The sequence below is a fragment of the Macaca mulatta genome, chromosome 6, assembly GCF_049350105.2.
Source record: "Macaca mulatta isolate MMU2019108-1 chromosome 6, T2T-MMU8v2.0, whole genome shotgun sequence".
Taxonomy (NCBI): Eukaryota; Metazoa; Chordata; class Mammalia; order Primates; family Cercopithecidae; genus Macaca; species Macaca mulatta.
In genome coordinates this window covers 170,045,775-170,622,490 of record NC_133411.1, presented here as the reverse complement: position 1 = coordinate 170,622,490, position 576,716 = coordinate 170,045,775, and the positions used below count along the sequence as shown (strand labels likewise).

The 576,716-nt window shown below is 36.6% G+C and overlaps 3 protein-coding genes across 4 annotated transcripts; 2 read left to right on the top strand and 1 right to left on the bottom strand.

Annotated features, from left to right (window-relative positions):
• Positions 1 to 66,525: 66,525 nt before the first annotated feature.
• On the bottom strand, positions 66,526 to 83,651 carry GABRA6 (gamma-aminobutyric acid type A receptor subunit alpha6). Its single transcript, XM_001086065.5, has 9 exons — positions 83,522 to 83,651; positions 83,201 to 83,319; positions 82,552 to 82,619; positions 80,387 to 80,607; positions 80,220 to 80,302; positions 79,777 to 79,920; positions 79,211 to 79,363; positions 77,364 to 77,623; positions 66,526 to 67,621 (listed from the first exon to the last, which is right to left on the bottom strand). Exons 1-9 carry the CDS (start codon positions 83,557 to 83,559, stop codon positions 67,346 to 67,348), a joined length of 1,362 nt encoding a protein of 453 aa, XP_001086065.2. The 5' UTR covers positions 83,560 to 83,651; the 3' UTR covers positions 66,526 to 67,345.
• Positions 83,652 to 212,523: 128,872 nt separating this feature from the next.
• On the top strand, positions 212,524 to 214,423 carry LOC144341292 (uncharacterized). Its single transcript, XM_078004372.1, has 3 exons — positions 212,524 to 212,607; positions 213,041 to 213,183; positions 214,286 to 214,423. The coding sequence occupies exons 1-3, from the start codon at positions 212,524 to 212,526 to the stop codon at positions 214,383 to 214,385; spliced, it is 327 nt and encodes a 108-aa protein (XP_077860498.1). The 3' UTR covers positions 214,386 to 214,423.
• Positions 214,356 to 475,120, top strand: GABRB2 (gamma-aminobutyric acid type A receptor subunit beta2). 2 transcript variants are annotated; one of them, NM_001168328.1, is made up of 10 exons: positions 214,438 to 214,514; positions 214,666 to 214,757; positions 215,795 to 215,862; positions 303,033 to 303,253; positions 352,842 to 352,924; positions 428,255 to 428,392; positions 430,115 to 430,267; positions 433,582 to 433,826; positions 438,240 to 438,353; positions 470,973 to 471,320. In NM_001168328.1, the coding sequence occupies exons 1-10, from the start codon at positions 214,438 to 214,440 to the stop codon at positions 471,318 to 471,320; spliced, it is 1,539 nt and encodes a 512-aa protein (NP_001161800.1). The 2 variants fall into 2 exon arrangements, with proteins under 2 accessions (XP_014996837.1, NP_001161800.1); XM_015141351.3 differs by lacking the exon at positions 438,240 to 438,353 and having other exon boundaries at positions 214,356 to 214,514; positions 470,973 to 475,120.
• Positions 475,121 to 576,716: the final 101,596 nt, after the last annotated feature.

Sequence of the window (576,716 nt, the reverse complement as noted above, 5' to 3'; positions counted from 1 at the left end):
ATACAAACACAAATGAGTAGAAGTAAAACTGGACATATCTGAATAAAATAAGTGGCTTATATCATCATCATATCCTGGCTGTGACATCATGCAAAAGTGTTTTACAAAATGTTATGAATGAGAGATTCTTAGCCCTCTTTTCTTAAGACTGCATGTGTATTTACAAATATCTCAAAATAATAATTTCATTTAAAATAAAGCAATGAACTTCAAATTTCAGCTCTGACATGCAGATGGCTTGAAAGTTGTATTTCCCATCATTACCATAAGATAGAGCTGAACAAATTGAAAATCAATGTTTTTTCTTTGACCCATTAGAGGACAAAGACTGCATGACAAACCACCATCCCAAAATCTGGGGAGAAAGGATCATTTAGTGATATGCAGCTGAGATCTGCTTACCTGAGGCAATAACTTCAGGAAACATAAACTGATAGGAACATGTAAATGACAATTTTGACAAAATGATGGAGGTTAAATATGGACTACTATGTGGGTAAGAAATCCCTGAAGCTGCAGTCTGAGGGAAGGGTCCCGCATTTTTATGGATTTTACTTACAGGAACACCACAGGATTCCCAGATTGAAGATTGGAGAAATATCTAGTCGTGGTTTTAACAACAGGAAAGGAAGTGTAATCATTTTGAAATAAGCCCTGAGACCCCTGCATAGAAAAGATGTATCCTCCAGAAGAAAAGACTCTTAAGGGCATGTCTCACTCTCCAGCCCCCTTTATCCTTCCTGTGTCATCTAAGGAAGGGAAAAGACACTAAACTGGGGCCAGGATTTCAAAAACCACATTGGCATTGCTGCAGCTGGGGCAGAGAAAAGGGTCCTGGAGAGAAAGAATAGTCATATTACCAGAAATATATCTGTGCATATTATACTCCATCAACGCACTACACTACATTACAATAGTGAGATTTAATCAGAAGATTATAGAATACTTTCCCTCCCCCAAAACTTCCTATCACACCAACAGGGCTCCAGTATAATCATGAATCTGAGCTGAAAGAGCTCATAGTCTCTCTAAGAAGAAGTGCTTAGAAAAGCCCAAAGTCAAGAGGAAAAGAAAACTAGGACACAAGCGGAATGTGAATTCTGACACCTATGGCTACAGCACACATTAAGCACAGCCTAACTCCTAACTTGATGACCATAAACCCTCACGCAAGAGGCCTACGTAACTCAGTTTCAATGACCTGATACAATATACCTGGTTTTAAACAACAACAACAAAAATTATAAGGCCTGCCAAAAGACAAGTAAAACACAATATGAAGAGATAATTAAATCATCAGAAAAAGATGCAGATAGGATACAGGCATTGGAGTTATCAGACAGACTTTAAAATAACTATGATGAGCATACGAGAATCTTTATTCTTTAATAGAAAGAGTAGACAACATGTAGGCATAGATGTGTAAAAGGAACAGCAAGATGGAAACTGTAAAAATCAAAAGGAAATATAACAGAAATGAGAAATGCCTGTGATGGAATCATTGGTACATGCAAAAAGCAGAGGAAAGAATCAGTGAGCTTGACAATAGGTCAATAAAAACTTCCCAAACTAAATGCATAGGAAATATGAATGAATAAAACATAACAGAACCCCTAAGAACTGTGAGACAACTTCAAAAGTAAAACATACAAGTAATTGGAGTACCAGAAGAAAAGGAAAGAGAGAATACAACTAAAGAAGTTAATGTAATCATGACTGAGAGTGTCCTCAAATTAATGGCAGACCAAACAACGAATTCAGGAATTTCAGAGAATACCAAGCAGAAAAACGCATGCGCATACACACACACACACCACCACCACCACCACACCTAAGCATGTCATATTCCAACTGCAGAAAACTAAAGACAGAATCTCGAAAGTATCTAGAGAAAAGAAACACCTTACAAATGGAAGAACAAGGATAAACATCACAAAAGACTACTCGTCAGAAAGAGTGTAAATGTTGAGAAAGTGGAGTGATATAATTAAAAGTATTGAAAGAAAATCCCCGCCTACCTAGAATTCTATATTCAGTGAAAGTATTTTTCATACATGGAGGAAAAATAAAGGCTTTCTGAGACTAACAGAAAGTGAGGGAATTCACAGCCATCAGATCTACCCCGCAAGAAAAATAAAAGGAGTTTATTAGGAAATGAAATGAAATTCAATTTCACTTCAGGAAATGAAAATCAATAGATGTCAGAAACGGATATCTACATAAAGAAAAAAAAAGCATCTGAGAAAGAATAAATGAAGGTGAAATCTTTTATTTTTTAAAATTCATTTAAAAAATAACTAAAGTAATTATCATAAAAATATATTGGGTGAGTATAGCCAACAACATTGTCACAAAGATAGGAGGGAGAAAATGGGAATTCTTTGTTATTGGGTACTTGCACTACCCATGAAGTGGGACAGTATTATTTGAAAACTGAGATGAGTAGAAAATATATATTATAAATGATCAGGGCAGCCACTCAAAAAGTAAAATGATAATAATAATAACAACAGGCTAACAGATGAGGCAAAATTGAATCATATAAAGCACTCAATTTAGACTAGACAAAGAAAATAAATGGGTTTGGGAGACAAAAACAGAAGTGTAATTGAAGTTATACATATGTTGATATTAATCTATTTCACTCATCTGTTTACATAACAATTATCTAATTACATAAATTAAAATAAATTATCAGAATGGATTAAAAAAACACCCAGAACCCAATTATATGTTGTCTACAGGAAGCCCACTTTAAAAATAAAGATACAGACCGATTAAAAGCAAAGGAATAGAGAAAGTTATACCATTTAGCAACAGAAGAAAGTTATAGCAATTAGCAAACACAAATTATATTTTAAGTGTAGTAGTTGTGTTTATTTCAGACAAAGCAGACATCAGAACAACAAAAATAGATCTAGCATAAAGAGGGGCATAAAATAATTATAAAGGATTGAATCTCCAAGATAACATAACATCACCTAACAAAAGAAAATCAAACTACATGAGGAAAAACTGCTAAAACTGAAAATTGACAAATTTACTATTACATTTTGAAACATCAAGGCTCATCTGCCAGTAACTGACAGATTACGTGGGCAGAAAGTCAGTAAGGATATAGACAAAATGAAGAGAACTATCAGTCAATTTGTTCTAATTGACATTTTTAGAATACTCCATCAACAGAAGCAGAATAGAGTTTCTTTTAAGCTGAAAGCAAAATTCAATAAGATGGACTATATTTTGTACAATAAAGCCATAGATTAATATTGTATTAGGGAAAGAATATCACGAAGTATGTTCTAATACCACATGGAATTAAACTAGAAATCAAGGAATAGGAAAGTAGGAATAGAACTGGAAAATTACCAAATATTTGGATATTAATTTGTACACTTCTGAATTTCACACGGATACAAGAAGTCTCAAGATGAATGAAAAAATATTTTGAACTAAATAAAAATGAAAATGTAATCTACCAAACTTTTTGGATGATAGAAAAGCAGTGGTGAGAGGGAATTTTATAGCATTGAATGTGTACTTTAGTAAAGAAGAAACATTTAAAAATTAAGATTCCAAACTTTCACTTTAAGAAGCTAGAGGAATGACAGAGATATAAGCCAAAAGTAAGTAGAAGTCAAGAAAAGATAACACAACAAAAATCAATGGAACTGAAAACAGGAAAGCTATAGAGAAAATAAATGAAACCAAAAAAGTCATTAAATTAATAAACTTGTAGCCGGGCTAAGCAAGAAAATAAGAAATCAGACAAATGAAAAAAGAATAATCACTGCTGATCATATTTTTAAATCTGTGGGAATACAGTTGTTCAGAATATTAAGAGGAAGATAAGATATTCTGAACAACTGTATGCCCAAAAATTTAAAAACATGATGAATTAAATAGACAAATTTCTTAAAAGGAACAAAATGCCAAAACTCACAAGAGGTAATTATATAACATGCAAAACCCCATATCTACTATATACATTGAATCAACTAAAATAACCTCTGAAAAGAAAACAGAGCCAAATTGTTACACTGTTGAATTCTAGCAAATTTAAAATTCTTAACATGGCCTCAATGATTCCCAGATTTTCTGTGCCAGCTTCCCAGTGTGAGGCAAGGTGCTCACATTGCCTTTTATCAGTTCACTGGGCACAACAAACTTGTATCCTTTTGAGGGTCCTTTTAGATAATGGTTCCATTTCCTTACATTTATTCCCCTCTTCTATCTTGCCTACTCCTACTTCAAAGCTTAAGTGTTATTTTCTTAGACAGAACTTTCCTCACAGTACCTCTAAGTTTATTTTGTCTGTTATATTTATTACCATGTATGACTTTAAATTTGTATGATGTACATATGTATATAATGGTATATATATTTGTATATGTTATACATATGTATTTATATTTATATATGTATTTGTGTATATATATACAAATACAAATATATATTTGCATACATATATACATATGTGTGTGCATGTATGTATAGATAGATAGAGGAATGGAACCAACCCAAATGCCCACCAATGATAGACTGGATAAAGAAAATGTGGTACATTTATGCCATGGAATACTATGCAGTCATAAAAAGGAATTAGATCATGTCCTTTGCAGGGACACGGTTGAAGCTGGAAGCCAACATCCTCAGTAAACTAACACAGGAACAGAAAACCAAACACCACGTGTTCTTATTCATAAGTGGGAGCTGAACATTGAGAACACATGGACACAGTGAGGGGATCAACACATGCCAGGGCCTGTTGGAGGATGGGGGATGAGAGGAGGGAACTTAGAGAATGGGTCAATAGGTGCAGCAAACCACCATGGTACACGTATACCTATGTAGCAAACCTGCAAGTTCTGCACATGTATCCCTTTTTTTTTTTTTAGAAAAAATAAAGGAAAAACAAAATGAAATAATACCAATTTTCCATAAGCTCTTCCAGGAAATAGAAGCAGAAAAAAAAAAACCTCTTAACCCATTTGATGAGGTCATAGATTGAAAATATTACAATATTGAAACCAGATAATGATATCACAAGAAAGAAAAAGCACAGATCAGTATCTGTCATGAACTGTCATGCAAACACCCTCAACATAAAAAAATTAGCAAATCAAATCTAACAATGTATTATAAGAGTATAAACCATGGACTAGTGGAATTTAATTCGGGTATACAAGATGACTTTACATTAAAAAATTAATCAAGGCAATCTACCAAATCAACAGTATAAATATGCAAAATCATACAATACAATCAATTAACAATGAAAAAATGGGAAACACTCAGCACCCATTCAACATAACAACTCTCAATAAAGTGGAATGGAGGAGAACCTCCCTAACTTGATAAAGAACATTTATGAAAAATGTACAGTTAACATCATACTTACTCATGACAGACTGGATGGTTTTTACATAAAATGGGAAACTAGGTGAGAATGTCCTCTTTCAGCAATACTATTTGATATTGTACTAGAAACTCTAGATAGCACAATAAAACAAGAAAAAAGAAATGAAAAGTATACAAATTGGAAAGAAGAAATAAAACTGTTTTTGATTTGGAAATTACAGTATTGTTTATGTAGAAAATTTAAACGCCCTTGCGTTTCTCAAAAAAGAAAAAAAGAACTTCTTTAGTTAATATATAAGTAAAGCAAAGTCTCAGGAAACAAGGTCCATATATAAAAAGTCAATTGCTTTTTTATATATCAACTATAAACAGTTGAAAATTGAATGTTAAAAGAAAACAATGCATTCGTAATAGCCTTGAAAAATAATACTTACATATCAATATAGCAAAATGTATCTTTCTTTTCCTCATACATTTATTCACTTCTCTATCCATTCATCTATCCATTAAAAATGTGTATAAGCATATTCACAATGTTATAGGCACTCTATAAATAAAAATTAATGAAAAATATACTGTTCATAAGTTTATAGGAAGACAGGTTTTAAAATATCATACAATAGCTGGGCATGGTGGCATGCACCTGCAATCTCAGCTACTCAAGAAGCTGTGGTGGGAAGATCGCTTGAGCCCTTGAGGGCGAGGCTGCAGTGGGCCGTCATTGTGCCACTGCACTCCAGCCTGGGTGACATAGGAAGACCATGTCTCTCTCTCTCTCTCTCTCTGTCGCTCTCTCTCTCTCTCTCTCTCTATATATATATATGCTTATATACACACATATATACACACACATACACATACAGATGTAGATATGTATGCAAATATAGATATTTGTATATGCATATATACAAAAACAAACATATGCAAATACAAATATACAAATACATATATACAAAACAAATATATATATAGTTGTATATATACAACACACAAATATAAAGTCATACATGGTAATAAACATAACAGAGAAAACAGAATTACTGTGAGGAAAGTTCTGTCTAAAAAAGTAACATTTAAGCTTTGAAGTAGGAGTAGGCAAGAGAGAAGAAGGGAATAAATGGAAGGAAATGGAACCATTATCTAAAAGGGCCCTCAAAAGGATACAAGTTTGTTGTGCCCAGTGAACTGATAAAAGGCAATGTGAGCACCTTGCCTCACGTTGGGAAGCTGGCACAAAAAAGCCGGGAATCATTGAGGCCATGTTAAGAATTTTAAATTTTTGTCCTTAGTAAAGTACATTACCTGTGTGACTGGTTTTTATTACAATACTAAATAAATACTAAAACTAAATTCAAGTGCCTCAAGTCAAAATGAGAATTAACTATGATGCTAACAAGGTGTGTCAAAGAAACCAAAGGCAAGATTATTATAGCCTCAGGGAGAAACCAAAATATGATACTGACATCTGAGAGGACTCTCCTACCATGAGTCATCTCCACATTTCTGCCCTGTTTTTTTCTAACTAACCCTTTCTTTCAGCTTCTCAGGCCACATGGCTGAACTTTCCTTGTAAATATAGATAAATGGGGGAGATGCGGAACAGCCAAGTTCCCAAGCTCACTTTGATATCTATTTATACCATGCTGTCCCAGCATATACCCAAAACTCATTCTCCTTGCTACACTTTTATTTGTGTTGTGTAATCAAGAATAGCCTCTAGTCTTTTTCCATCATTTTCTTAAAGCTCAATTTGAATCCCATACATACTAGAGAATTGAGGAAGCAGGATGGAGGAATAGAAGGCTCCACTGATTATCCTCCACACCCACAAGGACACCAATTTAACAACTATCTACGCAAGAAGCACCTGAATAAGAAGTGAAAATCAAATGAGTACTCACAGCACCTGCTTTTAATTTCATATCACTGAAAGAGGCAATAAAGAGGTAGGGAAAGCAGTCCTGAATCACTAACACCACTGCTCCTGCATCCCCTGACAGGTAGCATGGTCCAGAGAGCATTTCTGTGTTCTTGGGGAGGGAGAGCACAGCAATTTTGGGGCAATGTAGCAGAAAACAAAACGAGACCAAACACAGCTGATGCCCACCCATGGAGGGATCAGTTAAACCATCCCTAGACAGAGGGGAATTGCTGATCCCGGTGGTCCAAGCTTGACTTCCTGCAAGCCTCGCCACCCGGAGCTAAAGTGATATGGGGGCCCTAAATATACTTGAAAGGTAGTCTAGGCCACAAGAACTGCAACTCCTAGGTGAATCCTAGGGCTCAACTGGGACCAGAGCCAGTGAGCTGGGGGAGCACATGACCTACTGAGACACCAGACAGGGCGGCTGAAGAAGTGCTAGCATCACCTCTCCCCTAACCTCCCCACAGCTCTTGGCTCCAAATGAGACCCCTTCCCTCTGCTTGAGGAGAGGAGGGAGAAGTGTGGGAAGGACTTTGTCTTACATCTTGGATATCAGCTCAGCCACAGCAGGGTACCAGTCAGAGTCACGAGGCTTCCCTTCCAGGCCCTAGTACCCAGGCAACATTTCTGTACTCACCCTGGGCTGAAGGGACCCCACTGCCTTGACAGGAAGAACCCAGTCCTAGCAGGATTTGTCACCTGCCAACTCAAGACCCCTTGGTCCCTGAATAACCAGCAGCAATACCCAAGTACTATGTTGAGGGTTTTGGGTGAGACTCTGAAATTTGCTGACTTCAGGTTAGACTCAGCACATTCCCAGCTGTGGTGGCTATGGGACAAGATTCCTTGCACTTGAGAAAAGTAATGGGAAAAAGTAAGAGCAACTTTGTCTTGCACCTTAGGTGCCAGCACAGCCACAGAAATGTAGAGTACCAAACAGGTTCTTGGGTTCCTTATTCTAGGACTTGGCTCTTAGATAGCATTTCTGGACCTTCCCTGGGCCAGAGGGTTTACTGTCCTAAAGGATGAGTTCCAGGCCAGGCAGCATTCACCACAAGCTGACTGAAGAACCCTTGGGTCTTAAGGGAACATTGCAGTAGTCTGGCAGTACTCTTCATGGGCCTGCAGTAGTGGTGGTCATGAGGTGAGATCCTTCTGACTTTGGAATGGGGAGGAAAGAGCAGGAAGGACTGCATCTTGTGGTTTGACTCCCAGCTCAGCTGCAGTACAACAGGACACCAGGTAAACTTTGAACCTTTTTGACTCTAGTCCTTGACTCCTGGACAGCACCCCTGATCTGCTTTGGGACTGAGGAAACTCATCACCCTGAAGGGAAGGACACAGGCCTGGTTGGCTTTGCTGCCTGCTGATTGTAGAGCCCCAGGGCCTAGATGAAACATAGGTGGTAGCCAAGGAGTAGTTATAGCAGGCCTTGAGGGAGACCTAGTGCTGTACAGGCTTCTGGCTGGACCGCGATCCTAGTGGTAGTGGCCACAGGTGTGCTCATGTCACTCCACCCCCAGCTCCAGATAACTTAACAGAGAAAGAAAGACTCCCTTTGTTTGGGACAAAGTAAGAGAAGAGATTAAATGGCTCTGCCTGGTAATCCAGAGAATTCTCCCAGATCTTATCCAAGACCATTATGGTGGTACCTCTACAAGTCTGTGAGAACCACAGCATTACTGGGCTTGCAGTGCCCCCTAAAGCTGATACAACTTAGAACACAACACCCAAGCCCTTTCAAATATTTGGAAGCCTTTCCAAGAAGAATAGGTACAAACAAGCCCAGATTGAGAAGACTACAATAAATACCTCATTCTTCAGTGCCCCGACACAGACAAACATATACAAGTATCAAGACCGTCCAGAAAAACATAATGTCACCAAATGAGCTAAATAAGTCACCAGGGACCAATCTTGGAGAAACAGAGATATGTGACCCTTCAGACAGAGAATTCAAAATAACTCTTTTGAGAAAACTCAAAGACATTCAAGATAACACAGAGACAGGATTCAGAATTCTATCAGACAAACTTAACAAAGAGATTGACGTAATTTAAAAGAATCAAGCAGAAATTACGGAGCTGAAAATGCAATTGGCATACTAATGACTGAATCAGAATCTTTTAACAGCAGAACTGATCAAGGAGAATAAAGAATTAGTGAGCTTGTGGACAGGTATTTGAAAACACACAGTCTAGAGGAGACAAAAGAATAAAAAAACAATGAAGCCTGCCTGCAGGACCATTTAAACAAGAAAATCATCCTATACCACTGCAGTCTAGATAAATTACTCTGGTTTTCCTACTTTAAAAATATCTATTCATATATATATGTGTATATATATGAATGAACCTTTAGGCCATTTTATTAAATTTCACCTTCACCTACTTTAAAATAAATTTCTCTTTGTAATTTGTATTTTACTAACAAAAACTCTAGATATTTCAGGATTTAGATTATGCCTGTACCATTCCTTGTATGTCTCCCACTGTGCTGCACACATAAGGAGTGCTCAACAAATATCTGCATGGTTAAATAAATAATAAAGTCAGATGGAGTGCATAAAATATTATTTATAAAATTTGTTTAAATATGTTTGTGATATCTGTTTGTGGAGATTAGGAATTACATATATAGGACCAGCTTAAATTTAGCTATATGAAAGATTTACATTACTCCACCCAGCCAACAAGATATGGAAGTACTAAATTACTGGTCATTCAGATAGTGGTACTACCAGTGAGGAATAAGCTCCTTCCCATATTTTGAAAGAGTTTTATTTAAGTGCTTTTATATCTTACTTGGATGAGTGTATTAACATTTACTTTGGAATCCTTCCTTGGTCTTGCTTCTCTTTAACCAGTCCTCCACATTGCCAGATGAGTCCCTCTAATGTGTAAATCTGAAAGATTGCTTCCTTTGTTAAAAACCTTCAATAGATTATCTTTACCATTAGGATAAAATCAACACTTTAGCATGGCACTCAAGGTCCACTATAATTAGGCATCTCTTTGCCTATTTCTCTTGAGTTGTCTATTGCCGGTCCTCTAAAGTGTTACTGACTATTCTGTGTTTTCTTTCATCCAATCTACTCTCAGTCGTCACTCACTCTTCGAGCTAAAGCTCAAAGATTCTCCTGCAGTCAATGAGATGAAGGACTGATAATTTCACTGTTTAGTCACCACTGATCAGCTTGTGCTAAACCATGAATCTCTTAGAGGAAGGAAGGTATCTTTCATCTCTTTTTAATCATTCCCTAGCAAAAAACCTGGCATTTAGTGGAATCTTATTTAGAATGTGTGTGTGTGTGTGTGTGTGTGTGTGTGTGTGTGTGTGTGTGTAATTACCTGTACCCAAAGGGGAAATGTTAATAGGACCCAAACTGCTTACCTGCTTACATTGCCAGAGGAGAGATATTTGAAAAAAAAAAAAGCTTTGGGGATTGATTAATAGTCCCAGAATAGAGAATGTCCAAGCTATTTAAGAACATCTTATTTAGAAATACTTAAAAATATCTAATTTTTTTTTTTTTTTTTTTTACATAAACCGGCCTTTTGTAACCTCAGTGACCATACCATCTGTTACACATTTTAGTAACATCACTTTGAGTGAATTGCATTTTCTAAGTTTGGCCCATTGCTCATCTGTTCTGTGTTGTAAATGGCATGGCATTTTTAGCATGTTCAAATTGCAAGTAATTTAGCATTTATGAAAGTTCCTTGGTGATTTGAGTCATATTCAGACAGTAATTATGATGTTTGAAAATGGACCATAATGCGTGATTATTGTATCATATACATTGAAATGCATTTATTGACTTTCTAAGTTTCGAGTACAGTAATTACTCTGAAATGGAGCAAAGCCAATTTTACTTGTTTTTATCAACTTCAAAATGTGCAAGTTAATGAGATTTGTATGCCGACAATTTTCATACTTTTACTTGTCCTGACTGTTGTGAATTTTGGCATGCAAGATCAATGTAATATCCCTTTGATCTGATGAGAGAAATAGGTTAGGTTTTGCTGTATCATTTTTTAACCTAAGTGGTACTTTAGATCTAGAGGACAAGTCAGCATGAAAGGAGTTTATCCCTTCCCTTCAGAACCTCTTTAATGACTACAAGGAGTAATGTACATGTAAGCCAGTCCCACTCCCATGCCCACTTTCCCACAAGTCCCATGTAAATGGCATGGCAGACTTAGAATCCATGGTGAGATGGGTCTAGCCATTTCTGTTCCTTATACTTCTCTAAAAATACAATAGGTAAGTCTTTAATTCATTCATCTGTTCTTTTCTTCATAGGTATTTAGTAATCACTTAGAATAGACACCATTATAGAACTAAAAATTCTCATTGTTGATGAAAGAAAATCCCTGCTCTTACAAAGCTTATAGTGAAGTAGAAGAAAGACGCAAGTAAATGGTCAAGATAATACACCAATATGTGCTATGGCTCCCCAAAATAAATAAAGCACAGTAAGCAAATCTACAGGAAGGGCATCAAGACCCAGTTAGAGGAATAAAAGAACAGCTTCCTGACCAAAGTGGAAACTCAGCTAAAATCTAAAAACAAATAGAAGGCACCTGTTCACTTAAGTTATGTAAGCACAGATTGATATTAGGAGACTTACGTATAAGATTAGCACTGAATCATGAGAGGAAAAGCAATCTGAACTCTGGTCCACAAGTACGCAGTCACAATTACTCCTCAACATCGCTACTTTCCACCTTCATCAAAATTGCTGTAGTCATTGTTAAATAAGTCAGTAGTATGTCTCATTCTAAAAGGGATAACCTTGTATTTCTGCTCTTCTTTGAGAAAAGTACAGATTTCTGCCAGCTTTTCCATGTTTAATCATGTGTTGAATCTCAAGAGCTCCTGTAAGAATACTTTGTCATTAAATAAGTCCCTCAGCAAGTCTAGATGTTAAAATCACACGTCCTCACCTGGATATACTTCAGAAAGCTTGGTGCTATGCACGAGTCCTCATTAGGAAAATGACAGAGTCCTGAAAGTTTTTCAATTTAGAGAAAATGCTACCTCATGTCTGGGCATGCTAGTTTGTGGTTTTAAAAATAAATGTGAGATCTCAGAGTCAGGTGGAATTAGCTAGCTCAGACTGTGGAATTCTGAATAGAGAAAATGATTCAGGGACTAGGACAACTTAGGGGAACTATTTATATTTGTTCTTTAATTTTCTTTTTAAAGGATCTTCAGATTATTTGCAGATTCACCACAAGAAGCATTTAGTACATGAGTGAAAATTTTCAAGGCATACATCTTTTGCTATTGAATTAGAAGTGTATATAATTGACCTGTAATTAGAATTCTGTATGATCTTAGGCAATAAACTCCTTCAAAGGGCTTCAGTTTTGCCATATATCAGATGAGGGAATTAATTTAGATAACAAATGACAAGCACCTGAGAGACAGCCATAAACACCTGAGAGATAATCACAATTTTCACATTCTGCACCCATGGCAGACATAACTAGTCAATCGCAGCCCTATTTTCTACTTAAGTCAAGTGCAACTTCTGAATCATTCTTAGCATATTGTACTAGGCAACTGTGAATCAACTGAAGCTGGCAAATAAGACACAATCTATTTACCAATCAGCAGCCAGATTTCTTATGCTTCTAATGCTGCTAATAATCCTCAAATAGGATAATTCTATAGAATGCTGTAATTGTTTTAGGTCAATGCTGTTTTCATGTGAAGTAGAGATGTAGATTTAAAAAATAATAACAAGAATGAGAACTCTCAGGCAAGCATAAAGAGCAATAACCAGCACGAATTTCATACCCAAAGATAGCTACTATTAATACTTGTAGAATTTTTTTTCTTAGTTCTCTATGCAGTGCTAATTTTTTCTTAAAAATGCTTTGGTTGGACTATTTTTTTTATTTTCAAATTTTATGCCACACAGGTAAACAAGATTTCTTTATGTTAAACTTCAACAGATTAACATGATTCATTCTCAAGGCATTTTAATGATTTTTTTTTCTCAATGTGAGATTCAATCCTTACAATTTTTGTCTTTCCTCTAAGAAAGCAGATACTGGTGTGACAACTTAGGATATTTATAACTGTAGATATCAAAATGGTTCCCTGCGGGAACAAATTTTATTTCATGACCTCAGAAATCCTCATATTCCAGGAGACTGGGTCGACTACCTAGTACACCACATTCCTAGAAGGGACCTGTGGCACAGTTTTAGCCTCATGGTCCAAGACTATGCTGTTAAAAGAAAAACCTTGGACAAATTAAAGTTAAGAGAGATTAATGCAGCAGAGAAAGATTAGTGAATGAGGCAGACCCCAGAACCAGAATAGATTCAGAGCGACTCTGAGGCTGCCATGTTTTTGGATAATATTTATGGACAGAAAAAGAAAAGTGATGTTCAGAAAATGAAAGTGAGGTACAACAACTGCATTGGTTACTACTTAGAGTTTGCCTACTCGAACATAGTTTAAACAGTTGACCACCTGTGATTGACCAAAAACTCTGTGGTTGGTAAAAGAGGAGGTTACAGTCTGTTGATACATCCAGTTAGGTTATTCGTTCATTGTGTATGGAGAAACTTTAGATCAAACTAAAATTATGTAAAAAGCAGTTCTAGCTTAATTTAACACTGCTTATAATCTCTTTGGAGTCTACACCAAACTTTTTTATTCATTCTTGATTTGTATGTTCTTTTTTATCATCTTATAGTAGCAAAATCAATCTGTCTAAAACGCAAATCAGGCAATACTTCTGTGGGTCACCATTGCTCCTAAAATTCAAATACTGTCAGGTTGCATGGGGCATCAATTGTGATCTGGCCCTTTCTGAGCTCTTTGTCTTTATTCCTCTGAGGGCCAACCCTCAACTTGCACTGCAGGCAGACTACACTATTTTCAGTTCCCATATGCTCTCCAGAGCCTGTAGACCTTTCTACAACTTATTCCTTATTCTTTATTTCTGGCAAACTTTGACTTCCACACTTGTGTTTTTCAAATATTACATTTAGAACTGATTACCCTTTCTTTGGAAGGTATTTATTTTCATAAACTGAATTGATTTACTCTTGCTTGTTGTCCTAAATTAGTATTGACAGTTACAACCATAATGGAAGGTAGCACACACTGTGGGTGCTTGGCACTCACCTCAACAACAAAGGGCCACCTGTGATTAACATGAATAATTCTCCACCTGACAACTTTTGTGGGTGATGATAAGCATAATGAATCCACACTAAGTACAAGTCAGAAGTGTAAGGGAATTAATGTCCTAGCAATCCCTGTTTATCCAATGGTGGTCAATGCGTTGGAGAAGTATTGTTAGTGTCCACAATCCATGGAGTTGGGGTGGAGGATGATTCTGAATTGTGTTCTTATGATCTACACCATCTCCCTGAGTTCTCCAGCAGGACCAAGATCCATTTACTCAAAGTGATAACTAGTTTGATAGTATTAATGCATGGTGTTGGTACTCTAGAATCTCTAGAATCTTCTACTAAGTAGTACAATTACACTCAAATCCTTGTTTTAGTATCTGCTTCTGAATATTTGAAACCAAAATAAAGAGCAATGAACTAACAGTTACTGGCACTATCATTTAATGAGCACTTACTTTGCAACAGGTACTAAATTAAGAAATTTTTATGCATTATCTCATTCGACCCTAAGAAGAACACTCAGTGAGAGGCTACTATCTCACGACAAATGAAACTGTTATGAACTATTTATTCTTTGGATCTTAAATTTTCTTATATTTCATGGTAATTATTTATTTACTGTTTTCAACAAGACTAAGCAACTTAAGGGCAGAAGCAATGTTGGTAGATGTCAGCTAAATGAATATGATTAAAATATACATATACATATTTCTTTTGCCATGTTCTTTAGTCTTTTGATCTATTTTTATGTCTTTTATCACACTGAATTTAGTTACAAAAGGATATTGTTGAGCATTCTTTGATATTTTGGCTTAATGAAATTATTCTAAGATGTTACCATCTTTGAAAAATATATTAAAATTTATTGTAAAGTGTAAGTGTTTAATCATGAAAAAGTCTTCTATTTGCCAAATTTATAATTCACATATAATTTTAAAAATCTCAGACCAATTATTCTGGCCTTCTTATTCTGAGTCAGAAATAAAAAAAAATACAAAAATTCTTGACTTTCAAGATGTATATATATAATAAGCCAAAATATCGAAGAATGCTCAACAATATCCTTTTATAACTAAAGTCAGTGTCATAAAGGATATAAAAATAGAGCAAAAGACTAAAGAACATGGCAAAAGAAGAATGTGAAAGAGTAGGAAAATTAACATTACAGAAAAGAAAAAAGAGGATTAAAAAAACACAAATGCATCTAAAATGGGCTCACTTAGTCTACTTATAATAACCGACATCCAAGCCTATGCATTAGGTTAGAGAGGATACAGCAGAAAGGAGTAAAGGGGAAAGATAATATAATAAAAATTCAGTGATGGGATAATTAAGAGACTTGGATACTACACAATCATTCTTGTATCCTAAAAGTTTGCTCCAGGATTTCTCTCTCTCCTATATCATTTTTTTACACTCTATTAGATTATTTCCATCAGTAAATAAAATATGTTGTTACCCTTATTTTAAAAAATCATAAAACGCAACAATAAGAAAACAACCCAATTACAAAATGGGCAGGAGTCCTGAAGAGACATCTCACCAGAGAAGATACACAAATGGCAAATGAGTGTGTGAAAATGTGTTCCCCATCATGTGTCATCAGGGAAACAACAAGTTATAGGAACAGAATTCACAGGTTCACAGCAAAATTGAGCAAAAGGTACAGAGAGTTCTCACAAACCACCTCTGTCCATACATGCACAACCTCCCCATTCTCAACACTCTCTTCAGAGTGAAGCATTTGTTAACAACTGATGAACCTACACTGACACATGATTGTCACCCAAAGTCGATAGTTTATGTAAGAGTTCATTCTTGGTATTAGCACATTCTATGGGTTGGTTTGAGCAAATGAATGATGACATATACCCACAATTACAGTATTATGCAGAGTAGTTTCATTGCCCCCAAAATCTTCTGTGCTCTCCCTATTTATACCTTCTCCCACTCCTACCCTTGGCCACCACTGACCTTTTTATTGTTTTCAGAGTTTTGCCTTTTCCGGAATGTCACATAGTCGGAATCATACAGTATGTAGATTTTTCAGATTAACTTCTTTCACTTAGTATATTGCTTTTAAGGTCCTTACCTGTCTTTTCACAGCTTGAAAGCTCAGTTCTTTTTAGCACTGAACAATGTTTCATTGTCTGAATATATCACGGTGTATTTATACATTCACCTATTGAAGGTCATGTTGGTTGTTTCCAAGTTTTGGCAATCATGAATAAAGCTGCTATAAACATCCTTGTGAAGGTTTTTGTGTGGACATAAGTTTTCAGCTCCTTGGGTAAATTCTGAGGAGCAGCGTGATTGCTGGACCATATAGTGAAAGTATGTTTAGTTTTATAAGAAACTGACAAACTGTCTTTCAAAGTGACTGTACCATTTTGCATTCCTACTAACCATGAATAAGAGTTCCTATTGCTCCACATCCTCACAAGAATTTGATATTGTCAGTGTTCTGGACTTGCGTCATTCTAATAGGCATATAGTGGTACCTAATTATTGTTTTAATTTGTATTTCCCTGATGACCTATAATGGGAAGCGCCTTTTCATATACTTATTTGCAATTTGTATATCTTCTTTGGAGAGTTATCCGTTCAGGTCTTTGATCCATGTTTTTTTGTTGTTGTTGCTGTTATTGTTTTTTGTGGTTTTTTTGTTTGTTTTAATTGAGTTATTTGTTTTCTTAAGTGTTGAGATTTAGGAATTCTTCTTACATTTTGTATAACAGTCTTCTATAAAGTACATTTCTTACAAAGATGTGATCCAGTCTGTAGCTTGTACTTTTATTCTATCGATAACAATTTGTGCAGAGCATAAATTTATAATTTTAATAAAATGCAGCTTATCAATTTTTTTTCTGTCATAGATCATGTCTTTGGTGTTCTAAAAGGTCATCAAAACATAGAGTTTCTCCTGTGTTAGCTTCTAGGAATTGTGTAGTTCTCATTGCTTTTAAGATCATTTTTTGAGTTGTACATACAAATAAATTGTCAATTTTTGTACTCAATTATTTATACTTCACACCTTCCTTTACTTAGTTGCATTAGATGGTGCTTCCAAGATAATATTGTGCAATGATGTTGACAATACTGAAGTTAGAATTTGATTGTGGAAAGTCTGTCAAATATCAGATATTTAAAGATATCATAAAATAGGGTGACTGTAAAATAAGTCATTCATTTAGTCGAAGTGATAATTGAAAGATTTCAAAAGGTAAAAACCTTTTTTACTCTTTGGCAGTGAAGAGACTCAGTTTCCAAACAATTGAGAAGGCCTAATAATGACAAAATGAAAGACAAACTGAAAAAGAGGCAAATTAGATCTCTCTCTTCCCTTCTTTTTTTTTGCAGTTCACTCAAAATGTAAACAAAACTCTTTTACTATACCTTATTAATAGTACATGAAAATTTTGTTCAAAATAGAAAACCAAATTTTACCTTTGCATTAGTGTATTAAACCCTTTATAAATTTTGATAATTTCTTTCTTTCTTTACTAAATTTCTACATTCATGCAGTTTTATCTGTCATTCCATTCATTCTATCAATTAAAAAAAAACTTGAAAACCATTAAACTAGCCAAAAATTGCTTTTCCCTTAACAAAAACTACATTTTTATACCTTTTTGAAAATGTTTTTACTAAAAAGGCATCTTTCTTTATACATTCTGTGTATAGAATTGTTTCTCTTTACCTAATAGTATTAATTTCATAGATTAACTACTGTACTAACTCCTAGTAGATCTAATTTTTGGTGAAACACCTAGGATTACTTAACTTAATATAATATGACTTTAAGATTTTAAATTACTATAAAAAATTTGAAACTACTTTTACTTACCAAAGATTACTGAAGTCATGTGAATTATAAGGCATTTCAATGTTTTCCTGATAAAATATTTGATTAAAGCGTTTACTTTTTCCTTAAGTCAGTTAATTAGAAGTCTTTCATAAAATTTGGTAGTAAAATATAACAAACACATGACTCATATAAACATGTAGACATGCAAACACACAGAGCAAATTTTATAGATTTATAAGATTTTTCATTTGCCAGTTCTCAAATATTTTTCTCCCTGACTTTAGACTACTAACCTCTTGATTATCTGTTTTATGTCATAAACAATTGTTAACCAGGCAACTCTAAATTTGGATCTCCAAAGCCCATGAGTCTTAGGTGGAGCTAAGTAGAAAATGTACATCTCAAAGGCAAAGAACTTAGATCTAAACAAAGGCAAGATTTGTTTTACGAACAATTTCTTCCCCAATCTTCCCCAATCTAAAAGTTAATGGAAGCTTAGGTGCAGGGGGGGAGATGCCCTTACAAATGAAGAATTCTTTTCAGAAAACTGTATTTTGGCCTATTAGCTACTTTGTTTCTTAATTAGATTATTGGCTTTAGGGTGAAGCCCTTTAGTGAGTAGAGGAAAGAAAATATAGAGTTTTTTGGGTCGCATATTTAAATATGTGAGAAGCAGGCACAGATGAAAAGCCAAACCAGATACCTCCAAATCAAGGATTTCTTTTTTTTCTTTTCTTTTCTTTTTTTTTTTTTTTTTTTTTGAGATGGAGTCTCACTCTGCTGCCCAGGCTGGAGTGCAGTGGCGCATCTCAGCTCACTGCAAGCTCCGCCTCCCGGGTTCACGCCATTCTCCTGCCTCAGCCTCCCGAGTAGCCGGGACTACAGGTGCCTGCCACCACTCATGGCTAATTTTGTGAGTGTGTGTTTTTAGTAGAGACAGGGTTTCACCATGTTAGCCAAGATTGTCTCGATCTCCTGACCTCGTGATCCGCCCGCCTCAGCCTCCCAAAGTGCTGGGATTACAGGCGTGAGCCACCGTGCCGGGCTGGATTTCATTTTTACATTAAATCCTAGGTCTTCAAAAACAGGACAATGCCATGGGGCAAGATAGTGAAATGTTTCCACAGTGCACCCCCTGCAAGGACTGCCCACTCTGTTATCACTCCATCCCTTATGAGTAGGCTTTTCCCTTAGTAGAGGAGTATTTCCATAACCTGTAGGTGTTCCAAACCATGCTTTTCCTACTCAGACATGCAAATAGACAAGCAACCCGCTGTAGTAATAACCATTTACTCTAACCAACTGCTACCACGAACCTCTAAAACTCTATCTCTTACCTATCCATCATACATATCAAGGTCAAGTTTTCTCACAATACAAAGTATTTCTGCCATACTCAAAAGCCAAAGAGATCAGATAACACAACGCTGTAGACATCCAGGCTTTCGACCTGAGAAGAATATGCCTGTTACTCTTGAAAATCCACAAAGAAAACAGATGATCCCTCCCCGCGCAAAAGAAGTGAATGTGCCTTTTCTGATTTTCTTAAAAGATCTCAGTCATTAGAAGTCTTCTTTAGATTTTTCCATGTGGTATCTAAGAGGGCAAAGAGGAAGAAAATGTAGGGAAAAGTAAACAGGAGAACAATTCTTAAGAAAGGAGGCAAACAGAAATCAAGCACATAATTCTAAAAAAAGTATTTTAGTCAACTGAAAAAAAATTCCAAAACAGGATCTAAAGAGAAAAAGCAGAAAGCCATTTACATATAGTTTGGATTAGTTTTTAATTAAGCTGACTTTTAAACATAGAACTCATAGAAAACATTCTTTCAAACCTGTTATTACCAGATTTTGGCTGGGACAAACAGCTGATAGTTCAGGCTTTTGAACTTCTTTACCAAAGGTATCCTCCTAAGTCCCTTAAGAAAGGTTATGACTGCACCAAGGATGTACAAAATTTCTCCAAAGTGGTGGCAACTTGTTTTTATGAGATCCAGAACCATCGAACACAGCTCCAAGATGGGCAAGTTTTGCTATCCATAAATAGAGTATAACCTGCATTTCTTTTTTGTCATATTTTCTGGAGTCTTAGTTTCTCAGCTGACCATCCACCCACGAAGACCCAAAAGCTCCATGTACCCCAATAATGGAAGATGACAGAAAATTAAAAGCAATCCCCAAAAGAGAAAAGGATCAATAATAAATTAGGACTCCCAATGTCACACAAATATCAAAACAAGAAGAACTGGTTCTCTGACCTGGAATTAAACCCATGCTATGGAGGTGAAAGTGCAGAGTTTTAACTATTAAACCATAAAGGAGAGTGGCCACTGCTGTTCACTTATCAGGAGGTGAACCCATGCTGCAGCGGAAATTTTAAGTACCAGACTACTAATGGGAGCAGGCTCCATCGTTAATCCTGCATGCAAGCCATGTGGGCAGTTTAGATTTAACTGTTTTAGGTCAGATTTTGGCTCTTTAATTTAGTCAAGAGAATTTTAAATCTAGCTATGACACTATTATGTGTCCTTCGTTTAATTTGGTCTTCGCATCAATTATTTATAATAAGAGATCTCTAAAATCTTTTGTTTTAAATTTAGGAATTTTAGTCCAATGTGAAGGATCTATCTTTTGGCTATTGCAATTAGAATTTTCAAGGGTGTACTTAATTCCAACAGTGGCTAAACCACAAAGTCTCTTCATGTAAAGTCTAGGTGGTAATTTCCCAAGTTTTTACTATATAAGCAAGAGGTGCTCCTGGAGAGGGCATAGAAGGGGCAGTCCCCATGATCCCCAAAAATTCAAGCTTAGATATAGACTTCAAACAACAAAAGCCCCATAGAGATGAGAACTTTCAAGAAAAAAACTCACCTAAAGCTTTGCACTTTCAGAACAAAAAGTGTATATTTAAAGTCTTACATGTCTCGGGCTCACAATCTTTTCAGATTGGCCGCCTAAATGACCTGAGAACTTACTCCCTCTCGATGGCAGAGACCAAGAGAAAGTCTTCCCATGTGGTGAGAAATCAAGCTCTGGAGGACATAAAATAAGATGAGAGCAAAATATCACCTGTTTTTTATTTTAGAGAACCGCAGAAAAGTTTGTGTTAACGGACACTGGTCAAGTCAGCACCATAAAACTCACTGGTCTGCAGGGCCATCTTGAACAGCAGGCTAATAGGGGTTCCATGTCTATGGTGACCTTCTTTATGACAGAACAACACAAAAAAGCAAAGTCAAAGGAAAATGGCAGCAAAACCAAATCCATTTCTGAGCAGAAAGAGATCAAGCAATATAAATATTCATACCGTGAAGTATGAAAAGTACACCAGAGTCACCATATCAAGCCTAGTCACACAAATCCTTTTTCCCCGTTAATCAAAACCTTGAGACAGAACAGTGAGTTTTACCATCCACCCAGCCAGATTGCACAGAGAGAAGACTGGGAGCCTGACCGGAGAGAAGTTCTTACTCTTCTGCTGGCTTTTCAGTTTTCTGGGTTCTCTTCATGGTGGCTTCCAGAAGAGAAGAGTGGCTTTGGGGATCCTTCAGACTATGCCATAACTGTGGGGGCCAAGGGAGAGATTTCCCCTTGGCCCTCTGAAGGTTCACGGAAGATCCAACTCACAAAAGGCAGACTGATAGGAGAAAAGGCATACAAATTTCTTTAATGTGAATCACAGGATCCTTCAGGATGAAGACCCCTGCACCCCTTATTTACTTTCATTTTTTTCACTGGAAAATGTTTGCTTTTGATAATCAATTTATAACATTTATATTTATTCATATAAATGTGATTTATTTAGTTCTGTTATTTTAGTCTCTCCTTTAAATGCCTTCTTAATGTCTTCATTATATTGAAATTTTTGCTATGGTTATTAAACTCTCTCTTCTTTTTAAATTTTTGTCCTGAATATTCATAGAATTTTAGAATCTTTTTATATTAAGAAACTTATCAGCAAATGTCTCTGTTTTCACCACGCTGCACTTTTTTTTATTGTTGTTATTGATCTTCAGATTCAGATCTTCCTTTATCATCAAAAACAATTTATTTATTGCCTTTTTTGCTGTTTTTGTTTCTCTACCCTCAACCCTTAATAACATCACATATGCATATGTTCAATGTCATTTGTCCCTCTTCTATATCTATAGCTTCCTCTCTAGGCTATTGTGTCTATTCTTTTTCCATTTGGTTTTGCTGAATTTTCCCTAGTTTTTTTTCTCTTCCTATATCACTAACATTTTAGTAGTAATGTTTTCCCTCCTCTTTGCCATTTCTCATCTGGCTTATATATTTCAGAAAGTATTTTGTGTTCCTAATTATAGTTAGTTTATTTTCAACATCTTCTTGTTTGTTTTGAATCCTCTGTCTTTTCTTCTATGTCTCTCTTCTTTGAGATTTTTGTTCCAATGTCATCTTTCTTAAAAAAATCATCTGACAATATGGATACATACTTGCTTGAACTATTATGTTTTCTTATGGACTTCTTATTCTAATTTCTACTTTTCCATGTGCCTTTCTTTGTTTTATGTTTCCTTTTTTTAAAAGAATATATGTATATGGTGATATGGTTTGGAACTCTGTCCCCACCCAAATCTCATGTCAAATTGTAATCCCCAATGTTGGAGATGGGGCCTGGTAGGAGGTAATTGGCTCCTAGGGATAGGTTCTCATGAATGGCTTAGGAGCATTCCACTGGTGCTATTCTTGTGAGAGTGAGTGACTTTTCATGAGATCTGGTTGTTTAAAAATGTGTAGCCCACCTCCACACTGACTCTGTCTCTTGCTCCTGATCCTGCTATTTAAGATGTGCCTCCTCCTGCTTCAGCTACTGCCATTATTGTAAGTTTCCTGAGGCGTCCCCAGAAGCAGAGCAGATGCCAGATTATGCTTTCTGTACAGCCTGCAGAACTGTGAACCAATTAAAGTTTTTCTTTATAAATTACAGTCTCATTTTTTTTATAGCAATGCAAGTCTGGCCTAATACAATGGCATATGTAACATGGGTTTGAAGACTTTAATTTTTATTAAATTTTGAATCATTGAATTGGGAGCATTAAATCTAGATCTGCTGCATGGCAAAGACAAATCTGAGGAAATGCCAGTGTAATAATTGGGCTTAGTAGTAGTCCTCAGCTCAGAAGTGTTATACTGAAACTCTTCCTCACTAGTTGTCTACAACCAAGGCTTTGATAGAGAGATGTTTACCACTGCTCTGTTTACTCATATCCTAATCACTCATTCACTACATCTAGAGATCCACTTCTTATCTTCCACTGAAAAATGTTTCTATCAGGATATCAGTAACTCTTCTTTTGCTTAATCACCCCTTCTGCCTACCAAAAATTACTTATTTTTAACCCCTGCCTCATTCAGTATTAATATTCTTCTGTTCTTGAAATTCTTCTCTTGAATTTTGAACACTCTAACATTTGTAATTGTCTTCCTATTACTCAATAACACATTAGTATTATCTGAAAGCTATTCCTCCTATTCCAATTAATTCTCGCCACAGCTCAATTCTCATTTTTCCTACTTTGTAGCCTTGCTCATTCTCCCTTAGTGACATTCACTATTGGTTTATAACTTTGTAGACACTATTAAATCTTGAACCTAGAATTCTCTGTTGAGCTCTTGAATATACACACAGTCTATGAAATAGCCAAACCTGGGAATTATCCATATATCTTAAGCTTACAATATCTGTATGAAACAATTAATTTTCCACACCAAATTTATTTCTTGTTCTTATTGTTTCTATCTCATTGAAAGGAAGCTCAATTCGAATCTCTCAATTGTGTGACCTAGACAATAAAGACTTCATCTTAGAACACTCCTGTATTTTCCTTCATATTCATTCATCAACTTTAAATATGATTTCTACAATATTTCTAGATTCTGTACCCTTGAACTCAGGGAATGGTTTTCTATTGTATACAACAGATATATAACTGATCTTCCTAATTCTATAATATTTGCTTCTCTCTAATCACATCTCTGTACTTGCCATTACTGTAATCTTTCTTTAACACAAATCTTACATCCCTGCCTAAGCCCCTTCAATGTCATCCCAATACCTCTAGGAACAGATCAAAAATTTCAACATACATATAAGTCCCCTACTAGAAATATTCCTCTGTTCACCATTCCATACCGTAATCTAAACTATTTTCATTATTCCCACTCTTTTGACTTGGTGATTCCACTAAATGAGCTCCTTGTACAGCATGAATGGATCAATGTCTCAAGATTGAGCACTTTCCATGTCCTCCACTTATAACTCCTTCTGCTTTTGTTATACCACTGATATGATTTAAATATTTGCCCACCCCCCCCCCAAAAAATCTCATGTTGAAATGTGATCCTCAATATTAGAGACATAATTTAGTGAGAGAGGTTTGGGTCTGGCAGGTAGAATTCATGAATGGCTTGGTGCTTTCTCTGAGGTAATGAGTGAGTTCTCACACTATTAGTTCACAGGAACTCTGGTTCTTATAAAGAGCAAGTCACCGCCTCTTATCTCTTTTACTTCCTCTTTCTCCAGGTGATGCACCTGCCCCCCCTTTGCCTTTAACCATGAGCAAAATCTTTCTGAGGACTCCTGAGAAGCAGACGCCCATGCCATGCTTCTTGTACAGTCTGCAGAACCAAGAGCCAAATAAATATTTCTTTATAAAGTACTGAGCCTCCAGTATTCCTTTATACCAATGCAAAATAGACCAATACAACCATTTCCAAATCAGGCTAAATTCTTCTTAAACTTCAAGATTTTTAGAAGTCACCTTGTTCCTTTCTGGAGCAAGTCTTTCCCTCATCTTTTTTGCTTTATTGTCCTGCCCACCTTCCTCCAGTTGAACTTTGTTTCCCTCCCAGGGCCTCCATAGTTACCTATTTATATTATTCAGAATAGAACTCGTATTTGAGGAAAATGATTTTTTTATATTTAAGAAAAGGATATAGAGCTTTTAAAAATATTTGTATCTTCAGTGCATAGCACCATTCTTGGTCTAGAGAAGTTAAATAAATGTTTCATTATTGAATAAAAAAGTTTAGAAAATGAATGAATGATCACATTGCTCCAAAATAAATTAATCTGGAAGTTCTTGATATAAGGAAAATAGACCTACTAATGCATCTCAATAGTCTTTAAGAACCCCCATATATTACAATGCAATAAAAAATCAATATTCATAGTAAGGTCAATGAAACCTCAAGAAAATCCTAAATGGTGTTGATATAAATATATGAGATGCATTTTAGAAAGATATTTATCTGAAGGCTAATATGAATTTGTTTTTAAAAATAAAAGTCACATGGCGGTGTATACAATTTCCCAATAATTTCTGAAGAATAAACCATTATTCAAATCCCATTAACTTCTACTAAAGTATAATTTTTTAGCCTCTTTTTTAAATTTTGGAAATTGTTTTTCAGACATGAGAACATTAATATGGGATTCTTAAAAATAATTAGTTATGCTGATTCCTTGCATGGCATATAAGAAAATTTGTATTTTCTAACAAATTTCAGCCTTGAGATACAGCTATACCTATCTATCTATATCTCACTAAACAGGTATATCTATCTATCTATATGGGTTGCATCCTGCCTGCACATAATTTCCCATGTTAAAGATTTCACAGACAAATCCAGAATACATAATACAGAACAGCAAGTGAAATTATGTATCTTAAATTCAAAAACAAAATAGTAAAACATGGCTGCATTACCAGACTGTATGAATGTCATTTGCACACAGTGGCATATACACACACTCAGAAAGAGAAAGACATGGAGGAAAATGACAATTTAGTGACTGTGGGTACTGGTGACAATAGCAGTGACACATTTTCTACAGAGTTTATAATTCAAATTATACGAGAAACACTGTTGATAATAAAACAGAAAAGAGCTTTACATAGTAGATATACTAGGCTATGTTTAAAAGCAAAGCAATAAATATCATTGATTATTATGTCTAACATGATACTTCGTATATGGTAGAAGCTTCATTCATACTTGTTGATTGATAATTTTGCCAGGCTGCTATGTAGCTAAGCTATTTAAAGATCATCTCTTTAGTATGGATTTTCTACTAGCTACTGCTTTATAATGTGCTCTTCTTGGGGAACTGTACATATAAAACTCAATACAATCTCTATCTTTTACAGAAAATTTGAAGGAATGATACTTTCCCCCGTATCTCCATATCTTTTCACTCCATCTAAGTACTCCATCACATGGGAGGAAATGAATAATATGACTTAATAAAGATATATCTTAATTATTAATTGAAGTGTGAAAAACACACTTTTAATTGGAGTGTGGAAAACAGATGAAAGTCAAACATAGTGAGGGAGATCAAAGGCACATTATACAAGGACGTTCATTGAAAGGAGGTGAGAAATTTTTTAATATAAGAAAATAAGGCCTAAAAATAAGGAACACTTTTATTTTATTTTATTTTCTCAGACAGGATCTCAGTCTGTCACCCAGGCTGGAGTGCAGTGGTGCAATCTCGGCTCACTGCAACCTCTACCTCCTGGGTTCAAGCGATTCTTCTGTCTCAGTCTCCTGAGTAGCTGGGATTACAGGCACCCACCACCATGTTAAGCTGATTTTTGTATTTTTAGTAGAGACATGGTTTCACCATGTTAGCCAGGCTGGTCTCGAACTCCTGACCTCGAGTGATCTACCCCCTCAGCCTCCCAAAGTGCTGGGATTACAGGCATAAGTCACCATGCCTAGCCTTAAATAATGCTTTTAAAATGTGAGTCAGATCATTTTATGCTGCTTAAAACAGTACAGTGGCTTCTCATTACATTGAAAGTTGAAGCCTCTAAAACAGTGCTTCTCAACGGTTGGAGAGAGGTGGGTTTTACCTCCTCTGACATTTAGCAATACCAGAAGATGTTTAGCAATACCGGAAGATGTTTGAGGTTACCATAATATTGGCTGTGTATGCTACTGGAATCTAGTAGGCAGAAGTAAGGGATGCTGTCAAACATCTTATAGAGCACAGGACAGTCCCCTACCACAAAGAGTCATCTAGCCCAACATATCCATAGTGCTGAGCCTGAGAAACTGCGCTACAGTGGCCTGAGGCCCTTCACTAGCAGACTCCAGTCACTTCTCCTTTCCCATCTCCTCCAATTTTCCATGTATTTGTTGAACTCCCATCATAGTGGCTCCCTTGCTCTTTCTTATACTGTTTCTTCCTGAAAAGGCTTGTACTATACCTGCTCTCCTTACAAATCATTTTTCTCAGAAGGCTAAGTTCTCAGTGAGCCTTTCCCAAATTCCTTGCTTAAAATTTTCATTCCTGTCACTGCCCACATTGCCTAGCTTCCTTCCCTATTACACACTGCATTCATTTATTTTATTACCTACCTCTTCACACCATCTAAAACCTTAAAAGGCAGGAAATTGATCTATTTTGCTTACTGCTATATTTCTGGCTCTGGGAATAATAGTAGGCACTCAAATCATATTTTCCAATGAATAACAGGAAGGTACACACAAAATAACTCATGTAAAAAATATTCTGTGTTTACGAACAAAGCAAAAATATATGACCAATGCATTCAACCTATAGGGAGACTGATTTCAACTCAATAAATAAAACTCATTAGACAAGGTTTCAAAAATGGGTTGATGGAGAGTTCTATCTTGAGGAGCTCAAGAAATGACAAAGGAACCACTTAATATGAATAGACAAATGGAATTCAGGCATTAACTCTTCAAGTTTCTTACAAGCTTCAACAAGGTGGTGACAGGCACCAGATTTGAAGTTAGACCAGTTCAGGCTTCGCTCCAGTCCTGCCACCCTCTTACTGTCTGCAAACTCTTGGGCAGATTATTGAATCTCTCAATAATAAAGCCTCAATTTCTTTTTCTGTAAAATAAGGGTACTAATAATATATTTTGCAAAAGATTGATTGGAGGAGAAAATGTGAAATTGTTTGTGAAGCAAACCATATATAGTCACATGTATAATTAGTTAATGATTGTTATTAGGGTTATGATAATTAGTTAATGATTGCTATTATGTTATTATAATAAAGTTTCCAAGATATATAATTTATCTTTTTTATATTTTAATAATTCTAGATGTTTTATCTTTTACCTCATCACTCACCATATTTTTCATGGCTTCTTTCTAAGGACAGAAGCCAAATCAATCTGAAGTACCACACTATTTTTCTATCAACCCAGGCCCTCCATTCTCAGAATCTTCAGGATAAGTTCTTATTCTCAATAATGTTCATGCCTGCTATATTTTAAATGTGTACAAATTAGAATAAATAAATAATTTATTCACAGAAATTGTTCTTCAGTGCTTCTCAAGGAGTAAAAATTGTATATGAAATGAGATGTCAGGAATTTGTCTCCTTGTCATATATAGCTTTTATTGTGTTGAGGTACCTGTCTTCTTTAATCTGCTGAGAGTTTTTATGATGAAAGAATGGTGAATTTTGTCATATACCTTTTCTGCATATATTGAAATGGGTTTTGTCCTTCATTATGTTAATGTGATGTACCACATTTATTGATTTGCATACGTTAAACTATCCTTGCATCCCAAGCATTGTGAATGGTGCTATTACTGTGCTGTTAGATTTGGTTTGCTAAAGATTACACCCAAAAACTGTTAGAACTAATAAAGAAATTAAGTAAAGTTATAGAATACAAAATCAACAAACAAAAATCAGTAGTTTCTATACACTAACAATAAGCTTGCTGAAAAAGAAATCAAAAAACAATCTTTTATAATAGCTAAAACGAGTATTTTTAATTATTAATTAATAAGGAGCAAAAGAGCTATACACCAAAAACTATAAAATATTGATAAAAAATTCAAGAAGACACAAATAGAAAGGTTTTCTGTGTTTCATGTTTTTAAAATATGCATACTACCCAAAGCAATCCACAAATTCAATGAAATTCTTATCAATATTCCAATGCTATTTTTCATAGAAAGTAGGTGCTAAGTATCGCAGTATTCCCAACATTTTAATAATTACAATTTGATTCCAACACTACCTGCAATGATTTCATTAGATTTACTACTTCAATCATGTGTTTCGATAAATTCTGTTTTTTCATAATTTCATCTAGTAATTGACCAAAATTGAAGAATTGGCATAAATATATACTCCTGACTTTTATTCCTCTTTGATCACTTTTTTATAACATCCAGTTTCCAGAATGTTTTTATGCAACTGTTAGAAATCTAATACTTTACTAACCCCTACTCTAAGGTATTTCTGTTGATGACTCTAAATCTAGAGATTTAATGCACAACTACTGTGCTGAAAATACATTACTGTCTTCATTCTTTATTACTATATCTTTAGACTTTTTTAATGATCATATTATAATCACACAAATTCAACCCTATTTTTTTCAGCCAAGGAAAGAAAAAAGAATGGGGGTGAGCAGAGAAGAGGAGGAAGGGAGGGAGAGAAAGAGAGAGAGAGAAAGAAACCGAGGATTTCATTGGATTGGTCATTCCCCACTGATATGGCTTGGCTCTCTGTCCGTATCCAAATCTCACTTTGAATTGTAATCCTCATAATTCCCATGTGTTAAGGGCAGGACCAGGTACAGGTAATTGGATCATAGGGTTGGTTTCCCCCAACCTATTCTCATGACAAGAGTGAGTCTCACAAGATCCGATGGTTTTGTAAACATCTGGCATTACCGCTGCTAGCACTTATTCTCTCTCCTGCTTCACCTCTGTGAATCGGTGCCTTCTGCCACGATTGTAAGTTTTCTGATGGTACCCAGACATATGGAACTGTGAGTTAATTAAACCGCTTTCATTTGTAAAGTACCCAGTCGGATATTTCTTCATAGCAGTGTGAAAATAGACTATACGCCCACCGTGATTATAGAGCCAGAGTGAGCTTGAACTGGCAGAAGGGTATTTCCTGTTTTTCTCATTCATTCCCAAGTACTCAGAGTATCCCTAATGACATGAGATTTTAGGGTTTACAGATATATAATTTTGACCACATGACCCTGTTTTGCATGTACTAAACATAATTAGCATACAGTAAATCCTACATACATTTTGTTATCCATGAACATTAAAAAAATTAAAGCCTATTTTTAATACCATATAATTCTTACTTTAGATACTGACTTTGAAAGTAAATCCCACATACAATGTTTCTTCATTACATACATTCAAATTTCAGAAAAGTTAAACGTGTAACATTTTGTATCGTAGAAACAGGAAAATGTAAATTAAAGTGTTGATATAGCTGCACGGGACACAGTATTGTCTTGAAAAACTGATACTTTTCAAGAGTAGTAACTAAGATATCGGAACTGTCTTTTAGGGTAAAATAAATACTGATCTCTAAAAGTAATGGTTCTTTACCATTTAGTCCAGTATACATTATGATACATACAATATATCTTTTCAAAAACATATGTGATCCCCATCATTACACAATATTACTCACGTAACAAACATGTACATGTACACCCTGAATCTAAAATAAATAAATAAACAAAAATTATAATGTTTTTGTATCTTTAAAGATAGAAATTAAATAGTCAAATTGCCTCCTTTGTATGGAGACATTTTGTGGTAGAAATAGACACTTTAAATTATTTGAGGTACAAATATTCCTATACTCAAGAAATCTCCAGAATCCAAATTACAGTAAAATTATTTCTGCCAGGACGGATCCAAAACCAAAATTTTTTAAACAATCAGGGCACTCAGTACACATACACACACACACACGCGCAAATATATGTATATATGTAGATAGTTATGTATAAAATGTATGCATAAGTGTGTGTGTGCGAGAGTGTGTGTGTATCTCTGAATTTATCACTTTGATAATAACAATAAAGAGAAAAATGAGAAAACAATTATGATGAAGGTGAAATCACCATTTCAGATATTAATGAAATGCAGCTATTTCCAGACTAACATCTTGGTGATTATAAAGCTTTTAATTTTATTAGTTTTCCAACTTGTCAAGTAAAGCATGCTTATATGTTACATTTACCAGAATGCCATTACCTGAATATTAACAATTAAGCTGCCTTTAAGAGACATGAAATTATAGACATTCTGAGTATTCCTTTTTACTACCTTTGCGCATTTACTTATAAATTTGATCAATAGAGAAAAACGTTCACTCAAATATTAAGATCAATTCTACTAGGAAATGTGAAAAAAATTAATTCTACTGTTTTAGAATAAGCTCTAGACACTTAAAAATATCATCCAATGAATTACATTATCTACAAGACTAAATAGTGGGTTAACTTAAGCCGTTATTTTGAAATAATAGATTGCAATTAAAGAACTTTTATTATCAATGATGTATTATGAGACTAGTTCTATAAAGCTCTTTTATGTAAAGTCATATCAAAATATTGTAAGTCCTTTGCCTCCTTGAAAAAGAGAATTAAAATTTTGAATATTTCTATAAGATAAACAGAAGAGGAAAACTACAACAATATATTATAAATAACCTAATTATTTTTTTCTCTAATCCTCCCATTTTCAGTCTCCATTAAAATGTTTCAGCATTTCTTCAGTTACTTGCACCAATTTTAAATGTTTCTCCAATCTCACAGCATATAATCTCAAAAATATGTAAGTAAACAGTATAAACCATTTTAGAGGGTTTTTTCCTTCCTAATTTTCCACAGTCGTTCAAGAAACACATCAAGAAAAGCTTTGAACAACAGCTTTAAATCTGTGTCATAGCACTGTAATCAGAGTTTGATGTAAAATTATTCCCTCTCTTACGGTTTATAGAAGACAGAGAGAAACTAACTACATTGTACATTTAGCTTTGAAGAAATACTCCAAAAATGTATTTAAAATGTAAAGAAATGAGGAAATAATATCTGTCCCTCTTTCCTTTTTCAAAGAGACTTTGAACAATTTTGTGGTACTTGAGCGCTAAGAAAAATAATTGAATAAAGAAAAGTTTCTGAAATCTTTGCCTTTCTAGCATGCTTCATGTTGTCAGTAAAATATAGGTAGAAAAGTAAAAGTTTCTTGCTATTCAAGAAAAAAAAATTCAGAATAGGTCTTTCATTTGAACTTAAAAAACAATAGCCCAGGCTGGGCAGGGTGGCTCACGCCTGTAATCACCATACTTTGGGAGGCCAAGGCAGGTGGATCTCCTGAGGTCAAGAGTTCGAGATCAGCCTCACCAATATGGTGAAACTCCATCTCTACTAAAAATACAAAAATTAGCCAGGCATGATGGTGCATGCCTGTAATCCCAACTACTTGGGAGGCTGAGGCAGGAGAATAGCTTGAACTCGGGAGGCGGAGGTTGCAGTGAGCCGAGATCGTGCCATTGGACTCCAGCCTGGACAACAAGAGCAATACTCCATCTCAAAAAATAAATAAATATATAAAATAATAGTAGCCCAGTCCTTTAAGGTTAAGCTGCTACAAATTCAAATTAAAATATTATAACTTCAGCATATTAAATGCAACCTCCATGTAAGCACAAATAAAACAGCTGTAGAATAAATATAAAAGGAAATGAGAAAGATTTAACTTAAACACTTAACTATAGGAAATCGACTGAACATGAAAGAATACAGTAACATAGAAAGTGAGGGACAAAAGAGCTGTAAAGCATATTTTTTTTAAATCTCCAAAAAAGTATAGACGTCTTCCTTTGTTAGTAGTTACTCTAAAATATTGGCAGAATAGACAAAAAGAGAGATACTAGAGATTCATTTATATCCAAAAACTCAAGTAGGTTGAAAGTGAAAGGTCTGAAAAAGCTGTTCCATGCAAATAACTAAAACAGAGCAAAAGTGGCTGTATAAATGTTGGACAAAATAGACTTTAAATGAGAAAAAAAAATTACAAGAGACAAAGAAAGATTATATATTAATAAAAGGTTCAATACAGCAGGAAGATGTAACAATTATGAACATTTACACAATTAATGGCAGACCATCAAAATGTATGAAGCAAAAACTGACAGAATTGACGGGAAAAATCAACAGGTCTACAATCATAGTTGGAAACTTCTATACCTCACTCTCAACAACTAGACAGACAAGTAAGGAAACAGAGGATTTAAATAATACAATAAACCAACTCAATCTAACGGACAGATACAGAACTGCCCAACAACAGAACACTCATTTTTCTCAAATAGACATGAGACATTTTCCAGGATAGACCACATGTTGGGCCACAAATGAACATTTAATAGATTTTTTTAAATGAGTATATGAGGCCAGGCGCGGTGGCTCATGCCTGTAATCCCAGCACTTTGGGAGGCCGAGGCGGGTGGATCATGAAGTCAGGAGATCGAGACCATCCTGGCTAACACGGTGAAACCCCGTCTCTACTAAAAATACAAAAAAAAAATTAGCTGGGTGTGGTGGCGGGCGCCTGTAGATCCAGCTACTCAGGAGGCTGAGGCAGGAGAATGGCGTGAACCAGGGAGGCGGAGCTTGCAGTGAGCCAAGATAGCACCACTGCACCCCTGCACAGGAGCCTGGGCGACAGAGCGAGACTCCGTCTCAAAAAAAAAAAAAAAAAACTGGGTATATGAATATGAATATTGTCAGGTATCTTCTCTCATCATAATGAGATGAAGTAGTAATCAATAACAGAAGTAAAGCTGAAATATTCACAAAATTGGGGAAATGTAACAACACAGTCTTATTAATAGACACCCAATGAGTTAAAGAAGAAATCACGAGGAAAATTAGAAAATAGAGTCTAATAAAAATAAAATATACAAAAACTTATGGGATTCAGCAAAAGTTGTGCTGAGGGAGAAAATTATAGCTATAGATGCTTACAAGACAAAAAAGGACTTAAATCAACAACCTAACTTTACAATTTAAAGAACTAGAAAAAGAAGAAACTTAACCCAAAGCCAGCAGAATAAATGAAATAAAGATTAAAGCAGAAAAAAATGAAACAAAAGAATAAAATCAATGACACCAAAAATTGTTTTCTGAAAAGATTAACAAAACTTTATTTAGATGTACCAAAAAAAAAAAAGGCAAAACAGTGAGAGAGAGAGATAAAATTCTCAAATTGCTAAAAGCAAAAACGAAAGTGGGGACATTACAATGGATTCTCAAGAAACTAAAAGGATTATAAGACATTAAAGTGATCAATTGTAGCCCAACAAATTAAATAATCTAAATAAAATGGACACAGTTTTTGAAACACAACACCTAACATGACTAACTTATGAAGAAATAGACCATCTTAATAGACCTACAACTAGCAAGGCTGAATCAGTAATAGAAAAATTTCCTGAAAAATAAAAGTCCTAGACCTGATGGCTTCACTGGTGAATTGTAACAAAATGTACAAAATGTAAAGAACAACTAACATCAGTGCTGCTTCTTCAACATCACAAAACAATGAAGAGGAGGGAACATTTTTTCTTTTTTTTTTTTGAGAGTCTTACTCTGTCACCCAGGCTGGAGTGTAATGGCGCAATCTCAGCTCACTGCAACCTCCACTCCCAGCTTCAAGCAATTCACCTACCTCAGCCTCCTGAGTAGCTGAGACTACAGCTACAGGTGCCCACCACCACACCTGGCTAATTTTTGTATTTTTAGTAGAGACAGGGTTTCATCATATTGGCCAGGCTGATCTCAAACTCCTGACCTTGTGATCCACCCGCCTTGGCTTTCCAAAAAGGCGTGATTACAGGCGTGAGCCACCTCACCTGGCCAGCAACATTCTTTAACTCACTTGATGAGGCCAGCATTGCCCTATTACCAAAGCCAGGCAACAGCACTATAAGAAAAGACAACTAAATACCAATAACCCTTATGAATAGTAATGCACAAATCCTCAACAACATACTAGAAATTCAGCAACATTTAGAAAGGATTACACACTTTGATCAAGTGGAATTTAATTCTAGAACACAATAATGGTTCAACATAAAAAAGCAATCAATATAATACACCAAGTTAACAGAATGAAAGAAAAAAAAACAAATGATCATCTCAATGGGTGTAAAAAGAGCATTTGGTATAATACAGCACTTTTTTATGACTAAAAAACAAAAAACACTCAACAAAGTAGAAATAGAAGAAAAACCTTCAGCATAATAAAAGCCATGTATTAAAAATCCACAGCAAACATCACACTCAATGTTCAAAGCCTGAAAGCTTTTCCTCTAAGATCAGGAATAAGGCTACCCACTTTCTCCAATTCTTTTCAACCCAGAGTAATTAGGCAAAAATAAATAAATAAATAAATAAATAAATAAATAAATAAAAGCATCAAATTGAAAATTTTAAAAAAAAATTATGTCTTTCTGCAGATGATATACTCTTATATGTTAAAAACACTATAAATTTCACTGTGTTGTTTAAAAATGAATTTAGCAAAGTAACAGGATACAAACTCAACACAAATGTTAATTGCATTTTGTACACTGACAACACTTTGAAAAGGAAGTTATAAAAACAGTTTCATTCACAGTAACATTAGTAAAAATAAAACATTTTTGGATTAACCAATTAAATCAGAGACTTTTACAACAAAAACTACAGTACACTGCTGAAAGAAAGTAAAGAAGACATAGACACATACAAATGTTAAAGAATTGGAAGGCTTAATATTGTTAAAATGTCAATACTACCTAAAGGAATCTATAGATTTAATACAAATGGTATTAAAATTCCAATGATGTCTTTTGTAGGAATAGAAAAACGCTTCTAAAATTTATATGAAACCTCAGGATACCCTTAATAGCCTAAGATGTCTTATAAAACAGAACTAAAGCTGGAGGACTGACACTTTCTGATATCAAAACTTACTACAATCTTACAGTAATCAAAACATGTGACACTGGCACACAGACCTACAACAATAGAATAGATAATCATGAAATAAACTCTCAAAAGTTTGGTTAAGTGATTCTTGACAAAGGGGCCAATACCATTTAATTGAGAAAGGACAGTTTCTTCAACAAACGGTGATGGAAAAATTAGATATCTACATGTGGAAGAATGAAGTTGGATCTTTACCTAAGACCATATACAAAAATTAACTCAAAGTGGATCAAAGACCTATCAAACCTAAAATGGTGAAAGTCTTAGAAGACAAAGAGCAAAAGTTTCATTACATTGTATTTGGCAACGATTTGGGGATGACACCAAAGGCACAGGGAACAATAACAAAATAGAAAAAGTAGACTTTATGAATCGCTTTTCAAGTTGTGCATCAAAAGACATTGTCAACAGAGTAAAAAGGCAACCCATAGAACAAAAGAAAATATTTTAAATCATATAACTGATAAAAACTAATATCTAGAATACATAGTGATCTCCTAAAATTCAACAATAATAAATGAACAACCTGATTAAAAAATGGGCAAAAGACTTGACTAAACATTTCTCTAAAGAAGATATAAAATGGTCAACAAGCATATGAAAAGATGTTTAACATCACTAATGATGAGGGAAATGCAAGTCAAAACTACAATGAGATACTACCTCACACCCATTAGGATGACTACTACCAAAATACCCAGAAAATAAGTGTTGCTAAAGATGTAAAAAAGTTTAAACACTTGTGCACTGTTGGTAGGAATGAAAAATGGTATGGTCACCATGGAAAACAGTATGGTGGTTTCTAAAAATATTAAAAATAAAATTACTATATTATCCAGTAAATCCACTTCTGGGTATATACTGAAACAAATTGAAAGCAGGGTTCAAAGAGATATGTAAATAACTATGTTTATAGTAGTATTATTCAAAGCTAAAATGTGGAAGCAGCCCATGTATCCATTGACTCATGATTGGATAAGCAAAATATGGAATACACCATGGAATATTATATATCCTTCAAAAGGAAGGAAATTCTGACATTTGAGACAACATGGATTAATCTGGAAAACATTGTGCTAAGTGAAATAAACAAGTCATGAAAAGTCTGATTCCACTTATATGAGATGCTTAAAGTAGTCAAAATCATAGTGACAAAAAGCGAAATGGCAGTTGCAAGAAGCTGTTGGGAATAGGGAATGGGGGGTCAGTGTTTAATGGGTTTAGAGTTTCAGCTTAAAAGAAAAAGCTATGGAAATGGATGATGGTGATGCTTGTATAACATTATGAATGTATTTAATAACACAGAACTGTATACTTTAAAGTGGATAAAATGGTAAAGTTTATGTTGCTTGTGTTTTATCATGATAAAAAATTCAAAAAAACATCGTCTATGAAAATCCAAAAAAAAGCTGTGAAATGCAACTCTAAGCTAATATTATAGTAGTTTTGAACCATATTACTATGTTTTATGTGAGCTATGTTTAGGTTTGGCATAAATTATAATATTATGGGTTAGAATGCTATAAAATTACTAACCTTTGAGAATTACAACACTTCTAGACAAAGCATAACAATTGACTTACTGTCAAAACTTCAGAAAATCATTTGATCACCCATCTCCCTATATTCTTATTCCTAAAAGGGGAATTATGGCACCTCTTTATATGGATTTCACTGAGATTCCAAGATGATCAACTTGGAAAATGGATTTCAAGTGCCTTGAAATATATAAAACATGAGGACAGCAGTCAAATATTATCAATGAAATGATAAGGGTAAGTGAAACTTTATAGAATGAATAAGTATACAAACATTATACTTATGAATAAGAATACAAATATTTTTCTCTCATTAAACTTAGAAATATTTATTTGTTCTTGCACATTAAGATTTATATGACAAGGTGACATTTAAATTGGTTTGAAATAACCTGGGTGCAGTGGCTCACGTCTGTAATCCCAGCACTTTGGGAGGCTGAGGTGGGCTGATCACGTGGTTGGGAGTTCAAGACCAGCCTGGCCAATATGATGAAACCATCTCTCCACTAAAAATACAAAAATTAGCCGGGTGAGGTGGCAGGCACCTGTAATCCCAGCAACTCAGGAGGCTGCGGCAGGAGAATTGTTTGAACTTGGGAGGTGGAGGTAGCAGTGAGCCAAAGATCATGCCATTGCACTCCAGCCTAGGTGACATAGTAAGACTCTAACTCAAAAAAAAAATTGTTTAAAATAAAACTACAGTGCACACACAAACACACACAGATACACTAAAAGATATACTGTGGATTTACTCTACCTCATCAAAATTAATAAATAATTCACTATTATAAATTATTGATATTACATTACAAAGCTTATTCCAAACAATGTGAGAATTGCATTGATTTTTAAAAATAAAAATTAAAAGAAACATTTAAGAAATCTTGCAGGAAAAGATGTTTCATTATTCACTCCCTTTCCTATGGAAGCAACTAAATTGAATCAGGTAAATATGATCTTATAGACATGACTGCTTGAATGAAATGTCACTTATAGCATTATTTAGATTTGTTTGGTCGTTAGTTTAAAAATGTTAATTTTTAAAACAGATTTTTTAAATTATTTGAATGTTATTGAACTTCTGAGTAATTGACTCCACAGATAAATGCATGATTGGTTCCAAGAGGAAATCAAGAAGGTACAATTACAGTGCTTCACAGGAGCCTAGAATTTATGCTAAAACAAAAAAGGAAAGAATTTTGCAACTTAACAAATGGGCTGGTATGGGCTGAATGTGTGTGTTCCCCCTAAATTCATATGACGAAGCCTAAATCCCTAATGCAGTGCAGTTTGGAAGTGGGGTCTTCGAGAAGCACTTAGGTCATGAAGGTGCAGTGCTAATCATGGGATTAGTGTACTTGTAAGAAGAGAACTGAGAGAGATGATTTTAATCCCCCTCTCCACTGCATGTGAGGACAAAATGAGAAGAAGCCTGTTTGCAAACCAGAAAGAGTGCCCACACCAGACACCAAATCTGCCTGTGCCTTGATCTTGGACTTCCCAGCCTCCAGAACCATGAGAAACACATTTCTGTGGTTTAAGTCAGCTAGTCTATGGTACACTGTTATGATTACCTGAACTAAATAAGTTACAAACGGAAGAACATTTATACCTATTGATTTAATACTTTTTTTTTTTTTTTTTTTGAGACGGAGTCTCGCTCTGTCGCCCAGGCTGGAGTGCAGTGGCCGGATCTCAGCTCACTGCAAGCTCTGCCTCCCAGGTTCACGCCATTCTCCTGCCTCAGCCGCCTGAGTAGCTGGGACTACAGGCGCCCGCCACCTCGCCCGGCTAGTTTTTTGTATTTTTTAGTAGAGACGGGGTTTCACCGTGCTAGCCAGGATGGTCTCGATCTACTGACCTCGTGATCCACCCGTCTCGGCCTCCCAAAGTGCTGGGATTACAGGCTTGAGCCACCGCGCCCGGCCCGATTTAATACTTTTAAAGTCAGTTTAAACATTAATTTTTTTAGTTGAGGCATCATAGGAAATATCCAATGTGAACTTTATTTTTTAATCTAGTTTAGAAAGAAATAATTGATATCATTTATTTGGGTTCAAAACAACTGGTTAGCTATACAGGTTATGCCCTAATAACTTTTACTTTATCGAGTACGTATGTTTTCTCTTTCTCTACCAGAGTCTAGAGTGTTTTTTACATTTCTGTGAGTGGATTCATGACTGGCATTCTCCTGTGGTAATTCTAATTATGGACATATTCTGATCAGGATTTATCAGCTGAACAATTTTCATGCTATATACAAGCCCTGAAGTTAGTGAGCTCCTGCACATGTCAACTGTTAATCTAAATGTTTTTCGTATTCCGTTTGTTTGTTTGTTTCATGTATCAGAAACAACATCTGTTCCAGAGGGCATTCCTTGTATATATTGAAAGTAAAATATATCCTTATGCTTCCATGAGCACTTAAACCCAAAATGATCACAGACTGAAGAGAGAAACATTGAACAATCTAATAGAATGAGAGGACTAGAAGTCAAGGGTACACCAAGCAAGAGTGTAACTTGGGATAACTCAATTTAATATTCTGGTTTTCATGATTTTGTTGTTGTTGTTGGAGACAGAGTCTCACTCTGTCGCCCAGGCTAGAGTGCCATGGTGTGGTCTCGGCTCACTGCAAACTCTGCCTCCCAGGTTCATGGGTTCATGCCATTCTCCTGCCTCAGCCTCCCAAGTAGCTGGAACTACAGGCACCCGCCACCATGCCCAGCAAATTTTTTTGTATTTTTAGTAGAGACAGGGTTTCACCGTGTTAGCCAGGATGGTCTCGATCTCCTGACCTCATGATCCACCTACCTTGGCCTCCCAAAGTGCTGGGATTACAGGCGTGAGCCACCGCACCTGGCCACGTTTTTTTAATATCAAATAGAAGTGTTGGTTTCTGCTGAATCCTTTGAGGTACAGCTGCCAAACAGTGGAAGTACACTTATTCTGCGAAATAAAGTTGAACAAAATTAGGTATTCATTAAAGTTTGCATCTTTTTATCCTCCTCATAACTTTTTTTTTTTTTTGGACAAAGTCTTGCTTTGTCTCAGACTGGTGTGCACTCTGGTGTGCAGTGGCACGATCTCAGCTCACTGCAACCAGGTTTAAGCGATTCTCCTGCCTCATCCTCCCAAGGAGGTGGGACTACAGGCACATGTCACCATGCCTGGCTAATTATATTTTTAGTAGACATGGGATTTCACTATGTCGCTCGGGCTGGTCTTAAACTCCTGAACTCAAGTGATCCGCCACCCAACTTGGCCTCCCAAAGTGCTGGGATTACAGGTGTGAGACACTGTGCCAGGCCCCTTCTCATAACCTCTTAAAAGAGATTGTGCTCTAGCAATCAGTGATTTTCTGTTTTTCTCAAAGAAGCAATAAATGCTATTGAAATTTAAATCAAGAAAGGGAAAAATTGGAGATAATTGTGGTGAAATCATGATAATAATTTAAGGTACTCAGTTTTTATTTTTATTTTTTAAATAAATAACTCTCTAGCCATGATTCAATTAATTATCATAATGTTCCCTTGAGGAAGTTAACCTGCTGGCATTTTTTGATGAATAAAGATGCTATATTTTACTCTGAGAGGTACCTCTCCCAGCTTTATTTTTAACATTAATTGTCCTTTGCCTAGAATATGATAAAGTATTGCAATAACACCACATATGTTCTTTTCATGTTGTAGCAGGAGAAGCCACAGACAAAACTCCTCAGACACCAAGTTAAAGAAGGAAGGGGTTTATTTGGCCAGGGTCTTCAGCAAGACTCCTGTCTCAAGAGCCGAGCTCCACGAGTGGGCAATTCCTGTCCCTTTTAAGGGCTCACAACTCTAAGCGGGTGCATGTGAGAGGGTCGTGATTGATTGAGCAAGCATAAGGTATGTGACTGGGGGCTGTATGCACCGGTAATTAGGGCGGAACAAAACAGGATAGGGATTTTCACAGTGCATTTCTATACAGTGTATGTAATCTATAAATAACATGACCGATTAGGTCAGGGGTCGATCTTTAACTACCAGGCCCAGGGTGTGGCGCTGGGCTGTCTGCCTGTGGATTTCATTTCTGCCTTTTAGTGTTTACTTCTTCTTTCTTTGGAGGCAGAAATTGGGCATAAGATGATACGAGGCTGGTCTCCTCCCTTATTCCCCCCTGTTGAGACTCTCACTTGTTTTATTAGTGGGAGATCTCACTTTCATTTTCACTACCCATGTCTTCTTGCAAGACAGATCGATAGTGATTCATATAGTACACTTGTGCTGAAGCATTTTGGTGAACTAAGGTAGCGATGAGGCTTTTAATCATTTGAAGAAGTACAGGTAGCAAACAAGGGAGCAGTAAGCAGGTTCCTATAACTATTATAACTCTTATTATAAGAGTTTTAAATTCTCCTAGCGCTGGGAACCTTTTCCAAACATGGCCCCATGATCAAACCCATGCCACACTTGCAAGGGCACATGTGCCAGTTTTGTCATATCTCTAACTATGTCTTCAACTACTTGCCCTTGATTATATATGTGTAGGCAGCAATTAGTAAGGTTAAATTTCCTACAGACTTCTCCTTCAGCTGCTAGCAAATAGTCAAGAGCTAATCTATTTTGATAGACAGCATTTCTCATCTGAGTTTCTTGCCTGGCTAGAATAGTTAAGGCTCTGCCGGTTTTATTAGTGATTACTTTTAAGACCGCTTGTAACCGTATGATTCGGTTGATCATGTAAATGGGGGTCCAGTATCCCCACGAGCCATCTTGTGCCTAAGTGGCAGGCCTATAATATTGTATGATTCTCTCAGGGGGCCATTTATCATTTTTTCAATTTCTTATAGCTATGCTTCCCTTTTCGCAGGAAGCATAGACAGGGAAGCCCAGGAGTTCACCTGTTTTTATGGGCAGTAGAGAGAAAGATGGTTTAATAGTGCCAATAACACAACTATCTGCCCACTGGTCAGGTAATTTGATGTAAGCTCTGTGACCACATATCCAGTATAATCCAGTGGGGACTGTCCAGTCCCAGTGGGACTCTGAGTGGGTCCGCATGGTTTGCAACTTTGGGAATTTACTAAATGGATTTCTCTGTGTGTGATTTGAACTCTACCAAGTGACTGTCTTTGTGGTACCATTATACAGTTTCTGTCTCAGACAACTAAGTCATCCTACAGGGTGAGTGAATTCTTTTCCTTCTCTAGCTATGCAAGATTGTCCAATAATTGAGGCTTTTAGGACCCAGAAATTATCAGGGTTATTCTTTTGAGCCAGGAATTCATAAGGAACTGGGTCTGTAGGTACTAATTCTCGGGCTTCCCATGGCCATTGATCTCTCATTACAGTTCCTCCACATACATAACATGAAGTGACATTGAGAGACTGGGCTACATGCTCGGCTAATTGCAAAAACAAATTTCTTGGTTTTCCTGGAATTTCTGGTACTGGCACTTTTAGTTTATCACAGAAGTTTTGAAATACTGTCTCAGGAGAGTGTTTATAAACTTTTTCTCAAACCACGATATTTACTTGAAGATCCAATCTAACTCCATCAATTTTTAGGGTTACACGTTCCCCTTTTTTTCCAGCGAGGATCAAGAGGATTGGTTATTACTAGCTCTAAGGGATTACATTGTCCCTTAGTACAGGGAGGGCCATTTTTTCCTTTCTGAAGGTGGACTGGGTTTTTTCATATTTTTTCTTTAATCCAAGTGGCCTAAATGACACAAGAGCAGTATTTACATTTATTTCCACACAGTCCTAATTTATGACAGATGTACTTATTTTCTGTCATATAGTCTCCTTTCTAAAGAGAACTACACCTTATTCCTAACTTATTACTATTAATGACAGCACAGGCATCAAATTTTAAGGTGACTTGTTTGGGCACCCTTTTTTTTTTCTGTTTTGGCTAACACTTTACTTGTATCATTTATGAGCCCCTACCAGTCTTCAATTATTAATCTTATTTTAAAAACTGTGGTCATGGGAGGCTCAGATGGTTCACAACACACATCAGGTTGGTCATTTCCTGGGCTACATACCTTGTATAGAATAACATTATACAAACAAGCTCTTTTTAGAGTTCCAGTACACTTATAATAACCATAAAATAATAGGACCATAGCAACCTTTTGTCCTACCTCAGTGACTTGATGTATACACTGGAAACAGCTCTCAGTCTGAGCAAGGTCAGTTGCAGTCCTTACTGTACAAGTCCAAATTTTAAGGAAAATGAGCCCCGCAATGAGTTTTCTCATGCTTTGGCCGTGCGTAGACCAGTTAGCTTCCGGGTGTGACTGGAGCAGGGCTTGTCGTCTTCTTCAGAGTCACTTTGCAGGGGTTGATGAAGCAGCTCCCAGCCATGTACTGCTCACAGTCTACTGATGTTTAAGGATGGTTTCAGAGGTTGGGCCTGCTAGAATAAACTGAGTCCAACACCTCTACAGTTTTTTTTCAACTGGGCTCTCTGATACTGGGAGCAAGGTGGTGGGGTTTAGGATGTTGCAAACTTCAATGGTTATGTGGGGATTTTCACGTAGCGATCTTTGATACTTGGTTAATCTAGCATTTGTTAACCAATGATGTCCTTTGGTATTTATCAAAATTACCACAGCATAGGGGGCCTTTATATTCAGGTTTTGCCTAAGGGTTAGTTTATCTGCTTCCTGTGCTAACAGGGCCATTGCTGCTAGGGCCCTTAGACCTGGGGGCCACCCTTTGGAAACCCTGTCTAGTTGTTTTCAGAGATAGACCTTGGCCAGGGCCCCACAGTCTGGGTTAAAACTCCAGCTGCCATTTTTTCTCTTTCCGACACATAGAGTGTAAGGTCAGGTAGCCTCAGGGCTGGGACTGACATGAGCTTTTCTTTTAACTCATGAAAAGCTCGTTGCTGTTGATTGTAATCAATGTAGTTTATCTCATCTACACTTTTATTCACTGTCACCCACCAAAATATTGAATCAAATCCTGCAGCTATTTGATTTCAACCTTTTAAATTGATCTGGTATTCCTGGTGGGACTCCAATTGCATCTAAATAGACATGAGAGCCCAAGACCCATAAGGGGCTTCTCTCATTTTACAATGTCTTGTTTTTTTCCTTCTGGTTGATGAAATGCCAGGGTGAAAGAGATAGCCAATTGGACTAAAGTACAAGTGCCACTCCAGTTATTCGGCAGAGTGCCTAGTAAAGGTCCATCACAATACCACCACACATCCACTCGGGGATGAACAAGGGCTGACTGATTGATAAGCTGTTGAAAATTCTTAAACTCACTGCATCCCTTCAGGTCTCCAAGGGATGCTAAGTTCCTCCCTGTCGTGAGAGACACAAAGTGAACTTAGTGTTGGGAGTCGGAGGCTGGATGGCCCTCAGGGGCTGACCCACAGGGTGCCAGACTTTGATAACAGAGAGAGCTTGGCACAACTTATTACTCCAGGCTGTAGAATCCTGGTAAAGAGCTACCATGCAGCCCATGCCTGGTCGACTGGAGTACCACCTTAGTGGAAAGCGGACAATCTGGGCCTCTGGCCTGCCATGTGCACAAGCATAACAATTGCTCCTGTTTAACATGCAGATGGAATATTTGATCCATTTTAACCAGGCATTTGCATCTTGGTATCCTGTCTTAATTGCTAAAGTTTGTTTTAAGTCTTTAACTTCTATGATCTTCTAGTGAAATGAATGTATGGTTTTAGGAAATTACAAAAACCATTTAGGGTCGTCCATCCTTGCTCTTTAGTGGTCCACAGAACCAACTATGGCATAAAAGCTCTACATTGAGGGGCAAGACTCCTGGTTGGCACGGGGGTCTTCATCAAAGTCTCCTCGGATTAAATGGTCCTAGTTTACTAATGCCCAGTCTGAGGAGAGTCAGGAAGGACAGAAGTACTTTTCTGAAGTAGAAAGCTGCCTTTGACTTGGCAAGTCCTCACAGGGTATATAACAAGGCAAGCATTAAATGCAATAATTTGAGGCAAAATTGACATGGTTATGTTAATAACCAGATGGTCAGCAATAGAATGAGGAAAGAAGAAAGAGTAATAGAATAGATGAAAAGAGTTAAATTTTTCTTAGCTTTAGTTTGGTAGGGTTTTCCCCTGGGACTGTGGCCCACGACTCTGGAGGGGGTGGTGCTTTCTTGACTCGGGTGTGATGAGTCCATTCCTTTTTTTTGCTGTACGAACAGCAGTCTTGGTGGTTAGCAGCACAAGATAGGGTCCTTCCCAGGCTGGCTCGAGGTTTTCTTCTTTCTACCTTTCGATGAGAACGTGATCTTCAGGCTGGTGCTGGTTTACCAGAAATTCTAGGGGGTGGTACATGGGCTAAAAGACTTCTAGTTTGGTTTTTTTGGTTTTTTGGGTTTTTTTGTTTTTTTGTTGTTGGTGGTGGTGGTGGTGGTGAGAAAGGAAAGTGGAAAATAAACCAAGTATATAATTTTTAAGAAATTGACCTTTTGTTTTAAATGTGGGGACCTTGGCAGTGGACTTTATAGTCCTTAATGCCTTTTTACTGAGAAATTTCCTTTAGCACCTATTTTTAGTAGTTTTTAAACCAAAGAAAGCCAAATATCATTTTACATTTAACAATGCTTCTCATATGGTTTTTATACCAGATAAGCTAAATTTTATCTTTATACTAATGTGTTATTAATATTAAACCTAATTTTATTAAAACCTTGTAGACATATTTATTTAATTTTTAATGTTTGACCATGAGGTAAAATTTTATAGACTCTTTTTAACCTTTTATAATTTTTGCTGAAGAGCAAGTTGGTGCTTTAAGAAAAACCTGTTACGCTTTTTCTTTAATGTGCAGTTCACAGAAAAACTGGATGATACTTCTTTAACTTTGGCTAATATATTTACACACAGAATTTTCTTTACAATTAATGTTTTAAAACTTGCTTAAACCTTTAAAACAATAATTTTTTAAAAGTTTTTAATGTAGATAAAAATGTACATTCTTATGCCTCCTTATAATCCTTTTGCCACAGGTATATTTTACTTTTCTTATACACCTTGCACATAAACTGTTTTTTTTTTTTCTATAATTTTACATTCAGGAGGCCTAGTTACTTTTAAATCATACAATAGTTTTTGCATAAATTCTTTTTTATAATATTTTCCTGTTTCATGACTTTTGCAGACAATTCTTGGACATGCCTTAACTTTCTGACTTATTACAAATATTTCTTTCTTTAAACAACCAGTTAATTTATTTCAGGACAAGAATTTACAACATAATACTCTTTTTTTGTATAAATTTCGTCCCCCCTTCCCCCCCCCCTTTTCTTTTTTTTTTCCTTAGGATACCTCTGAACTGGTGAGGTGTGCTTACAATGAGGTTTCCTCTAAAAGTTTTTTTTTTTATTTTTTTTGTTGTTGTTGTTGTTAGCAAAGCAGTTTCCGCTACAGATTGAATGCATTTGGGCCATCAGTGTGTTACTGGGTTAAGGTTCTTTGATAGGAAGGCCTCAGTGCTTTGGGGATACGCCCTTGTTTACACTGACAACAAAGTGGTATTGGAGTGTTACAGGGTTAAGGAGAATACCTTCAGTTATCAATTACAGGTTTTAATTTACCTTGGCTTTTAAAGGAATAGAGTACACTTTTTTTTTAACTACTCATATCTCTCTCTCTCTTTCTTTCTCTCTTTTTGTCTCTCTCTCTTTGACTTTCCTTTTGTCTGTCTCCTCTCTGCCTCTCTCTTTTTCTCTCTCTCTCTCTCCTTGACTCCTTCTTTGTCTGTCTCTTCCTCTCTGTCTCTTCCTCTCTCTCTTTGCCTCTTTTCCTCTTTGTCTCTTTCCTTTCTCACTCTCTGCTGGTCTTTCCTTGCCTCTGCCAGCCGCTTATGCTGCTGTTCTCTCAACCACTGTGTGTTGGGGGTGGGGGGTCTAAAACCAGCTGTAAACAAGTGTCTATATAGGGGAACTGGTTTCTTTGGCTTACAGGTTACCCTGTGCCATATCTTTGAAACAAGGGACTTGTTCAGGCTTCCTTCTTTTTTTTTTTTTTTTTTTTTGAGGCAGCGTCTCACTCTGTTGCCCAGGTTGGAGTGCAGTGGCATGATCTCAGCTCACTGCAAGCTCCACCTCCCAGATTAATGCCTTTCTCCTGCCTCAGCATCCCAAGTAGCTGGGACCACAGGAGCCCGCCACTGTGCCTGGCCAATTTTTTTGAATTTTTAGAAGAGACAGGGTTTCACCGTGTTAGCCAGGATGGTCTCGATCTCCTGACCTAGTAATCTGCCACCCTGGGCCTCCTAAAGTGCTGGGATTACAGGCGTGAGCCACCGCATCTGGCCCAGGCTTCCTTCTAATGGCCAACCTACCTCTAATGCTGGCCAGTCTATCTTACACAAAGTTTTAAGTTTTCCTAGTGTCATAGCACTCCATAGTCTCCTTTAAATTCTTTTTTGAAATTTTCAACATAGTTCCTAGTAGGGTGGGCTTATTTGTGCTTGACCTATGCTTCTTCAAGACAAAACACCAAGCTCACACCACACGAACACCACAAAACAAAGAACGGGTAAAAGGGGCACACACTTTTGCTGTTTGCACCAAACCAAAATCAAAACCAAAATCAGAGTATCCAGAAATCTAAGCCAGGTCAAAACTAAAACCAAAGTATGAAGCAATCCAAGTCAAGTCAAAAACAAAAACCAAAGTGCTGGTACAGGCACACCGTGGGTGATCAGGCCACGCTTCCACTCAAATGGAGTAGGCAAGTTCCCAAGACCAATCCTGCCAAGCAATTCAAACCAAGTCAAAACCAAAACCAAACCAAAGTGCCGATAAAGGCATGCCATGGGTGATCAGGCCACGCTTCCACTAAAACGGAGTGGGCAAGTTTCAAAGACCAGTCTTACCAAGTTTTAGATGTCCAGACTTCAAGTGCCCGTTCCTTCCCGGTGTTCAGCCACTGTGTTGATCCTCCACGGGGGCCTGCCACACACTGCTCTGGCGAGGCGTCCCACCGGGGCAAATGCCTACCCAGGAGCGCTCTCAGGATCCGCGTAGCTCGGGCTAGTCGGAGTCCTCTGCAGGGATGTTCCACAGGGCAGGCTTAAGCCGCCTAAGGCACTGCCTCGACCATCCGCCAATCACCTCGCTTCTCAGTCAGGGACCCAAGAAATGTAGCAGGAAGTGCCCAGACAAAACTCCTCAGACACCCAGTTAAAGAAGGAAGGGGCTTATTTGGCTGGGGGCATTGGCAAGACTCCTGTCTTAAGAGCCAAGCTCCCCGAGTGGGCAATTCCTGTCCCTTTAAAGGGCTCACAACTCTAAGCGGGTGCGTGTGAGAGGGTCGCGGTTGATTGAGCAAGCAGGGGGTGCGTGACTGGGGCCTGCATGCACCCGTAATTACGTCAGAACAAAACAAGATAGGGATTTTCAGAGTGCATTTCTATACAATGTGTGTAATCTATAGGTGACATAACCGATTAGTCAGGGGTCGATCTTTAACTACCAGGCCCAGGGTGTGGCGCCTGGCTGTCTGCCTGTGGATTTCATTTCTGCCTTTTAGTTTTTACTTCTTCTTTCTTTGGAGGCAGAAATTGGGCATAAGACGATATGAGAGGCGGTCTCCTCCCTTAATGTGGTCAAAAATATATCGTCTTCAGGTTTACTTTATGTATTTGCTACACCAAGAAATGTAGTTCTCTACTACAGTTTAGTGCATTCAAGCTCTTCTTAGTTTTCCAAATAAATAAGAATTTAATAACTAAATTGACTTTACCAGCCTTCAGGAGCTTATCAGCTTTTCCATCAATTTACTGTGTGTTGTTGCCCAAGTTCTTTTAGTTTTTTGTTCCTTATTTTTCCCTTTATAAAAGTTGATAATTAAATGACTCTGTTAATATTTTAATTTCTTAGATGCACTGTACAAATTTGAAATAATTTTATTGTCATTATGCCTAATATCAGTCTTTATCAGTTTAAAGGAAAAGTGTCAGTGGAAACAATGGCTAGATGTTTTATACTCCAACGTTCTAACACTTCCTTAAGTTTTCAGAAATGTCTGTGCAAAGCATACATCTCAATAGGTGTCACTTCCTGATTATTTTGTTTTCTACTGAGGAAGAGAATTATGGATAGGGCAGAAATAGAGTTTGAAGCTTTCTTTAGAAGTTTTAGGTATATATAGATTCATAGAGTGCCAGAGCTGGAAATGACCCTAGTAATAATGTGGTCCTGCTCTCTCATTTTTCAATACATTAAGCTGTGTGGGATAGTGATTAAGCAAAAGTATCTGGAGACAGACAGACCTGAGTTTGAATGCTGACTCTACCGCTGAAGATCTCTATAGACTTGGCCAAAACCTAGACCCTGATCCTTTTAAGTTTTATAATTGAGTTATTTATTTCTAATTTGTCAAACCATTGGTGATAAATAAAGCAATGCATTCAAAATACTTGTATGGAGAATAAAAGAGGGAGGAATGGGAGATTTTAAAAGAAATGGAGTGGTGTGCTTCTTTTTCCACAGACCTACCAGGAGTTTTTTTTTTTTTTTTTTCTTTTTTTTCTTTTTTTACTACTAATGTTCTTTGATTCAATTTTCCATTGCTCTTCTCTTTCTCCTCTTCTGGACTGGGCCATGGATAAGGCGTGCATAGGCATTGACATGTGGATATGTCTACTTTGCCTCTGTATCTGTTAACTTCTATTGCAGTAGTTTCCATTGAGAACTACAAAATGAACAAGTTTGGGGAGTGAACCAATTTGATAAAGATCACTGTCTCTTCCTGTGTTGCTTAATGCCCCAGCAGAGTATGGCAATCAACTACTCATGTCTTCTTCATTAGTGCCGTATTGTGTTGTAAATATCTCTGTTAGCACTTCTTTTCCTGGATTCCAATTATCTGCTGATCTTTCTTTTCACTAGACTGAGTTCCTTGAAGGCATATGGTATATATATATTTTTTTCTTTTGAATTTCAGTATAGATTTGGGACATGATAAGTGCTCACAATGAATGGATGAAGTTTACATTTCAGATTAATAATGGAAAATATGTTTATAAAGGGGAAACACAGAAAGCCTTGCATGTGATGTGTACTAAATTGTAAATCAAGAAGCTGTGAGAGCTTGACATACATAATTTATGGTCATCATACTTGATAAGTTTGCATGTGTTTAGCATGCCCCTGTCTATGAGGACTCTCTTTTAAATGTAATGATTACACTTGATATGAATATAAATATTTGCTTAATATATGAAGAATGTGACACTTTCTTTGACATTGATTTATTTATGGGTATTTTGGTTTAAAAAACCTGCATACTTCATCTCAATTGCTATTCCCAATGTGCTATTGAAAGGACACAAAGATAGATGTGTACCCACCCCCCACCCGCTACACCCTTGTTCTGCTCTCTAATCTTTGCACATACCAGAGATTTCGTAAGTTCTGTGAGTACCTGGTTTTCTGCACGTACCAGAGATTTTGTTTTGCACATACCAGAGATTTTGTAAGTTCTGAGGCAAGGTCACAAGACGTGTTTAAGTAAGATAAACTCTTGCTGCCATAAACCTGCTCTCCCGCCTCAAAGTTTGAACCAAAATATCAGAAATGGCGGGAACCAATCATAGTTAGCCAAATCGCCTTGTTCAAACACTAGCCAATCATATATCTGATTTGTATAATAACTCTATGCCCACTTTTCTTAGACTATATAACACTGCTCGGAGCTCAGTGGGGGAGCTCTCCTGCCCGTCTCGTTTCACGAGCGAGGGAGAGTTCCAGGTTCGAACCTGTAATAAAGATCCTTGCTGCTTAGCTTTGACTCTGGACTCTGGTGGTCTTCTTCGGGGAATAAACGGTCTGGGCTTAACAAATGGGGGCTCGTCCGGGATTTCCCCCAAGCCCACCAGACCCCCAAGTCAATGGATCTTAATCTGTAGGTAAGCCGGCTTTGTCACTGTCTCTGTCTTTGTCTCTGTCTGTCTCCCTGAAATTTCGCGAAATCCGTAATCTGTAATCTGTATTGGTCTGTTTTATAAGTGGCATGGTCTTGGCGGACGCGCTAAAAGACAGCCACTCGGGACTGGTGGGAGACGTCCCCCAGTGCTCATCTGGGGGCCTCCATCCTTGGTTGCCCCGTCTGACTCAGGTCAGAAGTCCAACACGCGCTCGCGAAGGCTCATCGTTTCTCACTGTCTGTCCGTTATTGTTAAGTGTTAAGTGTAAGTCCAAAACGAAACATAAAACCTTTTCTTCCCCTTCCAGGACCGGACCTGTCGGATACTCCTCTCTGCTTCACACTCATTTTCATCCCTCCTTCTCTTTGTAGGAGCAGTCCAAAGATGGGCAACAACCAGAGCACGCCGCTCTCACTCCTTGTTACCAATTTTAAGGATATGAAGGCTCGGGGGCGTAACTTAAGTGTAGAACTAAAGAAGGGAAAGCTAGTTACTTTCTGCCGTTCGGAGTGGCCCTCTTTCGGCATAGGGTGGCCCTCCGAAGGAACTTTCTGTCTCTCTATTATTACTAAGGTAAAAACTAAGATTTTCCTGCCAGGGCAGTCAGGACATCCTGATCAAATTCCTTATATTCTAGTGTGGCAAAATCTTGTGGAAGACCCACCGCCCTGGATAACTCCATTCATCCTTGAGCCTTGCAAGGTCCTAGTAATGCAACCTACAAGACAAAGGACTCCCTCTGCTCCCTCGGCCCCTGTGCTGCCAGACAGCCAGGACCCCCTAACGTTAGAACCCACACTTCCTCCACCATATCTGCACCTTATGCCGCAGGACCCAGTCCCCCAGGGTGGTGCTTCTGTAGAGGGAAACCGAGAAGCGGGAGCAGCCGAGAGCGAAAGTAACCCAGGGGGGCCGGCCGGCCGAAGGCGAGGCCGCGTACTGCGGGACCAAGCTTCCCGACTCCCTGGCTCCACCGTAGCCCTGCCTCTCAGAGAAATAGGATCGCTCGATGATACCGGGCTCTCCCGTCTCATGTATTGGCCTTTTTCCACTAGTGATTTATACAATTGGAAGTCCCAAAATGCTTGGTTCTCCGATAATCCCAAAGATCTAACCTCATTGTTAGACAGTGTCATGTTTACTCACCAGCCAACCTGGGATGACTGTCAACAGCTCCTCCGAATCCTGTTCACAATGGAGGAGCGGGAAAGAATCCAAGTTGAGGCCAGAAACCTGGTTCCAGGAGATGACGGCCAGCCAACTGCAAATCCTGACCTCATTAACGTGGCTTTTCCTTTGACCCGGCCCAGATGGGACTACAACACGGCAGAAGGTAGGGGACGACTGCTCATTTATCGCCAGACTCTAATGGCGGGTCTTCGGGCTGCAGCTCGCAAGCCCACCAATTTGGCTAAAGTATATTCTGTGTTACAAGGTAAGACAGAAAGCCCCGCTGTGTATTTAGAGAGATTAATGGAAGCTTTCAGACAGTATACCCCTATGGACCCGGAAGCACCGGAAAATCAGGCTGCGGTAGTAATGTCCTTTGTAAACCAGGCAGCATCAGATATTAGAAGAAAACTCCAGAAATTAGAAGGTTTAGAGGGAAAGCAGATTCAGGACCTCCTTCAGATGGCCCAGCGAGTTTATAATAATAGGGTTACTCCAGAAGAAAAACAGTTCAAGGCAACCAAAGAAATGACTAAAGTTTTAGTAGCAGCTTTCCCCCAGGCAGGGAATGGCCAAAGCAGAAAGCAGACAAAGCAAGGCTCTAGGCAAGGATTAGAAAAGGATCAGTGTGCTTATTGCAAGGAACGTGGTCACTGGATTAAAGACTGCCCAAAGAAACGGAGACCAGCTAACCCTACCTCCGTACTCGTTACCCAGGACTCTGACTAGGGAAGACGGGGTTCGGACCCCCTCCCCGAACCCAGGGTAACTTTGCAAGTGGAGGGGTCCCCAGTTCGCTTCTTGGTCGATACTGGGGTGGAACGCTCAGTCCTAACCAAACCAATTGGAAAAATGTCTAAGAAAACATCCTGGGTGCACGGGGCCACAGGCATCAAAAAATACCCCTGGACAACCCAGAGGACTGTAGACTTAGGAACGGGAAAAGTCTCCCATTCCTTCCTAGTCATCCCAGAGAGCCCCTGCCCTCTACTAGGGAGGGACTTGCTGACAAAAATGGGGGCCCAAATCCACTTTGAGCCAGAAGGGCCCAAGATAACTGATTCCCAAAACAGGCCAATATCTATCCTGACTGTCACCTTAGAAGATGAGTACAGACTCCATCAAGAGCAAAAGCCCCCCGATCAGGAAATTGACTCTTGGCTCCAGCGTTTCCCTGAAGCGTGGGCAGAAACTGGGGGCTTAGGGCTAGCTAAACATCGACCTGCCGTATTTGTGGAAGTTAAGCCAGGGACGGACCCGGTTCGGGTTCGGCAATATCCTATGCCCCTGGAGGCAAGAGAAGGAATTACGCCCCATATCCGCCGACTCCTAGACCAGGGAGTCCTACGGGCTTGCCACTCATCCTGGAATACTCCACTGTTACCTGTTCGTAAACCCAACAGTACGGACTACAGGCCAGTACAGGATTTAAGAGAAGTTAATAAAAGGGTCATGGACATACATCCCACTGTGCCCAATCCATACACCCTTCTGAGTGCTTTACATCCCGAAAAACAGTGGTATACCGTTCTTGATCTAAAAGATGCTTTCTTCAGCCTTCCTCTGGCTCCCAAAAGTCAAGGACTCTTTGCATTTCAATGGACGGATCCTGAGAGGGGCCTCAACGGTCAGCTAACATGGACCAGGCTGCCACAAGGGTTCAAGAACTCGCCAACCCTGTTCGATGAAGCCCTTCATAAAGATCTGGGTGAGTACCGGCGGCAACACCCTGAAATAACTCTTTTGCAATATGTTGATGATCTCTTAATAGCAGCCAGATCCCCGGAAACTTGTGTTCAAGGGACTGAGGACCTCTTGAAGACTCTGGAGGAGCTAGGCTACCGAGCCTCAGCAACAAAGGCTCAGATCTGCAAGTCGGAGGTAACTTATCTGGGGTACCTATTAAAAGGGGGGCAACGCTGGCTAACCAAAGCCCGAAAGGAAACAGTCCTACGCATCCCTAGACCCCAGTCGACACGGCAAGTGAGAGAATTCCTGGGGTCGGCAGGGTTCTGTAGGTTATGGATACCCGGATTTGCTGAGTTAGCCAAGCCCCTATACCAGGCAGCAAAGGAACGGCAGCCTTTCAATTGGACGGAAGAGGCTGAGCTGGCCTTTCAACAAATCAAAACTGCCTTGTTATCAGCCCACGCGCTGGGGCTCCCTGATGTCTCCAAGCCCTTCCACTTATACGTAGATGAAAGTAAGGGTGTTGCAAAAGCCGTGTTAACACAGTACCTAGACCCCTGGCAGAGGCCAGTTGCCTATTTGTCAAAAAAATTAGATTCAGTGGCTGCTGGCTGGCCACCTTGCCTGCGGATAATCGCGGCGACCGCCCTAATGGTCCGAGATGCTGATAAACTTATCATGGGGCAAGAGTTGCGCGTTATAACCCCGCATGCCATTGAAGGTGTCCTCCGGCAGCCGCTGGACCGATGGATGAGTAACGCCTGGCTCACCCACTATCAAGGACTGCTGTTAAACCCCCTCAGAATAACTTTTCTGCCCCCAACCTCTTTAAACCCTGCTTCACTGCTGCCAAATCCAGACTTGGACGCCCCATTCCATGAGTGCACTGAGATACTTGCTCAGGTGCATGGGGTGCGGGAGGACCTGCAAGATCGTCCGCTCCCCGACACAGAACTCACCTGGTTCACTGATGGCAGCAGCTACGTCCACCAAGGCCAGCGGTATGCAGGAGCGGCTGTAACGTCAGAGACTGAGGTAATCTGGGCGGAACCCTTGACTCCAGGGACATCGGCCCAAAGAGCCAAACTGATAGCCCTCACACAGGCCCTCACCCTAGGGGCAGAGAAAAAACTAACAGTATACACGGATAGCCACTATGCTTTCGTTACTGCGCACATACATGGGGCCATCTACAGAGAAAGGGGACTATTAACAGCCAAAGGCAAAGAAATAAAAAACAAGCAAGAGATCCTAGCTCTATTAACTGCTTTGTGGAAACCAAAGAAATTGGCTATCGTACATTGCCCTGGGCATCAGAAACCAACTACGCCAATTGCTCGAGGCAACTTCTTAGCCGACCAAACCGCATGGAGCATAGCAAAAGCTCCCAGTCAGCTCCTCGCGCTCCAGCTCCCCGATCCTGGCCCGCGAAATTTGCCATGTTTTCCCGACTATACCGAACAGGATCGCGAATGGATGAACACGCTTCCCCTAAAACAGGTTAAAAATGGGTGGTGGACTGATATAAATGACCAAACCATCCTACCAGAAAAATTAGGACGGCAGGTGTTGGAACACATCCACCGGACAACCCACCTGGGTGCCCGGCGAATGATGGACTTAATCAGGCACGCCAAGTTTAGAATCAGGCGCATAGCTGAACTGGCCAGCGATGTCACAACAAATTGCAAAGCCTGCCAACTAAACAACGCTTGCCCCCAAACCCAGACCACCGCAGGAATTAGGTGTAGAGGAACTAGGCCTGGTATCTATTGGGAAATAGACTTTACTGAGATAAAGCCTGGAAAATATGGGTATCAGTACTTACTTGTCTTTGTAGATACTTTTTCAGGATGGACAGAAGCGTTCCCAACTAAGAGAGAAACTGCTCAGGTTGTAGCAAAGAAAATTTTGGAAGAAATCCTCCCCAGGTATGGCTTTCCCGTCCAAATAGGGTCAGACAATGGACCAGCCTTCGTTGCTAAGGTAAGTCAGGATTTGGCTTCCATTCTTGGGGCAAATTGGAAATTACATTGTGCTTATAGGCCCCAAAGCTCAGGACAGGTAGAAAGGATGAATCGGACTCTGAAGGAGACCTTAACTAAATTGACCATGGAGTCTGGCGCTAATTGGGTAGTACTTCTCCCCTACGCTCTGTTCCGGGCCCGAAATACCCCTTACAGACTAGGCCTCACACCATGTGAAATCATGTATGGCAGACCCCCACCCCTGGTCCCCAGTCTAAAAGATGACTTACTCAAACCTGAAACTGAAAATGTCTCTGAGCTCCTGTTCTCCTTACAAGCCTTACAGAAAATTCACCAGGAAATTTGGCCCAGACTACGAGAACTGTACGAGGCAGGACCTCCGCCGATGCCTCATCCGTTCCAGCTGGGAGACTGGGTCCTAGTCAAGTGCCACCGGCAAGAAACTCTTCAACCCAGGTGGAAAGGACCACTGCAAGTACTCCTGACTACTCCCACCGCTCTCAAAGTAGAAGGCATCGCTTCGTGGATCCACTACACACACGTCAAACCAGTGGACCCAACATCCGACCTTCTCGAGCCGTCTGGAGCACCGGTTACATGGACTGTAGACAAAGCTAAGAACAATCCCTTAAAGCTAACCCTGCGCCGTCACCCACATAGCCGTAACCATGTCTAGCTTGCCTATGCTTTTATGCCTTATACATCTGACTCTCCTAACTGCTGCGCCGTCTAATCCCTATGTCTGGAGGTTCTGGCTCTATGAGAACAAAACTCACCCCAGGGAAACCCCCCAAGCAGGTAAACTGCTAGCTAGTGCAGACTGCCCCCGCTCCGGGTGCAATACTCCAATTTACCTCAATTTCGCTAATTTCCAAATTGCCCAACCGGGGATACCCATGATTTGTTTTGAATATGATCAGACTGAATATAATTGTAAGAATTATTGGTGGCACCAGAATGCAGGTTGCCCATACCACTATTGTAAAATGCACTCAGCCAGAGTATGGGACGAATACCCGAGAAAGTCTAACCTCCTCAGGACTCGCTACCCGACAGGGACTCCCAACATATTCACTTGGATAATAACAGATCCAGGGCACTCCTGGTGGACATCGCCCCAACATGGGGCAGTCTACTACGATGCCAGTAGTAGCTGGCCTAGTAGCCACCTGTACTTGTGGCGGAGTCTAGTCCAGATTCGACCCTTAATCCATACACAAATCCACAGACAGGAAACCAAGCTATCACAAGACTTGCAGCCCTTCTCCTGGCTAACCCTATTACAAGAAGGGCTAGCATTCGCCAACCTCACTGGTTTAGGCGACCTGTCCTCTTGCTTTATGTGTGCAACCTTAGGAAGACCACCATTAACCGCTGTTCCCCTTTCCTCCCCACCCACAAACCATATGCCAGATTCTAATTCATCAACAGTTGCAATACCTGATGTAGCCCTGTACCATGACCCATACCAAGAGAAATACCCCTACTGTTATTCAGCATTTAGTAGCAGCCTCTGCAACCAGATGGCTACATACCCTAATAGCCCCATACGTGCTCCCCCTGGTGTGTTCTTCTGGTGTAATATGACTCTGTTAAAAACTCTGTCCAAAAGCATCTCTGACGGACAGTTGTGCATCCCTGTTACACTAGTTCCCCGACTGACCCTGCTGACCCCGGCAGAGTTCATAGGCTGGGCAGGGACTGCCCCAACTGAAACTGCGCGACATAGACGAGCAGTTTTTCTACCACTAATTGCCGGAATATCCTTAACCACCTCTGTCGTCGCAGCGGGGTTAGCAGGAGGGGCCCTACAACACTCCATGATAGAAAACGACAAGCTGTTACAACAGTTCTCTGTTGCTATGGAAGACTCCACCTATTCCCTAGCCTCCCTTCAGCGGCAGCTCACCTCCCTAGCACAGGTCACCCTTCAAAACCGCAGAGCCTTAGACTTACTCACGGCTGAGAAAGGAGGTACCTGTATGTTCCTCAAAGAAGAATGCTGTTTCTATATAAATGAGTCAGGGTTAGTTGAGGAAAGAGTCCAATGCCTACACGAACTAAGCTTAGAAATGAAAAAGCAACAATTCACTACAGCCGCTAACAATTGGTGGAGCTCTTCAATGTTTTCCCTTCTGGCACCCCTTTTAGGCCCCCTAATGTCTTTACTACTTCTATTCACTATAGGCCCCTGTGTGGTAAATAAAATTTTACAATTTGTCAGAGAAAGGTTTGATACCATCCAACTAATGGTCCTCTGTAGCCATCACCAGCCTCTCCTGCACCCAGAAAGTGAGGCTATATTATAAGACTCTGGAAATCCAAGATTGGACATCCAGTTACTTATGAGAAGGGGGAAATGAAAGGACACAAAGATAGATGTGTACCCGCCCCCCACCCGCTACACCCTTGTTCTGCTCTCTAATCTTTGCACATACCAGAGATTTCGTAAGTTCTGTGAGTACCTGGTTTTCTGCACGTACCAGAGATTTTGTTTTGCACATACCAGAGATTTTGTAAGTTCTGAGGCAAGGTCACAAGACGTGTTTAAGTAAGATAAACTCTTGCTGCCATAAACCTGCTCTCCCGCCTCAAAGTTTGAACCAAAATATCAGAAATGGCGGGAACCAATCATAGTTAGCCAAATCGCCTTGTTCAAACACTAGCCAATCATATATCTGATTTGTATAATAACTCTATGCCCACTTTTCCTAGACTATATAACACTGCTCGGAGCTCAGTGGGGGAGCTCTCCTGCCCATCTCGTTTCACGAGCGAGGGAGAGTTCCAGGTTCGAACCTGTAATAAAGATCCTTGCTGCTTAGCTTTGACTCTGGACTCTGGTGGTCTTCTTCGGGGAATAAACGGTCTGGGCTTAACACTATAGTTTATTGAGCTCTTAATATGTGTCAGGCACTGTAAAATAATCTCTATATTTTACATTTTATTCCTTACAATTATAATAAAGGAGTTTTGGTATCCTTATTTTCAACCTAGTACATTGAAGCATTCTGGTGATAAATGGCAATACTGAATTCATAGATAATTTCATGAATGTCTTAGGGGGTTTTTTTCTCCAATGTGACCTGCTAATGAATTTCCTAATGGTCTGATCTAAATCTGTTTTTGATAATAATAATGAGGTAAGAGCCAGTAGATGGACAATTACTAGAAAGATGAAATAGTATGAATAGTGCACATACTTGGATAATAGACCCATTTGGATTGTCTGTGGGGCAATAGCAAGAACACTCGACCTTCATCTACTCTCCCCTACATATTGCTTCTCAATAGCTAAAGTAGACTCACAAGCAGAAAGAGGGTGCATGATTCAATGAGGGGAATTTGCTCTTAAGAGAGTACTGCTACAAATTCGCTAACATAAACAAGTGCCTTATGTCACGCAGGTCAGTGTGAAGAGACCACCAAACAGACTTTGTGTGAGCAATAAAGCTTTTTAATCACCTGGGTGCAGGCTGGCTGAGTCCGAAAAGAGAGTCAGCGAAGGGAGATAAGGGTGGGGCCGTTTTATAGGATTTGAGTAGATAAAGGAAAATTACAGTCAAAGTGATTTATTCTCTGGCGGGTGGGAATGGGAGTCACAAAGTGCTCAGTGGGGGGAGCTTTTTGAGCCAGGAAAAGGACTTTCACAAGGTAATGTCATCACTTAAGGCAAGGACCGGCCATTTTCACTTGTTTTGCGGTGGAATGTCATCAGTTAAGGCAGGGGCAGGGCATTTTCGCTTCTTTTGTGATTCTTCGGTTACTTCAGGCCATCTGGGCATATACGTGCAAGTCACAGGATGAGATGGCTTGGCTTGGGCTCAGAGGCCTGACAGGGGATGCGATGGCTTGGCTGGAAAATTTCAGACACGTACTAAGTCACAAGTTAATTTATTAACATTAAGAATAAACTACTTTTATTTACTTTAATAACTTTAGTAGAAATATTTTTAAAGGTGTCAAACTCTTCTGACATTTTAAATGTCACTGAAAGCTCTTTATAAAATTATTATAAAATAATATAAATTTAGATTTTAAAAGGATTTTGGAAGTCATTAAATCAAACTCCCAAAGTATAAAGATATAGGGATGAAGGCTCCAAGATAAGTGATTCCCTGTGGATTTACTGATCCAGACTGAGGATCTATTACAGTGCACTGATGGCATCAGGCCATTAAGACTGCACCATTTTTCTCTTATAATGGAGGGCTGTATGCCCCCAATGCAAAACGAGTCCATAATTTTGAAACTGATGTTTACATTCTTTTGTCTTACTACTTCTTGTAAGCTGTCATTTCTACTTCTGCTCTGATTCTAAAGCCCCCCATTTCTTTATATTTTATTCCTCTTATCCAATTTGGGCTAAGAAACAAATCTGAACTAGATTTAATATATGAGTGAGTAATCTTTGAATGAGGATGTAGGGACTACTGTGAATAAAATGCTTGTCTTTCAATTCTTTCATTCGGGTTTATTTATTTTGACTATGTTCTACAGTTGGAGATGGTGGCAAGAGTTGGGAAGATTCTGGTCTGAGTATAACGTAATTGGTTTTCTGAAAAATTAAGAAAAGTGAACTGCAAATGAAAGCGAGGCATTGCTACATAAACATTTTGATAAATGTTTAAGTTAGACATTGAAAACAAGTTAGTAAACCACCACCAAAACAAGAGGAAGAAATAATCCCAGAATAGTAGCAAAATTATGGGATTTTAATGTGTGCAATTAGAACAAAAATGTAGAAGTTCTACAAGAACGTAGTCTTGTCAATTTATTTTGTAATCACTGAAAAGCAAACAATCTAATTTTAGAAATGCTAAGAATAGATATGTGCATATTATCTTTCTGACTCTGTATGTAAAGAGTCTAGTTTGGAAGAATCCCATTCAAGCAAGCATTATGTATTTGGAGAAATACTCTCAGGTTTTCCCTCAGTATTTACTCAAATGCTCACTAACACATGCAGTCAGAAAGACGAATGAAACCCAGGTTCTGGAAGATTTAAAGCAATAATTGTCATCGATTTTTCTGGAACAGAAAGCATTACACTGCCAAAATTGTGTGCTAAGACATTATTAAACAATGAAACATAAATAGTGACATTTTGTGGGAAGCTCTTTAAAATGTACCCATTTGGTTACTAGCACTGCACACAACTCAAACATTTCAGCAGTGATTTGGAGTTTTGCTTTGTTTTGTTTCCGATATAATAGCAGGTGTCTTATTTTTGTATTAGCTCATTTTTATTACAAGCAAGTTCATTCATGATTGCATGTTTCACAAATCAGACATGAAATGCTTCTAACCTTTATTGTATCAATTGTATATTAATGTTTAATGCTAGGATATAAGATGATATGATGATGATATTGTCAATAATTATTACATATAACAAACACTGTTCTAAAGAATTTACATACGTAAATTCATTAGATGTAGCATATGGAAATAAATTTTTAACCAGCAAGTACTTTATGACAAAAACGGTGTCTCCTCCTGTATGGCTCCTGCAACAGATAATGGCTCCTGAAATTCAACCATTAAGGAAGCATTTTAAAAGATTTACACTGGATGCCCAAATAGTTCAGGTCTCAGGGTGTATTTGTGCTTAAGGTATTGTCTCTTTTAGTTGCAAACCCACCCTTCTATAGTTTACTTTGTAATGCTGGTGCTGATCTGCACTGCTTTCATTTCTCCTTTTAAGATGCTTCCTACTCAGTTCTGAGAATAGAAGGCAGGATAGGGAGATAAAAAGGCAGGAGAAAAAGGAAAGAATAGACTGCTTCGATTCATCCTATTGCTGTTCCTGCATGAGGACCATCCTGATAATGGCCCTCCAGCCTGGCAGCAGCAGTTGTTTCAGACTCTAAATTCTTAACTATATTTCCAGGATTAGCCTCATTGGGCTAATACAGATATTACTTCTTTCTTAAAAGTTTGGGCCCCAGGTTCTTGGGGATCTTCCACCAAGAAGAAAATCCCAACCCCTTTCTTCTCTTGTGCCCCTAGCCTTAAGAATGGTAGCTATTTTTCTGTCTGGAATGCACTTGATACCAAGAGATTCTGGGATATATTTGGTCATGTCTATGGCTTTTAATGAAATACTGACTTCCTTGCAATTGGGAAATGAGGTACTAAAAATTCATGACATCAAGTCACATCAGTTAACTAAAATAATCACTTCTAGTTTATTACAATGCAGTAAAAGGCACTAAGTCTTCTACACTTAATTATTATAGTAGTTATGATGACTACAAAAGCTGTGGGTGGGATGTCCTCTTCTGACTGGAGAATCTACAGACAGAAAAGTATAAGTTTGGCACTTTTAATTCTCAGTTTGAAAGAAAAAAGAACAAAAGCACTCCTATGGCAGCCAAAATAATTTCTTAGTTTTTGTAGCTGAAGGACTGTCTTCTCTTTAAAAAGCAGATGCATATTTTATTTGTGCTAATTGTAGAATTTCAATATAAATTGAAATCTAGCACTTGCTATGCCACTTAGGAAAAATTCAGGACATGAATTGTGAAGAACAATGAAGCCGAAACTTGTATGATGACATCTGAGTGGACTCAGTTAATACTGAGAATCTTACAACTCAAGAATTTCTGGCCGGGTGCGGTGGCTCACGCCTGTAATCCCAGCACTTTGGGAGGCCGAGGCGGGCAGATCACGAGGTCAGGAAATCGAGACCATCCTGGCTAACACGGTGAAACCCTGTCTCTACTAAAATTACAAAAATTAGTGTGGCATGGTGGCGGGTGCCTGTAGTCCCAGCTACTGGGGAGGCTGAGGCAGGAGAATGGCATGAACCCGGGAGGCGGAGCTTGCAGTGAGCCGAGATCCGGCCACTGCACTCCAGCCTGGGCGACAGAGCGAGACTCCCTCTCAAAAAAAAAAAAAAAAAAAAAAGAATTTCTAAGATTTTCTTGCTAGAGAAAGGAATCCATCTTCTTGGATCTGACAAGACTATGGATTAAGACCCTTCAATAACTCTGCCAGGTAAAGAACTCCGAATCAACCAGTTAAGATGCTGTCTAAGAGAAAAGGCTAGTGGAAGAAGGAATTTATAAATATCAACTACAGCCATGAAAACTATAGCACCTATACATATCTTACTCTTTACTGGTTATCCTTTACATAGATATGGATATAGTTATATATACATAAAAGTCAAATGGGCCGGGCGCGGTGGCTCAAGCCTGTAATCCCAGCACTTTGGGAGGCCGAGACGGGCGGATCACGAGGTCAGGAGATCGAGACCATCCTGGCTAACACGGTGAAACCCCGTCTCCACTAAAAAATACAAAAAACTAGCCGGGCGAGGTGGCGGGCGCCTGTAGTCCCAGCTACACAGGAGGCTGAGGCAGGAGAATGGCGTAAACCCGGGAGGTGGAGCTTGCAGTGAGCTGAGATTGTGCCACTGCACTCCAGCCCGGGTGACAGAGTGAGACTCCGTCTCAAAAAAAAAAAAAAAAAAAAGTCAAATGGATATTTAGATATATTTGTATTTGCATATAATAAAAGGTCTCATTCTTTACCTACCTTTTGCTGTCACCTTACTATTTTATATAAACTTTTCATCCTATATATTTGAAACAGTTTGTCTGTGTCCCCTCCCAAATCTCATCTTGAATTGTAACTCCCATAATTCCCACGTGTTGTGGGAGGGACTTGGTGGGAGGTAATTGAATCATGGGGGCAGATCTTTCCCATGCTGTTCTTGTGATAGTGATAAAGTCTCATGAGATCTGATAGTCTTATAAAGGAGAGTTCCCCTACACAAGCTCTCTCTTGCTGCTGCCATGGAAGATCTCCCTTGCTCTTCCACCATGATTGGGAGGCCTCCCCAGCCATGTGGTACTGTGAGTCAATTAAATCTCTTTCCCTTATAAATTACTCAGTCTATGATATGCCCTTATTAGCAGCATGTGGACAGACTAATACAATATTTTGTAATTGAGTCTTTAGGAAACAGAATATTCCACTGGGACTGTGATTGTGAAAGAGTAAATAGCATCACTCAGAAATAGATACTGTGATGGATACTGTAGCTGTTGGGATTTTTGTGTACCTCCTTTTTGGACAAATGATGTGAGCATATTTGTTTGTATGAAGAATACTTGCATTTTATTGTTGTGAAACAGTATAAATATTAATATATACAAAAGTGTGTCAATGGTACTGAATAACCAAAGGGACAAGCTATGCTAGTTAGTAAGCAATTATCTGTCAGCTTTATATCCAACCTCTATACTCTATTTCTTGATGCCTGGACTAGAACTCTGTGATTTTCATTTCTTCTCTGACACAAGGATTTCTGTGAGGTTCTGCTGATAGCAGAGGAGTGAGACAGGAAGACAGGAGGAAAATGAAAGGAATTTTGTCTCTTTCATTGACTTACTTTTTCTCTTGATGTTACCTTTCACCTTGTGACAACAGTTGGTTTCAGTCTCCAGTTTTTTGCATTCCCAGAACCAGTCTCATTGTGTCCTCCCACAGTTACTAGTAGCTCTTCCTCAAGAACCTGAGCCCAAATATGCAAGTGTTCTCCTTCAGGCTTTGAGATTTTAGCAGCCATGGACAAACGATAGAGATCTGAGACCTGGCTCTGATGAGCCCCTCCTCAGAGGGAATAGAATAAATAGAATCTTCTGTAGTGTTTTCTAAATTGTTTTCTGGAAAATGCCACTCCCAGGATGTCCTCCATGCAAAATGATACTTAGAGTTATATGAATTTGGGAAATGTTACAGTATTAGAGATTTATAGTGCACATAAGTATCATCATGGCTGTGAGAAGACCAGCAGAAAAGACATTTGCTTCACTTTGCCTCAACATCTCTCCTCCAGTTTTTTCACTAAGGAAACTGTTTTATTATCACTTAACCACTAGTACCATCCTATGGCATACACTGAGAAACATCATTCTCTGGAATCTTGAGAATTTGAAAGTTTTATAGTTGTATAAAGTTTTTTCTTGAAATATCCCTTCATAGGGGAGGAACATAAGGTCTATAATTTTTTTACTTGATTTTATCTATCTGTTCTAGCTCTAAGCATAAATGCTGACTGAGAGTAATAAGTGACATGTAGAATGAAGGCTGACAAGGGGCACAAGTGATGTCAGAACCCCAGGAAAATTCTTACAAAAAGTGACATACAATTGAGACAATACTAGAGAATACAGGAGGGGAAAAAAGAATAGGGATCATATCATATTAGATGAGGACATGTATAGGTATGGTTAAATGAACAAGCTATGGATTCACATCGCTTGGGTTTGATTATCAGCTACAGCACTTGAGTGCTCTTTGATTTTGAACAAAATTATTCATCTTCTTTGAGCCTTAGTTTCTTCATCTTTAAATGGAGATAATAGCAGTATATTCTTTACAGGTTTGTGAGGTAGATTAAATGTGACCTAGCATATAAGATGATTAACACTCACCTGACATTTAATTATTTAATATACCCTGTATAATTATACCAATTTTATTTAGATAGAAAATAATAATAATGAAACAAACATACATGGTTCAAAATGAAAGGGTCTTTGAAGAACATCATTCTATAGATGAGAATACAGCTGAGTCTCCCAAAAACAAAGATATTGGGCCAAGGAGCTAAATGATACAGAAGTTGCACAGACACCTCAGTCTCCTCACACTTAGTAGAATGCTGTTTCAATTAAACTTAAAGTTGTTTAGCTGTAGTATGTTTGCATTTTTCTGGGTAAAAGTAAGAGTAGTAGTATTAAAAAATTGTTTTTTCTGGGTTCTGGTCTCAAGGTGATCTCTGTGATGTTTAAGACCCAGGAACATCCAATGAGAGGTTTGTCCATTTAGACAAATCATACCACATGCTTTCTCCTACTCTTAGTTCCTACTTCCCTATATCAATTCTATGTGGGAGAAATACTGTTAGAGCGAAGCATCAGGAAGGAATGGGATTGACTGAGCAGGAAAAGAGGAAAGATGAACTATTTGAATATAAATTCAAATCTTTTTATCAGCACTATGTAACTGAGCCTGGTTGTCCCATTTCTCCTACCTCTCACCAGAGGCAATAACATTGGGGTAGAGGTAACCACTTTGCTTCTCCACACTTAAAGAAAGTCTCTCTAGGTGCATGAAACAGATCCAGAGACCCAGTTAATTGTTGTTTTATTTAGTGTTATAATTAGAAATATGGAAAACACAAGAGATAACCATAGTCATAATATATAAGGCTTCCTTATAATGACTACTTTTTTCTACAACCTCATAGAATTATAGTAAGTGTATTATTTTAAAAGGAGAATTTGGTAGGATAAAATACACTGAATTTTAGTCCAACTACAGCTATGTACATATGCATACATAATGTATGAGTTATGTATAATTTATATGTATACAAACACCACATTTTATTGAGGTAAAAGAGCACAGCGAGGTTAAAAACAAATGGCCAAGCTCAACATAGGCTTTACAATGCCACTGAAAGCCATTTTACTAGCATAAAGGCCTCCAACATGCTGGTATTAACCTACTGATAAATATTTAGACTGTATTTATATTTTGCTCTCTTGAGAACTAAGCCAAAATAAACATATTTTAAGGCAACCTTTGGAAGTGTCAGCATTTCTTATTTTATCTGCCTTGTGGTAAATGTTATTCACAGTGACAATTAAAAATATTGAACAATGAAAGACAAAGGCTGACAGATTCATCCTGAACCCATTTTATCCTCATAAAATTTTTTTCTGACATACAGAAAAGTCATATTTTTCAGCAACCTTCAACTTTCTATTTCGAGGAGTAGGATTATTGCTTTTTTGCCCACACATGCTTACTGAAGCTGCGTTACAGATTTCCAATTTGATTTCGTGTTCTGAAAAGCATCTACACAAGTCTCAATACTATTTTTTAAGAAAATATAGGAAACAGGAAACAAGAACTTAGAGAATTCAGGTTGTCCTGGCTGCAACCTATTCAGCACTGCTACTCATTTCCATTGTATCTTTGGAAAGATAAACTATCCAGTATACAAGGTTGAATCCTGCAAATGCAACTGGAAAGAGAATTCGAGAATACTGGTCTATTTTACTGGTGCCTCCAAAGGCTGGAGAGAGTGGTGGGGGCGTGACAGGTGTTGATTGTAGAATGGGCGCTCTAGTGAGCACTTTACTGGCCTCAGAAGATGAAACTATTGGCAAGGACAGAGAAGTGATTCTTTTCTTCAGATGATATTTGGAGTCAGGATGCTGTGGAAAAAAGACAAATATTAAGCCCAAATGAAAGAATAGATATTGCTTAATTGCTTATTTATTCATTCTTTCACCATTGACAACTATTTATTGACGATTTACTTTCTATGTAAGGTCAAACATCAATGACTTCTTAATAGTATTTGATGGTGTTACTTTTCCAAGTAAGGCTTAAAACATTGTAAAATAATTTACTTGCTTCCATCTGACATTCTATTACTCAATACATCAGCAAATAACACAAAGCATATTTCATGTCTTATAACTATGGTAAGCATTGTATCCTTAGGGAGGGACGAGCCAGGTTGCAGAGGCATAGCCACCGCTGGTTGTGCAGTAGTCTGTAGGGCAATGGGTTTGGGCAATGGCATGTATTGGGAGGAGGGGTGAATTCCAATTTGGAATATGTAGACAATTAGTACAAAAAAATTACAGCCTGGTTTATTAAAACCATTCTTCTATACACATTCCCAGCCTACATTCTCATCTTTGCACAGTCATAAGCTTGAATCAGCTAAGATTTAAAAAATAAATAAAATTAGCCTATGTATGCCAAAGGCCAGTGACAAAGAATAAATATCCTTAAATTGAGTAGGATGACTGTTCATACCTTGAAATATGCCTGCCTCTTAGCTCAGAATTTCTATATTGTACACTTTTTACTTCCCATTCAGAACTTTCTAACTGGTCTTTCTCTATCCTCAGTCACTAAAAATGATTCATTTACTGAACTCAGATTTGTTATATGCTTCTTTCTATCACTAAACCTCCTGTTTCACTGAAATCATAAGACAATCAACTACAGTCTTGAATGGGATGTTTAACACAATAACTGGCAAGTGAGGTTAGGGTCCAGATAGGGGAAATGCTTCGTCCATGATGGCAGCAGCGCTAGCAATAAACTCCACTGGTCAGTTTCAGTGCCTGTTTCATTCCAACATTTTTCTCATCTTTATTCTAAAGCATTGGGCCTAGTTCAGAGACTCTGATTCTGTTTGATTTAGATGGCTTTCATGCTGTTGGTGTCTAGGGGGCCCTCCTCTGATTCCTATCTTTTCTTGTCTACATCCTGTAACGATCACTCTCCTTGTGACTAGCTTGTCCTTGCTGGGCCTCTGCCTTCAAACACTTGCTGTGCATTACCCCTGATCTTGTAAAATGGCCTTGTTTCCTCACTGGCAGCAAAATCACCACTTCGCTGCCTGGCAGGATATGTGACCCACGTGGGCAAACTCCCGTGGCTTTAGCCAGCAACACTGCGGCAACAGGATAAGACAGCTGCCTCCCCTTTGCTGGTTGAACCACAGGACCAAAATGACCCGCCGATGTGGTGACATTTGGACTACAGGGACAACAACCTCCAAAACTTCTTTTCTATATTCCCTTCTTGATTTTGTTATTTGGTTTGCCATGAAACTTACTGGGTATCTAAATAATAATAGTTCTCATAGAGAGCTTAGGTTCACTGTTTTTAGGGGCCATGGAGAAATCTGTTTCTTTAACAAGAGCAAAAACAAATGGTGTAGTCAAGATTTGATTTGAAAAAAAACACAGTAAATTTCAACCAAGGGCTATCTTTCTTATCTATTGGCCCAGAACTGTGGTACTTAATTCTGTGGTACAGAATTAAATTAGTCATAGGTCTTAGAGGTAGAAGAGAGTTTAATATTAGGAGGGCTAGTATGCTGCTCTTGAAGAGGAGATGAGGGAAACTTTCTATTAAAAACAGATGGGCCAGACGTAGTAGCTGACTCTTGTAATCCCAGCTTTGGTAGGCTGAGGTGGGTGGATCAGAAGGTCAGGAGTTCAAGACCAGCCTGGCCAACATGGTGAAACCCCATCTCAGAAATACAAAAAATTAGCCGGTTTGGTGGCGGGTGCCTGTAATCCCAGTTACTCAGGAGGCTGAGGCAGGAGAACCACTTGAACCCGGGAGGCAGAGATTGCAGTGAGCCAAAATGGTGCCACTGCGCTCCAGCCTGGGGACAGATCAAGACTCCCTCTAAAAAAAAAAAAAAAAAAAAAAATAGATGACAGCTGAGGACTACTGTGCCCAGAATCACCAGGCTGTGTGGGGATAGAGACAGAGTAACTGTCTCAGTGCATGCTGCCTCTCCTAGAGAACACAGAACCATTTTTCAAGAATTTCCTATCGTATTTCTCAGACTCTAAATTTTCACCTATTAAATATAGTATTAAAATATTCTTTACCTGAAAGAGCAAAAGGTGTCACTGTTTCATCCTCCAAAAAGAGCCATCCTCCTCCCACATATGGAATACTAAAATACTTTCCTCTAGCAAACATTTCTAAGAATCATGATAGAGTAGAAAGAAGCCAGCCTTCAGAGCAGATTTTCTTTCTACACTCATTTTGACTTTTAACAGCATGCATTATCTGTCTGAAACATGTTTTTCTATTTTAGGTAGAAAGAGGGAAGACATGCCTAGTTCATTGGAATAAAGCAGTGACTATAAAACATTAAGTACCATAAAAATGTAAAGCCTTGCTTATTCTCCCCGTTTTTTAGAGATGTGGTGGGGGCAGTTATTTGTGAATCTGTGCATTGTCACAGTGTCATAAAAGACTTAATGGGGATTCCCAAATAATCATGGTCCAGAGGTCAGAAGTACCATTCAGAACCAAACACCATGAAAAATTTGTAGTAAAATGGATACTGTAATTTTACTTAAATTAAAAAATTAAAATTAAATTATATTGAAATTAAAGGTTTCCTACATTAGCATTCCCCTTGTCCTCATCTACTTCCCCAAACAATCTCTGTGGAGGGTTTCCTAGGAGTTAAGAGAACAAGGAGAGTCAGAAATCCCTAGATTACAGTCTCATAGCTACTAATTGCGTGCAATATGATTTAAACACCTCCTAAGTGCCATAGACTCTAATTCTCTCTAAGCTTCAAGTTTCTATCTGTGAAGGCAAGGACAAATATTACTTAACACATACGTTTTTTCCTATATTTTTAAGAATTTAAGAAAAATGCCTGATATAAAGATATATACACAAACATATATATGTGTATATATACACACATATACATATGTACATATATTTTTTGCTCAGGAATCTTAGCTATATCTATTTTTTAAATCATTTTCAAAATACGTCTGCTTCTCATTCTCACCACTCACATATCTTTATTTCTTCTTTGTCTGAAATAACATCCACCTGTCACCCATTTTTATCTTTCCCATACATCTTTTGATACCAAACTCATTAACACCTACCATCACTGATTACTCCAGCCTTTATGCATTTTTCTGCCTAGTTATTATGACTCTTGTAGATATTATTATTATTATTATTATTATTTTTTTTTTTTTTTTGAGACGGAGTCATGCTCTGTCGCCCAGGCTGGAGTGCAGTGGCCGGATCTCGGCTCACTGCAAGCTCCGCCTCCCGGGTTCACGCCATTCTCCTGCCTCAGCCTCCCGAGTAGCTGGGACTACAGGCGCCCGCCACTTCGCCCGGCTAGTTTTTTGTATTTTTTAGTAGAGACGGGGTTTCACCGTGTTAGCCAGGATGGTCTCGATCTCCTGACCTCGTGATCCGCCCGTCTCGGCCTCCCAAAGTGCTGGGATTACAGGCTTGAGCCACTGCGCCCGGCCTGATATTATTATTTTCTTTCTTGTAAGTATAATTATTTTTGTTGTGCCTTATCTCCTTTCCTAGCATGGAATCTCCTCAATGGTGGAAGACACATTATTCATATGTATGAGCATTCCACAGTGTCTAGCAAATATTTAAAACACGATATTTGTTTAATAAACAAATGCTGAATCAACAAATGAAAAAAATCTATACATTTCCCAAGATTTGTTGGAGGAGGTAGGCAAAGAGAAGGGTGAAAAGTTCTATGATTATGTTACATTGTATTTCAATATGGTTTTATATTACATTATAAGCACCAGTTCTAAATGCTTATTGTTGACTAGCATTACAAAGCAATTTTCAAATATTATTTCATGAATTTCTTCAAAAAATCCACAATGTCATATTATCTTCATTTGATAGAAGAGCAAATGGAGGCTTAAGCAGGAAGCTCACAAAGGTAATGAGTGGCAGGATCTGAATTCAATTTCCCTCTGATGCCACAGACCACACTCTCAACAATTATTATGCTATACTTCCTATCAACTTTAGCGTTTTGGGCACAGTGTCTCAAGCTCAGAACTACTGACCTTTTGGGGCCAATCACTCTTTGTTATGGAGGACCCTCCTCTGTGTCTTGGGATGTGGAGCGGCATCCCTGGCCTCTACCAACATGATACCATTAGCCACCTCCACCTCAAGTTGTATCTCCAGACACTGCCAAATATCTTTGGGGGGAAATAGTTCCCCACGGGAAATCACTGGCTTAGATTCACAAGTGTCCCACTGCCCGGGAGTGATTGGGGGAATTTCTAACAGGCAGCAAATATGATAGGCTAAGGGAAGTGCAAGAGGCCTGGCTACCCTGCATCTGGATAATCAGTTGCTAAATAACTGGCAATTGACAGCACAAGTGGATTGGACATTAGTTTAGAAGGAACACGCTGAATTTCTGAAATGAAAAGAAAGCCAATTTTGTGAGCCGTTTAAGCTACAGGTTTGCATCAGTCCTGCCTGCTCTATTGTAAGCATAGCAGCTTCAGTTGATGGTAAAATAGGCTTTTGTCAGAGTCCAGATGAGGGCTCAGCTTGAGGCTGTCACTGTTTTGAGTGGAACGCCTGTGGTTTTGAATTTTTGCAGGGCTCCCCTGCTGCTGAGTGCCATCCTGCTTTAGGTATTTATAGAGCACTGCTTTGTTTCAAGTAATGCCATATTGCAAAGGTACTTTAAGTCAAACTGGACTTTATGACCATCAACTATGTAATAGAGGGAAAAAGTGTTTTAGGAAGTATTTAGACAAATTTTTATATGTAATTCAATGAGTCTCAGTAGGTCTGAGAGGTAACCTATTGCTCCCACCACTTAAAAAGATACTCTAACCAGGACTGCCTTACTAAGGGATAAACCAAGCATTTGTTTTTAGAAAAAGCAAAGAGGGACAACACAAATAAGAGAAAATATTTTTTGAAAACACTTAGTATTGATAGTTTGCAAAAGTCATCATATTAATCATTATGGGGAAAATTAGAACGCTGTTGGGTTTTCCTGTGTTTGTGTTCAGCTGGTAGAGTTGAAAACAGACAGGACTCCAGAATTTCTACAGACACGCAGCTTATTGGCAGCAATATATTGAATAGTTGATTCATGGTACTAGGGAACATGTCTAGAAAACATCAGAATGTTTGGAGGATTCATAATGAAGTATTGGGTGGGGATTTGATAGAAGGTATGGGGAAGGGACTAACCACTTACAACCCTCATCTAATCCATCCTGCCTGCCCCATAAATCATACAATGGCACAACCAAGAAGGGCACTGTGATCTTTCTGGTACATAGAGTCTTTAATGGTCTTAATTCAGTCCTTAATTGTAGGGAGTAATGACAGTACTCAAAAAAAATCTGCTCCAGCCTGGGCGACAGAGCGAGACTCCGTTTATTTGTGCAATATTAGGAGTAGAAAAGGTAAACCTTTCAGTATTCGATTCTTCACATCTCTCTACACAGATAAAAGCAGCATGGTGATGGCCCAGTGCACCCTACTACCTTAAAAAGGAGCACAGGAAGAGTATATACCTTATTGTCCTCTCTATGCCCAAGTTTGTAGCAACTGGCTTAGAGCTTCCAGCACAGAGCCAGGCTAATTTCTTCTCTGTTCTTAGCTTAGACATCACTCTGCTAAAAACGAAAACCCCTCCAGCCTGAGTAAGACACTTTTGCATGACTCTTCTGCAGCTCCCTATACATCTCTAACGACAGGCTTTATTCCAAGGTATTATTAAGGCTCATTGATCTCTCTCACTTCCTGCTGTACAAGAAGCTCCATGAGGGAAGAAGCCCTCCGATATCACTCACTAATATATCCTCAACACTCTACAAAAGGCCTGGCACATAAAGGTACTTATCAAATATATATGGTATGAATAATTCAATGAATGCCTAAGTAGTCAATAAATAGGTGTCAGATGAAAAGAAAAAAAAGAAATGAATACATAATACAATCAACATAAATATACTAATTGTCCTGACTAATGAAATTTTGGTCAATTTTGTGTTATATAATTTACAAAAGGCATCACACCCATGTAAAGAAGAGAAGCTACATTGAGAGTAATGACACTGCTCAAAGGATTGCAGAGGGGATGGGTGAGTGATTGACTGTCAGGAACGTAGTGATGAGGGCATAGACCTTTAAAATAACAAGAAAACTAGCAAACTATGCCAAAAGAAATCAAGGACCACAGTTGATCTTACACACAATATAGGTACAGGTATACTCCAGACATGTTAATAGGCTCTGAAACTCATGAAGATATAAATAACTCTCTAATGTTAAGGTAGCATACCAGATAAAAACATTAAGAAAAAAATGACATATAAGTGGGATAAACACTGTTGACAATTTCTTTTCCAGAAATAGTTAATAAAAAATAAAATATCTAATTCCATATGTCTTAAAAACAGAAAGATAGTCTACAGAGCATTTCTGAAGATTTAGCTTTAAGGTGTCCTAGTCTACAGAGCATTTCTGAAGATTTAGCTTTAAGGTGTCCTTTTGGGTTTGAGATCTAGATTTTAAATGCTTGAGTTTCTCCATTATTATTATGTTTTAAGGTCAAAATCAAAGTGATAAAATGAATAAACTTTTACCCACATTCACTGTAGGTAGTTTCCTGTGAAAAGCAATGAACATACTAAAATATACAACATAGAATCACATGAAATATCCAAGCACTTAATTTCACTTCAACTTTACCACATTAGTGTGCTATTTCAATGTCAAACTTACTCGAATAATGTTGTTTTGATTACAACTGAATAGGTATTTTTAAATGTCATGGTATTTGGAAGAAAATGTCTTGCAATCAAAATATACCATTGTGTAGTATAAATTGTAAGTGTGTAATTTATGTTTGTTCCTCTACATCATATAAGACATCTTGCCAAAGTTTGACATGAACAAATGTAATGCAAATGTCCTATGTAATCACCTATATTTAGTTTCGATACCTTCAAGGTTTACATTGTTTGATTTGGTCATTTTGTTTTTATGTTTATTTTTATACTTCAGCCTTTTAGAATTAAAATTTTCCTATGTATTGCTTTAAAATATTTTAAGTAAAACCAGGTTCAGAAATATAACTTTTCATAAGAAAAAATAAATGTTACCTGCAGGAAAAAAGTACTTGGAGATTATTTATATGCCATTTAAAAAAATCTAGCTTCCCAGAGGACCTACTCATTATATGTTACTATTTTAGGTTTACGGGAGGCAGTTTATATCAAAACCTGAGATCTTAAATTCCATCTTAAATTAATAACTTACACCTTTAAAATAATAGCCTGAGGGGGTGATTGTGTTTTCTCCAAGGATTTGAAATCATCCTCTTCTCAGTACTGCATGTTTCAAAAAAGGTAAAGCAAAAATATTGGTCTTCTTTTTATTTCAATATCTGACCTATGAGCATATTCAAAATCAATCCATTTTTTTTCTGTTTCTGGCCATCTTTTTTTTTTTTTTACTTTTACTGCATTACACAAATAAGAAACTGGTAAACTGAATTCTGATAAGCACTTTTTTCATTTATAGATATGTATTAATATGTATATGACCTATGGACAATATATAGATTACATACTTATATGCATACAGATATCTTGTAACAGAATCACTTATTTCTACAAACATGAAAAAAATTCTCAGAAACATTTGGAATTTATCATGACAAAAAATGGTTTTAACATTATGAAGCAAGTCTGCAGACTAGGATATTTTGTAAAAATATATATATTTGGTGACCTTTCAAACTACATATATATAAAGAATATATTATTAAGTCAAAGGAAGAATTTTGGGACTCAACTATATTCTTAAAATGTTTTATCCTGTGGTATGCACTCTCATATATTTCAGTTTTTAAGGAATTATTGGGGAGGGTGGCCTCAGCCTCTGTAATGTTGTGGATTTCAGAGGTTCTTCTTCTGATTATTATTATTATTATTATTATTACAGAGACAGGATCTAAATGTGTCGCCCAGGATGGAGTTTAGTGGCGTGATCATGGCTCACTGTAACTTCAAAATCCTGCATTCTAGCCATCTTCTTGCCTCAGTTTCCTGGTAGCTAGAACTGCAAGCATATGCCACCACCACTGAGTAATTTTTTAAATTTTTTACAGATGTGGGAGTCAGCCTGCTATGTTGTCCATTCTGATTTTTAACTTCTGACTTCAAGTGATCCTCCCACCTCAGCCTCCCAAAATGCTGGGATGACAGGTGTGAGCCACTGCACTCGGCTTATACAAAGTTTTTAAATCAATTCCTAGATTTTCTACCAACTAGAAACTTATATTTTCCCTCTTCTAGACTGTGTTTTCCACTTGTGAAACAAGGTAATTATACTGGATCGCCGAATGGAATTTTTCTTCTTTTATCTTTATTTTTAAAATGAGGGCTAATAAAAACAAATCCTTAAATTATATATTTCTACATATTATGGGGATGGCTTCTCATTTCTTGGAGAAAATATAAATTCTCAAATAAGTTTCTTAGTTTATCAAAGACAAACATTTCAATAAGAAAATGATCACCTTTTTAGTCAACAAGTGCCTCAGATTCTGAAAAGTAAAAAACAAATAGCTTTAAAACTTTCATCATAAAGTTAAACTGAGGATTACTGGGCTGCACATCGTTTTCAGATATGAAAGTGCTTACTAGAATTGATCAGTTGTAAAAAAATTTCAGTTCAAAGTATCTGCCTCACTTGAATTCACAGAGCACAATATTCCTGTTCTTAGAGCTACTCTTTAAGATTTGTATTAAAATAAAAATTTATGCCTGTCAATCAGTTTTATTATCCACTAAAATAAGAATGTGCAGCTTAATTGTTGTTATAATTTACTTTTATGCAAAATTGAAATCTGGGGGCATATTAATGGTCCTTAAAATATTAATGTTACCATTTGTTTCTTATTCAAAAACCTCTGGGTACCAGAGCTTAGCCACAGCAAATTTAACATAAATTTATAACTATTTCCCACTGAATATAAGCCATTGAATATAAGCTCATTGATATACATATATTTAATATACAAATGCGAATATGAAAATGTTTTAGTATGAATCAAATTCTTGGGTTATGATTCAACATTCAGAGAATCTATTATTCATTATTCACAGATGCCTTGCCCTCTTGGAATAAAGCAGCAAGCAGATTTATAACAAAAATTGTCCATTCCATAGAAGTCCCTGTTTCTTTCCTGCAGACTCTGAAACCTCATTAGAAAAAACATTTTTTTCTTTTACTTTTTCCCCCCTAGTTGGTATAAGTGATTCTGTTCAACAGAAACATCTAAAGGCTTAGAATTTTCTAGTCTTCTCTGAGAGCCTGGAATCTGCCAGCATAAGTGAGCATGATGAAAGAAGAATGCCCAAAGTTTAGAGCAAAGATAAATGAAGGATTGTTCCTTAGCTTTTCTCTGTGAAGTTGGAACAGAAACTGGCCTTGCTCTTGAAAGTACAGTTATATAAACTGTGCTCAACTCACACTACTTTTGGACACTTCGTTGTTTCTTAACACTATTTAGGCTGCTTTTTCCTACAGTAGGTAACGGTAGAAAAAATAAACAATTACCAAAACAATCTCAGCTTCCAAAGGTTCAGTAGCTTTTGATATTGTCACCGTAGGTGGGGCTGCAATCTGTGCCTTCCTTTTGGCCTTCTGTGTCTGAAGATTGGTAAAGTAGTTGACGGCTGCGAACTCGATAAGAGCAGAGAAGACGAAAGCAAAGCAAACAGCTATGAACCAATCCATGGCAGTGGCATATGACACTTTTGGCAAAGAGTGCCGGGCACTAATGCTCAAAGTGGTCATAGTTAAAACAGTGGTGATCCCTAAAATAAAAAAGAAAAGGAAATGTAATATTAATACTGGGAATCCTATGGCAAAATCAAATGAGAATGTGTCAGTAGAGAAAACACTCTACCAAGGCAAAGTAATTTTTTAATATTTCGAATATATTTTGTATTATAATTGTTCATAATTATTATCATAAGTATTATCATTTCTGTATCTTTCAATATTTAGTGAAGTGACTTATACATTATAATTGCTCAAAAAATTTTGAGTTTGCTGAATTGAACTAGTTTATTGTAAAATTTAAGTCGTAAATACTTCTAGTTGTTTAGGGCTTGAGAGAACTTGTAACAAATTATTACCACTTAAGAAAAAAAAACTTGAGACTGGGCGAGGTAGCTCACGCCTGTAATCCCAGCACTTTGGGAGGCTGAGGCGGGCGGATCACGAGGTCAGGAGATTGAGACCATCCTGGCCAATACGGTGAAACCCTGTCTCTACTAAAAATACAAAAAATTAACCAGGCGTGCCGGCGGGTGCCTGTAGTCACAGCTACTCGGGAGGCTGAGGCAGGAGAATGGCGTGAACCCGGGAGGCGGAGCTTGCAGTGAGCGAGATCGGACCACTGCACCCCAGCCTGGGTGACAGAGCGAGACTCCGTCTCAAAAAAAAAAAAAAAAAAGAAAGAAAGAAAAAGAAAAAAAAACTTGAATTTCAGATCAGTTTTACCAACTAACATATTAAATAACAGTTAATAAATAAATATGGTATAAATATTAGCATAAAATTAGGTTACCTAATTTGATTCTATTTCTAGCTAGATTTTAAGGTATAATATTTACTCATTAGAAGATAAAATTTATCACTCACTTGCTGGCAGTTTTCCTTCTTGAACTATGACCTGGGGAATTTATACAATTAGGAGATGTATAATATTGATGGTCGACATCATTATGTTGGTATTCTTTAGTAATTTTCAAAAAGATCTATTTTAACATAGTACATTTAAAAAATCAAGATTTATGATTTCTATTTAATTCAAGTCTATCTTCAGACTACTAAATTTATAATCATTAAACCCAGGAAAAACATTGGAGTTTGTCACTGATGTTTCCAGTTAAAGCTCTTTTTCTTATTATTTAATTTTGTTTTATCACAGTTAGTAGTGATTCTATATATAAGTGGAACTAAATATGTAGGTTGAATCATAAAAAATTAATGAGATGACAATTATATATGGTTCAACCTAATAAAAGGGGTATACAACTTATGTATTCCTGTGTTCAATATCTTAATCTTTTGCTTTCATGGATTTACATGCAGTTTTTACCTTTCTGCTTTTCTTCAGTTATGACAAAGAAAATCAAGATAAAGCACTGCAAACAGGACACATGAAAGTCATAGGAAACCAGCCATAATTCTCGCTGAGACAAATGTTTTGTTGATTCACCACACAACTTGTGATATAATGACAGTGATTTTGCATGATACATATGTCTGGATGAGACAGGAACCTACTTTCTTTGGGGATTGAAAAAGTGCACCGGTGTGAATATTTACTCAAAATACACAAGCAGTGAAAGGTGGAGGATGAACGTACGTGAAGTACAAAATGTGAGACATACCAAAAACAGTTCTTGCTGGAACGGACTCCTTATTAATCCAGAAAGACACCTGGGAAAGAATGACTGTCATAATGCAAGGAGTGTATATCTGTATCATGAAGTAGCCCATCTTCCTTTGCAAGTGGAAGTAAACTGTCATTATAACGTATTCACCTGTTGGAAGACACATACATCAGTATTATTACTGCTGACAGTCTGCAAAAAGAATGCAGTTGAATATAAATCTTGACAGTTTTTAAATTAACATTGCCTGGAAGAAAATAAGCAAAGGTACATTTCAGTATACGAGAAAGCTACTTGATCAGCAGATGACAGAGCAAAGAGACACATCAGCTCATTGTTTTCAGTAGGGTTCCTTATATCATATACATAAAAAACTACTTATTCCAAGATCACACAAATATTTACATGCAACTGGTTGCAAAATCAACTTTAAGGAAAGCTACTCATCACTTCAAAACAGCATGCTTAGCTGAGAATGGCTAAGGCAAAGGAAAAAGATGTTTTGAAAATGTGCACTGGAGTCATCTTGCGGAATTATTTCCATCCTTTGGTCAAATTCTTACCTGTGTTAGATTTAATTGTCTCACTAGATACTGTTTGTCCAATCAGATCATACTGGAGAAGGCTTGAAGATTCTTCTGGGACTTCAACTGAGTAAAGTGGTCCTTTTTTCCATGTATATATGATTTCACTTTTGGGATAAGCATCTACATGTTTGAAACAAATTAAATATAGCAGTGAATTTGACGAGTTGTCTTTTTTTCCTTCAAAGTGCACATTGTCTATAAAAAAGGAAATACAAACATAAATTGTATTTAATGTTTTCTTTAATCTTGATGACTAAAGCCTCAATTTATGAGATTGACAGAATGATTAAGTATATTCCTAGAACTGCACTGATAGTGTCATGATTATATTTCTTCCCTGATTTCCAGTATCAACTAAAACCAAGTAATTACATATTTTGGATATATTATTTGACTCTCAGAAGCCTGTTATAACTTACAGCTCCCAAACTTGAGTGGACAAGCATGCCCATCCATAGGAAAGTTAACCAGCCTCATGGGACAATCAGCATTGATGGTAAGCCTAGGAACATTGAAATCAGTGTTTCTGAGTTAGTATTATGGACATATCATTTAGGCGGGGGAAATAGAATTGGAGAAACCTCACCTCATGGTGTATAAAATGGTTCCATTCTGCATTATTCTGAAGAGTTTATTGGGAGTTGTCATGTTGTGTGCAATTGACTTTTTACCATTTCTGAAAAAAGTGTCAGGCGTCCAGATTTTACTGACCATCAAGTTATTCAAACTCAGAATCTCAGTTGGCCCCCCAAACTTCAACCTCTCATCTGTCCAAGTCTGGCGGAAAAAAACATCCATCGTATACTCCTAAGAGAAAATAAAATATTCGCGCAGGCTGGAAAGACAGTTCGCTAAGAATAGTTTATTCACTAGCCTATACACCCAATGTCTAAACTTAAGCAATAAAGCAAATTTTTATGGCAATAATTCTCACAAAATTATAATTTTAGTGAGTAATTATTATTGTTCTCAAACTTAAAGTTTGTATTGTTATAAAAGATAGTGCTGTGATGTTTACCCCTCCCTCCTCCACCTTGACTTTCCTTAATATTCTTCCTCTTTATCTATCCAGTCATCCATATTTCCATCTATCAATATGTCCTCCTTAATCTAGAAAATAGATTATGGAAATATTTAGTTTTGCCTTTGTGCTGGCTGGCCTTTATACCGTTGGTTAGTCTAACTATTACCCTTTTTACCTCGTTCACCCTCAAACGGATCTCAGAGCATCAGAGTAACATTCAGTAAAATTCCACACATAGATAAACCTTACTTGATAAACACACTATAGCTGCACATCAAAATTATTTTATATTGTTCTCAGGGAACATAAAAACAAGTGTTACCATGATTATTCTAAAGAGAGTATCATTTAAGTATGTATAATCAAAATTATGAGTTAATTTGTGGCTTTTATGAATAACATTGAAATGTTTAATAATTATAATAAGAGCTATTGCAAAAGTCAATAACAAATAACAACTTGCAGTTACATCAAAGTATTGCCAATAATTGCTTTGCCTACTATATAAATTCCTTTATGAAACTTATTGTGACAAGTAGTGATTACATTTTAAAAATATAATTTGACAAGCAATATGCCCATCCAATAATGACCCAGAATGTAATAGGGATCTATTATACAAATAAACTGTAAAAACAGACACAAGCGTAAGATAGAATATTAAGAATACCCAGACTTCAACAACACAATGGCAAATTGTTGTGGTTGTTTATACTTGGAGTGGCTTAGAACACGAATGGAAAATATGATACTAAAATAATCCAGGATTCTGAATAATGCTGACTCTTTCTCCTTTTATAGTAAGATATTTATCTCTTGAATAAAACCCTTTCTCCCACTTTCCCTTTCTTTCTTATGTTATTTCTTCCTTCTTTTCCTCCATATTCCTTTCTCTTCTTCCTTTACTCCTTCCTTTATTCTTTCTATACATCGTCTTTTCTTGCCAACTTAAAAAAGCAGGAAATGAAAAAGTCTCCAATAACTGTTTCTTTAGAATTACATTTCCCTAATGAAACCTAATGATGAACCTCTTTAAAGACAGTTATGTTTACTTCAGCATTCGTATTTACATTTCAGTTTTAGAGAGAAATGCCACCTGAGAGGCGTAAAAGAATGCCATGATACACTCTGTTCTAAAAGATGCGTTCAAGTTTTCATTGCCTCTTACTATAAATACCCTCTTACGAATGCTACAGCCATCTGTACCTGGAACAGAGTCCCCAGAACACCCACTGGTCCACCCTCAATGTAAAAGGTGGAGAGCATTAGCCTTTCCAAATGACCTCTTTACTGTTTCAATAAAACATACTGATAATGATGTTTCCACAAAAGACAATTATGTTTTAGGTATCATAGACATACTCAATAAACTTTTATGTGGAATAGGATCTGTGTGGGTTTTTTTCCTCCTCCAATAAATTTGCTAGAGCTTCACAAAGAAGGGGAAAAAACTCTTCTCTTTGGAGGGAAGAATTAGTGCATAGTATGTGGATGGAAGAGAGGACATAATTTTAAAAAGTCCCTCAGCTTAAAATGTTCAAGCCCTTAGTGAAATGTGAAGATTAAGCCAGGAATCTGCTCTAATGGTCATGCCCTCCCAGCATGAATACACATATTGTGTCATGAATCTGGAGCCAAGCTTGGCGGCCATGCCCATTATCATTAGCTTTGGGACTCCACTATCCTCCCCGAAATGAAAATACCCAACTCACTTAGAACTCACTCACCATCTCCACATCTGACACGGGCCCAAAACTGGTCACATAAATGTCTGTTTTGACTTCAGTGACAGCACCTGAAATTAGCCCAGAGGGATGAAACAATTATCACTACTGATGTTAAAGGGATTGATCTCAGCATTCTACTGCCAAACCCCTTATCATAGCTAGTATCTGCAATGCATCCTATTGCATTCCAGTAGATCCTTCAGTCTCTCAACTCTGAAAACTCATGTCAGTGGCCTTATTTTGAATGTATTCTAGTCAAGAGAACATTAAGGAATGAAAGAAGCTAGATTTGTTCTAATGAAAATGATAGTAATTAATGTATATTGATGGCTTTAATGGGGAAATGCTAAGAACACTGTTTTACATGAATAATCTCATTTTGCACTCATACAACTCTATGAGGCAAACATTGATCATATACCCACACAACAATTCAGGATATGAGGCTTAGAGAGTTCAAATAACTTGAACAAGGCTACTAATGGTGAATGAGGCAGAGACTGGATGGGAACATACACATGGTCTCTCTCCCTTGCCCCTGCCCCTGCCCCTTCCCTCTACCTCGTTTCTGACTCTTCTGGGTCTTCAAGGGGCAGAAACGGAGGAAGGAGACTACAGGTGTTTGTGTAGCAAAGATGCAGCTTCTTACCTCCAAATCCCGGCCGCAGCCGATTGTCATAGCCTTCAAGCAAGTTGTCCAGGATCCGACTGACGTTTTCTGAGTAGAAGTTGCCTTCATCTTCGAATTTCCCTAGGGCACTTTCTAGCCTGTGAGTAGAGAGTCAATGACCCTTACTCCCAGAATCAGAGAACATGTTTTATCTAATCTACTCTATTCCACCCTGTTACAAATACATTCTACACCACTTCTGGCCTCTTTCATGATTCGATATAGGAGTCACCCAATGGATGTACACTTTTCCTTTCCTCTGAGATAAAAAGAAAACTCAGGAAGAAGAATCTTACTCACCACAGAATAATGCACAACCAGGGCAGAGGCGACGCCATCCTGCAGTGCACTGAAATGCACAATTCACCCTCCTCCTAGCGTCGTCCTCCCTACTAGCCAGCTCTGCTTTGCCAATCAACTGGAGAAATCTTTCAAACCCTTCATATCTCTATTCCTTGTTTGCCTCAAGTCAGTAATCCAACAGATAAAGAGGTTGCCAAAAAATTTGCAGGATTCCCCTGACTCCCTTCTTTCTTGTTTCCTTCTTCTCACGTGGAACAAGGTGGTTTGTGGTCTTAGATTATGTCCTGCAGACACCCAGCCTCCTCTGACTGACTCAGTTGGGAAATGAGAGTCTGAAGGGACAGTGCATGGTCGGAGAGCAGTGACAATAATCGAATAAGGCATTAGGGGAGATTAGAAGGAAGAAATCCACTGCCAGTTTTGGCATGGAATTAGCAGGGCCCTGTGAGGAAATCTGGAAAGCTGTGGCATCTTGCTGATTGAGATTATGTTCCAATGGGCTCAGCGTTTATTATTTTTATGGTTCACAGAAGGATTCCTACACAGCTCTTACTGTTTAAAAAGTCTAACACTATTGGGACCCTCTTGGATTCCCTTTCTGATTTTCATCAGCATTACTAGCTACAGCCACACCCTTCTGTATTTAAAAATTATTCCTCATGATTTATTTACCAGCACTTGTAACACAACAGAAGAACTCCCGGCCATCTTGCTGTTGAGTAAATATTTTTTTCAAGGTACTTTGCTGACCCTTCTTGTCAAAGGTACGTCATCTCAAGCGAAAACAGAAGTGGGATCTGCTGCTATCATTAGAGACCTGGTCAGTTTCTTGAATGCCACCTATAGGAGACAATGCCTAAGAAATAGCAGGTTAAGACTCCTCATGCAGAAATATTACAAAAATAAAGCATCTATACATGTGGTTAATGTTGACAATTCTGGCACTATTTTATTAGGCTTGCCACAGGTCGAAAGGAAAATGTCTGAATCCAAGAAACAGCATTCTATTCTCAGTTCTGGTAGGAGGAAGTTGTAGTCAAGAAAAGTTCATTTAAGCCTTAAAATTTTAATCTTTTCTTTAAATAAAAATTTTAAAAAGCATTGTGAATATACATGTCTGTGTGTACATCTATTATATAGAATATATAATAAAATTATAATATATATTATACATACACACACACATACACACACACATACACATAGATATTTCAATTCAGGAACATAAGATCAAGGATCAAAAGTCTCAATTCACCATCCTTCTGCCAATTTCATTCCTTACCCAGTTCACAGCCTGTACCTTTGGAATCCAAATTCTACAAAGGCCATGGTAACTATTGCAGACATACAGCACAGCCTTAAGAGTCACACTTGAGAACATGACATAAATCATTTGAGGAACATTTGAATATATTATTGTCAGGGACAGACACATGGCAGCCATTTAAATGAAGATGCCTACAATGTTTTCTCTAATGTAAGGGAAACACTCCTAAAACCTTTATGTGTTCATTATGGGATCCAATGTTCACATCTGTACTCATTCTTTTTATTCTCCTTTAAACCTACTTCCACTGGTGACCATAATGTATTTTGAACTCACATTAATTGTGCTATTACCTAAATCCCCTAAATATCTGGTATATATGATGCTATGAAATAATTCTCTTCAGATTAATCACAACTTTTTTTCAGCCAGAGAACCCTATATTTATTTAGATATGTGACTGTTTTTATTTTTCGTATCAAAATGTTTGCCTTTCATCTCTGATTTGTGTCATCAGAGAGAAAGCTTTGTGAGGGTTTTCAGACTGAATGTTTTTGTCTTTTCTTTTTAAAATTTAATTTAATTTTAAATTCCAGGATACATGTGCAGAACGTGCAGGTTTGTTACATAGGTAAACGTGTGCCATCGTGTTTTGCTGTACCCATTAACTCTTCACCTAAGTATTAAGCCCTGCATGCATTAACTACTTAACCTGATGCTCTCCCTTTCCCCATGTCCCCAACAGGCCAAGGCCTGTGTTGTTGTTTCCCTTCCTGTGTCCATGTGTTCTCATTGTTCACCGCCCACTTATGAGAATGTGAGGTGTTTTGTTTTGTTTCCTGTTCCTGTGTTATTTTACTGAGGATGATGGCTTCCAGCTCCATCCATGTCCCTGCAAAGGACATGATCCTATTCATTTTTATGGCTGCATAGTACTCCATGGTGTATATGTACCACATTTTCTTTATCCTGTGTATCATTGATGGGCATTTGGGTTGATTCCATGTCTTTGCTATGGTGACTAGTGCTGAAATGAACATACACATGCCAGTATCTTTATAATAGAATGATTTTTATTCCTTTATACCCAATAACGGGATTGCTGGGCCAAATGGCATTTCTGGTTCTAAGTCTTTGAGGAATTGTCACTCTGTCTTCCACAATGGTTGAACTAATTTACATTCTCATCAATAGTGAAGAAAGTTCCTATTTCTCCACAGCCTCACCAGCATCTGTTGTTTCTTAAATTTTTTTTTTTTTTTTTTTTTTTTTTTTTTTTTGAGGCAGAGTCTCGCTCTGTCGCCCAGGCTGGAGTGTAGTGGCGCCATCTCGGCTCACTGCAAGCTCCGCCTCCCAGGTTAACGCCATTCTCCTGCCTCAGCCTCCGGAGTAGCTGGGACTACAGGCGCCCGCCACCTCGCCCCACTAGTTTTTTGTATTTTTTTTAGTAGAGAAGGGGTTTCACCGTGTTAGTCAGGATTGTCTCGATCTCCTGACCTCCTGATCCGCCCGCCTCGGCCTCCCAAAGTGCTGGGATTACAGGCTTGAGCCACCGCGCCCGGGCCTGTTTCTTGAATTTTTAATAGTCACCATTCTGACTGGTCTGAGATGGTATGTCATTGTTTTGATTTGCATGTCTCTAATGATCAGTGATGTTGAACTTTTTTCCATGTTTGTTGGCTACATAAATCTCTTCTTTTGAGAAGCGTCTGTTCATTTCCTTTACCCACTTTTTAATGTTTTTTTTCCTGTAAATTTGTTTAAGTTCCTTGTAGATTTCGATATTAGACCTTTGTCATATGTACAGACTGCAAAAGTTGTCTCCCATTCTGCACACTGTCAGACAGAAATATTTTCACATGTAAAAAAAATCGTGGATGATATTGTACATTTTTACAGATATTCCTATAGAATAGGCATGATTTTCTCATTAAAATGATTTTTTTAACAAGAAACACATAATAGTTAAGTTACAGTTGTGTCTAAACAAAAGATTAACACACCTGATTATATTTTTTCATAGGTTTCAATTAATAAGAAATTAATGTAAGAGAAGGAAGACTTTTTCTACTCTCAATAGGAAAAAATAATACTAGAGCTAGAAGGGATAATAAGCTACTTAATCTTAGTCATTTTCCCTCTGCTGAGCTTACCTTTAAAAGAATGCGATAGACCTAGCAACATCCAAGATACTCAAGCTCTGTAATCTGAGAATTTGTATTATGTGTAAATGTCTGTGTGTAATGAACTCCCTTGTTCACACATCTCTGTCAGAATTAGGACAGACAAGATCTATTAGCAACACTGTTAATTAGATTGCAATTATCATTTTCCTGTGGAATTATTAAAAAAAAAAAAAAGTTTAAGAATATGACAATGGCTACGACTTTGGGGATGTATGGTCATATTTATGTAGCGTTTTGACTATGTAAACCAGTTATCAGAGCTCTCTCATTTAGAGAATTATTTCCGTTTGGCAAATTTGAGAATATCTGTCTCATACCTGCATATTTCATAGCTGTTTCTCCAAAATATGTTCTCTTTATGAATCACCTTAGACAAACACTTGCATGCTCTGTTGTTTGTCTGTACTGGGAAGCCTAGAACTACCATCCTCCTCAACAATACTGCTATTAACTTGCTGGATTTTGCAAAAGAATAATGTGTAATCATTCCTTTTGTGTCCTGTACTTTAATTTCATATACCACCCACACCAACACAGCTTTATATAAAATGACTTATTAAAGATGTAGCGATAATTAGAGAAAATTATTGCACAGAAAGAGCAAACTTGGCACCAGACACTAAACGGCACTTTTCATAATACAAAAAAAATCAATATGTCCATGCATGCATATATAAACAAACCAGATATTCAAGATAGCTACAGAATTACCTCTTGGATAACATTTACTTGCACTTTCTCACTAAAAATCTCCATTGATCTTTTCAAAAATAGCATTGGAAGTGTGCTTTCCACAGAAATTATGTTCCTCCATAAGTGGGGGATTATACACCCTGGCAGCCATTGTGGGGAGGCCAGGAATGCTGCTATCCTACAATGCATAGGACAGTCGCCTCAAAAAATAATGATCTTGCCAAAACACATCAGTAGTACCAATGCTGAGAAAACTTGCCCTAGAATAAAACCACTCAAACTTTAGTAAAATGTTCCTAGATGAATGATTTAGCCTCTCGAGTCCACTCATTTCACAGTATCTCCACAACATAGTGTTCTTGTAAGTCTTTACTTCCCCCTTATGATATATTGAGGATAGCCACTTGCCCAAACATACAAACATACCTATGTTTCTGAGACAAATAAGGATGTTAAATGAGCACACTATTAAGGGAGTTAAAGGAAGCAACACAAATATAAAGATTATATTTGCAAATGTACAAAAGGATTGCTATGTAAATATACAATAAGTTAAAAGCAGGCAGAAAATTTCAATTGATATATGGATATATATATATATAAGTTTACAATTCACAATGAAAACAGTCAAGAAACTTAAAAGGCGGTCATTATTAAGAGAAATCAATTCAATTCTAATGAAACAAAAATTTTGTAAATTTATCTCATGGTCATAAAGTATTAAGAATTCATACCGACTGATGTTCAGTGCAGTGTCTGCAATGGGATATGCTCTTTATATTTGAAGAAGAACAATTCCTCATCAGGCAAGACTGTCCCACACGTTTCAGGATACTTCGGATCTCTTGCTTTTACTTACCAAGTGTCTCTAGTGTTCTCTATGCATGCTAACAACCAAATATTCTCATATTTTAAAATTCTTGATAGCAGGGAGTTATTTTTCCCAGTTGAGAACATTATGAGTGCAACATGCAATCATTAGACTAGAGTTCATAGTTAAAACTAAAACGTGCTAAAGGCTCTGCGGGTTAAGTTCAAAGAAATGCCTGCTCTTTGGATTAGCCATCTTTCTGCATCCAAAAACTCAGATTCGTTGACAGTAGATTAGCAAAACTAATCTCATTAACCTATTCCTTCCCAAATTAAGTACATAATTGGGAAGAAGAAAATGGATATAGATATTTGGGAAAAGTCACTGGATTAGAGTTTTCTATCACCTTCTGTAGGAAGGAAGAGCCAGTCCCCTCTCTGACAAGTAAAAGAGATGATAAATTGATAAGTTATTCACTCCTAAAAATTGAAAATGTCTAGAAGAAGAACCTACTGACATCCTCTTTCTTGGCAACACGTTTGCGCTGAGAAAAGCAGAAGGCCCACACAGAGGCCCCAGAGAGAGACACAGGGAGTTTGGTGTTCTCCTGAAGCATAGGCATACATATATAAATACATAGACTGGTCTACCTTCCAATTTATACACAGGAGTCCTCCCAAAATAGCAAATGTTAGTGGGGCTTGAACACAGTGTGAAGTAGTATAATTAAGAAAAGAGGAAAGTAACCCTCTCCATTCCAGTTCCTGGAAGAATTGCAAGAGTGCACAAGTGGATTCTAGTGGCTCACATGGCTTTGTATAAAGGAACATAAAGGCAGGTGGAAGGGCAGAAACATTCATTACCCCATGTAGCCACCTGACCATGCAAGAAGAGGACTACCTCCAAAAAAGATGTTGAGGACATATAGCCATTGGAAGCTGCATTGTTTGTTCAACCTGTCACAGAAGGAGTTAGAGCAAGGCTGAGCAGCAATTTCTTCTCTCCTTCAAATGCAATTGTCTTGAACAGGCTCCTTTATTCTAGCATTATTAAATGGCATCTAAATCGGCACAATGAAGGATGTGTTCCAATACTCTTTGCATTACCTACGGGAACAAATCTCACCAGTTATGTGCTGTACATCCTGCGTTTTGTAATTTGCTCCTCTTTAAACATATGTGGCTTAAAAATGATGCCCAAATACTCTGAAGTCTATTTGGAGATTGATAGAAAGAATAATATTAATTATATTGAGCCAAAAATGTAAGCAGAAAAGGAATTTTTAACGTAATTTCCAGAAGTCCTAAGAGGAAATTGGATTTAAAAGTTTCTTTTGAGATATTTGTCATAGGTGAAATTATTGGTAACATGTAAGTTTGATACTATATAAACATATGATATAATTTGCTTTCATTGTGTAGCATATTCAGGTGCATAAATCATTTACAAGTACAATATATCATTTTTATCTCCCTCTCCAAACAAATTGAGCAGAATGGTGTTAATATTCTCATTACTTGGATACATATAAGACCTGGAGAGGTCAAATAATTTCTCCATGATTGCAAAGCTATTAAAGGGTGGAGCTGAACACAAGTCTGTAGATTCATAGTCAAATAATTCTTAAGTAAGCCAGATGAACCAATATGCTAGGCTCTTGTTGTCATTAAGTTGATTTTGACTAAAACAATTTTCAGTCATCATTTAATGACAGGAGAGAATGAAACTGAGCTTCATAAACAGAAGCCCTTTCTTTGTCTACTAACAACTCAAGTTACTTCTCTCTGAGTATTAGTTTTCTCAATGACGTGAGGGTCTGGAACCAAAGGATTTCACTATTTGTGTAACTACTTCCCATCCAGTACCAGAATACTTGGAACTTTTTTCCTTAACTGTCTTAGAACCTGTAATGAAGATCGAATCAGTCAAAAAACAATAAATACAATTGAGGACTGTGTAGGAAGAAATTAATATAACATTAATAATAACAAATTAATATAACATTAATGATAGCAAATTCCAAGAATTATGTCAACAACTCTACAGACTCTAACTCATTCACTGCTAACACAAACGTCTATGAGTTGCCTGTAATTGTGCCCATGTGATAGATCGGCAGGATACGTAACTTGCTCAATCTCGCATTGCTAATAAGTGGCAGAATCCGGATTCAAAACTAGATTATTCTAACTCAAAAGTAACTAGGTAGAAGCCAAGGCCAATGGCCAGAAGGCAGTGAAAAGTAAGTTTCAGTTCTATTAATGGAAAAAGTTCTGACTGTCATTATCTATTGAAGGGTGGAATGGGCTATCATAGTAAAAAATGAGTTTCCCATTAACAACAGCATTCAACTATAGTATGGAGTATGGTGTGTATGGGGATTTTTTTTTTCTTTTTTTCTTTCTTTCTTTTTTTTTTTTTTTTGATGGAGTCTCGCTCTGTCACCAGGCTGGAGTGCAGCGGCGTGATCTCGGCTCACTGTAACCTCCACCTCCCGGATTCAAGTGATTCTCCTATCTCAGACTCCTGAGTAGTTGGGACTTCAGGCATGCATCACCATGGCTGGCTAATTTCTGTATTTTTAGTAGAGATGGAGTTTTACCATGTTGGCCAGGATGGTCTCAATCTCTTGACCTCATGATCCGCCCACCTCAGCCTCCCAAAGTGCTAGGATTACAGACGTAAGCCACCGCGCCTGGCTGGGGATGTGTGTTTTATGAGGAAATTACATGGTCCCCATGAACATTCAGCGGGACACTGAGGCTACTTGCGGGTATTCTAAGGAAGACCCAGTTGATAGATATCTCAAGTGAATATTTGCATTAGTGAAAACTATTACAGAGTTTCTTTGCAGTGATGTGAGAAAGAAGATTTAAAGAGATTCATGGTGGTAAAATGTACTGTTAAGGAGAAAAAAGAAGCGGGCTTACTAAGTTATACTAAAGGAGGGAACAAAAGTAATGGATTGCATAATAACATTTATTGAAGACAACATATTTCAAGCATATGCAATGATACTGTCTCTAATCTGTGCAACTACCTTACAAATTAGCCTTTTTATGCTCATTTTACAAAAGAGGAGAATGAGACTCACAAAAATATGTTATTACCTGAGGACTCAGAGCTATTATTACTTCTGATGCCAAAATACATTCTTTTATACATTGTGCTTTATGTTTTATATCAGATCTGATCCTTTCTCTAAAGTTAGGGCTGTTAAACTCTCTGGACCAATAATAGTTTTTATATTGTTGTTAAGTAATACCCACCATCTCAGTGGACACTGTGACAAAATCCCCATGTGATCCCTTTGGAGGATCCGGTGCAATAAGGGCATAATTGCTCTGGGAAGCAAAGGACAATAAAGCGACACTTCTCTGGACTGCAGCTTTAAAATGCTCTGGCTTGGTTGGGAGTAGAAAGTTGAGTACATTATAGGGCGCTCTGGGACTCCCAAAAAGTATAGGCAGGGAATAGCTGTTTCAAACTTCAAAACACAAATACCAAAGAATGATAAAACACTCCTTAAAGAGCACATTTATATGAATGTATGATTTATATTTACTCAACCGGTATTCATTCAATCTAACTTTTATTTATCAAGTGCTTTTTATATTTTGAGAAAGATCACCTTCAGAAAGCTCACAGTCTAGGTATTCCTCTGCAACATAATAGTACTGACAAGATGTCAGATGCTAAAAAGTAGAATTGTTAGCCATGTGCCGTGGAGACACTGAATGAGGAGGCACCAATGGTAGAGAATGGGATCAGGGATTATTTAATCAAAGAAATGATATTTAGGCTAAAATTCTGAGATTGAATAAACTCTTAGCACATTAGAAATGGCCATTTCAGGCTGCATTATGAGCTCAGAGGTGACACAGTGCATGTTGTGTCTGTAAACAACAAACGGAGAAAATATAGGAAGCAAAGAGAAATGCAATAGATGAAAAGAATGGAGGACAAGACAGAGTCCTATAGAGGAGTGCGCTCCCCACTGGAGGATTGAGAAAAGGCATGGACTTCTGTAGCAGACCAGAACAGGACTGCCCAAACAATTTTTAACAGCACTGTTTCTCTGAGAATTGCCCTCAGGAATAAAATCAGGGAGGCTGTTAGAAATTCAGACATGAAATAGGGCCTTGCAACGTTTGTGCTACAGGCTTAACCATGTATTGATTAGATGCCTTTGGAATCAGGAAACTTGAAGTCACCAGCTGGCAAGTTACTTAGAAAAATTATTTACCATCTCTAGGCATCATTGTCATTACCTCTGAAATGGGGTAATACGTTCAGGACAAGGATAAAATGAGATGTGCATGGAAGTAATTATCATGGGGCATGTCCATAGTAAACAATAAACAAAAATATCTATCAACATCATTGCCACCATCATCACCATAATCATCATTGTCATCATCATTGTTGGCCATATCAAACCTTTCTCTCCAGCATTTAGAAATGGGGCTGAGAAATTAGCGTTTGCTCAGTATCATTTCCTGAGGCTGTAGGTTTTGGGGGCGGGCATGTTTGACTGAGTTAAGGCAGCAACAGAGACAGAAACAGAGCTGCAGCAGCCCCATGGAAGGAAGCATAGGCAAGAGTCACTGCAACCCCAAAATCTGAGAGAGCAGCTGCCTGGATTTCTGACAGCCTCCCTGATTTTATTCCTTCATAATCTAGGTGTCATTTCTGCCTTTGGTTTCCCCCAAGAAAGCGTTGTGTCTTTATTATAAATTCTTCTTTTTTGTTCAAGGCAAATTGAATGTTTCCTGTCACTGGGTTCTCAAAAGAGCTTTAACTCAGAAGGCTGTATTCCAAATATGAAAGCAGAATTTCAGACTGTGACAATACAGTATGACACTCAGACAGGTCGTGTGACCCATGAGAGAGCAAACCTAGAAAATGTGGAATCTTGAACTTGCTTCCTGGCCATTCCAGAAGGATCAAGCTAATTGGCAGTTACTTAACGAACTGCTGCTTAGTGAATGTCTCACACCTCCATGGAACAGAGTAAGCACGCTGGGAAGCTGCGTGAACCCTTTCAGGCCACTAGGGGACTACTGAGCATCGTCTTCTGGCAGTGCTACTAACGCCCTGGAATCTGCCTATTTATCAAATGCTTGGAGTATAGAAAAGAGAGGACAGAATTTTGGGTTCAAGCCCAGTGATGTGCTCTGGGGAAATCTTATAGAAGCACAAGCAGAATGGAAGTCAATTAAACATGGATTCTGTTGGACTTGGATAAGATGTAAACTCCAAAGCTACTGTCATGCACAGGGACATTCTCAGAGCAAGAGTACAAATAAAATGTTGAAAGTGCCTTGGAAAAGTCAGAGGGCTTCATGGGAATGAAGGGTCTTCATGTTATTATATGAAGAATATTAAGGTGTTCTTCATATTATTATTTTAAATGACGGTGTTTTGTATTAGGATTAAATGTAAAAGAATTGCCATTTTTATATGAGTGATTCAATGTGAGAGAAGAAAAATATAAATAACGATGGACTCGGGGGACACAGAGATTAAGCTAAGAGGTGTTTGATGCACAATTTGGAGCTACTGACTCATTGGTGATTGATAACATTGCACCAATAAAAAAAATTGGTAAAGGTTCTCTCTAACAAATCCTGACTCTCCAATAAATAAATGAGTTATTAAAAAACAGATTTTTAACAAACAGGCTTTGGAGAGAATGTGCTAGGAGTAGAGTATTTGGTACTGTCAGAATAAAAGAGCTATATAACTAGACTTGCTGTGTGTTTATTGTTGTTGTTGTCCTTTTGGTAATTAAGGAACATGTTAGATATAAAAACAGAAAGATCTAACTTGCAGTGGTAAAACAAAATGGCTTACATTTCTTACACTAGAGAAAAGGTGGAGGTAGGCAACTCTTGGCTTTGGCAGCTAGGAGATACCAGAGCTGACATCTCTGCATTTCGTGTTGCCTTATCTTGTGGTTGCCTCAGTTTCATATCGGCATTCAACAGAAGAAGTAAAAAATTGAGTAGCATGGCCACTTCTAGCTACAGTGTGGCTAGGGAAATGGTAAGCTGCCCCTTGATTTCTGAATGAGAAAATTAGAAAATTAATATATACAGATAAATGTTCAGATGAATTCTTTTTTTTTTTTTTTTTTTTTGAGACAGAGTCGCTCTGCCGCCCAGGCTGGAGTGCAGTGGCCGGATCTCAGCTCACTGCAAGCTCCGCCTCCTGGGTTCACGCCATTCTCCTGCCTCAGCCTCCCGAGTAGCTGGGACTACAGGCGCCCGCCACCGCGCCCGGCTAGTTTTCTGTATTTTTTAGTAGAGACGGGGTTTCACCGTGTTAGCCAGGATGGTCTCGATCTCCTGACCTCGTGATCCGCCCGTCTCGGCCTCCCAAAGTGCTGGGATTACAGGCTTGAGCCACCGCGCCCGGCCAAATGTTCAGATGAATTCTACAAAATATCTTTTGTTACTATTGAAACCTAGGAAAATGAACAGATTTCAATAGCAAGGGATAGTCTTATTAAGTTTTTCATTCTTTAAATTGTAGGTGGCAGAGAAAGATGAGAGTTGGAAATCATTATTAAATTGGCCATCTGAAAGATTTGTCACAGTCAGAGAACTCCCTCCAGGCATCCTTGATACTGGGATGAATACTTAGGGAGTAGAGTGTAGACTGTAGCCTGTATTTCTGTTGCCACTGCCCACTCAGCTTTTAGGCCATGCTCAGTCTGCACACATAGGTACAGAAGCCTAGTGAACTAGTGAATGGCCCATTCTAATGAGAACTATGAGTAGTCCTTTCCTAAAAGTCATTAGTATTTTTAAGATATTCTGAATAATTCCATTGCCATTGAATATGGGTAATGCAGCTACTTTCCAAGAGCTGATGGTAAGAGAGACCTGATATTTAGTTAAAGAACTCAGGCCTGGGCGCGGTGGCTCAAGCCTGTAATCCCAGCACTTTGGGAGGCCGAGACGGGCGGATCATGAGGTCAGGAGATCGAGACCATCTTGGCTAACACGGTGAAACCCCGTCTCTACTAAAAAATACAAAAAACTAGCCGGGCGAGGTGGCGGGCGCCTGTAGTCCCAGCTACTCGGGAGGCTGAGGCAGGAGAATGGCGTAAACCAGGGAGGCAGAGCTTGCAGTGAGCTGAGATACGGCCACTGCACTCCAGCCTGGGCGACAGAGCGAGACTCCGTCTCAAAAAAAAAAAAAAGAACCCAGGCCTTCCAAAGGCCTAAAATTCATGAAACACGTTAGTTTAGCACTTCCCAGAATTTCCCTTTCTGTGTTGTATTTCTAAGTTATATACTGGCAGTTTTTAAGGTTTCCTACAGGAAATGATTTTTACAAATTATAGCTATTCCATCAATTAGTATTCATTTTATTAAATCCCACCTGAGAAATTTCATATAAAATTAAGTGATAGGAAAATTTTTGTCTTCATGAGGATTTGACATGCTTTCTTCTTTCTACAAATACATAAGTGAGGGTGTTTCTCCTTGCAGCCTTGCTGCCAGGGAACTCAAAGTCAAAAATGAAGTATAGCTGACTTTTGTTGATGTTGGTCTTCTATTATTCGTACTTTGTACATGTCTTGGTTTAGAGAGGTTCCTTGAAATTCTGCAGGAAGGAGTGGGATGCAAATAAATAGTAGTGAATGAAATAGTAATTGATGATTTTCTTGGGCCACCAAGTTAATCGAATCAATTATATTCAAAGTACCTATTGATTACTTTATCTGGAGTAGTGTTTAAACTAAAACCAATAACAACATGGATGAATCCAAAATGGAGAAGACATTAACTCTTAAAGGAGACTTAGAACTAGAAGGTTCTAGGAAAATCAGACACTAAACTGTAGATTATATGTTTTACAGAAAGGAGACAGTTACTGTTCACCTTCAGCCAACTTATATTTGAAACTACTTGAGTAAAATATTAGGTATCTTCCAGTCTTTAAAGAAGATATTTTTCTTTATGTGAAACTGCCATTTTTAACGTTAAATTTTTTTAAATTTGGTTTTTTACATACATTAATATTTACTTATTTGGTGTATAGCTCTTTGAATAATTATAAACCCAAAAATTTACTCCCCCAGATTTCCCTTATGCTGCTGTTTTGTAGCCAAACCTTCCCAAAATCCCTAATCTTTGTCATCCACCAATGGTGTTTTTCACAGTTATACTTTTGTCTTCTTCAGAATGTCATACACACAGCACATAATCTAATGGTTATGTTTTTCCACTTAGCATAATTCGTTAGAGATGTATCCATGTCGTTGACTGCATTAATAATTTGTTTAACTTTTTAAAGAAAAGTAGTATTTTATTGTAACAAGGTACCACAATTTGTTTATCCATTCATCGATTAAAGGACAACTGGGTTGTTTCCAATTTTTAGTGATTATGAATAATACTGCTATAAACATTCATACCGAGATTTTTGTGTAAATATAAGTTTTCAGTTCCTTAGATTGCAAAATCAGTTCCTTAGATTTTGTGTAAATACAAGTTTTCAGTTCCTTAGATTAGATATCTAGGAGTGAGATTGCTAGGTTGTTTTGTAAATTGATGACTAATCTTATTTAAAAACTACCAAAATATCTTTCATAATATATATATAAAATAATATATTTATTAATATTTATAAATATTTATATATTTATATATATATTTATATATATTTAAATATTTATAATATTTATAAATATTATTTTATATACCTATCAGCAATTTATGAGAGTTTCAGTTGCTCCAAATTTATACCAGTACTTGGCATAATTGTTTATCATTCTAATAGGTACACAGTGGCATTATTTTAATCTCCTTTTCCTAATGACCGATAAGCATAATTACTTGTTTGCTATGTATATATCTTGGTTCAAACTTTTGGCATATTTTGAAAATATTTGATTGTTTATTATTTTTAAGCTTTAAGGCTTCTTACCATTTTCTAAATAAACACCTTTTCAAATAGGTTATTTGCTCCCAGTCAGTAACTTGACTTATCATTATTTAACAGTGTCTTTTGCAAAACAAGCACATTTAATTTTGAGGAAGTCCAATATGTCAATGTTTTCTATAATAAGGTGTGATTTGGTGGTAACATTTAAACCACAATGAGATACAATCTAATGACAGTCAGAATGGCTATTATTAAAATGTCAAAAATAACAGATGCTGGTGAGGTTGTGGAGAAAAAGGAACGTTTACACACTGTTGGTAGGAGTTTAAATTAATTCAGTCATGGTGGAAGGCAATGTGGCAATTTCTCAAAGACCTAGAAGCAGAAATACCATTCAACCCAGCAATTCCATTATGGGGCATATACTCAAAGGAATATGAAATAATTATATTATAAAGACACATGTACACATATGTTCATTGTAGCACTATTCAAAAGTGTAAATACATGGAATCAACCTATATGCCCATCAATAATGGACCGAATAAAGAAAATGTGGCCGGCACATATACACCATGGAATACTATGCAGCCATAAAAAAGAATGAAATTATATCCTTTGAAGGGACATAGATGGAGCTGGAGGTCATTATCCTTAGCAAACTAACATGGAAACAGACAACCAAATACCACATATTCTCACTTATAAGTGGGAACTAAATGATGAGAACACATGGACACATAGCAGGGAACAACACACACTGGGGCCTTTTGGAAAGTGGAAGGTGTGAGGAGGGAGAGAAAAAACAACTAATGGGTTCCAGGCTTAATATCTGGGTGATGAAATAATCGGTACAACGAATCCCCATGACACAGTTTACCTATGTAACATACCTACACTTGTGCCCCTGAATTAAAAATAAGAGTTAAAAAATGTTCACACCCTTTACCTAGATATTTCCCTGCCTAAAATGGATCCTAAATAAGAAACTAAAAATACTGTGGGGAAAATGATTGAAGATACTAGATATAATTTTAAAACTAAGTGTTCATATCTAGAAAAATAAATAATCAAATGTGGTGAAATACCACAAAACTATTACAATTTTTTATACAAAGAATTCATAGCAACATGGGACATACTTATAGAGTTACATGAAACAAAATTCAGAATACAAAATTGTATTTGTACTTTGATTACAACTATGGCAAATACAGTCTATAAATACAATAAACACCTGAAAGAAAAATTTTAAAAAACTGCCTAACTCAAGATTTTCTCCTATGTTTTCTTCAATATTTTTTCAATTGGAATTTGTTTTACAGAATGCTAACTGTGATTCTTATAAAGAGTGGTGAAAAAATAGTTTCTTTTTATTATCATTTTATTTGATGAGTTTTTTTTTTAAATACAGAAGTGTTGAGAGAACAGTTAACAGTACACAGCAACAGAATTACAAACACAAACATGCTTTTCCTTTACTTCATTTAGTTACTTTCTTTCTTTCTTTCTTTTTTTTTTTTTTTGAGACAGAGTTTCACTCCTGTAGCCCAGGCTGAAGTGCAATGGCGCGATCTCAGCTCACTGCAACCTCTGCCTCCCAGGTTGAAGTGATTCTCCTGCCTCGGCCTCCCAAGTAGCTGGGATTACAGGCATGCACCACCACGCCCAGCTAATTTTTGTATTTTTAGTAGAGACAGGGTTTCACCACATTGGCCAAGCTGGTCTTGAACTCCTGATCTCAGGTGATCTTCCCACCTCAGCCTCCCAAAGTGCTGGGATTACAGGCGTAAGCCACCGAGCCCAGTCTTAACATGCCTTTTCTTATAGAACATTCCAGATAAAGCTGTAGTCTGTTCTAGCAAGTTTGCTAATCTGAGACACTTGACATTCAAGTTGTTTTGCTAATCTGAGGAAGTTGATATTTCATTGTTACTTTAATTTGTATCTCTTTACTATTAAGCTTGAACCTTATTTTAATGTTTAATGGTTATTTGGATTTCTTCATATTTGAATTGTCTTTATCCATTATATAGCCTTTATCTAATTTGTTACTCAGTTATTCATATATCTATTCAATACTTCGCTTTCAGATGTTCACCTGGTGCTTTTTTTCCCCAATGTGTTGCTTTGTTTATTGTATATTTTGTCACACAGATTTAAAAATAATTAATGTGATAAAGTGTATTTTGTTTTATTTATTAACAAGTGATCTCAGGGCTTATCAAATAAAGTGTTTCCTTCTGTAAGTTCAAATATCTTACACATTTTCTTCTGATAGTTTAGCAGTACTCTATTGAAATCCTTAGTTAGCTGGTAGAGAATTATTACACTTAAATTTTACCATTTAAATTCTTAATTATCTGGAATATACTTTTATGAATGAGGAGTAGTAAGACTTTATTTTATATTTCTAATTATAATGCAATTGTTCTAAGAGCAAGTGGAGGATTGTCTATTTTTTTCCCCACTGGTTTTGCTATGGTTTGAAGCATCTCTCTAAAGTTCATGTGTTGGAAACTCAATTGCCATTGTAACAAATACATTGTATTAAGTGGTGGAATCATTAAAGGAATCATGAGAGATCTGCCCTTATGAACAGATTAATACATTTATCATGGCAGTGGGTTAGTTACCATGGGAGGGGCTCCTGATAAAAGGATAAGTTTGGCCCAATTTCCTCTCTCTGTCTTGCACGTTCACTTGTCTTTTCACCAAGAGATGGCATAGCATGAAGACCTTTGCTGGATGCTAGCACTATGTTCTTGGACTACACAGCCTGCAGAATCATGAGCCAAAGAAACTTGTTTTCTTTTTAAATTACCTAGTGTGTGGCCTTTTGCTATAACAGCGGAAACTGGACTAAGACACATTTGTAATAGCCACTCTATAATATAATTATTTTCCATTTTTGCTGGAGAACGTATTTTGGACTCTTGATTCTGTTTCATCGACTTTTTAACTTATATGAGCACCTGTTTGTTTCACTTTTTTCCCCTTAATTAAATGTGTAGTAGATGTTTTGGTGTTCCTCTTCTCACAAATTCCCTTTTGAGACCAAATGATTTATTTCTCTAGCTGCAGCAAGTCCTCTTATAAATTCCCTCAGTTGAAAAGATTTGTCGAACCTTTATTTGGGCAGACAAGATTCAGTGACATATATACATATAGCCCTCTCCACAAGACTGGAAACATATGTCTAGGATCATCTCATCTTCAGAGCTCCATGGGGTTGGCAGAGGCAAATTTGAGAATACAATTGTTGAGACTGCAAGTTTTCCAGCCCAAGCTCTTCCTTTCCACAGGTAGTAATTCAGTAGTAACTCATAATTCAGTAGTAACTCACTACTGAACCACCTGCAGGCTAACATCTGTCTCAGAATCTGCTTTCTAAAGAATGCAGTTTCTGACTCAAATCAGATTTTTATTGACAATCTGCCAGTTTGTGACCTCCAGCACAGTTTTAAATATGTATTAATTTTTATCTCCTATCTTTCTTTTTCTTTTTTTTTTTTTTTTAGACGGAGTTTCACTTTTGTTGCCCAGGCTGGAGTGCTATGGTGCGATCTCAGCTCACCACAACCCTGCCTCCCAGTTTCAAGCGATTCTCCTGTCTCAGCCTCCTGAGTAGCTGGGATTACAGGCATGCACCACCACGCCTGGCTATAATTTCGTATTTTTAGTATAGACAGGGTTTCTCCACATTGGTCAGTCTGGTCTCGCACTCCCAACCTCAGGTGATCCTCCCGTCTAGGCCACTCAAAGTGCTGGGATTACACATGAGAGCCATTGCGCCCGGCCTCTCCTGTCTTTTTGGATTGACTGCTACCTGTGCTTAAGATCTACCACTATGTCAAAATAACAGTTATATCATATATGTAATTTCAAAAGTATCACTAAAGAGTGTTTTGAAAGATCATATTATGAAAATGTAAACCCTATGCTTTTTCCCCAAAAAAATTCAATCAGCATTTATATTTATTTTGTACTAGAACTTACACATGACTCCAGAGATTAAAAAAAGGGAGGGAGGTGGGACCATCATCATGAAGCATCTTGCCCATCTATTGGCCTTCTTTTAATGACTATGCCAATATTTCTATTTGACTATATATTTGAAATGCTGTGATTCAAATATTCCTCTTTCATATTAATTAATTTGCTTAGTGATTATTCAGTGGGCAATTGTTATGAGCCAAATATTGAAGTGTTTTTTGTTAAAAGAAAAGCAAGGAACTATACCTGTCTCAAGGAATGACAATAACATGATGTATGAAATAACATGATGCAAACAGGCTATTATCAGCATGATGCAAAAGTACAGAATGCAGTGAGAATTCAGATTAATGAGATCTCACTTGAAGGCTTTATTTTATTCCAGTTATTAATGAATTATTTGTCTTTGTCCAATTTTCAATTATTTCTTCTGGACAATTATTCCATATTTTTTTGAAAAATGTTTTGAAATAACAATTTATGCTTTATTTTTTCCCCTTTAACTGTGTATTTTTTCCCCTTCAAGCAGTGGCAGATTCTGTCTTTTCTTGCCTCAGGAGTGTTTGTGGCAAGGCAGAAAGCAGATAATACACTAGTTTCTAGATTTGTTTTCAGAAAGACCTAAAGGTGTAGGCATAAACAAGGTTGCTTGGAGAAAAATAAAAAGAGAAACATTTCACACAGACTACAAAGAAATTCCCCCAGGCTAGGGGAGTAAAAAAACATAGAAATATATGTAGGTCTGGAAAGCACAAAAGAACTGTGCTATGCATCCTAGCTACACCACCTGGACACACCGTACCAGAGTAGAAACAGTGGCACGGGAGGTTAGGCAAATGGGACTACAAGCAGATGTCTGTCCCCGGGAATAGCTCCGAAGCCATAGAAAACTGCTAGATCTCACAAGTCCATCTAGACAGAGACAACGATATTTCACTGTCAACTCAGTGAACTGATGCTTAAGAACAGATGCCCTGTCCTCAATTCATGCCTTGGCACTGAATAAGATCCTATTGCTGTAGTATCAGGAAGGAGAAAGTTTCATGTCTTCTGTGCCAGAATTTGTCAACTGAGATCTATGTCTGCAAGAAAAGTGTAATGTTTTGGTCTCTCGTTTATTATTTGCTTTTTCTTCAAATACTGCTTCATTCATTATTTCATAATCCACCTTTAGGACTGTTGGGGGTCAAAATGAGAAAACAATTTATGCAGAAAACAATACTTAGAACAGAGGAATGAAAGCAATGAACTAGTTTTTCTTCTCAGAAACACTTTTTAACCTGGTTGCAAAATCTCATTTATAATGGTGGTAGAGGGTATTGCTAAATAGTCACATACTTGATGCCTAAGCTTTTATTCATTACCTAATGTCGTTCCCACTGAGGCATATCCCTGAGAAATGTATGAATTTATTATCTAAGGAATGAATCTATTGTGATGGATATCACTTGCTATTCCTCATTATCTTTCAGCTCATACTCCGAGCCGCAGTTTAAATGTCAATTCCACAGCTAAATCTACCTATTCCCAACTTCCAAAAATAACAAGTTTTGATTCTTCAATTATCTATTCTCACAGCACATAATACTTCTACTGTGCACTTTCAATCATAGTAAAATCTTTTCTGTGTGTAATTCTTTGTTTCAGGCCCCTTTTCAATTAGAATGAAAGCTGATGAGTTACTTCCATAGCACTTAGTACAATGTTTGATGTACAATAACTATTTAATAAATATTTCTGACTGCCACAGAGAGAGAGTATGTGACTGAATAAACTTCAGTTTACTGTTTCAATTCTTCTCAATTATATATATGTACACACGTGTATATATACATGTATGCATATGTATGTGCATATATTCTATGAAAAGACTTTTTATTTTTCATTTTCTTCCTATGATGAAGACCCCAAATGAGGTACCAGAGTCTTTATCCATAAAGGGAATGTCTATACATCAGAAGGTAATGGAAATGGACTTGGGGATGGAGCGAGTGGAACAGAGCTTAGCATGAACTCAGAGGGACAAGAGCTTTACATGATGATTGAGAGCTGATGGAAAAACATTAGAGACATATACAAAAATAAATTATGTTGATTTCACTTATTTGCATATGACCTCACTCCTAGAGGACTTGAGGCAGGGATTGACTAGTGTTTTGATTCTACTTGTAGAATATGTTCTATCCTCTCCTTAAGTTACTGGTAAGTTAAATATATATATACATAAATAGATATAGATATATAGATGTAATAAACATTATTTAAAAATCATTTTTATTTTACTTTAAGTTCCAGGTTACATGTACAGAATGTGGAGATTTGTTACATAAGTAAATGTGTGCCGTGGTGGTTTGTTGCACCTATCAACCCATCACCTAGGTATTAAGCCAGGCATGCGCTAGCTATTTGAAAGACAGTATTTTAAACGACTGTCATTTTGTGAAGGGTAAGAAATATCTCAGGTGCTAACATTTCTTATGAGAATAAGTAGATTGAAACATGAAAGTTGAATTAAATATTTAGTTGTATTCCTTTCTGTAACCTTTGCTGTTGCACCAAGCTTGTGTAATATTCCAAAAAAGCATACTCAAGGATATCTATGTGCCTAAATGAGAGCCATGATGTGATGAGCAATTCAAGTTTGTTATTCAGTTATATGTCTCTCCTGGAGTACTCTTCATGTATTTGCACATCTGAGAGATTTATGGGGCTCCAGATTAGCTTTTTTATGCAAAAAAAAAAAAAAAAAAAAAAAAGCTCATTAAGAAAAAATGTAATTACGTACCTCCAACCCACAGTGTGTTGGATGGATAGCAGAATCTTAATGTCAAAGAACATTGTCAAGAAAAATAATGAAAACAGCAAAATAAAATGCAACTCCCAAAGTGACCAAACTAAGCCATTAAAAATTACTTGTAATTTGTCACATCACATCAATCACATCAATCAGTTACATTTGAGGGTCCTGAGAACACAAGTGTCTGAAGATTTGTGAGCGATAAAATATGGTCTCCCATTAGTGCACAATATCTTATTGTTTAAGAGTGGTAATAAAAAAAAAAAATTACACAGGAGGTAAAACCCAGTAACAGGCAGTGCATTTCTGTTTTAGGTGACTTCGATCAGAAATGCCATAAACACATACTCAGCATGTTTTTTTTTTTTTTTTTTGAGACGGAGTCTCGCTGTGTCACCCAGGCTGGAGTGCAGTGGCGCGATCTCGGCTCACTGCAAGCTCCGCCTCCCGGGTTCACGCCATTCTCCTGCCTCAGCCTCCCACTAGCTGGGACTACAGGCGCCCGCCACCACGCCCGGCTAGTTTTTTTTTTTGTATTTTTTAGTAGAAACGGGGTTTCACCATGTTAGCCAGGATGGTCTCAATCTCCTGACCTCGTGATCCACCCGCCTCGGCCTCCCAAAGTGCTGGGATTACAGGCTTGAGCCACCGCGCCCGGCCAGCATGTTGTTTTAATAAATGTAAAATAAACGTTAAGATAATTTTTATTATTTCGGTTGTATTCCTACTCTTGATGCACAAGATTAGGAAATAATTTTTAAAAGGCACTCATTTTGTCTCATGGTCTGATACAGTTTAAATTTTACTTTTATGTACTGCTTACATCTGTGAAATAGCATAATTGTAGTGCTTAATGTGAGTATTTAACTAAAAATATATTTAATGGGCTATGAAAATGTTTATATGGTAAGAAATAATGTAATTCACACCCACTAACAAGTGTCAATATGTGAGTGATTCGAATACAAGCGGATATGGATACTAACACAAAACTAGGTATTTTAGCAGTACTTTTACTTCTAATTTTTTCTGTAGTAGAAAGGTGTATGTAAATGTATACCTATTTCTGATGCTCTTTACTTGAGATTATTTATAAGGACATCTTCCCAACAGATGTTACAATATTGAATTTCCAAAAATGTGCTTTTTCTTTAGTGTGGATTTTTGTTCTTAGGTAAAAGTGTAAATGAATTAGCCCTATGAGGTCCTTGTTTAATCTGAGAAACTGCCCAGAAATGTACAGGCAATGCTATATTAAAGCTGAAAAAGAATAAAACCTCAAGCATTCTAATTGAATCACAGTCTTATTTGACTGACGCTCACTAAGTATCTGTTGATAAATAGAACAAAAACTCAATAGAGGAAATCATGATGTTCTTACAATCTGCATGAAGGTAGAAAGGGAGGGAGTAGTAGAATACAAAATGGTAGAAATCTACAATAGCAGCAAAAAGACCTACCCAAATTCTGTTACCTTTTATTAAGTAGTGTTCTTCAGAAAAACCAAAACAATAAGATAGATAGATAGGTGTACAGATATTTTTCTCATAATGCATAGTCATGAAGGGTTGTGGCTGAGAAATCCTCCAGTCTGTAGTTGGCAAGCTGGAGACCCTGGAGAACTGGTGGTGTAATTCCAATCCAAGTCCAAAGACCATCGAACCAGGAGAGCTAAAGGTGTGGATTCCAGTCCAAGTGCAGGAGAAGACAAACATCACAGCTGAGCTGAAAGACAATCAGGCAGAGAGAGAAAGGGAGGAAATTGGGCTTTACTACACCTTTTTGGTCTAGTTAGCACCTGGATTGGATGATGTCTCACATTGGGGAGGGCAGTCTACTTTATTTGGCCAACATAAATCAACTCAAATGCTAATCTCATCCACAAACACCTCACAGACATACCTAGAAAAAAATGTTTAGCCAAATATCTGGGCACCCTAAGGCTCAATCCAATTAACACATAAAATTAACTATTACAACCCATTTTTATTCTTTCATTGTCAGAATGTCTTGGTTTAAAATAGCTACATTACTTTCAAGTTACACATATTCTGCGCCTTCACTTCATCTGTTTCTCAGAGATAATAGCAGCTCCAACTTCCTAGGGTGGTGGTAGGGTTTAAATGAGATAATATATTTCAATTGCTCAGCACAGGGCAGAACCAAAAGAAATAGCTCAATAAATACTAACTGCTATTACCATTACTTAAATTAAATTAATAGAACTAGTAAAGGTTTGAGTGTACCTAAAATCTACCATCTTGGTTTTCAAGAGGGCTATGATGTACAATTCTATTATGTATTTGTTGGGCAAAGTCAGAATATTAGACAAATAGCATGAGTGACTTTCACAGAGAGGGAGTCTTGTGGATTAGTTCAAATATTTTCATAAAGAAATGACAGGGAATCTAAAGTCAGCTATTCTCCTTTGAGTCACTTAGCCTTATTCATTTAGAAGTGTGTTGCTCAGCTTTTATCTCCACTAAAACTTCAATCATAATTATGAGATATTTAACTGTCCATGTAACTGTCTCATCCTGGGTTTATTTTACTTCAACAATGTTCTCTTTGATTGTACTTTATCCACCTATTTCCAGACTCATATCCTAAAATCTTCAGGACCTAGAAAAGTCCCACCCAAAAAGTCATACAGAACAATATTTACTCTCTGAGCATGAAGCCTTGTCAGCCCATTTCTGATCACCTCCTTTTCATTGCTTCTACTCTTTGCTGTTATACAGATGTATAATCTTTCGATATTTCTAATTCCCTCAGTCTATAAGCCTCTTCTTAGTAGCTCTTCCCTACTGTAATGGAATCACAGGCTCCATTGTCTCAACTTCTTTCTTATCCAGTAGCCCTCATGTGCTGCCACATTTGTTACGTTTGTATCACTAACATACCTGCCAAGCAAACAACCCAATTCTGAGCACCACCTTCTCAGATTGCTATTTACTGTTGGAAAACAAAAACAAAAACAAAAACAAAAACTCAAACCATCTGTATTAAAAACACACTTAAATCCATATTGTCCAAGATTATCAGGCTTATGTGTATAATTATCACTCCTTTGACTTATTCCTTATCACCTTACTCCTCCATGCTCTCTGATGTCTGTTAAAAATCTTCACCTGAGTCAATTAATAAGGCCCATTCTCCCTGCTACAGGATTCCACAGAAAGTACTTGGTTAGTAAATACTCAGGGGATGTTGTTGAATATATAATATCCTCCAAGACCAGATGGTGAAAACAAACAAAAAAAGATATTCGAGGAGAATGTATTAATTTCAATATTACAATTATTTGCCAATTCCTTTCTAGTACAAAATATTCAGGAACATTTTAAAAGCATTATTGAACTAATATCATATTTCTGCATAGGGATTTCAAATTATATAACCCAAACGACAAAATATGAGTAAGGAAAGCCAATAAATGTTATTCGTTTTTAGTTCATGGTAGTTCATGGAGTTTTAAAAATATTATATATCAAATTCATTCAATTACTTTTACTACTTCGGTGTTTTTATTTTGATGGAATCTCTGCACATGGTTAGATTGCCTGTTGGGTAATACAGAACCTAATACCATAAACAGCCACATGAAAAAAAAAGGGAGAAGAATGTAAAAAAAAAAAAAAAAAAAATTGGAAAATTTTGCAACGCTAATTTTCGTACTAAGAAAATTTTCCCATTTCTTAATATAAATAACTTATGAACAGCTTCCTAACACCTCATGCTGCACCTCAAAATTCCAAATTTGGACAGTTTTATCAGGTCAGGAAATGGAACAATATAGACATTTTATACCTTTCTCACCTTCACTCTTCTTCACAGACAGCAGTAAATGTGTCCAAAATATGAAACTTGTTTGTTTAATAGAAATGCTTAAACCAATTAGCTCTAAAGAGAAGCAATTATTTAAAAGTTAGTCTATTGAAAGTTACCCATATCAAATAGATTCATCAAAAATGTGGTGGATGTTGGCAGATTTTACAATTTTGCGATTATTATTTTCAATTTTACTTTAATGTTTTATTTCCATGTGTTTTTTTAAATAACATGCTTATTGATATTTAATTCACAGGTCATAATATTCACCCTTAAAATTAAACGATTCAGTAATTTTTAGTATATTTACAAGGTTATGCAACCATCGTTACTAAATCCAGAAGACGTTTTTTATACTAAATTGAAACGTTGTACCCACTACAGAGTACAATCCTCATCTACTCTCGCCCCTAACCCCCCTTTCCTTTTTTTTTTGAAACGGAGTCTCGCTCTGTCGCCCAGGCTCCTGTGCAGTGGTGCAGTGGCGCAGTGGCGCAATCTTGGCTCACTGCAAGGTCCACCTCCCGGGTTCACGGCATTCTCCCGCCTCAGCCTCCCAAGTAGCTGGGACTACAGGCGCCTGCCAGCACGCCCGGCTAATTTATTTTTGTGTTTTTAGTAGAGACAGGGTTTCACCTTGTTATCCAGGATGGTCTCGATCTCCTGACCTCGTGATCCGCCCACTTCCGCCTCCCAAAGTGCTAGGTTTACAGGCGTGAGCCACCGCGCCCGGCCTAAACCCCATTTCTTGAACTTTGTAACTACTAATCTACTTTCTGCTTCTACAGATTTGCCTATCTGAACGTTTGATAGAAATCATACCATTTGGGGCCTATTGTACTGGCTTCTTTCACAGCATGTTTTCAACGTTCATCCATGTGATAGCATGTATCAATACTTCATTCTTTTTTATTTATTCTTAGAGCAGTTTTAGGTTACAGAAAAATTGTGAAGATAGGAGAAGTGTTACCATATACTCCATAACAAGCGTTCTTATCATTAACCTCTTATATTAGTTTAGTATGTTTACAGTAATTACAATCAATATTGATACATTATTATTAACTATAAGTCTATACCTTTTTCAGATTTCCTTTGTTTTTGCATAATAAAATTTTTCTGTTCCAGCATCTCATCTAGGATTTCACATTATATTTCTTCTCCAAGTCTCATTAGGCTTTTCTTGGCTATGACAGCTTCCCAGATTTACCTTGTTTTCAATGACCTTAACAGCTTTAAAGAGGGCCTGTCAAATATTTTGCAGTATGTCTCTCAACTGGGATATGTCTGATGTTTTTCTCATGATTAAACTGGGGTTATAGATTTGGGGGAGGAAGAGCCTGGGGGGAAAGCGTCATTTTCATCACTGACATTAAAGGTACTTAATGTCAATGTGATTTATTATTGTTGATATTGGCTTTGAAAACCTGGCTGAAATAGCATTTATCAGGTATCTTTACTGTAAAGTTACTGTGCTCTGTGGAAAGAAATCACTATATCTAGGCCACACATAAGGAGTAGGGATTTATGCATCACTTCCTTGGGTGAGGAGTATCTAAATAAATTATTTGTAATTCTTGTGCATGGGAGAATTGCCTTTTTCCCCATTATTCACTCAATCATTTATTTATACCGGGAATTAATTGATTTTATTCCTGAATAATGTTCCATTATATAAATATACTTCACATAGTTTATCTATTCATCATTAAAAGTATTGTTTCCATTTGGGGCCATTATAAATAATACTGCTATGAATATTTCTATAGATGTTATTGTGAGGATATGGGTTTTCAATTCCCTTGGGATTATACCTAGGAGTTGAATTGCTGGGTCTCATGGTAAATCAATGTTTAATATCTTAAGGAACTGTCAAACTCGTTTTTTCAGTGGCTGCAGCATTTTATAATTCCTCTCCCAGCAGCATACAGGGGTGTCAATTAGTCTTCATCCTTGTCAACATTTGTTATTTTCTGTCTTTTTTTAGTCATCTTAGTGTATGTGAAGTGGCAATTCACCTTGCTTTTGATCCTTATTTCTTAAATAAGTAATGATTTTGATTATCTTGTTAAGCTTATTTGCCATTTATATATTACCTTTAGAAAAATGTCTACTCAAATCCTTTTTACCATTTTTTCTTGGGTTGTCTTTTTATTGCTGAGAATATGAATTCTTTATTCTGTATTCAAGTTCCTTATTAAAACATTTTTTTCCCATTCTGTTGCTTGCTTTTTCACTTTCTCAATGGTGTCTTTTAAAGTACAAAAGACTTTAATTATAAACTTCAATTAAATGATAAAGTCCAGTTTACCTATTTTTTTTTTCCCATGTGATTTTGGTGTCATATCTAAAAAATTTTCCCCATTCAAGATCATGAGAATGTACTTCAATGGTTTCTACTAAGAGTTTTATAGATTTTATTTTTATGTTCAGGTCTATGATTCATATTGATTACTTTTCATCTATTGTGTGGGGTAGGTGTCCAATTGCTTTCTTTTGCATGTAGACATCCAGTACTTCCAACACCTTTTGTCAAGAAGTCTATCTTTTCCCTGTTGAATGGTCTTGGCACTCTGTGAAAAATCAATTCACCGTAAATGTAAGAGTTTAATTCTTTTTTTTTTTTTCCAGGTTTTGCTGACTTTTTATTGATTTCTTTTCTGGTTATATTGTTAAACTTATTTAATGTATTAGTACCACAATATATATAAATAAATAAATGTACATTTACTGTTAATCTGGACACAAATATTTTTCATTGCTGGAATATGTAATCAAAGAAGTTTGGAGATCATTGTGTTATGGGATCCTTGCGGTGTCACTTCACCAGCAGGAAACCTCTGTGACCAGTGGTGCCTTTGCCCCAGGTTTGCTCGGGACCACGGAGCCCACTTGACCTGGCAGGCTGTGCTTGACTTGAGCTATCGGCCTGGATCCCATGCCTGCCAAGGGCAAGTGGAGCAGCAAGGCGGGTGTGAGCAAGTGAGTGTGGGGTCTAGCCACTGTGCATAGCCAGATACTCTGCCTGCAGTGGGGTGGGCACTCCCAGGCGGTAGCACGGGTGCCGGCTGCCTGCGAGGCTGCAGCTGGACCAGGCGTACCACAGGCGGCTTCCACAGCTGGCACTGGGGAACACAGTGACTCTCAGAGGCTTGGAGACGCCAGGAATTGCAGAGCCCCAAAGAGGGTGTCACAGCCCTGGCTCAAGGGACCTTCTAGGTCTGGGCTCCCCAACGGCCTGCAGTTCTTCTTTCTCTTTTACCTCCTTCTTGTATAATTCTTTACTCAATTATTTCCCTTGAGCCGCATGCCTAATCTTATGCTGTTACCATACCACGCTGATTACTGCAGCTCTGTAGTAAGATATGAAATCAAGAAGTGTAACCACAACAACTTCGTTCTTTTTAAAATTGTTCTGGCTATTCCAAGACCCTTGCATCTTTATATGAATGTTATAACCACCTTGTCAATTTACTCAAAAGAGTAGCATAAATTTTGATAGGTATTGAATAGAATCTGAAGATAAACTTGAGGACTATTGCCATTTTAATGTTAACTCTCCCTATCCATAAACATGAGATTTCTTTTTGTTTATTTAGGGTTTCTTTAGTTTCTTTCAATAATATTTTGTAGTTTTCAATGTACAAGTCTTGCATTCTTTGTTACATTTATTAGAAAGCATTTTATTCTTTTGGCGCTATTGTAAATGAAATTATTTTCTTAATTACAATTATATGTAGCCTATCGCCGGTTTGTAGAAACACAATAGATTGTACATTTGTCTTCTATCCCGATACATTCCTGAACTTGTTTATTTATTTATTTATTTCTAATGGCCTTTTCATCGTATCCTTAGGATTTTCTGTGTACAAGATATCATTTTCAAATAGACAGTTTTACTTCTTCCTTTCCAGTGTTGATATATTTTAATATTTTTTCTTGCTTAATTGCTCTAAAACTTCCATCACAATATTAAATAGAAGTATCAAGATCAGATACCTTTGTCTTGTTTCTTGCTGATCTTCAGAGAGAGCATTCTGTCTTTCAGCATTAACTATGATGTTTACCTATGGGGTTTTGTGGCTGCCTTTTATCACTTTGAGACAGTTCCTTTCTGATTCTATTTTGTTGCACTTTTATCATGGAAGTATGTCGGAAGTTGTCAAATGTGTTTTCTATGTCAACTGAAATGGTCACACGGTTTTTGTCCTTCACTGTATTAATACACTACATTGCATTCACTGATTTTTGTAGGTTGAACTAATGTTGACTTCCTGGGATAAATCTCATTGGTTATCGTGCACAGTAGGCTTTTTAGGTTTTGATGGATTTGGTTTGAGAATGTTTAAGAGTTGCCTTTTTGTTCATAGGAAATATTGGCTTCTAGCTTTCTTTTCTTATGATATTTTTGGCTTTGATATCTGAGTAATATATCACTTTATTGAATAAATTGAAAAGTGCCCTCTTCTATTTCTTGAAAGACGTTGTAAAGAACTAGTGTTAATTATTCTTTACAATTAAGGTAGAACATATCAGTAAAGAGATATGGCCAGAGTTTTTCTCTATGAGAATTATTTAGATTACCAATTCAAATTCTTTACTTTTTTTTTAGGTCTCTTCTGATTTGGTATTTGTTTCAGAGTCAGTGTTGATTTTTTTTTTTTTTCCCTAGAAATACGGTCAATCCACCTGATTTATCTAATTTGTTGGAATACAATTGTTCATAGTATTCTAATTCTTTTTATATTTTTAAAAGGTCATTAGTAATGTAATTTACTTTATTCCTAATGTTAGCAACACCATTCTTGATTTTGGTTCTTGGTCAATCAAGCTAAATATTTGTTCATTTTATTGATGTTTTCAAATAACAAACTTTTTGGTCTCATTGATTTTCTCAATTTTTTCCATTATCTAGTTTATTTTTGCTCTAACATTTCTTATTTTCTTCCTTCTGCTTGTTTGGAATTTGGCATGTTCTTCTTTATATAGTTTCTTCAGGCAGAAAGTAAAATCATTGATTTGATATATTCTTTCATTTGTATTAATATATATTGGTACATAGTTATGGGGTACATGTGACATTTTGTTACACGCATAGAATATGTAATAACCAAGTCAGTATTTAGGATATCTGCCATCTTGAACATTTATCATTTCTATGTGTTGGGAACATTCCGAGTCCTCTCTTCTACTATTTTGAAATATGCAACAGATTGTTGCTAACTACAGTCACCCTACTCTATTATAGAATATTAGCACCTCTTCCTTCAAACTGTATGCAAATATCCATAAATATTCTTCTAAGCACAGCATTAACTGCGTCTTATAAATTTTGGTATACTGTACTTTTGCTTTGGCTTATTTCAAAGCATTTTTAGAATATTTCTCTGATTTATTCTTTGACTCTGGTCATTTAGAAGTGTATTGAATTTTCATGTATTTGTTAATTTCTCAAATTTCTATCTTTGATGATATAAAATTTCATTTCCTTGTGGTTTGATAATATATACATATGATTTTAATCTTCCTAAATTTACCTATTCTTGTTCCATGGCCTAATACATCATCTGTTTTAGAGAATATTGCATATGTACTTGAGAATAATGTGTATTTTGATGTTTTGGAAACAGTCTGTAGATATTTCTTTAGGTCTATTTCATTTATAGTGTTGCTTATGCTCTTAATTGTTTGCTGATTTTTTGCCTAATCTATCCATTATTAAAGATAGGATGGTGTCATCTTCAGCTATTACTATTGATTTTCCAAAGGCTCTTTTTCATTCTATCACTTGCTGTGTCATGCATTTTTAAGCTTTGCTGTTAGTTGCATACACATTTGTAATTGTTATGTCTTTCTGTTGGATTGGTTCTTTTATTTGTATAAAGTATTATTTGTGTCTAATAATAATCTTTGTCTCAAAGTTTATTTTGGGCTATATTAGAATACCCACTTTGTTTGTCATATCATTGTCATTTGTAGTATATGTTTTTCCATTTGACTGAGATTGAAATTATTTGTTTTTAAATGTATAATAACTCTTGTAAGCAGCAAGTAATTCAAAATGCATGTATTTTTAATTCATTCTTTTAGACTGCATTTCAATTGGAGTTTCAAATACATTTACATTTAATTTAACTATTGATATGGTTAGATTTACATTTTTCAATTTAGTATCTTTCTATATTCCTTTTGAAACCCTTTCCCTCCTTTACTACCTCCTTTTGTGTTAAATTGATATTACCTGGTATATCATTCTAATTCACTTATTTACCATACTTGTATTTGTTTTCTTTGTCACTTCCCTCGAGGTACAATTAACATCTTAATTTATAACCATCTTGATTGGATGAAATGAACTTAGTTTCAAAAATATACAACATTTTTCCTCCTATATATTTCCATTTTTTCTCCTGATCTTGAGCTACAATTGTTATGCAAATTTTATTTATATATTTTATGAGTTCATTAATACTAATTTATGATTCCTGAGTGCTTTTCTCTTTAAATCAGATAGGAAAAATAATTACAAGCAAGAATGCATTCATACCCCTTTTATATTTAAGCACCTTTATCAGTATTCTTTATTTCTTCCTGTAGGTTCAATTTACTATCTAGTATCCTTTCCTTTCACCCTAAAGCTCTCCTTTTAGAATTTTATGCAGGATATAACTGCTAGAGATTTATTCTCTAAGTTTTTGTGTACCTGGAAAATTTTAAATTTCTCCTTCATACTTGAAGGATAGTCATTTTTCCGTATATAGAACTCTTTTTTGATAGTATTTTACTATCAATACATTAAATATGGGATCTTTATATTTTCTGAATACTGGAAATCAGATCAGAAATCACCTGTTAATCAAATTATGGATGTATTTTTACTGAGGAAATATTTATATTGTTCCACAGTTTTATTACGATGTTTCTAAGTGTAGATCTTGTATACTTATTGTATTTGGAGGTTGTTGCATTTCTTTGATGTGTGAATTATTATTTTTCATTAAAATTAGAACATTTCAAACTGTTGTTTATTAAAATACTCTGCCGATTTTCTCTCATTCTCCTTCTGGAACTTTCACAATATAAATACGCACACACACACATACATATGTATGTTTGATGGTATCTTATGGGTTGTTTTTAGTCATTCTTTTTTATTTCTGTTTCTCACACTGAAAAAAATATCAATTGAATTTTGTCCAAGTTTATTGATTATTCTTCTAGCTGTCATCTGCTGTGACTCTCTTTAATAAATTTGTATTTGAATTATTGTATTTTTAAACTCCATAATCTATTCCATTATTATTTTATAATTTTTTAAAAATATATTTTATTTTTATTTTAAGTTTCAGGGTACATGTGCAGGAGGTACAGGTTTTTTACATAGGTAAATGTGTACCATGGTGGTTTGCTGCACCTATCAACCCATCACCTAGGTATTAAGCCCAGCATGCATTAGCGATTTTCCCTAATGCTCTCCCTTCCCCTTGACCCCTGACAGGCCCCAATGAGTGTTGTTCCCCTCCCTGTGTTCATGTGTTCTCATTGTTCAGCTACCACTTATAAGTGAGAATACATAGTGTTTGGTTATCTGTTCCTGTGTTAGTTTGTGGAGGATAATGGCTTCCAGCTCCATCCACGTCCCTGCAAAGGACATGATCTTGTTCTTTTTTATGACTTCATAGTATTCCATAGTGTATATGTTGACAATTTCTTTATCCAGTCTATCATTGATGGGCATTTGGGTTGATTTTATGTCTTTGCTATTGTGAATAGTGCTGTAAAGAACATATGTGTGCATGTATCTTTATAACAGAATAATTTATATTCCTCTGGGTATATACTCAGTAATGAGATTGCTGGGTCAAATGGTATTTCTGGTACTAGATCTCTGAGAAATCTCCACACCATCTTCCACAATGGTTGAATTAGTTTACATTCCGACCAACAGTGTAAAAGCATTCCTATTTCTCTGGAACCTAGGCAGCATCTGTTGTTCCTTGACTTTTTAAAAATCACCATTCTGACTGGTGTGAGATGGTATCTCATTGTGACTTTGATTTGCATTTCTCTACAATCAGTGATATTGAACTTTTTTTCATATGTTTGTTGCCCACATGAATGTCTTCTTTTGAGGAGTGTCTATTTATGTCTTTTGCCCATGTTTTAATTGTTTCTTTTTGTTGTTGTCAATTTGTTAAAGTTCCTTGTAGACCCTGGGCATTAGACCTTTGTCAGATGGATAGATTACAAAAATTTTCCCACACTCAGGAGGTGGTCTGTTTGCTCTGATGAAATTTTCTTTTGCTGTGCAGAAGCTCTTTAGTTTAATTAAATACCATTTATAAATTCTTGCCTTTGTTGCAATTGCTTTGGGCTATTTCATCATGAAATCTTTGCCTGTGCCTATGTCCTGAATGGTATTACCTAGATTTTCTTCTAGTGTTTTTATAGTTTTGGGTTTCACATTAAATTATTTAATTCATCTTGACTTAATTTTTTATAACATGTAAGAAAGGGGTCCAGTTTCAATTTTCTGCATACAGCTAGCCAGTTTTCCCAGCATCATTTATTAAATAAGGAATCCTTTCCTCATTGCTTCTTTTTGTCAGATTTGTTGAAGATCAGATGGTTGTAGATGTGAGATCTTATATTTGAGTTCTCTATCTGATCCCTTGGTCTATATGTCTGCTTTTGTACCAGTACCATGCTCTTTTGGTTACTGTAGCCCTGTAGTATATAGTTTGAAGTCGGGTAGCATGATACCTCTGGTGTTGTTATTTTTGCTTAGAATTGTCTTTACTATACAAGCTCTTTTTTTTTTTTTTTTTTTTTTTGTTCCATGTGAATTTTAAAACAGTATTTTCTAATTCTGTGAAAAATGTCAGTGATAGTTTAATGGGAATAGCAATGAATCTATAAATTACTTTGAGCAGTATGGCCATTTTCATGATATTGATTTTTCCTATCCATGAGCATGACATGCTTTTTCGTTTGTTTGTGTCCTCTCTGATTACCTTGAGCAGTGGTTTGTAGTTCTCCTTGAAGAGACCCTTCACTTTCCTTGTTAGCTTAATTCCTACGTATTTTATTCTCGTTGTAGCAATTGTGAATGGGAGTTCATTCATGATTCTGCTCTCTGCTTGTCTGTTGTTGGTGTATAGGAATGCTTATGATTTTTGCACATCGATTTTGTGTCCTGAGAGTTTCCTGAAGTTACTTATAAGCTTAAGGAGCTTTTGGACTGAGACGATGGAGATTTCTAGATATAAGATCATGTCATCTGCAAACAAAGACAATTTGACTCCCTCTCTTCCCATCTGAATACGCTTTATTTCTTTCTCTTGCCTGATTGCCCTGTCCAGAACTTTCAATACTATGTTGAATAGAAGTTGTGAGAGAGGGCATCCTTGTTTTGTGCCAGTTTTCAAGGGGAATGCTTTCAGCTTTTGCCCATTCAGTTTTATATTGACTTTGGGTTTGTCATAAATGGCTCTTATTAGTTTGAGATATATTCGTTCATTACCTAGTTTATTGAGAGTTTTTAACATGAAAGGATGTTGAATATTGTCAAAGGCCTTTTCTATATCTATTGAGATAATCACATGTTTTTTTGTCTTTAGTTTTGTTTATATGATGAATTACATTTATTCATTTGCAGATGTTGAACCAGCCTTGCATCCTGGGGATGAAGCCAACCTGATCGTGGTGGATAAGCTTTTTGGTTTGTCAGTAATTTATCAAAGATTTTTGCACTGATATTCATCAGGGAGCAAATAACCAAAATCCAAGAGAAAAAGTAAATTATAAAAGTAGACCCATACTGATTCAGATATTTTAGTCACCAGAAAGAAATATTATCAAACCTATCACAAATAATTTTCATAAATATTAGAAAAATTGGAAATGTTCACTAAATAACCTTAATATTTAAGAGAAGAGTCACTGCCAATAATTAAATATTTAAATTTAAATTTAGAATTGAAAGCACAGATTTAATAGTAGATTTGACTTGACAGAGAAAAAATAAGTAACCTGGAAAGTAAATTGGTAGAAAATACCCACATATTTTAAAATGCAGAAATGGACATCATATTTGCATGTCAATATGTGTATGTGTGGCATAGTGAAAAATCTGAGGTATGTATAGTTGAAGTCTCAGAAGGGGAGGAGAAAGAAAGATACTTAGATAGAAGCAATATTTGAAGAAATATCTGCTATAATTTTTCCAAAACAGGGGAAACATCAATGCACAGATGTACAAAAACTTATAAATACCAAGTACAGATGCAAAACAAACAAAACAAATAATTTCCTGGCATATCATAGTAAAATTTCTAAAGCCATTGATAAGACATCAAAACTCTCCTGAATTCCTTCATCACGTTTCTGATTTTTTTATAATTCTGATTTGCATTATTCTTTCATGTTTTTCATAATTTTCCAAGTATATTTTAACTCATTTTAAAATGATGAGTTATACTTTTGATCTCGGTTGTGCACCTAGCCTTCTGATGTGCTTTTGTTGTCTTTAGGGAGGTTATTCTGCTCCTTATTCTACATCTTTGTACTGGGTCTTATCATCATATTTTTCTGTTGCTCTTCCTCATGTAAAATTAGTATCCTTAAACTCTTAGAATTGAAGTGGGGTTCACTAAACAATTTCCAGCCTCACAGAACTTACTCTTCTATTGTTTTTGTGTAAAGTTTAACACTATAGATGCTTGCTTTTTGAGATTTTCTGGCTCTTCCTTCACAATCTTTGGTCTGCAGACTCTCTTCCCTTCTTCATTCTTGTCCCTATCCGGATCAATTTTGATTCCACTCTCAGCAGTTTATTTTCACAGGCTGTATTTTGAAGGAAAATTTGTTGAGTCAATTGGAGAAATCGTGAGAGCAAGACTGCCTCTGGGGCAGTTCATTTATCCCTTTCTGGGAATCCTTTGCACTCACTCACAGTGAACAAAACCCCTGCCCACTTCAGCTGCTGCCTTAAAACCAAACTCCTTATGCTACAGTGAATACCAACGGGCTATTTGGGTATTATCCTTTTCTCATGTCCTTTTCTCATGTCATTGTCAGATGCCCCTTCAATTTTGTTTTTCTTATTTCTCCAGCACCAATGCCAATACTTTTCAGGTGTCTTGATGGCGTATGTGTACCCACTTTTATTTTAGCATCCACAGGAGTAATTTTTCGTCTAGTTTTGTTGTCAGTGTTGTCCAAGGATTTTGTTTTTTTCCTTATAGTTGCTCTACATATTTTTATTTGTGGATTTGGAAAGAATGAAAAATAAAGCCACTGCTGCAACCATTTTTACAAAAGTGATCATGCCTTTTATGAGATAAGCATTGATTTCACACTTGACCAAAATATTGCAAGTTAGTAAGATCAGAGGACACATGTCTCATGAATTTAAGTGCCGAAATCCTAAACAAAACATTAGCAAATAAATGTTAACAATATGTAAAAAGTATAAAACATTATGACGAGTTGGTACTTATTCCAGCAATGCAAAGCTTCCCAAACATAAAATAATCAATCAATGTCAGTCACCATATTAATGAAATAAAATAAGGAAAATCACAATATCATTTAATATATACACAAAAAAGACATCTGATAATGATAATTACCCATTTATAATTTTAAATGCCTTTTCAAATACCTAGGGGAAAAAATGAAACTTTCTTAAGCTTATAACATTTCCATAAAATATCATATTTTATTTAGCTCTGAAATATTAAAAACCTATTCCTGAGATAAAAAGTGAGCAATGATGTCCACTGTCATGAACCCTATTCAATGCTGTGTTAGAAAGTCAAAGCTAGTGGATATTCCTCACCACTACCCTCTATCAAAAAGTAAAAGAACTAAGAAATAAAATTGTTATCATTCCCATATGACATAAATATTTATATTGAAAAATCCAAAAGGATTCACTGATAAACTCTAAAAATCAATAAATTATTTTAGGAAGGCTTCTGAATACAAGTTAATATATAAAATCAACTGTATTTCTGTATTTTAATATTGTAACAAGTTGATAATAGTGAAAATTTTCAAAGCAATCTATTTATAAAATATCAAAATTAAATATATAGAAATAAATATAAAAATACGTGAAAGATATCTACACAGATTTAAAACATTTATGTAAGAATTACAGAAGATAAACAAATGGAGAACTATATTGAGTTTATGGATGGCAAAATTTAATATGATACAGGTCTTATCTCTAAAATAATGTATAGATTTACCCATTATAAATCAAAAGCAAAGCATTTTCTTTTATGGAAGCAAACAAGCTAATTCTAAAATTTATGTAGAAATGCAAGCAAAAGACCCTAAATAACAAAGCTCATATTACTAGATATTCAAACATATTTAAATATCTATTGTAATTTAAGAGATGTGTACGTGCATAGGGTTACAAAAATAATTATACCAGAAACAGAATAGTGAATTCACATTTAGATCCATGATGACTGCATAAAACTGAATTATCTATCATTAAGGTACCACTGCAGTGCAGAAAAGATGACCTTTGGATAAATGTTAAATAAACAGGAAATTTACCTGAGAAACCTTGGTCTGTACCTCAAACCATACACAGAATCAATTCCAAATGAATCACATGTCTAAATGTGAAAATAAAGCTTCTTAAAGATGACATCGGTTCACTGAGCCTGTTTCCTGATGAGGGCAAGCTAGACTTCAGGGACAGCAAGAAAATGGGATCAGGCTCTCATCATCATTCCAACAATGTTTTTGTCTACTGGCAACCTGTAAATAAATTACTAACATGTAAATCATTCCTAGATATTCTTTATTTCCTTAAGATTATAAATGTGTGCTCTGAGAAAGACACCATTAAAAGAATGGAAAGACAAGACACAGACTGGAAAAAATATTTGCAAAACATATATTTCATCAAAGATTTGCATCCAAAATGTACAAAGGCCTGTTAAAACTAACAACCTAATTAAAAAATAAACAAAAGATTTGAATATCAAACAATACATGTGAATGCTAAATAAGCATATGATAAAAAGTACAGCATAATTCATCATTAGGGAAGTACAAATTAAAACAACAATGAGAAACAACTACAAACATAATGGAATGTCTAAAGTCCAAAAAATCTCATATTAATTGCTCGCAAGGATGTGGAGTAACAGGAATTTTCATCCACTGCTACTAAGAATGCAAAGTGGAGGAGCAACTTTAGAAGACAGTTGGCAGTTTCTTGCGCAGCAAAACATAAAACCCAACTGATCTGAAAAGTTATGTCTACACAAAAATTTGCACGTAAGTGCTTATGGTAGCCAAAAGGTTTCATAATTGCCAAAAAAAGGTGAACATACTAATAAGATGTAGTACATTCATATAATAGAACACTATTCAGGAACTAAAGGGAACCAAGACCCTGAAAATATTAATGAATTTTAAGTGCACATTGCTCAGTGAAAGAAGCCAGTCTGAAAAGACGGGATTACGAGACTGGATTATAGAGCTAAATGTCAACTGCAAAACTAGAAAACTCCCTGAAAATTACATAGGAGAAAACCTAGATAACCTTGGGTACTGAAATGACATTTTAGATGTAACACCAAGGGTATGATCTATTTTTAAAAAAGGAATAAGTTGGACTTCATTAAAATAAGAAATTCTGCCATGTGAAAGACAATATCAAGAGAATGAGACAAGCCATGGATTAGGAGAAAATACTTGGAAAGACACATTTGATAAGGACTGTTATCCAATACACAGAGAACTAATACAACTTAACAATGAGAAAACAAACAACTCAATTTAAAAATGGGCCAAACACCTGAATAGGCACCTCTTTTAAAAAGTTACACAGATGCATATAAACATATGAAAAGATGTCCCCTGTATTAGTCTCTTCTCATGTTGCTATAAAGAAATATTCGAGGCTGAGTAATTTATAAACAAAAGAGGTCTAATTGACTCACAGTTCTGCATGGCTGGAAAGGCCTCAGAAAACTTATACAATCATGGCAGAAGGGGAAGAGGCATGTCTTACATGGTGGCATAGGAGAGATAGAATGCATGCATAGGAGGAACTGTCAAACACGTATAAAAGCATGAGATCTCGTGAGAACTCACTCACTATTATGAAAACAGCATGGGGGAACCACCCCCATGATCCAATCACCTCCCACCAGGTCCTGCCCTTCACACCTGGGGATTATGGGGATTACAATTCAAGATGAGATATGGGTGGGGACACAGAGCCTAACCATATCACACCCCATTATACATTATCTAGAAAATACATATTAAAACAACAATGAGATATCTCTACACATCTACTAAAATAGTCAAAATTTGGAACACTGGCAAAACCAAATTCTGGAGGAAATGTGGAGCAACAATAATTCATTCATTGCCGGTGGGAATGAAAAATGCTACAGTCACTTTGGAAGACAGCTTTGCAGCTTCTTACAAAACTAAGCATATTCTTTCCATATGATCCAGTCATCACACTCCTTGATATTTGCCCAAAGGAATTGAAAATACATGTGTACACAAAAACCCGCACAAGGATGTTTATATGACTTTATTTATAACCATGAATACTTAGAAGCAGCCAAGATGTCTATAAGAAGGTGAGTGGATAAACTGTGGTACATCCAGACAATGAAATATTATTCAGTGATTAAAAAAAACAAAGCAAAACAAAACAAACAAAAACGAGCCAAGAAATCCTGAAAAGACATGGAAGCACCTTGAGTAAAATACTACTCAGTAAAATAAGCCAATATAAAAAGGCTTCATACTGCATGATTCCAACTATTTGACATCCTAGAAAAGGCAAAACTATGGCGACAGTAAGTGATTAGTGGTTGTTAGCAGTTGGGGTGGGAAGGAAGGGATGTGTTGGCAGAGCACGGAAAAAATTGAGAGCAGTGAAACTACTCTGTATACTGTCGTAATGAATACAAATCATCTCACACTTGTTCAAAACTATGGAATTTACAACACCAAGAATGAACCCTAAACCAGAGACTTTGGGTGTTGATGATATGTCAATGGAGTTTCATCATTTGTAACAAATGAATCACTCTGAAGGGGTATGTTGATGGTGTAGGTGGTTGTGCATGCTTTGAGCAAATAGTACATGGGAAATATCTGTACCTTCCTCTTAATTTTTCTGTGAACCTAAAACTACTCTTTTCTTAAAAGTCTATAAAAAGGCTACATACTGTATGATTTCATTCATAAGATATTCTGTAAAGAGTATTACTATAGAGATGGTAAACAAATCAGTGATTGCCAGGGTTTTTTGGCAACTTTGATATGATGTGACAAGAATGGCACTTTAACTCTGTGATCTGTTTCCCCTAAATATATCATCTCAGTTTAATCACAACAAAAACACCAGATAGATCTCAATGAGAGAAATCCTACAAAAATACCTGGCCACTATCCCTCAAAACTATCAAGGTAAAAAGGAAAGTATCTCCACCAAGAATAAACTGGCTTGGGATATATGGGAACTCTCTGTACTATCTTTGCACATTTTTTTGTAAATGTAAAACTACTGTAAATTTAAAAAGTTATTTGAAAAAGAAAACAGTGCCTTTCAAAAAAATAGGTTATATGGATTGTGGAGGTAAAGTATAGGGGATTACTGTAGGATAGTGAAAAGATTTTGTATGATACTGTAATCATAGATCATGACACTATGTGTTTGTCAAACCCATAGAAATTTATAATAGAAACTAAACAGCATCTGCACAGGAAAAGAAATAAACAGCAGATTAAACAGACAACCCACAACGTGGGAGAAAATATTCGCAAACTATGCATCCAACAAAGGAATAATATACAGAATCTACAAGGAACTCAAACAATCAGCAAGAATAAGGCAAATAATCCCATCAAAAAGTGGACAAATGACATGAATAGACAATTCTCAAAGGAAAATATATGAAAGTCCAACAACATATGAAAATATGCTCAACATTACTAATTATCCAGGAGGTGAAAATTAAAACCACAATGATATAACATCTTACTCCTACAAGAATGATTATAGTTAAAAAATTAAAAAAAAAAATAGATGTTGGCATGGATGTAGTGAAAAGGGTACACTTTTACACTGCTGATAGGAATGGAAAGTAGTACAACCACTATGGAAAACGGTATGGAGATACCTTAAAGAACTAAGAGTAGGACTGCAATTTAATCCAGCAATCTTACTACTGGGTATCTACCCAGAGGAAAATAAGTCATCATATGAAAATGACACTTGCACACGCATGTTTATAGCAGCACAATTCGCAATTGCAAAATTATGGAACCAGCCCAAATGCCCATCAACCGAGTGTAATATATATATACACACACACGTCATATATATGTATGTGACACACATATATACAAATGTATATATAAATATATAAATGCATATATTAAAAAGTGTGTATATATGTGTATATATACATACACATACCATGAAATACAAAGCCATAAAAAGGAATGACATAATGACATTCGCTACAACCTGGCTGGAGTTAGAGACCATTATTATAATTATTACTTTGAGATGGAGTCTCACTCTTGCTGCCCAGGCTGGAGTGCAATGGCATGATCTCAGCTCATCGCAACCTCTGCCTCCAGGGTTCAAGCGATTCTCCTGCCTCAGCCTCCCAAGTAGCTGGGATTACAGTCGTTCGCCATCACGCCCGGCTATTTTTGTAAATATTTGTTTAGTAGAGACGGGGTTTCTCCATGTTAGTCAGACTGGTCTCAAACTCCAGACCTCAGATGATCACCCGCCTAGGCCTCCCAAAGTGCTGGGATTATAGGCGTGAGCCACCACGCCCGGCTGGAGACCATTATTCTAAGTGAAGTAATTCAGGAATGGAAAACCAAACATCTTATGTTCTCACTTATAAGTGGGAGCTAAACTATGAGAACACAAAGGCATGGACTTTGGGGACTTGGAGAGAATGGTGGGAAGGGGGCAAGGGATAAAAGACTATACAATGTTACAGTGTACACTGCCTGGGTTGTGGGTGCAGCAAAATCTTAGAAATCACCACTAAAGAACCTATCCATGTATTAAAAAAAGCCACCTGTACCCCAAAAACTATTGAATTAAAAAATAAAAATAAATAAAACATTTTTTCAATTTAAAAAATTAAAAAAGGGTCAACTTTAGTATACACAAATTAAATTAAATTATTTAGGAATTTGGCAGAACTAGAAATAAAATTAAGAAAGAAAAAAATCAAATTGTATTACAAATATCTGAAACCATCTCACTGAAGGGGCTGGGGAAAATATTGCTGATCTAAGCAGCTTTGGAAATAAGTGGAATCCTCAAGACTAAAGCAAAAGGACCTGTATACGTACACTATACTCTAGTTCATAAAATATTTTCCCCATATGACTGTGATTAACAATTTGGAAATGATTATCCATGTATAAGCAATTAAATAATTAAACAAGTCAGTGGTGAATTGTGGAAGCCAGTATTCTCACTGTTGAACTGGGAGGTTACAGACAACGAAGGAAAGAAGTCTGGGATAATTCATACGGTAATGGTTTAGAGTTGATACATCAGTATTATCTCATGTCTACCTGAATATACATATAGATGGATACATATTAAAATATTTATAGTAAGAGTTTATACGTGGTATAGTATACAAACATATGTTTTCTTCCTCTGTCATCTGAGAGGGCCTAGAAGCCTGATTCCCCAGTAGCAGTGAGCACACCTAGTGCCCAGATCTCGTTTGCTCGTACTATTCACAACAACAACAGCAACAACAAAAAATCAAGAGCTCCTTGAGCAATGAAGTAAATAATTTAGTATTGGAATATAACACAAAGAATAAAATAAATATCCACGAGTCTATGCAATTACAAAAAAATCTTAAAGAAATAAATAAATGGGGGAAATAGACATATCTACCATGTAGAAGAATTCAAAGAAATTTTTGTCAGTACTTCAACTTCGAGGAAATGGAGCATAACTCCCCACTCTTTACACACACACTCACAGAGATCTTCAGCAATTTTAACAATTACAGAACAGCTAAGATCCAAATGTGTACTTCTTCTGTAAACTGTGTCGAAGGATGAAAGGAACAGAAGTTATAACAACTAGTACTTTGGGAGGACAAGGCAGGTGGATCACCTGCGGTCAGGAGTTTGAGACCAGCCTGGCAAACATGGTGAAACCTCGTCTCTAGGAAAAATACAAAACTTAGCCGGGCGTGGCGTCAGGCAGCAGTAATCCCAGCTAGTCAGGAGGCTGAGGCAGGAGAATCACCTGAACCCAGGAGGCAGAGGTTGCAGTGAGCCAACATTGCGCCATTGCACTCCGTCCTAGGTGACAGAGTGAGACTCCATCTCAAAAAAAAAAAAAAAAAAAGTTATAACAACCATTTAAATAATGACATAAAGGAAGCAAGTGGAGTCATGAAAGCAGGGAATACCATGAGTGTTAGTACATTTGGAAAATGACTTTTCAAAATGCTAAAATAACAGTTATTCATTTGTTGAGTTGCAATATTCTGGATTCTTTCCACTGTAATTGACAGAACTTCATTGAAACTGAAGCAACAAAGAAAAATTTATTTGTTCAGGGAATTAAAAAGCTCAAAGATATCTGCTGACATGAAAAATGAATGGAACTAGGAGTTCAAAAGTGTCATTGAATATGTGTATCTCTCTATAGTTAGTCACTGGTTTATTCTGGCTGGTTTTATTCTTGAAAGGCTTCCACCTCATGACAGGGTGACTAGTGGCAGCTCCAGGTTTATATTTTTCCAGCTCAGTGGCATCTCTAGAAAATATGGCCACTCCTTCCTAATCGTTCCCCTAAAAAAATCCAAGATTGAGTCTAATTGGACAAGCTAATTCGGGTCATCACTTACCACTACAATAAAGTACAGTGGAATGCCTCAGAACCGAATGATACAATCATCTCTACCTAATCCCTATGGACTGACAGTGAAGTGGCAACTCAAGAGAAATGGGTCTTGGTGATAAAACAAGTCCAAATTAAAAAAAAAAAAAAAAAAGCATGATTTCAAGTCTTTGGCTTGGTTACTGAATATATGTAAAAACAGAAAAAGTCAGTAAATGTAAAAATAGAAATAGGAGTACCTCTGAAGCAAGAATAGAATATCATATCCAGTTTTCCGATGTCATTGAGACAATCAATTAATATTGTCTCATGATAAATATAGGTTGAAAGACAAGTGAATAAATGTAGAAAAATAAAAAACTTTATTTATATGCTATATTTTATTTTTTTCGCTTTTGAATATTGTGTCAATATAGCATTTTTTTTTTTTTTTTTGAGACAGAGTTTTGCTTTCGTCACTCGGGCTGTAGTGCAAAGTTGTGATTTCAGCTCACTGCAACATCTGTCTCCCAGATTCAAGTGATTCTCCTGCCTCAGTCTCCTGAGTAGCTGGGATTACAGACATGCACCACCATGCCCAGCTAATTTTTGTATTTTTAGTAGAGATGGGGTTTTACCATGTTGACCATGATGTTCTCCATCTCCTGACCTTGTGATCCGCCCGCCTTGGCCTCCCAAAGTGCTGAGATTACAGGTGTGAGCCATCGCACTCGGCCGTAAGTGTCTTTTAAAAACCTACTACCAGCATTCTTGTGTACAGAAGACTAGACATTTGATTATGTGATGCAGCTTTCTGAAGAAGGATAAGTATAATATGTGATTTTGTTATTCTTTAAACTTAAATAAATAAATGATGAGGCTTTAATAAAGATTGAAATAATGTCTCAAATCACTTTGCAATTTATTAGGTAATGAAGACTTTCCATAGCAAAATAAAGTCTGATTGTAAAACACATGTACAAATTGAATAATCTGATTCTAGGTTAGTATAAGCTTAATAAAGTTTGACTGCTATTTATGCTAGTGCCCTAAATGGATTTACTTCCCCTTGATCAAGCAAAATATTCTCATTGTCGCCAGAATGAAAAACAAACAAAAATACTATGAATACCAAATTTCAAAGAATTCAGTTGGCCCTAAGTGAAGATAGCAAAAGTGTCCCAGCTCAGTCAGGCCTCATGAAGTCTCTCTCACACAACTGAATGGCCATGTCTTTTTATATTGTCTGTCAACAGGCCATAAAATGGCATAATAGTTCAACGAGTCCTGTATCTGAGATACACATATACTGAGTAAAAACAAGTAGCCCATTTTAGTCATATGGGTTCTTTGTACACAACAGAGACTGACTGAGGATATGCAAAATAAAATATGTATGTATAGGGGAAGGTTATAGGGTCAGTCATAAAATCAAAGAGATTATTTGGTATGGACTACACTGTATCCTCCCAAAATTCATATTGAAGTCCTAACCCCAAGTACCTCAGAATGTGACAGTATTTGGGACAGACCTTTTAAAGAGGCAATTAGAGTAAAACAAGGTCATGTAGGTGGACCCTAACCTAATATGATTGGTGCCTTTATAAGAAGAGAAAATTAGGACACAGTCATACGTAGAAAGAAGATCATGTGTAAACACGGGAAGAAAACAGTCATCTCCAAGGCAAAGAGAAAGGCCTACCTCAGTCTTCTAGCTTCCAGAACTGTGAGGAAATAAATTTCTGTTGTTAAATTGTTCATTCTGTGGTATTTTGTTATGATAGCCCTAGCAAACAGATACATTCCTGAAGAATCAAGTCTCAGAAAGGATGAAAATATAGTTATATCCAGGAATTGTCATAAAAACGAATACATATTTACTTCAGAACTGCAGTCTTTGCACTGATAAAGTGTGAACTCTGTCCATCCTTACAGAATCAAAGTACACAATTCTGTGAGACAGAAGCTTATTGACTAAGCTTAAGTAACATGCCCGCTCTTGGCCAGGAGAAAAAATATTACCTTGGTTTACAGATACATCAACACTACATGAAATAAGAATGGGAAGAAGACTGGATAATATAATTAAAAATGTCTACTACACCTACTTACATCTTCCATATTGTCACCCTCGACAAAGAAAGATCAAGTGCAGAGTCCCAAAGTCAACAAAACAGGGAAAAGCCCAGGGCGTTCTATGGCCAAATCGAAACTGCGTATCTGTAGAGTGATTGGTGATGGTGACATATGAGTAGGAGGAAAGTTTGTAGAGGAAACAACATTTAGAGAGGGCCACATGGGTCACAGAAAGGAGTTTAGAATTAATTCTTGGTGTAGAACATTGTACAATTTAAAACATGTACTGTGTGAAGCTACTGCAGTTTTACTCAGGGAAACCATATTATCTGTTACACAGTTTTAAATGACAAAACTATTTTCTTGGGAATATACAAAAAAAGGTGTGTAGCAAGGAATGAGGCAAGATGCCTGGTTAAGAGAACAGTTACATTATACAACAGGGAGCGGCTTACTTGGGCCAAGTCAGAGGCAGAAAAGTTGATGAGATGTAGTTATTTTCAGGCTGCACTTTGAAGGAAGAGCTAAGAGAATTTGCTGATTAACTGACTATCAAGAAGAGGAAAAAGGGATAGGACCAAACTCTTAGGTCTTTGACCTGGATAATTAAGTGAATGATACATAATTAACTGAGAGGGGATACAGGGAGTTACAGCTGTGAGGAGAGGAGGTACTTGATAAGAAATTAAGAGGTCAGTGTTGACTATGTTAATTTGAGAGGCTTATTCTTCAGAAAAAATAAAAAGTTCCACTGAGTTAAACACTGAATAAATAAGAAGATATATTCAGAAATAACTTCAGTAAATTTGAGGGTTACTGTTGACTTTGACAAAAACAGTTTCTAAGTAGTGGCGGAGACAAAAACCTGATTGATTGAGGTAGAAGAAGAAAATGTGAAGAAGCAGTAAAAGCAAACAAAGAGTTGAAAAGTTTGCCACAAAATGGTGCAGTGATATGAGAAGAGAGCTGAATTGGGAAACGTATTTACTGTATTAATCCGTTCTCATGCTGCTATGAAGAAATATCTGAGACTGGGTAATTTATAAAGAAAAGAGGTTTAATTGACTCCAGTTCTGGATGGCTAGGGAGGTCTCAGGAAACTTACGATCATGGCAAATGGCACCTTTTCACAGGGCGGCAGGAGAGAGAATGAGTACCAGGCAAAGGTGGAAGCCCCTTATAAAACCATCAGATCTTGTGAGAATTAACTATCACAAGAACAGTATGGAGGAAACTGCCCTCATGATTCAATTATCTCCATCTGGTCCTGCCCTTGACACATGAGAACGATTACAAATCAAGGTGAGATTTGAGTGGGGACACAGCCAAACCATATTATTCTGCCCCGGTCCCTCCAAAATCTCATGTCCTCACACATCAAAACACAATCATGCCCTTCCAATAGTCCCCCAAATTCTTACCTCATTACAGCATTAACCCAAAAGTCCAATCTGAAGTCTCATCTGAGACAAGGCAAGTCCCTTCCACTTATGAGCCTATAAAATCAAAAGCAAGTTAGTTACTTTCTAGATGCAATAGGGATACAGGCAATGGGCAAATACACCCATTCCAACTGAGAGAAATTGATCAAAACAAAGGGGCTTATAGGCCCCATGCAAGTTCAAAATCCAATAGGGTAATCACTTCACCTTAAAGTTCCAAAATGATCTTGAGAGAAAGTTTTGTCAATTTGTTCTTTATTTTGTCTTCAAAATGAGAGCTTGTAGTGGGTAATATTTGAATTTTTGCAAGATTGCAACTTGTAAAATTTTGTAAAAAAATGTAAAATGTTAATAAAATATGAGTTAATCTGAGTTCTATTTGTAAAATCGAGATTCTTTTTAGCAAAGGAGAATACATTTACAATTAAATTTTCCATAGCAACAAAAATATATGTTCATTTATAGTAACAGCTTTAAGGAAGAGTGAATTGTCAAATAAATAAATTTATCTGGTCTATTAAAGCAAAAATTTAAAAGAACTTTGACAGAGAAAAACATTAAACAATGGCTATATTTTTAATCAACCTTTTAAATCAAGAATGCTCTTTCTGCATTGATGTAGAACAAAGATAAGTAAATAATGACTGTATATAAATTAGTGAGAAGTAATTAAATATTACTGACATAAAATTTGATGATAAAAAACAAATGAGGAAGTAATGATAAAGTTTTTCTATATGATATATGTATTTTTCAATATAATTATAACTACTTATAAAATCATTTAAAACAGCAAAACTGTTGATTACTGGATAATTGAGTGGTGGGGTTTTGACTATCAATTTTATTTTTATAAGTTCATTTTATTATCTCTTTAGTTAACAAGAAAATAGAAAAAAATGACAGGGGGAAAATTGTGAGGAAAATGTTTTTTAAAAGTTATTGTCGAAAATTCTTCTTACTAGAAAAAAGGATTGTGAATTCTTCCCACTTCTCACTTATCATCTGATTAAGCATTCTGCAGATAGGACATCTAGATATGGGAAAACATAAGAAAATTTCTCCAATTACTTAGGTGTCCTCCAATCCTTGGAAGGCACTCAGCCTGATAGAAGTGAGTTCTTTGACATAGTATTTTGCATAACTGAAGTTCAAACTTTATTGTTTTTAACATCTATACATCTATATAGCAATACAACACGACAGGAACAAGTTTCTATTATGGATATGAATTTGTCCTCCCTTAGCTAGAAAGATCATTTAATCTAATCCAGATGAGAATTCCTGTTATATTCTTAGCATAGGCGCATCTTACCTGATTCGTGACTTATCAGTTGTATTCCATATCCAACTGTATTTGAGTACTTATCTATTCAGATCTTTGTTGTTTTTGCATATTAACATGTTTTCTCTCACTGTACTGGAAATCTTTTTGATCCCTTTTATATTAAAGGCATTTGTTTCACCCTCCTTGGCTGGCCCTCCTCCCACCTCCATCCCATTCAATTATGTTTGTAACTTCCTGACATATAAATGTTGATAGTATGAAAAGAGATTATCTAGTATAATAGACTGTCAAATATAAGATAAGTTTTTTTGCTACTACTTTCTCACAACCTATGACTCTTGAGTCTTTGAAAGCCTAATAAAACTATTGGCAATTCTGCAATTCATTACTTTATACTCTACAGTGCTTGTTTAACTCTTATGGGGTTTGTTGTATTAAATTACACTCCATAATAAAAACAAGTATTAGCTCTCTGTCTTATCCAATACTGACAAATAAATTATTAGGGCAAAACCTAACAAGAAAAATAAATTGAGTTGTGGTGTTTTGAATTTCTGGTTTCAAACTCAAAAAGCAGAGATGCAAATTTTCTAGAACTTAATTTCAGTCACATCACTGATACTTGGGGGGAAGAAAGGGAGAGGAAAAGGCAGTCTGTGAGTAGTTCTTCTGCTTGCCTATAGGCTACATGTTATAGATTCTGGAAAACAGAGAAAAAAGACATTTTTCTGTACGTACTAGAGGTATATAAGTCCTCATAAATTCAGTGTTTCGGCTGTGAGAATGCAGTATCAAGACATTTCCTTCCCAATGATTGAATAAATTTTTTTTTCTGTTTTATTTACAAAATGTATTATAATGTGGTTCTTTCAGAGTTTTATGATAAGCATCATTATGGAACCCATGTACGTAAAATTGCATTCAAATACATCTCTTTCCCAAACTCCTGTAAAAAAATATTTTCGTCTTATTCAGTACTCTTCTTGTTTATCTGAACACCAAATACAACTTTTTTTTTTTTTTTTTTTTTTTTTTTTAAACTGGGTAGCAATTAAAGAGCTTGTGCCCTTGACATTGAAAAGGCTTCGGGGAATTGATTACAATAAAATACCTCAGGTAAACCAGCCTGGAGGTTTCTGGCATATAGTTGTTCATTCTACTTGGATGGAAAGCAAATTGGAAGGAAAGAGACACATTTGGTCTGGCAGGGAGGTGAGTGATACTTTTGAAATATCTACAGATCCCATTTTCTTTTCAAGTTCACAGTAGTTTTGGGGAGAATTCTTGCCAATATCTCAAGGAAGCCGCTTGCCTTAGAAGGGAGACATAGGAAAGAAAAGTTGTGTGAAAAGGGGAGAGTGTAAAAGAGGGAAAAGCAGGCATTTCTGTACTCCTTTACTTGATTTGTCCTCGATCTACTTTTGGATGTGTTTTGGCTAGAAAATTTCTTTCTTTTGCACTTCAGAAAAGACATGGGTTTTTAAAAGACAAATGAGATTTTTAAATGAGAAAAACTAGCTTCTCAGTTAATTTCACCAACATAATTCCATCAAGAGTGTTAGTAGAGAGTCTAGAATCACTTAAATACGTGCCAGTCTCCCCAGGAAGTGATGACACAGAGTATTTCAGTACAATCTGTGTCCTTTGAGTACTGAGAGCAGGAAAACAGAGATTCGCATCTCAGATCCTCAATTCCCTGTGATCTTCCTGTTCCTGAAAATGCCATCTTAACAGATCTGTTCAGCCTGAAACATGTCACCTAACTTCTGTCTGATCCAAAGATGTTTCAGGGAAGAGTCTTTGATGCTGGACATATGTTCAAAGGATGTATCACCAAAGTGTGAAAGGAGACTAGCATTCCTCTCACTTTGGATACTACTGAGTTAACACCTACATAAATTTTTAGGAGTACTTTCCTTCATAGCTATCATTCTATTTTCACACCTCATGTTCTGCCTCTGGCTTGTCAATGACTATTGTTTGACAGTAAAATGGCCAAGTGAGGTTCTAAAAAAGAGTATTTCTTTTATGTAAGTCCTTTGGAAGCCAAGACAAAGATTAAATTTATGGTTCAGCAATTTCTTAAGATGTAGCTTTAACAGCTTTACTTCTGCACATATAGACTCATTAGTAATGTCCACATAACCTCTTAAAAAGCACCACATCAGATTACCCGCTTTATATTGACTTCCTGTGAGCTTTTTGTGCCTTTGAAGGTAGGAGCGGACAGGTTCAGTGGTCGATGGCTCTTTTGTGTTTGACCACATGCACTTTGATATCAGTGGGCTGATTATTATTGAAAGAAAGAAAAAAGGGAATTTCGGAAGTGTGTAATTTCCTGTTAAAATTTTTTATGAAAATGAACTGACAAAACAAAATTAAACCTTTGTTTTATTAAAATAGTGATTCCTATATGGGGATTATGACAATGATGCTCAGTCTGGACACTGTTCATGATACTTTAATAAAGTCATTACTCTTTAAATCCTGTATGAATTGATGACTTCAGTTAAATTGTATAAAATGAAAATATTTTAATAATGGTTGGAATTTTATAACATCCAAATATGTGTTGAATTCATAGAAAAGGAAATTACAGAAAAAGAAATTGATATATAGCTAAAGAAAAGAAAGATAAAATGTAATCAATTTTTTAATAATGAATATACAAAGTACATCAAATTCTAGATTATAAGTCTACTTTACTCAATGCATCTGGATAACTGATCAAAAACTTCATAAACAATGATAAAAGAAAAATGGAAAATTCTATTATTTACCAACATAATTATAAAAATGTTCGGCTTTCAAAGCAAAAATGCAAAGAAAATTCAGTAGATGAGCATGAAGTTGGCACAAAATTATTGTTCTGTAATTAATGTTGGGTCTAAAGTTATTGTGGTTACAGGCTACACACATACAAACTCGAAGTTAAGTAAATTCAACAATCTTTTAGATAGTCTGCTCCATTGTAAAAGCACTATAAGTCATTTTAAACATACCTAAATAAGCAAAAATAAAAACAGCAGCAAATGATTAATGTGGAAGTTAAGACATGTTAACAAAAATACAATTTAGTCACAGAAAAATTAGCAATTGAACATATACATGAGACAGATGAATGGATATATAGGAATAAGTTGGGTAACCAAATCTACAAAATTGCTTTTTTTGACATATCTTCTGATTCTTATATAATGTAGCACTACTATTTTTATTTGCTATGACAAATAGAATTTTGCTATTTCTCTTTGCTATCAAGCCTTGAGAGTAGAGAAAAGAAATGTTATAGCAAATAGGAAAATGTATATAAAATACGACAAAGAGCTGGAAGCCTTAGTTTAGTTCAGAGAGATCCTTAGAAAATACTGTGTACCTCAAAAATGAAACTTTACCTTTTTTTTGTTTTAACAAAGATCACTTAACAAGTAACCAACAATCAATTTTAAGAAAATGATATGATAATGGTTCTCCTAAATAAGTAAAATTGAAAGAGCTCATAACAAATAATTTAGTGGGTATCAATCACATATTCCTCTACTGTCTACTAAAATATTATCAGTCTTTCAATTTTTAGGTCTTCAACTTGGCCTTAAGCATGCTAGGGATGTCCATGGGGTAAGGAATCTTAAAAAACGAATTTGCCGAATAAACTCTAACATAGAGAAGACAACGTTCCTGTTCATTGGTGTCATTTTACTCTCTGATAAAGTAGATAAGAAATGAAAATGATCAGTGGTGATTTGATTTTTGGATTTGCATTGGATTTGCTTTATCTATATGGCAAACAAATCCAATAGTGAGGAATGATAATACACAATTATGGTCTTTAACAGCTTCTTTATGTATGTGATGCCCCAAATAGCAGCATTTTGAGTATAATCCAAATATACCCTACTGAATATTTAAATGGTATAAAAATTCTTCTCTTCCTAATTTTTAATTGCCATCTTCATTGAGAAAATTGTCATTTTTTAAAAATTTTATGCTTACTATTTACCAAACATTATCTCATCAAATTCACAAAAATTATATCATTAACCCTTTGAAGATAAGGAACCTGAGGCCTAGATCTGTTAATTAGGCAGCCTGAGATTTACTTTGCTAGAATGAATGGAGCCTATATTCAAAACACAGTACTTCTGATTCCTATGCTTACTTGTAGACAGCCAGATTTTCAAGACAAAAGTTGTAAAACAGGAAATAAGTTAATGCAAACATGTTATACAGGTTCCCACCCCTAATGTACTATTGATTCTGCATCCCGAGGGATATCCTAAGGAACCTTATAAAATATGTCCTCAAAACTGTCCACCTGGTGATGAAAGGGGATATTATTTATTTACAGAGACTCATCCTCCACTGACCAGGAGTGACCTCCAGGAAATTAATTCAAGATCATTTTCAGGTTGCACATTTTGGAGTACCTAATAAAAAGCTCTAGAGTTGGATGCAATTACTAGGAGGTTCTGTTTGGATGAAACAGTTAAAAACCTATTCTGAATTGGTCATAGAAGCAGTACTGGAATGATAAGTGGGACCAAAAGATTTTGAAGCAGAGTATAAGAGGCGTTCAATACACTCTACTTCTACCTTCTCTAGAGAAACCACTTTGAGAACCAATTGTTTCCAAGTAACTTTATGATACTCAGAAAAACCAAAAAGCATTTAACTTTTATATTGATCATAAAATCTAATGCAGGGTATGTAGTAGGCACTCAATAAAAAATTGCTAATTATGATTCTTCTAAGTTGTATTATTAATGTTTTATTTATTACATTTAACTTGTTATTGCATTCAAAATCTATTTCGATGCATAATTTATTTTTTTCTAAATTGTTTCTCCTATTACCAAAATAAATACTGAATAATCCATCTTTTCAGCAGTTGAACTCTAAGTCTCCTTTTATTTTCTATCTAGTATTTACTTAACATATATGATTCGTTATTTAATTATGATGAAGTCATGAGCATCACACATGATGTTGCATGAAGACTACTGGGCAAAGTGACTGGCACAGAGCAGACACCCATGAATATTTGCTCTTTTTCTTTTGAAATACTATCTGCCTCCATACCTACTAGCACGTGCTGAGAATGACTTCAGTTGGAATGAAGAACTATATTAAGGCTTCCTGATTAACTGGTATCACAACCATTCGGGATCACGTGCTATTAGCTTATGGTTTAGTCCTCTTTCTATCACTCTATATTTCTTCATTTCTTCTTCTTCTTCTTCTTTTTTTTTTTTTTTTTTTGAGATGAAGTCTCACTCTGTGGCCCGGGCTGGAGTGCAGTGGCAGGATCTCAGCTCACTGCAATCTCCACCTCCCGGGTTCACACCATTCTCTCGCCTCAGCCTCCCGAGTAGCTGGGACAACAGGCGCCCGTCACCTCGTCCGGCTAATTTTTTGTATTTTTAGTAGAGATGGGATTTCACCGTGTTGGCCAGGGACGTCTGGATCTCCTAACCTCGTGATCCGCCCACCTCTGCCTCCCAAAGTGCTGGGATTACAGGCGTGAGCCACCGCGCCCGGCCCTCTTCATTTCTTAAATTTAACCACCGGAGATGAATCTAAAGCCTTTCATCTCAAAATATTTCGTCTTCTCCTTTCTTCTATATAATATGAGGATTTTTGGAATTTCAATATTCGACATATCTACTGATTCAGAACATAAGGGAATGAAGAAAGTAAGACACAGCTTCTAGAGGCAGGATACTGGACCCAGTGATAGGAAGGATGATCCATGCAAAAAAATTAATTTCAGTTATGTCTATCTATTCCCAGAGGAACAGGCCAAACAAAAATCTTCCCAGTTGGGTGTCCACAGCACTGCCCAAATTTGCACAAAAGAGCACCGTGTCTATGATATGAAGATTATATTTCTAGTTACGTTTTGAATGTTAGATAGAAGAAACCTGAACTTCAGAAAAATATGGGATATGGTGATTTGAAGATTAAAACAACCAAGCAAGACTAAGCATGGTATTAATTTAATCATCTATGTATAAATTAATGAGCATTGTGACCCACACAGTTAGCTCAACCACCATGCGCATAACCTAGGAAATGCATCAGGGACCAATAGTTCGTAAGATCATTAAGCAAAGTGTTCAACTTCTTATAATTCATATAGTATAGGCAACTTGCTCCATTTTTTTTTTTTTTTACTTCTTCTGTGTATTGGCAATAGCTGTGATGACAACATTTCTTAGATGTAAGGAAAACCATGCATGCTATATTATGAAACAATTTTATTCTGCGTGAAAATATGGGTATGCCAAGTATTACAAAGTGTTGTTAACTTAGTCACTGGTTTCTTTCTGTCTTTACCACAAACTTCCTATATTCAGTAATTTTCTTAGCAAAAAATTCAAACACCCATTCCATTGAAGGAAGCACTATGCTATAATGATTGTCATATGTGCATATTCAATCCCTGTATTATTTCATTTCTTTTTTTAAAGTTTATGTCATTTATTCAGTTACCTTTTCTATTTAGGGGCTGACAAAAATTTTTTTTTTCTTTCTTTTTTTTTTTTTGAGAGGGTGTCTTGCTCTGTCGCCCAGGCTGGAGTGCAGTGGCGCAATCTCCGCTCACTGCAAGCTCCACCTCCCAGATTCACGCCCTTCTCCCGCCTGGGACTACAGGCAACCGACCACCAGGCCCAGCGCTAATTTTGTTTTTGTATTTTTAGTAGAGACGGAGTTTCACGGTGTTAGCCAGTGTGGTCTCGATCTCCTGACCTCGTGATCTGCCCGCCTTGGCCTCCCAAAGAAAAATGTTTTTAAACAAAGTTGGGAACATTGAAATTATGGATAATTAATTAAACTGTGTTGTTTTAGTTATATATCACTGATTGATATTTATTAAATTAGGAAAAGTCCTCTTGAATGTGCTATGGCATAAGCTTTGTCTTAAAAAAAAAAAAAAAAAAAATCCAGAATGAACACTTGGAATTTTAGTTGGTTTTAAGTTTTTAATTTTAACCAAACTATGAAGAGAGATCATTTTGACTACAGATAACTATGGTGAAAGCATTTGTTTTGAGGTAAAATACAAAAGCACCTGCCCCAAAAATATGGAAAAATTCTCTTCCTCTGATTACTTTTATTAGAAAATAAAACTAATACTTAAATGTACGAGTTAAGAATGAGGTTGAGTGTGGTGGTTCACGCCAGTAATTCCAACACTTTGGGAAGGCCAAAGTAGACAGATCATTTGAGCCCAGGAGTTTGAGACCAGTCTGGGCCACATGGCCAAACCTCATCTCTACAAAAACAAAAACAAACAAAAATTAGCAGGGCATGGTGGCACATACCCGTGGTCCCAGCTGCTCAAGTGGCTGAGGCGAAAGGATCTTCAGAGCCCGGAAGGTCAAGGCTGAGTAATGATCGTGCCACCGCACTCGATCCAGCCTGAGTGACAGAGTAAGGCCCTGTCTCAAAAAAAAAAAAAAAAAAAAACTGAGGAAGAGAGTAAGAGATTAATGCAGCAATGAGAAACAGTGTCAAATTCACAAGAATTGTACATTTGCTGAACATTTTTGGAAGCAAGAAGTAGGTTTAGAGAACAATATGAAAGAAGTGATAAAATAATTTTACTGTTGTGATACCATTTCAGCTGTTAGATAAAGAATGAAGACTGAAAAGGGGATTGTTTTCCTCCCCTCAAAGCACTATTGATAAGGCAGGGGCTCAGGAAAGTGTTGGGTAGAAAGGGGCGTGGTCCCTGTGGCCTGTGCCCACAGACCTAAATGAGGACAGACGTTTCTGTTTTCTGCCCAGAAAGTTGCCTTTCGGTCTGCCACGCCCCCCATCTTGTTCCTATAAAAACCGGAGACCCTAGCAGGCACAGACACAAGCAGTTGGACATCAAGAGAAGCAGAAGGACACACTGGCAGACACTGACAGGCCACAGAAGGCGGAAGAAGGTGGAGGCCAGGGGAATGCCCTGGGGCAATGGGAGGAGAGTTCGGCGCTGGGCAGCCTGACTCCAGGGGAAGACCACCTTCCCACTCCATCCCCTTCTGGCCCCCATCCATCTCACTGAGTGCTACCTCCGCCACTCAGTGCAATCTTGTACTCATCCTCCAAGCCCATGTGTGATCCAATTTTTCCAGTACACAAAGGCAAGAACCCCGGATACAGAAAGCCCTCTGTCCTTTTGATAAGGCAGAGCGTCTAACTGAGTTGATTAACGCAAGTCACTTGCAGACGGCAAAGCTGAAAGAACACACTAACACATGCCCACTGGGGTTTCAGGAGTTGTAAACACTCACTCCAAGATGCTGCTGTGGGATCAGAGCCCCAAAACGCTCCCCACCACCGGCCCACATGCTCCCCCTAGGGGGTTGAGCAGCAGGGCATGAAGAAGAGACAAAATCCCTGTCGCACGCCCTGCAAGGGGGATAAGGGAACTCCCCTGTGTCACTATGGTAAAATACCAAGTAGTCTTGACACAACATACTTTGATGTGCAAATATTTTTCTGGCAGATTCTACATTATCGTTGAGATTTTTAAAAAGTTCATAAAATAGGATTTCACAAGCTGACATAAATTTCACTTTATATAAAGTTTCTAAAAAGCTCAGCCGACCATAATTAGGAGCCACTATGATGAGAGGACAGAAAACTCATTATTATCTATCTTTATCTATAAAAGGAAATGTTTGGCTCCTGTATTCAGGAATTCCAACAGCAGGGCTTGTCCTACTGCAAACTTTAGACATGGGCTCAAAAGAAACCACTCAAACTCAAATCTACCAATCTCCAAATTGATTTCTTCTAGTTGCTTCCATTACTAAGTAACCTCTTCCCTCATGGTTGCAGGATACCATTGAGGTTAACCAACTATAAGCCCCCCTCACCTTTTTTTTTTTTTTTCCAATCCAGCAGGAAAGATACAGTATTTATAGTAGCTATGAACATCATATACTCACTTCCATTCGATGTCTAGGTTATGTGTTCATTCCTGAGCTAATCTTGAGGCCAGAGAAATGTAAAGTTGAATTGGCTTAGGATGGGGTCAAATGCACCACTCCTAGAGACAAGGGAGCAGCCACTTCCAACACGAGGCACATGGGTAGAGGGTGGGGAAGGGGAGATGGTCCAGAGGGAAATTGGGACATGGTTTCTGGATCAGTATCCTGAGACTGTTGTAACAAGTTATTACAAACTGGGTGGCTTAATCAATACAAATCGATTCTTCCACAGCTTTGTTGGCAAGAAACTGAAAATTTTGCAGGAACCATCTGCCTCCAGGGACTTTAAGGACAAATGAGATCCAGTCCTGTCTCAGGTTCTAATGGCCCCAGGCACTCCTTGGCTTGTGGCTGCATCACTCCATTGTCAGCCTTGATTTCACCATCACATTGCCTCCTCTGTTCCTCTCAAAACTCCCTTTGCCTTACTCTTATTAGATCTGTAAGTTTATTTATGTTCCAGCCATGTAATCCAGAGTAATCTCTTCAGCTCAAAATCTTTAGTTATATCTGCTCAGGTTCTTTTTCCAAATATGATAAAATTTACAAAAGTTTTAAGGATTAGGACGTGATGTCTTTGTGTCACTGGTAAACCGGGTTCTTTCCCTACTTTATTCTGATCACAAAGAAAGAACACCCAATTGGGAAAAAGGTAAGCAGGTTTTACTCCTGGCCAGGAATGGAGATGGAGTGAGCTCTCACTCTAAAGAACCTCTTCCTACCTCCAGGAGCTGAGCTGTGTGAAGCTGGGGAATTTTCAGAATTGAGATGTGGGGTGGGGAGGTATGTAAACAAGTGCAGGCAGGAACTCCAGAGTGAAGGTGCAGATCATACACATCCCTCTTCATATGATGTATGTTTAGAAAATCATGGTGATTTTCTCCTATGGGTGGAGACTTTAGCATTATAATTATATGTTAATGATTTAAAGGTAAATGGAGGGGGACAGGGCACCAGTTCTCGGTTGAACCCATCTGGCATGGTTCTTATTTCCCTCTGGTATTTGGCAAAGGATCATAAATCTCTTGGGGCATCCCAAGCTCTTTAGGGTCCATTAAGTAGCCAGGCCTGTGGATAAAGAGATTAAAGAAAAAAAAACTGTCAAAATACAAATTCCAACCACTTAGGCTGGCATTATCCTGGCATTATACTAAACAATATGAAATGGGAGCCTAGTGGCCCTAAACAATGGATGCCCCACACACTCAACATATTTGCAAATGGAAGCAATATGATATGAGTGTCCCTATCAGATTTGGTAACCAGGATGGAGTCTTAGTGGTGCCTCTTACTGACTTTGTAGCCTCGGCAACTTAACCTAAAATCTCTAAGCCTCAGTTTCTTAAGCACAAACTATACATAATAAATGTATCTACTCTCACAGGGTTGGGAGCTGGTTAAACAAGTACGTGTAAAAATTTAGCATATTACATAATGCATAGTATTGTATAAATAAATATTAGCTAGTGGTATTTGTCTGTTTAATTTTTATATTTACATAACAAATAAAACACCCCTGATTATTTTAGCGTCATCTTCTGCCCTAATATTGAGCCACAAGTGGAAGCAATCCGATAGTATGTAAAGAGTGAACATCTGGGAGGTAGGAGACCTTGCTTCCTGCCAGGCATCTGAAACTGTACAGAAGTTATATCATCTTGAGATAGCACATCCTGTATCTACCAATGGCACATTTAGATCAGAGGTTGGAAAAATCAGAGTCCATGGGCCAGAGTCGGTCACACTCATTCATTTAGGTATTATCTATGGCTGCCTGGCTGCCCTAGAACAGCAGGGTTAAGTAGTCCCTAGGGCAACCTGTCTAGTCACCAATGCTGAAAAGACACCATTTGACACTTTGCAGTTTAGATGGCTTAGATGCTTATCTCTGTTTATATGCTTACTTAGAACTTTCTGCCTTGAGTTTCTGTAGTTCCAAAGCCTCACTATTCATGTTCTTCTGGGCCAAGTAAACCAACAGATCAAGAACCTAAGTTATCCAGGGCATGCACTGAATTATAGAGCATCATAGATAATTAATAATACATTTTCAACTGAACCAAACACTACTTGATCATTTAATTGGAAGAGGAGGATAGAATCAAAGCAAAAAAAAAAAAAAAAAAGGAAATGTTTCTTTCTTGGTAAATGACAAAAGATTTTATCAAACAGAACATAGTTCTGTTTTCTGTTATGGTTTAGCCTAATTAGGATACATTTGAGAAAAGGATGTTTTAAAATGTTGACTGTTATTTATCAGAAAAGCAGACAAGTAATTGCAACACTATATCATTCTCTAATGTTGCTTAGTATAAAAGTCTGTTGGACTTTTAAGGAATATATAAGAATAGTTGTAACTGACATATCAAACTACCAGTTAGGGATATCTGGCTTCTACTAGTATTAATGTTATAATTGGCTGGATTCTAGCTCTCCTTGACTGCCCTTGGGTTTCATGCAAAGAGGGTGCTTTTTCCTTAAGATTACCACTCTTTCACAGCTATGAGAAAAGGAACGGAAAAGAGAGAAAAGAAGATAGAAAAAGAGAGAGAAGGATGGAGGAAGGGAATGAGGATGGAAGGAGAATTTAGTAAACACTCAGAAAGAGATTGCCTTTGCATCTGGGAGGGAACGGTCTGGGTCTAAGGCAGTGGGATTCCTTTTCTGACTATTTCCAGACAGCATCCTCTCTTTACCCTAATGTGCTAAAGAATGGAATTTCATATGTGTGTCTTGATGTGACAAGGACTGGGAAGCACCCTAGAATCTTAATTGGTGGGGTAATTTTTTCCCAATTTTTGGAGACGTGGGGCCACTAGGTAATTCACCCCTCCTTTCCTAGATTGCTAACACATTGATAAATAGCCTCTATTAGGCAAATAAAAAAGAGTTCTCAACATTACTGTAAAATAGATAATGTAACACAAAAATTCTATCTAGCATGCATTTGAGACCTATTGCTAAATTTCCTTAGATTGATGGATATCACCGTGGAAAGGAAAAAATGAGGAGCCAAAGGAAGGAGCTGGAAATGTGCATCCAAATAATTATCCCTTAGAATCGGCAGTCTCTTCCTCTCTCTAAAAACACAAATGGAAGAGAACAAGAAATTTCTTCTAACAAATTTACATAACACAGCAACTAAACCTAGACCTAAATCCAGGACTTGAGGTATTAGGACCTTACTAGTTGTATTATTAATTCCAGCATGCGACAACTTCTCTGGGCCTCACATGCAACCTCTATCATGTACAAATCAAAATATCTTACCTTTTAGAAACCACGGTAACATATCACCACCAGCAATTCCTTCCCTTCTAAGATCTGAGATACTGTCAAAAGTGACTCATACTCAGTTCTTGGGAGAACCATACACTCTGACTTCATTAGAAGAAATTAACTTATCTCAACATCTTTATTCAAAGAGATGGTAGAGTGGGAAGTGGGATGGTATTGTAACACCATACTCTATTATTTTGTAACTCCTTATTTATAAATTGCACTATAATTACTGCTTATGGGATTGGAATTGCTTTAAAATCTTGTGGGGGGTGATGTGCACAAAATCTGAGTTTTTCTATTGAAAAAGAAGTGTATTTGTGGAAAGAACAACATCACGAAATAGTAGAAATGACACCCTGGGAGCCAATTAAAAACAAACAAACAAACAATAATCCTGGGTTATTAAAATATTATTAATCTTTTAGTCAAGATCTGCTAATTATCTTGAAAGAATATGATAATTGTATTATTATTTTAAAAAATGTATCCCAGGAAAATTATACTAATATAAAATAAATTTGATTTTATAGAAGTTTATTTTATTAGAGATTAATATAATATATGCAGCATAACATCTTAAATATATTTATGGACATATAAGAAGGACATAATCAGTTATTCCTAATTATTTTGATGTATTTTATAGTCATTTAGGTGAGTAAATTAAATTATGAAAAGATGTAAAATATAATTTGTATAATGAATGTTGAAAGCACTGTAGTTTTGACACAGAATTATAAATGAAATTATTTGTCTTGGGAGTTAATTGTAGTATACAGCAGTCTTAATAATTTATTTTACCTCTATTCACCCCAAATAATTACATTTGTATCATAAAAGAAACTGTCTTAAATTTAATGGTGCTATAAAATCATAATTAACAGTAGCATAAAATCAATTTGTAATTTTTCAAAAATATTCACCAGAAACATAGATATTATCTGCATTAACACAGAACTTTCTATTTACACAGCACTTTTGTTTAATTGGGTGTGCAAAATTGTCATTTATAAGTAACACAGCATTCATCTTATGATCCACAAATTTAAAGAAATTATTTTCTAATGTATATTTTTTTGGCAGAAGATAGAGAGTCATGCATATAATGAAATTTTGACCCTAATAAATTGTACTGAGGAACAAATAATATATGTAGAGTATATAGTGAAATTCTTAGAACAAAGTCGCTGTTCAAAACCTATGATTTTGCCATTGCTGATTCAAACAGGAAAATATCAATGTTGAACTACAACAAAAACTTCAAGGCAGAGATGGCTGTTTGAATTCATTCTATCATCCATGATGATATATCCGCTTTTGTAACTCAGACTAATAGACACAAAATGTCAGGACCATACATAGGAAGCATACACTGCTCTGATTTCATTTTGTATGTAGTTAAATATCAGTTTGCTCTAACACCTGAAGTATTATTTTGAAAACCTTGTAAATTTGTTACTAGGTATATAGCAGATACTTCTACATTATGGAGAGAGCATTTACAATGAAATCTAGAATCATAACATCAAAATTTAAGTACAAGACTGAAAAAAGTAAAGTGTCCTATTCACTCAACAAGTTTTCATTATCAAGTTTGTGGGAGGTGCTTAAGATACAAAGATAAGTAGGATATGGTTCCAACCGTCCTGGAATAAGGTGCCATTTGGCATTTTTAAGCAGTAACAGTAACTGGGATTATGAGCAATAACTAAATGAAATAGATATTTGACTTAAATAAGAAAATAATAAGAATATGATAGATTTTTCCAAATATCTAAGATGCTGAGATGTTGAAGGAAGATTAAACGTCATGTAACTCAACAGACCAGAGGTAACACCAAGTGAAGGCAATTCTAGCTCACAATGTACTATCCAATATTGACACTTGCCCTCTGGAGACTATAGCTATTCAGGGAATATGCTTTATAATCCTTAGTCAAGAGTGCTGGAGAGCACTTCACTTTTCCTCATCCATGACTAGAGAACACAGCATTGGTCAATTATGGTGTTCTTTACACTTAACCTAGATATGCTACAGAATATGTCCTAACATAGGATTTCGGGCAACCATTACTAATGAAATAACCAGTATTTTAGCTGAAATATTGTTGCCATTTATTGAGGATATAGAAGAAACTCCTCAATAAATTAGTGATTACAAGAGTTTACCAAAGTTTCCTTCTAAGTGAATTCAATTATCTCTCCCATCCATTTAAAGCTCTTTAGTCACGCCCTTGCTATTTTCTGTCTTGATAGAATAAAAGAAAGTATCTTCTCGTATGGAAGCATTTCTATATCATTGATTATTTTTAGCCCAAATTATTTGAAACTTTTGCCTCTTCAGTCTTGCTTGTGCTCTAAAACTTGATATCTTACCTTTCTCTCTTTTTTTTTTTTTTTTTTTTTTTTTGAGACGGAGTCTCGCTCTGTCGCCCGGGCTGGAGTGCAGTGGCCAGATCTCAGCTCACTGCAAGCTCCGCCTCCTGGGTTTACGCCATTCTCCTGCCTCAGCCTCCCGAGCAGCTGGGACTACAGGTGCCTGCCACCTCGCCCGGCTAATTTTTTTTGTATTTTTAGTAGAGACGGGGTTTCGCCATGTTAGCCAGCATGATCTCGATTTCCTAACCTCGTGATCCGCCCGCCTCGGCCTCCCAAAGTGCTGGGATTACAGGTGTGAGCCACCGCGCCCGGCACCCTTTCTCTTATATGTATTTTTCTTAGCTGCCTCTGTAGGTAAAAATAACATTTCATTGCTTGTTTCTTAGGTACTTCCCTGTGATAACCAGTTCCACTATTCTTTAACAACGTGCTGTAAACTTTTAATACCAAAAAGATTTCCTTGGCATAGATGAGAATCTAAGTTCAATGTCTTGGCACAGATATTAAGCTAAATTCGATGTCTCACACCAATCCAAAATGACTAGTATTATTACTGTTAGGAATTTTTCAGCTCACATTAAAATTATTGAAATCCTAAATGTCCTAGAAAAGAAATGAGTCCATTGACATTCTAACTCATGTGTTATAACAATTAATTCTGTGACCCTGGACTATAGCTTTCTCTCTTTTTCTTTTTCATTGAGAAAAATGTTATATATAGTGGAAAGAATGAATCTTAAGTTTACAGTTCTATAAGTTTTGACAAATAAATACATAAATGTAACAATCACACAAACAAATATAGAACATTACCATCACCCCACAATGTTCCCTCATGCCCTTTTACAGTCAGTTGTCTTTAGAAACAATAGCTGATGTGCTGTCTGTTACTATTGATTACTTTTGCCTGTTTTAGATTTGATATAAAAGGATTATGAAATATATTTTTGAGAATGATCTATGTTGTGTGTATCATTTTTATTATGTTATATTACACTATAGTTATATACTAAAATTTGTTTATTCCCTCATTGTTGATGAACATTTGGGTTGTTTCCAGTGCTTGACTATTACGCATAAAGCTGCTGTAAACATTATTTATAATTGAAGACATATGTTTTTATTTTTCCTGAGTAGATAACCAATGATGGAATTTCTGGATTGTAGGGTACATATATCTTTGAAATTAATGGAAACCGTGCAGTACTTTTGCAAAATGATTTTACCATTTCACACCTCTACTGGCAATGTACTTCTAGTTTCTTCACATTCTTGTCAATACTTGTTTGGTGTTGTGAGAGATCTTTTATTATTATTATTATTATTATTGTTATTATTATACTTTAAGTTCTGGGATACATGTGCAGAACGTGCAGGTTTGTTATATGGGTATACACATGCCATGGTGGTTTGCTGCACCCATCAACCGGTCATCCACATTAAGTATTTCTCCTAATGCTATCGCTCCCCACTCCCCGACAGGCCCTGGTGTGTGATGTTCCCCTTCCTGTGTCCATGTGTTCCTATAGTTCAACTCCCACTTATGAGTGAGCACATGTGGCGTTTGGTTTTCTGTTCATTCTCAGCAAACTAACACAGGAACAGGGATATCTGAATTCTAGCCATCCCAGTGAGTATGTGATGGCTTTACTTTGCTCTTCCGTGATAACTGGTAACAGAACTTTTTCATATGATCATCAAACACTTTTATACCTTCCTATATAAATTGTTGCTTAAAGTATTTTGCATATATTTAATACATCCATCTGTCTGTCTGTCTATCTACCTGTCTGTCTGTCTGTCTATCTATCTATCTGTCTATCTATCCATGTATCTTATTGTTTTTATAGACAAGGCCTCACTGTCACCCAGGCTGGAGTGCAGTGGCACAGTGGCCTGATCATGGCTCACTGCAGCCTCCATTTCCTGGGCTCAAGCAATTCCCCCACCTAAGCCTCCTAAAGTGCTAGGATATTACAGATGAGAGCCATCATGCCTGGCCCATACTTTTTCTGCTACTTGTCTTTTCATTAGGAATCAGTAGAAGTTCTTTATATTTTATGGATAGGAATTCTTTCAGGTAAATATAATAATGTTATATCCTTGTGTCTTGTTATATGTGATATATATGTGTATATATATGTTACATATATATAATGCACACATATATGTGTGTGTGTGTTGTCTTTTGATTAGCAGAATAATTTTTATTTGGGTGAAGTCCAATTTTCAATTCTGAATTTTATTGTCGTTCTTTTTGTATTCTTTCAGAAAAATTGTTGCCTCATGAATGTATTTTCTTTTGCTTTCTTATATAAAACTTACAAGCATAATATATAGTTATATATTTTAATGTATTAGGTAGGAGTGAAAATTTGTATTTTATATAGATAATTACTCAGCAAAATTTGTTGGAGAAAAAAGTATATTTTTTTCACTCAGAATTATATGGCTGTATTTGTTGAAAATTATTTAACTCTATATATGTGGATCTATTTCTGAACTCCAGGTTTTATTCCAAAATTATCTGTGGTCACATAAATACTACAGTATCTTAATTACATATTTTATAGCATGTATGAGAGTAGTGTAAGTCATTCAAATTTGTGCTTCTGGTTCAAGATTGTGTTGCATACACTAGATACTATGCATTCTCACACAAATTTTAGATTCAGTTAGTCCATTTTTTAAAAGGCTACTGGATATTAATTGGGGCGGCAAAGTCTGTAGACATATTTAGAGAGTATCAACATCTCTTAACAATATTTACTTTTTCAATGTTTCCACTTATGCAGGTCTTCTTTAACTTCTATCATCAAGGTGTAAAGATTTCAGTGTACATTTTTTGCATATGTTTTGATTAATTTATTCTTAGAATTTTATGTTTTCTCATGCTTTCATAAATATACTGTTTTTAACATTTCTTTTCTGTGATGGTTAATACTGAGTGTCAATTTGATTGGATTGAAGGATCCAAAGTATTGTTCCTGGGTGGGTTTTTGAGGGTGTTGCCAAAGGAGATTAACATTTGAGTCAATGGACTGGGAAGAGGCAGGCCTACCATCAATCTGGGTGGGCACCATCTAAACAGCTGCCAGCGTGGTTAGGATAAAATCAGGCAGAGGAACGTGGAAGGACTACACTGGCTGAGGCTCCTGGCCTTTGTCTTTCTCTCGTGCCGGATGCTTTCTGCCTTGGAACATCAGACTCCGAGTTCTTCAGCTTTTGAACTCTTGGTTCATATCAGTGGTTTGCCAGGGGCTCTCAGGCTTTCGGCCACAGAGTGAAGGCTGCACTGTTGGCTTCCCTACTTTTGAGGTTTTGGGATTCAAACTGACTTCCTTGCTCCTTAGCTTACAGATGGCCTATTGTGGGACTTCGCCTTGTGATCGTGTGAGTCAATACTTAATAAACTCTCTTTCATATATACATCTATCCTATTAGTCCTGTCCGCCTAGAGAACTCTAATATATTTTCTAACTTTTTTACTAGAATATGAAATACAGTTGATTATTTTATATTGACCTTGTATCTTCTCCTTTAAAAAATATAATTATTAATTTATCTGTAGATTATTTTAAATGTTATATAGTTATGCAATCTGTTAAAAAATGTCCATTTTCTTTTTGTTCTCTGATTTTTATGCTATTCTTTCTAGTCTTACTGCTGTGATGCTAACCCAGAATAATGTTGAAGAGAAAATGTGAAAGTGGCATCTTTACTTTGCTCCTAATTATAGAAATGTTAACACTTCTCCATTAAGTATGATATTAGCTGTAGCTTCATTTTATAAATAACTAATTTTAGATTTTAAAATATCTCAATTTCTATTTGCTACAAGTTTCAAGATTATTGAATTTTATCAAAAGAGTTTTTTGTTTATTAAGATAATTTTGTGATTTTTTTTTCTTCTTTATTCTTCTTATGTAACAAATAACAATAATTGATTTCAAAGGTATGTCAATTTTGTGTTCCGGTAACTTAATTCTGGTATATTATATTATATATATATCATTGTGTTTAAGATTTCAGTGAGGCCGGGCGCGGTGGCTCAAGCCTGTAATCCCAGCACTTTGGGAGGCCGAGACGGGCGGATCACGAGGTCAGGAGATCGAGACCATCCTGGCTAACACGGTGAAACCCCGTCTCTACTAAAAAAATACAAAAAACTAGCCGGGCGCGGTGGCGGGCGCCTGTAGTCCCAACTACTCGGGAGGCTGAGGCAGGAGAATGGCGTGAACCCGGGAGGCGGAGCTTGCAGTGAGCTGAGATCCGGCCACTGCACTCCAGCCTGGGCGGCAGAGCGAGACTCCGTCTCAAAAAAAAAAAAAAAAAAAAAAAAAAAGATTTCAGTGATGTGTCTTCATTTGTGTTAATAAGGAACACTGTCTAAATTTTTCTTTTCTTGTATGTTTATTGTCAGATTTTCACATCTGATTTATACTGGCACCATTTAAAAACATTGACACACATTCCTTCATCTCCTATTTTTGAAAGAATTAATGTAATTTGGTATTATTTCTTAAATATGTGATATGATTCATCAGTGAAGCCATTTGGCCCTGGAGTTTTCTTCGTGAGAAGTTGTCTAGTTTAACTGCTTCTTTTTGCATTAGTTTTAATGAGTTACAGGTTTTCAAGGAGATTGTCCTTGTCATATGAACTATTAAATTTATTAGGCTAAAGTTTTGTATGAGATCCCTTCATTATCCTTTTCATATCTGTAAGCTATATAGTGATGTTTCCTATTTATTTCTAGATATTTGTGTTCGTTCCTTCTTTTTTCTTGAAAAGTCTTGCTATTGATCCTGTCAATTTTTAATTAAAAAACTTTTTCTTTTGTTAATTATTTTCTGTTGTTTTTTCTTGACTTAAGTATTTTCTATTCTTGAAATATACAATACATTGTTATAAGATATAGTCACCCTACTCTAACAGAACACCGGAACTTATTATTCCTAACTGTATCTTTGTATTGGTTGCCCAACATCTCCTATTCCTCCCATCTTCCTTATCCTCCACAGCCTCTAATAACCACTATTCTACTCTCTACTTCTATAAAAATCACAATTTTAGATCCCACATGTGAGTGTGATCATGTGGTCTTTGACTTTCTGTGCTTTGCTTATTTCACTTAATGTAATATCCTCCAGGTTCACACCTGCCGCCAAAAAGTGATAGGGTTTTATTCTTTTTTATGGAAGAATAGTATTCACATTTTCTTTATTCATTTATCTGTAGTTGGGCATTTAGGTGGCGCCTTCATCTTGGTTATTGTGAATAGCACTGCAATAAACAGGAGTTCAATTATCTCTTCAACATATACTAATTTCATTTACTTCGGATATATACCAAATAATGGGATTTGGATTAGATGGTAGTTCTATTTTTACTTTTTTGAGGAACCTTCATACTCTTTTTTTTTCCCTTCCCTCCCCTTTCCCTTCCCCTTCCCCTTCCCTTCCCTGTCTTTCAGACAGTCTGTTTCTGTTGCCCAGGCTGGAGCGCAGTGGCTGATCTCGACTCACTGCAGTCTCCACCTCCCGGGTTCAAGCGATTCTCTTGCCTCTGCCTCCTGAGTAGCTGGACTACAGGCTTCTGACACCACGCCCGAATAATTTTTGTATTTTAGTAGAGAGGGGGTTTCACCATATTGGCCAGGCTGGCCTCCAACTCCTGACCTCTGGTGTTCCGCCCATCTTGGCCTCCCAAAGTGCCGGGATTACTGGTGTGAGCCACCGCACCTGGCCCATACACTTTTCTATAATGGCTGTTTACATTCCCACCAAGATTACGTAAGCGTTCCTCTTCCTCCACATCCTTACTAGCATTTGTCATTTTTTATATTTTTGATTGTAACCATTCTAACCGCTAAGGTCTCTTGTGATTTTGATTTGCATTTCCCTGATGATTAGTGATATTGAAATGTTTTATAAAAAATTATAACTGATTGCCATTTATATGTCTTCTTTGGACAAACGCCTATTCAAATCTTTTGTTAGACGCATAATTTTCAAATATTTTCTTGCATTCTATAGATATCTGTTCACACTAGTTCTTTCTTTGCTGTGCAGAAGCTCTTAAGTTTGACATAATAATGTATGTCTATTTTTGTTTTTGTTGCCTGTGATTTTGAGGTCTTTTTAAAAAACATCTTCGTTCAGTCCAATTTTATCAAGCATTTGTCCTATGTTTTACTCTAGTTGTTTCACAGTTTTGGGTCTTACGTTTAAATCTTCAATTCATTTAGGATTTGTTTGTGTGTGTGTATATATATATATATATATAGTGAGAAATATGGGTCTCATATCATTCTTCTGCAAATGTATATCCAGTTTTCTCAGCACCACTTATTGAAGACAATGTTCTTTTCCCAGTGTATGTTCTTGGTGTCTTTGTAAAAAATCAGTTGGCTTTAAATGCATACATTTACTTATCGATTCTCTATTCTGTTCCATATGTCTATGTGTCTTTTTATGCCAGTACCATCTTATTCTTATTTATATTTGCTTTACTCTTGTCTGTTTGGGTTTAATTGCTCATCTTTTTAAAAATCTCCTTGAGTTATTATCTTATTTCAAAACTTTCATGTTTTCTAATATATAAATTTGAGACCATAAATATTTCCCTCTCAATTTTTTAAATTTTTCTATATATTTTCTATATATTATCATGTCAAAATATTTTAAAATTTCTTTTCTTTTCTTTTCTTTTTTTTTTTTTTGAGACAGGATCTCACCCTGTTGTCCAGGCTGGAGTGCAGTGGCTGAATCATGGCTCACTGCAGCCTCACATACTTGGGCTCAAGTGATCCTCCTGCCTCAGTCTCCTAAATAGGAATACAGAGGCATACCACTATACTTGGCTAATTTTTACAATGTGTGTGTGTGTGTGTGTGTGTGTGTGGAGTGGGGTCTCACTATGTTGCTTGGGTTGGTCTCAAACTCCTGGCCTCAAGAGATCCTTCCACCTCAACCTCCCAAAGACTGGGATTACGTGTGTGAGCCACCACACCTGGCCTATTCTAATGTCTTTTGTGATTTCTTCTTCAGTCCACTGACTATAAGTGTATTGCTTGATTTCAAATATTTGAAACTGTTCTAATTTTTTGTCATGTATTTTTAATTTTATTATGAGCTAAGAATACATATTGTATATTTTTAATCTTGAATCAATTAGTACTTGATTTACAGCATATGGTCTATTTTTTAGTAAATGTTTTATACGTACCTGAGATGAATATGTATTCTGAAGGTGTTCCAGGTGGTGTATTGTAAATGTCAATTTCATCACATTGGTTCTATTGTTGCCCAATTTTATATATCCTTATGGATTTCTGTCTTTATGTTCTATTAATTTTTGAAAAAAATCATTTACATTTGTAAAATATCCTTCTTTACCTCTGATAATACTCACTTTCCTGAAACCTACTTTGTTTGCTATTAGTATGGCTTTCTTATGATTTGTGGTTGCTTTGCCTATCTTTTCCCAATCTATCATTTTCAACCTGGCTATGTCTTCATATATGCTTGTAGTATGACTCATCACTAAAACTAGTCTGACAATATGCTGCTTTTAATTGGAGTGTGTAGTTCATATATATCAAAAAACATTAAAGTTATATTGAGTTTAAGTCAATCATCTGGCTATGTGTTTCCTAAAAGTTCTGTCTGGTACTTTTCTCCATTATTCCTTTTTTTTTTTTTTATTTCTCTGAATCGTATCTTTTTATTTATTTATTTATTTATTATTATTATACTTTAAGTTCTAGGGTACATGTGCATAACGTGCAGGTTTGTTACATATGTATACTTGTGCCATGTTGGTGTGCTGCACCCATCAACTCGTCAGCACCCATCAACTCGTCATTTACATCAGGTATAACTCCCAATGCAATCCCTCCCCCCGCCCCCCTCCCCATGATAGGCCCCGGTGTGTGATGTTCCCCTTCCCGAGTCCAAGTGATCTCATTGTTCAGTTCCCACCTATGAGTGAGAACATGCGGTGTTTGGTTTTCTGTTCTTGTGATAGTTTGCTAAGAATGGTTTCCAGCTGCATCCATGTCCCTACAAAGGACACAAACTCATCCTTTTTTATTCCTTCTTTTTTGTCCTAGTTGAGTACTTTGTGTTATTTCATTTGATATCCCCTTGTAATCTATTAGCTTTATTTCTTTGTTTTATTTCTCAACGGTTGCTACTCAAGTTAATATTATACCTTAACATGTATAATTTTTTTTGCCAAATCTGCTAATATTTTACTTCAGTATTTATAGCCCTAAACAGTTAGACATTTTAAATAAAAAAACCCTGTTTTATATTCCCACATATTTAATATTTCCAATTGTCTTAATCTTTTCTTCACTTTTTTCATGACAGATTATTTTAGTTTTTATTTCTTTCCTCCAAAAGGATTTATTCTTCTTCTATTAAAGATATTTGGAGAATACTATGTTCATAGCTCCTTTCACTACCACCCCTATACTTAGAAGATACTTTTTAATTTCATGGCTTTCATTTTTTTTCTGATAATAAGAAAGTTATCATCCTTATTGTTGTTAAATCCTTATTATTGTACCATTATATTTGACAGCTGTTACCACTTTTGTTCTTTATTTTTGTTTTTAATAGTATGACTATAATGCCCACAGGTGTGTTTTTCTTTTTGCTTTTGTTTTTGCTTAGAGTTGTGTGGATTTTAGGTCTGTAGCTAAGTACACTGTGTCATTTTTAGAAATATTTTCATATTATATCTTCAAATATTTATTTTCTTCTCTATTCACTCCTCTGCTTGATAATTACATATTATCATTTGTTATTATAATACTGGCCCTTTTTTTGAGATGGGATTTTGCTGTATTGCCCAGGCTGATCTTATACTGGGCTTAAGTGATCCTCTCACCTCATCCTCCAAAAGTGCTGGGATTACAGATGTGAGCCACTGCGCCTGGCCACGATACAAAACTTATAGGCTCTATTATGATTTTTCATTTCCATATATTCTGTGTTTCAGTTCAAGAAATTTCTAGTGATGTGTCCTTGTATCTGTTTGCCAACTTAAATTAACTAAAAGGGTCAGAATCAAATTTAAAAAGCGTATTCTAGCACAATGTATGAGAATGGACCACCTGGAAGCTCCAACTGCAGAGCAATGGAGTTGGCATTTTGAAGCAGAGAAGTTAGGGTTTCATTCTATAGGCAGAGACAAAGGAGTTTTTAGCAAGATTACAACATCATTCACACAAGTTTGGCACATAGTTACAGCAATTTGACTGGTTATAGGCAGTGCTTCTTTTTAGGAAATGAACATTTAACATGTTTTACACAGGAGGTAACAAACATGGGTTTTCTGTCATCTCATCTAAGCAAAGCAGGACAACAAGGAGAAGTTAATCTATAATAAGGGTCATTTATTAGGAAAAGCAGAATTTTTTTGTCCCTTACATCATTTAAATCTCTCCAGTCATTGTACAGAATAAAAGCAAAATAAGAAAGCGATTTAATCTATAATCTAAGAACAGAAGCCGTAACCCTATGTGACTCAGATCGCAGTCACATCTTTCTCAAGGCTTAAAGTGTTTGGGGGGTTCTAGTATCTTTGATATTTTATTTGTTTTCACATGTTGATTCAGTTTTCTGCTATGTCTAGTCCATCCAAAGATCTTTTATATTGTAGATTATATATTATTCTCTTGTAATAATTCCATGTGGTTCCTTTTTAGGTTTTTCCATCTCTGCTTTGGCTCTCCATCTATTTACCTATTTTCATCGTATTTTCCTGATTCCTCTCACATATGTATAAACCCATTTTAATGTATATTAAACCTGCTTTAAAGAATTTTATTGCTAATTCCAGTATCTGGGTCATCTGTAGGTCTATTTCTGGTTTTTTTTTTTTTAATTTTGTGTTCAATTTTCCTCTTTATTCCTACATATTTTAAATTTTAGCTGCACACCGGACATTATGCATACCATGTTGTAGAAAATCTGAATTATGCCATCCTTTTAAAAAAAATGTGTTTTGTTTCAGTAGGGAATTGGAAAATGGGAAGTTCGATTTGATCTTATTTAAGCTAAGTTTTAAGTGGGGCTGTTAAGAATACTGATTTTGCTCTTATCTTTACTTGTAAGGCATGGTTCTTCTGGCATTTCCATGAAAATCCCAAGGCTCTTACTGAACCCCTCTAACTTGTTGAGACTTGAACCCCAAATGTTTCTCAAACACAGAGCTGCTTTAATTTCTGCCCAAGTCTTTATTCTCCCACATGCAATTTGCTTCTGTGTTTTTGTAGGCCTTGCACCCAGAAGGATCCAAGGTATATTAGGGATTCCTTTGGAGAAAAGCTATTGAATTCCAAAACTCTCAGAATTTGCTTCCTTTTTTAAAAAGAATTGTTTCTCTTCTAGTTTCCAGTGCTTTAGGCAATTGTTTTATAGCAGTTGTTTTAATAATTGCTTGTTATTGTTATTAGCAGAATAATTAGTATAAATCAAGCTACTCTACCTTTATTGAAACCACAGTTTTTGAATATTAATATTAAAAATTGCTTACATTAATAAAGCACTTTGTATAAGAGCCAGCTACATATTTTGCATGCATTGTTAATTTAATTACCAAACCACGTTTTGTAAGATACTTACTATTATTATTCCTGTTTTTCAGATGAGAAAACTGAACCATAGAGAATGAGGTTCCTTCCCTAAAGCACATAACTGAAAGAACCGCCCCAGGAGTTTCAGTTCTAGAGTTTAAAGATAGGCAATGTGTCCTGTGATCTTTATACATTTCATTTATTCCTTGCTACTAGAAAGTGATTAAAATGTATCTATGTTATTATTTCCATGGCTCAAACACACACTTTTTCTAAGATGTCCAATAAGATATTTTCTTTGGCTCTGTAGAAGTACCACACAACTAAATCTTGTAATGCTTGAGTATGATGTCTGTCTTGTGACTCCTTCATATTTAGTAGCTTATTAGATTGTTACAATCTCTCAAATATACATCCAATGCCATTTGAATTGTGCATTTCCACAAATCATATTAACTCAAAGTAGCTATAACTGAATTTACCCATGAATTAGTATTTTCAAATAACTTCATACTATAGGTCAATATTCAACTGAGGCCAATAGAAAATATGTATTGGAATGACTTACCTTCATTTTCATCAGAGTTTTGACATCTCTGCATTATTTCACAGATAAGAGTTTTTATACCTGAAAATAGATGTGATTGAAGTCTTCCCTATGTATATGTAAAACATGAGAGCATAGAAGTAAAGCAACATTGCCTAATGTCACACAACTCTTTGGAGCAGATTTAGAACTCAGGTAATACATTTACCTCTGTTTGAAATTTTAAAATTTCTTACATTTAAAAGAAAGTATAACAAAATTATTTAATAGTAAAATAGTATAAATCTCTTGCCCATGTCTATTTAACCTCTGAAATAGTGTTGATTAACTCATTGGGTTACCATAAAATGGCTGTTTTCGATTGAATTTATATTAAATATCATCACAGCATTCAATTATCTCTTGGTACACTGGCTCCTTAAAAATTCTTAATAACTGCTTTTATTTATTATGACATTTTACATCCTTTCAATTGCTCAAGTCAATCATATTTTCTTTATCAACTATTTCAGGGACATGCATAGCAAAATCTAATCATGTATAAGTGAACAGTAAAAACCTTTTAGTGCTATATTCCAGAAAACTGGGGGAAAATCACCCAAAATCTCCAGATGTCTCTTTGGGAAAGCCATGTATCTTTAAATAAGCTGTATCACCTGGATGTGAGCCACACCCAACATGTTGTTCACTTGTGTTCATAACTTGTTAGGTGCACTATAGTTTATATTTCATCCTAATAGTATTATAAGCATATATTCTCATTCTCAAAGTTAACGGTAATATCATCATAAGGTTATGTTATCATCATAATGCTAACAGCCATCATAAGATCTCCTCCTCATCTTTAGAGTACACATTCATTGTTATTTTTACTTTTATGCAATGGAAATAATTTGGTCCAGAGAGATGAAGTGATTTTCTCGAAGTTAAACAGATTGAGAGTGAGCATAAAAATTGAAATCTTCTTCATCTTCCATACAAGGGACAAATTTCCTATGAGATGTATGTCTTCCTCAATATGTGTATGTCAGTGTGTAATCAAGACTTTATAAGCTATACCGAGATGATGGTAAGTCCCAGAGCCTTATCCAGAGTATTTTCTATTGGTGACAGTTATGACCAGTCAAGAGGGAACATAAAAACAAACATTTTCTTGTCAAAAACGTGTGGGAGAAACTGTAGTAAATAAAGTCAAGCAGGGTGTTTTTTAGTGCCAGAATTATCTGAAATTTTCATATGCTAATATGCATGTACATTTCTAAAAGGGAGACAGAGGCATTTCCCAACATTATTTGACAAGAGGATTTTTTTCTCCAAGGCGCATCTATTACAGTAAATATATTAAAGAATACATTTAGAACAAAGTCTTTTTTATAGGTTTAGCCTCTCATACAATTCCCAGGATACTGTGGTCACTTAATACAATTCTGCAGAAAGAATAAATGGTAATTAAAATTGCATGTACATTCATAATGATTTACATCTGAGGTCCATCCATTATCAAATCCTGGTTCAGAAAGTGTCACCAAGGGCCATCTTGTGGGATAAGAAGACAGTTTGTCTTTATGATAGTGACCTCAGTAGATGATATATTTAAAAGACTCTCAGCTTCACTCTATATACTGATGAGGCATCATCACTCTTCATGTCATTTAACTGTTATCTTTTAAAGTGACTGCCTTCTAAAAGATTAATAGAACCCATTATTGTTTGTGAAATTTTAACTGGGTTTAAACAGCTACAGAAACACCATCACCTGGGAAAATTGCCGTGTTATTTTCAGAGACAGAAGTTTGTGAATTGACAGCACTTTAAGTCTCTTTCAACTAGAGTGAATTTAAAATAAATAAATAAATAGGTTAGCCAATTTTTATTTCCCTGGAAGCACTGATTTTATTTGCCAATGGAATAAGATATTATATTAAAACATGTTAGAAAAGAAAATACAACTAGTCGCAATTGTGGCTTCTAAATTTATGTATAAGAGGAAAAATTTATTCAGATTGTTGAATGAAATAAATTTTCTGAAAGAACTAGCTACAGGATGGCATGGGGTTTGAGAAGGTGTTCTGCCACATTCAGTAGAGGACAATAAAGATAGACACAGGTTATGTGCTAGGAAGACTCTGATTACCTGATATACCAGTGCACCACTAATGATGAATTTTAGTATGTATGTGTATATATATGTATGTGTGTGTGTGCGCGTACGCTTCTGTGTGTGAATGTATGTGTGTGTGTGTGTGTGTAATTTTTATATTTTAGTTTAGTTGCAGTCCTGTAAATAAGAGTCAAAACAAGCATTGGTATGTCTGTTGGAATCTTTCAATTCAATGGCCATTGATACTGCAAAAAAATCAAATATAAATACAGTCAAAGATACTGCAAAGAATATAAGATAAAGTTCCTTCTCTCAAGGAGCTTGAAATCTAATGAGGGAGAATTACAAGTATAAAAAAATCATTATAATGAACGGCAGAAAGTGGTAAGTCATTTTTAAACAAGAACAAACTACTGTGAAGTTTTCGAATAGGGAGAAATTTTACTGTGCGAAAATCAGGGAAGTCACCATTGAGGTGGTTGGGTTTGGAAAGTCGATCTAGTGAGAAAATTAGTATTATAAAGGATTTATTCAGGGTTTCATACAAGCATAAAGCAGAGTTCCTGACACTTATCAGAAACTACTTCTTCTATGAAGTCTTTTCTGATTAGAATATAATAATGGAATATAATCTCAGTGCACTTGAACACAGCATACAGTGTGTGAATGAAAATATGAAAGGGAAGGTATGTTGGACCCAAAGTATTAATCTGAAGCCTGTTGAATGGTGATTTTATTAACTAGAGATATAGCATTGAAGTTTTTAAAAATAAAAAATGACTTAAGGTTAATCTGTAAACATTGGTTGTGAAATTAAAGTAAAGGGAAAATGAACTAGGAGCAAAAAAAAAAAAAAAAAAAAAAGTACCATGATTCTGAACAAAAACGTGTACAAGAGTTATTTCAAAATGGAAAAGACAAAGCACTTAATAAGTATGGAGAAAGGGTGACAACTAAAACAATAAACCCTGTACCAAAATAAGCACTAGAGGAAAGAAAGCCAATTTGAGGAAAGCAGACGGTATGTTAAGGTTTAGCAAGTTGCAAGATTTCCAGGTGCAGTGTTTGGAAAGGGGGATGGAAATGTGGACAAGAGTTACCCACGTAAAGCCAATAGTTAATAACTAGCATGGTACCAGTCATCAGCAATAGGGTATGGAATCTGGGCAATCAGAACATTTGCTGGCTGCAAGTAGCTAGTGTAGTTGTATCAATGAAGAACACAGGAAGATCCACCTTGCACTGATGGAAGAGTAATTAAGTTCATCTTGTGAGAAAGAATACAGCAAAAATTGTTGAGAGAAAGCTGTGGAGAACATATATATAAAAAGCCATTAGAAGTGGAGCCCAATAAAAGTCTAGTTATTGGAAGAGGAGAAAATAAAACGCTATAGACATACTTAATGCTTCTAGCTGCTGTGTTTATACATAGTTGAAGAGAGATCACAATTCACTGTCTCTCATTCTCTACTTCATTCATGCATGTGACTTGTCTGTAAACTACACAGGAAGAGTTTTATGTAAGATGACTTGTCTTTTATCTGGCCATTCCCTGTAGTGTTTTAGGTAGGTCTTCATAAATGTGCAAGATTTAAATTTTGAATTAACAAATAAAATGTATAAATCACTTAAACGTGTTATACAGTTTGTGTCACAATAACATGAGTTTGACTAAACAAATGCAAAGGATTCCATTTTACACAAAAAGTTCAGAGAGTTTACGAATTTGCCAGTATCTCTGACATTATTAGTGCAGGATTCAGTGCTTCATCCTGGGACAGCCAGTTCATTGTTCAGTACTTTTTTCTAAAAGCTCTGCTGGTTTATATTCTACTCCCATTTTGTTTGAGTACATCAGGTAATCAGAATTTTTCTCATATGTATTCTGTGTCCATCTTTGCAGTCCTTTACCAAACATGGCAGAACACCCTCCCAACTCCCGTGCCATACTGTAGAAAGTTCTTCCGGGGATTTCTGTGTTTCTGTGTCCTTTCTTTAAAACACGCTGTTAAGGACTGGGCACAGTGACTCACATGTGTAATCTCCATGCTTTTGGAGACTGAGGAGGGAGGATCACTTATGGACAGAAGTTCAAGACCAGCTTGAGCAACACAGCAAAACCTGATCTCCATTAGTTGGGCATGATGGCCCCCACCTGTAGCCCCCAGCTATTAGAAAGTCTTAGGCAGAGGATCACTTAAGCCCAGGAGTTCAAGGTTACAAAGAGCTGTGATCACAACCACTGTGCTCCGCCTGGGCAAAAGAGTAAGACCTCTCTAAAATAAATAAATAAATAAATAAATAAATAAATAAATAATAAAATAATGTATTCTAAGTTCAGATAACCTTCCAAGAAAATTGGTTTTTCTTTTTTGTTATTGTCCTATTGTATTTATTTTTTGATCGTAGTGTACATTAGTGGTGTCCAATCCTTTGCCCACTGATGGCTAATAAAAGAGGATATATATCAGCATCAAAACCAAATAAACACATCTGCCAGGAGAGTGAAATTGTTGCTTCAGACAATCTCTTAACACATTTAGACTAGAAGGCTTTCTTGAGTCCCTAGGACTTCATTTTGTTTAATGTACTTGGCTCTTCTTTTCTGAAGACTATCAAAAGCATTTGGATTGATCTGGTATTATAGGAAGAGTATCTTTTTCTACTTAGGTAATGTCATCAGAATCATACGTGAAAATGGACCTCGCTATTGAGTCAAAATGCTTGGAAGGAGAACTACATTGACATTGGCCCTCTGCATCTTTGCTACAAAATCAAAATCTCCTGTCTCCTAAGGCACATTTCAAGGTTTTCAGTTTAGGCCAGTATTTGTCTGGTGGGCTCACAGTGCTTGGAAGTGAAATCTTTTAGAGCTAGGCTTAGGAAATAAATATTTATCATACTTTGCTTTTCTCGTATATCCACAGGCTTATTTATAGGAGTATAAATGCCACATATACATATATTTACACTTAAACGGGTATGCACTTTCCGTACTTGATGTTTAATGCACATGCCCTCATAAAATGCATCACCATAAAATGAGACTTTAACGCATTTGCTGAATCAGCACTTTCGTATTTTGATGTAATGCCTGAATATACTGTATACAACAAAATGTTTTTGATAAAACCACAGGCTAGTGAGCAAGAAGGGCTATTGTAAAGGGCTTCTTACAATATTAAAAATATATAATTTTTTATTTGATAGGCAATAGAGGTCATTAATGTCATTTTATGAATGCAAAATCTAAAGTCTTCAGAGGAAGCTTTGGGTTCATAACTAAACTCAACCTAACTGCGAAAGAACTAAGATTGGGACACTGTCACACCCAACCCTGTGAACAACGCTCTATGAAAAAAAATCATTTTTTTAATGGAGCTCTATGATAGAATCATCTTTAATTAGAATAATGAAGATCAGCTTTCTGGACAAAAATGGGTCTATGGCAATCCTTTTCAACAGTGATTTGGTTATTAAACCATCAAATTGCTTTTATTGTCATTCTAGCAGTCACATTTAATAAACGCTTATTTTGTCCCAAAGATTCTACTAAGCACTTTGCATATATTATCCTCTTTAATCATCATAAAAATCCTAAGGGATTATACTATTATAATCACTTTAATGATAGAATAGAGACCCAGAGAGACTAAGTAATTTTACAAGATCACACAGCTGGTGTTGGAATCCAAGGTTCAAACACAAACTTATTTGGGTTAAAGGCACTACCATTAACTATTATGAAAATGTCAATAGGACTCTGAATTTAACATTTTAACAATCCAGTGGATTTGAGTGTTTAACCACAAAAAATTGATGTCTCCACATAACATAAGTAGAAATAATATGGAAACACAAAGGGCATTGGCATGAAATTAATGATTGTTTATATGTTTATAAGATAGCTCTGTTATAAGGGTTAGATGAGTTAATTCTTTATCACTTAAATACATTTGCCGGTCAGACTCTACTCTTGATCACCTCCACACAATAAATATAGTATATGCCATAATTATATATGATTATAATTCTACAAAAACAAGAAACAAACAAACAAAATAAAACATAAGCTCTGGATTGGACAGGCACATAAACAGCCAGACATGAAAATGTTTTAAGTCTAATCATTTTAATAGTTTAGTGATGATAGGCCATCCTCACGGAAACTGTATCTCCTGTTTGTAACTGGTAGAAATATATTGTTCCTCTGCTTTAATGTTTCCTTCCCCATCCCCATCTCTTTCACCCTCATTTATCTGTCAAATCCAGTTCAAAAAACTCATTATGTGGAGTGTTTTCAAACATCTCCACCAACTCCAAGACCTGCTATGCCCCAGATGGAGTGAATACTGGTAACTTTTACCTCCCCTCTCTTCATATAGCACTTAACCTGCACTTCTTTCAGAAAACACATAACACACTAGTATATTTATTGTCCTATACAGTTGTCTCCTTAGTAGACTATAAACCTCTCAAAAGTAGGATCATGTCTAATTCAACTCTGAATACTCAGTACCTTGCACAGTACCTTCTACAGAGTTCGTATTAACCTATTTTAAGATGAGTTAAGCAGAATTCTTTTATATTTAATAACCACAATCATTTCCCCATTATTCTGATTTATTCTGATTACAACCCCTTAATTTTCTTGGTAAAACATCTCTCCATGGCTTTAACCCATGCTCCAACAGAACTTCAGATAAATGCATGCAATCTAAGCCCAAGTCAATCTGAAGAATGTTCACAGTGACTGGCTCGTAAATGGACACATGATCCAAGTTGGTCCAATCAGACTGAATGTCAGGACTTTCTAAGGAGCCACCACGAGGAGGAAGGGGTTTTCAATATGGCTCCCAACTGCTTTAAAATTCCCTTCGTCATATCTGAAGAAAGCAGATATGAGAAATAAAAGGAAACAGTCCTCTATCAATCTTACTTAAATTTTTGGTCAGTTATTTCTGACTCTATCATGACAACCCTCGCTATTTTACATTTTAAAATAAAAGTTTATTTAACTTGCAGTTCTTTTTTTTACACCACTTCTGAAACAAACAAACAAAATAAACTAAATTCCAAACACAATTTATTCAGAATATTCGACAGTCATGATGGTCAATAAATAGGACAAGAGAAACAGGAGACATAAAGTCTTAATGCTAGGACTTAGGCCAGGCACGGTGGCTCATGCCTGTAATCCCAGCACTTTGGAAGGCTGAGGTGGGAAGATCTCTTGGGCCCAGGAGTTCAGGACCAGCCTGACCAACAACGTGAGACCCCCATTTCTATAAAAAATGAAAAAATTAGCCAGGTTCAGTAAGCAGTGTGCACCTGTAGTCCCAGCTACTCGGGAGGCTGAGAAAGGAGGACTGCTTTAGCACAGGAGATGGAGGCTACAGTAAACTATTATCATACCACTGCACTCTAGCCTGCGTGACACAGCACAACCCTGTCTCTTAAAAAAGAAAAAAGAAAAGAATTCTAGGAATCCAAGTTCAATGTTAAGAAATAGATAAGGATCATAAAATAGAAGAGCTTTGATGAGGTGGGAAAAGCTCCCAAATTCCATACCCTAGGGACTTCAGTCACTAACAATCATAATTCTTCATTGTTCTCCAGTGGCTTCACAGTGGTGGCAATCCTCCCGCTGCTACCGTTTTAAATTTCTAACAACCAGATTTGGTGGTGGCATGTAGAGTACCAGCTGAGAGAGAGACCCAGGAGTCTGTAAAGTAGAGACCACCCACACAGACATGTTCATGTGGCATTCCTCATGAGTAAAGTGGCTTGTCAGCAAGACTGGGGACAGATTCAACAAGAACATCTCACTCCTCTTTGGGTATAGCTTCTCTTCCCCCTCTTCTTGGCCACTTTATAACTGACCCTTTTCTTTTTCTTTTGTATTTCTTAGGGTTCCTGAACGAAGTGATACAAACTGATGGCTTAAAACCAGAAAAACTTATTATCTCACAGTTATGGAAGCTAGAGATCCCAAATCAAGGTGTTGTCAGGATTGGTTCTGTGTGAGGACTGTGCGGGAAAATATCTTCCACACCTGTCTCTTAGTTTCTAGGGGTTTGCTGGCGATCTTAGGCTTGACTAGTATTTTTCTTCATGTTCACAGGAAATTATCCCTGTATATGTGTGTCTGTGTTCAAATTTTCCCTTTTATATGGATACCATTCACATTAGATTAAGGGTCACCTTACTGCAGGATGACTTACATCTTAACCGATTATATATGCAATGCCTATTTCCAAATAAAGTCACATGCTGAGATACTGGGGCTTTGCACTGTAACTGATCAACAGTAGGGGGCCACAATTTATTCTATGACACTGGCCTTAGCAATGCCCTCATCTTTAAGGCACACATTTATGGAGCCCTGTATTTACTGAAATAATGCTAAACTATAAGATTTTTATTAAAACTAGTCTAGCAATCTAGGCCTGAAACATTGTTAAAAAAAAAATGTTAAAGAAAAAAGCTAAATTGGTCCAGTGACAAAGTATTATGAAAGTTATAGCTCAGTCAACCTTATAAGAAAACACTTAGACACCTGACAGACACATATACAAGCACACACATACATGCAGAGTTTCAGAAACCTCAGAATGAGAAGATAATGTCTCAGCTAACACTGGATGAATTTGTTTCACCTGTGGAGATTTTCTAGCCCTAATTTGATTTTAATTTGCCCTTTGAATGTGCTAAATTTGAGGTATGAAGAATGCCTTTTCTCCCTATTTCTAAGTAAAACTGTAACAAGAGTGACCCTCAAGCACGATTTCTGAAAATAGGAGTGGAAATAAAGCTAAAGGGATAAAATGTAGGGAGCCCAGAAGGGTCATACACAAAAGAAAAGCTTTACATTTTATAGATGAAGAACATCAGGACAAGATTTGTCATTTAGAGTAGGTCCACAAATTAGATCCTACAGCCAAAGTTATTGTTGTTTTGAATGTAAGAGTAAATTAATATTTAGAGTGAAGGTTTGCAGCTTCTTTATATATATATATACGCACTTACACACATCATTTTTGAGAGAGTTTGATGAAACAAGAAAAATCATCTTCCAATCCAAACAGCTTTCCTGATGAGGCCTGGAATGACTTATCATCTCTCCTGGACAACTTCCCATAAGAGAGGGCGTCAGTCAGGGAATTGAAAGCAAGGAGCTTGGTCAGCGGATATCTCCTACCTCTGTTGACTTCTGTTACAGTGACTAGGCTTTTACAAAAGTGGATAAATATTGTTGTGTATATTTGAAGTTTACAACATGATGATATGAAGTTATAGGATACATATAAATAGTAAATGATTACTATAGTGAAATACGTTAATACATTTTACATCTCACATAGTTACTTTTTGTGACAAGAACAGCTGAAATCTACTTATTTAATAAAAATTCCTAATACAATACAATTTTACTAACTTTATTCCTGATGTTATACATTAGCTACTTAAACGTGTTCATCTTCCATATCTGCTATTTCGTATTCATTGACCTACATATCCCCATTTCCTCTCCCACCCACAACCCACCAATGGTAACCACTGTTTTACTCTCTATCTCTTTGTATTTGCAATACTTTTTGCTTTATCTGGCTTATTTCACTTGTCAGAATGTTCTCCGGGTCCATTCAAACAACCCAGATGGACCAGAATGGCAGAATCTCCTTCTTTTTTTGAGGTTGAATAATTGACTAATGTTACATTCCATATATATATATACACACACGTGTGTGTGTGTGTGTGTCCTTTTCTTTATCCATTTGCTTATAAATGGGGACTTAGGTTATTTCCATATATTGGCTATTGTGAAAAATGCTGTAATGAACACAGGAGTGCAGGTATCTTCACACAGTGGTGACTTGTATTTATTTGGGTATATACTCAGAAGAGGGATTACTGCGTGATATGGTAGCTCTGTTTATTTTATGAACCTCCATACTGTTTTCCGTAATGGCTGTACCAATTTACATTTCCACCAACTGTGTAGTAGGATTCCTTTTTCCCCACACCTTTGCTAATATTTGTTACTTTTTTTTCTAGTAGGTATTTCCATCTCCGATTTGCTGACTTTAACAAAGTTGCTTCAAGAAATAACAAATCCAAATTATTTCACAAAACCACTAGGCTTTATATAGCCACTAAAACTGATGACTTGCAGACCAGACTTAAATGGTGTTAATTAACAGTTGAAAATTACATCAACAACATTCTCAGACAATCATTTAAACCATGTGACTCAGCAGCACAACTCTTAATATGAGCAGGTAGGAAGTGTAAGCTATTGACCTTACTTTTTTGAAGCTATATATTTGTTACCATGTATCACAAGAACTACATAAGCTTGGTGAGAACTAAAACTAATATGTACCCATTAAAATACTTGACAGTGGCATCCATGAGCTCACTATTGCTGTAGTTTATAAAAATGTTGAACACAGAACAAAACAGGAAAAGAAGATAACAGAAGCATATATATTGATCTAACATTTGCTAAGAAGAATATTTCTGAGAGCAGTTTACTGGTGATGATAAGGAATCAAAGATAATGAAACTCAGTCCCTGAACATTATTGTGTATAAGGAAAATAGCTCAATTTTCTCCTTCCCTTCTGTGATAATGGAGAAGACACCCTCCTAAAATAACACTCATCTTAACTGTACCATTCAGCATAAATACACCCATGGAATCCAAATCCTAACAAAACATAAAGCATTTCCATCAGTTCAGAGAAGTTCTTTAGGCTCCTTCTTAATCAATCCCATTCCTGCCACCCCCAGAGGCAGTCCCCTTTCTGATTACATTTCATAGTGATTAATTTTGCCTGTTTTAAAATTTCATATACATGAAATCATTCAGTATGTACTCTTCTGGGTAAGGTTTCTTTTATGTAGCATATTATTTTTGACGTTCATCCATGTTTTTGTGCATAGTATTAGTTCCTCTCTTTTCAGTGTTAAATAGTCTTCCATTATATGTACATGTATACAATGTGTGTGTGTGTGTTTAAGTCATTCTCTTATTCATGGATACCTAGATTGTTTACAGTCTTTGTCTATTGTGAAAAAAGATGCTGTAAATATCCTTGTATAAGTCTTTTTGTGAAAAAATATTATAATTTATCTTGAGTAAATATCTAGAAACAGAATTGATGGGTGATTGTTTAGTTTTATATGAAACTATCCAACATTTTTCCAAAGCGGTTTTCATATTTTATTCTCACACCAAAAATGTGTGAGAGTTTTACTTAATTCACATTGTCATCAACATTTGAAGTTGTCAAACTTTTTAACTTTAGCCGTTCTGGTGGGTATGTAGTAGTATCTCACTGCAGTTTAATTTACATTTCTCTGATAACTAATAATGTTCAGCACTTGTTTTTGTGCTTTTGGCAATTCTTATGTTCATACTTTTTTCCTGTTTAATTAGATTGTTTATCTTATTACTGATATTTATAATTTCTTTCTGTAGTCAGGATATGTAGTTTTGCCAGATATATGTGTGGCTAGTATTTTCCAGCCCATTGCTTTTTTTTTTTTTTCCTTTGAGACTGAGTCTCGCTCTGTTCTCTCTGTTGCCCAGACTGGAATGCAGTGGTGCGATGTCAGCTCACTGCAACCTCTGCCCCCCAGGCTCAGGGCCCAAGCGATTCTCTCCCCTCAACCTCCCAAGTAGCTGAGATTACAGACGTGCACCACCACTCCCGGCTAATTTTCGTAGTTTTAGTAGAGATGGGGTCTCACCACATTGGCCAGGCTGGTCTCAAGCTCCTGACCTCAGGTGACCTTCCCGCCTCGGTCTCCCAAAGTGCTGGGATTACAAGTGTGAGCCACCATGCCTGCCAGCTTGCTTATTTTCTTAACAGCCTCTGATATTGATGAATTTTCAAATATTTGGGGATTTTCAAAATATTTACATTGATTTCTAATTTAATTTCATGGTGGTAGGCATTATACTTAGAACTTAATTTATATTAGAATTTCAGTGAATGTGCTATGTGCACTTGAAAAGAATGTGTATTCTGAAGTTCTTGGGGGTAGTATTCCATACACATCAATTAAGTCAATGTGGTCCATAGTGTTGTTCAGATCTTCTATGCCTTTACTAACATTCTTGTCTCACTGTTTTCTCAATTACTGAATGGAAGTGTTAAAACTCCAAGTGTATTTATATATTTCTTCCCTCAATTCTGTCAAAAGGAGCTTTATGCATTTTGAAGCTCTGTTACTATGTGCCTACAAAACATAATTGTTGTGGCCTACCAAGGAATTGACACTTAGAGCATTCTAAAATGTCTTGCTTCCATGGAAAACAAAAAGAAGGAGGGTTCACTATTTTTGTGTAAGATGAAATAGACTTTAAGCTAGCAACAGTAAAAAAGGACAAAGAGCATTACACCATGATAAAGAGTTCATTTTAACAAGAAGATTTGATTGTTTTAATATATATGCATCAAACTGCCAGCCCTGGGTCCCGTCTCCACTGCTGTGTCTCTGACACTCCTAGAGACCCCACGTGGTTCTGCGGCAACCTCTGTGGCTCTGTGACCTGCAGCTACTGGGAGATCTGTAGGTAGGATGCTGAGATGTGGAAACAGATGGGAAGACCAGAACACTGAAGATTAGTCCAAAAATCCTGGAAGTAATCTAAAGAAAATTCATGGGACCTAAACTGCAGATGGCATTAGTTAAGGTTCTTGCTCTAGTAAATATAAATGCACTCAACATCAGCGCACCCAGATTTGTAAAACAATTACTGTTAGACCTAATAAAAGACGTTGACAGCCACACAATAATAGTGGTAAGCTTCAATATCCCACTAACAGCATTAGACAGATCATCAAGGCATAATACTAACTAATAATGAACTTAAATTTGACACTTGAGCAATTGGACCTAATAACCATTCACAGATATGGCACCCAATTACCACAGAATATACATTCTGCTCATCTACATGTGGAACATACTCAAAGATGGACCACATGCTTGGTCAAAAAGCAAGTCTCAATAAATTTTTTTAAAAATGAAATTATATCAAGCATCTTCTCAGAAAACAACGAGATAAAAATAAAAATCAATATTGAGAGGGACACTCAAATAAACAAAAATACAATTAAACTAAAAACAAACAACAACAAAAACAAACAAACAAAAACTCCTGAATGACTTTTGGATAGACAACAGAATTAAGACCAAAATCAAATGTTATTTGAAACAAATGAAAATAGAGACACAGCACACCAAAACCTCTGGGATGCAGCAGAAACAGTATTATGAGGAAAGTTTATAGCACTTAACGGCAACATAAAGAAGATCAAAATATCTCAAATTAATAATCTAACATCACACCTAAAGGAACAGAAAAACAAGAACAAACAACCCAAAGCTAGAAAATAATAATAATAATAATAATAATAATAATAATAAAGTCAGAGCAGAACTAAGTGAAATTGAGACCCCAAAAGCCATACAAAAGATCATTAAAACAAAAAGTTTGTTTTTTTAAAGGGTAAGCAAGGTTGACAGACTGCTAGATTAACAAAGATAAACAAAGAGAAGATCAAATAAGTACAATAGGAAATAACAAAGGTGACATTACAACCAATCCAACAGAAATACAAAAGATCCTGGAGACTACTATGAACATCTCTATGCAGAAAAATTAGAAAATCTAGAGTACATGGATAAATTACTGGAAGCACACTACCTCCCAAGATTGAACCAGGAACAAAGAGAAACCCTGAACAGACAAATAATGAGTAGTGAAATTGAATAAATAATAAAAACCTACCAACCAAAAAAAGCCCAGGACCAGATCAATTAACAGCAAAATTCTACCAGATGTACAAAGAAGAGCTGTTACCAATCCTACTGAAACTATTCCAAAAAATTGAGGAAGGGGGACTCCTCCCTAAATCATTCTACAAAACCAGTATCATCCAGACAGCAAAATCTGGCAAAGACACAACAACAAAAAGCAAACTATAGACTAATGTCCGTGATGAACATAGACACAAAAATCCTTAACAAAATACTAGCAAACCAAATCCAGCAGCACTTCCAAAAGTAAATTCACTACAATCATGTATACTTTGTACCTGGGATGCAAGGATGGTTCACCTTATGCAAATCAATAAATGTGATTCATCAGATAAATAATATTAAAAACAAAAACCATATGATCATCTCATTAGATGCAGAAAAGGCATTCAATAAAATTCTACATCATTGCAAGATAAAAATCTTCCTTAAACTAAGCACTGAAGGAACATACCTCAAAATAATAAGGCCATCTATGACAAATCCACAGCCAACATAATACTGAACAGTCAAAAGCTGGAAACATTTCACTTGAGAACTGAAACAAGACAAGGATGCCCATTGTCACCACACCTATTCAACATAGTAGCAGAAGTCCTAGTCAGAACTGTGAGACAAGAGAAAGAAATAAAAAGGCATCCAAATAGAAAAAGGGGAAGTCAAATTATCTATCTTCACTGACAATGAGATTCTATAACTAGAAAACACTAAAGATTCCACCAAAGGATTCTTAGACCTGATAAATGACTTCATCAAAATCCCAGGATACAAAATCACACACAAAATCAGTAGTAGCATTTCTATACACCAATAATATTCAGACTAACAAATAAATCAACACAGTCCCTTTTACAATACAATAGCTACAAAAAAAATTACCTAGGAATGCACCTAACCAAGGAGGTGAAAGACTTCTACAAAGAGAACTATAAAACACTGCTGAAAGACATCATAGACAACACAAATAAATGGAAAAGAACTCTATGCTCATAGGTTGGAAGAAACAATATTGTTAACATGTCCATATTGCCCAAATAAATCTACAGATTCAATGCTATTTTTATGAAACTAACATCATTTTTTACAGAATTAGAAAAAACTATTCTCACATTCATATGAAACAAACAAACAAAACAACAGTCCGAACAGCCAAGGCAATCCTAAAAAAAAAGAACAAAACTAGAGGCATCGCACTTTATACTATAAGGTTATACTATAAGGCTAACAGAACCACAACAACCTGGTACCGATGCAAAAATATGAAGGGGTGGCCTGCCCCTCCACACCTGTGGGCGTTTCTCGTTAGGTGGAACGAGAGACTTGAGAAAAGAAATGAGACACAGAGACAAAATATAGAGAAAGAAAAGGTGGGCCCAGGGGACCAGTGCTCAGCATACAAAGGACCCACGCTGGCACCGGTCTCTGAGTTCCCTCAGTATTTATCAGTCATTATCTTTACCATCTTAGAAAAAGGGAAGTGACAGGTTAATAGGATCATCATAGGGAGAAGGTCAGCAGTAAGACATATGAATAAAGATCTCTGTGACATAAGTTTAAGGAAAAGTGCTGTGCCTTGATATGCATATGCAAACATCTCCATAAACCTTTTTAGTGCATAAAGAGCAGCACTGCGCTAGCAAGTCCCACCTTTCGCCCTAAGGCGGTTTTCTCCTTTCTCAGTAAACAGAACAAACAATCGGGTTTTACACCAAGATGTTCCATTGCCCAGAGACGGGCAGGAGACAGATGCTTTTCTCTATCTCAACTGCCAAGAGGCCTTCTTTCCCCTTATACTAGTCCTCCTCAGCACAGACCCTTCACGGGTGTCAGGCTGGGGGACGATCAGGTCTTTCCCTTCCCACGAGGCCATATTTCAGACTATCATGTGGGAAGAAACCTTGTACAATACCTAGTTTTCCTAGGCAGAGGTCCCTGCGACCTTTGGCAGTGTACCTGTCCTTGGGTACTTGAGATTAAGAGAATGGTGATGACTTTTAACCAGCAAGCTGCCTTCAGGCACTTGTTTAACAAAGCATACCCTGCACAGCCCAAAATCCTTTAAACTGTGAGTCACCACAGCACAAGTCTCTTGCAAGGACAAAGTTGGAGGTAGGGTCACAGATTAACAGCATCTCAAATACAGAACAAAATGGAGTCTCTTATGTCTGCTTCTTTCTATGTAGACACAGTAACAGTCTGGTCTTTCTTTTCCCACAAAAATAAGCAGAGAGACCACTGGAACATAACAGAGTCCCCTAAGATAAAGCCACACACCTACAACAAAGTCAACACAAATAAACAATGGGGAAAGGACACCCTATTCAACAAATGGTGCTGGGAAAACTGGCCAACTGTATGAAGAAGAATGAAATTGTAGCCCTACTTCTCACCATATACAAATATCAACTCAAGATGAATTAAAGACTTAAATGAATGACTTCAAAGTATAAATATTCTAGAGGAAAATAGAAAATAGTATTCTAGACAATGGCTTAGGCAAAGAATTTATGATGAAGACCTCAAAAGCAAACACAGCAAAATCAAAATAGACAATTGAAACTCAATTAAACTAGAGAGCTTCTGTACAGCATGAAAAAAAAAAAAAAAAAAAAAAAACCTCTCAACATAGCAAATGGAAAACCTACAGAACGGGAGAAAATATCTGCAAACTATGCATCTGACAAAAGATGAATATCCAGAACTTATTTATAAGGAACTTAAAAATCATCTAGGGAAAAAGCAAACAACCCTACTAAAAAGTGGGCAAAGAACATGAACAGACACTTCTCAAAAGAAGACAAACAGCTAACAAACATGAAAAAATGTTCAGCATCACTAAAGTTCAGGGAAATGCAAATCAAAGCCACCTTGAGATGTTATCTCACAGCAATCAGAAAGGGTACTATTAAAAATAAAAAAATAAAACATTTGGGGAAAGTGTGGAGAAAAGAGAACACTTATTTGTACAATGCTGGTGGGAATGCAAATTGGTTCCGCCTCTTTGGAAAGCAGTTGGGAGATTTTTTAAAGAATTAAAAATATAACTACCATTCAGCCCAGCAATCTCATTACTGGGTATGTATCCAAAGGAAAATAATGTTTCTAGCAAAAAGACACATTATACATTTATTGCAGCACTGTTCACAGTAGCAAAGACATGGAATCAATCTAGATGCCCATCAACAGTGGATTTGATTTTTTTAAAATGTGATACATATGCACCATGAAATCTACACAGCAAAAATAATTATTTCTACACGTAAATAATTTGTCCTTTGCAGCAACATGGATGCAGCTGGAGGCCGTTACCTAAGCAAACTGATGCAGAAAGAGAAAACCAAATACCGCATTTTCTCGTGTTTATACTTACATATTTATGATGTCTAGTGATCTTTTCTGAAGATTCAAATTTCATCTAGGATCATTTGCCTTCAGTCAGAACTTCCTGTGGCATTTCTTTCATGTGCATGTTTGCAAGAAACACATAAGATTTCATTTCTATGAAAACGTTTGTATTTAATGTTCATTGTGTAGTGATATTTTTACATATGTAATTTTCTTTTCTTTTCTTTCTTCTTTTGTTTTTTTGACAGTCTGGCTGTGTCGCCCAGGCTGGAGTGCAGTGACATGATCTCAGCTGACTGCAACGTCTGGCTCCCAGGTTCAAGCAATTCTCCTGCCTCAGCTTCCCCAGCAGCTGGGATTACAGGTGCCCACCACCATCCCCTGCTAAGTTTTGTATTTTTAGTAGAGATGGGGTTTTGCCATATTGGCCAGGCTGGTCTCCAACTCCTGACCTCAGGTCATCCGCCGGTCTCGGCCTCCCAAAGTGCTGAGATTACTGGCGTAAGCCACCGCACCCAGTCAATAAGATTTAACTTTCTCTCAGAACTTCAAATATATTGTTCCTCTATCTTATTACCACCATTGTTTCTGATAATTCTTCAGTAATAATTGATATCTTTTCGATTGAGAGAGAATTGATTCTCTTTTATATAATGTGTCATATTTCTCTTGCTACTTTAAAGATTTTTCTCATCTTTGTTCTTCAGTAAGGTAATTATGATAAACCAAATGTCGTTTTCTTTGCATTTATACTTCATAGATTTTGCTGAGTTTTCTGAAACATTTAATTATTTCCTTTCATCACATTTAAGAAATATTTTTTCTGCCCCATTTTGTTTCTGATCTCCCTCTAGGCCTTCAACTACATGTGTTAGACCATTTGGTATCTCTCCACAAATCTCTGAGTTCCTGGTCATCATTTTTCAATCTTTTTCCCTCCATTTTTCAGATTGGAGATATATATATATGACTCTATCTTAACGGTCCCCTTTTGTCATCTCAAATCTTCCGTTAAATATATCAAGTGAATTTTATACTTCAGACATTGTGTGTTTTGGTCCTCTAATTTCCACTTGATTCTTTCTATAGCTTTTATTTTTCTGCTGGAAAGGCTGGAGAACAATGGATCATGGTTCACTGCAGTCTCAACCTCCTGAGTTCAGGCAATCCTCCCACCTCAGTTTCTCGAGGCTTTTTATTGTTTATGATCTTATTTTCATTTACATCTATGGTTACAATGGTTACTTTAAAATGTTTGACAATTCCAAAGTCTGGCTTATCTTGGGTTGGTCTCCATTGATTGTCTTTTGTACTGAGTATGGAAAGTGTTTTTCAGTTTCTTTATACATTGTACTTTGGATTACATCCCAAATATTGTCAATACTTTGTTACAGATACTGCAGATACTATTCTGATCTTCTCAAGAATGTTTAATTTATAAAAACAGGCCACTGAACTCAAGCACTGTACACTGTTTCCTATCTCTGAGAGCTCTGTTCAGTTCATTTGCCCTAGTTAGTAATCTTGGGTTCTTTTCCACACATGGATAGTTCATGGTTAGCCAGACAGTTGGTTGAAGTTTATATGAAGATTTGGGGACACGTCCTCTGTAACTCTTCTTTCTAACATTTCCTGTTTCACTTTTTAGCTGCTGAAGTTGCCTTAAAATAGGCTTACTAATCTTTTAATTAATAACTGTCAGTTTCTGCCTGTCAGATGCCCTTGGTGTTGGCTTCCTATTAGACTGCCTGCTGCATGTATGTACTCTTAACACTGAAGCTTCAGCCTACCACACTGCCTAGAACTTAGTACAGCCTTTAGTAAGCCTCAATAAATATTGTGAATTAATTAATTGATTAATGAGACTAAACAATACACTAAGCAATACATCAGACAGACCTTAGTTCAGATTCCTCCTCTGCATTTTTTTTACATTGATACTGGGTAAGTCACTCAACCTCTTTGTGTTAGATTTTCTCTTCCTTCAGACGAAGAGAATAACATAGCTACTTCTCAGATTTCCGTTGGAGACTGAGTGAATTAGATACTGTCGGCACATCAACACTTGTGAGCTCTCATTAATATTATTCCAAGGTTGATTGAAAAAAAGTTTCCTGAGAAGAGTACTGTTAAGAGGCTCAAAGGAGGCAGCAACAATTTCCATTTGAAGAAGAGACTCTTCAGGGGAATTTAACATTTGAGGTAGGCCTTGAGGGATGGAAGTTATTTAATTCAAGATATTTGCTTGCAGTTTTTCACATATACATATTACATCCTTCTACATCTCTATAAGCATATAAGTATCCACGTATGTGTATCTATGTCTCTATATGTAAAGATATCGTCTATATCTAGATAGCTATATGTATGTGTCTATATATACATCTATACATCTATATATGTATGTATTTATGTACACAATTATGTATATATGTATGTATCTATGTATACCTGTATATAAAAGATGTATACAGGGCTATATATAGATACAGATGTAGTTATATATATAAATTAAATATGTCTATATATAGATATAGATACAAACATAATCATTTAAGAATATACATGAGAATTATAAATGTCATTTAAAAATAGGTCAACAAGAAGGTCAAAAGCCCTGCACACTAATACTTTTGCAAATCTAAAGATATCAAGGAAAATCATGCAACATATGAGTTCAATGCAGTTATCAGAATTATTTTACTCCCTTCATCAGAGATATGCTAAAATCAGAATTAGCAATGTGTCTGACACTTAAAATGTGGATACAAACTTTCTTATTCAAGAGAATTGCAAAATGTGTGCCTCCGTCCCAAGCTTTTGCTGTCTCTGAAGCTAATCTGATGGTGGCTTCAGACGACATTAGAAATTCCAGTGGTGCTCCAAATGGAGTTTGTTACATAAAATATTCCAGCCTTCTTCGTCTATGATGTAAGACTAAATGTTGACAACCCTAGATGGTCTGGTAAGCCATGTTATACTAACATAAGAGAGAGCTAACCATTTGAGCACAGCGTGATTCAATGACAGAGAGACAAATATTTTTGAATTCTGGGTTCTAGCCCTGACTCAGCTACTTGCTGTGAAGTTAGCCTAGCGAAACAATATCTTTTGTTTGAAATTGAAAGGGGGCAGCTCCCCCAAAACCCCAAAGCCCTCTCATTTCCCTTCCAGATAACATTTACAAAAATGATTTTGTCAACATTCTATGAACGTGTAAGCACCATTAGGCTGAAATTGACCTATATTCTTGTGGCACTTTCATAATTTTTTATTATACCACATTTAATAACTACAGACTGAAAAAATAGTTTAAGCCACATAAAATAAAAATAAAATGAAGTTATGAAAACATTTAATTGAGCATATTCTTAATTAATGATGAATAACCCTTCATTGAAATAAACTTTTAAAATTATTATCAATGGGGACAAATTGCTTTTTTTTAAGTTAAAAAAATAGTAGCACCATCACATTTTGAAATTATTAGAATGTTTGCTTTTACACTAAAATCCAGCAAATTTTCTGGACAATATAAAGATTTTCCTTATTGATAATCTATGTCTTTTAGAAATTTTCAAGTGATGTTTGTTTGTTTGTTTTTGAGTCAGTCTTGCTCTGTTGCCTAGGATGGAGTGCAGTGGAGTGATCATGGCTCATTGCAGTCTTGACCTCCTTGGGCACAGGTGATCCTCCCACCTCAGCCTCCCAAATAGCTAAGATCACAGGTGCATGCCACCATACCCAGCTATTTTTTCTGTTTTACATGGAGTTTCACTATGTTGCTTAGGCTGGTCTCGAACTCCTGGGCTCAAGCAATCCTCCCACCTTGGCCTGGCAAAGTGCTGAGATTACAGACACAAGCCACTGTGCCCAGCCACAGTGATAGTTAAAGGATCAGAAATTAGCTGTATTTGTAGAGTATGTCCCTATAGGTTTAGGACGTGGTTTGTGTTACTTCCTTGTTATCATTTTACAATCTAAACTTGAATTTCTCTACTATTTTAGAACAATATTAATCCATGCTATTTTTACCACTGATTATGATGAAGAGTGATTTGAAAATGTTATCAATGATCCTGATGGCAAAATAAAATTGCAAATTGCAGAGCAGAGTTTAACAACCAGCTTCTCTCTATTGTGCCAGGAATTGGCCTCTACAGACATCCCTCCTGCTGCTATTACTAAAGTAGAATTCTCGAGAATGGGGTTCTGATTCCAGAGTTTGTCATTGCCTAGCTACATGACCTTGGAATATCAATTAGCTATTGAGTTTTTGGTACCTAGATTTTCTTCAGCTGTGACAATGGGATAATATACCTGCCCTGCCTAAGTCACAGGATTATTGTGAGGTAAAAAATGAGTTAAAAATATGTGTGAAAATGTTTTGTAAATCATAAAGTGCTATAGAAGATACGTGTTATTATTTCAGCTTAGCTTTAAAAATATATTCCAAAGAAACAGTGTCAGAAACAAGTCTTTCCTAGAACCACTAAGTCTAAGGAAGATCACATAAAAGTAAACTTATTGCAAGCAATAAAGTTAGTGAAATAAGATTAGTGGTGATGCGTTGGACTCTAAAGTTAGAAAGAATTGAGTTCAAATCACAGTTCTCTCTTTTATTAACTCTTTGACCTAGGCCATATTAGAAATTTTATTTGAGTTTTCAACTTCTCATCAGTAAATGTAGATAATATCTACTTGATAACTTATCAATTAGGATAAGCTAGTACAGGTTATGCTTCAGTGACAAAAAAATTCCAAAATTTTACAGTCTGACACAACACAGTCTTGTTTGTTTTTCCTCCTCACTTATGCTACATGTCCTTAGTGGGTCAGTTGTGGGTTTAACACCATTCCTTCTCACGCAGGAATTTTTGCTGATAGAGTAGCTACCACATAAGATTTTGTTGATCACCAGGGCAGAGGGAAAGTGTGAGTAGCTAATTGTGCCCTGACTTGGTTTTAACTGCTTTTATTTTGGGGACCAGTGAAAGCCATATGGCCTTACTCAACTTGAAGGGGGCAGAAATGTATGATCCTACATATGCCTTGGAGGAGATTTGGAAATATTTGAAGGGCAGCCCTAATCATTGGCACAAACTAGTTGTAAAATTACATAAACATGAAATTCTTTTCATACATGCCTGGCACATATATTAAAGACTCAACAATGTCTTATTATATTGTATTATTATTGTTTCGGTTAAGTTGTGTTTTACACACAGAAATGACTTTGAGGTTTTCATAATCACACTTACAATGCCTTGCCCAGTGAAGCAGAAACCTGGACAATCAAACAGACACTTGAGTGCCTAGTTTATTCTGTGATATGAAATAATTTCTCCCCCCCTTAAATACTTGTTTTGCTTCCTTAAAAAATAATTGCAAACAGAAATACTGTGATTATGTGAGAATACTTTATGATATTGCAAAGCACTTTGAGTTTCTAAGTACATATCTACCACATATTGAATCTATTTTATTGAGAGCTATCCCAGAGCTATCATTCCTGATGCTTCAAAAAAGGAAAAAGACTTGCAAATAGATCTTGCTTTTTAAATGACTTTGTGGTTCTTTCCCTGGAAGCCCTCCGACTCTTCTTCCATTCTGAAGACTGTGATTCAGGTTGACTCTCTGTGATCTCAAAAATATTCAACCTTCTAATCCAGATACCCATTACAGATAAGCAAGTAAGAGGAGGAAATAATAGAGAAAACAAAAGCTCTCAGAAAGTGACTTGCATAATTCCTCACACATATGCACTCAGTGACTATTTCTTTTTAGTTAGATGGTTTCAGTATTACCTCTTAGTCTTCCAGTTATCCATTTTTCTTTGAAACCTGATATCAATTATTCAGCCTTCTTTCAATCATGTACTAATGAATATTCAGGTTCTGTATTTTTATGTACAATGTAAAGGTGTTCTATACAAAATCATGGATATATAAATTAATAATATGATTGACAAATAGTACACTTATTCAACGATAAGGTACATACGGGAAGAAGAAATGAGTCATATATATTTGTTAGTACCTGTCCCTACCCCTGGTTCTCTTACCACTTCCCCACGGCTCCATCACAGCCTTAAAAATGTTTATTAAAAAACAAATGTTGAGCTGGGCACAGTGGGGCCTTCCTGTAGTTCCAGATACTCCGGAGGCTGAGGAAGGAGGATTGCTTGAGCCCAGGAGTTGCAGGTACCTGTGAATAGCCACTCCACATCAGCTAGGGCAACATAGTGAGACCCTGTCTCTAAAAAACACAGATACCTGTATCTTGTTGGTTATGTGTTGAAAGCCTAGAGAAGCTTCTCGATATGGTGCTCCAGATTGGGGTGGCAGAAAGTAGGTGGCATTCTTAACCAGCTGAGCATTTGGAGTTATAAAAGAATATATTTTTTATATAGTTCCAGCAAGTCTACCAGCCCTATGACCAGATGTGTTTAACTATGGGCCCATTTAGACATGTGCCCTTGTTTGAGACAGCAACACTAGATTGCTTTAGAAACTACGGTTTTTGGGATAGGAGAACAACCAGATAATCAATTTTAGGCAGGTGCTATAACTCTAACAGGTTTTTTTTTTTTTTTTTTTTTTTTTTTACTTTCAATTTTTTCTTATTTCTTTTTCTTTAATTTTTTTTTTAGTAAATCTATTTGTTGGAATATAATTCTAGAATTTTGGCCCTGAGAGCCACAGCATTTGTCAGTGGGAGAAGGTGTGGGTGGAAACAAATGTATTTTTCGAGTCACTGCCTCACTTAGCACACAAAGCGCGACTCCTACTGTCAGGATAGATACCTGTGGGTATTCTTTCCTCAGTGACAAGCTTTGATACTTAATTTATGGATGAGCTCAGGCTGATTTTAGAAAATACCTGGTGATGTAAGACTAAGAATGAAGGAAAAAGATCAAGTTCTCACAGTAGCTGCTTGCTAATTAATCCCAGTGATTAACCACCTGAGAGAATCATCTAAGAATAGCTATATTGGGCAGTATATATTTCTATCCTTTTCCCTCTATCTTTGGCAATCCACAAACAGGAGAAAATAGAGAGTATTTGGAATTGAATATTTTGACAGTTTAAAGACCATAATCAAGGCTGTAATTACTTTAGTGATTTTTGCTTTGGTGAGCTATACTTGGAAGAGCAGCAGTCCTGCCTTACTTTTCATTTGCAGCCTTGTTTTCCTTTTAAAATTATTCATTTTGATATATCTTTTGGTGTATGCATAAAGCCAAATAAAATATTTAAGATTTTCATAAAATCCAAAACTCTGAAAGCAGTACAATCAATTCTATATAGTGTGTTTGTATATATGCAAGAATATTTGCATATCTGCATAATTACATATAAACCATTCTAATGTACATTAAACACCTACCATATTCCAGGCACTGTATTATACACAAACTCATATGTCTATATGCATGAGATTGTATATTCATATATTTATCTTAGACCTAATACAGGTAATAAACATGTTGCTGAAAAATGGTCTTAGAATCAATATTATTGTTCAGTAAGTAGGTGATGACCAAAAATTTTACTGCCCAGAGAACTCTGAAAATATTTCATTGTAGATCACTCTAGATATTTCTCTTTACATATTCTTACATATAAAATTTTCAAAAATAAGATCCACAGAACATTTGGAAATGTAGTATGGTTTAAAAATCATAAGAATGAATGTTTTTCAGTTTTATTACCTTTTTGTTATCATTAATATGCAGATATTTACTCTCAGTAGTCCAGATTCCGTCCTCTGAAGAATCAGGCATATTTCCTTGTAAAGAGGCTGCACTAAATTTCATCATCCAACAATCAGTCTGTTAATTCCTTTCAATCACACTGTGGCCTAGGAAAATGGAACAACTTTTGAAAATATCCCACAAATTAGACATATGACTGATATGGTTTGGCTGTGTCCCCACCCAAATCTCATCTTGAATTGTAGATCCCATAATCCCCATGTGTCATGGGAGGGACCAAGGGGAGATAATTGAACCATGGGAGTGGTTTCCTCCATCCTGTTCTCATGATAGTGAGTTAGTTCTCACGAGAGCTGATCATTTTCTAAGGTGCTTTCCCCTTCGCTGGGCATTCGTTCTTGTTTCCTACCATCATTTGAAGAAGGGCATGTTGGCTTCATTTCCACCACAATTATAAGTTTCCTGAGGTCTCCCAGCCATACTGAACTGTGAGTCAATTAAACCTATTTCTTTTATAAATTACCCAGTCTTGGGTATGTCTTTATTAGTAGCGTGAGAACAGACTAATACAATGACCTTGAGCAAACGTGGCCCTTCCTGGAATAATTGTTTGTATCTATTCAATGAAGGAATTACAGTAAATGACTCTTGAATAGCAGTGACTTCATCTAATCCTTCCATGGAGATGAGGGCTTCCTCTCAGATCCCTAATCAGTGTCCACACTCTCCTGGCCAACTAAAATGAGATTCTAAGGAAAAGAGGCATGAAGCAGCTTACCTTCATGTCTTCACCCAACAAAACTTAAACTCAGCTTCAGCGCTGGGCACTCAGAATACAGGGGTAAATAAGCAGATATGAACTCCATCTAACAACTTTTATATTCTAATACTTCAACCGTCTTCTAGGCTAGATTTGATCATTCAACCTGCCTTTAGAAATTCTAGAGGCACACGTGTGGTATATGAGGGCAAGAGATCAAATAGGACTGAGAGTTAAATCCTAGGTAGTAATGAAGAAAATGCATTTGACTGGCTAGTATTCTGTGCATCATTCGGTTTCTAATCTATCATGGTGATTGCTGATGAGACAGCATTCAAGGATTTAGAAATCCTGAATCTTGCCACATACCAGCAGAGTTCTTTCCAGACTTCCAAATCTAAGAAGTCTGTTAGATTTGGCTAGGCACAATTTACAATGAATTTTAGATGTTAAGTATTTGTACAAAATTAGTTAGCATACCAATCAACATTTCCATTACCTGGCTCTTACTAAATACTAAATAAATATGTATTAAATGAATTAACCACCCAGTTTCACCTTTTCTCAAAGTGCCAAATCCACATACTGGAATATAATGGCGAGAGGAAGGGATTCATTTCATCTACTTAAGCTTAACTAGACAAATTGATTGTATTCTAGATATAGACACAGTGGAGTCAAATTAGAAAAGGGGAAATGGCCAAGAATATTGCTGCTTATTGGTCACCCAGTGAGCTAATCATAAGTGTGCCTTGAGTTGAGGATAGAATAGGACATTATAAAATCAGGAACTTCAGTGCTATTTCTCAGTTAATGCAACCAGGTTTATTTAACACCTTCTCTGACTTGAGCATGTTCTACATTCTGCAAATAAATAAATAAATACACATTTTTGAATACCCACCCAATCAGGTTTTTGTACAAATATAATTTAACAATTCTCAGTTTAGAATGAGAACAGAACAAGGATGCTATCCCAAGGAGCATTCCTAGGAAGTTAAACACATTTTTTCAGATCACATCACTATTTGCTGTATTATCATCTGCAACCATAGTTTAGAAGACAATGGTACTCACAGATTCTAATGAGTGTTCAGGTCCTTTGCCTCATTGCTTTGATGGTCCTTTTTTTATTTTCCAAATAATTAGTTGTGTGTGTGTGTGTATGTGTGTGTGTGTGTAATCTTTTTAGAAAGGGAATGTTTCAGTAAGGTGAAATTGCTACAGCATTTCTTTTTCTGAACTGTGTACAATCCATTTCTCTGTGTGTAAGTTGCCTAGGAAACCTTAGTAGACTAACATTTGATTGGATATTCTCTTGGATTTATCATGAGAGTTTTGAGCATAGATTTAGAGTGGCATAGCCTTGGTTAAGTCGTTCTGAAGATATAACAATGCTTTCCATGCTTACTTGCAAAATGTAAACTAAACTAAGTTTGTTTGAGGTGTCATCATGTCTCAGTAAAATCTGTCCATGGAATTTTGAACTTTTAGACACTGTATAACATAATGTCCTCAGTACTGAAACTTTAATCTCTTACCATGTACACAACATTTTTTTTCTGATCTGTAGTCTCAGATTCTTAATGCTCATAGTTGAGATTTTTAGTTGGGGTATCCCAACTAAAAAGAAATTGAGCTGTGTAGTAAGTCAAATAAATAAAGTATTAGTGCAAAGAAATAGAGCTGTTTAAGTCAGAATAGTTTATCTGTTTGTGGTTGATGATTAAGTAATCCATGATATATTTTCCTTATATATTCCTTACATAATGTATTTAGTAAGTTTAATATATGCGATGTATTACAATGTACAAACTGTTTCCACATACACATTCTATAACCTATGAGCTACATAGAATGAGTCTAATCAGCTCACTTAAAAATGAGATATTAAAGGCACAGATAGATTAAGCTATTTGTGGATGATCACAAAATTGAAAAGATAGCAAAGCTGAAACTCATATTTGGGTCTGTCAGTTGAGCTCAGAGTTCCTTCTATAAGAATTTCTTCTTTTTGTATCTACTAAAACAGCATATCCTGGTTGCCTCCAGCTCCAAAATATATCTAAAAACATACATTTATCTCATTCTCTATTATATCACGATGAAAAGTCACCATCATTTCTCCTTTAGCTTCTGAAGTAACTTCCTAAATGATCTCTTTTGTAGTATCCTTGCTCCTTGAAACTCATTCTCTTCTCTGTAGCCCAAGTATTTTTATAAAATTTAAATGTAGGCATTTTTGAAGTAAAATTTGCATGCCATGAAAGGAACAGATTGTAAAATTACAATTCAACGAGTTTTGATAAATATATACTCATCAACTACTACCAAAAGTGAGATACAAGACATTTCCAACACTCTAGAAATTTCTCTCATGCCTTCTTTCAATCCCTACTCCTCAGAAGCAATCGTCATTTTGATTACTTTTACATGAATTAGCTTTGCCTATTCTTGAATTTTATATAAATGAAATCATGGTGTATGCACTCTTTTGATTCTGGATTCTCTGGCTTCTATCCTCAACAAAATATTTTGAAATGTATCTGTATTGTTGCATGCATCAGAAGTGTGTTATTTTTAATGCAGTGTAGTATTCCATCATGAGTGTGGACCTAAATTTGCATACCCATTTTACTTTGAATGGACTTTTATTTCCTATTTTTGGTTATAACACCACAGAATTTTTAGTAAACATTGCCCTAGAAGAGTTTTGGGTTTATAGGAGAGTTATGTAGATAGTAACAAGAGTTCCCCCACACCCCACACCCAGTTTCCCCTATCATTAGCATCTTATGTTAGTATGGTACATCTGTCATAACTACTAAACCAATGTTGATACATTATTTCCAAAAGTTCATATTTTATTCAAATTTCTTTACAGTTTACTTTATTTCCTTTTTGATTCCAGGATATCTCATTACATTTAGTTGATACGTTTATCTAAGTTTTCTGTTGGTTTGTTTTGATGACTTTGAGAGTTTTGAGGGGATACTGGATAGACATTTTGTAAAATAGCCCTGGATTGGTGGAGTTATTTTTTTCTTCTTATGATTAAACTAGGGTTTTGGGGGAAAAGCCACAGAGGTCAGGTTCCACTGTCATCATATCATAGCAAAGGTCCATGATACCAACATGATATCACTTTGGGCCTAAATTGTGATTACCTGGCTGAGGTAGTGTCTGTCATGTTTATCCACTATCATTGTACTCTGTTTCCTCCTTCGTATACTGCACTATTTGAAAGGAAGTCACCACGAGCAGCCAACATGAAGGGTGGAGAATTATACTCCAACCACCCCTGACTTGAGGGTGAGTATCTACAAAAAGTATTTGGAATTCATCTGCAAAGGAACTATGTCTCTCATTTCCCATTCATTCATTTAATCATTTATATAAGTACAGATTAAATGATTTTTATTTTATACTTTGTGTTATAATCTAACAGTATATTATTTATTTTCCCCCTCAAATTGTTCCAGCTGTGGCCATTGGGAGCTCTGTCAGTTGGGTTCTATGCCTTTTGGCATACTCCATCATTGTGCAGGAGTTTAATTTCATTTGTGTGTGTGTGTTCAGCACTTCCTTAATTTCTGGCACTACAATATGCTTTTAGGCTCAGTTTGTGTATACCTTGCCCCAGCCCTGGAAGAGGCTTTTATTCAAAGAGATCTGTATTCTTTTATTGGAGAATAGTATTAGAAACCAAGAGATCTTCTGTGTCATCTGTAAAGTTTTTAATTTTAATACAGTTCAATTTATCATATTTTTTTCTTTTATGAATTATGCTTTTGGAGTTGTATCTAGAAGTCATCACCAAACCCAAGTTCACATAGATTTTTTTCCCCTATGGTTTCTTCTAGAAGTTTTATATTTTTTATTTTACATTTAAATTTCTAGGTCATTTAAAATTGTTTTTTGTGTAACGTGTAATACCTGTGATTAGGTACAAATTTTTTATATTGACATTCAATTGTTCCAGTAACATTGGTTAAAAAGATTATCCTTTCTCCATCAAATTGCCTTTTGGCTTTGTTAAAAATAAGTTAAACAAATTTGTAAGAGTCTATTTCTGAGGCCCCTATGTTATTACATTGATCTATGTGTCTATTCTTTCACCGATAACAAGGTATTGTGATTACTGCAGCTTTATAGTAAGTCCTAAAGTAGGATAGTGTCAGTTTCCTAATTTTGTTTTATATCTTCAGCATTGTGTTGGTCATTCTATTTCCTTTATATTTGTACATAAATAATACAGTCTGTTTGTTGTTATCTAAAAAAAATAGCTTGCTAGAATTTTAATTAGGATACCACAGAATTCATAGATCAAGCTGGGAAGAACTAATATCTTAACAATATAGAGTCTTCCAGTCTATAAAAATGGAATACCTCTAGATTTATCAAGATCTTTGATTTTCTCATCAGTGTTTTTTTTTGTTTGTTTGTTTGTTTGTTTTTAGTTTTCCTCCTACAGATCTTGAACATATTTTATTACACATATAACTAATTAGTAAATTTTTGATGCTAATTAAATAGCATGTTTTTAAATTTTAAATTCCAGTTTCTAATAGTTGGTACACAGAGGTTTTAAAACATGAGCAATGTCATGTTTAACCACTGCACTTAAAAGGCAAACTCCTCACTCTGGGCTACAAGACCCTGCCAATCTCTCTAAAATAATCTTATACTGGGTTCCTCTTTGACTACTGAAATCCAAACTCACTGTCTTTTTATTTCTTGAATATTCCAAGCTTGTTCATGCCTCAGAGCCTTTGAACTTGCCGTTTATATTTGGATTTCTTTTCTCCTATGCGTGTTCCTCCCTGCTTCTGGCTCCTTTCATTCTTCAGGTCTCAATTCAAATTTGTAGTGTCAGAAGAATCTTCCCTAATCACTACATCTAAACCAGTGTCAACTTTCCTCTCTTCACTTCTCTTCATTTATCCTTGCTTTATACTTCTTGTCAGTATTTGACATTCTCGTTTGTCATTCTTCCTAGTCATCATTGTTCTTTATCCAAATACATATAAACTAGATGAGAGTAGGAACTTTGCCTTTTTCATTTGTACTATATTCTCAGTGCTCATTACTCTGTCTAGAATATAGCTGACACTCGTTTAAATATCTCTGAATGAACATATTTTCTTTTAACAAGAAGGATATGTTGAGGTTAAGGGTCTCAACTTTAGTGAACCCTTGCTTGAATCCCTAAGCTGGATGTGATTACTCTCTGTTCTGTATCTCTGTAAAAATGTATTCCTTCTTATGTGATCACATTTTATAGTGCTCCTTGTTGATATACATCTTTTGTCTTTTACTGTACTACAGAATCACTGAGGACAAGGTAGTAATTTATTGATACTGTATTTTCTATAACTTCTAGGAAGAAATGTTACATTTAATAAAAATCTATGTGTATATATATGTGTATAATTATTTATTGAGTTTTCAATAATGATAGTCTTTCAACCTTGGATCTGATCCAAACAAATTTTACCAATGAATTATTAGAAAACCACCTCACTTCTTCAGTAGAATTTATTTTCCCAATTTATAGAATGAGAGAATTAGAATAGATTGAGTGATAATTATTAAACTACTTGTTTTTCTTTTGAAGGAGCTGTAGCATATACTGTGAGTGTTCCACTCACAGCCTCTGCAACGTGGAAGATCATGAGTCCGTGATTATGAGATCTCAGGAACATGAACATGAGATCTCAGGAAATTTTACTGCTAATAGCTCGAACTCACCTCCTTTCATTGCAGGGCCACTCACAGGCTTCCTGATACTGCTTTATGTGCAAACTGAAAGAGCCAGAATTACACCCTCTCCTTTTCCAGGGAAACCATGAGCCAATGACTAAGGATTTGGAGGTGTAAACTCCTTAGGCCCTTGATACAGCTCTGAATGAGGCCACTTGTCTTTAAATCTCCCCAGTGGGACTTGGTTTGATGCCACACCCTTGCTTGCTCTCCTTCCGTTCCCAGCTTTGCTTCCTACTTGACAACCTGTTTTTCCTACAAACATTTCTTAACACACCACTTTTACATGATTTCTCATCTCAGAACCACTTCTAGGAAACCCAGCTTGAGAGAAACAATAGGTCTGAGACCCCTTTGAGACTCTGTTGAAAACCATGGTTCATCTTCAGAGAAAATAAGGCATTATTCATATGAAAATGTTTATATAACCTATGGATTTCAATTTAAGGATGCCATGACTAAAAATCTCTAAGGTAACTTGTGTTCTTAAATTCACTCCCCCCTTCAAAGACAAATTTAGTGTCTACTGATAATTGGCATCATTGTAATTTCTGATATCAAAGTGAATAAAACTAACCAGATCCTTGCTTCTGTGGAGCTTATCTTCAAGTGGAGGAAGATGATAATCAAGTCCATTTAAAAGGAAGAAGTAATAGTAAACGTCATATAGATAATTAAGGCAGATAGAAAGCTAGTGGATGACAACCTTATGTATGATGATCAAGTGAGACCCCTTGGGAGATGAGGCATTTAAGATGAAATTGTAATTGTAAGCAGGAGCCAGCTATACAAAGATCAGGAGATGGCAACATGGACAGAGGGAACAGCAATGTGAGAAAGAAAACCCCCAAAACAGCTAGCTCAAAGTGTCTAAGTTAAGAACAGGCTTGGTAAGTTTGAGAATTAGAAAAGGTGTCAGTGTCTAAGCATGGCATGGGATGATGCTAAAAAAGTGTTTAAGCACCAATCATGGAAATTAACTCAGGTTAAAAAGCTGAAGTTTTATTTTAGGTAAAATGGGGATGGTAATAATTAGCTCTAATTTTCTACTGAAACTTTCTACTACTAAGTGTATAACATAGGGTCTCAATTCTAATTGTACTCTAATAAGTTCCGTTAACACCAACCACTCATTCATTTCCTCATATATCCCTTTTTGTCATGAGTATAGGCTCATTAGTCCCTAGTTCCTCCTTCCTAAAGTTTCCCCACCACTAGAAAAGCAGAAATACCATGGTAAGTAATTGTATGAGTTAAAAGCCATCTCTGAAGAACCATATCTCTAAGAATGATGAGAAATCCCATGAATATTTACACTAAAAATATGAATCATTTGTGACCTCTGACTAGGCCTAAAGCTAAGGTCCTATTCATAGGATGTCACATTGAGGTGATAACATCTTGGAGCCTCCAGGATATAAGTTGCTACTATCTTCAGCTTATGTTTGTCAGGTGGGTTGAGATGTACATTGAAGGCCATCATTAGTATTAATTTCTTAGGAGTTTGTTTCAGAGAGAAAAATTCTCATTTTTGTACTTTCTTTAAAATGCAGTGCTGTCAGATATACCTAATGTAAATGACAAGTTAATGGGTGCAGCACACCAACATGGCACATGTATACATATGTAACAAACCTGCACGTTGTGCACATGTACCCTAGAACTTAAAGTATAATAATAATTAAAAAAAAAATTCAGTGCTGTCTAAAAACACAGTGGATATTATCAGAATTTTAAATTTAAGCTATATATATATATGTGTGTGTTGTGTGTGTGTGTGTGTGTATATATATATGTATGCCACACTATGGCTTCTAAAACATTTTTTTCAACTCTTTCATTGGCACCATCATGGTTATTCTACAACTGATGCCCCTAACAGGAAAGGAGACTTTCTGACAAGGCAAGCTTGATAAGACAGCTGGAGTTTCTTAGAGAATGTTGACCAGAGTAATTACTGTTTCTGACAGCAGCTGTAAAGTTTCTGTTGCTAGGGTAGAATTTAACCCCTAGCTAACTGAATTCTACAAAATCGATTCTTTGTTATATTTTCCTGAAATATATATCAGGATATTACTTGAAAAGTATTAAATCCTATTTAATTAAATTAAAGAGCATAATGACTTCTGCCTTGATACTCTGGGTTCAAAAGCTCTGAAAAAATATTGATACAACAGATGAAGGAACAGTGATTCTCTTCATTGGTCTGCTTGCCTTCACTCTGGTTTCCATAGTTGCATCTACCTTAACATTCAGCCTACTTGGTAAGAAACAACACACACGCAGATTTGGATGTAATGAAGCATGAAACTCACTTGTTTCAGACTGGGAGTATCTTATAGTTCTTCAAGAAATAAGGAAGTAATGTAGATTAAAATGCAGTACTTTTCCTAATTCCAGATTGCCAAAATTTTATTGAAAATATTTGTCCCCTAATATTCTACTAAATTGTGAGGAACCATAGTTTTGCAACACCAGGTGCCAAGGATTTGCTGAGTATGTACTATACATGAGACACTAGACTAATCATCAATGAATTACCAAGAAGTACAAATTATAATCTCCTGCTTCAGAGTTTATGTTACAGGTACAACACTTGAGACACTTGGGAAATAACTGTTAAGAGTAGCTAATAAATTAACGAGCATCACTATGATTGAAAGTTATTAGTGTCTGGTTACTATCAAAGATTATCAATAATATTCAAATTAATTATGTAGACAACACTGTTTCAGGAATTTTTCTGGATGCATTTGGCATCCACAAATGCTGCTTGGATCATAGTAAAAGTGTTACAGGTAGTAGTAAAGAAGTAATAGGTATAATAACAGCATTTACTGACTATACACTACACACAACATGGGTATATTTATTATTTCTAACCCTCTCAACAATCCAGTGAAATAAATGTCATTAGCCACATTTTTGCACATAAAAACTCTGACATCCACATATGTACCAAATTAAAATTTCAAACTGGGCTCATTTGATCCCAGAGTCAGGTCTGCTTCCCTCAGTCATGATGCCCTTGTGTACACCAAAGCAGGTTTCAGGAGGATAGTGGATCTGAAATAAGGTCAGCACATACGAATTTTGATTCAAACATTGAGCCTTAAAAGGAATATCAATTTATTTTCTACCTAAAACCTTTTTCAATTCCCCAACATGTGGGGCATCTAATTTATCAGTCATTTTTTACCCCACCCCCAGCCCCATTTTTGCAGAGGTTCTAAGTTTGCTCTAAAATGGGGACAAAGCAGATTCTCTCCTTTAATGTACAAGATTCTCTAGTTTACTTGTCAAGCTTGGGGTACTTACTTCTCTGGCAAGCTTTGGAGCTGCGTTCTTAAGGTTCCAGTAACCTGTGTGTGTATAACACACAGTCATCCCTCAGAAGAGTGGCCTCCTCAAACCTCCATCCCCTTCTGGGCCAGAGGATTCTCCTCACTGCCGTCTGGTCCTCAAAAAGCCAGACTATTTCCTCTTCCCCAAGAAATCCAGCAACATGTTTTCGAATGTCTTAGGCTATATGAAAACCAAACCAGACCAGGATGCATCTTGCAAGCCACCTGTCTCATGGCCCAGAAACACAAACCTTATTTTTAAATGATGAAATAAATGAACTCATTAGGACTTTGTAAAAGAAAACAGAGATACCTAATCAAATCAGGTCTATCACCTAAAATCAATCAAACAAAAACCCCAAAACAAAAACCACACATCATAATGTATGTTCAATAGCCACCGTCACTCACTCTACCTTATTTGGTTTGCCTACCAAATGTGGATTACTCTTTTTATTTGGGGCCTTGAATGCTCACTTTACTGCAGCCATCCTGGAGTTCCTCAATCCAGTCAGTCTTTCTTCTACTTTAGAATGGGAGGGAGATTTCACCTTTGCTCTTCCCTCCACTAGACTTGTCTTCCCCTGCTCCCCTATCCTCCTTCCACTAGAACCTCATAATTACCACGCTATGCTTGGGTAACACCTTTAGATTCAAATTTAAACATAATTTATTCATGTAGCATACCCTGACCTCTAACTCCTCCCCTCATAATTTCTCCCTTTTTAAAAAACCATTGTGTCACAATTTGTTCTTATATATTTACTTGCAGTCGATTCCCTACTAAAATGTATCTTTATTGGACAAAGGAATAGTGTTTTGTTTTTTTTTTTAACCACTGTATTTCTAGTACCTAAAAAATACCTGGCTATACTGTAGTTGCTCAGTAAAAGCATTGAATATTAAGTATTTATAAGTATAAGCTGATTTAATTCCTAAAAATAGAATTGGTTTTCTTCATTTACAGTCTTATTAAGTGATGTAACTTACATATAGTTGTTTTCCCTCATTTTAGTGTTCTTAACTGATGTTTAGAAATGAATTACCAACTCAATATATGGTTTTCCCATTCAATAGTCAGCTAGTTTTTTTGAAAGTGATTTACATGTAGGAAGTCATTGAGAATCAATGCAAATTCACAAAAATGCTCAGAAGCCGCAAGTAACCTGAGGATAAGATTTTATTTCAATAGGAGAGTTTTTGATAGGACTTGGTAATCTAATAACGAAGTATTTTACCACAAGTCAATTTCCAGAAATTTCCTTGAGTAAATTTTGAGTTGGCTGGTTAAATTTTACACGTAACTATACTATTCCCTTCAAGCATTTCCTTGTAAGGAATATATGGTGATGACTCCAACTCCACATTTGTTCCACCAGTAGATTCCATTTGTATTAGTCCATTCTCACACTGCTATAAAGATACTATCTGACAATGGGCAATCCATACAGAAAAGAGGTTTAATTGACTCACAGTTCCACATGGCTGGGGAGGTCTGAGGAAACTTGCAATCATGACAGAAGGTGAAGCAAGGAACGTCTTACCCGGTGGCAGGCAAGAGAGTGCAAGCAAAGGGCAAGTGCCACACGTTAAAATCATCAGTTCTCATAAGAACTCTATATCATGAGAACAGCATGGGAGAAACTGCTCCCATAATCCAAACACCTCCCACCAGGTCCCTCCCATGAAACGTGGGGATTACAATTCCAGATGAGATTTGGATGGGGACACAGAGCCAAACCATATCATCATTCAATCCATAACCAGCAAGTCCTCTCAAGGGCTTCCTAGATTTCCTTATTTGTGTTATCTATCTGTTTAATCAACTCACCTCAACAAATATTGGTAACATGTCTAAAATGGCCTTACACAATCCCTGGTGCTATGGGGAATGCAAAAGGAATCCATGACAAAGTATCCAAATAACTCCTAACCATATGCATGTTACAAGAATTAAACCCACGCTTAGGTAAGGGAGAGGATGGGGTAGAAAAACCAGCGAGACAGCTTGTGATAAAGTGAGCTTCTGAGTACAATCAAGAGCCTCACTTTACTATTCAGATAGCAAACAGTGACATGACTTAATGACAAGAAGATCAGCTTGGAAGTCATTTGACCTTTGTTTCAATTCTGGTTGTTGATTAGCTTTGTCAGTTTCCATGGGCATATTCATAGTTACCTTACTGAGCTGTTGCAAGGATTAAAATATATAATGTAAGTAAAGTGTCTCATGTACTCATTCTCAAAAAACGTGCAACTCTTGAACTGATTAGAGTAGGAAAGTAGCAATATCGAGTTAAAGAAGAAATATTCACAGAGAGAGAGATTTGAAAGTCAGTCTCCCATTCAATGTACATTTTATTTTAGCCCTATTATGTGTCAGATTATTGGATATAAACTGACACATAATAGGGCTAAAATAAAATGCAGATTATACTGCATTGAAGAAGATAGACACAATTTGTTGTAATCTACATTTTAATGGGAGAAGACAATAAACAAGTTAAAAAGTACAGTTCAGATGAAAAGACGTTGAAAGACGTAATATAATAGAGTGATACTGACTGGTGCTGGGGAGGCATGTGGTTGGTCACTCTGAGCAGGTCACATGTGAAATGAGACCTGAATATGCAGCTAGCCAGAGGAAGATCTAGGAGACGAGCTTTCCAGGTAGAGAAGCAACACTGAGACAGCTCAGGGACAGGAGCCTGCTTGCTATGGATGGGTAGCATAGGTGCAGTGTAGTGAAGGAGGAAGAAAGTGAACCAGATGAGATTCTAGAAGTAACATAGAACATGTGGAGGGCCAAGGAGCAAAAGGATTTCATTAGATGGACCTGCTGCACCCACTAAAGTTGTGCAAGAAAACAGCACAAGTAAAACCACCATTGTAGAAGAAAGAAACCTTAGCCTAATAAATGAGACAAGGGTCAGATGCGGTGGCTCATGCCTATAATCCCAGCACTTTGAGAGGTCGAGGTAGGAGGATTGCTTGAGCTCAGGAGTTCAAGGCCAGTCTGGGTAACATGATGAAACCTCATCTCAACAAAAAATACAAAACTTAGTCGGGCATGGTAGTGCATGCTTGTAGTCCCAACTACTCAGGTGGCTGAGGTGGGAGGATCACCTGAGCCCCTGGGCCTGAGGAGGTCAAGGCTGGAGTGAGCTGTGATCATGCTACTACATTCCAACCTGGGTGACAAAAAACATTGAAAATAGACAAGCAAAAATGAGCCTGGCTGAAATGAAAAGGTATTATTTGTATAAGTTCTCAAAGTAGTGCTTCAGATTCAAGCAAAGGGAATTGGATGCCATAATTACCAGTTTTTCTTAAAAGGTGTCTGTGGACTGTCAACAGAAGTTCATCACTAATTCTAATATACTCCAGGGCTAGTTTCATCATTTTGGATTCAGTGTTGTTGTTTGTTTGTTTGTTGTTTTTGTTTCTGTTTTAGTCCTAGCAAACATTTGAGGAAGAGTTCAGTTTTCTTCTTGGTCAAAATCTAGAGAAAAAACTTTTGACAAATCAATTTAGATTCTAAATGCACTATGTTCCAAATTAAAGTGTTAGGGAGGCACAATTTATACTTTTAAATAGCCTGTTTTTAACTTTTTATATTACTCGTCAAAAGATATTAGAGGTCTTTCCCTTATTGATTTTCCTGATACTTTTCCAGTTGCAGGCAGATTGGTGATTTATATATCTAGATTCAACAACATACATAGCGTTCAAATGTAGATGAAGAATGGTATACACTTCTTTTAAAGCAAGTAGATGTTATTTAAATAATACATGGAAGGGTTTTTTTCCCCAAACCATGATACTCTGTTTCCCTGCTCTCTTTCAATTTATAAGAAAAAACAAAACTCAAAGTTTTCTAAGCTACAGAGCTCTTTGTATTTTACAAGCTTATAGTAGCACCACTTTATTATGCACATTTTTTTTTAAATTCAGTTGAGTGCCAGCAAGCTTCCCAATGCTACCCATATCTATATGCAGTCTTACTACTTGGGTAGCTATAGACAGTATAGCTGCTTCCTGTATGTTTGTGAAGAGTATTAAATAAGCTGACATATACTAGTTCTATGCACAGTACTCAAAAAGAGAAAATTGTCCTACATGGAAGCCTGTATCTTTCTTGATTCACATTAATATTTGAGGATTTCCGAACCTTTTATGTTCTTGTAGAGTTTTAAGGTTACTACCTGGAGGCAGACCAATTTGAGTTGGAATTTTGAGTGTATCATTAATATAACAACTTATTATTACACTACGTAAATCAGTACTTAGTAAGTGCTGATCCTCTTTTGCAAGTTCAGAAAATTTCTGCTACAGAATCAGATTCTTTTATCTTTTCTGTGCAAAGAAAAGGTGCTGGAGTTAACCTTTAACTGTTAACTTAGTTAACAGGTCCTATGATCCTGGTTCTTAGCCCAGGTGCTGTTTTGGATGTCAGATACCTGTCATCAAAGCTCTGATCTCTCTCAAGTTCTGGTCAAGTTAAATGTTCATTTCTCTAACCACTTGCATGATTGCATCATTTCTTGCATCATTTCTTCCATCATTTCTCTAACCACCAGTCTGTTCTTTACCTTCAATCTGCTGGTCTAGGATCATGACTATCTGGTTCCTACATGGAAGCCTGTAACTTTCTTGATTCACATTAATATTTGAGGATTTCTGAACCTTTTGTGTTCTTGTACAGTGTTTAAGGTTACTACCTGGAGGGAGACCATTCCGAGTTGGAATCTTAAGTATATCATTACTTATTATTATTGCATTAATATAACAACTTATTATTAAATTACACTATTATTATTATTACAGTTGTGTAACATTTAACTTTGTGCATCCTTAGTTGCCTCATCTGAAAATTCTCAATGGCAATCCCAAGCTCAGAGGTTAGTGTGAAGAATAAATGAAGTACAGCATGTTAAATAGCACAGTGGCTAGCACAAGTAAGTACTCAGGCAATCAGGCAATAATGGAAATATAAAACAAACAGAAGGACAGAGACAGAGAAGGACAGAAAGAGAGACTGACAGAGACAGAAAGACAGAGAGGAACAGAACAAGATTGGTTTAATCTTATTACAGTCCCAAACACTGCCCAAAATAGTAAGGTTAGGAAGTGCTGACTTGGGCAGAATAAGAAATTTATCAGCCACTTTATATGCATTAGGAAAGAAGTTAAATTACAGCTATAATGGCCAAAACCAAATTCTCTGAGATGAGTTCACATTGTGGGTTATTGTTAAAACACTGTGACAAAATATTTACCAAAAAAAGAAATAGAAGTGGGGAATGATGGCTCACACCTGTAATCTCAGCACTTTGGGAAGCCTAGGCAGGCAGATCACCTGAGGTCAGGAGTATGAGACCAGTCTGGCCAACATGGTGAAACCTCTCTCTACTAAAAATACAAAAATTACCTGGGCATGGTGGCACATGCCTGTAATCCCAGCTACTCAGGAGGCTGAGGCAGGAGAATTGCTTGAACCCCTGAGGTCGAGGCTGCAGTGAGCGGAGATCGCACCACTGCACTCCAGCCTGGACAACAAGAGCAATACTCCATCTTAAAGAAAAAAAAAATAGAAAAGGAAGCAAGAATTTATATTAGCAACTCCTACTCCTCTATGACTTGAATTCTAGTTGTAATTTAAGAAAGATAAATTGGAAAATGCCTCTCCATCCTTTCCCCTTTAAGATACTTCCTTCTTCAATTTAAGTTAGTGTTTAAACTTGTTCCATTCAAATGAGCCTTCACCACAGTGGAAAAGGATACACAAATATATTTTAAGAGGATTAATGTCAATGTGTTCTAAAACCCAAAATCATTACGAAACAATGTGCTGATGCACTGTGAAAGTGTAAATTGTCAAAAGCAAAATTATCTACCCTTGACATTGTCATTCATCACATCGCCTAAGCAGAATTGCAATCTCAAAGGAAATGGGAGGGGAGGAAAAGTGAGAAGTGACATAAAATGATTAGTTCTGCTCCACAGACACAGGATGCTGGTGTGCTGAGGACCAAGTTAAGCATCTTAGTTGTGAATTTGTTTGTAAATGTGTCTGTGATTTGCACCATGAGAAAAAATGAAGGAAACATGAAACCACATTTTAGGATTGCATGTGATGGTAGAAAAAAAATAAGCAGGCTATATTTTATTTTTGATATTATTTTCTAACTTTGTTGAGCTTGCAGAATTTCTCCCCTTCCCTCTCCTCCATTCATGCTTCCATATGTGTTCCTGTTAATGTTAACCCCAATACTAAAAACAAAGCAAGCACATCTAAACTACTATAAGTCAAAAGGTTTTAACATTCACTTTCATTGTGGGCTTCTTAAATCGGGGCAGTTTAGCACCGTAGTTAAAAGCACCAACTCTGGGGCCGGGCGCGGTGGCTCAAGCCTGTAATCCCAGCACTTTGGGAGGCCGAGACGGGTGGATCACGAGGTCGGGAGATCGAGACCATCCTGGCTAACATGGTGAAACCCCGTCTCTACTAAAAAATACAAACAAAACAAAACAAAAAAACTAGCCAGGCGAGGTGGCGGGCGCCTGTAGTCCCAGCTACTCGGGAGGCTGAGGCAGGAGAATGGCGTGGACCCGGGAGGTGGAGCTTGCAGTGAGTTGAGATCCGGCCACTGCACTCCAGCCTGGGCTACGGAGCAAGACTCCGTCTCAAAAAAAAAAAAAAAAAAAAAAAAAGCACCAACTCTGGAGGCATATTGGCTGAATATGAATCTCAGCTCTGACATTACTCATCCTGTAAACTTGGGCAACTTAAATTTGCTTTGCCTCAATTTTCTCACCTGTTTTTTTAAAATGTTGAGGATAATAATCATTATGAGTCTCATGGAGTTTCAGAGTAGCCTAGGGTGCTCAATTCTGCCCCATGAAGCAGACATAAACAATACTTAAACAAATGAGCAGTGCCGCGTTCCAGTAAAACTTTACTCGAAAAAAAAAGGAGGTATGACTGGACTTGGCCAGAGGTCCATAATTTGCCAACTCCTGATTTACATCATAGGATTTTTCCAGCTGGAATGAACTTTAGCGATCACCTAGTTTTACACCCTCGTTTTACATTTGATACAACTAAAAGTCAGGAAGAGAATGTAACTTAGGTGTCATCCCATCTCTCAAAAAATCATACAAGTAGTGTTAAGCAACAACACAGCAGCTAGTTATTGTTCTTCCATGACTCATGGTGTCATTCTCATCTGCAGAGTTCTAGTAATGATGTGTTATTTTCCAGAAACAATTATCCTCCAGAATACATCCAAAACTACCCAATTGTGTTAGGTTCAATTCCCAAAAGCTGACCTTGAGAGAAGGATTTCTGTGCAGATGATGAGAAAGAGGAAAAAGTAAGGCAGGGAAAGAGGGAAAGTAAGACAATGGAGGTTTCAAGCAAGAACCACTTAGAGGGTAGGCCTGAGTCTGATCCTACAAGGAAGCTCTGGAGTGTAAGTTTCTTAAGAATTGTTCTATTCCTCACCTCATAATCATTGGTGATGGGCATCCTGAGAGGCTGCACTAACATAACCATCTTTTGTGTGCCTTTAATAACAGAGAAAAATACATAGCCTGTTTAAAGGTAGAGATCAAAGATGCCAGCGGCAGGCTAAATACCTCTTTGAAGTTTCTTGTTTTATCTATGAATTTTCAAATGAACTGCCTATTTTCTGTACTATATCAATGATTGCTTCAGGGTCTTTCCAAATCTTAAGTTTGATTTGCTATCTTCAGAAGTTGTTTTCTCTGATATCTGTTTTATTTAATCTTTACATTTTAGCTTTTTTTAAAAAAATTACTCTACCAGAACTTTTAGTTAAAATAACATCTTAATGGTTTTCTTTTCTCCCGTCTCATTTATTCTTCCCTTCCTTACAGAAAAAATGGAAGGGGACAGCCAGCTTCTCTATGGGTACCACGTACCCCAGCTCCCAAGAAAATAAATAGAACAATTAGATAAGCATCCATTTTATAATTTTTACAGTAAATTCTTAAGTATGCTTCCAGCATAGTTTTAAAAGAATCTGAGGTCTAAGTTTTTTTCCCGTAGTCAGCTCAACTTCACACTAAGATTAAAATGATCTACGATGTCATGCCATTCTTTTCAAATACTCTCATGCCCCTTTAAAACTGGAGGTGACATAAAAGACCCTCTCAAATTACTAGTGCCTATTTGCGTAACGTGGTAAACTGCTAGTTTGGTTGTTTATTTCTTTATTGATAAAAATCTTACTGTGTTTTCCCTTTTTTATTTTTACTTTTTCTATTACGCTTATTAAATCATGACTCACCTTTATTGTTTTTCTACGGCTGCTTTCATAATACTACTGCGGATCAGAGATCAGAGTATCCTGCAAAGCCTGATACTTGTTATCATAACAAGTCAGCTAATCTCTGATAAAAATGATGTAGCAACTATAACATTGCTGATGAAGGATGGAAGGAGCACTAAACCCCAGAGTACCCTACGTCTGTCTACATCATTTGAAATCCTCATTCTGTTATCAGGGATCTTCACAACTTGGCTGATTTTGTAGCCATTTATCTCTTTACTTTAGCTAGATGCTACATTTATGCAAAAATTTATTTCAAACCTCCTATCATCCCCTAAAAACTGCAATAATATCTTGGCCATCCTTTGAGGTCCATTTCAAGTAGCATGTTTTCAGTAAAGTCTTTCCCATTTACTCCCAGCCAATTCTGATGTCTCTTTGCCTGCAATCTCCTTAGATTATTCTCTTCTTACTTATCTTTCTTGTGACATTAATATTCTGCTGCTTAGAATAATTGTAATCATTTTTGCCATTCTTCCTCCCCCTTCTCCTGTAAGCTTCTTGAGGGGAATAATATCATAAATTCATCTGTTTGTTTCTTGCAGAACATGTCCACATACATAGAGAGTCAGTATATTCACTGAATTCCTGAATTAGATTTTGATCTCTGTGTCAAAAAGGTGGCCTTGTTGTCTGATGACATTCAGATACACCTCACATCTCATGGCTGCTGATCACCCACACTAGGGACTTCTAATAACCACAGACACTTAAGAGTTGGAAGGGCCTCACTTCAGCTTAAAGTATGAGAATTTATCTTATAGAATTTTGGCAGATAGTTCCTGCCTAATTTGTTTAGTCAACGATTCCCAAATGTTGGCATACCACCTACACTATTTTTGTCACACCCAAGTACCAACTGCGTTACTACTTTATCTATTTTCCTTAAATTTACAACACATGTCCATGTAATACACAAAATCATCTCCTGAACAATCCACATGCCCAATTCTGGATAAAATGCATGGTTGGAACATACCAAATCCCCAAAGTACTCATTGGTTCTTGTTGATGCATCACTTGTTCCAAGAGCCAATCACTTAATTCTGAGCTCACATTAAAAGAAATTATATTTTAAGAAATAAACATCAGTAGAACTGGTTGTTGGACTTTCTTTCCTGCAAAATACTTTATCTTACATAGCTATGACTTTGCTCTATGCCACCACATACCACCACACCCTCAGTAGGTCACAGCCCTTAATCATTTTATTTGAAGCTAGAACCAAATTAATCTTCTCAGGAACTAGGAACAAAACATGTCTTCATGCCGTTTCTATTATGAGATAACTATGCTAAAACAAATGAAAGAAAACAGTGGTTATTATCACCTACTCATTAGGTTTCCAATTAAAGAAAATCTTCACTCTGACCGACTTTGACTAGTTATTCTCATTCTTCTGTTTCTGAAATGAAGCTTTTCTTAATCACAAAACCTTTGACATTTTCAGAATATTGTGAAACGAAGATAACATTAGAATATACCTCATAGTGTTTTGTGAGAATTAAAAAAAAGGGTAGAGAGGTTAGAATATAAGTACTAGGGAAGGTCATTTTCTTTCTTTTTTCTTTTTCTTTTCAAGACAGTGTCTCGCTCTGTTGCCCATGCTGGAGTGCAGTGGCATGATCTCGGATCTCAGCTCACTGCAACCTCCACGTCCCGGGTTCAAGCAATTCTCCTGCCTCAGCCTCCTGAGTAACTTAGACTACAGGCAACCACCACCATGCCCGGCTAATTTTTGTATTTTCAGTAGAGACAAGGTTTCACCATGTAGGTCAGGCTGGTCTCGAACTCCTGACTTCGTGATCTGCCCAACTCGGCCTCCCAAAATGCTGGGATTACAAGTGTGAGCCACTGCGCCCACATGGGAAGGTCATTTTCTATTCACAATGACATATATTTTAAATACTATAAACAATAATGTATTTTTATTATTAAGATAAATCATATGTTAACAAAAATTTAGAAACTATCTTACGATTATTAGTATGGGACATATTTAAATGCTTAGGCAATATTTTAGTTCATTTTCACACTGCTATAAAGAACTCCTTGATATTTGGTAATATATAAAAGAAAGAAGTTTAATTGACTCACAGTTCAGCATGGCTGAGGAGGCCTCAGGAAACTTAGAATCATGGGGGAAGGTTAAGGGGAAACAAGGCCCCCACTTCACAAGGCAGTAGGAAGGAGAAACGAACACAAACACTTATAAACCAATCAGATCTCGTGAGAACTCAGGCACTACCACAAGAATAGCAGGGGTGAAACCGACCCCATAATTCAATTACCTCTACCTGGTCCCTCCCTTGACACATGGAGATTATGTGGATTATGCAAATTACAATTCAAGATGAGATTTTCGGTGAGGCCACAGCCAAACCACATCAGGCAGCCAAAAAGGTTTTTGAGGAATTTATTCATTCAAATGTTATTTATTCAACAAATATTAATCAAGTTTTACTATGTAGAAGTGAAGTTAATGCAATTATTTAACACTAACATTATAATATTTTTACTAGTAGTTCTCAGTTACTCAAATATTGAATTTTTAGGACCTTCTATCCCTAGCCATTCTTGCTTATAATTTTATTACATTTTTATATCAATTCCTGCATGTATTTACTTATATTCATCCAGTTACACCATGACTATTTTCAAATAATTTTGAGGTGATTGTTTGACATATGACTATGTGAAATGCTAAAATGTAAGTAGCAATCAACCACAATTGACATGAATATGAGATCCCGGATGTCCTAGATTTATGTATTCATTCATTCATTCGTCTTTACAGGACAGTTACAAGGACATTTATGTCAGATGGATGTGGCAAATTTGGGTCTCTCTTTTAACCATATTCAAGACCCTATGCTACAATTGATTTATCAAAAAGATATGGTTAGTAATGACACCTATTCTGCCCATAGTAGACATCTTTGACTTTTGCCTGTTTGGGATCCATTCCTCTTCTTTGTAGAGACAATATGTTAAGGATCCTTCTTTGGGTTCTCATCCCTCAACCACCCGTGGTCCACATGGTTTAAATATGGTTTACTCCAGCTTCAGGACCTGAGGTGGGCACAAGACCATTGATCAGAGCAAATGATTGGTTGAATATAGGACTATGATCCAAGCCTTTACATAGTATTTTATCTTGTAATTTTGGTGTCACCAAATTGCTAATCTCAGGGTTGCTAAACTGGAGTAGCTGCTTGCTTGTCATTTTGACAAGAGACTCCACCTAAGAATATGGCCAATTTTCATAAAATGGAATTGAGAAATAAAATAGCTTAAGCCCCTGAATCCACCGGTCCTCAAGCTGCTCATCCTTGACAGTTTCAGTTACATGACCTAAAATTCACTTGCCTGAGATAGTTTGCACTTGGTTTCTATCACTTACAACCCCAAAAGCACTACACATAAGCTTGAAAGAATTAAATGAATAATGAATTATTATTGTTCATCAAAGAGCAAACAAGCTAGTAAGTCAGAACTATTTAGTATTAACTAAAATACTAATTGTAATTATAACTTACAAGTGCTAATATAAGTTAAGTAAGTATGCTGAGTATAATACATACACTTTTGTTTTTGGATAATAAAAACAAAAGTGAAATACGGTTTTGTTTCTTGTAGAATTAGCAATGGAATGTTTTGAAAAAGGATTTAAGGGAGAAAAAAAAAGAACAGAACACTGCAATTGGCTTTAGGTGTATCTAATTTGAAAGTGATTAACTCTGCCTGAGGCGGTAGATACCTGAAGCTTTGAAAAACCATCATATGTCCAAGTCCTTCAAGTTTTGGAGACCCCTTGATACATAACACAAAGCAGATTAAAGTCTACATTTTCTATATGAATTTAATCATGTATAATTATAGGGATGGTATTACATATTATAGACATTTAATTAAACGTTAATTTCAACATCAAAGGTTTTTTTTTTTTAATTTAGAGTCAATATGTACATTTTTTAGAATTTCAAGAGTTTTGTTAGAGTCTCAAAAGACTTCTTAACCCTAGGATCCCTAACTATGGTGTATAAGTGGATACACAGTTCTGGTAAAGGAGCATCGGGAAAGGCCTTTGAGGTACGTGACCCACATTCCGGAAAACTCCATTTTACACATTGGATTAGCTATATTTGGCCATCTATCAATGGCCATTCCTAAGAAATCAACCTGATAGGGATTTTGAGAAATTATTGCTCAGACTTTGTAATGTTCTTGTTTGTACATCAGTTTTGCTCATTGATAAGGTATATATACCTCTTCTCCCCACTTTGGGCTTTGAATAGCTGTTGGTAAAAAGAACTTCCTTCCCATTTTATCCTTTTCTAGCATAAAGGATGTGGTGCTTTATTTCTGCCGAGACAGCATATGAATATAATTAGCATCCCCACAGTGTCAGAGCTTAGGTAATTTCCTCATATAACAATTTTACCTCCATTGGAAGCATCACTAATTTCATTTTGTACTCTGAGGCATACTTTTCTTTCTATGCTCTCGAAGATCGATTAATCTGAGGTAGTGCTCCTTTAAAAGATGCCCAGTAACTCAGTTCTCAAAATTTCCTATTAGTCATTTGACTGTTAAAGTGCAGAGATCCTCTGAATGGGCTGAAGTTTCATTTCTATTATATTAACTCAGTGAATAAGAGAAGCTGAGAATGTACAGTAGACAAATATACTGGAGTTTCATTTACAAAGTCACATAGTTGTCAGGAAGGGCCTGAGCCCTTTAACTTTTTAAAAAATAAACTGTGTGATCTCAGAGCTGTTAATTTTTGCTGCTGTTTCCTCATATATAAAATGGGGATAAAAGTGACGAACATTTTTACAGGTATATTTTGAGGATTAAATAACTTGCAATAGAGAAAGGATTTGGAAGAGTGAAAGGATTTGGAAGAGTGACAAGAGGTCTTATTTTATTATTAATATTACATTTTTAGTTAAATAATCTAAATTGATTTCTATATCATAAGGGTTAATGTGGCTGATAATTTTACAGAAACTTATGTATAGAATTAGTTATACTTGCTGAAGGAGAAAGTGGACTCAGTAGACATGGAATTTGCACTCCTAATTCTGCACAGTAAAACCTCATTAAGTCATAAACCCATAACATGGAATTTATGTTAATTTAGGAGAAATTTCTTTTCTAGTACCTATGAAGGCAAGGCTTGCTAGACAAATAAAGGGCATTTTTAATAAGCATAGGGGAAAGTATTTAATAAAATTTAAACTACTATAGACATATCATTTCATACATAAAATAAATAAAATGACATTTATATATGATACATGAAAAGGTTATTTAAAAGAGTTCTTATATGTATATTACAGTAGGCTCAGAAAGTCATATATTTGACAATTTGTTAGTAATTGGAAAGTCTGTGCTATTGTATATGCTGACAGTACTAGGCATATATTATCTTTCTACATGTTAGTTCTTTCTTCCTACCCTTTAATATTGCTGAAATTTCTGCACAGTGTTTCAAAAGACCCCAATCAATATTCAGAGCTAAGAGATCTTTTATTCATTTATTTAAAGAATTATGAATTCAAAAGTTTAAATGATTAGGCAAAACAGGTAATACACATTCCATTAGAACCTTCTTCAAAATCATCATTCTGCTGCTTCACCAGCAGCAGTAAGGCAGGGAGGGCTAGCTGGCACCTGTGGACATATTTCATACCTGGTTGTTAACAGATGAAAGGCTATGATATGAACTATCTCATTACTATTACCCCCAGAAAATGAATTGTATTGGTTTTTAGAAAGAGGATCATGGTGACAGAAGGACAGAGTGACTTACTTTTGAACTGTGTGCTACAAACTGTAATACCTGTTCTAAAATGCAAAATCTTTGTAAATGATTTAATACAGTGAACTAGTCCTTCCTTTATCCGAATATTCTGTGTCCTTGGCTGTGATCACACCGCACTCATTTTCTTTCTACCTTCAGTGTCAATGTTAATTTGACCCTTCTGGTGCCTGCAACTGTCCTTTACCAGAAGTTTCTCTTCTCGACCTTCCAGTCTTCCCACTCTGTTCATTCTTCAGATACTTTTGTAATGTAAGTGGATTACATCTTCAGGATCATCAAATATATACTCATTCACTCAAAACATACGTGTTAGATGTCTACTATGAGAACTAGTTACTGGGATACAACAATAACCAAGCCGACAAAAATCACAATTTTTTAAAACTTTCTTTGCATGAAGGAAGATGGATATAAAATGGGTAAAATACAGTTATAATTACACAGGAATTATACAGAGAAAAAATAAATAAAGAAAGGGAAATACAGTATCAAGGTGGAACATGGAGATTTTCCATTGGCCCCAGCCCAGCCCTTGGTTCTGAGCTTCAGGTGCATTTATCAAAATGTCTAGTGTACCTTGGATGGCAAGCAGGTACCCTGAACTCAACACGACCCAAACAAAATGTATCACCCTCATTAACTTTCTTCTGCCACCACCACCGAGTTCCTCAAGCCAGAAATGTATGAGTCATGCTTGAATCCTTCTTTTCCCTCATTCTCCACATTACATCTGTCACAAAGTTTAGCCACTGTCTCCACATGGCTGTGGTCACTTCTCTTCATCTTCACTGTCACTATTGTATTTCAGACCAACATCACCTCTCACCTGGATTCTTGCAATAGCTTCCTAACAGATCCCCTACAGCCATTATCATCTTCCTCCAGTGTGATTAAAACTCATCCTGTCACCCCTCTGCTTCAACCTATCAATAGTCTGTAATTTTCAACTGTGTCAACAGCCATTCTTGCCCTTGTCCTCTAGTCTGACTGTTCTTCCTTCATTCTTCATTCATGCCATCCTCTCTTGACTCAGGATATTTGTACATACTGTTTCCTCGGTCTGGAACTTTCTTCCCACAATCCTTCATCAGGCTAGCATAGGTTTGAAATTTCCACTGAAGCGTGACTTCATCAGAAAAAAAGCTTTTCCCAAATCCTCAAATTGAGTTATCTGCACCAATTATGAATTCCATAATCTCCTATCTTTCCCAATTTATGTGTTATACATGTAATAAATTCCATGATGGCTCTTGGCTCCTTCCTACACTACAGTGTAAAATCCAAGAGGATAAGGATCACATGTTTGCTTTTTCCACACCACATCCCCCAGTACTTGTCAAGTAATTTTGAAAAAGATTAGGAGACTGTTACATATTTACTGAATAAAGTTTCCATATTATGTTTAAGGCTAATGGAAGATGGTTGGTGACTTTTTAAATTTGTATTTATATGTTTCAATACTGAGATGATTTTGAAACATGACCTGTTAAGAGTACTTACATTTTGCTTTCTCACTCATTTGGGATCATGGAGGATACTCTTCAGCAACTAACACATCTCCAGATTGCACGTTATTGTTCTCATTTTGCATCTTCTGAGGCAGTCAGTCTTGTCGACAAAGTCGTCCAGATAGCTGGCCAGTGTTGCTCCTGTTGTATGACTGAGACTCACTTTAGGTGTAAGTTGACCTTAGTTTTGTAACTAGTAGAAATGTTTTTTGTTTGTTTGTTTGTTTGTTTTTGAGACGGAGTCTCACTCTCGCCAGGCTGGAGTGCAGTGGCACGACCTTGGCTGACTACAACCTCCGCCTCCTGGGTTCAAGCAATTCTCCTGCCTCAGCCTTCGGAGTAGCTGGGACTACGGTCGTGTGCCACCATGCCTGGCTAATTTTTTTATTTATTTTATTTTTTTTTTTATTTTTTTTTTTTAGTAGAGACAGGGTTTCACCGTGTTAGCCAGGATGGTCTGTTCTCCTGACCTTGTGATCCGCCAACCTTGGCCTCCCAAAGTGCTGGGATTATAGGCATGAGCCACTGTGCCCAGCCAGAAATGTATGTTTAATTAAATTACTTACTGTTGTTGGTAAAGGATATCCCTGAGATGTTATTGCATAGAGAAAACATATTCTTTCGTTTTTTCTCTGTTTAATTGCTGCTTGGATTTTTAATACATCTTCTTCTTCACCCTTCCTTAACTCCCATGAAATGTCTGCTCCTTTATTATCAGGCTAACTTATAATAATGGCACCAATCAAGCAAGAGAAATAAATAAAGGGTATTCAAATAGGAAGAGAGGAAGTCAAATTGTCTCTGTTTGCAGATGACATGATTGTCTATTTAGAAAACCCCATCATCTTGGCCCCAAATCTACTTAGGCTGATAAGCAACTTCAGCAAAGTCTCAGGATACAAAATCGATGTGCAAAAATCACAAGCATTCCTATATACCAATAATAGACAAACAGAGAGCCAAATCATGAGTGAACTCCCGTTCACAATTGCTGCAAAGAGAATAAAATACCTAGAAATACAACTTATAAGGGATGTGAAGGACCTCTTCGAGGAAAACTACAAACCACTGCTAAAGGAAATAAGAGAGGACACAAACAAATGGAAAAACATTCCATGCTCATGGATAGGATGAATCAATATGGTGAAAATGGCCATACTACCCAAAGTAATTTATAGATCCAATATTATCCCCACCAAGCTACCATTGACTTTCTTCACACAATTACAAAAAACTACTTTAAATTTCATATGGAACCAAACAAGAGCCCGTATAACCAAGAAAACCCTAAACAAAATGAACAAAGCTGGTGGCATCACGCTACCTAACTTCAAACTATTCTACAAGGCTACAGTAACCAAAACAGCATGGCACTGGTACCAAAATAGACCTATAGACATATGGAACAGAACAGAGGCCTCAGAAATAATGCCACACATCTACAACCATCTGATCTTTGACAAACGTGACAAAAACAAGCAATGGGGAAAGGATTCCCTATTTAATAAATGGTGTTGGGAAAACTGGCTAGCCAAATGCAGAAAACTGAAACTGGACCCCTTCCTTACACCTTACTCAAAAATTAACTCAAGATGGATTAAAGACTTACATGTAAGACTCAAGACCATAAAAAACCTAGAAGAAAACCTAGGCAATACCATTCAGGACACAGGCATGGGTAAAGACTTCATGACTGAAATACTAAAAGCAATGGCAACAAAAGCAAAAAATGACAAATGGTATCCAATTAAGCTAAAGAGCTTCTGCACAGTAAAAGAAACTTTCATCAGAGTGAACAGGCAACCTACAGAATGGAAGAAAATTTTTGCAATCTATACATCTGACAAAAGACTAATATCCAGAATCTACAAGGAACTTAAACAAATTCACCAGAAAAATACAAACAACCCCATCAAAAAGTAGGCAAGGGATATGAACAGACACTTATCAAAAGAAGACATTTATGTAGCCAACAAACATTAAAAAAAGCTCATCATCACTGGTCATTAGAGAAATGCAAATCAAAACCACAATGAGACACCATTTCACGCCAATTAGAATGGGGATCATTAAAAAGTCAGGAAACAACAGATGCTGGAGAGGATATGGAGGAATAGGAATGCTTTTACACTGTTGGTGGGAATGTAAATTAGTTCAACCATTCTGGAAGACAGTGTGGCGATTCTAGATTCTAGAATAATCTAGAACCAGAAATACCATTTGACCCAGCAATCCCATTACTGGGTATATACCCAAAGGATTATAAATCATTCTACTATAAAGACACATGCACACGTATGTTTATTGCAGCACTATTCACAATAGCAAAAACTTGGAACCCACTCAAATGCCCATCAATAAATGTGGCACATATACACCATGGAAAACTATGCAGCCATAAAAAAGTATGAGTTCATGTCCTTTGCAGGGACATGGATGAAGCTGGAAACCATCATTCTCAGCAAACTAACACAGGAACAGAAAACCAAACACTGCATGTTCTCACTCATAAGTGGATGTTCAACAATGAGAACACACGGACACAGGGAGGGGAACATCACACACCAGGGCCTGTCAGGGGCTGGGGGGCTGGGGGAGGGATAGCATTAGGAGAAATACCTAAAATAGATGACGGGTTGATGGGTGCAGCAAACCACCGTGGCAGGTGTATACCTTTGTAACAAACCTACACATTCTGCACATGTATCCTAGAACTTAAAGTACATCTAAAATAATAACAATAATAATACTGGCACCAAATCTATATCTATTCAGTCTTTATACCTGAGTGCCACTAAACCTTATTTGTTTTCCTGTTCATTCATTATGGCTTATTCATTAAAACACTACTAATATTTATTAATCACAGCCAAATATACTACACATGTATTTACTTCATTCTAGAACAATCCAATGGAGAGGGTATTCTTTTCCTTCTCAGTTTTCCAGAAGAGGAACCTGAGACTTAGAGGCTAAATGACTTTCCTAAGTTACAAAGTTACTAAGTATTTGACCTGGGTTTTGAACCCAAAGATTCACCTCCAGTTCTTTTATGCTCTCAGTTTACACTACACTGTTTTACTTGCTGAGATGCAAGCTACTTTCGTTTTAACTCTTTGCCCCTCTCTTCCTTAATTTTCTGTATATAGTAGACCTTTAATACAAACTTGTTTCATCACTCCCTGGGCCATTATTATTATCATCATCATTATAGATGGGTGACAGTATTTGTGGTTTGTTCTGGCTGCTGAATTTTGTTCTTTCAACCCAAACTGAAGCTAGCCTAGGTAGAAGGGGCTGATGCTGCAGAAAGAACAACGTGAGTAACTAAAGGTCAGAAGGAAAACCCTATTTTGAGATGTGTTAGAGGTTCGAGGGGAAGGGGAACATTTTAGGGCTTCATCATTTGGTTACTTGGGACTAAACTGCTTTGGGAATCTTCTGGACATCATGCTGATAATATCCTAACCACCCCCCACCCGTCGCTCCACTCCCCCCCCATCATTCTACTCAGCTGGTGCAAAGGATTCTCACTGTGTATAGGAGTAAAGAGAAAGGAAAATCAGCGGTTTTCCTTGGCCATAGTTCTACATTCTGAGGTAACGCTAAACCCAAGTAACTACAGATGGGAAACTTACAGACCTTCCTGCCTCCACCCTCGTGTGTATGTGTGTGTGAGTACGCGCTCGTGTGTCTTTGGATGGACTCCTATGAGCCTGGGAGTCTAGTAGAGCGCCGCGCGGCATATCAGCACTGTGTTCACGGTGCTGGGCTTTACCTGTTCCTAACCTAGAAACTCCTCTGGTCGGTGAAGGAACTCAGCTTTCTCTTCCTGTTTATCATCCAACCTAGAGGAACTGTCGGATTCCCCCCTTTCACAGCCCTCCCGCCTCCACACTTCCCCTGGAGTCATCCCCACAAGCTGCCCCCAAATGACCCTCTGACCAATGTGGGGGAGGGGAAAGGTTATCAGAAGGTAAGTGGGTCAAGAGTGCAGCACGGAACCGGACCCTGAGAAGCCCCCAGGGCTGCGGGGACCGCAAACCTGTGGAGCTACACCCGCCACCTGCCGCCAACTCTGCGGGCCGGCGACCCCTCCTCTCCGCAGGCAGTGGCCGGGGCTAGCTGGTGCGGTCCGCGCGCAACTCCACCCGCAGCCGCCACGGGCTCCGCGGGCGCCGGGAGCTTGACCCGCAGCAGCAAAACACTGGCAGCGGGCAAGGTCGCTGACTCAGGAGACTCCGGAATCTCGGCTGTCTAGTTCACCGGTTAGGAACGCTGACTCTGAAATCCAACCCTGGTCTCACCTCATGCCATCTGAGTGACCTTGGGCAATCTCCTTGGCTTCAGTGCGCCAATTTCTAAATCTATAAAATGGGGACACTGAAGTGATAGCTAAACGCTAGAACTGTTGCCAGAATTAATGAATGCAGCGCTATAGCACGCAGTAGGCACTCACTTAATAGTGACCATGATTGGCAGCAGCATCGACAGGCTAAGCACTGGGGTCCAGAATAGAGATTTGAGCTCCGGCCTTTCCAGTTCTTCACCCAGGGTGGGGTTGGGGGAGGGGTGGCGGGAGCAACTACTCTACCCGCCTCTTCCCCCGTTCCAAGATAAACTCAGGAGTACCCGGAGAGCCACTGGTTAGGACTCGGGTTCCTTCGGACGGCCCTGTGTCCCCAGACTCGTAGCACCTCGTGCCGCCCGTGGCGCCTCTCTTTCCCGAGAGCGGAGGAAAGACTTCTTTTGTGAATTGAGTATCTCCCTCCCCCAATTCCCCACCCCAAGCTTGCTGCCTCCTCCGGGTCCCGGCGGCCACGGCGAGGCGGCCTGAGCTTCGGGAGGAAGGGAAGAGGCAGCCTCTGGGTGTGCGAGTCCCCTGGGCCCGGGGAAGGGAAGAAGAGGACGAGGTGGCGCGGAGACCGCGGGAGAACACAGTGCCTCCGGAGGTGGGGGGGCTCTTCCTCATTTTGCCTGCCTTCTAGGGACCGCTCGGGCTTCTTGTATTCAGAGGTACAGCCCCTGAACCGCCGGGAGTCCCTGTCCCCTGCCCGGGCCGAGGGGCCGAGGGGCCGGGGGCACCAGCTCAGCACGCGGCCGGAGTGGGCGGCGAGCGCGGGCCCGCGAGGTAAGGAGGGATGGCGGGAGGGGAGTGCGCCTGCACGTGTGTGCGCGCGGGTGCGCGCAGCGGAGGGGGCGCGGGGTCCCGGCCGGGGCGCGTCCCACCCGGCCACCTGCCCTTCCTGCGCTGTGCCGTCGCCCACGCCCTCCAGTCCCCCGCACCTGCGCTAGGGCGCTCGTCACCCGCATCTCCCCCGCCTCCACGTCCCATCTCCCCCTCATCCAAACCCCACCCTGCCCACTAATAATTCCCACTGCAGAATCAGACCGAAACCTGGAGAGACAGCGTTGCCTTTCTGCTCCCCTCGCCCCCCTCCCCTCCTGCTATAAATAACCCCGACTATCGGGTCAGGAACGTCACACGGCGAGAAAACAGGACCCCGAGGTTTTCTTCTCGGGCAATAGGGGGCAAAGGGTGAGGAGAGGAGAAAGAAATCGCTCGTGAGTAGTGAAGAAAAGCTTGCTCTTTGACTACTAGAAGAGACCAGCCATTATTTTATTCTTCTTTTCTCTCTCTTTCTTCCTTTTTTTATTTTTCCGTGCCTTTCTTATTCTGTACCCGCCTCCCCAACCCCCCGCCCCAAATCCAACGGGTTGCACAGCATTCCTCCCATTGGTTTTTTCCCTCCCTCCTGCTTCAACTCCCAACGCCCCCTCCCCGCTCCTCCCACCCGCCGCACATCCCCCGCCCCCCCACCATCCCTGTCTGGCCCCAGGCAGGGCATGCTATTTGCCAAGGAAATAAAGTTCAAACTCCTTTGCCCCTGTGTCCGGCTGAGACCAGAAATGGGCTTACCGGCACCCATCTTCCGCTGGCACCCCACACCTGCTCTCCTCTAATTTTCTAATCTGGTTTTGCATATTTAAAAGAACACACACACACACACACACACCCCAAAAACCCACAACCCGCTAGGTGCAAAACTGCCTCCTGCAACTACCGAAACTTACCAGACGCTGTAGTTATTTTGTCTTAACGAAAGGATAACAACAAAAATTTTATTCTGGATGCTGCTGTGGGGTGACTTTTCTGTATTATTCAAATATGTATGTATTATACATATATGAGCTTTTCCTTTTTTCCTTTTAATTTTTTTTTTTTAAACAAGGAAATCTGCTCGATCCCCGGCAGCCGCCGCTTCCCCTTTGATGTTTTGGTACGCCGTGCGCATGCGCCTCACATTAGAATTACTGCACTGGGCAGACTAAGTTGGATCTCCTCTCTTCAGTGAAACCCTCAATTCCATCAAAAACTAAAGGGATGTGGAGAGTCCGGAAAAGGGGCTACTTTGGGATTTGGTCCTTCCCTTTAATAATCGCCGCTGTCTGTGCGCAGAGGTAAGTGTGCCCAGCGTTTCTTTTCTCCGTTCTCACTTTGAAGGGTTCTGTCTGCATACCTCTGAGCAGGGAAATGTAGTAGGGATCCGATGCTGAAAACGCTGTGCCTGCTTCCTTATTGATGCCTGCTTATTGTCATTTCTTTCTTTAGTGTCAATGACCCTAGTAATATGTCGCTGGTTAAAGAGACGGTGGATAGACTCCTGAAAGGCTATGACATTCGTCTGAGACCAGATTTTGGAGGTAATGGGGTTGCCTTGCAAATAAGAAAGAGTCCAACCACAGCCGAAGCTGTCTTTTGAGCTTTGTGCGCGCTCTCTTCCCTCTCCCTAGTTGTGGGTGCATGTGGTGTACTGAATGTGTCTCTATTTTACCATATTGAGAAACTGATCAAAACTTAAGCTGGATTGTTGCTACCCAGCACTAGCGTGGTCTTTCAATGAGACCCTCTTAGTGTGTACTCAGATTTGGTGACTGCTATCTTTCAGCTTCACTGTTAAGAATCCTTTGCTTTCCTGTCTTTGCTTTGTTGAGATACAAACCTCTTAAGTTTAGTAAACGGTGTGCCGAGAGAACCAGGCTTACAGAAGGCCACCGAGGAACGTTTTTTAGGACAATATGTGCAGGCAGTAGGTTGAGAGGCGGCATTAACCCCCTGTGCCTGCCTACTTTGGAAGAGTTCTTCTGGCCATGGTTACCGTGGCTCATGTCTGGATATAATCCACTCCTCCCAGCCTCACAGAAGTGGGGAGGACTGGGGGATGGGACGGTAGGGAGAAAATGGGAGGGTTAGGGAGGGTAGGGGAAAGAAGAACCTCTATCCGCCTGCAGCACTAGATATGCTGATAGACTTATTTAACATTGCTTCAGACTCTTATGAAGCTCAAAGAGTTAAAACCTGTGCACAGAAGGGGGTGGGAAAGACTGAGGAGGAGGGGGTTTCAGCGCAAAATATAAAAATCCCTTAGGCTAGAAAGATTCCTGTGCTTCTGTGAGTTGTGTGCATTCACTTGCTGAGACATATGCATATGTAGACAGAGCTGGAATCCCTTGTTCACAACATACGTGCGTGCATATTCAATACAGCATTTCTTAGACAAGTGTGTGCCTGCTACTTTAAAAAAAATTTTTTTTTTTAAACAAAAAAGCAGAGGATTGAAAAATTTGAGAGTGAGTAGGGCAGAGGGGTTTGGGGTAGAGTATCTTATGCCCAGGGATAACTCTTGCTGAGAATGAATGAAGTTCAAAGAAATCACGTGGCTGGCCATCTTGCTTTGCAGGTCCCCCCGTGGCTGTGGGAATGAACATTGACATTGCCAGCATCGATATGGTTTCTGAAGTCAATATGGTGAGTGTTGATGTTTATGACTACTTCTTTGCAGACTTTCGTTTGGGGACAGGAAGGAGAAATGAGCCAGCTATTGGGGGTGGGGGTGTGCCTGGGTATGTGTATGAGGTGGGGGTGAGGGCATGGAATTTCACCCTAGAATCCCCTGTGTTGAGGTTAGAGAGTTGGCTCTTTCTGGTCCCTAACGATTTTTTTAACCTGGTTCAGATACTTGGAGTAAAACGCATCACACATTCATGTGTAAAACACAGTCACTTGCAGGAGACCCCCTACAGAAGCCTCATCTCCTAAGGCTCAGAAATAAACACAGCTCATCAAGTGATTTTCTGGATTTGATGTGGGCTCATGGGAAGAGGGGAGAGTTTTGATTTGACATTTAATGGAGAATATAGCTTACAAACAAAACTGTAATAAAGGCCCTGGAATACTGACGCCCACTTGTTGCTTTCAAAGATCACTGTTTACAGTTAGTGGCAAGCCCCCATCCCCCATTCCTGCCCCAGCTCCTTTGCTTGCTGCTTCCTTTAACCCCTCCTGTGCACCAAAATAAAGATTAGCCACCCTGTTTCTAAAAGGTAGGCTCAGACCCATGTGTCATCCCTGTTCACTTCAGCAATTCATTCACCACATGTCTTAAGCTTGTACAGTTAATTGACAGCAGTACTCCTCAGTGTCTGCCTCCTTGGACTTGGGGCAAGTGCTAAGAGGAAAAAGCCTGTGTTCCCAACTAGGAAACACGTGTTGGGGGGGTTTGCGTCAATCAGGAGCTCCCCCTGCTGCCCATATTAGAACACTGCAGACATGCAATAAAATGACAAGTGTCCCAGACGCCCCCACATACTTGGGGGCATTCCTCCAGTGACTTTTCTACTCTGTGTTTTTAAAATCCCATGCTTTGGAAAAGTCCCTCTAAATAGGCCACATTTGAATGTAAAATTCCAGTGTTACTTTCAGTCCTGATAGCACCCAGCACATTTCAGAAGGTTGAGTTTTGACATAGTTCTGTCTAGAAATTGGACGAATTATTAAAGAAGGGGGTATAGTATATAAGCTTTCATGTAAAACATTTCTAAGCCACCCCTCAGGACTTGGAAATTAGTTCTCAACATAATACAAATTTCCGTATTCCCAGAATTCAAACAAGAAGAAGCTCAGTAATCAGCATAGTTCTTACACACTGTCCAATGATAAGAGATAAACCCGAGATTTCACAAGATTCTGAAGCAAATGAATACTATGCTTATACCTTATGAGTACGCAGGGGAATTCAGCTATTTCTGAAATGTTTTAATGACATGAATCTTCTCATGTTCTAATTTGGGGAAAGTTTGTATCACATGCAATATAAACGCAGACTAAAGACAATATTGGATGTTTCAGAATCATAGATTTCCCTCACATTATGAAAATCTGTGTGGTTACAGAATGTTTCTTGGGATAGTATTTAATTTCTCAGATATATGAATATTCACTTTTGGTGAATTTGAAAGGTCTTTCATCAGTTTACGTTTTGAGCTTCAGCATAAAAATAAAAGATATCCTAATGTGGGTACCTTCCTATGTCTCAGGAATTTGAATCTAAATTATGCTGTTTAAAACAAAGTAATATAGAAATCAGGTGTGATTCTGTGCATCCTACACGTGATTGATTCAGACTCTTCTCTTTTGCATTTTGCTTTTTTTATGCTCTTCTCTCAGTCCCAAGTCTTATTTTACCACCACCTCCTTCTTTAGAGCATCACCAAATGAGATTTTGTTAAATGTATCAAGAAAAATTTAGAACCCAAAGAGATAATCATGAGATGACTAGAAGTTGCTGCAATAGGTTAGCTAATAACTTAGAGGTATTATACCCTAACACTGTTTAGAGTGATAGAATTTTTATTTTTCTTTCCTTTAAGTTCTATTCATTTTTTTTTTGTCTACGTGCAACATTTTGGAGAGCTATCTGAGGTGGAAACAATGCCAAGACCTGCTAGTCAAAATATAGATCCACCTAAGGCAAGGTGTCATCACTTAAAGCTATTTACTGTTGCTGAAAAATCATGAGATGTTGAAAGTGCAAAAACAAATGTCAGGTTGTAAATGGGACAACATTGCAACATTAATGATTAGAACCAAGTGTTGAAAATTCCAAGCCAGATTCCTTACTTAGCTTTATGCTACACCCATGGATTTGTCCGGCTAGATTGTGACTTGTTGAAAAATTAACAGTTATTTCAGCTGGCAATCTTAATAACCTAAAATTATCTTCAAAGAAAAATTTGTTGTGATGTTTGTTGTTATTTTTTAAAGATGATTATTTGTTTTGAAGCAACAGATGGGAAATTCCATCACTGGTATCTAAATAACAGATGTTTATGGTGTGCTGTCCCCTGTATGTAGGTCTGAGTGTTAGTGCCTTTTGATTAGCTTCAGGTCTGAAAGAATGGTTGATTGGTTCCTTAAATGAAACTTCAAAATTGATTTAACAGACGCATTTATTCCTCATTATCCTTTGTGGACTGCAATCTCTGATAATTGTAACTTTCTCTTTTTATAGCATGTCTTCCTTTGAAGAATGGTAGGGAACCAGACCATTTAAATTGTCATTGACTCATTTGTACTGTACAAATAAATGTCCATGTCAGTGTGATGCTCCTTGTAAATCACAATGATAGAAAGACCCGAAAGTGAATCAGGAGTCTCAGATGTGAGTTCTACTTCTGATGCTTAGTCATCCTGAGGATATTCACAGATAGACTGGGCTCACTTGCCTCATTCATTAAAGGGGAGTAATAGTCCCATTTTACCTATCTTCGGTGAATACCAGAGTATAGATATACCTTGTTTTATTCTACTTTGCTTTATTGTGCCTTGCAAACATTGCATTTTTGTAAATTGAAGGTTTGTGGCAACCTTGAAATGAGCAAGTGTATAAGGAGCCTGCTTCTCTAGTAGCATGTGTTCACTTTGTGTCTCTGTGTCACATTTTGGTAATTCTCACAATATTTCAAATTGTTTCATTATTATTATATCTGTTGTGGTGATCAGTGATCTCTGATGTTACTATTGCAATTGTTTGGGGGCATCATGAACTGCACTGATGGAAGGCAGCAAACTTAATGGATAAATGTTGTGTGTGTTCTGACAGTTCCACCAGTGGGTCATCCCCCTGTCTGTCTCCCTCTCTGTGAGCCTCCCTATTCCCTGAGACACATCCATATGGAAATTGGACCAACTAACCGCTGTACAATGAGAGTTGCACATCTCTCACTTTAAATCAAAACCTAGAAGTGATTAAGATCAGTGAGGAAAGTGTGTCAAAAGCTGGGACAGGCAGATAGCTAGGTCTCTTGCTCCAAACAGCCAAGTTTTGAATGCAAAGGAGGAGTCCATGAAGGAAATTAAAAGTGGTAGTCCAGTGAACACATGAAAAATAAGAAAATGGAACAGGCTTGTTGATGATATGGAGAAGGTTTTAGTGCTCTTGATAGAAGATCAAATTAGTCACAACATTCCCTTAGAGACAAAGCCAGATTACCAGAACAGGCCCTAACTGTATTTGATTCTATGAAGGCTTAGGAGATGCAGAAGAAAAGTTGGAAGCTAGCAGAGCCTGCTTTAGGATGTTTATGGAAACAAGCTGTCTTCATAACATAAAAGTGCAAGGTGTATCAGCAAATGCTGATGGAGAAGGTACAACAATTTATGCAGAACATCTAAGATAATCGATGAAAATGGCTGGCTATTCTGCACAACAGACTTTATTAGATAAGAGAGTCTTCTATCAGAAGAAGATGACATCTAAGACTGTCATAGCTAAAGAGGAGAGGTCAGTGCCTGGCTTCAAAGCTTCGAGGCACAGGTTGACTTCTGTTAGGTGTTAATGCAGCTGGTTGCCTTAAGTTAAAGCCACTGTTCACTGACCATTTCCCACATCCTTGGTCCCTTAAGAATGATGCTAAATCTACTCGACCTGTGCTCTAGAAATGGAAAAACACAGCCCAGATGACAGCATATCTGTTTGCAGTGTGATTTATTGAACATTTTAAGACCACTGTTGAGACTTACTGCTCAGAAAAAAAAAAAAAAAAAAAAAGATGCGTACTGACTTACTGCTCAATCAGGTGCAATGGCTGAAGCCTGTAATTCCAACACTTGGGGAGGCTGAGGCTGGCAAATACCTGGGCCCAGACATTCAAGACCAGCCTAGGCAACATGGTGAAACCCCGTTTCTACAAAAAATACAAAAATTACCTAGTCATGTTGGCATGTGCCTGTAGTCCCAGCTACTCAGGAGGCTGAGGTGGAGGATCACTTGAGCCTGGTGGCAAAGGTTGCAGTGAACTGAGATCACACCACTGCACTGCAACCTGGGTGACAGAGTGAGAACTTGTCTCAAAATAATAATAATAATAATTATTATTATTATTATAAGATTAAAATTAGAAAACAAACCAACAACAAAAATAATAGCTGCTCATTGACAATGCACCTATTCACACATGAGCTCTGATGGAGATGTACAAAGAGATTAATGTTGTTTTCATGCTTGCTAACACAATGTCCATTCTGTAGCCCATAAATCAAGGAGCAGTTTTGACTTTCAAGTCTTATTTAAGAAGTACAATTTGTAAGGCTATAGCTGCCATAGACAGTGATTCCTCTGATGAATCCGGGCAAAGTATTGAAAACCTTCTGGAAAGGATTCACCATTCTAGATACCATTAAGAACATTCATGGTTCATGAGAGGAGGTTCAAATAGCAACATTAACAGGAGTTTGGAAGAAATTGATTCCAACTCTCATGAATGACTTTGAGGTGTTCAAGACTTGAGTGGAGGAAGTCACTGCAGATGTGGTGGAAATAGCAGAAGAACTAGAATTAGCAGTGGAGCCTGAAGATGTGATTGAATTGCTGCAATCTCATGATCAAACTTCAATGCACAAGTTGCTTCTTATGGATGAGCAAAGAATGTGGTTTCTTGAGATGGAATCTACTTTTGGTGAAGACACTGTGAACATTGTTGAAGCAACAAAGGACTTAGGATATTACATAAACTCAGTTGATAAAGTGGCAACCGGGTTTGAGAGGTTTGACTTCAATTTTGAAAGAACTTCTGCTGTGGATAAAATACTCTCACACAGTATAGCATGCCACAGAGAAATCTTTTGTGAAAGGAAGAGTCCATTGATATAGCAAACTTCATTGTTGTCTCATTTTAAGAAATTGTCTCAGCCATCCCAGCATTTAGCAACCACAACCCTGCTCAGTCAGCAGCCATCAACATGGAGCCAAGACGTTCTATCAGCAGGAAGATTACTACTCTGTGAAGGCTCAGATGATTGTTAGTATTTTCCAGCAATAAAGTATTTTAAAATTAAGGTATGTACATTTTTAACGTGATGCTATTTCACACTTATTAGATACAGCATAGTGTAAACATAACTTTTGTATGCACTAAGAAACGAAAAAATTGTGGGACTCACTTTACTGGGGTATTCACTTTATTGTGGTGGTCTGGAACTGAGCCAGCGATATCTTTCTGAGGTATGACTTCATGTAAATTTATTGGTAGTCTATGAACATACTTAATGAAGACAACTCAAGAGACCAAATGTCCACTCCAGCTACTGTCTTAAGTGTGCTTGAGTTGACGATATAATTTACTAAGTCTCAGTTTTTCTATGTTTTAATTGAGAAGGGACATAGTAACTTGGCTTCCAGCTCAAAGTTCCATGTTTCTCTATTGGATATAAAGAAGTTCCAGGAAAGCTTGAAAATCTAGAAAATCATGATGAAAATGCAGAACTCCTAAATGGCGCGCAGTTGTGAGTTCTTCCTGGCAAGCTAGTGGTGGTGTCACAACCATGTGACTTAGGTGACTGTCGGCTCAGCTCAATAGATCTTTGGAAGAATGTGGTCTCAATTAGAATGCTCCTGAGCAGAAAGCTTGGCCTTGGAATGAAATATTTTTAGATGTCATGTTAAATTGGCAGGAATCTTTTTGTTAAGATTCTTTGATGAAAAGTGCATTTTAAGATTCAAATTTGGCTCTGAGGATTATGGACTGAAATAGCTTCCTCTTCATTTAAAGCAGATTCTTCTCCATCTTAAAACAACACATTTGCCAACCAAAGAGTGAAGCAATATTTCACTTTTGAGGAAAGAGTTCTAGTAAACACATACACAAATTACCTTTTTATGGAATGGCAAATGGAGAAAAGTGCTGCTGTTTTTTAAACAGATGTTTTCTTGCATCACCAGCTGCACAGTTTAAAATTTCATTCAACAAACTTATTTAGCAGCTACTATGATCCAGGCATGTGTTAGGCCTTATGGACAGAGTAGTGAACAAGACCAATCCATCCCTTGACCTCATGAAATATATTATCTAGGTGTTTACTTTTTTTTTGGAGACAGTTGTCTTGCTTTGTTGCCCAGGTAGTGCAGTGGTGCAATCTTGGCTCCCTGCAATCTTCACCTTTTGGGCTCAAACAATCCTCTCATCTCAGTCTCCTGAGCAGCTGGGACTACAGGCATGTGTCACCATGCCCAGGTGATTTTTGTAGTTTTAGCAGAGATGGGGTTTCACCATGTTGCCCAGGCTGGTTTCAAACTCCTGAGATCAAGCGATCTCCCCACCCTCAGCCTCCCAGAGTGTTGGGATTACAGGCATGAGTCACTCTGCCCAGGTAGGTGTTTACTATTCTTATAGTTACATCAGATTCTTGCTGTATTTATGCCTAGCTTACGTCTTTCCTTTTCTGTAAGACTTTTTCTTAGCAGCCAAGTAAGTGCCTCATGGTCTTTGTCTCCTATAAGTTCCTTCGTCACTTGCTGATTTTATCATTTTTCTGGGTATTTGGTATTTCAAATGGTTTATATTTTGCATATTTATTCTCTCTTCCTCCATCATGTTTATAAATTACATCATTTCAAGGTTTTGGTGTCTCTCCCTGTGTGGTTTTGTTTTATATACAAATGGTTGTTTGGATATTTGACCCCTGGTGAATGCCACAAGTATTGAGTGAAAAATTCACTTTTCTAGTGGTAATTTATTATTATTTGCTACACGCTGTACTATTTTTGTGGGGAAATAGAGCATAGAATCATAGCCCACAAAGTCAGATATTCACCATTTGGGAAAACAAGTGTAGAAAGAATCACAATGTGGGGTCTTGAGCGCTTTGAAAGAGGAAATACACAGGGCATAGTGGGAATTTACTAATGTATTACACGGAAATGAGTCAGGTGAAGAAGGGGGTTAGAAGTGTGTGAATAGATGTTCCAAGCAGAAAGAATAACATAGAGGAGGGTGCGACACAGGATAAATAAATGGTATTAGGGATTTGGAAGTCGTTTTAAAAGGCTGGAGGGGGAGTGAGGAAAGGATAGAGTTGGGGTTGAAGCCATAGGTGGGGATCAAATGATGAAGACCATTTTTGTGTCTTGCTCAATAGTTGAATATTTGTCCAAAGGCTGTAGGGGCCCATGAAATGATGTCAGTAGAATTGCATGAACAGATTCAAACCTATGGAAGATGATTCTGAAGTGTAGAGGTGGATTGAAGTGGAGCAAAACTTAAGGTTGGAAGATGAGTTGAAAACCTAATGCAAAATTTCAGGAAGATTTGATGAGCTAAGACAGGAATGCAGAAAAAAAAGATATAAAATTATTGTGTTTATAAGATGAAAGTGACAGGACTTGGTGAATCCCATGTTTCTGACAGTATCCTTTACTGATATAGGGATGACAAGAAGGGCAGTGGAGATCAGGGGGATGAGGCCTGTGGGCAGATAGTGAGTTCACTTTGGGAAATGTTGATTTTTTTTCTATACACATGGAATCTCCAAATGGATACAACCAGAAGGTGACTGGAAAATATAGGTGTATAGATCAGGAAGCAGTCATATAGAGAGACAAACTGAGCATTGTCAGCATATAAGTAGTGCTTCTAACGATGTGAGTAGATAAAATTTAAATGGAAAAATGCAAAGGCAGCTAAAAATGGAAGTCTGGTGAGCCCTGTATTTTAGATAGTGGAAGACAGAAAAGGAACCCACAGAAGAGATAAATAAGTAGCAGTCAGAGAGTTAGTGTGAGACACTCCAGATAATCATATCTTAAAACCTGAGAGTTTGAGAAGCAAATAGTCAGCTGTGTCAGATGCCACAGTGATCAATTGAAATAAATTGTAAAAAATTTCTCCCAGATAGAGTAACAGGAGTGCACTGGTGAAATGTAGCAAGAGGAGTGTCCGTGGTTGAAGACTATACTTTTGAGAAGTTTGGTTCTGAAGGGACATAGGGAGAGGGAAATTGCTTTTAAAAAGTCATATATACCCGGGCAGAGTGGCTCGCTGCTGTAATCCCAGCACTTTGGGAGGCTAAGGTGGGTGAATCACCTGAGGTCAGGAGTTCAAGACCAGCCTGGCCAACATTACAAAACCCCATCTCTACTAAAAATACAAAAATTAGCTGGGCATGGTGGTGCACGTCTGTAATCCCAGCTACTCAGAGTCTGAGGCAGGGAGGAATGTTGAACCTGGGAGGCGGAGGTTGTAGTGAGCCAAGATCACGCCACTGCACTCTAGCCTGGGCAACAGAGTGAGAGTTATATATAGTTTGATGGAGAAACAATCTTCAGAAAGGAGTAGGTTGAAGATACTAAGTGGGTAGCAGGACTGGAAACTCAAGGCTTGCCGGAAGACTTATATATTCTCTGTGAACATACTAGACACTTTGTATCGAAATTGGCTGCTGTGAAAATAGGTAAGTTAGTTCACTTAGGAAGCATAGAGTAAAGGAGGTGTGAACCCTCCGTGACCACAGACAACCTTAATTCTAAACAAATTATGCCCACACAATTTTGGGCACAATTTTGGCGAGCTGTTGTTTTCTCCTTCCTCTTTTCCTCCTTCCGTTTCTCCTCTCACCCTCTTCTGAACTTTTGTACAGTGCTCAACCTTCTCCACCTCATCATAACACAAATATAAGGAAATAATTATAGCTACCTGTCTCAGTCCATTTAGTGTTGCTACAACAGAATACCTGAGACTGTATAGTCAATAAAGAAAAGAAGTTTATTTGGTTCACCATTCTGGTGGCTGGAAATTTCAAGATTGGACATCTGTATCTGGTGAGGTCCTCATCAGACTGCTTCAACTAAAGGCAGAAGCAGACAGGGAACCGGCTTCCTGTGCAGAGACCACCTGGCACAAGAGGAAGCCAGTAGGGGAAGGTACCAGGCTCTTTTTAATATTAGCTCTCAGTGGAACTAATAGAATGAGAACTTACTCCCCAGATAAGGCAGGAACTACTCATGAGACCTCTGCCCCCATGGCCCTAGCACCTCCCATCAGGCTCAAACTCCCAACAGAGCCACATTGGGGATCAAATTTCAACATGGGGTTTGGAGAGGACAAACATCCAAACCAGGGCACTACCTTGTATTGAGGTTTTGACTTGTGCAAGTATTGTGTTAATGCACATCAAGTTAACCAGTCCTCTTATAAAAACTGAGATAGCCACTATTAGCCTATTTAAAAAGGGGAAACTGAGGCCCAGAGACATTAAATGATTTGTTCAAGGTCACATAGCTAGCAAATGACTGCCTTCACATCTCTCAGTGTTAGCCATCTTGTTACACTGCATTTTAAAATGTAGCAAAGCCATATTTTTTGATCATTTGCATTCCATGAGGAACTTGTTTCGTTACAGTTGTTGCTTTTACTCTTATTTTTTGGAAACAGTTGGTGGACTAAATCAACTAATCCTTCTTCAAATATTACTGTTTCTGCTCTCTACTCCACCTTGGAAAAAAACCTTAATTTAATTAAAATAATTTTTTAAAGTAGGTACTTTGTTCACAGTGTGTTAAATGTAATACACAGTGCGTTAAATGTAATACACAGTGCATTATATAATATTCACAGTGTGAATAATACAACTCTCCTCGATAAACTTATATTTCATATTACATCTCTTGAGCACAATTGAAACCAAGCAATAAATGAAGATTTATATAAAACATTGAGGAAGTGAAGATGTTGATTGTGTCATAATTTCTTTCATTGTGAATGGGTACCGTTTGTTAACTTGTCTAATAATTTTCCTATTGCTTCAGCAAAATCTGTCAGGTAACCATTAATGTCAAAAATTTATGGTAAATATTTGTCAGGAAATGTTGCCTGGTATATGTTCAAGAACTGTAAGCTGTCTCAATAGTTTCAGGATATGTATGAGCACTATGTGAATATTCTACATCTTTTTCTTTTTTTCTTTTATTATCAAGACCTAATTTTCAGTTGAATTTTCAATAATGAGAATGAATTTTCGTGCTTACCAAGAAATTGCTCTTGCATATAATTCTCTTAAAGGTGGTTGAGTATTTTTCTTCTCTGGGTTTTTTTCTTCTTTTTTCCAGTCTTTCCTCCCTCTATCCCACATAAAACAAACGCAGTTCATCATAAAGTTTACGTCTCTAGAATACTGAATTCATCTATTTTTAGGCAGTACCCACTTGACAGTGCCAGTTTCTATTTCTCTTGGTTAATTCTTACAGCACATCCTTCACTGTTGCTTTTTTCCTTCAACAATCCTCTGACTTGACTCTAGTGTGAAGTAAGCATCTGACTGTGTGTTTACCCTGCAAGTGAAAGCAGGCAAGGGAAGCGTCTTGAATTTCATATTTCAGAAGCGCATCATGTGTGTTTTAGCTTTCTCTCTTCCCGAGAGGATTAAATATTCATGGAAATTCCTACAAGAATGTAAGTCAGGGAAAGTATTTTTCCTGGGAAGGAGGGCTTAGTTGTGATGAGGGGGAAGGGCAATGACTTATTTTATAATCATTCTATATCAGGTTTTCTTCACCTTGGCTATATTGGAATTTGGAGCCAGATAACTCTCTCTTGTCGGGGCTATCTTGTGCATTGTAAGATGCTTAACTGAATCCCTTGTTTCTGCCTAATGGATGCCACTGGCATCCCTGAAATGCTGAAAACCAAAAATGTCTTCAAAAATTATCAAATGCGCCCGGTGGGGGGGGGGGCAAAATTGTTTCAGGTTGAGAGCCACTATTGTAAAAAATTGTGCTGTGCTTTTGTCTCCAAGAAAGTAGAGGAAAGGAGATTTTCTTTTTGAGTGTGGTTTTTGTGCCTAATTACCATTTTTATTTGTGGTTAGTAGCACATTGAGGGAAAAACAGTTTTAAAATACCAACAAACATCACAGGTAAATATTATCTATATATCACTTCATTAAAATTGTGTTTTCATTTGCCTATGTTACCTTCCAGTTTTAGTCTATTTTCCTATTCATATCTTACACATTGCATTCACTTATTTTATAGAGTATTATAGTCTACATTTGCAATTAACAGACCATAAATAGTTTTACAGTTTTGTTAAAAATATACATACCACTACTACCACCAATGTAAACTATTTTATGTTTCTCCATGTTCTATGAGCTTACAACATATGCAAACATATGAGCACATTGATAATTACTTTTTAATTTATTATCTTTTTATTTTTAAAGAAAGGAGTCTTAGTAATATACTTTATAGATTACTGGCCAAGATTTTTGCTATAGATTATTTGAAAATAAAGGAACCCATTATCTACTTAGGCAACAATAACAGCAACATGCAAATTATATGCAAAATAAATAACTGACTTTAAATAGTATCTAAATGTAAATCTATTTTTTAAGTTTTATATGACTCTAACTCATATTTATACAGCTATATTTTACTCTGTTGTCATCTTAATATTACTTAGTTTTTCCAAAATCAATTACATTTTTGGATGGCATAAAGATACTTTGAAACAGACTGTTAAGAGAGAATGAAGTAATTAGATGTCTGTGATTTTAAAAGATACAAATGAAGGATTTATGTTGCTTCCATTTATGCATTTTATTTGAAAAATATATATTTTATTACGCAAGGAGAGAAATCGGCTTATAATATCTTGTCATGATTTATGTAGAAAAATATAGGAGGTACGTTTAGCCCATTGGCTCTTGCTGGTGTTCTCTTTGTTCACATTCTGTCGGCATTCCTATTGCCAAGTTTCATTTTCTTGCTCTACAATTTGGCATCTACTGCCTACTTACCTGCCAAGAGGTCTTAACCTAGAAGTAATTGTCTGGGCAATTGAAGATGAAACGACTTCCCTCCTAACACAAAGGCAACCATTAAATTAATGAAGTTTTTAAGGTGAATCTGCACGTGTCTTAGAAAAGCAATACATGAGTAAGCCACAGAGAAAGACAGGAGATGTCCAGGTGAGCAAATACATGGACAGTGTTTGCATGCATCCCCAGTACTTCTCACATGCCTATCAATTTAGATGCTCAAGAAATATGGAATGAATTTGTTGGAGGAGTAGTTGAAGGACTGTCATATTAGGCAACCAGGAAGTATTTATCAACTGCTAACTTAATTGGCTCTACATCAATTAAACTGTGTAGAAGAAAGATATGAGATAGTTCTTACACACAGGTATGGCTCTCTCTGGAATGTAGAAGGAATCGTCTTAATTGCCCTATGAGGGAAGTGAAGAGTTGAGGGAGAGAACAGTGTCTCAGACAGTGGGACAGGAAAGGGGTGTAACCCACAGGTAGAAGACTCAAAATAAAATGTTGAGAATACATTTTTACAGTGATTCTCAAACTTTTCTTTGCAATAATCATCTGAGTCTAGTGTGAATATTCATATTTTCTGGGCCTACACCAGAATCTGAGTCAGTAGGTCTGAGATGGCGTTCAGGTACTCTCTGGGAGGATCACTGTTTTAGGAGTACTAGTTTTGTAGTGAAATTGGAAGCTAACATTATCACGTATAAAGTAATTGGACAGCAACTACCCAGTATCTAGTTGTAATATGGGCTTTTGTGACAATAATTGAAGGAGTGAGTGGGTAATACAGACACACACCTACATATACACACAGATATGCTACATGTATGCATAGATATACACATATATACATACATATGAATGCTTATTTACCTTAGGTGTGTTACGTACAAGTTTGTGATAATTGAAACAAAAGTGTGAAAAATAATTCAAACTGTTGACCACTCAAACATTCATCCCTGTATGTATCTCTAGTAACAGCTCCTGGCTGTTGAGCTCTTACCATGTGCTAAGTATCCTGTGTGAAGATGTATATTAAGTTTTAGATAACTTAAACCTCACATCAACTTCATAACTTAAGGACTATTACTGTGTTAATTTTAAAGATAAGCAAACTAAAGTTTGAGTAGTAAACTTGTCCAAGGTCACATACTGGTAAGAAGCATTGTTGAGAATGGAGCCTCAATAAATAAATATTTATTTATTTAGGTATTAATATGCAATGTATGTTATCAAACATGTCCAAAATAGAAATTTAAAGAGGATCTGATAATTTTATAAGCAAGCTATAATATTTTCATCTCATATTCATCCTGACACCAGTTTTGAGGGTTTTTAAAAAATTTCTCATGTAAATAAGAATATAGTGATTAATACTGGAAGGTTACAGTTGGTTTTGTTCTGCATATTAGTCTGCTACTGGGAGATACTGGATCATAGGTATGTAGTATGGATCATTCAAAAGTGATTACTGTTTTCTATGAATATAGTTACATTTATTCCTACCTTGCAATCTCTAGAGTCTAAACCTCTTTAGAGTCTAAAGCATTAACATAGAAAAAATAATGTTTGGAGAGTGTGCTTTTCATCCCTCTCAGGAGGGAGTGTTTGTTTTGAAATCAGTATTGAATTTTCTTGTTTCTTTGAACCACGAGTTAACTGAATTGACAAAGGGCTAAATAATTGAACAGCTGGCTTTTAAGCAAGTATATAAAGAGAATCTTTTAAAAATTGTCAGGTTTTTGTGAGGGTATAGAATTTTTGTCAACTGTAGATTTTTTCAAGAAATACTTTTAACATTAATCCTGAATGAAATGATTTGTAAATTATTTTTAAAAATGCCATAAATTAAGAAGCAGAGATGTTAAAATAGTTTTAAATATGAGTGAGCAGGTACCAGTTACTAGGTTGTAAAATCTAATCGCCATTTCTGTGTGCCTTTCATTGTTCAAGCCACCATACTCCAAAAAATAAAATTTAGATACTTTTGTTTATTATTTTCCTTGACATACAGACAAAGAAACTTCAGGACTTATTCTGTAATTCATATTTCTATTTCTTTTGCCAAATGAATATTTGAGTTAATAGACTGAAGATCTCTTAAAGTGTTCTTTGATCTGTTGGGTGCACCATTCCTCTTTCAAGCACCGTTAAGCCAGTGCGCTTTTGACGTGGATAGGACTGTGCACTGGATTGTGTGACGTGGATTGACTGGGAAGCTGTGCACATTTGCATCTGGTGTATGCCTTGAGAGAATGCACACGAGTGTTTACTTGAATCCTATTAGTATGCGTATGTAGCAAACCATTCTTTTTTAAACAGAGTTCACTGAAAAATGGCACCTTTGTTATTTTAAAAGTCATAATATTTTAAGTCCTTGCCACGTTTTCAGAGGAAAGAGCTGTAGAATTATAGACCACAAGAAAGAAAAAGCAAAGAATTTCTTTACATTTCCTTCAGATTTGGGGGAAAGCTTTATCTTAGACTGCAATTTTGAGACAAATTTCTCTTCTATAAGAAATTGGAAGAGATATATTTTCCAATTGCTTTGTAACACTACAGAGTAAGATTTCCTGGCAAATATATCCCTCTGGTTATTTAGAAAGATCAACTATTGTTTTAAGATCATAATTGTACATTTCCTAAGAGACCATAAACCTCTTCCTGTCTATTTAATGGGCGAGCTTGAAAACCATGTTTTAAAATGGCTTTATCTTCTTATTTTACCCCCAGCTCTGATCATTATCGCCAGGTAGTCCAGTTAGATAGTAATTTGTTGTTTAGTGGGACATTTTTAAATAGGCTGCTTTAGTCAAATATAGCTTTAGGAAAATGTTATAAATATGCCCAGATGTTAAAATTCCTAGATTTGGACAAAATACCTCTTGATTGTTCACGTTCTCATTTGAAAAATAGCCACAATGCTGGAGCTCTGGGTTCCCTGTTTTGTTGTTGTTTTAGTGCACTCGAGGTGAGACTAAAACCCAATTCAATCAAACGCTACCTATGCTGTTGGACATTAAAGAGATACAGAGACAGAGGGATCCAGAGAGGGAGATGGAGAGAGGGAAAGACATATGTGGTTACTATCCTTGAGGAATGTGTACTCAGTATTTGAGAAATAGCAGAAGACCTATTTTACATTGTAGCTGTGTGTGTGTGTGTGTGTGTGTTTGTGTGTGTGTGTGTTTGCTATAAAAGAATATTAGAAGTATGTAGTAAAGACTTACCAAGTAAGAATGTGTTTATAATCAGGAATTGTTGTTTTGGATTTAAATAATATGGAATAAAAATATCAAAATACATGTAAATTCTCTCTGTTCTTTTAACCATTTAATAGTTTACAAACCAAAATTTTAATTTAGAGGGGTCAATTAAAAATGAGATTTGATAAAATTGCATTAGAACTTTGACATACAATTGGGATATAGTTGATTATGACTAGTAACACTACTAAAAATTACTACCATTTATTGATAAACTTCTATGAAATGAAATGTAATTTTAAAATAATTCCCTATTTCATTCTTAAAAGCTATGAAGTATTATCACATTTTACAAATGGGGAAATTGACGTTTTGATTTTTGTGAAACTGGAACCTGTGAGAACCAAAACAATGCTACAGCTAGAAAGTGCTGGAGCTGGGATTTGGGCCCGATTTCTCTCCTATCTCATTTATTTTGTGTTCTTCTGATGTTAAAGGAAAGAAAATTTGAAAATTCAAATGGAAGAGCCTCCACCATAGTCTCCCAGGTTGATAGTTAATAGTCAGCATGCCAGCTCCCAAAATGACTTTTGGGAAACCCACACAAATCAAACAAATAGAACATAAATAATAAAATCTGTACTATTGCAGAAATACACAGTCTAAGTTATTTTGAAATTAATTCAACTAGTAATTATCACTGTTTCAGCATCATTTAAATTTGTGTATACATTGAAAAATTATAATTTACTTTTTTCTTGGTTGTTGTAAATCATCTGTCATTACTGGAGAATCAATGCAATTCTTGCCCCAAAAATCCATTCTGAAAAAAAGTGTATGCTGATCCTAATAATTAAGAGCAAAATTATATTTTGATTAATTTTATAAGAGACTTTTAGATGAAGAAAAATATCAGCCCTTCATGTCATACATATTATTTTAATGAGGTGGCATACCCATCTCAGAATAGTTAGTAAATTGATGTTAAACTTTGTGTGAAATAACAATTGCGTTGTATTTCAAGATCAATTCAAAAAACTTTAGTTTGAATTCACTTGTGATTTTTAAGATTGGGAATAATCTGTTCAAACGAAACATTTCTAATCTATTTTTTTCTGCTTTATCAAATATTCAACTGGATTAATGAAAATTAATAATAAAATCATTTTAGATGCATGATATGTATAATACTATATGTATGCATAATATTTAAAAATAATAACCAAGTTCTGTATTTCTTTGGAAAGCAGACAATCCTTAGGTTTATTTTTATTTTTATTTATTTATTTTATTTATTTATTTATTTATTTATTTATTTAAATTTATTTATTATTATTATACTTTAAGTTGTAGGGTACATGTGCATAACGTGCAGGTTTGTTACATATGTATACTTGTGCCATGTTGGTGTGCTGCACCCATCAACTCGTCATTTACATCAGGTATAACTCCCAATGCAATCCCTACCCCCTCCCCCCTCCCCATGATAGGCACCTGTGTGTGATGTTCCCCTTCCTGAGTCCAAGTGATCTCATTGTTCAGTTCCCACCTATGAGTGAGAACATGCGGTGTTTGGTTTTCTGTTCTTGTGATAGTTTGCTAAGAATGATGGTTTCCAGCTGCATCCATGTCCCTACAAAGGACACAAACTCATCCTTTTTGATGGCTGCATAGTATTCCATGGTGTATATGTGCCACATTTTCTTAATCCAATCTGTCACTGATGGACATTTGGGTTGATTCCAAGTCTTTGCTATTGTGAATAGTGCTGCAATAAACATACGTGTGCATGTGTCTTTATAGCAGCATAATTTATAATCCTTTGGGTATATACCCAGTAATGGGATGGCTGGGTCATATGGTACATCTAGTTCTAGATCCTTGAGGAATCGCCATACTGTCTTCCATAATGGTTGAACTAGTTTACAATCCCACCAACAGTGTAAAAGTGTTCCTATTTCTCCACATCCTCTCCAGCACCTGTTGTTTCCTGACTTTTTAATGATTGCCATTCTAACTGGTGTAAGATGGTATCTCATTGTGGTTTTGATTTGCATTTCTCTGATGGCCAGTGATGATGAGCATTTTTTCATGTGTCTGTTGGCTGTATGAATGTCTTCTTTTGAGAAATGTCTGTTCATATCCTTTGCCCACTTTTTGATGGGGTTGTTTGTTTTTTTCTTGTAAATTTGTTTGAGTTCTTTGTAGGTTCTGGATATTAGCCCTTTGTCAGATGAGTAGATTGCAAAAATTTTCTCCCATTCTGTAGGTTGCCTGTTCACTCTGATGGTAGTTTCTTTTGCTGTGCAGAAGCTCTTTAGTTTAATGAGATCCCATTTGTCAATTTTGGCTTTTGCTGCCGTTGCTTTTGGTGTTTTAGACATGAAGTCTTTGCCCATGCCTATGTCCTGAATGGTACTACCTAGGTTTTCCTCTAGGATTTTTATGGTATTTAGAGACTTAAATGTTAGACCTAATCCTTAGGTTTAAAGATGCTATTGTATTTTTTGATAAATTATTTCTATAATTATTCTGAAAAAGTCAATATTTATATCAAAGACAGGAGAGTTGGCAGTCCTGGATTTGTCCTGAATTTGTCACTGATGATATTTAAACCTGTACGAATTTCTTAACTTCTAGAAAACTATTTCTATATTTAGAAATTATGAAAATTGAAAGCTATCATGTTTACTTTGTAAAGCAGGTAAATTTCCTTGTTATATAATTTTATTAATATTCTGGCATATTTTTATCAGAATTATTTTTGTTACTTATGTCCACTATAGAAAAATCAGTAAATATAATAAACTATAGTGAAAAGTGAAGATCTCAGTGTCATCACCCAGATACAACTGCTGCTAGCAAAACAACACAATATCTTCAGACTTCATAGAAACTCACATACACGCACATGAAATAAAATAAGATAGTGTCATATATTGTGTTTCAAATATGATTTTTGCTCTTAATGTTTTGTGAACATCTTTTGATGCAATCTATAATTTTTTTAACAGTTGCATACCGTTCTCTTGTGTGAATGCATCATACTTGTTAAATCAGTCCTCTGTTGATGGACATTATGATTATTTGGGTACTTTTGCTGTTGCAAACTAAGTTATATTAACCACTCCTGTGTATTCATATTTGATGCATTTGGAAAATTATTTTCTTTGGTAAATTCTTAGCAGTTGGATTACTGGACCCCAGAACATGTGTATTTTAGGCATTGATACTTGGTGCTTTAAAAATATTCTAGTTTATATTCACACCACCTGTGTGTGAGAATTCCATTCGCACACACACCTCTCAGTTCTGGGCATCTCTGTCAGTATATACATTCTTTTCATCTTTGCTAATCTGTAAAATAGTTAATTTGCCTGATTAACTAAATTTTATTGCCAGTTAATTATCTCAGACACTCTTCTGTGTTTATAGGTCATTTGTATTTCTTCTCCCTGAATTGCCTTTTTATGTCATTTATTAATTTATTTTCTATTGGACAATTTATTTTTTTATTGATTTGTTGTAACTTTTTACATATTAAGGCTATTGAGCCATATCACATATTGCAGACATATTTCCTTGTATAATAACTTTATGAATAATATATTTGATTGTCCATAAGGTTTTTATTTATGCACACCAAAATAGTGATTTTTGATCCTGGTTTTCAGACTTTGAAAAGTACACACTTATATTTTTTAAAAATAAATATTCAGATATTATTCCAGTATTTTATGAAAATTTTCACATAAAATTTGAGTTCACTTGAAATATATTTTGGGGTAATTTCTGAAGCAGAAATATTGATAGGTAGACAGGTAGGTAGATTGAGTGACAGATAGTTGTGATACTAAAATTTAATGAAATAATCTGTCCTTTCACTACTAATTTGAAATGTTCTTTACCACACAGGAAATCCTTCTTGTCCTTATGTCTGTGTTTCTACTCTGTAATTTGCTTCATTAATATTTCTCCCTATTTTTGTGCCAACACCATGTGGTTTTAATTACTCTAACGTAAAATGTAAGACAGATCTCTTATTACGTTTCTACTTAATTATATTTGACCATTATGAAATAGTTATGTTTCCATACAATCTTTAAGTTTTGGCAATTTAAAAATGCTACTACTATTTTTGTTGTAATTGCTTTAAAATTTAGTGAGGAATATGGAAAGAAATTTACTTCTCAACAGGATTCCTTCTTTCTGTTGAAGGACAGGATATGTTTCCCATTTTATACATATTCTGTTATGTTCTTTGGTAAAATTTTACAGTTTTTTCCATGTAGGTTTTGCATATTTCTTATTAAATGTACGCCCATAAGTCCTACATAATTCTTGTTAAATTTATACTTCAGTACTTTATAGTTTTTATGGTTATTATCAATGGGATTTTTATATTCAATGATTATTTTTGATTCATGGCCAAATGAACAAAGACAATACAATTATCTGAAGATGGTTGTCTTTTAACTTCACAACTTAGGCTACCATTTCCATTTCAATGTATACATGAGGTGCTTTGGATATCTTATGGAAATTAAAAAAAAATTCTTTGAATATAGTAAGCCAAATCATCAGCACATGCTGTGTCTAAACTCTGTTGTCTCTTACTTGAAGTATAAATGATATCGTCACAAATAAGAGATCTTCCATAATAAGAGCATCTACACTCAGAACAAAACAGTTTAACTGACACACTGTGTGTGATATCGCCTCATACACCTGTTTCAGAGTGGTAACTTGGCTCCATTCAATACTAAATCAGGACATGACTTACATTCAGAGGCTTGGTCACCTAAAGACTGAGGGTCACCAAAAGCTTTCCCACTAGGGTAGTCTAAGTTCACAGTCGGTTTGACCATTTTGAACAGGTTGAGTTGTCAGTCTGCTTTTCTGAAAAGTTTTTATTATCATGTTGATCCACTCAGCTAAGAACGGTTTAGTTGTGCACGAAGTTCAAGATTTCTAGAAATTATCTCAAAATATGTTACTGTCTTTTAAAATACATATACCATATACATTTTAGAGAATTTAGAAAGTCTTTCATTGAATTGTAACTTTTGTGTTGGTTAGATCAAATGTATCTTTGAGAAAAAGGCAAAAGCTCAGAAATTGTAGGAGAAAAGAATTTATATAAACTATGCCAGCCTAATCAACAGCATGCGATATTTGGTTATCATACATGTAGACACGTTCATGTGTACACTTACCTCTACACACATACACACACACACACACACACACATACACATATATATATACACATACATATATATAAATGTGGGTATGAAATTTTTATTTTTTCTGTTTAAATAAGAACTTATCATCTCCAGGTTGATTTATTTAATACCGGGAAACTTAAGTTAGAGATGCATTAGTCGAATGGGATATAAGGTAAAATAAATAACAATGCCACTTGTGTCAGGTTGAAAGAACTATGGATAAGAAAATGTGCTTCTTGTAATTCAATCTAAGCAAATTAAAACAAAGCTGGTATTCCATGCTATTATGCATTATTTTACCAAATATACATTTTAAATGCAAAATGAAATATCTATACTAAATGGTTGTTTTCATATTGAAGTATATAATGCACTAATTTCTATAATTTCAGGCTTCTGATTTGATGTATCAAGAGAAGCGTGGTCTTTTGATGAATGTGTTTTGGTTCTGTATATTTTAGTAAAAAATATAGAGAAAATACTTTCATAAATAGAATGCTTACTGAATTACAATTGAAAGACCTTTTTTACTCTTAATGGTCTATAGATTTATTTTCCCATCTAAAAATTATTAAGTTTTATCTTCAAATATATACATTAGAATATTTTATTTGTTAAACTGGAATTCAGGGAATCATGATCTTGATGATCATGCTTATCTCTATTTAACTCGTGTTGGCCAAAATATTATTGATGTTTTAGATCAGGGGTCAGCCAGATCTGACCAGGTGCCTGTTTGATGAATAAATTTTTATTGGAGCACACTTGTGCCCATTAGGTTACACACTGTCTATGCCTGCTTTTGCACTCTCAACACAGAATTGAGTAGCTAGAAGAGAGACTATGTGGCCTGCAAAGTCCAAAATAGTTACTGCCTGGTTGGTATAGAAATTTTTTTTTCCGATTCTGTTTGAGAACATTAACTACAACATAAAATAGAATGTACTTTGTATATAAACCAGAAATGAAAGCCATAGCCTATTTACTTGCATATTATTATTTTTCATGCTTATATATTTGCTAAGACTTTACTTGAATGAGCAATGGTTCAAATTAGATAAGAATTGTGTTGAAAGTGTGGGATTTCACAGCTAAATACATTTTATGAAAAAAAATCAGGTTATGGAAAGCATAAGAAGCAAAATATCTTTTTTTTTTTTTTTTTTTTTTTTTTTTTTGAGACGGAGTCTCGCTCTGTCACCCAGGCTGGAGTGCAGTGGCGGGATCTCAGCTCACTGCAAGCTCCTCCTCTCGGGTTCACGCCATTCTCCTGCCTCAGCCTCCCGAGTAGCTGGGACTACAGGCACCCGCCACTTCGCCCGGCTAGTTTTTTGTATTTTTTAGTAGAGACGGGGTTTCACCGTATTAGCCAGGATGGTCTCGATCTCCTGACCTCATGATCCGCCCGTCTCGGCCTCCCAAAGTGCTGGGATTACAGGCTTGAGCCACCGCGCCCGGCTGAAGCAAAATATCTTTAGTAGTAAAATTGAAAGAATTAGAGAATATAATATGAGGGTCTCTGCCGCATATTAGTCTGAGGTTTGCGTTAAAAACAGATCATGTTGTATTCTATTCTATTAATATATTTTAACGAATTTTTTTCAGTATTAATAAAGATGCTCACTAGGATTGCAGTTAAAACTTGGCTTTCTTGATCTGATTGGCTAAATCAGTTTGTTGCTAACTTTCCTGCTTTTCTTACATCTGAGGTATTATGGTATATTTACTGTTTACTACCTATTAAGTCACAACAATTGAAACTCACTTTGTGTACAATATGGTGCTCCTGCTGAGGTCTGTTCTTTGGTTTTTCCTCTTAATCATAATTTCAGGATACAAACTCCAGAGATTGATGTTGTCTGTCTATAGGTGTCAAGTTGCATCTGCTGGCCAGCAAATAAGAATCATTGTTTAAAGAGTTCTACGTATTTTACTGTCACATTTCTACTATAAAATGAAGAGCGTGATTGTACCTTATGTTCAAGTATGCTTTGTAGTAAATTATGAAGTTGTATGGCCAAATACCATATGGATGCTTTTGAGAACATTAATGTTTACCTTAATGTAAGAAGGAGAATTAATAAAATATTTTCTACTCTTGGTTCTTAAAAGTTTTGTTCTACTGAAGAAATAATCTCAGAGCCCATTAGACTATGCTTCATGAAGTCAGAGCCATGTCTGTTTTTCTGACTATTCTAACCAAAGGCACGTCTAGCTCAAAAGGAATCTGACTAATGGTGGTTACATAAGAAACTACTGAAATTAATGTCAGAATAACCTCCAATCCCTTTTATTAGTGTTTCTTGCTACTAAGAAGTTATAGAACAACAAAATTATTGTTTCCTTCAGAAATTGAAATCCTTGCTTGCATTCGACTTGCAGTATCTACTCAGGATATTTCCATTGATTTTTGGAATTTTCTCTGGAAGCCTTTATACTGCATGATCATAGTAGTCTTACAGTTATATAAGATTTTGCATATCAATGGAGGTGACAATAGAATATTCAGAACTCTTCAAAGTATAGTTCTTATTTATTGGCCAGCAGATGCAACTTGACATCGTTAGGCAGACAACATTCATTTCGGAAATGTGTACACTGAAATTATGGCTAGGGTTAAAAACTAAACCAAAGAGCAGAGCCAAGCGGGAGTACCAGATTGTACATAAATGAGATTTAATTGTTGTAACTTAACAGTTAGTAAATATTTCAGATGTAAGAAAAACAGGAAAGTCAGCAATGAATTAATGTGGCATGTCAGAGTCAAATTTTAACTGCAATTCTTGAATATCTTTTGATATTGAATGTCTTTGAAATTGGTTGAAATGTATTTAAAGAACAGATGCAACACAGTCAGTTTTTCTAGTTTGATTAGAAACTAAATGCATTTGGTTGTTACTTCTCCAACCAGTAGAAATGCAGGAATTTTTTCTTAAAACTAATAAAGGCAGGACTACTTGTGAAAATGTGTAGGATGCATGTATTTTCCCTTGATGTTTTTATAAACACTGGTAGCAGTTCATAGTAGTTAAAGATCTGGGTTAAGTAATCTTGACTCTGCCACTTACTAGCTATGTTATGTGATCCAAATTACGTAATTTATTAAATCATCACTTTTCTCCTCCATATGAATAATTTGGGTATGAATATAAATAATAATAGTATCAAACACAAAAGATTATTCCAAAATTAAATGATTTACTATATGTATAAGGCTTATTAAAATTCCCTGCACATACTAAAACTCAACAAATTATATCTATTCATAATATTACACACACACACACAAATTTAATTTTGCATGATGTCACACAATCCCCAAAACACTCATGACCTGTGTTTATATAGAATTAACACCAAGTCAAGAGTGATGATATCCTGAAAAGCATATTAAAATTTAAGGTCAAAACAGCTGTGTGTTAAAGGAGAATCCTAGGACACTGGGCTAGGATTCAGGAGACCTAGATTTTAAACCCGACACACCTACTCACTCGTGTGTGACCTTGAGTATGTCTCTTTTCGTTGTTGTTTTTCTGGGGCTTAGTTCCATTTCTCTGGGGAGAAGAAAGGACAGGATTGATATATCCTTTTAGTCCTGAAATCCTGAAAAATCTTTGAGTTACAAAAAGAAAAAAAGCACTAGATCTTTATTTTAAAATTTGCAACCAAAGTTGGAAAGAAGTAGAAAAAAACAAGCATTGCTTATTAGGCTAGGAAAAGAGCCGACAAACGGTGGTGATTTTGTTTATCAGAGAGTCTGCTTTTTTCCAATGGAATAGTTTGCAATTGTTTTTCGGAATAAGTGCTTTGCTAACTCTGTAGAGCTTTAGAGGTATAATCCTCTCAAGGTAGCGTTCCTGCAGGAGTCTGCAGTAGTGTTCTTGGATGCTGTATTTTTATACGGTCATGCCAGTTCATAAGGCTGAGAAGAATTTTATTGAAAAGCTAAATGCAAAACAGGATACTCTTTCCAGAGGTTGTTTTATTTCTGAATCAAAGGTGTCTAATCTTAAATGTGTGATAACACCTAGGGGCCTATTAAATGTACATGAGGCTAACAAGAGCTCTATCTTCAAATGACAAAGATCCAAGATTCATGTACAGAAAATGACACCCTTCTTACTGAAAATAGCATAGGATTGCACCTAGGGAAATGCAGATGTCCTACTAACTTTATAACTTCTATTTGACTTCTGTGATAGAGGAAAAATTAAGGAACTGGTTGTGCAGCTTAGTAATGCTAGAAAGGCAACTCAATCTTCTCTGATTCATTTGGAAATATTTGTCAAGGTCTTTCTCAGAGTATTACAGAATTGTAAAATAAAATACAAATATTCAGAAGACATGGCCCATTCTACCTTCAAAGTTTGGTTTACCTGCTTTGTTGAGGCAGAGATTTGTGACTTTGACATTACCAACTCGTTCAGGTATCAACCTCCATAAGTTGGTTTAGGTATGGTTTTTTACCATGCATTAAGAACTATCACATTCTGAATTTTACTCTGTTTTAGCAGTGGTATTTCCTAATTGAGTATAAATACTTACAACAATGATAATACCAACACTAACATTTTTACCACATTCTGGGATTTTAATGTGCCTTAATATGATCCACATCATTTGATTTTCTCACCATTTCTGTGAGGTGAACATAAGTGTTTGTGTTTCTTCTTCCTTTTCTCATCCCTTCCTTTCTTCATTACTTCCTTTCCTACTGCTCTCCTTCCTTCTTTGCTTCCTTTTTTTCAAAAATAAACTCCAGAAATTTAAACATCTGGTTATCATCTAAAGTTATATGGTTCCTAAATAGAATTTCAACTAGAATTCTGATTCTACAGACTCACGTTCACTGCTCTACTTACTGATTCAGGAAGCAAGTTATTGGAAGTATAATCAAGGTAACAAAAAATAAAGATATGAATAAAGAGTGATGGAGGTTTTAGTGATTATGGATAAGGTACTTGGAGCAAGCACCAAATACATTCCTTCAAAGAGCCGATAAATGTAATAGTAAATCCTAAAGGGGCAGCTAGGACTTGCTAAGCATTATTTCATTTTAATGCATTGGGTAACCTCAGAAAACCAGTAAAACCAATAGTCCTCCAGATTTCCTGTCCATAGGAAATTGTCTCAGCCTGAAGAATTGACACATTTAATTAAGTGTTGTGAGGATGTTCTCAGTCACAGCCAACAAGACATAGACCTCCTGCAGACAGCGTAAAAATCAATAAGTATTATTTTATACCTGTTTTGTGAGTCAATGTATTGCAGCAACTATTGATTGTTGGCAAGATGTGTTGATCATTAAGGTCTAATATGGCAAGCTATGATGAGGAATTTAGCAGCGCTCCTTTTTCATTCATTTCACTAAGGTAAATATCCTTTATCCATAGTCCTGGAGCCCACACCAAAGCAACAGAGCTTCTTCTCTGGGATTAGCTACAGTACCAACTAGCATAGGATATATGCACTTTTGTGAACCAGTTTCACCGTACTGAAGGGTCTGTACCGAGAGAGCTGGCAATTGTAACACAAACACTTGCCAATTTAGGCAAGTTACTTAATCTCTGAGCCCCAGTCTCTTCAACTGTAAAATGAGGTAAATAAATCTCTTGAAGTTGGGGGAAGATAAAATATAATACTATGTATCATTTTTAGGGTATTTCCTGTGTACAGAAAGCCTTCATTTTGCACATGGTTATCACCTCATGTCAAAAAGGATGCTATTCCCAAATAAGCTGCAGAAAAAAGGGATGAAATAGTGGGCAGCCGGTAACTGAATATTAAGCAATTGAACAGACTAAAATAAAAAATAGGATCACATGAAGATTTATTCTTTGTTAAATTAAAGCATACAAATAAAAATTAGCAAAGCAAAAAGCATTTTACATTTCACCAAGTTCAAATCCCTTTATTTGATGTTGGAAGAGCTCAGTATTAGTTAGGTGAGTGTTCAAGGTTGTAGATGACACAACACAAGTAATCTGACATCGAACTATTATAAGCTACAGTGCTTAACCTACTACCAGGGGCAGGTGCAGACATACTTCCTAATTATGCAACTCACATAATCTCATGACCAGCTGGAAGGTGTGGTTATATTTTTTAAGGTTGCTCTGAACTTTTTTCTTATCTTTAATGTCCTTATATTTCACTTGGTATTAAGTTATCCTAAAAGCAAGTAGCTATGGCCCATTTTATGCTCCATTTTCATGCAAAATCTAATATAGTATCAACATTGGATAAGGGAGAAAAACCAACATTGGAAAAAAGAACTATAAAAAAAATGTGATCATGATGTTAGATATGTGATTTAAAATACCAAATATAGTTTATTCCTCTTTGACCTTGCTTGGCTTGTTGAAATGATTTCTTAGATTTACATTTTACGTCACAAGACTCATAGCAGAGTGACTTGTAAAATTTCATCTTTCCTCACCTTGATCTTTTAAAATCAAATATTTTGTCTTCTTAAATGGGATGGTATTGATTCTTTTTAGTTTTCCATAAAAATGTGAAATATTTTTCTGAATCTAGTCCCATTCCTTTAATTTTCATTTTTTAGTAATTATAAACCATTTATTGATAGTCTTTATGCTTTAATACCTCAATTTTTGATGAGATTTACAAGTAACAAGGTTCTTTAATGAATTTCTATAATTTGAAAATAGTAAATACTTAAATCCTGAAGGGTTCAATGTGAGGCTTCATTGATTTTTGCCTTCATTGAAAGATTGTGTGGCCACATTTATTGGTAAAATGATTCTCAGAAGGGCAGGCATCTAGAGGAGAGCTTCATAAAGCCTTCTTCATAAAGTCATGGGTGTGTATCTGGAAAATATATTCTTGTTTAAACAAGGGGTAATGCCTTAGTGTAGGCCCAACATGATTACTGTAATACCAAGCAAAGTAGTTTTCAATTGCAAGATAATTGAGATGAACATAATTAACGCCATGAGTCTATATGTGGGCATGGATCAATTTCTATTCACTGTCCAAAATATTATCAGTTCAACTGTGGCTTATGGTCTCCAAAAGAGACCCTGTGACCTGCCTATTCATCTCATTTCTAGTTTGTGCTAAAGGGCATAGCGATTTTCAAAATAGTGACATGAAACTTAACCTTTCTTTACAGCCTCTGAAATGGCCATCTGAACATGTTCATTACCACTTCATAAACTCTGTCCTGAAGCTACTTACTGTTCTTTGTTAACCTTATAAAACTCAAAAGGTGGTTGTTGTGAGGTTGGTGCCTAAGAAACCTTCACTATCGCTGTCTACAGTGATTTGTTTTAAAAGCTAATAAATTCCACTTTTAACTAAAATGTAATATCTAAGCATAACTCAATAATTTGTAGGTATGACACAAAGAGTTCTGATACTAGTTTATAAATTGCAGTTTGTCATATGTCTTTTTCTACATTCGAAAATAATGAGCATGCTTTAAGGTGACCTCTCAACGTACCCAGTGACTTCATCAGCATCTCTTTTCTGTTACGCTGCATGAATCAAAATATCTCCGTGATGTGGGTATATTTAGAGCAACTCCTAGAAGTCTTTGACTTATGCAGGATGCAATGTTTATGAATGTTGTGCTCCCAATAATCAAGAATAATTTTATAGTCAAGTAGCATCACCTATAAAAAACCTGCTTTATGATGGGGTCGTAGATAGTAACAGATATAATTTCAGTTCTCACAGTCAAATGCGATTTTTTACTATGAACCATCACAAAAGTCAAGGACATTCAGATAATTTTAATTTACTATTAGAAACATTAGAAGGCAATCCTGACTACCTGTTTCTCAGTTAAGTTATGTCAACAGGGGTAGTAATGTCCACAACTACCAAGGTCTGTATGAGGCCTCCACTTGGGAGACGGATTGAAACTGTAAATAATTCATTTTTTAAACCATTGGAATTTTTCTAGCTCAGGCTTTCTGAAAAATGACTGCTTTTCCCTATTCTCAAAGGAATTCTTATTGTTTATACTTTTTATTTTGTATAGAATGTTAAGAATATAATCTTCCTCCATTCAGTGGAGGAAGTGATTGGCTAAAATTCTTTTCTTCAAATGTACCTCAGTATTCTCTCATGAAAAAATCAGACATTTTCAGTTTTATTTTATCATCTGTGAGTTATTTTAGTTGCACTTCCTTCCTTCATGCCAGAATTTAGATAAAATGTGTTGATTAGATTTGGCCCTTTAAATTGACTTTTATGGCACTGTAGTCACAGTTCTGGGAATTACTGTGACACCTTTTGGGCACATGATACCGTAATGCAGGCAGTGTGCCGCTGCAATAGTGGCAGTGCCTAGCTAATTTACCCTGGGTACCTGGAGAGAGTGTTTACACCAATCCCCTATCAGGTGTTTTTCCAGGCAACAATGAGAATGCACATCCATTAAAAAAGAGAAGTATATGATCTATATATTTCCTCAATTGACTTCAACCTAAGTCACTGGGAAAAAAAATAGTTATTTATCATTACTTATAAACTGAGATGAAAGCTAACCCTTATAATCTAGCTCACATTTTAAAAATAAGGATATCACCCTTTGCTACACAAATGTATTTTTGGAGAAAAACTCAAATCTGAGTTAACCCTACCCCTGAGAAGCCTGTATATCCTATTAGATCAAGAGTTTTCCATGTTGACTTTGGCAGGTAGGACAATTTTACTTCTCCCAGAATTATGTAAGATAATTTCTCAGGTCACTAATATAACCCCTTCAACATAACTATCTTTATGAAAGATTTGGGTCCCAAACACCTAATGAATATTGTGTGGAACAACCTTCATTGTATCACTTTCTGTCTTGGTAATTCGCATATTCAAACCATAGGAAATCCCTGAGCCATCAAAACTTAGTCACAGAGCAGAACAGGGCATAGGAGCCTCTCTGACAAATTGGTAGTGCCCTAAAGACATGGAAGAAGTGAGATGTTTACTAACTCTCTTAAGTAGAGTATAAGTTGTTACTAGAAACAAAAGTGGAGACATCTGGATGGTTGGGAACTAATAGACATGGGTACCAATGTTTTCCAGTTCCTTGGGTCAGAACTTTATTTTCATCTTTGTCTTTGTCACGTGGGATACTGATAGCAGTCCACACTACCTTGTTGTTGGATTGTTCGAACATGGATTGAGCAAAACAATTTCTTCAGCTTCTCAGTATGAGCATTTGGTGAAATGTGCTAGACAGTTAAATTTAGAATAATAAAATCCATTGATTTATAAACTTTTTCAATGAAACAAATCTTTAATTTCTTTGCAAACCCTACAGCAAATATATAGGGAGAGTGTGGCATATCAAAAACAACATTGCTCTCAAAGTTATGAAATGCCAAGTTCAAGTTTGTTTGCTCTCTTATTACTTATCTTTGGAGAAGTTTCATTGCCTTTCTTACCTTCACTTCCATCTTCTGTAATATGGGCATAGAAGCAATAACCTGCTTACATGCAAATTACATTGTTGGTAGCCACTCACTCACCCATCCTGAGTGAAGGCAAGGTGAACTCACATAATTTCCTCATCTGCAAAGCAGGGATGGCAATAATACCTACCTCATGGGGTTGTTATGAACATTAAATGAAAGAATCCATGTAAAGCCCTTAGCATAGTTTCTTTCAGGTATGTACTACACAACCAATTGATATTAGCTAAAATATTGATGGTCAGTATATATATATATTATATATATATAATATTATATATATTATATATAAGTACATATAATATATATATATCCAAAAGAGTTAAATTTTAACAACAGTAAAAAAAAAATCTTTAATTTGTTTAAGTTCTACTATATGCAGACTCGCTAATAGGTACTATTTTGCATTTGAGGAAGATGAAAGTGAGAGAAAGTAAAATACTCATGGCAACTCAAGTAGTAAATGTCAGAGTGAACACTCCAAGGCTTATGAGTGACACTATAAAGTCCAGGCTTATTTTCTATAGCAACTGCCTCTTGACAAACCTCCATGAAGCAGCAGGCAAAAAACCTGCCATGGAATCTGGCTGACTTTTGCATGTCAGGTTAATAATGCCTCTGACTTCTTCACATGTATTTCTAGTACTGCATGCTGCTTTTTGTTCTACCTATGTTACTATGTCTGTTTTTGATACCTGTTGATTAGTCCGTAGACTGAAATTGAGCATGTTTTCTTACCTATCAAATGAAGTTATTTGAGAACTACATTCTTTGTGTATTGGAAATAATCTTAAAAACTTTCAGCTACAGAGTAGCAATTTATAAATGATTTTTGTTACTAACATGAAAGAGGTAAATTCCTTTATGAGTTCTTCTACATGTGCTTCTAACCTTTAACTCTAACAAGTTTAGTTAATACGTTTGCATGGTAATTAAAATTTAGTGATGTTTAAAGGAAATTAAATCTACTGTGGAATTAATGGGATATGCGAAGCATACCAGACTGTAAACATCCTTTTTTTTCTTTTTAGCTAATTAATATTCTTAGGAAAATTAAAAACAGAAAAATCTCTAGCAAAATTGAGTTTCTCATAGCTACAGTTGTATGCAATAATATACTCATTCATTTTCCAAAGTAAAAAGATCTGTTTTGCAAAGTATCCCCCGAATAGAAAAGAAGATATTTTATAATAATAAACCCAATATTGCTGAAAACAAAACAGTGCCTTTTACTTCTGAATTTTTTTAAAAAATTCTAATTCCCCTTTTACTTTTGTTTACCCAAAATGTTAAATATAACTTCAGAAAAACTTGTTGAAGATTTTAATATGGGAATGATCAGAAGGGATATTTTAATGAAAAAATAATGTCACCCAAAGAAGAGATTAACTTTAGAAACAGGGTTTATTTGCTTAATATGGTCATTTTTTCCACCTATCTAAGCCATGTTCAAGTGAACTCAGTAGCAGTTGGCATTAACTGACCTAAATTTATCATGCATTATTATGCATGGCAGCACTGACAAATATGGATAAATGGGATTATAGCTACTCCCTAATGAGCATGTTCACTGTAAGGCCTTGGGTTCACATACATTTTCTCATCTTAAAGTCATTAACAATTATGAGAGTAAAGTATATTTAGTGTGAATAAAGTAGAGATTTGAAAGATTAATCAATTTCCTAAACTCTCACATATAAATGAAAGAGATTGGTTTGATTCAAAATTCAAGCGAATGTTTGAGGTGACTAGAATTTGGAGTGGTATGTAGACATTAATCTTGGCTGAGACATCTGGGAGACCTCATAGCCACGAATCTAAGTGATTATGGAGCCACTGTACATGTTTCATAATTAGTGCACATCATTTTACATGCACGTTAAGGATCATTTGGAGGCAGTACACCTTATATGGATGACCCCATTTACACACACGCGCGCACACACACACACACACACACACACAGGTATATATACTTTTAGGGCTAGAGAAAAGGCAAATCTCTTGTTTTCATTTTATTTATTCAACAAATACTCATTAAGCATTTGCTCTAGGACAGACACTATATCTGGGAGATAAAAAGATGAACAAGACAGACCAGATGTTTTCTCTTATGATGCTTATTCTAGTGCAGGAGACAAACAATAATCAAGTCAACATGCAATTAAGAAAATTACACAGTATTCTGTGCAGAAACTAAGCAGGTGGATGTATGAGAGAGTAGCTTATGGATGGAGAGACTGTTTTAGAACAAGAGGTTGGCGTTTCAAGGAGGTTTTATTTAAGCTGGGCTGTGAAGAATGGGAGGGCAAGCCTTGGGAAGAGGTGGGAGAAGAGTGTCTGCACTCTGGTCATATAATCAGCAAACACATTTGTAACCATTTAAGCAAAAGTGTCAGGTGATGAGCACATCACTGTGCTCCCTGGAGCTGCGATCATAAAGTTCTGGAATGAAATCACACTTAGCTGATATTTTTGGCATGGGAAGAGTACAACTATACGAAAAACATCTGCTTTCTTGCTTCAAATGAAATGTGGCCAAAAATGACTGACTGAAATGAATTTGTTTTTGAAAAAGCAACAGAATGATGAGGAAGCTAAATTTCAGTAATATTATAGCTCATCTCCAGCTTCATTGTAGTTAGCATTTCCAGTGTGTGTGATTTTTGTTGCAATTTCTATTAACTGTCAATTGTGGGGATTTTTGGAAAGAAAATTCATTTGTATTTTATTTTTAATTTTTAAAATAATTTCAACTTTTATTTTAGATTCAGGAGGTACACATGCAGGTTCATTACATAGGTATACTATATGAATGCTGAGGCCTCAGATACAAATGAGCCCATCACCCAGATAGTGAGCACAGTACCCAAAAGTTAGTTTTTCAACCCTTGCCAACCATCGTCCTCCTTCCCCCACTGATTAGCCCCAGTCTATTGCTGCCATCCATATGTCCATGAGTACCCAGTGTTTAGCTCCCAGTTATAAATGAGAATATACAGTATTTGGTTTTTCATTCTTGCATTAATTCACTTAGGATAATGGTCTCCAGCTGCATCCATGTTGCAGCAACTGCCATGATTTTGTTCTTTTTTAGTGGCTGCATAGTATTCCATTGTGTATATATACCACATTTTCTTTATCCAATCCACGGTTGATGGGCACTTAGGTTATTCCATGTCTTTTGCTATTGTGAATAGTGCTGCAGTGAACATGTTAGTACATGTGTCTTCATGGTAGAATGATTTATTTTCTATTGAATATATATCCAGTAATGGGATTGCTGGGTAGAATGGTAGTTCTACTATTATTTTAACATTTTAGTAGTTCAGTTAGTTAAGTAGTTTAAGTAGTTCTTAATATTTTAAGTCCTCTCTACAAACCAGCATCTCTTGTTTTATTTATTTATTTATTTATTGGTCTTTTAAATAATGGCTGTTCTGACTGGTGTGAGATGGTATCTCACTGTGGTATTGATTTGTATTCCTCTGGTGATTAGGGATGTTGAACATTTTTTCATGTTTTTGTTGGCTCTTGCATGTCTTCTTCTGAGAAGTGTCTGCCTTAATTTTTGCCCACTTTTAAATTTTTTTTGCATGTTTAATCATATAAATTCCTTATAGATTCTAGATACTAGACCTTTGTTGGATGCATTCTTTGCTAATATTTTCTCCCAGTCCGTAGGTCATCTATTTACTCTGTCAATCCTTTTGCTGTGTAGAAGCTCTTTAGTTCAATTAGGTCCCACTTGTCAATTTTTATTTTTGTTACAATTACTTTTGGGAACTTAGTCATAAATTCTTTCCCAAGACTAATGTCCAGAATGATATTTTCTAGGTATTCTTCTAAGATTCTTATAGTTTGAGGTCTTACATTTAAATATTTAATCCATCCTGAGTTAGTTTTTGTATATGGGAAATGTAGGTGATCCATTTCATTCTTCTGCATATGGCTAGCCAGCTATCCCAGCACCATTTGTTGAGTAGAGAGTCCCTTCCCCATTGCTTGTTTTCGTTGACTTTGTCAAAATCAGATGACTGGATGTGTGTGCCTTTATTTTGGGATCTACCTGTCTATTTTTGTATCAGTACCATGCTGTTTTGGTTATTGTAGCTTTATGGTATTGTTTGAAGTTGAGTAATGTGATGCCTCCAGCTTTGTTCTTTTTGCTTAGTATTGCTTTGGCTATTCAGGCTCTTTTTTCATTCTATATGAATTTTAGATTTTTAAAAATAATTTTGTGAACAAATGACTTTGGTAGTTTGATAGGAATAATGTTGAATCTGAAGATTGCTTTGGGCAGTGTGGTCATTTTACCTCAATTGATTTTTCCAACTCTTGAGCATGGAACAGTCACTTTTAATTGACTTTTATAGATACTTTCTTACAGGAGATTCGAGAGGTAGAGCTTTACCAAAACCCAAGTATGTTTTTATAATATGCTGTTTGAAATTGAATTAGTCTGTGTTGTTGATATTAACCATGGGTTGAATTGTGTGCCTCAAAATTCATATTTTAAAGTACTAACTTCCAGTTCCTCTGAATGAGACCTTATTTAGAAATAGGGTCTTTGTGGAGGAAATCAAGTTAAAGTGAGGTTAAGAAGGTAGCTCCTAATCCAGTATGACAAGTGTGCTCATAAAAATGGAATGGCACAGAGACATTCATAGTGGGAAGACAATATGAAGAGACAGAGGGAGAAGATGATGGTCCATAGGCCTAGGAGAGAGGTCTGGAACAGATCCTTCCCTCACAGCCCTCAGAAGAAACCAGTCTTGCAGACACCTTAATTTTGAGCTTCTTGCTTCCAGAATTGTGAGACAATAAATCTCTTTTGCCGAAGTCACCTAGTTTGTAGTACTTTGTTATATCAGCTCTAGCAAACAAATATAACCATTAATTATGAAAACAAAAAGATACATAATATACATATGTTAAAAATAGTACTTAGATATATATTTTTTTCCAGAATATTATCTCACATTTTCAGTTCGAGTGATGAACAAGACTTGTTTGGTTTTGTCTTACCTAGTAGCTTAATAAGAACAGTTTATGTGAGATAGAACTGGGAAACAGTGATTACACAAGTTTGTGTGTAATTCTTGATATTTATCAATTTTTCCCAAAGATTGCATATTTTACAGACTGAAAAGAACAATTTAAAGGTCAACTTTTGGATATAAACATAAAGGAGTTTTATGCAGTTTAGAAAAGAAAAGAGCAAGATTATTTAGGTACTTTGATCTGTCTTTTTAACCTCCCCTTCTCTCTTTTGGTGTAGGACAGAACCATCACTTTTGCTATCAAATTAAATCTGTTTATGAAAAAGTACCCGTATAATGATGCATTTAGTACATTTGTGATGTTGCCACTTTCTCAATTATTCTAGACAAATATTTTTCTTCTTCTTTAAAACTATACTGTGATCAATTATTAGTATGTGTACAAATAACCAAATACTCTTGGTGTTATGATTGTTACTGTCACGTGATCATCATTAATTTGGTTACCATATAGAAAGAATGTGATTATGAGCCTCTAAGCAACTATAGATATTACTTCTAGGGATGAAAGCAGAAGGTGTAAAATCTTGGAGATACACAAATCCTCATGGGAAATGAATTATTTCTTCCCCTTTGTCTTCTTCCCATAATGATTTTTTAAGTGACACCTAAATGCCAGACATAAGGGTAGGCATTTACACTCATGGATATGCAAATAAAATACCAATTTATGAGTTGAAGGTTGCAGTGAACCAAGATCGTGCCATTGCACTACAGCCTGGGCAACAAGAACGAGACTCCATCTCAAACAAAACAAAACATTTATTATCCTCAAGGCCATAGTGAAAATCTAGGCTTCAATAATTAAAACTCACAAATGCTATGTAATAAAAAGATATGCTTTTAAATATGGTTACTGAGAGAACTTTGTTCTTTTATGTTCAAAAAGGATTTTTTGAAAATATGGAACGTGTGCACAATGTAGTACTATTCAGCCATAAAAAAGAATGAGATGTTGGCCGGGCGCGGTGGCTCACGCCTGTAATCCCAGCACGTTGGGAGGCCGAGGCGGGCGGATCACAAGGTCAGGAGATCGAGACCATCCTGGCTAACACGGTGAAACCCTGTCTCTACTAAAAATACAAAAAATTAGCCGGGCGCGGTTGTGGGCGCCTGTAGTCCCAGCTACTCGGGAGGCTGAGGCAGGAGAATGGCGTGAACCCGGGAGGCGGAGCTTGCAGTGAGCCGAGATCGCGCCACTGCACTCCAGACTGGGTGACAGAGTGAGACTCCGTCTCAAAAAAAAAAAAAAAAAAAAAAAAAAAAAGAATGAGATGCTGTCATTTGCACCAACGTGGAACAAAGTGGAGAGTATCATGTTAAGTGAAATGAGCCAGGCATAGAAAAACAAATGTCGCATGTTCCCACTTATTAGTGGGGTCTAAAAATCAAAGCAATTGAACTCATGGACATAGAGAGTAGAAGGATACTTACCAGAGGCTGGGGAGGTTAGTGGGGGAGCTGAGGGAGAGGTGGAAAGGTGAATGGGTACATAATGAGTAAGACATACTATTTAATAGCACAATGAGTAACTGTAGTCAATAATAAGTTGTACATTTTTTAAATGACTAAAAGAGTATAATTAGATTGTTTGTAACACAAAAGATAAATGCTTGAGGGGATACCGCAGTCTCCATGATTTGATTATTTTACATTGCATGCCTGTATCAAATTATCTTATGCACCCCATAAATGTATACTCCTACTATGTATCCACAAAAATTAAGACTAAAAAAAGTGAAAATAAAACAAAAACAAAACAAAACAAAAATAATTTTCTGGGAAGGTGAAGCTCCATCCTAATCTTAGAGTAGTTATAGATTAATGTTATAGAAAGATCATGCAGGTTATGAAGTAGGGAGGCCTTAAGGAACTATTTCAAGAGGCAAAGCGGAGATGATAGTGACCTTTCCCAAGATAGTAGCAATAGTGTGGAAGAAGGATTTCTATTCACTCAATAAAGCTGTGCAGGGTATATGGAGCCACTGTTCTGATTGATTAGTTTGCATCTCATTCTGAGTGTAAAATATCTTGAGTTTTACTCCTTGAAGGTTGTGATGTGAAGAGAGGATTGAGAAATATTTAGGAGACAGAGTCAAAAGCAGAGATGTGTAAATAAATGATGTGATTGATAGAGTGCCGTGAGTGCAGAAATCGACGTGAATATGTGTAAGGTATGGAGCTGACTCCAAGAGAAGTGTGAGTAACTCTTTCTCTGAGGATGTCAGAAAAGACTTTTCAAAGAATGCAATGCCTTAACTGATTTTCCTCATGCAGAAAATGGGATAAGTGCTTTTCAGGCAAAGGAAACTGCATGCTCCCAATGTGGGAAGTGCTAAAACTGAATGTGATATCCAGGGATCTACACATTAATTAATACTGCTGGACTGTATTTACAAACTATGAAGAAATGGTAGAAGTATTAATGGAAAGCCTTTTTATCTTACAAAATATTTTCATAGATGGAAATTATTAAAGTTTACTCAGCTAATGACATTTAATATATGCTTTGTATCAGTATATAATTCTGTACTGGTTGTTGGGATGCTTTAGTCAAAGGGTGAATTTCCCATGCAGTGTTTTATGTCTCTTATTTTGAGGCTAATTCAGAATGAATGAAATAAGAGAAATCTAGCACTCCATTTATGTAGTGTTGCCTCATTTCTTTATATAGCTATCTATAATGAAATTTCATATTGCTAGTTAAAAAAGGAGCCACAAAGCCTCTCCAAAGACAGAATAGCTTAGAGGAAATTGGGTTGTTCTGGCAAATTAATTACTCTACCTTACTTATACAATAGAGGTTTACAGATTTTCATGTCATATTTTCATATTAGCAGAACACTTTATGATTCCTAGGATGTGAACGAAGATGAGTATCTATGTGACGTATGCAACCAATTAAGAATACAGAGGGGAAATAATTTGGCCTACACTATTCTGAATCGGTGTCAGGCAAAATGCTATGCATACATCCTCTTATCTAGACAACTTCAGCCTTCAGATCTGTGCCTGTCTCTTCCTCATGGAAACCACAGGCTCAGTCTTTTTTCCCTTTAGAAAACTGGACAGTTTATTTTCCTTATTATGGATGTAACTACAATTACTTACGCAAGTGTATTTTAATGTCTATCTACTTGTTAAAGTGACAACAACTTGAGAGAAGGAACATCATTTTGGGAGACAAGAAGTAAGTTACTCGTTTTGGCATGAGAGTGTATTGTAGTAGTCAGAGGTTCTGGGTCTTGGATCAAAGCAATTGCATGCAAATCCCATTCTCCACCTCTAAAGCCTCATCTCTAAAATTGGGACAACATTGCTATTCATGTCAATGTAGTCTTAATATACTTATCACTTGTCTCTCCATCTAGCATGCCAGTTTATGAGGTCAGGGAAACTGGTATCTACTTTGCTATGTCTCTATTGCCTAAAACATTGTTGGGCACACATGAGCTCTTAATAAAGTGCTGTGGAATAGATGAATTAATACACAGGACATGTAGCTAGGTAGGGATTTAGTGAAGCATAAATAGGTTTATATCCAAAAGTCTCTTAGTATAGTACCTACAGCAGAGTAGGCATTTAGTGATATAAAATATTTTTATTTAATAACTAGGACTCAAAACAGTATTTATATTTAAACAGTACTTGAATATTTTTTGTTCAAGTCTTTTTGCATGTATATGTTTCCATTCCTCTTGGGTAAATACCTACAAGTGGGATTACTGGGTCTTGGTGTAGATGTATGTTTAACTTTATAAGATCCTGCCAACTGTTCTTCAAAATGGTCCCTTCATTTTCACTGTCACCAATGGTGTATGGAAATTTGGGTTGCTCTACATCCTTGACAACAGTTGGTGTTGTTCTTTATAAATTTAGCCATTCTAGTGGGGGTGTAGTGGTATCTCATTGTGGTTTTAATTTGCATTTTCTCTGATGACTAATGCTGTTGAGCAATTTTTCATATGCCTATTGGCCACTTTGCATATCTTCTTTTGTGAAGGGTCTGTTTTAGTCTTTTGCTCATTTTTAATTGAGTTGTGTGTCACGTTGTTATTGAGTTGTAGCAGTTGTGTGTGCATTCTGGGTATTGTCCATTACAAGACGTATATGCATGTGTGTGCATGTGTGTGCATGTGTGTGTGTACACACATACATTTTTACATATAGATACATTTTCTCCGTGTCTTTGACTTGCCCACTCACTTTCATAACGCCTTTTATCCTTCAGTACTTTTATTTCAAAATAATTTTAGACTTACAGAAGAGTTGCAAAGATGATACAGAAAGTTCCCAAATAACCTTCACTTAGCTTCCTCTGATGTTAACATCTTATATAACCATGGTATATTTATCAAGATTAAGAAATTAATGTTGGTACAATACTACTAAATGGTCTGCTGTATTATTCACCACTAAATACCAGACTTTGTTTATACTTTTCCAATTTTTATATTAATATTCTTTTTCTGTTCCAGGATCCAATCCAGTATCCAATCCAGGATACCACATTGCATTTGTTTTATATGACTCCCATTCCTCTCCATTCTGTGACAGTTTCTCAGGTTTCCCTTGTCTTTCATGACAATTTTTCAGAGTTCCACTTAAGTATTTTCAGAATGTCCCTTAATTTGGGCATTTTGATTATCAGAACTTTAAAATTCTTACAAAGTTCAATTCACCAGTGTTTTCTTACCCAATTAATGGTTTCTATGTCCTATTAAAAAAATCTGTCACTATACAAAGGTTATGGAGACATTCTCCTATGTGGCCCCTTCAAGAAGATTTTTAGTTGCTTTTATGTGTACATCTACGATCCAGTTTGAATTAATTTTTATCTATGGATTTGAGGTAGAAAATCTTTTTTTTTTCTATATGGATAACTAGTTTTCCAACATTATTTGTTTACAAAGACTGACCTTTTCTCATTGTATTGCTTTGGTGCCTTTTTCAAAAATATAAAATACACTAAGTATGGGTCTATTTCTGGATTCTAGTGGGCTCCATTACTCTATTTGTCTCTTTTTCCAATACCACTACCTCGATGAATGCCATGTTGAAATAGTGGTTGGTAAACTTCTTCCAAAAGAGGCAAATAATAACTATTTTAGAATTGCATGTCATCGAGTCTTTCTCACAATTATTCAGGTCTGTCATTATAGAATGACAACAGCCATAGATAATATAAAAGTGAATGGCTGTGGCTATGATCCACTGAAATTTAATTTACAAAAACAATGTGTGGGGAATTATTTGCTATTTATTTAGAGTAAAACTGGAAATCAGATAATGTAAGTCCTTCAACTTGATTCTTGTTTTTCATAATTGTTTTGGTTAGGCTGGTTCCTATACAGGCTCATGTAAATGATAGAAAAAGCTTAACAGTTTCTACAAAATGCCTAATGGGAGTTTTATTTTATTTGCATTGAATTTATCCATTGGGGAAATTTGACATTTTAACAATATTTTATTTTTCAAACCATACGTCTTCATTGATATGGGTCTTTTTTAATCTCCTGAATGTTTGTATAAACGTTTTGCCCATTTGTTAAAACTTTTCCTTAATATGTTGAATTTTCAATGTTTTCCTAAAGTTTATGACAATTTATTTTCCAGCTGTATAATTGCTGACCTTACAGTCTGTGAGCTTTCTAACATCCTTCATTAACCTTAGTGCTTTTGTATGTAGATTCGTTAGTTTTTTAAATATATATAATATACAAAATCATGTCATTTATGAAACAAGACAGTGTTACATCTTCTTTTCTAATCTTTGTGATTTTACTTGCTTTACTTATTTATCACATTGGCTTTAACTTCTAATACAATATTGAATAGAAGTAGAAATGATAGCAGGCATGCTAGCTTGATTTCTAGTGTTGGAAGGAAATAAGTTTCTAAATATTAAGTCTGATATTATTTGCAGAAGTTTTTATAGATGTCCTTTACTGGAGAAAGAAAATTCCATCCTATTTATAATTACTGCAGATTTTCTTTTTAGATCATGAATCAGTATTGAGTTTTGCCACATGCTTTCTCTGAACTTAGTGATGTGATCATTTATTTTTCTTTTCTGTTCAGTTAATGAGTCATGGAAATGTATTAATTGATTTTAAAATGTTAAAATGTGTTGACATTTCTGTGCTAAACTCTATTTTATCATGCTCTGTTACCTTTTTGACATATTACTACATTTTTTTGGCAAATATTTTAGTAGGGATTTCTGTGTCTATGCTTCTGTGAAAAACAGTTGCACAGTTTCCTGTCCTTATAATATCCTTTCCTGATTTTGGGATTATGGTTTTTGCTGGTCTCAAGAAAAGACTTGGCCAGGCGCAGTGGCTAACGCATGTAATCTCAGCACTTTGGGAGGCTGAGGCCAGTGGATCACTTGAGGTCAGGAGTTTGAGACCAGCCTGACCAACATGGTGAAACCCCGTCTCTACTAAAAATACAAAATTAGCCGGGCATGGTGGCGCGCACCTATAATCCCATCTATTTGGGAGACTGAGGCAGAAGAATTGCTTGAATCAGGGAAACGGAGTTTTTAATGAGGCCAGATTGCACCATTGCACTCCAGCCTGGGCAACAAGAGCAAAACTGCTTCTGGGGGGGGTAAAAAAAAAAGTCTGGGCACAGTGGCTCACACCTGTAATCCCAGCACTTTGTGAGGCGGAGTTCAAGACCAGCCTGGCCAACATGGCGAAACTGTGTCTCTACTAAAAATACAAAAATCAGCCAGGCGTGCTGGCATGTGCCTGTAATCCCGGCTACTCGGGAGGCTGAGGCGGAGTACCGCTTGAACCCAGAAGGCAGAGGTTACAGTGAGCCGAGATCATGCCGTTGGACTCTAGCCTGGGCGACAAAGCGAGACTCAGTCTCGAAAAAAAAAAGGAGAGAGAGATAGAAAAGAAAAGAAAAAAGAAAATACTTAGGAATGCTGGACTCTTCATCCGTTTTTTGAAGTTGTTTGTATAGAATTTACAACATTTCTTGTTTAAATTTGATAGAACTCACCAGCAGAGTCATCTGCAATTGTGAGGGTTTTTTTATGTGCAAAATTTTTCATTTGGAATCATATTTATTTCATAGTTATTGGTCAATTCACATTTACTGTTTCTTCTTTGTGTCAGTTTTGTGAATTGTCTCTCTGAATGAACTTGTTCCCCTTTAACTAATACATAAAATGTATTCATGCAACATTGTTCATAATATTTCCTTATTTTCTTTTAAATTCCATTAGGTTCTGCAGTGATATTCCTTTTTTTTTAAATTCCAGATATTAGTCTCATTGATTTACATAACTGTTATTCATTTTATTGTTTTTTACTCATATTTATTATTTCCTTCTTTCCAGTTTGTGCTTAATTTGCATTTCTTTTTATAATTTCTTAAGATTAATCCTAGATCATTAATTTTAAGCCTTTCTTCTTTTCAAATATGGGCATACAAAGCTATAAATTTCCCTCTAAAGACTTTTTTGGCTGTGCTTCAATAATTTTGAACTATTATGATTTTGTTATTTAATTCAAAATATTTTAATATCTCATGATTTATTATGAAATCCATGAATTTTTTTAAGTGTTTTAATTTGAAAATGTTGTGTGATTTCCCAAGGGTTTTTTTTTTTCATTAATATGAGAATCTAATGTGATTCTGTTGTTGTCAGAGAACATGCAGTAAAAGACATTAGTTTTTATAAATTATTAAGACTCATTGAATATCCTTGCACATGCTTTATTAGATTATTTTGGTAATATTCTATGTGTATTATATTCTGCTGTTTCTGGGTGTGGTGTTCTATAAATATTCATTAGGTTATTTTGTTTGTAGGTTATTCACATCTTCAACACCATTCTTGAGTTTTTTTTGGTCTACTTGATTCATCAACTGCTGAGAGATAGTTGTTAAAATTTCCAACGTACATTGTGGATTTTCTGTTTTTACCTTTGGATAGGTCAACTTTTGCTTCATTTATTTTAAAAGTCTGTAATTAGTTGCATATACATTTCATGCTATGACTTTTTGATGTACTGATGTTTTTGTCATTGTGACAGTCCATCTTTATATTTAGAGATGTTCTTTATGTAGAAGTCTAATTTGTCAGTTTTTAATGTAATCACTCTAGTTTTCCTCTTTTTAGTATTAGAATTTTTTTTCATTCTTTTATCCCCTCCTGTATCATTATATTTAAAATGACTCTCTTGTGAAGGGAAAATATATGAGTGTTCCTTTCTTGTCTAGTTTGACAATCTCTCTCTGATAAATGGAATATCTATTTGATTACATTTTACTTTTTTTTTTTTTTTGAGATGGAATTTCACTCTTGTGCCCAGGTGGAGGTGCAATGGCGCGAGAAAGGGATTCTCCTGCCCTCAGTCTCCTAAGTACCTGGAATTACAGGCATGCGCCACCGTGCCTGGGTAACTTTGTATTTTTAGTAGAGATGGGGTTTCTCCATGTTGGTCAGGCTGTTCTCGAACTCCTGACTTCAGGTGATCTGCCCCCCTTGACCTCCCAATACATTTTACTTTTAATGTAATTAGTTATCTATTTAGAAGTATAAATCCACCTTATTGCTATTTCTTTTCCATTTGTCCTGAATGTTTTTTGTTCCTCTTTTTTATTCTTTTCTGCCATGCTTATTGAAGATCTTTTAGTTACCATTTTTCTGCTCTTTTTCAATTCTAGGATTTCTACTTGATTTTTAAAAATAGTTTCTATGTCTCTGCTGAGATTTCCCATCTGTTATCTTATTATACACATCCTTTTCCCTTGAATCCATAAAAGTTTGTGTAAAAACTCTTTTAAAGTCTTTATCTAAGAATATCAAAATTTCTGAAAAAAAAAATAACAACAATCATCTCTCGATCTCCTTTCACCAGCTATTTTCTTTCCCATTTGTCAGTCACATTTTCTTGCTGCTTCTAGTCTAGGAGTTCCCTTTAATGTTTTTCATCCTCTGTTTTGTTGGAAGTCCCATGTCTGCAAATACTATACGACCTGTGTAATTCCCAGTCAACTCACACATCTCCAGAAATTGTTTTCTGCAAGGCCTTACAAAGTTTTGACCTGTTCAACCACCTCTTAGTATTTGGCCATGTCTCAATGAAAAAACCTTATGGGGATTTCTGTAGTTTCTTCTCTGTGCAACTCCCTCCTCTCCAGTATCCTTCCCCGTAGCTTGCTTTACAAATTTCAGCTACCTCAGCAGCCTCCAAATCTTAATCTTTCTTCTCCCTAGTCAAAGTATTGCTCCCTGTGGAAGGTATAATTTCCTTTGCTGTGCTTTAGACTGTGATCCCAGGCAGGAAGTTGTGGTGTTTATGAACCTCACTTTCCCGTGTTTCTTTCCTCTAAAGATCACAGCCCCGTGCTGTCTGATGTTCAATACTTAAACACAGTTGATTCATATATTTCATACAGTTTGATTGATTGTTTAAAGTAGGCAGTAGAGGGAGAAGAAACATGAGGTGTGGCAACATGTCTAATGCTCGTACTCCTCATAGTCAGAACCAGAAGTTAGAAACATGCTTTCATCTCGTATTGCTCATCCAAGATAATACTAGATTTGTAGATTATTTAACCCAATTCTTGCACACAAATATATGTGCTTTGTATCTATTCTAATAAATAATGCATTTCTTTTATGATTATATTAAATAATGAAAGTATTGATATTTTAATTAATCTATATATTTTTATCATAATTTATACTGGAATATAGCTAAGTTTATAGTATAGTGAAGTTCATTGTATTAAAACAACTTTATTTTTTCACCCTGTTTTATATTTTAATTTAGATCATGATTTCCCCATCAATATAATGAAGGTACATTTAGGTTTCCCTAATATTATGAAAATGTAGAAAAATTATTATAAATTATATAATGTATATTTTATGTAAGATTATATAACAGTTTTGCCTTACATGTATAAAATATTTATATACCATATCAAAATAAATATAAAATAAATTCATGAAGTAATTATAATTTAAAATATGTAAAATCATTTATATTTACTATACATATTTTATATTTATTTTATATGTATATATATAAAATAATTTTAATAATGAAATGTTTATTGTTAAGATATTTTATATTTTTAAGTTATTTAATATTTTAGGTTAGGTTATATTTTATATTAGGTTATATTTTATATTTTTAGGTTATTTAACTTATTTTTAGGTTATTTAACTTATATTTTAGGTTATTTAACGTATCCAATTTTCTTTTGCTTGTAGATAAGAGTAACAAGAGAAAATCTATATTTAAATGCAGACACAAACACAATACACCTAAAAGATAATCGGGTTCAATGTCAAACAAATTTTGCCAAATTATCCTTGGAAAATATATTAGGAATATCTGTGTAATGCTGAAAAACTGTGGTAATAAGCTAAGCCTAAGCACTTAAGTTAGTAGGTCTCTGAATCTGTGCCAATAACATTGAAAAATGAAAGCATAATTAGGTCACTATCTTTTAAACTGTCAAAAGGAAAATAGCATAGTTAACAACTTCAAAAATAAAGCACTCAAAAGAATACTGCAATATAAAATAGATAATGGAAAAATCACAGCTGTCTGTTGAAAGGTAATTAATTCCACCTTGCTAAAGGCAAATTATTTTCTCACCCTTTGAATACTACCTAAAGCACTTTTTTTTTAAACAAAGACTTGTCACAAAGCAGATTTTTTAAAAAGAAGTTCAGACTTCTTTTAGAAGGCAAATCTCATACATGCGCATAGCTCTTTGTGATTTTTTCTTGATTTCTAGATAGTTTTATAATTTATTCAGTGAGTTTATAATGAATGTTTTTACAGGGCCACATATTCAGGACCTTTTCAGATGTTTCACTAGTGCTGAAAGTTTATTATTTAAAACATTCTATTAACTAGATGACACATGCCCTTTTAAAAAAAATCAAGAAACATTTGATTAAGTTAATAATTTGAGTTTAAAACATTTGGGGGAAATTTTGACATTGCCTGATATGTTTGGAAATATCTTTTAGTGGCATAAAATCTGAAATGAAATTCACTTATCAATAATCTCCCTGTAGTGAAATGGATTTTTACTTTCACAATGAAAAAATATTATACATATGGGTCTATATCATTGCAGGCATAAGAGATTCATGCTAGTAGTTTAGACATTACTTGAAAAGGGATTATAAAGTGAGAGAAGGGAAAGGAAAACACAACAAGGACAACAGAAATGAGAAACATGCAAGCCAAAAAATCTATTAACCAATTCCCTGTTATAGATTACACAAAATAATAGGCACTTAATATGAATTTTATCCCAGTAACAATGAAATGGAGGCCCATTTACCAGATCCCTAAGAAAGACTATGTTCTTTTCATTACTCTATGTTGACTTCAGGGTCATCCACTCCAGCTGTCTGTTTTGTATGTGGGTGGAAAAAAAAAAAGGAAAGAAGAAAAAAAGAGAAAAAAAGCCAACCAACCAACCAACCAAACTCAAAAAACCAAACCTGAGTCTCAGAAAGATGGAGGTACTTAGTTTACTTAATTAAGGACCCACAGTAAGCAGCAGTCTGAATATTCTTGGATATCCATATCCTCAGTGATATTCTCTGTAGTGAAGTCAAGAACATTATCCTCAGAGTGATAAAAAATATCTTAGTAAATGAACTCAGAGACAACCAACATATTCAATTATTTTTAAAGCTAAAATTCTGCACTCACAGAACTCATAGAACTTACATCTTGAGGACTTTGAACCACTTGGCTTGTTTTCGAATGACTTCTTTTTTTCATTACTCTCCTAGCCAGTGGGCTTGATATTTGAACCATGAAAATTTTCCTCATCTTAGAGTGTGAAGGGCTACAGGATATAGTACTTTCTCTAAAAAAAAAAAAATTTTTAATAGAGAAAAGCAAGGCAATTTGGGAAGCATTCATGTTCACCATGCTTTGCACTTCCCCCTGCCACCGCTGCCTTCTGCATCCTCCTAGAATGATGACAGAACACTTGACCTTTCCATGCTATTATTTTATCCAGTCTATCCAATGGGGATTGTGATAAATTACTTGAAAATGTTTCCTTGGATGGTTCTAATATTAGAAGAACAATTATTTTTGTTGTATTTAAGTTTTGTTTAGTTGGTTGTTTTAAAAATGCTGCATGGCCATTAACAAGTATGGTATTGGTGATATCCAGAGAGATTCTGAAATTCCATCATTCAGAGATAGCTACATGCATACACTTGACTAATTTCAACTGCCCATTGAAATCTTAAACCCTTGGGTGTTTAGGAAGAAGTCCATGAACTTTCACAGCTGACATGGGCCTGTGGAATTAGCTAGTCTTTATTTTACAGATGAAGAAATGGACCCCAACAAGGAGAATTATTTGCTTAAAGTCATTTTGACTCCCAGTTTGTTGTTCCCATGTTTGCTACTTCTTATTGTTCATAATTTGAGCCACAATAAGTGGGGCATGCTTTCCCTCTCAAATAAGAGAGATAAATAATACTTATTTTTCTATTTTGAATTATTTTTTTGTTGGGGTGATCAGCCTCCACACCAGGCCGTGGGGGCTAAGAAGTCTGATGGAGTCAAAGGAATGAGACAAGACAAGTTAAGAGTGCATAAAGTGGGTCCAGGGGGCCAATGCTAGTATGGAGGCTGCAAAAGTCCGAGCTCTGGAAGCCCACACTATTTATTGGTGATCAAACAAAGAAGCAGGTGGTAAGGATGTGTGGATGTGGGGGTAAACAGGTGAAGATGTGAAGACGTGGGGGTAGAAAGGTAGTAGTGCATCAAGTGTAGCTGTAATGGTTTAGCATTTTATTTTATGCATATGTAATATGCTCTGCTGCTTGAGATAATGGAGAACATGTTTATGTTCTCCATAGGAGAGCGAGAAGCAAGGAACCAACAAGTCTGTGCACATTCCAGAGGCCATGAGGGGTTTTTTGCCCTGAGCCTTGGATTCCATTCGAGTCACAAGGAGTTTTATGCCTGGGCTTAGATTGTGGTGTGGCAGGGCAGCCTTCCACCCTTTGGCACAGAGACAGGTGTTCCAAAGGTCACGAGGGGGTTTGGACCCTGGACCCAGGACATGTTCCAAGACTCTTTTACATTATGACAGACAAGCCAGTCCTGCCTTAGCTCTTCAACCAACATTTTTAAAATACAGTGATTGATAAGATAGTATTGAAGAAAATGATGAATGTTTAAGTTTTGAAAAAGAATACCTGCAAGAAGAATTTAGTAGGTTATCATTCTTGATTTGGTGAGTGCAACTTCATGGACAGTTGTTCAACCAAAATATGGGGTCATTTCAGATCCAGCATCTCAAAGCCAGTAGATACAGAAATATGATATTTTTGGTCCATAATTAATTTAGAAATGCATTATGCCATTTTAAGTACAGCTAGAAAAATTAAAATTAAATATTTTGACTCTGTCTCAACTTTTCATTAAAGAAAGAGTGGCGATTCTTCAAAATTATCCAGGAGAGTTAATGTGAAGAGCTGCATGACACATACACTATTTGTTATCTGAATCCTTATAAGGACCCAATATGATCTATTTTAAGGCATCCATGTTAGTCCCCTTTCTCTTTTTATATTTGTTTCACATAGGTTTGAAACATGACTCAAAGATCCATGGAAAGCCTTCTAAATTTCATGTAATAAAGTATTATTTTTATGACTGTATTATGTGTTAGTTTTTCAATAAAAAATATGGGTGAAGCTATATTTACTCTATTTCTTAATGTCGAGTACTTCAAAATGTTTCTCAAAGAAACATTTCACTATCTTATAATTTATAATAATTTTGCCTTTGAATTAAAAACCCCAAATAAAGGAAATTTTTACTCAAAGAGATAGACAAGTGACAGCTGCACTCCAAGAGCAAAGTCAGAGTCACCAGAGGCTTCTTGAGTTCAGTTGGGTTTGAGGACAGGCCAGCATCCTAGCTGAAGATGGAATGAATGTCCCAAGTCCTCTCTGTCTCCTTTACCAGTCACGTTGAAAGTCTGTAATAGAACTTAGTTTGTGTAATGTTCTAGAGGGTGGAGTTGACAAGGGGCTGAGGGATCTTGTGAAGAGAATGATGTTGGTATTATTGTCTTGATTATGCCGTCTCATATTCTAGGCTTTATAGGTGTTCGTCAGCATCACAGACTGACTGAACTCAGCCCTGGGAGATTCTAGTGTTTGTTACTAAATAAAACACACACACACTCACACACACAAAGTCCAAAATGGCAATGCATTTAAAACTTGAGTCCCCATGGGATCTCATGATTATACTCTCCTGAGTTCAGATTAGTTTCTAGCTGTGAGATAGAACACTTTAGCAATCCTCATGCCATAGGCTCAGTGGTGCTTTCTTCCTGAGAAGTGCTAATGTCCATCACCACACCTGGGGTTGTGTCCTTCAGATTCAATCCTGTAGCAAGCCTCAAAGATCAGGGTTTGAGAGAGGTTTGCCAGATGTTAAGAGAACTATTTCTAGGGGACACTGCTGCCTTATGTACTGAAAGAAGTGATGCAATCATGTTGAGATCACCTGTGAATTTCAACAACGTATTCTTGATCTAAAGCATAATGCAAGAGCTCACTGAGAACTTATCTTGGGAGGTTCAATAACTTTGACCTCAGTTTTTAAACATTTCATACCTAAAATACAAAATTTCTAACATGAGAATGAGGGATGTCTCTCCTTAAATGCTGGGTGTTACTGAATTCTGTATTTTTTGAATGGAAAGATACACAAAGGCATCTGAAAGTCATGAGTTTGATGGGAAATAAAGCCTTATTATAAGCAGTTTTAGTAAATTTGATATAGGTGTATACATATATATGATTAAACTATTCTTGGATAAAATATTTTGCCAAGGGCACAAAGATGTAATATTTAAGGATGCACTTTGCAGAGTTATCAACATTAGTAGAAAAAATGTTGTGAAGAAAAATATCACATTATGCAGTGCAAGAGTATTGGTGATATCTAAAACTGAGGTGACTACTCTGCAGATGTTAAAATTATGATGTCGAATATACCTAAGATATATTTTAAATTTTAAAAATAAAATATCACATTTACTATGGTCACAAAATGCTCATATTGGTTTTCTGCGTGGATATATGACAGTCACTAACAGTGGATATTTCTAGGTGGTAGATTATGTTTAATTATTTTCTTTTTTTTTTTTCTGATTTCCAGTTTTTCTACAATTACTATGGATTTTTTTTCTTTTTTCTCTCTTTTTTAATTGGACAGATAACACTATGTATTTATCATGTGTAACATAATATTTTAAGGTACATATACATTGTTGAATAACTAGTTGATTATTTTTCTAAGAAAATCAATAAAGCTCATTTTAATTTTGAGGAAACAATCTTAACTGGAGACTAAATAAATTAAAAATTGAATCAATAATGAGTAGCTACTATCTACTAGTTTAGAAATTTTGAATGATTGATTTACTTACTCCTCTTAATAATCCTCTAAGGAAGTATTATGATCACATTTTACGGGTAGGAAAAAAGAACTGGGGAGGTTGCATAATTAGATCAAAGTCAAATCATTCAAAGGAATAGAATCAGGGATCACTCCCAGGTTTCTCTGAGTTTTCTTCCTGTGCCACATTGCAGTTTGGTGTCCTGTTCCCAGTGGCTTAACAGCTTCACGAAGAGGAGATGGTATGTTCTCGTCACCGTTGCTAGTAGACCTCCTTAACACCTCCACCTCCCCGTGTGGGTTATAGCGATATTCCTGACTTCTCATAAGTCCCGTAGGGATGGAAATGTGAAGTTCTACTTGATTACAGAGTGTGTAATATGAAGGTCTGCAGTAGTGGATCAAAGGAAGCACACCAGCTTATCTGCTTCAGTTTATTTTACTTTTCCAACTAATTATAGAAGACATAAGGATAGGGAACTACGAAATCCCTTTCTTGTGTGCTGCCAACTCATGAGGAAGTCTCACACATCCTCTATTTTAGAGTAGCACGTCTCCTTTTGGAGTTGCCCCTGACCTTATTTCTGGTTCAGCTAATAGCATGCTTGAAAACCTACAAATGCTAGCATAGAAATCTTCCATTTATGGCCACAATTTTAATTATTGAGCCTTGAATGCCATTTACCTTCTGGAATATAGAATACACAATTTTGAGTTGTTAACATTTAATTTCTCAAGGATACCTTGATATAGTGAACTATCAGGATAATTCGGGGCAAATATTTTCAAATTTCTTTATTAGAAAAAATCATTAAACGATTCATTAAAATCAGTGAAATAGAAGGATTTTTTCATAAGGTCTAATGACATTAAACCGTTCACTTGTTTTCAAATTATTTTGCTATGTAAATCAGTTTTTTCTTTCTTCTATAGTATTTTGCTGTAGAATAATCATTGATTTTTTTGGATATTATTGTTATGTTTATTTTTGAACAAACTTTTAGGATACAAATAACTAAATATTATAAATAATAGATAGCTCTCATGAGCATTAAGGTAGGGCTTATTCAAGGACAGTTTTTTTACAATAAGAGTGTTCAAATGATCTGACATTTAACCGTATAAAAATGGAATAATACTTGTGAAGAAACTTTACAGTGTTCAAAATATGAAGATTATAACTGGGAATAGCTGGATGTTAATTTGTGACTAAGCATCGTGTGATCTTTGGTATTAACTAAAAACAATCACAACAGCAACCACTTTAAACAAGGAATCTTTTGTAATTCAATTAGAATTTCAAATGTCAAAGTACTAGGAAAGATGAGTTAAAAGGTTGTAAACAATTAAAACACTTTATGTAGGCTTATATTTTAAATTTTGACTACTTATATAGAGAGAATTTCTGAGTAATAGCATATACTGTCTTGGAGGAAGTATTATGACAAATGTTGGTAAAATGCTTCCTTACTGATCTGAACTTTCTTTAAATAGAATTAAAAACAGCAACGACACCAAGTGGCATTTAAAGTTTGATAATGTTCAGTCTTCCCTTGTGAACATTATTTGCTGCCTGGAGAAACATCAAGTAGATTTTATAGTGCAAAATATGGCCCCACTTAAGAAAACCCTTCACATTTAATACTTCTCCACGTAGAAAAGTAAATTTACTTATTATATTTTGGAAGATTCTGGAAATGTTTTCAGTTGTCAGTAATCATACACCACACACACACACACAAATACACACATGCACACATAACAGTAAATATATTCCCACTGCCTTTTGAATTGTGAATGTAAATGTGTTTCTAACCATAAGTCAACTTACTTAGACAGTATATATTAAAACAACCATGATTTAAATATTGGAGTTAGGGCAGTAGAAGAAAAATAAAGTCAGCTCTCATGGTCTCTTCTCATCTATTACATAATCCAATAAGCATTCTTAAATTCTTCTTTTTGTGTCATCAAGTGTAGACAGTCAATAACGTACTATAATCTAGTAACTCATATAGTGTTTTGGGTTATCTTTCTGATTAGATTACAAACTCTAATAATCTAGTTGAAAGAAAGAAATGTTTATCCAATCTTGTCACTACTATAGTACCTACAATGCTTGGCTCCGATAAGCATTTAAGTTGGTGATATTTTTAGAGATTATATTTTATGGTAACTATAGATATCTATTTAGCAGTGTGTTTTGAGAAAGATGTACTATGTTAAATAGGATTTTTAAATTTTGCTTTTTAATTGACAAATAAAAATTGTATGTATTTGTTGTGAAATATGCATACATTGTGGAATATGTATACATTGTGGAATTACTAAATCAAGCTAATTAACATATGTAATTACCTCACATCAAGTAAGAGTTTTGTAAACCTAGAATGCTTCAACATTAGCAAATGCATTAGGATAATTCAGTGTATTAATAGATTAAAGGCAAAAATATATTATAATTTCCCTAGATTCTAAAAAGATAGTCCATGAAGTTGGTCAGATACTTTTATCAAATTGGTAGTTTTCCTCTGTACCAGCAACAGTCCATTACAATGTGATGGAAACATAGCCTGAAATATGCATAGTTATTTGTGGAAGAAAGAGCAAAACTCAACCTGCATAATTTTTAAAATATATACTTTCTTATTTTGTTGGAACCAATGGTATAAAGATATCGGTTCTTCCAGGTTGATCTGAAAACACATGGGAATTTTCATCAAAATTTCAATGAGAATTTTTTTTTAAACAGAATCTTTCATCTCGAAGAGTAAATCTGTAAATTAACTCAGTGAAACCTAGCATATACAAAGGTGACATTTCAAATCAATGGGGAAATAATGAAATAACTATGATGATTAGTAGCTATATGGCAAAACTTATAATTAATAAATTAGAAGATTTTTCTCTCATACTTATTTTCCAGAATTGTTGTGGGGGATGGGGGATGGGGACACATAGAACAAAGTGTAATTATCTATAATATCTAAGCATTTCATTTGTATCTATAAGGAAAAAATGGAAAAATGAGAAGAGGCATTGTGAAAAGTTCCTCAGCCTCAGTCAAAATTTAAAGTATTATGAATTAGAATAACAAAGAGGTACCACCTTATTTTTGGAAGACATTGAAATAATATTAATATTCTAAACAATTCAAAACTTTTTGTTTGCCATTTAATAGTATTCATCAAAATTAAAACTTCATATATCACTTGATGCAGCTTACTTTTACTTAACATAATCTTACTTTTAGCAATCTATCATTCAGAAATGCTAGCATTAGTGCAAAAATATATATTTGCAATGATATTTGTTCTAGCATTGTTTGTAACAAGAAGATTGAAAACAACGTAAAATCTGTCAATGGGGGAATAAATGTATATACTTTCATAAACCAATAAAATAGAATACGAGGTAGAAATAAAAAGAGTAAAGTAAACTCACATGTACTAATTTGAAAGATGTCTGAGATATATCATAAAGTGAAAATGCCTGTGGAGCTAAATATGTACAGGACGGTCCGGTTTGACTCACATCAAACTGTTTTGCGGCGGGTACCTTTTGGGGTGTAGATGTAAAACTGGTAACAAAATAGCGTTTCCTTTTTACATTGTATACTTCATTATTAGAATTTATGACAAAATATGTCTTTGTTACTATTTAAATTACAACTAACATACATCTGTGTAGTGTGGGTAAAAAGCGCGCACACACACGCACACACGCACAAATTACAACAAAGAAATTTCAAAGGAAAAAATAAAGAAATGCAAAGTCATAGACCCTGGTAGCCATGTGATGTGTGCTTGGGTTTCAAGGAAATGGGATGATTAGCATGAAGAACTTTTAATGCCTGCACTAATTGGGGCATAGATGATCACTTATTAAGTAGGGAATAGAATAATGAGAAGGGACTAGATTCTAAAGTTATTTAGAAGGCAGATTCAACATGATTAGATAAAGAGAAGAGACGAAGAAGCACAAACAATAATGTCCAATGATAAAACATGGAGGATTATTTTTTAATTACCACATTAAGACCCTCTACCTAGATTATAGGTATGATGAAAGGTATTTTATGAGTCAATTTTAAAAAAAGTTCTGGAATCCTAATAATATTTACTTTCTGAGATCTTATAGTAAAGGTATATGTTCTTATTTAAAAAGCAAGATTGAAATATGAACTTTAATCAGATAGAATTCACAAACCTACTATACTTTTTTTAGTACTGGGTACATTAACTTAGTTATTAATCTGTTTTTGCATCTGAGTTGTGGGGAGTCACCCTCATTATTCAGCAGTTCACATGATGCTATTAAGGTTATCAAGACTTGACAGGTATGTCACTGCCTCTTGTTACTCATTTTGGTTCTGTTCATGAAGCTGAATGCATATCGAAAGATAAAACAGATGCTCTTTTATAGACAGAAGGCAGTGTGTTTGCAATTTAGAGTGCTATTTTACTTAATTTGCTCTAAGACATAATCTCCAGTAAAATATGGAATAGAGTTCTCAAGCTCAGAATTTTCTAGGCGTACCTCTCTTACCTTTATAATTAAGAGTTGGAAGACCAGTCATCCTTCTTGGTTTTGAAGGTTCTGAATGGGGTGCTGCCCACTATGCCCTCAGGCAGGCACCTCCCCAAATGAATAAAAAAATCATTGCAGTATTGATGGGGCCTTAAAAAGGATTCTAAATGACATCTCCACAAGCCTTTCTTCTGGTTTGGAACCAGCACCATTCTTATCAGATGCTCAAATAATTGCTTTTCTGTAATTATTTTAATAGTTTAATTTGCATAATTCTCATAAATTGTATTTGCATCTGAGAAGTTTTACAGAGAACATGAAATATAAATAAACATATTTCTTTCTTAAGGGATGCTAACTAATGATAAGTGCCATTAAGTGATGAACCATTGACTTAAATCTCATAGGATCAAACTTTGGTCTTCCAACTCTTCATTCAGTTTTTACCTTTATTATATATATAGCAACAATTTTTTACTATAAATAATTTGCTGCAACTCTTGCATCATATATAGGAAATTTGTTTTCTTTTATTATTACTATTTTTCTGATCTTTTTGTGAATTACAAGACCAACAGTTATGTCATTTTAAAAATCAATTTTGCTGTCGTGGACATATTTGGTAAGTATTAGTTTCATTTTACAATGCTGGCTTTATCTACTCCCCAAAAGCACTTCCCTTTTATGCAGAAAGTTTTGCAAACGAGGGAGGGACCGATGGCATTGTGATAGCATTAAGAACTCTCCCAGAACAGTAATCGGATACTAGAGTGAGGAAGCAAATCTCTGAATTGGCATTAACCTGACTGCTATTTGGAGCCCCAGAGGAAAGGACTTTATAGAAACAACTCAGGAACAGTAAGCATGTGAGAAAGGATATCTTGCTCTAGAAGCATAATTTGAGAATATTTTGAAGAAAATGTTCACCAGGAGGCACTTATGTGTTTTTATTAACTCCTTATCAAAATTTAATGTGAACTTACTGTGTGACAAATACTATATAAGGCTTTGAAATTTGTATCAAGTTACTCACTAATTTTAGACCCACGTTTTCTCTTCTGTAAAACTGAGATAAGTTTAACAGTCTTAGAGTTTATGGGCTGGGCAGACAGTAATGATTCGGGATGCTTATGAGCACTTATGCTGTGCTGGGCAGTACACTAAATGCTTAGTGACTTATAATATCTCAATTAAGCCTCGTAAGCGTTCAGTCTGGCAGAGTTTTCCTCCCTGTTTTATAATTGATGAAAAGGGTTTAGGAGGTGCCTATGTGACTTAAGTTCACGTTGTTGATAAACTGTAAACCACCTTGTGAACCATGTGTGTCTGGCTCTAAACCTGAATTCTCAACTGCTACTCTCAAATGTTTATGACTTCTTTGAACATTTTTTTTCTTTTTTTTTTGGAGATTTATGCTTATTCTGTCTCTCAAAATGCTGGACATACAGTTTATATTTTTGAAAATTGTTTTTAGACATGGCATGTGTAATGCAACACAAAATGAGGTAATTAGTTTGTGAAATTGTTAAGACTCCTAGCCAGAGACAGTAAGTATAGGTAAGTGGCATAAATGGTTTATAACTAAGCACATTTACAGCTGACACAATATTTTTTTCCTGAAAACCTTTATATGTAGGGCAGGTTTTTTTGTTTTTTTTTTTTCTTTCTCTACAGTTTAGTGATCAGCTTCCATGCTTACAGCACAAACACTGGATTTTCTGACTTAACTACAAAAACCATTTTCCCTATCCCCTGACCCACAATTGATAATTTGAAACTCATTGGTATGCTTTAGGGGAACATTTGATTTAACTTTGGATTTAAGTTTATAAAACAGTGCAATCTCATAAAGAGAAGGAGCTTGTATTCGTATATTCAAGTGGCGACTAAAATAAGCCTAAAGCTATTAGGCTTAATGTAAGTAGTGACTTTTGATAAGCCTGAGGCTAAACATTTTTGGGTAGCATTTTTTCTTTGCCTCTCAAAGGACAGCTTCTTGACTAAATATTCCATCAATGCAGTTCGTTTAACTTGCTATGCAGAAAAAGACCTACATGGCAGCTGCGATATTGCTTGAGCATATGAGGTGGTATACTTTTCTCAGTGTAGCCTGTCTCAGTAATTTCACGGAGATGCCAGGCTAGTGAAGAATTCAGCTCCTTAGTCAAACCACCTGAGTTTGAGTTTAGATCCTCTCGTTTCTTGCCTATGTGACCTTAACAAATTTATTTACTCTGTTTGTCTTTTGTTTTCCTCATTTATAGGGAAGAAAGATGATGGTAATGTCTATCTGATAACATTATTAGTGAAAATTAAATTAAGTGATATAATTTATGTAAATTGCTTGGCACAGATTGCGAGCTAAATCAATGTTACCCATTATTATCTGCCTCGTTTATGTTGCTTGCCTTTTTTCATGGGCTGCTAAGAAAAAGCTGTATACATAAATATAAGGGTCATTCTATCTTCTATGGTGCTCATGTTACTACAAAATAAATAGTTTAAGCAGAAACTAGGCTGATCTTCTCTGTAGGGAAGAAACTGATTAGAAAATCTATTACTTATGGCTTTGTTACTCACAAGCCATCCATTCTCAGCACTAATAGTCTATTTGTTTGAAGAATGGTAGCTGTTTCATTAGATTTCATAGTTTCAGCCATCAGATGATGATCAGCTTAAATTTCAGTATGTCTTGCATTTCTTTCGAAAGCATCTCTTATCTCTAATAATATGTTTATCTCTTGACACAAAGTCAAAGTATAGGCACTTAACATAATGTAAAAAATCTGATCTTTGCAACATAACCATGAACACGTTTTTGGTTCATGAGCTTACTATTTTTTCCTAGCTAGGAATGACTCCAATTGCTTGCTCTATAGCCATAACATTAGTGTATACCTTTTGTAAATATTTTTTTTCTCAGAAAGGAACCACATAAAATTAGTAACAAAGAAACAGATAAACATATTTTGCTTTAGTCTGGAAAGGCTCTTTCTTGGTGCGGTGACTATTGAATGGATTATACAAGAATTTAGAAGAGAAATTAATTTTAGCACTGGGGATAATAAAAATATAACTGCGATGTGCAAAAATCAGCCATTTTTAGAACTGGGAGATTTCTTTAAAACATTCTGTAATCAAAAGCCAATAATCATAAAGCAGTTAGAAGCAATAACTTTTTTTCCCACCCTAGAGGTTTCATAAGTATCTTTCTAGCTGTAAAAACATATTTATACAATCATATCTCACCAAAACTGCATTGTTAATGTGAGGTAATGATCCATGGGTAAAGAAGACTAAAGACCACGGTGAGAGAAATAGTATATCCTTCCTCCAGAGGCTAAGGAACAAGGTTTACTGGCCCCAAAACATACTCCTAGGACTGAACCTAAATGTCCATATCAGTATGTGACTGGTAGGGCCTCTTGAAGTGATTAGAGTCTTAAGTTCCTTTTAGAAGGAAGTGGAAAAAAAAAAAAAAAAACACCAAAAAACGAAAAGCAAAACTCCAAACCACTTGTGTCAAGCCAAATTTTTCTGTTCCATTCTCTCAGGGGTCCTCCACTTTTCATCCAAATCATTTTGACCCTTGAAGCAGTAATCCTACTAAAAGAGGAGGAATCCTACTAAAAGAGGAGGAATACATAGAGGAGGAATACTGATTAATTTGTTCATCCCATTCACCTGATCAATTATTCTGTGAAGGGAGGTATATAAAAAAGTGTTCATCTGTGTTTTAAGAGAGACGGGCAAACTCTCTTCTCTTGTAGTTCTTAAGGGATGTTTAGCCCATGATACTGAATCTTCTGGGATCAGTCAATAGCTTTTCAGTGTTAGGAATTGCCAAACTCTTCTTTGAACTCTTGGATAGTAAAAGTACATACTGTAAGAATTTAGGAACGCAGCAGTGGAGGAGTTCTCTTTAACCATTTTAATTCCTATAACTCCAGCTACCCTTTATCTAGTGTTTACTATATATTAGGTCCTAGAAAAAGTGCTTTTTACATGTTATTTTGTCTAATCTTCACAACTACTCTGGGAATTGGGCGTTAATGTTACCATTTTACAGATGAGAAAACTGACAGAAAGGATAAATAAAAAGCAGTTCAAATTCATACAAATGAAACAGGAGCAGAACCAGGACTGGGTTCCAAACCCATGCACGGGCTTGATAGGAAGTACTGTCCTCACATTTAACAACCTTTCTAAAACCTTTTCTATTTCACTCCATATGCCAAAAATGAATTTGAGTGTTTCACTTTCATTCAAGTTCCATAGTTTTCAACCCAAATAGCAGTATGTTCACAATTGATCACGCATGGCATTTTTCTTGGAAGCAATCAATAAGAGTGTGGGCAATGGGAAGGACAATGACTCTCCCCCAAATCTCTCTCATTACCTGCTCCAGTCCAATCTGTATCATTTTACCACTTTGGGAAAACTATTGAAGGTCTCTGTGATCATTTGTCTAGGATTATTTTATATATATATCAATGAAAGTGCTATAGTGGGCTAAAAAACTCCAAACCTGGAATGATTTTCCTGATTGGCTTGTCACCCCACAGAAGAGCAAGGGACAAAAGATGAGTCGTTTTTACCAGAAAATACTGGGAAAAGAACATTTTCAGTATCTGTGATACCACAAAGGGAGGCAGACCTAGAAAGAATATCAATTCTTTGTTCTTCTGGGCAGCATGAATACAAGCCATGGAACAAGGAACTTGTAATTTACTTGAAATTTGCTTAGGAACAAGCTAGTCTTATTGCTAAACCGAAGACTTAGTTTCAGTCTTTCTCCTGTTAGATTTGGTAAAGATTCTTTCTCTACCTGACTTCAGAGGATATCAAAAAGCTAGTGGCACATGAGCTATGTTCAATGATGTCCAGAATTATTTGTGTGAGGTAGTTCATCACAATGACCTTTCTGGCATTTGGAAAACAGAAGAGTGCCAGTGTTAAGCTGAAGCCTCTTTAAAATGAATATTTATTATCTGCAGTGGTGGAGAACGAGACCTAGGAGGATAGAACTGAATGGGAGGGAAAAGCATATCTGTCTTTTTCAGAATGGCATGAAGAAAGTCACTGAGATGATGAATAAATTTATGCATTACATGGCTCATTTCACATGCCACACACTGATGCCCTTCAAATCGATGTGCCGTCCTTCCAGACTAACCTGTTGTGTGCCCAGGCTGAGATATTGTGGTATGCCTGGAAGAACCAGGCTGGGGCATATCATAGATGGGATCAGAATATTTTTCAATGATATATGTGGGAGATTAAAATGCAATCCATCATTGTTGACAACGTGCCTTCCAGTGTGCATTTTCCAGGAATTTAGAGTCAATGGGCAAGATATTGACTTCCAGAGGCTGCTCATTCGTGGTAGATGAAATGTACAGACCAAACTCTGATAATTCTAGGGGCAGAAATGGTGGCTTATTAATTTTATGATGCCTATTTCCAAGCAAGTCATCTTGTACAGAGTGGATGTTTAATAAATATTTGTGTAGCTGAAGAGGAAGACCCTTTGCCTTTTTTTAAAATTTCTCTGCTAATCCTTTCTATTCTTCAAAGTTCAGTGTGGACACATCTGTCTGTGACTACCCTAACCCTAAGTACACATTCCATGTACTACAGTTTACTTAAATGGCCAATGGCAGAAACAGAACACAAATAGGCATAAGCAAGGAGGGAATGTATTTTCCCAGTAATTAAAATAATGAGGGGTTATTTTGGTCTAGAGTATGACTGAGTCTAGGTGCTCAAACAATACCATCAAGAACCAGCCATTTCCCATCTTTTGGCTGTACTTTCCTTTTTGTTGCCTTTATTCCCAGGCAGGTGCTTTCCAAATGCATCCCCGCCACCACTACAACACCCCACCAATCACTCTGCACTAGAAAGTTCCAGGGTGTAAAGGAAAACAGATTTCTTTTTTTCCAAATTGCTACAATAGCAGTTGCAGAATTGAGTCTCATTGACCATTGACCTAGCTTAAATCACTTGACAATCTATGAACTAGTAGGATGAAATAATCTAAGCAGTTGTTATCTCACATGAACACTTCAGAAGGGGTAGGTCAGTAGCATCTGAATGACATGAACATGGTGTGGGAGAGGGCTGATTTTCAAAGGGAATTATTGGTTTGCTGTGACTACAAATGGATGCTTTTGGACAGGTACTATAAAATGAAATTACAAGGGGTTCTGACATTGTATAACTGGAAGACCTGTTTATTCAGTAGAGGTCAGAGCAGAGTTTCTATGAGAAGAAAGCTATGTATGCCTTAAAAAGAATGATGCTCGGTTCAACGAAAGCAAAGGTAGTGACCTCCATTTTCTCTTACATTGGTGAGACCCTAACCAACCTTATTAACTGGCCTTTTATAATGGCTTATTAAATGGCCTTATTAACTGGCTTATTAAATGGCCTATTATAAACACTGTTCCAGGAGAAATATGAATTGTTGTGACAGTATATTGGAAGGCATCTAACCCAGATTAGGATGCAGGGGTAGAGGATGGCAGTGAAGATGAGGAGTCTGTCCTTAGACAGGGCTTCCTATAGGAAGTGGCATATATTTTAGAACCTAGTAGAGAATGAAAAGGAGTTGCTCAAATGAAGAGGAGAAGAGAACGGTCATACAGAAAGAAGAAACAGCTTATGCAAAGATCTAGCTCTCTGAGAGCCTAGCAGATCAAGCAAATTAAGGAAGTTCAATATTCAGAAGCATAAACTGTGAGCCGGGGCAGGTCCTCATAAACCACACTAAGTTTGAACCCTATGCTGAAGGCTCTGGAGCACTACTGAAGGAATTGTAAGCAGGGTGATGCAATGGCCAAAACACCATTTTGGGAAGTTGTCTTTAGCAAAAGTGTGGAAAATGCTTTAGAGGTAACAAGGCCAGATGAAGTGAGACCAGTTGTAATAATCCAGGTGAGACATGATAGGGGCCTAAATACAGTGGAGGCTGTGAGATAGAGACAAGTGAATTCATTGTATATGTGGAGTTTACAAAACACAAAGCTCTTTGCTGTGAACCTTGGATGGCCCTTTAGGTTTTCAGTTGTATACACAGACTAGTAGTTCTGTAAAAGTAACAATGAAAGTACTGAGCATTACTTTCAGTTTCCTTTGAGAGAAATAGGGTGGGAGGATGAATTTATGGACCAACACTGTTGGAGGCCTTTCTCCCTAGCCGGTCTGCTCTGAGACTGTCTCATCTTTGCTCTGTTTTTGTACTTGAAAGGTGGGTCATTTCTCAGTGGAGAAGTGTGCAGTTACACTTAACCATATGGTGGGGTGTCTGGGGCACCTGGAGAAGGGAAGTTAGTAAGAAAGAGTTCCTGAAGGAAAAGAAATGAACACAAGTTGATGACTTCTTTTTAACTTTAGAGTGAATGGTAAATACCTGTGGATGTCTGCAGAAAATAAATCTCTCTCTCTAAATATTTTTGTGCTGATGTTTTAAATCTGGGAGTGCTTATGAAGTACATGTGATAATCACTGAAGCCATCCCTTTTAACAAATTGATGGAATGAACCAATTAAGTTAGGCATAGTCTCAATCTGGGTGGGCATAGAACATATTCAGATAAAATAAAGCTCTGCTTTTTTTTTTTTTTTTCCTTTTTCTTTGTTTTTGAGCTTCAATTTATGGCAATTTTCTCAAGCCACAACAGTTAGATTTGTAAAGATAGAATCCTCGTTAGTACACCAATGGGTGAAAATCACAAGGAAGCATATTTATTACAATTGTAACCATCCAAAAGTGCCATACTAACCTTGCCAGGTAGAGATTTTTGTTACTGGAAGTATCCAAGCAGAATTTGGGTTACCATCTGTCAGGGATTTGGGAGAAAGACTTTTTTCATTAAAGAGGAAGGTTGGAAAAAGAAAATAAAATCATGAGAATCCCACCACTTTTAACATTTTACTGTATTCTCTAGTCAAAACCATAAATATATTTATTTTATGCTGTATTTTAAACTAGCAATGATTTCTATATTTCTGTTACAATGTGTTTGTTCTTACCCCATACCACATTAAATTTTTTCCAAAGTTTTAACAGTAGGTTTTTCTGAACCAGAATGCTGAATCCAGGATTACAACATGCACCTGAGAGCTACTCATGTTAAGTCTGTTTTAATTTGTCTCTTTTTTATAACACTGTTTCAATAAGGAGATCAGGCCAGGAGTTTTACACAGTATTTCATCTACTGATTTGTCTTTTGTCCTTCCCTACCACCCCCCTGCCCCTGGTTTCATCTTAATTTTTAAATAACAAATCCTTGTCTTTATTCATTCAGAATTATTTTTTGAGAGGCAATCACGTGCTCAGTTCTCTGTTCATCCCTGGAAATATGCAGAAGCAAGCATAGAGGAGTCTTGTTTTGGTATAGCTTGCAGGCTAAGAAGAAATTAGAACAAATGGAGGAGGATGCATAACACAGACACATCAATTATAAATTATAAAAGGTTGGGAATGGTGTTTGATGCAATGTGTTGTCATGGCTCAAGGTGTGTTTTGAAGAATTCTAATTCCCCCCTAGTTGCTACTCATTACATAGTCAAATGAGTTTGAGAAATGCTGGGTTACACAAGATTAAGAAATTTCTTTAGTGTAGGACTTATTGTAGCCATTAAATTAATGTGCATAGCAAATTTCTAAGAAAAATACAGAATGCATGTAATGTTCTCCTGACACATTTGATCATGGCATATATTTTTTGAAAAACATCTTAGTGGAACTGTCATTGTGTGGAGCACATTTTGTCTAGGCTGATGACATGTAAAATCCTAGCACAGGCAGGTAGGAAATATTCTGTGAAAGTCTAATGATTCTGAAATCAAACAGAACAGTTGCTGCCTAGTTTTCAAAACTTTTTATAAGTAACAATTAAATATGGAACAAAATACCAAACTTAAAATAATTTTGGGCCAGGCACAGTGGCTCGGGCCTGTAATCCCAACACTTTGGGAGGCCGAGGCGGGTGGATCACCTGAGGTCAGGAGTTCAAGACCAGCCAGGCCAACATGGTGAAACCTGTCTCTACTAGAAATACAAAACAAATTAGCCGGGCGTGGTGGCAGTCGCCTGTAATCCCAGCTACTCAGGAGGCTGAGGCAGGTGAATCGCTTGAACCCGGGAGGCGGAGGTTGCAGGGAGCCGAGATCGCGCCATTGTACTCCAGCCTGGGCAACAACAGTGAAACTCCGTCTCAAAATAATAATAATAATAATAATAATAATAATAATAATAATAATAATTTTGATAATATTTTATTAGTCTTATCAAACTTCTGCATTATATGAAGCGGACTTCATCTATGGACTTGTATGCCATAGGGGGCATCTTTGGATAACTATGACATGAAGATTTATAAAGCATTTATTTTTTAAATAAATTCCATAGTTATGCCCTTTCCTTTGAGGTATCATGTTTTTAGACTAGAAGTTGTGGATTTAGCACTATACTGGGCAGAGTTACAGTGCTCTAACTAGATTTGAATGGCCACCATAGAGAAGGGAGCTACAGTATTAAAAGACGTTAAAAATGCTCCTTTCTGCCACGAGGCAGCCTCTGAGACAATATTGAGGAAGAAGAGTTAAAGTGAGAAGAAATGATGTTTGACTTCGAAAATTGTCACAGGTGACCACTTTGGCGCAATGACATCTGAATTCTTTCAATCAAGAATCACCCCTACTACATGAAACCAAAAAGAACAGCAACAATAGCTGGATAGACTTAGCAGACTCCTTTTGTAGGTCTCCTTTGTAGAAAGCACATAGGTTCATCTACTAAATCGCTGAAACCAAGAAACACATGCACACCTAGTGAGGGATGTTTGCAACCCACATCCCTAGAGAGTATTTTAATGTTGAATGGGGAAGTTTGAAGGCAGCAAAGCTTACTATTTATGGTAAAGCGGAGCGTGAGGAGGGAGTTTGAGACTGGGGAATCCCATTCATTGGGGTCTGTCCTCAGCCAGCCTTGAAGTGGCTGTGTAAGGCAACATGACAAGTTTCAGGGTTTCAGTTTTATCTTCTTTAAATTGGGGTCTCAGTGGAATAAAGGCCTCCCATTTCTAAGTATTGGATTCCTCGTGATGATTGAGAGATTTATGACCATTGACTCCTTTCTGGATCATTTAATCTGGAGCCTGGGAAAAATGAATTTTTCCTTTAGATAAGTCATTCTAGTTCTAGACTATGAATTTTCCATTTTTATGAAGCCCGGAAAGCACATTAACCACTCTGCCTTCAAAGCTTGCGGGTCAAGATGCATATGAACTTTTTATAAGAGTGTTACCATACTTTTATTATTAATTTTTCTTGAATGGATTAAAGCTAACCATGGTTAGTACCATATTTTTGATGGAATGAACTGTATACTATTAGCATCCGTCTGCTCTGGATGAGGCTAGATACTGTTACACTTTTGCAGAAAAATTATTTGCAGAATAGAACTATTCTAAGTGATATTTATGCCATGTATGGAAGTAGGTAACATATTTTTAAGCTGTCCTTTACAGCTTCACTTTGGGGAAGTCAGAAATTTATTTTGGTGTAAGGAACAACTTCATTTACTATACGGTCCTGGTTCCTTTGTCTATGGCAATTTGTTTTCAGCAGTAAGTATGAGTAATAAATAGAAGGAGGCCTATTGAAGAGAAAGTACTGAAAATGACAGTAGTGATCACATATTGATTTCCTATGTGTGCCAGGCCTTTATATATTTCACTTCTCAGAGTTACAAAGATTCTGCCAGTTGGCTTCTTCACTTATGTGGCCACATCTAAAATGGATTCCATTCATCTAGTTATCTTTAATCAATGTTTTCAGGGAAAACTGGATTTCGTATATAAAATGCTGTACTCGAAAACTGGGCCCATGTATCACACTTGGCAAGGCACTTGCCAAGTATTTGGTTAACCACATATTTGGTTAAATGCTTTTGTTGTTTAAATAGATGTATATTTATGTCATTAATATTTATATAATGTTCATATGAGTTTTTCATCTATGGTATACCTGTTAATGACAGCATACATTTACTATTGATTTAAAATCCCAAATCTATGACCCTTTATCTTAATTGATAATGGGAATGTTTTCCCATCATTTTCCTTTAAATATGCTAAAATAAGAAGCATTGCCACATTCACCCTCAAATTAAACTTTTATGCATTTCTTAATGTATAAAAGTAGCACCTTTTAAATTTTATGAAGTGCACTAATGGCCCTAACTTGGCCAGGTTTACTGTTTTAGTGATAAATGATCTGCTTCAACACTAATTCCTGGTAAACATGTTTTAAATGAACTGACTCAAATCATCCTGAGAATTAGGTGAGGTACAAAATATAAAGTAGTAAAGGAATGCTAATATGTTTCCTTAATGGCTGTTATTTGTTTCCTGTGTTTGTTTAAATAATTACCACCAATACCAAACACTTTCTTTGTACCAGACACGGAAGTGCTGTACCAGGCACATCTGCTGTTTAATTCTTATAATAATCTCACTGTTGTAAACATTATCTCCAGTTTGCAGAGGAGACTGCCCTTGTTGGCAGCCACACAGGAAAGTAGTCAAGGAATACCTGTTATGACCCATGAGTGTAATATATAAATAGCTCATTAATATATTTATGTATTTTTGTGTGTAAAACATCATCTCTCTATTATTACTATTGTCTACATATATATTACAAGCTTCTGTAATCAACCCCCAAATTTCAGTGACTTAACACAATAAAAGTGTGTTTCTTACTCATTGAGAGTGAGCAAACAGCTTTCCCCTATGCTGTTACTCAGGAACTCATCCATTTTCTTTTTGGGGGCTGTGTCATTCTTCAGGGTCATGGAGAGGAAGAGAGAGGACTACCATTGTACTGACTGGCATTCGATGGCCTCAAAAGGATAACAGTGAGGTAGTGGTGGTGGCGGTGGGGAAAGCCGAGTAAAAATAGACCCAGGTGTAGCGGTCTCACAGAATAAAGGGATTATGAAGTCTCTATGTGTATGGTGTATGTACACATGCATACAAATACTCATGTAGTATAAGATACTAAATTTGCAATACTGAGAGCACTGCATTGAAAAAGGTACTTAATAAAGAAGTTTCAGTTGGGTGTGGTGACTCACGCCTGTAATCCCAGTACTTTGGGAGGCTGAGGCGGGTGGATCACAAGGTCAGGAATTGGAGACCAGCCTGACCAACATGGGAAAGCCCGTCTCTACCAAAACTCCAAAAATTAACCAGTCGTGGTGACATGCATCTGTACTCCCAGCTACTCAGGGAGCTGAGGCAGGAGAATTGCTTGAACCTGGGAGGCGGAGGTTGCTGTGATCTGAGATCTTGCCACTGCATTCACTCCAGCCTGGGTGACAGAGTGAGACTCTGTCTCAAAAAAAAAAAAAAAGTTTCAATGTGTTCATGGTCACTCTGCTATTTTGAGCTACTTAAATTTTCTTCATTATAATTTTTCATAGTCTTCAAATTTTTGGTGATTTTATTATAATGAAAATTGATAGCCATAATTTTAGAAACTACTGAAATTCATGTCTATATATCACGCAGGCAGGACTAGAGTGAACTGATTAGGTTGCACAATGTAAAAAGTGTTGTGTAAATGCTGACTCTGCACTTGCAGAAGGTAAGCTATGTGGTGTTTGGGAGGTCATAGTCACACAAGGAGGGTATGCCACTTCAACGCTGACAATTCTGGCTTGTTTGTGCATTCAGTATACATAAAGCATATCTGATGTAGACACAGAGAGTGATAAAACTTTGTGCCCAATGCTACTTTGGCCTCAATTTTTTAATAAACATTGTCTTTGCATCTAAAAGTAGTCATATGCATTTATGTTTCATCTTGGTCCATCAGGTATTCTCTTGGAAGCATGAGAATTCTCTTGACTAAGCGTATTTTTTGTTGTTCTTCCAGGCCAATTCTGCAAACTGGCCTTCTTCTCAGCTTCTACAAGCTTGTCAAAAGCATGAAAGCAGGGATATATACTTATTTTAAAATGTCCTTTCCTTTTACTACTGTCAGATCTCTTTAGAGCCTGCTGCTTCAGAAAGAATGAGCCTAGCCCATGCTGAGCAGAATGAAAATAAGCACCTAAAATATTGAAAAGGATCTACATAGCACTTTTTGTCTCTCTTTGCCAGTTTCCTCACACTTTTTCACTGCTTAAAATTGAAGGAAAAAATAAAATAGTCAGTTAAGATGGGATGAACTCTGCTCATCACAAGTATGCATAAATAAGACAGATTTGCACATAGTATGATGTAGTATGCATTGTACTCAACCATGAAAGGTATTCATGGAAATCTATGTGGGATATCAGTTTGTCTTCCCCATCCTCTCCTAATGTCTCTTTCAAGGTTATTCTTTTGTAACCAGCAAACTAACAACCTTTGAAGAAAACTCCATAAAGGTCAGAAAACACAAGAAGATTATTGTAAATAATTTTTGTTTTGATGTGCTTAATAATAATATGTACTTCTGGCCAATGTGTTATAGGCAGAAAATTAATTCTTAAAACTTGATGACACAGATTTCAAACATCATTTTCAAGACCACCATCAGATTTACCACATCTGCTCAAAGTAGCAATTTATGTCAGTGAGTTTATTTGGTTTGAAAACAGAATGGTAATATGTATGCAACCTTTGTAATTCAAGGTGAGGTTTTAAAATAACTTAATGGTGTTATGTCAGAGACTCATCAATGCAATTTCCCCTACATGTCTTTCCTTTGTGTGGAATATATGTATTCCAATTTAATTATTTTCCTGATCACTTGGAACAAACCAATCTTTGTGCACTCTGTAGCAACAGAGACTTTGTGATTATTATGGTTTATTTGCTCAGTGTAATTGTTCAAAAGGAGAGGGAAAGAATAGCTCCAGTTATTCTTATGTTTTTAAAAAACATAGGAAAGTTTGCTAAATAACTACGTAGAAATTCAAATTTACAAAGCAAGTGAAGGTTTCTTTGCAAAATGATTTTGCGTTTGCCATACACAAAGCTGTAATTAACAAACGTCCCTAATATACTTTTTAAAAGTGAACAGTTTGCAGTGGTGTTATGACATACACATAGTTGTGCCACCAATCTTGAGAACTCTTTTTCTTTTGGGAAACGGAAACTCTACACCCTTTAAACAACAACTCTCAATTTTTCTAGTCCCCAGCTCCTGGAAACCACTATGCTACTTTATGTCTCTATGAACTTGACTACTCTAGATACATCATACAAGTGAAATCATATTGTATTTGGCATTCTGTGACTGACTTATTTTACTTAGCATAATGTTGTCAAGGTTCATCCATGTTGTAGCATGTGTCAGAATATCTATCTTTTTAAGGCTGAAAAAACATTTTGTTGTATGTTTCGACCCCATTTTGTTTATCCTGTCATCCACTGATGGACATTTGAGTTGCTTCCAACTCTTGACTATTGTGATTAATACTGCTATGAACACGGGTATGCAACTATCTCTTTGCGATCCTACTTTCAATTCTTTTGGATATATATAGCCAGAACTTGGCTTGCTGGATCGTGTAATAATTCTATTTTTATGTTTTTGGGAACAGCCATACTGTTTTCCAAAGCAGCTGCACCATTTTACTTTCCTACCAACAGCATACTGGTTCCAGTTTCTCCACATCTTCATCAACACTTACTGTTCTTTATTTTTGCTTTTTGTTTGTTTATAGTAGTTATAATAATATATATGAAGTAATAGATATCTCATTGTAGTTTTGATTTGCATTTTTATAATGATTAGTGATTTTCAGAATATATACATATGCTTGTTGGTCATTTATATATTATCTTTTGGAGAAATGTATTAAAGTCCTTGGCCAATTTTTAAATCAGGTTGTTTGTTCCTTTCTTATGAGTTGTAGGAGTTTTAAAAAATATATCCTGGATGTTAACACCTTGTCAGATATATGATTTACAAGTATTTTCTCCTATTCCTTAGGTTGCCTTTTAGCTCTGCTGATTGTTTCATTTGATATGCATAAGTCTTTAAATTTGATGTAATCCCATTGTCTATTTTTGCTAAAGCTATTAGTTACATCCAAGAAATTATTGCAAAATCCAATGTCTTGAAACTTTTCTGTGTGCTTTCTTCTAGGAGTTTTATAACTTTAGGTCTAACATTTAGGCCTTTAATCCATTTTGAGTTAATTTTTGTATATGGTATAAAATAAGAGCCCAACTTCATTCTTTTGCCTAGAGTTATCCAGTTATTCCAATACCATTTGTTGAAGACACTATCTCATCTTTATTGGGTAGTCTTGGCACCCTTGCTTAAGAGCATTTATTCACACATTTGAGGGTTTATTTCTGGCTTTCTATTCTATTCCATCGGTCGTATATTTGTGTTTATGCCCCTACCACACTGTTTTGATTACTACAGCTTAGTGATAAGTTTTGAAGTCAGGAGGGGTGAGACTTCCAACTTTGTTCTTTTTCAATATTATTTTGTTTATTTGGGGTATATTGAGGTTTTCTATAAATTTTAGGATACAGTTTTCTATTTTGAAAAAAATACCATAGTGCTATTCAGATTTTGATAAGGATTGCATTAAAACTGTTGTTTACTGTGGGTAGTATTGACCTCTCAACAATATTAAGCTTTCCAAACCTTGAAGGCAGTATTTATTTTCATTCATTTGTGTCTTTAATTTCTTTATCATCATATTACAATTTGCAGAGTACAAGTCTTTTGTTACCTTAAGTTTATTCCTAAGTATTTTATTCTTTTTGATACTATTGTAAATGAAGTTGTTTTCTTAATTTCCTTTTTTGTATTTCTCATTGTTAGTGTATAGAAATGCAACTGATTTTTGAATGCTGATTTTGTGTTTTGCAACTTGTCCAAATTTATTTAATAATTCTAACAGTTTTATGTGGAATATTTAGGATTTTCTACATACTGGATTATGTTATCTGCAAGCAGAGATTATTTTACTTTTTCCTTTCCAATTAGGGTGTTTTTTCATTCCTTTTCTTGTCTATTTGCTCTGACTCAACTTTCTAGGGCTGTGCTAAATAGAAGTGGTGAAAGTGGACATCTTTGTCTTTTCTGATCTCAGAAGAAAAGCTTTCAGTCTTCCACTATGGAGTATGATATTAGCGATGGACATTTTGTATATGGTCTTTATTATGTTGAGGTAGTTTCCTCTTTAGTTTATTGAGTGTTTTCATAATGAAAGACTGCTAAATTTTGTCAAATGCTTTTTCTGTATCGATTGAAATGGTCATATGATTTTTTTCTTAATTTTGTTAATGTGGTGTATTACACTGATTAATTTTCATATGTTGAACCATCTTTGCATTCTAGGAATAAATTCTTCTTCTTATGATGTATATTCCTTCTTATGTGCTATTGAGCTTGGTTTGCTGGTATTTAGTTGAGGATTTTTGCATCAATATTCAATATTGGTCTCTAGTTTTCTTTCCCCATAGTGTCTTTGACTTTGGGATTAGTGTAATGCTGGCCACATAAAATGAGTTTGGAAGTGTTTCCCATTTTTTTATGAGATTGGAGAGGATTGATTCTAATTATTTTATAAATGTTTGGCAGAATTCACTAGTGAAGTCATCTTGTCTTGGGTTTCAACTATAAGGTGAGGAATAATAGGTGAGGAATAATAATAATAAAGTGAGGAATAACATTAGGCTACACTGCTTTCCCACATATAGACTTAGACTTTCACATATCATATGTAATTGTGTGTCTTGAGGCAAAGTTCACATGTCATGTGTAATTGTGTATCTTGGGACATGTTGCAGAGGTAGTAGTAATTCTGTTTCACAGAAGAAAAACATGAAACTTAGAGATATTAAGCTATTTCTCTCTAAAACCATCAAGTGTTAATTGGTGTAGGTAGTCCTCAAGCATCCCTCCAACTTGCCAATTAACTATTCTTTTCATTGCACCCTCTCCCTCTCTCCAACTGGTGTGTTGACATTTTTGCCTTCTCTGAATGCATATGAAAAGTCAACATGAATTTCAGTGGTCACGTTTAGTCTAGAACAGCCAGCTCTCAGAGACATTATGGTTAGGTGCACCCCTAGGATATTGCTTTTATAGTACTGGACTAGGGATATAAAATTAACTGCTGATCAAAAAGGATTTTGGGGTATGTAATTAACTATATCATGAAGTTATGAGCAGATTTAAAAACAATTTATTTTGCATGTAGTTAGGGAAAAAGACAAATGTGTTAAAGACTCTGGTATTATATCTGACGTAATGTAATTTCCTTTTAGTTATGAGTTTCGCTGAAAATGGATGATTTCCCAACAATCACCAAATGCTTCTAAGAGAGAGCAAAAAAGCAAAAGGGGAGTAGCAGAACACATTTACACCTATTCTTCTGAATATGTGTTTCTTCTAGACTGATGATAATAAAAAATAAATTACTGTGTTACCTCTTGTATATATACAACGTTGTATTTCTGAAAATCATAATTCTGAAGCATTAGAAAAGCTAAATTAAGACATTTTCTTAAATTAAAATGTAGCAAAGAAAATTCTCTAGTTGATAAAATTAGGCCCCTCACTGTATGGAGGTATAGAAAGGAAACATAGGAAAGGGAGAACACCCATTTAGGATTTTGTAATGAGTCAATTTCTGAGGGAAACTGAGCAAAACATCCTGACTCAATGAATGTCATGGCAAGATTGAGTTCATCTGCAAGAAAACAGGGAGGAATGAAAGGACTGCTGATGATCTTTGGAAGGTTTGCCTCTCAAAAGCTATAGATCAATCTTTAGATCTTCCCCAAGCTCTGACAAGGAAAAGTCAGTATGCCAAAAATACATTATAAGGTGCTTAGAGCTGGTCTCTTCCCAATCCATCCCTGCTTTAGGGCCTTGGCACTGGCTGTTTCCTGGGCTTGGGACTTTTTTCATAGCTTTGCGTGGCTAGGTTTTTCTGCACATTCACCTCTCTGCTCAAATATCCACCTCCTTAGAGGTTACCTCTTCATCTACCCTTTCTGTTTTCTGACATTTGTTTCCTTGTTAATACTTTTTCTCTTCTAGTGAAAGCAGGGGTTCTGGTTGTCTAAGACCAATATCCATTCAGCCCTTAGCAGATTTCCTAGTCTGTAATGGAGACGTAGCAAATTTTACTTGACTCTACATCTTAAAAAGTCAGCAAATACTGAGGTGCCACTTAGCACCTTTAACATGGCTGGAGAGCTTGTTGAGTCTAAAAGAGGCTGATGATATTCAAATAGGATTTTTCTATTAGTGATAAAAATGTATTCATACAATCTGGGTAAGAGCAGCAGGAGAGAGGCAGAGGATGCTATTTTTTTTTCTATGAATCCACCAAATCAAACAGCAAAATTCAGTTTGATTTTTAAGTGAGATCAAACCCTTATTCTAATGTTCTGTCTCCTTTAATCAAAATTACTCCCACTTGGTGTCTTACACATGAAACAAACGAAATTGTCAATTTGTGTTCCTATGCTCCTGGTAGGAAGTTTGTTCTTGTATTTTTTTCCTCCTCGAGGTAAGTACAATGTTGTTGTCTTTAATGCTTTATATTCATGGAACCTGCCACCATACTTACACTTTTTCCTCATCTTGGGTCATGGCCTATTGCCTAACTTCAGCATTTTATAATAAGTTAGTTATATAAATGGCTATCATTGTATATTTAGAAAAATCTGCTGAGTTCTCTATGGGATGGTTGCATTCAAAGGGATACAATCTACATAGCTTTGCTAATATTGCTTTAACAAGGCAAAATGTTTAATAGAGAGTTTGGAAAATCCCCTAAACATTAGGATATAATCTGAATTTCCCTCTTAATCTGAACACAAATTACAGAGCCATTTAAAAAACTCAATATAAAAATAATAAGCTTTTCATTTTTCAAAATTAGGCTTGATAACTTGATAAATTAGGCTGTGTGAGTGTTGCTAATTATTGAGAATCCGAAATTCTTAATCATAGTCAAATAAACTTAGTAAGCTTACCCTTATACTCTCTACCATGTCCATGTTGGATCACATGAAATTGGTAAAAGTCACACATTTTTTAACTGAAAAAAAATGTTAATTTTTAATGGTTCAACCCAAGTGTTAAGTAATAATTATCACCATTCTGCTGAAAAGAATCTTCCTGATGGTGTGAATTTAAGCTGAGGATGTTTTAGTTTGTTGGACATATTTCTCCAGTTGAATTATTTCTGAATGAGCATATTGTTGCAGGTAGCACCGTACATCCCTCCAGTTACTTTAGGCCCTTCGGTGCTAAAGTATACCCTCTGCCAAAACTAGGGATGTTTTAATTATTTAACACAAAGTTAGTTTATGTAACTACCTTTTGCTTAAAATCATGTGTGTTTAGGAGCATGTATATGTCTGTACAACTTCAGTGTCCAAATCACAGATAATTCCCCACCCCCACCCGAGAAACAATTTATTTTATGTATGTCCCAAATAGTTCTAGTATATGACTGTTTGTGTGTGTGTGCATGTATGTATGTGCGTGTGTGTGTGTGCATTTTGGAGGGAAGGTGGAGGGGAATAGAAGCAATGTTGGCGAAGGATGGGTCAGAATCAAAACTGGCAGTGAGTGGGTGTTTCAGAGGCAGCTTGGTATAGTACTAAGAACATGGGCTAATGGTCCGAGAATCCTACAACCAAACCAAGTCTTAGAAAATTATTGAATGAGTGATATTGGAATTATCACTTGCCTCAATGTGTCTCAGATGTGTCACTTGGAAAATGGAAATAATGAGATTAATAATAACAAACAATAATAATAACAGACATGTGTAGAATTAATCTGAGTCAGGCATTCTACTAATCATTTTCTTTGGGTGAATTTATTTACTCATAGGAACTATGATCTCCCTTGTTTTATGAAACATGGTGTCTCAGGGAGGTTAAGTAGCATGCCCAAGGTCTCACAGCAACTAGTTAAGTGGTTAATCCAATATATAACTTATAGTGCTTTTGTGATGATTAATGAAATAATGCATGCAAAAAGCAAGAACCTAGAGACAATGTTAAGTATTAACATGGGTGCAGACTAATTAGAAGATAAAATACTCTAAAGCAATTTGAGATAAATTTATAGGGCAATAAAAAGCATAAGTTGATAGCGAATAAATCATATATACAAAGTACACTTTAATTGTTGATTATCTCAAGGTGAACTGAGTCCTCTGCTAGGAATTTTACATACTAAGATAAGGGTCAGAGATAGTCAGTTATAGGGCTGGATTATTTTAGCAGTCCTTAGAACCAGTCCCATTATCACCGAGAAGGTAAGTCTATGATAAGATGCAAAATGAGCTAAGCAACATAGTGGAAAAACTGATTATCTGGACCATGTGCATTTTTGTTTCACATACAAGAAAATAATTAGTCACTTCTGAACTTGGATTTCCCTTATGAGTGATCTTAGGTGCAGCTTCCATGTCCTGAATGTATCTCTAGCAATTAGTCAGGGCTGCTACCTTGTGCTTCTTCCAAAATGCTGCAATTGAACATCTGGTGTGATGGCTTCTATTAAGGAGGAGCTGAGTTTTACTCCATTACATTCTAGTTTAGGAGGTTGAGAATGAGGAAATATTACCATGACCTATAATTGGATCAGCAATCTGTGGGCTCAGATGTGGAAGACAGAGCGTTTTAAAGAACTAGGAATGTGGAAACAGCTTCGTGGGAATACTCGCAATCCTCTCTGAGTTTCATTTGCTTTTGATAGACAAACTATGTCCTTCAGAAATCCTTATTCCCAGCTCTGGGACCTCGGTTGGTAGAATTAGAGCAGCTACGAAACACTGAGAGATCACCAGTAGCTCTGAGGGTGTTTGAAACAGGTAAGAAAGAGAAAAAGTGAAACCTAGCTCTCAAATGCCAGTGCGTGGAAATGACAAATTCCTACGGGGATTCAGGAATAATGATTACTAAAGAGGATTTTAAAATCAACACTTAAAACCCATTCAGGAAGCATAAACAAGCTTTCGTGTATCCATGAACAAATACTCAGGAAGGGTCACCTGTGTTAAAGATAAGATGCCTGGATCACTTAACAAAGACACGATGGCGTGGTTTCTGACTTCAGAAGCATCGTACGGTAGTTTCCCTTTATCTAGGGTTTCTCTTTCCATGGTCTCAGTTACCAGTGGTCAACCACTGTCCAAAGATATTACATGGAAAATTAGAGAAATAAACAATTCATAAATTTTAAATTGAGTGCCGTTTAGAGTAGTGTGATGAAGTCTCTCGCCATCCCACTCTGTCCCACCTAGAAAGTGAATCATCGCGTTGTCCGGCAGCTCCGCGCTGTCTGTGTTATCTGCCTGTTCATCACTCAGCAGCATTCTCGGTTAGCAGATCAGCTGTCACAATATCACATTACTTGTGTTCGAGTGACCCTTATTTTACTGAATGATAGCCCTAAAGCCCAAGAGTAAAGCTTCTGGCATATCATTATAGTGGTTCCGTTTTATTATTGTTGTTGTTAATCCCTTACTGTGCCAGATTTATAATTTAAACTTATCATGGGTGTGTTTCCATAGGAAAATCATAGTATACATAGAGTTATGCACTATCTGTGGCTTCACACATCCACTGGGGGTCTTGATATGTGTCCCCCATGGATAAGGTGGGGGCTATTTTGCAGTTTAGTTGGGGAGATTACTCCCCTCATCTAAATAACCGTTCAATTCAGTAGTGTTTTACTTACCACAGAACAATTACACACAGCATTAGAAGGCTCAGAGGATGAATGTTGATGTCTAGGGGAAGTGGAAGAATCCTCATGGATGTTTGAAAGATAGGTAGGGTTTGGCTAGACAGAAAAGAGGGGCAGCAATTCTCCATTATAAAAAAAAAAATAAAAGGAAAGAAAAGATGTATCAAGAGAGATAGAAAAGTTTAATTCAAGCAAAAGGTCAGGAAAGTGATTGGTTGAAAGTAAGTGTAGTGTCAGAGATGCATAGGATGTCTGAGACTCTTAAACAGGGATCATCCTTTCTATCTCAGATTGTTCACCTTGGATGAGAAAACAGAGATGAAGAAAGGTGAAGTGAGTAGAACAGACTGTGAAGAGCTTTGTAAGGAGCTTGTAGTTCATGACCATAGGGTTTCTTTGAAAGCTTTTGCAGAAGAATCCTTTGACTTGAACTTCCATTGCAGTAGAGAGGGTGCTATTAGACTTAAGTGAACAGCTCCGTGTGTATGTGTATGTGTATGTGAGAATAATGTTTACATCTCCTCTGAGTATTAAACAAGAAGCAGATATGAAGTCTTTACCTTAAAAATGAAATAATATTTCCTGAAGGTGAGGTGAAGAAGACTGAAGTTAGTGCCAGAAGAAGATTTTGAGGTTGCTTTTTTGTTGTTGTTGTTGTTGTTGTTGTTGTTTGGTGTTTAAGAGGAAACATAGTAGTGATTTCACCGATCAATGATGGCTTAAGCGTTAGCCTCCCTGGAAAAGGAAAAATGGTGTAACAATTAATGCTCTTACTCCCTGTGTGATTCTAAATGAACTCCTTTTCAATGTAAAAGAAATTTATACTTTGTAAATAATAAGTCTAAAGGTAGAGGCTTCTCATTTATTTGTGACTGTGAGTAAATTTTCTTTCTCTTCATACCAACCTCTGAAATATGTATAATTTTCTTTCTCTTCATACCAACCTCTGAAATATGTATAAAGACATATTTGTATATTAAACACTAATTTTATAATTTAACTCAACAAATAATTATTTGTTTAGTTTTGTTATAGAAATGATACATCTAACAAAACACAGATTAACAAAAATAATTGAAAATCACTTGACATATCATCACGCAAAGATACTACTATTAATATTAGGAATATTTTTAGGCACGTTTTCTCAATCTATATGTATGTTTCCCAAATTGGGTCATATTATGCATATTGTTTTCTAGTCTTCTCAAAAACATAAGAGCTAATAATATGTATTAGTAATATAGTAATAACATCTATTCATGTCATAAATATTTTTATAATATTATATTTATGCCTGTATGTATTTTATTATATGTTTGTACTATGTTTCATATACACAATTTTATATTGATGAAGAGTTAGGTTTTTACTAATTTTTTTATTGCTAATATAACAATAAGTATTTTGGGGGTATTAAGGCCTATGTGGTGTCTTTCATTCATGCGTTCATATCTTTTATAATTTGGGGGGTTTTTTATTGCTACTACGTTCTAAGCTCTGTTTTAGGCATAGGGGTACATCAGTGAATAAGCTAAGAAAGCTTCTTATTTTCATGGAACTTACCTTCCAGTTGGGTGACATGAAAATACATGAGGAGACAAATAAATGAATATTATTAACTGAAAAAATATGGTAAGTACTGTGAACATTATAAAAATGAGGGATGCGACAGGGATTGCTAGGACTGAGAGGAAGGGAAAACCTCACCGAGGAGGTTTGAGCTTTGAGTTGAACTCTGAGTCCCAGGAAGGAACCAGCCCCGCTTGGGGACATAGCCTGTCAGTTAGGTTTTCAGTCAGTTGTTAAGAAGAAGTTTGTAAAGTCTGAAGGAACTTGAAGTATTTGCCAAACAGAGAAAAGGCCAATGTGGATGGGCTTAGTGAGTGGAGTTGAGGGAAAGGAAGAGGGAATAGGTGGTAAGATCAAGGAGGTAGGTAGAATCCAGGTTATATAGGCCTTAAAGGCCATCGTAATAAGCTTGGATTTTATTCTAAGTGCAATAAAATGCTTTTAGACCATCTTAAGCAAGAAAAAGACATGATTTGCTTTACATTTCTACTACACTGTAGGAGCAAGGGTTAGCCTCAAGGAGATAGTAACAATGGCATTATGGTAACTCATAAATATTAGTGCCTTAAACTAGATTGTTTGTATTGGAGATAGATGTAATAGACTTATGACAATATTTGGAAGTAAAGCTGTCAAAACTTGCTGCTTAATTATTTTCTATAAATATTCCAAAGCATGCAAATACAAATATCAGAGCAAAGAATATGCACATTTTAGAAATCTCTGTACATATTCCAATGTATGCAACAGGAAATTTATACCACATAAGAGGCAATTGTAGTTTCTACCATTTACCAGAAATACTGACTTTATACACATGACTAAGATGTAATCTTTACTCTCACAGCCTATGATGTTGAGAATGTATGTACTATATAACTTAGGCCTCATTTTGGTATTATTCAGGTAATAATTTACACATCAGATGTATTTTCTCCCATGAAGTGGAAAAAAACAAGTTTTTAATTTTGAAAAGAGTTTGACATTCTACTCTTTGGAAATCAGCCCTATTGTGTCATATTTTTTAAAAATGGAAATACCTGACAAACTGAAAAACTTTTCTAAAATGCCTAAAGTTAAAACGTTCTACCTGGAATGATAGTAAAAGCTACAAATATGTGCTGCACAATTGTGGAGTTTTATTCACATGAAACTTGTATTACATTTAAATTAAATAACACTTGCTCTCATAGTTTCTAAATCACAGATTTTTATTACCCTAAAAACATTAACCTTATCTTATGAAAGACAGAAGGTCAGATTCTCAGCTCAAAACCTCAACTTTGGTATAGCATGAGTGAAGGAAAATAATAAATGATGGTATATTAGACACAGTTGTTCTTTCAACAAGGGGTAATTAAGATGAAGTTAAATATTTTGTCTTTTAAAATTATGAAAGCCTGATAGCAGAGAGAGCGATTTCTCTGAAACCATCTAATTTTGGAGACAAAGCCATTATCTAGAAGAACTCAACAAGCAAGTTTAATCACGAAAGCTCAAGATTTTAGTTCAATAATGGTAATTTTCAAAGCTTATAAAGTATAGTTCTAATGGACAAAGCAAATTAAGCAAACCACACCTTATCACTGATGAAAATAAACTTTAAACTCTGATCATTAAAAAATAAGCTGTTAGGTATCTTTAAATGGCAGACAAAATACATGTGAAACAACCCCTTTACCCTGCTATCTTATTGTCAAATAGAGAAATGGTAGGGAAAAAGACATAATTAAATTGAGAATTTCCCCATATACATAGCCATGCTTTAAAAGAAAAGAGGAAAAACTCCGTAGATAATAAATACTGAAGTCTCTACAGAAAAATAAATGCATATTGGAAACCATATAAATGAAGATAAATGAAGGGGAAGGGGAGGGCTGAAGCTCATCGTTGAATAATCATTCAGGTCCAGGTGGGCATAGAAGCCACTCACATGCAACCTGCAGACTTGAAACAGGGGAAGATGTTGCATCACACATCCAGAATGAAGTTGTATAGCTTCAAGTGGCCAGAACAATGCCATTAGTCTGGAAAATAAGAGTAAATGGAAAGTGATTCTCAAGGAGATATTTCTCATTTTCTAATGATAAAACTCTTTCAGTGGCTAATGTTGGTGTTTCCTTTTTTTTGGTTTGTCTTATTAGTACCTAAAAATTGTCATTGAATGAATATGTTGATTCAGGTTTAGATTAATGAAGAGAAATTTAGAAAGCATCCAAAAATACCACACAAAAAACTGCAGTGATTATAGCTATCACTGTAAATATGTTATTAATTTCCATAATCCTAAAATATCTACCCAAGATATTTGTTTATTACAAAGGATAATAGTGCTTCACGATGCAGAAGCCCAGCAGATGCTACCTTAACCAACTATTCAAGATTAAGATGACCGGAGTTTTCCAGAATGTCATTTTGACATTATGTACACTTTATGCGTACACTTTATATGATGGATACAACATTGCTTAGGTGATACACTGACCCAAATGGTAAAATCTCAATCTAATCATAAGCACACATCAAACAAATCCAAACTGAAAGACATTCAAGAACACCACCAAAAAACCTGACCGCTACTCTTCAAAAGCATTAACCTCATCAAAGACATGGAAACATTGAGGAACTGTCACAGGTTGAAGGTTAAGAACCATAAGTGTTAAGTGTAAGGTGATTCTTGGGTTGGATCCTTGAACAGAAAAAGGGCATTATTGATATGAAAGACAGTCTAATAAGGTCTGTAGTTAATATTATTATATAGGTAAATTTCCTGGTTTTATATTACTTTATGGCTTTGCAAAATGTTAGTTTTAGAGAAAGCTATGTAAAAACTATGCAGAAACTCTATATATCGTTTTTGTTTCAAACTATAAAGTTAAAAGAAATTTAAAAGGCAATAACATGTGATACATATGTATGTGTGTGCATATTCAAATATCCTATAACAAGAAGTAAATGTCCAAATAAAAAAATGTTCAATGAGGATGAATAGGCACTTTACAAAACAATAAACTTAAAAAAGATAAGAAACACAGACACGTTTTTTTACAGTCTGTATTTTTTAGACACTGAGCCAGAGAGACAGGAAAAGTTTAAATCTTGGCAATAGAAAACAAATTATAAAGATAATAAAAGCAAAAACAAAAAGTGTTTAGACATATAGAAGATTTTTAAATGACAACATGAGTTTAAATATAAGGTCAGCAGAGGATTTTCTAGAATGGAATTATTTCATCTGCAGAAATGGCCTTGGAAACCACCTACTCTAAGTGCACTGTTGTACAATTTGGGAATTGAGAGCCTATAACCATTTTGCGTGGCCCTGCCAGACTGTCCTGGTGGAGCCCTGTGTCCCTGTGTATTCATGAAGGAGACTTAACTTATAGCATAACTCTACCTTTTTTATTCCCTCCAGATGTCAGACAGCTTTTGTTTCCCCCAGTTCCTGTGTTAATTAGCTGTAGTTGTTCTTTTGGCTTGGAAACAGGCTCAGAGATTTGAAAGGCTTCCTTCAAGGTCACATCAGAGGAACATAAACATACTGGGATATGGACCTAGGTGTGTCTGATCCCAGAGACTATGCTTTTTTGAAAGCAGTTTAAACATTTATTTTTTTATTTATATACAGAAAAATGCACTCACTTTGGTATACAGTTCTGAGTTTTGAAAAATGCCTAAAATGCTAATACCACCACTGCTATTGAGAAGCAGAACAGTTCTGTTACCCAAAATGATTCTCTCATGCTTGCCCTTTGAGGTCTACTGCTCCCCCATCTTGAATCCCAGGGGACAGTTCATCTGTTCTTCATCCCTATAGTTTCACCTTTTTCACGTCATACAAATGGAATGATACAATATGTATCCCTTTGAATCTGGCTTCTTTCACTTAGCTTTCTGTATTTGAAAACCATTAATGACATTGCTTATATCAATAAGTTGGCTCCTTTTTTTCGCTGAGTAGTAGTCTGTTTCAGGGATGCTTTGCAATTTGTCTATCCCTCTCTCTGCTGAAGAGCTTTCAGATGCCTTCCACTTCTGGCAATTAAAATGCATCTGCTGTAAACAATTGCACACAGGAGTGGGATTGCTAGGTTTTATGTCAAATGTATGTTAACATTATAATAAATTGTCAAACTGCTTCCCATGTGGCTGATAGTTTTGTATTTCTGCTTGCAATGCATGAGACTTTGGGTGTACCTTCTCACCAGCACTCGGAACTGTCCGTTGTTTTTTGATGTTTTTATTTGCACTTCTTTAACGAGTGTGTGGTAGGATCTCATTGTGTTTTTTAATTTGTTTCCATAATGACTAGTGATGATGAGCATCATTTTATATGCTTATTTACTATATTTGTATCTTTGGTTAAGTGTCTGTTCACATCTTTTGCTTATCTTTGTTGGATTGTTTGAATTTTCAGAATTATTATATGCTTATATTTATGGATAGAAGTTGTTTGTCAGATATGTGATTTGAAAATATGTTCTTCCAATCTGTAGTTTACATTTTCACTCCCTTAATAGTGTCATTCCTAAAGAAAAAAAAAGTTTAAATTCTGTTGAGGTCCAATTTATCATTTTTTGTTTTATTGCTTATACTTTTAGGTTTGTATCTAAGAAGTCTTTGCTGAAAGTCAGAAAATTTCTTCCATTTTTCTCTTAAGGTTTTATAGTATTACACTTTACACTTAAATCGATGACACATCTGGAATTAAATTTTATATACAATGTGAAGTATGGGTCAAATTTTTAAATCTACATATCCATTTGTCTACTTGTATATGGATGTTCCATTTGATCCAAACTATTTGTTATATAATAAGATTATGCTTTCTCCAGTCTACTGTCTTTGAACCTTTGTCAGAAATCAATTGAACATATTAGTGCATGGGTTTATTTCTAGACTCTTCTGTTTTAGACCCTATGTTTCTACCAATGCTAGCACACTGTTGTAATATTAGTAGGTATTTAAATCAGTATAGTAAGTCCTGATATCAGATTGCGTGAGTCTTCCAGCATTGTTTTTCCCTTTCAAAATTGTTTTAGCTATTCTCTTTCATATATATAAAGATATATATGTATTTTTTATATAAAATATATATGTATAAATTTTTGGAATCACCTTGCCAACATCTACAAAAAAATCCTGATAGGATTTGAAATGAAATGAATAGCATTTAAGATGAAACGAAATAGCATTTTATCTGTAGGCCAATTTAGGGAGTATCGACATCTTAACAATATTCAATCTGTGAGTCCAGAAACATCTCTCTCTGTTTATTGAGGTCTTTATACTTTTAGCTGCGGGTGTGTGTGTGTGTGTGTGTGTGTGTGTGTGTGTACGCTACTTTAAGGAGTACAAAAGGAAGAAGAAAAATAATCAAGAAACTCATTCTTATAGTAGTATTTCTCACATTTTGATTATTTCCTCAGTCTTTCCACTTTGCATAGTCATCAGGTAGTTGCGATTTTATTTCTTCCAGAATTTTTAGTTGTAATTCGTCAGAGAAATTACCTGCAATGGGTTTACTTTATCTTGTTTGGTATTGAAAATCAATTGGCTTTAGTTTTAATTATATCAATCCTTCTCGGGTGGTGATGACATGGATCAAGGAGCACCCAGAAGTGGTTTATTTGGGGGTTTTCAGTGTGAATAAACCAACTGTGAAACAAGTTCCCAAAGGTGGAGTTGTCAAATGTGAAGGATAGCCTTGCAATATTAAAGTACAAAGGATTTATCTCGGGTGACTAGGAGCCTAGGGGAAAGGGTAGAAGACAGGACCACGCTTTCTTTTTATGTGCACTAACACTGAGTTAGAATCAGGAGCTTCTTCCTTTCTTGACAGTGTCATGATGTGTATTTGAAAATAAATGAAATCAAAATTGATGTGACAGTTTGCAGAATCACCAGGGCCTGTCTGGGAGCATTTTTTAGCAGGCACTGCCTTGCTGACAAATAACAGAAGTAAGCATGTAATGCAGAGTCTCACAATCTTACCATTTACTTAGTTCAAAAGATAAGATAATGTCCTGTGTCCAAACACATCTCAGCTGATTGATAAACTTCAGCACCTTCCAAACAGTATTATTTCTCCTAACTTGCAAGAGGGCTTATGAAAGAAGTGTAAGTAGCTTTCTCTTCTTGTAGTGATAATAGTCTATTTTTCCATTTCAAGAATTGGAAATCAGTAAATGTATTCTTTCCAGCACAGTCTTAATTGCATGGTTTATTTTTTATGTCCTATTTTTAGGTTATTTGTAACATAGGAACACACAAAAATATGTATCTGATCCTTTTTCTGTTTTCTAGTTATATAATCCATGAATCTTCATCTTGCTTTTATTATAAACTAACATGCTCCTCTAGAGATCTTCAAACTAATTCTTCACTAAAGCACGGTGCTGCAGAACAGTCCAGAATGCTAACTAAAGTAATCCACTAAAGCAAATTTCACCAACAACTATTTGATACACATTTAGGATATTAATATGTCTTTTGTTAGGATAGAAGTTTGTTTGTAAAATTGGAAGGTCCTACCCTGATTTCTGAGTAAGGTCAAAATGTGTGTGTTTTCTAAGCCTCAGAAAATATTTAAATGTTTTTTACAATGAGTTACGTTGTTCCTATGAAAACTGTTTGGTGTTAGAGCAGATAATATGAGTCATATTTCAAAATGATATAACCAAATTAAGATGTATAAATCTCAACAAACGTTAGAAAAATGCAAGATTTTACTGAATTTTAAGTGTGTGTCTTATACACAAAACTATGCAGATTTGGACAGAAATCCACTAGGCATAGCTTACTGGACATATATTCTTTCATTCACTCGTTATTTGAGCCCTTGGCACTGCTCTAGCCTCTCAGGTTGCAGAGATAATTAATACATGACTCTAGTTTTTTAAAAACCCTCAAGTAGGGCATTGTGAACTGATTTTAAAATAGAATTGTAATTATGCTTTTCAAATGAATATTTGGACCTTCACTTAGTCATTCAGATGAGGGTGAGAGAGCAATTACATTGTACCCATAGGCTTCTAATGGATAAAATATGTCACTTATAAATGCTTCATTCATAGAATATAGCTTTTTGTAGTTTACAAATTGCATTTGAGTTGTACATTTAATTTTCATAATAACCTTCTGATTAGATCAGGCGTGTGTTAAAAGCCCCATTTATATTTAGTGGAACTGAAACTAAAAGAAGTTGTGTATATTTACCTCCTAGAAACAGAATTGAGAAATGGTAGAACTGGAACTCCAAGAGCACTGGTCACATTACAGCAGCCAGCCCACTGTGTCTAAAAGTTGTAGCCCAGCCTATTTGTCCATAATGTTGGGATTAAAATTCTCGTGATAAACTGACTGAATTCATTTTGTTTAGATAGCTGAGAAGCTTACATTATCCTCAGTGTACATGTCACCTTTCCTGGAAAGCCCACCTTGATTAGACTAGACTGATTAGGATTCTCACTTACAAACTCTCGCAATTACTACCATAATAAGTTACCCACTTTGTAACAATCTATTTTAAATAAGCATACCCTTCTAAAATTTCATGGGGCTAATTGTCTTGACTGCTGTGTTTCTACTCTCCCTATGTATCACTGGCTCAAATGAGCAGGTCTTACTGATTCTTCAAACATGCCAGGCCTGTCTATTTATCGTAGGGCCTCTACAGAGTCCCCTCTGCTTGGCATGTTCTTTTCCTAAGAGCCAGTGGTTTGGGCTCCTTCTCTGCTCTCTGCACAATACCAACTCCCAAGAAAAGCTTTTTGTCACCATTCTAGTTAGATATTTTGCACCTCGATTTATGTGCTTCATAAAATGTAGCATTATTTGACATGATTCTGTTGATCTATCTATGCTTTGTTTTTAAATTCCCTGAGAGCAGGCATTTAATCTGTCTTGTTTACCACTTTCATCTCAGCACCTCAATGGTTCCTGTCAACTACTGTATACAAATTATATATTTAATGAATGAATGAATGGAAGAATGAATTGATGAATTCTTAGGTTTGGATGTGCTAGTTGATTTTGTTAGTACACGTAGAAACAAATACATAACTATTTTTTAAATTGTGTTTATATCTCACCTAAAAGAGTCCTGTGTACTCCACTTTGGAAAGCACAAATTAATCATTAGGTAATTATTCCTTAATATCTTTCTTCCTTGGAAATATATCATAAATTTCATGTGAATATATTCTCTTCACTTCTGTATTCATAGTGCCCACCACTGTGCCTGGCCCATGCCAGGTACTGGGTAAGAATGGGTTTAATAAATTAGTATTTGCCTATATATGTGAATAGTATATGTTTGTACTGTGTGGCCATACACACACACACACACACACATACACACACACACACACATACATATATAAATTTGTTTTCTTGGCCAGATGTGGTGGCTTATGCCTGTAATCCCAGCATTTTGGGAGGTTGGGGTGGCCAGATCACCTGAGGTCAAGAGTTCGAGACCAGCCTGTCCAACATGGTGAAATCCTGTCTCTACTAAAAACACAAAAAAATAGCTGGGCGTGGTGGCACACACCTGTAATCTCAGCTACTTGGGAGGCTGAGGCAGGAGAATTGCTTGAACCCAGGAGAGGGAGGCTGCATTAAGCCAAGATCGCACCACTGCAGTCCAGCCTGGGTGACAGAGTGAGACCCTGTATCAAAAAAATAAAACAAAATTAAAAATAAATTTATTTTCTTATTAATACGGAGATGTTTGCTTATCCCCCAGATCTGTTTGGGTGTAAACTAACCATGTTTTTTTCTCACATTTACAGGATTATACCTTGACAATGTACTTTCAACAAGCCTGGAGAGATAAGAGGCTGTCCTATAATGTAATACCTTTAAACTTGACTCTGGACAACAGAGTGGCAGACCAGCTCTGGGTGCCTGATACCTATTTCCTGAACGATAAGAAGTCATTTGTGCACGGAGTGACTGTTAAGAACCGCATGATCCGCCTGCATCCTGATGGCACCGTCCTTTATGGACTCAGGTCTGTTGTCCCCAATTCAAAATATAACTTTTGCTGAACAAAATAGCTGTCACTTTTCACTGGATGGAAGTATTGTGCTATTTTCCTTACTCTTTCTTCAGTTCTACTAAGAAACAGCTAAGCCTCCTATCCACTAGACATTCAAGAGCTTAAGGTAGCATGCTTACAAAGGGACTTAACTCCAACTAAGACTGCGCTTTTCTGAATTATCTTCCAATATCAGCTGCTGATCCTAAAGCTGCTTTCTTTAAGGAGTAGGGATAAACAATATCAAAATAGCTGAGACACAGGGCTTCTTTAAAATGCAAAAACATGGTGAATGCCAAATAATTGTTTGAATGTGGGAGACGCTGTGTTTTAGAAATTGCTTCTGAGCTGCCTGAACGGGATCATGCCCCTCTGATGATGAGAAAGCTTATTGTGACCTCTTACCTTCCAAGGAGCAATCAGACTTGCAAATAAATAAAGTAGTCATCTCATGTTTATTGATAGGAAATTTATACTCAAATATCCCTCTATGTCAGGAGATACTTGTGATACTCTGATATTTGGGTGAGGATAATTTGTAGAATAAGATCGCTTTTCTTTTAAAGTTTATTCTGTACTGAAAGCATGTTTTCATATTAAAAGATGGTTTTCTAGAAAAAAAAAGGAGAAAATACAACTTTTTCTGAAAACACTATAATATAAAGAATTCTCTTCATTAGAGTGGAAGAAATTCTAAACTCAGATTTTCAGTTGCATAATTTATTCTGTGTTACATGAATATGTGGTTACCTTCTCATAATGGTGATAATAATAACATTAATATTCATTTATTGAACCCTTGCTATGGGTCAGACATTGAGCTAAGTGCTTTCATGCGTTATTCTAGTAAACCCTTACAACAGCCTCATACATTAGGAACTGCTATTGTCTTTATTTTCAAATGAAGAAACAGAGGCTGATGCAATTTGCCAAAGATTGCAAAGAAAGTAATCTCTGGAGAGGGTACATGAACCCTGTTCCAAGTTCAGAGCCAGAGCCCTCAACGGGATGCCTCCAATCCCACATATTTCTTGTCTATTCTATCTCATTTTTATTTTCTGCTATATTCAGTACTCCTGACTGATACATCATCTCAGATCCTAAGATTCAGCTCTTTTGTTTATGACATTTGTAGAGAAAAAGGCATTTGGCCTTCAAGGGAGGGAGGGATGAGAAAGGCAGAACGAGAGCACATTTGTACTCCGTGGCAAGCACTGGTGGTAGAGAAATGAGTTAGATACAGGCACTGCTCACATACATGCCTCAGAAAAGAAGGAAATAGAGAGAGAATGTAAGTTGACTGGTAAAGTTTGAAAAGATTCTACTGAAGTGGTGGACTTCGAAAGTACTAATGGAAAGAATTGTGTTCAGCAGATACATGATACTAAAATTATTACTTGGAATCAACTACAAAACATACCGTATCAGAGAGGCCTTGATGAGAGGGTGACCATGTGTGCAGTGGAGAACAGGGAATGAAAGAAGGTTGTAGTTTAACATTTTTAAAAAGTTAAGCATGGAGGGAGGTAAGAATCTAGAAGAAGGCAGGAGACTTAGAAATGATAAGTTACCCAGAGCAGACCCAGAGCTGGATGCATTTTGTCCATCATATCACTTCATCTTCACAAGAATAATGCAAAAATCACCCTGTGCTCTTCCTGTTTCTCCAGAATACCTATTTTTAGGGCACAGGACGTGTCATATTCTCCTTTGTATACCCAATACTGACTAAGCACTAAGCACCTACACTGTAAATAGCAATGCAGTAAAGGTTGAGGATGAATTCATAAATGCATGTAGGCAAAGTTGAGTGGACAGGAAAATCAACAATCAGAATGCCTTTAGAATCGAGAGGAAAAGGGGGCCAGGCACGGTGGCTCACGCCTGTATTTCCCAGAACTTTGGGAGGCCGAAGCGGGCGGATCACAAGGTCAGGAGATTGAGACCATCCTGACTAACACGGTGAAACCCCGTCTCTACTAAAAACACAAAAAAATTAGCCAGGCGTGGTGGCAGGGGTCTGTAGTCCCAGATACTCGAGAGGCTGAAGCAGGAGAATGGCGTGAACCCGGGAGGAGGAGCTTGCAGTGAGCCGAGATCGCGCCACTGCACTCCAGTCTGGGCGACAGAGTGAGACTCCGTCTCAAAAAAAAAAAAAAAAAAAAAAAGAATTGAGAGGGAAAAAGGGTAAATCAATATTATAGATGATGAATTGGTTCTTTATATCATTAAGTCATTAATCAAACAAAACTGATGACAAGTTATTCTTATCATTAAGATCACCTGGACACTATTGCTGTACCTTTAACTCATGACATTGGGAAATCATCATTCTCCCATTCCCACTTCCATCAAAGGCTATAAAAAAATATGCAGGCTCCTGAACACGTCTAACATGCATAGAATTAACGCCTCCCCAAGGAGAGGACTCATGAATGGTGATTGTTCTCTCAGCTGTATTGTTAATTGTGAAGGGGAGATTAATAAGAACTTTCATCAGAAATATATAGATGTCCCGTTCCAGTTTTAATGGGCAAATAGTAGAACAATTTGTTCCTTAGAGAGAAATTTAATGCATATCAGATCTTTCTCAACTCAAGGAGGTTCATTTGCAATAGATAAGTAAAAGGAATTCAGTTAAAGTTAGCTATTTTTCTATTTAATTTCTAGCTCTATTTTATATAGTGCTAAAATATATTATTCTATTGTTACAGTTGATTCTACAATACTTAGCCCCTCCTGCTACTTACCCACCCCCAGCCAGTAATTTTCTATTGCTGATACTGTAGTAAGAAGTTTATTTTGTGTCTGTATTCCATAGGGCTGCATTGAAACGACACTTAAAATAGTAATAATATTAATAATACTAGTATCGGTAGCTAGTACTCATTAAGAGACTTAGCATGTACTTGTCACTGTTACACAGAACTTTGTAAAAAAGTTACACAGAACTTTGCATATATTATCTTATTAATATTAACTTTAGCCCTGCAAAATGGGTACCATCATTTTCTCCATCTTACATGAAGAAATGAAGAAAGTTGCTGACAAAATTACACAGCTGCTATGCAGAAGAGCTTAGTTATCTGAAGGCAAAGACGTTGATCTTCACTATTCTGTCCTGCTTCTTAGGTACTGGCAAGATGGAAATAAAGAATAGTAGGAATCACCTGAGAGCATACAGGGAACAAAAAAGATAAAAAAGTGTTTAGATGGAAACAACTTTTATTAGTCCATAAGTACAGGCTTTATTCTGGATTGATAAAAATAAGGCCCTAGTGAACAACCTGCCTGAGTCTTCTGTGAAAGGTGCATTATTCAGTCCTGTGGTTCACACCGGTTCCAGTTTAGTAGGGAATTTTGCTGTTAGGATTTCTGAGGCACAGGCAAGATCTTTGTAAAGAATTTGGCACTGGTAAAGTTTACTAGTCTGGGTAAGATGTATTGAAGGGCAACCACGTAGACCTGGATATGGGAAGCTGGCACAGGAAACACTTTAAATATCAAGGCAGTGACCAAGAAATTGGGTAGAACTAAGCCTGTAAGCTAAATGTCTTGTGAGTTTAAGGCAAAATTTAAGGGCTTAAACTTCTTTCCCATTAAGACAAATGAAGATTGGTGGGGAAGGTTAAAGGAAGGACCGTCATTTACACCATCTGAGTAAGCTTCTTTCATAGGATTTTCTTCAGTGAAATCTTCAGATATTAAAACATAATAAAGATAGAGAAAGCAGTATTGCAAAATATCAATGCTTATTGAATTTAATGGTAGGTATGTAAGTGTTCATTGTGTTGTTTTTTCAACTTGTCTGTTTGAATGTTTTCATAATAAAATTTGGGGCTGGGCATGGTGGCCCATGCCTGCAATGTCAGCACTTTGGGAGGCTGAGGTGGGCAGATTGCTTGACCTCAGGAGTTCAGGACCAGCCTGGGCAAAATAGCAAAACTCTGTCTCTACAAAACATATAAAAATTAGCTGGGCATGGTGGCATGTGCCTGTAGTGCCTGCCTCTCTGGAGGAGGCTGAGGTGGGAGGATGGCTTGAGCCCAGGAGGTGGATGTTGCAATGAGCGTATTTATACCACTGCACTCCAGCCTGGATGACAGAGCCATACCCTGTCTCAAAACACAAAAAAAATGGAGAACAAAATTTCATGTTTCAGAGGCCTCGGGACCTTTGGTTCTATTATCTGGGAAATACCACTCAACATTTACAAGGTCTGCAGTCATGGGATGATAGTTCCCATCTCTCATGTGTAGCAAATCTTCTATGAACACATCCTTTTAGTACCTGTGTCAGAAGAGGGGGTCGTCTCATCTCAGAGGATGTGTGGCTCAGTGGGTGAGATCCATGATCCATGATCACGGATAGCCAGGCTAAGCCATTATCCAGAGAGCGGTGCTCAAAGCTCTTCAACCAGAACCTTGCTACCACTATTGTCAAATTTTCATTCTGCAGAAGCATGCCCACTGCTTCTGATGGCGCACAACATGAACTCTAAGTCTGCTCATGCTCATATTTTGTGCTTGGTGAGCAAGAAATTTAAGCATGCACACCAGCTGCTCAACAAACTTGCATTAAGGTACAGTGGTCTTGGGGATTTCAGGAGACGAGATGAGGATTTAGAAATATGGACCCTTTTTTATGGACTAAGTTCTAACTGTTTTCATTCTGATTGGATCTCTGTTTTCCCATCTCTAAAAGCACAGGATTGCAGCATATCCTAGTTATTCCACTGCTTTTCAGTATGAAAATCATTCCAGGGGCTCTGAGAACAGATTTCTAATGCTATGCAGATAGATAAATGGACCCAAATGGGGAATCCAACCAATTTCCTTAACAAAGAATAATGATAATGGAAGTTGGGTTTTAATTTGGACTTTTGTCAGTGGCTTCTCATTGAACCTTAAGCATATTTCCAGGTTTTATTGTCGTCATTCATAGGAAGATGGGTGAATTAGATGCTATCAATATTTTCACTATCCAGTCATTATTTGAGTCAATGATTAATCAATGTAAATTAATGTATAATCTATGAGAATAAAAAATGAAATCATATAGTTGGAGTAGCACAGTAACTGGTGGATAGTAAGTGCTCAGTACCTCTTAATATTTAATAAATAAATGGAAGCATGGATGGGAAATTATATAATTTTACCCTAGTTATCTTTTCATTGTTCTGTGAAGTAAGACACTAGTTTCTTTGTGTAGAATAAAAAGAGTGGGACTGAGCAAGCACATTGAAAGGAATGGGAAAGGCCTAGGCCAGGCATGCCTAGAATGCAAAGAAAACTGCTGAAGAAAATTCAAAGGACTGTCAAACAGTGTTGAGGACACAAACTTATAGTGGAGCCAGGTACCTCCAGCCATTGCATTTGACAGCTTGAGATCACGACTAAGGAAATTAGATGCCTGGCATGGGACCCAGGTGATGACAACTCTTAAATAAGACCCCCAATCCCCAAGCCAGGTGCCTCAGTTGTAGCATGCCTTCAATAATTTTCATTTAATAACGTGTTGTATGGTTCTCCCTAAACCCAGTCTCTCCTTTTCGTCTCATCATGTCTTATCACTCTTCCGTTTTCTCAACTTCATTTGAAGAGCTTCAGGAATAATTAAGTTATAAATAGTGCTTATTTTTTTTATTTTTATTATTATTTTTTTGTGTGTGAATCTCACTCTGTCTCCAAGGCTGGAGAGCAGTGGTGCAATCTCGGCTCAGTGCAACCTCTGCCTCCCATGTTCAAGCAATTTTCCTGCCCCAGCCTCCTGCGTAACTAGGATTACAGGTGCTCGCTGCCACATCTGGCTAATTATTTGTATTTTTAGTAGAGACGGGGTTTCAACATGTTGGCCAGGCAGGTCTTCAACTCCTGACATCAAATGATCTGCCCACCTCGACCTCCCAATGTGCTAGGATTACAGGCATGAGCCACTATGCTTGGCCAAGTGCTTTTTTCTAAAAAAAGACTTAAAATGGCAGTTTGTGATCAAAGAATATTGAAAGCCTTGAATACAAAATTCTCACTGTCTTAGTTGATTTGGGCTGCTATAATAAAATACTATAAACTGGGAGGCTTTGTAAACAGCAGAAACTTATTTCTCACAGTTCTGCAGCCTGGGAAGTGCAAAATGAAGTCACTAGCAGATTTGGTGTCTGATGAGGTCCTGTTTCCTTATTCATAGATGATACCTTCTCACTGTGTCCTCACCAGGTGAAAGCGGCAGAACAAACTATGGGCACCAATCCTGTTAGAGCCTGCCCTCAGGACCTAATCATTTCCCCAAAGGCTCTACCTCCCACTACCATTACATTGGAAATTAGGTTCAACTCATGAATTTGTGGGACACAGACATTCACAATATACCACTCACCTTCACTCTTGGTCACTGTTGATAACTCAGGACAATCCGATTATAAAATTAAATACATCCTGTAATTTACCAAACTATTTAGAGATTTCCATCAAGAGATATGGCTAGATGTGAAGAAGAATGTTTTCTTGGGAGTGGGTTAGCTGTAGACGTGATAACAAAAGACGTTCCGGTTGACTAGGCAGAAAAAATCCTATCAATTTAAAAAGCAGATATTTAAAGCAGACTGAAATATACTCTATTCCAAAATAACATTGGCCCAATTAGATCATTTTCAGAATAGTTTAAAGAAAAATGATATAGGAAATACAGAATTTTTGTGTGAGTGTGAGACAGTGTCTCACTCTGTCACCCAGGCTAAAGCACAGTAATGCAATCTCGACTTGCAGCAACCTCCGATTCCCAGGTGCAAGTAATTCTCCCACCTCAGCCTCCTGAGTAGCTGGACCTACAGGCACGTGCCATCACACTTGGGTATTTCTTGTATCATTTTTGTAGAGGTGGGGTTTCTCCTTGTTGCTCAGGCTGTTCTTGAACTCCTGGGCTCAAGCCATCCACCTGCCTTGGCCTCCCAAAGTGCTAGGATTGCAGGTCTGAGCCTCTGTGCTTGGCCTGGAATTTTTTTAAAATAATTATTTTAGGTTCAGGAGGTACAAGTGCAGGTTTGTATACTTGAGGTATTTTGCATAATGGTGGGATTTGGGCTTCTGTGGAGCCCATCACTCAAATATTAAATAGGAAGCAGAATTCTATCAGTGAACTCAGCTGAAGCTCAAGCAGGTAAAAATCAGATTTAATCTGGTGTTGACATGCTCATCGTAAAGAAGGTCACATAGATATAATTCAGACTATTATTCACTTAAAATAGGATATTTATTGGGTTTCAAAAACTAATGAATAATTACAATGGACAAGAAATCAGAAGACCTGCATTCTTGTCCAAAATTAATGATTCTTCTGATCACTCATTTAAATGATTGCTAAATGTTTATTCTAGCTCCCCAAAGCCCATTAATTCTGTGACTTTGCTAGTGTACGACATATCCTTTTAGCACTTCCATCTCATTATGCATAAAACAGTATTTAAAATATTTCAATTGCTCCAGAAACTATTTATCTCCTTGAAGAAAACCCTGATTTATTAAGCAATCGAAAACATCATAACATTCAGGTACACAAAAGAGCAGTCAACTTGAATTATCAATTGATGTCATCTTTTTGTGAGCATAACAGTGCACATTTTCATTTAAACTTAGAATCTAAATCTAAATTGGCTCTATTTATTTATGCCAAGTCATTAATATTACATCATACTTTATCACATTGAAAACTCTTCAACAAACACAGTAAAATACTTGTTGAATCATGAAATAATACATGTTTCTTATTGACTATTTAGAAAATATAGTTCTTATGAAAATAAAATTACTCCAATCCTACCACACAGAAATAACCACCACCTTGGTCTTGCTGTATATGCCTTTCAAGTATTTTTCTTTTAAAAAAGTATATATGGCCGGGCGTGGTGGCTCAAGCCTGTAATCCCAGCACTTTGGGAGGCCGAGGCGGGCGGATCACAAGGTCAGGAGATCGAGACCACAGTGAAACCCCGTCTCTACTAAAAATACAAAAAATTAGCCGGGCGCAATGGCGGGCGCCTGTAGTCCCAGCTACTCAGGAGGCTGAGGCAGGAGAATGGCGTGAACCCAGGAGGCGGAGCTTGCAGTGAGCCGAGATCGCGCCACTGCACTCCAGCCTGGGCAACAGCGTGAGACTCCATCTCAAAAAAAAATAAAATAAAATAAAAATAAAAAATAAAAAAGTATATATATATAGTTTATTATGAAAACATTCATCTTATATATACAATTCTGTATCTTTTAAAATTAACAATGAATGTGTAGTAAGCATGTTTGTAAAGTCAATAAAACCCTCCTCACCATCATTCTTCAACCATGATAGGGCATTTAAAATATATTTCTTGACCCAATATAGGATATGGCTTATGGTTTTGACATAAGCTGAAATATTTGGTTGTGGCTGCCAAATGCAGGACTATTATTTAAAATTTACTTTGTGTTTTAATGAGAAATAGGCAAAATTATTTGTGACACATTTATAATCTTATAGTTGTACGGTTGTAATTTGTAGTCTCATTAGTTGATGAAGTAGCTCAGGGTATATACTCCTACCAATTTTATTAGGACAGTTCTTATGGAAGGAATGCCTTTCTTATGTTCTCAGTTGTAGCTGACCCATCTAAAAATCATTTTTTGTCTTTTTGCATAAGGGAGGAGGCCTTAATTTCACATGAGTACACACCTCCCATGTGGAACATTAGATCAGAAACTTGTCACTTCTGATTAAATGTTCACATTCTTAAAGAAAGATTCAGCAGGAAGCAGAAGGTAATTCAACCACCTCCTGCTTTGTATGTTCTGTCATTGGGAAATGGCAAAGGATAATGTTAGTCTGTAATGAATTTAGACAGGCAGGATTTTATTAATGTTATCGTCTTCCTCTACCCTGAAAGTTTTACCACAGGATGACTGAGTAGTCATCTCACACTGAAATATATTTTATCAAACTTTAATATATCAATTTTTAACTTGGATTTCCTAATTCATTTTCATAGAGATATTGAGTGACTATATTTTGTCAAGCAGAACAAAAGAGATTTCATTAAGAATATAAGTCCTTCTGGCCAGAATGTGAGAACCTATTGTCTAAATTTTCCCAGTCTTCAAAGCACCTGTCTCTACTTGTATGTGAAAAAAATGCATATGATGAACTGTTACAGAATGCAACCTCTTTAACGAGTTGCAATTACTTTTTTAAAAAAGATCTTCTCCATAATTGTCCTATAAGATTAAAAATAAATATATTTATTTTTTTTATTTTTTTTTTTATTTTTTTTTTTTTTGAGACGGAGTCTTGCTCTGTCGCCCAGGCTGGAGTGCAGTGGCGCGATCTCGGCTCACTGCAAGCTCCGCCTCCCGGGTTCACGCCATTCTCCTGCCTCAGCCTCCCGAGTAGCTGGGACTACAGGCGCCCACAACCGCGCCCGGCTAATTTTTTGTAAGGATTAAAAATAAATATATTTAGAATTAATTTCTGATATATTCAAGTTCACTTCCTTTTTTTTTATAGCAAGGGAAAGGGAGGTTCAGAGTGGGAAGTAATTGTGTCTAACATCCTAGAGACAAAGGCAAACCACAGAGCAGAATCCCAAACTCCTAACTCTTAGCCCAGGGCTTGTTATTATTGTTGCTACTGCTACTGCTGCAGTTATTTAGTTACTTGGAATCGTCCTTGTCTGAGTGATGTTAGATAATCATTTAAATCCAAGTCAACAATAGCAGGATCAGAAATGCATCATTCTTCAGCCTTAGAAATGGAGAGACTTGTATTCAGCAACCCTAGGACATAATCCAGGGCTCATTTTGTTGCAATCTTTTACTAGATTTTTAAATAAAAAACACTTAAAGAGGAAAAGCAAGTTTGTCTCTTTTCTTTTTTTGCTAAAATATTTCTGACCCATCATTTTTCTGGTAGCCAGTGGATCTCCTTGACTGTTGGCTACACGGGTCCGTAGTTGTTCTCACATCTGTCGATTTCAGTGGAATGAAAGTCGGCTGTGGCAGCACTGAAACCAAAGTTGTGGAGGGGATTGCTGCAGGAAAGAGCAATGGTTGGAGACTCCAGAGGTTTTGAAGTAGGGAAGAAGTCAGCTGCGCTTCCAAGAAAGGTAGGGATTTTATATTGCAGGCCTGAAGAATGTACAGTAGTGTTATTGAAGTAGACCTTGTCTGCAAAGAGGAGAATTATTGAAATCCATTGAGGACATTTTATTAATGGGCTTTTGAAAATATCTATATATAGCATTGTTATACATAGTACATTCAAAGGTAGTACTTGCATATTCCTGATTTCATTAGGAGTGAACCCTCTGAGTCACCAGAATACTGTTAACATGGAAAGAAGCCAGGTCTTCATTTTATCCTTTTTTTTTTTTTTTTTGAGCAAAGTATTTCCCAGTAGATGTTTAAAATTGTTGCTTGTGTGTGTGTGTGTGTGTGTGTGTGTGTGTATCTTCATTTGTAGGTATAGGTGTATATATATCTATATGTCTGTAGATATGTTTGTATATATATGTGTGTCTATGTGTATTTGTAGTACACACACCCATAAGGGCACGGTTTTGTCATTTGTCTAACATTTAGATTGAAAAACAATAATCGGCCGGTCACGGTGGCTCAAGCCTGTAATCCCAGCACTTTGGGAGGCCGAGACGGGCGGATCCCGAGGTCAGGAGATCGAGACCATCCTGGCTAACACGGTGAAACCCCGTCTCTACTAAAAAATACAAAAAACTAGCCGGGCGAGGTGGCGGGCCCCTGTAGTCCCAGCTACTTGGGGGGCTGAGGCAGGAGAATGGCGTAAACCCGGGAGGCGGAGCTTGCAGTGAGCTGAGATCCGGCCACTGCACTCCAGCTTGGGCGACAGAGCGAGACTCCGTCTCAAAAAAAAAAAAAAAAAACAGAAGAGACTTCCAAAATTCTTGAAGTAATGCAGATTGTTCTCAGCGTTGGTTTAATGATTAAGTTTTCTCTGAAACATTTGGAGTAACTTTTGCATCACTTTGATTTCATGAAATCAGTAAATTTTGTTGGCAGCTTTTGCTGGCACCTTACTTGGCAAATGGGAAAAATACAGAGTTAGACTAGTATAATGAGTTCACTTAAAGCAGAGTTTTAATTAGATAAAGGCATTCAAAGCAAATGCAAATGAATACTTGAATCAGTGGTTGTAGTAGTACCTTTACTGGGTACTTTTATATGTCGAGCCCTGAATTATCTCATTTACATCAAAGAAGTTTGTGAAGCAAGCGACTGTTATGTCCATTTTATAGTTGAGGAAACTGAGACTTTGGGGGAATAAGTAACTTGCTAATGAGTTTCAGGGCTCAGATTGAACTTAAAGCCCATAATCTCAGTCACTTCCTCAAAGTCTGAAAGAATGCAATCTTCGTCCAAGTAAGTGAATGCAAGACTCTTGAGAAAGCAGGTGCTGAAAGTGTTGATGGATAGAGAAGACTCAAGAGTCTAGATTTCCAAGGTCCCTTAAAAAGAGTGAGTAGTCATTCATCTCCCCTCTAGAGAGACGACTTAGTCATCATTCAGTAATGGATGAATATAACTCAATTAGTTTTAAACAACACTCCACAATGTGGACCGTTGCACTGTTTCTGGCTGGCCCATTGTTTTTCTTATAAATACAGCACATAAAGTATGTTCCTCAGGTGTAACTTAATATGATCATTCCTTTTATCTATTATTCTTAAAAGGGTTTCCCTTATGCAACTACTTACACATGTAAGTTCATTTTGTTACACTTTTCTGAATGACCAAGTCCAAGTAAAAGCTACATGCAATATAGTTTGTAATTTGAGGTATAGAGGTTTTGAAAATCTGTTCTATTTCACAGTTATACAGCTATTTGTTAAGTTTCAAAAAAACTCCAGATTAGGGAAAACTGACTATTGAAAGATTAGATTACGCCTCAGTTTAATTAGCCAAAGACACAAAACTTTATTGGAAGTTAGGAGGCCACGCAAAGTGGTCTGCAGGGAAATATCTCTGCATGACTTTTAAGGCTCCCAGAGACTCTGAAGACCACCAGAGAATCATCCTGCCCACAGGTTTTCTGCTAGATTGAAGATACAGGGTCTCACTCTGGTCTGGTGTTCTCATAGTTCAGGGCAGCTTCGAACTCCTGGGCTCTAGCAAACTTCCCTCCTCAGCCTCCCGAGTAGCTGGGACTACAGGTGCACACCACTACATCTGGCTAATTTTTAAACTTTTAATACAGACAGGGTCTCACTATGTTCCCAGGCTGGTCTTGAACTCCTGTTTGCAGCGATCTTCCTGTCTCAGCCTCCCAAAGTGCTGGGATTACAGGTGTGAGCGACTATTCCTCTGTCCAAGAAATTTAATTCTTACTTTGTAACTCAGGAAGAAATTACCCAAATAACCTCTACACTTTAATTTCAAGGCTGCACAAACATCATTATCCCTTTGAGTTTCTTGATTCTACCTTGAGCATCAATAATCATTCTAAAGGGGAAATCAGAGAGTACTAAACCAATAGCTATTCTCTAACTGTCAAGCAACTAGAAAAGTACATCTTGCTACCAGAATATTGGGAAAGATCCCAAAGTACATGAAGAAAATCTACACTTATTTTCTAGAATAAGTACCAGGAGTTTCAGACTTATTTCCCATGGGGAGAAAAAGTAGGTAGAAGCTTAAAAAATTGCACAACCTATGGAAGTTACTACCAAAAATGTTTGTTAAAAGACTTTTGGTAAATGTTTTAATCACGTGCTTTGCTAATGGATGTTAAGGGAAGATTTCTACCTCATTCCTATGTCTTTATTTTGGAGGTCACATATAAAGCAAGCCTTTCCTTGAAAAACCAAACCAGTGTAATAGGTTAATGACTCAAATCACATTCACCACATTACAAAATGCTCAAGCTATTTTACTTCTCAGAAGTAGCTCATTATCTGCACTCTTATGGACAGAATAAAAGGCAACACCATGCTAAATGGCCATAAATCCCTAGAGAAAGATGCTAATTCCATGTTGAATTGTTCCCACTAGCCATAATGGAGAAAATAATTAGGACTTTATATTTTAGCAGCTGTAACAGGCTGACAACTAAGAGAAACTATTGAAAAGACCAGGATAAAGACCAAATCTTCTGGCATAAAAATACTAGGAGGCATCTGTGCATTTTACATCATTGCATAATGAGACCAAACAACACAAAACTTAGAATAGCAGTATTGCAATGTGTTAAGAGTACGGGTTGGGGACCTGACTGCCTTGTTTCAATACCTTTAGCTGTGCTCTATCTTTCTAAGCTTCAGTTTCCTCATCAGTAAAATAGGGCTTAATTGTTCATGTCTTGTGGGATTACTCAGGGGATTAAGTTACAAAAAATGCTGATAAAGAATTTACTAAAGTGCCTGGCACATAAGTTGTTTGTAAAGATTAGTGGCTATTACTAGCATCACTGCTGGTACCAGCCTTGACCTCTTCTGTATTTTTCATCATGATGAGTGGGAGATGACTTTTTTTTTTTTTTGCAAGAGAAAATGGTGGTGGTAAATTCTTATTATGTATCAATACTGTGCCAGGCTTTGGAGATACAGGAAGATAAATGACACATCCAGTCTCTGTGACTCAAAAACTTGGAGGCTAGTGGGAGAAGAAAATATGTAACAGATGATGAGAGGTAGGATAGGCTAAGTAAGAGCCAAAATCTGGAGTCAAAGACGTAGGGGTTGTTTTACTGGCCACGTGTCTTTTGTAAGTCAACTGACAACTCTCAATCCAAAATAATATTATCGTTTAACTTACAGGAATTTGGTCAAAAGTAAATAATAAATCATTGCATTTTTAAAGAAAAGCGAACTGAAGCTTAGACAAATTCAGTAACTTGTTCAAAGGTGTACTAGTATACATGTCAAAGATGGGGATAGGTTCCAAGTCTGACTCCAAAGTCTGTGCCTTTCATGATGATTTAATGGGTTGAATGTGAAGAAATGACCCCATGCATGCAGTTGGAAGTGGCAGAGCAGACAGGGACATACTCAGAATTCTCTTAAGAGGAATAGCTGAATGCAGTTACTCACTGTGATTACCTAAATGTTAGGAATGTCTGTACAGTGTTCCAGAAAGAAGCCAGAAAAAATAATAATAAACTCTAATTTATGTTTAATAAAACAGGCACACTCCAGGAAAGTGAATCATTGAAACTTTAATTCATTTATCCATCAATCCATCCAATCAAGTCCTGAGTGAGCACCTCTTGTCACTCTAGGTGGAGGATAGAAGGTACAGGAGTGAATAAGCTACACATAATCCTTACTCTCTAAGCTTGTACTTGGAGAAGGAAAGATATAAACTACCAGCAAAAGAGATATTTAATGATAGCTATAAGGTTTACAAATTGTGATGAATTTAATTGTGGAAGTTTAACATAATAATATGATCAAGAGTGACTGGAGGAGAAAGTGGAATCCTACTTTAGGAGGTGACATTTGAATTGAAATGTTATCACTAAAGTTTGGTATTGATGATTTTGTCAAACTCTGTGAAATACTTGAAGAGATTTATTCTGCACCAAATATGAGTTATCAGTGGCCTATGACACATCCCCTAGGAAATTTTGAGAACACATGCCCAAGGTGGGCAAACCACTACTTGGTTTGATACATTTTAGGGAAATACAAGGAATCAATTAATACCATGTAAGATGGACATTGGTTTGACCCAGAAAGGTCGGGCAGCAGGAGGCTTTCTGATAATGGATTCAAATATTTTCTGATTGGCAATTGGTTGAAAGAGTTATTATCAGTAGAAAGAATGTCTGGGTTGTGATAAGATGTTTTCAAGACCAAGGTTTTATCATGCAGATGAAGCCTCCAGATAGCACCTTTCAGAGAGAAAATTGTAAATGTTTCTTATCAGACTTAAAGAATCTGTTCTATTTGTAATTGCAAAAGGGAGGAGGCTGTAATGAGACATGGCCAACTCCCCATTCCCATCATGGCCTGAACTAATTTTTCAGATTAAATTTGGAATGCCCTTGCTGAGAGGCAGGGTCCATTCAGGTGGTGGCGGGGTTTGGGGGGACTTAGAATTTTATTTTTGGTTTACATTCAAAAAGCACAGATCTGAGGAATAAGTGTTCCAATTAGAAAGAATGAAAGTACAGTAGTCCTAAGGGCAGAACAGACTCATGTGCTTGCAAGAAGAGAAAACCAACTACTTTACCCAGAACTTTATGTTCCCTCTCTTTCATATCACTGCCTTTTTTATTCTTTATAACTACATGCATTATGCATCTGTTTACTACTTAAAGGCCTGTCACCACTGACAGTAGAAACCTCTGTGTTTTTTCCAGCTGTTTGTACCCCAGTATCTTGAGGAGAGTACATCCTAAAAGACACAATTTTAAAAAATTGACTGAATGGATGTATGTATGCATGAATGAGTAATTGCCATTTCTCCACAGCACTTTTCCAGTTTATCAGTCTGACTCCTGACTCTGTTTATCAGTTTGTGGGATCTGAGGTTTCTGCAGGGTTTAATCTCAAATTGATTTATTACTCTGTCAGTGAATGCAATTCATGCAAAATAGGGTCAAACAATGGATTTGCATACTGAAGTAAATTAGGGGGAGTAAAAAGAGAAACATTAAATCAAACTGATATTATTTAAAACCCAATATCAAAGACTATTATGTTTAAATGAGGGGAAAAAATCTGATTGTCCTATCTAGTAGACAATGTGTGGTATTTCACTGTATTGGTAAGGAACCTCATTAGTAGTGAGACTGTGCCTCAGGTGATGTCAATTTCAACAACTGATAAGAAGACATTTTAAAGATAGGATCAGCAATTGTCATGAATTCAGTTTCCCAAATTATAAATTAAATGCAAATATGAGTTGACCCTGTTAAAATTTCCATTGGCATGGCATTTTCTTATGTTATGTGATCATTTGCAATCACTGCGATATTCTCAAAGATATACAGAAATGTCAAAGTGAGGGAATTGTACTGTGGTAGAATTTAGGTGACCCATATTAGCCTCCTAGCATAGAATGAGTCGGTGAGAAAACACTTTCTAGTGAGAGCCAGGGCTTTTCAGAAACATGTCTCAGAAACTTCATTACAGCTAAGTTCAAAGGGATGTTCTCTTTTATTCATGATAATCAAATGTTATATGACTAAAATGTCATGTAAGTTTTTACTGATTGCAGAGCAGTGGTATCATATTGTTTCACAGGCATAGGGTATGTCTTTATGAAATTTGGAGTATCTTGCCTGTCCTTCAGAGGGAATGCGTGTTTCTGTGAGTGTGCATGCACATGTGTGTAAGGAATGAAAGGAGAATACTATGTGGGGGAGAAAGAAAACACATTTGCTCAGAACAGTATTTTTTCCCAAATATTAAGTATGTAAGCCCATTTGACTGGAACTATAGGTTGATTTTCCCTTTGGTAAGTTAGATGTGACATGAGGATCAGTCATATGCCAGTGTAAACAAGGATTATGATATGATAATGAGAAACATTTTTCCCACCCAAATCGGCTCTTCTTAGCTAATTTAGTGTGTGAATAAATTATATTTCTTACTGCAACACCAATATGATTCATTAAGGGTTAATTTATGGAACCTCCCTAAATTACTGTTCTACTCATTGGTCATCTCCCCTGATGATGGGTTGAGACAAGCCACATGTCTGGTCCTTATTTGATGGCGGATGAAGTTACCGAGGGGGAGAAAAATGCTGTGTCCACTGCATGGGTGGCCAGGTGCTTGGCAGAGCTATGCATTGAAAAAACAGATGAGAACAACGACACAGGTGTGAAAATGAACTTTGCCTAAATTCTAAGCAGGAGAAAAACAGGTTTTAACCTGAAAGACCAAGTTCCAAATAATATGGATTATCAGACATTCTGATTTGGGGAACCTCAAACTCTGGACTCACTTATGGAGCTGAATTAAATCTGTGTCACTAAATGGGTTTTAGGTCTAATATTTATTTTACCGTGAAACATCTCAGGCATCTTAGACAAGGAAGAGGCTATATCCCTGGGCCACTTTCCTTTCTTGTGATTTTGATTTTTTAGTATCCTGATCAGGCTTGTGTTTGTTCTATCATAAATGGGATCCTTGGCTCACCTTTGTTGTTTGTAGTATTTTAAAATTAGGAAAAATTGTTATTGTTATTGAAATTATTGTTGTTCAGTGACAATTTTCCTTAATTACAAAAAGCTATTTTATCTTTGCAAGTTTTCAGTTTCTGTAGGCGTGAATAGAACAGAGCGTAAAATATACATATTACTAAATTTAAAATAGATCATTATTGTACTTGCTGACAACAAAGATTTGGTGGGGGAGAAGAATAGGAAGCAGGGAGGGGAGGGTGTAATTCTGTATTCTAGGTGCCATCCAGTTATTGCAGACACAATTTTATGTTCAGGAGAACATCAGGGTAAGGGCTTACCTCTGTAGATAGCATTTACTTCAAACCAGGTACTGAACATGAATGTATTCCTTCTCTGAGCCATGACATCTCTGTGCTTCAAAATGTGGCTTTCATTTTCTTATTTTTCGCAGTGCTCTGTGGTAAAGGGAAGCAACGGAATCAAGAGAGATTTGGGGACACTAGACTTTTTGACATCTTTGGGTAGCACCATCTGCAGGAACAGATGGGGAAACATGTCACAGGGCTAGAGGGGGACTCCGAGATAAAAAAAAAAAAAAAGAGAGAGAGACAGAGAAATGAAAAGAGAATGAGGGAATGCAATGGCAGGGTAAAGCAGATTGAGTGTCAGTGGCTGGGAATTCTTTGCAACCTGACCCAGGTAGTGGTCACTGAATGGCTGCCATCTATGGAGTCCAGCGGTCCCCGGGATAGTGCTGCCCGGCATTACAGCAGGCATATTGCTCAGCAGTAGGAATGGGCACATACCTCTGTTTCTCTGTGCTGACAAGAGGAGATCCCTGATGCTGTCAGTTACAACTCCGCAGAGAGGACAGCATGGTTTGGTTTCCATTAAGTTTTCCATGTGGCTACAGGCCAGCAAAAGGGCTGCCTCAGTGTCCTGGTGGAAGATTCTGCACAAGAGTGGGGACCTCATCATCAATAATTTCCCCCAAGTTGACAAAAAGCATATGCTTTTGCTCATGATACTTTACTTACGTTTCTTTATTTTTTTTCATTTGTTCATATGCTCATTCAATCATTCAATTTTTATTTTATTTATTTAAAAAAGTAAATGTGTATGGGTACATAGTTGGTCTCTGTATTTATGGAACACATGAGATGTTTTGATAGAGGCATGAAATGTGAAGTAAGCACATTATGAGGAATGGGTTTTCCATCATCTCAAATATTTATCCTTTGAGTTACAAGCAATCCAATTACATTCTTTAAGTTATTTTAAAATGTACAATTAAGTCACCATTGACTATAGTCACCCTATTGTGCTATCAAATATAGGTCTTATTCATTCTTTCTATTTTTTTGTACCCAATAACCATCCCCATCTCCCTCCCCCTACCCCAGTTAGCCCCTATTACCATTCTCAGCCTCTGGTAATCAATCTCATACACTCTATGTCTATGAGTTCAATCATTTTGATTTTTAGATTACCCAAGTAAGTGAGAACATGAGATGTATGTCTTTCTCTGCATAGCTTAACTCACTTAACATAATGATCTCCAGTTCCATTCATGTTGTTGCAAATGAATGGATCTTATTCCTTTTCATGGCTGCATAGGACTCTATTGTTTATAGCTATCACATTTTCTTTATTCATTCATCTGTTGATGGACACTTAGGTTGCTTCCAAATCTTAGCCATTGTAAACAGTGCTGCAACAAACATAGGAGTACAGAAATCTATTTGATATATGAATGTCCTCTCTTTTGGGTATATACCCAGCAGTGGGATAGCTGATCATATGGTTTTATTTTTAGTTTTTTGAGGAACCACCAAACTGTTCTCCATAGTGGTTATACTAATTTACATTCCCACTAGCCATGTACAAGGGTTCCTATTTCTTCACATCCTCATCACCATTTGTTATTGCTTGTCTTTTGGATATAAGCCATTTTAACAGGTGTGAGATGATATCTTATTGTAGTTTTGAATTGCATTTCTCTGATGATGAGTGATGTTGAGAATCTTTTTATATTCCTGTTTGTGATTTGTATGTCTTCTTATGAGAAATGTCTATTCAAATATTTTGCCAATTTTTATCAGACTTTTTCCTATAGAATTGTTTGAGCTCTTTGTATATTCCGGTTATTGATTCCTTTTCAGATAGGCAGTTTACAAATATTTTCTCTCATTCTTTGGATTGTCTCTTTACTCTGTTGAATGTACCCTTTACTGTACAGATGCTTTTTAACTTGATGTGATCCTGTTTGTCTATTTTTGCTTTGGTTGCCTGTGCTTGTAGGTATTGCTCAAGAAATCTTTGCCCAGACCAATGTCTTGGAGATTTTCCCCAATGTTTTCTTGTAGAAATTTCATAGTTTGAAGTCTTAAAGTCTTTAATCCACTTTGATTTTATTTTTGTATATGGTGATACATAGGGGTCTAGTTTAGTCTTTTGCTTATGCGTATACAGTTTTACCAGCACCAGTTATTGAAGAGACTGTCTTTTCACCAGTGTGTGTTATAGGCACCTTTGTCAAAAACGGGTTCACTGTAGGTGTGTGGGTTTGTTTCAGGCACCTCTATTCTGCTCCATTTGTCCATGTGTCTGTTTCCATGCCAGTACCATGCTGTTTGGTTACTAGACTACTGTAGTATATTTGGAAGTCTAGTAATGTGATTCCTTCAGTTTTGTTCTTTTTGCTTAGAATACCTTAGAATAACTTTGACTATTCTGGGTCCTTTGTTGTATTGGGGCCTATCTCTCTGTTTGCTTCTAATAATATTTGCCTTATGTATCTGGGTGCTCCAGTATAGGGTGCATATGTATTTACAATTACTATATCCTCTTGCTAAATTGACCCCTTTATCATTATATAATAACCTTCTTTGTCTCCTGTAGTTTTGATGTTGAAATATATTTTGTTGGGTATAAGTATAGCTACTGCTACTCTGTTTTGGTTTCCATTGGCATGGAATAACTTGTTTCATTTATTTATTTTCAGTCTATGTGTGTCTTTATAGTTGAAGTGTATTTCTTGTAGGCAACAGATCAATGAGTCTTGTTTTTTCATCCATTCAGCCAGTAATGTGCTTTGATTGGAGAGTTTAGTCCATTTACATTCATGTCATTATTAATAAATAAAGACTTACTCCTACCATATTGTTATTTATTTTCTGGTTGTTTATGGTATTCTCTTCTTTATTTTCTTCCTGCCTTCCTCTTGTGAAGGTGATTTTCTCTGGATATGATTTAGTTTCTTGCTTTTTATTTTTTTGTGTATACATTGTATGTTGTTTTTGGTTTGAGGTTACCATGAGGCTTGCAAATAATATTTTATAACCCATACTTTTATGTGGTTGTCTTTATTTTGTTTTTTTCTCTACAACTTTTAATTTCTGGAGTTCATGTGCTAGATGTGCAGGTTTGTTATATAGGTAAACATGTGCTATTGTGGTTTGCTGTACAGATCAACCCATCATCTAGGTATTAACCCCAGCATCCATTAGCTATTCTTTCTTATGCCCTCCCTTCCCCTACCCCCATCAATGGCAGGCCCACGTGTGTGTTGTTCCCCACCATATGTCCATGTATTCTCATCATATAACCCATTATTTTAACCTGATAACAACTTAACACCATTTGCATAAGCATACAAGCAGACAAGCAAAAATAAAACTAATAAAAATTCTACTCTTTAACTTTGTCCCCCTACTTTTAAACTTTTTGTTTTTTCTGTTTTTATCTTGTTGTATTGACTATGTCTTGAAAAGTTGTTGTAGTTATTACTCTTTATTGATTCATCATTTAGCCTTTCTACTTAGGAAAAGAGAAGTTTACACACCCCAGTTACATTGTTATAATATTCTGTGCTTTTCTGTGTACTCCCTATTATCAGTGAGTTTTTTACCTTCAGGTGATTATTTGTTGCTCGTTATTGGCCTTTCTTCTGACTGAAGTACTCCTTATAACATTTCTCGTAAGACAGGGCTGGCATTGATGAAGTCCCTCAGCTTTTGTTCATCTGGGAAAGTCTTTATTTCTACTTCATGTTTAAGAGACATTGTTGTTGGATACACTATTTTAGGCTAAAAGTTATTTTGTTTCAGAACTTTAAATATGTCATGCCACTGTCTCTTGGCCTGTAAGATTTCCACTGAGAAGTCTCCTACCAGACATATTGGAGCTTCATTGTTATTTGTTTATTTTTCTCTTGATGCTTTTAGGATCATTTATTTATCCTTGACCTTTGAGAATTTGATTATTAAATGCCTTGAATTAGCCTTTTTGGGGTTAAATCTGCTTGGTGTTCTATAACCTTCTTGGACTTGGATGTTGTCTTTCTCTAAGTTTGGGAAGTTCTGTTATTATCACTTTGAATAAACTTTCCCTTCCTGTCTCTCTACCTCCTCTTTAAGGCCAATAACTCTTAGATTTGCCCTTTTTAGGCTGTTTTAGAGATCCTATAGGCATACGTCAGTGTTTTCCATTCTTTTTTCTTTTGTCTCCTCTGACTATGTATTTTCAAAGAGCCTGTTTTCAAGCTCACTAATCTCTTCCTTTGCTTGATCCATTCTGCTACTAGGGGACTCTGATGCATTCTTCGGTATGCCGATTGCATTCTTCCACTCAATTTTTGCTTGATGCTTTTTTCATTATTTTGCTCTTTGTTAAATATATCTGATAGAGTTCTGAATTCCTTCTCTCTGTTATCTTGAACTTCTTCGAGTTTCCTCAACACAGCTATTTTGAATTCTCTGTCTGAAAGGTCACACATCTCTCCTTCTCCATGATTGGTGCCTGGTACCTTACTTCATTCATTTGGTGAGGATGCCATTTCCTGGACGGTATTCATGCCAATAGATGTTCTTTGGCATCTGGACATTGAGGAGTTAGCTATGTATTGTGGTCTTCAGTGTCTGGACTTTTTTGTAGCTGTCTCTCTTGGGGAGGCTTTCCAGATATTTGAAATGATTTGCGTGTTGTGATCCAAGCTGTATGTGCTTGAAGGAGCACCCGAAGTCCAGTAATGATGTCGTTCTTGCAGATTCGTAAAGGTATCACCTTGCTCGCCTTAGACCAGATTCAGGAGAATTCTCTGGATTACCAGGCAGATAGTCTTGTTCTCTAACCTGACTTTCTCCCAAACATACAAAGTCTCTTTCTCTGTTCTTAACCACCTCAAGCTGGGAGTGGAGTGATACAAACACCCCTGTTTCCCCAACCACTATGACTATGTTAGGTCAAACCTAAAGCCAGGACAACGCTAGGCCAAGGCCTGCTGTAGCCACTCCCTGGCTACTGCTTATATTCATTCAAGGCCCTAACACTCTGCAATCAGCAGGTGGCAAAGCCAGCCAGGCCTGTGTCTTTCCCTTCAGGGCAGCGAGGCCCCCAGGCCCTAGGTGGGTCCAGAAGCGCCTTGCAGTGCTCAGGGACTGGACTCAAAAACCTTAGAAGTCTACCTGGTGTTCTATTGTGTTGCAGCTGAGCTATCACTCATACCATACGACACGGTCTTTTCTACCCTTCCCTCCCCTTATCCAACGCAGAATAGCCTCACCCTTACCCACACCGTCCCAGGCTATGAGGAGTACTGCCAGACTATTGTCGTTGTTCTCCTAAGGTCCAAGGTCTCTTAAGTCAGCTTGTGGTGAATTCTGCCTGGCCTGGGACTCAACCTTCAGTGTAGTGGACTCCCCTCTGGCCCAGGGCAGGTCCAGAAATGCTGTCCAAGTGTCAGGTCCTGGAATAGGGGACCCCAAGAGCCCACTTGGTGCTCTTCTCCCCTGTGGCTCTGCTGTTACCTGAAACCAGCAAGATTCAAAGGATAACCCAAGGTCCTCAGTGTAGTACCTGGGTATCACTGCTGGTTAGTCAGGGCCCAAGGGCTCTTCAGTTAGCAAGTGATGAATGCTGCCAGGACTGGGTCCTTTCCTTCAAGGCAGGGCATTCCCTTCTGGCCAGGGTGTGTCTAGAAATGTTGTCTGAGAGCTAGGACTTGAAATGGGGGACTCATAACTCTAACCGGTGGCTGCTGTGGCTGGGCTGGTATTCAAAATGCAAGACAAAGCTCTCCCACCTCCTTCCTCTCCTCTCCTCAAGCGAAAGGAAGGGGTCTCTCTTGGAGCCACAAGCTGTGCAGCCTGGGCTTGGGTGGAGGGGTGGTGATGCCAACACTTCACTGACTGTCCCAGCTGCTGTCTCAGTATGTCACATACCCTCTCTCACTCCACTGTCTCTGGGCCTAAATCCGCCCTAGGAATGACAAAATAGTTGCAGTCCGTATGGCTTAGACTGCCTGTCAAGTTTACTTGGGGACTCAGAGTACTGTAGCCCTTGAGAGCAAGGTTTGTAGGAATTCAAGTTTGGACTGCTGGGATCCGTGATTCCTCTCTGGCTAGGGCTGGTTTAAATGCTCTCTCTGTGGGCAAGTATCAGCTGAGTTTGGTCTGGTGTTCCTTTCTGTTCTAACAGGACAGCACTGAATTCAGTGCCTCAGAATTGCTGTGTTCTCCTTCCCCCAGCAACCAGAGATGCTCTCAGCACTACTGTAAGACTGCCAGGGGTGGGGAGGGGGTGGCGCTGGCCATTTGAACTTTTTGTTCCGTCTCTTCAGTGCCTCTTTCGGCAATATGAAGTTAAACACGGGTGCTATGAATGCTCACTTGATATTTCGTTCTTAGGAAAGTGTACTTTTCTGTGTAGATAGTTGTTAACTTGGTGTCCTTGTGAGGGGAACAATCAGGGGAGCTTTCTATTCTGCCATCTTGCTCTTGATTCACCTCCCCCAGTCATCCTTTTTTTTTTTTTTTTTTTTTTTTAAAACAGAGTCTTGCTCTGTCACCCAGGCTGGAGTGCAGTGCTGAGATCCCAGCTCACTGCAACCTCCACCTCCCAAGTTCAAGCAATTCTCCTGCCTCAGCCTCCCTAGTAGCTGGGATGACAGGTGTGCACCACCACACCCAGCTAATTTTTTTGTATTTTTAGTAGAGATGGGGTTTCACTATGCTGACCAGGCTGGTCTCGACCTACTGACATCGTAATCCACTCGCCTTGGCCTCCCAAAGTGCTGGGATTGCAAGTGTGAACCACAGTGCTCGGTCTCCAATCTTTTGTTTTAATTCATGTTTATTGAGTAGTTATCTTCTACCAGGCACTATACTAAATATTTTATAAGCTTTTCAATCCAAGAGGTGGGTATTTTTACACATGAGGGAAGTGAAGCTCAGAAAGATTAAGCAATGTTCCTAAAGTCTCACAGAGGGCAAGGGTAGAGCTAAATATTGGATCCAAGTCCCTTTGACTCCTGAAATTATAACAGTTACCCTGTATTGCCCCTCTAACTTTTATCTTTCTATGAAAACATGGTATTGTAATTGACAAAAAGATCCTCTTTATATTGGAAGATACATAATGCATGAATGATTAGCTTTGTTAGTTATAGCTCCTATGTTAAAGAAAATAAAATCTACAAATTTAAATTCATGCCACAAATATTATAGGCAAGATGTTTTGCTAATATGTTTATTCAACTTAGGATATTACTGTTCCACGTCTACCATATCTGTAGGCTAGATGGGCTGGTAAGGTTTGCAACATAATTGTTGACATTTGTGTAAAATTATGTGCTTGTAAAAATATGAGGCAATGGATGCCTGAAAATTTATTGGGCCCTCTGCCCACCATCCTGTACTAACTTATTCAAAAACTGTATTTTTCTCTTTCCCGCCCCCTTCCCTCTCACCTCCTTTTAATAACAGTAAGAGTTTCTTTTCTGGTTACCTAAATAACACATGTTCATCCTAGAAAATTTGAATGTAAATAATTTTAAAATGTTAAATGTTAGAAAAAATACCCTATGATTATACCTTTAGAGCTACTCATCACTAGCAGGTTAGGCAGAATTTCCTTCTCTATTCTTTGAATAAATGTTTTTTATTTTCACAGAAAATTGTGATTGTATGTCCATTTAACAATTTGCTTTATTCACTTATGATGTAGTGAATATTTATTCCTTTTTATGCAGTATTATCTTGAAGGCTACATAATCTACCATATTTGTGTGTAATGCTATATTTGGCCAAAAATCTGCTTTGTAATATTTAAGTGCGTTCCATCATTTTACTATTTTAATGCTGTCATTGATACCTTCTTGTTGATTTTCCATTTTTTGATTATAATTTTTAGTATTGACTAGATTTTTCAAAACTTGTATAATTTGCATGAGGAAAATGAAGTGCTATTTTTAAGAAGAGAGAAAAATTCTGTAATAACAACCAGACCCGTATTCCTGGGTTAACGTGTATGAACATTTTAAGGCTTTTGAAACAGACATCTCTATGTAACACTGCATTGTGGTAATGATAGTAACCTGACTTCTGACCCAGCTGGGGAATGGGACATGCTTGTTCATCAAACCAGAGTCGCGATACAGAGAGAACGTTGCACTACTCTGGATATAGTGGGCTGATATCCAGATTTCTAGTTCCCTCCTGCAAAATCATCTGATTTTATTGGCCACTGTGGCCTCATTTGTAAAATAGTTATAGTAGCTTATTTGCCTCCAGGATACCTACCTACCTAGGGCACCTAGGTCCCATCAGGTGAGGAACTGTAAAAAATAAATAAATAAGTTTTCTAAGTAAACCGTTTGGTGTATGCTTATGGGGTGATTGGGAGGGGGTGACGAGTACATTGAGACATAGGGGACAACTTAAAGACTTAGGGTTACCCAGATAAAGTAGACTGTGAAGAAGAGCAGAGGGAAGGGGATTCCAGGTAGAAGGAACAGGACATGTGATGAATGAACATGAAGGAAGAAAGATAAGTAAAAGAATTTGAGAAAGGCTGGAACATGGGCTCTGAAGTGGGGAACTATGAGAAATGAGATTAAGTTAGAGAGGGAAGAAGAGTCTTTTGTTAGTAATTTTTAAGATCTTAGACTTTATTTTTAGGGGAAGGGACGTCACTGATAATTTTAATCATAGAGTACATGATCAAATTTGCATTTACTTGGCCCTTTCATAACTTAGAAATCAATTTAGAATTTTTGAGTTCTTAGGTCTTGACTATGAATACATAGCATTTATTATTGCAATGAAATTTTTCTGAACTGTTGGTTACAAAGTGTCAGTTGATAGAATAATAAATGTAAACAGTATAATATTAAAATTTTCTCAGTTCACAAGCTGAATTTAGCCCTGAGGTTTACATCAGAGTGAGACCTGGGTGCACATTTTGTCTAAATCCACAATACATTATTTTAATATTTAGAAGTCCTTCCATGGTGCTTTTTCTTTGAAAATATTACACTAAAATTTGAATACACAGGAAAAGATCATGAGACATCTCAGTAACATTTTCATCATGATAAATAAATATCAAGCATCGAGACAGAGATTTAGCATGTTTTAAGGAAATCTATAACATTTTTGAAGAAGTTTAACTCTTTTTTGTAAAGCATCGAAGAATAGATGAATGATACTTTCATAGAAACATACAGGAAGATAATTGCTTTATAAATTATTTTTCAACATTTGAATATTAACAGAGAATCATCCTGCAGGGTTCTTCCAATAGGGAAGAACCTGTAAATAAATTAATAAGGTATTTTTAGGACTGATTTTAATAAAGTTGAATGAATGTTTGTTTGGTAAGTAATCAAGAATTGATGAGAAGAGGGTAATTCATAAAAATAATAAGCATAATTCTGTTTTATATTTCTTTTTCTTTTTTTCTTTTTCTTTTTTTGGAGACAGGGTATCACTCCATTGCCCAGGCTGGAATGCAGTGACAGGATCACAGTACACTGCAGCCTCAACCTCCCCAGCCCAAGGAATCCTCCCACCTAAGTCTCTTGGGTAGCTGGGACTACAGGCAAGCACCACCTTGCCTGACTAATTTTTTTTTTTTTTTTTTTTTTTTTTTTGGTATTTTTAGTAGAGACAGGCTTTTGCCATATTGCCCAGGCTTGTCTCAAACTCCTGGGCTCAAGCAGTCCGCCCGCCTCAGTCTCAAAAAGTGCTGGGATTACAGGCATGAGGCATCATACCTGGCTATAATTCTTTGTTTGTATGGCCAGAGGTCAAAGAAATTACTGTGAAAGAATTACTGGAATTACTGTATAAATTACTAAAAGTGATTTTGTTTAACACCTGGGATGTTTATCTGTAGATATATACATGTTTCTCAATATATATATCTATAGATAAAGAAACATTGGATTTTTTTCTGGAGTGCTTCTTAACACATAGAAGCAGCTTGTATCTATGAGTTTTTTTGGTATCTACTGTTCTTCATCTCTCCAAATTGCTCACACATTGAAGAGCATACATATTGGTATGCATTCCTGTGAGCACACTGTCAAAGCCCTTGGCACATAATGTAATATGACTCTGCTATGTAATCACGTGATCTCCTCATCCCCATAAAGTACAAGATGAATCTCAAAGGTTACAATAAACAAAAACAGCCAGACACAAAATGGAGCATGCATTAATATTCCTTTTATATGAAGTATAAAAACAGACAAAGCCAGTCTAAGTTTATGGCAGTCAGCGGTGTGGTGACTCTTGGGGAACAGCAGTTTCTGGGGAGCCCATGGGGAGTACTCTGGGGTGCTGGAAATAATAACTTCATCTGGGTGCTGTCACTCAATTCTGGGCCCTACACTCATCTAGTTATATGCTTATACGTTGAGCCCTTTTCCAGACATATGTTTCAATAGAAAGTTTTAAACTGTTATATTTCAATAAAAGTTAAAAAGCATGCACCTTTTTATAATTCATTGACAGACTGCCAAGTTGGACTCTGGAGAGCATGTGCATGACTCCCAGAACTTTAGAGTACCTGCTCACGATCTCTTTGCGATCTCTTAAAGACACTGCTGTTTACCTAATTTGATTGTCCTTTGCACTGATAACTCATAAGTCTATCCATTTGACTTGGAAATGAGTTTATTTCCCTCAAAAATTGAGTGAGCTCACAGTATAAATTGTGCTAGCCGAATTCCAAAACACTCTTTTATGTTCATATAAAAAGCAAGAATCAGACTAATGCATTCAAAACCTTGTTATGGTTCTGCCCTTGGACTGCTGATACCTGCTATGAGGCAGACCAAATGTCTTGTGAGCAGGCTGCAAACTCAGACACCCACTGAGGCTTGTTATATTAAAAAGTAAGGAGAATCTGTTGTGATGCAAGGGATGGAGACTGAGAGATACTGGAGAAACCACATTCTTCTGAAAGGCATTTGGGCTCACATTTTTAAAGCAATGTGTTAACCAATTGGAGTAAGTTGTTGATTAAATGCACCCTGTGGTCCAGTAATTTTCCTATACATTGTATTATTCCCTGTATAACTATTCCGTGTATAACTCTGCTGTATATAACTTGTTGCACATGGCCTAGTTCTTCAAAATACTCTGAAAACTTTTATTGAACATTTCATATGAACACTAGTCTTATAAATGCTACCTATTCAATATCTACTTAAATCTTGCAGTAATTATGCTTGGAATATAAAACCATGTTATCCAGAATTAAGAAAATTGATTAATATCCACCTTAGGAAAGTACTAATCTTAGATGTTTATTTTCAAATGAATCTAAGGATGTAAGTGGTATATCTGTCTGTGTGGTTTGCATCTCTTCTTTAAAGAAAAAGAAAAGTTTTAGAGAAACAAGTATAAAGACTGTGCAGGAGAAATCTAGAAACTATATTGTTGGATGCTTTACCTGCTTTTTGTAGAATACTAATTCTTGTGATGAAGCAAAAGGTATACTTAACGTGTCACTTATTGTTTTGGAGGCTACTGTTTGGCAGAGCATTCTTGCCAGTTATGTAAAAGGAAGACATAAACACGAATTTGCTATTCTAGACCTGATATAAGTTGTATGCTTTTAATATAAAACATCATTATACATGCATATATGTCTATAAAGCATTAATTGCTATTTTTTGCAATGATTTTTTTGCTTCATTCTTTCTTGTCTTTCTTGAAAAAATATTCTATCATGTTTCCCCTGACCTTACTCAGAGTATTAAAATAGATTGTAATAATGATGGTAAGAGTGGTTAGCATATATTGAACAATAATTTGCAAATGGTTGTTCTAAGCACTTCATATACATCCTCTTGTTTGAATTATCACAGGCACTGAAATAAAACAGGCATTTTAATCTAAGTTTTATAGAAAAGGAAACAGAGTTAGAGGAATTAATAAAATACTAGTGTCACAGAGCTGGAAATGCCAGGTCCAGATTTATTTCCAAGCCTGGTTCCAAATGTCATCCCATCTCTTTTTCAAAATGGTAATTCTGTGTTTTTGGAGACAAAATTGTAAATCCAGGAGAACTTCCCTGTTCCATTACAAATGTTGCTTACTTCCCCAAATCATCAATTTTCCTGAAAATTTACAGTAACTCAGCTCATTTCCTTTAACTGTGAAAATTGACTTAAACTCACAAGTCTTCTATCTTGTAATGAATTGTAAAAGCAATTTGCCTTAACAATACCATGCATAACCTATTCTTACTTCTGCTTCACCATAATATGAAATTTTCACCTCCCTATATTAGGTGAAGAGTAGTTTAATAGTAATTTAATTGGCTTTTATCATGTTTGAGCTTTAAATTACACTTCCCAGGGATCTTGAACATAAGTACTCGCATCAGAACATCCTTTCCTGATCCTTAACTCAGTGTTTTTCTTTCTTTCTTAAATCAATGTTTTTAAGCCGAGTTTCATGACCCTGTCACTCAAACAGTAGTGATAGCATGTTATCAAGCTATCAAATTCCATGTTATCCTCACAGCAACTCTATACACTAGGCATCATTATTTCCATTTTAAAGACAAGCAAACTGACCTCTTTGGGTTACATGACTAGAAAATGGTAAACTCTGGTGTGTTTGTCCCTCAGTCTAAGTGACTGGGTGGCTACCCGAAGCATGCTCTTTTCTCTCTACTGAACTGATACCAAAGAAAAGAGGGCTAACACTCACAACATTTTTTTTCTGCCCTGTGTTCATCTGCTACATTGTTTAAGGCTGTGATGAAAAAATAATCTAAAATTCAAAGAAATGTACTGTATTAGTAAAAGGAAAGTTGCACTGAAACCTCATAGATATCCTGGCTGTGGCCAAGTACTCATACAGTTCCATGCTGACTGGAATAAATCCTTAACCTTCAGTGAGTTTTAGTTTGGTGTTGGGTTGAGTTGCCCTTGGAAACCTCTAACTCACTCTGTGTTTCAATTAGGGCGAATCACTTAGTTTATCAGAGGCTTTTATACCACATTTACAAATTACAGATGATATCAAGGGCTGCTTAACATTAGCCCTCAGGACAGACAAATTCATATAAATATTTTATTCGACCAACACAGTACTTTTAAAATTAGGGCATTTGATTTTAAAATGTAGACTTCTTAATTATCTTTTCAAAAATCTAAAGAGCATGAACACTGGGTCTCCTTTCCCACAGGTAACAATAAGCTAAAGCTGGGAAATTGATACCGTATCTAGACGGAGTGTTTTCTGTAGTTCACCACATTCCCCACCATTCCCTTTTGTCTTATGTCGAACCTACTCCTCATACTACAGAGGTCGTAAGCCTACCCTCTATGCATCTGAGTTTGTGGCTCCTTGATTAGACTTAAATCCATTATAATTTTAGCATTTTGTGTGTTTTACATCATAATTATGCTCTGAAGTTTTCAATAGATAAAATACAAACTAGTAAGCCTGGAATTTAAAGTCAACTATTGTTTACTTTCATCCATCCTTTGCCAGGTTTAAATCTCAACACATTTGCTTACCAGTCAAGTTGTTCTATTCATCTTACCACAGTGTCCTGGTTCTGGTCATGTGCTCACACTACTCCATGCTGACTGACTATCCCTCCAGGCTAAACACTGTATCTAGCAAAATCTTGTATATCTTTCATCACCTAACGTGTAGCTCATTAGCTCATTTTCTCTGCAATGGCTGCCTCAGCTTCCAATCATTTTCCTTATTTCAGGATTTTTTTTTTTTTTTTCGAGACGGAGTCTTGCTGTGTTCGCCCAGGCTGGAGTGCAGTGGTGTGAACTCAGCTCACTGCAACTTCTGCCTCCTGGTTCAAGTGATTCTCCTGCCTCAGCCTCCCGAGTAGATGGAATTACAGGTGCGCATAACCATGCCCAGCTCATTTTTGTATTTTTTAGTAGAGACGGGGTTTCACTATGCTGGCCAGACTGGTGTTGAACTCCTGACCTCAGGTGATCTGCCTGCCTTGGTATCCCAAAGTGCTGAGATTACAGGAGTGAGCCACCGTGCCTGGCCAATTTCAGGTCTTATACATTATTGGTACTTACCATGTGATGCCTAATAATAATACTCATAAATAAAAATAAATATAGTCATTTTACATTTATAGGTAAAATTTGTGGAAATGCTTTTTCCATGCCAAACAATTTTTATGCATTGTTTTAGTCTTTATATCCATGTTCAGAGGTAGATGCCCTAATTGTTTTTGTGCTATTGTTATTATTGAGTCTCAAGTAGGTTAAATAATGTATCCAAAGTTGCTGAGGCAGTAGCTTCCTAGGTTAGTTTATCTTGCATCTGAGCTTTGATTTTAAGGTCCTTAAGGTCAAAGACCATAATAACAATTTTGTACAATGCCTTCTACAGGGTTTAGCAAGCACCATGCTGAATGAAGGCTATGAATAGATTAATAATGATTAATTCATCTAGTATCATTCAGGTGTATTACAACTCTGTAGTTTAATGACTTTTTGAAAATTATTGACCAAATTATAATAAACTTGCACATTTAGGTTTTAAATTTATATATTATCCAATTCAAAATCCTTATACTTGCCTTAACTCCCTGATGGTGGAGAATAAAACAGTGGTTCCCAAGGGTGTAGGGGATGAAATGAGGAGATATAGGTCAAAGGATACAAGGTAGCAAATATGCAGGAAGAACCAGTCTGGAAAGCTAATGTTCTATGTGAAGACTATAGATAATAAAATTGTGTTACTAATTTTTGTCAGGTGGACTTCAGCTGCTCTTATCACACACACACACACAGGCACGCACACACACTCACACACCCCCACGTAACTCTCTGAGATGATAGATATGTTAATTTGCTTCACTGTAGTAACCATTTTACTGTCTATATGTATTCTGTCAAATTCATCTGTAAACCTCAAAGTTGCAACTACATAAAACAGAACAAAACAAAGGATTTAGGAGCCACTAGCTTATTGCACTGTATTTCCCTCAAGAGATGGCATGCATTTGGTAATTATTAGTGTATTTTTTTTCCCTCTCAGAAAAACAGAGTCCAATATGCTTTTGAATGGGGCAGGGGGAGAGGCGGTGGAGTGGGAAAGGCAAGGAGGCTATTGAGAAAGTAAATGTAAAATCAGTTGTGTCACAGCAGTACAATACATCTCAATCACTTAAAAATAATTGCTCTAGAAATAATTACTCATTAGCAATGTTGTATGTTTCACCACCACAAATGCCTTAACTACTGTGAACACTGAGCATGAAAATTGTAACCAACTTATAATGTTGCATCCCAGTGCTCTGAGAATACTCCTAAACCATTTTGTTAATAATTACCTGACAGAAATATATCTTTACCTAGCCCTTGTTGTCATTAAGCATGCTTTGAGATACTTTCATATTTCTAGGCTGTATTAGCACTCTTTAGTTATGTAATTACATTTAGCAGTCGCTAAAGTTTTTGTCTGTTTTTTTAAGCTAAAATTCATTACAAGCCAAATTAACAAAGGTGTGCTGAGGTTGCAAAGGATTTAGGTATTTGCTTCAGTTCCTAGGAATTAAAGATAGAGGCTGCTTTGGTGAACCTGAACGTAGGGAACCCCACTGAGACTATTCTGAGTCATTGGTAGGCCCTGCCTCCATCACCTTGACAGGTGAACCTATTCTTTACTCGTCATCTCCAGAAAGGAAAATCTACCATCAACTCAGTAGAGACATTTCATTATTTTACATCCCTCACTATCTGCCAAGGAATCTTTCTATTTAACCTAAATCCTCCAAGTCATTTATGTTATAATTTATAGTCAAAGCTTCCTGTTTGGTCCGTTGTAGAAAATGTGCACAGCTGATCCTCACTCCCTAAAGCACTCCATGTAAATGGAGACTGTTATTACATCTATTAGTCTTCTCCTTCTCCAGTGAGGCAGAGTTCATTCAGCTATTAAACAATTCATTTTCAGATCTTAATCTCCAGTATCATTTTAGTGAGTTATGAAGCCCTCGTGCCGTATTTTTTGCTCTTTTTTTTTTTTTTTTTTTTTTTTTGAGACGGAGTCTCGCTCTGTCGCCCAGGCTGGAGTGCAGTGGCCGGATCTCAGCTCACTGCAAGCTCCGCCTCCCGGGTTCACGCCATTCTCCTGCCTCAGCCTCCCGAGTAGCTGGGACTACAGGCGCCCGCCACCTCGCCCGGCTATTTTTTTTTTGTATTTTTTAGTAGAGACGGGGTTTCACCGTGTTAGCCGGGATCGTCTCTCGATCTCCTGACCTCGTGATCCGCCCATCTCGGCCTCCCAAAGTGCTGGGATTACAGGCTTGAGCCACCGCGCCCGGCCTGCTCTTTATTTTTTAAGAGAAAGAGAAGAGACAGGAAAAAGTCAAAGACCAGGATGGGGAATTACTGGGAAATAGTCACGACGCAGCTGTTCTTTATCTTGGTTGACCATTCTCTCAATCTTTCAACCCTGTTCCCATCTTCCAGCTTGTGTGAAATGAAATTGTCCATATGACAATGGTGTCACACACATCTTCTTTTCTAACGGCTCCTGTTATCACTTTCTTTTTTTCATCCAGGGGTCAAGTGTGATCTCTTTCATCCTTGCCTTCTTGCCAATATGCTATAATATTGTTAGTGCTTTTTATTATAAATTGTGTGTAATTTCCAACATGAGCATTTATACCCTTTTCTTCTGAATCTTTTTGTTTCTTTGAAATCCTTCTTTAAAATGAGCCCCAGTTTCTTTTTATTATGATTCATTTCATTCTGCTTTAATTCTTTATTTAGTCAACTGAGCTTCTTACTAAATATGCCATCATTTGGGTACAAGGGGATGTTTTTCTTCGTTTTATCTCGTGTTTTTAAACAACCCTGCATTACAGATGTGTGTTTTGAGAGGGAATTTTCAGTCAAGTGCATTTCTTTTTCCTGATTTGTCTTCTAGATGATTTTTGTTTTAATCTCTCTTCAATTATAAAAGGTTCTCTCAGTTTCAGTTTTCGTTGCCCTGATTTGCATGTACCACCCTCCCCCAGTCGACCCTTTAGAACTCCTCCAAGTAATTAAAAGCTTCTGAAGGAATGAAATGATTTCCACAAGTTAGAAGAAAATTATGCTTATTGCTTTTTGGGGAGAGTTGCAGGGTTCTGCTTCCACTCAATTCGGAATAAATTTTTGTCCAAAGTTCAAAAGGAACTTTTGCATATTAGCAGCTCCTCTACATAGCAAGAGGTAAAATCAAGACCCAAGTCCAGCACTGCTTGATTTCTATTGTCTCATTCTTGCCCTCGGTGCCTGTGTGCATGGCAAACTTATGTTCCTTTACCAAACACTGTGCTGCCACTCCTCACCGTTACGACTCATGTAGTGATGCAGATCCTTGTGTACGCTTTTCTTATCTTCTCTAATTGCTTCCATTGGATAAAATCCTGTAAGTAATACTACTGGGTCAACATGTGGGAGATTCTTGATATCCAAGTTATCCTTTATAAAGGTTGAACCAATTTATATTCTACAAGCGATTATGAGAATGTCAGTTAATTCACATCCTCATCACATATTATATATGAAAAAAACAAAAGACAATTTGCTAGGAGAAAGATGGTATTTCTATGAAAAATGTAAGCTATGTCCTCATGCACACCGTATGTCAATATTAACTTCTGATAGATTTAATAATTAACTATAAACATTGAGACCATAAGACAGAAATATGAGGCATACCTCAGAGATATTGCAGGTTTTTTCCTAGACCACTGCAGTAAAGCAAATATCACAATAAAGTCAATCACAACTTTTTGTTTCCCAATGCAAAAAAAAGTTATGTTTACACTATACTGTAGTGTATTGTGTGCAGTAACATTATATTTAATAAAAATAATGTACATTCCTTATTTAAAAAATACTTCATTGCTAAAAAAAAATGTACTAATGATTATCTGAGCCTTCAGTGAGTCATAATCTTTTTGGAGGTAGGGAGCCTTGCCTTGATGTTTATGGCTACTGACTGATCAGGGTGGTGATTGCTGATTTGGGGTGTCTGGAATAATTTATTAAAATAAGACAACAATGAAGTTATCATATTGATTGAGTCTTCATTTCACAAATGATTTCTCTGTGGCATGCTTTTCTGCTTGATAGCATTTTACCCATAGAACTTCTTTCAATATTGGAGTCAGTCCTTCAAACCATGCTGCTGCTTTATCAACTAAGTTCATGTAATACTGTAAGTTCTTCATTGTCATTTCAATGATATTCATAGCATTTTCACCTGGAATAGGTTTTATCTCAAGAAATCACTTTCTTTGTCCATCCATAAGAAGAAAATACTCAATCATTAAAGTTTCATCATGAGATGGCATAAATTCAGTCACATCTTCAAGTTTCACTTCTAATTCTAGCTCTCTTACTATTTCTACTACATTTGTAGTGACTTCCTCCACTGTAGTCATAAACTCCTTAAAGTCATCGATGAGGGTAGAATCAACTTATTCTAAACTGTTATTAATGTTGGTATTTTGACCTCCTCCCATGTGGTGAATTCTGGCCAAGCACCGTGGCTCACGCCTGTAATCCCACCACTTTAGGAGGCCAAGGCAGGCAGATCACAGGGTCAGGAGATCAAGACTGCCCTGGCTAACATGGTGAAACCCCATCTCTACTAAAAATACAAAAAATTAGCTGGGCCTAGTGGTGGGCACCTGTAGTCCCAACTACTGAGGAGGCTGAGACAGGAGAATGGCATGACCCCGGGAAGCAGAACTTGCAGTGAGCCGAGGTCGCACCAGTGCATTCCAGCCTGGGTGACAGAGTGAGACTCCATCAAAAAAAAAAAAAAAAAAAGAATAGTGAATTATTTACAGGTTTTCAATTTACTTTGCCTAGATCCATCAAAGGAATCACTATACACGACAGCAATAACCTTATGAAATGTATTTCTTAAATAATGAGACTCAGAAGTCAAAATTACTCCTTGATCCATGGGCAGCAAAATGGATGTCATAGTAGTAGGCATAAAAATATTAATTTCCTTGTATATCTCCATAAGAGCTCTTGGATGACCAGGGCCATTGTCAATGAAGAGTAACGTTTTGAAAGGAACCTGTTTTCTGAGTAGTAGGTCTCAACAGTAGGCTTAAAATAGTTAGTAAATCATGCTGTAAACTGATGTGCTATTATCCTGACTTTGTCCTTCCATTTACAGAGCACAGGAAAAGCAGATTTAGCATAACTCTTAAGGGCCTTATGATTTTGGGAATGGTCAGTGAGCCCTACGTTCAACTTAAAGTCACCACCTGCATTAACAAGAGTCACCAGCCCTTAATAAGAAGGTCAGCCTGTCCTTTCAAGCTTTGAATCGAGGAATTGACTTCTCCTCCTAGCTATGCAAGTCCTAGATAGCATCTTCTTCCAATGAAAATCTGTTTTGTCTACATTTAAACTCTGTTGTGTGGAGTAGCCACCTACATCGATTACCTTAGCTAGATCTTCTGGATAATTTTCTACAGCTTTTCTCCATCAGCACTTGAACTTCACCTTGCACTTTTATGTTATGGAGATGCCTTCTTTCCTTATACTTCATGAACCAACGTCTGCTGGCTTTCAACTTGTCTTCTGCAGCTTCCTCACCTCTCATAGCCTTCACTGAATTAAACAGATTTAGAGCTTTTCTCTGGATTAGGCTTCAGCTTAAGGGAATGTTGTGGATGATTTGATTTTCCATCCAGAGCTTTCTCCATATCAGCAATAATGTTGTTTTGCTTTCTTATCATTCATGTGTTCCCTGGCATACAACTTTAAATTTTCTTCAGGAACTTTTGTTTTGCATTCATAACATGGCTATTTGGCACAAGAGGCCTAGCTTTCAACCTGTTTTGGCTATCACATGCCTTTCTTACTAAGTTTAATCATTTCTAGCTTCTACTTTAAAGTGAGACACATGGAAACCTTTCCTTCACTGGAATACCTAGAGGCCATTATAGAATTATTAATTGACCTAATTTCAATATTGTTGTGTCTCAGGGAATAGGAAGGCCTGAGGAGAGAGAGAGACGGGTATGGCTGGTCGTAAGCTAAGTTCACTGTCTTATATGGACATGCTTCATGGCTCCCCAAAACAATTATAGTAGTAATGTCAAAAATCACTGATCACAGATGACTGTGACAGATATAATAAAAGTTGAAAAGTTTGAAATATTGTGATAATTACCAAAATTTGACACAGAGACTGGCAGTGAGCACATGATTTGGAAGAAAATGGGAACAAGTAGACTTGCTCGACACATGGTTACCACAAAACTTCGATTTGTAAAAACACAATGTCTGCAAGGTGCAATAAAGCAAAGCACAATAAAAGGAGGTATGCCTATCTTGAAATCTTTATCTTCTCTCAGGATGAAGAGGGATTTTCCTGACACAAAACAGTTTAAGAAATAAAAATGTAAATGATTGATAGCTTTTATCACAACAAAATATCAAAAACTCGAATGCATCACTAAGCAAAAGAGAAACGCCTCTCAGACAAAAAAAAAAAAAAAAAAAAAAAAACCTGCAAGTACATGAATAAATAATTTACAATTAAAGAACTGAATTGAAACTGTTAAATATGGAAAAACTTCCTGGTAATCATAGCTTTTCAAAGATGGAACAGTTTCCTTTCAGAGAGAATGAGTTCCAAATCACTGAAGAGATTCATTAGAACAATAATTATAGAGATCTTATGGATGGAATTCAATCATTAGAAAGATATTTGTATAGACATCATTTTATCATCTTTTCTACTTTGAAAACCTGTAATTAAATGATGATATTTCCACCAACATTTAGATGGCACATGCAGTTTATGGAAGCGCCTACATTTGACATAGTTATGCTGATCATTTACAACCCATGGAACGCTAATATCCCATGTATATCCCGTATCTCATGTAGAGAACACAGGCTATTGAAAATAGAGTAAGTTACTGACAAGCGAGAGCCTTAGTGCAAACTTAGGGTAAATTCTCTTCATAACGTTTTTTAGGGGGAAAAATGCATATTCACCATAGAAACAGTGAAACTATAGAAAATATAAGAAAACAAAAATCAACTATATTTCCACTGCTTATTTTAGTATATTTTTAGTCATTTTTACAGTTAATAAACCTTTTAAAATAAATATGAAATCATACTATACAATGTGATTTCCTGTATGCTCTTTTAATCTTCACTTATTAATAAAAGTTTCCTATGTCCTCACTCTTCTTAAGGTGTTTTTTATTATATCATGTGACTGGATCAAAATTCATTTAAACATCCTTATATATTAGCTATATATACATATACATCTATGTAGTATGTATATGGAATCAAACTTCATTTAAATCTCCTTATATATTAGCTATAGATACGTATATACCTATATAGTACTTACCTAGAATGTTTCTGAGATTTTTTTTGCCCAACTATAAATAAAGTTGTGTTTAACATCCTGGCATACAGTTTTGTATAAATTCCCATTAGTTTATTAAAGTGGAATTTTTAGGAACACATGTTTGCACATTCAGTGGATTTTGATTAATGTTGTCTAATCACCCTTCAGAAAGTTTGTGGCAATTTACAGTCCTCCTGCCAGTATGTGCAAGAGGATCTATTTCCCTGCAGAATTTGTAGTACCAGATATTATAATTCCTTTAATTTTTGCTGATTAGATAAGCAATGATTGTCATGGCTTAATTTATATTTCTAATACATATTTGTGGTTTCTAATGCTGTTAAGCATTTTTCCACATATTTACTTTCTATTTTATGTAAAAGAAAATGTTTATTTTAGTTTTTGTTATAGAAAATTTCAGCTCATCATAGCCCACCTAAGAAGCCTACTCCACCACCCAGTTAAAGCAGCCTTTCCTCCCTGACCATTGGTCACTGACTCCTTTTATTTTCTTCACGATATTTGTCACCATCTGAAAATATCCTGTGTTTGTATTTGCTTAATTGCTATTTTCTGGGCCCCATAGTGGATTGAGGGTCTGACTGATGTTGGGTTCTCCTGAAGCCGACACCAAGGGACCCTATAACAAGCCCTCACACATATTTTCTGTGCAGTTGCAGCCATGTACTGCAGTGAAAATATCTGTGGGGGCATGTTAGAGACTGGGTCAGCCACAGAATATGTTGCCCACTGAACTTTCAGCAAGTGCTCTACCACAAAAGAGAAAAAAATTAATTGCACATATTTTTTTCCTCCGTCCACTGATGCTGCATGTCCCAGGAAGGTGTGTAAATAGGTGGTGGTGGGAAAGAGAGGATATAAAGGCCGTTTTATTTATCTGGGGGTCGCTCTAATGGCAAGACTCCTGCCAGATCTCCCCTGCTGGGTTGCTGAGGCTCCATGGAGCTTTGCCTCATGCATCACAGTTTGCCGTCTTTGTTCAACCCTACAGTTGCCTTTCTTTCACAGGTGGTGGTCCTTAAGAAATGTCCTTCAGGGTCTGCTTCTGGAAAACCCAACATTAGACAGAGCTGAATCCTCTAAAGGGCCCAGAAAGTAGCAATTAAGCAAACACAGCGTAGTTTCAGATGGTGACAAATATCATGAAGAAAATAAACCTGGGGATGAGGCCGTGGCCAATGGTGAGGGAAGAAGGGCTGCTTTAGTTGGGTAGTGGGAGAAGGCTCCTTAGGTGGGTTATGATGAGCTGACATCAAAATGATAGGAAGGGGGAAGTTCATTTAAGGTGGTAGGAACCTTCATTCCCTTAACCCCAAAATCCCAACACAAAGGACCCAAGAATGGAAGAGTTCTAATTTTTTGATGGACAGCCTAGCTAGAAGAACCTCAGATTTTAAATACACTTCTACAATGTATTCTATCAGTCAGAGACCTGACAGGCAGCAGATGGCACACTGAAAATGGGGTAATTTGAGGAGACTGCAATGAAAAGACTATTTACAAAGAGAAGAGCAGCACTCCCTCCCTCCCAGAGATAGAATCCCCAGGTTGCCACTAGCTCTGCAGCCTTCCAGTTCTGAAGAGGAAAAGGAGGGAACAGACGAGGGAACCTGGCCACAGGTTTTACAGAAGCAAGACACGGGAACCTGGCCACACATTTTGCAGAGGGAGACAATTTCCCTGGTCTCCCTCTCCTCCAACCCCAGACTCCTGCCCCGCTCCCCATTGGCCACATCTGCCCTGAAGCCCAGGGAGCCAGTTTCAGAAGTCCAAACTGTCTACTCTTTAGGGACACACAACTTGGTGGTTAAAGGTAGATTGTGGAACTGAAAAGGAAGGGAAGACACCCAACATGTGTAGTTCACATTTTCAAATAATACTTGGAATAAGTGAAAAGAGACCCAGCTGAGGCTGTAATTTGGTCTGTCACTGGCTAGCTGTACATAAGCATCTTCAAGCCACATTTTTTTTTTTTTTGCATTTGTTAAAAAAATTAAAAGACTGGGATAAAACTGATAAACTTGTTCTGAAATGGTGTGACTCTGATGTGTCACAAATCAAAATAAAATATTAGAGAACTATTTTAATGAATGCAATAAAAAATATCTGGCATATTAAGGCATTTGTTTTAAAATGAGAAAAAATTAATCACTTTTGAAATAGCGAGTGACTAGTCTGTAAGAGACTCTGGTTCAACTATATTTCTTATCATGATCTTTAAAAATTTTTATTTGTTTTTATTTTTATAGATTCAGAGGTTACATGGTCAGTTTCGTTATGCGGATATATTACATGATGGTGAGGCTTGGGCTTCTAGGGTAGTGTTCACTACTCAAATAGTGAACACTGAACCTTGTAGGTAATTTGTCAACCCTCACTGCCCTCCTACCTCCCTGCCTTTTGCAGTCCCCATTGTGTGTTGTTTTCCTTTGTAGGTACATGTGTACACATTGTTTAGCTCCCACTTACAAATGAGGAACATGCCTTTCTGTTTTCTGAGTTAGTTTCACTTAGGATAATGGCCTCCAGCACCATCCGTGTTGCTGCAAAGACAAGATTTCATTCTTTTTCATTGATGCATAGAATTCTACAGTGTATATATACCACATTTTCCTTGTCCAGTCATTTGTTGATGGACACGTAGGTTGATTCCATGACTTTGCTATTGTGAATAGTGCTGAGATAAACGTATAAGGGCAGTTATCTTTTTGGCATAACAGTTTATTTTCCTTTGGTTAGAGACCCAGTAGTTGGATTGCTTGGTTGGATGGTAGCTCTATTTTTAGTTCTTTGAGAAATCTCCATACTGTTTTTCATAAAGGTTATACTAATTTTCATTCCCACCAACAGTGTATAAGTGTTCCCTTTTCACCATATCCTTGCCAACATCTGCTATTTTTTACTTTTTCATAATAGTCATTCCGACTGGAGTGAGATGGTATCTTATTATGGTTTTAACATGCATTTTTCTGATGATTAGTGATGTTGAACATTTTTTTTCATATGTTTGTGGACAACTTGTGTGGCTTATTTTGAGAAATATCTTTTTTGTTAGTTACTTAGTTAGTTTGTTTGTTTTTGACACGGTCTCGCTCTGTCACCCAGGCTAGAGTGCAGTGCCTCAACCAAGGCTCTTTGCAGTCTTGACCTCCAAGGCTCAGATGATCTTCCCATCTCACCCTTCCAAGTAGCTGGGACCACAGGCGTGTGCCACCATGCCCAGCTAATTTTTGTATTTTTTGTAGAGACAGGATTTTGCCATGCTTCCCCCGCTGGTCTTGAACTCCTGGACTCAAGCGTTCTGCCCTCCTTGGCATACCAAAGCACTGAGATTATAGATATGAGCCATAGCACTTGGCCAGAAATGTCTGTGAATGTCTTTTGCCCACTTTTTAATGATGTTGTTTTTTTAACTTGTTCTATTGTTTGAATTTCTTGTAGATTCTGGATAGTAGTCTTTGTCAGATACCTAGTTTGCAAACATTTTCTCCCATTCTGTAGGTTGTCTTGCCCTTTGGTTTAATTAAGTCCCGTTCGTCTATTTTTGTTTGTGTTGCACTTGCTTTTGAAGTCTGAGTCATGAATTATTTGCCTAGATCGAGGGTCAAGAAGAGTTTTTCTTATGTTTACTTCTGGGATTTTTATAGTTTTGAGTCTTATACTTAACTATCTAATCCATCTTGAGTTAATTTTTGTATATGGTGGGAGACAGGAGTCCAGATTTCAGTGGTTACAATTTAACAAAGAGAATGATTACTCTTTTTCAGGGATGTAGACTTTCTCTAAGACACAACTGAGAAGATAGTATGTTCTCACCTCTGAGATAAACAAAGTTCCTATAGATGAGACCGCCAGGAATGTAATATGAGAAAGGTTGGTCATCAAGGAATTAGCAACAGAATAAGAATAATGGCTGAGGTTGATATAGCTATATCTATTAATATTTTCGATTGAGTAGTATTTATATGCTCACAAAAAATGAGGTTTTTGTTGCATAGTGTTGCTTTGATTCCACAGCATGCTATTTAAGGGAATGTCTTCATAATAGTGCCTGCATTTGTGGCAGAAACCTGTGTAGCCCTTTCATGGTCACAGTTTCTTTGCAGAGGATAAGATTCCAGAAAATGAAAGAGTCACAGAAGGCCAAACAGCTGCAGAAGAGTACAAATAGCTCTAATCTGAAATGCATGATTTATCAAATGGGAACATGATTGCTAGCAATCTTACTTTTTTTGGTGATTACAAAGTTGAGCATAGTAGTGCATGTGACTCTATATGAGGACTTTTAAAGAGCTTTTAAAAACAATTATGCATGAGTCTAGGAGATTTTAATCTAAGCAGAAGGCCTCTGTGGAGGTAAATCAAGAGGATAGAATGGCGAGGAATGCTGAGGGAGACCTTCAATCAGGGAGAAATATTAAGTGGGACTCCTTGGGGAGAGGCCTGTATTTGCTTGTCTGGGGTGGGCTAATCTACATAATTGACTAAAACAGAATGAACAGCTGTGAAATGCAGCATTTGAATGTGTGGGTAAAACAAAATTACAAAATATACAAGGTCACAGAACATGTAATGTATTTTCATGGGATTACAGAATTTCTAAGCTCATTTGGTATATAAGAAATTGATCAATCCTCCAGAGAAGCTAAATGACTTTAACAAGGTCAACTAGGAAGTTAGTTACCACATTCTAGTTAAAAATGTGGTCTCTGGAGTCAAACATCCAAAATTCATATTCCAGCTCTACCACTCACTGTGTGACTCTTGGGGAAAATCACTCTACTGTTCTGTGCCTCAATTTTCTCATGTATAAAATGGGAATAACAAGAGGACTTAACTCACATTAAATGAGATGATATATGTCAGTGACACTAGATAGTGTCTGGAACCTAGTAAGTGATCAATAAATTTGTTAGTTATTAGTGAGAGTGCCGAAGTGAAATTCACCTAACTCCTACAAGCAATGTTTTATCTATTCTACAAAAATAAGAGCATATTATAAAGGAAATATAAGTAAGATATTAATTCAATTTTCTAACTAAGGTGGTTGTGAGACACAGAATAACCTCAAGTCTTCTTGGAGAATTTGAAAGTAAAAATTTTTTAAAGTAACATTGGAGGAAAAGACTCAGGTGAGCTCTTTAGAATTTTCAGAAATTTAGTTCATACTCTAAGGCTTAAATTCAGCAATTAGATCTTTTCCCCCACTAGCTGAAGTTTTTATATTAGTTTGCTTTGTAGTTTGCAAAAATATATATCAACATATTTTTTATAATTGGCATTTTTAACATGTTAATTTTTCTCTAGTAATTGATGCCCACTAATGCTGGGCATTAAGAATTTCTTTATTCTTTGTCATTAGAATAAATTGTGCTTTTATGTAAATACACATTTTGAACAAAGTAAAAGCATGCTGTGTATTACAACAATATGTTTTGAATATAGTTAGGTTAAGGCATCTAATTTTTTTAAACATACAAAGATGTATTTTTTCTTGTGGAATAATTGGATGGTTGCTTATATAAAGAAATCAAATAAGGTAGAAGTCCAAAGTCACTTTCTTATAATTTCTGGTTAAAAAATCCTAACAAGAGTCTCACATGTTTGACCATATATTCTAGTCCTGAAGCCCCTCTTAAGGAGGCTACTGAAAGGCCCAAGTTACGTCACCTTGATTATGATTCTGAGGTTTTCATATCAGCTGGCAAAGGCATTTGTTATTACTTAAAAGCTATCTTTGGTCATATTCAAACTTGGATCCAGATGTCATATCTGAATTTGGAATGCTGGCTGGGCATGGTGGCTTATTCCTGCAATCTCAACACTTAGGGAGGCTGAGATGAGAGGATTGCTTGAGCACAGGAATTCAAGACCTACTTGGACAATATAGTGATACCTTGTCTCTACAAAAAATTTAAAAAGTTAGCCAAATATGGTGGTGCACACCTGTAGTTCCAGCTACTTAGAAGGCTCAGGTAGAAGGATTGCTTGAGCCTGGGGGAGTGGAGGTTGCAGTGAGCTGAGATCATGCCATTGCACTCAAGTCTGGGTGACAAGAGTGAGACCTTGTCTCAAAACAAAACAAAAACAACCTTGGGACCGGGTGCGGTGGATCATGCCTGTAATCCTAGCACTTTGGGAGGCCGAGGCAGGTGGATCACCTGAGGTCAGGAGTTCAAGACCAGGCTGGCCAACATAGCGAAACTCCGTCTCTACTCTGACTGTTTAGGCTGTGCTATGTATTTGTTTTCTTGCTCTATGTTAATATTTTATGACACAAGTAATTTTTGGGTAATATTTTCCATTGGCTAAGTAATAAAGAGTTTATCCAAACATCTCTTAGTCCAGTCAGAATATTAGCATTCCCCAAGGGTGGTCTTCATCATGCAATAGAATTTACCCCATGGAAGACCCTTTTCCACTTTTAACTGTAGACGATTTACTGCGGGTAAATAAGACACATTCTTGAGGCATCATTGACTCTTTCCTTTGATTGAAGACAGAATTGTTTCACAATGGTCTTAAAAACTAATCAGGATACCTGCATAATGGTGTACTAGCCTCACTTCAAAGACTCCTAGTAGTGTGGTTGATTTATTTAAGATCCACTAAGGATGTTTGTCATCACTCAGAAAGACATGTTCATGAAAAGCTCATTAAGTGTGTTTATTGTATTGACTTCTTCCTGTAGAAACAGCTCTGTTATAAATCAAAAAGTCCCAAAGAACAGATTTAGATGCTTATTCCCGAGCTTTTTGGAATAGATTAATTACAGGATAGCTTCTTCTATATTTTAACTTCCAAATATATTTGAGAGTTTTTACATGAGTTAAATAAGGCACTTACTAAATATAGAGAATTGCATCAAAATCTTTAGTTTTGGAATGCTTATGTTTATTGATCCCTCCCTTTGTTTTATTTATTGTTATATTGGTTTTATTATTATTATTATAATCAATATTTTTTATTTAGGGTTGGTGGCATGTGCCAGGTACTTATCAAAGGGCTTGAGATATAAGTATGACAGAACAGATGTGGCTCCTGATCTCATAACACACCTGGAAAGATGCAAGCTTGTTGTACATCTATATTTTGTTTCTTAGAATTCCATATATATGTAGGGAGTAATTATTTACTTTGCAAATTTATGTGTTGGGAAGCTATTTACATCCATCTTGATATCTCTGCCTTGCTTATAATGTAAGTGTGTGGGTATTCTACATGTCTTTATGTATATAAAGATGTACTCACACTGCCAAATAACTTCTAGTAAAATGAGTTATCACTATCTACATATTAGCAGGTAGTAATAACTATAACAAAAGTTGCAGAACATTTTATGAGTTAAAAATATTCCTACTTTTGTTATATCACAGCAAAGTAGGGTGGCAAGTTTTCATTGAAATTTTCAGGATAAGGCAACTAAGTGTCAGAGAATACAAATGACTTGTCTGTTACTCATCATCGACTACGTGATCCGGACTCCAAATGGACTATTTTGGCTGCAAAGTTTCTGTTCTAATCCAACAGAAGACACTTACAAATGCTTTGTAAATATTGACTAGAAGACATTATAAATGTCTTTTAGCTTTATGAAGTGTATTATACCATTAAACCAACAGTAAAATGCTGGACTAAATAGGAATATGTTTGTGAGGAAAACACTTTCTTCTAATTTATTTTTAAACCATGAGTAGAACTCATTGCTCTTGCAGTAGTATTAGCCAGTATATTTTTCTTGGTGTTTCCAGCACCAGTTCACGGGTGCTAGTTGCTATGAACATGTATCAGCAGAAAGTGTGAGCCACAATCTATAGTAGCAATTGCAAACTTCACTAACGCAATCAAGCCTTCTAAACTTGGCTCTCTCTCTTTTTTGTAATTGTATATATGCTCTTGTAACTTTCATATCTTTTGTATCCATTCTATCAGGTGAGGTTAATTTTCTCTAGTTTCTCAAGACAGGATTATTTCTGCCATGTTACATAAATAGCATTGGTGTTTAATATGCCCATCATGTACCTAATTTTATTTCTGTTGAAAATGTCTGTTCTGTATGGTAAAGATCTCTGTATGTTATTGGCAATTCAGAATGAATGTACATGTAATACCAAACTAAAAAACAAAAAACATCAGTGGACCAGTGAGAAATTTAGCCAAGTGTCACAGAGCCAAAATAAATTGTAATTTTTTAACCTTGAGTGAACAATAAAATGCAAATATAACTTTTAATAGAATTTATAGAATATAAGAATTTGGTAAATCCCATTGAAAACATAAACAATCAAGTTGATAAGATAAACTCTGGTACTACTTATGTAATCTTAAATGAATTAAAATGTATCTATTGTTAAAATATAAAAAGAACCTCTACAACATTCTAGACACATTCTAATTTTAAACTAAAAAAAAGAGAAGTAATGTAATAAAATAATCCTCCAAATACTAATAGAAAGACTTACAATGAGCAAAACCAACTCCTGGCATCTTTATAAATTCATGTGTTTATTCATCCATCAGATACTTAGTGAGTTCCGTAACAGCAAATAGAACAAAGTCTGTGCCCTTAAGCAGCCTAAACTTTATTAGAAGACAGGTTCTTACAAAACATAAATAAGGCTGGGTGCAGTGGCTCATGTCTGTAATCCCAGCACCCTGGGAGGATGCTGGAGGATTGTTTGAGACCAGGAGGTTGAGACCGCAGTGAGCTGAGATTGTGCCACTGCATTCCAGCCTGGACAACGGAGCAAGAACCTGTCTCTAAAAACAAACAGGCCATAAATAAGCAAAATAATTTCAGATTTTGGTGATTGCTTGAAGGAAATAAACAGAAAGATAAGATGGAGCATTAGTTAAGGCAACCACTTTGGGTGGGCTGCTTGGAAACGGACTGTCAGAAAAGATCATTTTCAACTGAAGGATCAGGAGCGAGGACTCTGTAAAGATCAGGGAGACACATGTTCTAGGCAGAGTGAGCAAGTAAAAAGGCCGAATGATATTGATTGAGGACATGGAGTCAGATGATACTGGGAAGGAAGGAAAGGACCAGAGTATTCCAAATACAACAGGCCATAGCCAGGACTCTGGCTTATCTTGGAAGAGCCATTGAAAATGTTAAGCAGAGGAGTGGAAAGATCTAATTTATGTTTTTAAAAGATCTGACGGTTGTGTGGATAATGCATAGTGGAGCAGTGAATAGAGAGACTGGGAGACCAAGCTCCTGCAGGGCCTTGGATGTAAGGTATTGGGGATGTAGACTCAGAGGGGAGGCAGTGGGGATCATAAGGAATCGATGCAGCAGAGCCAACAGGACTTGGTGAAAGAAATGAAGGAATTGGGATAAATATCAGCTCTAGGAGACTTACGAAATTAACAGAGCACAAACCTTAATGAAACCGAAATCAAACTAAAGAGCCGAGAATGACTTACTTCAAGTTAATCACGTTTCCATTCTGTATCTGAGGAATGAGACTCTCATACCTGACTCAGGAATTCCATCGGCTCAGTCCACCTGGGTTACTGGTTTAGATTTTGTCCAAGACTTTTTAAATAAAAATGTCTAGCTAAGATCATTTCTCCCAAGCTGGAGCTATATCTTTCTTCTCTGTTCCCAACACATAGTATAGTACCCCTCACACTAGAGTAAGCTAAAGTTGATCAAATTCAACATTAATTTCTACTTTTAGTTTCCCTCAGCAGATGTAAATTTTCAAAGGGTCAACTATGTGCCAAGTACTCTGTTGGAGTTTTTACTAAAAAATGGAACTCATACCTACATTTGGTATGTTTTAAAACTTGTGTACTTTCATGATCCTATGATGCCTCATTAATCAGAAAACATACCTTGATAACTCTTTTAGAGTTTTATATATATATATATAGTTATATATAGTTATATATATTTATATATAATAATTATATATAGTTATATGTATTTATATATAATAATATATAAAACAATATATAAAACTCTAATGTATATGTTTTTTGGCTTCTAGAAGGTCAACAGAAAGATTAGTAAAAAATAATGACAGAAATATAAAGACAAATTGAAGGAACGTATTTATTTTTTCCTGATAAAATAATAAAGGTACTAAGTGTTCTAAATAAATAACTGTGCCATCCCATAGGAGTATACTGTCTAGGGGATCATGAAAACATCAGATTACTCAGGACGGAAATCAGGTATAGATAAAATACTGAAATCAGATATAGATAAAAGGCTGATGTGTGTTATATTAAAGCACTGGCAAAATACTATGTTATGTATAGAAGGGTGAAAAATGATGGACCAAAACTAAGATTGATAGATTACGTTTTTCTGATCTTGAGGAAAGGAGGAGAAAATAAATGTGATAGAAATGGGAATATTCTTTGCCCACATTCTCAGTCAGCAGTGATGCTTGTAAAATAGAGTTTTGGCACCACTCCACCTCTACCCAACACACTCTTGGGGCATGAGAAGTGCCTTTTGAAGAAACTCTCTCAGATTATTTTGATACAAGTAGATAATGGACCATACTTTGGGAAATACGGATTTAGTCCAGTCTCTATCTTCTGAATCAGTGTGAGATTCATAAAGAAATATGGTTATTAAAGTTGCATCAGTCATTTTCATTAATACTAAGGCTAAGTCACAGTCTCTTCTTTGATACTTAGATTTAAATTCCCAGCTCCAGCCTTAGACCTACTAACAACACTCATCATTGCTATTTATCTTCTAGAATCACAACCACAGCTGCCTGCATGATGGACCTAAGGAGGTACCCACTGGATGAACAAAACTGCACCTTGGAAATTGAGAGCTGTAAGTCGTTCTGAGAATCCAGCTAGACTGGACTCTGCTTTCAGGTTCTTTTGCAGAGGACTCCGGTGCTGGCTCATGTCCAGACCACAGGCCCTGAGCTAGGGCTAGGATCTGCCAGCTCACTAAATTTGGTTGAGGGAGGCATTGACAGCATCTTTTCTCAGTTATGCTGCCACCCTCTTAGTCTCATCCCTAAATCTTCGGGAGAGATATTTAGGGACGAAATAATCTGACAATAAAAGGAATATGCTAACAGCCGGGAAGGGGACCAATGGCTATTTCAGGCATTTAAAATATGGAATTGGTGCAAACAGTTACAACAGGCTTTGGAAAATAGGTGGAGGTGGCAGAATGTCACAAGTTGTCCTGTCTTTGTCTCTCATAAACTTTCTATCTTTGTAATTGCAAAATAAATGTGGTCTTTCAGATTAGTTAAAACATTCATAGAGTAAGGTTTTATAGAATGTTTTCTGTTGTTATTTCAAGGGACTATTTTCAGTCTCTAAAGTATATTTTTTGCTGAAGGCCATCTGATGAGCAAGATTGTGAGTGTGTGTGTGTGTGTGTGTGTATGTGAATTCTGTTTACTGTGCTGACCTGTTTTGCAATGTGCTTGCCTTTCTAGGCCATGATTTTAGCTTCCACATTGATGATTCAGTCAGCTGCCCTATTGGGTGGGCTAAAATGGTGATTTTATAACACATCTCCATTTCGGAGGTCACACAGGGAGATGGTTTGAGGTAGAAGAACATTTTGAGTCTCTGTCACTTCTTTGCAATGTTTCCATACTTTATCCCACGAAATCTTTATCCCACTAAATAATTGGAAGCTGACAATTTTATATCCAGAATTCTAAATAATGAGTAACCGGACTGCTGTGAGGGTACTCTTAGCCTTTGTGAGGAGTTTTAGCTCTGGCAAGTAGCATGACTAAATCATTGCTCTGAGCAGAAATATGGCATTTATGACACATTGTGGATATTTTTGCTCGATTTAAAAGATAGCTTCCAGGGTAATTAAATTACATGTATTTTTGAAGAAACTGATTGCATACTTGTATTTCAAATCATCATTATTTTCAAATTATATTTTTGCCTTATAGAACTAGTTAATGAAATTGGTCCATAGGATTTCAATGATTAACTTTATGTAAATATTTTTAGGATAGCATTGCATGTTGCATTTTCTAAACTTATGGCTACAATTTAGAAAGCATAATAATGTTCTACAAAGTTCAAATTCTTTTGTAATTTCACATTGTTGATATAAGAATATGCTGAAATAAGCACATTGCTATGTACCACTCGTGAATTTCTGTGGTGAAAGCATGTTTTGTTCCAATTTTGGTATATGTGCTGTCAGAGACAGCATAAGAGCATTTTTTTGCGGGAAAATTATTCTGGGATATCAAATAATCATAGTTTAGGTAGGTGAAGGACTTTCGTGGATATTATTTCATTTGAGCCTTCTACAACCCTCTCAGATAAGTAAACAAGGCCTCTTTATTTTAAAGAATGGATGCCTAAGGATGCAGGCAACACCTAAGAGTTTTCTGTTATTAAATTACAATTTTGACTCTAATATTTAAAAATTACCATGATGATTCTTTAGGCTTTACATATCTCACTTCATTTCACAATCACCTTGTTAAGTAAGGTCGATATTAATATGTCTGTCTTTACAACCATAGGGAGTCAAAATCAAGGAGGTGAGGTGATTTGTCTAAGATCATTCAGCCACTTAGTGGTCCAGTGGCTCTGTGCTGATTTGAAAGATAGCTGACTTGCTTAGAAAAGACACTGATTTTGGAGAGACCAGATTAACAGACCCTTCTTCTAAAACCGCTTAATCTAAAAAGTAGAAAATAAGCTGGCCTTATGGAAAATTTGGGCTTATTCATATTTAGACTGTTAGCAAATCATTGCTACAGAGAATTAGATATGGTGTTATATTAATGATATACATGATATCCAGGCTTTATTGTTGTAAACAGGTTGTTTACTAACTAAACGTATTGAAATGAATTTAGGATCCCATTCTTTAAACCACTAGTTCTCTGGGCATTCATTCATTCTCTTTCTCTTTCTCACATCCTTCTTCCTCTCTCATCTTGCCCATTCCATCTCTCCCCTCGTCTCTCTTTTTGTCTTTCTCTCTGTCCTTCTCCCTCCCCCTTCCCTCTGTTTTTCCCTCCCTTCTTTCTCTGCTTTTCTCTTTTCCTCCCTCCCTCTGGCAAATGAAAATTAACCTAACTGTGGCATTACTAAATTATTAATACCTTGTCAGCATATCAACAGTCAGTATATTGGATCAGTTCAGGAGAGGATAACATAGGCTGACTCTTGGCAGCTTGGAGTCAGGGGACATTAGGATTGAGCTAATGGTTCATTCATTCATTCACTCAGGAATGTATTTGTTCATTAAATTTTTATTGAATGCTAACCTTTTACCAGGTATCGTAATAAGCGCTGAAGATCTAATAGTGAATAGCAATATACAATATCCCTGGCCTCCTTTATTAAAGTGAGGGAGATAGATATATAGGTTGTGTATCCCAAATCTGACATGCTTTAGACAAGAAATGTTTTGAATTTCAGATTGTTTCAGATTTTAGAATATTTGCAATATATTTGTAAGTAGTATATTACATACTTAGCAGTTGAGCCTCCCTAATCCAAAATCTGAAGTGCTCCAGTGAGCATTTTATTTGAGTGTCATGCCAGCACTCAAATTGATTTGGATTTTGGAGCCTTTCATATTTCAGATTTTTGGGTTAAGGATACTCAATGTCTAATTTAAGTCAATACATGTATGAATATAAAATTGCATTACTAAAATTGCTGCCAAGATGAAGTACTTAGTTCTATACATCTTTAAAAAAGGCTGTTTAAAACAAGCCTTGAAATAAAGTACTGAGGGCTCTAAAAGGTTAATATGGACCACACCAACTTCATGACTTTTCTTAAATATAGAGGGATGGAGGATGTTTCATAGAATTCATGAGATTTGTAGAATTAGATGTGTCTTGATAATATTTATCACTATGAAGGCCATGAAACTTAACTGCTAAAATTGAAAGGAGAAATCCATTCCTAGGCATTTCCAATTCTGTCTCCTAAAGCTACCTTTGACCTACATGTTCCTGTTACCTGTGTGGTCAGAGGAAACTCTACAATATTTTGTCTACATAGCATGCATTATGCTTCTGTCTCTCTCTGAAACTTTCAGTACAGGTTGGGAAAGGGACACTGGAATACTGCCTCTTTTTCTAGGGAAGTGTCACCCAAAAAGCACCAAACAACAACAAAGTTATACCCAAGCCTACATAAACAAAATTCTTTTGAATGCACTTGCTGTTTAGGAATGAGTTCTGGTACAGAAATAGTGACTCTCCCCAGGTGTGCCAATGCTTTTGGAATCTGATGCTGCCAAGTATAATTTAGAACTGTTAGTACAAATCAAAGATTTCTCTCTTTAAAAAAAATAAGTTTTAATCACATTGTCAGGAAGACATTGAAAGTCATTACACTGTGAGGCCACTTAATATGTTCCATCCAGATATAAAAAATAGTGAAAAGGAGGTGGTGGAAGTATTATATCTCTTTGAAATGGGAATAGTCAGGGGGATATTCAGCTGTGTTCTGTGCCAGCTCAACTACACAATACCAATGTCAACTATGTGGCCTCATTATGCCCCCCTCTTCCCTCCCTCAGGAGAAAAGCTGCCTTATCTAGTCTTCACTCTGGTTCCAGGTTTTCCACTTAGGGCATGTGAACTGCTTGTCTGAAAAGGAATAAGGAATTCTCTAAACTAAACCCATTGATAAGCTGCTCAGATTACTAAAAATCCAAAGGATAATTCTTTGTTCATTCATTATGTGTTTTTGTCTCATCTTATCTCTGAGTGAATTGGACTGGCCAGTGTCAGTGTTGCAGAGAAGACGTTTAGTGTTCTCATTTTCAACAATGTGGATTTTCAGTCACTCTCAGCCATAGTGGGATCTACAAAGAACTAGAAGACATAAAACTTTCTCAGCAGCTCTTTCACAGGCACCTTCACAGGGATACACAAAGTGTTTACTGAAACAGCCCATCAGGCATCTCCTTTTAAGATTTAGATAAAGAAAAAAGTTCTACACACTTTGTGACAGCATCAGAAACCAATTGTTGCTGGCCTCTCAGAGTCGCTGATTAAGTCGCTGCCAAAGTCACTCACTTAGTGGACCCTCTTTCTTCAGGGGTAAAATGGAAATAATAATACCTAACATAGGAGATTGTTATGAAGCTCACATGAAGTCCTTTAGACAAAGAATCTAACACATTGCTTTGGTCCATGGTAGACATCTAATAAATAGTGACTTCAGTAATTAATAATAACTATTACTATAATAATCCCAGCTTTGGTTGTTATATTTTAAAAGTCCCATACTGCCATGGATTGCACTAATTATGAGACTAGGAAGTCTAGCCGAGGAGACCCAGAGCCCAGCATCACCCTTCTAAACCTTCGTAGATTTTATTCTGGCCCTTGCTTTGACATTCCAAGTCTGTCTCATTTTCTGTAGTGCTATCTACTTCCTCATAGAATGTGTCAGCCAGCTGTGCCTACATTATAAGATGCAAATTAATTTGTTTTATTTTGACTGTAGGGAAAGAATTAATAGCTAGCTTCAAAATCCAAAGACGGATATTTAAAAACATTTTGACCTCTGGATTTGGATTAAGTGAAAGAACAGTTCATTTATAAATATAATCCCTTCATGGTTTTATTAACATTTCAATTGGCCAAAGAAGGCAATCAAACCTGGTGGTCATCTAAAGCCTATTTGATTGATATAGCAAAAGGTACTTGTGAGTGTGTGAGAGTGTTTTTGTATAAGCATCTCTTCTTCTTAGAGTATGCACCATGCTTTAGGAAGGCAGAAGACAGAAATGTGCCTGTTGTGTTACTGATTTCCAATTTGTGTACTATATAAAGATAACATGTTGTTGGCTCATTGATGGAATAAAGGCTGTGTTTTCTTTATTCAACAATTTTATTCTAAATCATCCTTGTCAAAGAGGTCAGTATAGATTGATACATTGAAGCATTTGAGATATTGCATCCAAATTTACTATAGCAATGAGTTAATATATTCTGTATTGGGTTATGCTATATATTCACTAATATTTCAGTAAACATAAATACGGTATTTTTAATAATTTAAAAAATGAAAAGTGCATTATGTTTCTCCACCCCCGAGTAAACATCGATAGCACCTTAGAGTATAACAGTAGTCTCAAAACATCTGTAACAGAGGAAGTAGTGAGCTGGTGGGGCTCTTTGAAAATGTGGTATAGTGAATAAGAGGGTATTGTTTGAATAGAGATAGACTTGTCTAGTATGGTTTCCTCAAGCTAACTAAACAGGTCACTTAGCTTCTTCGAGCTGCAGTTTCTCATTTGTACGATATTGTGACCCTTAAAGGTAGTAAGATAATCAAGATAGAGATCTTTGCGCAAGGCTTGGTACTGATATTTCCATAAGTAGCAGCTGTTATCATTATAGCATCATTATTATCATTATCAAATTACTGCTGGAATACTGTGCTCAGTTAGAGTTACATTTTAAGAGGGATATTTAGCAAGGAGAACAACCAAAATATGAATGATATATAAACCATGGAGTCTGGAAAGCCAGTAGAAGGAACTGGAGTGATGGAGGGAACATTTACCCTGAGGAAGGAACACTTAGGCTAGGAAGGATGGCAGTGGTTGAACAGGATAGCTATTTTCAAATAAATGCAGAATTTCCTCTTAAGGAAAGAGAGTAGACTCTGTGTACCCTAAAGACAAAATTAACTAATGGTAAAAGATGCCAAAAGGCAATTTTCAGCTGAAAGTTAAAAAAAGAAAAGTTCATAGCAGTTACAGCTGGTGAAAAATCAGATGGGCTGCCGTATTCTGTAAAGTCATTTTCTGGGAGTAAAGGAATTCTTTCACTGAGCAAGCGATGGGATTACATTGTCTCTAAGTAGCTGTAGGTTAGGGGTTACTTGGCACAAGCAAAAATATATAGGACTTCAGTTAAAGGACAACTAGGCAAGCCCTGGTTTATGTGAGGATGCAGATCCCATATGCATATACCTCTGAGAGCAATGCTATTTAGGAAAAGATGAAAATCACATCCCTGCTAAAATTTAAAGTAGAACAACCTATGTGTTTTGCTGTTGGTCTGTTGTTGTTTCGCTAGCAATCTTTCTTCTCTCAGATTTTCCTCATAGGAATATATCTCACACTTGTGCCTATGAGGAATAAGGCTAAAACCCTAATATTTTTCTCTCTTTCTGAATAATCTAAACCTTCTTGAATATTTTGATCTTCTTAAGGCTCAACAGAAGAGAAGGTATATGTGCATGTGTCTGTGCATGTATGTGTGTGAAATGAGGGTGTAAAGTGGAGGTGTCACATAATGAAACTAATAAATATTTTAGGTGATCCTTGAGTTATTTTAAATTAGAAAAATACTCCTGTAAAACTCCAGTGAGGCTTCATTGTAATTATTTATTGAGAAAAAAGCAAAGAGCATTGCAAATGCCCCATGGTGTCACTGCATACAAATTTAATTTGCATCACTGTTCTATTTTGATATTTTCTTGAATTGTGTCCAGTGTTGTGGAAGTGAGGGATTTATATTCCATTCTCGCTGTGTGAAGATACTTTGTTGGAATGTGATCTTGGTTTAACAATTGATCCCCCATGACCATAGACAAGTGCTTGGATATGCATGTTGAACCTCTGGCATTTCCTATGGATATTTCTGACCTTGACGTATATCTGGACTCGAAGACTCTGCCTTTTCAATTTTCCATTATTAGAAAGTAAACTGGTGACTTGGGTATAAAGGGTATGTCTTAATATTGAATAACACAAGGAAACGCTTTCCATCTAAAGGGTTCTTTCCCCTAGTAAAGAGAAACCTTATTTGTTTAATGTCCTCTTTTAATGTCTCTGTTTTCTCCCTCTGAGGTTTGCACTAAATAGATCGTTGGTCTCTTGCATAAATGTGCCATGGATCTGAACTGAAACTTTTAATTCTTATCTTCCAAATTGATAATATTTATTTTATTCTAAAGATATTATTATTGGTAAATATTTTGTTTTGGCAGTCACGTTTTCAGTTTCTAAGAACTCTTCTTTATGATGTGGTTACTCATTTTCCATACTCACTTGTTCTCATGGAATGTCCTTTTGGTTTTAAACATCAAAATTTAAATTATTTTACAAGTTTTCTGCTCTGTTCCTCTTTCTTTCTCTGACGATGTATGTTGGCTTATCTTGGTCTTTCTTTTTTCATGCTGATGATTTTCTTCAGATGTCTGCTAATCTTGGAATTCAGTTCATGTTTGTAAATAAAAGACTAATCTGACCAGATCAAGTCTCTCATATGGGTTTTTAAAACCTATATGCATTTCCTCAGCACTTTTACATGATGGTTTCCATAGTCAGCCTCTTTGCTGAAGAGGATGGTACAGGAGGAGATCTGGCCATGCTCACCAGTCTCCCTCTTTGAGAGAGTGTGCTAGGACCTTTCACAGATAACCACGACTTTCATCTGGGCCTCCTGCACTTCAGATTATTTCACTCTCACTCCTAGGAGGAAATGGGTTTCCTTTTTTTCCCTCTATTTATAGAAGTGCCCAGAGCTATCTGAAACTCTGTCCTGATTCTCTTCAGTCCAATATCTAAATTAGGAACTAGGCAGCCCCCACTTTGTTTAAGGGGCTTTCTTACGTTGTAATCTTGGGTGAAATCACCACAAACAGTTGTAGGAGAGAAAGAAAACCAGTCTGGCAGATCCATGGACACGCTCTCACGTTGAACTTGCTGACTGAGTTTGGAAATTCTCTAGGGCATACGTTCTCAACCTTGCTGCATATTATAAAATCACTGGGGATTTTTTTTTTTTTAATTCAAATGATGAGGCCACACCACAGGCCTATTAAATTAGCAATTTTAGAAGTTCTTCAGGTGACTGCAGTGAACAACCAGCATTGGGAATGACTGTTCTGGAGTGTGATTCTCACATGTGAATGGGCAGGAGAATCTCCTGGAGGGCTTACTAAAACCCATCTCCAGGCTTTCTGACTCAGTGGGCCTGGGTGAGGTCTGCGAATGTGCATTTCTAACAAATTCCCAGGCCATACAGATACTGCTGGTGCAGGGACCATAGCTTGAAAGTCACTGCTCTGGACTTTAGTGGGAAGATTGGCTCTCTTCTTAGCCCTGCTTCATCCAAATCCTTTTTTAGGTTGAGGTTTCTCTTTTTTAATTTTTGAATCTACGTAACCTCATTTACATTCTAACTTTTCTAAATTTTTCAATAGTTTTGGCTGAATGATGGCATACTTTCCCATTTTGTCATGCTAGTATGGATTTATTACTGTTCCTTCCTTTTAGAATTTTTCCTGTAAGATTGGAGTAGGGCGGGAAAAGTAAATATACTGTCATAAACTGGAACTCACCTTTTTTAATACACATATTAATATTTAACTGCATATGCAATAGTTAACCTCATTTTAAAAATTTAAGAGCATTATCACATATATCTTATTTTCTGAAATATTCTTTAGAATATAATTTACAGTTCCTCCCTAGTATCTACATTTAAATGAACCATAATTTCTGTAACCAGTTACCTATTTTAGAACATAAATTATTTCTACTGTGTTGCTATTTTAAGTATTATAATTTGTATATGATTGAGGCTGTATCATCGAATACAACCATGATTTTATGTATATGAATGTATATATATGTGTATATAAACATATATTTTTGCATAATATATATAGCTATGCTATTTTGTATGGTATGTAAAATTAAATGTAAATTCAACTTAAGAAATACTAAAAATTTATTTCTCCATTTATAAAAGGCATATTTTCATGTGCTCAATAGCCACATGTAACAAGTGGCTGCCGTACTGGACAGTGGCGACAAATAGAACATTTCCATCATCTCAGGAAAGTCTGTTGAATACACTAATATATAAGATGAATGCATAGAAGTTGAATTTTCACATCATAGAGAATGTGTAATTGAAATACCCAGTTCGCACGTCATAGAGAATATACAATCGGATACTGTTCCATAGGAAATTTTCTACTTAAACCTTCAGGATGAATCTTTTATAGTATCACTTCTTTAGACTTGGTTTACATTCGTGATATTTGATAAGACTTACATGTTACATGGGCAGCATTTTTCTAATGTAAAATTAATGGGTTAAAGGAAGATATAATTGAATACTTAAGAGGCATTGCAATTATTGTACAAGGTAAGCCTTGAACAGATCTTATAGCAGTGCAGGGTATCTATTTTATAAGGTATCACTAAGGCAAATAACTATTTTCTACCCTTAAATACTATCAGTTGTAAGTTTCACTATTACATTAAGACGAATAATGAAAACCTGCCCTGGATGTGTTCATCTCTTTGTAGATATATTCTACGCATTCCTCTTTGTATGATAAAATGTAAAGGGGACCCCAAGTCCATTTAGAATTGAAATAGTTATTTTTGTATTTATAAATTATTATTTTATTATTTCTATGTGGAAAAACCAGAGAGAAACATAATTCATAATGTTATCAAATTACTATCTCCCACTCTCACAAGTGAAAACCCACCTTCTGGTTTCATTTCCCTCAAGACACCATTAGACTCTTTCTGATATAGCGTGCAAAGTGGAACAGTTAATGAAGGGTATGTGTGTACCATAATAACTGCTGGCCCAAAGGGCAGATTGTGGGTAGACTGCCTATATCATCCTGGCAGTGGTCAAGACTTTCACATGAATCAGTAGATACCTTTTGGAACCTAGAATTTTAGATACAAAGAGAGAGATGGAGGGGAAGTCTTTTAGCAGTAGACACCACCCCCTATTATGTTTTTACCCTGTAACGTTGAAAAAATCAATATAAATTCTGTGTAAAACCCGGGTAAGTTGAATCCACTGGCTTCCAATCCCTCATTTGTAACAAGCCGACTGGTAACTAAATGAGCCCAGAGCCTGAGAAAAACGCACCCCTTTGACCAGGTGGTAAGCACAGCTGTCAAGCTTAAGAATGTGTTGGCACAAGGCTCAGCTTTCAACTCAAAGAACAGCAAGGAGCAATTATAAGGATACTGATTCCCATTATGGGTTCTCAAAAGGGAAGCATTTTCTTAACGACTAAATGATTTCCAGTGTCTCTCAGGACACTGAGTGTTTGATAAGGCTTTGCTCAAAAACCCACATTGTGTCTATTTACTTTTCTGAAGGTGATGGTCACCTTCTTTTAAATTTCTAATGCTAATTTTCACCCTGCCTTCAAATTGCCCATTAGATCTAAAAAAGGCAGTTTAGGTCTTCACAACATATTGTAAATCTCTCTGTGGGCAAATTTCATAGCGGGAGGGTGGTGGGAGTGCAAACGTGTTTACTTAGTTTTCTTTTAGGCTCAGGAAAGGTGCCAACAATGCCATCATCCTGCAAAAACTCTCCTCTTGGCTGGGCTTCATTTTATACTTGATCCTAATTAGGTGAAAATGCCACATTTGCAGATTTCTTGGCATTTTCAGTGAATGCTGGAGAGCACTTTGTGAAACCTGATGTGAACATCCTCAGCCAGAGGCGTAAATACACCCACAAACCTTCCCTGAAGCATTTTCGGAAACCTCCTGTTGTTTTTGTTTGATAGTTGCAGCCCATTGAACTGCAACACCGGCTGACTTTTCTCAGATCCTAGACTTGGCTTCCTGTGTTACTGCTTGAAGATATTTTTCTTTCCATAGATTTTCAATAACGTGTGCTAGTTTTTGCAAATCAAATACCTCTTTCTTCATGGTAGCCTCCAGAGTCTATCATCTACCCCTGCTCACACCTCCACTGCCACCAGCCCCATGAAAATTACATTGTCACCATCACCATCAGTAGTAACTACTCTGTATTTAATGATTGCTATGTGCCAGATCTTGTGCTGTGTACTTACAAACAAGATCTCACCCAACCCTCTTATGGGGCAGCTACTTACATTATCTCCTCTTTACAGATGAGGACATGGGGTCTTGGAGAAGTTGTGTAACTTACATAAGGCCGCCCATGTTAGCAAGTGAATGTATTGATTAAGGTTTAGTTGAAGAAAATTGAATCCAATAAAGCTAGTTTCAACAGAATGGGATTATATGGGTTAAGGAATTATTGGGTGGAATGAAGAAAGAGATGTGAGGCTGTGTGCTTTTAGAGATGACTTCCAAAATTACAGCCCAGTCATGTATTGCCAAGGCAGCCACTATTCCTGCTGGTATATTGGGAGCACCTGCTGAATAAAGAAGTCACTGCTCTAGCTGCTAAACGGAAACCACAGTGCTTCTCATGTAGTCTGTATTAGCACAGCAGATGATCTGTGCCATACTTTTCTCTCCATTCAATGCAGTCCTGAATTCAAGTACCCCACAAGTACATCTGACTGGCAGAGTCTGGATCACGTTTAGAACCATAGAAAACAGTGATCCTGGGAAGTGTAGCTTGTGGTAAGTCAGAACCCAGTATCAAGCAGAGTGGCTAAGCTGGGATTTAAACTGAGGTCATTCTGATTTTAGAACCCATGTCTTTAATCACTGTATATATTGTTTCCTTGTTTACGCATCTAACCTATGATTAACGCATTCCTCTTTGTATGATAATTTCATCAAATCCTACCTACTGAAGTGTATGCTTTCAGTGGACGTTTCTTTGCCTGGCCCATACCCAAACACTGTATGTGTAGAATTCCTTACTTTATGAGACAGACCCACCTCCATAACAGTAGTTTAAAAAGTCAGAGAATCATCTTCCCAGCCTCCCTTAAAACTAGAAGGTAGGTGCAAAACCAAGGCACCGCCAATCACATAACTTTGAGTTGGAAATGGGTGGCAAAAAATAAAACAGTGAAGAGATCGATACCATCCTGGCCAAAGTAGTGAAACCCCGTCTTTACTAGAAATACAAAAATTAGCTGGACATGGTGGTGCACGCCTGTAGTTCCAGCTACTCGGGAGGCTGAGGCAGGAGAATCGCTTGAACCCAGGAGGCAGAAGTTGCAGTGAGCCGAGATCACGCCACTGAACTCCAGCCTGGCAACAGAGCGAGACTGTCTCAAAACAAAAGAAAACAAAACAAACCAAAAAACCCCAAAAAACCAGACAAACAAACAAGAAAACAGTGTCTATGGAAAAGTCCAGCCTAAGAAGGATGGCAGCTGTGGCAGTGGATGGCAAGCAGTGTTTAGTGGCACATGCTGATGATATCTGCGGTGGAAACTGATGCTCAGTGGAGGCAGCACCGATAACTTCACAGGACCATTTCTGCCCTGTACATTTGGGCATTGTTGCTGACTGCATAGTTTCCACAGTGGATCTTCTGCCTTCTATGATCTGTTCATTGTCAGTTTAATTTAGCCAAAGTCAGTTTTTGTTGTTTGCAACTAAGTACTTTGACTGCTATGCTTATCGAAGGAAGGGTTATGTCCTGTATTATCTTTTATCTCTTGTTCTGCTTTGTACATGACAGGCAGTCAGGAAATTTATCAATTTAACTAATTTCACTTAAGTTTACTCTAGATATAGGTCCTCTCAAGAGAAAATACAAAATAGTGAAATTAGGAATCCCCTAATATACATATGACCCTCTGCTGGAATTTATAACCCTTCCTGGCCACAAACCATTTGATAAGTGATTTCTGGCTACTTAAATAAATATATTAGGTACTTTATGTAAATTATCCTATGGCCATATTTATTTATCTGTCTCTATCTATCTATCTATCTATCTATCTATCTATCTATCTATCTGTCTGTCTATCTATCATCTATCTACCTCTGGCTATCAATTATTGAAAACTTACTGTGTACTAAATGCCTTATGTTCATTTTCTCATTGTGGTGTATTTACCATATGAGAATAAAATGGGCACAAAGAGATTAAGTAAGGTCACACAGCTAGTGAGATATCAAGTCAGGATTCAGTCCCAGACAGTCTATCCTCAGGTGTCATGCTCTCAATCAGCATAACACCAAGCTACAACTACATTTAAAATATACTGAGGAAAAATGATGCTTAAGTCATATGAGCACTAATGTCAGAACTGGACGTTAAGGTGTTAAACTGTTTTAATATAGGAAGTGATTCTTGTGTTCCTTTTAGTCGTTGTTATTAAGAGAAGCGTTTATACATTGACAGAATGAGCATTTTAGTATCATAATATCCATAAATCGGTCAAGAATATTTTAGATCACTGCTACTTACTTTGTTTCTTAAATTTGTTTCTGATAAACAGGACTTTTTTAAAAAAATTATTTTTAATTAAGACACAAAGCCACTCTCATTGTTATATTAATTGATTTCACATGCCACTTTCACTACCTTTACAAATAAATATTTATTATGGCTATACATTGAGGAATTTTGTTTATACTTAAAACTCTTACATAAAGTATTATTGAGCATAAATTTAATTAAATATACTGCCAAATGGTAAAGGTTGGTGGACAGAAATGGGAAAAATCTATTACAGATGTGCTGGCCTTGAGTTGTATAATTGTGGCTACTTTGAATTATAATTATATCAAAATCATTTTAATATGTGAGAAGAAGACAGAAAGAATTCTAGATTACTTATAGATGCAGAAAAGTTATTTGACTGTGTCTTTCTAATTCCACTGTTTTCTTATCAGCTCTTTAAGTGAAGGTCATGCTAATGGGATACAATTTTTTGATTGTGAAGATACATTGAAAAAATGTACTTTAAGGTTTAACAAAAAGGCTCTTTTAAGTTTTGAAGAAATATCTTCAATGTAAGATGAGCAATAGCTACTATTTGGAATGTCATTTTGTGCTACACATTGTAGGTGAGCTCTTTACATTTATCATCTCATTTAATCTTCACAGCAGCCCCTTGGGCAGGCATAATGTCATTCCTATTTTACAGATGAGGAAACCGAGGGTTAAAGAATTTAAAACTCACATTTGGACATGTTGAGATTGAAATTAATTTACTCCCGAAAGTCTAGTTACAATCTGATATTGTGTTAAGCTATTTTTTATAACTTTATTAAGATGTAATTGACAAATAAAATTGAGTATATTTACTATGTACAATGTGATATTTTGATATGTGAATACTTTGTGAAATGACTACCACAAACACAGAGTTTGATAATTCAACTATGCTGGTGATACTTTTCGTTTAGTTAATAAAAACAGTATAGGCTCAAAAAACGGCATCCTGTAGTTGATAATTAATTTAACATATACTTACTGATACTTTACTAGGCTTGGAAAACCGTGGAAAGAATTCAGAGAAAATATGTAAAAAGACTCTTTCAAAAGCCAAAGAAGGGATTCGTTATTAACAAAAGTGGGTTTGTTATTCTCATTTTAACAACCTTTCTCTTCTGGGAAACCACAGATGAGGAAAATGCTGCATCCGTTTTTCCAGAAAGAAAAAGACAAATGATCTGCCCAATTCTCCATTGCCAAATAGGAGGTGAATGACTGTCCCGAAGCCAGGAGAAATCTTCAGTCCCTCTAATCACAGCACTCTAACATAGTGAAGTCCAAGCAGGCCATGACCTAACTCCTCCCTGCGAGGAATAGATGGGGTTTACTTGGGCTCAGTATGTTTTCCACTTCCTGATGGAGCTGTTATTTTTCTAGGCCTGGTTTCTGGTATTTTAAGCTTTTTGGTTAGCTATTGTATGCAGCTATAAGAGCCCAAAATATCGGAACAATTTGTGAAGCACAATATGCCACATAGAAGACAATTGTCTAAAACTTCCACTCAAAGAAAGTAAGTTTTTCTCTCTTTTTTTGGCTATGGAATGGAGGAAGAGAGGATCAGAAAATAGAAACTTCTCCTTGACATTATTTCCTGGCCCTTCCACTTAAAGTCTTAATCACAGATTCTCCAAAGATCATGTACTTATTGTATTCTTGCAAATCACATTGAGTTGGAGAGAATTACCTTTTGATGACTGCAAGGTAGAAGGCATACAGGCTGGAGTGGGCAGTCTTGGCTCTTCAGCCCAATCATCCTTTAAGATCCAGAGACGGAAGTCATTGTACCAGAAACAAATTTTTTTGAATGGCCTAAAGGATTTTTTTACTTGCTCTTCTCTTTGCCTACAGCATATTTTCTTCCCTTCTTTGCTTAGCTAACTCCTACACACATTCAAATCTAAAATCAGATTTTATTTCTTAGCAAAGCCTTTCTTAATTTCCCTCTCTCAAAGTACCTGTAACGTTTCTTCATAGGAGTTTGCACAATTCCAATACTTATATGTGTTATTTCATAATAAATGTCTGCCTTTTTTTCCTGACTGTGAGCTCCATTGGGTGAGTATGATGATTATTTTCTTAATCATTGTGCCCAAAGTGTTGAGGGCAAAGCATTGTAAATCTCAGAACTATTTGTTGAATAATGAATGGATAGATGAATAGTTGGATGAATAAGGAATAGACAGTCACAATCATGTTTGTTAATCATTTGCTATCTTCAAGGAGCCCCCTTTCCTTTTTGCCTTCAAACTCAGGTCATCACTAGCTCTTCAAACTATGGAAAGATAAAAGGGGAAAAATGGGACTATTGTGTTTTATAAGGCTAGAAACTCTCAGAATATAAAGTATATCCATCTCTTCATAAAAAAATTGCGCTCCAGCTATCAGCTGGCATCCTTCCCAATCTAACCAAAGATGAAGGATAAGTAGCCCCTTCAGTGAATGATCGTATCTTTTCTTGTTCATTGTGCTAATATGGTGGGTTATATTATTTGATTTCTAATGATAAACCTATCGCAACCTTGCATTCCTAGGATAAATATTACTTAACCATAATAGATTGTCGTTTTACATGAAGTTAGATGTGATATTCTAATATTTTGTTGAAGATTTTTGCATCATGAAGGATATTGGATTGTAATTCCTATTTTTTTTTTGGAAATGCCCTTGTTAGGACTGATATTAGAGTTATGTTGGCCTCAAAATATGAGTGGGGATAGTGATCCATCTTCCTTCTCTATTTTCTGAAAATTTGTAAACTTGGCATTTTCTTCCCTTTTTGAATGTTTGATAGATTTCCAACTAAAGTCATCTGGACCTGAAGTTTTCTTTTGAGTAAGTTCTGGACAAATCCAGTATCTTTAACAGATATGGACTTTAAACAGATCAGACTTTCTGTTTCTTCATGTGTCATATTTAGTTCAGTACATTTTAGTTCCCAATAATTTTTTTCCATTTATTCTAAGATGTTGGAATTTGCCATAAAGTTATTCACAGTATTCACCTATTATTCTTTTAATGTCTGTAGTGTCTGAGGCAATAATCCCCTTTCTTTCTTAATATGGTGATTTGTATTCTCTTTATCATTGATCAGTTTTGCTAGATATTTGTCAATTTTGTTTGTATTTTCCAAGAATCATCTTCTGACTCTGTTAGTTTTCTCTATTTTCTCAGTATTTTTTATTTCATTGATTACCCCTCTTTATTAGTTTCTTCCTACACTTCCTTTGTATTTATTTTGCTCATTTTCTAGATTTTTTTAAGATGATACTTTGAGCCACCGATTTGAAATCTTGCTTGAATTCTACTATAAGGGCTTAAAGAAACACGTTTCCCTCTTATATACCCTGCTTTATTTGCTTTCCCAAATGTTAATGTATTTTCATGCTGTTTTAAAAATATTTTCCAGTTGGTTTAGTGATTTCATTTTTGTCTTATAATTTATTTGGAATTGTATTGTTTTACTTGCAGTTAGTTGGTGTTTTCCTATATATAGTATTCTTAATAATTTTTAACTCAATACTTTTGTAGTTTGTTTGATAGTTTCTATCCTTTTAAAATTTATGGAGAATTGTCCATCTTGGGTAAATATATCATGCATTAAAAGTGTGTATTGTGCAGTTGAAGGTTATTAATACTGTTCTAAATGTGACAATTAGATCAAAATGGTTAATGTGGTTGTTCATACTTTCTGTTTATATTAGCTTATTTTCTAGCTCTATCAAATGCTGAGAGAAGTATAAAAATTCCTACTATGTTTTTGTAATTTATATTTCCTTTGATTCTGTAAATGTTTGCTTTATTTATCTTAAGATCATTATTTGTGGCGTATACACTGAGAATTATTAGGTCTTCCTGATGAATTTTCTCATTTATCATAATGAAATGTCCTTTTTTATTTCTGGCAATATTCTTAGTCTCAAAGTGCATTTTATAGGATATTAAAATAACCTTTCTGACGTTATCCACACTTTTCACATAATGAATATTTTTATCTTTGTTTATTTTGATTTTATCTGTATCTTTGTATTTAAAGTGGTTCTTTCAGGCCTCACATAGTAGAGTCTTGCTTTTTATATGCTTTGAGGATTCCTCCTGCTTTTTAGTTGGATGAGAATGTTAAGACCATAGTTGGCAAACTATGAGTCATAAGCCAAATCCAGCCCATGGCCTTTTTGTACTGCCCACATTTTAAAAATGGGTGTATGGCTTTTTTTTTCTTCTCTTTTTTTTTTTTTTTGTTTTACATTTTTGAAGAGTTATTAAAAGGAGTATAGAGAGAAATCTTATACCTTAGCAGTTCCTTTTGACTCCATCACCCTTTCCTTCACTGTATACACTATTAATGCAACTTGATTGTTATACTTATTTCTGGGAAATCAGATATCCTGTGATTTCAAATGGAAATTTCGGTCAAATTTTCAACCAGATACCGTTCATGTTATTTTATTAAAAAAAAAAAAAAAGATCTCTGTAAGAAATTTAATCTTGTTTACTTTGGTCCTTTTGGCAGTCATTTATGCATCCCAATTAAAAGAATTTCCTCCCAGAATTGTACTGTTAACACATTTTATAACCATATTACATACATTTTATCTGAATTGTGAATAAAACGTTTGAATAATATACTAGAATAACGCACTCTGTCACATAAATGTCAACCCATTAATACATTTTTTATGAATTTACTTAACTAGCTGTAGATTTACTTAACTCTCTAATTTAGCTTTCATTTCACCTGCTAATCAAAATGATTATCCATAGACATTCAAAAACAGCTGTTTCTATAAGTGAAACATGAACTATGAATAGCTAATATCTCTTAAACACTTTGTATGTGCCAGTCAGTTTTTTGAATTGCTTAAATGAAGTAGTTAATTTAATCCTGTAAAGTACTATCAGTAATCACATTTCCAGATTTGGAAAGTGAAGCATAGAGAAGTTAAACAACATGCCCAAGGTTACACAGAGTGGTGGAGTCCGAATTTGGTCCCAGGCTGTTTGCTCCCAAAGCCTGAGTCATTAACAACCTCTCTTGCACCATTTTGTTACTGAAGGAACATTGATTTGGGATCATGAGACTTGAGTCTGAGCCACTGACAAGTACCAGATTTCAATTAAGTTCTTCAAAGAATGGAGGCGTTATACCAGAAAGTCATTAGGTATTCTTTAGCTCAAAATATTATGATTATTTTTGTTTACTTACCTATTTGATCATTTCCATATGAAGAAGAGGCAAGGATAATAGTAAATACTATCACATAGTGCTTCTGTCAAGGTCCTAGATAAACATTTTGTGCCTTACAGGAATGAGTTTTGGGCACAGCTCTGTCTTCCCTTAGAATTAGATTTTAGCAGCGTTGACTCCATGGGCATGAGACCTGGAACACAGGGGCCATGATGAGAAGGGGCCTGGAACACAGGGGCCATGATGAGAAGGGGCTCACATCAATACTCTGCTGTCATGGTTCTGAAATTCCTAATAACGTATGAGCAAGGGACTGCATATTTTAATTATGCACCCACAAAATCTGTCACCAATCCTGCTGTCAATTTTTCTGCTGTAGTCTTGAGGTGCTGCACAGATAGCAGAAGGCTTAGGCGTATGTTACAGGGCTAGAAAATGCTCCCTGGTACATAATAGCAGTCAGTCCCTTCTTAGAGTCAGTCCCTTCTTAGATCAGTGAATGCTGAATCTCCTGGTTTGGTGGTCTGTTTTCATTTCTTGCGTTTTACATTCTAGAAAAGTAGAATTTTCCATTACATCTTGTTGATATCTGCAGCCAACTTCTATGGGTCAGTACCTATTATCGTTTTAATTGGAGAAATAATGAAACGTGTTTACTTACATTTTGCATACAGAAAGAAAGATAAAGACATTTCTTAATTTGTTGTCCCCATTTTCTCTCTGGGCATGATTCCTAATGCTAATATTATATGCTCTTTTTTTGGCGATGATGTTATGTTTTCTAATCCATATGAGAATTCAGAATTTGTATTTCAAATAGAACAAGGCCTTATTCCACCGTGAAATATTTCACATCCAACTCTCATCTGCTCCCACCACCCAGGAGAACATCTCAGTGATTAAAGAAGTTAAAAGCTTAAGTTGCTTTGCAAAGAGCATAGCCTACTAACCCTCCTTTGATATCACAGCTTGTTTAAAAATCTGTCTCATTATATTGACCCACAGTTCTCACATAAAAAAGAGGGGGGCACAGTTTGCCATTTTAAAACATATGCTCCTGCTTAACAAAGCTAGTTGAAGCAAACCTGTCAAATGCCAAAGTGTAGAGTATTAAAATTTCAGCAAAATGTCAGGAGAAATGGGAAAACTGGTGAATTTAAGAAAATCTGTCATAAAGATTGCATTGCATGTTTCTTTCTGCCTAAGTTCGGGTGACATATGGAGGTTTAAAAATATAACCTAATGATGTGTCTTTATGGGAGAAAGTTTATATAACCTAATTGCCACAAAACTGTCATTTCTGGTTAATTTATTAGAGTAATAAAAGATGTTGTGTTCTTAGAGCTTAACTGGAATGCGTTCTGTCCAACAACACTGACAGTCCCTGAACCATAAATTTTCTATTTTTAGCACTTATTTGAAACCTAAGAAGATGCACATGGTTAAGTGTAGGTATAATATGTTTAACCATTTTACTTGGCTTACTGGTTTGGAAGCAAGAATATAGGCAAGTTTGAGATGGTGCTGAAAGTTGTATGTTGTGGGAGGAGACTAGATGCAAAGATTTGAGAGAAAGGATATGGAGACTACTAATAAGGGCCAGAGAACTTATAAGAAGTGTTAGCTCTCAGATTTCACCCAATTTTTTTTAAATTTGAAATAACTTGAGGTTTACAGAAAAGTTGCAAAGATAGTACAGAGATTCCTTCATACTCTTTACCCAACTTCGCCTAATGTTAATATTTTACATAACCATGGTGCAGTCATCAAAACTATGAAATTGACATTGATAAAATCTTATTAACTAACCTAGTCTTTACTCAGATTTCAGCAGGTTTTCCACTAATGGAATCCAGTCTTTTTCTGTTCATGAATCCAACCTAGGGTGTTGCATTTAGTTATCATGCCTAGTTAGTCTCCTCTAGCATGTGAGTTTCTCAGTCTTTGAGTTTCATGACCTTGCACTTTGGAAGAGTACTGGCTCTTCCAAAGGGCAAAAGTATTCTTTAGAATGTCATTCAATCTCGTTCTGTCTGGTATTTTCTCATCATTAGACTGGTTTACCCAAATGTTTAATTTACTTATTTAAGAAAGTACACAAAATTCAGCAGAGCTGACTTGAGTGCAAGGGAGTAGCAGGGCTACACTGAGATATTTACATTTGGCCACATAAAGGTCAGCATGATTAAACTGGCCTAATTATCTATGAGTTTACACATGGGTTGTAAGTTTGTCATATGCAAATTGATTTCACACTTTCTTGAAAGAAAACTAACACCAAGTAATATGTGTTGCCTAATTATACATTGCCTGATGTTGTTGTCAAACAGCCCTATGAAATAGGTATTACTATTATGATTAATACTATCATTATTATTATTATCTTTATTTTGTAATTGAGGAAATTTAAACTCATGAAAAATTTAGGTAAGTTCACAGTTGCATAGCTCATAATTTCTGACTCCAAAGGCCATCCTGTTTACTCATTAAGAAATAAAACTTCAGATTTTGTGTAATTTGTTCCTCCTCTGAGAGAAACACATGTAAAATATTACCATTGAGATATATCCTAGAGGTTTTAGAGTTATTCAGATACTGATATTATATTGGTGAAAACGTTTTAGAAAAAAGATTTCTTTCCTCGACACTGCTAAACACATACTCCCAAACAATTCCTTAATCCCTCATATTCTTCTCTTTTTCTCATTTCTCTTTCTCTCTGTTTCTCTCTCTCTTTCTCTACACATACACATACACACACACACACACACACACACTGCAGAAACATACACATGAGCCCACAGGCCACATACACATTATATATGTTTGTATATATCTATAAATCTATTGGCAGATTTAATGAATATGAGATATATTAAGGATTATACTATTAAAACAAACCTCCCTAATTGTTGAAATTGCTTATGCTTCAGTACCAAGATGATATTAGTAGAAGCCCAGTGTTTTTCACTGTTAACGTGAGTCAGTAGAAGAAATAATTTTGGGAATATATATTAGAAGCTTTAAATCTACAGTTTTCACATGGTAAACAAGCTAAGATCAAATCAGGTACACCAACTAAACTGAACCATTTGGATGATTACAAACTCTTAAAACTATAGCTTCTAATGGTTTAAGCCTCAACTTGGATGCATCAAATTCTGGAATTGTTCCCATTGTCTGTTGTTACAAGAAAGTTCACTGAACTGAAAATTACACATTGTCTAGCTTAACAATTCAATTTTACAGATAAGTAATCAATATTTTCAAGGTCACTGATCTGGTTAATGACAGAATCAGGGCTAGAACACATGGGTTATAAGTCTCTTCTTACTTGATAGTCTGTGGTTCTGGAAAATAAATGAGTTAGGTATTGGTTAAATAAAGCTTTCTAATTATATTTATTTCTCACATTTTGTTATAAAAAAGAATTATTCCAGGCTTATGGCACACTATATGGATATTGTATGTGATTTTATTTCCATTTTTACCAAAAGTAAAGCATACTTATTGTACTCTGAAATAGAGTAATTAAGCAACATGTTGCTGTTGAAGACAAATTAGAGTATGAGGATGCCTAAAGATTTGGTGATGTAGTAAACGTTATGCTACTTATTGGTAGTAAAAAGCTAAAAAAAAGACACAAAGCCCTAAAACATCTAATTTTATGGAAAAGGTTGTGTGGCATAAGAATTATTAACTGCATTAAAAATTATTATATCTTATATCATTATTCTTAAATTATTAATTCTTAAATTATTCTTTAACTATCAAAGATATTACAAATTATTAAATTATTAATGCCAAACATATTATCCATCTTCTAGAGTTAACATTAGTCAAGAATGCATGTATCTTTATAAGATAACACTTGTCCTAGCAATATGTGGTTTGAAAAAGTTAGCATCAAAAGCAAATTATACCTCTCAGTTTGAAAAATTTCGATAGGCTATAAATAATAAATTTGTGGAATAATACATCTTTAAATGGCTCCTTTTAATATATTAACAGACTAATTTGTAAAACCTTCTATTGACGGCTTTGATGAATGCTGTTTTGAGTATCTTTTCTGCTGAATCTTTCAGAAATGTTTTTACAAGTTAGAATTCAGGAGACAGCAACTCATGTATGTGACATCCATAGGTACTTTTTGCACCTCATAAAGTCACTTTAGAGGAATATGTATTGAAACAACATTTTCTACTCTCAAATCTTCCATGGATTGTTGGAATTATAGTCAGCAAATTTACTTCAAGTGAACTAAGAGCAACTTTGAATTGAAGATACATGTTCTTAGTTTATGAGCCCACATAATAGTTTTATTGTCTGTATTGTGACCAACCTACTTTTTTTTTTTACTTTGTCTTTCAAAACTTGCTGTTGGCTTTGTGTGCCAGTTTTATAAGGTTTAGTTTTGAAATTAAATCCTTAAAACTGTTAGGGTTTGTGTATTACTATATCCCCATATTTAATTATGTTTGGTTAATTTTCAAACCTCATGCCATTTCAAAAATTTCTAGGTATGCTAGTCTATTATAGTTTAACTTTTACTTAAGCTAAGTTTTTATTATAATACTGCATTTGATTTTAGAGTTTCTGCCTTTAAGTATAAAGTTTTAACTATGGAATTCTTTCCTAAAGAAAACAGTTTGACATCAAAGATGGGGTTTCTCACATCTATTACATGGGATTTATTACCCATTTCAGCATAAAAACAGAAAAGTATGAGCAGTTACTAGGTAGTGGATGGATTCTGTGTGGCATATATACCTGACACTATTTATATTGGCACCAGTGATTTTAATGGACATGCTCTGATTCTGTAAAACGCAGAGGGCTGGATTTGACAAAAAGTTAAAATATCACACGTAAACCTCAGAGAAGCTTCAGGTTACTGTGACAGCCTCAGAGGATATATTCTCAGCAGAGAAGACGAGAGGATACCGGGCTGCAGAATGCTTCAGTGAGCACAGCCTCTCGGGTCCACAGGGAGGTTGGCGATATTGGTATTTTGCTTCTCTTGGGTGACAGCCTGCCAGGACACAGGAAGCCCCACATTATACCAACAATTCCAACGTATTCGACTTACCTTGTTAGGAAGATCAGTGTGCAGAAGTGTGAAGTCAGTCATTCACAAGGGCTTCGGACCTAGGGAGCACAGCACACCCAGTCAGCACCCCTGCCACAGGATCAGAAAATAGACGTGATGAGAAAGTATTTACATTTATTGTAATTACAAAATATTGCATTTCTATGTGATCATGATATATAAATATGAAAACTCAAATATAAAATTTCTTTATCATTCCTCCCCCCCGTTCCCCAGAGGTAGCCAGTGTTAATAGATTATGTGTCCTTTAGAACCGTTTTCTATGCACACTCTTCTGTACCTCCTCCTCCATACCAAGTACACGATATATTTTTATGTGGTCAAGTCAGCTAGTCTTCTTGCCTTCTGACTTCTAGGTTTTGTGTTTCTCTTATGATGTTTTACTACTAAACGATAATAATTTCTTTGGGGGGGCGCTGGGCATAGTGGCTCACGCCTGTAATACCAACACTTTGGGAGGTTTGAGCTCAGGGGTTGGAGACCAGTCTTGGCAACATGTTGAAACCCTAACTCTACCAAAAATACAAAAATTAGCTGGGCATGGTGGCGCGCCTGTAGTCCTACACACGGGAGCATTGGGGCGGGGATGGGTAGAATCAGTTAATCACTTGAGCCTGGGAGGCAGAAGTAGAGCCACTGCATCCACCTGGGGCAACGCAGAGAGACCTTATCTCAAAAAAAAAAAAAAAAAAAGTATGAAATTTTATGTTTTTCCAATATATTGGTATAACTCAATATTTCCATAACAAGTTGAGCTCCGTAAGTTATTTGGCAGCATTCTAAATATCATTCAGCTTCCCGAAATGTATAAGGAATAAGGTCTGTATGCTCCTAAAGGAATGTGAAGAGTTCGCAGTCTACATTTATAGCATATCAGGGCACCAAGCTGATTTCATTTTTTAGCTTCTGGACTGTCTTTACTGTGGAGATAATTGAATAACATCAAAAATTATTGAAGTGGTTCTTGTGCCATTAAATCACAATAAGGGTCATTTAGGCTAGGAGATTTTATGGGAGAAATCATGTCACTATTTAAAATGTTGGCAGATATTGCTGGTTTAAATAAACCTATGAGGGCCACTTAGGATAAATACAAACCTCAGATGGGTGAAAAAGATGACTGGGTTCATTGCATCATCCCACAAATTTGTGGAGACTGTCTCGTGGTCAATTTAGCTGAATAACTTGGACATTAAGCGAGAACAGTAGAAAAGAAATAATTTGAATTAGGAATTCTCAAGTAACACACACACACACACACCAGACAATAGGTAACAGTTACTAAAAGTTAATTATCTGCCAAGCACTGTCCTAAATCTTTTACATGTTTTACTTGACTTATCTCACTTTTTTCTTATAATCTGTCTTCCACACAAAGTCTCTTTAGACTTACCTGCTGTCTTATTAATTCCCCTACCGTTTTACTGGAATACACCATTGAAAGACTGAGCTTATGTATTTACTCTGGTACTCATTCAAGTATAAGCACCACTGCAGCAGGGATCATGTTTGTGTCACCCAATATTTTATACCTAGTAGTTAACACAGGGCATGGCACAGGCTATATGATCAACTAGCATTTGTTGACTTCATAAAATAATTTTGTTTTCAGATTTTGTGAGTACAGTGATTCTTAAATGACCAAAGGCTAACAAGCTAAGGGCAATTTCCCTAGCTCCCATTTCTCTACCCAGAGTCTTTTGTCCCCACCCAAAAAGAAAAAAAAATTTTGAAATACTAAGGATAATGTGAAATGACAGTTTCAAGCATCAGTTACCAAGACTGTTTCTGTTTGTTCCAAAATGAGAGAGGTTCTACGTATTACCACAGATGAGAAAGGAACAAGGAGAGAGAAGTTTGCTGCAAAAAGTTTCATGGTGAAATGTTTATGAGAGATTTTGCAGTAAACACTTCAAAAATGATTCATGTGCTAGAATTCAGTGGGGAATATGTGCAGAGTATGTAGAGATGGAGATACACTTGTCAGATATTTGCATCTGGAGTGCAAGGGAATATTCATCCCAGCTCTTGTGAGGGAGCTTCTTAGTTTAAGAGAGACCAGAGGAAATCAGAGACCCGGCACTTTCTGGAAGAGGTCAGGGATACTCAGTGAGGGAGATTCCAGCTGCAGCTGGGAATTGCTCCTTCTGTAGTCGACATCATGGGTGCCTGGGCTGTGGTCCTGGGTAAGCATATGTAATGGGGAATAGACAAACTTCCATTTTGAGAGGATGGCAGAGGATGAAAGAAGAGCAGTCACAGCATATGTGTGTAACTGTATAATCCCACCTTCTCATTCTTACATCATTTCTACCATATATCAAGAGACAATTCTTCCCCCAACTCCAAGAATGGGGATGAGGGCAGGATAGAAAGGGAGCATATATCTGTATGAAGAAAGAATTTCATCTGTTGGGTTCACCTAGTACAAGCCCTGCCTTAGAGTAAGTATTGGATAAATACTCATATTTGTCCTTAAATTAAGAAAACTCTCTTATGTTGTCTCTGGGCTTTGACACAATTATCCTCGGTAATACTAACTGTCCCAAGAGCCAAATTTGCATTTCAGGTGGAAGTTTAACCAAAAGCTGAGATCATCTCTTATTCCTATTAAAACGAAGAACTTATGCTCCTGGCACATAGCTGATGCTATTAGTAAGTAGATGTTGGATGAATGAATGGCTGAATGGCTGGATAAAGGAATGAAGTTGAACACTGTTACCATGAAAGAAGCCTGAGGTAATCTCCACTTTTCTGTCCGAACCGAATCCATACAAAGACAAACTGATTAGCATGTCTCACCTCACTCCACCCTCTCCTCAGTTATACACCACCATATAACCAATGAACAATCCAGGCACTCATCTACATTCTAGCAAGTTAAAGAGATAAGATATGTACAAGACATTTACCTCTGTGAATAAATTCCTTATTCCATATTTAGTAAGGTAATTTTACAGTGGCCTTTGCAATTAAAGTGTCTCATCTTTTTAATAATTAATTGACCACATATATTTTTAAGGGAGTAACTCTTGAATTTGAAGATGACCTTTATCAGAAATTGAGAACCAACATATATCATCTTCCCATAAAATGCATATATGTGTGTGTATATACACATTGGACCTTAGAAATAGTCTGTATAGCCCAGGTATAGTGGCTCATGCCTGTAATCCCAGCACTTTGGAAGGCCAAGGTGGGAGAATCGCTTGAACTCAGGAGGTGGAGGTTGCAATGAGCCAAGATTGCACCACTGCACTCCAGTGTACGTGTATATGTGTGTATATACACACACATATATACATTTTATGCATATATCTGTCTATACACACACACTTTAAGAAATTTTTGCTTGTAACCTTGTCAACTACTTGTTCCATGTCATTCAACAAGTATTGTTAATTTCTTAGTGTTAAGTTTAAATGACGTGATGTTGCTTAGGATTTGGTACAAAATAATCTACAGTGGGGGAAGAGGGTTGGATGTAGATTAGCACTATCTAATGAATTGTTCTGCAGTGATGGAAATGTTCAACTGTTTTGTAGAGCTTCACTATTCAAAATGGTAGTCACTCACCACATGTGGCTATTGAGCACTTGAAATATGGCTGGTGCAGTCAAGGAACTGAATTTTTGATAGCATTTAATTTGAATCAATTAATTTTAATTAACAAGTGGTGAAGGGCTACTGTGCCAACAGCACAGAAACGGATAAATGTAATTGACATGAAGTGATAATACTTCAAGCTGGGTAATGAGAACAGGACTTATGTTGTTATTTTTTGATTATATGTTTGGAATAGTCCATAACAAAAATTTAGAAAAATTGAAAAAAAAAAAGACGGCCCACATGATTTTATTAATAAGTAGAATCATAAAAAGTTGAATTCATAGAAACACAGAGTAGAATGGCGATTCCCAGGCCTAGAGAGAGAAGGAAATGGAGACATGTTGATCAAAGGGTACAAACGTTCAGATATGAGATGGAAGTTTTGGGGATCTAATGTACAGCATGGTTGGTGATAAATGTGTTAATTCATTTGATTATGATAATTATTAACCATTGCATTCATATATCAACTCATGATGTTGTACAACTTGAATATATGCAATCTTTATTTGTCAATTACATATTTTAAAAGTAAAAAAAAAAAGAAAACCAAAACATTGAGTAGACAAAAGTAGAGGAGAAAAAAAAAATGAGGGCTTTAAAGTCCTATTCTTTGTTTTTTTTTTTTTTTTTGGAGACGGAGTCTCGCTGTGTCACCCAGGCTGGAGCGCAGTGGTGCTATCTCAGCTCACTGCAAGCTCCGCCTCCCGGGTTCATGCCATTCTCCTGCCTCAGCCTCCTGAGTAGCTGGGATTTCAGGCACCCGCCACCGCGCCTGGCTAATTTTTTGTATTTTTAGTAGAGACGGGATTTCACCATGTTAGCCAGGATGGTCTCAATCTCCTGACTTTGTGATCCACCCGCTTCGGTCTCCCAAAGTGCTGGGATTACAGGCATGAGCCACCACGCCCGGCCTAAAGCCCTATTCTTTTGATGTCCATCCAAGGCTCCCTTTGCAGGATGAGCAGAGGCTCTTTGGATTTTTGGCAGCCTCTCTTCAGAGGAGGTTGCCAAGAGACTGGCTCAGGGGACCTCATGACAGTTCTGAGTAGCCACAGAGTTGCTGGAGAGGAAAATGGAAGCTTGATCTGTCAAAGTGAAGAATAGGCCTGTAAGACTAGATTGCAGTGTGAGCATGAACGGTGCTTTAGAATTGAGGCATATGCTGCCATTCCAATAACATATAAGGGATAGACACATAACATGTCACATAAGCCAGAAGATTCTAAACCAGTGAGTAGATTTTAGGTCCTCAGGAGCCAAGTCGTGGGACAATGAGTATGGTTGGGAAGGAGGAAGGCCCAGGGTAAAATATAAAGCATCACACAGGGAATCAGGGAGATATCCCAATGTTATTTACCCAGTGAGCAAAGAAAAGGGCTTGGAATAAACAGGCTTTTTTTTCTTAACAGAAATGTTATTGATATGGTGTCATTCGCTTATGTGATTAAAGGCTGATCCAGATAAAGGACTGCAGAAGTTCAAGCTATGATCTGTGAAAGCATCTGAGGATGAATGGATTTGTGCTGCACTAGGAAACAGGGAGGAGCTTCAATTCTGTACCTCCTCAGTCTGATGAGTATCTCAGTAACTTTGGGAAAGTTTCTGATTAAGTACTTTCTTAGTCCGTAACAACATGCTCTCCAGACTTTCTGGTTGACTGTAGAGGACAGCGCTCTTCCTGGGACTGGAGGGAGTCACATAGCCCTGATACTTGCTTTCCTCTGCCACTTAGAGGTTCTTCTCCCCGTTCTTCCCCCTTCTTTCCTTCTTTGCCTTCAATGTATTCGACCAAGTATGGACAAAAAACAAATATTTTCTTCATTTGCACAGCAAGGCTGAGATTAGATTGACTATTTCAAGAGCACTTCACTAAAGGTGTAATTATATCAAAATGGAAATGAACAGGATGCTGAACATGCAGCTAGATAATATAACTGGTTCATAATATTAATGGGTTATATGTGTTGGAATTATACTGCATATCCCTTACTGTACTGTGTATATAAATATCATTTTACCTGATCTGCACACCAGACTTATGAAATATATATCATTATTTAATAGATGAGAAAACAGCTCAGAAAAGTTTATCTTTTGGTATAAACTGCAGAGCTGAAAGATAGCAGAAACTGGATTTGAATCTGAGTTTGCCCACTCCGAAGCTCATGCTCGTCACCTTTTCAGTATACCTTATTATTTCATCTTCAGCATGGAGATCCATGGATGGTGTCACCCTGCTTGGCTCCTGACCTGCCTCCAAGTGGCAGAGACATTTTTCCTTTTGTAAAGCGTACCCTGAATATCCACTCACCCCCTTCAGAATAAAGCCCATCTCCTTTTCTAGGATGTTGTCCCAATGCATCAACCATGTCAGAGTACATCTCTACATGTAATAGATGAATTATCTATGCAAACCACTTGCAGACTTTCCCTTCACCTGAGTCCCTCTCTTGCCTTATGTGACAAGGAGGGCACAAGTTGACTTCATATACTTTTCATCATTCTAAATAAATCCTTATAATACCACTGTCATTATAAGGATGTGATGGTAGTGCTGCTGAGAGTGATGGAGTCCATTCACTGAATATCTAGTGTATCTAAGGAGCTGTACTCTGTGTGTTACACATTGCCAGTAGTCCCAACAGTAGATATTATGATCTTCATTTTACAGATGTAGAAACTCAGGCTCAAAAAGTTGAAGTGACTTACCCATGGTCACTCAAGCTGGTAAATGCAAATGCTAGAACTTTAACCCAGTACTGTGTGATTCCAAAGCTCATATTTTCTCTACTGAAGAAGATTAAGAGAGAAATAAGTATATGTACAGGGAAGATTGAGAGGTCTCTTAATTCTGTCATTTGTGGACAAGCCTCTGTGTCTCCATCTTTTTTGTTCTGAAGCTTCATGACAGGGTCCATGAAATCACATAAAGATCTGTTTATCGGCCGGGCGCGGTGGCTCAAGCCTGTAATCCCAGCACTTTGGGAGGCCGAGACGGGTGGATCGCGAGGTCAGGAGATCGAGACCATCCTGGGTAACAAGGTGAAACCCCGTCTCTACTAAAAAATACAAAAAAAAAAAAAAACCAGCCGGGCGAGGTGGCGGGCGCCTGTGGTCCCAGCTACTCGGGAGGCTGAGGCAGGAGAATGGCGTAAACCCCGGAGGCGGAGCTTGCAGTGAGCTGAGATCCGGCCACTGCACTCCAGCCTGGGCGACAGAGCGAGACTTCGTCTCAAAAAAAAAAAAAAAAAAAAAAAAATCTGTTTATTTTAGAGCCCATGACATTTTTATGCCTTTCCTTTAAACCTCTCCTACTCACCCCACATTCAGTAAAGGCCATTTCTTTTTACCATTGTAAAATCTTGAGAAAAATTGACCTCAAGATTGTGTTGTACCAATACGCAACCATTTTATTTCCACCTCACTGTACAGTCTCTCATTGTGGCTCCGTGTAAGTGTGTGTTCACCCTGGTCTTTGCAGCATTTATGTTTTTCAAAAGTTTCTGCATTACTTAAAACTTGATTGAACTTAGCTCTGGAAACTCTTGGCTCTTTGATTTTAAAAAGTCAGATTTTTCCGCCCCCCCAAGATCATTGCATGTTCTAAACAGAAAAGTTAGCAACTTAGTATTTCTCCTGAAACTCTGCCCAGGAAGCTCATGCCCCTCAACTGTTACAATGCAGCTCAACTCTCAATGCCTCAAGGCAGTGGTTGTTACCTGCAAATGCAATTGGGTGCAAAGTTACTACAATTGGGTTTTAAATAGAGATTTGAGCATTTCATTAGGAAAGAGAAAGAAAATTGTAAAGTCCATAATTTTTGTAGGCTGCAGTGAAAGTGACCTACTTGACTTTTCATAAAATAATAAGGTTGCTTTCCAGGGCCTAGGTAACAATTCACACCCTCAGTAGTAAATTGAATTCCTAAAGAGGTAAAATTTTATAGAAAGAAATTGTATTATTATAGAGTTGTGGGGTAAGGCATACCTGATTCCAAAACAGTAGGTTCTATTTCAAAATCTATTTGTCTGCTAATGTGTAGTCTTTATACTTCTTATACCAATAGCTGAGATATTTGCTTAAAATGTAGACTTCTGGGCCATATTTCAAGCTTAATGAGTTAGATTCTATAGAAGTAGGGGCCCAAGCAATAAAAAAGAAAAATGAGGGACACATAGATAAGTTTTTTATAAGGGAATTGAATGAGATAAACTCTGTAAAGTTGGCAGGATGCTCAGTTTATTGCTGTAGTTAATTGTGTTCTTTGCCTCTTTTTGCTCCTTGTCCTTTTTCTTCTTCAGGATTTTCCTCCATATTTTACCACATTTCCTATCCAGAAAGAGTTCAGTCAGCCCTTTCACACTGTGGCACCGGTAACTGACAGTGGCTTCAAATGTTCCCCTTTCTGGAAGCTGCGTTTACATTTTAACATGTGTTAAACCCTAAGCTTCATTTCAACCAAGGAATGAAGCTCTAGTAGTACAACTTGAGTTGACTCAGAAAGGGGGTAATTGGAAATGGCAGGCAGTGAAGGCTTCTTTTAATGGAAGCTAGAATTAATATATGAAAGTCTGCTTTATAGCCAGAGGGTGTGGACTCCATCATCCAGAATATTGCAGCACCTGGAAGGGGAGAATCAACATTATCAAAATGGAATGAAATTTGAGAATGTGTTATTTGAAATATCTTAATACAGATCATCTAGTAAGTGTCTTGTTCTGTGATTGCTGTGGGATTGTTTTTTAAAATTTTGCTTAAAAAATGTTTATAAATCTAAGCATACCTCTCAGGAAAGGGGTAAATTCTTAAAACTCAGGAAATTCACATACACACACAAACACGTGTGAGCACACATACACTCACACACATCCTGCAGTAGTAATTCTTGGAATATTAAGAAGGTGTGTTTGCATCTCATTAGAAACTCCACATCATGGAAATGAGTATCAATGTCCACAATTTGTTTCTGCTTTTACTTTTGTTGGCTTTAACATATATGTCTTACATTGCTTAGATAACTACAGTGAGTTTATGTTTTAAACAGTTCTGTCTTTCACTGAGCACCAGCTCCTGAAGATCTCTTCTTTTTAAGGGGCCAGATTCACTGAAAGACTGAAAGTATATTTTAGAAGTTTCATTTAAAATGATAACTAACATCATTTCTAAGGTACTTTAAATCAAAAAGTAAGAGAAGGCAGTTTAGTGAAGAGCGGTGAATATGAGGAGATCCAATTTCTAATCTAGTTGAATCACTTTAGACAGCCACTTCTCCGGATTGCCTTAAAATGAGATGGCTTACCTAGCTCTCCTGGGCCTTGTGTGCAGGTGCTCCTTTGCAACATATGTTCAGGCTTCCATGAGGCACTCCAGCTGGAATTCCACTGGAACTGATTCCATTTTAATAGCTCTCACTTTTGCTTCAACATTTTTAAGATGCAACTTTTCAAATACACTCTTTATTGTGTTATTGAGACATTTGGTGACATTTCACTACTAGTAGCTATAACTTTCAAACCAGAGTAATTGAAATCTACATATATTAAATGTTATTGTTAGCATAATAGGAATAGGTTAGGGGAATGCCCTTTATCTAATCTTAGAAATTCCTATAACTGCACTTTCATTTGAGCATCATGGTAAATACATCACCAAGGCCATTATCACCTTGAACCCAGAAATGACCAGTTGATGAAAACATGTGTTGCCCCTAGAACCACAGTAAACAAGTAAGAAACAAAAAAACACATAACCTCAAGTCAAACATGTGTGACAATTAGCTCATTTTAGGAGCTAGAATAAGTGTATTGGGAATACATTTATTTACAGGTATTGTAGGAAAATAAAATTGACATAGAAACAATGGCTTAATTCATCTAGAAGTTCATATTTCAGTAAACTTAAGACTGAATATTTTTCTTCTCATGATTAGGAGCAACTCTTGTTGAACATTTACTATGTACTAGCCAGTTACATAATTTAGCCTTCTTACGTCTCACTACAATCACCCATTAGCTATGATTATCCTTCCAATTTACAGATAATGAAACAGATTTTCCAAAAGGTAAATAAATTGTGTTAAGACACAAAGGTAGTAAGCCTATTGTCTCAAATGTTTAGTTTCAAAGTTCCCAGAGTTCACAGCCTCAACTAAATAGGTAATAAAAATGAAAACTAGAATTCCAAGTAAGAAACTCTGACTAGATTTTCAATCTAAATGGCATTATGCATGTTGGTTAAATATTTGTAGTAATTTAAATAATATGTTTAGACAAATTATGTATTTGTATGTAATAAAAATACAAAATATGTATAAAATATTTATAAGTTGATCTGCAAATGTAGACACTGTATGTTTTCTATAGGAAAGTAAGATTCACATAACAAGTTACTGGTTTATAAATTTAACAAAGGGCTATTTGTAAGGGGAAAAATTAATGTTGAAATCTCTAGGATCCTATGCCACACATAAGTTAGTGAAAATAAGTAATTTAATAATATATTGAACACTTACTCTGGAATATTTTGTAAATTGCTTTCCAGTTTAAAGTAACCCCTTCCATCAAAGAAGTTGCAATCTAAAACAATTCTTATTCATTTCTGATCAGCAGGCATTAGCAACTTTGTTTTGTTTTCTTTTTATAAAAACTTCAAGTCACTAAATAGAGAAAAAAATCTTGTCAGGTAGAATGGTTTTTAATTACATTTATTGCTGAGGATACTCTTTTCTCAGTGATATGGGTTTAATCTCTCAGTAACAGCATCATGTGTTGTATTTCTCCATCAGTAAACATTCTCTATAAAAATGAAAAGCTTACTTCAAAGACTTATGACTAATTCCTGAAGATAAGGGATGGTTATTACCTCGAGGGAGGCAGATTCACGATACAGAGGGCCTGTTCCTCCATTAGGGTTTCACAAAGTGCTAGTGGGCTACAGAAGCTGATTCCACACGAGTGTCAGCCTGCAAACACAGTGATTCCATAGACACTCAAAACTCATTAAGTGATGTGTATGCCCATATATATTTTAAAAAGATCATTTACAGAAGTTTTTTTAAAGCTTGCTAAAAATTATGACTTAAATTTTTTTAAACGTTATGTCTCATATACAGAGCAGAAATAGTTAAAGTCGTTTTTCTTAATTTAGATAAAGCTTTGAATATTACTACATGGTTATATTTAATAACCTGTCCTAACTGCCCTAGGTTGCATTCCTACTTTTTATTCCTCCTTTGTCTTTTCCTTCTTTTCCTCCCTGCTCATTTTTGATGTTTCTATGTAAATTCTTTTTGTTATATATACCCAAGCTACCTTTTTAAACATTTTAAAATGCAGGGTACATATTTATTTTCTCCCTACTTCTATCACATGGCCCATTTGCCTTGCACCTGCAGCGGAATTTACCATGATTACAGCAGTAATTAAAATGCATTGCAGGAAGTAGGGTATATGGCAGTTTATATTGTTTTTTTATGAACATTCAGTGTATTGGTTAATGTTGGGCTGGGATTATTATGTTTTACTGCAGATAAGATATCTTTAGTTATAAATTTATATTCGATTAACCTATTAGCTAATTTCTTACAAAATCCAGCAGCACATTAATATCCTTACATAAACAGCACATGAAACCAATAGTTTTAGGGTTTCTGCAACCTCACTCCACAATATCTCTTGAATATCTTTTTTTATTCTCTTTCCTCAACTTAGGAAAAAGGCATTTTTTTCTCATCTTTTCACATATGGGTTTCATTTCCCACTTTACCTCTGATGGACCTTGTTACCTATGCATTTGATCAGGTCTTATAAAGTTTAAATTCTCTATATCCTAGAATTCTCTTGACAGCATGGTTGATTCTAATTCAACCATTTTCGTGTATGGAATGCCTGCTCCATTGCTAGCATAAATTAAGTTTAATTAATTATCTGTCCATCAACCCATCACATGTCTTTAAGAGAGGAATTCTCCTTTTCCCCCTTTTATTTTCTATTTCTGCTTAAAAGATGGACGAAGCTGTGCCTTTGTGATCCCCAATGCATGATTTCAGGTTTTAGATTTGATTGAGTATTTCAATGATGAATGCAGAACCATTTAATTTTTTTTTTTTACTTAATAGATTTTACTGTATGTGGCTAAATCCTGAGGGTATTATGGGATAAATAATTTTTTAAAGGATCAAGATGCAGACTTTTATCCAAGGAAATGTTTCATCTTGACTATGGATTAAATAGAATAAGCAACAGAAGGTTAAGGTTAATGACAGAACCTAAAGCAATGATTACATTTCCTAATGATTAGGCAAAGATAATAGTACTTTCTTTCCTGGTTGGTCAAGAATCATCATCCTAGTCATTATAATAATAATCTTCTTATCATTATTGACATCATAGCTAACACCCATTGAGTATTTTTAAATGCTGGGCTGTTTAAAAGCATCTCATTTAAACCGTATGATGTCATTGTGTTACCCCTGTCTTAAGTATGAGAAAACTGAGGTTGACAGAACTGAAGTAGTAGTTATTGTAAACTCACGGCTAGAAAGATAGTGCTGATACTGAAAACAAAGCCTGTTTGACTCCAAAAACCTTGTTCTTACTCTTGCTATAATGCTGTTTATTCAGAAGCTATTTAATTATGGGATGATGGGGATTGTTATTTGTGCGAAGGAAGAATCAGAAAGACAAACCACTGTAAGGCTTCGAGGACCTACATCCCGGAGATAAGTAGGAAACGCAGGGACAGTATCACAGTCACATACCATTTCTGAAACAATGAGCCATTCTTCCACTCCCCTGATAACTCCTTGAAGGGAACACCAACCCGCTGTTGCTAGATCTTCTGATTTTTCAAGGGAAACTAGATACCTAAATTTTTATGTGAAATTATATTTAAGCAACACTCACTGTCATAAGATTTAGTCCCCTGGTCAATTCTTTGTAACCCGTATCATGAAGATTTAAACTTGCTATCTTTCCCCTTGGTGCTTTCAAGTCATTCATGTGGTAAATAGTCATTGAATGTTTACTGTGGGCTGCGATGTATGTTAGTGTCTGAGCCCTGGAAGACGACTAGGACTCAGCTCATGCACACAAATAGCTTCCTGAATAATGAAGCATGTGAAAAACAAATAATCAGTTTCTAAATATCCTTTTGTGTCTCACACTGAACTATACATGGTTAGCAATAGTAAAACTTGCAAAACATGACTTTTTGTCTAGGGGGAATATTTATTTATCTATTCAGCAAATCTTTATTGGATGTCTACTATGTAGCATGAGCACTGTCCTCAACAATAAGCTGAATATAAGCAATTGAAAAATTATTGGGCTTAAAGAGATAATACTGGAGGAGAGGAAGCAGATAACAAACTAATAAATGTATAATGTGGTGTGTAGTTATGTGTAGCCATGAAAATCAGTAAGGCCATGTAGGGAAACTTAGAGTAATGAGGAAAAAACTGCTAAGCAATATATAGTGGTCATGGAAGGTCATTCCAATAGGGTAGGATTTGAACAGAGACTAGAAGGAAGTTAGGTATTGAGTCATGTGTTTAGTGAGTAAAGAGCATGCCTAGGGAGAAACTAAATTAAATGCAAAGGCTCAACAGTAACCAGTTTGAAGGCTTTTGCTAATTGCCTAGAGATCTGATAGCTTTGACAGGGTGGAGTTTGTAAGAAATGATTGGATCTTAGGTATATTTAGAAGACAGTGCCAATGTAGTATGCTGATGGGTTCAATGAACAGCTTGAGAGAAATGAGGAGTTATGGATGAATAATTGAAAGGATGTTTCATTTACAAGTGGGGACCATTATGTGAGGAACTATTAATAGTCTGTCCTAGGAATCAAGATTTCCATTTTGAGCATGTTAAGTATGAGGTGATGCTAGATGAAATATCAGGAAGGCACTTGGATTCAATAGCATAGAGCTCAAAAGGGAAGACTGGGGCTGGGCGTGGTGGCTCATGCCTGTAATCCCAGCACTTTGGGAGGCCGAGGCGGGCAGATCATCTGAGGTGGGGAGTTCGAGACCAGCCTGACCAACATGAAGAAACCCCGTCTCTACTAGAAATACAAAATTAGCCAGGCATGGTGGCACATGCCTGTAATCCTAGCTACTCAAGAAAGCTGAGGCAGGACAATCGCTTTAACCTGGGAGGTGGAGGTTGTGGTGAGCGGAGAGCGCGCCACTCCACTACAACCTGGGCAACATGAGCGAAACTCGGTCTCAAAAAAAAAAAAAAAAAAAAAAAAAAAGCAAGAAGACTGAACTGAAGACAACAATGTGAAGGAGATGGTAAAGAAGAAACTCAAGTGGCGTAGACTTGAAGTGGCTTGAAGTACTGTGGTTTAAAGACAGACTTGAAGTACTGTGGTTTAGACAATACAGACTTTGCTGTGATCTGAAAAGGCTGGAAGTTGCTTACTGATGAGTTGGACCATAGAGGAGGAAAAGCTGTAGAATAAACTCAGAGGCAGCAAATCCCTGGCATGCACAGAGGCTAGAGCTGGGAATATATAATAACTGAGGAATAATCAAAATACTTTAGTTTCCCATCTTCTTTGTTTAGAACAGTCCGCAATATTTCTGACACTTAGGAATATATTCCAAAAAAAGGTCTGTTATCAAGAGACAGTGAGAAAAATGTTGCAGAGTGAAAGTAGAATGGGTTAGTTCACCATGGTTGATAAAATGGATTCAATCAGTGGAACATTAGGTGGGAGGTGGGTTTTTTTTTTTTAGGTGAGGTTCTTCTCAGATGTGAGCCCCAAAAGAGCATGGTTCTGGAATTGATAATACCAGTGCTGTTGGGCATATTATATATTGTTTAGTTTTTTTCTTAATGTTATGAGTGTACTGAATTTGATTCCCTTGAAATACGTTGTCTGTTTGAAATGCTTCTGTAAGTCACAGAATCAGTGGGAATGTGTGGGGACAGTTAGACCAGAAAGGCAGAACTCGCATGTCTGTGACTAATTTATCTTGTGTATGAGATGTGAAGGGACTTTTACTTGGGTCTTTTGGTTTTCTTTTAATGACTATTTACCCATATTGATTGCATTTGGATGCATAAGGGATGTCTTTATGTAACACACATTTGCATACGTTTAGGAATTTCTAAGAAGAAGAAAAAAAAGCATCAATATACATAACAGCAAGTGTGTTGATTTGGAATACTTGATACTCTTAGCACTTCACTGTGTTGAATTTTTCTATAAATAAATGTCCTATGTTAGTGCTTTCTACCTAAACATTCTGGGAGCTACTTATTCCCTGAATGGAGAAACACTGTTCCCGTGATTTTAATGCAGGAGAGCTTAGTGCATGCAGCATAGCAGAGAGGAATGCAGGCTCTAAAGTCACACTGCTGGGTACACAGCCTGACTCTGCCTCTGCTTTCATAACTGGTCCTTTAATTGCTTTATCCGTAAAAACGGGAATTTCAATACCCAGCTAGAATTGATGTGAATTTTAAATGAGTGAATGAATTCTGTAGCATACTTAGAACAGTACTGGAACAGAGTAAGCACTGAGTAAATACTAACTGCTTTTATTATTGTTAATATTATCTAAATAATGTTGATAGGGGAAGACAGGGACATGAATGCTTCCCTTTGAGGGGAGAACGGCATAAGAAAAGGGGGAGCCATACCTCAGTGGATGCTAAGTTATTCTGGGTTTTAGGGAAGATGTAAATGAGTAAGTTTCCCAGACTTAAAGCCATATTTTAGAAACAGCCCAAAATAGGAGCTATCATGTCAAACACCTATTGCAACTAGGGAGCTAAGAAAAAAAGTAAGCCTGACCATGTATACAACAAAAGGGGGTGATGGGGACTAGGCATAACTAAAAGAGGACATTCCTCCTCCTAAAGAGGGCAGGCACCATCAGCTGCAGATGCCCGTGGCCATGCGGGAGCATCCTGTTGAGGGATGCAGTCCCAGTGGGCCCACACTTCCTAATTTTTCAAAGAGAAGTTGCAAGTTCCATTATGTAAAATGAGGACCTGAAAATTTTGCAAGCAGTTTTTTAAAAAAATAAAAGACTGTGGATGGTCCAGAGCAACACATCTGCAGATCTGATTTGACCTGTTTGCCGATTCTAGGTAAAACAAATGTAAAAGGATTTAATCGACTAGCTAATCATTGAATTTATCTCATTATAAAACATTTTTATGGACAGGTTCAGTGACACATGCCTGTAATCCCAACACTTTGGGAGGTTGAGAGGGGAGGATTACTTGAATCCAGGAGTTCAAGACCAGCCTGGGCAACATAAGGAGACCCTGTCTCTACAAAAATAAAAATAATTAGCCACGCATAGTGGTGCACGCCTGTGATTCTAGCTACTCAGGAGGTTGAGGAGGGAGGATCGTTAGAGCTTGGGAGGTCGTGGCTGCAGTGAGCTGTGATTGTGCCAGTACACTCCAGCCTGGGCTACAGAGAGAGACCCTGTCTCAAAAACAAACAAAAAAACCCAACATTTTTATGAACCATGTATTTGGTTCTCCCTTGGTTCTATCATCAGGACTTTGCCCCTCTTTATCCTCAGACTTTTAGCATTAAAATTAAAATTTATCTCCTTCAATATCTCATAAAAATTTGTTACCTGATCTTACCCTTGTCTCTGACAACCAGCTCTAGAATAAGGCTCTGTTGCATAGGCTGATTGGGGTGCTATGCTGTATCATCCCATCAGCACTTTCTTTTCATAGAAATTCAAACCAATAAGCTTTTTTATTTCTGGTGCAAAGATGCATTGAAGGCTATTAAAAGAGATTGAACTGTATCTTATCATCTCCTTAGATACATATTTTAGAAATTGCCTAAAATAGATACATACATAGAGATATACATACATGTAGATTATTTTTATAGGACAGTTCTTTATGGTTTAAATATATATTTAAACAATTAGTCATTATTTTTCCTGTCTTCTAACTTTGAGGTCTTTCTAAAAGTATATTTTCAAGAGAGTTTTTGCCCCAATCATGGATCAGAAACAAAGAATTGTCTTGTAATAACAGTCTTATAATCCACCCTGCTATATTCTGGAGATTGATTCTTGTCAGAGAGGGGGTTTGGAGGCAAGAATATGTCTTAACACTCTCTTACTGCCCAGTCTGACCAACTGTCAGAGCTAAGAGGAGGAAGAAGTGAGAAAAAGTGTAGGAATTATTCTAACCTTGGAACTCTTAAATAATACCAACATACTGCTACATGATTTTTTGAAAAACAGGCTAAGAACATTATTTCTTGCTCTCTGGGAAATTTATAGCAAAGTAGGTGCTGACTTTTCCAAAAGCTAAAGTCTGGGGTTACTGGTTCACATGGATGGCTCTTTCCACCAACCTACTAATTAAGAGGACATTTTTAATGGCCACTTGGCTACTCGTCCAGGTTAAATTTTCCAATGAGTAATAAAGGTGACCTCTACCTGTTGACTTCAGGTTTTATTGCCATCTACATGGCAGGGGGATTTCTGAAGTGTCTAGACTACTAAATTGTTAACTTTATTTACAAGCTGCACAAGACTTCATTCTCCTGCTGGAAGACACTGAGTACCCAGTCTTGCCAAAAAGCCTAATTGAATGCTGGGAGAGAAGAAAGGAGAGAAGATTTTTTGGATGATCCAGAGCTCATAGGAAGTCATAGAGCAGTTTTCTCTAGGTGAAATGACAGATCTACAGAGTTTGACCATAAAGCCCCTGGCACATTTTAACAAATAGAGGTGGTAGATCTGTTCACTTTTCTCTTCCCATGTAGGCCATCCCAAGTCACGTAGTTCTCCTAAAATTATTTCCATCTCCACTTCTGCAGAATTCAGCCTTTCAAAACAGGAGCTAAATTCAGATTTATCAGCACTGTGATGGGTAGACTGAGCTAAGCTTACCTACTGCTTAACAAAAGCACAGGACACCAAATGACACTTGCTTTAACTCACTATAATCCTCCTTTGTAGCAAGTCCATCCTTTGTCTTCCGGCAAGCAATCTAGACTTTTTTGCCATTTCATTTTTGAAAGGAAATATCTTCTTGACAAGGTCATATCCCAATGCCATGCAACACTGAACTAAGTCTTACCTTGCTTTTTTTCTTCTTCATAATTTGGTCTTAAGATTTTTAGCCATGCTGAAGCCTTCGTCATACTGAACTTTAGCCATCACTGAGATGATAACTCAGATCTTACCCAAAGATTCTGGTCAGAATTAGTCTTCAGCAGGCTGAAAGGAGGAGCCTGGCAAGCAGAAACAATTTAATTTATTTTGAAATAAAAGTTCTGAAGAGATCAGTCAGGGAAACTTCCTTAACATCATTAAAATTGCCTTCACAAGTTAGATGCACAATAAGAAATTCACCATTTCATATTAACACTTAAGAAAGACAAGAGGACAGGCAAATATACTAAAGAGTATTGTGCGAAAGGTTTCGGATCAATATTAACATAGTTAAGTTCTAATTATTGGCAAGTATAGCAAACCTATTATGAAAATTCCGTATGAAGTTTGGCCAATCTATTCCCAAGGGTAAAAAGAAACATTCTCCCTAAGCATCTCTCTCTCTCTTTCTCAATTAAGTTTGATCATTTAAACAACATAACAATGTGCAAATAAATTCTAATTTCTGATAGGGGGAGGCAGTCTCTCTCTCTCTCTCTCGCTCTCTCTCTCTCTCTCTCTCCCCTCCTCCTCCTCCTCTCTCTCTGTCTCTCTCTCTCTCCTCCTCCTCTCTCTCTGTCTCTCTCTCTCTTTCTCTGAGAAAGCATTCGTTCTTTCTAAATTAAAGGACAAGTTTAAATCCATCTCATACAAATTTCGTCTTTGTAAAAGAAAAGAGGCTATTCACTCATATGTATGAGAAATCTGCACTCTATGCCTATCTTAATGCATATTCTTATCTACAGAGTCAAAAATAGAACTGTCATTTAAAATATTATTTTTAGAAAAAGTGTATTGCTCTTAAAACTCCTTGATTGAGAACAATTCAATGATCTCACAGCAGGAACTGCCAGTTTCCCTGCAGGAAATCTATTTCACAGCATAGATTTGGGCATACTAATCTGTTCACAGCCACATGAGAGAAACCGGGAACTTTATCAGAATTTCTAAAGCAAGTTGTGCTAATAATAAGATCTAAAGAATTCAAAGATGAGAAGCTCCAGGGTTAGAAGTTGCCAAATGTAAATCCGATGGGGCCCATAGGCATTACTTAGTTGTCAACGTGTATAATTGGATCGATTTCTGCCTTCTCTTTTTTAAAAATAAGATCTAATAAAACTGATTCTGTCATAAACACAATTTGCTATGCAGGGCCCTACATTATACCATCAAACATTTAGCTAAATGTGAAGCCTTTACCTCAAGTAAAGATTGAGTAACCAACAGTTTGTCAGTCCAGAAACTTAGAAGACAATTAACTAAAATTGCACCTCACTTTCCATCTAATCTCTAACATGCTCTACAAATCCTGCTTCAGAATGTCTCAGCTTCTTCCCTTGTCTAACCCCACAAACACTTTTGCAGTCTAAGTCTTTATCATGTCTTGTTTGGACGACTATCACTTCTTAGACTGGCACTGAAAAACGAAATGCCCCCAAGTGTCAGGTAGGTTGTATACATCAGTTTGTCCAGGTGTGCAGAGTATGCGACATCTCGAGCAGTCAGCCTCTACTCAACTCCAGGGAATTATTTCTGTCAGGTCTAATATTTTTTCCAAGAGAAGTTAGAAATCCCCCAAATCCTAATCTAGTAGAATTTTTTACAGAATTGGCAAAGTGACGTTTCTACTAGACTAGGATTTGAGAAACAATTCTTTGAAGATAAGGGCATCATACACCTTTGGGCATCATAGACCCTTGCTGAATGTGTTATTCCATCCCCTAAGCTGTAAGAATCTAACAAAGTGACACAGAGGTCTCTCATCAAATCTCTGGCCTATAATTGATCATTTGCTGTTAATTGAATAGACTTTTCAGCAGTTAATTTCTGAAAAAATATTGCGTCCTTGTGTGTATTTTTGTCTTTGGCTGACAAAGCTCCAATTTTTCCACCTTTCCTAATATTTTTTTTCTCCATACTTAGTTTTTCAAAATATTTTGGGAGATGGAAGATTGTGTGTGTGTGTGTGTGTGTGTGTGTGTGTGTGTGTGTGTGTGTCAGAGAGAGAATTGGGTTATAAATTAAATAGATAATAAATAAATATCCAACACAAAGAGAGAGAATTGGATTATAAATTAAATAGGATATTCTTCTAAAACAAGATCCCAATTTTAGGGGGCCCATAGACCAACCTGTGCACATTGGACAACAGTGTTAAGATTTCTTCCTATCAGGTAGCCCATGTACAGTGGCATACCATAAATTTCCCAACACAAAGAGAGAGAATTGGATTATAAAATAAATAGGATATTCTTGTAAAACAAGATCCCAATTTTGGGGGGCATGTAGACCAACCTGTGCACATTGGGCAATAGTGTTAAGATTTCTACCTACATCAGGTATGCCATGTACAGTGAATTGCATCTGTGATGAGTTGCCTGACTGCAGATGGACTTCGGAAGTTTTATTTTTTTATTCCAGATGCATCTTGAAAATCTCCCATTAGAACACCTATTTATCTTTGGAAGAGACATTTAATGTTGTGAAATTCTGTTGACTATTTCCTGGTGTTAGTGTTTTGAAGCTAAACTTAGTCTTTGAATGTGTATATGATTTCCACTGAACTTTGGAACATGTGGTAACGTTTTTTGACACTCAAAATGACATTTTTTTGCCATGTTTTAGAGACACACAAACAATCAGGCTTTATCTAATGCAACTGAGGAAGATGCAACATATAATAAATGTGTATGTGCATGTGAATTGTGTGGTTAGAAAATTTGGAGGGGAAATGGAGTTAAATACAACAAAGCAGAAATTCTAAAGTGCAAATTGGAAAAGACTGGAAAAAGATGCTAATTGTTAGTCTTAGCTTTTAGAGATAAAAAATATGTTAACTCAGAATAGTTAAGCTAATGAAAAATATATGGTTGTTTGTTTTTCAATTTTTATTTAAATTTTCTACAATAATAACAATAATAGTACCTAACATTGATTAAGTTCAGAGTATATGCCAGGTCTCATGCTAAGCATTTACATGTGGATTATCTCATTTATCTTCACAACAGCACCATATGTTTGAATTAAGTTGTAGTATTTTAATGTTCTTTAAATCATATGCAGAACATTTCCTTCATGACTACAATTTGAAATAGTTTTAAAAATGCAAAATGGTAATTTGAAGAAATTCAAAGAATGGAATTTGGAACTTTTATGGACTACAGATATCAAGAGGTTCCTAAACAAGACCGTGAAAGATTAATAACTTAGAAAATATGTTATTGTCTCTCACAGATTTTTTTTTCCTTATCCGTGGAATATGTTCTTGGAGCAGTATATGAATTTCTAAAAACGTTGATTTTTCTTTAAACAATATTTTAGTGATCTTTATCAATAATAGAGTAGATACTGACTGATTTATCTTTACCTTTTTTTTTCTTTTTCTTTCTTTCTTTCGTTTTTTTTTTTTTTTTTTTTTTTTGAGACAGAGTCTCTCTGTGTCGCCCAGGCTGGAGTGCTTTGGTGCGATCTCAGATCACTGCAACCTCTGCCTCCCAGGTTCAAGCAATTCTTCAGCCTCAGCTTCCTGAGTAGCTGTGATTAACCGGCGCCTGCCACCACACCTGGTTCATTTTTGTATTTTTTAGTAGAGACGGGGTTTTGCCATGTTGGCCAGGCTGGTCTCAAACTCCTGACCTCAGGAGATACACCCGCCTCGGCCTCCCAAAGTGCTGGGATTACAGGGATTACAAGGCACCTGGCCTTGTCGTTCCTTTTCTTTTAAAAATAGAGTACCATTCATGCATTCTTTCACGGATTCTCTCAGTTAAGAGTTAATTGAGCACTTACCATGTGCCAGAAGTACAATGGTGAGTGTTATTTCTGCTCTCAGGTACCCAGATTGACTGGCATTTTGATAGAAAAAAAAATTTTGGTTAAATTAGATCTCTGCTGATTTTGTTCAGATAATGTCAAATGATTGGTTCTAAATTTATAGTCCTTTGTGCACATTTACTTGAATGAGATTCAAGTATCCAAATGTGGAGAACAATCACTTGTCTATTTCATGGCTAAGAGCAATGGAAACATAGAAACCCTTAGATGATGGAGAGATAATAGGTATTCTTTGGTCACTGCTTCATCAGCAGCATTCTGCCTTGCAGCTAGTCGTGCCAGTCATACTTTTCATTTTAGATGCAGTTTTGAAAGAGGTTTCCATTCTATGACTGTCATTTTCTTTCGCAATGGTTTATTGTATTCTCTAGAATCTAGGTTACTTTTTATAACAGTGAATCTCTGTGGAATTGGCCAGAACAAAATGCTCCCTGACATAAAAGTGCCAACTGAGCTGGCTTTACAGAATTCATACTAGATAACTTGGGAGCTTTTCATGCGAATTCATTGAACAATTGAAGTAAACAGTACCTGCCAGGTGCAGGTGAAAGGCTCACCTAAATATAACCCCCGCCACATGGAATGTCACAAGCTGTGTGATATAGTCAGATTTCAGAGAAAGAAAATACCATTCCCAAATCCTAGTGAATAGAAGAATAAAAATAAAATAGCAACATTAGTAACTAGCAATGTCTTCATTACACTGCTATCTAAGAGGGCCCTGTGCATCTTACTTGAATGAGGCAGTCAGCTAGAGAAGTTCCAAAGCACAATTAATTTAAACCTGCTTTGGAGATAAACAGGCAAAGGAAAGAATCATGGCTCTGCTGCTTACTAGTTGATTGGAGCAGATATCTTAACCTCTCCATGTGTCTAATTCTTCACCTGCAAACCCGCATAATAATTATATTTTTCTAATAGGGTTACTTAATGTGCATTAAAAAATTGAATGTTCCCAACACAAAAAATTGGTAAGTGTTTAAGAAGTCAGACGTGATAATTACTCTAATCTAATCACCATACATTATCCATATTAAAATATCACTATGTACCCCATAAATATGTGCAATTATGTGTCAATATAAAAACATAACAATACTACATTGAAATGTATATTACAAAATAAGGCAAAGAGGCAGGTGTAATTAACTAATAAATTGAAATACTTTATAGACATGACAAATTTTGCTTTAAAGTTATTCAAGATAGAGAGAACTTAATATAGACTAAAGATATAAGTTCTTCTTATAAACCATTTCATCTGGGCCTCATGCTTGAAAGACATTTATTGACATTGACAACTTGTTTTCTTTTCTGCACAAGTGGAATGTATGTTAGAGCCCCACAAAGCTAGGATCATAAACCTAGGCTAAAGAATGGTAAGTCTATGATGAAAAGCATTGGTCTGTACTTCCTATTAATTCTGCTCAAAACACAGTTTCTCCTTCGATGTAGCTTGAGCCTTTCTTAGTACCACTAATTTGTCTTAACATGACCAAACGTTTTTCATGTGAAAAAGCATACATGTGTGATCATGATTAAGGACCACAGGAAATTTCATGGGAGTGAGATTTGGTGGGGGAAGTATTTTATAACAAAAGCCAGAAAGATTTTCTTAATTAAAGCATTTAAAAAAATACTTACAGAATGGCTCTTCTGGACAAGTGTCTTTATTATATAGTTGAAGAGCTTTCAAAGTAATATAAAAATTATTCAATAATTTAAAATGAATTTGTAAGAAACCTGGTTTATGGTATGCAATAATTATAGTGACTAGAATGGTACTTCTTTAGTTTAAGTGCCTTATTATCAGTCAGCCAGAAGGATCTAATGTAAATATTTGAGTCAAAGAAGTATCAAAAGTTATTTTTTATTTCTCACTTTAAGGTATGCTGTGGGTGTACACCTATGTATACAGTGGGAAGTACAACCAAATATGAAATGGGTAGTTGGAGTAGACACATTTTAAGATCCCTTTAAATGCAACATTTCCAACATTTTATATTTAAGTGATCATCCTACATGTGAATGTTTTGGAATGTTACCATTTTGAGATTCAGCATCGAGAATTCAGTATTCATTCATTCTGCCTTTATCAAGAACCTCTATATGCAAGGCACAGTTCCAGGGAATGGAGATAATACTGTGAACAAAACGGAAAAAACCCAAAGCTGTATCATATACTCTTCCTAGCTATCACAATGTCTAGATGAGTTTAAAACAGGAGACTTGAGGAAAAATCTTTCAAAGAATAAAAGATGAAGTGACTACCAAATAATATAATTATTGTTATAGAAATAAATATATTGTCCTATATAGGACAATATAAATCTATATAGATTTATATATAAATATATATATAAATATAATATATATATAAATATATATATAAATCTATATATAAATCTAAATATATATATAAATCTATATAGATTTATATGTGTGTGTATGTAATCATAAATAATACTATTTTTGTGTATTTCCCATTCAGTATATACACATTAAAAGTGACATAGTGTGGAATATGGAATAAATAGTATAGCTTGCACATGTTACCCCTGGATTACACATTTACATAATGAAAGTTTAATGTATTATATTTTGAAAATACTATGTGATTGTTATCACTTGAGCACCCTGGATAAAATGTGAAACAGGAAAATGAATCTTACTAAAACATATAACATTTTTCCCCTGTCACTTGTTAAAATTATAAACAAAACATTGAATATTTAAAATCTACTTCTTTTAGAATCTTCTTTACAATTACAACTACAGTGATTCTAGCCTCTCTGGTTATTCAGAAAACTCCAGCTATTTATGTTTCCAAGAAACTAACTGTTCCTAATGTTCTATCCAGCCTTATTTGTAAATATAGTTGGTGTTTCTGCAGCTAAAGAAAGATTGCTTTCTAACTCTAATGTTTCCTTTTATTTGTTTTTTGAGACAGGGCAGTGCTCTGTGGCACAGGCTGGAGTGCAGTGGCACCATCATAGCTCACTGAAGCCTAGAACTCCTGGGCTCAAGCGATCCTCCTGCCTCAGCCCCCTTAGTAGCTGGGACTACAGGCATGGGCCACCATGCCCAGCTAATTAAAAAAATATATTATACTTTAAGTTCTGGGATACATGTGCAGAACGTGCAGGTTTGTTACATAGGTATACACATGCCATGGTGGTTTGCTGCACCCATCAACCCGTCATCTACATTAGGTATTTCTCCTAATGCTAACCCTCCCCCAGCCCTCCAGCCCTGAACAGGCACCGGTGTGTGATGTTCCCCTCCCTATTTCCATGTGTCCTCATTGTTCAACTCCCATTTATGAGTGAGAACATGTGATGTTTGGTTTTCTGTTCTTTTGCTAGTTTGCTGAAAATGATGGTTTCCAGCTTCATCCATCTCACTGCAAAGGACATGAACTCATCCTTTTTTTATGACTGCATAGTATTAAATGGTGTATATGTGCCATATTTTCTTTACCCATTCTGTCACTGATGGGCATTTGGGTTGGTTCCAAGTCTTTGCTATTGTGAACAGTGCCGCAACTAACATATATGTGCATGTGTCTTTATAGTAGAATGATTTATAATCCTTTGGGTATATATCCAGCAATGGGATTGCTTGATCAAATGGTATTTCTGGTTCCAGATCCTTGGGGAATCGCCACACTGTCTTCCACAATGTTTGAACTAATTTACACTCCCATGAACAGTGTAAAAGCGTTCCTATTTCTCCACATCCTCTCCAGCATCTGTTGTTTCCTGACTTATTAATGATGGCCATTCTGGTTGGCATGAGATGGTATCTCATTGTAGTTTTGAGTTAGATTTCTCTAATGACCAGTGATTGTGAACTTTTTTTCATATGTTTGTTGGCTGCATAAGTGTCTTCTTTTGAGAAGTGTCTGTTCATTACCTTTGCCTACTTTTTGATGGGGTTCTTTGTTTTTTTCTGGTAAATTTGTTTAAGTTCCTTGTAGATTCTGGATATTAGCCCTTTGTCAGATTGCAAAAATTTTCTCCCATTCTGTAGGTTGCCTGTTCACTCTGATGGTAGTTTCTTTTGCTGTGCAGAAGCTTTTTAATTTAATTTGATCCCATTTGCCAATTTTGGCTTTTGTTGCCATTGCTTTTGGTGTTTTAGTCATGAAGTCTTTACCCATGCCTACTGCTCAAGGAAATAAGAGAGGAAACAACAAAAAAAAAAAAAAGGAAAAGCATTCCATGCTCATGGATAGGAAGAAATTACCGTACTGCTCAAAGTAATTTGTAGATTCAGTGCTATCTCCATCAAGCTACCATTGGCTTTCTTCACAGAATTAGAAAAAACTACTTTAAATTTCATATGGAACCAAAAAAAGAGTCCATATAGCCAAGACAATCCTAAGCAAAAAGAACAAAGCTGGAGGCATCACGCTACCTGACTTCAAACTATACTACATGGCTACAGCAACCAAAACAGCATGGTACTGGTACCAAAACAGATATATAGACCAATGGAACAGAACAGAGCCCTCAGAAATAAAACCACTCATCTACAATCATCTGATCTTTGACAAACCTGACAAAAACAAGCAACAGGAAAAGGATTCTCTATTTAATAAATGGTGCTGGGAAAACTGGCTAGCCATATGCAGAAAACTGAAACTGGACACCTTCCTTACACCTTATACAAAAATTAACTTAAGATGGATTAAAGACTTAAATGTAAAACCTAAAACCATTAAACCCTACTAGAAAACCTAGGCAATACCATTCAGGATGTAGGTATGGGCAAAGAATTTTTAAATTTTTTATAAAGGCAGGGTCTTTCTGTGTTGCCCAGGAGGAACTTGAGTTCCTGGCTTCAAGTGTTCCTTCAGCTACAGCCTCCCAAATCTGATGTTTCATATGCTGCAGAAACAGAAAGATGTAGCTTAAAAAATGAAAAAGTAAAAACACAAACCATGGACCTGAATTTAAATCCCACCTCTACCAGTGCTATGTCCACAGGCAAAAAAACTCAAATTCTCTTGTCTTTTTTCCTTATTTCCTTTTTATTTTTTATAATCAAAAATTTCAATCATATACAGAAATAGAAAATATAGTATATTTAACTCTCATGAACTCACAATCCAGCTTCAACAGTCCCATTTAGTCTATACTTTTATTATACCCCAATGTGATCCAGGTATGTCTGGATCAAATAATAAATATCATGCTATTATATTCATAAATATTTCTCTTATAACACCAAAAGATAAGAATTATTTCTAAAGCATAGATAAATACCGTTGTTACACTTAACAATTTAAAATAATTCCTTCCCTAAAATAAAAGTTTAAAAAATAAAAACATAATAAAATAATTTCTTAACATCTTTGAAAATTCAGTGTTCCTGTATATTTAGACATATCATTTTTTAACAGTTTAGTTGTTCAAATTAGGATCAAAATGAAGCCCATACAATTGTAATTTCTTGCCTCCTTCTCTTTCTATTTTACTTTTACAGTTTTTATGTTAGAAAAAATGAGGTTTTTTTTTTTAGTTTCTCACGGTCTGAAAGAATGCTGATGGTATTATTGTAGTTCAGTATCTTCTTTTCCTTTTTCTTTTTTTTTTTATTAGAGACGAGGTCTCACTCTGCTGCCCAGGCTGGAGTGCATTGCTGCAGTCACAGTTCACTGCAGCCTCTAACTCTTGGGCTCAAGTGAGGTGCAATATCTTTTTTTTTTTTTTTTTTTTGAGATGGAGCCTCGCTCTGTGGCCCAGGCTGGAGTGCAGTGGCCAGATCTCAGCTCACTGCAAGCTCCGCCTCCCGGGTTTACGCCATTCTCCTGCCTCAGCCTCCCAAGTAGCTAGGACTACAGGCGCCCGCCACCTCACCCGGCTAGTTTTTTGTATTTTTTAGTAGAGATGGGGTTTCACCATGTTAGCCAGGATGGTCTCGATCTCCTGACCTCGTGATCCGCCCATCTCGGCCTCCCAAAGTGCTGGGATTACAGGCTTGAGCCACCGCGCCCGGCTGCAATATCTTTTAACATGTTATCTCTGTTCTTTTTTTCTTCTGTTTCCCATAGTGTTTTGTTTCTGGTTTGTTTTAGGTTTTAAAAACTTATACTCAGGTTACTGTATTTTTTGACCAAAATAATTCAAAATGAGAAAGGTTTTTGCATCAGGAAATATATAACATTTGGTTGCCTCTCTTTTTGTGGTGTTAACAGCCTCAATTCATTTATTCATTACACCTCAGAGAATGGTCATATTCTCATTCTATTGTTCTTTCTTAATTTATCAGCTGGAATAGTTCTACCTAAAAACAATTTCCCTTATTTCAAACATTTTATTACCCTGAGAATGGACAAGGCTTTATGCTCACTATTTGCCAGTTTTTAAAATAATGAATTGGTTCTCTGGTATCATCTAGTGTTAATCATTGAAGAGAGAGAAAAAGAGAACAACTTGTAGATTTAAACATATTACAAGTATTTTGATCCATGCAGATGCCATTTTTATTGACATCCAAATTATCCCCTTATTTTTGCCTCTTGGGAACCTCTTTACATCAACAGCTGAACCTTCTTAGACAAACAAAGTATTCTTTGTTTTCTTCCTTGCTTCCTAATGTGATAAAATAGCCTAAGCTCATCCTGTACTCTTTCTATCCCAGACTGGGAATCAGCCATTTTTCTCAAAAGAGCCGTTGTTGCTTTTAGTGGAAAATAAGTTACAGATTACAACCTAGGTACAGGAGTGTCCATTGCTACAGGATTGGTCATTTGTAAGGTCTTTTCAGTAGCCTGCTCTATGAAATACATAATCTTTTTACGTTTTGGTTTTTTTTTTGAGACAGAGTCTCACTGTGTCACCTGGCTGTAGTGCAGTGGCACAATCTTGGCTCACTGCACAACCGCCACCTCCGTGGTTCAAGTGATTCTTCTGCCTCAGCTTCCCGAGTAACTGGGACTACAGGTGCCCGCCACCATGCCGGCTAACTTTTGTACTTTTAGTAGAGATGAGGTTTCACCATGTTGGCCAGGATGGTCTTGATCTCTTGACCTCGTGATCCACCTGCCTCAGCCTCCCCAAGTACTGGGATTACAGGCATGAGCCACTGCGCCCGGCCTCCATTTTTTAAAGACAAAATATAACATGAGTTAGTTACTTACTCATTGATCTTTCATCTGTAGTGCTTTTCCAGCATAATAAAAATCCCAGTTATCAACAGTTTGTAAATCAGAGAGGAGATAAAAATAATTCATTTGTAGTTTCATTGTGTTAAGACATAAGTTAGAACATTTTATAGTGTTTGGCAATGGTAAATTTTTTAAAATAGTCTTCTTATTATCAGGTATTATTATCACCAATATTGTAGTAAAAGCGTAGCTATCCTGCTGCCATCCTTATACCCTGAGGGAAAGAAATCCTATGCCTTCCTATGCCTTCTTGAGCTGTGTGTGTGTGTGTGTGTGTGTGTGTGTGTGTGTGTGTAGGATGCAACCTTGTGCTCTTGAAAGGTATTACATTTCAAACTTAGCTAAAAATGCTATTTAAACAATGGAAAAAATGTTTAGGTTTATAGAAGTTTATCAGTGTTGTTTTATGGAAGTCTTAAAACTATGTCAACTCTACATAATAGTGAAGGACAAGAAAATGATATAGGTGAGAAAAAATAGCAAATAATCATTTTTTGAGTTTTGAATACATGTTTTTTTTCTAGTACATCTTACCCATGAAACCTTATCAGTTTGGACTAAGTGTGCTTAGATGTACTTGGATGAGGTAGGGTTTTTTTTTTTTTTTTTTTTAATTTTTCCCCCTCTCTGCCAATGCAAAAAAAAAGACAGTCACACATAATGGTGCCCTAGATTTTCATCACTAAGACATCAAAATAAAAAGTTGCCACCCACAGATTTTCAAGGAGGCAAAGCTGTTTCCATGCAATTTTATATTCTGGTCAAGACTTTTTGGATACGAAGAAAAAGCCCACTTAAACTCACTAAAGTAAAGGACAGTGACTGCTCACACTTTAAATTCATGACCACACACCACCTAGGCCTTTGACGCTGCTGGAAATTAACATTTTACCTGCCTCGCCCATTCATTCTCCCTCTGTCCTTAACAACTACTTCATACCTTCTCCCCTCTCCCTTTACTTTCTCAACACCTCCTTCTGCATTCTCACTCTCAGCTAATGACCTTGCTTCCCACCTCACTAAGAAAACTGAATCATCATATAAGAGCATTGAATACTCCCACCACTACTTCTACCCACCTACCAGAATCCACACCCACATGCTCTGCCTTGTCCCAGCTGTTCTCATGCTTCCATCTAAATATAATCCCTCCATCTTGCCCACTCAGGGGGATGGCGCCAGCCATTCACCCTCTCTTTTCCACACCATCATTTTTTACTTCTCTACTGACAATATTAGAAACATGCTGTTATTTCTTCTAACTTCAAAAAGATAAATTTTCCCCAATGAACCCTGCTAGCTATCATGCCACTTATTTGTTCCCTTTTTTTAAGCAAAATTACTTTAGTCACTTACTCTCTATTTTAACATAAAACTCTTCCAGTATGCCTTTCTCTTCCACCATGATACCAAATTATGTTCGTCATGGTTGCCAGTGACCTCCACATTGCTAACTCAAATGGACACTCCAGGTCTATCTTGCAAGATCTGTTTTAGCAGAAGCATTTGACACTGTTCCTTAGCCTCTACTCCTTAAGACATTTTCCTCCTTTGATTTTATTGACCATACTCTTACTAGGTTTGCTTCTTACCTTACTTATAATTTTTTCTCAGTGGTATCTTTGTGGTTTCCTTCTCATCAACCTGAATTCTTAATCATCAGGACTTAATTCTTGGTCTTCTTAATTTGCATTCATTTCTTTGGAATTTCTCATAAGTTGCATGGCTTTAAATATCATCAGTATGTTGATTGCACTGAAATGTTTGTCTCCAATCAGGCTTCTCTCTTAAATGCCAAGCTTTGTGTATTCAAATTTATATGTCCAAAACTTCACTCTTATGTCCTCTCTAAAACCTGTTATGCATGTAGTCTTCCCTATCTTTCTTGATGCCAACTCCAGCCTTCCATTAGCTTAGATCAGGAAGCTTGAGGTCATAATTGTCCACTCTCTCTTTTGTATATCCCACATGTAATATTTTGAAGATCCTACTAGCTGGATCTTCAAAATATTTATAAAACTCCATCACTTCTCATCATTTCTTTAGTTTCCACCTTGCACTAAGCTACCATTGTCTCTTACTTGGGTTACTACAAGAGCCTTCTAACTGGTTTCCCTTTTTCGGTTTTTACCAACCCGATGTAGAAAATTCCCAACAAAGAAACTTAGAATAATTATGTTAACGCACATGCCAGATCGTGTCTTTTTTTTGCTCAAAACTCTCACTCAGAATAGTGAAAATCCTCACTCAAATTCCACACAGTAGCCCATAACATTAAGTATTATATGACCCCCACCCTTGCACTTCTCTGACCTCATTTTCTACTCATTCCCCTTGCATGTTCTGTTCCAGCCATACTGGATTTCTCATTGCCTCTCCAATATACCACACATGTTCCTGGCTTTGGTCCTTTACACTGACTGCCCTCTCTACCTGGGATGCTCTTCCATGTATAGGATTATGACTGAGGCCTTCATCTATTTTATGTCTTTGTTCATATATGTCAGTTTTCCAATGAGGCCCTCACTGACTGTCCTGCTTAAAGTTGCAACCTCAGTGTCCTCCCAAGACGACAGGTAGCTTGCTCTACTTTTTCATTTGTCCAAGGCACCTATGACTCATATTACTTTCAAACATAGTATGTAATTCACCTATTTGTTACTCCTGTTATCCATAGCCTGTCTCCTCCTGCTAAAATGTATTTTCAGTGAGGGCAGATATTTTTAATCTGTGGTTTTTGTTTTTGTTTTGACCAATGTGCGTAAGTGCCAAGAGAACTGCCTGGCACATAGGATGCACTAAATAAATATTTATTGAATAGGAACACAACAAGCTATCTCAGACGCATTCCAGAATAGGATGCCCAAGATTCTTTGGGAAAATCCAGTATTCCAAAAATATCCAAGGTTCTTTGAGCACTAGGACTCAAAGCAGGCTTTGGGAACAAAGAGTGCCTCTCTGTGTTTCTCTCTCTGCGTCTCTGTTTTGCTCAGGATCCCTGTGCACGTTTTCCATGACACCTGCGATTCATTGTTCTGCCACTGTGTATTGACTTCCTCCAGTTTCTCATAGGCAGTTGGTCTCTCTGTTGCTATCCTCTTTGCCCTTTCCAAACCATGACCTTTTCATATTCCGCTGATGAATGAACTGACTCACTCTTTGTCAGTCCACATTTTTAAGAAAAGAATATGATTGATACAGCCTAAAACAGATGTCCACCCAGGGACAATTAGCCATGCTAAACATGAGTACATAGTCCTTGGTTCATCAGGGGCTATGGAGAGGAGCAGTGCCCAATAAGGTTGGCTCTGGATGGGCAGAGAAACCTGAATCTATCCACTATGGTCATCCTTTTTAATGTGCTGCAATTCTAGAATAAATTACAAAGACAGAAGGCAGATTCAAATCACATAGGGCCTTGTAGGTAATGTTGCTACTTAAAAAATACATAGAATTATTCTGGTGATTTCTTACTACAATACATCTTAAAACACATTGTCTCGTTAGCCTATTCAAGTTACTATTTGCTTAAATTTGGGTAAGTTTGCACATCTGAAAAAGTCACAAGATATTAGTCTGCTGTTGCCTTCACCTGATCCTATTCGTGTGTATGTCATTGGTTCTAAATTCTGTTTTCAAATTTAAATTGCCTCATCCTTGCTCTTTTTATTTCCTAAAACCACATATCCAGCCATGTACCCTCTAATGTTGGAGAAACTTGAGGTTGAGAGCAAAATAAGGAATGAGAACTAAAGTTGGTATGTCAGCAAATTAATAACTAAAGTCAGTTCTTGAGTAAGATATTTTTTCTGGTATAAGTAAAAACCTTTTGCATGAAGAATAAACTGAGAAGACCTATTCTTCTGTAGGTTGGATACTAAAACCTTCAAACACTCCTATACATATTGCAAAATGGCAAAGCTTCCATCTAAATAAGGAACCATCAGAATAACTTTCTATCTGTGTATATATGTTTGACATGGTTTGAGTCAGATCCTTTTTTTTAATCAGTTACAAATCTGATAGATTTTTACTACATACCTACTAAAGATGTTTATGGTTTACTTTGAACACATAGCAGATAAAGAAACCAGTTTTTTCTATTGTGTAAATGTTAATCAGTAGAGCTTATTTATTCAAAAACAGTTATATGGCACCTACTGTGCTCCAAACAATGTCACAGTTGTTTTATATATATATATATGCAATGACTATGCCATTTGATATGTATATACAATGTGCATACATATATGTATGTGTATAGGTGCTATATATGTGTGTGTTATATACATGTGTATTATATATGTTATATATACACAACTGTGACAATTATGACATCGTTATATATTGTTATATGTATATATTATATCATATATACTATATATTTAATGTATTTTTATATAACATATTTTATATATTTTCTATATATTATATATATGTCACAGTGAACAGAATAGACACATTTTTGCCCTCTAGGAATTTATATTCTAGTTCAGGGAGGCAGATAATGGAATTAATTAGTCGAGAATATTATTTCTGAATGATCAACTATAAAGAAAATCAACCAAGGAAATATTATAAAAAGCAATTATTATAGGGGACCTGGGTGACATCTTAGTATAAGGCAGAGAAGTCAGGCTTTATGAGGAGTTCATTGAAACTAAAGCCTGAATGAGGAATAAGAAGCATCCATGTAGAGATCTTCACAAAGGGAATACAAGGCAAGTGCTAAGAGACAAGAATTAGCAAACTAAAGAGGACCAGTATAGTTTGACTTAAAGAACAGGGGAAAAAGTAGTAATATTAGGATGGTACAAAAGTAATTGCAGTTTTTGCAACTAAAAGCAATTGCAAAAAGTAATTAATTACTTTAAATTACAAAAGTAATAATTTTTTTGAATTAGTCTTAATAGATGACCTCAAAGAGGTGGGCAGGAACGAAGTCAGATCGTGTAAAAAGGTTTGTTTTATTTATATGGTAAAATGAGAAGCTTTTCGGAGATTTTGAGCCAGGTGCCATAGTTAGTGTTTTGTTTGCTTGTTGCTGTTTTTTAAGCTCACTTCCCACTACAGATTGTAAGGGGGTAAAAGTGGAAACAGGCAAGCAAGTTAGGCACCTATATCATTTTCCGCAGCATGAGATGATGTAGTCATGGTCTATGATATCAGCTGGGGGAGACAAGGAGAATTTGGTGAATATATTTTGGAGGTAGAGCCCATAGAAGTTGCTAGACTTTCCTTTTGGCATGCGGTTGTGTCATATTTGCAGATATATCTGTTATTCATTCTCTTAGATACAGATTTAAATATTAGAGAGTCTCAGAGTCCCAGGATACCCCATATCTAAGAATATGTAAATATATGCATGTATATATAAATAGGACATTCTTGATATATTTTAAAGAATGTTTCAAACTTTAGAGCAGAGTTTCACTCTATGTATAGAGGTGTGGTATGTTTATTAAATATGTAGCCTCCTAGGTCCAACCTCAGGTCTACACAGTTTGACCCAGGACTAGTCATATTTAGCAGGTTCTGTAGGTTCTATAGGTGATTTGGTGGCCCAACAAAATCTAAGGAGACTGTAGATGGCCCATCAAAATCTGAGGAGACTGTAGAGGCAGATCTTAGTGCTACTGTCTGAAATACCAATTTGCTGAGTTGGTAATATTAGTCTTTTACTTTTCTCTCTCATCGTAGAAACCATTTGTGTGTGAAACTGTAGCTCTATAAAGATAATGTAGTTTGGAGAAAACTGCCCCTTGGATCTGAAAAATCAACTGAGTTTTGCTTCTGTCAAAAAATTACACTATTATCTGCAATTGCACAATCCTTGGGGACTAAAGAAATACCTTTTAGTACTTTAGGTTTTTTGTTTTGCTTTATTAAATCATTGTTGCTAGTTTGCTTTAATGTTGGATCCTAAAGAATATCCAAGTTTTATATAGAAAACTACTAATAAAACAGTTGATTTAGATTGGTAGGGTCAACACAAAGACACCATGTACATTGGACTTATCTGCTACTAAATCAAATATACTGCCTTGATTATTTTTAGACATTTAGGCAACTTGTCTTAGACAAACTGGGTTACAGATTCAAGTTGTAAGTACTAGAGCTGCAATTCAGGAGGCCAGTAACAGCTTGCACACCTCACCTAAACGCCTCATCATCTTGAAATTTTGAGCTTGCTTTTGATATTTATCAGTTTGAAATCACTGACCTAATTACTTTTCGGTTAGGATATGAGCAAAGTTCCTGTAGTTGTCAATAACCAATGTGGAGGGAAGGGGCTTCCCCATTCTTAACTGGTTTACTGAGTTTGGAAAGGTAGTGGCCAAGGTACTCCTTCCTTTACTACTCTGTCCAGCCCTGCAAGAGGAGGTATATTACTCTATCAGATATTGTTAATGTGCTTAGTATTCACTGACAATGCAGATTAAGTGATTTGCCCGATTCCAAATCCCTGAGTGAGCACTTAGTAGATTGTGCATAAGAAATAAACAACTATTTTCTAATTTGAACTGAAGCCAAAAGTTGTATTGGAAGCTTAATTGTTAAACTATCTAAAATTAAAAATAAATATTTTGCGTTAGCTATAAATATAAGTAATCAGAATAATAATAGCCAGTAATCATTAAGACAGTGTTCTAATTGCTTTGCAGGTATTTTCTATAGTTCTCAGAACAACATGGAAAGTATAAGCAGTATCATTGGCTTTTTTACAGTAGTTAGGCTTTAGTGACTTACTAGAAAGTAGGCAGAATTTGAATGGAAATCTACCTGATTTTCTGAAAATTGCGTTAGTTCTTAGTGTTTGTACTAAGGCCGTGTGGCCATTTCCAAGATAACAGGTTTATTAGTTTTTTATTTATTAATTTTTAATTGACAAAATGGTATATATGTAAAATTATTATGTACAGCATGAAGTTTTGAAATATGTACACATAGTAGAATAAACAAACTCAAGCTAATTAACATACACATTACCCCACATACTTATTTTTTGCAATGAGAACACATAAAATCTATTCTCAGCAATTTTCAAGAATAAAATATGTTGTTATTAACTATAGTCACAATTCTCAGCAATTTGCAAGAATAAAATATGTTGTTATTAAATACAGCCACAATGTGGGACAATAGATCTTTTGAATTTATCCCTCCTATCTAACTGAAATTTTGTAACCTTTGACTACCATCTCCCCAGTCCCACTCCTGCCAACCTGTGGTAACCACTATTCTACTCTCTACTTAAGTGAATTCAACTTTTTAGATTCCACATATAAGTGAAATTATGCAATATTTGTCTTTCTGTTCCTGGCTTATTTCACTTAACATAATGTCCTCTAGGTTCATTCATATTGTCGCAAATGACAGGATTTTTTTTTTTTTTTTGTCTTTTTAATTGTGAGTAGTATACCACATTTTCTTTATCCACTTATCCATTGATGGACACAGGTTCATTTTATATCTTGGCTACTATAAATAGTATTTCAGTGAACATAGGAGTACAGGTATTTCATTGTCATACTAATTTCAGTTCCTTTGGATATATACCCAGTAGTGCAATCGCTGGATTATATATATGGTAGTTCTATTTTTAAGTTTTTGAGGAACTTCTATGCTGTTTGCCATAGGCTGTACTAAATTTACGTTCTCACCAGTGTTATACAAGTGTCCTGTTTTCTCCACATCCTCACCAATACTTATCTTTTGTCTTATTGATAATAGCCATCTTAACAGGCATGAAGTGATATCTCACTGTGGTTTTAATTTGCATTTCTCTGATGATTAGTGAGATTGAGCATATTTTTATATACCTGTTTGTCGTTTGTATGTTTTCTTTTGAGAAATGTCTATTTAGGTTATTTGCTCATTTTTTAATCAGATTATTTGTTTTCTTGCTATTGAGTTGTTTGAGTTCCCTTTGTATTTTGGACATTAACCCCTTATTAGAAGTATGGTGTGCAATACATTCTCTTATTCTGTAGGTTATCTCTTCAATCTGTTGATTGTTTCTTTTGCTATGCAGAAGCCTTTAATTTGATATATTCTCATTTGTATGTTTTTGCTTGTGTTGCCTGTGCTTTCTGGGTAATAGCTCCAAAAATTATTGCCCAGACCAATGTCATGGAGCTTTTCTGAAAACCGTATGTTTTCTTCTAGTAGTTTTACATTTTTAGGTCTTACTTTAAGTCTTTAGTCCATTTTGAGTTGATTTTTATATCTGGCATGAAACAAGGGTTTTAATTTCATTCTTCTGCATATGCATGGCTGGTTGTTCCAATGCTATTTATTGAAGAGATTGTCCTTCCCCATTATGTGTTCTTGGCATCATTGTTAAAAATAAATTGGCTATAAATATATGGATTTATTTCTGGGCTCCTTATTCTGTTCCATTTGTCTATGTGTTTGTTTTTATGCCAGTACCATGCTATTTTCATTACTATAGCTTTGTAATATATTTTGAAGTCAAATACTATAATGCCTCCAGCTTTGCTCTTTTTTCTTCAAAATTGATTTGTTTATTCAATGTATTTTGTAATTTCCTATGAACTTTAGGATTGTTACTTCTATTTCTGGAAAAATATCATTGGAATTTTGATAAGGAATGCATTTAATGTGTAGTATGAACATTTTAATAATTTGAATTCTTCCAACTCATGAACATGTGTGTATTCTCTAAAGGGACAGAATTAATAGGATAGATGAATATATGAAGGGGACTTTATTAGGAGAATTGACTCACATGATCACAAGGGGAAGTCCCATAATAGGCCATCTGCAAGCTGAGAAGCCAGGAAGCCAGTCCCCAAATTTCAAAAGTAGGAAAGCCAATAGTGCAGCCTGTGGCCAAAGGCCTGAGACCCCCTGGAAATTCACTGGTGTAAGTCCAAGAGTCCAGAAGCTGAAGAGTTTGGAGTCTGATGTTTGAGGACAGGAAGCATGGAGCATGGGAGAAAGATGGAGACCAGAAGACTTAGTCAGTCTAGTCCTTACCCGTGTTCCTTTGCCTGCTTTTATCCTGACCGCACTGGCAGCTAATTAGATGTTGCCCACCCAGATTGAGGGTGGGTCTGCTTCTCCCAGTCTACTGACTCAAATGTTAATCTCCATTGGCAACACCCTCACAGACACATTCAGGAACATCCTTCAATCCAGTCATGTTGACACTCAACCATAAAAATGTGCTATCTTTTCATTTCTTTGTATCATCTTCAATGTATTTATAAGTGTTTTATAGCTTTCTGTGTACAGGTCTTTAACCTCTTTGGTTTAATTTATTCTTAATTTTATTTTTTAGCTATTGTAAATTGGATTGTTTTATTGATTTCTTTTTTTGGTTACTTTGTTGTTAGTGTACAGAAACTTTACTGATTTTTATGCTGATTTTATCTCCTGAGTCTTTATTGAATTTATTAGCTCTAAAAAATTTTTGGTGGCACCTTTTGGATTTTCTGTATATATCATGTCATCTGCAAACTGGGACAATTTAACTTCTTCCTTTCCAGTGTGGATGCCTTTTATGTTCTCTTGCCTAATTGCTCTATGACTTCCAGTGGAATAGAAGGGGCAAGAGTGGACATACTTGTCTTATTCCCTATGAGACATCCTTGTCTTATTCCCTATCTAGCATAAAAGCTTTAAACTTTTCTCCATTAAGTAGAATGTTAGCTGTGGGTTTGTCATTGACAGCCGTTATCGTTCTGACTACATTCCTTCTATACTTAATTTGCTAAGAGTTTTTTATTATGAAAAGGTTTGTTATTCATTTACTTCTGATTATCAAATTGCCCTAAAGCTTAATAGCTTAAAACAGACCTTTCTTATTTTATAACTTTTGAGGATCAAAAATAAGGATTGGCTTAGCTAGGGGATTCCAGCTCAAGGTCTCCCATGAAGTTGCCATCAAGCTGTTTTCTGGGGCTGTGGTCTCATTCGAAAGCCCAAACAGGAAAGGCTCTTCTTTCAAACCCACTTAAGCAGTTGTGGCAAGCTTAAGTTTCCCGCAGGCTGTTGTAAAAGGGCATCAGTTCTTCTGACTGTTATCTGGAGAGCTCCCTCAGTTTCCCACCATGCGAGTCTCTCCATGGGGCAGTTTACGACATAGAAGAGCAAGAAATCAGAATGACAGAAAAAGGCTGCAAGGAAATACTGGACAGAACCTTCCATCTTTTTATAACCTAATTTCAGAAGAAACATATCACCACCTCTTTCGTATTCTTTTTTTCAGAAGTGCATCAATAAATACAGCCTACACTCCAGGGGAGGGGAATTAAGTTCCACCATTTGTGGACTATCAAAGAATTTGTGTACATATCATTCAAATCACCACAGCATACTAATTCCATATTCAACTTGAATACAAGAACTATAAATATCTAAGGATGTTGCATTTATCTTGTCTGAGTTTGGGTCTTGAAGATTCTTTAATAAATAGCAATTATTTAATTTTTAATATCTTAATAATCATTTAATATCTCTCATAGGTCTTGTATTTTGTTTTGGGTTTTTTTTTTAAAGTTTATTTAAGGAATTTTTTTTCCTGAAGCCAAGAATGTAATTAGTAGTTTAGAAAAGAACAGATTTGCATAAATATTGGTCAAGGCTTTTTGTATTACTTGAGCTATTTTCTGCATAATTGTTTTTTGAGATGAAAATTTTTTATTCTATGCAAGAAGCCCCAAATGGTAACTCCTTGGCCGGCACTAATGAAGTCACTTTCAGAGTCTTGTTTGTGTGAATTAATTTGCATAGGTATTTAAGGGGCATATGAAGACAGTTCGCAATTCACTTATTCACATATGTACGCCTTTCAGTGGGTCGATAGTCTGATATGAATGAACACTAGCTTCAACTATATATAAACGCATTAGTTTCCTTTTCAAAATATGCAAGCTCCACTTCATCAAAGGATAACCAAATGAGTTAAATTATATTTAAACGTTTTCAAATATATATATATAAATTTAGTCTAAAATGTAAAAATGATCTTTAAATCCCTAGCTATTCAAAAGTATATTATGTTTGCTTCTACTACAGAGGAAGACAAGTTGGCTAGTTTTTGGTAATTTTTAATAATTAAAATTTTAATGAATTATTTGTAATTTTAATTAAATCACAGGATTTTAGATTACAGATCCTCTGGAACTATAATTCTCAAAGTGTGGTCCAGAGACACTTGGGGGTTTCTGAGACCCTTTTGATGTGTCCTTGAGGTCAACACTTTCTTCGTAACAAAACCAAGACTTTACTTGCCTTATTCACTTTCATTTTTTCACAATGTACAGTCATGTTTTCCAGGGGCTAAATGAAATAAGGTATTTCAAAAATAAATGTAGAAACTAATATGAGAATCTGAGAATCCATCTATCTTCTGTTAATCATTAACATTAAGGAGATTTACAGAAATTTATAACAATACAGTCTTCTTAATTTTCTTCTGTTTTGGAAAATATAGTTATTCTTCATAAAATATTAATTATATTCATCAGATAATAGGATCATTTTTGTTAGTTTCAATTAATTAATGATAAATATTTTTAAATTTGTGTTTTAATTCCTAACATGGTAAATATGAAATGCTATAACCCACATAAACAAAATTATTTTGTAATCCTTAATAATGTTGCAGTATAAAGGGGTTCTAAGACCAAAAAGTTGAGAATTGCTCTTTTAGAATAACAATTTTTTTCAGATATAGAAACTTAACTCTATAAAGACTGTATGATTTGCTCAAAATTCTACAGCTCATGTATAGGAGGGTGGGGACAGGAACCTAGGTAGGTCTTCTGATTTGTGTTGTATCATATGGCTTAACCTATAGTATTCATAAAACCAGTTGGAGATTCCCTTTAGCAATGTCCAGCTGTGATTATGAATGTCATCCTGGAGGTAAAGATGTATAAATCGCCCAATGAATGGGGAAAAAATGGTTTGTTTTCTGTTTTCTACAGAACCTAGCATTCTCTATTAGATTTTGCTACTTTTTAATCTAACCCAAAACCTAGTAGATTAAAACAAAAAACATTTATTGTCACTCAGAAGTCAGGTCGACTGGGAGGTTCTGCCAATCCAAGCCAGGCCCAGCTGATTTTAGCTGGGCTCACATATGTATCTGTGGTCCTCACAGAGGTGGGCTGAAGACTGTCTGGCTGGCTCCCATGATGAAGGTAACTGAGTCACATGGCCCTAATCATACAGCAGGCTATCCAAGGCCTGTTTGCAGCATAAGCTTAGACCTGGCCCAAGGATACTGTTTTTGATTAAAGCAAGTAGCAAGGGCAGCTCACATTCAAGGCATGGGGAAATACTCTACGTCTGCGTGCGGGGAGCTGCAAAGTCACGTTACAAAGTAGAGTGCACATAATTACAGAATTTTTTGTAATTTTACAAAATAATTCAAAAATATGGCTTCGAATAATAGTGTCAAGTGTTAAATGTAGCAACTATGGGACTGGATTTCAGTGTTAAAGCAGATTGAGTTCAATCCTCATTTCTGGCATTTGGACAAGTCACTTAACCTTTTTAACTTGCACATTCTTCATCTGTACAATAAGAAAAATAGTTTCTCCGTTAAAGGATTCTATTAACGATTAGATGAGGCAATGCATGTAAAGTACTTTGCTTCACACAAGAAATGCTTTAGAAATATTAGCTAGTGGCCATTTAAAAAGCTCATGCTTTAGATCAATTCATTGAACTGACTCTCCTAGACAAAATAGCAATGCCATGTTTAACTGTGCATATATGTCTGCTTGAGCAGCAGTCCTGCTGTCCACCTCCAAGGACTCTCTCCTGCTATTTACATAAGCCCTTTCTCCTAACACAAGTTCAGTCTATCTCAGTAAATATGTACTGAATATCTGATACTTGCCTCCTTTCTGCTCCAAGCCATGGTTACAGATTTTAAGAATGTGTGCTCCTTGTTTAAATAAGAACTCATAGTTGAGTAAAAAAGATAAAATCCTTACCAGATAATTTCAATTAAATGTACTGAGTGCTAATAGAGGATAGCACAGATAAGGGTTCACATCTAGAGTTTAGGGACAGTATGAAAATTTGTCTTATTATTCAGGATACATGCTAACAGTCCATATTACAGACTAATAACTCTTTTAGACCCAAAATTTATCTTCAGGAGCATTCTGCCTGCAATTCCTTAAATAAGCAAGTCTTCAGCTGACCCCTATCCCAGTGAAGATGTGCAAAAGAATGGGTTAAGATGGAGAGACGCAGACCAGTTCCTACATCATTCAGATAGGACTTTACTTTCTCTGTTACCTCTTATTAGAAAGCAGATATGTTGGTGTAACAGTTGATGACACTTTATTGCACATTTGTGCATATCACCTGGACCATTCAATTGGCCTTGTTAATTTAAACATCTTCCATTATCACTTTTGAGTTAACCAACTCTTCTGTGTGACTATTTTCACCAGGGAACATTATTGCATTTGAGCTGTAGGTATCAGCTCTCTCTGGAGACAATTGTGACAGAGTGGTTTCCAAAATCTATCAGGCCAGAGAAAATCATTATCAGAGGGTCATGGCCATTCAAACGAAGCTTTTGTTCAACTTAGGAATGAAAATACGAATTAAAAGTCAGCAACATCAAGAAGGTTCCCTCAACACAGAGGCCTTTACTCCAACTTGGTAGCTACTTTTTATAAACGGGTACTGGCAGCATTGCCTTTCTTTTAATGACTCTGAATCTCTAACACAAATACATGGGAATTCCATATCCCAAGCCACTAATGATGCTTAGGATTGCAATCCGACTACCTTGCAATTCAGCGAATGACATCTGCTCATCACTGCATTCTCAGAGGGGGATCTGAGGAGCCACAAGTAAACGGATTAGCATGTTGACAGCTAAGTTCAGCAAACTTGGGTGAGTGCCACTCTGAGTTAAGACCTGTATTAAGAAGGAAAAGAGCTACAGAGAAGGACTGGACATGGTTCTTCACCTTCTTGAAAGATAGTCTAGAGGGGGAAGACTATCCAACAAACATCCACAAATCCTCTAATGCAAAACCACCTGTGAGAACCACACTTGTAGAAATTCCACTAGAGTGCTGTGGAAATATCAGAGGAGTAAAGATAGAACAATTGCAACTTAAGGAAAACAAGATAGTGTCTTGGGAAAGTTGGAAGTTGAAATCTGTCTTTAAAGGGTGCAGACAGTTGATGTGAAAGGGGAAGATATTTTAAGTAACTGAAATAACTTGAACCAGTACCTTGAGGTCAAAGGATTTCTGAGGATTGCTGAAGAGTGTGAGCAAAAGATGAGAGATTTGGAAAAAGAATAAGAATAATAGAAAATGAGGCTGCAGGTAGAAGCTAGAGTGATGGAGTTTTGAATGCCTGAAGAATTTGCATTGAAGTTGAATTGAAGTGGGAAATTCTCACTTTCCCAATTGGGATATCCAACAAGGAATCTTCTGTTTTTTTTTATTATTATTCTGTTTTAGTTTATAAAGCATAGAAATTTATCATAAACATTTTTTTATCTTTTAAAATTTTTATTGAGCTGTAAGATACAAAGTGCATAAATATTAAGTATACTGATCAACTTTTTTTTTCTTTTTTTTAAATTATATTTTACGTTCTGTGATACATGTGCAGAACATGCAGGTTTGTTACATAGGTATACACATGCCATGGTGGTTTGCTGCACCCATCAACCCATCATCTACATTAGGTATTTCTCATAATGCTATCCCTCTCCTAGCCCCCAATCCCCCAACAGGCCCCCATGTGTGATGTTCCCTTCCCTGAGTCCATGTGTTCTCATCATTCAGCTCCCACTTATGAGTGAGAACATGTGGTGTTTAGTTTTCTGTTCCTGTGTTAGTTTGCTCAGAATGATGGGTTTCCAGCTTCATGCATGTCCCTGCAAAGAATATGAACTCATCTTTTTTATGGCTGCATAGTATTCCATGGTGTATATGTGCCACATTTTCCTTATCCAGTCTATCCATTGATGGGCATTTGGATTGGTTCCAAGTCTTTGCTATTGTGCACAGTGCTGCAATAAGCATATGTGTGCATGGGTCTTTATAGTAGAATGATTGATAATCTTTTGGGTATATACCCAATAATGGAATTGCTGGATCAAATGGTATTTCTGTTTCTAGATCCTTGAAGAATAGCCACACTGTCTCCCACAATGGTTGATCCAATTTACACTCCCACCAACAGTGTAAAAGCGTTCCTGTTTCTCTACAGCCTCACCAGCATCTGTTATTTCCCATCAACTTAAAAAAAAAATAGTAGCAGCATATGTAGTATAAATATTGGAGGAAGGCAGAAACCCTAAAAGGTTACTGACAAGTCTATTGAAGAATATGAATAAAAGATGCAGAAATCCAATGCCAGAATGTAGTATTCTTAGCCTAATGAGGCAAAATATTTAAATAAAACTGGCATGAATACAAATTTGCAGAAAAATTTTGGACCTAGCCCCATTTCTGTATTTTCTGCTATTGATGAGTGTAGGTCATAGACTATTTAAGGAAACCATGCCCCTGAATAGAGACAGCATCAGCAACGTTTCCTTCTATTCCTTGTAAAGGAGATCGGACTAGGAAAAAATATTTTAATGTTGGAGTTTATGAAAACTTATATTCAGAAAAAATCCTTGTTCTTCTTTGGATATGGCTAGATCCAAGATTTTTCTTGCCTGACACTTACCACATGGCAAATGACTTACACTCAGTAAAAATCTCCCAATCTCCTGGTACGCTAAGGATGGTCCATGGACAAATAGCATCAGCACCACCTGGGAGTTTATTAGAATTTCACTATCTGGGGTTTCACTTATTAAATCAGAATCTGCATTTTCACAGGATTTTCAAGTGATTTCTGTGCACATCAGCTTAAGAAGCATTGGCCTACTCTTTATGCCAAAGGTTTTCTGACTTGTCAATGTTACTTCAGGACTTAGAGTTCATGCATATGGATAAATCAAGGTTAGATGAAGGGGAAGAATCCTGAGAGCGATAACGCTTCAGTTCTCCATAGAGATGGAACCTTATAAAGAGCTTAAGGCAGTGCCTGGTACATAGGGCTCTATAGTTGGTAGCTGCTATATATTATCACTGTTGTGGCTATTTTGTTTATTATTATTAACTGGTTTCTTTTACCTGGGTCAGTAGATTAATGGCTTAGTCTCTCTAAACATAAGTAAGAAAATGTAATTATAGAGCCAAATTTGTAGAAACAGCTCCCATCACCCTGCTCCCGTACAAAGACAGCAAATACACAGTTTTGCATTGGAATCTGAATGAAGATATGGTCTTTAAAGCCCACAATCTGACATTTTACTTGCTTATTAATGATTTCCTATTCTCCTACATCATAAGACTTGAACTTAAAAAATTGTACTTACACAAAAAAACAATAGGTCATCTTTGATGAAGGTTGAATGCTGGGCCATGACTTACTTGATGGTGTCCTTACTAAGACGCCACTAGATAATCAAGCCTGACCTACCCTATGCCGATAATTTTGAGCTACTTGAGGTCTAGAAATGATTTGACAGCAAAAAATGTGTGTCTAGCAGTTCATCTAAAGAGCAGAGTGAAGAATAAGATGCAATTAAGGAGTCAGAGCAATCACTCAGAGTGTCTTCGGAACACTTTCGATATTGAGTTGAAAGAGTTCTGGCTGACAAGTGTGTGTCTGTCTCTGCCTCTCGAAATATCCCAGTGACTCTAATTGGCATCGACTGCGCTCAGTCCTGTACCTTTGCAGAGCACACAGGCCTTTGCATGGAGTGGATTTCATTCTAGTGGTGGACTGACAGACTTCTAATTATGGTCACTCAAGCTAGTCATGAGAAGAATGCTTGCCTTCTGGCTGAACATTCGATCATGCTGCTTCCCTGAAATATTTGTCTCTCTTGCTTCATGAAAAGATAATTCTATCTCTATGTTATGGCCACTTTTTTCTCTCCTGGAAACATTTTTGGAGGGAAAAATGGTTAACCTACTACAAATCAGAATCTGTCTCTGAGGGACTGTGGGTCTTCTCCAGTGCTTACCTAGCTTTCGAGGGGACACAAATAAAGAGCACTGTGTATGACTTCCCTAAAATGTGTGAATAATTGCAGTCCAGTATTTTATGGAATGATTATACCAGGGAGGGTATTTTTCTATGCTAAAAAATGTATATGGTTAAATAAATTTGGGATATTCCAGGAGTAAGTAAAATTAAGCAGATTACTTATTGCAGGTTTTCTTGAACTACTGTTAAATGTTTTATGAGTTTATAATAGGGAGCCAAAATGGGTAGTTACTCCCAAATATATTGATTGTGTAACCCTTTTCCATGAAGCACATTACAGGTTAGTGTTTCTGAGAACAGAAATCAAGTTTTACTAATAGTTATTTACAGACTAATAATAGTAACTATACAACATTTTAGATACAAATGGAGGGTATGTGCTAAATTATTTTATGATGAAGTATTTTATTCAAAAAGTGCTGTGATGTACACATAAAATGCTGTGATGTACACATTAAATTTATGCACCTTTTAAGATGGTTCTTAAAAGATTGAAACCACCATGATTAATGTGAACTATCGCAATAACATTGACCCATAGTTCTCATTGATTGCCAGTTGGTTATGATGACAAAATTACCAGATTAAAGCAACTGCTATGTGACAATTGCTATACTGGATACAATCCTAGAATATTTACCAATCCAAATGAGAAACAAAGTTTAAATAAGTAATGAGAGAACAATAAGTCACCTTAATTTCCCAGTAGAAAAAATAAATAGTGGCATTAATTCACCTCTTCTAAATGTTCTCATTGGTTCCTGCTGTTTAATATCTTGGCACAGGTTCATATTTTTTGCACAGTAAAACAATTCTAAAATGAAATATTGACTTAGTAGATAACAAAATAGATATGTAGATTGACAGTAAACAGAGAAAAAAAATTTTTTAAATGCTCTGTTATATGATCAGGTAATGTCACAATTGTGAGATCGTATTTAGTTATTATGTAAATGCTTTAAAATGGTATTTCTATTTCTTAGATCCCATATAATACATATTTTTCATCAATGTTTGAAAGAGAACGTATCTATCATTCATATGTTTATATATTTTATAGATTTTTATATTTGTCCTTCCTGATCAGAGGCTTGTAACATTTCATATAACTTGAATTTCTTCAGGTGAATGCCAGTGAATTTGTATTTTAGTTTATTTATAAGCCCTCTGAATTATTATGTGTCTTATGTTTTTGACGATAATACAAACTTATTTAATGACAGTTTCTGGAATCCCATTAATAAAATATAAATGATGAGTTTAATTTGCAGTACATTAATGAAGTACTTCAGTGCATTACCTTCTGATATCTTTTTAAAGAAATCTAATTTTTTTTTAATTCATCATTATTATGAAACCTGTAAAAGTCAGGTCAGATATATTTGCATGTTTTCTTTTAGTTTTTAATCACTTTGAGAGACTGCTAAATATTCCTCCAGAGAATATCCAAAGAAAAGAAGAAAACGAGGTTTGTTTTAAACGAATCCTACGTAGTATATCGAGTTGTCTTTTAACTTGACCATCTTGGAACTGTCATGGAGCTCACTGCTCTTTCATCTTCAGAAACCAATGATGCAATAGCAACATTTGCTTTCCATTTACAATCTTCTATTCTCCGTTAGCCTAAAATGAAGTCAAGAGGATTGGATTTTCTAAGACTAGCAGTAGCCAGAAGTAAATACAGTGGGCTGCTTATTGTGTCAGATTCCAAAACCCAAAACATCAAAATAACTTTGAAACTTCTTATTAGCAATTTCCAAAACGTTGGAGGGTTCTATAAGTGTGGTTGAACAGCTATGTTTTCCATTGTGCAAATTGTGTGTATTCATTTAATAACCACAAAATGGGACACGAAATATGTTTTGCATTCATTTTTAATAATTCCAGTTTGAATAACTATCAACTGAAATATTCGTTATTATCTGCTGGTGCTGTTCTAAGCATTTTACATCTTTTTCTTTTTTTTTCTGCCTGACAGCTCTGTGAAGTGACTATTATTATTATATTAGGTGTCACAATTTACAGGTTAGGAAACAGAAGACAAAGAGATGTGCAGTAACTTAGGAAGAACTAATACATAGGGAGAAATATATAATGAAGAACCTTGAATTATTCTTAAGAGTTCTCTTTATTAGGTGTTTCTTTACTCACTCAGAAAATGTTTATTTAGTGCTGTGTGCCAGCACTATGCTAAGAGCAAGAGGCAGAAATAAAAATGCAATGCATGATCCTCTACAATATATAAACATCTAGAGAAAGCATTTACATAAAGCAACAGAAACTCAAATTCACATGTGCATTAAATAATTGCTTTGTTAATTTAATAAATGTTTACTGAGTGCCTACTCCACACAAGGTATTGCCTAGCAAATACTGTCATTTTGCCAAAAGTTTGCAGTTCTTAATAATGTTTCTGCTGTTGGAAAACTAATCAGCGTCTCTTATATAACCTGGTTGAAATGCTATAGACATTCGCATTTCTCTGCCTACAGATAAGCTTCTGTTATAATATTTATAGCAATGGATAAAAGAAGGTAAATACTGAGGAAGATTAGGAGGAAAGAAACCTGGAGGACCACATATACTCTATTAGTTTAGACCTAGTTCTTTATGTAAGAAACACTGAGTGTTTCATTTTTCTTTTCTCTTCTTTGGAAGATGGCTGCATTTGTTTGTACAAAAATGGACATTTCTTGAACATAGCATGTATTTTTTATGGCCTGTGGGTGGGGCAGGGAATGCAGTGGAAAAAATGCTTTCCTTGAGGTCCGTCACATAGATATGGCATCAAGTCCTTACTCTATCACTTGCCAGATGTGTGATTTTTAGCAAGGTCCTTAATCTCTGAATCTCAGTTTTCTCAACGATGAGTTAACGACAAAAGTAACTAACTTGCAGGATCAGGGCTCATTATTTCAAATAATGTATATAAATACTGTTCACCTATAAAATGATTGTTGTGAAGATTAAATGAGATAATGAAAGTGAAGTGCTTAATAGACTTCCTAGTAAAATGAATAACAACACTCAATAAATAACTGCATTTATTTTAATTGCTATCATTATCTTTTTCATTTGCTAGACAAGTGGTTCTCAGTGTTTTTACGTGTCATCTACAATAGAATTATCTGGAATGCTTATCAAAAAGAAAATCAGATACCACGCCAATTCCTGATTAGCTAAATAAGAATCTCGGCTGGTTTCTTGGGCATCTTAAACCCAGTGTCCTTGAAGTAGAGGCTTTAGCTCTCTGTAGAAAGGGCTGGTGTCTAGTTAACAAAGTGCCTAGCATATACCACCAACTAACGCAATAAATGGCAGTTGTTATTTTGCAACATGCTGCCAGTTACTATCTTGGAAAACCAAGGAGAATCTTGGTTAGGAGTAACTTCATGGAACATGATTACCATCTTTTTTCATAAATACCTTTTTTCATATTTATATAATAAAAAAATTTACAGTGCATTTCTGAGTACTTGGTTTGATTTTAGGAGCTGTAGTCCTTTTGTTATTTTAAGCTGGTTTATCAAAGGTAGGATTGTCATTGTCTCTGAACTATTTCATAACTGAGAGGTATGGATAAAGAACTGATAAGAAATTGGATTACATTTGACATGGAGCCTCAGACTGAGTATTTTGTCACCACATTAGGAAATTTGAAATCATAGGAAAAGTACAGTTATCCTATGGGATAGGCATCTCACTTCTCAGGATTGGGTAGAGAATTTTAGAGGGAAGTGAGGGGCTCTTTTCTGAGAATTTGCCTACTGTTCAATTCACTTAATACCTGGAATGTATGTTGAAATCTTGAGTCTGAAATTTACTTTTATGTATTTTTATATATATATATATATATTTAGAGACAGAGTCTCACTCTGTCCACCCAGGCCGGAGTGCAGTGGTGCCATCATAGCTCACCGCAACCTCAAATGCCTGAACTTAATCCTCCCACCTCAGTCTCCCAAGTAGGTAGGACTATAGACATGTACTGCCTATGTCTGGCCAATTTTTTATCATTTTTTCATAGAGACAGGGTCTCACTATGTTGCCCAGGATGGTTTGAACTCCTGGCCTCAAGTGATCCTACTATGCTGGCCTCCCAAAGTGCTGGGATTACAGGCATGAGCCACTGTGCCTTGCCCTGAAATTTACTTTTAAATGAAAGTTACATAAAAAAGACTTTCTACCAAAGCAAATGGCTCTTCATTAGATCATACTAATACAATATTGCTGGTGTATAATCAATTAAAACTCTACAATTTTGATTTCAATATAGTTTGTGGTGTTTGCAAGTAAAGAAGCCTTTTGAAAATCATTAACTATATCCAGAGGCCTTCGGTTGTGGTATTAGAATTTCAAATGCTCTATAACTCTTCCAGAAAACTGTAGTTCTGCATCAGATAAGGTGGCTACTCTTATGAAAAAAACGGAACTGTAGATTTCTAGAAAAGCTAAACCATACAGCTTGAGCTGTGCTGTTTGATGTAGATTCTGCAATTGAAGGTATCCTAGTTCTTTGGGAAAAAAACCATTTTTTTCTACCTTATTTTAAAGATTGAACTCCCTCTCTTTGGAGGAAAGAGAGGTGGTTTGTTGAAAATCATCTGGGGCTAAGAGTCAAGGATTGGTATTCTTGTCATCCCTGTCACACTGACTAGTCACATGTCAAAAGGCAAAGAATTTAAGCAGTATTTTAAATTTGTTGGGTTGTTTTTGGAAATGGCAGAGCAATATCCATCTTGCCTGTCTCCCAGACTTGTAAAAATCAACTATCCAGATGCAAAAGTTCTTTGAAAAGATGAATGTGATATCTCTTTACATGAAATGTGGTATATGCTTTTTATTTGGGGTTTTCTGGAGGGTGGGTGAATTTATAAGATATTATTAATATTCACTGGATTTTGTGGCATACATCCCTGTATAGCACTGTTTACAATCTAATATGTGCTTATTCATTGCTATTACATGTTTGCTTACTAGCTAGGATTATATGTGTGCTCATTTCTTAAGATTGTAGTCCACCCTGTGAATTGAGAGTATCATTAATAACAGAGAATATGTCTTTGTTATACAGAATCTTATCCCCAGCAACTGTGCCCTGATATGCATAGTAGGCGTTTAATAAATAGTTGTGGAATGAATGGAAGCATGCCTCCAAAATGCACTGTGCATGTCCAACATACACTATGCATTTATATCTACTCCTCAAAGCGATTGAAGTTAATGTTGTTTTGAACTTTTCTGTGGAAGATTTTCTTTGAAACTAAATATGTTACAAAGTCAAATTTCAAAATCAACTACATGAATATTGAACAGATGATTCTTCATAATCACTTCTGGCTTGAAATTCAAATGTATTATAATTCATATGCTTTATATTGGGGGAGAATTTGTTAATATTCAGCATTGTACTAATAGTTTAAATTATTGTTCTCTTATTTTATCTTCTCATAAAGTAAAACTAGGGTTATGTGATGATGTTATATGATAATGTGGTAATGTTTGATAGAATGGGATTCATAATCAGATAAACCTGGGTTTAAGTCCCAACTATACCACTTCCTAGTTGCAAGAGAGTCTATACTGTTAATTTCTCTAAGCTTTTGTAAGTCTAATATAGGCCTCATTATACTACCCTAATGAGATCGTCATGAGGATAAAATACAGTAATAGACTTGAAATGTTTTGTATGATACCAAACACATAACAGCCTTTAGCTATATCTTTATATTATTTATATAGTTCATCTTCTAAACAGGTTTCTTTTTTCTGTTTTGTCTGTTTTTTTGTTTTGTTTTGTTTTCTGTATTTGTGTGTGTGCTTGTGTATGTTTCCTTTCACAGATGGATACACAACTGATGACATTGAATTTTACTGGCGTGGCGATGATAATGCAGTAACAGGAGTAACGAAAATTGAACTTCCACAGTTCTCTATTGTAGATTACAAACTTATCACCAAGAAGGTTGTTTTTTCCACAGGTTTGTATCATGGAAAAGTGTTAAGGGAAAATAATCTTCACCATGTTTTGTTAAACGTGTTCACTTATATTAGAGTTATGTCCCAGGGAAGCACAACGACTTTAGAAGACAAACCCACTGAAAACCCTCAGTTTCCCATGAAGCGTATTGCTCCACTAGGGACCCATACTATTACTTTCCAGAAGCCACCCCAGCAGAGCTGAGAGGATCATCTCAGTGTATCTCATTTGCTGGAGAAGCAACTAATTTTTAGAAAGAATACAGGAAGAGAAAGAGGAAGACCTGACTCAGAGCTCTTCCCCAACATTATAACATTATGCTTCCCATAGAATTGATCATAATCCCTTGAATCACTGGGAAAGCCAAGTTGCGGTTCATTCAAGTCTGATCACGTGAAATTCTCCAAAGACGATGGGAGGAATTCATATTTTCTTCAAAGGATTTCTTTACACAGTTTTACCTCCTTTGTGAACAGAAAGCTGTTTCAGGTGTTAAGATTATCCCGAGGCCTTTGCCATCTTTATCCTTCCAATATGGAGATTTTAGATGGTCATACTTGATTTCATCAGCAAAATTTTTGCATTTTTGTAGCAATAAAGCTGAGGAAAGTAATCATTTGGTAGACACTCATTTAGGCAAAAATATTAAACCCACAGAGGTATGCTTCTTTATATTTTTCTTATTGAAATAAACCCCACAGGCACAGAAATAACTAATACTGTAATGGCTCTTCTGCTAAGAAGTCAGATACTTTTTGTGCCTGCAAACCACTTCAGGCAAAAGCTGTGTGACTTAATAAAAATACAAAGTTGCCTTTAACTTTAAAACAACAACAACAAACAGAAACTTTTCCTAAGTTTGAGGTCTGCTGAATTCCTAAAAATCTATGAAAATGAGTTCCTACTTAGAATATTCTTACTATCATATTCAGACACTTAGCCTAGCCCTCCAAAAACTAAACAAGGCTTTCTTCCAAACAATGAGAATATCCTCTCCCTGGCTACTTATCATGTGAACTTCCTATAGTCTAAGACTGTGCTCTGTTAGTTATCTTGTTTTATTAAAGGGTAATTCCCCAGGTCATCACCATCAAAGGACCCAGATTTAGGAAGCTGATTCTTTAGTTGTATCTCCCATAAATATTGTTCAAAAGCAATGATTCTCCACCTTTTGGTGGGTCAGGTGTACTTTTAGAACTCCAATGGAAGCAATGAAACTATTATAAAAGAAAAGAATGCATGTACGTGAAAACCTACAAAAACCCACATTCCCTGAAACATCACCACTGATCACAGACTTAAACTGCAATCTGTGGCTTGAGAAGAGTTTTCTTTTACTATGGCCAGAACATGCAGCCTCACTCTCATGTAAGACTAACTTAAAGGATGAACTTACTAAGAAACAATTGAAAGAGTGAAGAAAAAGACTGTCTCAAATTGTCCTAACAATTACAGAGGAGGACCATGTTTGATTCACTCTATGAGGCTGAGTAGGGAAGAGCTGGAATTCTTTTAATTACTGATGAGTACAGGATGCTTTCCACACTAAGTAACTCCTGGTAATTAGAAACTCAGGGCTCTCAGACTACTTTTGCAGAAGAAAGTGTCCTTCACCAAGAGCTAAATCTGAATTGAGAGACGATGTACTGTTTATGGACCGTTAAAGAAAAGTATCCTATAAATATTGATTGATAATGATGATGTTCTAAAATTGCCTTTCTAGGTTCCTATCCCAGGTTATCCCTCAGCTTTAAGCTTAAGAGAAACATTGGCTACTTTATCCTGCAAACATACATGCCTTCCATCCTGATTACCATCCTCTCCTGGGTCTCCTTCTGGATTAACTACGATGCTTCAGCTGCAAGGGTGGCATTAGGTAGGTCATTTTATTACTGCTTGTGGACTTTGACTCTGTGTGTACATGTCTGCGTTTGCATGCACGCATTTTCCTTATCCTGAAATTTGTGATGCATGATGAACTGAACCTCTCACACTGCAAGAGTTTAGCTATGAGACTTTGGGTGATCTGATTCAGCATTAAATCAATTAAACATGAAGTAAAGCTCTTTCAGGTCATTATTAGTTAACCATATAGCTGTTGATAATGAGATTAGTCCCATCAGTTTGATATTTTTATTGAAACATATTTCATGTAATGTTGCTTGCATAATTGTTCAATTTGTGTCTGTGCTTCTTTACCTAAGAAGAGTTCCCTTCCACCTTTTTTTCCTGCATGAAAGACGAGACAATGTGGTGTGTAGCAAATGGATAAACAGAAAGAATTCTAAAGTCTTATTAACATTTCAGAGTAACATGGCTAAGGCAGGAGACAACAAAGTAAGAATATTGAGAAGTAATCTGTGGCATCTCTCATCTTATGCTTGATTTTTTTTTTCTAACAAATACAAGAGGAGAATAAATTACATTTCATAAACATTTTTGTTATTAACTTCAGATAAAGTAAATTAATGGCCTTTTACACAATCTTGTTTATTGTGGTTTCTGACTATTCCCTTTAAAATGTTGAATTGTTCACTTTTACCTTGAGACCTCAATTCAATCATTACTTTCTTAGAAGAGCCACTCATTTATTATTCAACAAATAATTGTTAAATACCTAACATATGCTAATTGTACTAAGCACTGGAGATAGATCAGTCTTCTGAAAGTTATATCTAGCAGTAAAAGATATACAATAAATTTAATAACCACATAAATTATACAATATGGTAAATCTATAGAAGGATATAAAGCAAGGGGGCATGGGTTTGCTAGGAGTTCAGTTTAGAATAATTAGGGCCGACTTCACTCAGAAGTTGTCATTGGAACTAAGACTTGAAGATTAAGAGCAATGTGGATATCTGGGTGATAATATTCCAGATGACTGCAAAGGCCCTGGGTGGGAGCAATCCAAGAGTGTCAGCAGGAGGCTTATGAGGCCAGGTGAGTTCAGGGGAAGTAGCAAAGACAATGTTAGTGAAAGGGGCCTAAAAGATCACAAAAGGGCTGTCACAAAGGGATGGTAGGCCACGGCAAAGTTTTGCTTTTATTTTGAATGAAATAGCCATTGAATGAGCATAAAAGTGGCATGATTTGATTTCTGTTTTAAAGGGATCACTTCAGCTACGGGGTTAAAATTAAATTATGTGGCTCAACGATGGAAGGAAGGAGAAGGAATGACCTCTCAGGCTGAGTCAAGCGCCTGTGATGTATACACTTGCAGTGCCATAGACCTCCCCTGTGTTTAGACTAACCACAGTTATAACTTATGTTTACTTAGTTGTGTGATGTCCTTTTCCCCTTCAGCAATGAAAGATCCATGGAAGAAAGGTCCATATCTAGTTTTATATCTGCAGTGTCTTGCATGGGGAGTGGTGCTCAGTAAACAGTTGCGGAATGAAAGAATGAATAAAATTTGCAAATATCCCATTTTTCCAAAGTTGAAACCTGTCTTTTTTGTATCTATTACAGGAAGAATAAATAATTTATTAAGTTTTTAGAAGACATTTTTAAAATGTCTTTATGTGAGCAATTTTTTACTAGGTTCAGAAATACTTTAAAAATGAGATTTAGATAAATAGTAAAATCAGCAATGTCAGTTTTATTATATACATATGATACAGGATCATCCGTAGTTGAAATGATGAAGAGAAAATTGAAACTGGAAAATGTCTCAAAATGATGGCTATACAGAAGACATGAGAAATGTAAGATACCTGTATCTAAAGCAAGACCAAGGTTTTATGTGTGTGCTCTGAATCAAATGCTCAGATTTGTTTTTTCTGTAGCTGTTCCTTGGTGGAGTATAAAAACAAAATGGAAACTATGACATTATTACTAGTGAGATAAAATTAAATCAGAAAACTATGTCCCCCAAAAATCATAGGAATGAAATTTAACTTTCAGCATGTGTTATCGGATACTGTTTAAGGGCCTGGATTCCTGAGTCAGAAAGATTCTCATTCCAATGGCAACTCTACGACTTTCCATCTGTGTGATCTTGACCTCTGATCTTTGTCTATTTTCACGTCACTATTTTGCTACAAAACTGGACTTTATCATACTCAGGACCTTGGACTTTCAGTGCATTTACCTTCCAGTTACAGCTTAGAGGGAAACTACTTCCCACTGTCAGAGATACCAACTCAACAGGACGAACAATTACAGTCTGACCCAGTGTCACATTTTCCATAAGGAGTCCTAGAATGCATCTGTGTTATTTATCTGGGCATTATATACCTAATTGTCCGGTCCATATACCTGAGGACTATGATTCCTGCTTCTCTGTTATCCTCCACTTCTAATTCCCAAATGTTTTATAATCATTTATTTATATTGCTTGTATAATGTATTCTTTAATTTCAATACCCTTGTTGTTATTTTAATTGACTTCACTTTCATCATTCAGTTGAATTACTCTGAAAACCTCTTAACTGGCATTCTTTACTCCTGCCATGCCTGCTTCTCCCCATCCTCCACACTGCCACCACAGTGATTGTTCTAAAAGCAAATTGCCCCCTTGCTTGAAGCTGGCCCCTGCTCCACATTGCCTTTAATTTTAAGTTCAAACTCCCCCATTAGGCTCTCTGTATGGCTCATAACCTCCACTCTTCTCACGATTCTTCCCATCCTGTCCAGGAATGTACACACAGTGATTTTCCTGAGATCATGGTAATGGGCTGTGTACTCTCCCTGAAATCCAACCTTGATATAAAAGCTCTCTCTACCAGCAGTCCCTGTAAGTCAAACATGACTTTTGACCCCCAGTTCTGGGTTGCCTGGGTGACTTTTACTCATTCTTCAGAAATCAACTTAAAAGTCTCTATTTCCTAACCTTGTCCCTGCCACATCAGAAAGTTGACCTAGAGTCCTCTCCATATTCTCAACTCTCACCTTACATATGTGCCCATCATAGCATTTACTTCACATTTTAAACCCCCACTAGATATATAACTATGAATACAAAAATTTAATTAAAAGAAGTGATCAAAATGTTCAGTGATCACTGTAAGTTAATTTGTTCCTATCTCCATACCCTATCACATGGCTGGCATAAAATAATAAGGGCCTAATAAATAGGCTGTGGCGTATATGAATGAGAAAATGAATATAGATCACCTTTCCAGCTATTATGAAAGAAGAAAGGAGATAGGAACATTATTACTCTAACTCTCCCATTTTTTTTTTCAGGAATCACAACTGTCCTCACAATGACCACAATCAACACCCACCTCCGGGAAACTCTCCCTAAAATCCCCTATGTGAAGGCCATTGACATGTACCTGATGGGGTGCTTTGTTTTCGTTTTCATGGCCCTTCTGGAATATGCTTTAGTCAACTACATCTTCTTTGGGAGGGGGCCCCAACGCCAAAAGAAAGCAGCTGAGAAGGCTGCCAGTGCCAACAATGAGAAGATGCGCCTGGACGTCAACAAGGTAAATTCAAAGGGCAAGCCCTCCTTGCTTCCTAAACTCATGGAAGAATGCTAGCAATACAGGTTGATGACCTTGTTGAGCAAATGAGGAAACCAAGCCCAGGGAAGAGAATGGGTAATTTTCCCCAAATCACACAAACAATGAATGATAGAAGCACAATTACAGACCAAACTCATGACACAAGATTGGGATGCCCTTTTCATTAACAGGAGGAGTGCTCAAAGATGAGAAGACCTTTATGATTTTTTCCCACACATGAGTATAGTACCTGTAATTATTTATGCTTTCTTCAAATTTATTCACCTAATTTATTTAAAAAGGAAATTTAATGTCACTTCAGTCAGTATTACTTACTAGACAATAGCTTTATATTTATATATATATATATATGTAACAAATTTAAAAAACTATATCATTAAGTTCTAATTTATACTAGATGAAGTCTCCGGTCCTTAAATCTGCATTCTCTTTGACTTAAAGGAAAGATAAGCAAGTATAGAGATGTGTTACAGACCAACCAAGCAACAAACTGAGACTCTTTCTTTGAAGTAATCAGAAGAATATAAGAAGAGTAGGGGGGAAAAGACAAATAATTTTCTCCTTAAATAATAATGCCTTGCATATATACCACTTATCACTGCAGCATTTGACTATATGAGGCCACCATCTTGCTTAAGTCAGACATGGTCAAATAATTCCCACAAAACTGTAAACTCTGTTTATTTGTTAAGTCAGTAGTTTTCAATCATGGGTGCCAATGGAATGACCTGCACAGATTGAAAAAAAAAACTGAAGCCTTTGTCCCTTCCCCAGAAATTCTGATTTGATTTTCTTGGAGAAACCATGGGCATAATAATTTTTAAAAGTTCCCTAGGTTGTTCTAATCTGCATCCAAATTTGAGAATCACCACTTTAAGGTTTTTGATGGTAGTCCCAGTAGAGCCAGCTCTCTTTACTCTCTATATTAAACTTCACCTGGCTTCCTGTTTTAGCACTTTCTGCACTAACAGAATACTTTTATATGTCTTTTCCCAGAAACCACATTTAGACGTTTAGCAAAAGCCAAAGAAAAGTCTGATTTTCGTATCTGTCCTAAATACTGTTTATAAAGTAGTGTGTAATATTGGACCAATAAATAGTTCATCATGATGGGACTAGGAAAACATTAATCCTTTTAAAACATCTGGAATTATTAATTATAACAAAAACTGATTATTTCTTTGATGTTTTGATATTTCTAACTTCAATTTAATTCCAAGGACAGCAAAGCATAAATAATCTCTACCATTAAGTTGTATTTGGAGCAAACCATATGGAAGCTTCTAACTCAGTAATGTTTTTCACATATCCATAGGTCCAATATTTGGTTTTAGACTATTGTCTAATCCAAGGCATTTCTTGCTTAGAAGATGGTATTTGCAACATTGCAAATTTTAAGTATGGCCCTTGGAACCAAAACACCATAAGGGTCTAGGAAATTGTCAAATTCTTTCCCATACCCAAGGTTTGACTTACTGGAATCTACCAATAGATTCCAACTTACCATTGTGGTTCTCTCAGGTTGTCAAATGAAAGAGTATTTTCTAAACCTATTTTCTGATTTTCCTGACATGGTAGTCTTAGAGAAGAAAAGAGAATAAATAAATAAATGAATAAATAAATAAATAACACTATCTCATAGAACTTCAGTTTGAAATGAGTCTAAATCAATTGCATAATGCAAGTCTAACTTAATAACACCTGATCTCTTCACTTTCATCTACCCTATTTTTTATACCAATTTGCATTTAAACGATAAAGTTAAGACCTGGAGAGAGAAGGTTTAATACAAACTGAACCTGCAGAGCTTCAGATAGTTCTAAAATGGAAATAGAGAAAAGTTCACCAGGCAGTTACCCCATAGTGGTGAAAAGCCTATCCTCTTGGCTGAAGGTAGACCCGACCATTCAAGTGATGGAATAGGAGAGAACAAAAAAGATACCAGAGATTATTTCGTATTTTTCAGTGGTTCTCAAAACAGGAGCATTTTCTTCTCCCACAGGACATTAGGCATTGTCTGGAGACATCTTTAGTTGTAAAAACTAGGGGATGAGGTTTACTACTGGTATCTAGTGTGTAGAGGCCCAGGTTGCTGCTACACATTCTGCAGTACACGGGATAGCTTCCCCATAACTTCTTGTTTTCAGACATAAGAAACTGAGGTACTGAAAAAAATAATATCCTTGTCATCTAAATATTCTTTAGCAAAGTTGTTTCTCCATTTTCTTTGAGCAGCATGTGTGAGAATCAAGACATCAGGAGTCATGATTTAGAACAATGGTTCTGAACAAATATTTCAGAGTCTTTCAAGTTCAATATTTACCTTCCCATTTAACGACTGTGCGACAGTAGACAAAAAATTTGGCCTCTCTGACCCTTTAGTTTTCTCATCTGTAAAATGGGGTTAATTCCTCTCATAAAGTTATTTATGAACACAATTGTGATAATGTGGAAAGAGGTTAATATAGTCCTCAGTACATGGTAGGCACTCAGTAAGTGATAAATATTAATAAAATATTAAAATACAGTAAGTGGTAAGCATTATTACTTTTTAAAATAAAATGTGCAGTCCCCGTACTTATTGGTGATGCTTGCGTATGTGTTCTACATGCCCTACCATGTGGAATGCAGCAACCTGCCTAAAACAGAGTATTGTTTAGAGGCGAAAGTTTTGTGTTAGAAGTTTTAAAGTCAAATCAAGAAAATCATTTTTCAAAGGGTACTAGCTGTAAAATCTATAGCAAATCAACTGCATCAAACTTTATTAGTTATTTCTCAGAGCAGAAAACCTACAACGCATTTTGATTAGATTAAAACAAAACGCTGACCATCAAGCTTTCCAGACTCTCACTGTTTCTTTGTTCACCCAGCCTGCAATGTTACAGGAGGTCCACATTGCTCCTGATTATGTGGTGCTGTCTTTTGTGTCAGCATCATGAATAATACCACCCCATTTCTTATCAAGAATGTCCCTTCTTTTCAACTGTAATTCTATAGTTATTTTTTTTTCCAAGATCAAGCACTTATAATCAGCTAAGTGTTGGCTGCTCTGGGAAAATCGGAGTGGGATTAAATTTTTCACCTTCCTCTGGTGATTTCCTAAAGGTGGAAGGAGTGTGTCAGATTTTTGAAAGTGGTTTTTGAACACATGCTCTGTCCTGAGGTCAGGCAGGGTTGAAAACGGGAAGCCTGCCTAGGTGGGAGCCCAGTGTTGATTCAGCAGATACTGCCGCATTTTTTTTTCAGCCTCTTTTCTGTATTAGCTTCCCTTACGTTTTTGTTTTAATAAGTGAATTTGCAGCTCTTAAATAATTTCCATCCTGTCATTTCATCGACGTAAAAGCCTATGTGCCTAAAGAAGGTGAAATAGACAAGGTCGCATAGCAAGCATTTAAAAGTTCTGATCTGGATTTTTCTATCCTTCTCCAGTGTACATACAAGTGTGCTGGCAAATAAAAAAAATAAATAAATAAAAAACAAACAAACAAAAACTGAAAAGTTAATTCCATGTTAGTTTATATATTCCAACTCAGTTGATTTCACCTGAAAAATCCCAGCTACCTGCACATGAAAGTTTATAAGCAAGTGTCACTTTCACAGTTGTCTTCATTCGACAAGTAGTACTGTATTAAGATTTTAAAAATAAAATTTAAACCAACATGAGGTCTACTGAATATTTTTTCCAAAGTGCCCTTTGAAGTAGTTTAAACATGATCTTTATTCTAATGCTAGGAGAGTCTTTCCTATGTTCTCTTGCATTCTTCTAGTGGTGTGTGTGTGCATGTGTGTGTGTGTGTATGTGTGTGTGTCCTAATGGAATTTGCTTTTGATTGATTTCACCCACTGTTCCTGCCCATAGCTTTAGGTTTCAACTCCCTTTACTTTTCTTTTAAGCTTTATATTGTTTCCTTGTTTATTTTTCTGCCAAATACTAAAAACATGTATATTTGAGAATCAAGTTATTCTTACCTTTTTACCACCATGGTACTTGCACATATCAAATGCACCTGCAGCCAACAGTTTTCTAACTAAAGCTGCACCACAGAGATCTCCATTTCAGAGTGTTCTTTATTCTGCATTCGTGGGTGCTGTGACTCTTTGTGTTGTCTTTATCCATTGTGCGTAATCTTTTCTAATGCAAAGCCACTAAGATACTTTCAATCAATTTACTTCTACTGCTTGGAATTTGATGTTTTTTTTAAAAAACAAAACATTTTTTAAAAACTTATTCAGATTCCCATTCTCTGTTAGCCTTGATCTAAAGGATTTCTAAAGACCAGTAGCATTTATCTATATCCAATTTACTTTAACCATCAGGCCTAATCTAGTAGCATCAATCGACTTAATTAGCACATTCTCTACTTTGTCTTCCAGATTTTTTATAAAGATATTAAACAAAATGGGACCCAATATCGATCCTTGTGGGACCCTACTGGAAACCTCTCCCCAACTAGACGGACTACCAATTACGATTTCTCTCTGTATACGGTTAGATAGCCAGTTTTTAATCCATTTATTTGTATTTCTGTTGGGGCCAATTTGTTTAGCTGTTCCCTTAAAAAAATGTGTGGGGTCTTTGCGGATAACCTATGAACATGTATCCACAGAGTCTTGGGGATAAGTTAAAATTTTTTCAGGAGACCTTTGTGGGGCTTTCCTAGGTTTAGTTTTTCAGTATAGCTTTGGTGAACCTAAGCTTTGGTGTTTCGCTCAGGAATTATTGTTGTGTTAGGGAAAGAAATTTAATGGATCGTATTTTGAGAATTCTTTTCATTTGTCCTGAGAGGACAAGAGTATCATTATTTCTTAGTTTTGTTGTTGTGCTTGGTTTTTTTCAGATGCTTTGGATTGAGTAGGTGGAGAATTAATCATTCCTTTTGTTGGTTAGCTCAGAATTCAGAAATTTGTCTACATTGCTAACTTGTGTCTAAGAATGTTACGCTTGCATCAAGTCCTTGTTGATTTCTTGTTATTTATTTTACAAATAGGTATTGTATTGGCAGGCTCATCATTACTATAATGACAGATAAAAGCCAATAATTGACATTGTTGCTTACCAAAACTCTTGACTTAAATGAACTCTAAAGAAAGCCTGTTTTTGACTCATAGTTTAGTTTCTGAATCCTCATGTGTTGGTGATCTTAATTGGCAAGTTGTCATTCATATTGCTTTCCAAATTGAAGGAGGAAAAAGATAATTGTCACCATTCCACCCTATCATCTACTACTTGTTCAACTCCAGTGTTTAGCAAATGATATTGGATATTCGTGAATCTGTTCTATGAGGACTTGATGCCAGAAGTGCTTCCATTATTATATATTCTAAGTATAAGGCTCTCCTTTAATTTTGTGGCTTTGACTCCAGAATCTTTAATACATCATTGTTGTTGCCTTTGGGGTAGGGGACAAAATGGATAAGCTACTGAATTGCTTCTTTGTTCTGGATTTTGTCACTTTTTGACTTCATTACTTGTGTTATATAGTAGCAAAGTCTAGTAAATAGTAATAATTACATTACAGAAGAGATGTTTGAAATTTTGTTAATCACTATTTTTTGTTCCAATCCCCTAAACATTCCATCACCTACTATGTCTGTGCTCTCAGACTATCTCATTTATGTTGTTGCTGCTGTCCTTATTTTTTAACTTTAGTTACTCTTGTTGAAATTAAAGTAGACTGATTTGATTGGGCATTATTCTGGGTCGATTGTTAATTATGTAGAAGAAAATATGTATGAAAGTTGGATTTATGATGAAAATGATTGAAGAAGGCTGTATTTCTGAAAACCAAAATCAAACACACTACATGATTGTTGTAAAGACTGCATAAAACCACATGAAAATTCAGGATATCCTCAGATGATGAGGATATTTTGAAAATTTGCTCATTGGCGCATTAAATTGTTCAGTTGATGGCTTGAAAGAGTTAATACTCTCTTATCCTATGATTTGAACACTAATTTGTTAAGACTTCTTCCTCTATCTCATAAAGTGTCATATTAACAAATATGTTCAATGAAAATGAATTTTATAAATTGAAATATGAATTCTAATGTCTTTTGTTTTTATACTTTTCTATGTTGGGTATGTCTTTCTGCTGTCCTTTGAGTCCTCTTTTAGGTTCACACTATGAAATAAAGTCTAGTATTTGAAAGTTCAAATAACGAGCTTTCTAGTAAACTTGTAACCTGTAAGAGCATCAAGATATATGTCACAATTGCAAAAGGTACTGGGAAGAATAGTGGATTTTATGGTTATATGTACTGGGTTCATATTCAGGCATTGTCATTTATAAGCTGTGTGACATTAGACATGTTTAACCTTTCCAAGCTTTAATTCCTCAATTGAAAACTAAAAATCTAATTTCTGTCTTATAGAGCTGCCGAGAAGAATAAGTGAAATAATTATACTAACAGCCTTATGTAGTACCAGGCAAAGGACATTCAAAAAATAGTTGTAATTATTCTGGAGATGGTGGCAGGGATTGTGTATCTTTCCTAGATTTTATTTAGTTCTATAGCTATTTTTCTGATTATAAAACAAATTCATGGTAGTTCTTAAATTTACACAAAAGATAGTGAAAATCACCTGCACACTCCCACACAGATATAATCATTATCAACATTGCCTTTTATTCACATTTAATGACATATTTTTATATAAAAATCATATTCTAATCTTCTATATACAGTTATTTCCTAATTACCTTTTCATATCTTTAAGTATACACCATTTCTAATAGCTATAAGATATGTAATTGAATGTGTGTGCCATAATTTATTTAACATATATTCAATGAGCACCTATTGTTTGATGTTTGCATTGTTTCTAAGTGGTTTTCCATTATAAACAACTATAAAATCAACATCACATTGCTGACAGGTTTACACACCATTGTTCCTGATATATTTCTTAAAATTGATTTGCTAGGTTCAAAGTTATATGACTCTAAAGTGGTGATATATATTGTCTGGTTGTTCCCTAGGAAGGTTCTATAGTAGTTTACATACCTAATAGCCATCTCAGAGTGTGGTAGTACACACACCACATACAAACACATACACACAGTGTATATGCACACAATTACCTTGCATTCCCACAAATGAGGAAGAAACAGAAAACATGTTTAACTTGGTCCAATTGTGATAAATGCTGGAAAAGAGGAGAGAGAGAAGAATCCAAAATCCCGTGTGTAGTATCTATTCTCTTTCCAAAAGCCACAAATAATAAAATGGCAATAGAAAAACAAAATAAAAACTATCAATACCCATCTCAAACTGAGGCTCTGCAAAGATGCAGAGATGCATAAGCAAGTCCAGTAATTAGTGCAAGCAGAATCAAAAGAAATCTATCTAAATTTTAATTGAACATATGGAAAACCCAGAAGCAATGTCTCCATCAAGATGAAGCATCTAAACAAAGAAACAGTGTCACAACTATGTGAGAAAACTACCACATGGGGAAGGCAAGGAGAAGACCTCAACATGCAAAAGACAGATAATGACCTTTATATTTTTAAAAAGTATATTCTGGCCGGGCGCGGTGGCTCAGGCCTGTAATCCCATCACTTTGGGAGGCTGAGGCGGGCGGATCGCTTGAGGTCAGGAGTTCTAGACCAGGCTGGCCAACATGGTGAAAACATGTCTCTGCTAATGATACAAAAAATTAGCTGGGTGTGATGGTGGGCACCTGTAATCTCAGCTACTAGGGAGGCTGAGGCAGAAGAATGCTTGAACCCGGGGGCTGGAGGTTGCAGTGAGCTGAGATCACGCCATTGCACTCCAACCTGGACAACAGAGCAAGACAATATCTCAAAAAAAAAAAAAAAAAAGAGTATATTTCAAGATACTAAAAATGTGTTTAAAAGTATCTCAAAAGTATATTTAAAAAGTATATTTCAAGATAAATGAAAACATCCTGTAACAAAATATTTTCTCACCAAAATTGAAAGAATATGTGAAACAAAAATCAAAAATAAAATAATAAACAAGAAGAGATTAAAAGAGGGAAAACGAAAGCAAAGCAATCCTTATAGAAACTAACAAATCAATCTAAAACAGTAAGAAAGATAATCAGTTGGGCCAAAAAATCAAGGCAGTAACACAAAGTTCAGGTTGTAGTAAATCATGCCAAATGCAGAGGAAAAGGTTTTAGAGATAAAAATCTCTCAGAAGAAGCATAATAAATATACAGAACAGGTACTGTGGATCAACCATGCAGAACCTTAATGTTAGCAAAGAATGGAAAACATGGAATAGAAAAAAATATTTAAGTCTAATGTCAGAATCTAATTATAAAAATGCTGATAATAATAAACACTTCTTCACTGGGCACAGTGATTCACACCTGGAGATCCCAGCACTTTGGGAGACTGAGGCAGGCAGATCACTTGATCCTAGGAGTTCAAGACCAGCCTGGGCAATGTGGTGAAATCCTGTCTAGAAAAAATACAGAAATTATCTGGGTATGGTGGCACATGCCTGTAGTCCCAGCTACAAGGGAGGCAGAGGCAGGAGAATTGTTTGAGCCTCAAAGGTGGAGGTTGCAGTGGGCCAAGACTGCACCATTGCTCTCCAGCCTGTGTGAAAGAGGGAGACTCTATCTCAAAATATTAATAATAATAACAATAATAAACTCTTCTTGAATACCTACTACGTGCTTAGACAATTTACATATATTACGTCAGTGTTTATTATTACCCCATATTGTTATCATTATATTCTTATGAGTAGTGAGCTGAGACCCGCAGAACATGATTAACTTTCTTAATGTTAGGTAGCTAAGCAGTGGTTGAACAGAAAATATGACTACAGAACCTACATACTTAACTACTATGCTGTACGTTCTGTATTTGTACATATATGTAATGAAAGTAATTAATCCCGCTAATTACCAGGTTGTTCCCTGGAAAAGTTTTGCTGTACCTATTAGCACCATTTGAAATTAATTAATAATTGCATTAATTAATTTATTTACAGGTATGTATAACAAGTTTAAAAGGATGTAATGGGTTCCAAGATTAAAAATTATACAACGTATTTAACTACTTATTATATTCCTCTGAAATTACTGAACTTCCAGTAAGAAAAAGTGAATGCCCTACAAGGAGAAAAGAAAGTTAGCTTTTAATATACTCCACAGCAGTATTAAATATTGTTAGACAATGGAAAATGTCTTAAAAGTTTCTGAAGGGGAGAAAGTATAACCTAAGTTATTACTATTGATTCATAATGACAAATGAAAGATACTTTATCCTCAATTTGCAAGGCATTAAGGAATAGCATCTATGAGTCCTTATTTGTGGGAAATAATATTGTAATATAACAATCTAGACTCAAGTAAAAGGTAGTCAAAATTAGGAACTTTGAAACAGGAAAGACCGGTATGCTAACATTTAGAACTAAAGATAATGTGTAGAACCTGCACGTTATGCACATGTACCCTAGAACTTAAAAGTATAATAATAATAATAATAATAAGAATAAAAAGATAACGTGTAGAACTAAAGCTATACACGTCCAGGAGTTAAGGTTTCCAAATAAAACCGAATTGAAATATTTTAAAAACTAGATACTAAATATGTGTAAAAACAGTGAAACAGGAAATAATCTTATAATATAAATTAAAATTATGCAGTGGTATTTTTGAGGAGAGAGGAGATGTTTGTTTGCTAATTTATAACAAGAACTTAGTATTTACTCTTTTATTTTTAGAGCTTATGAATCCAGAAGTTAAAGATTAATAATAAAATTAGCCTAGATAACATAGATTCCCATTATGACAGTGTTTCTCAAGGGATCTGTCGCAGATTGCCAACATGACAGTCACTTGGGACATCTGCCTAAAAGTAGATTCTAGCTGAGACAGTATAGATCAAAATCTTTAGTGGGGAAAGCTTAGTAATCTACATTTTTCTATGCCCCAGGTTTCAGTGGTATACACTACAGCATGACAGCCTGAGGACCATTATAGTAGAAGATGTAATAACTGATAATAAATCTTACAGAAACCCTTCATAACCTGAAGGAAATGAAGAAAGATGCAGATGATGTAGCTAAATCTTGATGTCAGAAATAGAAATAAGGATGACTGCAATGCTAATTTAGAGCACAAATTCAGATGACAAAATTAAGGCCAAGCTTCTTTGTGTAGAGCATATATCAACTCATCTATGGAAAGAATAGATTCTCAGATTGAATCTAGCAACCAGCCCAACAAAATGCTTTTTAATAGAGATATTTCTAAAGTAAAGGCATTAGAAACTGTTCTAAATAAAGTCATGGGAAAAAACAAATGAGGCAATTACAAATCTGAAGAAAGCTGAGAATTGATCATTATTACTACATAAAGATGAATTTAAGATAAAAGTATCACAACCAAGAGATAGTTTTATAATCATAATTACCATCCCAAATAAAGATATGATCATTATAAATCATATAATTCAAATAAAAATACATCCAAATAAATTGAAGTGATAGGAAATCAAAGGAGGAAATGACAGAAATGTTAAGTGGTATAATTATAAAATTTACTATTTGTAAAAACTCTTTTATGTGCAAGTCACGTGTCAAAGATACAATAAAAATAAAAATTAAATTGAAGACCATTTAGAAAATAATATTAATTTTAAATACTACATAATTAATCCTCAGTTATGTGGTTCAATTAGTTAACAATGAAATGGCCATAGCTTAAAACATCTTTCTAGCAAGTAGTTTTCAAAACTGAATTACACATACAATTTAAGAAGTTAGAAAAAGTTGAGCAAAAAAATACCTAAATAAAGCAGAAGGAAAAATCAAGATCAATTATAAATTAGCAAAGTAGAAAATCAAAATAAAATAACCCACAAGTAAAATAAAGACATAATCGATAAAGGAAAAGGTTATTAAGGAAGCAAAGAGGAAGACAATATGAATATACCAAAGCAGTAATTTTTAAAAGCATAATAATTAAACAGTGAGGGGAAATTAAAAGAAAACTATGCAAAGATCTTAGAAAATGTGACTATATAATTCATGACACCCTTAGAAAATATGAATTAGAAAAAAAATTAGCCTAGGTGAAAGAGAAAAGAAAAACAGACCAATTAACCAAAGATGAACTAAACAAAATTGACAGAAAAATATAACTCCCACTCTAAAAGAGCATCTAGGCCAGAAGATTTCAACAATGAATTCTATCAAACATGAAAATGCAAATACCTCTAGTGGTATTTAAAATCTTGTAAATCGTTCGGGCGCGGTGGCTCAAGCCTGTAATCCCAGCACTTTTGGGAGGCCGAGACAGGCGGATCACGAGGTCAGGAGATCAAGACCATCCTAGCTAATACGGTGAAACCCCGTCTCTACTAAAAAATACAAAAAACTAGCCGGGGAGGTGGCGGGCACCTGTAGTCCCAGCTACTCGGGAGGCTGAGGCAGGAGAATGGCGTAAACCCGGGAGGCGGAGCTTGCAGTGAGCTGAGATCCGGCCACTGCACTCCAGCCTGGGCGACAGAGTGAGACTCCGTCTCAAAATAAATAAATAAAAATAAATAAATAAATAAATAAATAAAATATTGTAAATAATAGCAAAGAGAAAGAAAAACTTCCAAATGATTTTGATGGTCACATACCATAAATAAGGTACCAAAACTATATTTCAAAAACAAAAGTATGTGAAGGAAACAATGGATCCACTTCACTGGTGAACATTAGTGGGGAAAATTTTTTGAAATTAATTTTTCAACTAAAATCCACAAAATACAGAAAGCAAACTACATCATAACCACAGAGTGCTATTTCAGATCATAAGGGCAATATTTTCCATATAGATGAGTTGAAAGGGTGAAAAACTTTATATATATGTATATAAAATATATTTATTATATTTTTATATTATACCGTTTCCATAGATACCAAAAAGGACATTAACAAAAATTAACAAAAATTTAGTATTCTTTCTTGGTTATAAATTTAAAATCTCTTAGGAAATTAGAAAGTGAAGAATGCTTCCTTACCTGGGTCTCTCTCTTTATTTCTCTTTATCTACCTGTCTTATGAAAAACTCTGACTCTTGCCTCTTGGCTTACGATGGAACAGTTCAGGCTAGAATGAGAAACGGATGCCCACCATCACCACTATTGTTTAATTAAAAAAAAAAAAAAAAACTAGCTAATAAAATCACCTTAGGGAAAGTAAGGAATATTGGAAAAAGATAAGAAATAATTTTACTCTCAAACAAGAGCAACAATTTATTCAAACAAAATTAAAGGGAATTAACTGGGAAAGACTTAGAAACAATATGAGAAGTTTGGGAAGTTCCCACAACTTTGTTCCTATATGGAGAATATATAAACAATAACAAATATGTAATGGAAGGGAAGAAAAGAGCCCTTTTCCCAGTAATAAGATTTTAATAAAAGAAACTTTGTGTTTTTTTAAAGTATTTTTAAAAGGTAAAATTTATAAGAGATGAGTTTTTTCTAAAGTATTCTATGAACTTTGTGTAATGTCATTTTGATTTTATTTCCTTGGTGGTTTATTTTAGAAATTTGACCCAAGAACTCTAAAGTTTATTTGAAAGAAAAGTATGTATGTGAGGAATCCAGAAAGTGAAAAATTTTAGAGAAGATTTTTGCACTAGAAGTTTCAGTGACTGATAAAATCACAGCCGTGAATGTAATATAGCACTGGCCCAATGTTCTCTATGTGAAGGAAACATAAATTAACTTAGAAGCATAACAAATTTAAGTTCTTAATAAAAATATAATTTCACATCATTGGAAATCTGTGAATTATTCAGTAAACAGTGAGCGACAATTTGGGAGTATTTAAATGCAATACCATATATCTAACCTACCCCTTTCTCCAAATTAAATTTTAGATAAGTCAAAGATTGAAATATTTTTTCTAAAAATAGGAAAAAATACATAAAAGGCAAAAAATCATGTATAAATGTTTTAATAAACAGATTAGATAAAACATGGCAGAAAATTCAGACTCTATAAATAAAGAATGATAGTATTCTTAACCTTGCAAAAATATTTAATTTCTCTCTATATATATTTTCTCTCTCTCTTACCAATCTTATCAGATAAATCTTTTCCTTTTACAGTGATCATATTTTTTTCTTTCCACTTACATTTTTTAAAGCACATGGTTGTTTTCATTTACATAATAGTTAAAAATGTAAGAAAGTAAAACTCTCTGAATCCCAATCTTCCTGAGAAAAAACACCAGCAGTACTTTGCAACGGTTTTTCATATATATATTATAACGATTTACGCATCTCTAAGACCCTTCTTTCTCACTTTCCCTTCAGCAGCACTGATTATTGATTGCTCTTTGCAGTTTATAATGGGTATAATCTTGTTATTTTAACTTGTATTTATCGTATTTCTTAAAATATTGAGCATTTTTTCATACATTCATATGCAGTTTGAATTGGCTCCCCTGTAAATTGCCTATTCTTATTCTCACCCATTTTTGTTAAGGGCTTTTTTGTTTTCAGTTTCAAGAGTTCTAGGTATAATAAAATATTAACATTTATTAATATATGTATTTCAGATATTTTTCCCCAAGCTCTCATTCATGCTATGAAAAGTTTTTAATTTTTAAATTGTCCATGTACTTATTCTATTATAATCTGTAAGTTTTCTGGAATAGCTAAATTCCTCTTGGAATGCTAGGTTAAGCATATGGTCTTCTAAATTTTTCTGAGACTTTTAAAATAGCTAATTTATTGTTTCATGTTTTGCATTTAATGCATCTTGAATGATGAGTTACTGTTAGCGCAAGAATGATCAACTTTATATTTTTCCAGCAGTAAAACGAGTAACACAAGCATCATTTACTTATTTTAGAATATTTTCCCCAGTGGTTACATTTGGAACGTGGGTTGGGATGGTAGGGGCACTTCTGTTTTTCTCTTTATATCTTTCTAAAGTGTTTGTTTTTGTTTCATTTGTATAAATTTGTGGAGCACAGATGCAATTTTGCTACATCCATAATTTTAATAATGGTCAAGCCAGGGCTTTGGGGTTATCCATCACCCAAATAACATACACTGTACTCATTAAGTAATTGTTACTACCAGTATATATCACTTTTAAAATACAAAAGTGTGTGAGCGTGTGTCTGTGTGCATATTCTCGCCTGACTTGCCAGTATGATCTTTTCATTACGTTGTTGTTTTTTTCTATCTCATGCACACACACACACTCACCTGCCACACACATACAAACCACGCAAAAACAAAATTCCTACTTTTTCCAATTTGTATAGCCTTTAACTGGAATAACACAAGATAATTGCAACACCGTATAAATAGCACATTAAATGTTTCTAGTGATTTCTAATGATTATTGCTGTCAAGTAAGAATGAAAGGGCTCACACTTGTAATCCCAGCACTTTGGGAGGCCGAGGCAGGTGGATCACCTGAAGTTAGAGATTCAAGACCAGCCTGGACAACATGGTGAAATCCCATCTCTGCTAAAAATACAAAAATTAGCCAGGTGTGGTGACAGGCACCTGTAATCCTAGCTTCTCAGGAGGCTGAGGCAGGAGAATTGCTTGAACCCAGGAGGTGGAGGTTGTTTGCAGTGAGCCAAGATTGCACCACTGCACTCCAGCCTGGGCGACAGAGTGAGACTCTATGTCAAAAAAGAAAGAATGAATGAATAAATAAATGAGAGAGAGAAACAAAGAAAGAAAGGAAAAAAAGGCAAGGAATAGAAAAAGAGGAAAGAAGTAAAGGAGGAAGGAAAGTAAAAATAAACAAAAAGAAAGAATAGTTAAGCCTGAACAGTAACTGCCCTACCCTGGGTGTAGGCAAACCCATGCTGACTGCCTTTCTTGAAATGCTGTCACCAGAGAGTCAAGATTCCAGTGACATGTTTAGCCAAAGGCACCTCTAATATTTTGTTTCCAATCTTGGATGTACCTGTAGCAACGCTGCTCATGGCTCTGCAGACATGGGTCCTCATGAAGACAAATTAATCATCTACCTCAGTGCAGCAGACTGAGGTTCAGGAGTCTCAGGCTTCAGGTCTCAACTCTGAGGAGCCGTATATGTGATATTGGAAATGTCAACCTCTGTCAAAAAATAAGGATGTGATCACCAAGATCTCATCGAGTAACCTCAAAATTACATAGCTCTAAAATACTCATTGTTTCCTTGCCTGAATTTCATTAGTCTCATTACCTCCTTTCAATTAAACCTACTTTCATTTATTTCTACTACAAATGAGTGTTAATTAATGTGCAATTTATATACACTTACACAGAGTATACATCTTACTGTTACTTGAAACCTATTTTCTTTAACAAGTTTCCTTTTGGAAATATGAAAAATGTCTATAGAAAACAATATTATAAAATAATCCCTTGTGTTAGCTACAATTTAAAGTACTTTGGACGTGATTTCTGTCCTAAAAATGACGCAGCTATAAAGATTTTTTGTATATTTCGAACTAGCAAGAAGACCTAAAATGTTCTCGACACAAAGAAACGATACATGTTTGAGGTGGCTGATACACTAATTTCTGTGATTTGATAATTACACATTGTAAGTATCAAGATATCACATGTACACCATAAATATGTATAATTACTATGTATCTATAACAAATGATAATTTAAAAATCCATAAAAGGATGCTTCTTACCCTGGATAAATTAGAATGAAAATTATATATTTCATACGTTGTAAAGTAATAAATAACCAAGCAGTCAGAAACATTAGATTATAATAATAACGTGTCCTGATACAGTTTTCATTTATCTCAATTATCACTAGATACACAGAAGGTAGATATAATCCCCATTTTATAGATGAGAAAATGAAAACAAACACCTAGGAAGTCGTTGATGAAACAGGCTCCCAGGACCAAAGGCCTTGAATCTTCCTGCCAAGTATTTTATTAATGCAGTCAGTTTCTCTCTAAATCCCACCTGATTCAGTGAACCTGGACATCTCCTGCCCTGCAAAGAGTGAAAGACTTAACTATGACTAATTTTCTTTCAACTGGGTTTCTTCCAAGCATGAGAATCACAATCAATGAGTTAAATTTTGTAAATATATTTATTCTGTCAGAATACCTAGCTCAGCACTAAACCAAATATAATAAATCACAAAAAGTTTATATGTAACGCTGTGTGTTTTTTTCAAAGCATGCAGTAATATTTTGCCTATTTTTATGCCCAATTTTTATTCTAGAATTTGAAACACAATAACACTAACATACTTCTACCATATTACTAGATCACTTCCAGAAGCCAAACCCACCTCTAGTAGATTATTAACATAGCCTTTAAGGAAAAATGTGCAATAGTTTTCAATCTTAAAGATTACCTTTTTAAAGCCCCCAAAGTTAGGATGAGGCTTACATATATTATTAACCTTTAATTTATTTCCTTCTTTCCTTTTTTATCTGTCAATATATTGATAGCAAATCCTAGGAAATTCTGGTATCGTGAAAGTAGTTCTCGCTGAGAAAATTCTGGAAAGATTATGGACTACTTATTGAAAGAAGAGGAAGGAAGGAGAGAGGTAAAGAACAAAGGGAGGAAGGAAGCAAGAAGGCAAGAAAACGGGGGAGAGAGAAACTTTTCCATGAACAGCTTTGTTCCGGAATCAAGGGCTGGCATTAATTCTTGATCAACATTTTATTATTAATAGTCAATTATTTTGTCAAAACAAGTATAATACCTCCAGCAAGTCTTGTTCTCCTGTAGAAATTAGGAACTTCGTATGGCCTCTGCTGAGAAGAGGTTTGCAAGATTACTTGATGCTTATTTAGTTTTGGCAAAGGACACCTAGGGAGACATAACAAAAATGGACCTGACATAATCCTGAAATCTCCCTGAGCAATAAACAAGCTGTCTCTTTGCCTCTCAACACTTCTGCTAGCTTCTACTGCAGAGAACATCTGGAAGTTGGACTAGTTTCAAGGGCACTAAAGCAGGCATCCTACCTTGAGTCAGAGGGTACCTACTGTGGCTCCCTAAAGAGGGCTCAGATTAAGCATTGATGAGCCGTGAGACGGCAAGCCTGCTAACCCCAGCTGTCACCTTGAAAGCACACTATAATACTGAGTCCTCACATGTGACAGAGGATTTCAGATTTCCTTAGTCCGGGATCCGGGATTGTTGATTTCAGTTGTTTAGTGGAGAATGTTGGTCTCTGAAGCCACAGACGTGGGCTGCATTCCCGTGAGAGCCTTTCAACTGCACGTTGCTCCCCTGACATAGCCAGCTGCAGTATAACACAAAGCATTTCTCACAAAGAAAGTTTGGGAGGCATATCACAAATGTGTTGATCAGCAAATATTTATTAAACCACGGCTCCTGGAGACCAAGCCAACAGTTAAGAGTACGGGCAGTCTTAAACATAATCAAACCTATTTGATTATGGATTGGAGACAGCCCAGAATCTAAGCCCCAAGACTGTCCATTAATCACTATGTGAGGATAGGGAAGCTCTCAGAGCCCCAGTTCCCTCATTTGTAAAAGGGGGCTTACAGTTCCACCCCGGAAAGATTTCTTAAGGATCACATGAAGAAGCACAGGGGAAGTGCTTGGAACAGCAGCTGCCATTTGGGAGGTGGAAACTTTGAAGTTGATACCTACCAGGAAAGTGTTCACAAGGGCAGACCTCTGACTTCTCCCATTTCCTAAGATCTGTTTCTAAATTCAGTAGCATTGGCTCTCAGTCTAACGGCACAGTCAGTCCACTGTCTCGGTGGTGTTTTTTGAATCAGTAATCGGAATGAATAGTCTGTGGTACAGATAATATGTGCTGCTGAGTTTCAGAGGACCGAGGAGTTTTCTTCAGACGCATGTTGAGGGAAAGATTCACACAGTAAAAGGTACATTCCATGTCAAGAAAAACACAGTGGGGAGGGGCGCAAAGAGCTGCTCAGTCCAACCACGATGTATGTGTCTACCGCAGAATTACAGTAATTTAACCCTGGAAAGACGTTTAAAGGGTTCTATCATTTTGTAAATGAAAAGACTGATACCCAGAGGAGGGAGTTACTAGTCTAAGGTCACAGAGCAGTTATGTAACAAACACTGGACTCTATTCCAGGCCTCCAGTACAGCCTGCTCATTCTGCAGCACTGCTTCTCATTCCTTGACTTGACAGGACATAACAGCTTGACCTGCATCGTTCCTCAGTCCCTGGCATTGTTCCAACATAGCTGATCTGAAAAATACTGGCACACAGGAAACCATTCTGGTGCAGTAGAAAAGGTTCTATCCCTTCTCCTACCCACAGTGTAAAATTGAGCAAGCCACTTCCACTATCTGGACTGCTAATGATGTCTTCCAGAAGCTAGCGTTTACCAAGAGCTTACATAAAGCCAGGAGCTGGCCAGGTGCTCTGGTTATCTCTTACTGTCCACTGCCCCATAACAGCACTTTATAGAGAGGGTCACTCTCAGACTGTAACATCAGAATCAACAATCTATGAATGTAAAGTCCCTCATCCCTGGATTTGCTGAATCAGAATTTCTGATTGCCTAATAATACATATTTCGGCAAATTTCCAAAATGACTCGATGCTCACAAAACTTTAAATCTTGTCGGTTCACTAGGTGATATACTCTCAATTTTACTGATGTGCTCTAATTTAACTGACGTGAAAAAGCTGAGGCCCAGGGAAAAGTAACGTATTCATTCACACTGATAGTTAGTGGCAAACCTGGGATTTGAACCCAGGTTTTTGTTTTGTTTTGTTTTGTTTTGTTCTGTTTTGATAGTTTTCAATATTTGACCCAGAGTCTAGCTGAGATTTTAGTCTTTGGCAAAGCATCGGATTGTCAGCTGGGGTTGATCTTCCTTCTTATCTTTCTAAATTTATAATTTTTGTAATTTCCCAACTCAACTTGCAGCTTATGTTTTATAAAGTTAGCAACTTTCACTGTCTGCCGTCATCTTCAGATTTCAGAGCCAAGAGTAATTTGGTATTAGAATGAAAGAGAGAGATATTTGACAGGGCTGTGTCAAATTAACAGCAATTCTAACAAGAGAGTTGAGGAGTGAGAGCGGATGGTGCATTTGACAAATACTCACTGGGGTAATTCACCGTGTAATTGGCCAAACTCACAGAAACCACCAGACTGCAGCTGTATGAGGCATCCCTGCCTGAGGTGAACTCATAGTTCCCTCTGCATCTTAGACTCCCCTGAGGGTATAGTCAGTACCTTGGTTGACATTGATTTAGCATTCTGAAAGGGGAGCGCACACACACACACACACATTACAGATTAACTCTTCTACCCTACACCAAATAGATGAAGACCATTTAGCAGACTTGGAGAGCTATTCAAAGTTCTTGGAAAATTCCTCCCCGTAACACTTCAAAGTTCTTGGAAAATTCCTCCCCATAACACCTGTTTTATAAATCCTATAGTCATTGACTTTTATAACTTTAAGGGATCTAAGATATTATCTAGTCCAGTGCTTTTTCATCTTTAACATGCATAAAAATGACCTAGGGGTCTTATGGTAATACAGATTCTTACTCAGTAGGTCTAGGGTAAGGCTTGAGATTCTGCATTTTTAACAAACTTCCCAGAGATGCCAAAGTGACTGATCTGTGGACTAAACTAAATAGCAAAGATCCATCCTAGGAAATGTAAATGAGTTACACCTGAAGTACCAACTCAGCATGACTCTTGGTTGCTGCCTTGAGAACTACACTGAGGATTCAGTAGTTGAATCTGAAACCAACTGGTCAATTAGCAGTGCCTACCACAGGTTTAAGAGCAGGAAACCTACCTGAAGATGCTCTTTCGCTTTCACATACAGAAACTGAAACCCAGAAATTTCAGTGACTTGCTCAGGGTCACATAAGCAAGTTAGTGGTAGAACTAGAACTAAATAAAGCTGGAATATAAATCTAGATTTCTCTTTCTGAGTTGCACATTTGAATCACAGATTGCGTGTGAAGCTGTTTTAAAATATCTTTCTTCAGTTCTATTATTGGCAGCCATAGAATCCAATTTGATTTCAAGAAGCCAGGGTTACTCAGCCTAGCTAAGTCTCTGAAAAGCTCTGCACCTTTGTGGAAAAAAAAATTTATCTGGATCTTTAGTTTTATTATCCATGAGATGAGGAAGTCCATGCCTGGTATATCAAATATATTCTAATGGTGTAGATGGCAAGGAGATCAAAGATATGAAAGCAGTTAGACAAAACATAAGGGACTTACATGAGGGCATTTTTGTTAAAAACACTGTAGAATAACTTTAAACTTTCTTTGAAGGTTATTATTTTTTGAAAAAGATTTTTTTTAATTTATTTATTTTTTATTATGATTATACTTTAAGTTCTAGGGTACATGTGCATAACGTGCAGGTTTGTTACATATGTATACTTGTGCCATGTTGGTGTGCTGCACCCATCAATATTAAAAATCTGTGTGTGTGTGTGCGCCATCGTCCTAGGTTGAATTTTAACTAAAATGATTGCAATTTTGAATTTGTGATAATGAGGCTCTTCTAATTTTCCACTCACCTTTAATGTATCTGGCCTATGAAAAATCATGCATAGGCATGTGAAGAAAGAGAGAGACAGAAACAAACAAGCTAGCCAGAAATCTTGTTAATGATTTCTTGTTCTGAGATAAGGTGGCTTCCAGTAGCAATAAGGCTTCATGTTTCTCCAATTATATCTAAGAGAGATGGAGATTTATTTTTATACAAAGCCTTCAAGAAACCTTTCCTTTCATTTCTCTATTATTTAACTTTTATTTTAAGTTCTGGGGTACATGTGAAGGTTTGTTACATAGGTAAGCTTGTGTCATGGGGGTTTGTCGTACAGATTATTTGATCACCCAGGTATTAAGCCTAGTACCCATTAGTTATTTTTCCTGATCCTCTCCCTTCTCCCACCCTCCATCCTCTAGAAGGCCCTAGTGTGTGTGTTGTTCCCCTCAATGTGTCCATGTGTTCTCATTATTTAGCTCCCACTTATAAATGAGAACATGTAGCATTTGATTTTCTGTTCCTGCATTAGTTTGCTAAGGATAATGGCCTCCAGCTCCATTCATGTCCCTGCAAAGAATATAATCTTTTTCTTTTTTATGGCTGCATAATATTCTAGAGTATATATGTACCACTTTTAAAAAAAAATTTAGTCTATCACTGATGAGCATTTAGGTTGATTTTATGTCTTTGCTGTTGTGAATAGTGCTGCAATGAACATGCATGTACATATGTCTTTATAATAGAAAAAATTTTATTAATGTGGGTATATACCTAGTAATAGGATTGCTGGGTCAAGTGATATTTCTGTCTTGAGGTCTTTGGGAAATCGCCACACTGTCTTCCACAATGGTTGAACTAATTTACACTCTCTTCAATAGCGTATAAGCATTCCTTTTTCTCCACAACTTCATCAGCATTTGTTGTTTTTTGACTTTTTAATAATAATCATTCTGACTGGTGTGAGATGGTATCTCATCATGGTTTTGATTTGCATTTCTCCAATGATCAGTGATGTTAAGCTTTTTTTCATATGATTTTTGGCCATATGTATGTCTTCTTTTGAAAAGTGTCTGTTCGTGTACTTTGCCCACTTTTTGATAGAGTTGCTTATTTTTGTCTTGTAAATTTTCCTAAATTTCTTATAGATGCTGGATATTAAACTCTTGCCAGATACATTGTTTAAAAAAATGTTCTCTCATTCTATAGGTTGTTTACTCTGTTGATAGTTTTGTTTGCTGTGCAGGAGCTCTTTAGTTTAATCACACCTCATTTGTCAATCTTTGCTGCTGTTGTTACTGCTTTTGGTGTCTTCGTCATGAAGTCTTTGCCTGTGCCTATGTCCTGAATTGTATTGCCTAGGTTGTTTTCCAGGTGTTTATCGTTTTAGGTTTTACATTTAAGTCTTTAATCCATCTTGAGTTAATTTTTGTATGTAGTGTAAGGAAGGTGTTCAGTTTCAATCATCTGCATATGGCTAGCCAGTTATCCTAGCAACATTTATTGAATAGGATTCCTTTCCCCATTGCTTGTTTTTGTCAGGTTTGTAGAAGATTAGATAGTTGTAGGTGTGTGTTCTTATTTCTGGGTCCTCTATTCCATTGGTATATGTGTCCGTTCTTGTACCAGTACCATGCTGTTTTGGTTACTGTAGCCTTATAGCATAATTTGAAGTTGGGTAGAGTGATACCTCCAGCTTTGTTCTTTTTGCTTAGGATTGCCTTGGCTATTTGGGCTCTTTTTCGGTACTTTAGGAATCTGGTTCTATATGAATAGTTTTTTCTAGTTCTGTGAAGAATATCCATGGTACTTAAATATGCATACCATTGAATCTATAAGTTGCTTATGGGCAGTATGGCTATTTTAATGATATTGATTCTTCGTATCCATTAGCATGGAATGTTTTTCTCCTTTCATTTCATTGGCTCAGTTGATATAGTCCTTCCCATTCCTGAACCAATCTTTGGCAAGGGAGGGGAGGTACCAAGACTGACTTAAAACAATCAGGCCTGCACCTAAACACGGGGTCAGTCTCAACTATTGTCGCCACGAATGGGATTGATTCAACTACAACATACACTGTGAGAAGCTAGAGAGAAAATATAAAGAATTAGTCTTACCTGTCTATATAAATCAATGAATTTATAAATTCTCTCTCAGGTAGAGAAGTTTAAAGTTGCAAGTATCAATAGCAATGGGTACCTTTTGTTACACATCTAAAAAAACTTCTAACACCTACCCCCATGTGTGTCAGACATGAGAGTAGGCTCCTTAACTATCTTATCTCACCAAAAAGAATGTGATTTTTTTCTCAGTCTTAAAACATCCCTACAAATAACATTTGCTCATTTTAAGATTAGGTCATAGAACTTCATTTGAAAGATGAAGAGATGAAGGCTCAGCTAAGCAATGGAACATGCCCAAGGTCACATAGCTAATCAGCAGAGGAGCTAGCATTCAAAGTCGATTCCAAACCTCATGTCTTCGAGACTTTAGAAACTGTATAAATGGTCTTATCTACACGGGAATTCAGGATGCTACTTTCAAAAGACCATCTACAAAATGTGATTTTATATTAACATTATCATCTTAATGAAACTCTCTTTATAGATGCATTTAATTGGGAGAAAAAGAGACTTACTTCTCTTCAGTAAGTGAAGCCTGAAATAAACCTGAAAGCTTAGTTCTGCTGATGACTACAAGCACTCCCTTCCCAAACTCTGACTGACCCTGGTGGAAGATAACAAAATGACGTATTTTCAGTTATCTCTTGCCTCTGCCCACTATGAGGATACAAAATCAAACAAGATCTCCAAATTAAGTATCAGAAAGAAACATCATTATTCAATCTCTTTCCTTAGGCTTGTGAATATAAGGTCTCAACTTTAGATAATTTCTTGACACCGAAACTAGATGATTATACAACCACAGACCTAAAGGAAGCTCCCTGCCAGAGGGCTGTAACAAAGAGAAGCACATCTGTATTGATGCATTCATTTGCTTTGTAAAGAGAAGTTGAGCAGCTGCTCTGTTGCCCTCTGTCACAACATAGCTGTTTGAGTAAAGAATTGGTTTACCATTCCAAACCTCTCCTGATTATTGCATAACACAAGCACAATTCCTCCCTGCCTTCTTCTATAATAATTAAAGTTTATCAGATTCATCACTTTATGTGAGTTATCTCATTTAATTCTCACAATAGTGTAATAAAACGATAGTACTTTGCCTGTTTTTACAATTGAAGAAACTGAGGCTTAGAAAGGTTAAGGATCTCACATAGATCACAGTTCTGTGACCTTGACTTTCACCCAGTCAGCTTTTAGCCTGATAGCCCAGCTTCAGTGCTCATATTCTTAAATATGATATGACTGCTTTACCGCCCCCTCAAAAATGTGAATTTTTACAGGGTCACCTTAAGAGTTTGTGCAGTCCAGAGGTAAGATTATTCTAACATGGGACCCTCTTGTTTCAGTAGCTCTTCCTAAAATATATAATCAGAAAATTGTAAAGTTAACAGAATGTGTCCAGAGGGAAAAGATAAGATGCCTTGAGTTGTTGTGCGGATGCAGACATAGGGGCTTCCTCTAACTTCCCCTTACTATCCATAGGCCCGACAGCTCTGTGTTCCCTCTGACCCTACCCTTATGAAGGCCCAAGGCCACCTTTAGCCTCCACCTTTCTGTGCTCAGGCCATAATCTCTGTCTGTTTTGTCCACTGCTCCTGTCCTCTGTGCTTGTCACTGTTCCTACAGCTACATAGTGGATGTTCCTATTTCCTAAATGTCTTCACATCAAAATAATAGGAAGGTTCATTGTTTTAAGAGGACATATAAAAAGTCCAAGGAGGCAGTGTAGCATCAGTCTCAAGGATGAGTTCTCAAAATTACTGTCTAGGTACAAATCTTAGATCTCTACTCCTTGTGCTACTTTTAGCAAGTGATTTAATCTTTCAGAATCTGTTTGTTCATCTATGCTATAAGAGTTAGTTCGTGTACCTACTGCATAGGATTGTGATGAGGAATATAGGCACATGTAGAGTCCTATTAACAGGTGCCCGGAATATAGTGTGTACATGGCCACTAAATGCCGGCTAATGGTATTATTACCTTTTATTTCAGCAGATATTTATTGAGTCCTTACCAAATATGTGCCTTGCTCTCGCAGTGACCACATTCTAATGTGAAGACACAGCTTAAACAAATTCCTTTAGAAGTAATATATAATTATAAATGGAAATAGGAGCAGTGAAGGAAGTACCTACATTGCTATAATGGGGCATCTGATCAGATAAGGGAAGATCAGGAAAGACTCCCTCATGAAAAAAAGAATTTGAACTGAGGTCTGAAAGATGGGGGCTGTGTAGTGGTGAAGAAGGAAGAGGAAGGATCATCGTCCTCTCAATTGTATGATGCAGCAAATATTAGAAATCCCTTGGTTCTATTCAAATAGATTCATATTATTTAGCATCAACCATATGCTAGTAAGAATTTGACTGTAGCTTATAAATGCTTTTTCAATTAGTTATTTGCCATACATATTTGTTATAAAGACATTTGTTCCATAATCACACTCACTTTAGCATGAGTTATTTGGCTTTTGCTGCACACAGTGAGCACAGGCTTACCAGCGTACACTGAGTTATTTTGATGACATCATGTTTTATTAATTAGTGCTGAGTCAGTTCCCCTCAGTGCTTCTGATTTTTTTAAGCACAGCTACTAGATCCAGTGCTAGTTGAGCATTAAACGTGTATCAAAACTTTTTCTCACAGGATTCAGTAATCCATGAGATTCCATGTATCCTCCCCATCCAACTCATCTCTGTTCAAGATCGCTATTTTGGCACTACGCTCGTGCCCCCTGCTATTCAAGAACCAAATGTAACTCGGAATCTGTAGAAGCAAAGTCCACTGGCTATGTTCCCCACACACCTATGAAAAAGAAGGCTGCTGCTTCTCTGTTAACCTTTTGTTCTGTGTTCACTGGGAGTCCTGCCATAAGGTTTGCATTAGGTCAGCTTTCTGGCTTCTTGGCCAAATAAACAAAAAATAAGAGGAGGTAGGAGTAGGAATATATGGAAAAAATGTCTCTGATACATCTGAGTAGAACTTCTTATAGTCCAGATGGGGTTTGTGAAGTCTCTGAGCTTAGAAATTCTCTTTTTTGGTCAATATCTTCCAGGGGGAAAGAGTTGTCAGATTTTTAAAAGGATTCAAACATTAGTGCCTTGCCTCGGGGGGACAGAAACCAAACCTTGGCTTCTCTGCTTCCAACAGAAAACTAGAGGCAGGTTATGATTTCCCTCTTGCCCAGAACTGAGGCAGTGACTGGTTTTGTATGTCCAAGCCCATCCTCATTACTTTTTGAGACAAGATTGACGTCAGTTTCAAAACTCATGAACGAGAGAGAACCATGAGACCTCCAACGACCTGGGAAGATTTGGATGACAACCTTTAAGTCAGTCATGACCTGTCAGTAAATCTTGAAATTTAACATGATCCACTTTCACATTTACTACTCACTGTCAGAGATTTTGGAAGATTATAAAGGGGAAAGGAGTATGGCTGTCAGCCACCCCTTTTACCTCTTAGTGATGTGCACTGTCATCATCATTGACAATATGTATAATCCCAGGGAAAAAAAAAACATAGCTCCTTTTCTCCTCATGTTTGACTGTTCTCCCCACTGCCTTTATTCCTGTGTATTAGAAATGGTTGACGGACTGGACTGTCTCCAGTCTTGTGGAAAGAAACCAAAACAAATGTTCTCTATGGTGTTATTTAAAAATGGATTGGGATACTATGGATTACTAGGTAGATGGTGTGTACAAAAATCTTTAGCAAGTCATCACCCATAATGCTTTTGAGTTGTGTGAACCAGCTAATGAAAAGATTAGATCAATTGTCTCTCTCCAGGTTGGGAGTTGAGTCAATAAGCTAGATGAAAATTAAACTAGAGCAAGCCTTCACCTGTCAGGATGTAAGCTCACAGGTGTAAAACTTCTTTGAGTTATCAGGATTGGGTAGGCAGATTCTCATTCCTACCTCCCTGAAACTTGTCAAAAATAAGATTTGGAGCTTATGTAAGCTCATTGCAAAACTTAACTTCATTCTGCACTTTCTGAGGGTTCATAATAATTTGAAGCCAATGCCTTCTTTGAATGAAAGAAATGTCTGTTAAAATTGATATATCATAAATATAGTTTTCTTCCCTTTTTCCTTCTTCAGATATTTTCAATCTGATCCCAATCTTTTTCCCCATACAATGAAGATGAATCCCTACTTTGAACCTTAATTGAAACTAGTAGCCTATACTTTATAATAAGAGGTACCCAGAAATAATTCTAGCCTTCTAAAAGAAATTACTCAATTATCATTCATTTTATTAATTGAGCTTTAATAATATTAAATGTAATAATTTGAATGTACTCTTCTCGCCCCAAAATTTAACATTCATCCTCCTATCTCAACCTGAATATTATTCTTAAAAAAAATCGGTAATCTATAGTTTATTTCCCATTTTTAATGTGTTCCACATAAATGAACAGATATGTAGAAAGGAACCCTTTTCCAAAAGAAATGAATTTGATGCTGTGAGAGTAAAAGAAATGGAAGATACCAAGCTGCAAAAAATTAGGCAGGCTCCTCAAGATTTTCTAATTCAAAGGGTTACTACAGAAGTTGCCACAGCAAGGCCTACACAGTGAGGAAAAGAAATACTAGCACTGGATCACGATCGCAGCAAGGAACCTACAAGACTACGAGATTTTTGCCAGGCAAATTTTTCTTAACCTTCATTCTTCTATTATGCCATACATGTTTTAAAGGCAGTTGGTAATTGTATATTAAATGGAAGTGGAAGGCAAATGTTTAATAAATTAAATTGAAAAGGAATTTGATGCAGCAGCCTGTGGGCTAAACCCTTAGACCAAGATGTGATTTTGGCCACCATAATATTTAAAGTTTGGAATTTAAATGGCCTTCAGAAGGGCTTTTGTTTTTTAGTCCAGTTCACTGCAGGGTGAACTTTTCCCAAATCTCCACTACACCTGCTTCACATTCTTATATGACCTCCCTAGCCTTATTTGAATGTGTGATCCCAGACTTATTCTAACCCTCTCAGTAATTCAATTTAGCAAGTTTTGTTTTGAATACTTACTTTGTACCAACTGTACTGGTCAGCTTTAGGGATACTCAAGCAGCAAGACACAGTCCCTGCCCACATGTTTCCCATCATAAAGGAAACACGAATTTGTTGAACTTAGAGTTAGAGGATTGAAACTGGGAGAGGGAGTTAGCAAAGGATTCCCCAAGCCCACCTAGATAAAGAACACTGAGGCCCAGAGACAGTAACATGGGATTAGAACCTGCGCTCATCTCTGAGGTTAGTGTTATTTTCACTTCGTTGTGGATTTTGACAGAGGTAGGAACCCCTTTGAGAAGGACCAAAAGGCAAAAGGGTGTCAGTTCTCTTGGCAGCTCATGCTTTCGAAGGTCTTCTCACCTTACAATTAATGCAGATTAATTAATTATCTGTATCTTCTGGGATCTTTTGAAGAGTAAAATCTTACTCTTCTCTTTCTGCTCCACATGTCTGCCTCTTACTTCCTCTAAAACCATCATCACTTGAAACAGCAGTGTAAAGCTACACATGTTCACTTGATTTACCCACTTGATCAGATTAATTATTTTGTGTTGGAAGTAGAAGATGACATAGGTCCCCGATCCATAAAGACTGAATTCATTAACATGATTCTTTAACAAAGGTTTTGTTTACCAAGGAAACTTGAAGATAGGCATTCAGGTGGCTTACTCATTAGAATTTAAAATTTAAGAATCAAAACAACAACAACTAGATAGCATCATATTTCAGAGCCAACAGTGTCCACTTCATAAGTATCTTTTCATCATATTTTGAAAACAGTGGAAAAAGCATAGGTTTGAATCCATAAACGTAAGTTTAAATTATTGTTTTACAACTTAACTAGCTTTGAACAAGCCATAAATTTCTGTGTTTTGATGGGAAGGGCTGTTATAAAATGCTGGTAGTACTAACTCCATTCTCATAGTCTGGTTGTAAAATTTAACTTTATCATTGCATAATAGAAGTTAGAAAGGCAGAGTAGAAAGAATCCTCACTCATTTCCACCATTTTTTATTAAAAATTACTGTAATGAAACTACCTGGGTATTTTAGCAGTATTTCCTGTTTACTTTCCAGTTCCAAACTCCCAATTTTTGTTGGCATTTCTCCATTTTCATTGGCACAGAGATTTGAAGAGTCAAAGATGTTGGCCTTCCCTTGCTCTCATAGAATTTGCATTTCATATTCTGATTGAGTGAACTTTCTTTGACCTCTTAAAACACTAAGTGCATGGTAGGTAGTCTCGGAGTGTTATTTTTGGAAAGACTGCTTTGGATATTCCCAGGGGATTAACAGTCCATTGCTTAAGCATTTCAAGTCACTCGGGTCACAGTGCCATTTCATGGAAGATAAAACACCGTCTCCTCTACCCACACACAAGTCACAGTAACTGGAAATTTCACAGTTAGGATTCCTTGGATTTTTACAATTTCTCACTCTTCTCTTGATGATATGACTGGTGAACCTGGATTTCAGATAGTCCCATTTCACCTTCGCAAGGTAAGCGTGTGATGTTGTTAAGTTATTGAGGGCTTTGAGTTGTTTTTCTGTATGTGACTATAGACTATCACAAGGTCATCTCTCCAGAGTATATTACTACTGTGAAGAAGGTTGCAGGAAGGGAAGCAGCAAGCCTAAACCAAACTTAGAATTAACTGATTATTATGTAAAAATAAGGCCCTCTCTTCAGGGTTTAATACAATAGATTTTAAGCAAAATGAACTCTATTAACCAAGCATGTTTCTTTCCTTGTCATGAAAAATGTTAGGATAGACATAGGAAGAGGGGAAAGCAAACTTCTTAATCTAAAACATTTAACACGATGGTTGTTAGAACCATCATCACATGGGTCAGTCTGGAAAATAATTCAAGACAGCAGGGAAGTCCATTTGTCAACCAACAGAACAGCTGATTCAGTTGGTGTACAAACTGCCCTCATTCACAGAATCATTTGGAGAAGGCTCTGGGATGTTAGTGCAAATAAATCAGTCCATCTCAAAATGTCAGCACTTGTTTCTTGATTGATAAGCACAATAACTCCAGAGAAAGCATGATTTCCAGAGTAGACAGTTGAATTGGAAGCAGGAGACTTCTTTGTTGGCATTGGCCTGCTTAATAGAGCCTCTTCAAAAAACTTTGTCAGGAATGGACTTGGGAGTTAAAGCTAGACTAGAAAGCAGATGGTAGGGAGCCTCCTACTGAAGCAAGGCCTGCAGCATAGCTCCTTGTAAAGGCAATTTATCTGCAGAGAATGGCAGCTTATTCACCAGTCTACCTCTTCCCTCTCCTGCCTTTCATTTACTTTTGCTTCCTCCTCTCTCTTGTTTCAACTACTAACAACAAAATTCCCATAGCCCCTTGAATAGGCAAAAATGCCCAGACAGAATAATTTGATAAATATTTTTCTACATTTTCCAGGGCAACAGAGATTGCCACATAGTCCTTCTGATTGGTTAAAGGGAAATTGTCTTTCGTTAATGTCCTAATGGGAAAAAAAAAAAAAGAAGAAGAAGAAAGAGGAAAGTTTACTGATTTCTCTTGTGTCTCCACTGCTCAAGTGAAGAGAAAAATAATTAGGAAATCCATTTGGGCAAGTCTAAAAGGGCTGGTGTGGAAACTCGATTTTAAGGATTAGCTAATTTCATGTGACCATTACTTTGCCTTCCATTTGCTAAAATTGAGTCCCCTAAATATAGCCTGGTACAGAGAAGGCACACCAAGACAGAACTCATAATTGAGGAAAGTCTTGAGAATGCAGTTCTTTAGTTTGGTAATTGGGAACAGAAACCTTGGAACAAACAGGTTAAATGCCAACTCCATTACTTACTGTGTAACTCCGGGCAAATTGCTAACTATCCCTAATTCTCAACCTCCTCATTTTTGGAATTGGAGTATTAATAATCCTGTTTATAGGATTTTCAAGATCAGCATTAAATAGGATAGTTGTTTAGAACCTTTAATACAATGCCTGCCTCCAGTAAATACTCAATTAATGGAAGCTGCATAATTTGTTCTCTGTCTATGAAAGCTGCTTTTCAGCTTGGTGGTGTGGACTGTGGTCAGTCTCCAGCTTGTGTATTACTTTTCTGGCCTCTGCTCCTCCTTTATTTGAAGTCATTCTGTCCAATAGACTAGCAGTTTTCCAAGCGTGGACACCAAGCCAGCATCCCAGCATCACCTGGGAACTTGTTAGAAATGCAGATTACTGAGATTCATTCCAGGTTTACTCACTCGGGAGTCCTGGGAGTCGAGACCAGACCTGTTTTAACAAGGCCTCCAGAGTAGTGTGATATGTATTCAAGTGTGGGAAGCACTGTAATAGACCATCCCTCACCAAACCAGTACCTGAGTCAGGCTTCCCTGATTGATTTTAAGACAGGCTGGAGGCAGCATGGAATATTATTGTATTAAGATAAGCATCAACGACCCAGAATTGTTACAATGTTCTACGACTTATTTGTCATAAGATTTTAGGTAATTCAGTTCATTTTTCTGAACTTCAGTTTCCTGCCCTGTCAAATGGGACTCTATCCTGTTCTGCTGCTGTTCTGCTGTGTATAGTAGGCCTCCAAAAAAAGTAAAAATTAAAAATAGAAAGTACCTTATGAAAGCAGATATTTCAAAGGGGAAAAAGGAATGATAATTGCTATTGAATTTCACATCCAGATGTGTAAAGTCATTTTTTTCTTTTATATAAACAGTAAAAGAGATTATAATTCAATAAACTTATGGGTAGTTTATCTGCAGGCTTTCTCCACTTTTACCCTTTAAAACACATGTCAAAAATGTCAAAAACCCTGTCAATCTCCTGTACCTTTGCTCTTGACCTTGTAATTTTGCACCCAACACAGCTCACAACTTTTGAAGTGAAAAGAAGAACAATAAACAAGACAAGGGAAAGAAAGGGAAATGAAGCCAGTTTAGCAGTCAGCCACTAAAATTCAGCAGCAGCTAAGTTCTTCAGGTCCTAGCCTAAAACATTGAAACCCAACACTGTTCTGCATACTGAAGATGGTATTATTGTAATAGATTTTCCTAGTTAAAAGATAATTTGAATTTTACAAATTTTTTATTATAAATTAAATACCTCTAATTTCTGTCCTGCCCTACCTATACTGTCTTGTAGAGTTGTTGAGATATTTAAATGAGATGAATTATATCTGTTAGGATTCTTTGGAATGCAAATAACAGAAAAACTAAGTAATACTGGCTTAAGAAAGAAAGAGAGAAGGGAGCAGGTGAGAAAGATGAATAAGAATGAAGAGGAAGAGGAGGAAGAGGGAGGGAGGGAGAGAGAAAAAGAGGAAGGGACAGGGAAAGGAGGGAAGATAATATACTGTCTTGCTTAGTATCAGCAAGTCAGGTATCCAGATATAGACACAAAGCACTAATAGGTCATGGGCTCTTTATTTTAGTGTTGGCTTCTTTCCAAATTAGGATCTGCTCTTACAGTTGAACCATCTCTCAGTAGATTCTGTTAATTTGAGGCCACTCACTTCTAGGTGCAGATCCAGGGGGAATATTTGAGAGTTTTTACTCTGCTATTCCCATCTGAAGGCATGCCATTGGCTCAGAAAAGGTCATGTGCCCACCACTGAGCCAATTATGGTGTCAGACTGGCTCTGATTGGCCTACACCCACAGCAGACACCCAGAAACTGAGAAAGGGGAAGTGGTGGTTTCCCAGACGGAAAGGGGAGTGCCTGGTGCTTGATGAACAGGCAAAGCACAGATGTCTATTCTCTTTACTTGCAAGTGCTGCAGTTAGCAGGACTCTGAAATTTAGTGACATATTTAACTCTAGACACTCTTATCCACCCCTCATTAAGGAAATTTTTGTAAGCACGCCATGCCCCTCCAGTTGACTGCTCCTACCATGCACTGAGAATGCCTTATTTTATGAGCTATGGAATGCTACAGGGATTAGCTGGGCACCTGCTATGCCTCAGCATGAAAAAGTGTAAAAATAGCTGATTCTCCTTCTTGCTCTGCCACCTATTCAGTACGCAAACTGGTACTAAGTTTCTTAACCTCTCTGTGTCTTATATTCCACACACGAGATCAGTGCCTGCCCCACAGAGATACTGGGATAACTGAAAGAGGTCAATATGTAAAATGGTTTGTTATGGCTTCTAGTTGTACTCACCAAGTTCCCTTCTCTAGGGTTAGAAAAGAGCATACGATATGGAAGTAGCACTGTGGGAAATACAGTTTACAGATGTCAGGTACCTGAGCATGCTGCTGTAGCAAGAGACCTGTATAAATAAACGCAGAAGCCTTAGAGCAGGGAAGGAACTCAAGAGGTGGTCCCGGAAGTTCCAGTCTTTAGGCTGGTGTTGCAAAGTTAAACCCATCTTACTGATGACTCACAAAGAGGTGAGTGAGTTACTGAGAGTTCACAAAATTAATTCCATTAATCAATATTTACTTATTGAGCATCTGCTATGTGCCAGGTGCCATGCCAGATGTTTGGGGATACAATAATAAGTGAGGCAGATTTTGTGTCTCTCTTCATCAAGAAGTATAGTATGGTGGGGAAGACAGAAATAAAGTAAATGATATAGGCACGGGCAGAGACTTCATGACTAAAACACCAAAAGCAATGGCGACAAAAACCAAAATCGACAAATGGGATCTAATTAAATGAAAGAGCTTCTGCACAGCAAAAGAAACTTTCATCAGAGTGAACAGGCAACCTACAGAATGGGAGAAAATGTTGGTAATCTATTCATCTGACAAATGGCTAATATCCAGAATCTATAAGGAACTTAAACAAATTTACAGGAAAAAAACAACTCCATCAAAAGGTGGATAAAGGATATGAACAGAGACTTCTCAAAAGAAGACATTTATACAGCCAACAAACATGAAAAAAAGCTCATCATCACTGGTCATTAGAGGAATGTGAATCAAAACCACAATGAGACACCATCTCACGCCGGTTAGAATGGCAATCATTAAAAAGTCAGGAAACAACAGATGCTGGAGAGGATGCAGAGAAATAGGAACACTTTTACACTGTTGGTGAGAGTGTAAATTAGTTCAACCACTGTGGAAGACAGTGTGATGATTCTTCAAGGATCTACAGCCAGGAATACCATTTGACCCAACAATCCCATTACCGGGCATATGCCCAAAAAATATAAATCATTCTACTATAAAGACACATGCATGCATATGTTTATTGCTGCACTATTCACAATAGCAAAGAATTGGAACCAACTCAAATGCCAATCAATGATAGACTTGATAAAGAAAATGTGATACATACATACCATGGAATATTATACAGCCATAAAAAAGGATGAGTTCGCCATGTCCCTTGCAATGACATGGATGAAGCTGGAAACCTTTCATCTCAGCAAACTAACATAGGAATAGAAAACCAAACACTGCATGTTCTCACTCGTAAGTGGGAGTTGAACAATGAGAACACAGGGAAGGGAGCATCACACACCAAGGCCTGTCAGTGGGTTGGGGAGTAGGGGAGGGATAGCATTAGGAGAAATACCTAATGTAGATGAGGGGTTGATGGGTACAGCAAACCACCATGGCACATGTATACCTATGTAACAAACGTGCACATTCTGCACATGTATCCCAGAACTTAATGTATAATAATAAAAATTAAAATAAGCAGTCTATTTTAAGTTGAAGTATTCTAATGATATGAAAGACACTAAGGAGTAGCTGCACTTCATAAATTGATACAGGTGTTTAATACACTCCACATTCCCTACCCCACCACCCTCCCACTTCAGTCTGTGAAGATCTCCAGTAAGTCTGAGATGATTTTTACCTACAGAAAGTTCATCACTCATACATATACACCACAAGAGCAAACATACTTAATTTTCTTTTAGGTATAATTATTTGTGGGTTTTTTGCCATGTCAGTGGAACCAGTAAGTAAATAAACTTCATCTATGGCTTGTCATAATAATCAACTTTGCCTGGTGCTTTAGTTTTTCCAAGTTTTTCTTCACATATATTATTTCAGTTAGTCTTCCCGAATCCTATTCTTAGTCCACGGAAGAAACTAGATTCAAAGGATTAGGTAATTTTTTTCCAGGTCAAAAATAACAAATAGAAGAGTCACAACTACAGTCTTTTGACTCTGACTCCAACCCCAGTATTCTTTTCGGAGACTTATTCGCACTAGAATGCAGCAGCAATTCCGTCTTTCTCACCACTGTATCTGTGATACTTGGCATAGGACCAAACACATATTGGATGTTCAATCAATTTTTTTTTAATTCATGAATTAAAAAAATACGTAACTAATAGAACTTTATGGATTACCTAATTCAACTCTTAAATTTGGATAGTGAAACAGAAACCCACTAAGGTTAAATCAATAACTCAAAAATAATTTGTTTTAAGCTTTAAGCAAGTTTCCCTTAATAGTAACCCATAGCTGCCAATAGTTTTTATTATGATCGTTATTGCTATTTTATAGTTTGAACTCAGCCAGGTCTGGTGTCAACTTGTAACTCTCCTTATTATAATTGCTCAATAGAGAAGCAAATATCCCAGTGGTTAAAGAAGGGAAATTTCTGAACATCATGCATAGTGGCCAAAGAAATTGTGCAAATTAAGTTATTTTCCAAGTCACTAAAGGAACAGTTAACAACCCAGAGAAGAAGAGAAAACAAGCATACTGTTGAAATAACAGTGAAGGATGGGTGTCCCATTTCCATCAGGTTTACTTTCCTTAAGTGTTGGAAAGGACTCCCCACTCCCAGCATTTGGACTGTAATGGTCAACATTTCAATTCCAGCTCCATCATTTAGTAACTATGTGGCTTTGAGAAATTTGGTGAAGGCTCTCACCTATAACCTCTGGGAAAAAATGCCGTTTCCAAGGTATGTTGTGAGCATTCAGTGAATCAGTTGCTGCAAAGCACTGGTACTTAACAGAAACCTTTAAATGTTGCTTCCTTCTGTAGGTCAAGGAAGTCCTCATTAAAGCCATTACCTGACCCTTCCTTGGCAGATCTTTTATAACATTTATTCAGCTTTGTTTCCAAATCATATAAACTTTTACAATTCATTTTAATAATATATTTGTTTAGTATTTCCTCTAAGCAAAATGATACCATAAAGTAAACATGCAGAATGTCTGATCAGTAGGCAGAGATTAATTGGTCAATTATTATGTTCCAACGTATTTTATAGCTTTTATTTCTCAAAAGATTTTAGATTTGAATTTATAATACATGGCCATTAAACCACAGTTGAAAGTTAATTGTTAATATATAATCTTAGCAACATTCTTTTTTACCTTCTGCATAATTCATGAAGCTTAGAGCATTGTATCTTCCAATTAAGTGTTTGGTTATATGCCTTGTTTCCATATATCATCAGAGCCTATCACTGGCCATTTTTTTCCTTATAATTTCAGAAACTTTACTGGTAATTGGTATATCTTGATTATCCACCAAAATAAATATACTCTCTTGTTAATAAAAACTTGTTCCGTCTAGGTTTTATTATCTGTAGCATTTGAGGCCTCTTAAAAATAAGGCATACAAATCTTCCCTTCTTAACACAAGAAAGAACGTTATATAATAATTTAATGTTTGGAAATCATGATATCTATTTATCCTTTGCTTCTAGCTTTGCAAGAAGAAATTATCCAAGAGAGATGAATTGACTATCTGCATAGCCAACTAATTGTACTCCTGAGGCCCAGAATTCAATTGAGCACAGTCAGCTGCAGGCTTGTTGCTTCCTCTCTAATCCTATCCTCTTCCCTTTCCTCTTCTCAGTCCTCCCCAACAACGGTGGATCTGGCTGTTATGCTCCTACTTTTGAATTCCTTCTTATTCTGAATACTGTGGTTACTTTGATGAGTCACATAGGTCCTCCTGCATTTGTATTCTTCAGCACTATTTCTTTACCCTGTTTATATGGACATCACAAATTTAAGGTGACATCTCATAACGGGGAGTTTTAAGAAACATCAATTAGATGAAATTGTACCCAAAAAAATGCCTGACATAAATGGCAAGTACTTGATAGTTACCCACTATTTTTAGTTCTGGTTTTATTATTAATTCATCTATAATTAGGCTACTTTTGTGAGCACAATTCAGTAATTAGTTTCCTAACACTGTTGCATGCCTAGCACAGTTTAATTTGTATGTGTTCATATCAAGACTATAAATTCTTCAAAAGGTGCCATGTCTTTGATTTCTCTGCACACCCTAAGAAGAACTAATGAAAATGATACTAGCAACAGTCTGTTATATAATTACATCATTACAGCAATCCTCTAGGGTTGGATTATTATATCATTTAATAAATGGAGAAACTGAACCTCAAATAGCTTTAGTGGTAGAGTCTCAATTCAGACTCTGGTAATGTAATCGCAAAGGAAGCTCTCTTTACCACTATTATAAATCCCTTAAGCGCCGATCATAGTGCCTTGCCTAGTAAGCACCTGTAAAGCTTCTTTGTTCTGATTGTCTTTTGGATTCTTCTCCCTTGCAGATGGACCCCCATGAGAACATCTTACTGAGCACTCTCGAGATAAAAAATGAAATGGCCACATCTGAGGCTGTGATGGGACTTGGAGACCCCAGAAGCACAATGCTAGCCTATGATGCCTCCAGCATCCAGTACCGGAAAGCCGGGTTGCCCAGACATAGTTTTGGCCGAAATGCTCTGGAACGACATGTGGCACAAAAGAAAAGTCGCCTGAGGAGACGCGCCTCCCAACTGAAAATCACCATCCCTGACTTGACTGATGTCAATGCCATAGATCGGTGGTCCCGCATATTCTTCCCAGTGGTTTTTTCCTTCTTCAACATCGTCTATTGGCTTTATTATGTGAACTAAAACATGGCCTCCCACTGGAAGCAAGGACTAGATTCCTCCTCAAACCAGTTGTACAGCCTGATGTAGGACTTGGAAAACACATCAATCCAGGACAAAAGTGATGCTAAAATACCTTAGTTGCTGGCCTATCCTGTGGTCCATTTCATACCATTTGGGTTGCTTCTGCTAAGTAACGAATACACTAAGGTCCTTGTGGTTTTCCAGTTAAAACGCAAGTGATTTGTACACATGGTGGCAAGACAGCCTGAGTGCTCCATGTTGTCTGTTTAGTGTGCAGCCTACTCAGAGGGGAATAATTTGGAAGATATTCTTAGAAGACTCAATAGCATTGTCAGTCATTTGGTCATAACCAGATACTCCTCATCTTCCTTTTTAAGGTTGGCATGCTGTTGAGATGGCATTGTGCTTATGAAACATTATCTGTAATGCCATGCAAACACATTACTTGAAGATGATCTATGCTTTTCTTACTAAGATGACAATGGTGTCATGGGAAGGTTATTCCCACCGGTTTCTAAAAGATTCTGTTGTGATTGGAGCAGGCTAGGGGAATCAAGACAGAGACTCAGGAAACTGATTTGGCCAGTCTCTTAGCTTGAGCACAGAGGATCAACTATGACGTCTTTCATTTTGGCATTTAGAGATGAGGAGACTTCTGAACATTATCGTGCATGGTGGCCGAGGAAATTTTTGCTGAACAGCTATTTCCTAGGTGGTTAAAGTAAGAGTTAACAGCACAGAGTAGAGTAGAAAATCAGAAATGACGGTTGTAACAAAAATCAAGCAAGCAAGCAAGCATGACCCTTATCAGTTCCACACAGCATCTGGTCTACACGTACTGTGTCTAGTGGCAAAGGGTGAGTAAGAGAGATTGTTTTTCCAACATCACAATCTTTTGACAGCATACCTAAAGAGATTTTTATAGTTTAATCAAAGATAACCATGAAATACAAAAGTTAGAGAAATGAGAATTGTCTTAGATACTCAGGTTAGATTCAGAGTCATTCAAATATACAAATACAGAGCACAAACTAGCAAACAGATTGTCTTTCTCAGAAGAAGTTGGCTGTCCCTGCAATTTTTGTCCCTGAAATTTTATTTCTGAATATAATAGGGTATTTCAAGAGAAGGATTTGTTCATTGCTTTAAAGGATTCATGGTCCTCTCCAGCTTTCTTTTTTTTTTTTGCTTCCAAAATTCTGATTATATTCTTAGGAGACTGGCAAAGTAAGGCTTTGGAGAGATTGAGTGAACTATATTTTCTTATGTGCAATGAAATTCACCATTGTATTTTTCAGCGCAAATAATGTTTCAAAGAGTATGAACACACAGAGAGTTAACTTGTGGGTTCATTTGTTTTGGGCTTGATTTTCTTAAGAGTGCTTTCATTGTATATGTTGCAATCTGCTTAATCAAGGAAAATATGAAAACTAGTGGAAAATAACAACAAAGCCACACAAACAGGATAAATGATATGAGCCTCAGGTGATATTGCAGAAAAATATATAACTGTTAATCAGGCAGGCATGATGTATTTTTTTTCTATTTTTAAATTATGCCATTGTGCTTCTTTCTACAGTAATTGGACATATGCATTCATATGTTAGACAAGAAAGGGAATAAGCTAATATGTCTTCCTTCTGTCAATATGAGGCTCTTGTTTTGCTTTTCATATAGAAAATAGTGAATTGCTAAATTTTCCTTAAAGTTTAATTTGATTGAACTTTTTATTGGAGGATGACTTTGCTATTTCTATTTTTAAAACAAAGAAACCTCTTCTTTTTAGAGTAACATCCCTAATTGTGCATAGCAGCCAGTATCCTCCTGTAGATAATGTATGTTTTCTTGGTTTCTTGTTTCCTTCATGATTCAGCAACTTGGAATATGATGGAGTACTATTGCCCTTGCATTCCAGCTGTCCAAGAACAACAACAAACCTTTATCTTTCAGATTTCTGAATTTGCCCCAAAATGGGAGGGTATTTTTTTCCACCCATGTAGGAAACCTTGGCCCTTATGTTTTGATTACAGAATCTTGAGCACCTCTGAATATCATCTCTGGGCAGAATCTGACCAATATTCTTCGTATAGGCTCAGAGTAGAGATTCCTCGTGTTTCTCCAGGGACATACTTTCTCCTAGGCAATCATTTTGGGGCATCACACTAAGTAAAGTGCCTACCCCTTGTCAACAGGGGGTAAAGTTTGACTAAAAAACATCAGGAAGGAACATATTGATAACTCAGGGGCACAACTCCAAAATGCCATTCTGAAAAGGCTCTTCTAGAGTCAACTCAGAGCCCAAGTGTACAAGTGGGCTCCTATGTGCAATGACTATACAAGCCATAAAAATCTTTGATATTGCCGTTTATGATTACAACTAAATTTTAGATGTCCAAGGAAGTCAACAGAACAATCCAGATCAAAGTGCATCTTTGCAGCTTGAGCCTCAAAAGCATAAAAACAGGAATTCATTTCTGCTCTCAGTGATACAAGAAATGAGGCAAAGGAAAAAAGATGGGACCTTAGAAGCAATGCCCTAGAGTAAAAAGCGTACATTGGCACTCAGTAACCACAGAGATAGAAACAACTGACTCATCCTCTCCAGAAATAACAGTAGATGTAGAATTTATTCTTCAATATATGTTTCGTTGAATTGAAATGCAGTCATCAAATGCGAGGAGGGGTGCTAGACCTGATAAATCTAGGAAGACCAGTCAGCTTGGTAGCCACTTGTTAAGCTAAAGGACCACAAAGGTGTGTTTAGTAGTTCTGATACGGGATTACTGTCAGTTTATACATATGTATAGATTTTCTTTTAATTATAAACAGCCAGATAGCCAGCAATTAAGGTGTTTTTTCATCTTTGTGAAATTCATGGACAAATTCTGACTCTAAAATGCACAGTCTACATGAAATCTTTGATCACAATCTGTATATATATATATATTGTACATGACTGCTAGTAGGTATGAAATGCATTTCAGAATTGAAAACTCATGCAACATAACCATGTGTTTGCATAAGGAATGTTAAAATTCTTTCTACTGCAATTTATTAACAGGGGAAAAGATTCAAGCAGTGCCATCTAGACCTTTTCTCTTCTCATTTCTTCAAAAGCAGTGCTAAGTAAAATAATAATAATAAAAATGGTTTATGAACCAAAAGACTTTACATTCTAGCATTAGGAACACACACACAAAAATCTGTCAGCTTACAAAAGCACAACACATAAAGAAAGAGCAGTGGAATGCGTAATGGGGAAATGAATCGTGTTTATTTAAAGCAAGACCTGCATTAAATTGGCAACTAAGATAATTTCCATCTTCTATAGGTAACTGTGTTCCAGTTTAATGATTACCTTCATACTCAACAAGAAAAATGGCAAAGCAACATCAACAAAACAGGTCTTACAACATATCTACGTGTATATATGTGTATATATAGATCCATATAAACATACATACATATATATGCATTCATATGTTGGAAAACACAAGGAATAAGCTAATATGTTTTGTTTCCTTCATTAAAGCAGTATATGAGTATTTTTAATTTGGCAAACAAAAATCGACATACTGAAATAAGTAACACAGGGTACTAAGCATTTCTCTATCAGCAAATCAATGCCTACAGTTTTTATGAACCATTGCACAGTTTAACTCCACGATAGTACTGTACCCCAGAACATCAGAAGTTAAGTAGTTGTCACATTGCTTATCCAATTGCTCTCTTTTTCAAAGAAACAAATAACATTGTCCATTGGTGATTCAAAAACAAACATGTCTTAAGAAAGTGAAAAATGATAAAAATTCCTCCAAAGAGGAAGAAAAAAAAACTAAACCCCACCATGTTGGTTAGGGCAAAATACTAAGTATTCACAACTGTAGCAATCATGCCATTTGGCTAAATGTACAGAGTACATGTAATGTGAGCAACCATAACTTTCACTGAGCGTGTGTAAATATTAAAACAGATTTCTTAAATATTTTTAACTTCTAATTTGTATTTTATGGTAAGGCAATGTGCTAATTCTGTTTATGGCTTAAGTTGATGTGTTATAATATGTAAATAATTAAACATGCTGTAAATGAATAGTCAATAGATACAAACAATTGTTTAGTTTTTTTCTTAATTTTTATTTATTTTTTACTAAGTACGGTTACTGCAGTGCCCCCAGCAGAGTAATTTAAACACCCTTTTGCATAATGGTTTGGGAATCCCAGACAGAAGGGTTTCAATTTGCTATCACACACACAGTCACACACAGTCACACACACACACTCAAACACACATAATCTTTTGCTTATGCACTCTGTCTCTCTCCCCGTCTATGGGAAACACTCTACTGTTTATGTAGTCAATGTAACAAACAAGAGATAGCCTTTGAAATGGCAATTGGGAAAAGCAAAAATGATCATTGATTACTTAATAGAGTTTTTTATATGTCAGAGTTCAAGAAACCAAAGTTTGCAACTTAAATCTCAGTTTTCAAAGAGTAGAAGTTTGTATAGATGGCACTACAGAAAATAAAAAAGTTTATTCACACCAGCTCCAGAAATGTGTTACAGACAATACATACTAGAAGGCTTTTTTTTTAATAATAGTATTTTGTCCTTAGGTAGTGTTGTTCGTTTCAACCAAAGACTCCAGAATTACTGAAAAACAAAAAAAAGAAAGAAAAAATATGAGATAATGGGGGGAAAAAGGACACTGCTTCACACCAAAGGTTTAAAAAATGTATTTTCCAAATGCACTAGGAACATTGTAAAAAACAGAAAGGAGTGAACAGAATGCTAATGAAGATCCTGCCCTAAAGAAATCCATTCAAAAAAGAAAGAAAGAAAGAAAGAAAAAGCAGGACTCTTAAAAAGCTATTAAGTTTTTCGAAGTTGAAGTAGAATATTTCTGTAGATATATTCAAAATTCTGACATCAAATTTTAATTTGTTTAAATAAGTTTTATTTGTGGTGAAGATCAATTGATTCAAATGATGAAAAACAAAACTGTATGTCCTTTGAGTTCCCAAACCAAATGTCACTGCCCTGTCACATCCTCTAATCTGATGCCCGTGTGTGTCGTTGAGCCATTTGAAGCAAGTTGACAGTTCCATCAGTTTGTTTTTTTCTTTTTTTTTTTTGGTTGTATAATTTAAGTTCAACCATGGTCATTTTAAACATAATTAAACAAAGTTGCCTATAGTTTAATTTAAATCTCACAACATTTTTAATTTATTTTGCATGGGTGTTTAAATAGTTCTGTTATGAGTATTGTCCCTGCACAGTTCTAAATTGTCCTTTTATAAAAAAAAAAAAAAGGTGGTATTCTAGTTTCTTCACAATGTAGTGATTATCAGCCTTACTAATTACCTTGTAGCCTTTCTTAATATGCACATAATGCACATTTTCCAATGGCTAGAAAAATGCAAAACACAGTGGATATCATTGCATCTATTTTCATGTCTTTCTAAAAACAAGACTACTAAAATCTCTGGGATACATGAGATAGTTAAAAAATGAGGATTATAAATGAATAGCACATAAGAATTATTTTCTTGAATTTAAACTTATTGCAGCCAGTTTCAGCATGTAAATATATAATAATGTTGGCTAGTGTGTAATTCTTGAACTAAGAAATATAAATAAAAATAAAAAGAGTGTGTGTGTGGTTTTATTGTGTTCAGAATATTTCTTGTTTGAACTGTTAGTATGAGTTATATTGTAGAATGATGGCTTTTGTGAAATGCAATAAGAAGCCTGGGAACTTGGGACCTACTGTCAGGCAAACTTGAATTTGAGCATTGATTTGCCAATTCCAAGGCATAATTGTGTAGTGACAACCTGCCTCTCAGTTTTCTTATCCATAAAGCAAAGACATGATTTTATCTTTTTCACAGGGTAGTTGTGAAGGTGAAATGAAATAACCCCAAAGAAGACCTTAGCACAGTACTAGCTATGTGGTGAGTGGTCTACAAAGAGTAGATGCTATTGTATTTTATTATCATCATTCCAGAAGATCCTGCATATATCTCACAAATGCTATTATCAGATCTAAAACTTCACCAAAATTAGTAAATATTCCCTAAGTTTAGATATTTTACGTTAAGGATAACTCGTTAAAAATTTGGCTTTAATCATGAAAACAAAGGATAAACATGAGGTGTTCATTTATTTAACATTCAACATATATTTGCTGAAGACATTAGGTAATCACTTCTTAAAAATTGTCATTTAATTCTTACCATATTCCTGAAAGTACAAGAAACTTGAGCTCGGGAAGAATAAGTCCCTTTCCCACAAGAGAGAGAAAGCCTGGATTTCTACCTAGGCTGGACTCCCCATCATTAAAACTGGGGAACAGGTTTATCCAATTCTCATTCTTTTAGGAGAAACATTTCCCAAAAGACATGTGCCAAGAGGCTGCCATCTGCCAGAGTGTGCGCTAATACTGGAAAAAACAGTGGCGAACACAAAAGTCCCTGCTCTCTTGAATTATGTGGCACCTCTCAAAAGCAGGGAAACTCTCCTGACTCCAGCGAATCATTTGGTGACAAACCTAGTGTTTTTCACTCCTAGTGACTTTGGAATGCCCAAACAGCACGTTGGTAGTCTCTGCTAACTTGAGAGAGAGCCCTATCAGAACACGATTGTCCAATAAAGTCACCGACTAAGAAGAGTTATGGTCGAGGAGTAGTATAAGCTACATAAAAGACCCACCTCTAAAATGGGTAAGACTCAGTTCTCAGGTTATGTTGTAAATGGTAAAACCTAGGAATATTAAATTCCTACATCTGTGCTTGACATCCCACATGGTAAGTTTCAGTATTTCTTTTCAGCAGAGAGAATACATGTAAGCTCACATACATGCACGTGCTCATGTAATTGGTGGTGGTGTGTTGGGGTGTTAGTGTGTTTGCACGTGAGTGTGCCTATGAGCCTATGTAGGCAGGGGAAGATGGGAGGACTAGTAGGAAATGTTACCAGTGATGGGGTTCACAGTTTACAATTTACCTCAGAAAGGGAAAGTCTCCAGATATTGTCCCCCCAAAAAACTGGCCAGTTGGTGTTGGGATAATTTCCCCCTCCGTATCCAAAAGCTATACTTTCTTAAAGTGGACCCTTTAGATACCCTTGCTCTGTTCTGAAACTTGTTCTAATTCTGAAATGTTACATGCCATTTGTCATGCAGAATATTTCTTTGAGCCATGAAATTCACCTCCCAGAATAATACCAGTTTAATGGAGAAAATTTTCATAAATTCATGAATGTTCCCTAAAATCTCTGCGACAGAGCAATAGCCAATGTTCAAATCCTCTCTCATCCTCTACAGCATAGCACCACCATCCCACTACGTGGATTAGAACCAAGAATAATCTTGGGATGACAAGTCCCAAAACAATTGGCCCTTTTATCAGTGTATTGATTTGTGTGTGTTCTAGTCTTTTCTCCTCTTTTGTTTCAAATAAGCTAGCTAGGTCATTAGTATTGATTATGTATTTGTTTTTGCACTTCAGAAATTTTAATGGGAAAGAAAAGAGAAGCCGCTGAGACATGCAGATGAAGCTTAGCACTCAGGAAAGTGCAAGGATAAGGGTAAGAGTGAAAGGAGAAGGGGAGCAGTTTCTCAGAGACTGGGACGGGGAAGAAGGACAGCAGGGCTCCGTAGCAGTAGAGACATGAAATCTCTTCAATGGTAGAGATCGGGGGAATGGCAGGCCTCAGAGCAGATGGCACAGTGACATTTAGAATGCCAGGCCCTGGGCACTGCCCCAGGCATACTGCTAAAGCAGCAGAGTCCTGGGAACACAGGGCAAGAATCAGACAGGCTGGGACACCTCAGCAGAAAGGAAATCTGGCATTTCCTACACAGCTGAAGTGACGCTCATCACTACACTTCCATCTGGGACCTTGTGTGTCCCTGGTCTTTCCACCCCAGGAAGTGATATGAGAAACAACAAGATGAATTTGATATCAGAATTTAATATGCTATTCCTAGAAATAGATATCCAAGAGTGTAGAGATAATGGCTCCAGTTCTGAAAGATAGAAGGCTAATGAGACCCAAAATGTGAGTAGAGGATTAACATAGCCCATTATCCTATGTCTTGCAAACCCGGATGCATACAGGGGGCTTAGTAGGAATTGTAATCAAGTAATAAAGGTCTGATGTCATACAATAGGGCGTGGGGGGAACCATAGAGAACTGGCATGACATGCTCTAAAGACCCAGCCACTGTTGAGCCCTAGCTGATTGTTGCCTTGAGGAGTTGCGAGCTCAGTGTTGTCAGATGCATCTTCAAATACAAAAAAAAAAAAAAAAAAAAAAAACCCCAAAACATTGAAAACACTTTCCAGACAGGTACAGAATGGTCAGAGAGATGCTGGCAAATCAAGTTTTCCTGTGCCCAGAGTTCTACGTGGATGTTTCTATAGCTGTCAGCCTCAAGCTGGAGTTGAGGAGGGAGTATGTTAGGAACTCCCTGAGAGTTTATGTTGACTGAACAAACTTTTATACCGTTTTAACAGGAGCAATGTCCCTTTCCTGGTGGTTGGCATCTTGCAAATGTAAAAAAGGAAAACAGGGCTTTTTTGTGTGTTCTTGAAAGACAAGAAAGCGATAGAAACGTGTTAGTATAAATGGGTACAGAAAATTGCGAGCATACATTTTAGCAGTGTGAACTGTTAACAAAAAGTATGTTTGGCTTTTCGAAGGCTCACTCTGCATCCACAGAGTGTCTCTGTCCTCTGCATCGGCAGCCCCTTACCCTCCCAACGTTTCCTGGACTCACCCTGCATTGAGGTGGGCCTGACCGAGACTAACAGACAAAGCCCTCAGAAGAGGGATTTTAGTGAGAAGCTAAGGGTTACAAAGGGGTAAGCAATGGCTGGAAGAGCCTTGGAGAGAGACAAAGGGTGGGCAGGGATTCAGAACTCAAGAGGAGACTCGGGGAGCCCTGTCTTCACTACATCAACAACTCCGGTGATGGAGAATGGGACAAAAATGAAGTGAGCAACAGAAGATGCTAACGCATTTCCACCACCCTGAGACTCAATGTAGATTGGAGTTTAGTCATGAACCTGAAGTGCAGAACTAATAGAAGGTTATCCAGAAATTTTGGGATAAATCAGCAGTGAGGGAAGGAAGGCGTGTACAAATATGAAGAAGAAATTGACTCTAATTATAATAATGTATGTGTACAGATGATAAAGAAAACAGTTTGAAAATTGCTAGTCTGCGGTGACTGGCTGAGGAACCTGATCTCCCCCACTGGTGTCCCTGGAGAAGACCAGGGAAAGAAGGAGAAAGAAAGCAAAGTAGGGAAGAAAGAAAGAAAAGGAAGAGGAAAAGATGAAAGTTACAAACATTTTCAGCGCCTGACCACCCCCCAGCGTGAGCTGTGAATTTAATTCACACGCTAGAGCAAGGTGTGAATTATTGCCATATCTCTACTGCAGAGGACACAAAATGCCAACCACAGGCATTGCATGCCCCAGAGGGCTAGCTCTAAGTCTCAGGCACTTCACCCCTTTACTTGACTGCTACCCAACAGATTACTCACTCCTGTTTAGCTTCTGGGGATACGGCACCTGTGAGAGTAAAATTAGAAATGAGGCTAAATCTTTAAGAGAAAAAAAAAAAAAAGAAGTGTTTATTTCCAAACTGCTATTTTATGTTTACGGTTTTAGATTTTTTAAGTTATTCTGAAAAGCTGAGAACTGCCAAAGTCTAGATATGTTGGTGCTTCCCTTAATTTATTTGGGTGACAGGAGAGGGTCGTTGAAATAAACCAAGTGATTAACTTAAATATATCTTCTACAAATTTTTGAAAGTCAACTTTAATGCTTGCTTTATCTCTTTTTGCATATGGCTATTGCCATGTCCTCATTTAAATCAATTTTGAATTTATAAATGCAATACTTCTCAATGTGGAAGATTATGTTTTATTTCTACACCCCCAAACTAAGCCTTGAATATACTTACGACAACACAGAGAGAGAAAGCAGGCTTCTCCCATCGTCTGGACAACTAGACATGAGGAAGCTGAAGTTTCCCAAGGAAGCAAGTGCTTTTGCGAACTTGCAGGCTAATAAATCCCTCCCAAAAGTTGTGTGAGATCTCTGTCAGGGACATGTCACAGTTCTGGGTACACTGACACAGGAGAGGCCCAGGATAGAGGTCACAGTTCCCATTCTCTGAGTAAACCAAACCGGACTGAAAAAAAAAAAAAAAAAAGGAAGGGTTCTCCCCATGCCTCATTCTCTTTACGAGCTTAAGAACACCCTCGGAGGGATCAAAGCTCCATTCAAGGTTGGCGACCTTTCCGAAGTGGCTTGCCAAATATTTATTTATTCATTTTAATTTCTCATTCCACTTGCCAGGAATTCATTTGAACATTTAGAGAATCTCTCACTCTATGTAAAACAAAACTATCGACGCATACAAAGTACACAATGATTAGTAAATTTAAAAAAAACTTTTAAATGTTTAAGAAGCTTCCTCTAAAATTAAATCATATGGGGGATCTTGCCAACTTGAAGGGAGCTTTTTGCATTCCGGCTTTGGCAGATACTAGGGACGTTGGCTCCTGGGTACAGTTCTTGTTCCAGGAGTAGTCTTGGAGCACTGGGACAGCCACTTTGAAATTCCTGGTTTGCAGTGGACAGGGAAAGGCAAATTCTAGAGGAGTTTTCCAAGCCCATACAGCACATGCAGAGCACATGTGGGCTCTCTGGCTTTCAATGTCTCTTTCCAGGATGTATTAGTCAGGGCTCTCCAGAGAAATAGAACCAGCATGATGTGTGTATATTTAGAGACACACTTATTATAAAGAATTTACTTACGTGATTATGGAAGATGGCAAGTCCAAAATCTTCAGGGTAGACCAGCAGGCTAGGGACGCAGGAAAAAGTCATCATCCCAGTTTGAAAGCCATCTGCTGGCAGAGTTTCTTCTTGCTCTGAGGCAATCTCTTATTGTATTCAGGCCTTCAACTGATTGGATGTGGCCCACTTACATTATGGATGGCGATCTACGTTGCTCAAAGTCCACCAATTTAAATGTAAACTCACCCAAAAAAACACCCTTACAGAGACATTCAAAATAATATTTTGCCACATATCTATGTAATACTAAAAAAAAAAAAAAGAATATGCTATTTCATAATGGCTGCTTTTGCTCATAGAATCAATCTTGTTAGCAATTTCTGAGTCTTGCTCCTACTTCATGGGTTGCCCCTTTTCAGGGTCCTTGACTGATTCCTCATCTGCTCCTCAACCTCTTCATGTTGGAATGCCTCAAATTTACATTTTCATTCCACATCTCCCTCCTAAACTCAAAGCACCTTCTTGAGATTCTATTTTAACCATCTAGTGGACATCCCAGACACAAAATATTTAAACCTGATCTTTCTTCCAAACTTGATGGCAACTTTATTTTCTCCTGCCAAGAACCTTGTAGTCCTATTTTATTCCTCTTTTCCTCTCAACTTGCATCTAATCCATCAGAAAATCATAGTGGCCATTCTTTCAAAATATAACCAAAATCTGACCACTTTTCACTCCCTTCTCTATTACCTCCCTGTTTGAGTCACCACTATCTTTCCCCAGATTATTTCAATAGCCTCCTAGTTAGTCTCCCCGCTGCTGTTCTTGCCTCCCTACAGAATGTTTTCAACATAGCAGCAGAGTAATCCGTCAGATCACATAATGGCTCTGCTCAAAACACTCTAATGGCTCCTCATTTCAATCAGAGTAAAAGACAACTTTCTTACAACGTTCTGAAAGTCTATAGGCGGCCTGGTTCCCCTCACTGGCCCCCTGATGCTGACTCCCCCGACTCTGAGCTCCAGTCACCCTGGCCTCATTGTTTAGCTCAACAAGCCAGACACGCTCCTACCAGGGCTTTCACTCTGCTCCCTCTGTTTGGACCCATCTCCCCAGAATCTGCTTAGTTCCCTCACCCTCTTCAAAACTTTCAAAGAGCCCCATCCTTACCACCTTATTTGGTTTTGTTACCAACCCTCTACTCCCTAACTACACCACCCTCAGTATTTGCCTCCTTCTCTGTTCTACTCGTTATTTTCTTTACCCAGGCTATTGCATAGTCAACTTATTCATTATGCTCTTTGTCACCAGTCTCCCCTGCTGGAATATAGATCCTTAAGAGTATGTGTCCTATTTGCATTTTTCACTGATTTATTCTAATGTAGAAAAATATATACAGTAGATATTTTATAAATTTTTATTGAATGAATGAATGAATAAATAAACAATTGTAACACCCAAATACTTATCTAAGGCATAAATTGGGTCACTTACTACATGAATATTGCCTTGGCAACAACCAAAGTTTCTAATTTAGTAAGTTTGGGGGTGGACTCACTGGCCTGTATTTTTTACAAGCAATCTAGACATTGTCGTAAAGTTTGAGAATACTGCTGAAGATCCCTCAAGGTCCTGATTTACCCTGACAATGTCAGTGCCTCTTAAACTTCCTGAGTTGCCACAGCAGGGCTCCGGTTAAAGATTTTATTCTATCTATAAATCAGCAGATGACCCAGAGAGTGTCCTGAACAGAGAAAAAAAATGTTTGCTGACCCATTTTTTTCTTAAATGATAATAAAAGTTGTGCTTGACGATATAGTTTTGCTGTGTCCCCTCCAATATCTCATCTTGAATTCCCACATATTGTGGGAGGGACCTGGGGGGAGGTAATTGAATTATGGGGCAAGACTTTCCCATGCTGTTCTCATGATAGTGAACAAGTCTCAAGAGATCTGATGGTTTTATAAAGAGGAGTTCCGCTGCACAAGTTCTCTCTCTTTGCCTGCTGCAATCCATGTAAGATGTGACTTGCTCCCCCTTGCCTTCCGCCATGATCTCGAGGCCTCCCCAACCACGTGGAACTGTAAGTCCATTACACCTCTTTCTTTCCAGTCTCAGGTATGTCTTTGTCAGCAGTGTGAAAACAGATGAATACAGTAAATTCATACCAGGAGTGGGTGCTACTGAAAAGATACCTGAAAATGTGAAAGCAACTTTGGAAATGGGTAACAGGCAGAGGTTGGAACAGTTTGGAGGGCTCAGAAGAAAAAAGGAAAATGTGGGAAAGTTTGCAACTTCATAGAGACTTGTTGAATGCCTTTGATCAAAATGCTGATAATGATATGGACAATGAAATCAAGGCCGAGGTGGTCTCAGAAGGAGATGAGAAATTTCTTGGGAACTAGATCAAAGGTGATTCTTGTTATGTTTTAGCAAAGAGATTGGTGGCATTTTGCCTCTGCCCTGGAGATTTGTGGAACTTCCAACTTGAGAGAGATGACTTAGGGAATCTGGCAAAATGAATTTCTAAGCAGCAAATATTCAAGAGGTGACTTGGGGGGTGTTAAGGGCATTCAGTTTTATAAGGGAAGTGGAGCATAAAAGTATGGAAAATTTGCAGCCTGACAATGCAATAGAAAAGAAAATTCCATTTTCTGAGGAGACATTTAAGCCAGCTGCAGAAATTTGCATAAGTAATGAGGAACCAAATGCTAATCTCCCAGACAATGGGGAAAATGTCTCCAGGGCATGTCAAACGTGTTCGTAGCAGCCCCTCCCATCACAGGCCCAGAGGCTTAGGAGAAAAAAGTGGCTTCCTGAGCTGGGCCCAGAGTCCTTGAGCTGTGTGCAGCCTAGCAACTTGGTGCCCTGCATCCCAGCTGTTCCAGCCACTCCAGCTGTGGCTGAAAGAGGCCAATGTAGAGCTTGGGCCATGGCTTCAGAGAGTGCAAGCCCCAAGCCTTGGCAGCTTCCATTTGGTGTTGAGCCTGCAAGTGCACAGAAGTTAAGAACTGGGGTTTGAGGACCTCGGCCTAGATTTTGGAAGATGTAATGAAACATCTGCATGCCCAGGCCGAAGTTTTCCACAGGGTCAGGGCCCTCATGAAGAACCTCTGCTAGGGCAGTGTGGAAGGGAAATGTGGGGTCAGAGCCCCCACAAAGAGTCCCTACTGGGACACTGCCTAATGGAGCTATGTGAAGACGGCCATCATCCTCCAGATCCCAGAATGGTAGATCCACTGACAGCTTGCACCGTGCCATGAACCTGGAAAAGTCACAGACACTTAATGCCAGCCTGTGAAGGCAGCTGGGATGGAGGCTGTACTCTGCAAAGCCATAGGAGTGGAGCTGCCCAAAACCATAGAAACCCACCTCTTGCATCAGTGTGACCTGGATTTGAGACATGAAGTCAAAGGAGATCATTTTGGAGCTTTAAGATTTGATTGCCCCACTGGATTTTGGACTTGCATGGGGCCTGTAGCTCCCCTTTGTTTTGGCCAGTTTATCTCATTTGGAATGGCTGTGTTCACCCAATGCTTGTAGCCCCATTGTATCTAAGAAGTAACAAACTTGATTTTGATTTTACAGTCCCTCATAGGCAGAAGGGACTTGCCTTATCTGAGATGAGACTTTGGACTATGGACCTTTGAGTTAATGCTGAAATAAGTTAAAACTTTGGGGGATGGTTGGAAAGGCATGATTGGTTTTTGAAAGTGAGAACATGAGATTTGGGAGGGGTCAGGATGATATAGTTTGGTTGTGTCCCCTCCCAAATCTCATTATGAACTCCCACATGTTGTGAGAGGGACCCAGTGGGAGGTAATTGAATCATAGGGCAAGTCTTTCCTGTGCTGTTCTCATGATAGTGAATAAGTCTCATGAGATCTGATAGTTTTCTAAAGAGGAGTTCCCCTGCACAAGTTTTCTCTCTTTGCCTGCCACTGTCCATGTAAGACATGACTTGCTTCCCCTTGCCTTCTGCCATGATTGTGAGGCCTCCCCAGCCACATGAAACTGTGAGTCCATTAAATCTCTTTTTCTTCCCAGTCCCGGCATGCCTTTATCAGCAGCATGAAAACAACTAATACACTTGGGAGTGTACAGAGCTTAATGGAAAATATTTTTTAAAATTAATATGCAGTTTCAAGAATAGAGATGTTCCTAATTTCTCTCCAAAAATGGAGACTCTTCTATTATGGGAACTTTTATCCAGGTACTATTGACCTTCTGCTTCATGTTTCCATGTATCTTATTTATTTGCAACTCACGATTTTCTTTTCTCTTGACCCTGACACCTGTTAGAGAAAAGGAGAATGACAATGAAAATAAGACCTAGATATTTTATCTAGGGTATAAATAGAAAAGTCCACAACTTAGTCACAAAACTAGCTACAGGCCTTAACTTGCTATATGAGCTCATGAACTTCATTTCAACCCTCTCAAGTTCAGCTTTCTCATATATAAAGTAGAAGGAATAATCTTTTGGTACTTATGTGAAAAAATTCTGCAAAGTGTATATGCTATATATATGGTTATATGTGTACAGTATATATGCTGCTATAAATGCCAAGTGTATATGCCGTATATGCTGCTAATATCAACATAATTAAGTAGTCATCTTCATTTTCTGATCTACATTTATAATGAACTTTTTTTTTTATTTTTACGTTTTTATTATACTTCAAGTTCTAGGGTACATGTGCATAATGTGCAGGTTTGTTACATATGTATACAGGTGCCATGTTGGTGTGCTGCACCCATTAACTCAACATTTACATTAGGTATATCTCCTAATGTTATCCCTTCCCCCATCCCTACCCCATGACAGGCCCTGGTGTGTGATGTTCCCCACCCTGTGTCCAAGTGTTCTCATTATATAATGAACATTTCTTACATTGTCCTGTCTATACTGTACTGAGGATAATGGCTTACCATTAGACATGACAGGAGTTCTCCCTGATATAGACAATAAGGAGATGTTTTGTCTGAAAATAATTGCAAAAAAATAATAAAATTGACTGAAAGTTAGCCTTATCATCATAATCCCTCAATGGTCAACAATTTCAGAGGTAAAATACCACTTCCCCCACTGAGTCATACTTCTGCATTATCCCACCCACACCTTGGGGAACCACGTTTCTCCACTCATAACCCTTGTGATGACTAGGGCTTCAGAGCTGCCCCATGATTCAGGTCTGACCAATTAATCTAATCTATCTCACCTGGCCACAGGGATTTGTAGAAAGATAAGAGACCAAGTCAGTCCCATCCATGGCCTGTAATCCTGGGACTTCTGTGTGGGGGTGAGACATGTCTTTATTGCAGCTGGATTTGAGGATGTGGCAGCACATAAGAGCGACACTCCTGGCAGCTATCTGCCAGCACAAGGAGAGTGTCTGCCTGGGGACTGAGCCAACACAAATGAGAGCAGAGACAAGAAATGGAAAGAGTAAGACCGTGTCCAGATGGTTTCATTGGATCACATGGAGACACCTGTGCCTGTACTTTTGAGAATATGGAAGTTCAAAACTAGTTTTATTTTTGTATGTTTACCACTTGCACTCTGAATATAACTGAGACAAAAGTCTTTGTTAAAAGGAGTTTGGTTTAACTGGGAGGCATGCTAGTGAAAGGTTAGTTCATGTCAGAAGTAAAGTGTGCCATGTGGCCCAATGAAATAATCCTGAGTTCTAGTTCATCTCACTTCTGAGCCACAGTTTCACCACCTACAGAGTGAGAGAGGGAGGGAAAAGTAGAATAGATGATTGAAGGATGATTCAAACTTTTCTTCAAACTGCAAAAGTTTCCAAGCCTATCTCAGGCATAACTTGGTACATGAGGGAAATTCTGGCAACTGTTCTAGCTTTGAAAATAGAAGACGGACCGTGAATCACCTGCCAAAACATATCAATTAAACACGCAAACCATAATTTCTATAATGCATTATGACACTGGATTGACTATATGGAAATCCTGAGGTAATTAAAATGACTGGCTGCCACAGCATCTCATTTTTTGCCATTACAACTACATTTTGATGTCAAAAGCACATGAGTCTTCTGTATTTACATTCATTCTGTTAATGCATTATAATTACAGATGTAATCAAAAAAAGAGGTTTGATTTTTCACCTAAGTGACACCTTTAATCACTCCTGAATGAGACATGGTTCCAATTAGAGATATCTTTTAAAAATCATGACTAATAGTATCAGTTATCAGAATTCCAAATAGAAGCCTTTTATTTGAATGCCATTTCCCTTTAGTTTATTTTCCTTGGGAAGGACAGTTTCCTGCACGTGACGGCAGAGGGTAAAATCCTTACCACTGAATTTTTTCTTGATTAAAATAAATTCAACAAACTGTTTTTGACTCCTTACCAAACGCTAAGTAGTATAGAAGTTGAGAAGTGAGTAAGTCTCCCAAACCTGCCCACAATCGATTTAGAATGTAATGGAGGATACAAATGGATGAATTAGGCCTTAAGGAATCAGTAACAAGCAGAGAAAGGGAAGCACATATCATGCAAGAGAAATTGCGTAAGTGACTATAAAGTCTGGGAGATGGAAGGAGAGATATTAAATCTGCAAATGTAACCAAGTTAAGATGAGATCGTACTGGGATAGGGTGCGCCCTAATCCAAGGATTGTTGTTCTCATAAGAAGAGGAAATTTGGACACAGACACAAAAGGAAGATGGCTCTGTTAAGATGAAGACAGAGATTGGAGTTGTGCTACCACAAACTGAGAATCCCAAAGATTGCTGGCAAACAGTAGAAGCTAGGAAGCAACACAGAAACATCCTCCCCCAAAATCCTGCAGCGTCTGGCCCTACCACCCACCATGGGAAAGGGATGTCCCTGGAAGCTACTGATTCCAAAAAGAGGGGCAAAGAGAGTAGATCTAAATTCTGCATTCTGCCTGTAGCAGAGTTTTCTCAGCTGACCAGCAGATCCATGAGCCAAGAACAAATACTTGCCGGTGTAAGCTACCAAGATGGGAATTGTTTGCTATATCACATTATTGCATTTTAAAAAACAAGCTGTTACATTGACCTAGGTACTTTTCCCTTGGCTTTTATCTTCTTTTCTCACTGCAATTATCTACTTTCAGGTTTCTCTGACTTTTCTGAAGCAGCAGTTTTATTTGAGAGTCAACTTTTTTTCCATACCTGGTGATTCAACATCCTATCGTAGATATTTAAATAGTTCAAAACCCCTCACTTCCACACACTAGAATGGAAAAAAATTTTCCTGAAGCTGTATGGCAACATGGTTTCTGAGATAAAGCCCCGTACAGTTTATTATTTTTGTTCACTTAAAGCATTTCTCCTGAAGTTAGAACTTTGGCAGAAGTAACCATAGTAACAATGAAAAAGGCTCTGGTGGTCTGTGCATCATTGTGCCCAGCAGTATGGCTTGTGCAGGCAGGAACTCAACTGGTATCAAGCAGATAAGTATATGAGTGATTGAATGACCATGGTTGCTTTTATTTTAAGGCAGAAAATACATTAACATATCCAAGGTGTCCGTTTTGAAAAATAGATTTTAAACATTGAAGAGGAGGTTGGTTGTTCAAATGGCAGTGTATTCACTTTATAGAATTTCCACAACTTCAGTGGCCAAGGGAGGTAGGGGATACAAAATATTTACAACAGAAGTAAAGGGTCATGGTTAACGGCAAGGGCTTTAGCATCACAGTCTCTAGAACTGAAGCCTTACTCCTTATGATATGAGTTCCTGGGCAAAGTACAGAACCAGTCCTTAATTTCCGCTCCTCATCTGTAAACAGGTGATGACAAATATCAATACCAACTTCATAAATTTCTTTCTGAGGATTATATGATTTAATTAACATTGAATATTCAGAACACAAAGTATTCACTAAATAAACGCTAGCCAGTATTATTGCTGTTGTTATTTACTGTTTTATTATAGTTCAGATCATGTTATCACTGAATACTTGTGTCTCCCTGAAATTCAGACGTTGAATACCCCTCAGTGTGATGGTATTTGGATACTGAGTCTTTGGAAGGTAATCAGAGTTAGTTTAGGTCATGAAGGTGGGGCTTTCATGGTTGCACAGGTGGCTTTATAAAAGGAAAAAGACAGAGAGTTCTACTTCTCTCTCTCCCCATGCACAGATGGATAAAAAGCTGTATGAGGACATTGTTGAGAAGGCAGCCATCTATAAGCTTGCAAGAAAGCCCTCACCAGGAACTGAATCAGCTGGCATCTTGATCTTGGAAATTCCAGTCTCCAGAACTGTGAGAATACAAATTTCTCTTTTTCAAGCAATCTAGTCCATGATATTTTGCTACAGCAGCCCTAGCCTGCTAAAGCAGATTTCATTCCTTTTTCATTCTCCTAGCTAGCACATTCTTTATGACACTGAATACTTTCTTAATCATTCATCTCGGAGTTTGTTTTCTCAGTCATTCATCTTAGAGCTTTCTATAATCTTTCTATGATTTAGGGATCTTTAAGGTTCAAGTCACAGAAACTCAACTCAAATTTACTTAAGCCAAAATAGAGATTCATTTGCTTATATAGGTAACGAGGAGAAATTACTTTGGTCCCTTTTCTCTGTCTACCCTGTTTTTAACTCACCTTCCATTTGCTCAAGAGAGACAGAGGTGCTAAACTAATTGCCCAGATTGTGAAATCATAAAAGGCCTTGTTTGCTGGTATCCAAAGTGACTGCACAGCCACGCTGTATACAGGGTCACTCCATATACAGTGGGATGCGTATTTCTTACAAGAGTGATATGTCGGATTCCGTGTGTTATGAAGGGATAGGATACACCCTATTATCCAAATTTTATTTTACTGCCAAAGACAAACCAATTGATCCAATAAAAAGGATGCCACTATTCCTAATGAATGGGTCCTAGAGTAGAAAAAGTACATCCATTGTATAGAATATAATTTATTTTTCTGAGAACGTTAATCGATTGGCTGAGAGGCCAAACTAAATGACAATACATTTAAGTAAAAGTAAGAAAGAGTTCAGTTAGACAAAAGCAGCTGCAGTCCATCTTCTCCCTTAAAAAAAGGCTCAGAATTTACTCCCGATAGTGAATGTGAAATTTCTGATATTGGTAAACAATCAATCAACATTGATTTGTACCAGCATTATTATCATCACCAGCATTATTTGCCAGTAACCTGGTAGGGACCGTAAATTGAAAGGAGAATAGCCTCAGATCTTTCCCCAGCTCTTGAGGAGCTTATGTTCTAGAGTAAGATCCTTAACTGGTGATATTCCTATTAAAGGCCCTCCTCTAAAATTTGCATCTTAGAATTTCATGTTTTGCAGCTGTGTGATGTAGCAACTAATTTGACATAATTTACCACATTAGTGTTTGTGAATGGGGAAACGACACCTCTCTTCTGACATGATCAGGACAAGAGCCCAGGCCTTATATTCACTCAGGACTGATTAATCACTGGACCTGAGTGGCTTTTCCTGGAGGTGGAGGCTTTCCATAGAGCTTTCCATCGTGACAAACTCCTTAAGTGGGTGGCACTTTAGCTTTGGAAGATCAGTCTTGGACAAGTTAATGCTTACTCTTCTTTGCAGTACTTTACTAAAGGGAATTGCTAAGACAAACTATATGAATGTTTTTGAAAATTTCACACATTTCACTGCACCATGCTTTTTCTCTTGTGTTCTGTAAATGATAGTACCTGCTTACCCAATTCTCTCAAACACTGTTACAACTTTGCTCATCTTAAAGCATTTTCCAATTTGTTATTCATGGAAAAACAACCATTTTCTTTTGCATTTATTTGATTGTTAGTGAGATTAAATTTTTTTTTATTGCCCATTTTTATTTCTTCTTTTGTGAGCTGCCCAGAAGGTGCAAATTTGAAAATAGATACACTTCTGAGCTACCAGTTTAAACAGAGTTGAGCTCAGCAAAATGACAACCAGCTTATAATTGAACCAATACCTCCAAATGATCTTTCTTGAAGGATATTTTTTTTAAAAGTTTTATTTTTGATTACTTCTGGCAAAGTCCTTTGCTTTTCTCCTCTTACTAATGAGTGATCAAAAACAGCAACATGCCTATCTTTGTCAATCAGTGTATTTTATTGTTATTTTCCCAGTGATTTTTAGGTACATGTTATGGGTATGTATCTGGAGACACTGAAATTTCCATCTTAGGTTTTGGAATAATGAAGAGGCTGGAGAAATAGATTCAGATTCTTGTCAAAAATATTTTAGAAGAAATTCCACAGTCATAAAAGAACTCTGTTGATACTTGGTACTTAATCCAGTCTGCTATCACCCCACTACTTCCTTTCTAATATAAGCTAGCAATTATAGACTATAATTACCAATCTTCTATTTAGTCATGGAGACCACACTAATGAGAATCAAGTTAATACGTGAATCCCTAGACAAGACTTTTTCAAAATTTATGTGCTGGTGAGTCACTTGCATCTAAATCACCTGGGCTTTCCCATTTCTTATATATCAAATCATGGTTTCTGGAATTAAAACTTAAAGAAGCTTCATGTTTTAAACAATTCAGGGATTATTTTGTTACATACTGTCCTCTAAGATATTTAATTATTACCCCTTTTTCTTTGGGGATGTGGGCAAGCATTTGAGTGACTCAACTGTGATGTCAGCCTCTCATAGATTTTGCTGTGGTATTTATGCACTGATCATGTTAATTTCCTCATTAACTCAAGTAGAGTGAGAAAAAGGGGAAAACAATGATGTGAGACTCAATTTGCAGAAAAAAATTAACTATTAATGATCCAGAAGGTTTGGATGAACAATATTCCCCAGTCTTGCCAAAAAATAAAACAAAACAAAAAACCCACAGCGTTTCTTATTTAATAGTGCCTTCACTTAGCTATTTTAATAAGACCTAGTCAACTGAAAAACATCTTTGCACAAATGACAAAGAACAGTGTCTCATGTGTAAAAAATGTTGTGTCCTGAGAATCAAGCTGGATAGGCTTAGAGCCAGGACAGATCTGGATATGAATCCCAGATTCTCTCATTAGCTCAGTGGCCTTGCTAGAATAACTTTCCGATCTACTTCATTATCTGTAAAATGTGGCTAAAACTTATTCTTCTTTGTAAGTTTATACATATTTGTAAATTTCCTAGTCTTTGACAGATACTTAGTAAAGCCCAAGATAGGAAGTGGTTCATCAAAATATGTACTATGTCCAAGGTCAAAAAATATATGACATCAAGTTGCAGGATCTTATAATTGGTAGATTTTATATATTTAATATAGGAGTATCTGATGGGTCTATTTTGCTGACTCCGAAGATGAGAAACAAGAACAGGCATCAAGGCTTTTTCCTCTCATCTCAGATTATATCATAATTCTCAGATTATATAATAATTGAGTTACAAGTTATCAACTATATAACTGAGTTATGAGTTATCAATTATTATATGATAATTGAGTTATCGTATAATCTGAGATGAATATATTGAATTGCTAGAAGCAAGTTCCTAGCTTCAAAATTGTTTAATTTTTTTGGTTGTTGTTGCTACTGAAATTTTCTTTCCCTGGCAAAGACAAACCGGTTGATCCAATAAAAAGAAAGTCACTATTCCTAATGAGTAGGCTATAGGAGCAGAAAAATGAATAAGAAATAAGCCTCTACCTCCGATGTAAAAATGGCGGAGAATGACCAGGGAAAACCCCTGCCTTTGATGACAAAAGTATACGAAAAGATTGTGAAAGGATTAGTTCTGTATGGATGTGCTGCAGTGCACATCCAATTCACATGAAAGTATGAGGCCCAACTCAACTCCTTGACTTTCCACACTCAGAGTAAGCAATGGAGTAGAGCCTATCAGGGGCCCTATCCCATGTGTGCAAGTGGGACTGTCAATCAAGGTCCCCCACATTCTCCACCTCCAGAGTGATTTGTGAAGCAATCAACCAATACCTCTCACCTCAGTAGTTTGCTATGGAGTGGACATGTCACCCACAGACCACCTGGAGTTCTTCTGGGGAGACTGATAATGGAATTTGGGAGAAAGATCTTTCCTTTCTTGGGCAGAGGACAGAGAGAGATGCCTGATGGAATTATTTAGTTACTATATCCAAATATCACAAAAGCCCAGGAATCTTTAGTTACATGAGTAAATAAAATCCTTTTTTATTCTTGAGTTAAGTAGATTTGATCCATTAAGAGTTTAATTTCATTGGTCTGAGATACTAGGTTAAAAAGAACCGGAACCAAGTTTGTTCTCCCACATCCCTTGATTCTGTCAAGTGACTCAGTGGTCTTCAGCAATGATTGGCTATTTTTGAGCATTTTACAAAAGTGTTCCTGGATGTTGCTACTGCCATTGTTATTGTTGGTGCATTAATATGAAGCTATAACTATCATAACTATGATTTCTATCCCACTAATTTTGACCTGACCCTAGACATCCATACCTACAGGCATTTGTGCTCTCCTGATTCTGAAGCCTAGGTGAGTGTTAGAGCATGCAGTTAGCTGGAAAGGCCATAAAGCAGACTAGCTTTCTGAGAAAGAGCCTGCCAGGAATGCTGCTACAAGCATATTGTGTGAGCAGCTGGCCTCAGCAGTAGTGAGAATCTACCAGTAAAGAAGATGGAGAAATAGATTTTCAAGCAACAGTTTGGGATCAAGGGAGTCCTGAAGGCAAAACCTTTGCATATATCCCTACTTGCCTTTTTGATGGAATCCTAAGGAAAGGACCCCCCGCCCATCTAGACATGGGAATGCAGTTTGATCTGCTGTAAAGCCCATCTCCAATTTGAGTGGAATTCATCTCATTTCAAACTCAAATGATGACTCACTCTTATTTGGACCTCCTCCATTGAACAGGCTGTGCAACCTCCTTGGATGCCAGGCTAAGTGGAGGACTTTCAGGTTATGACTTTCCTCCTGCCTCCACCCACTCCATTCTTAAAACTTTTCCTGTAAGAAGTGACCTCCTAGGTCACTGGGACTTAGTCAACAGCCCTCGAGGGGATCATAAGGCAGGATAGCAAAGGAGACAAAACCAGACAGACTCAGGTTTACATCTTGATTTTCCTTCTTCCTTCCTCTGTTCTTTCCTTCATCATTCATGAAAACACCTATAATGTGCTAGACAATGTATTAGATACTAGGATGTAGAAATAAACTCTGTTCCCTTTAAAAACAGAAGGACATTCAATCATTGAACACCTGCAACAGTTTCTTGTTTGGGCCAGCAAATTTCATCTGTCTTAGTCTCAGAGTCCTCATGTGTAAAATAAGGGATAAAACGCCTACCTTGCCTAACTGAAGAAGGCTTCAGGTATGAGAGAACTTGGAACATAAAAGACAAAGGATTTGAGAATGAAAATAGCACATTTTTTAAAAAGATTGTTAAAGTTAGCATATATTACCCAGAAACCTCTATGCGTTTAACTTTGTGGTAGTAGGAGGTAAGTAGGAGAAAAACAATGAACCTATGGGCCAATTGACCTCATCTGTTCTTAGTCTCCTGAAGTCTGTTCTGTAAAATGGTAACAGTCCACCTCCTCACAATGGCTGTCTAAGAATTAGGAGTTAGTTGAAAATATATAAACAAACAGAAACATTTTAAGTACCCTTTGCAAATTGAAAGCCATGGTTCTCAACTGGAGATAATTCCTCCCATTCACCCCACCACCATTCAGGGACATTTAGCAGTACCTAAAGAGGCTTTTGGTTGTCACATCTGATGGGGGAGAGTGCTACTACTTGCATCTAATGGTTAAAGGTCATGGATACTGTGAAATGTCCTACAATGCAGAGGACAGCCTGCCCCCCTCCCTTCATGCATACTAAAGAATCATGATGACCAAAATGTCAAAAGTATCAAAAGTTGATAACCTCTACCGAAAAACACTATGGAAATGCAGTGTTATTCCAAGTAGGCTTGGATGTGTGCAATCAAACACAGAGAAGAGAGAACACACAAAGTGGGCAGCTAGCAAAGTCTAAGAAGTAATACTTCCCTCAAAGATCTTGAAGTCTTGTTGAGGAAATAAGACTCACACAAGAAAATAATTTCTAGAACAAAATAAAGACATCTCCTCATACCCCACTATAAAATATTGGATGGAAATTAGATGATAATTCTTCCAGATCTGCTGTTGACTTTTCATACGACCATTGACAAGCTATTTACCCTCTCTGGGATGAATTTGCCATTGAAAATGGCCTCTGTAGGCAGGGTTCAACATTAGCATTTCATTTTCAATTATAATCACCAGTTTGTGAGAGATATGGTAAAATGAGCATACACTTTTGAATGTAGTATCACAGATTCAATATCTTCCACATATTAGGTGGGAAAACTTGAATAAATCACTGAAGATCTTTGAGGCACTGTTTTATTTTCTATAACCAAGAGATATACTAAACACCTTTCAGTAAAGATCCCAGCACATAGTAGCTATTTTTTCTGGTTATTATATTATTATGAGCTCTGGGGAATATTTAAATCTTTTCATGGGCCTGTATTCTTCTACAGTACTGATGAGCAACAAGACAGTGAGGGTCTTTCCAGAATCAGAGAGTTCGATCTCACAGTAAGCCTCTTAGTATAAACCAAAGACTTTTCTGACTATGCATCATGGGAAAGATATCACCCTTCGAAAAGCTCAGTCATCCTATCTATGAAGTACAATAATTATTGCCTTAAAATAACAATAGAAAGTTATGTGTGTATTTTTGGCTGAACGTGATGGCTCATGCCTGTAATCCCAGCACTTTGGGAGGCCACGGCGTGTGGATCATGAGGTCAAGAGATAGAGATCATCCTGGCCAACATGGTGAAACCCCATCTCTACTAAAAATACAAAAATTAGCTGGGTGTGGTGGTGCATGCCTGTAGTCCCAGCTACTTGGGAGGCTGAGGCAGAAGAATTGCTTGAACCCAGGAGGCAGAGGTTGCAGTAAGCCGAGATGGAGCCACTGCACTCCAGCCTGGCGACAGAGTGAGACTCCATCTCAAAAAAAAAAAAAAAAAAAGGGTATGTTTGTATTTTTAATATTTCAATTTAAGACTATGCCTTCTGTTTCCTAGCACCTTAACCATCTGCAGAATATTCTTACCTTCTCCATCTCTAGGTCCAAAGAAGAACGAATCTTGCCTTCAAAACTCAACCTCATGATCCTCCTTCTTTACACCAATTCCAGGAAATAGGTGACAGAAAAATTAAATGAAGGAATCTAGTATAATAAATAACTGACTCAGGAATTAAAAACCAAAGAGAAAACAGGCCCTTCCTAGATTGAGATGCGGGTGGCCGTTTGGGGAAGATTTGTGTGGGAGGAGAGAGCTTGTCGGGGCAGCTATGGTGTACGTGGCATACAAAATACAAAAATGAGATGAAGAACAAGGAGCTTTCAAAAGTATTAGTTGTGGATATCAATGAAATCAGTACATTGACAAGATATTTGCACTTCCAAGTTTATTTCAACACTATTCACAACAACCAAGATGTAAGGTAGATCGAGGTGTTCATCAGTGGATGAATGGATAAGGAGAACATGGTATACATGCACAATAAAATATTAATACTTTTCAACCTTCAGAGAGAAGTAAATCCTATCATTTGCAACAACAGGGATGCAGCCGAAGGACATTAAACTAAGAGAAACAAGTCAAGTGCAGAAGGACAAATACCACATGATATCACTTATATGTAGATCTAAAAAGTTAAACTCATAGAAGCACACAGTAGGACAGTGGTTACCAGGAGCTGGGAGTGGGCGGCAGGGGTTAAATGGGGAATTGGGAAAATGTTTGTCAAAGAAAATAAAATTTCACTTACAGGTGAGAGATGAATGGATGAAGAAAATGTGGTGTGTGTATATACACAATGGAATACTATTCAGCCATCAACAAGAATGAAATCCTGTCATTTACAACATGGATGGAATTGGAGGACATTATGTTAAGTGAAATAAACCAGGAATTGAAAGTTAAAAACCACATGTTCTCACTAATGTGTGGGAGCTTAAAAAAAAAAAAAGTTGATCTCATAGAAGTGAAAAGTAGAATAGAGGATACTAGAGGCTGGAGAAGGTAGGGGGAAGGGAGGCAATAGGAAGAAATGTGTTAAAGGATATGAAATTACATCTCGATAGAACAAATGCACTCCAGCGTTCTATAGCACTAAAGGATGACTTTAGTTAACGATAATTAATATATAGTTTCAAAGAGCTAGAAGGAGGATATTGAATGTCCTCAACACACAAAAAATGATATATGTTTCAGATTATAGATATGCTAATTACCCTGGTCTGATCACTATGCATTATATGTATCACAACTTCACTATATACCCCCAAATATGTACAATTATTATTTGTAAATGAAAAGTAAAATTCCAATTACAGGAGAAATACGTTTAGGAGATCTATTATATGACATGGTGATTACCGTGAAATAACATACTATATCTGTGAAAATTGCGAAGAGAGTATATTTTAAATGTTTTCATCACACACAAAAAATAGGCATGTGAGATAATGGATATGTTAGTAAGCCTGATTGAGTCATTCTACAATGTATACCTATATCAAGACATCAGGTGGTCCACCACAAATATATACAATTTTTATTTGTCAATTCAAGGAAAATAAATAAACACATAAAAAGTATTACTCTGGACTTGGAATGGAAAAGTTTCTCAAGAAACTTTCACAGTTTTTGGAAAGTATACTAAAAGCTTAATTCCTATATTTACAAAATAGTCAGTGTAAAGGAATTTAGAGGAAACTAAAGAGGGGCCTGTTTCTCTTCCACATGGATGCAGGTCAAAGTGAACAGAACGTCTGTGAGATGGAGAAGCCCTAGCAAGCAGGGAATATGAACAAATAAGGCTTGAGGAATTTCTGAAATTATAGAAAGGACTCTGTCCTCACAGACTACAAATTGGGCTTTTAAACAAATTTTTTTCAGATTTTTTTTTATTTCAATAGATTTAGGGTTACAAGGGTTTTTGTTACAAGGATGAATTGTACAGTGGTGAAGTCTAGGCTTTTAGTGTGTACCTGTCACCCAAATAATTGAGTACATGGTACTCAAGAGACAATATTTAATCCCTTACCCCTCTCCCATCCTCCTCACTTCTGAGTCTCCCATGTCCACTATACTACTCGGTATGCCCCTGCATACTCAAGGCGTAGGTGAAAACATGCAGTATTTGACTTTCTGTTCCTGAGTTACTTCACTTGGTATAATGGTCTCCAATTCCATCCAAGTTGCTGCAAAAGTCATTATTTCATTCTTTTTTTGTGGCTGAGTAGTATTCCACAGTAGAATTCCACAGAAAATTCCATAAATTTTCTTAATACACTCACCAAGTAATGGGCACTTCAGTTGATTCCATATTGTGAATTGTGCTGTGATAAGCACATGAGTGCAGATGTCTTTTTGATATAATGACTTATTTTCCTTTGGGTAAATACTGAGTAGTGGGATTGCTGGATCAAATAGTAGATGTACTTTTAGCTCTTTCAGAAATCTCCATACTGTTTTCCATAGACGTTGAACTCACTTACATTCCTGCCAGCAAGGTATAAGCGTTTCCTTTTCACTTATCTGTGCCAATAACTATTGTTTTTTAATTTTTTAATAATGGTTATTCTCACTGGGGTAATCTGATCTCTCATTGTTGTTTTAATTTGCATTTCTCTGATTAGTGATGTCAAGCATGTTTTCATATGTTTGTTGGCTGCTTGTGTGTCTTCTTTTGAAAAATGTTCACGTCATTTGCCCACTTTTTAATGGGTTTTTTTTCTTGCTGATTTCTTTGAGTTCCTTGTAGATTCTGTATATTAGATCTGTAGTTGGCAAATATTTTCTTTCACTCTGTATGTTATCCATTTACTCTGTTGATTATTTCTTTTACTGTGCAAAACTTTTTAGTTTAATTAAGTCCCATTCATTTATTTTCCTTTTATTGTTGCATTTAGTGTTGGGGTCTTAGTCATAAATTCTTCACCTAGGTTAATATCCGGAAGAGTTTTTCCTAGGTTTTCTTCTAGAATGTTTATGGTTTCAGGTCTAATATTTAAGTCATTAACCTATCTTGAGTTCATTTTTTCATCTGATGAGAAAGAAGGATCAAATTTAATTATTCTACATGTGGCTGTCCAATTTTCCCAGGATCATTTTTTGAATAGAGTGTCCTTTCGCTTGTGTATGTTTTTGTCGCTTTGTTAAAAATTAAGTGGTTGTAGGTGTTTGGCTTTATTTATGGGTTCTCTATTGTTATATTGTTCTATGTGTCTACTTTTATACCAGCACCGTGCTGTTTTGGTTACTATAGCCTTATAGTATAATTTGAAGTCAGGTGACATGATGCCTCCAGACTTGTTCTTTGTGCTTAGGATAGCTTTGGCTACTTTGGCCCTTTTTTGGTTCATCTGTCTTTTATTGAGTACTATTCCATTGTATTGATATGTCACATTTCATTTATTCACTTAACAGTTAATGGATATTTTGATAGTTTCCATGTTTTGGCTTTTATAAATAATAGTGGTATGAATATTCATGCACATGATTTTATATAAACATAGGTTTGCAGTTCTGTTTAGTATGTACCTATGTTTAATATATTTAGTAATGGCCAAATGATTTCCCACGAAATGGTACTTTGTTGTAGTTTTTGTCTTCATTTGCCTAATGACTAATGACATTGAACATCTTGTCCGGTGCTTATTGACTATTTGTATCTTTTTTGAAAAAAAGTTTAGTCAAATTCTTTACCCATTTTCTAATTGGGTTATTTGCCTTTTTATTGTTGAGTTGTAATAATTTTTGTATATTCTGATTATAAGTCTCTTATTAGATATAATTTGAAAGTGTTTTCTTCATTCCTGATGGTGTCCTTTGAATCATGAAAGTTTTTAATTTTGGTGAAGTTCGATTTACCCATTTTCATTTTGTCATGTGTGCTTCTGGGGCCATATCTAAGAACCGTGGCCTAAACCAAGATCACGAAGTTTCATTCCCATATTTTCTTGTAAGAGTTTGAAGTTTAACTCTTAAAATGTTTTGATCTCCAATCTAGTTTTACTTAGTTTTTGTATATGGTGTTAGATACAGATCTAACTTCATTCATTTGCATGCAGATATTCAGTTGTTCCCTGTCACCACTTGTTGAAAAAATTAGTCTTTATCCATTGAATTGTTTTGAAACTCTTGTTAAAAATCAATTGACCATACATATAAAGTTTATTTCTAGATGCTCAATTCTACTCCATTGATTTATGACTAGCTTTAGTTTAGTACCACAAAGTACTGTGGTTTTTTAGTAAGTTTTGAAATGAAAAAGGTGATTTACCCAACTTTGTTCTTTCACAGGATTGTTTTGATTATTCTGTGTCCCGTGCATTCCAATATAAATTTTAGGATAAGCTTGTCAATATTTTTCAAAAGAGCCAGGTAGGATTTTGATACAGATTGTTTTGAATCTGTGCTTTCAGTTTGGGGATTATTGCCATCTTAACAATATAAAGTGTTCCATTTAATAAACATGAAATGTTATTCCATTTATTTATTTTGAATGTCTTTCAATGATATTTAGTAGTTGTCAGTGTACAAATCTTGCACTTCTTTTGCTAAATTTATTCCAAAGTATTTCATTCTTTTTGATGCTATTACAAATACATTTTTTCATAATTTCCATTTCAGATTGTTCACTGTAAGTATATGGAAATTAATTTTGTAGATTAATTTTTTAATATTGCATATTAAACCTTGTTGAATGTGTTTATTAGTTCTAAGGTCTTTTTTTAGATTTCCTAGAATTTTCTATACACAAAATATGCCATTTGTGAATAAAGATAGTTTTACCTCTTCCTTTACAAACTAGATGTCTTTTATTTATTTTTCTTGACAAGTTGCCCTGGCTAGGAACTCCCATACAATGTTAAATATATATAGCAGGCACAGTTATCTTTGTCTTATTATTGATCTCACAGAAAAACACTCAGTCTTTCGCCATTATGTCTGATGATATTAGCTATAGGTAAGTTTTCTGTAATGCTCTTTATGAGGTTAATAGGTTCTCTTCTATTCCTAAATTGTTGAATGTTTTTTGAAAATTTGTTGGATTTTATCAAATGCTTTTCTTGGTATCTACTAATATGAGCCGTGTTATTTTCTTTTTCCTTTATTCTAGTAATAAGTGGTATATTACACTGATTTTTCTATATTAAACCAATATCACATTCCTGGGTTCAGGCTTGTTTGGTCATAGCTTATAATCCTATTTACATGTGAGTGGACATAGTTGATTTGTTAGTGTTTTCTTGAGAATTTTTGCATCTATGTACATAAGGAATATTGGCTGTAGTTTTCTTGTGAAATCTTTGTCTGCCTTGGTACTGAGGTAGCACTATTCCCATAGAATGAGGAAGTAGAAAGTATTTCTTCCTCTTCTGTTTTTTGGAAGACTTTGTGAGGACTAATATTAATTATTCTTCAAATATTTGGTAGAATACACCAGTGAAGCCATTGATCCTGGGCTTTCCTTATAGGAAGATTTTGATTACTAAGTCGATGTTTTTACCTTTTTTTTTTTTTTTTTTTTTGAGACGGAGTCTCTCTGTGTCGCCCAGGCTGGAGTGCAGTGGCCGGATCTCGGCTCACTGCAAGCTCCGCCTCCCGGGTTCACGTCATTCTCCTGCCTCAGCCTCCTGAGTAGCTGGGACTACCGGCGCCCGCCACCTCGCCAGGCTAGTTTTTTGTATTTTTTTTTTAGTAGAGACGGGGTTTCACCGGGTTAGTCAGGATGGTCGGAGCGAGACTCCATCAAAGAAAGAGAGAGAGAGAGAGAGAGAGAGAGAGAGAGAGAGAGAGAGAGAGGAGGGAGAGAGGGAGAGAGGAAGGAAGGAAGGAAGGAAGGAAGGAAGGAAGGAAGGAAGGAAGGAAGGAAGGAAGGAAGGAAGGGAGGGAGGGAGGGAGGGAGGGAGGGAGGGAGGGAGGGAGGGAGGGAGTCTTAGCACTGAGGATAAACAAAGATGATTCTGCCTCAAAACCTCCCTGTCGACAATGACATCCTGCCAGTCACTTCTCCACAGAGTGGAAAGATTTGCTTTTCAAAGTGTGGTTCCCAAACCTTCAGTACTGTAATCACCTGGCAACAGAATTTGGGGCCGTTTCCCAGATCTGTTGAATCATAATCTGCATTTTGCCTAGATTTCGAGGTAATTTATGGGCCCATTAAAATTCAAGAATTACTAATTTAAAGGAAATAGTATTTATTGAACCATGCATTTCCCTGTCACTTTATTTCACCTAGACTACAACATAGCTACACAACTTATGGGATAAGAAAATCTCAGAATGCTATTACTGTAACTTTCTTCACTGTAGTTGTCTTTTGCAGTTCATCACCCCACTTTTACTGCCTCATGCAGCTGGCAATCCAACTTCTCTCCTTAGGAGGTTTTCCTCTTGGTTATTGATTCTGTCTTCCGAAGTATAACAAGTGCTTCGGGCATAAGCAGGATGTTCATGATGGTCTTATCTGTTTCTTCAATATGGTGGGAAGTTTCTATTAACAAGGGTGAATGTACATTCCAGTATTACAGATCAGATTTCTCAACACTCCGCCTTAGTCAGGCTGGTTCCCTTTACTGGTCACCTGTCATGAAGACAAACATTGATTTTTCTCCACTAATAACGTAGTTCAATTCTATATCAAATAAATGTGTTTTTTTCATCTTTTATATTCTTGTTAGCTGCTCCCCCTAGAAATGACAGTATTGCCCAATCACTTCTCTCCTCAATTTTGGTACTGAGAAGCTGTTGGCTCTTTATCAGCCCCCCTGAGAATTGTCTGATTGTGCATGAGAAATGACAGCAGCCATCAATGCTCCTTCTATTTTTTGTCTTAGGAGCAATGGCTCCATCTTCAATACCTCTGTTTCAAAGTGTACTCTTGATTCAGTCTTTTCTCTACTACATAGTGGATTTGTCATTGTTATCTCTTCATACTTATTAAAGAAAAATGTCCAGTTACACCCATAATCTATTAAAAGTGGCCACACTATGGTAAATAAATAATTTCTTTGGGCCATGGTTTCTTTGGTTAAGATTGTGGGCTCTGTTTTGAGAAAGTTTCTCACATTTTGAGTTTGATTGTCAAGGAAGAGATCTGCTTTAATCAAATATTCATTTGAGAAATTTGTAAGCTGGCTTCATTTTTTTTGTTCCCCCAAATTAATATCTTGACTATTTTTATATAAGTAAAATAAAATGCAAAGAGTTATTTTGTTCAATTTTCTATTTTCTAAAAGAGGAATTTGTAAGACGTATCCTTCAAAAACAACTTTAAAACCCCAAACAAAATAAATATAAGTACCAAAATCTTGAAACTTTGTAAAAGGGCTCTTCAACTAATCTCCTTATTATCTCATCCTTTCTCCATTCTCATTGACTTATCAACTTGCTGTCAATTATCTCAAAGCTCCTTTGGTTACAAGCAACAGAAACCTGTTCCTACTACCTCACATATGAATACTTTAGTATTTATTGTTTTCGTTAAGATTTCAGAATTATCTCCCAGAAACCAAAGGCAGAAGATGCTTCACAATGACTCAGCAGAGGGAAAGCCATCAGCCAGCAGGGTGACTACTCTTACTCTCTCTTTCTATGGAAACTTGTAAACTCACTTCTTTACTTTTTGTTCTATTCTTCTGCCTCATTCTTTTCTCTTTCACTCATTTTGTGCTGCTCTGTGAACGTAATTTTAAAAGACCATACCCACAGCTCCCAAGTTTAAATACCCTTTAAGTTCAAATACTAAAATAACCTTTTAAGTTCTTTGAAACTGAATTCCAAAGTCTCAGAAGAGAATGCAATGAGTCCAGATTGCTCAGCTTTCTCTCCTGGTCCAGATAAAGTTGTCCAGAGAGCCACTTCCAGTAACTGACAGAGAGAATGGGGTTGAATTTTTGCCCCAAAAGTGGCTATTATGACACACTGTGACTGTTTCTCACCTTACCTTTCTTTTTCAAAAAGTTGCCACACTTTTCTTCCCTAAGCAATTCAAAAACTAATTCCATCAGTCTCAATTTTTTTCAAGCAAAAAAAGAATCAGTACTTCAGCCAAGAAAAGTGGTGAGATGGGAAAGAGCCTGTGGCAGTTTTTTGGGGCAATCCAAGAGCCTGCAGGTTCTGATGAGGCTCACACACAGGGCAACTGAATGAGATCTGCTATCCCTTGGAGTTGTCGATGGACAGAAAACCAGTTCTGTTTGCTTCTGTAGCCCAGCAGTTCACACATTAAAGCCACTGCTATGAGTCTGTCTCAGAGCAGTGTCCAAATAATGTAATAACGTTTCACAGTTATTAGCCTTTTCTAAGTTATTGCACTTTGCTCACTCCTGGCAAGAAGCCCATGTCCTGGAGCGGAACTCAACTTTTAAACACTGGAGTGATTGTTCTGTTTTAGATAATGGATTTGCCAATGGATACAAAGAAACTTTATGATCCTTAAAGCATCGTTCACTTATCTATTTTAAATATTTAGCGTTTAATGCTCTTGGTTGATTAAATCAAACCCAGGACAATGATTTCTCTACAGGTGTCTGAAGAAACAGTAAAACCACATTTCTGCCTTATGAATTCACTGTCTATGGGGTTCTAGTAACCCTAAAGGAACATTTTCAGCATCAGAGAAGGTTATAGCTATGAAAATTACCTGGTAGGGTATATTTGTAAAGCACAGAGGGTGCATATGCTGTACAGTAAAAGGATAGTGTATATTATCCTAAATGTCTTATCATGGCCTGTAGTGACATTTGATCTCTTCTCAGTGACATAATTCGATCCAAGTATGCCTGACTAATATTGGGAAAAGTGACTTATCTTTCCTTACTTTTTATTTCTGGTATATCAAAGGATCTTTTTAATGTAGAAAGGTACTACATGTAAAACATTTTGAGTTTATCATAAGACATATAATGGGACCACCTAGAGAAGAGATAACACCCTCTTCCAATGCCCTCTTCCTCAGCCCAGCTTCTCTCTTGTAACAAATGTCCTATTGTAGCCTAGAAAAGATGAACTTAATCTCAGCCCCAGAACCTCTCTCTCTGTTTGAAGACAGAGGTATATACCTGACCTGACCTGAGTCTTTCACATGCTCTGCTTTGGGAATTTAGAATTGAAACACAGAAACTGATGCAAGGCTGCCAAAATGAAGGATCATGTAGACTACGGGGGTTTCCATTGTCCCAAGAAATGGCCATATGCATGTAGATAAATGGGCAGGGAAGCTGATATTAAAAAGAAAAAGATTAAGCCAATGTCTACAAGATACCAATGTCAAAAGAAAAAAAGGAAGTGGAGAGAAATTGCTTGAGTTCTTGGCAGTTGTCCTTGTGAAGTATGGGGCTCTCCTTATCAAGTTTTACAAAATATCCAGAACTCTTAGAATACACCTCGCTTTAGTAAGTCACCATGAGTCAGTTTCTATTTCTTGCTATTATTAGCTTGAGAATTTCCTATTTCTTCACCTTGATTAAGACAAATGGATAGTAACTGAAGATTCATTAGAACAGAAGAAGAACAAAAACATACTCATGGCCAAATCAGGGCACTGTCATTCAAAATAACTACTCACAGAACTGGCAATCATTGCCAAAGGGCTGTCACAGTCACTGCAAAATTTAACTGCCATACCATTCTATATAAGCAAAACTCATTTTAGAGATAAGAATAAGGAGGCATGGAAAGGTTAAATAGCCGCATAAATCATATATGACAGAAACAGAAATATACTGGAGTCTTCAGACTTCCACACTCCTGCACCTTCCACAGCATATTCTGTAAGGTGCACAAGATAAGCCCTGGGACCAAACCCCAGTTTGATAAAAGAAGTTCCTGGTATATTATTAATCAGAATTGTGAGCCAAGTCCTCCAACAATGCCCTAATTGTTCCCAGCTTCACCAGTCACTACCGTATATGAATCTGTATCTCAGTCTTCGTTTGTTAAATGCATGCAGCATGGAGGTAGATATTAAAGATGATGAATGAAAAGAACCCAGCACAGTGCCTGGCATCCAGCAAAGTTGTACCCCATACACTCCCATTACAATATAATACTGCACTTTCTAGGCAAACAAAGCCACAGAGAGATCGATTCAATAGTATCCTCCTCCTACTCTGCTTCCCTCAAATTTCACAGGGTACAGATTGACCAGCAGAGCAGTACGGCGGTTAAGGCCTTCAGAAAGGGCAGCCTCTCTGCCTAGTGACTGGGCTTTGTGGGTTTTATACCTCCAATCTCCAGAATTGATTGTCTTACCTTTAGGAATTTATCTTCTATGTTTCTGCTCACAGCTCCTCCGTTATTGAGCCTTGGCTTGGTAAACAACAGAAATTCTTGGTTTTGCATTTGCTTGTTACACATGGCCTGACTTTGGTGTCATTTTTTGTGTCCCAGATACATTTCCACCCAAAAGGACAAAGTGGGGACTCTACTCCTCCCCGACACAAACCCTTCACTACCTTTTCACCAACTCTATTCTCTAATAAAGTCACTTTTACAAACATATTTTTATTTCTAATAAATTATTACATTTATTTGTTTGTTTGTTTGTTTTGAGACAGATTATCACTCTGCTGCCCAGGCTGGAGAGCAGTGGTGCAATCACTGCTCACTGCAACCTTGACCTCCAGGGCTCAAGCAGTCTTCCCACCTCGACCTTCTAAGCAGGAGGACTGCAGGTGCATGCCACCACACCCAGATAATTGTCTTTTCTGATTTTTAGTTGAGACAAGGTCTCACTATGTTGACCAGGCTGATCTCAAACTCTTAGGCTCAAGGAATCTTCACTCCTCAGCCTCCTATTACCTTTCTCAGAGCACCTTCTACTCTTTGTTTTATTTTGCAGTGTTATATTCTGATCACCTTCAAGCCAAACCCAAAACAAACAGTTATTGTAAGTATTTTGTCTTACATTTCTGGACATTTTCCTCTTTCTGTCCCCTAAATATTATATAAACAAAGTTCATATTAGGAAAGCACTCCAAACTTGCTCATTACTCACAGTTCAGTTTTCTCTCCCTCTCTATAAATTGCTTTGCCATTTTTATTCTGTTTCCCCAGCAATAACTCCTTCCAATTTGTCAAACACCTTCATCTTACTTCTTATCTTTCTCATTGCAAAACATTTGAAACCCTTTGTGTAAGAGACACCAGATAAAAATAAGTTGAATGGCGTCTACATGAATGGTACAGTGACATTTAGCTCATGGAGCATATGTGGGAAAGTTGAAGTGCCAGCTTCTTCAGATCTCTCTGTTTTTTCCTCAAATCCTTATGAAGAAACTAATGAATGGCAAGAAAGTGTAATTAAGGTTCTTGTCTAAAATATATTAATAATTTCTTATTATGGATGCATTATTCTCTCCCAAAAAAGAAAGGGACAAAGATGTGGTATTACACTATTTTTCAGGAAAATCAATCTGAGACTCCCAAGTTTTGTTCTGAAAGGGATAGAAAGATCTCTTCAGTCCTGGTCTGAATGCTGCCCACCACCACTGCCATGGATTTGGAAAAAGCTTCCCACAGGCTGAGTCTGGACCGGGAAGGAATGCCAGTGACATTGACCTTGAGCCCAACCTAAGAAATGGATCTCAGAATGAAGCCTTAAGTAGAGAAATTACATGCCAAGTGTTATTAAGTACTTCTGTGATTTCATAGAGTCTTAAACTTGATATTAAGAGTCACATTTCTCTTGTTTTGGGAAAAAATATACCACTGAAAACATCTCAGTCTTGCAAAGTGAAGCTGAGTGCCTGTACTGGAGTGAAGGGGTACAGATATGGGGAGCTGAAAGTTTTGTCTTCATCAGTGGCAGAGTATGACTCCACATGGATTACTTTGACTTTTAATTTTGCTTCCTGTGTCCACAGGGAAGCATTGGCAGGGGCAAGGGTCAGAAGAGGGCAGTACATACACATCTGCAAAAGTGTGGTAGGTCAGGGCAGAGGAGAAAGAAGGGAAGATAGTCCTCGTGATCCCCCAAGAATAGCTGAAATCATGGTCCCCGGGGACAGTGGTATTTGAGAGCCAGTTGTAGAGGTGGAAGTGCACTATTTCTGCATTGAAATTTCTATATGTTACACGTAAGCCTTTAGTTCAGCTTGGTTAAGCACCATCACTGGTGTCAGCCATGGTTGGTGGGGGGATGACGTATGTTTTTTCCACAGTGGGGGTGAAGTAGTCTGGAAGGGTGTCCATAGGAGGAAAAGATCATCAGAAGAAGAGTAAACAGAGTAAGAGAAAGCAAGAAGCAATTAGAATGCATCTTCACAATATGTTGCAGTTCTCAGAGGATTTGCACGATGACTTGCAGGGGTCAAGGAGAGAAACTGACAGATTTCTTGCAGCTGTGGAGGATGGGAACTCAGCTTGTGTTCCTCAACTTAAAAAAATGACACAGTGTTGGAGAAGCGAGGGCATTCAAATTGTACACACAAAATCTTTTGTTTGTAAGGCAATGGGTTCCTTTCTCCGATCTTTACTCTTAGAGATTTGATATTTGGAGATATATTGCTCTTCTGATAACCCTGAATATCTGCTTTACTCTCTCACGGTCTCAACTCCAAGCAGAATTTTATCTGTTTCTGTGTTTCTATAATACATGTTTGGATTCAAAATACAGTCAAATCCCTCAGGGACAAATTCAAAGGAGAAAAGGGGAAGGTGGAGGGGAGGGAGAAAATAAAGAAAACTAAAGACAGAGAGAGAAGACCACGGGGAGTTGGAGGAAAGTGTGGTAGGTTGAACTACTGCTTAGGCTAAGCTATGCAGCACTGATTTTCTTAGTATCTTCTGGAGTTAAGCGATTGCTGACATCTAATCTAACCCATTGCCACCAAACTGCCACAGGACAGTGATGCGATCCTGAGAGAGAACCTTTGTATTAGGCAGCATCATTATCCAGAAACCAGAGGGGACTGATTTAAAATGTCACTCCCAAAAAATAGGCACTGTCAGGCAAAGTAGGACAGTCACAAATGGGCACAGGGAAGTATGCCTCCTCTTTACACATCTAAGCATACTCACCAATTTACATACAGGAAATGGTCTAGATTGTTCCATCTCTAACAGTTAGCTAATATTTACTGAGCACTTACTAAGTGCCCAGTCTTGGGGACTTACCTACCTCATCTCATCCTCCACCGACGACCACCAAGGGAAGTCGGTGCTATTATTATCCACATTTTAAATGAGCAAACTGAGATACAAAGAGGTTCAGAAGCTTGTTCAAGGTCACAAATCATATGGTAAAGAACAGAGATTTGTACACAGGCTACACTACTGACAGCCATGACTTCACCTCTCATGCTTTCTTACCATCTCCTCTCATGCTTTCTTTTCCTACCTATGATTTTTCTCTTCCTCTGCTGCCCCTCTTACTCTCCTAGCAGGAGCCTTACTCATGTCAGAAGTCTCCAGTTTTTAAATATTCTCACCTACCCCAAGTGGCTGAGGCAGAGGACAGTACTCCTTATTATCTACATCTGAATGTACTCTATCCTGCTGCAACTTTCCCTCTGCAGGGCTTCTGGGTGACACTCAGCCACCTTCTGATCCTCTTCCATCTTTAACCAGTCTGATGTGCTCAGGGGATGAAAATCCACTTTAGTAGATCTTAAATTTGAAAAGCGAAAGGCATTGTTTGAATTCTTTCTCAAACAGTCGTTCTCTAGATAAGTCCATTTATTTAAGCACTTTTGATCTCTATTTTCTCATCTGCTAAATGGAACTGGTATAATGCCTACTGCATAAAGCTGTCATATGGAACAAAAGAAACGAAACAGGAAAAGTGCACAGATGTATCCAATATAAATTATCATATCTAAATAAGCTTTAGATATGATTATTATTATCATCATAACTTATTAGGGAAGGTTTTTTTTTTTTTTTTTTTTTTTTTTTTTTTTTTTGAGACGGAGTCTCACTCTGTCGCCCAGGCTGGAGTGCAGTGGCCGGATCTCAGCTCACTGCAAGCTCCGCCTCCCGGGTTTACGTCATTCTCCTGCCTCAGCCTCCCGAGTAGCTGGGACTACAGGCGCCCGCCACCTCGCCCGGCTAGTTTTTTGTATTTTTTAGTAGAGACGGGGTTTCACCGGATTAGCCAGGATGGTCTCGATCTCCTGACCTTGTGATCCGCCCGTCTCGGCCTCCCAAAGTGCTGGGATTACAGGCTTGAGCCACCGCGCCCGGCCTATTAGGGAAGGTTTTTAATCCTCGTTTAGTAGAGGAAGAAACTGAGAACCAGAAGGGAGGTCTTGCCTCAAATTAAACAACTAGTGCACGGCAGAGGTCAAAACAAAGCAGACATTTCTTTGTACAAGCATTACCTGAACACTTACTACATGCTAGGCTCTGCAGTACATGCCGCGGACACAGATTAATTTGCACAATGTGACCTTTTATTAAAATGGATAATTCTGGTATGGCCTATCTCTCTAAATATTCATGAATATTCCCAAAAGAAAAAAATGCCAAGGATCCTAGAGAGATGAATTGTCATCCTACGGTCAAATGACAGATGATATAGACAGTGTCTACAAAATAAATAATAACTCAGACACCTAAGCTGTTACCTATTCCTTTCCACTCTGCTGCCTTCAGCTGAATGTAATTAGAAAAGTGTATCTCTAGAAAACTAACACTCATTATACAATGTATTCTAGCATCAACCATAAATTATTTTCTTCATTGGTGGAGGAAATTGGGTGTTGACTGTGTTTAAGTTAGAAAAAAGAGTTGATTCAAATTCTACATGAGAATATCATTTAGAGAGTGAGGGCTTGGTAAAAAGAGCCACAGACTAAGATTTTATAAAACATGGTTCTAGTCCAGCCAGCTCTTCACTATGCTATGTTGAATGGCCACAGTTTCACTTCTGGTGCAAAGAGAGTGTATGTATAGTTGGGGAGGGTGTGGATCAGACAGCTGGCAGTGGAAAGGTGGCCAGGAGGCTTATATGTTGCCTTTCCTGCAGGCACTGTCTTTGTAATAATTTTATTTTGATTTTTTTGTTTTTAGTTCCTGGAGGAGTCACCACTTAATAGAGAGTGTTTATACACAAAGAATGAAAAGGATGAAAGAGGACTCATCCATGTCCACTGGAAGATATTGTTCTCAGGATTCCTGGGCTGAGGCTCAGATTTCCGGAAAAAGGGCAGAAATAATAAGAGGTGGCTGGAACCATCACAGCTCCATGGGTAAACCAACCTTTCTCTCTCCTATTACCACTCTCTCCTATTACCACTTCCAGTTCTGGCCCTGCAGATATGGTTTTGAATAGGTGGGAATGAGGCAGCAAGCAGAGATAAAGTGGAAAAAAGTTGACCCCAGACTACACAAGACAAAGGAGAGGATAAAAAAATCAAAATGTGACAGAGATTGGTATCTTGGGAGTGAGAGGTCATTATTAATAATAATAGTAGCTTCCATTTCCAGTGTCTACCATGTGCCAAGTATTGTTCATAAGTTGTTCTAATACTTATAGCAAGTTAAATACTACATCAGATAGGTTAAGTAAATTATCCAAGGGTAAACAGTAAATATTGGAGCTGAGAGATAAAGTCATGTCTATCTATCTTTAAAATCTATGCACTTTTTACATGCTATGCTGGGGTATGGCTATGGAAGGATATAGAAAGCTGAGAATATTTACATCAGCTAATGCCTATATTCAAAACTCAAATTACTCAGTTTCCTCCTCTATATAATAAAGAGATTTTAGTCACATTTGGAAGCATGATTTTGATCAAACAGAAACTTAACATCTTCTAACATCTGCTTTGGCAAAGCACACATCATAATAACTCAAAAGTAACCTCATTTAATTCTCAGTGAATTAAACTCCTATGCAATAAACAGGATAAATAAGATAAGCCCAAGAGCCTTGGTAAGATTCTGCAATTTGAGATAAATAAGTGTAAGTATAAAAAAATTTTAGTTTCTTGAGAGTTATGAAGCTTAAGAGCTAAAATGCAGTTTGATCTTTATGTGGAGTGGTCCAACAATAAATTATTGAAGGGAATAGCTGGGAGGATTTTTTAAGGTCATTTTTTTCTCATGCATCTACTTCACCTTCTTGCCCTCAAGTAATCTTCCAGTCTCTGCTTAAATGTGTTCAGAAATGAGGAACTCATCATGTTTGGAAACTTCTTGCGTTGAGCTCAACTCTGTAAATCATGGAGAATATAACGCCTAATTTTTTTTTTTTATTTGAGAAATGCTATTCATTTGGCACTGTCTCTGGGCTCCTGACAAGCTGAAATAAAGGGGAGAAAAGACTCAAACATTTTCGTGGAATATTTTCAACATGACATATAATCAGAATAATTAATGCAAGTGCAAATGTGATATTAGTTTCTGGAAACGTTTATCTTATGAAATGAATCATAATTGCAATGGCAAGGCTTGACATTAAAAGGATAAAAAGTCTTTCTTTCTTTCTTTCTTTCTTTCTTTCTTTCTTTCTTTCTTTCTTTCTTTCTTTCTTTTTCTTTCTTTCTTCCTTCCTTCCTTCCTTCCTTCCTTCCTTCCTTCCTTCCTTCCTTCCTTCCTTCCTTCCTTTCTTTCTTTTTCTTTCTATTTTGATAGGATCTAACTAACTCACTTGGCATTAGATATATCATGACATTTATCAAACATATTCTTTTTAGACTCTACCTTTTAAAAAGGTGGTTGTTTGAACAAATTGATTTGGTGGAAAGGAGGCATTAAATGTAGTCAAATGGCTGGTCTTATAAACAAAAAATACTTGGAGGATGTAGAAGAAATGAATGTCCTGTGTACATTGCTGGATCACAGGCTACGCATCTCCCCATATCATTACAATATACTCTATGATGCCCCACCCCCAATTCTCCTCTATAACCTCATATCTTATCACCCTCCATCCACATTATTCTTGAATTTTCAATCAGCCTGAATTATTTCTAGTTCCCATACTTCATACTCTTGCTTTCCCCACTCCTGACCACTGATCTGTTCTCCACAGCAGTCAGTGTAATCTTTTAAAATGAAATGCAATCACGTCACTTCTCTGTCTAACCCTCAGTGGAAACGTATTAGGCTTAAGTTTGAGCCAAGGTCTTTAACCTTTGATTCATAGGACTCTGCACAATTGGGTTTTACCTTCATTTCCATTTCATCTTGCACCATGTTTCCTGGAGTTCCCTCCTCCACCCACACTGGCCTCTTGCGTGTGTCTCCTTCTTCCCTCAAACTCCCTTCAGGTCTTATCTCAGAAAGTATTCTTCCAAAGCACCCTGTCCTTCACCCATCTTAAAACTCATGTTCTGCATCTTAATAACCTGTATGCTCAACCCTCCCTCCTACTAAACTGAAATCCCTCTAAAGATAGGGATCATGGTTTGTGCACTGCTGTATCATCAGACTGAGCTGAGTTCATTTGGCACTACCAGAGCTTCAAAAATTATTTAGACACAAATGATTGGGCTATAGAGTACAGTGCTGTCCAGTGATTATGAACTGGGATGCCAGCTGCTTTTAAAAAGTGTCTAAGGCTGGGCACAGTGGCTCACACCCGTAATCCCAGCACTTGGGGAGGCCGAGGGGGGTGGATCACCCAAGGTCAGGAGTTCGAGACCAGCCTGACCAACATAGTGAAACCCCACCTTTACTAAAAATACAAAAATTAGACAGGTGTGGTGGTAGGTGGCTGTAATCTCAGCTATTCGGGAGGCTGAGGCAGGAGAATTGCTTGAACCCAGGAGGCGGAGGTTGCAGTGAGCAGAGATGGCGCCACTGCACTCCAGCCTGGGTGACAGAGCAAAACTCCATCTCAAAAAAAAGAAAAAAAAAAGGTAAGTTTTACTTCTTAAAAAATGCATCTGTGCATGTGGCCGTAAGTATGTTTATATTTGTGTCAGAAGAAAACTCGTATTGACTGGAACGTGTACTCGACATTTTCCATGGGATCAGCACCAATGTCTACTACAAAGCAAAAGCAGGGAAGACGTTGCTCAGCATGTTTACAGGAAGATAGTCTGTGTGGTTCTGTTTCAACCAAATTGATCCATTTGTTGGGCATCACCTAGCTGCGCAGGATGTCTCCCAGAGATTAGCTGTGGTGTCTTCATTTGCTTTTGAATATGTGAATAGCTTTGGAAGTGCTTGGCAGGAGGTATCCTTTTCACATTCTCCTGAAGTAATAAAAACAGAAAAACCTTTTTAAGGAAGAATGTGATCAGAAATGATGTTTTCAAAATGAAAACTTGTTCTCAGTCCATACCACACTCTCTGAAGATTGTGCGTTCTATCTTGGGAATGGAGGCACGGGGTGGGCAAGTGGAGGCTGGTGCTGACGTGGCATTTGTGTTACATAAATCCTCTCTCCCAGAAAGAAGCTGTTAGACGGACCCCAGTGGATTAATGCTAATGTCTCTCCCAGGAGTTTGGAATTTGTATTTCAAAATGCTGGTCGTTTTTTCATTTTGTTTGAGTTGAGGAGATATAAGTTGAGGGGTTACAGGGCAACCATTTGACATCATGGGCGGGGAAAGAAGGAAAAGCCAGTCAGCCAAGGGAAAGAGTGAGATAAAAGACAGCAGCAGTGATGAAAGATGATATGGTTCCAGAGAGGCAGTGACAGGTCCACAGAAGAGAATGGGCCCTGGCTGCCTCGAAACACGTGATCTGTTTACTTATTTCCACCCTGTTTAAGACTAGACTGCTCATGCTTCTGCGATAGATTCCTGCTTTCTTCTAAGGTGCTTTCTTGACTTAATATAGTTTGAGCAGATTTTCCTTACTTGAAACCAAAAGTACTTACCTAGGCAAGGATTCTGTAGTAATACGGAGTCTCAAGGCCTTCAAAAGTGACTTTAAAAAATGTCAAAGAAAAAAATAGAACAGACATCTATAGGAATGTAAAGGACGGGAGACATTGGGTTGACAGGAGGTGATCTTTTGTTCAGCAAAACTGACATGGGAACCTACTATTCTTCTCTAGCCTAGAAAGACAACTGATACGCACAAGCTAGTCAGGCACAGTGGCTTGCACCTGTAGTCCTAGCTACTCTGGGGGACACTGAGGTGGAAAGATTGCTTGAGCCCAGAGTTTCAGTCTAGCCTGTGCAACATAGTGAGACCTTCATCTCTCCTAAAAAATTAAAAAGTAAAGTGCACAGACTGCCTGACCTGCTATTTGTTTCTCCAAATTGTCACAGAGATGTCAGCAGGTGACTTGAAAGCAGTGCTTCAAATTGTGTAGAAAAATCAAATTACTTATTCTTTATTTATTGGTTAAATTACTAAGAGAAGTACTTGTCTTTCAGGCCCAAATACTTCATTTTCCTGGCTAATCTTCACTATTTTTCATTCACAAAGGATTTTTGTTTTAGGCTCTAAAGTCAATTAAGGACACAAAGGTTTGCAGTAAATGAGGTGTGAAGATACTTGCACTCTCAGAAATAAACCCTAATGTCATGTGGATACAAAAGGCATAATTGTAAAGTGGTAAATCTGCGTGCTTCACTTGGTATAGTAACCGGTTCTATGGTCTGGTCTCAGTGCTGTATTCTAACATTTCGAGTGAATAGCGACATAATTGGCATAAGCGTAAAACTAGGGTAACTATTTTTTAAAAAGAGTTATACTTAAAATGTATCCATGAAGTAAATTTAATGAAGATATAATGTACTTGCAATACTTCATAGTTAACCTTGTAATGCAGGCATTTCCTTATGAGGTTCTGTTAGCCCCACTTGTAAGTAGTTAACGCTGGTAATGGCATCAATAGTGACTGCTGTTAGTGGAGAGTATACTGTGTGCTGGGTTATGTGCAAAGGGCTTCATAGTTAGCTCACTCAAACCTTTCAACAACCTTTGAAGGTTTTAAAAACATAAGGTTAAAAAAAATAGTATATAGATAAGAGAAGTGAGCATTTATTATGTGGATCTGCACCAGCCTTCATTCTTAACAAACTACCACATTATGTAAAATGGATACAAGACGAGAAATTATGATAGCACCCGATCCATTTAAACAGGCTTTGGTTAGCTACCCTGATGGCAAATCTTGCAGGAATTGTCAGAAAAAAATGGAGATTTCAAAGCGTAAAACTTCACTTCCAGGTAACAAAACTAGTGACTTTTCAGGGTCTCCTAGAGTTTCAGTCTCCTTTTTGAAAAGGTCTAATATTGAGTATTTTGTGGAGTTTTTCAAAGCTGATTTTATTTTTATTCCAATTAGATAAAAAAGGAAGGGAAATTTTGCTATTGAAGGAGTTCCTCAGAGTCATAACTTTATTGACTTTGGTAATAAGCAAAAACATAGCGTTCATATATAAGGTACTTATAATGTTTATCTCTCTCAGTGTTTACAAGGGTGTCCACTAGTGTGTGTGTGGTGGTGGGGGGGGGGTCTAGATGGAAAAAGATACCTAAATTATAGTCTTCCTGATATGGTTTAGCCCTGTGTCCCCACCCAAATCTCATCTCAAATTATAATTTCCAGGTGTCAAGGGAGGGACGTGTAATCCCACGTGCCAAAGGCGGGAGGTGATTGGATCATGACAGCATTTTCCCCCATGCTGTTCTCCTGATAGTGAGTTCTCACAAGATCTGACGGTTTTATAAGTGTTTAACAGTTTCTCCTTCACATGCTCTCTCTCTCCTGCTGCCTTGTGAAGAAGGTGTCTGATTTCCCTTCCGCCATGATTGCATATTTCCTGAGGCCTCCCCAGCCATGAGGAACTGTAAATCAATTAAACCTCCGTTGTTTGTAAATTGCCCAGTCTTGGACAGTATCTTTATAGCAGTGTGAAAACCGACTAATACACTTGCATTTGGCTTTAATTTAGTAGGTATACCTGAACAATCACATTACTTCTATTTCCCCATTTCTCTCAGTTGCAAACTTGAAATTTGAAAGTGCATAGTCTTGTTATAAGAATCAAAATGCAAAGTACTGATATTATATACTTAATCTTGATATTTTTTCCCCACATGGAGTGAGGATCATTCACAAACCACTGGAAATTTCTATTGAGAGGATTTCCAAAGTGTTTTTTCCCTGTGCCACCTCCCCCAACTCAACTTGCCACCCTTGCTTTAGACCTTCAGAAAGCATTATTTGATAGGGAAACTGCACTTTCTTTAGAGGGTTAATGGAAACTTTTGTAACATAAAATTGGACTAATGTGATTGAAATAAATGGAGCATTTAAATCAATAACAACAACTCATTAGAACAGCTGGTAATTAACCTTTCATCTCTGCAAAGAATTATTTAGACAGCAAGGCAGAGCAGCATCTTGTATACAAGTGTGTGTTAGTAGAAAACCTGTTGGTCCAAACACTGTTTTAATCATGAGTTGGAAATATGAAATGGAGCATAATTTAATTTTGAAGCTGATGCTTTTCAGATGCAAAACTTCCAAAGGTGACTGGAGATAACAATGCAGCATCTTCTCTTTACATAGCTGTGCTCTTCTCTAGATTACAATGGTTTTTATAAACATAATTTATTTTGCTCTGAATGACTTGGACAAGAAGAAATAGCTTTTGAGAAATGTGAAATATGTCTTTTTAAATGTAAAAAGACGTAAGTACTCTTCCAAGGAAGGAACAAGGGAAGGAGTTACGATTTTTCTCAGATCAAATAACCACCAAACCATTAGATAGGTCTTGGTGGTTTTTTGTTTTGTTTTCAGAGACAGGGTCTCACTCCTTTGCCCATGCTGGAGTGCAGGGGTACGATCATAGCTCACGGCACCATGTCCGGCTAATTAAACAACAAAAAAATTCGTAGAGATGGGGGTTTCACTACATTGCCCAGGTTGGTTTCAAACTCTTGGGTTTAAATGAACCTCTTGCCTTTGCATCCTAAAGCACCCGGATTACAGATTTGAGCCACTGTGCCTTGCCAGTTGGTGTTATTGATTATTTATCTGCCACCTCTCAGGAGATCTCAACAGAGTTCAAGTTATTTGAATTAAGCTAGACTTTAACAAAGGCAATAGATCTTTAGCATAAATCTAATAGCATAGCCTTACCAATATATAAAAACTGGTATAACCCTTCTAAGGGAAATGGTAGGACAGATAACATTCTTCAGTCATTTGTTCACTCAGTAAAATTATTGAAGACCTAATACGTGTGTAGCACTTTATAAGACACTAGAAGAACACAATAACAACTTACCTATTTTCTAAACTCAAGGAATATAAAAGCTAATAAAAGATACAGGCAATTCATAATTGCCATAATAGTTAATCACTGGATCAAAGTAGAATCATATAAAAAAGAACATGCCATTCAGTCTTAGAACCAAGTGGTCTTGGTTCTAAGACCACTTAGACCAAGTGGTCAGGAATGGCCACTTGTAAAGAGCATCAGTTAAGCCAAGACCTAAGGGGTGAGTAGGAGTTGCCAGAGCAAGAAGGGAGGCATGACTTTGTACTTAAAAGAATATAAAATGCAATAAAAATAAGAGAAAAATGTGAAGCTACAAGTACTTCCATCTAGCAAGAGCTGAGTTCAATAAAGTGAGAGCACAGAGCTGAGGCAGAAGAGATGAGTAACAGTCATATCATAAAGCACTTCATGTGCTCTATGAAGATATTTAAGATTAGGCTCACCTACTTTATTCTATACTCTCGAGTCTCTGCCCCTTAGCCCCTTTCTGGGTAATTTTAGCTATGTCTTTAGGTGGCAGATATATTTTACAAAGCCATTCTCATATCTTGCCTAGAGCCATGCTATCAAATTCACCTTGCCACGTGTTTGACTTAGCACCTCTGTATCCTATAGTTGGCACCCAACTGTTTCAAGCTTGCCAAAGTGGTTTTATTTCCAGTGTTGTCCATTCTTGATCCATTGGGGTAATCAAGTCTTCCTTGGTTGTGTCCTAGTCATTTTAGGGTGGTAAAATATCACTAGTTCATGAATGTATCAATGTCACTAAAAATTTTTCCCAATGGCTGGTGGAAATCATTCATTAAAAACAAGCCAAGAATGGACACTTTTCTGATAGAAGCTAAAACAAAATGTACCATAAAGAAAATGCATCAGATTCAGTAACCATCAGGGTATAAAATCCCGCCCTAGTAGAGAAGAACAGTTATACCTCCTTATGATTTATAAACCAATTGCAACTGGTAGCGTTTGAAAACTTTCTTTTGCATTAAAAATATGATATCATAAGATGGTTTTAGACCAATCACAATTCTTATAAAATTTTGTGTATGAAGATATTACCTGAAGGGGTCAATTAATTAGGCTAGGTCTAACTATCATTTTCGTTTTCTTGAAATGAGCAATTAGGAAGGTAAATTCTTTATATTTTATCCAAAGGATGGGAAGCAAGTTAGAAGAAAAGAAAGAAGGTCTGATAAAAGCATTATGATTTTCTCTGAATGGCATTTTCATAATTCCCATTGTAAGTAGGTGATGGAAAATTTCAGCAAAATTATTCAAGCCTTCTTCATTCTTACAATTATAGAAAGGGTATACTACTTCAGTCAGTCTTAAAAGTCTTCCCCTCTGCTGCATTTGATTTGAATATGCATAAATTATATGTCCTTTGTCACTTTAACATTTTCATGTTTCTTGCTTTTCTTGAACACAGCTAGGGTAAGGGTGGAAGAGTCATTCATTGTAACAATACATTTTGAATTGTGCATAAATGTTTAATATTGAATAGCCAAAAAATAGGGATTAATAAAGCCTTTATCAACATAGAGGAAATGTTCAGTGAAATGTTATTATTAGTTACAATAGCCATGCTGCTATTTGGAGAACACTGTGATAAATTCCTCACAACAATCCAGTTGGCAGAGTCATTTTAACTCCACTTACGAATGAGGAAATTGTGTAGAGAGATTAAGTATTTCTCAGGTCACACAGAATGTCAGAACTTGGTTACCTCATAACCCAATCTATTCTGTCTTCTTTCTGGAAAAACACTCAGAGGAGATTTCCCAGCTTTCCTTTTCAGTTGATTGTGGCCATGTTACTGAGTTCTAACCAAAAGTCACTCTTGAGGATTGAGGAGTCCCACTTCCAGGCTTAACTCATAATAATGTCCCAATGGACAATTATCTATGCTTCTTCCTCTGTCTACCATAAACTTTGAAAGCTATGTTTGAGAATGGCAAAACCACAAGGCAGACAGAGCCTGAGTTCCTGAAGTGCCACTAACCAATCAGAGTACTTTTATTCAGGTCTTTTCATAAAAAAACAGAGATATCTATTTTATGAAACCACTGAGATTTAGGGGTTTATTTATTACAGCAGCTAGGGTCATCCTAACCAATACATAGAACTAGTAACTAGAAGAGACAGAATTTGAATTAAGGTATGCCTTCCCAAAGCATATACTCTTAGCCACTTCTCAGCTATCAGATGATATAATACCTCCAATATGCTGCTTCTGGGGTTGTTATAAATAGACATTATGCTGGAAACTGATTCCTTGAAGCATTTGCAAAATATTTCCCAAGCCTCAGGCTCAATGCTAGTTCCATCCAGAAGGTTGGTTTTTTTTTTGTTTTTTTGTTTTTTGTTTTTTTTTGTTTGTTTGTTTTTAATTCTCTCTCTCTCTAGGTGCTATCATTTGAATGTGGTTTGTCCCCAACAAAACTCAGGTTGAAATTTAATTGCCAGAGTAATGCTGTTGAGAGGCAGAGTCTTTAAGATGTGATTAGGTTGATAAGATGGATTAATGTCTTTCTTGTGAGACTAGATTCATTCCTGCTAGACTAAGTTAGTTTTTGTTAGAATTTTGTTAGAAACATTGTGCCTTCTGTTTTGTCCCTTTCACATGCCTACTTCTGCTTCTGCTTCCCTGCCATATTATGACACAGCATGAGATCCTCACCAGAAGCCACCGGATGCAATTGCCCAATCTTGAACTCCCCAGCCTACAGAACCGTGTGCTTAATTAACCTTTTGTCTTTATCAATCATCCAGTCTTTGGTATTCTGTTATATCACATGCTTAATGCATTACAAAATGGAGTAATGATAATTACCTAATGGCTGCCTGCTTGTTTATGAAAATGTGCTTGCTGATTTAGTGATTTCATTGATTAAGATCATTTTTAATAACTGCCCCCTAAAAATACAAATTATTTGCACATCGCTGACTGAACACAAGCAATTATTTATCATCTAGTGCTATGGAACTTAGGAAATTAAATGTGCGTTGGAATTCGACAAAATAAAGGGGAAATAAATTTCTATCTCTGGATGCATTCATGATTATTGAAGATGATAAAAATTATCATCAAGATGAAATGATCAACCTCATTTTTTCTAACACTTTGGTCTGAAAGACTTTGTGGAAATCCATCTTGTCAGCATCACAAAAATGAGTTGTGGTTGGTGGAACTGATGTATTCTGATATCACAGTTAGTGCCTTTCAACCACTCAATCCCCCTGAACTCCGAGTAAAGTAATCTGCCAGAGGGGTTCAGGAATAAAAGCTGTATTTACAAGGCCATTGATAGAGCCATTTTGTTAGGGTTTAAGCTATGTATTAAATGAGAAGAGAATATCTTGTCACTCTAAGGTAATGTGCTGTTTTAAACTGCACTATGAAAATTCTTTGATTATTTCAACAGAACTAAAACTAGGTAAATAGTCTCTAACTTTTGTTTAAATATACTGGGAAGAAAGAAGATCCTTCTATCTAAGAAAATCTTCTCCATCTGCTTTTTGGTGTTTGAAGTTTTTCAATAAGTTATAACGTCAAAATCTCAAGACATAAAAATCCCCTTTGGGTGGGAAATACAGGAACTAAAATTTAAGCTACTTGAAAATGATCTGTATCCTAGATTTTCTCTAGAGCAGATTGTGATCAGCAAGAAGAAGGGCGATAGTTCACTGTCACAAAAAGAGCAAAAAGTTCAGAAAGAAGAAGTGGGGAGCTCTCCCAAAATTAATTTTCTCCCACTTTACTCTACCATGAGCCAGTTTGGTAATCAAATTTTATCTAGATGAATGTATGCATAAAGCAGAAGGAAAATTCAATAGCATCTTTTGGTCATGGCTATGTTCCATAAACATATTTTCACATCCCTAATATACTTCTTAGAGCCAAAGAATCTAACTATAAAAGCTTTTAAAAAGCTTCAAATTGGTAGGAATAATTCATTTACAAATGTATCTGGTGGTAACTGTCTCCTTTAAATCCCATTTTCATGGTATATGTGTAGGTCTTGTTTTGAATATGCAAAGTACTTTGAATTAAATTTCACTGTGCTTATTAATCACATCGAATATTAGCAATGGAGCCTCAAAATAACCGTGCCTCCGAGAGAATGGCTTTTTCACAGCTTCCCAAAGTACATTAATTATTAAAATATAGCATGAGAAATTATTCCTCCATGTTCACCTATGTAACATATTTCAAAATTGGTATCTTACTGACTGACGTATTTTGCACTAGCTGTGTTCTTATCAACCTAATTCCCTTTTCACTGGAAAAAGAAGTGACTGAAAAGATAATGAAAATAAATTAAGGTGCATTTATCTTAGGTCACGTAAGTGTTTCATATTCCTTATTTTTGAGGGACTACATGAAGGCAATAGCACAGATGGGTAGAGGAACGGGATGAAGCTTTTTTTCTCTTCAAGGGAAGCATTTCTCACACCTATCCTTTATAAACCAAGAAGAGAATAGAATTGGTCAGATTCTGGAACCTTCGTTGCACATAGTTTCCTAGGATATAGGATCACTATATCAGAAGAGCAGCACGTAGAACAGTTACCTTCCTCTCCTCTTTCTTACACCTATCCTTATAAACCAAGAAGAGAAGAGAATTTTGTCAGATTTTGGAATGTTTGTGGCACAGGGTTCCCTAGAACATAGGGTCACTATATCAGAAGAGCAGTACGTAGATCAGTTACCTTCTTCTCCTTTCCTTTCTCTGATCTCTTCTGCTATGACAATAGGAGGCAGAAAACTAGAGGCTGAAGATGAAGGTTTGGGATTAGGAAAAAGGAGTGCCCCCTTGTACCTTTACTGTAAGGCAAAGTTATGCTTAAATGGAAAGTTTCACTTCTAGAGTTTAAGCCCATCTTAAAGGGATGCTTGAATTGTTTTTTTGTTTGTTTGTTTTTGTTTTGTTCCAGCTTGTAGTTTTACTGGAAAACTCACAGAGAGGAAGGAAGGACGTAACTTGGGTCAGGAATATTTTATTCCAGGATCTCTTGACAAAAATACCATCTAATAGCTACCTCCTACCCCACAACAACCCATAGGATGCCACATTCACGTCTTACAGTTTATATAAATAAATGAAAGTAGTACTGATTGCACTGATAAGATTCGAATTTGACAAAGCAACAGATAAAAGGGGTATTATACTTTTAGCGGGTTTGAAAGTTCAAGAAATAAATAATAAATTCTATATATAGATTGTTGCCTTGGATTTCTACCAGCTGGATTTCTAGAAAGCAGTCATACTCCCAAGTTCATTGTTATCACAGAGAAAATCAGTAGCCTTTGTAGATTTCATTTAGTCCCATTTTATAACCAAATAATACTCCCAAATCTCTTAGCTATAAGATTGAAGAGAATAATCATGGTTTAGGTAAGTAGAAAAAATTTGTTTTTCTCCTTTTCCACTGGACGGGTATGAATTTACCTAGATTTGTCATTATTGCATTAATTTGTTTTGGTGTTTGACAAAGCAGTAAAGAACAAGGTACCAGTATAGCAGGTTACTGATGTCAGTCTTCATGGATGGGAATTTGAAAATTGTGCCATTTCCTGCCAAATCATTGCCACTTAAAACTAAAGGACTGAAAAATTTTTAAGATAATACAACTTCCCCTCCATTTTTCCTGAATCTCAAACAATAAAATCTATTACATAAAGTATTTAAGTGGTACAGGGAGAAATTAATAAAATTAAATTAAATAGCCCTTTTTTTTAATGTTCTATGTTGTTTAATGAAGAGCATGGAAAAGGAAATAGCCACAAGAAGAGACATGAGAAAGATACAGATTAATAGAAGCAGAGATTCCAAATAAGATAACCAGGAGAAACATGACCCTCACAAGAAACCAAAAAGATAGTGAGGAAGACACTGAATTTTTCACCATACAATACTTGGGACTCCAGCTCTATGTCAAAAGCCAAGGATCAAGATAATTTCAGCAGGCTGAAAGGCCTTGCTCCTCCAGGTGCCTGACACTAGGATTATTGGTACACAGTGCCAACAACATCCCTTTGCGGTGCTTAGTTAAAGATGTTACATAATGGAACATTGATTTTCATGTCAAACCTTAAAAGTAGTTGTCAGGAACATCTGGCTACCAGGGACAGGATCTAAAATCAAGCAGGTGACATTGACAAGAGGGTGAGAAAGTAGTCTGAGACCTGGTTAGAAGCTTGGCTTTCCATTATATACTTACGTAGCTGCACGCAAATAATCTACTATCGTTGTGCTTCACTTTCCTCTCAAATGGGATAACAGGATTACCTACCAAAGGGTTGTGGTAAAGGTTAAATGAGATAATACATAAGGAACACTTATGGAGTTACTTACACAGAGATAGAACTCAATGACCAAGTCCCCACTCTGCCCCAATGACTGTGATATTAAGGACATAGGGAGGTTTTCTAATCAAATCATTTCCCCTTGTAAAGATGGAAAAACTGAGGTGTAGAAACAATTGAGGCTATTATGAGTAAGGTAGAGATTAAACAAGGCTATTTGTTTGAACCTTACATCACAAAGAAGTCACATGAGCTACATAGCAGAAATGTGTGTAGTGGCAGTAAGGATTTCAGAAGCCCAGCCCTCGGACCTGTGCCTGAAACGTCCACCATACGATTTGTGCCTGAAACTACCGACACCTTTCCCCCCACTCCCTCACAAAAACCAAAGGGTAGGAGTGTCTGCTGGAGCTAGCAGGCCATGGGGAAAAAGACCTGTTTCAACAGTAAAGCAGAAGGTTACTTCAAGCTGCTTGGTAAATCCCCAGGCTCTTCCCAAAGGGGAAAGCTGAGAAGGCCTCCTATTTGATGCTCCAATTCCTAGGTGAAAGAAAAAAGTATCTCCCAGCTTCGTCATTGCTCAAGGTGAGTTGAAATAGGACGACTCACAGGCAGCTGTATTTACTCTCCTGTGCTGTTCCCAACTGCACGGGGTCACGCGGTGCAGTCTTACTGTCAGTAGCCCAGAGAATGCTCAGTGAAGTTCCTACTGATTGTTAAACCTTTTTTTTTTAGTGTGGCAGGCAGTAATTACCATTGTGAGGCATAAGACTATCTCTCTCTTTTTCTTAATACAAGGGATACGAATAGTCTCTTGTTCATCTTGATCGTCTTCTGGCTTTGACACTGAGAATGGAGGCTCTGGGGACAATGAAACATGTCTTTGTACTCTCAGTCTGTGTCTTTAAGAAAAAAAAATTGCAATAGAAACATACTAGGTTGGTACAAAAGTTATTGTGGTTTTTGTTATTAAATGTAACTATCAAAAACCGCAATTACTTTTGCAGCAACTGAATAATTCAACGTGTCTGAATCTATTAGGCTACATCCTAGCATTAGAACATGTTTCAGAACTTGTAGCTCTCAAACTCACACCTGAAATTCACTATATTTAGGGCTTTGGGGAACTGTCCCTGAGTCTCCTGAAATTGATATAAAATTGTGTTTTATCCACATGTTGTAAGAGAAAGACTTCAATATTTTTTCATATTTTAATAAGGTTCCCTGTCATGAAAATGTTAAAAACTGCTAATCTTAGCTTGCCTCACGGAATACTGAATCTGAGTTCCCATTCCAGACTTGCAGCTGCAATACAGCTAGTCTCTAGTTTGCAAGTGCCTCAAACCCAGTTCAAACTGACTTAGAAATTAAATGGGATGTGTTAATTCTTGTTATTAAAAGATGTCCAGGAATATCTTGTTTCAGAAATGGCTACACACAAGCTTTTAATCAAGGTCACCAAAACTATTTTTTTTTCCTCTTTCTCCATCTCTGGACTATACTCTTCTAGTTTTAGGAAAGGTCTTGCCACACAGTGAAAAGAAATCCATTGTAGTTCCAGTTTTACAATCCCTTGGCTGAGCAAACCCAGCAGAACCAGTGCATCTCCTATACAGTAATTGTAATAATTGACTCTAGTTAGATCGACTTGAGTTACATCCTGCATCCCAGAGTCAAGCACTGTTGTTGAGGGATCTCAACTGGGAGCAATTTCACACATGTAGCAATACCTGGAGACAGTTTTGGTTTTCAGAACTTGGGAGTGTTACCAGTATCTAGTAGGCTAGAAGATAGGGTTTCTGCTTGACATTCTACAGTGCACAGGTCAGTAATTATCCAGCTCCAAATTCAATAGTGCCAAGGTTGGGAAAACTTGCTATAGCCAATGTATGGGAAGAATGTGGTTGGTCATACCTGGAACTCATGCCTATACCTGGAATGACAGAAGAGTAACCAAGGATGAGAAGTACAGAAGAAATGTTTCCAAAGGAAAATAAAAATATCACAGCCTGAGGAAAGAAAAATTCATTCCAGGCAAGCAAAATCAAAACAGATGTCTGCTACAGACATCATAAACAGTTATCCCTGTTTAAGCACTCCCTGTCATTGAAAGAATTCCAAAGTGTCAGGTACTGCACTTAATTTATTCTGTGCTTATTATTTAATCCTCACTAATGAATGAAACAATTATTATACTCATCATATGGATTTAGCATGCAAGGCTTACCCAGCTAATAAGAAGCAAAAAGGCCTATCAAACTCATGATTTCCGACTCCATAGTCTAAGGTCTCTCTCCACTTTATCCTTTGTCTCATAAGATTTGGTTTGGATAATAGAAAAATAAAAGCTTTGACTACTCAAAAAAATAAGAAGAAATAAAAAGATCTTGTCAAGTGATTACTCAGATTTCTCATGACTTCAATGAAAAGTAATGTTGGTCTTGCAAAGGCATTACATAGGTTTTACATATTCTTTTTTCTTTTCTTTTCTTTTTATTTATTTGCTTTTCTTTTCTTTTTTTATTAGCCAGGCACCATGGCTCATGCCTGTAATCCCAGCCCTTTGAGAGGCCAAGGCAGGAGGATTGCTAGAGCCCAGAAGTTTGAGACTGGAATTCTTTATAAAAAGAAATGGCCTTCATTCACTGGGGCTATTTAATCACCTGGGGGTCAAGGTCAAAGACAAAAGCATGATAAATACTTATTTATTTCCCTTTAATTACCAGTGCTATACCTAATGGTTGAAATCCTAGCAATCTTCTGTGGTTCCCAATGACATATATTTTGTCCCTGTGTCTCCTTATTTTGGTGAGTATGAAATATGTCTTATGAATTTGAAGCTTTTAAAGTATAACTAATGGCTTCTACCAAATTGCAGTAATTATTCTTTTTTTCTTTTTTGCAACTGTTAATATTGAAAACTGCAAATGTATACAATTATTGAGAGAATAGTAAATCATAAATTCATGTGTTTATCTTCCAGCTTAAGCAATTTATAATTTATAGCAAATACATTTTTCCTATAGGTCCACATTCTACATCCCCCAAACCATATGATTTATAAGCAAACTCATGTTTTCTATCTTTCTGTAGTATTTATATGTATGGTTTACAAAAAAGAGACCCATCTAAAAATAAAATCACATCTACATTAACATTATGGCAACTATTCAAAGTTAAAAATAATTTTTCAAAATCATCAGATAACAAGTCAGTTTTCTATTTCACGAATTCTTATACATGTGTGTATGTGCATTTACATTTTGTTTGAATTAGGATCCAAATAGAGCCAATGCACTTTAAATGGTTATGTCTCCTAATTATCTTTTAATTTTTGGGTACCTCCATCTTTTTTCTTTTTTCACTATTTTCTATTGCATAAACTAACTTTTAAGTCTTGTATATTTTCCCATAGCTTGGGGTCTGCTGACCTACTGTTAAATAGTTACAGAAAAGAATTTTCATCATCATTCTTTATAATGCTCAACTTATCCCACTTTTAGCCAGTAGATGAAAGAAATGGTTATTAATTAATTCATTATGCTCATAGTAGAAAATTATAGAAAGTATTAAAATTAAATAGAAAACAAAGGAACGAAGAGAATAAAAATGCAAATTATCCTATTAAAATTGTTTTTACAAAAGGAAAATAGAACTCAGTAAAAGACTTTAAGTAAATCATTAAAAAAATCAGAAACAAGAACAGACATTATGTCATGCCAATACAGTTAATGGAGTTCCCTTATCTGAATAAAAATATTTTCAAATTTACTAGCAAAGCAAAATACAATTTGATATTGGGTATAAAATGCGTAACTTTAACAAAGGGAATCTCAAGATGTATAAATAAAAGGACAGCAAAGATATACTAGAAAAATTGATACACAAAAAAATCAAGGGTCATTGTCGTGCTATCAAACAAGAAAAACATCAGGCCAAAAATAAAATCAAGCAGACAAGGATATTTTACAGAAATGACAACCACAGTCCACAAAGAAGATATATCAATTATTAGTAACTATGCACCAAAATACTACAGCTGCAAGTTTCAGTGAGAAGAAACCACAGGTAATGCTAATAGAAATAGGAAAAACATGGACACAGGATGGGGAGAAACACACACCGGGGCCTGTCGGGGAAGGGTAGGTTTGGGGGGAGAGCATTAAGGAAAAGAGCTATTGCATGCTGGGCTTAATACCTAGGTGATGGGCTGACAGGTGAAGCAAACCACCATGGTGCACGTTTACCTACGTAACACACCTGCACACCCTGCACATGTACCCCAGAACTTAAAACAAATTTAAAAAAGAAATAGGAAAAACAAACTGATCATAGTTTACTTGAACATACCCATCAATCCAAGACAGTTCAAGTGATGAAACTGTCACTAAAAATATAGAGGACCTTGTCTTAGTCACCTCAGGTTACCAACCAAAAAAGCCCATAATAGATGGATTTGCACCCATTTGTAGCAGACTGAAGGGCTAAAACTGGAAGCATTCCCCTTGAGAAATGGAATAAGACAAAGATTCTGACTCCCATCACTCTGGTTCTTTTTTATGGCTGTGTAGTATTTTGTGGTGTGTATGTATCACATTAAAAAAAAAAAAAAATTCGCGAGGCGGGCAGATCACCAGAGGTCAGGAGTTCATGACCAGCCTGGCCAACGTGGCAAAATCCCATCTCTACTAAAAATAGAAAAGTTAGCCAAGTGTGGTAGCGTACACCTATAATCCCAGCTGCTCAAGAGGCTGAGGCAGGAGAATTTCTTGAACCTGGGAGGCGGAGGTTGCAGTGAGCCAAGATCACCCCATTTCACTCCTCCAGCCTGGGAGACAGAGACAGACTCCATCTAAAAAAAAAAAAAAACAAAAAAACAAATCCAGTCCACTGTTGATGGGCACCTAGGTTGATTCCATGTCTTTGCTGTTGTTTGAACAGCATGTGTCTTTTTGGTACAACTATTTATAGGAAAATAAATATTATATATATATAGTAATGGGATTGCTGGGTCAAATGGTAGGTCTATTTTTAGTTGTTTCAGAAATCTCCTAACTGCTTTCCATAGGGGCTAAACTAATTTACATTTCCACCAGTATTGTATAAGTATGTGTTCCGTTTTCTTCCACAACCCCGCCACAATCAGTTATTTTGTGACTTTTTAACAATAGCCATTCTGACTGCTGTGAGGTAGTATCTCAGTGCGGTGTTGATTAGCATCTCTCTGATGGTTAGTGATGTTAAATATTTTGTCCTGTTTGTTGGTTGCTTTTATGTCTTCTTTTGAGAAGTGTCTGTTTAAGTCCTTTGCCCAATTTTTAATGAGGTTGTTTGATGTTTTCTTATTAATTTGTTTAAGTTCCTTACAGATTCTGTATATTAATCTTTTATCGGATGCATAAATCGAGAATATTTTCTCTCATTCTGCAGATTGTCTGTTTATTCTGTTGAGAGTTTCTTTTGCCATGCAGACACTCTTTAGTTTAATTAAGTCCCATTCGTCTATTTTTTTATATGGTTGCATTTGCTTTTCAGGTCTTCATTATAAATTATTTGCCTAGGCCAGTGTCTAGAAGAGTATTTCCTAGATTTTTTTTTTCCAGAATTTTTATAGTTTGAGGTATTACATTCAAGTCTTTAAGTCATCTTGAGGTAATTTTTATGTATAATGAGAGGTAGGAGTCCAGATTCATTCTTCTGCATATGGTTAGTCAATTTTTCTGGTACCATTTATTGAATAGGATATCTTTTCCCCATTGTTTATTTTTGTCAATTGTTGAAGATGAGTTGGTTGTAGGTGTGTGGCTCTATTTCTGTGTTCTCTTTTCTGTTCCCTTAGTCTACGTGTCTATTTCTTTATTAGTACCATGCTGTTTTGGTTCCCATATCCCATATCCCTGTATCATAGTTTGAATTCAGGTAATGGGATGTTTTCAGTTCTTTTTTTTTTTTCCTTAGGATTTCTTTTGCTATTTGGGCTTCTTTTTTTTTTGTTGTACAATGTGAGCTTTAGAATAGTTTTTTTCTAATACTGTGAAAAATGATATCCGTAGTTTGATAGGAATAAGGTTGAATCTATAGATTGCTTTGAGCAGTATGAACATCAGTTCTTCCAACACATGAGCATAGAATGCTTTTCCATCTGTTTGTGTCATCTGTGATTTTTTTCAGCAGTGTTTTGTAGCTCTCCTTGTAGAGATCTTTCACCTTCTTGTGTTGTATTCCTAGGTATTTTATTTTTTTGTGGCTGTTGTCAATGGGATTGTGTTGTTGATTTGGCTCTTAGCATTATTGTTTTATAGAGATGTTACTGATTTTCATACATCGACTTTGTATGTTGAGACTTTGCTAAAGTCGTTTATCAGGTCTAAAAGTCTTTTGCCAAAATCTTTAGAGATTTCTAGATATAGAATCATATCCTAAGTGAAGAGAGGTAATTTGATTTTCTCTTTTTCTGTTTGGATGCTTATTTCTTTCTCTTGCCTGATTGCTCTACCCAGGACTTCCAGTACTATATTGAATAGGAATGGTGAGAGTGGACATCATAGATGACTCTTGTTATTTTGTGGTATGTTCCTTTGATGCCTATTTCATTGAGGATTTTTATCATAAAGGAATTTGGATATATTGAATGCTTTTTCTGCATCTATTGAGATGATTCTATGGTTTTGTTTTTAATTCTGCTCATGTGGTGAATCACATTTATTAATTTGCATATGTTGAACTATCCTTCCATCCCAGGAGTAAAGCCCACTTGATTGTGGTGAATTGATGTGCTGCTGGATTTGGTTTCCTGGTATTTTGTTGAAGACTTTTGTTTTTATGTTCATCAGGGATATTGGCCTGTAGTTTTCTTTTTTTGTTGTATTTTTGCAAGACTTTAGTATCAGAATGATAGTGGTTTACTAGACTGAGCAAGGAAGAGGTAACTCCTTCCTTATTTTTTGGAAGAGTTTCAGTATAATTGGTACCAGTTCTTCATTATATGTCTGATAGAATTCAGCTGTAAATTCATCTGGTCTAGGACTTTTTTTGGATTGGTAGTTTTTTTTTTTTAATTATAGATTCAATTTTGTTATTCATTATTGATCTGTTTGGGATTTTACTTCTTCTCTTATCTTGAAAGATAGGTAGTCTTTCACTGTGTATATAATAGTGTTGTCTCTAAAGATTTGCATGTATTTTACCTTATTAAAGTCTAACACTAATAACTATTTATCTTCTTAGATAAAGATCTTACAATGTTTTTATTTGGTGTACCTTGTTCTTAATTTATATAATTTTAACATTTCAATTCTACATGCATTTTAAACTCAACAAAATGTTATTAACATTATGTTGCACTATCAATGTTTATTTATAATTGCCCACAATTTTTGCCTTTTCACTGCTCTTTATTTTTTTCATCTTTGACCATTCTTATGAGATCCTTTTCCTTCTGCCCAAAGAACATCTTTTTGTGTTTATGTTAGTACAGACCTGATAGTGACCAATTCCTTTGATGTTTTTACGTCTGAAAGTGTCTTAATTCTGGTTTTATTCTTGAGTACTATTTTTTGCTGAATATCGAATTGTGGGTACACAATTTTAAAAGATAATTTCCTTCTGTTGACTTCGACCTTACACTATGTTTGTTGAAATGTCAGCTGTCAGTTCTTTTGTTGCTGCTTTCAAGGTTTTTTTCTGGCTACATTTATAATTATCTTTTTTCTTGGTTTGGAAGATTTTTACTATAATGTGTGTAGAGATAGGTTTCTCAATGTTTATCTTGCTCGAAGTGCTTAAAACTGTATATCCTGCCCTGCGACTTAATGTCTGTAAGTTTTGAACATTTTCAGCCTGTATCTTTGCAAATATTGTTCTTATCTTTCTCTTCTCCTGGAATATTTATTACACATGTACCTGACCGTTGGCCACCACTTATTCTTTTAAATTTTACTAATTTTTGTCTTTCTGTGTTTTATTCTGGCTATTTTATTTATTTATTTTTACCTACCTTCTGGTATATTGATTTTTTTTCTATTTTTTACTTATGCTTTTATCCTTTCAGTCTTTTATTTCACATTATTTATTTTCTGGTTCTTGAATTGTTTTTTACAGTTTCTAGTTCTCAGTCAAAACTGTCCATTTTAAATCTTCTTTACATAAATTTCTTTAAATGTAAATGTTATTTAAATGTATGTATTTCAAGACAGTCATGACTGAAGACTCCGTGTCTGTTTATATTGTCCAATGTCATCCATGTTGCATGGTCTGCTATGTACCTTGTTATTTTATAATGTGTGCTAGATATTTTTTCTGAAAAATATTTTACAAATGATTTGAACTCTAGGAAGATTTATCTTTCTTTAAGAAAGACTTACATTTGGCCCATGAGGACTAATACTATAGAATGCCTTGAAGCACTGGCACTCTGTGATCACCTCAATCTAATTTCAGGGATTGGGAGTATTCTATTCTGAGCTGAAATATCTATAAAGGCTGTACAATTCTGCATTCATCTGGGAACACTACTCAAAGAGAAGGGTTACACCAGACTTACCCACAATTGGAAGTCTTAGGACTTCAAATCCTTTTCTCCTATCCCATTAGACTGTCAAAAGGCATTTCTCAGCCTCTCAGTGGTACCTCTGGAATCAGGAAAGCAAACAAAACAAAACAACATAACACAAACAAGAAAATCCAGAAAATAATGACCCCAAACACCAGACTGATTAACAAGGGAAACATGGGAGTAGCGAAGAGTGCAACCTGATTGAAATAACTTTACCATTTTTAAAATCACTTAAACCATAGACATGCGGGATTTGCGGAGTATTTGTTTACAGGATATATTTTTAGGAAAAATCTTTTTCTTTTCAGACAAGTGATATATTGTAGAATATCAGGATTTTTAAAACTGAGTGATGTACTACAGTGGATGCTACTCATTCAGAAACTAGGAGGTCTCTAGAGTCACTCCAGAATGGTAATGATGAGGAACGCAGTGCATATTGCTCTCGTGGGAGTTGAAAACTGAAGGCTTGGCAACCAAAAAGGAGTGCTTACATGTTGGAATCCAGAGAAGAATTCTGTGGAATTTACCCAAAACTTTAAATTATTATTCTAGATTATACTACAGCAGCATCAGGTAAATATTGATTACTTAACTTTTAAAATAATGGATTTAAAATGATTTATTTATCAATATTAGCTATAAAACAAAGGTGTGCTACTTGGTCTATCATTCCTGCATCCTGTCAAAGGATAATGCTCTTATAAAAATGATGATTTATACAAAGAAGGCCTGTCTATGCCATCTGCTACCACAAGGAAATAGTAGGGTTCACAGGGCATCCAAAAGATGCTTGCTAATATTTACAACATGGTCCCGAGAAAAGCAGAGAGCAAAAAGCATCAGCTATGTAGTGACAAAAGCAAGAATAAGCAAAGTTCAGACAAGTGGCTCATTTCTGTTGCCATTCAGGGTTATCTCTAAATGTTATGAGGGTATGTCATCTTCACTATTTATAATCCTCAAAATTTTAGTGGATTTTTTTTTTCTGGCTTCCCAGAATTAGAAGTTTTTTCCTGTGTTGAATAACATTTTTCTTATCTTCTGACCTCTTAAGGGAGAAGCAAGGTCTAAATGAGGATTTTCTTATGCCTCTAAGAGGTTAGACACAAACTTATGAACTAGGTTTTGCTTACTAAAAGCAATAACCAGGAACTTTCAGATGGAAACTAGTGACTCAAAGAAAGAGGGACAAGTGAGGAGTAGCAAACAGATTTCCAGTGGTGTTGGTGGCAAAACTGGCAGTAGCTCTGCTTTGTGCCTCTAGTGGCTGCAGCACAAAGCATGACGTCACATGTTCATTGCTGTACTCACCACCTGGTTCTGTAATGACTTTGCCTGTGATGTGGGTAACCTAGGTTCTAGTTGCTCTTGCCTGTTTTCAGGACCCGATTTTCTAGTCTTTCACCCTGTGCTTTATGAGCTGCCAACATCGCTTCTATTCCTCTCACCTTAAATCAGCCAGAAGTGTTTTCTTTTGATTACAGTTATGGCTCATGAGTAGTATAATCATCATCATAATTATCATCTTCATCACCCTTAATAGCTAAAATTTACTGAACATTTAAGGTGTGCTAGACACTCTGTTAAACACTTGATGGACATACAAAAACGTCTTTAGCAAAAAATGGTCTCTTCACAATTCTGACAAGTCATTTTCATAATTATCCTTATTTTACTTTTGAAAAACAGAGGCTTGAAAAAGTTAAGGAATTTTACCAAAATTAATCCCAGCACAAAAGCTGAGATTTAAACCCAAGCACACTTAATCTCCACATTGAACTGTTTGCCTTATTAGTAGTATCATTGATGCTATTATTGAACTTCCTTTAACAGACTGTATTATTTCTAATCATCTTACCTTAGGTTATCCTATTACTATAATAATATTTCATCAGCCTTCTTTTGCAAATTAGAAAACAGAAAATAACTCCATTGCTCAAGGTTGCAGCCAGTAGATATGAAAGACTGAGGTTAAACCCCGATCTTTTGACTCTAAATGTGATTAGAATTTTATTACACTTGCAAAATTCTAAAATAATTGCACTCCAATTTCGAGTACAGAGACTACTTCAATAACAGTAACCACACTGCATGATATTGAAAAATCAAAGGCTATGTTGTGTTTCAGTTAAGTTTGTGTTCCTCCCAAATCTCCAATTTTAATAGGCTTTTATTAAATATTTGGTGGGGTGATAAATGGAATCATGTGATATCATATCTCCTAACCTTAAAGATAGCATACTGTTGATAACTGTAGTTTTCTCCCATTTGCAGCATATACAAGTCTGACTTGTCTGAAAATCACCCCATTCACTTTGTCCTCGTTGAAAAGTAATACATGAGGCTGAAATGCAAACCCTTCCAAACGAATAAAATGGAATATTAAATTGTAAATAGGGAAAAATATATCTACAGGGTTAGGTTAATGGCAGCACTGTTTTATGCTCGTGCAAAAATGCAAATAACTTAAAATTTCTATGTGAGCTACAATAATCTCACTGCGATTCATTTTATTAGCATTATGCATTTTCTATTATTTATTAAATATATCACCTTATTTAAATATCATTTGGCAGTCTTGCATTCAAATCCTTGTAGTAGTAACAAGCTCAGACCCCTGAAGTCAGCTTGCCTCCTCTCTCTGGTGCCTCTCCTACTCCGGTTCCTGTAACTTTCCACCTAGTTTGCCTCATTTCAGCCACACTGGCTTTCTCAATGTTCCTTGAATATGTCAAGCAGACTTCTGCCTCAGGGCCTTTGCACTTTCTCCTTCCTCTGCCTTCAATAATATTCCCCCTGATATTCGTATATTTGGTTCCCTCACCTGACTTGATGACTCTATGCAAATATCGTAGCTATAGTGGGTTTATCACTGATCCCGTGTAAATTAGCATTATTCCACACTCATTCAGTTCTCCTCACCACCGTGATTTATGCTTCTTCATTGTCCTTATATTTGACCTAGTATGTGTATCTGTGTGTGTATATATATGTGTATATGTATGTGTGTATGTGTAATTATTGTTCGATTGTCCCACTTAAAATGCTAAAAATACAAGTTTCAAAATCATGTCCTGGTCTGATTTGGTCACTACTGATTTTCCAATGATTAAATCAGAGCTGAACACATAGTTATTGGTCAGTGAACACGTATTGAGTAAAATAAGTTAATTTGGGCTCATGTAAGCCCACTGCTGAACTCCTAGCTGAGTTGTTCCCTCTTGTCTTTTTGAGAAACCACCCTCTTTTCTGTGACTAGAAGGGTTCAGCCCTATTGGTCATTTTTAGTCTTTTACTGTTCCATACGGGCACTCACTCATTCTATTTCTTATCATGTTATGTTTGAATTCAGTGATTCTTTCTTGTGCTCCTTGACCCTGCGCTGGGATTTCTGGCCTTCCCCATAAATCACTTTGAATTTCAGCAAACACAATGCCTTGTATTTTAAAAATTGCTTTTAAGAACCATATTTAGATATAAGTAGATCGACTTCTCTTTTTAAAAAAAAAAAACAGAGAAAGAAAATACCCTTGGGCCATTCGGCCTAGCAGTAAGAGAAAAACAGTTATACCTGTTAACTTGTTTTCATTCTTGTACTAGCAAGAAAGAATGAGAGTAAGACTGGTACCCCTTCCAACTTTCTTACCTAGAGATGATTTTCTGGGGGGCCCTGTTGAAGAACTGGAAAAGTCTGAAAGCTGAAGCAGAACTGAGCAAAATTAGCCTTGAACAGGTCTCATACATAAGCCCACCTATTACTGAAAATGTGAAACCTAAAGCAAAATATTAAAACAAATTAATTTCAAAAATTCATGTTAATTTCCATTCAATTCCTTAGTCTAAAACCAACATAAAAAGATAATTACATATTAATGAGGTGAATGGATTTTAAACTACAACACAGAAGAATATTAGATTTACCAGCAGACAAACCTATTTGAGGTGAAGCCATCTTATACAGGTTGGTGACGTTGGGCAAGGCTCCTGGACTTTCTGAGCCTCCGTTCTCATAAACATTGAATTACAAGACAGAAACACGAAATTGCTACTGGAGAAAGAGGTTATGTTATTTATTGCCACATGGTGCATAATATATGGTCCAAAGCATCTTCTCAGTCGTTTGACCTTTGTGTTTATGAATCTCCTACCTCAGGAACAGAGGGCTTGTGTAGCACCACTTATTTTTAAGTTTGTCCCACAAATAGGCCCATTATAAATTGCCTTTGTGACATACACATCAATTATCTTCAGTCTCTTAAAAGCACTCACTGGCTTGGTGTGCTGGATCACACCTGTAATTCCAGCACTTTGGGCAGCCAAGCCAGGCAGATCGCTTGAGACTAGGCGTTCAAGATCAGCCTGGGCAACATGGTGAAACCCTGTCTCTACAAAAAATAGAAAAAGTAGCTGGGCATGGTGATGCCCACTTTTAGTTCCATTTACTTGGGAGGCTGAGGTGGGAGAATTGCTTGAGCTCAGGAGGTGGAGGTTGCAGCCAGCCTAAATAGTATCACTTCCAGCCTGAGCAACAGTGTGAGACTCTGTCTCAAAAAAAAAAAAAAAAAAAAAAAAAAAGAAAGCACTTGCCCATTGGACTAAAAAGATAAAAAGAATCTCATGCCTTCTTTATGATATTTAGTTTAGGTTTTTGTTTTCAATGTCTGTAGAATCTGTCGTGAGGACCCTCTTTTCATTGTGTGTGTGTGTATGTGTTTGTATGTGTGTGTATGTGTGTATGTGTGCGTGTGTGTATGTGCGTGTGTATGTGTGTGCATGTGTGTATGTGAGTGTGTGTGCATGTGTGTGCACGTGTGTATGTGTGTGTGTGCACGTGTGTGTATGTGTGTTTATCTGTGTGTGTGTGTGCACACGTGTGTATGTGTGCATGTGAGTGTATGTGTGTATGTGTGTGTGCACGTGTGTGTGTATGTGAGTGTGTGTGCATGTGAGTGTATGTGTATGTGAGTGCATGTGTGTGTGTGTGTGTGTGTGTGTGAATGGGTCCCACCTAAAGGCTTACCAATTTCATAATCTTTTCAAGGAAACTTTTGACTTTGTTGATTCTTCTGTTGCATAGTTTCTTTTCCCTTTAATTTCTTCTCATATCTTTAGACTATTCTTCTTACCATGTCCTTTAGGCTTAATTTGGTGTTATTTTTCTAAATTCCTAAAATGAATACTTAGCTTATTAATTGTAATCCTCTCTTCTTTTGATCTATAGGAATTTAAAAATTCAAATTTCCTTTTAAGGACAGTGTTAGCTGTATCCCACATGTTTTGCCATGTAGTATATCAAATGAATATATATAATTTGATATAGTATATATAAAAATGAATATATATAAGTATACATGAATGATTATAATATATTATATATAATAGATATATATAAAACATATCCCACACATTTGGATATATATTATATATATTGAACATAGATATATTTATATATATATTATATATTTGGATATATAATATATATATAATGTATATCCAAATGTGTGGAATATGTTATATATATCTATTATATATATAGTATATATGAACAATCATACAAAACTGAGTAATAATATATAAGATTTGAACACAACACAATTGATTTATTCTTTCTACATAAATATAGATATAGTTAAGTAGACCTCATATATCTTATACATATGTAAACATCTATGCAACTATTATAATTATAAAGTATATATAATTATTATAATTATATTATAAATTATATTAAAATTTTGTATTTGATATATTATAAACTATATTTTTAGGCCGGGCGCGGTGGCTCAAGCCTGTAATCCCAGCACTTTGGGAGGCCGAGGCGGGCGGATCACGAGGTCAGGAGATCGAGACCATCCTGGCTAACACGGTGAAACCCCGTCTCTACTAAAAATACAAAAAAAAGAAATTAGCCGGGCGTGGTGGCGGGCGCCTGTAGTCCCAGCTACTCCGGAGGCTGAGGCAGGAGAATGGCGTGAACCCGGGAGGCGGAGCTTGCAGTGAGCCGAGATCGCGCCACTGCACTCCAGCCTGGGCAACAGCGTGAGACTCCGTCTCAAAAAAAAAAAAAAAAAAAAAAAAAATTTATATTTGATACATAGGTTGTTTTAGATATGTGTTTCTTGAATTCCAAATATATGTATATATATTCTTTCAAGTAATGTTCTATAGTTATCTAGCATAATTTATTGTATTCATCACAATGATTTTAACCTTTTAAAATGTAACATATTATCCTTAAAACTACAGGGTTAATTTTTGTAAATGTCCCATGAGTGCTTGAAAAGAATGTATATCTTGCATATTAGATGCATTGTTTTAATATAGATATAGATATTTACATATGTATAAGATATATGAGGTCTACTTAACTCTGTATCTATACTTATGTAGAAAGAAAGAATAAATCAATTGTGGTGATGTTCAAATCTTATATATTATTACTCAGTTTTGTATGACTGTCCAATCAAATTCTGACTATTTATTCAAATAAATACTTATTGAATCTTGATAAGTATTAGGTAGTATTACACTATTCCATGGATCATCTGATTCAATACACACAACAATTCTATTAGGCTAGTGCAAATGTAATTGTGATTTTTGCATTGCTGGAGCTTGCCATTTGATATTGGAATACATTCTTAAATAAGTGTGGTTATTTTATACATCATTTTAATGGGCATTTCTTGCTTTATGATATTTTGCTAATGACTTATTACTTTCTGCTTATATTATGTTTATTTTAGACTATGGAAAAGATGTTAGACAAAAAGTAAATTTGAACTATTTTCTTATTTGAGTTTGAAATGGGTCGTAACACAGGGGAGATAACTTGCAACATCAACAATGCATTTGGCCCAGGAGCTGCTAGTGAACGTACATTGCAGTGGTGGTTCAAGAAGTTTTACAAAGGAGACAGAGCCTTGAAGATAAGGAGCTTAGTGGTGGGACATCGGAAGTTGTCAACGACCAGTTGAGACCAATCATCAAAGTTGATCTCTTACAACTACACAAGAAGTTGCTGAAGAACTCAAGGTCGACCATTCTAGGTCGTTTGGCATTTGAAGCAAATTGGAAAGCAGAAAAGGCTCGATAAGTGAGTGCCTCCTGAGCTGAGCAAAAATCAACAAAATCATCAGTTTGAAGTGTCATCTTCTCTTCCTCTATGCAACAACAAACCACTTCTCCATAGGATTGTGAAGTGTGACAAAAAGTGGATTTTATACAACAATGACTAGCTCAGTGGTTAGGCAGAGAAGAAGCTCTGAAGCACTTCCCAAAGCCAAACTTGCACCAAAAAAAAAGGTCATCACAGTTTGGTGGTCTGCTGCTGGTCTGACACACTACAGCTTTTTGACTCAGGCAAAACCTTTGCATCTGAGAAATATGCTCAGCAAATCAATGAGATGCACTGAAAACTGCAATGCCTGCAGGCGGCATTGGTCCACAGAAAGGGCCCAGTTCTTCTCCATGACAATGCCCTACTGCACATTCCACAACCAACACTTCAAAAGTTGAACAAATCGGGCTACAACGTTTTGCCTCATCCACCATATTCACCTGACCTCTCGCCAACCAGCTACCACTTCTTCAAGCATCACGACAACTTTTTGCAGGGAAAATGCTTCCACAACCAGCAGGATGCAGAAAATGCTTTTCAAGAATTCGTCGAATCCCAAAGCAGGGATTTTTACACCACAGGAATGAACAAACTTATTTCTCATTGGCAAAAAATGTGTTGATTCTAATGGTTCCTGTTTTGATTAATAAAGATGCGTTTGAGCCTAGTTATAATGATTTAAAATTCATGGTCTGAAAGTGTGATCACTTTTGCACTAACCTAATATAAAATTAGAGGAAGGAAATCAAATCTCTAAAATATTAAGTAATTGTCCATTGTCCCGCAGCGGGTAGTGGGATGAAAGCAATGGGTGGGATGGGATGGGGTGGGTGATCCATAGCCAGTACTGCAATCCAATTCTATGTTACTCCAAGCTCATGCGTTCATGACATTACTCAAAATTACTTTAGGTAACAGTCTCTGTCACATATATAGGAAGGAAAGATTCTTTATTTGTTTTTCTCCATCCTTCTATTCTCCAGTGTCTCTGAGTGTTAATTTCTCCTTAACCAGGAATGACTTTCCTTGGTGACGTTGCAGCTTTGTCCTGCAGATTTGAACTGGTAACTGTGTTGTGATGCTCATAGAAAAGGTTAAATTCTGCTATTTATTGGAGACAACGTAGTATCTAATTGGGAATGTAAGCTGAAGAGAGATCCCTATTTGTCTTGGAAAGATGAATAGATAGATGGATACACAGATAGTTATTAAAAATAATACTATTCTGTAACACTCTCCAAAGTTGTTTCCAAAGATAAAAATATCTAAGCAGTCTTACTCTCCAGTATACTGGTCACCTCTTGACAGGGACTGTATCTGATGTGTTCATTGCTGTATCTCTAACACTTACGATAATGTAGGCTCTTGGTAAATCTTTGCTAAATGAATTAATGAATATATGCTATAAAATTATACCACCAAAGGAATTACTGACCTTTAAAAATTTAAATCATATGAAGTTATATACAGTAGATAAAACCCAGTAGATAAAACAGTAGAAAAAACCCAGGTCCCACTCCAAAATGGACTCTTCTTGCTTTGCTTCAAAAGTATTTTCAATCTCTGCTTCAATATGTCAGTGAATTCGCTGATGGTATAGTACAACAACAAGGCAACCTCACTGCAAACTGAAATTTCCAGCAGGGAACTTTTCTGCAGAGTGTCATCTGTAACTTGCAGTCCACAAATCACTTAAGTTATCCCAGGTATTATGGACTTTCAATGGTCTCCAGAGAACACTATCCTAATAGCCTTCTTTTATTGTTAGTACAACTGTAAAGAATTATTGTCAGCCCCTTATTGAAAAATGTATGAGACAAGATAATAAAAAGTGAGAGTTATATAATAAATCATTTTGACCAGGTATGGAGGTAATAAACATAGATCAACTAAAAGTCTAGCACATTGACTAATGGCAATATCATGGCTATTTCTATGGGGAGAGAACAGTTCATCTTTTTGCTGAATGAGTGCCATAGTAGAAAACAGAATCATTCTGGCTTATTTTTATTATTGTTGTTGCCTTATTATGATTGCTTTTTAAATCACAACAGTTTAACACTGGCGTGGTAATATGAGAAACCCAAGTTTGAAATACATATAAATACAAATATCATGCAGTGACACTGCAATAACTTTTTCCATTATTTTAATGACATTTGTCATGCGCCAATCATTTAAATAATATCAAATTAGAAATTAATAGGTATTGTGCAAAATTGAACATTGAAAATTTGGGGTTTGAATTTAAATTGGGAAAGAACTTTGAATAGACATTAAGACTGAAAATGGAGTTTTAAAAATACATTTGACAACATTTAAATCCCTGCTGTTTTTTACTCCTCATTTCAGTAAAAAAAAGAAAAGTCCATTCAACTAAATAAGAAAAAATTCTAAGACGATCTGACTGTACTTGTAGGGAGCTGCTGCTTTATTGGATTCTGTAGGCAGCAGATAACAAGACGTCACAAACATTCTCAGTTCTTCTGTTTCTGTGCCCTTTAGTGTGTGTCCTAATGCTGATTTAAACGTTTTCTGACAATCAAATAACAGAGTTGCAATCATTCAAGCTTTGTGATACCTGGAAGGTTAAAATTGATCTTTTAAAAAAGGAACAGTTTTACAGAGGCATAATTGTCATACAATACACTACACAAATTTAAAGTGTACAATTTGATAAATTTTGACGTATCTATACACCCATGAAACCATCATTGAAATCAAAATAATGAACACGTCCATCACCCACAGAAGTTTCTTCCTGGTCTCCTGCAACCATTTATTCCCACCATTCCTGTACTTCTCCCTCAGGCAATCACTAATGTGTTTCCTGTCACTATGCATTGGTTTGCATATTCAAAATGTTTACATAAATAGAAAAATGCAATGCGTATTCTTTTTTGCCTGTCTTACTAAATACAACTATTTTGAGATTCATTCATGTGGTTGCATGTATTAATGTTTCATTCCCTTTTTTGCTTAGTAGAATTCATTATATGGATATTCCTCAATTTGTCTATCAATTTATCTATTAATGAAAGTTTGGGAGTTCACAATTTTTGGTTATGACAAATAAACTGCTATGAGCATTATTGTACAACTTTGTAGGACACATGTTTTCCTTTTGGTAGGGTATGTACTTACAAGTGGAATGGCTACATCACATAGTAGTAGTATGTTTAACTTCGTAAGAAATTGCAAACTGTTTTCCAAAGTGATTGTATCATTTTACAATCTCAGCAGTACATATGAGTTCCAGATTTTCACATCCTTACCAACATTGGTAGGGTTGATCTTTTAAATCTTAGCCATTCTAACAGGTGTGTAGTTGTTACCCATTGTGATTTTAATTTGCATTTCCCTAATGACTACTGACATGAGGATCTTTACATGTGTTTGTTGATTAAGATTTTCTGACCATTAAAAAAATGGATTGTTTGTTTTCTTCTTGAATTATTAAGCAGTCTACATATATTCTGGATACAAGTCTTTATGATTGATTGATTGATTGATAGATAGATAGATAGATAGATAGATAGATAGATCGATAATAGATAGAGATATAAACAAATATTTTATCTCAGTGGCTTTTGTTGTCATTCTTTTAACAAGCTTCTTTGAAGAGCAAAAGATTTTAATTTTGATGCTTACATTTTAAAATTTGGTCTCTTACGGATTGTACTTGTGATGTTATGTCTAAAAACTCTTTGCATAATTCAAGGTTACAAAAGTTTTCTCCCATATAGTCTTCTAAACTTTTAACATGTTAGGTTTTACATATAGTTCTGTGTTTCATTTTTAGTTAAATTTCTTCATATGATATAAAACAAAGTTGATGTTTTGCATATGAATATTCAATGGTTCAAGTACAATTTGTCAAAAACTCTTATTTTTCTCCTGAATTTCTTTTGCACCACTGTCAAAATTTAGTTGTTCCTTACTGTGTAGGTTTACTTTTGGAGTCTTTATTTTGTTATGTTGATCTGTTTGTCTATATTTGTGCCAAAATCACGTCCTCTTAATTACTGTAGCTTTATATGAAGTCTTAAAATCAGATAGTATCAATTCTCCAATATTTAGCTTTTTTTTTAATTTTTAAAGTTGCTTTGTCTAGTCTAGGTCCATTTTATTTCCATCATGATTTTAAAATCAGTTTTTCAATTTCTGGGAAAACCTTTGATGCTATTGGGATTGTGCTGAATCTATAGATCAATCTGACACCTGAACAGTATTGAGTCTTCTGATAACTCCCTGTTTTTTCAAGGTTTTAATTTTTCCCATAAATGTGTTATACTTTTCAGTATCATAGGGCTTTCACGTCATTAGTAAAATGCATCTCTGAGTATTTAAAATTCTTATGATATTATAAATAGTTATGCTTTCTTAATTTCAATTTCTGATTGTTCATTGATTACATACAGAAATACAATTGATCTTTTTGTGTCAAACTTTTATGTTACACACTTGCTAAACTCCTTTATTAGTTCTAGTAGATTTTTGTAAATTTCATCTAATAGCATCAGCTGACTCTCATTTCCAATGCAGTTTTATTTCTCCTTTCCAATCTGAATGTCTCTTTATTTTTTTCCTTCGTTTCTTTTTTCTTCTCTCCCCACTCCCTCCCTTCCTCCTTTCTCCTCCTTCTCTCTCTCCTTTCTTCCCTTCCTACCTCCCTTTTTTCCATCCTCCCTCCCTTATTTCCTTCCTTCTTTTCCTCCCTTCTTTACTTCATTTCTCCCTTGCTTCCTCACTCCTTCTCTCTCTTTTTCTTTCCCTGACTGCACTAGATAGAATCTTCAGCACCATGTCTAGTATGTGTGGTGGCCAGGCACAGTGGCTAATGCTTATAATCCAAGCACTTTGGGAAGACTGGACTGGAAGGATCATTTGCAGCCAGGAGCTTGAGACAAACCTAGGAAACAAAGTAAGATCCCTATTTTACTAAAAGTAAATAAATAGAAATTATCCAGGCATGGTGGGGCATACCTGTGGTTCTAGCTACTTGGGAGGCTGATGAAGGAGGATAGCTTGAACCCAAGAGTTCCAGGCTGCAGTGAGCCATGATCATGCCACTGCACTCCAGCCTGGGTGACACAGTGAGATTGTCTCAAAAATGAACAAACAATTACTAGGAGCAAGTTCTTTTTCTATTCCTACTTTTTTTGTAGAAAAACTTTTATTTTAGGTTCAAGGATACATGTGCAAGTTTGTTATATTGATAAATTACATGAAACAGGGGTTTGATACACAGATTCTTTCATCAACCAGGTAATAAGCATAGTAGCTAGTACCCAATTTATAGTTTTTTGATCCTCACCTTTCTCCCACCCTCCACCCTCAAGTAGTCCCCAGTATATGTGGTTCCCTTCTTTGTGTTAATGTGTGCTCAATATTTTACTCCCACTTATAAATGAGAATATGTGGTATTTGGTTTTCTGTCCCCGTATTCTCCTAAGTAGCTAGAATCACAGGTGTGTACCACTGTGCCTAATTTTTGTTTATTTATTTTTAGGAGAGATGAGCGTCTCACTTTGTTTCCTAGGCTTGTCTCAACCCTCTGGCTGCAAGTGACACTCCCACTTCAGTCTTCCCAAAGTGCTTGGATTATAAGCATTAGCCATTGCACCTGGTTGCTACCTGTATTAGACATTGTACTGAAGATTCTATCCAGTGCAGTCATGGAAAGAAAAAGAGAGTACACTTGGGATAATAGCCTCCAGCTCCATCCATGTTGCTGCAAAGGACGTGGTCTCATTCTTTTTTATGGATGCATAGTATTCCATGGTGTATATGTACCACATTTTCTTTATCCAGTTGACATTGATGGACATTTAGATTGATTCCCTGCCTTTGCTATTGTGAAAGGTACTGCATGTGTCTTTGTCGTAGAACAATTTGTATTCCTTTGGGAATATATCCAGTAATTGGATTGCTGGGTCGAATGGTAGCTCCGTTTTGACTTCTTTGATAAACTTCCAAACTGCTTTCCACAATGGCTGAACTAACCATTGTGGAAAACATATAAAAGCATTCCCTTCTCTCCTCAACCTTGCCAGCATTTGCAATTTCTTTTCTTTTTAATAATAGCCACCCTGACTGCCGTGAGATGATATCTCATTGTGATTTTCATTTGCATTTCTCTGGTGACTAGTGACGTTGAACTTCTTTTCATGTGTTTGTTGCCTGCATGGATGTCTTCTTTTGAGAAGCATCTGTTCATGTCCTTTACCCACTTTTTAATAAGGTTGTTTGTTTTCTGCTTGTTAATTTCTTTAAGTTCCTTGTAGATACTGAATATAAGACCTTTGTCATATGCATAGTTTGCAAATATTTTCTCCCATTCTGTAGGCTGTCTGTTTACTCTATTGACAGTTTCTTTTACTGTGCAGAAATGCTTTAGTTTAATTGGTCCCATTTGTCAATTTTTTATTTTATTACAATTGCTTTTGGCAACGTTGTCATGAAATATTTTCCTGAGACTATGTCTAGAATGGTATTTCCTAGGTTATCGTCCAGGGTTTTTATAGTTGTAGGTTTTATGTTTAAGTCTTTAATCCATCTTGAGTTGATTTTGGTATTTAAGAAATGGGTCCAGTTTCAATCTTTTGCATATGGCTAGCCAGTTATCCTAGCACCATATATTGAGTAGGGAGTCTTTTCCCCATTGGTCATTCTTGTGGACTTTGTTGAAGACCAGATGGTTGTAGGTGTGCAACTTTATTTCTGATCTCTATTCTGTTCCATTGGGCTTCTACTTTTGCTGAGAGCTTCTATCAGGAATAAATACTGGATGCTGTTAAATGCTTTTTCTCTGTCTATTGAGATGACCATTCTTTTTAAATAGGTAATATAGTGAAAATATTAATTAATTTTTGTATGTTTAACAAAACTTGCATTCCTGAAATAAACCCCAGTTAGTCACGATGTATTGTACTTTCCCAGTACTGGATTCAATCTGCTAAAATGTTGTTTAGAATGTTTGCATGTATGTTTATGAGTGTTAATTGTCTGTAGATTTATTTACTTGTAAGGTCTTTGGTTTTGGTAGCTAGTCTCATAGAATGAGTTCAAAAGTATTCCCTTTTCTTCAGTTTTCTAGATAATTTTGTGTAGAGTTGATATTTCCCCTTAAATACTTGGTAGAATTTACCAGTAAAGTCATCTTCGGTTGGTGTTTTCTTTATGGAAAAAAATTTAACTACAATTTCAACTTCTTTAGTAGATACAAAGCTAATATTCTCTCTTTGTTTATACTTTGTGTATTTTAGGAAGTTTATAGAAAAAAGTCATTTATAATATTTATTATGCTACTAATATCTATAGAATCTGTAGTAATATAGCTTCTCTTATCCCTAATATTGGCAATTTGTATATTCAATTTTTTTATTAGTGTGGCTAAAGGTTAATAATTTTATTGATCTCAAAAAGACCCTTTGATTTCCTTAATTTTCTCAGTTGATTTTCTGCTTTCTATTTCATTTATTTTGGTCTTAATTTTGATTCTGTTCTTTCTTCTGCTTACATTTGATTTAATTGCCCCCTTTTTTCTAGTTTCATAGGATAGACATTGAAGTCATTGATTTGAAATATTTTCAGTGTTCTAATATTGGCAACAAAATATTCGCATGTAAGGTGGACAATTTTGTTTGGGTGACCGACAGTTGCCCACATTCAAGTGATGAGAACAGATAAGAGAAAACCACCAGGCCACAAGAATCTCTTCAGCACCATACTCTCACCGCATTTGTGGGAAACTTGAGTGGAGAAACAAGGGGAAAACCAAGAGATGTGTGCTAAAGAAAATGAAAGAGTCAGTGCTTAGGCTAGGTTTCAATGCAAAAGAACAGTGCTAACCAGAAGCAGAGCTGATTGAGTTGCCCAGTCCCTCAGCTCTTATAAAAGGAGATTCCCAGAAGTCTTCAGTATGTTCTGGACTAATCCAAGATGCTCAAGTTGAGTAGCAAAGAGAGTCCTAATCCTAGTTATGCACAAAAACTCTGTAGAAGAGTAACATAGCCCTTATTTGTGAAGGCTGGCATGAGCAGGGATCAATCCATGACCACGTGATGTCTTTCCATTTGTTTAGGATTTCTTTAATTCCTTTTAATAATATTTTGCAGTTTTCAGTGTACAAGCCTGCCTTGAACATTTTTAGGTACACCTGTTTCTCAATATTTTATTCTTTCTAATTCAATTATAAATTGATTTTAATGTTTTTATTTTCAGATCTTTTTATTGTTTGTATTATACAATTGATTATTATATATTGATTTTCTATTCTGTAAACTTGCTGAACTTATTGGCTCCAATAATTTTTTACACGCATTCCTTAGAATTTTATATGTATAAAATCATGTGCAAATGGAGATAGTTCTGCTTCTTTGTTTCCAATCTGAAAGCTTTTTCTTTCTTTTTCTTGCTTAATTACCCTGACTAGAACCTCCAGTACAATGCCAAGTAGAAGAGGCAAGGGTGAGCATGCTTATCTTGTTTCTGATCTCAGGGGGAATGCATTCAGTCTTAGATCATTAAGCATGACATTAGCTATGGGTTTTTTTAATAGACGCTCTTTATCAGGTTAAGTGAGTTCACTTGCATTTCAAGTTGGTTTAGTGTTTTTAAGATGAAAGGGGGCTGAATTTTTTTCTAATGCTTTTTGTGCATCAAATGAGATGATCACAGGGATTTTGTCCCTATTTCTACTAACATGGTGTAATGACATTTACTGATTTTCCTACATTGAACCAATCTTACATGTCTGGGATACATCACAATTGGTGGTGGTATGATCATTTCTTCATGTCGATAAATTATGTTTTCTACTATTTGTTGAAGAGCTTTGAGTCTCCATGAAAAATGGACTCTGATCTGTAGTTTTCTCTTCTTATGATGTCTTTATATACTTTTTGTATGAGGGTAGTGTTGTCCTCATAGAATAAGGTAGGAAGTATTCTCCATATTCTATGTTACTGGAAGTTTTTGAAAAACTGGTGTTAGTTCCTTCAGTTTTTTTTTAGAATGTATCAGTAAAGCCATTTGGTCATGGGCTTTTCTTTGGGGAAAATTTCTTGATTACTAATTCAATATATTCTGCTGCAGATCTATTCAGATTTTCATTTTCTTCTTGAGTTTGTTTCAGTAGTTTGCATCTTTCTAAATATTTGTCTTTCTCTAAGTTATATAATTGGTCGACATATAGTCATTCACAGTATTCCCTTTTAATCCTTTTTATTTCACTTATTCAAAAGATAGTTTTGCTGGGTATAGATTTCTCAGCTGACATATTTTACTTTCAGTACTTTAACGATGTCTTCTCACACATGACTGCATTGTTTCTGGTGAAAAGTTTACTGTTATTCTTAAATTTGCTAATTCATGCATAATATTCTTTATTACCGGTTTTGAGCTATTTGATTACGATGTGTCTTGCATAGCTTTTAAAATTATAATTCTTAAGATTAAATTTTTTTTTTTTTGCTTCTTGCATCTGTAGGTTTATAGTTTCCTTCAAATCTCGGAAGTTTTTAGCCAATGTTTCTTGATAAACTTTTTCTGGATCTGGACTCCTCCTCCTTGGTAGATGCGACTCTCACATATACTAGGCTGTTAGAAGTCGTCCCTGGGCACACTGATGTTCTTTTCATTGATTTTTACTGTGTTTTCTTTTGAATATATTCTATTGATATATCTTCAAATTCCCTAATCTATACTGAAATATATAATTAATGCCTAATCTGCCATTAAGTAGATCCAGCGTATTTTTCTTCTTAGATATCATTGTTTTCATGACTAGAAGTTCAAACTGATTGGTTTATTACATCTTTCATGTCTTTACTTAATTTTTGAATGTATAATTACCACTTTATTATTATTATTTTGAGATAGTCTCACTCTGTCACCTAGGCTAGAGTGCAATGGCGTGACCTTGGCTCACTGCAACCTCTGCCTCCCAGTTCCAAGCAATTCTCCTGCCTCAGGCTCCTAAGTAGCTAGGATTTCAGGCACCTGCCACCATATCTGGCTAATTTTTGTATTTTTAGTAGAGACGGGTTTCACCATGTTGGCCAGGCTAGTCTCAAACTCCTGATCTCAGGTGATCCACCCGCCTCAGCCTCCCAAAGTGCTGGGATTACAGATGTGAGGCACCACGCCTGGCTATAATTACCGCTTTAAAATATTCATCTGCTAATTCTAATATCTGTGTCAGTTCTGTGTCACTGTTTCTAACCCTGTGTGAATGCCAAGCACTTAAGTCTTTAATCCTTTTGGATGGTTCTGTCTCTCATTTTAGGTAATTTTCTAACATTCATGCACTACTCATGCAGTACATAACATTCATGCAGTACTCTATTGTATACTTTATGAAGACCCTCTGTGGCTATTTCTCTGAGTTCTCTCCTCTCCAGTACTGTGTCCTATTAACTTTAATTACTTCAAATGTCCCATGGGCTTAGGGTCTCCATATATCAGAAACTTGATACAAACTAACATATTTTATTCCTACAGTTTTCTTGGCTTTTATATATTTGTGCATTCATCCATGTATTATTTAACAAGTATATGAGCGTCTATTATTGTGAAGCCTTTGCTAGTCATTTTGAATATAATCTGGGGGCAAAACCAAGTAAATTTCCTGCTTTGATAGAGTTCCTTGCCTAATTAAAGAAAAATATATTCCCAAGTTCAAAGATAATTATCCTGTAGAAAAAAAATAAAGCACGGTCCTAGAAGCCTATTTTTAAAAATGAACTCAACTGTGATGACTTTATAACGTGTCATCTTGATTAGGTTGACTACATTTTCCAGTATTTGTGTTGTGTGCCTCTCCAGTTAGGGTGTGCTGAGGGAAGATTCTTGGAAAATTTGGAGAAAGAAAGGGAAGCAGTAGCCATTATTTAGCTCACACACATATTTGCGGATCTGATGACACTGTTTTCATAAAGCAGAAGCCAGATCTGAAACTGCTGTACTTTATTCTGGATCATTTTTTAGCTTCTTTGACTTCTGGGCAAAGTCTATGTGTTTAGTTTCCAGCTGAAGGACACTGGCTTCTACAGGGCAGCTTTGTCACCAAAGTCAGAGACAAGAAAACCTGGCAGGGTTTCAGCCAGTCTTTTTTTTTTTTTTTTTTTTTTTTTTGAGACGGACTCTCACTCTGTCGCCCAGGCTGGAGTGCAGTGGCCCGATCTCAGCTCACTGCAAGCTCCGCCTCCTGGGTTCACGCCATTCTCCTGCCTCAGCCTCCCGAGTAGCTGGGACTACAGGCGCCCGCCACCTCCCCGGCTAGTTTTTTGTATTTTTTAGTAGAGACAGGGTTTCACCGTGTTAGCCAGGATGGTCTCGATCTCCTGACCTCGTGATCCGCCCGTCTCGACCTCCCAAAGTGCTGGGATTACAGGCTTGAGCCACCGCGCCCGGCGGTTTCAGCCAGTCGTATGGGGCTCAGCTTACTCCTGTTCTCCCCATTTTATATCCATCTTCTCTACCCACAAGGCACAAAGACAACAACTCACAGAGATGGCTTCTCTGGCTTTCACAAATGTTGCAGGCCAATTCCTTGTTCAAGACTTTTTATCTATCTATCTCTCTTTCTATCTCTATCTCTATCTCTCTATCTCTCGCTAATCTCTCTTAGCAATTGCTGAATTTGTATTAAAAAACAAAAAACAAAAAACAAAAAATTAGGGCCTTTTATCTTCAACTTTGGGCCTTAACTTAATTTCAGAATAACAGGAAAAATCCCTCTCATGATACTGTTAAATTTTATCCTCATGGCAGTAAGACACCATGGAAGGATCTTAGGATGGGGAATGATGTAGGATTTGCATTTTAGAAAAATAGCTCTGCCTTCTGTATGAAAAATGAGGATGCAAAAGGGAGGATGTTTAGTTAACATGCTGCTGGAGCAGTTTAGGGGAAAAATGATAAAGGCATGAAAAAATGGCATGAAAAATTAAGAGGCTGTGGAGGAGACATTAGGAAGTAAACACAACAGAATTTGGTGAGCTTTGATGTTTTTCAGCTCATAAAGTATTTGCATTTTGAACTAGAAATTAAGACAGGAAAACATGGGAGGAAATAACTTATTGGGAACATTCCAGATACAAAGAATTCTAAGTAGGAAAATATTCAGGGACAAAAGTATCTTTCTAATATCACTCAACAGCTCTGCATCTCTCTACTTCTAAAGTAATTTGTTTAGCTTCTTTTAAATTGTGGCTTGTGGACCAGCACCTCCTGCATCTCTAAAAGTTTATTGGAAATACATAATGTCAAGCCTCATCAGTAACTCCTGAGGCAGAATCTGTATCTTAACAAGCTTTCCAGATGAATCACCAGCATGTTAAAGTTGGAAAAGCTGTGCAAAGATTCTGCAGGTTGGTCTGAATCCCATTTTGCTCTCCCAAACTATTAAAATATTCCAGATCAATGAGGAAATAACTGACTATAGAAATGTTTGGAATTTTCTCTCTCCACTCTCCCAGAAACAAGAAAAAGCGTCACATTCTTTGTCACATTTATTACCTTCAAAGTACTATTTTAGCCTCTTCCAACTCGTTGGAGCAGGTGGGACTCCTGACACCTTATCACCACTTGTAATTTTTGAGCATTACAACAGCCATGGCTGTCAGTGGGATTTTTTCCAAGGCATTCGGCATACAGCAGACTTAGCACAACTTTGGTGATGCTAATAATAAAAGGCCTCCCTTTGGGATGCCACAGAAGCAGAGGTAAAACATTACCTAGTTATAATTAGATTAAAGAAGTTTCTTCTGATGAAGGCATTTTCCCCTTTTGTAATTTCCTCTTACTAATAATGAGCAGAGAATAGATGAGGCTATTTATATCTCTGAATGCTTTTAATGAGACTGAAGGTGAGCATTGGACTTGAGAGGGAAAGCATCATATTCTTACACAAGCACCTTTATCAATAGATATCAACAATCCATTTCAGCAATAGTCAGCTGAGATCTGTTTATTTCAACCTGCCATGAAGCAGTGCCTAGCACTATGCTCAATCAGTAATTATTAATTGACTGATATCCAGATAAATGAGGAGCTATGACATACCTGGTTAATTTTCAATCTTCCCCAACTAAACACTTTTACAATGTCCTGGAAGGCTTTGCATAATGAGCCCACTTCTCCAAGCTCATCTCCGGCCATTCTGCTCTCCTTATTCCAGCCATGTGACTTTCTTTCATTTCCTTTAACATCCCTGAACAATTCCTTCCTTAGGTCCTTCAAACATGTGTCTCCTCTGCCTGCATCCTCCTTCTTCTTGACTATGCCATTCCATTGCTGTAGGTCTAAGTCCAACTTCTATCTTCTCAGAAAGGTTTCAAGACTACTTTTTTCCTGCCTACCACCTAACGTAGGTCTCCTAAGATAATTTTCTCATACTACCCTGATCTTTTCTGTAATAGCACTTGTCATAATTCGTACTTATTTATCTCTTTAATTCTCATTCTCCTCTTGTAAATAAAGAGACCAATTCTTTCCTACCCACCCAGGGCCTTATGCCTAATCATCGCTGGTAAACAAATAATAGTTGGCCACATATTAATGCTACCCTACCTCTAAAAATGAGCTCTTGTACCTATGAATTTTCATGGCTCCTTTTATGTGCTGTGTAGTTATTCACTTAACCCTAGTTTTTATTTTTTATTTTTTACTATGTTTTGTGCTCATTTAGAATGTTCGATTAGATTATCAACTCTTGGAGGAAAGTCATGTGTTTGTTTTGTATAGCCTATTCCCTGACCATGATAGGTCTCAAATAGAGTTAACTTAAGTGATGAGTGAATGAATCCTCTGCCCTGTGGATAGTTCCTATTGTACAGGAGAGCATTTAACTATTTTAAGCTCAGAGTCACTTAGTAAGGTAAGTCAAGCATTTGCAAATTTCAAATGAGGTTAGTGATTTTTTTTTCTTCTTTAGGCATTTTTTTTTTTTTCCAGAACTGGGGAATCAAACCAACTTTCCTCTTCGCTATGAGATTTGGGAAGGAAAATGAAGGAGAAATGCTTACAGTCATATAGATTTGAGTTAAATAATTCTAGAAGGTGCTTCTTTCATCTTGACGAGTATCCTTCACTGAGAAAGTAAATATAAAAGGGAAGCATGATTTGAGGGAAGAAGGCGTTTGGAAGAATTTAGCTTTTGATACTTTTAAATGAATTATCACTAAGACATCAGAAAAACGTACCCTGTATGGACAAAGAAATATTGAGCTATAGCTTCTGAGTCTCTGAAAAAAATATATGCTTCTGGTTTTTTTCAAAAGCTCATTCACAAATTGAATGTCTGTGTGTGCCAGCCACTGTTCTAGGCTTCAAAGCCATAGTGACCAAGGAAAACAAGGTCACTGACTGCACAGTCATCATCTGAGAATAGAGATAGGAAATGGGATAAACAAACAAGAACAATAGTATTCCACGGAACACATGGCACAAAGGAGGTAAAACGGGGGTGGTGACTGAAGAGCACTGTTTGGCTTGGGTGGTCAGGAAAGGCTTTTACAAGGAAGGTGGCATTTGAGTGGAGACTAAGGAAAGACATTTGAGTGGAGACTCAAAGATAAGAAGGAGCCACCGTTCTTTTCGTTTCTCTTTCCCCACCTTTCCTTCTCTCCTCTTCCCTTCACTTCATCCCAAGTTCCTATGAACAAGACTGAGCAAGGCTATGGGCTCCTCAAAAGCATGTGTCCACTTCCAATCCAGGAGTGTTACATGACTATCAGGGAAGCCTGCTTAAATGAAGGAGCAGTTAAGAAAATCTCTGTAGCTGGCAGAGAACCCAACTGTTGTTTGAAAAACTGTTGATGGTGTTTTCCTGCCCCCAACCTGGTGATCCTTTGGAAAGGAGAAAAGAGCAAAAGATTAGGGTGCAAGAGAGCAAGTGTGTGAGGGAGACTTGTTCTTGCTTAGAAGCAAGGGGATGGAAGTCAGGTCTCCACATGACTTGTAACTCAAGTTTCTTATTTAAAACCCAGCATGGTGAATTTAGTATCCAAATGCACATCCTGTAACCTAAACAATCCAATTTCAAGGAAACATTCTTTCACTGATTCTGAGTGTGGCTTCCTAATGACTCACCACTGTAGAGTGACATAATGTAATTGTTGCTCTAGTGTTGATGTGTTGGTGCAATGTACTTTCTCTTATTATGTAGACACTTAAATGTATGCCTTTCTATATATGCTTCCAAGAAGTGAGGATAGTTAAATGTTGTTAAACAACTTAACCAATGTTCCCTCCCCTTCTTGTGTTTACCATTTAACACCAAGACCTGCAGAGTAATAGCAGTGCCTTATGATCTGTAATTTTACAATGGGCTTGTATTGTCCTTCTTTATATTATCTCTACTAAGAGGAAAGCATTCCTCATTCTTACTCTTTGAATTCCATGGATCTGGCTTCATAAAGGGGAATCAATGAGAATCTTTCAGTGCTGACAGAAAGAGGAATAATGTGTATACAATATACAATTTCTAATATTAATCTTTTCTTCATAAGAACCTGAAAAATTGATGAACCAGTCAAGAACTCAACTAATTAACAAGTTAGGAGAACTTCTGGATTTGGTTTTCTTCCTTGAAGTCATTCACTTATTAAATATCTAAGTGTACATTAACAGTTTATATGTAAGAAAAGAGTACACCAAATACAATGCTGGAGGCTGAGAAAGAGCTAAAAGAATATGGAGTGTGCTGAAAGGGTATTTTCAGCCCTCTTGGTTTTGAAATTATTTGTAGTAACAAAAAGAATCATAAAAATAACACAATCATAAGAATGACAATGGCCTACAACATTTAGTGAGCATATGTCACTTGCTAAGCATCATGCTAACTGCTTGATATAAATTTTTCACGTTTGAATCTCACAGAAAACCCGCAAATGACCTCTTTTCCCCAGAGTAGAGGTGGGCAGTTCCAGGAGGAAACTGCAGTATGCCTAATCACCACACTTTATGTAACAGACGTGCCTTCGGTGGAGCATCACTGAGAATCGCAGTCCCCAGGCTAAAAACATTCGCATATCGTTGGTTGTCTATAGGATTAAGTGCTATTCCCCATAAATCTGAAACTGGCATTAGGTACTCTAGCCTGTATAGTATGCCAATACTCTACTATAAATATGAAAAAAAATTTATGTTGCCTTCAAAAAAAGAGGTTAATAGCTATCTCCAATTAGGTAACAAATTGCTAAATTTAGCAAGTACCTGTCTTTTTTGCAGAAATCAATTCTTCATTACAGAGCTCTTTCACAGTTTAAAGAAAATGATCACTTTTCCAATTTAAAAAAAAACTTTTACTGAATAAATGCCTTTAAACCAGTTAATTTAAAGCTAAGTTAATATTATTTCTTAGTTTTATTGCCATTTTTCAGAGACATCCGAAGCCACAAGTCACTAGGGAGATGAAGGGTCACAGATTTAGTTTATTTTTCATTATAATGAATCTTGACAAGTGTTTGTTATTTTTAATCATATCCTCAAGGCTGGGAACCATTTCCAGAGATTCTGATTCACCTGGTCTGAGATATAGACTGGGTATTAGAAAAATTTTTAAGTGTCAGCAGATTCTACCTTGTAGCTTTAGAAGTTGAGAACCACTGCTTTATAATGTCTTTTTGAGAGGAAATAAAGAACAGAGCATCATAGAGGATCATTTGCCTCAATTTCTTTGTTTAGTAAAATGAGGCCTTTTAAATAATATTTTGCAATTATCTTTTCACGAACAGAGTCCTTTGCAGGAAAAAAAAAAATTAAGAAGTAAAATTTAACCAGAACCTTCACTTGTTAAAGCTGATAAGTTTACAGCTGCTCTGATCCTCAAGTTGCAGGGGGGATAGGGCAGCAAGTGGAAAGAAAGGAGGATGTCTTCAGTCCCAAAACATTCTATTCACCTGCACTCTCCCACTTCAAACTGAGCCAAAGTTAAGGCACTCTTTTCACTTCTGACACGCACAGGGACTGATAATGTTTGTGTAGCTCACCCAGGCAGATGGATGGACTGATGGCAGGACTGGGTGAAAGTGAATGACTTAGGGGTTTAGCCTAGACTTGAGGGGGTCTAAGGTCACTTCAAAGCTGAGGGAGTGATGAATTGGGCACACCTAGGCCAATCTGTGGCATGCTAGTTGGAAATCAGCTCTTCTTTAAGACACAAACATAGAACTAAAAACTCCTAAGAGCAGTTCAAAAACCACTAGGTGGTCCCTGAGCCCTCTTTGGGCTCAGAGAATGGCCCAGTAAACAACAAATGGGTTGATTGATTCATTCGCTCAATAAATATGCTTTGGTGATCTACAGTGAAACGTTTCATTCTAGGTGCTGAAGATACAACAATAAACAAAACAAGCCTAGTCTTTGCTGTCAAGAAATTTTCAGTCTGAAAGAGGAGGCACAATAATGAATAATACACACAGATAAAATACTACAAATTATGATAAATATTAGGGAAGGAGTGTGAAGAATAACCATGCGAGGTGACTTTAGTCAAGGAGGTCAAAGATAGTAGCTGTGTGAAGGGGACATTTATGCGAAGGTAGAAAGTTTGGAAAGAACCAGCCATATCCTTGATGGATGTGTGGGTGGTGTTGGGAAAACATGAATTTCAAGAGAAGGAACAGCATTTGCAAAGACAGTGAGATGGAAAAGAGCTTCCTGAGTTCAAGAAAGTAAAAGTCATGGGTGGGTGCAGTGGCACAGGCCTGTAATCCTGGTACTTTGGGAGGCCGAGGCAGGTGGATCACCAGAAGTCAGGAGTTTGAGACCAGCCTGACCAACATGGTGAAACCCGTCTCTACTAAAAATACAAAATTAGCTGGGTATAGTAGTGCACGCCTGTAATCTCAGCTACTTGGGAGGCTGAGGCAGGAGAATTGCTTGAACTTGGGAGGCAGAGGTTGCAGTGAGCTGAGATCTCCCCATTGCACCCCAGCCTGGGCAACAAAAGTGAAATTCTATCTCAAAAACAAAAAAAAACAAAACAGAAAGAAAGCAAAAGTCAGCCAATGTGTCTCATACTTGATGATCAAGAGGGACAGTGGCCTGAGATAAAGGCCAGGTCACACTGGGCCTTCAAGGTCACGATGAGAATTTGTAACTCTGTCCTATAAGCATGGGAAGCCATTGGAGGATGGAGACATGATGTGACCAACCTTTAAGGTGGTCTCTGTGACTGAAGCATGGGGTATGGATTAGAGGGGAAAAAGAGTGAAAACAAAGTCCATTTAGATGGGTACTGTAGGACTCCAAGAGAACAGTGGCTTGGTCCAGGGTTCTGACCTAGGTGAAGAAAAGTGGATGGATTTGAAATTCTTTTCAAAGTACAATCCAAAATATTTATTCACAAGGAAGGGGAAAGATATGGATAAGTGAATCCAGTCAACCACAATTTCTAATTTGAAGGGGCATTGAGGAAAAGCCCTGTCATCTTGTGGTATCATCCAATTTCATTACTGAGCAATGAGTGCCACGGACAGAGAACCAGATGGGCTTACATTTTAATTTCCTGATCTGTCCATAAAGTAGGTATATGATCTACCTTGATTACATAGGATTATTGTGAGGAGGAAAAAGAATCTCCTTTGGGAGCCTTTATGAAAATACCAAATGCAATGGAAATGCAAGGTGCCAGCTATAACATTGTCCTAGTATTTGACATCACTGACATGAATTTCAAAAGTTGTCGAGGGTAAATGGACAGATAATATTATACTGAGTTTCAATATTTAGACTATTCACTTCTTAATAAAAATTGATGTATTGAGCCTGGCTCAGTGATTTATTAACTTAGTAACCTTGAAAAAGCCAATAACAAATCACGAACTATGTGCCAGACATTGTGCTATGTAAGCACCTTACACACTTTGCCTCGTGTACTCCTCATAGAAGTTGGATAGGTATTATTTGTCCTAATTTAGTAAAGAAGCTATAGATCAATGAGATTATATTACTTGACTTGACTTAATAGCTACAAAGGGTTTCTGGTAGAGCCAAAACTCAAACAAGGTTCTCAATATCATCATCGGCTTTCCATGTTTCAATTTCCATATTTTGATACAGACGTAGTCCTGCCAGCTTTATAAGTTGGTTGAGAAGATCAAATTAAATAGCATATATAGGCCAGGCATGGTGACTCACGCCAGTAATCCAGCACTTCGGGTGGCCGAGGTGAGTTGTGGGATTCTAGCACTTTGGGTGGCTGAGGTGAGTGGATCACTTTGAGCTCAGGAGTTCAAGACCAGCCTGGGCAACATGGCAAAACCCCATCTCTACAAAAAATACAAAGAAAAAGGGGCTGAGCATGGTGGTGCATACCTGTGGTCCTAGCTACTTGAGAGGCTGAGGCTGGAGAGTCGCTTGGACCCTGGAGGCAGAGGTTGCAGTGAGCCAAGATTGCGCCACTACACTCCAGCTTGGGCAACAAAGTGAGACTCTGTTTCAAAATAAGTAAATAAAAGTAAATATAAAGCACATACAAAAGATACTTGTACGTTATAGTACATTTCAGCAAATGCATGAGGTTTAAGACAGGTTGTAAGCTCCATGCATTTTATTCAACAAAATGGCCATGGATTGGATGCCTAGAAATCTGAGTATACAGTGTCCTTCTGCTGAGACCTGAAGAGGTGCCTTTTCTAATCTTTGTTTCTTCTTCTGGGTTCTGTCCAAAGTGATCTGCTTGGGATAACATAGTTTCATCTTCCTCTAAGTCTATCATTTCAAAACTGTCATTGATGAAATGACAGATTTTAAAGATGTTTTGAGATGATGCAATTTGAGATGAAGGTTTGTGTTAGCAGTCAAGAATTACAGCTTCAAAATGTCTTCACAGATACAAAGTCCTAGTTAAAGTCATACCTTATAGACATTTGGGAGGATATCTTTTTCTCATTTTTGACTATGGTCAAACAAGAAAACACTTGAGAGAGAAAGCATAATTACCCAGAAATACCAGGGCCAAATAACTCTATACTCATATCGAAAATATTGGAGAGAGAATAGACTTATTTCAATGAAGCACACAATTGCAAAGAGTTAACAGATAATCCTTCCTTTTCAGTGTTAGACAGACAGGTGACACCTCTGAGCACTTCAGACATGATCATGATTGATTGGAAAGGTTTACAGAAACCCATACATACTATAATTTATGTTTAGTCCAATCAAGGGCATAGAAACTTTGTAGCACATGAAGATGCAGCATATTTCATCTTAGGTTTTTCTCGACATTCAGGTCCCTAGTGGAAGGCTTAAGTGCTAGTGGCACTTCTTGCAGAGTAAGGTGATGTTGGACTTGAGAAAAATCCAATTTGTGGTGACATATCACCATTCAGGAAGAACTTAAATTAACTCTCTGTGTACTGTAATTTCATTTAAGGTAATATTGACACATTCTAGACTCTTCTGATTTTTGAGCCATGATCGGCTGAGCAAGGCCAAATCCTCATCAGGGAAAGAAAATAGTATCAATTTCCCTGGATAAATGCTCTGACTACATACTTTCTCTACTCCAGAAAGTGTAACCGCAATCACTTATGAACTGCCTAGGTACTTTAGAATGCCTTCCAACAATTGAGCAACTGAACTTTCCATCAAAAATTAAAATCTCAAGTGAATACAACCATTACCATGCAACACTCTCTAATTGGGAATTTTACACTCTGGTTCTGAATTATGTTGACTGTGAGGTTCAACACAGTGGAGCTTAAAGAAAGCACAGTGATGCCAAAGAGCAATATTCTTTGCCAAGAGCCTACACAATTGTAATCACCATTTCTGCCAATCAATTCCAGTCACTAGCAAATGGTTAGTATCTAACAATAGCCTCCCCATTGTGTGTAGTAAAGCAAAAAAGAACATGGACTCTGTCCTCACAGTTCTTGAGATCTAGCTGAAGACAGGACATGTGCACAAAAAAATATTCAAAATAGCATGCAATTGACAAAAAAACGAATACAGTCTACACAATTTGAGATGATTAATATAAACGGCTACTATTTATTGACTAGCTTAACAATAGCCTTGGTTATGCCATGAGTAAGTTCACTCGGAAGAGAAAACTAACTTTTCACCAGGGTGGTCAAGATTTTGCTGGTATGATCCTTGTACTGAAACATCAGCTCTTCCTGGTTCTCAAGGCTGCTGACCTCTAGACTGCAACAAAAATGCTGACCCTTCCTCAAATAAGAGGGAACTCCTCATGCCTGACCGCCTTCAAGGTGGAACAAATGTTGTGGTTGTAATTGTTTTCTGCCCTCAGAATCAACCTGAAACTTCAGCTCTTCCTAGGTTTCAAGCCTGCTGGCCTTCAGACTGGAAACGCGCGCGCACACACACACACACACACACACACAGACACAGACACACACACTCACACACATACTATTGGTTCTGTTTCTAGGGAGAACTCTGACTAATATACTAAATTATAGGATTTATTGAGCTTTAAAGACATAATGCACTTAGTATAGTGCCAAGCACACAACTAAGGCTCTATAAATATTAGTAGTTTTGATGATCCAGGCAGACACGCATGGTTCAGTTACAAGGACTTAAGTCATCAGAGTGGGTGTGCAATTATTGCAGATTTGTTTCTTGCCTATATCCCTACTATGGATTTGTGCAAAAGTCTTAATAGAGGTGATGATAAAGAACCCCGAATCAGAAGCAGCTAACCCACCAGGAAGCATTGCCTCTTTGTTGAAGGCCATCTGGAGAAGTAAGCAACAAAAAATGGAAAATCAAACCTTCTGTTCTTCCTAAAATAGCATGGCTTTGGCACTCAGGGCCCCCACATACCAACTATTGGTAGTTACGTTCTTCCAGATACCAGAGCACCAGAGTCCCATACCAACGGAGGCAGTAATAGCACACGGTGGTACCCAGGGAAAGTAAGTAGTGAATCACATAGAAAGAAATAGTTGTGGTGCCCAAATCTGAATGTGCAGAGATATGGCATTCCCTAAAAGAGAGCCAGAAAAAGGGAAGAAAACAGTGCTCTGTTTGTGATTACTGACAAGACTTATTCTCAAGTCACTTCCATGGTTTATGGGAATCTTCAGGAAAGAATAGAACTCTCCAGAGACTGGCAAGCCTGAAAAACATGTAAAAGAAAGAGCCAGAAAACTCTACTTGTCTTTATTCCTGCTTAACACCACTGAAGACTTGATGGTGAAGTCATTTTCTCCATGCCACCTCCAGACACAATTGCAGGGAAAATAGCATAAACAGTGAAGTAGTGCTGTACATGGCTATTCTGTTTATAAAGAAATGTGCTGAGAAGAGATCTACATTTAAATCAATGGCAGATCTTACAGTAAAAATTACCAGATGTACTCATATGGATGTGATTAGAGCAACAAATATAAAAGAATGAATAACAAAAACGATCATATGAATACAGAGGTCAATGCCTGCCCCTAAATGAATAGCGAGTACGTAGTAAATGCTCAGAATGAATAAGATCAATTGTGGAGAAAAATCGATGTGGTCCGGCTGTATGAAAGTATTAACTTTAATGGTTCTCATTCGTATGTATAAATTCTACTTCAAAAAGAGCAGAACACTAAAACAACGTGGGCTGGTCCTTTATTATTTTCCTTGTAAGGATGCTGTGCTTCTGTGGTCCAACCTAATTCCTCACGGTACAGTAGCAGACGAGTGACAGTTCCACCTCATTATTCCAAATAACTGGTTTGACTTATGTTTGGAGTGAATTGACCATTTTAACAACTGGCTTATTTGCAGTCACCCTTGGTTTTATTGTTAGGATTAAATTTATTTATTCTTTTTTTTCTGTTATTTTTTATTTTGCTTTCTGATGGAGTGTTGTTCTTGTTGCCCAGGCTTGAGTGCAATGGTGCGATCTCAGCTCACTGCAACCACTGCCTCCAGGATTGAAGCGATTCTCTTGCCTCAGCCTCCCTAGAACCTGGGACTACAGGTGTGTGCCACTATGCCCAGCAATTTTTTTTTTTTGTATTTTTAGTAGAGATGGGGTTTCACTATGTTGGCCAGGCTGGTGTTGAACTCCTGACCTCAGGTGATCCACCCACCTCAGCCTCCCAAAGTGCTGGAATTACAGGCGTGAGCCACCATACCTGGCTTATTCATCAAATACTTTATATTCTTTTTTATGCATCCAGCAAGCACTGTTGGGGGCACTCCATGCATGATACAGAGATGAACAAGGCGGATGAAGTGTCTGCTCCCATGCAGATTATCTTTTATGACGTGAGATAAACCATAAAGAAGGAAACAAATAATCATAATGGCTTCTTAAAGTAATAATTCTATAAGTAGCACGAATAAAGTAATGCACTGAAGAGAGTATATTTGTGGTAAGAAAGTACTCATAAATATGTGCTATAAGAGGTATGGAGATAAGGAGAAAGCTCTCTGAAGAAGTGAGCTTCTGACATCTGAATAAGGAACCAGCCATGTGGAAAGCTGTGGGCAGAACATTGTAAATAGAATGAACTGCAAGTGAAAAGGCTCTAGGTCAGAAATAAGCTTGGTGAGAATAAGTTCTTGAAGCAGAAAGAAGACCAATGAGCGGAGTATAATGAAAAAGAGGGGAAGTGGTAAGACATGAGATTAGACAGAGAGAAAAGTACCAGAACGTGGAGCACTTTCTATTCTTAGGAAATGAGATTACCTTTTATCTTGAATGCATTGGAAACCACTAGATAATTTTAGTAATTTGTGACGTGACTCATTTTGATTCTTTAATAGATTACTTTGGCTATAGCATAGAGAATAGATTGACAGTAAATCCCCGACTTGATAACTGCTTGAATAAATAGTAACTTGTAATCCAATAGAGAAATTCAAATGCCATATTTTACTCTCTAAACAAATATTTGTTGATCATTCCCTGCTATGCACTGGAAATACAGCAGCAAAGAAGATGATGTCTCTGGCAGGATCTCGCAATCTAGCAAGAAATATAGAAATTAAACAAATAACCAATTACAGCTGTGACGTTACCGGGGAAGGCACAGGTGAAGCACAGTTTCCACCTCACTCAAATTTAACACAAACAAGAGGATTGGAATCCATGACTCCCCACTAAACAAGAACCATTTTTTGCCAGAGGGCTTGCTAATTAGCAACAGACTTTATATTAGTCAGGCATTCTCCAGTTGCAACAGATAAGACAAAATTAAACTAGCTTGAGATTTATTACTTCATATAATTGAACACTTCGGGCATGGCCTTACTCTCACTAGTTTAGAGAATCATGCAATGAAATTCAGTGCAGGCAAAGAGCCTGGACAATTAAGGTGGCAATAGTGGAAATGAAGGAACCTCCGCCTCTCAAGGTCTACAAATAAACTCTGCCTAAATGATGTGGCAATTCCTGAGCTGCTCCTGAATCAGGGAGGCTCTGAAATTCTCAGTGTAAAGCAATAGTTGGAAGATTGAGAGTTGAACAATTGCCGTGCTGCCCAACACAAGGAAGACAGAATTTGGATTTTGAGTCTTGTCCTAAATACATTCAAGGACTTAAGGGGAAATATGCTTATAATGAGAAATAATGTGAAAACCTAGCAGAGAAATAGAAACTATAAGAACCAAATAAAGGTTCTCATTCACCTCTGCTTTCTAACCTTAGGAGTCACAATTCCATCCCTGGGGTCTCAGGCTTTCCTTGACTGAGCTAAGGCACCTGCTGTGCTTTCCTCACCAGAGCAAACTGACTGGTCATCACGGTTTAGTGGGAACTGAGAGAGTGGGCTGCCACTCCTGCCCTGAGCTAGCTGGGAAGGATGAGACAGCAGTGGGTTTCAGAGGCTCTAAAACTCATTCCTCCAAACTAATGCTGTTCAAACGCTGGTAAGTGCCTCCCTGGGATACCTTAACAGCAAGACAAGGCATTATGAATGGACTAGGTAGGCCTGTATTGTGGTGTTCTGAATTCAGGCGTATTAGAGAGTATGTGGTAGCGAGGAGTATTTTCATTTAAAGATTTCCTCTCATTGACCCCAAGTGCAGTCAAAGGTGGCATTTTGCCTGAGTGAGATTGTCCTGGAACAAAGCAAGGATAGTGTGAGTTAAAAATACCTGAAATGAAGGGGACTTACTTGAGAGGAAAACTTTATATCAAGTAAAGTGGTCACTGAGATGCCTGTTAACATATTTATTTGACTTGAGAAGTGAAGTCAGAATTTTTCTGACAGAAATTATACCTGATTTGGGTTTCAAAAAAAGAATCAAATAAAAATTCTAGAACTATAAAGTATATTTGAAAGAACACATTGGCTGGATAAACTTGAAAGCAGATTGGCAAATGAAAGGATACAAAAAATAATTCATCATCATCTGACCTGCACTACAAGAAATATTAAACGAGGTTCTTCAGGATGGAATGAAACCAAAAACTATTGGATGGAAACCTGTATCTACAAGAAGAAAGAAAGAACACTGAAAAAATATATATATATACGCATATATATAATTTTTTTCTTCTCTTAATTTATTTAAAGGACATAAGGCTGTTCAAAGAAAAATTGTAACATGTTTAATGGAGCTCATTTATATATCGATGTAATATGTAAAGTAACAACAACACAAGGGTCACGGAGTAATTGAAACTATACTGTTGTAATTCTTTTATTTTACTAGATGTGGTACAAATTAACTCTAAGAAAATTATGATAAAGTAAAAATAAATATTGCAATCCTACAGCAGTCACTAAAATAATGCAAAAAGTTTAAAAAGACAAGAGAAGTACTAAAACAGAACATTTTTTAAAAAGTATTAACCCTAAGAAAGTAAGACAGAAGCGAAAGATTTATTTTAAAAGGCAGAAAGATAGAAAATAAACTACAAAATAGCAGTTAAGTTCGTCCATAGCAATGGTTAAATTTCAATTAACTAAACATTTCAATTAAAAGATAGTGATTGTTAGATTGGATTTATTAGAAGACCCAGTTATAAGATCAGCTGTATACAAGAAATCTGGCTAGGCATGGTGGCTCACACCTATAATCCCAGCACTTTGGATGCCGAGGCAGGTGGATCACCTTGGGCCAGGAGTTCGAGACCAGCCTGGCCAACTTGGTGAAACCCCGTCTCTACTAAAAATACAAAAATTAGCCAGTCCTGGTGGCAGGCATCTGTAATCCCAGCTACTCAGGAGGCTGAGGCAGGAGAATCGCTTGAACTCCGGAGGTGGAGGTTGCCACTAGCCGAGATCGCCCCACTGCATTCCAGCCTGGGCAACAAAAGCAAGACTCCATCTCAAAAGAAAAAAAAAAAAATCTACTTTAAGTATAACAACGTATATAGGTTAAAACTAAAAGGATAAATGTCATGCAAAAAGTGGACATAAAAAGCTGAAAGTCTATATTAACATCAGAAAATAATGACTTAAAGACAAAAAGCATTATCAGAGATAAAGAGGAACATTTTGTAATAATGGACAGAAAATTATTCAGAAGAATATAATAACCATAAATGCACATGCCTTAATAGCGTAGCTTTAGAATGTATGAAGGAAAAACTAATAAAACTAAAGGGAGAAAGAGATAAATTCTCAATCACAGTTGGAGATTTTAAACACCCTGAGCGGACTGACATTTATGAACTTCACTTAACAACCATAGAATGTGCATTCTTTTTAAGTACACATAGAATATTCACCAAGATAATCCATATGCCTGGTTAAAAATAAGTTTTAACAGAGTCCAACAAAAATAAAATCTGACAAAGTACACTCTCTCTCTGATGAAATTGAATTAATTCAGAAATTAACAAATTGATGTTTAGAAATCCCAGATATTTGTTAAGTAAAACAAAGCACCCTTTTAAATAATCAATGGTTTAAAAAAAATGACAAAGAATGTTAGAAAACATTTTCATCCAGGCCGGGCGCGTTGGCTCAAGCCTGTAATCCCAGCACTTTGGGAGGCCGAGATGGGCGGATCACGAGGTCAAGAGATTGAGATTATCCTGGCTAACACAGCGAAACCCCATCTCTACTAAAAAAAAAAACTACAAAAAAAACTAGCCAGGCGAGGTGGTGGGCACCTGTAGTCCCAGCTACCCGGGAGGCTGAGGCAGGAGAATGGCGTGAACCCGGGAGGCGAAGCTTGCAGTGAGCTGAGATCGGGCCACTGCACTCCAGCTCGGGCGACAGAGCGAGATTCTGTCTCAGAAAAGAAAAAAAAAAAAAAAAAAAAAAGAAAAGAAAACATTTTCATCCAAATGGTAAAGAACATGCAGCATACTTAGTGAAATGATTAAGGTTAAATAAAAAATAATAAGATTTAATGTTATGAATTCCCTATGTTTCACTAAAAAGTACAAAACATTTTTTTCTGTGGTATTTCTACAAAGAATAAAGCATAATCTTATTCTAATCATGAAAAAGTGCTGGACTAACCCAAATTGAAGGACATTCTACACAATAATTGATGAACATTCTTCAAAAATGTTAAGGTTATAAAAGACAAGAAAACACTGTGCAACTGTCCATTTGGAGTAAAATAAGAAGAAACAACAAAACAAGACAAAAATTGGAAAAACTGGTGAAACTTACGCAAAGTCCATAGTTTAGTTAGAAGTGTTGTGCCAATATTAATGTATTGATTCTGATAGTCATCCCATGGTTATGAAAGGCAGCAAAATTAGGGAAAGCCTGAGGACATGTACACATCAATTCTCTGTACTCTGCTTTTGAAATTTGTTCCATAAATCTAAAATTAGTTCAAAGTAAAAAATTAAAAATAATTGTAGAAGGCATGTGCAGCAGTGCTTAGAGTGAATCTGTAGCATACAACAATCATAACTTCAAGTGTTTATATTAGAAAACAAGAAGGGCTTAAAAATCAGTGTCGAAGTTTCTAACTTACGAAGTTAGAAAAAGGACAAATTAAACTCACCATAAATAGAAGCAAGGAAAACTTAAACACAAGAATAGAAATTAATGAAATAGAATACAGAAAAATAAACAACTAATATAGACAATTAACAGAGAATGTGCCAACTGATATGGTTTTCATTTCTATCCCCATCCAATCTCATGTCGAATTGTAGTCCCCAGTGTTGGAAGAGGGGCCTGGTGGGAGGCGATTGGATCATGGGGATGAACTTCCCCCTTGCTCTTCTCATTGAGTTCTCACAAGACCTGGTTGTCTAAAAGTGTGTAGCACCTCCCCCTTCACTCTCTCTTCTTCCTTCTTCAACCATGTAAGACGTGCCTGCTTCCCCAACACCTTCTGCTATGATTGTAAGTTACCTGAGGCCTCTTTCCTAAGAAGGTTTCTCTTTTCTTTATAAATTACCCCGTCTCAGATAGTTATTTATAGCAATGTAAGAACAGACTAAGACACCAACTTTCCAAACTCTACTTTTTATTCTAACAATAAAAATAAGAGAAGAATGAGATATGAGTGAATTCTTATAATTTTACGTTGACTCAAAATCCATTTTGAATATAAGGTGCACTTTCTCATACCAAAGCAGGGCTTGGTCACCATTGACAGTTTCCATTTATCTGCCTCTTCCGAATTCCTCAATATGGTCGATCCAGATACCTGCCTTACGCAACTTACTCCTGGTGACCACCTCCCTGGGGGACAGCTAGATACAACACACTTGATTCACCCCACTGATTCCCAAACCCTGCACAGACTCTGCAGATACATTGCAGTGACCACCTCGCTGTCACAGTATGTCTCCACAGAGCTCTTGCCTGCCCTAAACCCCCCAATTAGAACTCCCCACAGAAGACCTGTTTGGATAATGCCCTGGACTCGAATAAAGGCTTTGGCACACAGGTCTATCTCTCTGTCTTGCTCCCCACCCACTCACTGAGCGTGTATGTCCCAGATGGCCTCCCTCCTTCCTATTGGCCCTACAAGGATGCTGACTGCCTCTCTCTGAGATCTGTGAGAAATAAACTGCTTCTGTTATTTCATGTGTTTTGTTGAGTTGCCTCCTCTGTGTTTCGCCTGAGCAGCACACCTGAGCTTAACTTCTGCGCTAGTTAGGGCTCTCCTAGGCTATCCTGGTAGGAGTAAACTAGACACAGGTCAGACAGGAGCCACAGGGGCATCTGTCAGTTTAAACAAATTTCCTATGAGGACACCTGGTCACAAGTCAGCCACTTAGACATTAGTCCATCCACCAAGATAAAGAAGTATCCCATGAAAGGAAAACTATGAACATCCACAACCAAACCCTCTGGAGTCCCACAGGGCAGGGCTGGGGTTTGTAGCCATTCTTCTTTTTTTCTTTTTTTCTTTTGAGTTTTGCTCTTCTGCCCAGGCTACGGTGAAGTGGCACGATCTCGGCTCACTGCAACCTCCGCCTTCCGCGTTCCAGCGATTCTCCTGCCTCAGCCTCCTGAGTAGCTGGGATTATAGGTGGCTGCCACCATGCCTGGGTATTTTTTTTTTTTTATTTTTAGAAGAGATGGAATTTTGCCATGTTGGCCAGGCTGGTATCGAACTCTAGAACTCTGGTGATCCACTCCCCTCGGCCTCCCAAAGTGCTAGGATTATAGGCATGAGCCACCACTCCCAGCCTGTAGCCATTTTTGAGAGAGACTTTGACACCACATTAGAAAAAAATAATAAATAAATAATAATAGTGATAAAAGTGTATATATCAACTTGCTTTTGCTAGGTGCCTGGAAGTATTCAAGGACAAATTTAAAATAAATTTATAACTTGAAGCTCTTTGGACTACCTAAGTCATATTAATTTGTGCTTTGAAGCCCCTTCAAGGAGATCTTATTATTCAACAATTCAAAGGTTCCTGTACTCTGCTTAGCACCAAGGCAACATTCAATTACAGTCCTTAGGGTGGGAAGATCCATTTATTTCTGATTTGTAACTTACTCTAAAAGCATTGCACTTTGGTTTCCCAGATTTACACAGTAAAAGAAAGTTTCCAATTAAAACTCCTTTTTTCAGAAAGGAAAGACCCTGGGAAACTGAAGCTCAAATTTGCCGGTTTCAAAATATCCCTAGGTCAAAAGGTATAATAGTGTCCTGCTTACCACTCTACTCTAGCCTTCATTTAGAGTAGAAGTCGGCACACACTTTCCGTAAAGACTCAGATAGCAAATATTTCAGGCATTGCTTGTGATCCATAGAGCCTCTGTCACAACCCTGCCATTGTAAGATTTCCACTGAGACGTCTTCTGCCAGACATAGTAGATCTGCTTTGTAAATTTTTTGTTTCTTTTATCTTGCTGTTTTTAGGATTCTTTCTTTATCCTTGATCTTTAGGAGTTTGATTATTAAATGCCTTGAGGTAGTCTTCTTTGGTTTAAATCTGGTTGGTGTTCTATAATCCTCCTGAATGTAAATATTGATATCTTTCTGTAGGTTTGGAAAGTCCTCTTTTATTACCCCTTGGAATAAACTTTCTATCTCTATCTCTTTCTCTTCCTCTTCTTTAAGGCCAACAACTCTTAGATTTGCCCTTTTGAGACTATTTTCTAGATCTCAGGGGCATGTTTCATTCTTTCAACTCGTTTTTCTTTTTTCTCCTCTGTGTATTTTCAAATAGCCTTTCTTCAAGCTCATTAGATATTTTTTCTGTTTGATCAATTCCACTGTCGGGAAACTGCATTGAATTCTTCAGTATGTCAGTTCAATTTTTCAGCTCCAGAATTTCTGCTTGATATTTTAAAACTTATTTCAATCTCTTTGTAATTTACCTGACATGAATCTTAATTCCTTCTCTGTGTTATCTTGAATTTTGTTGAGCTTTGTCAAAACAGCTATTTTGAATTCTCTGTCTATAGGTCACACATCTCTGTCACTCTGGGATTGTCACTGATTCTTTACTTAGTTCATTTGGTGAGGTCATGGTGTCGTGAACAATCTGGATGCTTGTAAATATTTGTTGATGTCTGGGCATTGAAGAGTTAGGTGTTTTTTATTTTCTTCAGTCTGGGCTTATTTGCACCCATCCTTCTTAGGAAGGCTTTCCAGGTATTAAAAAGGAATTGATTGCTGTGATCTAAAGCTTTGGTCACGTCTGCATTGGGGGTCACCTCAAGCTTAATAACACTGTGACGCTAGCAAACTCAAAGAGGTATCATGTCAGCAGTCTTGGATAAGATCTGGGAGAATTCTCTGGAATGGAAGGCAGAGACTCTTATTCTTCTCCCTATTTTCCCACTAACAAACAGTTTCTCTCTCTTTCCATGCTAAGTTACATGGAGCTGGGGGAGGGAAGACACGAGCAACCCTATGGCCAGCAACACTGGAACTGTGCTGTATCAGACCCAAATCCAACACAAGACTGAGTCTTACCTAATGCCCATGGCAATTACTGCTTGGCTGCCACTGATTTTACTCAAGGACCCAGGACTCTTCAATCAGCAGATGAGGAATCCAACAAGGCTTGCGTCCTACCCTTCAGAGTGGTGAGGTCCCTCCTGACCCAGGACAGGTCCAGAGTGTTGTCTGAGAGCCAGGGCCTAAGTTGGGAACATTATGAATCTACCTGGTGCTCTGTCTTACCGCAGCTGAGCTGACATCCAAGCCACAAGAAAAGTCTTTGCTCTTTCCTCTTCTTTCCTCATGAAGAAGGAATTCCTCCTCATAGACATCACCACCTATAGGCCCATAGGGATTACTGCCTGGCTACCGTAACTGTTCACTCAAGACCCCAGGGCTCTTTATTCAGCTTCTGTGAATGCTTCTAGGCCTGAGTCTCTCCTTTCAGTGTAGTGGGCTCCCCTCTGGCCCAGGGTGGGTCCGGAAATGCTGTCCAGGAGCCAATGCCTAGAATCAGGGACTCCAGGAAACCACTTCATGCTCTACCTCACTGTGGCCTAGATGGTGTCCAAGCTGTGAGACTAAGTCCCCTTGACTCCTCAGAAATTTTAAAAAAAAAACTATAAAATCTAAACATGATAAAAAGAGCAGTGACCTGAGGTACTGGAGACTGAGCAGAAGGCAGAGGTAAGTGGAGAGTGCACAATCAGAGCAGAGGAGAGGAGTTGAACAAGGAACATTCTATCACTACAGCTTTCAGCCTAGGGCTAAGTGCAGTTGCTATGGCTCCCATGAAGTGGCAGAGTGCAACTGAAAAAAAAATGCGTTTTTTTTTCTAGCAGAGGGAACAGAGGCTGCTGAAGAGAATGGGAGAATGCCAGAGGGGGAAAAAAGGGGATCTCCAAATTCTTTCTACCCACATCTCCGATTAATCCCTGGACCACACATGGGCAGAATCAGAGCAGCTCAGCTAAAGACAAAAAATCTGCAGATGACAGATATATGTATACTAATGTGAAGGTAGATTAGCAGACAGTATCAAATTTGAAAAAAGAAAAATGTTTAAAATAAATAAAATAGACAGAGCCTCAGGGACCTCTTAAATTGTATCAAAACGTCCAACATATATGCAACTGGAAACCCAGAAGGAGAGGGCAAAAGTTATAAAATTATGACACCAAAAGTTTTTGAAAATAATGGCTCAAAAACCTCCATATTTAATAGAAGAAATTTTCAGATACAAGATAGTTAATGAACATAAAGTAGAAGAAACATGAAGAAGCCTGCACCGAGGTTTATCTCGAAGTCAAACTGTTAAAGGCCAAAGATGAAAAGCAAATCTTAAAGTCAGCAAAAAAAAAAAAAAAAAAATGACACATTCCTTACAAAAGAACAATGATCCAACTAACATCTGATTTCCTGGAAACCACAAAGACCAGAAGAGTAGAACGATATTTTCAAGGTGCTGAAAAAAACAGAAAACAGTTGTACTAAATTCTACATGCAGGAAGAAAAAAAATTTCTTTCAAGAGTGAAGACATGTTCAGGCTAAGACAAACTGAGAGCCTTTTTTTTTTTCCTAGCAAAGATGCTTAAGGAAATCCTGCATACTGAAAAGAAATGATACCTGATAAAAACTCAGATCCTTAGACAATACTGAAGAACATTGAAAATGGTAAACATCTGGATAAATTCAGAATATTATTTTATTCCATTTTATTTTACTCGTACTTTTATATGAGGAAGATTATATAAATTATACAACTGGTAAAAGAAAAATTTATGATAGTTATGAATTTATAACACATAGAATATGTTTATAACAATATAACAAAGTTTTGGGTACACATGGATGTAGAATACTGCAAAGTTTCTGTATTTGTGTGAAGAGGCACTACCTTCACTCTAAATGAACCGAATATTGCTTTCTGTAAGATAACAATTTTTTAAAAATGAAATGAAGTATAAAATGCATTTGAAGAGAATGCAGAAGGCTGAAGAATGTTCTGGGAGATTTGGGGGCTAACTAGTTCCATGTGAGAACAGGATCAGATTTCTCATGGGCTGTGACAGCCAGGGAGGTGTGCTACTCGAATCTCCCTTGGAGGAAGAACTTGTCATTCCATTTCAAGCGGCTCAGCAAGCTGACAGCGTCAGTTTTTAACACCTTCACAATACTCTTTAGCTTTCAAGCGGAATCCGTGCTCCTCCTGAGCAACTCCAGCTAAAGACTAAGCATGGTGAGGATTCTAGGGCCAGCGTATTTTCCTCCAATACAGAGCTCCTGTAATGGGAAATATTTTCTCCAGAGATCCCCTTTGGGTTGGCCAAGACTTTTTTTTTCATTTCTGCACTGTGGTTGGAAGCTTCTCTGCCCACTGTTTCTTCTTTTCTTTTTCTCTTTCACACCCGATAAAACTCTTATACTCCTAACTCCATACAGTCATCTGTTTCCCAGAGGACCCAATTAACATAGCTTCTATTCCAAAGCTAGGACCGCACCTGCACCTGCCTGCGTTAACAGCTTCTGTGGTTTGAAAGTCCTCTCCAAAACTCATGTTAATATTTAGTTGACATTGTAATGTAATTAAGATATGAGACATTTAAGAGGTGATCCAGTCATGAGGGCTATGCCCTGATGAACAGATTAATACCATTATTGTAGAACTAAGTTCCTGATAAAAGGATGAGTTTGGCCCAACTTTCTTTGTCTTCAGGTGCACTTCCCCACCATGTGTTGCCTTCTGCCAGGTTATGACACAGCAGGAGGAGCCTTACCAGATGTGGTCTCTCCGTCTTGGGCTTCCCAGACTCCAGGACTGTGAGCCAAATAAATCTCTTTTCGTTATACATTCCATCTGGTATTCTGTTATAGCAACACAAAATGGACTAAGATCACAGCTTTCCCCAGAGACCGTTGATGCATCTGAAGCAGGAGGAGGACATAACGAAGCATGCTTGAAGATTATAAGAGGAATATTTTTTGACTTTTTTACACACATGCTGCTTCCACAAGAAGCACAATACATTGGTATAGAAGATGGGCTACATGGTGTAATTGTGAAAGAAAATGTCACAACTCCTATCCTGACTTTGCCTGCCCAGTACAAAGGTGAGATCAGTATTTTAACATTTATAATGAACATTCACAATGGGTATTTGCTGAAATAGACCTGGCACTTGGAATAAATTCAAGCTACTTATATTTATTGTCACAACACATCGTTCATGGCAAAGAAGAGAATTTTATGCTATTTTTTTCATTCTTCACTAAAATAGGTATGTGATGATTATGCAAGGATAAAAGTGATGTGAATAAAAATGTAAGAATGAAGCAAATCTCTTAAGTGTCACTGGTCTTGAGAGAATACTACAATCAGGAGGCAGTTCTTTTAACAAGAAAGAGAAAGGTAATGTTCATAAGAGAAACACATACAAAGCAATTTTGCATTTTTTTCTCAAGGATAATATTGAGCTCCAAAAGAAGTTACTGGTCAATTTAACACTTCACAATCAGAAAGTTGAAACTTGGAGGACAGTGGAAATTTGCTCAGTATTAAAAAAAAAAAGAAGAGCACAGGCCCAGGCATGGAACTTGATTGCATTACATATTAATTGTGGCCACTGTCTCTGAACCTAATGTCTTCATCAGCAACTTGAACAGAATAACACCTGGCAGGAACATTATGCAAATGAAATAAGAGGAAAAGATAAAACAATCTATCACAATTCTTGACTTCCAAAGGACTCACAAATGGTTATGTTATCAATTTTATTGGGGAACACATTGATTATCCACAGCCCCTCTGCTATTCCTAACCAAGAAACTGGAGCTGAATGAAAAATAATTGTGATGTATAGAACTTGAGCCAAACTGTTTGGGGTCCAAGAAATGTAATAAATCATCTGAGGGTAATCATTGAAACTGCAATGGCAGCAGTGACATTCCTATAAAGAGAAGGGATGTTGAATGTGGTAGTTCATGTTTGAAACAAAAGGAGAGGAAAAATTAGGAAATAAAAAAAGCAAAACATTCTGAGCAAATGTTGACAGAATGAGAAGACAAGTCACAGACTGAGAGAAAATGTTTGCAAAAGACACACTGATAAAGGACTATTACCTAAAAT

Excerpts from the sequence above, each read along its gene's own strand:
- GABRA6 (XM_001086065.5), bottom strand. The coding sequence starts at position 83,559 with ATGGCGTCGCCTCTGCCCTGGTTGTGCATTATTCTGTG. Across the intron at positions 80,608-82,551 it reads CCGTGTCAGATGTGGAGATG|GAGTATACGATGGATGTTTT; the intron begins GTGAGTGAGTTC and ends ATTTTCTCTTAG. Across the intron at positions 67,622-77,363 it reads TGGAAGCTGAGATTGTTTTG|CATCCTGACTCCAAATATCA; the intron begins GTAATTGTTTAT and ends TTTTTTCCACAG.
- GABRB2 (NM_001168328.1), top strand. The coding sequence starts at position 214,438 with ATGTGGAGAGTCCGGAAAAGGGGCTACTTTGGGATTTGGTCCTTCCCT. Across the intron at positions 433,827-438,239 it reads TGCGCCTGGACGTCAACAAG|ATTTTTTATAAAGATATTAA; the intron begins GTAAATTCAAAG and ends TTTGTCTTCCAG. Across the intron at positions 438,354-470,972 it reads ACGATTTCTCTCTGTATACG|ATGGACCCCCATGAGAACAT; the intron begins GTTAGATAGCCA and ends TCTCCCTTGCAG.
- LOC144341292 (XM_078004372.1), top strand. The coding sequence starts at position 212,524 with ATGATTGGCAGCAGCATCGACAGGCTAAGCACTGGGGTCCAGAATAGA. Across the intron at positions 212,608-213,040 it reads TTTCCAGTTCTTCACCCAGG|GGACCGCTCGGGCTTCTTGT; the intron begins GTGGGGTTGGGG and ends CCTGCCTTCTAG. Across the intron at positions 213,184-214,285 it reads GGCGAGCGCGGGCCCGCGAG|GAAATCTGCTCGATCCCCGG; the intron begins GTAAGGAGGGAT and ends TTTTTAAACAAG.